General features: G+C 41.9%; 3 protein-coding genes across 7 annotated transcripts; 1 reads left to right on the top strand and 2 right to left on the bottom strand.

The window, feature by feature from the left end:
• The first annotated feature begins 39,991 nt into the window (after positions 1–39,991).
• LOC126253701 (zinc finger Y-chromosomal protein 2-like) lies at positions 39,992–57,052 on the top strand. Of its 2 annotated transcripts, XM_049955228.1 has the most exons (4): positions 39,992–40,561; positions 46,845–48,089; positions 49,135–49,252; positions 56,471–57,050. In XM_049955228.1, the coding sequence occupies exons 2-4, from the start codon at positions 47,976–47,978 to the stop codon at positions 56,716–56,718; spliced, it is 480 nt and encodes a 159-aa protein (XP_049811185.1). In that variant the 5' UTR covers positions 39,992–40,561; positions 46,845–47,975; the 3' UTR covers positions 56,719–57,050. The 2 variants fall into 2 exon arrangements, 1 of the variants encoding a protein (XP_049811185.1); XR_007546016.1 differs by having other exon boundaries at positions 46,845–49,252; positions 55,855–57,052.
• A 91,205-nt stretch (positions 57,053–148,257) lies between these two features.
• Positions 148,258–263,480, bottom strand: LOC126253704 (CD151 antigen-like). Of its 3 annotated transcripts, XM_049955230.1 has the most exons (8): positions 250,861–251,414; positions 191,807–192,100; positions 191,617–191,706; positions 183,962–184,153; positions 183,671–183,841; positions 172,263–172,340; positions 154,912–155,019; positions 148,258–149,700 (listed from the first exon to the last, which is right to left on the bottom strand). In XM_049955230.1, the coding sequence occupies exons 3-8, from the start codon at positions 191,692–191,694 to the stop codon at positions 149,653–149,655; spliced, it is 675 nt and encodes a 224-aa protein (XP_049811187.1). In that variant the 5' UTR covers positions 191,695–191,706; positions 191,807–192,100; positions 250,861–251,414; the 3' UTR covers positions 148,258–149,652. The 3 variants fall into 3 exon arrangements, with proteins under 3 accessions (XP_049811187.1, XP_049811189.1, XP_049811188.1); XM_049955232.1 differs by lacking the exons at positions 191,807–192,100; positions 250,861–251,414 and adding an exon at positions 263,338–263,480; XM_049955231.1 differs by lacking the exons at positions 191,807–192,100; positions 250,861–251,414 and adding an exon at positions 203,975–204,119.
• LOC126253702 (CD151 antigen-like) lies at positions 148,258–395,403 on the bottom strand. Of its 2 annotated transcripts, XR_007546017.1 has the most exons (9): positions 395,333–395,403; positions 353,358–353,395; positions 250,377–250,466; positions 243,859–244,050; positions 243,568–243,738; positions 238,852–238,929; positions 221,661–221,768; positions 215,022–216,213; positions 148,258–148,429 (listed from the first exon to the last, which is right to left on the bottom strand). XR_007546017.1 is itself a non-coding variant. In XM_049955229.1 (8 exons), the coding sequence occupies exons 3-8, from the start codon at positions 250,452–250,454 to the stop codon at positions 216,166–216,168; spliced, it is 675 nt and encodes a 224-aa protein (XP_049811186.1). In that variant the 5' UTR covers positions 250,455–250,466; positions 353,358–353,395; positions 395,333–395,403; the 3' UTR covers positions 214,851–216,165. The 2 variants fall into 2 exon arrangements, 1 of the variants encoding a protein (XP_049811186.1); XM_049955229.1 differs by lacking the exon at positions 148,258–148,429 and having other exon boundaries at positions 214,851–216,213.
• Positions 395,404–576,716: the final 181,313 nt, after the last annotated feature.

The raw sequence follows: 576,716 nt of genomic DNA on the forward strand, positions 1-576,716 counted from the left end.
AAGCTGCCACTCGAATTCAAAAATCTTAGCAGTAATCCACGCGATTTCAAATCGAAACTGAAGAGTTTCCTCAAGGGTCACTCCTTCTATTCTGTCGAGGAGTTCCTTGAAAAAAATAAGATGATTCTCACTGTATTGCTGATAGCGTTTTCTTAAAATTATGGACTGATTTTCTATAAGGTTCATGAACGTTTATTTTTATCTGTTATTACTTTTATGTTGTAAGTTCATGTACTGACACGTTCCATGACCTTGGAGATTTGCTCCTCAATTTGGTTCTATGGAACTTGAGTTGTAAATAAATAAATAAATAAAAAGGAAGAAGTAACTCAAGAGGATGCATGCTTTTAGGGAAAGATGGAATAACTAAATGGAGGAAAAATAAATATCATAACAAAGTTACAAGCAGATGTTGTATTATTAGTACCCTTTTGCCTTGACCAAAAAATCAAGATCTCTTAAAAAAGACAGAAATAGAAATTCTGAATTTTTTCTTGGATGAAAACATAATAAGCATTATCGCAACCTGCACTAATATATACACCAATGAAGTACGTGATAACTTCTCTATCGAAAGGATGCTAAAAAAACAGATGTGATAGAGTTCAAAGCTTTCATTGGTTTGTTACATCTGTGTGAACCTTTGAGATGTTCTAGGAAGAGTATATCGAAATTGTGGGGTAACTCAAAGGGAAACAGACTTGAATCATGTTATTTATGCGTAAGTGAAAACTGATTCTGGTTTCTGTTAAGATGTCTGAGGTTTGATAATATCTGTGACGTGTTCGCAGAGCGATTAACAAGTTGGCTGCTATCAGAGAGGTACCTGAACTATTCACGAACAATTGCCAAAAATATTTTTCACCTAGTGAATATCTTAACTGTTGACGAACAGCTTTTAGAATTTAGAGGAAACTGTCAATTCAGGCAATATCGTCCTAGCAAACCTGCCAAGTATGGGTTAAAAGTGTTTGCTTTGGTTGATGTAAAAACCGCTTACACTTTGAATTTAGAATCGCACGACAGTAAACAACCAGAGGGACCATATAATACCAGTAATTCAGTTGAAGATATTGTTCTTCGAATGGTCGAACCAGTAAAAGGTACAAGCATTAATATTACTGATGACAACTGGTTTACCAGTTTGTCTTTAGCCAAGAACCTTCAGGCGAAGAAACTGACATACGTCAGAACGGTACGAAAAAACAAGAGAAAAGTACCAAAAGAATTTCTACCAAAAAGAGAAAGGGAGCCAGAATCATCTGTCTTTGGATTTCATTAGGATTGTACATTGGTCTCATACTGTCCAGTGAAGAATATAACAGTGCTGGTGCTGTCAAGCATGCATTTCGATGACGCTATTGGTCGTTCAACAGGGGAACAAAATAAACCAAATGATTACTTTCTATAACATGTCAAAATGGGGGTAGATCTTTTAGATCAGCTTTGTCAGAAGATCAATGTGTCACATAATGCAAGAAGGTGGCCTATAGTACTGTTTTACAATATTTTGAGCATTGAAGCCATAAATGCTTTATGCATGGCTTGAAATCAGGTTGTAAAAAGGGTTGATTTTATAGAAAAAAAATCAGCTGGCAACTAATTAACCCTCAAAGAGAGCGACATTTCCTTACTGAAAGCCTTCCATGTGAAATTCGGAGGAGGGCTCAATTACTGTCAGGCGTTCAAGAAATTGTGGAACAGCCAGAAAAATCAACTGGATCACATGGAAGGTGTTATATACGTGGAAGAGCGCGAAATAAAACAACTCGTAGATGGTGCACTACAAGCAACAACTGGACATATGTAGATCATTTGAAAGTCATGTGTAAATTGTATTGTCAAATAATGTGTTCTCTAATCCAATTTTGTTTGCGCTTTTTCACTAAATTACTGTATGTATATCCTTGTTATTTAGGTCATTGTTTTGAAATAAGCGTTTTCATGTTCTTTTGATAACTAGTTGCATTGTTACACACACCTCAATGCCTACATTGAAAACAGATGTAAAATTGTTATTTTGAAATTAACTTTATTAAATTATTGCTCAAACTGTTTCAGATGTTAGAATATATTATACTGTGTTATATGGTATTATATTTCGATTTAATAAAAAATCATAAAATGAGTGATAAAGACCATTCAAAATATACAATTAGACCGCTTGCTTTGTAAATGACACTTGTCATCCGTGCGAGTGACCATGTGACGAATTTTCAGCGAACAGCGGAGGGTTATTAAGGCTATCCATGTGTTGAAATTTTCCATGTCGTATCTATACCTCCCTTGCGTTCAGACAATTCCATTTTATTTGCACATCTTTATTGCATCAAAATATTCGAGGACTGAGAAATAAAATTAATGAATTAATTATCTGCTTAGATGAATTAGATTCTTCAAACCCAGCTGACATAATCTGCCTCTCTGAACATCATGTGAACACTGGTATAGAACTTTTAAGTGTTACAGGGTTTAGGTTAGCATCTCACTTTTGTAGATCAGAAATGGAGACAGGAGGAGTTGCCACATTCATCAGGAACTGTCATAAATTTAAGAACATAGACGTTCATAAATTTTGCCTAGAACAGCATATGGAAGCATGTGCAACAGCAGTAGAATTTTACAAAAAAATCCTTCATAATAGTAAGTGTATATCGAGCACCTGCAGGTAACTTTAATCTGGGAATCCAGCCGGATGTTCGCGTCGTTCTCGCACGATATTTCAACAGCGTGCCTCGCTGTCTTCTTCAGGTGCTACCTGAGACTCAGGTAGCACCTGAAGAAGACAGCGAGGCACGCTGTTGAAATATCGTGCGAGAACGACGCGAACATCCGGCTGGATTCCCGAATATCCAAGATGACAACAGATCGCCGGGAAAGCATGAAGAATTACAACTTTAATCTGTTTGTAAACCACCTGGAAGCTGTACTGGCCCATTTAACAACCAAAAACAAAGAAATAGTGGTTGCTGGTGATTTCAATGTAGATTTCCTTAAAGACTCTCCTAATAAGAACTTATTTGAGTTAGTAACACTATCATTCAACTTAATTCCCACTGTAAAGTTCCCCACTAGGGTAGCCAATTGCTCACAAACAGCCATTGATAATATCTTTATTGGTGTATTATAATCAACACCACAGTCGATAGTGCAACAAAGAGAAAGAGAATCTGCTAAGGGGAGCCAATGAGGGGACGTTCAGTGTATCCATTTTGTTATAGCCATATTCCCCATCCTCTTTGTGCACTATAGCAGATCCAGTTGAACCCTCCCCATTGTTTATTGTGCAGCCCTTTACAAAATGAATCTATCACTCCTTACATTCAGATACACACCTCAATGAGTCGAACTCACAATTCACCACGTCAAATCTATCCTCCCCTTACGGCTACACAGACGTAATTTTTTACATTAATATTGTCTGATTACTTCCCATGAACGTCTGGTGATAGGACAAAACATACGCCATAGTACCTTCACGTTCAAGCAGCATAACTGACTCTCATTTATAGGTGTATAAAAGAAATGATACATCCACATTGCACAAGCTGAGTGTCGGCTTAGCACTGCCCAGCAGCAAAAAAGCCTCCCGCCATCACACATTTCTCAATGGTTAAAGGATGAAATTACTATTAAAACATTCCCTAGAATCTCTTTTTATTTTGCCAATTCACGAAACATTTTCGTATTTTTCACACTTGTGAATCCAGCCAACACACGGTGGCATCTCGTATATATATTCAGACCTCCAAGTCGTGGTTTGTGTAGTAGTAGTAGTAGTGGTGGTGGTGGTGGTTAGTGTTTAACGTCCCGTCGACAACGAGGTCATTAGAGACGGAGCGCAAGCTCGGGTTGGGGAAGGATTGGGAAGGAAATCGGCCGTGCCCTTTCAAAGGAACCATCTCGGCATTCGCCTGAAACGATTTAGGGAAATCACGGAAAACCTAAATCAGGATGGCCGGAGACGGGATTGAACCGTCGTCCTCCCGAATGCGAGTCCAGTGTGCTAACCACTGCGCCACCTCGCTCGGTGTAGTAGTAGTAGTTTTATTCATCTGTAGATATGTTTTTGCAAGGATATGTAGATTAGATTAGGTCTAATCTAATCTAGGTCATTTTCTGCGCCACAACTTCCCATTTTCTATCCTGAAAAACTGAGTCAGCATCCCTCCATAATGAGTGAGATGTTAAGCTCAGAAAGAGGAAGAGGTGTTAATATTGTGTTATGCACAGCTTGGGGGTAAGTATTTCTAGAAAGGAAAAAAAAATTATAAAGTGAAGGTTTTATGTAGAATGTTGGAATTTTATAATCATTATTATTATTTATTTGTATAGCATTTTTTATCAAACCCCTACTCTGTTTTATCTAAGTAATCCTTCAATGTATAAAATGTATTGCATAACAGGTATTTTTCAGCTGCCTTTTTAAATAAGTGTATTTTTGCAATTTCTTTAATCTCTTTTGGTAATTTATTGTACAGTTTTATTCCTTAGTAGCAAATGCTGTTTTGAGTTTTATGTTTATTTGTTCTTGGTAAATGTAAGTTGAGTCTATCTCTTGTTGCATGGCCATGGACAGAGCTGTTTGAGCAGTAATTACCAATGTTGTTTTTTACATGTACAACTGACTGGTCAATATATTCACATGGAGTAGTTAAAATCCCAAATGTTTTGACCAGATCCTTACAATGAGCTCGACTAGTTTTTTTGGTTATTATTCTTATGGCTCTTTTCTGGAGTTTGAAAATTGTGTTCATATTTTGTGTATTTGTTCCCCAAAAAAGAATTCCATAGCTAAGAATTGAGAGTACATATGAATAATATGTAACTAAAAGACACTGCATGTTACACACTGATGATAGGATTCTAAGAGCATAACATGCTGATGACATTCTGTTTGCAAGTACCTTTGTGTGTTCACACCACTTTAAATGGGAATCAATATTCATTCCTAGAAATTTTGCATTTGTTACACAGTCTATAGAGGTGTCATCTACATTTAATTTAACATTGTCGTTTTTCCTCTTCAAACTGAAATTCATGGCATTAGTTTTCTTTATGTTCAATGTCACTTTATTGATTATTGACCAATCATTAACTTCCTTGAGAGTTTCATTTGCTTTCTCGGTATGGAGTTCTCATGTTTTCTCAATGACTATAACATTGCTGTCATCACCGAAGAGGAGTTTTTCACCATGAGTAACACTACAGGGAAAGTCATTGATGTATATCAGGAACAGTATTGGTCCTAATATTCCAGCTTGTGGAACCCCTAAATTAATGTATTTTGATTTTGATAAGTGTTTTACTAAATGTTTACATCTATTTGAAGTATATGTTATCTCTACTCTTTGTACCCTGTCTGTTTGGTATGATCGAAACCAGTCATTGGCTACCCCTCTTATTCCTAATGCTTCTAATTTGTTTATAGAATCTTGTGGTCGACTGTATCAAACGCCTTAGAAAGATCCAAAAATATGCCTGTGACACACTCATCTTTATTAAGAGCATCAAGTACAACTTTTTTTAATTTTACTACAGCTGACTCCGTATTTTTGCCACTTTGGAAACCAAACTGTGATTCTTTTAAAAGCTTGTATTTATTCAGGTAATTCATTAATCTGTCTTTCATAATTGCTTCTATTATTTTTGAGAATACTGACAGCAGGGAAATGGGCCGGTAATTTTCTATGTCTTCTGCATTACCTTTCTTAAGCAAAGATACAACTCTTGCCTGTTTTAACTGCTCTGAAAATGTCCCTGATGTGAAGGATTCATTTATTATATTTGTTAAGGGACCTTGTAAAATCGCTATGCATTGTTTTGGTACACACATTGGTACTTCATCTAAGCCTACTGACTTTTTATTTATAATTTTTGAACAGTTTTATTGACTTCATTCTCTGTGGTTGGAAGTAAAATCATTGTATTTAGTACAACATTATTTACAGGTGTTATATTAGTTTTCTGCTTGTGTGCCTCAGCGATACAGATAGCTGTACCATAGGTGCAGCCACAACAGAGGGGAATCTGTTGAGAGGCCAGACAAACGTGTGGTTCCTGAAGAGGGGCAGCAGCCTTTTCAGTAGTTGCAGGAGCAACAGTCTGGATGATTGACTGATCTGACCTTGTAACACAAACCAAAACGACCTTGCTGTGCTGGTACTGCAAACGGCTGAAAGCAAGTGGAAACTACAGCCGTAATTTTTCCCGAGGGCATGCAGCCTTACTGATGGCGTCCTCTTGGGTAAAATATTCCGGAGGTAAAATAGTCCCCCATTGGGATCTCTGGGTGGGGACTACTAGGGAAGACGTCGTTATCAGGAGAAAGGAAACTGGCGTTTTACAGATTGGAGCATGGAATGTCAGATCCCTTAATCGGGCAGGTAGGTTAGAAAATTTGAAAAGGGAAATGGGTAGGTTAATGTTGGATGTAGTGGGAATTAGTGAAGTTCGGTGGCAGGAGGAACTAGACTTCTGGTCAGGTGAATAAAGGGTTATAAATACAAAATCACTTAGGGATAATGCAGGAGTAGGCTTAATAATGAATAAAAAAATAGGAGTGCAGGTAAGCTACTACAAACAGCGTAGTGAACGCATTATTGTAGCCAAGATAGATACGAAGCCCACGCCTACCACAGAAGTACAAGTTTATATGCCAACTAGCTCTGCAGATGACGAAGAGATTGATGAAATGTATGATGAGATAAAAGAAATTATTCAGATAGTGAAGGGAGACGAAAATTTGATAGTCATCGGTGACTGGAATTCGGTAGTAGGAAAAGGAAGACAAGGAAACGTAGGAGGGGAATATGAAATGGGTTAAGGAATGAAAGAGGAAGCTGCCTGGTAGAATTTTGCACAGAGCATAACTTAATCATAGCTAATACTTGGTTCAAGAATCATAAAAGAAGGTTGTATACAAGGAAGAATCCTGGAGATACTAAAAGGTATCAGATAGATTATATAACGGTAAGACAGAGATTTAGGAACCAGGTTTTAAATTGTAAGATGCTTCCAGGGGTAGATGTGCACTCTGACCACAATCTATTGGTTATGAACTGTAGATTAAAACTGAAGAAATTGCAAAAAGGTGGGAATTTAAGGAGATGGGACAGTCACAGAGGGCGGGCCTATTAGTTATAGGGAGCTCCAACGTTAGGCGGGTTATGGAGCCCCTCAGGAAAATAGCGGGTAGGTCGGGGAAGAATGCCAGTGTGCACTCGGTGTGCTTGCCGGGGGGTCTCGTCCGTAATGTGGAGGAGGCCCTTCCGGCAGCTATTGAACGCACTGGGTGTGACCGGCTGCAGATAGTAGCACATGTCGGAACGAATGACGCCTGCCGCTTGGGTTCTGAGGCCATCCTTGGTTCCTTCCGGCGGCTGGCTGATTTGGTGAAGACAACCAGCATCGCACGCGGAGTGCAAGTTGAGCTTAATATCTGCAGCATAGTGCCCAGAGTCGATCGCGGTCCTCTGGTTTGGAGCCGTGTGGAGGGTCTAAACCAGAGGCTCAGACGACTCTGCGACCATAATGGTTGCAAATTCATCGACCTCCGTTATTGGGTGGAGAACTGTAGGGCCCCCCTAGACAGGTCAGGCGTGCACTACACACCGGAAGCAGCTACTAGGGTAGCAGAGTACGTGTGGCGTGCACACGGGGGTTTTTTAGGTTAGAGGGACCCCCCCTTGGGCGAAACGATAAAATACCTGACGGCTTACCAGAGAGAACATCAGCATCGTTGATAAAGAACGTCCGTCCTCAGAGACCAAAAACAGGAAAAGTTAACGTAATATTGGTAAACTGCAGGAGTATCCAGGGCAAGGTTCCTGAATTAGTATCGCTTATTGAAGGAAATAGTGCGCATATAGTATTAGGAACGGAAAGTTGGTTAAAACCGGAAGTGAACAGTAACGAAATCCTAGACACAGAATGGAATATATACCGCAAGGATAGGATAAACGCCAATGGTGGAGGAGTATTTATAGCAGTAAAGAATTCAATAATATCCAGTGAAGTTATTAGCGAATGCGAATGTGAAATAATCTGGGTTAAGTTAAGCATCAAAGGTGGGTCAGATATGATAGTTGGATGCTTCTATAGACCACCTGCATCAGCAACCGTAGTAGTTGAGCGCCTCAGAGAGAACCTGCAGAACGTCGTGAAGAAGTTTCGTGATCATAGTATTGTAATAGGGGGAGACTTCAATCTACCAGGTATAGAATGGGATAGTCACACAATCAGAACTGGAGCCAGGGACAGAGACTCTTGTGACATTATCCTGACTGCCTTGTCCGAGAATTACTTCGAGCAGATAGTTAGAGAACCAACTCGTGAAGCTAACGTTTTAGACCTCATAGCAACAAATAGACCGGAACTTTTCGACTCCGTGAATGTAGAAGAGGGTATCAGTGATCATAAGTCAGTGGTTGCATCAATGACTACAAGTGTAATAAGAAATGCCAAGAAAGGAAGGAAAATATATTTGCTTAACAAGAGTGATAGGGCACAAATCGCAGAATATCTGAGTGACCACCATCAAACGTTCATTTCTGAGGAAGAGGATGTGGAACAAAAATGGAAAAAATTCAGAAACATCGTCCAGTACGCCTTAGATAAGTTCGTACCGACTAAGGTCCAAAGCGAGGGGAAAGATCCACCGTGGTATAACAATCATGTACGAAAGGTACTACGGAAACAAAGAAAGCTTCATCATAGGTTTAAGAGTAGTCGAATCATAGCTGATAAGGAAAAGCTGAACGAAGCGAAAAAGAGCGTAAAGAGAGCAATGAGAGAAGCATTCAACGAATTCGAACATAAAACATTGGCAAACAATCTAAACAAGAACCCTAAAAAGTTTTGGTCATATGTAAAATCGGTAAGCGGATCTAAATCCCCTATTCAGTCACTCGTTGACCACGATGGCACCGAAACAGAGGACGACCGAAGGAAGGCAGAAATACTGAATTCAGTGTTCCGAAACTGTTTCACTGCGGAAAATCGTAACACGGTCCCTGACTTCAGCCGTCGCACGGACGCCAAAATGGAAAATATTGAAATAAACGATATCGGAATTGAAAAACAACTGCTATCACTTAGTAGCGGAAAAGCATCCGGACCAGACGAGATACCCGTAAGATTCTACAGTGATTATGCTAAAGAACTTGCCCCCTTTCTATCAGCAATTTATCGTAGATCTCTGGAAGAACGTAAAGTACCTAGCGACTGGAAGAAAGCGCAGGTCGTTCCCATTTTCAAGAAGGGTCATAAATCAGATGCGAATAATTATAGGCCTATTTCGCTTACGTCAATCTGTTGTAGAATAATGGAACATGTTTTATGTTCTCGTATTATGACGTTCTTAGATAATACAAATCTCCTTCATCATAACCAACATGGATTCCGCAAACAGAGATCATGTGAAACTCAGCTCGCCCTATTTGTCCAAGAAATTCACAGTGCCGTAGACACTGGCGAGCAGATTGATGCCGTATTCCTGGACTTCAGGAAGGCATTTGATACGGTTCCGCACTTACGTTTAGTGAAAAAAATACGAGTTTACGGAATATCGGACCAGGTTTGTGATTGGATTCAGGATTTCCTAGAAGAAAGAACACAACATGTCATTCTTAACGGTTCAAAATCTGCAGATGTAGAGGTAATTTCGGGAGTACCGCAAGGAAGCGTGATAGGACCTTTATTGTTTACAATATACATAAATGACTTAGTTGACAACATCGGTAGCTCCGTGAGGCTATTTGCAGATGACACGGTTGTCTACAAGAAAGTAGCAACATCAGAAGACTCGTACGTACTCCAGGAAGACCTGCAGAGGATTAATGAATGGTGCGACAGCTGGCAGCTTTCCCTAAACGTAGATAAATGTAATATAATGCGCATACATAGGGGCAGAAATCCATTCCAGTACGATTATGCCATAGGTGGTAAATCATTGGAAGCGGTAACGACCGTAAAATACTTAGGAGTTACTATCCGGAGCGATCTGAAGTGGAATGATCACATAAAACAAATAGTGGGAAAAGCAGGCGCCAGGTTGAGATTCATAGGAAGAATTCTAAGAAAATGTGACTCATCGACGAAAGAAGTAGCTTACAAAACGCTTGTTCGTCCGATTCTTGAGTATTGCTCATCAGTATGGGACCCTTACCAGGTTGGATTAATAGAAGAGATAGACATGATCCAGCGAAAAGCAGCGCGATTCGTCATGGGGACATTTAGTCAGCGCGAGAGCGTTACGGAGATGCTGAACAAGCTCCAGTGGCGGACACTTCAAGAAAGGCGTTACGCAATACGGAGAGGTTTATTATCGAAATTACGAGAGAGCACATTCCGGGAAGAGATGGGCAACATATTACTACCGCCCACATATATCTCGCGTAATGATCACAACGAAAAGATCCGAGAAATTAGAGCAAATACAGAGACTTACAAGCAGTCGTTCTTCCCACGCACAATTCGTGAATGGAACAGGGAAGGGGGGATCAGATAGTGGTACAATAAGTACCCTCCGCCACACACCGTAAGGTGGCTCGCGGAGTATAGATGTAGATGTAGATGTAGATAAACTGAAAGAACCAGAGGTTGTAGAGAGTTTCAGGGAGAGCATAAGGGAACGATTGACAGGAATGGGGGAAAGAAATACAGTAGAAGACGAATGGGTAGCTTTGAGAGATGAAGTAGTGAAGGCAGCAGAGGACCTAGTAGGTAAAAAGATGAGGGCTAGTAGAAATCCTTGGGTAACAGAAGAAATACTGAATTTAATTGATGAAAGGAGAAAATATAAAAATGCAGTAAATGGAGTAGGCAAAAAGGAATAGAAACGTCTCAAAAACGAGATCGACAGGAAGTGCAAAATGGCTAAGCAGGGACGGCTAGAGGACAAATGTAAGGTTGTAGAGGCTTATGTCACTAGGGATAAGATAGATACTGCCTACAGGAAAATTAAAGAGACCATTGGAGAAAAGAGAACCAATTGTATGAATATCAAGAGCTCAGATGGAAACCCAGTTCTAAGCAAAGAAGAGAAAGCAGAAAGGTGGAAGGAGTATATAGAGGATCTATACAAGGGCAATGTTTTTGAGGACAATATTATGGAAATGGAAGAGGGTGTAGATGAAGATGAAATGGGAGATACGATACTGCGTGAAGAGTTTGACATAGCACTGAAAGATCTTAGTCGAAACAAGGCCCTGGGAGTAGACAACATTCCATTAGAACTACTGATAGCCTTGGGAGAGCCAGCCCTGACAAAAGTCTACCATCTGGTGAGCAAGACGTATGAGACAGATGAAGTACCGACAGACTTCAAGAAGAATATAATAATCCCAATCCCAAAGAAAACAGGTGTTGACAGATGTGAAAATTGCCAAACTATCAGTTTAATAAGCCACGGCTGCAAAATACTAACGCGAATTCTTTACAGACGAATGGAAAAACTGGTAGAAGCTGACCTCAGGGCAGATCAGTGTGGATTCCGTAGAAATGTTGGAACACGTGAGTCAATACTGACCCTACGACTTACCTTAGAAGAAAGATTAAGAAAAGGCAAACCTACGTTTCTAGCATTTGTAGACTTAGAGAAAGCTTTTGACAATGTTAACTGGAATACTCTCTTTGAAAATCTGAAGTTGGCAGGTGTAAATACAGGGAGTGAAAGGCTATTTACAATATGTACAGAAACCAGATGGCAGATATAAGATCGAGGGGCATGAAAGGGATGCAGTGGTTGGGAAGGGAGTGAGACAGGGTTGTAGCCTCTCCCCAATGTTATTCAATCTGTATATTGAGCAAGCAGTAAAGCAAGCAAAAGAAAAATTCGGAGTACCAATTAAAATCCATGGAGAAGAAATAAAAATTTTTGGTTCGCCGATGACATTGTAACACTGTCAGAGACAGCAAACAACCTGGAAGAGCAGCTGAACGGAATGGACATTGTCTTGAAAGGAGGATATAAGATGAACATCAACAAAAGCAAAACGAGGATAGTGGAATTAAATCGGGTGATGCTGCGGGAATTAGATTAGGAAGTGAGACGCTTGAAGTAGTAATGGACTTTTGCTATTTGGGGAGCAAAATAACTGATGATGGTCGAAGTAGAGAGGATATAAAATGTAGACTGGCAGTGGCAAGGAAAGCTTTTCTGAAGAAGAGAAATTTGTTAACATCGAGTATTGATTTGAATGTCAGGAAGTCGTTTCTGAAAGTATTTGTATGGAGTGTAGCCATGTATGGAAGTGAAACGTGGACGATAAATAGTTTAGACAAGAAGAGAATAGAAGCTTACGAAATGTGGTGCTAGAGAAAAATGTTGAAGATTAGATGGGTAGATCACATAACTAATGAGGAGGTATTGAATATAATTGGGAAGAAGAGAAATTTGTCTCACAACTTGACTAGAAGAAGGAATCTGTTGGTAGGACATATTCTGAGGCATCAAGGGATCATCAATTTAGTGTTTGAGGGCAGCGTGGAGGGAAAAAATCGTAGATGGAGATCAAGATTCAGAAGAATGTAGGTTGCGGTAGGTACTGGGAGATGAAGAAGCTTGCACAGGATAGAGTAGCATAGAGAACTGCATCAAACTAGTCTCTGGACTGAAGACCACAACAACAACAACATATTAGTTTTGGGAAATTTTGCCGTAACTTCTCTGCAGTACTTAAAAAATGCTCGTTCACATAGTTTGCTAACTGTTGTGGATCATTTATTACCTTATGCCCCTCCTTTAGCTGTATGTTATTCTGCACTTGTTTGCCTCTTCCCGTTTCCTTTTTTATAACATCCCAGACTGCTTTGCTTTTATCCTGTGCATTATATATTTTTTGTCATTAAATGACTTTTTTGCAGCAATCAGTACCTTCCTATAGACCTTTTTGTATCTATGATGGAAATTTAAGAATTCTGGATCATTGCGAATCTTTTTCATGTAACTGAGGTGTTTAAGTGTTTGGGAGGACTTCTTAATACCTGCTGTTATCCATCTGTTTTTGTGATATGTTGATACAGACATGCATACTTTTGGAAATGCGTTTTCGAAGTCAGTGCATTCCATGCAAAGCTACTGTAGATCCACCTACCATGCAGATGATACAAATTCTCCCTGACTAAGAAATCATTGAGGGTGCAATATAATATACAAGAGAACGTCTGTCGGAGTTAATTTTCGGGGGCCAAGTAGATGGGTGGAGAAACCGCAAACCTGATCTGTATCGAGTCTAAGCACATTTTAAGTTCCTGTTGCTAAGCGTCATACCTGTTTAACACTTTGGAGCAGGAGGAGGATAACGGCGAGATGGGTCTGTTGTTGCAGCTGGCACATTGAGTTTGTTACGAAAATACAAAAAAGCTGGTTAGAGCGTCATTCAAAGATTTTGTTTGTTACGTGTGCGAGAAACGGCGACTCAGTGATACACACCTGTTTAGATCCTACAACATGTATATGCGGGCGCTTAGTTTTTCAAAAAGGAATTCCATGTTATGTAGATATCTGCTATACGCTTGAATGCAAAGAATGCTTTATTCCAAGGGTGCAATAGATTTCTGCTTCTCCCTCTCAGCGCAGCTGCTGTATGTAAGTGAATAATCACTAAGAATCCATTGTCATTCAGTTATTCAGCTTCAAGTGAGTGCAGGATGTCTATGAATAAGTTAATGCCGTAAGTCTAATAGTGAACCTGAGGAGTGGTAGTGAGTGTACTGTACGAAGTACGGTCATGCTTGGTCGTCGCTATTAAAGGGGGATAGTGACTGCACAACTCTGCTTATTCAAGAACAGAGCTGTCCCCTCACATTCGAAAAAATGTTCTAGAGCTCTTACTTCCTCAAAATGTTACGACAATGAGCCTTGAGTACCACGGATTCGCTGGGAAAAGAGAATATTACTGCTTACAACGAGTTTCGGCGGATGAAATCAAGGAACGTGAGTAATGCACTCTCGGATGTATATATGACACTGATTAAGAGTCGTCGCCACGTGAACACATTTGATGACTACATATTCCCCACACAACTTGTGCCATTACTATGTGATATATATCACACAGATTTTATTTGCCACCTGACGTGTTTAAAAGGATTGAACTCATTTCAAAGTATGAACCCAGCTTTAAGCAATATTACTCGAATGTGCGATGTCAGACTGATGCACCACCATCAATGTCCCCTACCTCACTTTAGTTTAAGCTTTGCAGCAACGTTGTTCTCTGTTTCTCTGAGTCGTATCGCGGTTAATTTGTTATTAAGGTGTTTGGTTGTTTCAAGTGAACTCAAAATGTCGAAGAGAATATGTTCATTCCAAGAAAAATATTGAGATTAATGGTTCTTAATAAAATGAGGGAGGTATGACAATGAATCAGGACGCATAATTTTAAAAGTTATGATATTATTATTGCAGATGGGGGAGAAGCAGACATTAAGGATCGCTTAGCAAATTTAAATCACAAATGAGACGTGCTCTCTGGAAGCACTTTAGAAAATGGGCAATTACTTTGTTTCAAATTCATTCAAACAGGGTCAATTAGTAACAGCAGCGAAATTAGCAGTGCTGTCATACTGTTAAACATCATCAGGTTTTTGAAATCAGAGAACTATACTTTCACATCAACTTTTTAATGTTTCTGAAGCCGCAAAAAAATTGTGGCTTTGGGCTAACAAAACCAACATCAACTGTAAAACAATTGTTAGCGCCCGACACTGTCAAACAAATACACATTGATATTTCAAAGTTCCGTTATTTTTGGTATAGCTGCAACTGTCCGCAACCAAAAGCGGCATTTGTCCAATGTTTCACCTTTTTAAGCTTAAGAGAAATAGCCCACTTTGTCCCAATTCGTCCTTCCCAAATTCTGTCCATTTTTAGTCAGTTTGAGAGGGATGTCCCAGTCTGTCAGATAGAAAATGATGGCAACCCTAGATACATGGAAAGCTGATCGTATAGTTATCTCGAAACGGCGAGAGAATTACCTACATTTAATCTCAGGGTCGGTTTTGTTGTATGGCAAAAACCCACAACCAGCAGGACGCAGGCAGTGCTTGCAGACCAGCACCGGCTTGTCCAGCGTACTCGTACCGGCACTGACCTGTCCAGTACGTTCAGACCAGTGTTCATCTGCTGGTAGGGTGATACTGCGTTCCTATTGGTCCTCTGTGGAAAGTGGATGGGTGTAGAGGGCAGAGGATATATAAAGTCGCCGCACCCCCAGTCGCCCTCATTCTGTCGTCAGCCACCATAGTGTGAGGTCGATTGCCTTGTTCTCGCACGTGTGTGTTAATCTTTAGTTTGGTTCGTCAAACGTGAAGCGTTCAGTGGCATCAAGCATCATTGGTAGTGCCAGTGGCGGCAAACGGCAGGATGGAGAATAACGTGGTAAGTACAGACTCAGACCGGTGACTGTAACTTTTCTCTTCCACTAAGAATTTCGTAGTATTGAATACATTTCTTCATATTGTTTCAGTGCATACCCACCACCACCAAATCGTGGATGAAATGAATGCTGTGGTGCAACAGCATCAGCAGCATTCTTAGTATATATTCCATCTTTGTGCTACTGATGTGACAAGCGAGTCTGTTGATGATTTCGAGGGGATTACAATCGATAACTGTACCTCTCTTTCGCTAAGAAATTCGTACTGAATACATGTATTATTGTTTCAGCATATATACAGCGAGTAATAGAGGAGTCGTAGAGACAACAGCTGCAGCAACAGCAACAACAGCAGCAGCAACAGCAGTGGTAGAAGCTGCACCTGCAGCAGCAGTAGCAGGAACGGAAGGAGCTGCAGTATCATCGTAAACAGGATACATATTGTGACTACGAAGGCTTTCCCGGCGTAATAATTGATAAAATTCTTCTCGGGTATGCAGCCGGATCATGACGTCTTCAAGACACAATATTTCTGCGGTCCAACTGGCCGCCATCATCAGGTGAGAGCGCTGGTGCACAATCTCGCCGGAACTGACTTCCCAGCGCAAGCGGCAGCCCATATATAGGCCGCAGAAGACCCACAACGCGTGCGCGAGAAGGTGCCGTAGCTGCCCTCTAGTGCAGTAAACATGCCGCGCCGCCGATGGTGGAAAGAGGCGAAATCGAGATATCGCTGTCAAAAATAAAAGAAATTTAAAAAAAAATTCTATTCCGACGATTGAGACGCAGACCGTTGTTGTTTAATGTCAGATAACACCGGGTCCCAAGTCTTACTTAAAAGATAACCCTTGTCTCTATTAATAAGATTGTCAGATAAACGAATCTCTATTGATTCTTTTAAAACACAGTCCCAATAGCGAGATGCAGGGGCAACCATTTGTGTGGCATCATATTGCATTCTGTGTCCCTGGGTGAGACAGTGCTCCGCCACTGCGGATTTCTCGGGTTGAAGCAGCCGTGTGTGCCGCTGATGCTCAACACATCGGTCCTGAATGGTCCGGATCGTCTGACCAATGTAAGCCTTCCCACAGTGGCAAGGGATCTTGTACACACCGGGCTTCCTCAAACCCAAGTCATCCTTAACAGAGCAGAGAAACGCTCTAAGCTTGGCCGGGGGACGAAAAATACTTTTGATGTGATATCTTTATAGAATTCTTCCTATCTTCGAGGAAATGCTCCCAGCAAAAAGCAGAAAAGCCACCGATTTGCAGGTATCTTCTGGTGGTTCAGGCGATGGTCCAAACTGGAAAGCACGACGGATCTGTTTATCTGAAAAGCCATTCTGCTTGAACACAACCTTAAGGTGGTCCAATTCTTGTGTCAAGCTTTCTCCATCTGAAATGGCATAAGCTCTTCTCGCCAACGTTCGCAGGACCCCCGTACGCTGGAACGATGGATGACAGCTAGAAGCATGTAGGTAACGGTCCGTGTGCGTAGGCTTTCGATAAACACTGTGTCCCATCATCCTTTCTGTACACCAGAACATCCAGAAACGGAAGCTTTCCATCACTTTCCACCTCCATGGTAAACTTGATGCTAGGATGCAGGGAATTAAAATGATCTAGGAGGCGGTCAAGAGCCTCTCTCCCATGAGGCCACACCATAAACGTGTCGTCAACGTACCTCCAAAAACAGGTTGGTTTTAAGGACGCCGTCTTCAGCGCCATGTCCTCCAAATCTTCCATAAAAAGGTTGGCGACTATTGGGGACAGTGGGCTCCCCATAGCCACTCCGTCAGTCTGTTCAAAATATTTGTCATTGAATAAAAAGTACGTCGACGTCAGCACGTGGCGACAAAGCCTGGTTGTGTCCTCATCCAGTTTCTCACCAATTAATTGCAAGGATTCTTCCAGAGGAACCCGGGTAAAAAGCGACACGACATCAAAGCTCACAAGCAAATCGCAGGGACTAAGAGACAAGGACTTCAATCTCTGAATAAACACCATAGAATTGGGAATGTGATGTTCGCATTTACCGACGTGATGGCCAAGAACAGATGCTAAATACTTGGCTAGATTGTAGGTAGGAGCACCCAAGTTACTCACGATCGGACGATGCGGGACCCCTTTCTTATGAATCTTGGGTAGACCGTATAGTCTCGGTGGCACGGCAGCACCAGGACGAAGTTTTTTGAGAACGTCGTCAGGTAAAGAACTCTTCTTCAACAGTGAAAGCGTCTTCCGTTTTATCCGTTCAGTTGGGTCGTCCTGCAATGTTCTGTATGCTGAGTGCTCAAGTAAGAGATCCATCTTTCCCAGATAGTCATCACGTGACAGAAGAACCGTTGCGTTGCCTTTGTCGGCTGGTAGAACTATCAGATCCTCGTCTTCTCTAATGGATCGGACGGCTGCCCTTTCGAGAGAGGAGATGTTACTCCGTGGAGGCGGCGCCCGCCGCAATGTATGTGAGACCTCTTGCCTAATCTCTTCAGCTTGGCCCTCCGAAAGGTTGGACACTGCCTGTTCGACTGCACAGATGAATTCGGTGATAGGCACATTCCTCGGTGTAGGGGCAAAATTCAGGCCTTTCTCCAACACTGACAGCGTAGCGTCGTCCAGTTCTTTACTCGTGAGGTTAATCACTGTCCGTCGACGGGTGTCGTCATCAGATATCATAGGTTGAGAACAAAGCCGTTGAAACTTAGAAGACTGTTTCCTGACGGAGCTCCTATGCGTCCAATCTGATAGTGCCCAAGAAGAACTATCCACCCATTACCAGGATGCATCCGACAGCAGCGACGATAACTCCAAGTGCACGAAAAGTAAATCCTTGGATATGAGATCCAGTGGTCTTCGAGTGAAGCGAATACACTCCTTGACTAAGGCGAAACTGGCACGCTTCTTGATGTTGTTGGCCGTTTTCGTATCAATAAAATGCACAAATCTAGCAAACTTAGGTATCACTCTTCCATCGCGGCATCTCAGCAAAAAGGCGAGGGCACTCAGCAACTTGCCCTTCTTCTTACGAAGTTTATCAAACTTCTTCACGAGTTCCACCATCTCCTACCCGTAGAGGATTCTGATGTGACTACGAAGGCTTTCCCGGCGTAATAATTGATAAAATTCTTCTCGGGTATGCAGCCGGATCATGACGTCTTCAAGACACAATATTTCTGCGGTCCAACTGGCCGCCATCATCAGGTGAGAGCGCTGGTGCACAATCTCGCCGGAACTGACTTCCCAGCGCAAGCGGCAGCCCATATATAGGCCGCAGAAGACCCACAACGCGTGCGCGAGAAGGTGCCGTAGCTGCCCTCTAGTGCAGTAAACATGCCACGCCGCCAGTGGTGGAAAGAGGCGAAATCGAGATATCGCTGTCAAAAATAAAAGAAATTAAAAAAAAATTCTATTCCGACGATTGAGACGCAGACCGTTGTTTTTTAACGTCAGATAACACCGGGTCCCAAGTCTTACTTAAAAGATAACCCTTGTCTCTATTAATAAGATTGTCAGATAAACGAATCTCTATTGATTCTTTTAAAACACAGTCCCAATAGCGAGATGCATGGGCAACCATTTGTGTCGCATCATATCGCATTCTGTGTCCCTGGGTGAGACAGTGCTCCGCCACTGCGGATTTCTCGGGTTGAAGCAGCCGTGTGTGCCGCTGATGCTCAACACATCGGTCCTGAATGGTCCGGATCGTCTGACCAATGTAAGCCTTCCCACAGTGGCAAGGGATCTTGTACACACCGGGCTTCCTCAAACCCAAGTCATCCTTAACAGAGCAGAGAAACGCTCTAAGCTTGGCCGGCGGACGAAAAATACTTTTGATGTGATATCTTTATAGAATTCTTCCTATCTTCGAGGAAATGCTCCCAGCAAAAGGCAGAAAAGCCACCGATTTGCAGGTATCTTCTGGTGGTTCAGGCGATGGTCCAAACTCGAAAGCACGACGGATCTGTTTATCTGTATAGCCATTCTGCTTGAACATCTGTATTTAGCATCTGTTCTTGGCCCTCACGTCGGTAAATGCGAACATCACATTCCCAATTCTATGGTGTTTATTCAGAGTTTGAAGTCCTTGTCTCTTAGTCCCTGCGATTTGCTTGTGAGCTTTGATGTCGTGTCGCTTTTTACCCGGGTTCCTCTGGAAGAATCCTTGCAATTAATTGGTGAGAAACTGGATGAGGACACAACCAGGCTTTGTCGCCACGTGCTGACGTCGACATACTTTTTATTCAATGACAAATATTTTGAACAGACTGACGGAGTGGCTATGGGGAGCCCACTGTCCCCAATAGTCGCCAACCTTTTTATGGAAGATTTGGAGGACATGGCGCTGAAGACGGCGTCCTTAAAACCAACCTGTTTTTGGAGGTACGTTGACGACACGTTTATGGTGTGGCCTCATGGGAGAGAGGCTCTTGACCGCCTCCTAGATCATTTTAATTCCCTGCATCCTAGCATCAAGTTTACCATGGAGGTGGAAAGTGATGGAAAGCTTCCGTTTCTGGATGTTCTGGTGTACAGAAAGGATGATGGGACACTGGGACACAGTATTTATCGAAAGCCTACGCACACGGACCATTACCTGCATGCTTCTAGCTGTCATCCATCGTTCCAGCGTACGGGGGTCCTGCGAACGTTGGCGAGAAGAGCTTATGCCATTTCAGATGGAGAAAGCTTGACACAAGAATTGGACCACCTTAAGGTTGTGTTCAAGCAGAATGGCTAAACAGATAAACAGATCCGTCGTGCTTTCCAGTTTGGACCATCGCCTGAACCACCAGAAGATACCTGCAAATCGGTGGCTTTTCTGCCTTTTGCTGGGAGCATTTCCTCGAAGATAGGAAGAATTCTATAAAGATATCACATCAAAAGTATTTTTCGTCCCCCGTCCAAGCTTAGAGCGTTTCTCTGCTCTGTTAAGGATGACTTGGGTTTAAGGAAGCCCGGTGTGTACAAGATCCCTTGCCACTGTGGGAAGGCTTACATTGGTCAGACGATCCGGACCATTCAGGACTGATGTGTTGAGCATCAGCGGCACACACGGCTGCTTCAACCCGAGAAATCCGCAGTGGCGGAGCACTGTCTCACCCAGGGACACAGAATGCAATATGATGCCACACAAATGGTTGCCCCTGCATCTCGCTATTGGGACTGTGTTTTAAAAGAATCAATAGAGATTCGTTTATCTGACAATCTTATTAATAGAGACAAGGGTTATCTTTTAAGTAAGACTTGGGACCCGGTGTTATCTGACATTAAAAAACAACGGTCTGCGTCTCAATTGTCGGAATAGAATTTTTTTTTAAATTTCTTTTATTTTTGACAGCGATATCTCGATTTCGCCTCTTTCCACCATCGGCGGCGCGGCATGTTTACTGCACTAGAGGGCAGCTACGGCACCTTCTCGCGCACGCGTTGTGGGTCTTCTGCGGCCTATATATGGGCTGCCGCTTGCGCTGGGAAGTCAGTTCCGGCGAGATTGTGCACCAGCGCTCTCACCTGATGATGGCGGCCAGTTGGACCGCAGAAATATTGTGTCCTGAAGACGTCATGATCCGGCTGCATACCCGAGAAGAATTTTATCAGGATACTTTTTTTTCATCGAATACATAATATGTTGTGACAAAACGAGTCTCAGGTTATTATAGGTGATTTCGAGGGCTCAAATCAATAAATATTACTTTTTCACTAAGAATTTCGTATTGTTGCAATATATGTCGCATACACATAGTTTCTTCATAAATATTTCATCGTTTAGGTATTATGTTGTTGTTGTTGAAGATAATTTAGAGGATCAAAATCGATAAAACGTTACTTCTTTTTTTTTCACTAGGAATTTCGTATTTTTTCAGTGTATGTATCCATTAATTCTTTTCATCTTCATAGTACTGTGTATACGTAATTAAATTTCATCATATGCATAGTCTGGTCCATATTCTTTGTTCTAGATGATTTCCTGACAGACGATGAAGGGGAACAGGAAGGGGTATGTGCCACTTCAGATCTCATGTAAGTGGATATTCTAAAAAAATATTTTTATTTTCCGAAGTTTTTGTGTGTGCATGTTTTTATTATTAGATCACTATGTTATAGGAAATATAGGGGAAGCTGGATCGAAGAATCCACAGTGGTTCAGGTGAGGATGAAATGCTCTAGTGGGTGGAGGAGATTGAGAGAGAGGTTTGTTGTCATGAGCAGATGCCAAGGAGCTAGAGCAAAATACGAGGTGTGACAATAAAGTAATGAGACTGATGTGAAAAAAATGTCGCTTACCGTTTTAGTCAAGTTTAGTGTTGTCTCCTTCAAATTAGTTCCCTTCTCATTGCACATACTTTTTCCAGCGCTTCTGCCATTGATGGTAATGTTTCTGGACTAATCTTATGTAATATCGTCCAAGACCCTCGTCACAGCTTTCTGGACATCTTCTGTTGTTTGAAAATGGTGTCCCTTGACCGCCGTTTTGACTCTTGCAAACAGAAAAAAGTCACACGGAGCGATATCTGGTGAATAAGGTTGCTGTGGTAGTACTGAAATTTGTTTTGAGGTTAAAAATTGGTGTACTGACAGAGCAGTATGGCATGGCGCATTATCGTGATGCAGAATCCAATTATCAGCTATGTTGACACGGACACGAAGAACTCTTTTACGAAGTCTTTCTAAAATTTCTTTGTAGTAATATTGGTTAACTGTTTGTCTAAGAGGAAACCACTCTTTATGAACAATTCCCTTGGAATCATAGACGCACACAAGCATGCATTTCACTTTTGACTTTGACATGTGAGCTTTTTTTTGGTCTGGGTGATCCCTTTGAGCACCATTGCGAACTTTGGCGTTTTGTCTCTGGATCGTACTGAAGAAACCAACTTTCATCACCAGTGATAGCATGGGTCTACAATTCTGGATTGATTTCCGATTGCTCTAACAGATTGACTGCCACATTTTTCCGAGTTTCTAGCTGTTGTAGTGTGAGATTTTTGAGGACCATTTCTGCACAAATCTTTCTCATACCAAATTCATCAGTTATTATTAGACGAACCGTTTCTCGTTTGATGTTCAATTCCTCTGCAATCATTTTCACGGATAATCTTTGCTGAGATTGTACGAATTCACACACCCTGGCCAAGTTGAAATCTGTCCGTGAGATTGATGGTCGTCCACTGCGGTCTTCATCTTCAACATTCGTTCTGCCTTCACTAAACATTTTATCCCAACGAAAAACTTGAGCTCTTGACATAACCTACTCCCCAAAAGCCATCTGAAGCCTACCGTCAGTTGTCGTGGCGTTTTCATCCAATTAACGCAAAAAGAAGTGACATACCGTTCCACTTCCATGATGAAAGTTGTTTTTTTCAGTACGATCCACAAACAAAACGCCAAAGTTCGCAATGGTGCTCAAAGGGATCACCCAGACCAAAAAAAGCTCACATGTCAAAGTCAAAAGTGAAATGCATGCTTGTGTGCGTCTATGATTCCAAGGGAATTGTTCATAAAGAGTGGGTTCCTCTTGGACAAACAGTTAACCAATATTACTACAAAGAAATTTTAGAAAGACTTCGTAAAAGCACAACTCACGACTGAGCTCTTGCATCGAGGTGCCGTGTGGACTAGAAGCAGCTTATAGACCAAGGTCAAAGGTATTGTGCCTACGCAAGCCTGCAGTGTTGCCACATCTTGCAAAGAAAATCAGTCTCATTACTTTACTGTCGCACCTCTTATGTTTAGAAATAATCAGTGACCTTTCTTGCCTTGCACCAGCAGCAGCAGGCGATGCCTAGAAGGTAGCATTTAATTGTGTTCGTTATTCTTTCTCTCTTCTACAGCGACTGCCTCAAGGGAACAATTTCCGCAAACGGCGTGGCTTGGATACCTGAGTGGAGAAGCCTATAACATCTTGGTGGGGTCCAGTGCAGCATACTTCGCCAGCAAGGGCGCCGCTAGTTCGCCGCATCAGAAGTCACCACCACTGCCAGCACACCAGCCCAGCACTGGCATCCACCAGCGACACTCCCTCTGGCAAGCGGGTCAGAGCTGCAGCAGCAGGACTGCTCGCACTGGCCCGATTACAGAGTGTCTCCTCCACCCTCTCCACCATCTCAGCACACACAGCCCCAACACATCACCGCAAGCAGCTTCACAGTTATAGTATCTGTCTAACCATTATATAATAAGTCTGAAACCATCCATTGTCTGCAGGTCTCTTTCACATATACTGCCTTTTCTAATGATTCTTAAACCAAGTGTTAAGGATGATTAAATTATGCTCTCCTCAAAATTCCTCCAGGCTACTTCCTCCTTCATTTCTTTCCCCCAGTCCACATTTACATACTATTTTTCCTTCTCTTCATTCTCCTACTACCGAATTCCAGTCCCCCATCACAATTAAATCTTCTTCTCTGTTAACTATCTGAATAATTTCTTTTATCTCGTCATACATTTCTTCAATCTCTTCATCCTCTGCAGAGCTAGTGGCAAATAAACTTATATTACTGTTGTAGGTATGAGCTTCGTGTCTTTCTTGGATATGATAATGTGTTCACAATGCTGTTCGTAGTAGCTTAACTATATTCCTTTATCCTTCTACATTATTAAACCAACTCCTGCATTATCCATATTTGCCTGGTATTCACCTGGCCCATTCCTTTCGCCACTGAAATTCACTAATTCCCATTATATCTAACTTCAGCCTATCCATCTCCCTTTCTAATTTTTCTAACCCACTTGCCTGATTACGGATCTAATGTTCGACACTCTGGTTTGTAGAATGCCAGTTCTGTTTCTCTTACTGACAGTAGCCTCCTAAGTAGTCTCCTGCCGTAGATCCGAATGGGGGACATTTTTACCTACAGAATATTTTACCCAGGATGATGCAATCATCATTTAGCCATATAGTAGAGCTGCTTGTCCTCTGAAAGAATTATGGCTGTACATTCCCCCACTTTTCAGCCATTCGCAGTACCTGTACAGCTAGGTTTGATGTTATAAGGCCAGACTAGCCAATTGTACACTGAAAAGGCTGCTGCTGCTCTTCAGGAATCACATGTTTTTCTCGCCTTTCAACAGATACCCCTGCATTGTGGATGTACCTACGATTCGGCTACCCGTATCGTTGTGGCAAGTAAGGCACCCCACCAACGCCAAGATGCATGGCTCATTGGGGGAACAATGGGCTTACACTTACGATTTTTTTATGTGAAGCCTCAAATGGAACTTGCGTACACAGTGCCACAGAAAAAATGTTCCTGTTGAAAACAGGTTTCATGTAATATTTTGCAATATGTTTCTGACTTTGTTTCGTGTCTCTGTTTCTGTCCAAAATGGTAAAAAAACATTGTTGTAGTGTGTTCACATTGTCTGCAAAGTTGTTTGTCATATTGTTTTCGCTTCGTCTACTATGTTATGTCTAGAGATGAGGAAATTGTAACGGTATGTGGTGGGTACTGCTTTATTATATATATATATATATATATATATATATATATGTGTGTGTGTGTGTGTGTGTGTGTGTGTGTGTGTGTGTGTGTGTGTGTGTGTGTGTGTGTTCACATGAACAAAATGATAGCAGTCACCATCGTTGGCGGACGAAAACAATCTATAGCAGAACTGGAGAGAATAACTTACCACAGGAGATCAATATTGAAGACGGCTCAGTTTCTATAATTTCACTCTGTTTTCCTCTATCGACTTTGAATTTCTGGCAAATATGGTAACTCTTTGTTTAAAAAAAAGAACAAACATCAGGAAAGCAATTACAGCCAACCAACCATGCTGTTACTCTTCGTTTTGGCAGCAGGAGATTCATTCCAGAGCCTTACGTAGTTATTTCTCAATTCTTTTACTATTAATACACATATCAAAAAAGTTTTGCATCACCCCAATTCCCAGAACTCCTGAAAATAGACGTTGATTGTGGATGTTGTATCACTGGCACAGTCCGTCTGACTGTTCAGAGATGTTACTAAGCCTGCCCAAAGATCTAAGCAACCGTGCATGGGCAGCACCTATTACACAGAGGGGGTCCGACAACCGATCAGTTCCAGTCATTCCACCAGGAAGGAGGTAGACAGCTCGTGTTGTCTGTGGTTTAACCATGCCTAGACGGTCAATATCGCTGTACGATCGCGTCCGCATTATTATTTTGCGCCAGGAAGGGCTCTCAACAAGGAAAGTGTCCAGGTGTCTCAGAGTGAACCAAAGCGATGCTGTTCGGACGTGGAGAAGATACAGAGAGACAGGAACTGTCGATGACATACCTCGCCCAGGCCGCCCAAGGGCTACTACCGCTGTGGATGACCGCTGCCTACGGATTATGACTCGGAGGAGCCATGTCGAATAATACTTTCCGTGCAGCCACAGGACGTCGTGTTACGACGCAAACTGTGCGCAATGTGCTGCATAATGCGCAACTTCGCTCGCGACGTCAATGGCGAGGTCCATCTTTGAAACCCCGACACCATGCTGCACGGTACAGATGGAACCAACAACATGTCGAATGGACCGCTCAGGATTGGCATCATGTTCTCTTCACTGATGAGTGTCACGTATGCCTTCAACCAGACAATCGTCGGAGACGTGTTTGGAGGCAACCCGGTTATCTTAACGCCTTACACACACTGTCCAGCGAATGCAGCAAGGTGGAGGTTCCCTGCTGTTTTGGGGTGGCATTATGTTGGGCCGACGTACGCCGCTGGTGGTCATGGAAGGCGCCGTAATGGCTGTACGATACGTGAATGCCACCCTCCGACCGATACTGCAACCATATCTGTCGCATATTGGCGCGGCACTCGTCTTCATGGACGACAATTCGCGCCCACATCGTGGACATCTTGTGAATGACTTCCTTCAGGATAACGACATCGCTCGACTAGAGTGGCCAGCGTGTTCTCCAGACATGAACCCTATCGAATATGCCTGGGATAGATTGAAAAGGGCTGTTTATGGACAACGCGACGCATCAACCACTGTGAGGGATCTATGCCGAAACTCCGTTGACTGGGACAATCTGGACCAACAGTGCCTTGAGAAACTTGTGGGTAGTATATCACGACGAATGCAGGCATGCATCAATGCAAGAGGATGTGCTACTGGGTATTAGAGTTACTGGTGTGTACAGCAATCTGGAGCACCACCTCTGAAGGTCTCGCTGTATGGTGGTACAACATGCAATGTGTGGTTTTCATGAGCAATAAAACGGACGGAAATGATGTTTATATCGATCTATATTCCAATTTTCTGTACAGGTGGAACTCTCGGAACTGTGGTGATGCAAAACTTTTTTTATGTGTGTAGTTGGTTCATGGTTATCCACATACTACAATCCATAGCTGCTCTTCAAGTACTCGAATGTTTTCTCGTTAGTGCTGCCTTCTCCGAAATGGATGTTAAAGTCATCATAGAACATAATTTTTGAATTCAAACGCATTAGGTAGCACAAACAGCTGTCTATTCAGGCGAGAACATGGTCAAAGTCGCCACTAGGCGCGTGGCACATGGACAAGACAGCAATATTTACGAGTACATCACACAGTTTTAATGCAACTTGCCAGACACAAAGACTTTTGTCAGCATAGACAGATATCACACCAGAAGTAGCTGTTTTGCCGTACCATGCACTTATTATTTCAAGCTACTCCACTTGTCTATAATAATCCTCTTCCTGCTCAGCTAGCCAGTGTTCAGCGATGCACAAAATATCTTGATCCACATACAAGGTTGGAATGTTTAGTTTTGTTCTGGATGTTTGCATTTTCTTCTGGAATAATTATTTAATTCGAAGGCTGTGCTTCCCCTAGAATAAAAACCACCTTATTACTACGTTTTTAGGCCACGCAGAAGGATTCATTAATTTATCCTTTAGTTCATAGTCAACACCTCGTGCTTACTTTCTCAACTACAAAGTTCTTGTGGTCTGGGAAACGCTTTTCCAAGAAAGTAGTTACATTTTCGGCTGTTTTGTGCGAGTTTTTACTCTGCTCAAATGGATCCAGGCCTTCTTCTCTCCACAAAACATATCGTTCTTTACCAGTGCCTATAACACTCGTGGGGACTCTGAACAATAATATCGCTGATGGACGATGTATATGCTTTCTTCTGGAGTCACAAAGGTTGCTAGTTCGAGTCTCGGTCCGGCCAGGAAGTTTCATAGTTAGTATGCTCTGTGCTTTCGTACGAAACGGATGCTACGTATTGTACTAAGAGATTGGTAATAATTCACTATCGTATCGTAGGAAATGTGATAACTTATCACATTGGTGACCTTGAATTGTGAAACGCATCTGTGATCATAAGCATCCACGTCCGCTCCGAATATTCGACATACACCTTTGCGATCTCCATGGATGTGAGAAGCTACAGTGACTACTGACAAAATGAAAAGAGTGAAAATTTTGATTAACTTCAAATTACGAGTGTATACTGTATTTCGATACTGACGACTTGCAACAATAGTTACTCTATAGGTCCGACAATACGAACACTACATCAGTGCTACATGTATGCCCCAACGCAGTTCCCTCACTGTATTGAAAATTTCACGTGAGAAACCGCACCTCGACCGAACACCATGTCGCCAATGCGGACCACACAACAACAGCAATGGTCTTCTACCCCCACATAGTCAACTGGCCTCCTTCCGACGGATACTACCACTAGTGCCGACTTCAACGGCATAATTTCACCAGTCAACCGTGCAGATTGTCCTGCATCCCAAGTGTTCCACCGTATCTACAAGTGCCAGCACGAAGACGATGAGAGCAAGAGCAGAGAAGGTGGTTAGGTGACATCAGCCAATAGCCCACTCACAAGGACTGCGCCACGACAGGAGCGTCCTCTGCAAGAAGAGAATATAAGCACCACCCCTGCCAGCCTCAACTGGACAGTATTAGCCCAGCACGTGACCTGGCGTAGCAGAGAGTGCTACGATTGCAGTTACTAGTAGTCCATGTCAATTGTTTAGATGGACACTGTCTCTGGCAAAGAACATTACTTGTTTGCATTTTGCCCATCACTTGCGACACCATTGTAAATTCAAAGTTAAGTATTATCTATCTTCTTTATTGCAATAAAAACTATTAATGTTATTTGCTTGAATTGTAGTATAGCATTCCAAGAACGCAGCATCTTTTAGACACCCTATAAGCGACAACTGGGCAGGACCCAACACCAAGCTTCCATGGACTCGCCTCAGAGGCATTCGGTATCGAGACAGACCAACAGCAACAGGCAAACAATCACAGTGCCGTGTTGTCATTACCACCACAGTCGCCATTCGGCAGAAAGCATAGCAACTGCACACCACAACATGCAATGTGCACACAAGCTGTCAGCATGCCATGCCCATCACCAGGTTGATCATTAAGCTCCCGCTGTTCCACATGGATGACACGATGTTATGGTTTACTTCAGCTGAATGTTTTTTCCCACATCGAGACATTACAGACGATTCAGAAAAATTCATTGCTATGCTATGTCACTTAGACGAGCATGCCAAACTAGCTAGTGATGTCATCCTGTGACCACCACCCTCCAACAAATGTGAGATGGAGAAACGAGCGATTCTGAAAAGATTTTCACGCACACTGGAACAACAACTACATCTAAAGCTATAGGAGTGCCTTGATGACGGCATTCCGTCACAGCTGTGGCGACACATCCGGCACTTGACAGACATAGTGGTCATCAACGATCGCATGTTGTGGACTATCTGGCATGCAAAGATGTTGACTGCAATCCAGACAACACTGACAGTCCATGAGCAGGAACTGATGGAAGACAGTCTGCCACTGGCTGGCAGAATATATGCCCTCATGTGTCAGGTCAACCGCCACGACGATGGACCACCCCACAACAACACGCCACACTGCAACATTGGTGCACCACATCTCACTACAACATGACGTCTGAACCACCACAGCACTATCGACATTCAGCCGTCACAATCATGGCCAAATCGGACAACGCCAACGCTGCTTGCTGGTATCACCATACATTTGGTGATAAGGCACAAAAATACTGATCTCTGCACCAGCAGCGAAACGCTGCTGGCCGGCAGGACTAAGTGCACCAGCTCGCCACGCTACAATGAATCGCCTTCTGGCCACTATCACCCTGACGGGAAGTGGACATAGTTTCGTCACAGACATCATAGACAACTCTGCTTCCTGGATCCGATGTCAGTTTACTCCTCCAGCACCTTTATTTATTTATTTATTTATTCATCCGTGGAACAATAAATATTGTATGGATGTCGTCAGATTACAACACATGAGCACACATTTACATTTACAATTAAACAGGTTTCTCATATTTTGTGTAGTTTTTATAACTAGTCATACACATACATAATATTTTGTTGATAATGTCATATGTTGCTAATAATCTACATTTATGTTAAATATTCTTTTACAATATAACAACTTTTACTTACTAAAAAGGTTTTAAGCTTTTGTCTGAAAGTGAGTGGCTCATTTATTTCTTTAATTTCTTGTGGTAATTTGTTGTACAGTTTTATCCCATTGTAAAATATACTTTTTTGCGTCTTTGCCTTCTTCTTTCTATCTAGATGGAGGTGGTGACAAGCTCTTGTTTCATGGTCATGTATTAGGCTGTTTGTATTGTACTTGTTGAGATTTTTCTTAATGAACATTATGTTCTGAAAGATATACTCACAAGAAACAGTTAGAATTCCTAGCTTTCTAAATAATTCTAGACAGTGGGCCCTGTTGTTACTATTTGGTATTATCCTTATGGCTCTTTTTTGTACTTTGAACACAGTTTGTATGTTACTGGCACTTGTTCCCCAAAACATGATCCCTTAGCTGAGGACTGAGTGTAGATATTGCCTCAGTGTGATCCACCTCGTAACTTCTGCACTGCCTGGACACCAGTGACGCTACTATATGGCTATGTGGCAATGCAACCGGAACAGCGACTTTCGCTGATGGAGTACAACGTGCGTGAACTTTCTACATAGCTGATGTCATGCAATCAGTTCTCAGGGAGGACTTCTTGCAACACTTCAGACTTTCCCCTGACTTGCAAAGATCTGCATTATATCACAACAACACATACACCATCTTCAGGACCTCAGATACTGATACTACAACTTCAGAATGTACCACTGATGCTAGCTGACTACAAACAATTTACAGCTCCTGTATTCACATGAAGAAAACCGCTCATTGCGCCAACAATTTCAGTCACTTACACAGGAGCTCTACATGACCTGTACCACAATCGAGGCATTAAAACAGTAACGCACACGTCAATCTATGGGATCCACAGTTTCCTCGTCGGCCACACCAGAACCACTCCCATAGCCAAACTGGGCAGACAAGTCGACACAGGTACGTACTTTGCACTATGCCCCGCATGCAACCACAGCCTGCACAGGTGTCCCTCAGCAGAGTATTCGTGTGCTATATGGAAAGGAATGGAGTGGTCCATAGGGTTGTCATTACACTGGGACCTGTGGTATGACACAAGGCACATAGAACCTCAAAAACTCAACTCTTCAATAGAAGCAGTTGATCAAATGATTTCATGTGGTGTACTTTGACAATCTGACAGCCTATGGGCCTCGCAAATAAAAGTGGTTCCAGAGAAAGACGGATCGGTCCACGCATGCAGTGATTATCATACACTGAATGCACGAACTGTGCACGATTTCTACCCAGTGCCGACGATTCAAGACCTTACCCACAAACTAGCAGGGGCTACTGTGTTTTCCATCACTGTGTGCAAGAAAGCATACTACCAGATTCCCATGCACCTGGACAATATTAAAAAATTGCTATCATCACGGCTTTCAGTTTGTTCGAGTTCTTGGTAGCGCCATATGGACTCAAAAACGCTGCACAAACCTGTAAGCATTTTATCAACAGTGTGCTTCTTAAAGTCCCCGATTTCTATGCTTACATAGGCGATATATTAGTGTTCTCCAAAGACAATGAAGCGCATGGTAGACACCTCAAACAAGTTCTCGGTTCCCTACATCAAGCAGGGATCAAAATCACCAAGAACAAACTACAGCTTCGACAGAAACAAGTCACATTTCTAGGATACACCATCTCCACTTCAGGAATATGTCCAGCGGTCATCTGGTTGGCCATTCTATAAAATCTTTCCGGACCACAAACATTTGACAACCTTTGACAATACCTTGGCTTCTTAAACCTTTATTGAAGAAGCATCCCACATGCAGTTGACATAGAGGCTCCCCTCACTGATGCATTAAAAGGACTAAATAGACATGGACATCGCCGGATGACATGGACTGAAGACAAGCAAGTGGCTTTTACATTTTCAGTTTTTAGCGGTGGCTTTAGTCAATCCAGAGTCATGCACTCTTCTTACAGTCACTACCGATGCCAGCAAGGTAACAACAGGGGCAGTACTCCAAATGGTTCAAATGGCTCTGAGCATTATGGGACTTAAAATCTGAGGTAATCAGTCCCCTAGAACATAGAACTACTTAAACCTAACTAACTTAAGGACATCACACACATCCATGCCCAAGGCAGGGTTCTGAGCTGAAGCTCCTAGAACTGCTCGGCCATTGCAGCTGGCAGCAGTACTCCAACAAACCATGAACGAGCAAGTGCAACTGCTCTTGTTGTTTTCCCAAAATCTCTCAAAAGCGCAAATTTAGTATTCCACATTTGACTGAGAACTTTTAGCGCTCTACAAAGCCATCCACAATTTCAATGAAGATATTGACAGGCGAGCAATTGTGATTAGCGCAGACCAGAAACCAGTCATGGATGCGATTCGACATCCATCAATATGAGCTACTAAAGGCAGTTTAGATACTTGGACTATATATGTCTCAATTTACTATGGACATCTGCTACTTATGGGGAACGGATAACATTGTGGCAGACTACCTTTCATGGGTCAGTACCATATCACTTCAACCTGACTGTCTCCAAATAGCACAGGAACAGACATTGAATCCGTCGACTACCGTGCTCGCTTCTGATGTGTCGACAAGTTTGAATACTGAACAATGTCAGGTACCAGAGGTGGATGCAGCTCTGCTCTGTGATACTTCACTTGGAAAACTACAGCCACTGGTTCCAGCATCCTTCTATGAAGCCACTTTTCAGTCATTGCACAATCTCTCCCATCCAGGGATTCAGCCCACAACGAACCATGTCACTGACTGCTTCATACAGCCAAACGTCAAAAGCAACTACAAAGTATGAACATGCACATGCAATGCCTGTCAACAGACCGCTACTAGGACTCTTCGCAGTTCTGTGGGGGAGATTCTGTCACATTCATTTGGACCTTGTTGGCCTTTCACTGGAATCGCCAGGAGCAAACTACATCCTCTCCATAACTGATTGGGTGAAACAATGAGTTGAGGCGACACCAGTGACTGGTATGATGGCGGAAGCCACAGCTACAGTGATTGTGCATACACACATCACCTGGTTCGGCTACCAACTCACGATAACGACGGACCAAGGACTACAGTTTGAGGCCTTTCTGTCTGAAGCACTCTGCAACACGTGGAGCATCGACCGCTGGCATATGGCAGCGTGCTACCTGCGGTCTGATCGAGAGGTGGCACAGAAAAATGAAAGCAGCACTCATGTGACATGGCGGTGAATGAGCAGATGTGCTCCCTTGGGTCTTGCTAGGGTTGCACACCACTGAAAAAGACAATTTACAGGCGTTACTTGCCGCGTTGCTATGTGGAGAGACACTGCAACTACCAGCTGACGTTTCAAGCCACCCACGGACGACGACCAGCAACTATTACCGGAACTACTAAGAGCGAGAAGACAGGGTACATCGCCATTCCATCACCACGGCCCCACAAAGCACCGCCTACCTTCATGCACAACGTGCCTGCCACGACGTCAAGCTGTGTGACGATACGGTCTGACCTGCACTCACACACCCCTACAAAAGCCCATATCGAGTCATCAGCTGCAACGACAACACCTTCCGAATCGAGGTCAACAGCAAAGTGACAACAGCGGCCATAAACCCTTTGAGGTCGGTGTGGACCGTGGGAGATTTCTCCACCGACTCCACACCAGTTATGTCATCGCCGCCTATGTTTTCTGAAAGACTGGCGTCACCCACACAATGGCCGACGACAGTGGATGATGAGGCGCCAGCTCCCACCTCGGTGTTTGGTTGATCACGACACCTCCCACGACCCTCAGTGATTACGAACCCACATAACTGTCAGCAGTCATTCATTACAGTGATAGCGGTGACTTCACACTTGCTTCGCACATCAAGTGGGGGGGGGGGGGTCTCTGTGGGGACTCTGAACAATAATATTGCTGGCGTACGATGTATATGCCGTCTTCTGGAGCCATAGTTAGTACGCTTTCTGCTGTTGTATCAAACGGACGCAATTTACTGTACTAAGTGGAAACAAAATGATGTGTAACGCGGTTGGTAATAATTCACTATCGTATCGCCTTGACTGTGAAAACTTACCAGACACTTACTGTCATTTTGGTATTATGTTCGTTTGAGACGTTCTGGTAGGCTAAGTCTTCACTTTTTCTTGTTGCCAATTTTCTTTCGAGGGGTAAGCACATTTATAAGGATTATCAATAACATTTGGATTCTCGTATACATCAGCCTTAGTGGTATATGTACTTACAACAGTCCACTTAGTGGAGCTTTCTATAGCTTCTCCAATACGTTTGCCCAAGCGATTCGGCGAGAATGATGCATTGTACTGGTGACTGTTTACTTCACACTATTAGTTTCTGTTTTAACACTTGGATTAAAATGCTTTCTATTTGTCGCTGTTTTTATGTTTGAATCACAATATTCACTTGTTTGTTGTCTGAATACACTTGCAACAGATTGCATTGTTCTAATTTACTTTGTTTTCCTGGTTGTTTAGTCGGTTAGGTTAGATTAATACTTGGCCCACAAATCATGAGTACGATATTTCGTAATAATTTGGTACGTGTCAGTTTAACAAAAGGTTTCGCTATGTGCCATAATTAATGTGTTTTTATTTTATTTGGTCACTTTGTCGGCACTTGACTGTTCCAAGTCGTCTAGTCTGATCTGTAGATCACTTAGGCCTTCTTCTCTCTTGAGACATTCATTTTCACTGATTCAATATTGAGCTAAAGAAGGTGGTTTAATTTACATTCACAAGTTTTAGTGTTCACATTTTTCGCTATTGTTGCGAAGTAATACTTTTTACATTTCCAGTTACTCGTTACGAAGCAGTTATCTTTCACGGAAAGGTCAAAACCGCCACAACTAAAGTGATATGTTCTGTTACATATTACGCACAATACGCCATTCTTCACTGTTTTCTTGCGCTTTTTCCATTTTTTACTGTTTAACAGCGTTGTTTCGCTGGAAGAGGTGTTGGCCAACTTTTACAGGATGAACTAGGATCAGAATACCAGGTCACCAATTTTTTTTAAACCTACTGCTGGTCTGGAGCAGGTGACAGAGGATTTAGGATCACTTTGCAAAGATTTCACTAAGGAAGACGCCGTGGTTACAGTGGGTGGGGCAGGTAACAGTATTGACAGAGATCCTGGGTACAGTATAGAGTGTGATCTGGCGAAGATTGCATCAGCATCGAAGCATACTAGTGTTGAGTTTGTATCTGTTCTTGGGCGCCATGACCGACCTCATTTGAACTCTTCTGTCAAGAGAGTTAATTTGGAGCTGGAATGGCTGCTTATGTTGGGTGCAGGGTCACACATTGGTGTGGTTCCTGTTGTTTCTCTCAGTAGGTGGGATTATACTAGGCATGGCCTTCACCTCAACAGGAATGGGAAGGGTAAATTGGCTGGGGAAATAGCAGGAAAGTTAAAGGGGGGAGGCACTGTCATGAGTGGTAAAATACCAGTGGTTATAGGGTTCAGAAAAGACCCTTTTTTTAGGATAGGGAGGACAGAAAGAAAGCAAATTTTAAGAGAGGTTAGAACTGAGACAAACCTTCAGTTTGAGAAAGAAATCAAGAAACGTAATTGCAGCTTATTACATCAGCATAAACAGCTATTGGTTAAGAATTTTAAACAGTCAGCAGATATTATAACTCTAGCAAATTTTAACTCAGTCAATGTGAAATGTCAGCTACCTTTATTGCATCAAAATGTTCGAGGACTGAGCAATAAAATTAATGAATTAATTATCTGCATAGATGAATTAGAGTCTTCAAACCCAGCTGACATAATCTGCCTCTCTGAACATCATGTGACCACTGGTATAGAACTTTTAAGTATTACAGGGTTTAGGTTAGCATCTCACTTTTGTAGATCAGAAATGGGGAAAGGAGGAGTTGCCACATTCATTAGGAACTGTCATAAATTTAAGAACATAGACATTCATAAATTTTGCCTAGAACAGCATATGGAAGCATGTGCAACAGAATTAGAATTTCACAAAAAATCCTTCATAATATTAAGTGTATATCGAGCACCTGCAGGTAACTTTAATCTGTTTGTAAACCACCTTGAAGCTGTACTGGCCCATTTAACAACCAAAAACAAAGAAATAGTGGTTGCTGGTGATTTCTATGTAGATTTCCTTAAAGACTCTCCCAATAAGACCTTATTTGAGTTAGTAACACTATCATTCAACTTAATTCCCACTGTAAAGTTCCCCACTAGGGTAGCCACTTGCTCACAAACAGTCATTGATAATATCTTTATAGAAAAGTCCAATGAACGAAATTATATTACAAAACCAATAGTCAATGACCTCTCAGACCATGACATTCAGTTGCTTGTGTTAAATTTTAATACTGAACAGGATATAAAATCTGTTAAATCTGAGCTCAAGAGGGTAATCAATAAACCAAAAATTGATTATTTTAGGATACTCCTCAGAGACATTCACTGGACTGATGTTCACAGTGCTCATTGCTTGAATGAAAAATATAACACATTTGCTAATAAATTGCTTACCTTATTCGAACACTGTTTTCCCCCTAAACTTACCAAGGTTAGAGCAAAGTCTACAAAGAAGCCGTGGATTACTCTAGGAATAGGGGTATCTTGTAAAACAAAAAGAAAACTGTATCTGTCAATCCGAAACAGTTCCAATGTTGTTGCTATAGCACATTACAAGAAATACTGCAAAATATTAAAGACTGTAATATGGATGTCAAAGCAAATATATTATAAGGAAAAGATAGTCATATCGGATAACAAAATAAAGACAATAGGGGATATAGTGAAGGAGGAGACCGGTAGAATCAGACATGAAGAGGAACAAATAGCATTAAGAGTAAATGATACATTGGTGACAGATGTGTATAGTGTTGCAGAACTTTTTAATAAACATTTTATAACTGTTACTGAATAGATTGGGTTGTCAGGTTCGGTAGATGCTGCTATGGAATACCTCAGACCAGAAATTTCAAGCAACTTCCATAATATGAATTTGACCCTCACTACCCCAACAGAAATAATGTCCATCATAAAATCTTTAAAATCAAAATCATCTAGTGGGTATGATGAAATATCAACAAAGTTAATTAAAGAATGTGATTCTGAGCTAAGTAACATATTAAGCTATCTGTGTAACCAGTCGTTTATTAGTGGAATATTTCCTGAATGGCTGAAATATGCTGAAGTTAAGCCACTGTTTAAGAAGGGAGATAAAGAAATAGCATCAAATTTCCGACCAATTTCACTGTTGCCAGCATTCTCAAAAATTTTCGAAAAATTAATGTACAGTTGGCTTTATAACCATCTTATCTCAAATAACATACTGTCAAAGTCACAGTTCGGATTTCTAAAAGGCTCTGATATTGAGAAGGCTATCTACACTTACAGTGAAAATGTGCTTAATTAGCTGACTGGAGTGACCGAGCGGTTCTAGGCGCTACAGTCTGGAACTTGCGACCGCTACGGTCGCAGGTTAGAATCCTGCCTCGGGAATGGATGTGTGTGGTGTCCTTAGGTTGGTTAGTTTTCAGTAATTCTAAGTTCTAGAGGACTAATGACCTCAGAAGTTAAGTCCCATAGTGCTCAGAGCCATTTGAACCATTTTTTTGTGCTTAATTCATTAGACAAAAAATTGCAGGCAACTGGTATATTTTGTGATCTGTCAAAGGCATTTGACAGTGTAAATCGCAATACCCTTTTAAGTAAATTAGAGTATTATAGTGTAACAGGAAATGCTGCAAAATGGTTCAAATCTTATATCTCTGGCAGGAAACAAAGGGTGTTATTAGGAAAGAGACATGTATCAAGCTATCAGGCATCATCCAACTGGGAACTAATTACATGTGGGGTCCCACAAGGTTCCATTTTGGGACCCTTACTTTTTTTGTGTATATCAATGACCTTTCATCAGTAACATTACCAGATGCAAAGTTCGTTTTGTTTGCCGATGATACAAAAATTGCAATAAATAGCAAATCAAGTGTAGTCTTAGAGAGATCAGCTAATAAAATATTTGTGGACATTAATCACTGGTTCCTAGCCAATTCTTTGTCACTAAACTTTGAAAAAACACACAACATGCAGTTCAAAACTTGTAAGGGGTGTCCCACGAGTATATGTCTAACATACGATGACAAGAAGATAGAATAAGTGGACATTGTTAAATTCTTGGGATTACAGCTTGATAATAAATTCAACTGGGAGGAGCACACCACAGAACTGCTGAAGCGTCTTAACAAATCTCTGTTTGCAATGCGAATTTCGTCAGACATAAGGGATATAAAAATGAAAAAGCTGGCATACTATGCTTACTTTCATTCCATAATGTCATATGGGATTATTTTTTGGGGTAATTCATCAAGCGAAGCTAAAGTTTTCTGGGCACAAAAACGTGCATTAAGAGTTATATGTGGTGTGAACTCAAGAACATCCTGCAGAAGCCTGTTTAGGGAACTAGGGATACTAACTACTGCTTCCCAATATATTTATTCCTTAATGAAATTCGTCATTAAAAATATATCACTTTTTCAAACCAACAGCTCAATTCATGGAATCAATACTAGAAATAAGAATAATCTTCACAAGGATTTAAAGTCAGTTAGTCTTGTACAAAAAGGTGTGCTTTATTCAGGAACACACATTTTCCATAACTTGCCAGCAGCCATAAAAAGCTTAACAACCAATGAAATTCAGTTTAAGAGAACCCTAAAGGATTTATTGGTGGCCAACTCCTCCTACTCCATTGATGAATTTCTCAGTAAAACCAACTGAATATAACTTCTGCGCAATTTCAGTGCAGTAATGTGTTCATTGTATATAAGTATTATAGTAGTTGCATTACATGTTTATTACCTTATAAATAAATAAAAATCTTTTTTATTTTAAATTCAGTGCATTAGTATTTGTAAAATGACTTTCATATAGTGTTCATTAAAAAATGAGGATCATTCCACTTGGTACCTCTGGAATGGTACATTAGCTTATTTGTTTTAGTTGTAAATATTTGTCATGTATTGTTGTTTTTCTGACATGTTCCACATCCTGGACGACCTCCTCACTACGGATCAATTGGAATGAAAGTAAATCTAATCTAATCTAATCGCTAGCCTCACTGAAATTATCACTAGCTGCCGCCATGTTAAAAGGATGCTCATAATTAAGAAGCAAGCTAAGACCACCAACCTTTTCTCCTTTCTATGCATCTTTGTCAGTACTCTACCAAACTTAGCATCAACTCTCTGCATAGCTTCTGGTTTTCTTTTTTTTGTGTGTGCGTTCCGATTGCTTCGTACATTCCGCAAGCAGTCCTCAGCTTGGTACACCGATAACAACTCGACAGTTCGCTGCCACTATCACCTGTTTTTCCGGGAACAAGTGGGTAGGGGTGAACTTCGTGAGTGAGTCTGTATGATTGTAGCCTAATTTAAATTTATAAAAGTTAAATATGGATTAGTAACTGTTAATGTTCTCTTCAGAGATACTTAATACAGCAAGCAAACACACCACACCTAACAACCCTATACAATAGACGACACAACGCAACATGCAGGGTGAGGGTGGGCAGAAACAGTCTGAAAAGCTTGTAAGCGTGTTGCATGGGAAGTTGTGCTGTCCAGTAATTGTTAAGAAAAATGCGATACGTACCGCCGTTTCATAGTCCTTTAGCATTGACGTTAGCCAATCAGGTCGCCGCGACCGCAAATTCAAGCAGTTTGCCAGAGACATTGTCGCCAAACTTGTTCTTCGTTTAGTCTCATCAGTCTGGAGAAACGTGGCTTTTGCTCACGTAGCTTAAATTTGTCACTTCCCAAGGAGGCACTTCTCAGCTGGTAATGAGCATTTAAACAAGTGGTAACTCACGGACTGTGTGTTATCACATTTTAGAGCGTGCAAGTGCTTGAATTTGTCGGGGCGCAGCGATCCGATTGGCTAACTTCAATCTTAAATAACTCAGAAACGGAGCAACATAGCCAATTTTTTTCTTGACACTTATTGTTTATCAGCACAATGTCCCCTCTAATATAGTAACTACCTATATGTCATGTTGTGCCGTCTGTTATACAGAGTTGTTAGGTGTGTTTTCGTTTGCTGTATCAAGGAGGTAGATTCGTACTACTCGTGAGCTGCGTATTTTTGTATTGATAGGTTGGCAGCGTGTATACTGTCAGATGTTTCTTAACTTTGTTTGTTTGTAGCCGTTTGTTTATACTGCTATGTAGTTTTGAATCAAGGAGTTTTGTTTGTGTTTGAATGAGTAGAATATATAGAACTCCAAAGCTGCCCATGTTTATCTTTGAAGGACCAACCGGCGAAACATACATAAATTTTATTTGCTGTAGTTTTACACAAAATTATTTATAGTGTTGTTGATGCATTATATTAAGAATAGTCATTGTAATTTGTTACAACGTCTTTGTAGTGAACCCATATTACTAATGTGTCCAGTCTCTTTTCGAAATTTTCGTCAGAGTACTTAGGCCGTCTCAATTAAATGATTTTTTTATTATTGCGTGATGAAGGTAAAGACTTGATGAGACCATTTTCTTTCAGGAACGAAGTGTTGGTTGTTTCATCTTGTATAGTAATGTGTATTTGAATTTGCTTACACTTGTGTGACATCTGAATAAAGCGATGGACAAGAGTGAGTCTTTTAGTGTCATAGTGAGTAGCCGATAAATAAAATGAAAACTCTTTTTTCTAAGTTTTGATGCACCATTCGATATCCATTGTCTACAATCTGACATGTACTGTGAGAACCTAACATAACATGGTAAGTGGTATTTGTTGTTGATGTTTTTATGATTGTTTAGAGTGAATTGTTTGAAACAATTGTGTAGTTTGGAAGCATGATGAAAGAAAAAAATCCCGGTGTAATAGTGTTCAGTAGGGATGCTAGCAGTTATAGAATAATACTAGGAAATATGAGTGTTTTGATGGTAAATGCCAATAAAAATGTGTGATGTAAACAGAAATTTAATAGAAGCAGCTACAGTTGTACACACAACTGCACAATTTTTTTTGGAACATGTGAGTATCGTATCGAAATTTTAAGTTGTAACAAGCACAATGTTTTTGGAACATGTGATTATCGTATCGAAATTTTAACGGGGAAAATGAATGAAACTTGCTGCATTTATTCCAAATGATGACCACCGATAGTGGGCGGCGATAATTACATTGAATGAAACATTTACTCAAGAACACGTCCTTAAAATTACTCCAAATCTAAATGAGTTCATGCGAAGCTTACATCAGCTTGTGATTGTTGAAACTTTTCATTGTACAATTGTTATCCAGTTTTCTGAGTTTGTTGCTTAAAGGATGGTACGCCTTTAGCAAGGATATAAAACTGTGCTCTCTAGCTTGTTTCAGTAGATGTGTTGTACAAACATTTTCATTGCTTAACGTTATGGCACCAGCCAAATTGTGAACCCATTTATGCGGGAAAGCTGTCATGATTCCGAGTTGATTGGGTCTATTGAAAAAACAGCCATTGGTTTATTGTTTGAAGTGTGATTACATATATTATGTAGATTGCATCTGGAATATTTTTGTTTGTATGTTTCAGTTGTAGATATTGGTCATGGGGATACTGGTCAGTAGTACAGCTCTAGGTCTTGGTTTTATTCAAAGGTGATGGTTTGACTGTTAGTTGATGAAACTAGCAAATGTTTATGTAAGATAATTGATCTTAAGGATAGCCTGAAATCTACATTTGATCCATATGTAATGCACTTTGAATAATCTTTTATTTTTTTGTGGACAAAATAGTAAGTATTTTATTGCATATTATGTACACATATCGTACATAAACTATAGATGTGAGGAGGGCCACTACATATCTCTTACCTGTGAATGCAATTGGAATAGACTGTCAGTTTATTGTTTGGTTAAATTAATGAATTTCTGCAGTTCTTTGAATTTTGTTGTGTAGCATCACTAATGGTCATTAATTTGTAGGTCTCATGTTTGCAAAAATACCCCTTCAGTTACAGAATGAATCTTTGTTATGGCAGTGGCATATGCATTGTTTTGGCTCTTCCCAGGATATTAAAACTGTGTGACAGGCAATGACTTGAAACTGAGAACTTTCTTTTTGTGGTTTCTGGGCATACCAATGGAATTCTGAAGCGAGCCACTAGAATTGTTACCAGTAGATTTGATCAGCACACAAGTAGTATGTAGATACTTTGTGAACTCAAAGGGAATTCCTGGGGGGAAGACGAAGATCTTTTCATGAAACATTATTGAGAAAATTTAGAGAACCAGAATGTGAAGCTCACTGCAGAAGAATTGTACTGCCACCTACATACATTTCATGTAAGGGCCACAAATATAAGATAAGAGAAATTAAGGCTGTTACAGAGACATATAGACATTCGGTTTTTCCTGTGCTCTGTATGCGAGTGGAACAGGTAAGGAAATGACTATTAGTGGTACAAGGTACCCTCCGCCAATCACCATATGGTGGCTTGCAGAGTATATAAGCAGATGTAGATCTGAGCATAACTATCCAGGTATCACTCAGAACCCATCCTTCAACTTTGCCAGGACTTCTCTCCAGCATTCTGAACTTCGCAGGTCTCCTGCATGCCTTTCAAGATTATTACTCCTGGTAAAAGAGGTGTCCTTCCTTCCAGAAGTGAATGTCCTGCAAAGTGTTAGAGCTTGTTAGAAACATGAAGAGTAAGAGAGAGGTAATGGAAGAACTGAAGCTGTGAGCGTGGGTCATGATTCGTACCTTCATAGCTCAGTTAGTAAGAGCATTCTAATTTCTTAGACTTTCCAGTGATTCAGTGTCATCTCATGGAATCAGGTGTAGTGCTGGTGATCTGCCTCTTCCCAACACAATATTCCGACGTCGTAACTTGGCTTCTTTGCATTCGTTTACAGCTGCTGGAAATACCTGATTTGAGAAGATGCAGACCACCGGCAATACACACAGTTCCATGAAATGACTCAGTAAGGGCATGCCAATAAAAAGCAAGATTCTGACTTCGTCTGATCTGGTACAGTGTGTTAATCTCTTAGGAAATACTGCATAAGCCATTCTCCTTGTTGTGTACTGGTATATATCATCAGTTGTCTTAAGCAGTTGAACTACTGTAGAACATTTTGAATAAAATCATTTTGGGAATTATGCTACATTATTCTATATAACTAAATGAAAACTTTTGACAAAAAGCAAACTGTTTGATTGTATGGCACAGATATCTAGCTGCTGGAAGCAAGTTGTTGATTTGTTGCTGCCTGCCAATTACCCTCTAGAGTAGCACAAGCTATGACTGACAGTGTGTTCACAGAACCCACTTGTCTCAGGCAACTGGACAATCATTCTGAAAATGCTTGCTTTTTGTTCGTAACTCATATTTAGTTTAAAAAAAAGTTTGGTCTGATGCCCCAGTTATTCAAATTTGGAACCATCATAATGCCTGCATATTTATACTAAAAACATTTTTATACATATATATTAGTTTTGATATTCTTAATATCTTAGTTGGTGAAACGAACTGTTCAGTTCTGTTTTACAGTAGCTCAACTACTTAAAAGAAACTAGTTGTATATACCCATTATGCAGTTCGCTTAAAACTAATGTGGTACTTCCTGCAGATTAACACTGTGTACCAGATTAGTTATGTTCATGTTTAACTGGGTAGTGTCATACACTAGAGAATGGTACTCCAGTTTATGGTGCTTCTAGTGTTGCATGTGTGTTTTAAGTTTTTGTACATTTTAGATAAATACTTGTATTGTATTTTATTTATTCCCTCTTTCCTGATGAGGCAACAGTTTGTTGCGAAAGCTTGAATTTTGTGTGTGTGTTTGTGTTTGTTTCTGTGTCTATAGACCTGCCAGCGCTTTGTTCGGTAAGTCACATCATCTTTGTTTTTAGATATATTTTTGTAATTTAGTCATATATCACACTTGTTTCATGGTATTTGTGTACTGATGCTAAATGCATACATCTCACACACCCAAGCAGTCCTGTTATCGTCAGCGAACTTCCTTAAGTTTTTTGTTTGCTTGTTTTGAGTCTTATTTAACAAGAGTAAAACAGTGAAAACTGTTAAGATATGAAAAACACTAATGTGGTAAATATGTCATACACATCATAGACGAGTTCATGTATATGTTGTGTAGCGATTATTTTTTAATGTGGTTTGACTACTCAGATCTGTTGTTTTATTGTTGAAGTTTTCGTTTTCAAGAATTGTTGTCCTGTTCTTGGTTCTGTGGGCTGTAAATAGAATTAAATATCATCATCATCATCTCTTTTATACTGGTCAGTTATTGAAAATATGTTACAAAATGTTGATCTATATTAAAAAGGGGTGCTGTAATTATGTGGTAGCCTGTTAGCACAGACGCACTTTCACTAATGCAATTGTTTAAAACAAGTTACTCCACTTTGTGGGCAGCATCTGTTCTCTATTCATGGAATCTGTGGTTCATCAGGTCTGTTTCACCTGTAATTTATTGCTCTCCATGAAGCATCATCAGTGAAGCAGGTACAGAGATAAAGCAGTAGCGTCACTTCCAGTGCTGCTGGACGTGTGTGGAAATATCCCCTACTGGTCCCCTGATATAAAGGACCTAACATTGGTATGAATTAAGTAATAAAGTGGATATTCCACATATTAAGTATTTTCTAATACCTGGCTTCAAATTATGTTCAGGTCAAACACGGAAAAAATATTTTATTTGTGGTTCTGACATCTGTAAGTAGGAAAATCTTGCTAAAATGTATTAGGACTGTTTATTTTCTGAAGGGTCTTATTTAGTAAAGAATGCCATAATTGTTAATATAATTAAGCTACACTGATATTTAGTATTGCAGGTTTAATGAGGTAAATGTTTTGTATGTGGACAGTCTCCTGTAAGGGCGTAAAGACAGCACTTGGATTTTTAACAGTTAAATTAGTAAGAAGTTAATCATGAAATTTAACAATGTTTTTGCTGTGAATGTTATCAGTAAATAATAAAAAGATCAACTAATTGGTTTATACATTCAGTAAGCATTATGTGGAAAACATCTTCCTTTGTTAGGTGAAAAGGTGATTACTTAATGTATGAGCTGAAAATCTGCATATGCTTCCAGAAGAGTACGTAAATTTGTCTCTCTCTCACACTGTCGTCAGAAAATGTAACTTTTGGTTGTAAACTCTGTGTAGATAACTTAAGATATGCTCATATAACATTGGTGGATATGTGAGTACTGATTTTTTGTAATTTATTATCTCTGTGTTTTTTTTTTTTTTTTCATTAAGCATTATCAAAACTGTGTGTTTCAATTTCTATCTCTACTGTATCTAAGACTAACAAGTAATTATCATTTTATTCAGCATAGGAGAATCTCATTATTGTTTTCATTATTACACGTTACTATTTTTTTCTTAAATTGATACATTTCATTTACAGTTTTCATTGTTTAAAATTTTTGTTGTGTTGAATGTACAGGGTTTCATAGGTTGCTTAATACATTTTAAATTCATTTGTTGATGGTTATGTTGGACTTAGTAACCATTTTCAGGTGCTATGCATGAAATGGAAAAACTAAATACTTCATTTACCATTAGGTTGAAATCTTTTGTTTGTGAGAGAGGCGACATTTTTGGAGGTTAGTGTTTACTGCATTTCGTACTTTTTCCAGTCATCCGACAAGTGGGCGATCAACATTTATCACAAGTTAATAACTTGAATGCAGCATATTGATGTTCCACAATAATATTTACTAGTTCATTATGAACTGGCTTTCGGCTTCTTTTTCCATCATCAGGTAACTTAGTATTGCACAGACAGTCTACACAGCTTCAGTGAGAACTCATAGCTGTACAAAGAATGCTGTACAATCTACTTGTTCGTTGTTATTAAAATATTGTGAACAGAAGATTAAATAATGGCTTGGAGACAGACAATTATTCGCATCACAAAGGAAGTCCAGGCAAGTAGGTAAATATATAAAAAAGCAGTGATGAATCTTGACCCATCTTGAAATTTCTGGTCCTAAACAGAAAAAAAATACATGCACACATTCTCCCAATCCTGTGACTGCCGAAGAGTAAAAGCTTGAAACCTGAACCATAATTTTCAAATCTTGTGTATGTACATATAGGCTAATTGATGCACTTTCTACAAGGTGAGTGATTGCTTCTCGTCATTTCATTATAAATTCTAATTGATTGTTATAGAGAATGTTTCATAGTTAACTACTTGTATATGAGGAATTTAGGTGATTAATGTTTTTTATATCTCATGTTGCATATTTAATAAATAATATGTGAGAAAAAGTCTTCAAATTTTTGGTGAAAATTTAACAACTGCCATTATTTGTTGATAACAGTTACCAGTCACTAGAGCTGTTTAGTATTACTATCATTGTTGTGTTGCTAACATTTATAATAAATATGTGTTTTTGATGTGTCTTATGTACAGTAATTTTTCATGCTAATTTACAGCACGCAAATTTTGTTCTGTTCGCCCTACCACTACCCAAGAAACATTTAGAATTCACCCTACATTTATCGTCCCTGTGAACATGTTTGTGTCCTCACTTGTGAATATCATGTGTAAAAACAAATTTAAAAAAAATACATCTTGAAATTCTTCGACGAGAGAGAATGAAGTAAAAGACAGATTGGCTTAAATATTCATTATTTTTCAAACAGATCACAATTTTGTAAGATCTTTTTATTACATCTATGACAGTAAAGACATGCTAAATTTCTCAGGGTGTAGTAATGTGATGATAAAAATGGTTTATTGTACAAATGACAGAAAAGTATTTAGCAGTATGTATTGATGTTTGTTATAATTTTGTTTACATTTAGTGTGACAAAAGTTAAATGTATAGTTCTTTTGAATGTGTAAATTACACTCCATTGTGGTCCTGAATATATGTTACTTCAAGCATAGCTGTCCAACTGAAAAGTTTCGGCATTCAATTATAAGGCTATTATAGATTATGTATTCAGAAGATGGACCAAATTAAATAAATAAAAGTGTATTAACTGTGTTTTCAGTTAAAACAAATATTTGGTTTTTATTCTTTCCAGATACCATACATCATTTGGAACAACTACCATTCCGTTCTACAGAATTAAACATTTTGAAGCCTCGTCAAGATTTTCTCCATTTCCAGTGTTGTCAGTGTGGAAATTGGTATCAGCATAAAGGTTCTCTCAGTCGACATCTTAGATTAGAATGTGGAAAAGAACCACTATTCAGTTGTTCGTTATGTTCGTACAAATCAAAACAGAAACATGATGTAAAGAGACATTTTCTTAAAAAACATATGAAACATTAAAATTGTGCTATCCTCTGCCATTTCTTGTATTGCTGCAATATTTTGATACAGGTGTTCTGGAAAAGTGATTGTAATTGGAAAGAATATGTAAGATCTTTTTGCTTATGCAGTTGTATCTTAAAAAACGACGACTTCTTAAGAAATTATGGTTATGATGTGCACTTTCATAACTTGTAACATAATCATTAAATGAAGTCGGCATAATTTTTTCACATACACAGTTGAACAATTTGGTGGCAGAGGGGATTCATAATGGAGGATGAACTACCAGATGTCAGATAAATTTTGTGTCCTCCTTTCACTCTTGTGCTTTTCAGAATCTGATTTTTTGTTATTTTTTGCTTCACCAAATAAAAATAGAGTTACTGTACATTAACTGTATACCCTTGCATACAGGACCTCTTTGAAAATGTTTTTCCACACAAGAAACTTATCATTTGCCCCCCCCCCCCCCCTACTTGTTTCTGCCTCATACACTTTCAGCTAAGCCAGTTTTCACTACTAATTGTGATTCAAGCTGTACACAAATCTTGCTCTTGGTCGATGCCCCAAACGGCCACTAATAATTGTAATACAAACTGTATAGAAATCTTTCAGTTGCAATTCCTCTAGCACCCATCTCCGCTTGGCGCCCCCAAGCATCCCAAACAACGGTTGGTGTCAATTGGGTCTTAAACCGGCTGTGCCTCCATAGATTGATTATTTTAAAAAATTAGTACTTTATTTTCCTGAATGAGGTCACTTAATTCTACCTTGTGATCATAATTCTGACATTGTTGAAGTGACAAACAGTTCACAGCAGATTTTATATTCGCAAGAAATGGTATTCTGTAGTCATGAAATCATCTAAGTTTTTTACAGTTGTTCTAGTGATGTGAACATGTTCAAGAACTATAAAGACTATTTCACACCTATGAAGACTAATCTAAATGCTATTAAAATTTCTCGGTATAAAGTTGAGCAGTGCACTTGTGATGGGAAATACATTTTTAAGGTAAGAAATGATCAACAAACAACTGTTTTATCTGTGCTTGTACCCTTGAAAGAAATATATACTGCAAGAGCAAGAAAAATAGTGCATCTCGGATTTCGGGAGGAATTACTGTATACTGTACTATGCTTTTACTTGTCAAGGAAGCTAAATACGAAGATATGATGAAGTATATTGCGATAGGAGACACAGATTTCTATGAAAAACAACATCTCAAAAAATGAAGTTAGTTCAGGAAAATCAGAGTAAAACAGTAAGTTAAAGCAATGAGATGAAACCACTTATAACTTTAATTTATGGTAATTTGTATCTTTATAACATTTGACTGTTATATATCTTACAGAGTATTTGATTAAAATATATTTTGAAATGATTGACTATTTATTTAATAAAATGAGAGCTATGTGGCAACATGAGTTTGTATTTGTTCATGCTATACAAAGGGCTACTATTAACATCATGTGGCTTTAATACAAAAAATAATGGACATTTTATATGGTCTTTGTTAGTATGACATTCAAGACATGTCAACTACTCCCTACTCTACAGTCTAGTCATCTGTGGTAAACCTATTCACTCCAGCACCAAAATTGTGAACGTCTATATCTCTCACCTTCCTTCTTGCGCAAATACCATACAGATCTTAACCACAAATAAATCTCCTGGGCAGTCTCTTCCTTCGACCCTCTAACCCTTGTAGGGCCTACCATGTCACCCAGCACAACCCAGGCCTTGAATACCTCATATACTGCACACGGGATATAACTTTTTTCAAGTTAAACTCTCAGATGTGATCTTCTCTCCTTAGTATCCTTTCCACATCCCCCACTATCCTCTTTCTTCATTTTCCGATCCTTCACAATAAACTTTGTTTATCTCATTCCCACACCATTATCCCTACTCCACAGTTCCTATCCCAGAATCATTACAACTGGGAAAACTGCCTCTTACTCCAACCCCAAAGCTGATAAATACTGGAATATTTACACATGTGAAACCATCCATGTTGTTCACCAGTTGAATGTGTTCACTGCATGGTTATTTACAGAGCAACAAACTGTGTTCACTGCATGGCTATTTACAGAGCAACAACTTCACTGAATTGGACCAATGCATCAATGAATGCAGAAGAAGGGTTTATCTTGGGACCACCAAGAATCAGTTTGGTGAGCATACTCTTCAGTATGATTCAAAATACCTGTGAGACTTTATTATACAATGAGAACCATTTGTATCTTCTTTCCCAGTACTAATTAGTGAACCATGGAAATGGGAACTTACTTTCTCATCTATTGTCTTACCTCTCCTTTTTCCTGGTCCGTAGGCATAGCATTCAGACTTTTCAAGTGTCCTCCCACCATTCTCTGTCTATTTCTGTTTCTTAATTTCATTATTTTTTTCAGTTGCAGACCTGCATTTAATCACTCTGTACCTTCCGTCATCTCTAAACTGAAACTGACACAATATATATCAGTGGACTAACTATAAACCCCAACTTCTGACAACTTATAGTGTTTTGCTATCCAGCCTCGGTGACCAGAGACGGTGGACATATGTGTGTGAGTTGTGGTTTGATGAGTGTATGTGTGTTTTCTACATTAGTAGGTGGTCTTTTGGCCAAAAGCTCATATTTATACCAGTCTTTTTGTTGTGTCTGTGTGCAATTCAACATCTCCTCTGCTTTCTATTCTAAATGTGCTATTGGCAGAAATGGGAATTGCAACTTCTGATGGCAGACTGACCAGCCATTCCATCCCTTTGTGATTTTGATCCGAAATTAATCAGTGCAATATGTCCTTTTCTAACAAGTCAGTCAAAACATGCCATATTAATGAACACAATTTGTTTTAAAGATTTCAAACAAGTGATCCCTGTAACTAGAATCCAAGTTTGTTTTTGCATTTTTGCTGTGGACTTGTGTAGTTCTTGCAACAGGGCTTTCAGTTGTTGATCACCTGCTGGAAGCTATCATTGTCCTAAACATTGTGAATGTAGCAGCATATTACGTTCTCCAGAACATCCCATTCCTTTCGTAGAATGTCCTCCTGACACAAAGAGGCATGATGCTCCGCTGCACTTTTACCAATATACCTGAATCAGAATAACAAAGAGATTGGCAGTTGAGCAAGGAAGGGGGAGATGTTGATTTGCCGTTACACACAGTTGCAGTATGGTTTTGGTAGCAGCGGCTGTGTGGATATGCATTGAATAGGTTCATACATTCCCTCTAAATGTCCACTATTGAGTTCACTTTGCAGGATCACAGCAGTCTTATCACTTTCCTAAGCCATTTCACAGCTTGCGTACTGCATTCTGGAAAAGAAACATACTGCACGAGACACAAATGTTGTGAGAATAAATCACAGCAATTATGTACCGTGATCATTGTCTGCGACTTACTGCTAGGTGGCAGTTAGCAGAACAATATGACAACTGTGCACAGAACAGATGCTGCAACCAAACTTGTGCTCCGATTTGTTGTTGCTGTGGTAGCTGACAGTAAACAACTAACTGTCAATTACTTTGTTATTCTGGTATAGCAGAGGCAGCAACAGAAGATCCCTGACAGCTAATGGAGCTCTTGGTGGTTGTCAGTTGTTAAGCTCTGATGGTTGCAGGAAAAAACACGGTACCGCAGCGCAGTGTCTGAGACACTGTGTTGCTGATCGACAGTTGGATTTGATAAGATTGAACTTGCAAATTGTAGTTATATTTCCAAATAAGCTGTAGAATATTTAAGAACAGATGAATGTGCCAGGTCTGTTGTTGGCTGCACTGCAGTATTTTGCAATAGCAAGACAATGACGAGAGAAAACAGTGTCTCACCCTGAGCGGGAATCGTGGTAACGTAGTGTGAGCACAAGGGAGAGTAGACCCGAGACAAATGGAGATTTGGGCTGTTCCTGAAAATGTGCTTGGATAGCCGAAATGGTTAAGGGGACTGCTCTTGACATGTGGGAAATAACAGTTTTTAGTCCCAGTCTGGCACAAATTTTCATTTGTTTTGATGAAATATTCTATAGTGGATGCTATCAGATCTGTGGAACATAAACACTCACGAGCAATTAAATTAGAAATAGCTGTTAACTACCCCTCCCTTTTGTCTTAATGGATCCATGACATATTATGTTGTGGACTCTGTGAAGGACTGACAGCCATGGGTAGCCATCTTGATTCCAAAACCATTCAACTGCCGTCTACAAGTCACAGACATATCACATGATGGCATCCTAGAATATTCTCAACAGAAGTAAGGTCTGTTAAAGTGAGGGGACACACAAGCACCCTCATATCCATGGAGGATTTCTAAAACTAATCTCTCACAATCGTGGAGTGTTAGAATGGAGCACTCGCTTGCTGAAAGTGTAAGTCACCAAAATGATTCTGTAAGTAGACAAATGTTTTAGCGGATCAGATAGCAAAGTGCTGTGTCATTTGTCAGTGAAATACATTAGCAGATGTATCAAGCCCACTTTTACTCCTGTGTAATCACTACTCTCACAAAAATACCCCCGTCATCTGCCTGAAAGGTGAACCTGCCTGGCAGTCAAGGTGCATCAGCTCGTGTAGTTTCTAAGCACTTTGTACTTGACATTTATGAACCTGTACCACAATTCCACTGTCTACATGGTCTTTTCTATGCTTCATGCCTCCAGTGGCTGTTTTCCTTTGCCCATTCCAATCTATGTGCCCTGTAGAATTTCTAGAACTTACTTAGTTGTTGTGCCAAGGTTTGTAAATGTTAAGCATCTGTTGGAACACCCACAGCTATGTGGTTCTGGATGGTACAGTTTCTCACCAATTACTGTTGTCTGGTATTGAATTGCTGAGCGAATAACTGCACTGTGGCCCATGTTACCGGCTATGACAATCTATAGTATTCAGTGGCAACCCCTGTCAACAACACATTGTTGTCCCTTGTATTTGACTTGAGCCATTACATTTTTCTGTGTGTTGAGATATTTGTGGTACGTCCTTGACATTGTGTAGTGTAAAAACACAGTGCTTCCTCAACCCGATAGTGGTGCAATAAAATATGATATCATGCATCATGTCCGTCCTGTCTTCACATGTCATGCGGATTACCAATAGCAGGTCTGACAGTGCGCCAGTCATATAATGTGCCAAGCTATTCCATTGACTGTGGCAACAGGCTTGCTCTCTCCAACCCATCTGAAATCTCTAAATCAATTGAGTACATGGGAATCAGTTGCTAGAGAGAGTGAGCGAAACCCTGTTCCAAGGTCCATGTCATAACCAGCTTTCTGCCTGAAGATTTGTTTGCAAGCACATGAATATTTAGTGCATCTCAAATTTCACATGAGAGGAATTAAAAGTATCAAGTAATCAATATTTAAGTTTTGTATGATATGTTTTTTTCCCTCCACATTTGATTTCTTTCCCAAGCCACCTCTCGCTATGTTCAGGCTCAAGTAATCCAGTTGACCAGTGATCATGTTGACAAAACTGTAAACTCCAACATTACTTTCCATCTAAGTAAACTGGTATAGCAATGCGCAACAGTCACATATTTCAGTTACGCTTGATTGAGGTACAATTAAGCCCTGTTAATATAAACAGGTTATACTTCTAATGTCACATGTAACGTAATACCCTTTCATGATAATTGGGGGAAAAAAACAAGTGTTTACGTGCCATATATTGTCAAACTGTGGAATCATTTGAAATAAAAAGTCAGTTATATGTATATGTGGCAGTGGTGAAACTGTTTAAATGGCCTGTAACTCATTTCAGAATAATATTTGGAATAAGTTGCTGTATCCGTCTTTATTTTCAAGAGATATAAAAGATGTAGTTTCAAAAGTAAAGTGGCTATAATGTGGTCACGGAAAGCATTAGTATGTGAGGGCAGTACTGTGCTGTATTATGGTGCTGTTTAAGGGAAATGGGACTTGCTTGGCCAAGCTATGTGTGGGTTCTCTCTCTCTCTCTGTCTCTCTCTCTCTCTCTCTCTCTCTCCCTATTTATCTTTTAATACAAATGTTATCAACACCTTAAATTTTTCACATTGAGAGTCATCACTGAATACTTAGCAAACAAAAGTCACTCATAGTCCCTCCCCCCAATACATTTTCATTTATACAACTTATACATCATTTGTGAAGTTAGAGGGCTGATTTTGGCAGTGTTTCTTAATTTGGAGTTTAGGTGTCCCGAGTGACATTTGACACTTTTATTCTATACTCAGATTGTAATGTCATCCATCATGATGTGGCAGTTAAGCTCATAAGTTTCTCATCATGATAGTACTGAGTTAGTTGATAAGATGTGTCTTATATATAATACACTTTCAAGGTAATTTGCAAAATGCTGGTGAACTGAATGGGTGAGTAAACAAGTAGAATTTCAAAGCTTCCCAACAGATTGAAACTAGGTGCTGGTCTGAGACCGGACCTGGACACTTGTCTTTCACAGGGTCTACACAGTATAATAATATCCAGAGATGTGTCTTGCAGTGCCTCACGTCTTCTGTTCTTCAGTGCTTCTTTCCTAACGAACTGAATCTGTGTGCTGTGCCTCCTGAACTTGGTGCTTATTTTTATTTTTGTGTGTAATGATGACTTTTGCAAATATCATGTTGTTTACAAAGAAATAGTATGTATCACATTTGTGTACAAATGTTAATACACAACATAACTAGTTATGAATGTTAATACACACTGCAGCTTAGAGTTCTGTCAGTGACTACAGACATTTATATGCAAGAAAAGATTTTAATTTTGTTTTAAATGGATCCTCAGTATGTGCTCTTATGGATTCTGGCAGTTTGTTGTACCACATTGAAACCACAGATATTTACACTGTGTTCTGTTGCTTTAAACTTTATTCCTTGTCTGTATTAACTATGCTCATTTCTTGTGTTGTGATTATGTACATCATAACATTTAGATCTATCACCTTGTCAAAACACACAGACACACCCACACACTTGAGTATACGGTGAGATATTTATTTTTGATAAGAACATTGCAACAGGTGTCCCTGTATCCCATACCATGTATCAGCCTAACCCCACATCTCTATTCTGTAACTAGATTAGTGAACTTAACAAATCAGAAAATTGTCCTATAGTACACCGTTTTCAGGATTTTATTACTTACAATGTCAGACTTTTGGCTAAGCAGTTACAGTACACTTATTTTTCTGCATACAAAGATAATATGGTTTTTCTATCAAAGATTGCCATCCGAGTGCAGACCAAGAAATTTACAGTCTTGATTGTCAGTACATGAAATTCCACAAATATTTCGTACATATCTACCTGCTCTCCAGGAACTGTGATGTTGTGGTACTCACTTTTAGGCCTAGGTCACTAAAATATTTAGTCACTCATGATCATTGTCACCATAAAACAACAGAGAGCTGTCATCAGTGTTAAGTAATTATATGGGAATAGAAAACTTGTACAAAAATCATTTACATATACAAGAAAAAGAAATAGTCCCAATATCGACCTCTGTGGCATGCCTTACGTTGCCGTTTGTTGTCACTGAATGTTAATTTTTGGTTTGCCACCTTGGTAATTTATATTTGTGTTTATGGCATTCTGAGTATGTAGACAGAAGTTCAAGAGATATTTATGTGATATTGCATGCCTTCAGTTTCTGCAGGAGAAGTGCTTGCTTGTCCAGACCAAAAGCCTTTGAGAGGTCTATAAATATGCCCACAATATTCTTTTCTTCATATGCATAGCTATAGACTTTGTGCAGAAATTCTGTGACAGCTGTTGTGGTATTGTGATCTTTTTTGAAATCTATTTTTTTTTTATTTAAGAAAAAAAAAAGGCACTAAGCAGTGTCAGCATGTAGGACTCAGTGGTATTGGTCTGTAATTTGATATTTCCTCCTTTGACCTTTTTTTATGAATTTGTCTGACTGTTCCTTTTCAGTGCATTTGCTGCATTTTTGATGCTACAGTTGATTGCTATATCCAATTAGTTTAGCCACAACATTAATGCATTTTTTAACTGCTGAGATGGAAAGGCCATTCCAACCATTTGAGTGTTTAATTTTTTGAGGAAATAGAGCTATCTTGCTTATCTCATTCTTTTACTTCCTCAAATTCAGATCAGTTACCTGTTGTATTGCAGTGTATTGTGTTGGATCTGTGTCTGTAATTATGGTGCCACTCGGGAAAACAAAATGCTTATTAAGAATGTTACAGTTTTTGATCTTGTGTCAGTTGACCTTCATGTCTGTATTTATTTCTTCCCCTTCTGTGTTCATACATGATTTATGCTATATGTTAATGAGATTCCAGGAGGCGCAGCCCACATTTGCTGACTATCCTAGTGAATCAATCTTTGTTTTGTACTGGTATAATTTTCTCTGAAAATGTGACGCCTAGATGATTTGTACAGTGTACAGAGGTCATGCATTATCTGTCTGTATGAACATTCTGGGAGAACGTGGCTCACAAAAGGCAAGGATACACATTTCAGTCAAGATCTGGTACATAAGTTTAATTGTTAAGAATCTTTCATAGAGAGTATTTACCTTTTCATAAACTGCTGAGTCCTATTAGGAAATATTTTTGTGGACATTTTACTCTTAGAATGTGTATGAAATCTTTTGTGATGCTTTCACCACTCCCCATGCCTGTTAAGATTGTCATAAAGTATGTGAGTGATGATTCTGTAAGTTTATGGTGAAATAATGGCGTGCAGTCATCTAATTAGAAAATCTAATTTAAAAATGTTATATGCATTTTTGTAGCTTATTGAAAAGATTTGTCCACTTTGTTACAGACATGTCAGAGTTAATGTTCACTTGATTGTTGAAGATAAAGCATTTCATACCCAGAGCAAAATTTGTTTGTTGAGGAAGATTAAGCAATCTTTAATATGTGCTTTTCCATTAAAAATGCATTTCGTACGATGTTGAGTGTGATAATTGTGACAGAATATCATATTATCAGAAGATGATAACAGTATGAGGATAGGTGAGAAGTGGTTACAGTAAGCTCTAGATTGTACAGTAATTGTGTGTGTCAGCAAGGTTAGGAAACATATTGCAACTAAAAATTATATAGTATAAAAAGCCAGCTTTTGAGTACATATCTGTAGTAACTCTTTAAAAGAGAACTGGATGGAGAAGATGCTGTTATAATTTAGTCATGTAACGAACATGCCCCTTTACACAATGTATCTCCTGTTCCAGAGAGAATTTTACAGAACAGATTTGTTTGTCACACTTATTTGAGGTAATTGAGATAGCTAATTTTCAATGTTGATGCTTAAAAGGTGACAAGCTGTGAAGTATAAAAATTTTCATGACTGCTGGCAAAATATTTATAGCATAGAGAACTGAATTATTTCTTAATTGTGCCAGAAAATCTACTTACTTTGTATATGTATATTTCAGACCTCCTGCTGTCTCAAATGTGTTTTCGTGATCCATGGACACAAACTGCAGGATCTAAGTCTCCATATACTCGCAGATTTGAATGCACAAAGTGTGGAAAATCTTACATGCAGAAGAAAACTCTCAATAGACATGTGAAATTAGAGTGTGATAAAAAGCCGCAGTTTAGCTGTCCGTATTGCCCACATCGGTCTAAACAAAAAAGTAATCTCCAGCAGCACATAATTGCTAAGCATACTGGCCTTTGACTGTAGGCCAATGTTCAAAACAGCTTATACACAAAATTAGCCTTAGAACACTCACTAAATTGTAAGTTGTGATGTGACATCATTTTCAAATTTTATTGCGTACTGTTTCTAGTTTTGTTTACGACATTCAGTTTCTTTTTTCTGTCACAGTTACAAAAATACTGTTAATATCAAGCTCCTGTGAAAGGCAGATCTGATTTTATTTGTATGTTATTTAGTGTGATTCATGATAAGGATAAACCTTAAGTGTTCATCAGAAATAGACTCTAAAATAATGTTTGATTATGTTAACTGATATTCCATTACTTCTTGGTAGAACGACTTCATAATTAGAAATGAAAAGCACAGAATTGTGTATGTTCTATGGTACTAAATAAAAATTAAAATAATTGAAATCTTGTATGCTTGAACTATCTTTTGTTGTTGGAGTCTTAAAAGTAAATGTGCCTGATGTTCTGTTTTGGATGGTTATTAAAGTGAAGTACATTATGTACATTTATTCAGTTTTTTTCATCATAATTTATGCACTTAATTTCATCTTTTTAGAGCAAGAAGTTAAACAGCATTCCTGTTTGGTTTGATTTCTTTTCTTCTTTCCATGGCATGAAGTTAAAAATTAAAATCTTGGAAGTAATGACTCATTCATTTTGCATGTGGTTGAGTTGGTGGATAGAAAATGCCAGACGGACTGGACTGGTTTATTTAGCAAACATACATTGCATAATTTTTTAAGTGGTGCGTATACGATAGCAACGAAATACGCTTATAACTGGTGTTAAGTATGTTATTTTATTTGTGTAACATGTGTTTGTTGATAAATTGATTCAAATAATACTTGATGCTACATAAACATTGATCACATTAACTTATGGTCTAAATTATTTTCAGTGTAACTTGTTCACTCTGAGAAGGATTTACATAAAATGAACTGTGAATTAGTATGTTCAGCACTTTCATAATCCAGTTTGAGGGTGGGATTGGGACTACATTTTTCTTCTCTCAGCTAGTTGAATCAGGTTGACATTTTGTTTGTTTTTAATGAGGAAACAAAAGATTTTAGACTTAATGGCCTGAAGTAAGAAAATGTTTCACTTAGAATTGCGAGGATCTAGACTCAAATAAAAGTTTTGCCATGCTATTTGACACTATCCCTCTACACTCCTAGATTCTGATATGATCTTTCGTGAGAGCCAAGGCTCAATGTGTTGTTAAGGAGAGCAAGAAAAGTTCATGGCAAAGGTGCCTGGTCTCTATCAATTGACCTACTTGTTCTACAAAAGTATTTGAAGTCATCCAGAGGATTTCCGGTGAACACAGTTGTTAACCAATAGCAGCAGTGCTGAAATAGGGGTGTCTCCAAACAGTGCTCAGAGACGTTGCTCAGATGATGGCAGAGCATTTTGCAACAACTAAAGCCAATGTCAACAAGGATCTGGTGTTCCGCTGCTGCCGTGCAACTGCAGAGAGGGGCAAGTTGGACTTCAGATCCCACGTTCTGTGTCTTGCAACCACTCTTTCTCCATGTAGGAGCTTGAATTGGCACTGTCTGAGACTCTTGATGCTGCACCTGGTCACAACCAGTAGCGGTACTGCAAGCTTAGACATTTCCCGGCAGCATCAAAGGGAATCCTCCTCAAATGTTTTAATCTTATTTGGCAGACGGACAACTTCCCCGTGGAGAGAGGCAATTCTGATATCTCTTCTCAAGCAAGGGAAGGACTGCACATGTCCCAGTAGTTACTGGAGTGTCACCTTGACAAACTGTGTAGGAAAGTCTTTGGAGCAAGTGGTTAATTGTTGTTTGGTCTGGTTGATAGAGACCAGGCAACTCCTTAGCTGCTCTCAGTGTGGATTCCGGCGACTTCGGTCATTGTTGACAAACTGATCCTACTAGAGGCCTTTCGTGTGTAAACATCACTGTCTCAGTATATTCTTTTTATCATTAAGGTTTATGACACTACTTGGAGACACAGTATTCTCATGCAACTCAGTCAATGGGGCTTTGGAGGCTTCCTCCCCATCTTCATACGGTCCTTTCTGTCTAAGTCCTTTTTTTATGTCCCGAATTAGAGACTTGCTGTTGGATTGTTTTGAGTAAGACAGTGATATTCCTCAAGGCAGTGTTTTACCTCCTTGCCATGGCCATACATCAGGTCTACAGTAAGGAATCCTGTACAGTTCTCTTTATTTGTGGGCGATTTTGCTTTTTTCTGTTCCTCGTCCAGAATTGCAACGGTGACTCATCAGTTGCAACTTACAGCGCGGAGGTTAGAGGAGTGGGTTGCAAAGACGTATTCTCAGTTTTCTGCAGATAAGTTCCTTTCATACTTTTAATTTACCTGACTTGCGTATGAAGGACATCATTCTACATTTGGAAAACTCAGTGAAGTTTCTAGACATCATTTTTTACTTCAAACTGTCATTGTTCCCAAACCTGAGAGACCTGAAAGCCAGAACTCAGAAGGCACGAAATATCATAAAGTGCCTTTGCCACGTGTCTCGGGGAGCAGATGCTTACATGACCAGCCCCGTACACAGTCTGTGTGCCGAGGTCGGAGAGCTGCCACTCACCATCTGGCGGCAGCTCTTCGTGGTGCGCTAGGCGTGTAAGTTTCTTGCAGCTCTGACTTCACTTGCGTACCATACTGTCTGTAAAAAAGGTTACTGATTTTCAAAGATAGTGTACATGATGCCCTGTTAATGTTTTCCTCGTTTTTCAGATGCTGGAAAGTTATGCAACTCTGCCACGCTGCAGACTTCCCACGGACAGCCTGCTGAAATGCCTAGTGACTCTTCTTTGACACAACCTTTGTACACAAAGTCCACTGCATTGTAGGCAGCCACAGCCTGCTTGTATAGAGACTGCTGGAGACTGTAAGCAATCTCCTGCATTTCAAGTATCATAGGTTCAGTCGACAGAATCGTATACACTCAGTCCAAAGTCACAATGCCTTGTGCTCTTTCCACAAAGCTGCCACGGTTATCCCAGTGTTCATTGTTCAGAACATACAAACAGTCTGGAACTTGGGGAAGAGAAATTAGAATGCAATGTAACAAAGAGACCAGATACTCTTGTCCTGAGTGTACACATGCTACAAAATTAAAAGAGATATTTTAGCTGGCATGTGTATGTGCCATAGGAAGTTAAAATGAGTAAACTGTCACATATGCGTGCGGCACTCTTCATATTGTTTTGAAAGAAAGAAAAAAAAAAGAAAGTCACAAATGTGATAAAATTTACGTACTGCTAAGTTTGCATAAATCATGCAAAGAAATTACATTAAAATTTCTGAAGTTTATGTAATGAAGGGTTGATCGAATTATTACTGTGGTACTATTTGGTTTGTTTCCCATCTTCAGATTAGTACCTGAGAGGGCTGATTAATATTGTATTATCATTACCGAGCGAGGTGGTGCAGTGATTAGCACACTGGACTCGCATTCGGGAGGACGACGGTTCAATCCCGTCTCCGGCCATCCTGATTTAGGTTTTCCGTGATTTCCCTAAATCGTTTCAGGCAAATGCCGGGATGGTTCCTTTGAAAGGGCACGGCCGATTTCCCTTCCAATCCTTCCCTAACCCGAGCTTGCGCTCCGTCTCTAATGACCTCGTTGTCGACGGGACATTAAACACTAACCACCGCCACCACCACCACTGTATTATCATTGCAAAAGCTTATACTTTTTGGCCACACCTTTCTCTGGTAACTGGGCGATTTTGGTCTTGCACTTATGAAGTGTATTGCTTTTCGTGACTGGCATCACTATTAAATACGCTTGCGGTTTGATATGTCACAAATTACAAACTTGATTTTACTATAAAGAGATCCATGATTGCATTTCTTATATTTTTGGATAACTTATACTATGTCAGTATATTTGAAGCACTTAAGATATAGATTCTTGTTGATGAGCCTTAAAATTTTGATTTTTACAGTAGGAAAGGAGACTATATATACATACTTTACGGGACTGCAGCCAGGAAACATCTCTGACAACCACCAGTATTCCAACAGGTGAACAACCCTTCATTTTCAAAGCAGGAGAACATACTGCAGGGATATTTAAACCCGTGATAGGTGGGGCTTTACTGACCAACAATGATAATACAGCATATGCAGAAATACAAAACACTCTCTCTCTCTCTCTCTCTCTCTCTCTCTCTCTCTCTCTCTCTCTCTCTCACACACACACACACACACACACACACACTAAACAACTAGTGACACTACGCAACCACAGATGACAAACATCAGAATTTATCAATATGAGTGTTAGTCTCCAATGGGTGAGCAAATAGCATTAACAATGTCATTTTGTTGTTTGGTTAGGGGGAGAGAACAGAATTCCAAGCATAAAAAAAGCAAAAGCCACCACCTCTTTTTATAGGGTTACTTGCTAATTTAATTCCCCAGTAACACTATCTAATTCCCCAATAACACTATCTCATTAGCTGGAAGTGGCACCAAAATCTGTGTGTTGTTACATCCTATAGAATTTCTGGTACAAAGGCAATGTTGTGCAATAGCTTTCTATAACATTTGAATTTAATCCATTTGAATGTTTGCGTCACTATAGAGGTAGGAAAAGATGATCTCCATCCTTTCCTTGATGTTTTGTTCAGGAGGAAGTTTAATGTTGGGACATGCCATTTATAGGAAGACAGCTCGTGCTGATTTGTATCTTCAGGCTGGTACTTGTCACCATCTGGCTCAATATGATGGGGTGATTTGACTTTGGTTCATAGGGCTGACATAATCACAGGGCCCTGGAAGTGTGTCATCTGATCTAGTCCTCCTCAAAGTAACTTTTTGCCAGAATGGCTATAATGAAATGTATCAGGTGCATGTTCAGTTGTCAACCAACTGTAAATCAGGTGAGTGATGAACATAATGAGGTAGCACCTAAATCTATACCATCTTTGTCTTACACAGGCAGCATTTCCAGCAGGATCTGCTGCATTCTGCAAAAAGACAGTGTGAAGTGTGCTTTTTGACTATTATATAAGATCAGGGCTTATAAAGCATGATTTTGAATTGTGTAATGTGAGTTTCTATGTATGATTAATATATAATTATATGTAAAACATGTTTATAATTTGGATTTCCTGACACAATTCGTGTATTGCTTTTATAGAATAATATTGTACTAGTTGTTATATTATCACCAAACTCTTGCATTGTTAGGGACATGTTCTCGGTCCATGAGGCAGTAATTTGCTTCAAAGTAATTATAAAAAGGTTACTGATTTTGAAAGACAGTATACGTGATGCTCTGTTAATCTTTTCTGTGTTTTTCAGGTGCTGGAAAGCTGTGGTACTTTACTGTGCTACAGCCTCCACTTGGACAGTCTGCTGACTTGCCAAGCAACTCCTCTTTGCCACAACCTTTGTATACTACATCCACTGGATTAAGTAACCAGCCACAACCTGTTTGTACAGAGACTACTGGTATTTCTAGCCAACCTCATATGTCTCACATACCATATGTACGCTCGACTGAATCACACACACTCATTCCAGTGTCACAGGTGCCTTGTGTTCTTCCCACAAATTTGCCAAGTTTATCACAGGGCTCAGTGTCTAGAACAACCAAAGATTCTCAAACTCCCAGAGACAGTAAAGTGGAATGTCGCGTGGAGACAGCATACTATTGCCCTGAGTGCCCATATGCTGCAAAACGAGAATGCAATCTTTTGCGACATATGTGTATGTGCCATAGGAAGTTCAAATGAATAAATTGTAACACACACACACACACACACACACATTGATTTGAAAGAGCAGAAAGGCCACAAATGTGGGAAAATTGATGTATTGTTCAATACACACAACTTGTGCAAAGAAATCACATTAAAGTATTGAAGTTTTTACAGTGAAATGTTGACTGTGTATGACTCATTTATTTCCATTCCTCAAATTAGTACCTTAGAGTGCTAAACAACTATTTTCAACGATGTGATAGCATTGGCATGACCATATCAGTTGCAGTACAAAGATATCGTATGTTGTGCTATTGAGTAGGTGTTCCCCAGTCATTTTTGAACTCCCATCACCCATTTTGTAATGATGCAGAACAATAGAGCTGTGACATCACAAGCCTCCTGCAATTTCTTGAAAATTTAACTTGCGTATTTTCTAAGTAGAAATTATTATGTATATTCTCTTTTTCTGATGTAACAATTTTTGAGACTGACATCAACATAAACCTCATTCTAAATGTTTCAGTTACAGTGGAGTAATATAGTTAGATGCTATCATGGAAGTCTTTATAACAAACCCAGTTCATAGATTGTGGCATATCAAACAAACAGTCATTTTCTACCAGTGTCACAAATAGTGACACTGTATGTAGCTGAAAATCTAAAGCTTCCAAAAAAAATAATTTCATTCATCATAATCAATGTTTTCTTAAGCCTGCAACTGTGTCATTACTGGTGTACATAACACTACACCAGTTAGCTTTTTCATGCATAGCACGCACATTTTAGGAATTTGTTCCCATTTTGAAGTGCAACTCGTTACATTGTTGTTGTATGAGGTGTCTGCCATCATGAATAGTTGCATTTGAAAATGGAAATACATTGTGATTGACAAAACTCGTAGAAAATGTTCATCTCATCGATGCATCACAAATTACGAACTTAGTTTGTTATAAAGAGTTCTGTGATTGCATTTATGTTACAATTTATGGTTAGTTATACTATTTCAGCGTATAAGAAGCACATAGAATGAGGTTAATGAGGTTTGTGTTGATGATAGGCACAAACTTGTAAATCAGAAAAAGAGAATACGCACAGTGTTGTAAGTCCAACGTGGAAAATATGCAAGTTAAATTTTCTAGGGATTCAGCAGGCGTTTGCACATCTACGTCTGTTACATACTCCACGAGCCACCGTACAGTGTGTTGCAGAGTGCACCTTGCATCACTGCTAGTCATTTCTTTTCCTGTTCCACTCACAAATGGAGCAAGGGAAAAATGACCGTCTGCATCCCTGTGTATGAGCCCTAATTTCTCTGACCTTGTTTTCATGGTTGTTACATGAAATGCACAACAGCTGTACTATTATGAATCATTGCAAAATGGGCAAAGGAGTTTGAAAGAAGCTGTGAAACACTGCTCAACAACATAACAGAAGACGTCTTTGTACTGCAACAGATAGCCATAAAAAAATGGTTGAATATTTTCTTGGATTTAGGGTGGCTGATACCTACTTATCTGACAGCTGTGTGTCCCATATTAACATAAAGACCTGGCCACATAAATGTGAGAAGTGGAAATGTTCAACATTTATCAACTAATAAATAATCCAAATAAGTTAGAACTTTATTTGTAAGCTCAAATTAAATAGCAATCACATGAATGTCATCATTCATCTTCATCTCAAAGCATGATGAGATGGTGATACTGACATATTACAAATACATTATCTTTGCAGATACTGAGAGACATAGGATAGCAGTTTTATTTACCGTGGATGGATTTGAGGTGGTGTCTTCCACAGATAATGAGACAGTGAGTGGACCTGACTTCCCAGCTCTAATAGTAGTCTCTCCTCTGTCAAGGTTCAATCCACCACAGAGGAGAAGAGGGAGGGGGGGCTGTAATCAGTTTATGCAACAGGATCATGATGGCATCATAAGAGGGGAACAAGTGAAATGGGCATTTGGTGTGTACCCTGGGAGAAATAGTCCACCACATGGAGGAGGCCATCCTGAGATTTGGTTAGAGTACATTTGCAGTAGGCTGCAGGTTATCACTCGTGATGGCACAGTCGATGTCAGTTGATGAGATGGTGATACTGACATATTACAAATGGATTATCTTTGCAGATACTGGGAGACATTAGGAATCTGAGACTATTTTCTGCAGGCTAGTGGAAGCAATAAGATAGGTCTCAGCTCAGCTGTCAGTTTTCAGCAGGATTGTTCATGTTCTAGAGTCGAGTGGAGTGTATAAACCAGAGACTTGCTTCTGTGATGAGCTCAGCAGAAGACTCCTCAACTTGAATTACTCTGTGGAGAATTGTAAAGTCACCTTGGATAGGTCAAGTGTGCAATAGGCACTGGAAATTGCCAGTCAGCCGGCAGAGCACATGTGGACTGTAGACGTATTTTTTAAAAGTTAGGCGAAAGGAGCTAAGATCTCCAGTGGAAAAAGTAACTTCAGGTAAACCAGGTACTTCAACAAACTAAGTGGCTAATTTGAAGAGTAAAAATCTTATAATATTTGTTGTTAACTGCCAGAGGATTCATGGCATAGTCTCAGAACTCATTTTTCTCCTAGGAAGCAGTCATGATAGGAACTGGGAGTTGGTTAGAGCTCGGAAATCATAAATCAGTCTTACATTATTGCATACCAAGTAAAGTAATAAAAGATGATGAAGATCCACATTGGTTTAATGGTACCATTCAGAAAATGTGAGAACAGACAACTACACTCTTGCACAAACAGAGAAACTGATAGAGAGAACTAACAGTAGATACCATCTTTTACCAAGATTGTTATGTGACGTACATCTGTAATTGTCTGTTTGCATGTATAGTTTACGGTTGTCAAGGGTCATCTGTTTTATCTTCTTGCACTTGAAAACCATTTGCAGAAGTAATCGTTGTCCAGGTATCTTGGTTTCAGAAACCTTTCCCTCTATTGTGATGCCTTTGTCAGCCTTAAAGATTACTACGAGGTGTACAACTTTGGTTCCACCATTTTTTCTCCAACATTTGAGGCTTTAATGAAACAAATTGGTTACACATGTATCATTCAAAATATTTTTCATTGCTGGCCATATTTCCTCCCATCTTTCGGGCAGTGTACGAATCCCGCGTCGAAAAAATTGTTCATCTTTTGAAGCGATCCACGAATTGATCCAATTTGTGACTTCTTCATGAGATCGGAACTGTTGGTCAGCCGGGCCGTGCGCCATTAATCTTAACAGGTAATAGTCAGAGGGAGCAATGTCTGGAGAATATAGCGGGTGGTGCAGGACTTCCAATTTTAACGTTTCCAAGTACGTTTTGACCTCTTTTGCAACGTGGGGTTGAGCATTGTCGTGCTGCAAAATCACTTTATCATGCCTCTCCCTGTATTGCGGCCATTCGTATTTTAATTTTCTGCTCAGATGCATTAATTGCGTTCGATAACGAGCACCTGTGATTGTTTCACTTGGTTTTAACACCTCATAGTACATGTCGTCGAGATGGTCCCACCAAATGCAGAGTATGATCTTGGAGCCGTGAATATTTGGTTTGGCCGTTGACATGGAAGCAAGACCGGGATATCCTCATGATTTTTTGCATTTAGGATTATCTTAATGAACCCATTTTTCGTCCCCAGTCACAATGTGATGCAGAAATCCCTTCTGTTTTTGCCTCTGAAGCAACTATTCACAAACACACAAACGCCGTTCAACGTCTCTCGGTTTCAGCTCACACAGGACCCAAGTTCCTTCTTTCTGAATCATGCTCATAGCCTCGAGACGTTTTGAAATGGCTTGCTGTGTCACTCCCATTAATCGTGCCAATTCTTCTTGAGTTTGACACGAGTCTTCACTCCACAATGTCTCTTATTCTGCATCTTCAAAAACATTCTCTCTTCCTCCCCTATGCTGTCTACGACGTTCAAATCACTGTTCTTGAAGTGTTGAAACCACTTACGACACATTCTTTCATTAATAGCATCCCTACCATACATACTAGAGAGCATTCAATGAGACTCAGCTGCTGTTTTCTTCATATTAAAACAAAACAGTAACCCCCCCCCCCCTTCCCCCCACAAATGACGAGAATTAGGCTCGTAAACTGACATTTTCAATCGAGGACAACTTTATGATGCAGACACAAATCGGCTAATGTTTGAATGAGGTTATGTTGACCGAGGTCCAAGCTAACTGCCTGACGTCTGCGATCTGTATGCTTCGACCGCTACTTACCGTTGTCGCCACCTATCGGCAAACAGCGGAAGCAAAGTTGTACACTTTTTATAAAACCAGCTACTACTCAGTGATCTTGAAATCTTCTTCTTTACAGTACATATCTTAAACTCCTGTTACAACGTGTTCATTGTTTTCAAAAATTTCAGGCTAGATGCAGTAACATCTCTTGTACACCAAAGCTGTCAAGCCATGACTGATTTCACTTCACGGAGATGTCAACTGCCCTGTCTCCAACTCCTGGGGATTCTATAGACCAGTGTGTATCCCCTCAATGGGACGTCAGTGGATGGAGAAATCGCCTGCTGCAACAAGTTCCTCAATTCACCGCAATATCCATGTTCACCACCGTGTGTCACAGATATACTGTGACCACCCCAGCTCACAGTATATGTACAAAGAATAGCAGAAATTTGGCACACAGATGGCGGGTCGCAAACATCTTCTAAGTTAACTGGAAAATTCCTTTTAAAAACCTCAGACATCATTCGTTGGCTTGAAAGACCAAGGTTTAACAAATCAGTTTAAGCCAAATTGATCTGTTACAGCTCAATATACCATAATACAGGTTATCTTTACCGAGCAAGGTGGTGCAGTGGTAAACACACTGGACTTACATTCGGGAGGACCGTGCTGATTTAGGTTTCCCGTGATTGCCCTAAATTGCTTCTGACAAATAACATATTATATAGCATCAGTAGCACTATAATGTTCTTTGATGATGCTGTTGCCTACTGAAAAATATTGAGGTTGGATGATAGGAAGCAAATGCAAAAAGATTATGACAAAAATGTTCACTTGTTGTAATGAACACCAACTTGTTTTAAATGTGGATAATTATATGATAATGCCCAGAACAAAGAGAAAGATTCCAATAATATCCAGTTACAAAATTAGTGGTGAGCACCTGGAGCACACTGTGTTGTTCAGATATTTAGGGATAACATTAAGAAGTTGGATGAGATGCTTAGAACATGGAAATCTGTAGTTTGGATGGCAAAAGAAAGAGTTAGGTTAGTGGGAAGGGTTTTGGTGAAGTGTAAAGCTTTTGTAAATTAAATCAAATATCAGATGCTAGGAAAACAATTCTTGAGTACTACTCCAACATTTAGAGCTGTGCTGTGAGGATCTTGTAACAGGTCAAGCAGTCTGTTTGAAACTATAAGAGAGATGCGAGGGGACCTTAAATAGGAATTTTTTTTGGGTGAATTTAGAAAACTTGTTTTCGAGGAGTACCGTATAACTTTTCTGGTGCCATCATTGTATATTTTGTTTTGGGTTAATGAGAATAAGATATTAGATGTGGGTATGTACAGAGCCATATAGCTAATCATTTTTCTGTCACTCAGTATGTTAATGTAATATGAAAGTTTTCATTATTGGTGTGAAGAATAGTCTGCAGTCTGCAACACATTGCACAGTAGTTTGCAGTGTATGTAGATGTAACTACACTGTGTAGCTTTACTCATCTAATATTGCCTTTATGTGATAATGGAAAATCCTTGGTGGAATATAAATAACTGGAACAAATGTAACTCGCCCTATAGTTGAGGGACTGAGTGATCAATAGACACGTAAACAAGACTGAAAATACTTCTGAGCTTTCGGACAGTGTCCCCCTTCAGAGCTAACTCGTAAAGAATAATGGTCACCTGTACAGCTACAGCGTTGCGGCCAGTCGAGCTGTAGTGCCGGCACAGTGAGTTGGCGAGAAAAGTGTTGGGGGGGGGGGGGGGTGTATGCACACATTCTGTACTCTGTAACTTGATGAAGGTCATGTTTGAAGGCTAAGCAATGTTTTCAGCCTTGTTTATGTGCCTACTGACCACTCGGCGCCTCTATGTGATAGCTATTACTGTTACTCCTTCCATTATTTATTAATAATACTTTAAGAATATGGTTGTTTTCTTTAATTGTTTGTGTGTCTGATTAATGTCTTAGGCTGTAAAAATACTTAGTCAAATCCTAAAATACTTGTACATGTTTAGTCATGATGTGATCTGACTTCTTAACTGTTGAAATGTGAAGTCTACTCAACACAAGCGTCTGTTTTGTTTTCTTCTTATTCTTATGATCTTCATTTGTTTTTCATATCAGACTTCCTCCCTACATCCTCGCATTCTCTCTCTGACATTTCTGAATAGTTTTGCTTAGTTCAGAATATTCTATCATTTACTGGGTTATTACTTACCTGAAACTCTGGCGTTCTCAAAATGTTGCTGATCTCTGTTTTACATTCCCCCCCCCCCCTTCTACATATTTGCGACATGTTTTGCTTTTTGCTTAAGTACCTTTTTTAAAAAAAGAAAATAGTTGCTATTTTCTCTATTTCTGTATAGTCTTTATTTTCAAGATGCTAGGTTGAGGCTCAATTCTTAGAGAAATTCTCAAAAGCTACAGTTTTGGCTTCCAGCCTGATCAGTATTTACTGCTTGTCCATTTTCAGCCTAGATATTATTGGAAAGTGGAAAACAATTCAAGACTGTCACATCCTGTATAATTAGCATAATAGACTGGTATGTAAAGACCAACAGCATCCTGTAATTGTAGAACAAAATAGTTGGCCGACTTACCCAAAATGCTTGTGGAATTTGCTTTGGCAAATATAACACTACCACAATCTTTTGCAGAAATCCAAGAATACATTCAGGAATTTTGTGCAGAAAAATTTGACATATCAGTAGCATGGAAATCTTTAAGTAAGTGTGTTTTATTGTATTAAGATTTTTAAATTCATGGTGTGCAAAGTCTTTCAGGTATGTTGAAAAGAAGAAAAAATGTTGCAGACCAACAGACCTGATTATCTTTGTTGTATAATGTAAAAATGATCCTACACTGTGTCCTTTTTTGTTTTCTGTTTTCATATTAAAAAGCTTTTAATACTGTATTGAAATGCCTCTGTAAGAATTAATTGTAAGTGGCACATAGTCTTTTGCAAGAAACCAAGATAATACTGTATTTTCAGATTCTGCATTAATAAAGTGCCATTGAGAAAAGTATGTGTGCTAGGGTGCTATACCTGTAGTGCTTGCAGTAAATCTTATTTCTGTTGCAGCAACCTTTATCAACATGTGAATTTCAGAAGGAAAGAATCAGAATTTACATCTTCCACTGTCCACACTGAGTTAAATACAAAGACTGCTTACCACGTATATTTTTATGGGCATTCTGGCAGACAGAATATATGTAAATTATGACGTAGATTACATTGATAAGTGTGTTCCAGGACACAGCAGAAAGAATTCATTGAATGTTATATGACTTGAAACTTAGATTTACATGGAGCTGATGCTCTTATGTATGCATCATTACAAGACTGACTAGTTCATAGTAAGTATAGTGTAGACAGAGCTGTGATAGATGTTGTGTCGTGTAAGCACATGTGTCACGTCTTCTCCAGGTGCGAACACACTATTTTGACTTGTTCACAAAGGCACTTCACATGCTAAGACAGTAAATGCTATATAAAATTGTTTTTGTGTTCTTTACATAATAAGCTACAAGTTGATGTCAGTTGATTTCATATTCGGCATCAAACATGACAAGAATACCAATGCAATGATAGTTTCTGTGAAAAGGACACTAATTTTCTTCCTAATGCTTCCCCAACCTGAGCTTGTTCTCCAGCTAATCATCAACAAGGTGTGAAATTCAAATCTTCCTCCCTTTAGGAAAGCCAGACTTACTGCATTGAAGGAGCTGCATCTTTGAAATTAAAGGTAATGGGAAGCTATGAGTATGGAGTCAAAGGAGTTAGCTTACAGGTTTTGAAAGGCATCTAGAGATGCCACTTTGTTTGTACCTTGAGTGTTTTGGATACATAGTGAGAGTGAACAAGTGCACTAGTCTGGTCTAGGTCACAGTAATTTGGACCAATGAAAAATGATTTAAGATTGTAGAAGATTTCCACTCTCAAGTGTTTATGAGAGATACCTTTTAGGGCCCTTATCAAATCAACCATATGTATTCCCTAGAGTTTTGTTTCCTGCATTATTCAACTCTTAATGCAGGACAAAGCACTTGACATCAACCAGGCGTCTTCCATTCTGCCTCAAGAGGTACCAGATATGTGGGGCAAATGAATTTATTAAATTTTTAACAGCATTAAACAAGGAAATATTCCTTGCAAAGTTCTGTTCGTTTATGACATAATAACTTTTCGTAACACAGTCATAACGGCTTTTTGCTCACAGTCGCCATCTTTAGAGGCTACAATAGGATAAAATAAACAAAAGCTTGTATTAAGACCTCAAGGCAAGTAAATATATTTTTACTATATTTCTTGTGGGTTAAGTAATATGCAATTGATGTAAACGTGGGTCATATCAGTGGGTGGGATTGATCCTCATGCTATTTGATTGCAGTTTGCTAGAATCAAGGTTGAACTAATAAAAGTATTTTTACTTGGTTGAAAGTCTTAATATAAGCTTTTTTTATTTTTGGAGTTCCAACATTGCATTGTCAATATTGTATCCTACTTATTCTGGTGTACAGTTTTGTGTGTCCCTTACACGTGCAAGTCTTTGGGCACAATTTTTTTTTTATCATTGTCGCAACACAATTATAATTGTGTCATAAAAAAAGAGATTGTTAAAAAATATAGAACTTTATAATGAGTCAGTCACTGATCTCCTTAAGTGGAATGCCATTTCTTTTTCCAAAGATATTCTGAGTACCACTTGTAGTGCATCCCCTGTTGTAGGCCTGGAAACCCCTGAAAGATGTAATAGGGCGCCCCCTCTGTCCCCTTCTAACAGTTGTGGTGCTGGTCAATAGGCGAAGACAGCATTCCCTATTACTGGCTGCACACAGTAATACATTAGTGTTTGTAACGGCAGTTGGTATTCGTCAGTGCTAATACATGGTATTAATACTAGGAATAAGAACAATCTTCATAAAGACCCAAAATCACTTACCTTGGTCAAAAAGGGGTCCAATATTCAGAAACACACATTTTCAATAAATTGCCAGCAACCATTAAAAACTTGGTTTCAGATAAAGCATAGTTTAAACAGAGTTAGAAAGACTTTTTTTTGATTGGCAACTCCTCCTACTCTATAGATGAATATCTTAACAGAGACTGTTAAGCCAGCTTAAGTAAAAATGCCTGTTAGTTTTCAGTTTTGACACCATGTGGTCACAACAGTCAGGATTAGGTATTTTGTGTACGATAAATTTATTAATAGTGCATAACCATGTTTCATTCTGACAGCGTGTTAATTCTGTACGTATTAGCTGCATTGTATTCACCTGTTTCGACAATCTTGTGACAGATGATCAGGGTAGTAAGTATTATATTCAAATGTTTTATGCTATACTTTCTGACATGTTCCACACCCACGAGAATCACCTCATTTTTTGGGTCGATGGAACGAAAACTGAATCTAATCTAAGCTAATGTAATCTAATTCTGACTATTTTGTGAAACAGTTTTCTTGCTTTTCCTGTCATCTCTCCAATACATTCATTAAATGATAATTTCTGGCCAATATATACTCCAATATAACTAGTTATTTGCTTTCTAGATATATCAGCATCATTTATAGCCTATTACAGAAGACGCTCACAATGTTGATCATTATAGCAATTGCATATTTTCAGTTAAGAGTTTCGAATAATTCATTGGAGCTGATTTATCATGTCCTCTATCAATTTGTTTTTCCTAAAGTTGGACTGATTTGGATTAAGGTGTAGGAATTCCCATGTGAGCCTGTAGGATGCACAGGAGCTGTTCCTGAGCCTTAACTAAGATATTTAAAAGGCATATTGACATTTGGGTCTGAGTTAGTATTATCTACAGATTTCTTAAGTATAACTGTGCTCTCAGTTTTCCAAGCTGCATGCACCTGTCCCAGTTGTAAGGCTCCATTTATTACTTCATTAAGTATGGGGTTGTCTTTGGTGATATCTTTATTGGGTTTCAGTATAGATACCATCAGGTCTGTATGATTTTTTTATGTTTTAGTGTAGCAATTGCCAGTGTAACCTCTTCATTTGCAAAGGAGCAGGTCACAATCCCTCTTGTGTGTTCCCTGATCAGCTCTAAGCACAGACACTTGTGTTCTTGAGAGTCAGTTTGTTGGTCATCATCAGGCAGGAGTTTAAAGTACATATATTCTTATGTTCACCATCGCTGCATCGTCATACTGTCATGCTGGCACTGTGTGTGTGTGTGTGTGTGTGTGTGTGTGTGTGTGTGTGTGTGTAGTTCTTATCCAATTGCTCAGGAGTTCGTAGGAAACCCCTGGATATTGTGTCGCTATATCATCAGACTAATATTGTTTTTCTCCTGGTCAGTGAAGGTATCTGGTCTCTTGCCTTACTGTTCCTATATTGTTCTAGTCTGATTTCTCTGTCTCTTGCAGTTAATTCTTTTCAGTGCAGTTAATATTTGTCTCACATCTTTTAAGTCTCTGCCCCCTGGGATTTTTTGTTTACATGTGGCATTGGTCCATGGCATTACACCTTGGGCTTTTTGTATAGCATCAGTAAGTACTTGAATTTTGAAGTCTACACTTCCATGTACGTTGCCGTGCTGGAACTGCTCAATTCTGTCTCTAAATTTGGGCAAGTTTGCTCTAGGTAGCAGGAGGCATCAATCTGTCTTTTGTTATGTGTCCATCTGTGTCTACTGATTATGTGCATTGCATTGTGGTCACTTAGTGTCGTATTTGATAGTATTTCTCACATTTTTCTTTGGTCGAGCAAGCAATAAAGGAAACAAAAGAAACATTCGGAGTAGGTATTAAAATCCATGGAGAAGAAATAAAAACTTTGAGGTTCGCCGATGACATTGTAATTCTGTCAGAGACAGCAAAGGACATGGAAGAGCAGTTGAACGGAATGGACAGTGTCTTGAAAGGAGGATATAAGATGAACATCAACAAAAGCAAAACGAGGATAATGGAATGTAGTCGAATTAAGTCGGGTGATGCTGAGGGAATTAGGTTAGGAAATGAGACACTTAAAGTAATAGAGGAGTTTTGCTATTTGTGGAGCAAAATAACTGATGATATAAAATGTAGACTGGCAATGGCAAGGAAAACGTTTCTGAAGAAGAGAAATTTGTTAACATCGAGTGTAGATTTAAGTGTCAGGAAGTCGTTTCTGAAAGTACTTGTATGGAGTCTAGCCATGTATGGAAGTGAAACATGGGCGATAAATAGTTTGGACAAGAAGAGAATAGAAGCTTTCGAAATGTGGTGCTACAGAAGAATGCTGAAGATTAGATTAGATGGGTAGATCACATAACTAATGAGGAGGTATTGAATAGAATTGGGGAGAAGAGGAGTTTGTGGCACAACTTGACAAGAAGAAGGGACCGGTTGGTAGGACATGTTCTGAGGCATCAAGGGATCACAAATTTAGCATTGGAGGGCAGTGTGGAGGGTAAAAATCTTAGAGGGAGACCAAGAGATGAATACACTAAGCAGATTCAGAAGGATGTATGTTGCAGTAGGTACTGGGAGATGAAGAATCTTGCACAGGATAGAGTAGCATGGAGAGCTGCATCAAACCAATCTCAGGACTCTACAATTATATTGTTAGCAGTAGCCCCTCTTTGTTCACAGTGAATAAGTATAATTCATCAAGTAGCATGTTTATCTTGTGGCTTCTGCTGTCAGTTAGAGTGCCAGAGCCTGAAGTAGGCATTAATATTAGCCATTATGGCTTTTTTTTCACCCTAATTGCCATTTGGTCTGTTTTTCCAGTCAGAGGGAAGTGATTCATTCTTTGAATGACTGTTTCTTATGATATGCCTCTGTGCTATTTGTTACATGCCTGTAGGCTCTAATTTGCCGAGTCATTGATGTGTGGCTATTTCAATGCAATGTCTGGATTTAGAGTCTCCATGTTCAGTGTTGGAATATGTTTTGTATTAGAAATTAGTGTTTTTGTGTTGTGCGTGAGAGTGTTCTGCGTGAACTTTGTGTCAGCATGTGAGGGATCAAAACAAGGGCTTCTTCATTGAGAGCTGTATCTCTTTGTTTGTGCCTGTCATATTGGTCTGAGTGTTAGCACTGGTAGGCTGTGGTCCAGGTGCAGGGGCTGTCTCACTGGAGATTTGCATTTGACGTATCTCGCAGGATAGTGTCACCTTGCAGGTGAAATATACCACCCGAGGTGAAGGGCACTGATAAAGCATATAACTTGCTTTTACTTCTGTATCTGCTCGGCCGATGTATGAAATGTCGGTACTCCTAAAGCCTCTTTCAGTAATTTATATTTCTTATTTTGTTTTTTGGCATATTTTGTTTCTTATTTTGCTTTTCACGTTTCTGAATATACTACTCATATAGTGCAAGTTTCAAAGTTTTTGTAAAAGAGTGCAAGTTATCTCAGACAGAATGATCTTCTCCATGCCAAACAGCATTGAGTCTGAAAACAGTGGTCATACTAAACCCAACTTGCACTTTCCTCACATGAGATCGAGAAAACTATGATCGAGGTAGTCAGATGGATGCGGTATTACTTGACTTTCAAAAAGCATTTGAGTCGGTTTATTAACAAGAGTACGACTGTATGGGACGTCAAACAAAATTTGTGGGTGCACCGATTTCCTGGTTTGAAGAATCCAGAATATTGTCTTGCGTGGAGTTGTCAACAGAAGTAGAAGTAGCATCAAGTGTGGTCCAGAGAGGTGAACTGAGATCTTTGCTGTTTGTGTTCTATATCAATGACCTGGTGGACAATGTTATTGGTAAACTCACTCTTTTGCAAAAGGTGCAGTTGTTTGTAAGGGCGTACTGTCTGAAGAAAGGTGCACAAGTATCCAATATTTGTAAGATTTGAAAGTGGTGCAAAGATAGTCACAAAATGCAAAAAGGTGACTACTCTGTCAGTGAGTCATAGTTGGAATCAGTCAACTCTTACAAATATCTGAGTGTAATACTTGGTGAGCGTATTAAATGGAATGATCACATAAGCGTAGTCATAGCAAAAACGGGGTGCAGACTTTGGTTCGTTGGGAGAATACGGAGAAAATGTTGTCAGTCTGTAGTGGAGATTGCTTATAAAACACTTGTGCATCCCAGTTTAGAATATTGCTCAAGTATGTGAGACATATACCATATAGGAATAACTGGGGATATTAAATGTTTACAAACATGAGCAGCATGCATGTTCACAGGTTTGTTTGCCTCTCTGGAGACTGTCACAGAAATCGAATGTTCACAGGTTTGTTTGCCTCTGTGGAGACGGTCACAGAAGTCCTGAGTGACTTACATTGGTAGATGCTTGAAGGTAGATGCCAATTACCCTATGATAATGTATTTAAAAAAATTTCAAGAATGGATATCAACCCGATGGTATCAGACGACGAGTTGTAGTTGCGTGCAATTGCTGTAAGTTTATGCGACAAGCTCAGCTCAAAAATGCACCCTTTGCTATACGAATGCAAGGATATCAATTTCTGACAAAAAAATTGCTCTTAAATGCACTGTAAAAAGAAGCACAGACTCTGTGTGTCACATGGAAAGAAAAAACCTCTTACCTCTTCAGGGCCAATGTTATACAGCACATATTAAAGAGTTCACAGCTAACTGAGAACTCTGTTCATTTTGTAATGCCCCAACTGAGAAGAAAAAATATTTCACAAAAATGTGCGTTGCATGCTTCTCAAAAGGTGAAAGCATATGACACTAAAAAACGTTGTGTTGCTCTACATTCAGATAACTGTTTTGAGATCTACCATACCCAACAATCATACTGTCTGATACGTATAACAAACATACTAGCTGATATGTGCTAAATCTAATTTTGCGGCAACAGGGTGACAAACTGCCTGTTGGCTTGTCTTGTTTTCTTCAACCGACATTGTTTGATTAATTTTTCTGACGCTTCACCAGCACAAGTGGCTCGCATTGTCAAAGCTTCACCTTCCACTGCTCTCGGTGGACTGGAGTCGAACTTGTGGCCGCAGATAATATGTACCTGGCACGCCAATGTCCGAGGGCTTTTCTGTGGTTATTTCCATTGTGGTTCTCCCATTGCTGCCTGCAACAGCCATTCACTGCAGCATGGGAACCCTGGATTTGTTCACCTAGAGGTTTTCTTTTTTCTTGCTGAAGCTATGCTGTATTTCTACAGCTGCTATGAACAAGTGGATGTGATAGCTCTTCTCTACAGCAAGAACTTCTGTGTCAGCAAATTTTTCTACTTACTGGGTCTCACACGGTGCACGCTCCACCGTGACTGATTACTCCACCTCGCCCAGCCTGCAATGCTGCTTATGTTCGGTGATCCTGGCATGGACTGATCATCCAGTCATTCCGACATAGACTTTTCTGCATGTACACGGTATTCATCTTATTCCTGACACTGCAGGTGGATCCCTTTTCTCCCTTGCCTGTCTGAGACATTCTTTTATCTTCTTTGTTGGTTTTAAATAGTCTTATTTTGTTGTTCACCAAATTGCTTTGTTTGGCTCTCATGGGGACTTTGCTGTTTTGAGCTCTACCATACCCAACAATCGTGCTAGCTGATGTGAAATGTAATTGGATAGATTAAAAAAAAAAAATCTACTCACCAAGTGGCAGCAGGAGAACACACACATAAAAACGATTTTGTGTGTGCAAGATTTTGGAGTCAGTGGTCCCCTCTTCTGGCAGAAGGATTGAAGGGGGCATAAGATGTGTGAAGGGAAAAGACTAGAGAGGTTTGGGAAAAGGGATAGAATGTGTAGAAGTCATCCAGGACCCCGGGTCAGGGGAGACTTACTGGACGGGTGAGAAGGAAACACTGATTGTTGAACAACCAATGTTTCCTTCTCATTCTGTTTGGTGAATCTCCCCTGACCCAAAGCTGACTCTTCCAAACTCTATCCCTTTTCCTAAACCTCTCCAGTATGTTTCCTTCACCACTCTTCCTTCACCTTCAGCCCTTCTGCTGGAAGGAGGAGTCACTGGCTCTGTGAGCTTGCGTAAGTAAATCCTTTTGTGTGTGTGTGTGTGTGTGTGTGTGTGTTTTCTCCTGCTGCTGCCCGGGGAGCAGATTTTTTTACACTGTCCGGGTTATCTGGATACTTCCCACTAACACCAACCTATCAGAACTCTGGAGATGGGAACTTGCCCTTCAGTATATCCTCTCTTCCCGTTACCCACCAGGCCTCAACCTCCGCTAATTTCAAGTTGCCGCCACTCATACCTCACCTGTCATTCGACAACATCTTTGCCTCTGTACTTCCGCTTCAACTGATATCTCTGCCCAAACTCTTTGCCTTTACAAATGTCTGCTTGTGTCTGTATATGTGCGGATGGATATGTGTGTGTGTGTGTGTGTGCGAGTGTATACCTGTCCTTTTTTCCCCCTAAGGTAAGTCTTTCCGCTCCTGGGATGGGAATGACTCCTTACCCTCTCCCTGAAAACCCGCATCCTTTCATCTTTCCCTCTCCTTCCCTCTTTCCTGATGAAGCAACCGTGGGTCGCGAAAGCTTAAATTTTGTGTGTGTGTGTTTATTTGTGTGTCTATCAACCTGCCAGCGCTCTAGTTTGGTAAGTTTGTTTTTAGATATATTTTTCCCACGCCCTCTATTATATTCATATCATCAATTATATTTCAGATTTATTAAATCTGATTTCACAGCAACCATTAGGGTATTTAGATATGAACTTATTGGGTTAAGTGAAGAATCTAGAGATACACCTCAGCCCCAAGGTCCTATTCCTGAAGGGTCTGCGAAGACAAGATTGGTCTAATTACAGTGCACAGAGAGGTAATTAAGCAGCCATTCCTCTCATACTCCATGTGTAATTGGAACAGGAGGAAACCCTTGTATGTGGTGCAATACTTAGGATCCACTTCACAGTGGCTTGCAGAATATGTAGATGTAGTAATGGGCTCATCCATTTCGGTTTGTACTTCACATAAGCTGTGTTAGTCTGATTTGAGGTGCCTGTGCTTGTCGATGAACATTAAAGTCACACAGAAAATTCACATTTACTTCAGTAGTTTCATTATTGCCAATGTCAGGTGAGTTGTGTTATTGAAAGATGTATGTAGCAATAAAAAATACAGGAGTTGTAAAATACGGATAGTGTGAGGTGACATCTTCGTTCTGGCAACATTATGTTCCTGAGCTACCCAGATCAGTTTAATTGAAATGTGTGTTCTATGTCCATCATAAATTAATAATGCTGGCCTCTATGAGCCAATATTTTTTAAAAAGCCATCTGTGCATCGGTTGAAAAATAGCATTGTCTCCTTCCAGCCATATTCAGTTACTAGCATTGAGTCTGTGTAAGCACCTTTCTGGCAATCCAGTTACGCATTGTGTACTTTCCTCTAAATATTCTAAGCATTCGGTGTAATTTCATCATCAGCTTGACACAGTGAGACCATAGTATTTTCTTGCTCAGAATAACTAGCCCTACAGTTGCTCAGTTTCATCTGTTTGTGACTTGGAAATAATTAAAGCAGTGTCTTGAAAGGAGGATATAAGATGAACATCAACAAAAGCAAAACGAGGTTAATAGAATGTAGTCGAATTAAATCGGGTGATGCTGAGGGTATTAGATTAGGAAATGAGATACTTAAACTATTAAATGAGTTTTGCTATTTGGGGAGCAAAATAACTGATGATGGTCGAAGTAGAGAGGATACAAAATACAGACTGTCAATGGCAAGGAAAACGTTTCTGAAGAAGAGAAATTTGTTAACATCGAGTATAGGTTTAAGTGTCAGGAAGTCGTTTCTGAAAGTATTTGTATGGAGTGTAGGCATGTATGGAAGTGAAACATGGACAATAAATAGTTTGGACAAGAAGAGAATAGAAGCTTTCGAAATGTGGTGCTACAGAAGAATGCTGAAGATTAGATGGGTAGATCACATAACTAATGAGGAGGTGTTGAATAGAATTGGGGAGAAGAGAAATTTGTGGCACAACTTGACTAGAAGAGGGGATCGGTTGGTAGGACATATTCTCAGGCATCAAGGGATCGCCAATTTAGTATTGGAGGGCAGCGCGAAGGGTAAAAATCATAGAGGGAGACCAAGAGATGAATACACTAAGCAGATTCAGAAGGATGTAGGTTGCAGTAGGTACGGGGAGATGAAGCAGCTTGCACAGGATAGAGTAGCATGGAAAGCTGCATCAAACCATTCTCTGGACTGAATACCACAACAACAACAACCTAGGATACTTCCATTCACTTAGGACATATGGCATCATATTTTGGGGTAACCAGTCACAAGCAAACAAAGTCTTTATTGCACAGAAAACAGTCATCAGAATTATGGCTAGAGTGCACCCGAGATGCTTTTGCAGAAACTTGTTCAAACAGCTCGATATCCTCACCATGGTACATTTTTTCACTAATGTGCTTTGTGAACAATAATCATACAATTTACAAAACAAATGGTCAATACCATGATAATGATACAAGAAGTAAACATGATCGTCACAAAAATATAAAAAAATCTAAGCTTGGTACAGAAAGGAGTGCATTATTCAAGCATAAAAGTATACAATAAACTTCAATTCGTGTTAATCAGTCATTGGGGATATAACTAGATTCAAAAAACAGTTGAAACTTTATCTCTTGATTAGTTCTTTCTATTCTTCACAGGAATTTTATGACAGTGTTTAAAAATTAATACAATGTGTTTAATTTTAAGCATTCCCATAAGAACTCAGAATGTATAAATTGATGACAGAGTGCTTTTTATATGTATTAGAATGTAAGACTTATAATTTGTTTATGTAATGATTATTACTACTATTATCTGTGTCATTGTTTAAACACTTGTACCTTATGTATCTGTTTATATATGATTTAGTTTGTAAGCCTCTTGACCATTTAAATATGGTTGTTATTGTAATAATCTGATACGTTCTACACCGTAACGATACACTTGCATCAAGGATCTATAGAACACGAAAATAAATAAACAATCAATAATAAATGGAGAATACTGAGCTATGTGGAATCAATTTTATCTCCCACTGCACCACATTATTATGGAGGAAATCAGTTGAAAACTTAACACCCTAGCTGTGTTTGACAAATGCTTGTGAATAAGATTCAGTGTATTGTTTCACAAAAATAAAATACTTAATTCATTCTAGAAACATAGCAGGAATTAAATACCCACCCATGCCACCATCTTTTCCTGTTCTCACTTTTTACTGCCAAACTCCAGATCATCATCAATTTCAGGCCACTCATTTCTCTATCCTGCATCACACATACCCTCCTGCAAGTATCATCTTATTGAACCCATCATGTTCTCATCTCAGCCAAAAATTCATCCATAACTTGTAACAATAATGATATTTTGCCATATGTTATCCATTGCAGACAAGATTACACATTGACAGAGTCATTGCAATGCAGAACAAGCCCTCGCTACCAACTAAGTGTATTGAATTTATCAATATCATGTGCAGGTGGTACTAAACCAACTGCTGAAAAGTTATTACTACTGTTGCATTGAATATATTGTCATTTCAGTTTTATCTTTTTGATGCTGTTTTAATGGCAACAGCTCCATAGAAATTTGCCTGTTGTTACTTATAACGTGTCAACACAACCCCACAATTCATCTACATTTTGATTCCGTAAAATGCTAAACATGTTTAATATATAAAACTTTTTAACATTAACTGAATTTTCTGTCAGTGCTTGGCAGACTGTTATCATCTTTAATTTTGTAAAACCTTTGTTACTCCAAAGATAATTGTGTATTAAATATGTCTCTGAAGTGAAGGAGGCTTACATGTCATTATCTTGAGAAAGAATGTTTTCTTAGATTGACATGACATTATTCACTCCAGAATGGTTCAAGTTGTATAACAAGAGAAATTAATGAGATTCATATGATGCAGTTCTTGTAAAGCCCTCACTACCATGTCCAAAATGAGAGTTTTGATGCCAAAGGATGCTAAGTGATTCATACCCTTTAATTAATAAATTTATTTGGCTGGTGAGAAACTTCACCAAGAAAGGGGTAGGGGAATCTTTAGTATTGTCTTTCAGTCAGTTGTGAATGGTGTTAATTTTCTCATGAAATGGTTAATAATTAGTACAAGTTGAGTGCTGTAGGCTTTGCTAACATGAACAAATTTGAGTGGTATAAATTTATCAATTGTGTTGTCAGTGATCAACATGAGTGTTTACTTTTAAGATCTGCATCAGCTGTAAAACTTGTAGCTTTCTGATAAAAAAATTGTCATAGATTGGAATGTGATGTCAGTCACTCGGAGGACAGTTAAGATGGATGTGAATTTTGTTTGAACAGTTAAGATGGATAGTTATAATCAAATCCTCATTTGAATTCATCCCCCCCCCCCCCCCGCCATCTCCCCCCATCCCATTGAGACGATGATACCAACAAAGGTAGCAATGCACTCAAAAGAAGATATGTCTTCAGTCAGACCATTGATACACAGTTTGCAAATAATCATTGGCTCTATATAGAGGATTATGTTTCAAGATATCTTGATACAGGGTGACAATTATTGAACTATACAAAACAAAATCATCATAACTTGTGTACGGTTTTCATTAAGATGTTCAAACTGCATGGTTGGCTGTGAGGCAGGGGAAGTAGTACGTTGGTTTAGTGACAAAGCCCACTTTCCTGTGGATGGGTTCATCAATAAGCAAAATTGGCACATTGGGGGGGGGGGGGGGGGGGGGGGAGGGGGACTGCGTGATGCGCAATGTCCAGTCAGAGAATAATTGGTACAATATTCCTTGGTGGCACGGTTGCTGCTCAAAAGTACCTGAACATTTTGGAAGATGATTATATCCCCATTATCCAAAAGTGGCCCTGATTTCAACAAGATGTGGTTCATGCAAGACGGTCCTCAACCCCATCGAAGCAGGAGAGTGTTTGATGTGCTGGAGGAACACGTTGGGGACTGCATTCTGGCTCGGGGGTAGCAAGAGCATACTGGCATGGGCATCGATTGGCTGCCATATTTTCTGGATCTGAACTCATGTGACTCCTTTTTGTGAGGCTATGTTAAAGACACAGTGTACAGCAATAACCCCAAAACCATTGCTGAGCTGAAAACAGCCGTTCAGGAGGTCATCGACAGCATCGATGTCCCAGCACTTCAGCGGGTCATGCAAAATTTTGGTATTCATCTGCGCTACATCATCGCCAATGATGGCAGGCATGTCAAACATGTCATAACCTAAATCTGAATATCTGTAGTTATGTTTACATGTTGAATGAAGTGTGTGCATGCTGTAGTTTGCAACTAGTTTACATTTTTTAAATTTTTCATTTCAATTATATTCACTCTGTATCTTCTCAATAAAATGTGTTACTGTTACTACTGTTAGTAATATACTTTTTGTAAAAAATAATTGCTTTATTCTCAGTATATAAATAATAAAGCTGTCATATGACACTTACTTAATGTGCAACACTCTTATCTGGCAGGCACTATCTTTATAAGCAGCTTATATTTTTGGTGAATGTTTTTGTACCTGGTTTCATGTACAAATTTAGCTGGCTCTCACAGTGTTGAAGTTATGTAATTTTATTCAGTAAATGCTTCGTAATACTTGATTATCATAGTTACTAGATGTTAATTTCATTTTTCTCGTGAGTCCCAAATTCATAGTCATGTCTTCTTCACTTTATGATTCTAATAATTCAGCAAGAAACAGTAATCCATACCATATTGTTTGTCGTTAATAGCTGATCTGCCCTTTTTTTCCAGGCACTGCATATGCAAGAAACCACTGGATACAACCAGGTCACTATCCATGCAATGTCTGTGGTAAATCATATCGTTACTACAGCAGTCTTTATCGGCACACTGCATTTGAATGTGGCAAAGAGCCACAGTTTGCTTGTCCTAAATGTCCATACAGAGCAAAGCAAAGGGGTACACTTCGGAATCACATTTTAATGCGACATCAGCGTAAAGTTCACCTTTCATCCACACAGCTGGATAACAGTTAAATAGTGTAAATGATTTTAGGAGCATTAATGTAGTGAGTTTGTGCAATTTTTTTAATACATGTAACAGAAAGCTGTGAAAAATGTATCGTTCTGTGTGTCAGTGTATTTCTTGTAATGTCAAGCTGTGTTAGTTCCTTCTTTATAAATTCAAGGAAAAATATTTTCGAGAAGAAATGGCTGGCATAATAACCTGCTCGAGATTGAATTAGTTGTCTGCTTTGCACATCTGGACAAAATTAATTGTTAAAGATAACATCATGTGCTGGACATGATTCCGTGTAACTCAAACTGACCAGAGAAGAGTGTGTGTGTCTTCATTTCAATTATATTATTAATAAATTGGCATCTGTGCATCTAATGCCACTCAGATTGAAGAAATGTTGTTGCACATATCTTCATTGTTCATATATGCACATTCTGTGTTGCTGAGAAATCAGACAACACCCCCCCCCCCCCCTCCCCTCCTTCTTAGTTTAAAAACATTGCTACTCATCACGTAGAAGATGTGTTGAGTGTCAGACAGGCATAACAAAGAACAGTACTAGAAGTACAAAGTCGTTTCCCCTCTAAAGTTGAATTCTCACACATACACACTACGACATGAACCATTGTGTCTGCAATGGAAGACACGAGGCCATGAACTGAGGAAAGAACTGCTTTTGCAGCATGTGGAAATAGCATTCACCGGTTGCTGTAGCATCGAAGAAGAATGAACTGCTGATTTCGTGGATTGACATCGCGACCCACATGCACACTTTCTCCCCGTCGGTGTCTTTCATATGGATTATTCTCGGAGGTTCACGTGCCCCAAATCGAACCTCCTGTTTGTTCACAGCACCGTTCACGTAAAAATAAGCTTCGTCAGGAAACCGTGGGTTGTGTAGCACTGCCTCTCGTTCTCGCTAGATTGCCCACCTCGAAGACAGCAGTATCCGCTCATTATCTCTCGCAGTAATCTTATGCGCCACAGTCATCTTTTACGGACAGAAATGAAGGTCGGATAGAATAATTCTGTGTACAGATTGGCGTAAAATTCCCACCTCGGCACTGGCCCTTCTTGTTGATTTACTCGGACTACGAGTCAGATCCACTCAGACTGCTTCAGTGTTTTGCGGCGAACATACATTACGTGCATGTGGCTGCTGACACTCCAAAACAGATCCAGTACCTTCAAATTTTTGATGTAATCTGCGTATTGTGTGTGGACTGCGAGCCCACTGTGTGCTGAAATGAGCGTGCAACGCTGTTTGTCGCTGTGAACAGTAACACCATCTTCGTCATTTGTGCGAAGGTCAACCATCCTTCGTCCGCCATTGCGGCAAACTTAAATGGCAGACTCACGACAGAACTAATGAACGCGCTATGACATCTGGTGTAATTTCAATGAATTGTATGGAGTTGAGTGCACAATATGAAAGCTGTTACCCTGATAGTATATTTGTAGTATCAAAATTCAGTAGGATGACTTATCGTGCACCACCCTGTATTTGAATTTGCCATAGAATACAGATATCTGGCAAACATTATCAACTACATTATTTTCAGATTCACAAAAAAGATTTTTTGCAGCACCCTTAGGAAACTGCCGAGAGGTAACAATGAATCAGTACATTTGTCAAATTGCTGTGGAGAAAAAAAAAAAAACAATACAGGAAACTGATAAGTACACCTGTTTTATAAAAAAGACTTCTTGCAGTACATCGTGACCTGAATGTGAAAATATGTCATTGCCAGACAAGTGTTTGGGCATATAGCACATCACCAGTGACATATACTGTAAGTGTTGGATACCAAATGATGTGTGTAAGTGTGAAATCTTTGTGATGTTAAAATTGATATGGATCTTTGTGGTACACAGGTTGTTGTGTGTACATTTTATAGCCACCAAATACTAAACAACCGTAATACTTGCTCATGTTGGACACTACTCTCACAGGATGAAAACAGCTATAACACGTGCACACAACTGTGTGTACTAAGAGATCCACATCTATTTTGACATCAGAAAGATTACATACTTGACACACGTTATTTGATACAGACGTACAAAATGTACACTCCTGATGATAGTCTATATGTTAGTGGTGGAAAAACTGACTGGTTAAAACTGATACCGTAGTTCTGAATAATCAGTATTTTTCAGTATTTGTTCGATCATGGTTATAACAGTTCTTTTCTTTCATTTTTGCTAATAACTGTGGCAAAAACTGGCTCATCAATTTGCCATATCAGCAGTGCTAAAATTTTTGGTTTTTAAATAAAACATTTTTTAAATGAGCGAGTAATGTTTATTTGTAAAATTCCCATTGCCTTAAGAAACTAGCAGCAAACACATGACATGAGAATCAGTACAGCATTGCAGAGACAGTAATGCACCAGCTGCCATGTGGCATGGCCCAAGACGGTGCAAGACTACATGTAGTGTGCAAGACTGCCTCCCACCTGCTCCATAAAGTATTTTCTCAGTGCCGTCCTTGCACGTCAGTTGTATTGCGGAAGGTTCTATTCCAAACTTGGGAACTACTCTACAAAGTGCGGTAGCACTGAAGTACAGTGCTCCATTTGCTTTAAAAGATTATAAACAGGATGACCCAACAAACTTGCAACAGCAGGAAAGGTGAAAACATCCACAAGGAACCTCTGAAGAGAAGTTAATTTTGATTGATGTACCTACAATTTCATTGATGTGCTAAAAACTCGGGACAATAACTGAACCCTTCATTTTATGGTTGTTTCAGGGTGACAAATTGACACCATCCAAAAGTGACAATGCAGGGAAATCATCAGCTTGTGACTTCCGACTTACGCTGTTGTCGTGCCCATCTCCTTCACCTTTGCCATCTTTGCAGGAGTCGTGAGACCAATTTCTGCTGCAGTCTGAATTCTAAATCAGTTGTGATTCCTACTCCTTCACCTTCATTAGAATTTTGCTCAAGGTCCTAGTTTATTAGTTGAAGTAATAGAAATAATTTTTTTTTTCCTCTCTCTCTCCCAAGAGCCATTTATTATGAGCGGTTTTGACACTGGAGTTAAACTGGAGATTAAAAGAACCAGTGTAACCATAGACTGGTAATTTCATCGATAACCAGCTTCCCTACTATATACCCGCATCCCAGTCTGGCCATGAGATATTTGTACATTCAGCTCATGGTAAACAGTGATATATCTTTTAACAAATACTTACAAGCTGCAGAGCACCAAACATACAAGATCATCACACTATTAGTAGTATTTTGAATAATGCTCATTTTAAACAGCTTAAATTTGTAATTTTACCCACTTAACTAAGCTTTAAACAGTACAAGTTTCATCATAACCCCACTAAATAATACATTAACTGTATAAGAAGTGACTCTTCCAGCTATAATGAATCTCTGACAACATACCTTCTATTTAATAAGGTTAATATGGTTCATTCGTTCAACAATTTTCCATTTAATGATGTTTCTGTAGAATGTCATGTACTCATCGTGGACATACTGCAGGAGCTTTAATGGTGTATCTACTTTGTAGTCATATCACTGAGGTTTCATCGCCGTAGCATTTCTATCTTGCCAGGGATGTTACTCTTCCTGCTAAGGAGGTGAGTCTGAAGTCTTCTAGCTTGTTGCTGAAGTCTCAAGTTTTTACAATACCTGGAATCAAGCTGTCATGTTCAAACATATAATAATTATAAATTTGAAATGGCATCCACATTTCTTTTGGAACTCCATTGCCATACAGTGCTATAGAATGGGTATTTCTTTTTATAAATCAGACTTACACAACCACTTTTCAACTTCTTGCATTTAGTGCAAACATGAACCAATCAAATCTCAAGAAACAGTGTTCATAAAATAGTTATAATAAGCCTGATGTGACAGGTTTGATTCTGAATGTACTTGTTTGGAATGTGTGTGAATGATTCTCATGTTTGTGTTCTTGAATGGCCCATTTGAATAATGTGCTGTCATAACTTCAGATGATTATAAATGCTGAGCTACTTGTTCACATACTTCTGCAGGTGTAGCTGTAGTTATACAATTTACATTGTTCCGCTCATCTGTTGTTAGGTACATCTACAACTTTCAATACTGATGTTAGTCTTTGCATTTCTTTTGATACTGCAAGGTGAATGCAAAACTTTATTACACCTTTGAACTTTTGTAACATCTTTCTTGGTACAGTAAATTACTGAAAATGTTCTGGGTATTGACTCTTCTTCTTAGTTTGGCTTTTGTCTTTTAAATGATACTCATTGAACCAAAGCATGAAGATAGGCATTGCTAGTTTTTACTTCCAAATTTGACAGTATTATGAAAAGGATAGATAGCTACTCATCATATAGTGAAGGTGCTAAGTTGCAGATAGGCACAACAGAAAGACTGCTAAATAAGTAAGCTTTCAGCCAAAAGGCTTCCTTCTGAATTAGGTTACGTAGACACACACACACAAATTCAGGCAAACACAACTCCCACACAAATGAGCTGCGTTTGCTGGTTGTGTGTGGGTTGCAATTGTGTGTGTGTGTGTGTGTGTGTGTGTTGGTGCGCGTGCGCACACTTGTGGTCTAATTCAGAAGAAGGCCTTTTGACCAAAAGCTTATTACTTATTTAACAGTCTTTTTGTTGTACCTGTCTCCAGCTCAACATTTCCACTATGTGGTAAGTTGAGTAGCCATCTATACGACGTGCTATCCAAAATTTTCGGGACTGGTGCTGCCATCTGTTGAAAACCTTACCTTTGGACTAATGGTCACCATCACCCTCGAAGTAGTTCCCATCCGCACGTACACACCAGTCCCAGCGCTTCTGCCACTGGTCAGACGTTTTCTGGAAGTCCTGTTCTTTGAGGGTGTTTATCACCGCCATCAATGCTTCTCGAATCCTCCCTAGAGTGTCGAACTGACGGCCTTTCAACTTCAGTTTCAGTTATGGGCATAGTGCGAAGTTGCAAGGTCCCAAATCTGGTGAGTGCGATGAGTGGGATACAACCGCCATGTTGTTTTTTGCCAAAAAGGTCATGGTGAGTAAGGACATGTGACAGGGCATGTTGTCGTAATGCAGCAGCCAGTTCCCTTGACGCCAAAGTTCGGGCTGTCATCGCCGCACGTTTTCACGGAACCGTCGCAAAATGTCACAGTAGTGCGCAGAATTCACTGTTTGTTTGGGTGGGACAAATTCTTTGTGCACAATTTCCTCGGTATCAAAGAAAACGATGATCGTGCTCTTCACTTTACTCTTCACCTGTCTCACTTTTTTGGATCTTGGAGAGCCCGGGCTCTTCCACTGGGACGACTGTTGCTTTGTCTCTGGGTCATAACCGTAAATCCGGCTCTCATCGCTGGTGGTAACCCGTGACAGGAAGGTCGGATCATCAAATGCGGTCTGACAAAGGTCCGTGTACACTTCAACACGCTGTGCCTTCTGATCGGCAGTCAGGATCCCTGGCACAAATTTTGTGGCGACACGGTGCATGCTCAATTCATCAGTCAACATTAATTGACATGTCCCATAAACAATACTAACTTCATCCACAAGGTCTCAAATGGTTCGACGTCGAACCGTACGAACCAATTGTCGAAGTTTGGCAACAATGTCCGGCGTTGTGCGGCTAACGGGCCTTCCAGTGTTAGCATCATCTTCGACTTCTGTATGGCCGGCTCTGAACTGAGCATGCCACTCAAACACACTCGTATGGCTCGTGCTCTGTCCCCTAAACACTTGTAGAATCATTGCAAGGGTCTCCGTAGCACTTTTCCTGAGATTCGTGCAGAAATTGATACATGTGCGCTGTTCTGTTCGCGGATTCATCTTAAAATCACCACACACCCAACATGGAGTATTGCAGAAATCACTGTGGACACACAACACGTCCTCTCAGCTGAATGCCACTCCACACACTGACTCCTCAGATATTCAGCTCTCGCCACTTAGCAGTGCAAAGATGTACTACTCCTACTTTCCAGATGGCAGCACCAGTCCCGAAAATTTTGGATCCCACCTCGTACTTTTCACAGTATTGTCATTATTCCATCCTGGATTTTCCATTGTTTGGTTTTACTTCTGAATTTGTTGATTTTAATGAGGATTGCTGTACAAGCATCCTCATTATATATTTTGAAGGTATTCCAGGGGTATGTTTGTTGAAAAGTTTGAGCTTCAGTCACAAACTGTTGTACCTGAATAGGTTAACCTTGAAGCTTAGCCCTGTTAATAATAGGGTATTTATATAATATATGTCTTCAAATCACTCTTTCTTTCCTTCGACAAATCGTTAAGACACTATTGAAGAGACAGTTTCAGTAACACTATTTGAAAACATTATTTTAATACAATGTTAATATCTGACAATACTGTAAGCATCCATATAGAAATGAGTACTACAAACAGTACCCTAATAAACAATGAACCTTCAGTTTAATGGTAATCAAGTCATTAGTAGTTGTGTATTTCCAACCAGAGGGACAATGTTTACCTTTGTTTGACACATGTCAGTGGCTTGCCTTTATTTCAGAATAATTATAGCATTTGCTCAGTGATAAATTTCATAGAGATTCCATGGACTTCTGTTCTTATATATGAAAATGTGTATTTGAATATGTATATCATATTAAGTGACATAACCCAGTTTTGCTCATTTAGTGACTAAAAGCCATTCAGAATCATTGATTCAATTGTATTAGATATTTATTGAGAGGTTTGGCAAGTGACAAAGTGTAATATTGGAAAATCAGGTCATTTGTACACAAAAAAAGATGTCAGTTAACATTGCCAAATTAAAAATACATACATTAACATACTAGAGCTTGTACATTAGTAGGAAAATTATGTATTGCATAATCAGTTATCACTTTTAATCTATTGCTTAATTATTATAGTGTAAATTGCTTGGTGCATTGTGTCTACTTTCATAGCAGTAAATCTTGTAAACCATTTCATGTTTTATTGGTTATGGACAGCAACATAATGAGAGGTCATAAAATATAATTAAATATTATAGTGTAAATTGCTAGGTGCATTGTGTCTACTTTCATAGCAATAAATCTTGTAAACCATTTCATGTTTTTATTGGTTGTGGACAGCAACATAATGAGAGGTCATAAAACATAATTCCTGAATATTTGTCAATACCTTTCATTTTCATGACACTATTACATAACTTGAAAATCATAATGTATATGATCTTCAGTAAAATTGAAAACATTATTTTTCTAAAATATATGTATTACTAGCAAAATATATGCATCCTTACAGAAAAAAGAAGGAATTAACTTTTGTATTTGCAGTTTTTGAAATTGAGACATATTTAATTTTGTCACAGTATTGAATAAGTCAGACTCAATATATGACGTTAGACCATGGAGAGATACCTCCTGTACAGTACCCATTCTGCAAAACACATGAAAAAATATAGTTGTTGTATGTTGGGAGATGTTCATATCGGACACCTGTCATGTTAAGATAGAAGCTGACCTCGGGGACGATCAGTTTGGATTCTGGAGAAATATAAGAACACATCAGGCAATACTGGCTCTGTGACTTTTCTTAGAAGATAGTTTAAGGAAAGGCAAACCTATGTTTATAGCATTTGTAGACTTAGAGAAAGCTTTTTATAATGTTGACTAGAATACTCTCTTTGAAATTCCGGAAGGTAGCAGGTGTAAAATATAGGCAGTGAAAGGCTATTTGTAACTTGTACAGAAATAGATGGCAGCCATAAGATTTGAGGAACGTGAAAGTGAAGCAGTAGTTGAGAAGGGAGCGAGAGAGGGTTGTAGCTTATCACTGATGTTATTCAATCTGTACATCGAGCAAACAATAAAGGAAGGGAGAAATGACAATTGCAATAAAATAATGGAAATCAGAGCTCGCACACAAAGATATAGGTGTTCGTTTTTTCCGCGCTCTGGTCGTGGTTGGAATAATAGAGAAATATTGTGAAGGTGGTTTGATGAACCCTCTGCCAGGCACTTAAGTGTGATTTGAAGGATATCCATGTAGATGCAGATGTAGTAGATATAGATATAGAAGCCAAAGAAAAATTTGGAGCCAGAATTAAATTTCAGGGAGGAGAAATATACACTTTCAGGTTTGCTGATGGCTTTGTAATTCTGTCAGAGACAGCAAAGGACTGAGGAGCTGAACATAATGGACAGTGGTTTGAAAGGAGGTTATAAGATGAACATCAACAAAAGCAAAGCAACAATAATGGAATGTAGTTGAATTAAATTATGTAATGCTTGAGGGTATTAGATTAGTAAATGAGACACTTAAAGTAGTAGATGAGTTTTGTTATTTGGGCAGCAAAATAACTGATGATGGCCAGAGTAGAGAGAATATAAAATGTAGAGTGGCAATGATAAAAAAAACATTTCTGAAGAAGAGAAATTTGTTAACAGTCTTTTCTGAATGTATTTGTGTGGAGTGTAGCAACGTATGGAAGTCAAACGTGGACAATAAACAGTTTAGACAAGAAGAGAATGGAGGCTTTTGAAATGTGGCACTACAGAAGAATGCTGAAGACTGTGTGTGTATATCATATAACTAATGAGGGAATATTGAATAGAATTGGGGAGAGAAGAAATTTATGGCATGTCCTGACTAGAAGATGGAATTGGTTGATAGGACACATTCTGAGACATTGAGAGATGACCACTTTATTATTGGAAGGGGAGGGGGGAGAGTGTAGTGGATAAAATGGTAGAGGGAGAGCAAGAGTAGCAGTAAGCGGAATCAGAAGAATGGAACTTGCAGCAGTTATTGGAGATGATGAGGCTCACACAGGGTAGAGTAGCATGGAGAGCTGCATGAAACTAGTCTTCAGAATGAAGACCATCATCTCTACAACAGCAGCAACAACAACAAAAAACACACACACATTCCAGTCCGAACTGCCAGAAATGGTGGTCGTGTGCGTGAGGTGAGTGTGCTTGTTTGTGTTAATGAGTGTGTGTGCGTGTGTTCCCTTTTCTGGCGAAAGCTTTGGCTGAAAGCTAACGTGTAAACGTCATTTTGTTGTGCCTGTCCTGCAACTTAACGTGTCACCTTTATGGTAAGTGGCAATCTATCTTTTCCTTATATGTTGATATTCCAACTTGGAGTTTCTGTTGTTAGGTGTGATACTATGTTAATCTTAGCTGAAATTATTATTTCATGCTCCATGGATTCTCCTACAGTATGTGAAATTTTGTAATCTGTGGCTTCATATTAAGAATTTTTTTGCCCATTAATTTATTATACAGGAAGATTCAAAATTTGTATTACAGAGTTCTAGGGGTTGCAATGGGGACTTAGACGAAGTTTTGGTTTGCACCCACCTGGGGAAATGTACTGTTTCCATTTAAAATCAGTTTGAGGATTGGATCACTTTCAAATCCCCCCCTCCCCCCCCCCCCTTTATGGAATCCACACAGTGGAGATAATGTGCTCTGACTTGTGTGCTGCAGGAGCACATGACAAGGGCAGTGTTTCAAATACTTGTCCTCATTTTCTCTTCCATGTAATGAAGGCTATTATCTTCAAAGTCAAGAGTGATGTTTGTTCGTGGAGCACCACAGCCGATCCTCCTAGTTTCAAACATTCAGATTTCTCACCAATTGTTGTAGTCAGACAAAGGTCTTGTGTCATGTCATAATTACAACAGGGACTGACAATGACACATCCGTCTCAGCTTGTGTGCATTCTGTAAGGTGGGGGATTTGAAAGTGATCCAATATTCAAACTTATTTTGTATACAAATGGCATTTCTGGACATGTGTTCTTCATCAGAACTTCATCTACTAAGTCTCCTCGACAGCCCCTAGAAGCCTGTAATAGGAATTTTGAATCACCCTGTATGTTTTTCATCTATACTCAGAAAACCTCTGTAAAGTACATGGGAGCGAGTACATTTCATTGTACCAGTTGTTAGGGCTTTCTCCCATTCCATTCATGTATGGTTTGCAGGAAGAATTATTACTTGAATGCTCTTGTGTATGCTGTAATTAGTCTAATGTTGCCCTTGCAATCCCAGTGGAATCCCCATGATCTGTGGAGTCTTCATCTGTAATTTCAATTGCTATGTTTGCAGCATAAAATTCTCTTTTGTGTGTCATGTTGTGTGTGTGTGTGATTGTCATCAAATAATTATTGTCTGCTGTGTACAAAGATTATAATTTTGGTAATGTACACAGAACATTTAGCATTTTTAGTTTTTGAAATAATGGCTGAATGACATTCTTTTTCTTCTGTGGTACACTTGTATCTGACTATTTTCTTCTGCAGTTTAGTATTTGAGATATACTATTTGAACTTCCCCAGAAAACTGTACTGTCTACCGTACCTATTATCAGATTCAAAATGCAATTTTTGTGTATCCATGTCAGTACAATTTACATTGCAAACAAAAAATGCACAATTTATTCGATAGGAAGTCGGTGTGTGTATTCTAGTTTAACTTGTCCACATTTAGTCCAAGGAATTTGATGATGTCAATTTCTTCTGTAAGTTGATTGTTACTTTGTATTCTAAGTTCCACTCATTCTGAATATTTAGTTTTGAAATGTGTCATATGGATTTTGTAGTGTTCAGTTTCAGCTGTTGATTTAATTCAAATCAGTTTGCTAGGGTATGTTTATAATAGAGCTTGGATTTTTTCCTAAATCAACAGCTTCAATTAAAAGAGATAATTGTCTGCAAACATAACTGATAGGGAATTTATGGATTTTTTGTTTGCATTTTGCATTGGGCTTTTTGTATAGCTTCAGTTAGTACATGGATTTTAATGTCTACACTCAGTGTATGTTGTCTTGATGAAACTACTCAATTATGTCTCTAGATTTGTGCAGGTTTGCTTTAGATAGCAAGAGGCATCTATCTGAAAAACAAAGATGATGTGACTTACCAAACGAAAGCGCTGGCACGTAGATAGACACACAAACAAACACAAACATACACACAAAATTCAAGCTTTCGCAACAAACTGTTGCCTCTCAGGAAAGAGGGAAGGAGAGGGAAAGACGAAAGGATGTGGGTTTTAAGAGAGAGGGTAAGGAGTCATTCCAATCCCGGGAGCAGAAAGACTTACCTTAGGGGGAAAAAAGGACGGGTATACACTTGCGCGCACACACACACATATCCATCCACACATATACAGACACAAGCAGACATGCGAAAGCTTGAATTTTGTGTGTATGTTTGTGTTTGTTTGTGTGTCTATCGATGTGCCAGCGCTTTCGTTTGGTAAGTCACATCATCTTTGTTTTTAGATATATTTTTCCCATATATATATATATATATATATATATATATATATATATATATATATATATATATAACAGAGGGAAACATTCCACGTGGAAAAAATATATCTAAAAAGAAAGATGATGAGACTTACCAAACAAAAGCGCTGGCAGGTCGATAGACACACAAACAAACACAAATATACACACAAAATTCAAGCTTTCGCAACAAACTGTTGCCTCATCAGGAAAGAGGGAAGGAGAGGGAAAGACGAAAGGATGTGGGTTTTAAGGGAGAGGGTAAGGAGTCATTCCAATCCCGGGAGCGGAAAGACTTACCTTAGGGGGAAAAAGGACAGGTATACACTCGCACACACACACATATCCATCCACACATACAGACACAAGCAGACATATTTAAATATGTCTGCTTGTGTCTGTATGTGTGGATGGATATGTGTGTGTGTGCGAGTGTATACCTGTCCTTTTTTCCCCCTAAGGTAAGTCTTTCCGCTCCCGGGATTGGAATGACTCCTTACCCTCTCCCTTAAAACCCACATCCTTTCGTCTTTCCCTCTCCTTCCCTCTTTCCTGATGAGGCAACAGTTTGTTGCGAAAGCTTGAATTTTGTGTGTATATTTGTGTTTGTATATATATATATATATATATATATATATATATATATATATATAACAGAGGGAAACATTCCACGTGGAAAAAATATATCTAAAAAGAAAGAAAGTGATGAGACTTACCAAACAAAAGCGCTGGCAGGTTGATAGACACACAAACAAACACAAACATACACACAAAATTCTAGCTTTCGCAACAAACGGTTGCTTCGTCAGGAAAGAGGGAAGGAGAGGGAAAGATGAAAGGAAGTGGGTTTTAAGGGAGAGGGTAAGGAGTCATTCCAATCCCGGGAGCGGAAAGACTTACCTTAGGGGGAAAAAAGGACGGGTATACACTCGCGCACACACACACACATATCCATCCGCATATACACAGACACAAGCAGATATTTGCCACTTCCTTTCGTCTTTCTCTCTCCTTCCCTCTTTCCTGATGAGGCAACAGTTTGTTGCGAAAGCTTGAATTTTGTGTGTATATTTGTGTTTGTTTGTATATATATATATATATATATATATAACAGAGGGAAACATTCCACGTGGAAAAAATATATCTAAAAAGAAAGAAAGTGATGAGACTTACCAAACAAAAGCGCTGGCAGGTTGATAGACACACAAACAAACACAAACATACACACAAAATTCTAGCTTTCGCAACAAACGGTTGCTTCGTCAGGAAAGAGGGAAGGAGAGGGAAAGATGAAAGGAAGTGGGTTTTAAGGGAGAGGGTAAGGAGTCATTCCAATCCCGGGAGCGGAAAGACTTACCTTAGGGGGAAAAAAGGACGGGTATACACTCGCGCACACACACACACATATCCATCCGCATATACACAGACACAAGCAGATATTTGCCACTTCCTTTCATCTTTCCCTCTCCTTCCCTCTTTCCTGACGAAGCAACCATTTGTTGCGAAAGCTAGAATTTTGTGTGTATGTTTGTGTTTGTTTGTGTGTCTATCGACCTGCCAGCGCTTTTGTTTGGTAAGTCTCATCACTTTCTTTCTTTTTATATATATATATATATATATATATATATATATATATATATATATATATATATATATTTGCCTGTTTGTGTCTGTGTATGTGCGGATGGATATGTGTGTGTGTGCGAGTGTATACTTGTCCTTTTTTCCCCTAAGGTAAGTCTTTCCGCTCCCGGGATTGGAATGACTCCTTACCCTCTGTCTTAAAACCCACATCCTTTCGTCTTTCCCTCTCCTTCCCTCTTTCCTGATGAAGCAACTGTTTGTTGTGAAAGCTTGAATTTTGTGTGTATGTTTGTGTTTCTATCGACCTGCCAGCTCTTTCGTTTGGTAAGTCACATCATCTTTGTTTTTAGATATATCCTGCTGTCTGTGTGAATTACACTGTGGCCACTGAGTGTTGTATTTGATAGTACTTTGCTCAACACAGTTGTTGTTGTTGTTGTTGTGGTCGTCAGTCCTGAGACTGGTTTGATGCAGCTCTCCATGCTACTCTATCCTGTGCAAGCTTCTTCATCTCCCAGTACCTACTGCAACCTACATCCTTCTGAATCTGCTTAGTGTATTCATCTCTTGGTCTCCCTCTACGATTTTTACCCTCCACGCTGCCCTCCAATGCTAAATTTGTGATCCCTTGATGCCTCAAAACATGTCCTACCAACCGATCCCTTCTTCTAGTCAAGTTGTGCCACAAACTCCTCTTCTCCCCAATCCTATTCAGTACTTCCTCATTAGTTATGTGATCTACCAACCTTATCTTCAGCATTCTTCTGTAGCACCACATTTCGAAAGCTTCTATTCTCTTCTTGTCCAAACTGGTTATCGTCCATGTTTCACTTCCATACATGGCTACACTCCATACAAATACTTTCAGAGACGACTTCCTGACACTTAAATCTATACTCGATGTTAACAAATTTCTCTTCTTCAGAAACGATTTCCTTGCCATTGCCAGTCTACATTTTATATCCTCTCTACTTTGACCATCATCAGTTATTTTACTTCCTAAATAGCAAAACTCCTTTACTGCTTTAAGTGTCTCATTTCCTAATCTAATTCCCTCAGCATCACCTGATTTAAATGGACTATATTCCATTATCCTCATTTTGCTTTTGTTGATGTTCATCTTATATCCTCCTTTCAAGACACTGTCCACTCCGTTCAACTGCTCTTCCAAGTCCTTTGCTGTCTCTGACAGGATTACAATGTCATTGGCGAACCTCAAAGTTTTTATTTCTTCTCCATGAATTTTAATACCTACTCCGAATTTTTCTTTTGTTTCCTTTACTGCTTGCTCAATATACAGATTGAATAACATCGGGGAGAGGCTACAACCCTGTCTCACTCCCTTCCCAACCACTGCTTCCCTTTCATGCCCATCGAGACTCTTATAACTGCCATCTGGTTTCTGTACAAATTGTAAATAGCCTTTCGCTCCCCGTATTTTACCCCTGCCACCTTTAGAATGTGAAAGAGAGTATTCCAGTCAACATTGTCAAAAGCTTTCTCTAAGTCTACAAATGCTAGAAACGTAGGGTTGCCTTTTCTTAATCTTTCTTCTAAGATAAGTCGTAAGGTTAGTATTGCCTCACGTGTTCCAACATTTCTACGGAATCCAAACTGATCTTCCCCAAGGTCGGCTTCTACCAGTTTTTCCATTCGTCTGTAAAGAATTCGCGTTAGTATTTTGCAGCTGTGACTTATTAAACTGATAGTTCGGTAATTTTCACATCTGTCAACACCTGCTTTCTTTGGGATTGGAATTATTATATTCTTCTTGAAGTCTGTGGGTATTTCGCCTGTCTCATACATCTTGCTCACCAGATGGTAGAGTTTTGTCAGGACTGGCTCTCCCAAGGCCGTCAGTAGTTCTAATGGAATGTTGTCTACTCCCGGGGCCTTGTTTCGACTCAGGTCTTTCAGTGCTCTGTCAAACTCTTCACGCAGTATCGTATCTCCCATTTCATCTTCATCTACATGCTCTTCCATTTCCATAATATTGTCCTCAAGTACATCGCCCTTGTATAGACCCTCTATATACTCCATCCACCTTTCTGCCTTCCCTTCTTTGCTTAGAACTGGGTTGCCATCTGAGCTCTTGATATTCATACAAGTGGTTCTCTTCTCTCTAAAGGTCTCTTTAATTTTCCTGTAGGCAGTATCTATCTTACCCCTAGTGAGACAAGCCTCTACATCCTTACATTTGTCCTCTAGCCATCCCTAGCAATTTTGCACTTCCTGTCGATCTCATTTTTGAGACGTTTGCATTCCTTTTTGCCTGCTTCATTTACTGCATTTTTATATTTTGTCCTTTCATCAATTAAATTCAGTATTTCTTCTGTTACCCAAGGATTTCTATTAGCCCTCGTCTTTTTACCTACTTGATCGTCTGCTGCTTTCACTACTTCATCCCTCAGGGCTACCCATTCTTCTTCTACTGTATTTCTTTCCCCTATTCCTGTCAATTGTTCCCTTATGCTCTCCCTGAAACTCTACAACCTCTCGTTCTTTCAGTTTATCCGTGTCCCATCTCCTTAAATTCCCACCTTTTTGCAGTTTCTTCAGTTTCAATCTGCAGTTCATAACCAAGAGATTGTGGTCAGAATCCATATCTGCCCCTGGAAATGTCTTACAATTTAAAACCTGGTTCCTAAATCTCTGTCTTACCATTATATAATCTATCTGATATCTTTTAGTATCTCCAGGATTCTTCCAGGTATACAACCTTCTTTTATGATTCTTGAACCAAGTGTTAGCTATGATTAAGTTATGCTCTGTGCAAAATTCTACAAGGCGGCTTCCTCTTTCATTTCTTCCCCCCAATCCATATTCACCTACTATGTTTCCTCCTCTCCCTTTTCCTACTGACGAATTCCAGTCACCCATGACTATTAAATTTTCGTCTCCGTTCACTACCTGAATAAGTTCTTTTATCTCGTCATACATTTCATCAATTTCTTCATCATCTGCAGAGCTAGTTGGCATATAAACTTGTACTACTGTAGTAGGCATGGGCTTTGTGTCTATCTTGGCCACAATAATGCGTTCACTATGCTGTTTGTAGTAGCTAACCCGCACTCCTTTTTTTTTTATTAATTATTAAACCTACTCCTGCATTACCTCTATTTGATTTTGTATTTATAACCCTGTAATCACCTGACCAAAAGTCTTGTTCCTCCTGCCACCGAACTTCACTAATTCCCACTATATCTAACTTTAACCTATCCATTTCCCTTTTTAAATTTTCTAACCTACCTGCCCGATTAAGGGATCTGACATTCCACGCTACGATCCGTAGAACGCCAGTTTTCTTTCTCCTGATAACGACGTCCTATTGAATAGTCCCCGCCCGGAGATCCGAATGGGGGACTATTTTACCTCTGGAATATTTTACCCAAGAGGACGCCATCATCATTTAATCATACAGTAAAGCTGCATGTCCTCGGGAAAAATTACGGCTGTAGTTTCCCCTTGCTTTCAGCCGTTCGCAGTACCAGCACAGCAAGGCCGTTTTGGTTAATGTTACAAGGCCAGATCAGTCAATCATCCAGACTGTTGCCCCTGCAACTACTGAAAAGGCTGCTGCCCCTCTTCAGGAACCACACGTTTGTCTGGCCTCTCAACAGATACCCCTCCGTTGTGGTTGCACCTACGGTACGGCCATCTGTATCGCTGAGGCATGCAAGCCTCCCCACCAACGGCAAGGTCCATGGTTCATGGGGGGGTCAACACAGTTATACACTCATTTTGTCAAAATCCTGTAATTGTCTCCCATTCCAAAATGGAAGTTAGAAAGTTGGCTCAAAATGCAACATTAGTGCACGGAATGTCATGTGAGGTGTAAAGTGGGTTAATGATGTCACATCAGTATCAGATTTCACCACAATTCTGCTCAGTGCAATCCTGGACATGTTGCATGATGGAATGGTCTTCACACCCCTTCTTACCCACATTTCACCCCTTATTTCGACGCCTTTGCGATGGAGGTCAGAACCGTGACACCCAGCATTGAAACCATATGGTTTTCTTATGGGTGGCTGAGGAAAGCATTTCAGGCACACCACTTCTCAGTACTGATACAAAAAAGATCTTGGGATAGCCAAAAATGTGTCAATGATACCACACGTTCCATTGGAGCATTGATTCCAAGACATTTTGTGCTCAGAAACAACAGTTCATCATTTTATGAGCAACCCTTCTCTAAGGATTTTGTGGGCCTGGAAACTCATTGAATGTGATCACACCGCTTTGGAGTGTATTGTAACTGCCGATTTTGCTCCGGTGTACAGACTGGAACCACTATAATTGCTCAAAACCATTTGATGACGTCCAAAGCAGAAAAGGGTGTCGTGCTTTTTCACCCCTCCTGTTTCATGCCCTACTGTGGAATGGTCAAACGTGGGTGTGACACTGACACATATGTGAAGAAAATGGCAGAGTGTCTCTCTAAGATCCCCCAGTTCGGCAACATCCTCGGTGCCAACCCCACACATTTGTTGAACACCTAAAAAATGTACCTATACAGAGACAGCCAGTCATTGATTCCTAGGTGCCAGTGTGACTGGCAATCATTTAGACATGTCGCTGAACTAGCACCTACTGGCCACATGTGAAATCTTTGGGGTGTTGAAAGGGATGCCTGTCATGTCAGCACATGGGAGTCAGTGACTAGCTCTCTCTATACAGTACATTTTCAAGTGTGCGGGTGGCACCAAGGGTGTTGCCAGATGAGGGTGGTCCCTTAGAAGGACTCCTTGCCATTTTATTCATGTGTGTGTCAAATGTTGCCTCCCCCACCATCCCCCCACCCCTGTCCACTCGTCATCATTCCACAGGAGGGCTGAAACTTCAACACCCTTTCTTCCTTTAGATCATGTTGAAATTTCAGTACCTCCTACCCATCTAATCTTCAGCATTCTTTTGTAGCACTACATTTCAAAAGCTTCTGTTCTCTTCTTGAGTGAATGTGTTATTGTCTACATTTAAATTTGTATTCAATGTTAACACATTTCTCTGCTTCAGAAATGGTTCTTCTGCTATTGTCAGTCTATCCTCTCTGCTTTGGCCAACATCAGTTAGTTTGGTGTCCAAATAACATAACTCTTCTATTACTTTAAGTGTCTCATTTCCTGATCTAATTCCCTCAGCATCACATGACTTAATTCAACTACACCCCATTAGCTTTGTTTGGCTTATGATGATGTTCATCTTAAATCCTCGTTTAGAGGCTGTGTCCATTTCATTCAGCTGCTCTTCCAAGTCTTTTGCTGTCTCTGACAGAATTACTATGTCATTGGCAAACCTCAAAGTGTTTATTTCTTTGCTCTAAACCTTGTGACTGAATATTTTTTTATTTCCTTTACGGCTTCCTCAGTGTACAGATTGAATAACATTGGCGACAGGCTACAACCATCTCTCACTCCCTTCTCAACCACTGCTTCTCAACTCTTATGAGGGCTGTCTAGTTTCTGTACAGGTTGTAAATACACTTCCACTCCTTGTATTTTACCCTTGCTACCTTCAGAATTTCAAAGAGTGTACTCCAGACAACATTTTCAAAAGCTTTCTCTACATCTGCAAATACTGTAAACATATCTCTATCTTTCCTTAACCTGTCTTCTAAGAAAAGTTGTCAGTATTGCCTTGCGTGTTCCTACATTTCTCTAGAATCGAAAATTATCTTCCCTGAGGTCGTGTTCTACCAGCTTTTCAGGTCTTCTATAAAGACTTCTCATTAGCATTTTGCAACCATGATTTATTAAACTGATAGTTCGGTAATATTCACAGCTATCAGCCCTGCTTTCTTTGGAATTGAAATTATTAAGTTATTTTCTTGAAGTGTGTGTGTATTTCGCCTGTCTCGCACACCTTACGCACCAGATGAAACAGTTTTGTCATGGCTGGCTCTCCTAAGGCTATCAGTAGTTCTTATGGAATGTTGTCCATTCCTGGGGCCTTGTTTTGGCTTAGGTCTTTCAGAGCTCTGTCAAACTCTGCTTGCAGTATTATATCTCCCATCTCATCTTCATCTATGTTCTCTCCCATTTCTATAGTATTGCCCTCATCTCCCTAATATAGCTCCTCTACTACACACTTGTACCATCTTTCACCTTTCCCCTCTTCGCTCAGTGCTAGTATTCCATCTGAACTCTTGATATCCATATAGCTGCTTCTCCTTTCTCCAAAGACCTCTTTAAATTTCCCGTAGGTGATATCTATCTTTCCCCTAATGAAATATGCTTCTAAATCCCTACATTTGTCTCTAGCCATTTCTGCTTAGCCATTTTGTGCTTCCTATCTCATTTTTTAGACGTTTATATTCCCATCTTCAACTTTTGTAGTCCTGTCTTCATCAGTTGCGTGTAATATTACGGTATATTGATAATTTTTACTTATGGACCATCTGACAGCAACTGAATAAAACACAGTTTTAGTGCCATACCCGTTTCACCTTTATTTTCTGCAAGGCATCATCAGTGGCAGGTTGCGTGGACAATTTCTTACATATTACGCTCCTGTTGCATTTTTGGCGTTGTTCTTCTTCTTAGGAATGCCAATTTGTGGTTTTTTTTACCACATTCCACAGCACTATGAACTGAATGCTTGTTTCAACAGAAACCAAAACATTGCATTAAAACAAGCGTTCAGTTCATAGTGCTGTGGAATGTGGGAAAAAAACCTCAAATTGCCATTCCTAAGAAGAAGAACAACAACACCAAAAATGCAACAGGAGCGTAATATGTAAGAAGTTGTCCACGCAACCTGTCACTGATGATGCCTTGAAAATAAAGGTGAAACACGTATGGCACTAAAATTGTGTTGTATTCAGTTGCTGTCAGATGGTCCATAAGTAAAAATTATCAGTATACCGTAATAAGTTTATATTCCCTTTTGTCTGCTTCATTTGCTGCTTTTTTTTCTCATTTCATCAGTTAAATCCAGTATATCTTGTGCTACCCAAGGATTTCTATGTGGCCTTTCGTTTGTATGTATTTCATCCTCTGTTGCCTTCACTGTTTCATCTCTCAAAGTTACCCATCTGTCCGCTATTGTATTTCTTCCCAGTCAAACTTTCCCTAATGCTCCCCCTGAAACTCCCAACCACCTCTGGTTCGTTCGACTTATTCAATTTTAACCTCCTTAATTTTCTATGTTTTTGCAGTTCTTCACTTTTAATCTGCAGTTCATAATTAATAAATTGTGATCGGGATCCATATCTGCCCCTGGAAATGTCTTACACTTTAAAATCTGGTTGCAAAATCACTATCTTACCATTACTTAATCAGTCTGAAACCTTCTTGTATCTACAGGTCTCTCCCTTGTATACAATTGTATTTCATGATTACCAAACAAAATTTGTGGGTGAATTAAGGATTTTGTGGCAGGGGGAATGCAGCATGTTATCCTGTACGGAGTGATCGACAGAAGTAGGAGTAATATAAAAAATGCTCCAGAGAAGTATGTTGAGATCTTTACTGTACGTGTTCCAGATTAGTGACCTGGTGGACAATATTAATGGTAAAATCAAACTTTTTGTCAAAGATGAAGTTATATATATGAAGTCTTCACGGGATGTCAGCCGAGTACCATCATCGTCTCGTAGCAACGTTGCAATGGAATGCGTCTCCATCATCTTCAGGCGGAGTGTCGGGATATCGTCAGTCGTGGGCTTATATCTGCTGGACCGCTTCCCGCGGCCGGCTATACACGCGCCCGTGGAATCGCCCGATGCGCCTGGATCGGCCGGTGGTATGGGGGGACGCGTGCACGGGGTTCGAGTCCCGGCATCCATCTCTGTCTGCTCCATCCGCGGCCCTTGGTGGAATGGAACATTCTTCTCTGATTTTGATATTTCCATGTATGCTGTTGAGGTGTTGATGGAACTCTAGCAGTTTGTCCCTGTATGTGGCCAAACTACAAAGGTATTGTCAACATACCTGTAGAAGGCTTTTGGCTTGTGTTTAGCAGTGTCCAGTGCTAGCTTTTCAAAGTGCTCCATGTATAGGTCGGCTATGCCTGGTACTGGGGGGAGCCCATAGCTACACCATCTATCTGTTTGTAGAACTTCCCACCACACTTGAAACAGGTGGTGGTTAGAACATGACGAAAGAGCTTGATGATATCCTCCTCAAAGTGTTCTTCGAGTAAAGCTAGGGAGTCTTCTATTGGTACTCGTGTGAATAAGGATGTCACATCGAAGCTGAATAGTAGGTCTTCATTTTCCAACCTTCCCTGTAGTACTTTCACAAACTGAGTCCAGTTTTTCACATTGTGTGGACCGTAACCCACCAAGGGTTTTAACATCTGTGATAAACACTTAGCAATACCATATATCGGTGAGTTAATAGTGTTTAAAATAGGTCGTAATGGGACACCTTCTTTGTGGACCTTTGGGAGGCCATAGAGACGTGGTGGTGCCGGTGCCCTCGGGTACAGCTTCCTGATGATATCCTTCTCTAGTCCAGAGTTGTTGAGCATCTCAACAGTCTTGCAGGTCACTGTTGGCCCCACCACAACATGTGGGTCCTCCAATGACCAAGATTGCCAGAATTCTCAAGAAACATAAAGTGAAGACCATTTTCCGCGCAGTAGGAAAAATCAAAGACGTTCTCGGTTCAAGCAAGGATCCACTAGGTCTGACGGCACCAGGTGTGTACAAGATCGGATGCGAATGTGGGATGTAATATATAGGACAGACGCAGTGTTGCATCTCACAGCGCTGCAGTGAACACATTAGGCATTTACGCTTGGGTCAGACCAACAAATCTGCTGTGGCGGAATATAGTATTGACAAGAAGCACACCTTTGATTTCGAGGACACAAAGAAAATATGCAGTACAAATGGATTTTGGGACTCAGTGTCCATAGAAATACAGTTACATGACAACCTAATCAACAGCGACAGTGGCTACCATCTCAGCTCAGTCTGGGAGCCTGCAATCAGGAAAATAAGAACGTTCCGTTCCACCAAGGGCCGCGGACGGAGCAGAGACGGACGCCAGGACTCAAATGCCGTGCACGTGTGCCCCCCACCACCGGCCGATCCAGGCACATCGGGCGGTTCTGCAGGTGCGTGAAGGCCGGCCGCTCGAAGCGGGGAGTGGTCCAGCCCACGACCAACGATATCCCGACACTTCGCCTGAAGATGATTGAGATGCATTCCACCGAAACGTTGCTACGAGACGACGATGCTAGTCGGCTAACAACCCGTGAAGACTTCAGTTATGAAATTCGCCGAGAAAGCCTGCACTCGCATAAAAGATGAAGTTATTTGTAATGAACTACTACCTGATAAAAGCTGCACAAATATCCAAAATATCTCATTAATATTTGAAAGTGGAGCGAAGTTTGACATCTTGATTTAAATTTAAAATAATATAGAGTTGTGCCCTTCATAAAATGCAGAAAAATGTGTCACCAAAGTCAGTCAGTCATAGTTGGGATCAGTCAACTCATTTAAATCCCAGGCTGTAACAATTTGTGAGGGTTGAAGTGGAATGATTGCATAAGTTCAGTGATAGGTAAAGCTGATGGCAGACTTTGGTTCATTGGTAGAATACTTAGAAAATGTTGAGACTGCTTATAAAACTCCTGGGAATCCCATTTTAGTATATTGATCAAGTTTTTTGGACCCGTACCAGATAGGAATAACTGGGAACGTCTAATATATACAAAGAAGTGCAGGATGAATATTCACAGATTTATTTGACTCTCAGGAGAACATCACTGTTCCGAGGTCTACCATACCCAACAATCGTACTAGCTGTTATGTATTAGATCTGGTTTGACAGCAATCGTTAGGGTATTTAAACATGAGCTCATTGGGTTAAGCGAAGAATGTAAAGATACACTTCAGCCCCAAGGTGCTGTTCCTGAAGGATCTGCAAAGAGAAGATTACCGGTAGACTAATTACAGTGCATAGAGAGTTATTAAGCAGCCATTCTTCTCATACTCCACGTACAACTGGAACAGGAAGAAACCCTTGTATGTGGTACAATACTTAGTACCCTATACCAACAATACTTAGTACTCTATATCACACACATCACAGTAGATTGCAAAGTATGTAAATGTGGTGACTGGCTCATTTATTTCAGTCTGTACTCAATATAAGCTGTGTTAGTCTGATCCGAGGTATCTCTTCCTGTTGATGAACATTAAAAGTGACACAGAAAAATCACATTTAGTTCAATAGTTCATTACTGCCAAAGTCAGGTGAGTTGTGTTACAGGCAGGCGCTTGTAGCAGTGAAAATTCAAAGTGTTGTAAAAAAGGGGTTATGTCTTCATTGTGGTAACATCTCGTTCGTAAACTACCGAGATAAGTTTACTTGAAATATGTATATGTGCCCATCATAAAGCAATAATGCTGGCCTGTATGAGTTGTATTCTTTAAAAAGCTGTTGCTGCATCAGCTGAAAAGTAGTGTGCTATCCATCCAACTGTGTTCACTTGCTGGCATTGCAGTCTGTGTAGGCTGCTTTCTGTAAATCCAGTTTCACATTATGTACTTTCTTTTAAATATGCAAAGCATTTGACATCAGTTTATCATCAGGTGAAGGACACAATAATTCTGTAGTATTTACATTTGCTTTTGATGCCAACTGCTCCAAAAACTCTAGCTGCAGAAGGGCCAAGAGAAAAAAAATGTTTCATCACAGTTATATGTTTCCTTGCTTTCCCCATACATTTAGATTTAGTTTCGCCACAGTGGCTGTGAGCTTTAATACAACACTTTGAATTTTCACTGCTACAAGCACCTGCCTGTAACACAACTCACCTGACTTTGGCAGTAATGAACTATTGAACTAAATGTGATTTTTCTTTGTCACTGTAATGTTCATAGCTTGGATCAGAGGGCACGGCCGACTTCCTACCCTAATCCAATGAGGCTTAGGACCTCACTGTTTGGCCTCTTCCCCCAAACAACCCAATCCCCTTGCATCAGACTAAAACAACTTATATTAAGTATAGACTTACATAGATGAGTCAGTCACTAAATCTACATATATAGTTTTTCCAACCACCGCAATGTATTATTTAATTTCGAAATGAAAACTTCTTCAGTGGCCTATTGTTATGCAGTTGTAAATCTTTTTATTGTGTGTGTGATCATTTCTATGTTTCTGTATAGATCTTCATTTCTCCTCTCCATCCAGTTGTTGTCATTATTCTTTTGTGGTCCTAAAATTTTTATGAGTACTTTCCTTTCTTTTTTTCCATTTCTTCTTCTTCTTCTTCACATCATTCAATATCCACATCATAAGATCAAAGTTACTATCTAGGCAGGCAAAAATAAGAACATATCAGACCATCATCAAGCCAGTACTGTGCTATGCAGGTGAGACATGGACCCTGACAAAGAAAACAGAGAAAAAACACATCACTTTTGAAAATAAAGTACTGAGAAAAATATATGGACCAGTGAAAGAAAATGAACAGTGGTGAATAAGGAAAAACAGAGAACTCAGATAATTATACACAATGCCTGACGGGGTCATCCCAATCTTTAAGATAGGTGAAAAACTCAACGCAGAAAATTACAGACCCATATCACTATTACCTGTGTTTGGTAAACTTTTGGAGAGATTAGTTCACCAAAGACTAATAAATTTTCTTGATATGAACCAAATACTATCTGATGCCCAGCACGGTTTCAGAAAAAAACAAATCCACCACAACTGCCATATATGAGTATTTAAACACTCTACCCTTGATGCTCTAGACAAAAAACAAAAAGCAGTTGGGGTCTTCCTAGATTTGTCCAAGGCATTTGATGTCATAGAGCACAAAATTCTTCTCAACAAACTGCAGTCATATGGCATCAGAGGCACCCCACTAAACTGGTTCAGCTCATACCTGACAAATAGGAAACAAAAAGTGTCAATAAAACATAAAAACCAAGGACATATCGAAACATACTGCTCTGACTATTGCAATATTACACAAGGTGTGCCCCAAGGCTCAGTACTTGGACCAGTGCTCTTCCTTGTGTATGTAAACGACCTACCGTCAAACATCAATGCCAGCACCAGTACACTCTTCGCAGATGATACCAGTATCCTCATAACAAGCAAAAATGAACATGAACTCCAAGAGGCCCTAAATGGAAATACAGATGAACTTGGTGATTGGTTTGAGAAAAACAAGCATATAGTTAACACAAAGAAAACCACTTACCTAAACTTCCACCTAAGATCAAATAAAATTATGCCTGATATGAAATTACACCGTTCCCAAATATCCCCAAATACAGAAACAAGATTTCTAGGCCTATGGATTCAGGATAATCTAAAATGGCAAACACACATTAATAAAACTAATGGTAAGCTAAACCAAGTGTGCTATGCTCTACGAATCCTCGCATAGTGCACAAGCCCAGAAACTGTTCACACAGACTACTACACACAATGTAATGCAGTATGGTATTATATTCTGGGGAGACTACACATAGCCCAAACATTCTCCTCACCCAAAAAAGAACTATAAGAATAATGAACAAGGCAAAGCCGATTGATAGCTGCAGACCTCTCTTCCAAAAGTTGCTCATCCTACCCCTTGGCAACCTGTATGTACTAGAACTATGCAAATTTGTAAAAAGTAATATTACAAAATTTAATAAAAATGTAAATGTCCATGACTATGGTACTAGACACAAAATGAAGCTCCATGTTAAAGAAATGCACACCTCTGCCTTTAAAAACTCTCCCTTCAACAAAGGCATTGAAATATACAATAGCCTGCCATCAGAAATAAAAAACAGCAATCCCTGACTGTATTTAATAAAACATTAAAATCATTCCTACTTGATCATTGCTTCTACAGCGCAAGCAAATATCTGGTCCACATGGGTAGAAAGAAACATGAAACAAATTGCAGCAAAGAATTTTGTAAAGAGTAAAACATTAATGCAAGTATGAGCAAAAATCTTGCATCTATATCATCTGCTACTAAGCAAATTAAGTGCAGACAGAATATCCAACCAGGTACTGTTGTGTATATGTGTTAGAGGAATACAGCGCTAAAATACAAATGTGTAACTGAGTATGTAATTTGTGTGTTCATAACTTCTCAGAAAATATGTATGTAAGCTCATGTTTGTGCAAACTTTTGGCATATTACTTCATGCCAGCAACTTGTCATATGTCCAACATCAAATGTTTGTTTGTGCATCACTGTGTGCATATCATGTACAGTATTGATTCAGAGGACAATAAATAAACATAGAGTGTGTGAAAATTAAGAGACTAAGATGGTATGGACATGTGAGGAGGAGAGGGGAGAACACGGTAATAAAGGCTGTAATGGATGGAACAGCTGAAGGAAAGAGACCACTGGGACGGCCGAGAATGAGATGCAAGGATAATACCATGGGAGAAATGCGGATACTGTGTGTGTGTGTGTGTGTGTGTGTGTGTGTGTGTGTGTGTGTGTGTGTAATTTGGTCAATTATAGACCAGTTAGAACCTAACTCTATGGTAAAATCTTCTCTTAGTATCTTCCTGGCATTTCTTCATGTGTTGGCTGATAGCGTGCCACTGTTCATTTGATATCAGACTTCTAGGCTGTGATTTTTGTTGTTGGATTGGAAATTTTGCATGTTCGGTCAATAGCCAGAAATTTTCCCGTCCTGTATTGTGTCTTCTGTAAGGTTAAATTTTCTCAAATCCCTTCTTGTCTTTAATCTGGAAATGCAGATTAAAAACTACTTCAGTGGATTATTGTTATTCATTTGTAATTCTTTTTATTATTTTTGTGATCGTTTCTGTATAGATCATCATTTCTCCTCTCCATCCAGTTGCCTTTGTTCTTTTGTGGTCCTAAAATTTTTATGAGTATTTTCCTTTCTTTTTTTCCAGTTCTTGTTGTTCACCTCATTCAATCACTGTTAGACATTCAGATACGTTATTGCTGTCGTTGTATTTATTTATTTATTCGTGTACCGTAGGTCCGGTATACAAGAGAATTGCTTGGATATGGAATGAGTCACAGTCGCCTACTTGTATTTACTGTTGTTTTTGTTGTGGTCTTCAGTCCTGAGACTGGTTTGATGCAGCTCTCCATGCTACTCTATCCTATGCAAGCTTCTTAATCTCCCAGTATCTACTGCAATCTACATCCTTCTGAATCTGCTCAGGGTATTCATCTCTTGGTCTCCCTCTATCATTTTTACCCTCCACACTGCCCTCCAATACTAAATTGGTGATCCCTTGATGCCTCAGAACATGTCCTACCAACCGATTCCTTCTTCTTGTCAAGTTGTGCCACAAACTCCTCTCCTCCCCAATTCTATTCAGTACCTCCTCATTAGTTATGTGATCTGCCCATCTAATCTTTAGCATTCTTCTGTAGCACCACATTTCGAAAGCCTCTATTCTCTTCTTGTCCAAACTATTTATCGTCCATGTTTCACTTCCATACATGGCTATACTCCATACAAATACTTTCAGAAACGACTTCCTTATACTTAAATCTATACTCAATGTTAACAAATTTCTCTTCTTCAGAAACGCTTTCCTTGCCATTGCCAGTCTACATTTTATACCCTCTCTACTTCGACCATCATCAGTTATTTTGCTCCCCAAATAGAAAAACTCCTTTACTACTTTAAGTGTCTCATTTCCTAACCTAATTCCCTCAGTATCACCTGACTTAATTAGACTACATTCCATTATCCTCTTTTTGCTTTTGTTGATGTTCATCTTATATCCTCTTTTCAAGACACTGTCCATTCCGTTCAGCTGCTCTTCCAAATCCTTTGCCTGTCTCTGACAGAATTACAATGTCTTCGGTGAACCTCAAAGTTTTAATTTCTTCTCAATGTATTTTAATACCTACTCCGAATTTTTCTTTTGTTTCCTTTACTGCTTGCTCAGTATACAGATAGAATAACATTGGGGAGAGGCTACAACCCTGTCTCACTCCCTTCACTATCACTGATTCCCTTTCATGCCCCTCGACTCTTATAACTGCCATCTAGTTACTGTACAAATTGTAAATAGCCTTTGGCTCCCTGTGTTTTACGTCTGCCACGTATAGAATTTGAACGAGAGTGTTCCAGTCAACATTGTCAAAAGCTTTATCTAAGTCTACAAATGCTAGGAACATAGGTTTGCCTTTCCTTAATCTTTCTTCTAACATAAGTCGTAAGGTCAGTATTGGCTCACGTGTTCCAATATTTCTACGGAACCCAAACTGATCTTCCCTGAGGTCAGCTTCTACCAGTTTTTCCATTCGTCTGTAAAGAATTCGCGTTAGTATTTTGCAGCTGTGACTTATTAAACTGATATTTCAGTAATTTTCACATCTGTCAACACCTGCTTTCTTTGGGATTGGAATTATTATATTCTTCTTGAAGTCTGAGGGTATTACACCTGTCTCATACATCTTGCTCACCAGATGGTAGAGTTTTGTCAGGACTGGCTCTCCCAAGGCTGTCAGTAGTTCTAATGTAATGTTGTCTACTCCCGGGGCCTTGTTTCGACTCAGGTCTTTCAGTGCTCTGTCAAACTCTTCACGCAGTATCGTATCTCCCATTTCATCATCATCTACATCCTCTTCCATTTCTATAATATTGTCCTCAAGTACATCGCCCTTGTATAGACCCTCTATATACTCCTTTCATCTTTCTGCTTTCCCTTCTTTTCTTAGAACTGGGTTTCCATCTGAGCTCTTGATATTCATACAAGTGGTTCTCTTTTCTCCAAAGGTCTCTTTAATTTTCCTGTAGGCAGTATCTATCTTACCTCTAGTGAGATAAGCCTCTACATCCTTACATTTGTCCTCTACCCATCCCTGCTTAGCCATTTTGCACTTCCTGTCGATCTCATTTTTGAGACGTTTGTATCCCTTTTTGCCTGCTTCATTACTGCATTTTTATATTTTCTCCTTTCATCAATTATATTCAATATTTCTTCTGTTACCCAAGGATTTCTACTAGCTCTCATCTGTTTACCTACTTGATCCTCTGCTGCCTTCACTACTTCATCCCTCAAAGCTACCCATTCTTCTTGTACTGTATTTCTTTCCCCCATTCCTGCCAATTGTTCCCTTATGCTCTCTCTGAAACTCTCTACAATCTCTGGTTTAGTCAGTTTATCCAGGTCCCATCTCCTTAAATTCCCACCTTTTTGCAGTTTCTTCAGTTTGTATCTACAGTTCATAACCAATAGATTTTGGTCAGAGTCCACATCTGCCCCTGGAAATGTCTTACAATTGGTTCCTAAATCTCTGTCTTACCATTATATAATCTATCTGATACCTTCTAGTATCTCCAGGCTGCTTCCATGTATACAACCTTCTTTTATGATTCTTGAACCAAGTGTTAGCTATGGTTAAGTTATGCTCTGTGCAGAATTCTTATCCCCAATCCATATTCACCTACTATGTTTCCTTCTCTCCCTATTCCTACTATCAAATTCCAGTCACCCATGACTATTAAATTTTCGTCTCCCTTCACTACCTGAATAATTTCTTTTATCTCGTCATACATTTCATCAATTTCTTCATCATCTGCATGGCATGGGCTTCGTGTCTATCTTGACCACAATAATGCGTTCACTATGCTGTTTGTAATAGCTTACCACCACTCATATTTTTTTATTCATTATTAAATCTACTCCTGCATTACCCCTATTTGATTTTGTATTTATAACCCTGTATTCACCTGACCAAAAGTCTTGTTCCTCCTGCCACCGAACTTCACTAATTCCCACTATATCTAACTTTAACCTAACCATTTCCCTTTTTTAAATTTTCTAACCTACCTGCCCGATTAAGGGATCTGACATTCCACGCTCCGATCCGTAGAATGCCAGTTTTCTTTCTCCTGATAATGATGTCATCTTGAGTAGTCCCCACCCGGAGGTCCGAATGGGGGACTATTTTACCCAAGAGGACGCCATCATCATTTAATCATACAGTAAAGCTGCATGCCCTTGGGAAAAATTACGGCTGTAGTTTCCCCTTGCTTTCAGCCGTTTGCAGTACCAGCACAGCAAGGCTGTTTTGGTTAGTGTTACAAGGCCAGATTAGTCAATCATCCAGACTGTTGCCCCTGCAACTACTGAAAAGGCTGCTGCCCATCTTCAGGAACCACACATTTCTCTGGCCTCTCAGTAGATACCCCCTCCGTTGTGGTTGCACCTGCAGTACGGTCATATGTATCGCTGAGGCACGCAAGCATCCACACCAACGGCTAGGTCCATGGTTCATGGGGTTGGGGGGGATATATGCTTACAAATGTAAATTGCAATTGGTGTATAAGAAACTAAGTATGTTAATAGTTACAGTCTTAAGCATTTTCTATGGTAAAACAGAGGTATAAAATGATAAAATAATAAATTACAATTTTCCATATTACAAACTATACAATAGCAGGAATTTGATAGTGCCAATTGCCTGAACACGAATTCCCATACTGGTGTAAGATGTATTAAGTTACAAAGTGGCAATAGCAAATATTACAAGTAAAGTATTACATCTGAGTTACAATATTACATTAAATAATTGATTAAGAGATTAAAACGCTTTTTCCAGAAGATATTCCTTCAATTTACTCTTAAATTTTGGCATTTAACTGGTAAGATTTTTTATGTCAGACGGGCGTGCATTAAACACCTTTATGCTTGAGTAGTATACTCCCTTTTGTATCAGACTCAAGTTTTTTCTGTCAACATGAAAGTCATGTTTTGTTCTTGTGTCATAGTCATGATAAGAAGTATTGCTTTTGTACATGTGTAGGTTCTTAGCTGAAAAGCACATAAGGGATAGAATGTATTGTGAGGTCATTGTTAATATTTTGTGTCTTTTAAAAAGATTTCTGCATGAATGATTCCTGTTAACTCCACTTATAATTCGAATTGGTCTTTTCTGAGTTACAAATACTGTATTTGCCATTGGTTGGTTACCCCAGAACATCAAGCCATAGGGTAACAATGAATGGAAATAGCAGCCCTAACAGCATCACTGTCAGCAGTTGTTGCTATAATATGTAGAGCATAAGTTGCTGAACTAAGTCTTTTTCTCAAGTCCAAAAATGGCAAGACCAATTTAATTTATTGTCAATGTGGAGGCCTAAAACTTTTGTTGAATAACCTTCATGTCTATGTTGATCATTACAGCCTAGACTTATGTCATCCTGAACTTTGTGAGACCCATGGAAATGTGTGAAATGTTTTTTTATATTTTACATTTAGGCCATTGCATCTGAACCACTTATGGAGATCATGGAACACCAAGTTGGCAGATGATGCAATATCATTTTCAGGTGTTTTTTCAATTACAAGGGATCTATCATCTGCGAAAAGAGTAAATTTGATGGTAGCCTTAGAACAGTGAGGAAGGTCATTAATAAAAATAAGAAAGAGCAAAGAGCCAAGCACCGAACCTTGTGGCACACCTACACTAACTGTTCCCCAGCCAGTGGAAGCTATTGAGCCATATTCATGATTCAGCAATACCCTCTGCTTTCTGTCAGTCAGGTATGATCTGAGCCACATTCCCACTGTGTCAGTTAAACCATAATAGGCTGCTTTTGAAAGGGGGATTTCATGGCTCACACAGTCAAAGGCTTTGGTTAAGTTGCAAAAAATACCAACTGAAGCCAATTTATTGTTCAGTGCTTCTAGAACATTATTAGTAAAGGAGAATATAGCATCATCAGTTGACAGGCCTGATTGGAAACCAAATTGGCATTGACTAAGAGCCTTGTGGAAATTCAGGTGTTCTACAATTCTCCCGTGCACCTGTTTCTTGAGAACTTTGGAGAAGCATGTTAAAAGGGATATAGGGCGGTAGTTAGAAGCATCAGTTTTTCCCCCTTCTTGAACAGTGGTTTCACATCGGCATACTTCATTCTATCAGGGACAATATCTTGTCGAAGGGATGCATTAAATATATGGCAAATTATTACACAAATTTGATTAATTTTGCACAGACCAGATCCTTTCAGAAGGTCCGTAGCCTCGTTGAATGAACCCCTACAGCCAGTTTTCTCAGAAGCCATTAGAAAGTGCTCATTTAAGACTGTTGCAATTGCATTTGTTTCTTTAATTAAATTACCACACTGTCTCATTTCTATGCTAGATACACTCTCCTCTTTTTTCCCAGCTCCCTTTTGATGACATTCCAGATGGTTTTTATTTTGTTGTTAGAGTTGTCTATTTCACTTTTAATATGTAAGGTTTTGGAGCACATTATAATTCTTTTTAGGATTTTACAGTGTAATCTGTAGTGTTCTTTTTTATTGCAGGATCTTCAGAACATCTTTGTGACATATATAACCATTTTTTTGTATTACATGAAATTTTAATCCCTTTTGTAATCCAGGGTTTGATGTTGCAATTCTGGGGGTTAATTTTAATAGTTTTCTTGTGAAATACTGCTTCAGAGAGGAACATGAATTCATCTGTGAATTGGTTGAATTTAATATTAACTATTCTTTCTTTGTATATTGGGCTCCAGTCAGTCTGCTGCAAGAGCTGATTGAAATTTTCTAAAGTGTCCACATTGATTGTTCTGAAGGACCTAAAAACCGGTTTATATTTTTTAATGCCAGAACATAAGTCATTAAGAGTTAGCAACTGCCCGTCATGGTCTGAAAGACCATTAAGAATTTGACATACAGTACTAAGGCTACTACTAAATTTATCAATAAAGATGTTGTCAATAAGGTGTACACTGGTGTCTATCACTCGGGTAGGAAATTGAACTATTGGAGTTAAATTAAAGGTTTCCAATAAATATTCCAATTCGCTTCTACTGGTGTTGCCTGTAAGGAAGCTTACATTAAAGTCACCCTAACTGCTTAGCCTTTGAATATATTTTTACCAAAACTGATTCAAGCTGTTTTAAGAAAATACAGATTTTCCCTGCAGGAGCCCTGTAAACTGTTACCACTATAATAGGCTTATTATCAGCAAAAATTTCAGATCCACATGCTTCAAAATTAAAATCTTCACAATACATACTTAAGTCAAGTGATTTATGAGGTATACACTTCTTGACATAAATTACAGGTCCACCTTTCTCTCTGTTTGATCTACAGTAACTATCAGCTAAAACATAACCTTCCAGATGGGGCATCAGCATTGCAGACCTTACATGGTTTTCTGTAAAGCACAATATATGAGGTTGGTTTTCATTTAACATGAGACCCAAAAGCTCCAATTTTCCTCTAAGGCTCATGATATTTTGGTGGAATATACAGAATTTATCTTTCAATACAGATTTAAAGTTGCAGTTTATGGGTGTTAAATTAGAATCTCTCAATACATCAGGATTGATACTTGATTTACTGACCTGTTCCCTGTTAAGGGGCCTGCTTGTGCACACATTACTTACAATTTGTCAGTTTAAGTACTGTTGCATAGTAAATAATTTTTATTTGGAATAATACTGATGTTTGATTTTTTTTAGCATTCCTTACTTGTGTTGTTATCTAATCCATTTAATTGTGTCCATTCTCCCAAATACTTAAATTTGTCAAATGTTTTCATGTTTCTGTGTGGTGCTCATATATCTTATCAGTAGTGCTTTGGATATAATTCTTGTGAGTGACTGTATGTACAGAATTGTGTTGGTAATTGTTGGTGTCTGTCCTGTCTTCCTTCTTAATGTGGTGTACGGATTGTGGCTTGTCGCCAGTCATCCGGTATTCTTCCTTTCACCCTGCAATCTTTAATAACCTCATAAATGATTTTGGCTGCCCACTTCCCTCCTGGTTTCCACATCTCAGTTAATACCCTATTTTCACCAAGTGCTCTGTTGTTTTTCAGCTGGCCAATGTATCATTCAATTTGATGCAATGATACTGGTTCTTGAGGTGGTTTTCCTTTTGAGGCTGTCTGAAAATTAGTCAATGTGTTAGTTTCTACCAGTGTAGAAGATTTTTGAAGTATTTTACTAATGACTACCAATGTTCTTTGTTGTTGGTTTCTACCAGTTTACAAGATCTTTGAAGTATTTTACCAGTGACTAACAATGTCCTTTGTTGTTGGTAATCATTTTCCCTGTTGAATCTCTGAAGTGAAGGCTTGCTGACTTGTACCCTATTATTTCTTCTTTGAAAACTTAGTAGAAGTGCCTAGTGTTACTCTGTCTGAAATTTGTATCTGAGGGAGAAGTTCGGGTCGATTACACCAAACAACCCTCCCACTTTGCAGTAGTTCGTTTATTCACCTAAACACATCAAAGGCTTACAAAGAACTAACATGGCAGTTTTGCTCAAAGATAATCTTAATTTAGTTCAAAGACGATACTCAGATCGATCCTGGTGTCGACCTCATTGGCGCCGCAACATACCCCCCCCCCCCCCCCCCCCTCAGTACGGAGTACTCTTCATAGGCCGGGGGGTGACTATGACGTCGGCAGGGGCGGTCCACAGGAGCCGGACCACGGTCAGCTCGACAGCGTCGTCGGGGAGCTGTGTCGGTAGATGTCGTGAAGGAAGATTCGGCCACCGAAGCTGGAAGTCGTGGTCGTGCAGCGACAGGGAGGCCGGCAGTTTGCGAGTGGAACAGAGCGACGACGAGAGCGGAACACATTTCACCAGGTGGCGCGGAATGGCGGAGGTTGTGTCATGAGCACCGGACGAAGGGAAACACACGACAAACAGTGTGTCATAGCATATTATTATAGAGATGTCGTGGATTATGTCTAGGGTGTGATTGTAGGTAAGATCGACGTGGGGAGCATGTGGTCACTCAACGGAGTTTGTGAAACCGGAAAACAGGGTGAGGTCGGAGAAGAGTTCGACGATTGGAGGAGCTGGAAGTCACTCGATCGAGTGTGCAAGTCCGACATGGAGGGAGTGGTCGGAGTGTCGTGAGCCATGACAGTGAGTGGCGTGGTCGTGGCCTGAAGGGGGGTAGAAGAAGGCTCGACATGAGCAGGCTTAAGTCTGTTGAGAGAGAGTGTAACAGCTGAATCGTTCATCTGGATGTCATAGGTGTTGGCTGAGCGCCGGAGAACTTGGTACAGGCCGGTATATGGAGGTTGGAGGGGAGCATGGACATTGTCATCTCGGAGCACGACGTATTCGCAATTGTCCAGAGATTTTGGGACGTGAACCTTAGGGCGGGAGTGGCTGGCAGGCAGAGGCATATGGAGGTTGGTGAAGTGGCGTCAGACGCGGTCCACGAAGGAAGGTAAGTCAGAATGAGGGAGAGAAGCGGAAGGGCGGAAGGGCTCACAAGTTCGCCAGGGAGAACAATGTTCTGCCCGTATACAAACTTCGCTATTGCGCCTTTGAGGTCTTCCTTATAGATCGCACGAATGCTGAGTAGCACAAGGGGAAGGACCTCCGTCCATAGAGAGTCGTGGCATCGAAGAGCCGCCTTGAAAGTGCGGTGCCAGCGCTCGACTAGCCCGTTACTTTGCGGGTGATATGCTGTGGTATGGATGCGCCGGGTGCCGCAAATGTTACAAATCTCGCTGAACAGGGCCAACTCAAATTGTCTGCCCTGGTCAGTCATGATAATAGCTGGACATCCCATTACTCGACGAAAGCTCGAGCAATAGTTTCTGCCGTAATATTAGGGAGCGGGACAGCCTCGACCCAGCGAGTTGTTCGGTCAATAGACGAGAGAACATAACGAAAGCCGTTAGAGGGGGAGAGAGGGCCGACAATGTCAATGTGAATATGCTGGAAACGCCCAGGAGGGATCGAAAAGGCGCCGAGGGGGGGTGAAGTGTGCTTGTGTACTTTGCAGCATTGGCACGCGACTCAGGAGCGTGCCCATTGCTGGCAGCCCTTGTTGACATTTCTCCACACAAAGTGCTCCGCTACGAGGCAGGCGGACGCACGAACACCGGGGTGGGCCAAATTATGCAATGCATTGAAGACAGCTCGACGGAGCATGGTTGGGAAGAGGGGGTGTAACGTGCCCGTGCTGTCTTTGCACCAGATATCACCAGAAATGCCAGGGAAGGTGGTGCGGACAAAGTGTAGTGAAGAGGTAGAGTCTGAAATCAGGTTTTGTTGGAGGTTAGGCAGTTCAGAGAGGTCTAACAGCGAATGAACGGCGTCGACTCGTGAAAGGAAATCAGCAACTATATTGTCAGCACCCTTTATGTGTCTGACATTGGTGGTGAACTGAGATATGAAGTCCATGTATCTGAAGCGGCGAGGAGGCGGGTCAGCTGGCGGGTTTATAATGGCCGCAGCCAGGGGTTTGTGGTCCGTTAGAAGATAGAAAGCATGACCCTCAACGTCAGTCTTAAAATGTTTGATCGCTTCGTAGACGGTGAGCAACTCCCTGTCAAACGCGGAATATTCCCATTGTGCATTGGTGAGCTTGCACGAGAAGAACTCAAGAGGCGAAGAATGGCCGTCGATTGTCTGGCTAAGGACCGCGCCAATGGCAATATTGCTCGTGTCTGTGGTGATGAAAAACTGCGCATTGGTATGAGGATGCGCGATGGTGCAGGCCTCGGCAAGAAGATTTTTGAGGGCAATGAAAGAGGCAGTCATAGCAGGGGTCCATGGAACGGGCCGAGATCCAGAAGTGTTGGTGCCTTCCAAGGCATCCGTCAGTGGAGCCTGAATCTCCGCAGCCTGAGGTAGATGTCAGAGATAATAATTAACCGTCCCCAGAAAGCGCCGGAGCTCTTTGAATGACAAAGGTCTGGGTAGGTTTAGTATTGTTTGTACTTTCTCAGGGGGTGGTGAAATGCCATCGGCAGAGACCCGAAAACCAAGAAAAGTGACAGCGGGTTGATGTTTGTCCTGGTTGGTCTCGATGCCTGCTGCCGCGAGTGTGTTCATAACAGTTTGCACATGTCGAATGTTGTTCTCAACGGAGGAGCTGAACACAAGAATGTCATCAAGATATGCAAAGCAGAATTTTAGCTCGAACAGCACTTCGTTGATGAAGCGTTGCCAGGTCTGGGTTGCGTTTTTCAGACCGAAGGGCATGAATCGAAACTGAAATAACCCGATTGGGGTGGTGACTGCTGTCTTCTCGATGTCTTCAGGAGCCATGGGGATCTGGTGGTAGGCCCGTTTGCAATCAATGACAGAGAACGTGGGCGCACATGCGAGGGAACTGGTAAAGTCGGCAATGTTGGCTATGGGTTGGTTGGTTGGTTGGTTTGGGGAAGGAGACCAGACAGCGTGGTCATCGGTCTCATCGGATTAGGGAAGGATGGGGAAGGAAGTCGGCCGTGCCCTTTCAGAGGAACCATCCCGGCATTTGCCTGGAGTGAGTTGGCTATGGGGTAGATGGCCATAATTGTTCGTGTGTTTAGTCGACGGTAGTCTCCGCACGTGCGCCAGGACCCGTCTTTCTTGGGTGTAATGTGTATGGGTGTAGACCAGCTACTGGCAGAGGGTTCAATGATGCCGGAGCTTAGTAGTTCAGAAATCTTAGAAGCTTTTGTATGGAGTAGTAGGCTCTATTAGCATTTGCAGTTTCATTTTCACTTCTGATTGTCTGATTTTGTTTGTCTGCCATTGCACCCAGAAATTTGGACTATTTGACACATTTGAATTAATGTTTGCCAATTACTAGATGTGATCAATTGTCTTGTTCATCTCTACTTCTTTGAACTATCATGTATTTTCTTTTCTGATTGTTTACTTTTAAGCCAAGCTTGAGTCTGCTTCTACAAGCTCCAAAAATAACTCTCTAATCTCTATTTCACTTTTCCAGTGAATAAAATATTATCTGCGTACACTAAAACCTTAACTGTATTCCTTTGGGGGATCTGAGAAAGTAGTAGTTTGAGTTTCCTGACAATTCTCTCCGAGGCTGCATTAAAGAGAAGAGAGAAGCGTGTTAATAACAGCATCCTAAATGTAATACAATTTTTGTATGTGGTAAAAAGAGATCTAATACTAAATTACTTCTTGCTCAAATTGTCATTTCAACCTCCATGAATTCTTCTGCTGAACGGCAGTATTTACCTCAAAGGATCTGCTGTAGTCTCATTATTAGAATTTCTGGCTTTATATTAAGTATGTTTCACATTAATTTATTATATATTTTGATTTGCATCTACATCTATACTCTACAAACCACTTTGAATTACATGGCAGAGTGCACATTTCATTGAACTAATTATTAGGGTGTTCTCCAGTTCCATCATGCATGGGTCACAGGAAGAATGCTTGCCCTAAGCCCCTGTGTGTTCTGTAAGTAGTCTAATCTTGTCTCTGTGACCCCTTTCAGATCACCATCTACTGTGGAGTACGTGTGTATAATTTTAACTGGTGTTTGGGTAGTACAAAATTCTCTTTGTGTTTCATCTTGTATGTGCGGCTAAAAGATTGTCCTCAAATAATTTTTACCTGCTGTGTTGAAAGATTATAATTTTATAAATTTATGCAGAACAGTTAGGATTTGTAGTTTTTGAAATAATGAGTGTCAAGACCTTTTTTGCTGTGCAGTATACATGCGCCTGTCCATTTTTCTTCCGCAGTTTTAGTATTCAAGATACACTATTTGAACTCCTCCTGAAAATTATACCATAATTAATGACAAATTCAAAATAGCTGTACTATTTTTCTGCACTCACTTGAGTAGAATTCACTATTATTTGCATTGAAAACAAAAAAACTGCATAATTTTTTTGATAGCAAGTCAGTATGTGTATTTCAGCTTAACTTTTTGTCCACATTTAGTTCAAGGAATCTGATCATCTCAACTTATTCCATAAGTTAAACAGTGGAAAATCCAAGTGGAATATGACAATATTATGAAAAGGATAGTTGCTGACACCATATAGAGGAGGTGCTGAGCTGCAGATAGGAACAACAAAAAGCCCATCAGAACGTGAGCTTTCAGCCAACTAGGCCCTCGACGGAAATAGGCAACATACATACACACACTCACACAGATGCAACTCATAGACACATGCTGCTCACAGTCTGACCCCTGCAGCCAGAGACTGTGGTCATGTGAGTATGAGTTGTATTTGTGTGTGTGTGTGTGTGTGTGTGTGTGTGTGTGTGTGTGTGTGTGTGTGTGCTGTCTATTTCTGACAAAGACCTAGTTGGCTGAAAGCTTACTTTCTGACAGTCTTCTTGTTGTGCCTATCTGTGGCTCACCATCTCTGCTATATGGAGAGTAGCAACTATCCTTTTCATAATATTCTTACTCTACAAGTTGATTGATATGACATATTGTAAGTCCCACACATTATGAATGTTTCATTTTGAAGTGTATCATGTGGCTTTTTGCACTGTTTAGTTTCAACCCAGTTAACGGGAGCCAGTTTCCTAGGGTATCAACTATTTTCACAATAGACCTTGGAATGTTTTCTAAATTATCAGCTTCAGTTAAGGTGAAAGTATTGTCTTTGAACATGAGTGACAGGGAATTTATACTTACAGGTAAGGTATCTATGTAGAATAGGAACAGGATTAACTCTGAAATGGAGCCTTGAGCCACACCTTGTGATACTGGGCGCCATTTAGAAGAATAATTCACTTTTCTGTTCTGCAGGTATGATGTAAGCCATTTCAGAGTGTTGTCCTCAGTCCCATATTTATCTAAATTGTAGATAAGCACGGCGCAGTTTGCTGAGTCGAAGGAATTTGTAAGGTCACTGAAGATAACTGCAACTTTGCTCCTTTGATATAATGCTTTGCTTATATTTTCAATAAATGTATTCACTACATCTAGAGAGCTTCTTTCCTTGTTGAAATCCAATTTTGTTACGTATAATAATATTTTTTACAGTAAAATTATGAATCTGGATTGCAGATATTTTCTCCAACACTTTCATCAAGGTTGTATGAATAGAAATAGGGTAATCTACACCTACATGACTACTCTACAATTTCATCAAATCATATTCAAGCTATTTCTCTACTGTTCCACTCTCAAATAGTACGTGGGAAAAATGAACGCTCCAGTCTTTGTGTGTAAGCTTCGATTTCTCTCTCTCTCTCTCTCTCTCTCTCTCTCTCTCTTTTTTTCTTTTTTTTTTTTTAAAAAAAAAGACCTGTGTAGGTGGGCACTTTCACATTTGGAGAATAAAGTGAAGTGGTGATGGAAATTCTGTAAAGTGATTCTTCTGTAGTGGACTGACAAGGCAGCCAGTCCACAGAGACGGGTAGCCGAAAGGGCACACGTACACACACGTCGACTGGCGCGAAGTCTGGAACAGGATACATGATGAATGTGATAAAGAAAAGAACGTAGCTACTAGAACACTTAACTTTTATATCGTCCTTTGGTATACAGCATTCTTGATGATACAGGTGAGACTATCTTGAGATACATGCAATGGTACAAATGGCGCCTTGCTAGGTCGTAGCCATTAACTTAGCTGAAGGCTATTCTAACTGGCTCTCGGCAAATGAGAGAAAGGCTTCGTCAGTGTAGTCGCTAGCAACGTCGTCGTACAACTGTGGTGAGTGCTAGTCAGTCTCTCGAGACCTGCCTTGTGGTGGCGCTCGGTCTGCGATCCTGACAGTGGCGACACGCGGGTCCGACATGTACTAATGGACCGTGGCCGATTTAAGCTACCACCTAGCGAGTGTGGTGTCTGGCGGTGACACCACATCTTCGACCACAAAAATACCTTTGTTTTAAAGATTGCCATCCCAACTCATATCATATCAGTGACACTATGCCCCTACTTTACAATAGTACAATATGTGCTGCACTTCTTTGAACTTTTTTGATGTCCTCCATCAATCCTATCCGATGTGATCCCACATTGTGCAGCAATACTCCATAAGAGGACAGGTGGTCGTAAAGAAGTCTTTTTAGTAGACTTGTTGTATCTTCTGAGTGTTCTGCCAATAAAACCGAGTTTTGGATCACCATCCCCACAACATTATCTATGTGATTGTTCCAATTTAAGTAGTTAATAATTGTAATTCCTAGTCATTTAGCTGAATCCACTGCTTTTAGATTTGTATGATTTATTGTGTAACTGAAATTTAACAGATTCCTTTTAGTGCTCATTTGGATAACTTCATACTTTTCGCGTCCCACAGTAGTAAACTAGAGATTTGATACAAGAGCACTTGCAAGGTGGACATTTAAAGCCAATCTTGAAGGGCAAACTTGACAATAAGTCAACAATACAGTCAACTTGAATGACAAATACAATACATTTCTTCGAACCTTTATCACATTCATTGATAGGTCTTCCCATTAAAATACTGAGGAAGATATGCAGTACTAATAATCAGCCAATTTGGATAACTAATGGCATTAGAATATCATGTAGGAACAAATGTGAGTCGTATCATAATATGAAGAACATACAGACTGGCTACAGAATTTCACTACAGAGAATACTGTAAAGTGTTGAAGAATGTCATCAAACAGAGTAAAACAGTGCATAACACTAGAGAATGAAAAGCTCTCAGGACAAAATTAAAACTATGTGATCAGTTGTGAAAAAGATATGAGGGCAGAATGTGGTTACTCAACACATTAAACCTCTCTTGTGTCAGAATGAAAGTGTTAGTGATCCATCAGAGTTGAACAAAATATTTGATAATCACTTCCTGTCAGTAGTCATGAGTTTGAATCAAAAGTTTTTTTTTTTTTTTTGGTACAGATAAATGTGCAGTGCTCTTGCAAGTTGATGCTACAACACAACTATATCACATACTGTTGCAGGAAATAGGCAAAAATGAAACTGAATCAGTTATTAAATCACTAAAGAGTAAAGACTCCCATTGGTGTGACATAAGTTCAAGTAGGATTATGAAGATCAGTGCCCTTATACTACTTCTGTACTTAGTCACCTGTGCAGTGAGTCTTTCAGGTACACTCTGTTTTTCCCAGACAGACTGAAATACTCAGTAAGCCACTTTTGATGTTTTTGCTACCAGATTCTTTTTGTAAAGGTTTTGAGAAGCAATGTGTAGGAAGGCAGCAACATGTCTCGGTACACACAATTTGCTGTCAAACTCACAGTTTGGCTTCAGGAAATGAGTAGGCACAGAAAAGACAACTTATTCTTTTGTATGTTATACACTAGCGGGACTAAATGATAGGTTGAGGACAAAATGTCTTGATTCTGTGGACAATCATGGAATTAAGCAAAAAGCTCAAAAATGGTTCACACCATATCTGGAAAGTATGGGGCAGAAGGTTGTACTCCAGTTTTTAATCTCACTGAGATAATATTAAGTGGATGATGTCATAGGGTTATATTCTGAATCCTTTGCTTTTCTTGATAGTGTATATCAGTTATTTTCCATCAAAATGACAGATGACTCAAAACTTTTTCTCCTTACAGACGACACAAGTGTTATTGTGAAAGACATGAAATGTAATATAAACGATGTAGCTAATAGTGTAGTTGGTATCATCAGGATATGGTTTTCAGAAACAGATTAACACACATCTGTAACAAAATGCAGTACATACAGTTTCTTAAACGGAACTCCTATGAAAATGAATAATAATAATATATGGCGGAATAGGCTGGTGCAATTTCTCAATTGGCTGCCGCTTCGATGTTGTAAAAGTGAAATTATACTGCCCCAAAGGTGATCAGTCAATAAAGTTGGCCTTTTTAAATTCTTAGGACTAATGGTAGATGGAAAGCTTTCTTGGAAGTATGATGTTCAAAACCTTGTGCAGAAACTGAATGCAGCTTTCATCACTACAAGAATAATCTCCACAACTTCTGATGCTGAGACATGAAGGCATGTTTTATTTGATTACTTTCAGTCTATTATCTTGCAAGATGTATTTTTTGAGGACATTTTTTGTGCATCACCAACTTAGCCTAGAATATGCTGGTCAGATTAATCTGCGGTGCCAGTTCTCAAAATTTTTGTAGGCTGTTGTTCAGATGTCTCAAAATTCTAACACTGTCAGCCGTGTACATATGTTTATGGAATTTGTTATTGACAATACTGATACATTCAGAAGAAACTGCAAAATTCATTCAATGAACACCAAATGGAAAAATGAAAAGCACTTGGGTAACCCGAACTTAAGCATTATATGGAAATTTTTCAATAAGCTTCCAGCAGAACTGAACCAATTGAATGATAAACTCCAGACGCTCAAAGCAGAGTTGATATCCAGAATGAGATTTTCACTCTGCAGCGGAGTGTGCGCTGATATGAAACTTCCTGGCAGATTAAAACTGTGTGCCCGACCGAGACTCGAACTCGGGACCTTTGCCTTTCGCGGGCAAGTGCTCTACCAACTGAGCTACCGAAGCACGACTCACGCCCGGTACTCACAGCTTCACTTCTGCCAGTACCTCGTCTCCTACCTTCCAAACTTTACAGAAGCTCTCCTGCGAACCTTGCAGAACTAGCACTCCTGAAAGAAAGCCATGTCTCCGCAATATCCTTTCTTTCAGGAGTGCTAGTTCTGCAAGGTTCGCAGGAGAGCTTCTGTAAAGTTTGGAAGGTAGGAGACAAGGTACTGGCAGAAGTGAAGCTGTGAGTACCGGGCGTGAGTCGTGCTTCGGTAGCTCAGTTGGTAGAGCACTTGCCCGCGAAAGGCAAAGGTCCCGAGTTCGAGTCTCGGTCGGGCACACAGTTTTAATCTGCCAGGAAGTTTCAGAGTTGATATGTTTCCACGAGGTACACTCATATACTGTACAGGAGTTCCTTGCAGCATTTAATGTGTTATCCACTTGTAAACTCACACAATTTTTTCATGCTTTATTGATTCTCTTGTTCACATGTTTTCTCATCAGCATTCTGTAACTATGTACTGACTTGTTCCTTGACCAAGTAGGTTTGGATTGCATGGTCCCACAGAACCTTATAAATTGCATCAGGTTGTTTCCCAGATAGTCTAAAGACAGCACAAGTAACCCCGATTCACAAGAAAGGTGGTAAATCTAAAATTGAAAACTACCGCCCCATCTCAATCTTACCTGCATTTTCTAAGGTAGTTGAGAAAGTTATTTATACTAGACTAATGACATTCCTGAGTCAACACAATTTAATATTTGAAAATCAGAATGGCTTTATGAAAAACAAGTCAACATCAGTAGCAGCAGCACAATTAATAGACAAAATAATAACGGCCATAGAGAACAAGGAGTATGTAACTGGTGTGTTCCTTGATCTAGAAAAAGCTTTTGATTGTGTCAACATCACCATATTACTTGACAAGCTGTGGAACCTGGGTATCAGAGGAACTGGCTATGAGCTAATAAAATCGTATATGAGCAATAGAAAACAATTTGTCTTGTTTAAAATAAACAGTGGGTCTTACAAATCTAAAATTACAGACATCAAATATGGAGTGCCTCAAGGTTCTGTCTTGGGACCCCTTCTTTTCTTGATTTATGTTAATGATATACAGTATTGTTCTAACTGTACAAAAATATTGTATGCAGATGACACATCAATAGTGTGTAAACACAAAGACTATGAGAGTCTGGAGGTACTGTGCAACAGTGTAACTAATGAAATAGTCAAGTATTTTAATGAAAGCCATCTAAATGTAAGTGCTTTAAAGACTGCAATGATGGAATTTAACGCAAGGAAACAAATAGAATCTGACATGAAATTATTCATAGGAAATGACATTGTAAAAAAGGAAAAATGGACAAAGTTCTTGGGAATTACAATCCAGGACAGCCTCAAATGGGACATGCATATTGACACCTTAGCATGTAAGCTGTCGAAGAATGTGTTTGCTATAAATATGATTAGCAAATATTGTAAGGACATGTGTGTACTAAAAACTGCGTATCGTGCCCTATTCTCATCAAACTTAAACTATGCTGTAGAAATATGGGGTGCAACAACTCAAGTCAACCTAACTACATTATTAATACTACAGAAAAAAGTTATTAGAATTATTTGTGGTGCCAAACCTCGAGAATCGTGTCGGAATCTTGTTCCCAAAATTAGGTGTGCTTACCATTATAGGTGTATACATATTGAAAGTTATATTGCTTGTGAAAACAATAAATCCAAATTTCAGCTGTGACCTGCACCAGTATGATACAAGGCAAAAGTTCAGATACCATGTAAATAGCCACAGAACAGCTTTATATGAAAAAATGCACTTCATGCTGGGCTGAAGCTAGCCAATGCCCTACCAAAAAGTCTCACAACCCTTCCTACTAACAATTAAAAGATCAGCTAAAAAGAATTCTAATTGAAAACCCTTTTTATTCCCTAGACGAGTATTATATCTGCATGAAAAGTGCTTCATAAGTATGTCAAGCTCGTAGTTTTAAGTAACCTAAAACTACATAATGTTGATAAAAACAATATTTGTAATATCGTGATTGTATACTACCAAATGTAAAATCCATCAAAATGTAAAATTTATTAATACAAACAAATCTTTAGTTTGTAATTTATAAACTGACGTATTCAGAAGAATAATCTGTATGATGTCCTGAAACTATATTATTTCTAGGGATTGTATTTGATTATTCGATGTTGAATAAATATTATTATTATTATTATTATTATTATTATTATTATTAAATGTTGTTGTTGTTGTTGTTGTTGTGGTGATGGTGGTGGTGTTGGTGGTGGTATTATGTCTCAAGGCTGGTTTGATATAAGTCTGCATAATACTGTATCCTGTGCAAGCCTCTTCATCTCTGAATAACTACTGCAACCTCCATCTATTTGAAGCTGCTTACTTTTTTTATCTCTTTGTCTCCTTCCACAATTTTAACCCCCCACACTTCCCTCCAGTAGTAAACTGGTGATCAATTAATGTCTCAGAATGTGTCCTGTCAATAAATCCCTTCTCTTAGTTAAGTTGCCTTCCAGTTCTATTCAGTACCTCCTCATTAGTTACATGATCTATCCATAAAATCTTCGGCATTCTTCTATAGCACCCTGTTTCAAAAGCTTCTATTCTCTCTTTGTCTAAACTGTTTATCACCCATATATCACATCAATACATGGCTACATTCCATACAAGTACTTGTCAGAAAGGGCTTCCTGACACTTAACCCTATACTTGATGTTAACAACTTTCTTTTCTTCAGAAATGCTTTTCTTGTCATTGTCAGTCTATATTTTATACCCTCCCAACTTTGACCATCCTCAGTTATTTTACTGCCCAAATAGCAAAATTCATCAACTGTGTTTAGTCTCTTGTACCCTAATCCCTCAGCCTCACCTGATTTAACTTGACTGCATTCTGTTATCCTTGTTTTTCTTTTGTTGATGCTCATCTTTTACCCCCCTTTCAAGACACTGTCCATTTCATTCAATTGTCCACTGCTCTTCCAAGTCCCTTGCTGTCTTTGACAGAATTACAAATTGTCATCAGCAAACCCCATTTTTCTCTTTTTTTAACCTTCCCTGAACTTTAACTACACATCAAAAAAAGTTCTGCATCACTCCGGTTCCCAGAACTCCTGAAAATAGAGGTTGATTGTGGATATTGTATCACAGACACAGTCCCTTTGACTGTCCAGAGATGTCACAGAACCCGCCAAAAGAAGTAAACAAACATGCATTAGCAGTGCCTATTAGACAGAGGGGGTCTGACAGCCGATCATTTCCAGTCATTCCACCAGTAAGGAGGTACACGGCTCATGTTGTCTGTAGTTCTAGGCGATCTATACTGCAGTTCAATCACGTCCAACATGGAGGCGATACAGAGAGACAGGAACTGTCGATGACGTGTGTGAAGTACCATGTCTTTGAACCAATGTTCTTTGACTTTAGTTCACTTTTTCTATGTCTTGCTGCATGTCATGTTCAACGACTTCTCTTGTATTCGCTTTTTTCAGTGGTAAAATAAATGTTGATTCAACTGCAAAAGTGTGTCATTACGGTTCCATACCACGTAATACCCACAGAGAAGTAGGTAGTGGGGGCACATACACATGGTCCTTTTACAAAACCCTGAAGATAAAAACCACTTTGCATCAGATTGTGTGTGAATGTGGAGGTCATGCAAAACAAGCTTCATCATTTGGCCTCTTGCAGCCAATCCAGCAATCAGTTACAGTATCGTTTAACAAATTGTGTACTGAGTTATGCCAGTGAGACAGTGCACCATCTTGCTGCTGTGGCTCGGCTTCTTCCAGTTGAGCAAAGAGTCACAGGTCTAGTAGATCAAGATAAGAAACACCAGTTACAATTGCTTCACAAAAAAAGAAAAGCCAATAAACTTTCTGCCAGGATACAGGCTAAAAAAATTCAATTTAAGGGAGTCTCGTCGCTACTGTACCATCTCTTGGGGATTTGCTGACCCCTAGAAGCAGACATTTTGTTTGTGTGTGTGTGTGTGTGTGTGTGTGTGTGTGTGTGTGTGTGTGTGTGTTTTTCACATTTACACTCAGATCAAATGTTGATTCATCACAGAAGATGACATGATTCCGAAAAATTTTCATCGACATGGGCAACACTTCATTTGTAAGGTTGGCATGTAAACCTTAGTCTGTAGGCTTTAGAGCTTGTAACAACTGCAAACAATAAGGATGTAGTTGTAAGCATTTCTTTAAAAGTCTGCACACATACATCACTGGAACTGCTAATTGACGACTAGCCTTCCAAACTGATTTCTCGCAGCTGCCCATGAAATACTCTCACTTGTTCAACACATCCTTCAGTCACTCTTGCTCACTTTGTAGTCTTCCTTTTGCATGCAGTTATACAAACAAAACCATTTGAGTGCTCTTTCAATAGATGTATTATTTATAACTGTAAGTCGAATGTCATAAATGCAACAAAGGCTTAAAACCCTTATATTCATTATGAAACAACCTGTATATTGGTACAGTGCACTGTTGCGCACAGACCGATAACATTCTCTTGAAATTTCTGTGATTTGTGCAGACATTTGACCTGTGATCTATGTAATTACTAGGTGTCTTAAAATATCTCCTTTGTAAGAGATTTCAGGGATCTGAAGAGAGCATTGGCTTTGAGAGATAACATACTTTTTACTCATTTTTTATTAATGTGTTGTTAATTATAAAAATATATGAGTAGTGTTGCATTTATGTAAGTGCTTATGTGTGAGTCATGTAATGCATTGTGAAACACTGAAAATTATTCTGTGATTTCAGGTGATGCATTAGTGGGAGATCATCACTACGTGTGCACTGCATGTGGTAAAACATATCTTCACTACAGAAGCCTTTACCGGCATACTGTTTTTGAATGTGGTAAAGAACGACAATTTTCTTGCCCTGTTTGTCCTTACAAAGCTAGACACAAAGATCATCTTAGGAGACATTTTGTAGTACGACATTTGGATAAATAATCATGAATCTGAATCCATAGACACAGATTGCAATTAAGCTGTGGAAAAGTACAACAGATGGATCCATGTGTAATTTCATTCACCTGACTGTCTTTATAAATTTCATTTGTAGCTATAAAAAGTTGAAGTATAAGCTCTTAATATTCTCTTTAGTTTCTTTTACTTAGTTTGCAGTAGGTTTTGTTCCCATTTATTGTCGGGAAACAATGTGTGATAAAGTTTGAGATTTCTGGTTGAAGTGACAGATTTTCTGATATGAATACTAAACTGACATTAAACTCATGCAAAACCCAGCAAAGGAACTACTGTTTCCTAAATAATGAATATTATTTCATTAATAGTTGAACTATTCATATTTTTTGTAAGAAATAAGTGGTGGATTGAAACATGCTCAGTCTCATGTCTACACGAAGGATCTAGATTCTCACTACCATTTGATTCAGTCTTCACTCTGCTACTAATTGAAACAATGTGATCTCTTTCATAATGTACTATACCATTTCGTGATTTGTTTTTGTACTGTGAATTTCAATAAACATTGCTCTGGCTGCCCGTGAAACACGAATGATGCCCTTCACTTTCCACTTTCATTTCCCCTTCCCCTTTTCCCTCGCTCCAATCCCACCCATTTGACCTGCAAAACATAAACACATTGGAAAGCCTAATTTAGCTTTATCAAGATGTTAGTGAAGGTCACATAAGGACAATCATACACAATAACAGGTGCACATCTCCAAGAAAATATGACCCAGAAGGATCAACATCAGAACACGATAGGCAAGCAAACACTGTCATAGCCTAAATGTATGTGTTTCCAGAGAGCTTAGAACACCGTTGCAGCAATAGAGAAGTGCAGTGGTGATTGCTGTGAATAGCCGGAAGTCAGTCCCATGGGTAGTTCACTTAGTCTACTGGTTGCCAGTTAATTCGTGGAGGATTTTGAAAGACAGGCGCTTGATTTGGTATCTTGTAAACATAAGGTGTGGTACAGGTATCAGTATTACCTTCATCATGTGAAGGCATGCTGAGGAATAGCTCAGTGATTTCCTAAGACATCTGAACAGACCCCATGCCAACATTAAATTCACTGTGGAGATGTGTTGGTTACGAGGAATAGTGAGAATCTGGGCCACAGTGTGTACCAGAAACTGACACACGTGGACTGATACTTGCAGGGGCTTCCAAATCATCATCCAAGGCAGAAACGAGGTGTGATTAATATGCTCATAATTTACTGTGTGATGTTCCCTGTGTATATCTGTATGTGTATATTCTCAGACTTGCGTTTCTTGACTTCTGGTGGTTTTAACTTTCTGTAGCTGAAATAACACTATTTTCTGCATGATGGTGCAGATTATCAGATGCTGTTACTGTTGTAGTCTTCAGTATGCTGGAATTGAAATGCTTCATGATATATGGAATTTTTATTAATAAATAGAGATTCTTCTGTAACAGTCTCCACATATCATTGTTCTATAAAATATAACAACTTCTTCTATTCAAAACTTTACAACATAGGGAGCATCACACAAGCTGACTTCTCATGCTCTGACATAAAACTGTAAAATCAATGAATATCATGTTTACTATTACTGTTTTTGCATACATTTCTCTCAGTATTGTTATTCTGCAAGGATTTATCCTGGGCATGTCACACTATTCCAACCTGGGACAGAGATGTATGGAATGTGCATAAGCACCCACATAGGTACTTCATCTCGTGGAGCTACCTCGATCACCACCCCACTTTGGAGACACAGCAGCTCTCCGCCCACTTATTACGTGCAAAAATATGCTAAGAAACCTCTGAACACTTTCATTCTCATAACTATGAAACTTCTATATAGCTTGAAGATTGCAATATCATTCACTGGCTAGGTAGATGTAGGTTTACACATCACTCTACGACAGCTTCAGATGAATGTATGAGCTGCAGCACCACAGGTGTGAGACACAACAGCTGGACTGTCTCATGGGATACAATGGGTACTCCACCAACTGTATGCACATCAAAAAAAGTTTTGCATCACCCCGGTTCCCAGAACTCCTGAAGAAATACGTTGACTGTAGATATTGTATCACAGACACAGTCCCTTTGACTGTTCAGAGATGTCACTAAACCTGCCCAAAGATGTAAACAACCATGCACAAGCAGTGCCTATTAGACGGAGGTGGTCCAACAGTTGATCACTTCCGGTCATTCCACCAGGACAGAGGTACACAACTCGTGTTGTCTGTGCCTAGAAGGTCAATATCGCAGTTTGATTGTGTCAGCATTGTTGCTTTGTGCCAGGAAGGTCTCTCGATAGAGGAAGTGTCCAGGTATCTCAGAGTGAACCAAAGCAATGTTTTTCGGACATGGAGGAGATACAGAGAGAAAGGAACTGTCAATGACACGCCTCGCTCAGGCTGCCCGTGGGCTGCTACTGCAGTGGATGACCGCTACCTACGTATTATGGCCCGGAGGAACCCTGACAGCAATGCCACCATGTCGAATAATGCTTTTCGTGCAGCCACAGAACGTCATGTTACGACTCAAACCGTGTGCAACAGGCTGCATGATGCGCAACCTTCACTCCAGACGTCCACGGTGAGGTTCATCTTTGCAACAACACCATGAAGAGTGGTACAGATGGGCCCAGCAACATGCCGAATGGACCGCTCAGGATTGGCATCACGTTCTCTTCACTGATGAGTGTCGCATATACCTTCAACCAGACAATTGTCAGAGATGTGTTTGGAGACTACCCGGTCAGGCTGAATGCCTTAGACACACTGTCCAGCGTGTGCAGCAAGGTGGAGGTACCCTGCTGTTTTGGGGTGGCATTATGAGGGGGCAATGTACACAGCTGGTGGTCGCGGAAGGCGCCGTAATAGCCGTACGATATGTGAATGCCATCCTCCGACCGGTAGTGCAACCGTATCAGTAGCATATTGGTGAGGCGATGGTGTTCATGGATGACAATTCGCGCCCCCATCGTGCACATCTTGTGAACGGCTTCCTTCAGGATAACGACACTGCTCGAGTAGAGTGGTCAGTACGTTCTCCAGACATGAACCCTATCAAACTTGCCTGGGATAGATTGAAAAGGACTATTTATGGATGAAGTGAAACCACTCTGAGGGATCATCACCATTGAGGAGTGGGACAATCTGGACCAACAGTGCCTTGATGAACTTGTGGATAGTATGTTATGACGAATACAGGCATGCATCAATGGAAGAGGACGTGCTACTGGGTACTAGAGGTATCGGTGTGTACCCGTCACCCCTACCCCTCCCCCATCCCCACCCCCTCCCCAAACCAGCACACCTGCATGGTCCACTTCTGACAAAACTATTTCCAATAAATAACCTCTGGATATCTGAAATCGCTTTATGGCCAAACAAAACTTCTCTGGTATCCCAAACTGCAAGCTACTTCAAAGATAGCAAAATGGTAACCACCACTGAATGTCTTGTTGTATGGTGGTACAACATACAAAGTGTGTTTTTCATGAGCAATAAAAAGGGCGGAAATGATTATGTTGATCTCTATTCCAATTTTCTGTATAAGTTCCGAAACTCTCGGAACTGACGTGATGCAAAACTTGTTTTGATGTGTGTATAAGAAGTGTGCTGAAACCTAACAAATGGCAAAGAAACAAGTCAGAAGAATAAAAGTCAGTTACGATTTTTTTGTCGTACATCCGCAGAGTGACAGCTGACAAAAGATCCCGATACCAAAGTGAAGAGGCAATACATCAACAAATGGCTATGAAAGCCTCAACAATTTTGTAATAGGGAAGTGCTTGGTCACATTGAAAAATTGTGACTGCCTGTAATTTCTCTATCAGGGAAATCACACAGGATCATAGTACAATAGAAGTGGGATCTCATTAAAAATAATTATCATTTTGCTATCTTTGAAGTAGCTTGCAGTTTGGGATACCACAGAAGTTTTGTTTGGCCATAAAGCGATGTCAGATATCCAGAGCTTATTTATTGGAAACAGTTTTGTCAGAAGTGGACCATTCAGGTGTGCTGGTTTGGGGATGGGGGAGGGGTAGGGGTTATGGGGAGACAATAGGTGTCTGTGATGTAGTAGTGGCAGCAGGGACGGAGATAGAGGCAAGGGGGGGGGGGGGGCAGAGACTAGCAGATGTTGAGACCGGGGGGTTAAGGCATCGAAAGGTATGTTGCAGGGAAGAGTCCAGATAGCATAGGTTGTGAAGCTGTCATTGGATGCTACGCTGAGTGATTGTGCAGTCCAGCAATGTCTGTGCCACAATCAGCAGTGGCCATTCATGTGGCCTCTCAGAAATGTCTTCCTCAAATTGAGGCCTATGTCTGATACTACTTGACTTCTTTTGGTGAAATGCCAACTTTACTTGTACTAGCCTGGTCCAAGGGCACCCATACCAGGTTTCAAGGAGGGCATAGTCTCTCTCCCTCCCCCACCTCTCCTCTCCTCTCCTCTCCTCTCAACTCAGTGAAAGGATAAAGATTAGTGTAGTATGATGTTTTTCTTTCAAGAAAATGTTTTAAAAGTCACTATTATGCAGGTTTTTAACTGGGTTGTAACAAAAATTTTTTTATGGCTATTTAAAAGGCATCATTCATCTTCCAATATATTGGAAATATTCCACCTCACCACCCGTTGTCGTCGTCTTCAGTCCAGAGACTGGTTTGATGCAGCTCTCCATGCTACTCTATCCTGTGCAAGCTTCTTCATCTCCCAGTACCTACTGCATCCTACATCCTTTTGAATCTGCAAAGTGTATTCATCTCTTGGTCTCCCTCTACGATTTTTACCCTCCACACTGCGCTCCAATACTAAGTTGGCGATCCCTTGAAGCCTCAGAACATGTCCTACCAACTGGTCCCTTCTTCTAGTCAAGTTGTGCCCCCAGGTACAAATTATCATTTGGGCACCTTTGTCTGCTCCTTATGTCCTCCTTTCACTATCCATCATGTGTTATTCTGCTTCAAAGGTAGCAGAATTCCTTCACTTTGTCTACTTTATGGACCACAGTTTTCATGCTAAGTTTATTGCTAATCTAATTTCTGGTATGCGTTACTTTCATCTTTCTTCAATTTACTCCATAGTGTGTGTTCATTAGATTGTTCTTTCCATTTAACAGGTCCTGCAATTCATCCTCACTTTCACAGAAAATAGCTCTGTCACCAGCAAATCTTATCATTGATATCCATTCACCCAGAATGTTAATTGCGATACTGAACTTTTATTTTATTTCTGTCATTGCTTCTTTGATATAAAGCTGGAACAACAGGGACAAAAGAATACATCCCTGTCTTACACCCTAGCTAACCTGAGCACTTTTGTTTTTTTTGTCTTCCAATCTTTTCCCCTTTGGTTTTTGTACATATTGTATTTCACCTATATCTCCTTATAGCTTACATCTATTTTGTGATATTTTCAAACATCCTCCCCATTTTACACTATCAAATGCTTTAAGTTGAGAAATTCTAAGAACATGTCTTTATTATTTTTTTAAAAAAAAAGTTTTGCATCCTTTATCAAGTGTTATGACAGAACTGTCTCCCTGATGCCTATCTTTCATAAAGCCAAACTGCTTGTCATTTAACAGATCATTTTTTCATTTGTCTGTATAGTATTCATGTTTGTATCTTTGATGCACAAGTTGTTAGTTGATTGTGCATTGATTCTCCCACTCATCTGCTTTTGCTATTTTGGGGTTGTGCGGATGATATTTTCCTAAAAGTCTCATGGTATATATCCATGCAACTAGTTTCCGACCTTATGTCCATTTTCAAACCACAGTCTTAAATGTAAGTCTAATGAGACAGTCCACCAATTTTATTCATCATTAGAAACCATTACATGAATATAAAATGTTAGACTTCATACAGTTATATAATACAGTTTCCTCCAAAACAAATGAAGGTCGTGTTCAATTGGAAAGAAACCACTTTAAGTATTCATATGGAGTCTAACATTTTGTATTCACGTAATGATTTTTAACGATGAACGTGAACTTTTGTTACTCACATGTACATTGGTGGACTGTACAATTACACTTACATTTAAGGCTATTATTTGAAAATGGGCGTGATGGTTGGAACTATTCTCCACAAAAAGATGACTTATCGCAACTGTGACGGGTATTGGAGAAAATAAACATATCTCATACCAAAGTTGCTGGTCCTACCCTCCAATATGTTGGAACTTTGTAAATCATTTGACTGCTACTTCCCAACATTTTAGAAATTTTGAAGGAATGTTATCTATGCTTTATGCCTTACTTGATTGTGAGTCTTCCAGTTCTCTGTTAAACTATGACTATTACTGGATCTGAATTTACGAATGAAATGACTCTTGCACTATTAATGTTGATGCTTTTAATTCCACTGACCTTTTTTTTTTTTTTTTTTTGCTGAATTAGTCCTTTGTGTGACTATTTCTTTTTCAATTTCTTTTCATTTTGGCTGTAGCCATTTCACCTTGGCTTCTCTGCACTTCCTATTTGTTCCTTTGTGTATTCCTTTCTTTTCCTGAACATTTTTGCACTTCCTTCTTACATCAGTCAAATTAAGTATTTCTTCTTTTACTTTCATTGTACTTAAACTCTGGCTTTGAGTTGAAACAGCATGGAATGACAGTCTTATTTGTCATCCAGTCTCAGTTCAATTCCCCTCAACTGAATTGCCCATTGTGGTATTCATTATCACATTACCTACCTACAGCCTAAGAGAACTGCAGATGCACCTCACCATTCCTCTGTTCTTTTATTTATTTATTTATTCATCCGTGGAACAATAAATATTGTATGGATGTCGTCAGTTTATAATACATGAGCACACATTTACATTTACAATGAAACAGATTTCTCATATTTTGTGTAGTTTTTATAACTAGTCATACACACATTTATAATTACATCATATTTTGGTGATAATGTCATATGTTGCTAATAATCTATATCTATGTTAAATATTCTTTTACAGTATGACAACTTTTACTTACTAAGAAGGTTTTAAGCTTTTGTCTGAAAGTGAGGGGCTCATTTATTTCTTTAATTTCCTGTGGTAATTTGTTATACAGTTTTATCTCATTATAAAATATACTTTTTTGTGTCTTTGCCTTGTTCTTTCTATCTAGATGGAGGTGGTGACAAGATCTTGTTTCATGGTCATGTATTAGGCTGTTTGTGTTACACATGTTGAGATTTTTCTTAATGAACATTATGATCTTAAAGATATACTCACAAGAAACAGTTAGAATGCCTAGTTTTCTAAATAATTCTAGACAGTGGGCCCTGTTGTTGCTGTTTGTTATTATCCTTATGGCTCTTTTTTGTACTTTGAACACAGTTTGTATGTTACTGGCAGTTGCTCCCCAAAACATGATCCCACAGCTGAGGACTGAGTGTAGATATCCGTAATATGTTATTTTAAGACAGGCATTATTGCATACCGGTGCAAGGATTCTAAGAGCATAGCATGCTGTGGATAATTTCTTTGCCAAAATGTTGACATGGTTTGTCCATTTCAATTGGCTGTCTACATTCATCCCTAAGAATTTGGTACTTGTTACACATTCTAATTCATTATTATTAACTTTTATTCTAGTGGCATTGTGTTTCGTTCAATTGGAAGTTAATATAGTTAGTTTTCTTTACATTTAGGGTTACTTTATTTTTTAATGACCAGTTGTGGACATCATTGAGAGCCTCGTTTGCTCTTTCTGACAGTTGCGTTGGATTTTCACCTGTTATTACTATGTTGCTGTCATCAGCAAAAAGTATTTTTTCTCCATGTCTGATACTTTGTTGGAAGTCGTTAATGTATAGAGGGTGTTACAAAAAGGTACGGCCAAACTTTCAGGAAACATTCCTCACACACAAAGAAAGAAAATATGTTATGTGGACATGTGTCCGGAAACGCTTACTTTCCATGTTAGAGCTCATTTTATTACTTCTCTTCAAATCACATTAATCGTGGAATGGAAACACACAGCAACAGAATGTACCAGCGTGACTTCAAACACTTTGTTACAGGAAATGTTCAAAATGTCCTCCGTTAGCGAGGATACATGCATCCACCCTCCGTCGCATGGAATCCCTGTTGCGCTGATGCAGCCCTGGAGAATGGCGTATTGTATCACAGCCATCCACAATACGAGCCGAAAGAGGTGCGGATTCTCGTCAGCCCACACGTGTTGATTGCGAAAATTTACAATTTGATGATGTTGGAATGAAGCCTCATCCGTAAAGAGAACATTTGCACTGAAATGAGGATTGACACATTGTTGGATGAACCATTCGCAGAAGTGTAACCGTGGAGGCCAATCAGCTGCTGATAGTGCCTGTACATGCTGTACATGGTACGGAAACAACTGGTTCTCCCGTAGCACTCTCCATACAGTGACGTGGTCAATGTCACCTTGTACAGCAGCAACTTCTCTGACGCTGACATTCGGGTTATCGTCAACTGTGCGAAGAATTGCCTCGTCCATTGCAGGTGTCCTCGTCATTCTAGGTCTTCCCCAGTCACGAGTCATAGGCTGGAATGTTCCGTGCTCCATAAGACGCCGATCAATTGCTTCGAACGTCTACCTGTCGGGACACCTTCGTTCTGGAAATCTGTCTCGATACAAGCGTACCGTGCCACAGCTATTGCCCCATGCTAATCCATACATCAAATGGGAATCTGCCAACTCCGCATTTGTAAACATTGCACTGACTGCAAAACCACGCTCTTGATGAACACTAACCTGTTTGCTACGTACTGATGTGCTTGATGCTAGTACTGTAGAGCAATGAGTCGCATGTCAACACAAGCACGGAAGTCAACATTACCTTCCTTCAATTGGGCCAACTGGCGGTGAATCGAGGAAGTACAGTACATACTGACAAAACTAAAATGAGCTGTAACATGGAAATTAAGCGTTTCCGGACACATGTCCACATAACATCTTTTCTTTATTTGTGTGTGAGGAATGTTTCCTGAAAGTTTGGCCGTACGTTTTTTGTAACACCCTGTATAAGAAACAATATTGGGCCTAATACACTTCCCTGTGGGACGCCTATATTCACATCTTCTGGGTCAGACAGGTGTTTTACAAGGGAATTGTTTGAAACTTGTGATATCTCAACTCGTTGAACTCTGTTTTCCAAGTATGATTTGAACCACTTCTTTGTCACACCCCTTATTCCTATTTGCCCTAATTTATGAAGTAAGATTTTGTGGTCAACTGTATCAAAGGCCTTTGACAAGTCTAAAAAGATACCACTTACATTTCCACCTTTGTCCAGTGCTTCTAAAATTACTTTAGTGAACTGTGCTATAGCAGATTGTGTGCCTTTTCTGGGCCTAAAACCAAATTAGTCATTGGAAAGGTTATATTTATTCAGGTAATTTAGCAGTCTCTTTTTGACTAGTATTTCTATTATTTTAGAAATGATAGACAGTATAGAAATCGGCCTGTAGTTCTCTACATTTTCCACATCTCCGTTTTTAAGGATAGGTATAACTTCTGCTTGTTTTAGGTACTCCGGAAAGTATCCAGATTCAAAAAGATTCATTTATTATGTCTGTTAATGGGCCCTTTATGGAGTCTATACATTCTTTAATTATGCAGACTGCGATTTCAAGTCCTACTGAAGTTTTAGTTTTTAGTTGGTGTACTACTAGTGCCACTTCCCTTTCTGTAGTTGGCAAGAGCACCATTGAGTTTGTTGGCTGGTTCTGAGTCAGTAAATCATACGTATCTGGAAATTTCTGCTGTAATTTTTTTGCAATACTACTGAAATATGAGTTTACAAAATCAGCTAATTTTTTAGGGTTACCTACTGGTACATCTTTGTTTTTAGTATGTGAATTGAGGTCCTTTTTAGCAGCGTTAGATGTTCCCTGTTTGACAATGTTCTAGGCTGCTTTGCTCCTGTTTTCAGCTTGAAGTAATATTTTGTTGTTTGAAAGTTTTTTTGCGGCTAGCAGCACCTTTCTGTATATTTTCCTGTACTTTTTGTAGAATTGCAGAACTTCTGGGTTAGATTGATTATTTTTTATGGAGCTGAGATATCTAAGAGTTTCTGAGGATTTTTTGATACCTGTAGTCACCCATTGATTTCTCTTTATAGTTTTAATTTGATAAAGAGTTTTGGGAAACATCTCTTCAAATCTGATTTTAAAAATTGACATGAACTTGATAAATTTCCGATTTGCATTAGTTTCTGCATAGATTTCCCCCCAATCTTCATATTGTAGCTGGGATTTAAACTCATACAGGGCTGATTTGGAAAACATTCTTTTGTATGTACACAGTTTAGGAGTTTCTACATGAATGTTAGTTTTTAAGATCTGGCAGAGGTGGTCTGATAGGCCCAGGTTGTGGACAACAATATGGCATTTTTTACTATCAATATCTGTAGCTACATGATCTATAGATGAGGAAGATTCTTTCATTATTCTAGTTGGACAATGAACAGCTTATAATATTCACATATATGTGACTAGCCTTATCAGGCTTTATGATATTAATGTTTAAGTCACCACAGATAATTACATTTGCTTTTGGTCCAGAAACCTTGTCTAAGCTTTGATTCAGTTTTGAGAAGAATATATCAATGTCTCCACTGGGAGAGTGGGACACACAAAATATGACTAATTTTTTTGTTATGCCAGGTCCTATTATTTCAACAGCGGAAAGTTCAAAATGTTTGTCCTCACCCAGATCTAAAAGATCATATCTAACTTTGAATGACATCTTTTTTTACATAGATACATGAACCTCCACCATTCATTGAGATTCTGCTATAGTAACATGCAAGGTCATATGAGGCTAATGCAATGTGTTCCATTTCCTTTCCTTTGCACCAGTGTTCAGTGATACACAAAATTTGGCTATCAAAAGTTTCCAATTCTACTTCTAGCTGTTGTGATTTGTTCTTTATGGCTTGAATGTTTTGGTGAAACACTGTTAGGCATTTGTTTTTACTTATCTTGGTGGCGTCCTTCCCTTTAGACCTGCTGCTAAAAAATCCTTTAGATGAGCTGGTGGCACGGTTATTCTTCTGTTGATGACAGTGGAGGTGAGTCTGTTGCCAGTTAGACTTGAAAGTTGGCATATCTGAAGTTATCTGCCTTATGTTAGTCTTGTAACTGAGGTCTGGTACCAAAAATCCTGCAGAGTTGTAAGTTTCCTGGTTCTTGTGCTTCTTCTGTTTGCTTCTGTTACTGCTGATGATGGTGAAGCTGGTGAAAAGTCTTTCACTGTTGAAGACTGAGGAGGGGCCAATACTGATGAAAGGTCGTTGGCTTCTGGCACATCAGGCCTTTTTTTTTTTTTTTTTTCTCATTAATGATGCAGTTGCGTAGTATGTAGCTGCTTCTGCTGAAGCTGCTTTGGAAACTTCTATTCTTCAGTAGCACACTCGTTTACACACTAATTCCTCCATCCGATTTTCTAAATCTTCAGTTTCATTACTAATTTGAGATCTGCATATACATCTGTTCCTGGATATGACTTCCAATTCAATACCTAATCTCCGAGTATACATTTGGAATGAGGTCTATTGTAGGGATATGAGCCAAGGAATGTAGGGGGTTGGGAGCATTGATGGAATAGGGACAGACAAGGATATTTCTAGATTGGGCGAGGACCATAGTGGGAAATATAATTTTCATTTTGGGGGACGAGCAGCAGTCAAAACCCCTCTGCATCCCCCCCCCCCTCCCTCTTTCCCCTGCCGTGTGCGTGCTGCTCGTGGAATTAAGGTGGTCCTTCTCTGGTGGATTATATTATAGTTGATAATATTTAAGACTCTTCTTTCAATGTGCCTGTCCGTCACTTAACATGTGCTCTTTGTGACAACAATCTATCCTATTTCATATTATTAATATCTTTGTAATTCCCATAATAAACAATATGAGAGCATGAGCACTATTTATAACTACTAATGCCCACAGCAATTGCTTCTGCCTTTTTTAATGTATAACATGACTGTTCTATACCTCAGAGTGTATGTGATGGTATTTGTGAAACTGTGGTAACGAATAGAAAACAATATGTCTCTTTGCAGTGGCATTAGTGGACTAATAGAGAACAATATGCCATGTGCCCCTAACATTCATCTATGAAGACTCATTTATTCTGCTAAATAAATGTACTGTGCACTGTTCTAGTGCATGTATTGTATGCTGTGTCCAGCAAGTAAATACCTCAAGCCAGCTGTGGTAGCTGAGCGGTTCTTGGCACTTCAGTCCGGAACCGCGCGACTGCTACGGTCGCAGGTTCGAATCCTGCCTCGGGCATGGATGTGTGTGATGTCCTTAGGTTAGTTAGGTTTAAGTAGTTCTAGGGGACTGATGACCTCCGATGTTAAGTCCCACAGTGCTGAGAGCCATTTGAAGCATTTTAAATACCTCAAACTCTGGTGGTTGCCTTTATCTCCTTTTTTTAACAATGATAACTTGTCCCCTAACATTCTCCAATTACAATAATTGTGTTGAGTAGGGTTTTTTATCCATCCAATTAAATTAATAAATAACAGTTAACTTGTCACCCAAGTCTGACAATACTACTAGATTTATTCATTTACTGTTGCATATTGTCACACTTAGGTGACAAAGTAAATAACAAGCAGGCTTAAAAATTTGCTTGCTTTCATTCTGTAAGGCGATGCAATGTCAAATTTTAATGCAGCTTCTGTAGTTGAGCTATAGTTTTTGTCATCCACAAGCACATAGCAAATTATTTACTATGAGAGTTCAGATAGTCCTGCAGTCTTTCAGTGATTTTAGTATACTGATTAATACCTCATTTTTTCTTAATGAGATTTCCCATAAATCACACCAGCAGATCACTTCATAGATTCATTACTGAGGGTAAGGTGGTCTGCATAAAGATGTGAAAGTAATTACTTTTTTCAGGGGTTTTTCTAATAATTGCCAATGTTTATTTTCAGTAACTTGACAGCACCCATAAAAATTTGGACAATAATCTAAGGATTATTTTGTATGTTCTAATTATTTTCTTTATTAGAACATGCTTGTGACAATTAACATACTAGTTTATAAGCAAAGTTGTTCCCTTGTGTTTTACCAGGGCATTTTCATGCCACTATTGTTTACACCATGAAAATATGAAGTTTCCACTGCTTTAATTGGAATCCCTTCGATGTTCATCATCTGGATGGCCTGTCAGTGAGCACGTCATGTAGTATATCATTTTGCTTCTATTACATTTTTTCATGTAGCACAAACGTTTATGTTTAATCAAGTAAGTGATTTATATGGCTCGAAGACTCATTACGACTTCGAGTGACAGATTATCGGTGGCTCATGACATAAAAACTCTGTGAATAGAATGTGAAACATTACGTGTACAATGGACTAACTTCTGATTGTTTCAGGAGTAGGATCACAGTGGAATTTTAATTAGCGGCATTGTTGTAATCCTCCATTTTGAACACCGAATGTAATTTGATGAATTATGATAACATTTCATCTCGTACAAGAGGAAGATGTGTACTGAAATGTAGCAAGGAAAATCGTGTATGTAAAATTATAATTTCGTGAATGGAAAAGATATGTTCAATTCTTTGGTTGTTTTAACCTCTCCCTTGTTTGTGCCTCAGAACATTGTTTGGTGTGTTGTAATTGTAGGGAACTTCGTATCCTGGGAAATCAGTAGACCCTGCACCATGGTCATTTATGTTCAATTTTATATATTAAATTCTGGACTTTATTGAAATTGATGTGCAACTTGGACACTGATCCTCATGCTGCAGAGTGAGTATGTCATAGCACCAAGACAGCTTCCCCATGGTGTACGATTCTGCCTCTGATTATTTTAAGAATTTTCAGAGTCTATGATCGCCAGAATTCTGCAGAGCCACAGATATTTTATTCCATTTGGAATAATTAGTTTTATACCTGGGAGAGTGGAAGATAATTTAAAAATTTTGGAGAAGGGACTTCTCTTGCCCCAAAGTTTCCATTCAAGTTACTAGATATTATTCAGTCATAGTAATCTAACTTCAGTTTCACAGGGGGAGGGAAGTTAAAATTATATCTATGAGCTGACCTGAAACATCTTTAGTTGAGGGTCACAATCTGGAGACGACAATTTACTGACATGGAAGACTATGAAAATAGCATTTTCTTTATTGAGTTTTCAAATTATAACTTCATTTTCTTTATACTCACTTTCATATGATTTTGTTACCATGTAGAATAGACTTAAGACCAAACCAATATGTTTACAATGGAGTCAAGCTATATAATGTACTGCCACAAGATGTCAAAGACAGGAGTAGTATGTAATTTGAAACAAGTCTAAGTATATTTACTAAATTGTTTTTACTCTACTAAAGAATTCATCCAGTAAAAATTGTTATTACCAATAAATAATCAGGTTGACCAATAATGCAGCTAATGAGGATGGAGTATATTTGTAAACAACATAATGCATTTCTAGTTTGTGAATTCAACAACATAATTCGAAAGTTGTACCATCAGAGACTGTAGTGATTCAAGAATTTCTGTGTAAAATCTAGAACCACTCAGCCTTCTACTGTCTCAAACACATGAGTGTGTGTGTGTGTGTGTGTGTGTGTGTGTGTGTGTGTGTGCAATCAGTCGCAGGAAGAAAGTAGACATGGCGGACAAACGGCACTGACGAGTACTTGTCGGGCAATCCATAGAGGTTTTAGTGAGTGTGTAAGGAAGAACCATGGAGTTTATATGCAGCTCTATGCTTATTGTGTCACTGACTATTGTTATTAAAACAAGAACAGTTGAAAAAGAACTCTTGACATAAACTTGCTATAGACAAGACTTATTTTCTGATTCATGTTAAAAGTTATGGTATCCAAGTGAACTTTCTTTCAACTGTAACTCAATTTCTTTCTGATGTTCGGCTGTACAAGAGACTTACAGGAAGTTAAATATTTATGTGGAAAGTGAGAGTTTTATTGTGTATTGAGGTCAAATACATCGTTAATTGACGAAAAGTAAAATTTGTATGTCTACTTATTTCATAAGTAGTAAGAATCTAAAAATCACTGTACCTAGCATTATTTGATGGAGAAGTAGTCAAGAGGGTTTCTGGCAGCCGGCTAGCCAGTAAAGAAGAGTGGCTGCAAGTTCCAAGTAAGTCACGTCATAAAGAAGTGGAAGGTGGTTTGAGGGAATAAACTGATGTAACCCAGATCCACACTCACACTTTAAGTTGTTAGAACACCCCTCTTTCATTTCTGTTGTGAGCGATAAGTTCCTTCCATTCCTTTTATCATACATAATTCATTTATTTGAAAGAAATTTCTCTAGAAATGAATGAATAAATAAAAACTAATGTTTATTTTAGCTGTTATATAATGTATTATTATTAACCGTACTCCATTTCTGATGCTACTTGCTTCTTGTACTGCAGTCATTGTGACAAAGTTATTTAATAACTCTACGGGATGCCACCCCATAAAAAAGCTTCCAATGTTAACTTATTACTTCCATCAATGTGCTGTTCTCACAAACAAGATTAGTTTATTTTGGTATCTCACTAAGAATGGAGAAAAACTTTATAGCCCATGTTCAGTGTTCTGTTATCATATTGACTTTGATTCCTTCACAAACACTTTGAACTCTCACTAATTGAATCATATCTCAGCAATAGAAAATAAATTGTAAAGCATAATAGCCAAAAGTCACAGACTAAGTATAAAACGAGGTGTTCCTCATGGGTCAGTGCTTGGCCCACTACTATTTATATTAGTTGTAAATGACTTTCCGAGTAACTTACCCTGTAAATCTATCCTCTATGCTGATGACACAACATAAGCTAATTCCAGAAAGGATATAAACAAATTTAAGGAGGAAAGTGAAGAATGTCTCAAAATATCTAACATCTGGTTTAAAGCTAATGAGTTAACTATGAACCATGAAAAGCCTGTCAAGATAATCTTCAGTCTATCAAACAGCAACATTGAGTTATCATCTGTTAAACTACAAGGAATACACAATGACTTGGAATTAACATGGAACACACATACAGATTATGTGTTACACAAGATTTATTACATCATTCATACTTCGCCTTCTTTCACTCCCATCTTCAATATGGCATTCTTTTATGCGGTAACTGGATTCACTGACAAGACCTCATGTAGACCTTATTTTAAGGACTTCAAAATTCTCACAGTCCCATCTCTTTGCATATATTGTTGCCTATTAAACATAAAAGAAAACTTAAACTGCTACACTGTAAGGAAATCTGTTCATCAACACAATACTCAACAAACAAATAAGATTGATATACCCACAACTAGGCTTAAGAAAACCCAATCTAGCTATGAATACATAGGCATAAAATTATTCAACACTTTACCCATACAGGCTCAATTGGTTTCACTGGATATTTTCAAAACTAAAACCAAAGTGTGGATGAAGGAAAATACTTTCTATAGTATAGAGGAATTTCAGAATAGTTGTAAAGATGACAATTTATCGATAAATTAAGGCATACTGCAGAGCACTTAAATGTGAATTGCAGAGTAAACGTGTAGATGTATGTATAGATAGATATGGGTGTAGAGGCAGCTATAAGCTAACAGGGTACAGCACTGCTATATTTTTACCATGTAATATTTTGTTACGTAAAACATAATGTACAAATAGCTGTAATTCTTCTGACTACATCAATTGCATGTCAATGCTGAAAGATGGCTAAAATAAATAAATGAATATTAATAGGAATAAGGAATTTTTTAAATATTAATTTCTTTATTTGTATATTACATATTTTCACACATTCTCCTTTATTTAAAATGCACTCTCTTCAACTGTTACATCAGTACAAAAATTTAACACAGGTGTCTAGTTAATGGGTGTTCTTCATATGATACAGTGGTCAGTACTCAATAAAATAAAAAACTCTTCATTGTTATGTTGAATTTGCAGCACATTTCATTTTAACATTTTATCAACTACAGAAAGTTCACTTTAAGCATGTTCTTCACTACTACTATGTAAGAAAGAAAAACTTAACATACCTGAACAAAAACTTTCACTTACATTTTACTGACAAGAGCATCAGGTACAAAGAACATTTTTTAAGGAAATGGGTTGACACCATAACATTTTGTTTACACACACACACACACACACACACACACACACAGAGTTATTGAGAAATCAAATGTGACATTGCATTGTGCTTTACTATCCGTGCTATCACCCATGCTTCCTATTTTTGCAGTAGTGAAGCACTATCAAAATAATCCACTTCACAAACAGAATGTTCACTTTCTAAAGTGAAAATTCAACTTTAACATGAAAGAGGTAATAGCTCCTTATAGACAATGTGCCAATAACTAAATATGTTTTGCCACTGACATAAAATGAAGAGTAAGTAAGGTTGGTGCTTTCCTATACCCACATAATGAATGTGGGTAATAGTTACCTTCTTGCAAAATGAAATAATAGTGATTTTACACAAGAATTATTCTAAATATCTAGAAAGTGAATCTAAAAAGAAAGATGATGAGACTTACCAAACAAAAGCGCTGGCAGGTCGATAGACACACACTTCCCTCTGTTATATTCATATCTAGAAAATGAGTGTGATGATGTGCAGACAATAGAGTTAAAGAGAATTAAAGTAACTGCAAACTGGCAAGAGCATACTGCCAGTATAATTAACATTTTTAATAATAAATTAAATTCTTGTAGAATATTTCTAAACACAGATTCATAAAGGAATGTTGGTGTAAAGTAGTATGAAAAGCCATATTTTGTATACAGAGATTAATACTGACACACTACAGCAGTCCACAATTCATATATATGAATATGTACAAAGCAATATTTAAATTTGTGCGTGTTGTTTATATTAAGATGAAAATCACTGGTCTTAAGCTTACAGGACACTTCATTGTCTTGTAAAACCATCACTTTTTCTTAACAGATGACAATTCCACTATAAATTTCATGTCTGGCATGAAGTTAAACATCCTTTACATTTTCTTTTCTGTAGCATTCGTAGCTACAGATATTTACAGGAACACACTATCTGGTTAAGTTCTCCGATTTAATTAAACTCCCTTTACACAACACACATTGTGTTCCGATCATGAACACTGATTTAGAAGTGGGGGTTTTATTCAATCATCTTAAACAGTGCACATGAGAAAATCATCCCCAGCAACTGAAAAAGAAGTTTTCATTAGGCAGCTACAGAACAAATTTATCCTATTGTTTACATTTATAGAATGTGTGCAGTAACTACAACACTAGAGATACTCTTAATTATATAGCATGTGCTAATACTATATTCTTGAAGCTAATATGATAAGCTGCTGTTTATGTCAGAATATTATTTCAGATTATGTACAATCTGATCCTCAAATTCTGGCAACACAGCCAGTTAATTGCAATCTCCATCAAATAATTGTTATAACTACAGTTTATTTTTATTACATTTGATGTTAGTATTTACAGTTCAGAAACTTTTCTCAGCTGCAGAGATTCAGTAAAATTGTTGTAACTTTTCCACAGTTAATACCAAATTCAGTTGTCTTGTAATGTACTTTAAACATGATGCTCAATTCTTTCCTTAATAGGTTTGAACAACTTATTTAGAAACATCCACAATAGATTTAATTAGTCATATTTGAATCCATCTGATAATATTTTAGAAAGACATGAAACATGGCTTTTTAAAGCTCATGAGGAAAAAAAGGTCGCACGCATCTTTCTTATTGGCACAACTTCCTTTATCTGTTCATTCAGGCTGGTTCAAGGCCTAAGTGGCAAGCAGCTGCTTGGAGCACCAGGATGGGAGGTGCAAGGCACTGTACAGTGCATGGCAGATGGTGCTATTTACTATTACTAGTCATTTCCTTTCCTGTTCCATTCACAGACAGAGTGAGGGAGAAGTGCGAACTCAATTTTTCCATCTTATTTTCATGGTTCTTACACAAAATATACTTTGGCAGCAGTAGACTCCTATTTCAGTAGGCCTCAAATGTTGATTCTCTAAATTTCTGCACTAGTGCCTCACTAGGAGAGAATTGTCTTCCTTACAGGGTTTTCTATTAGAGTTCACGAAACATCTCTGTAATACTTGCAAGCTGATCAAACCTACTGATAACAAATCTAGCAGCATACCTCCAAACTGCTTTGATGTCTTCCTTTAATCTGACTGGTGGGGATGCCAAACACTAACTACTAAAGAATAGGTCACACCAGCATCATATACACTGTCTCCTTTATGAGTGAGGAACACTTCCCCAAAATTCTCCTAATAAAACAAAGTTGAGCATTTACCTTCCCTACTACCAACTCAATATGCTTGTTCCATTTCATATTTTATTGCTACATCATACCTAGACATTTATCCACTTTGGCTGTCAAGCAGCACCTTACTAATGCTGTATTCTAACATTACAGGAGTGCTTTTGCTACTCGTCTGCATTAAATTATACTTTTCTACATTTAGAGTGAGCTCCCATTCATAACCACTACAAATTTTGTCCAGGTCATCACTTGTCATCCAACAGTCACTTAATGACACCATCTCAAACACCACAGCACCATCAGCAAACACAGTAAATTGCTGTTCACCCTGGTCATCAGATCATTGATGCAGATAGATGACAACTAGTCCTATAGCACTTACCCGGGGCACTCCTGACGATACCTTTGTCTCTGATTAACACTCACCATCGAGCACAATGTATTGGGTTCTTTTACTTCAAAAGTCTTCAAGCCACTCAAATATCTAGAAACCTAAACTGTATGCTCAGACTTTGATCAACAGCCTGCTGCGGGCCCCTTGTCAAACACTTTCCCAAAATATGGGCATATGGAATCAGCCTACTGCTGTCTATCCATGGTTTGCAGGATATCCTGAGGAAATGGCAAGATGAGCTTCACAAAATGTTGCTTTCTAAATTTGAGCAGAAGCTTTTCCGTCTGAACCAACTGTATTACCTTCAGACTCTGAATGTTGTCAAGAATTCTGCAGCACACCAATATCCAGGATATTGGTCTGTAATCATGCAGGTCTGTTCTTTTACCTTTCTTATATACAGAAGTCATATGCACTTTTTTCCCACTTACTGGAGACTTTCTGCACTGGGCAAAAGAATTTCAAAGGATAAATGCAGGTTAAGTAAGGGGCAATGCCACTGAGTACTCTCTGAAAACTGAATTGGGATTCCATCTGGACTTTGTGACTTATTTGTTTTGAACTCTTTCATCTACTTCTCTGTGCCACAGATGCTTATTTCTATGTTGTCCTTGTGGGAGTCTGTACAACTGTCCAATGACAATTTGTACAATTCTCCTTTGTGAATGATTTGTTAAATCTGAACTCTAAAACTTCAGTTTTATTTTTGCTGTTTTCTATTTGCACCTCAGACTGGTCAACAACTGAGTGGATAGAAGCCTTCAATCTGATTAGTGATTTTATGTATCATCAGAATTTTCTCAGGTTCTCGGCAGGATCTTTCCCTAAGGTATGATTGAAGTAGATGTGTGCTTCGCATATTTTCATTTCATTCTCTTCCTGTACATCATTTCCATGATGTAGGAATTGTCACAACAAAGTTATCATACAAGTACTACACACATAATAATGGAATATCACTTTCAAGGCATTTTTAAAAGTATAATTTAGACATATAAATTAAAATTTTTGGCAATAAATTTACACACAATCAAAGCATTCATCTGTGTCACAGAAAGTTTTGCTTAGAAGGTAATTTTTAAGCTCAGTCATAAGTTTTACTTCATCTACTATTTCCTTTATGTACACTGGCAGAGCATTGTAAAGTTTTATTCCAAAATAACTTACATGCTTTTGGGTTTGTGTTGTCCTTACCATTTCTACATACAAATTCTTATGACTTCTAGTATTATAATTGTGGCAGACCTCATTTGTACGTAGATTTTTCATATGTGCTATTGTACATAGAATGCTTTTAAATATATACAGTGATGGTATTGTGAGTATTTGTAGTTGTTTGAAAAGGGGCCTACAATGAGTTCTTGGAGGATTGTGGGATAAATACTTGAGATGGTCTTCCCAGCTGAAGTTTTGATCAATGTGAATGCCCAAAAAGTTTGTGGATTGCACACTATCTCATATCAATTAGTTTTAACTGGAGGTCCATATCTTGGGTTGCTTTGCCACACTGTATATAATTTGTTTTACTTAGATTAAGCATTAACTCGTTGGCCATTGTTGTATATATTTCAGGACTATGTCACTTGTGGTGGTTAATGATTTTTTACCACCACTTATAGTTATGCTCGTGTCATCTGCAAACATTATTTTGGTAGAAATATTTGGATTTTTATGCCACTTATATAAAGCAAGAATAATAAGGGATCAAGAACACTGCCTTGTGGGACACCTATTTCCAATTTCTTTGCATCTGAAATCCACTTGGTTTTCTGTTCTACTTCTACCACCTGAATTCTATCTTTAAGGTAAGATAGAAACCATTGCCTCACAACTCCCCTTACACCTGTTGCCTCCATCTTGTTTAACAGAATTAGGTGATTTACTGTATCGAAAGCTTTAGATAGATCTAAGTTAATTCCCACTACACATTTTTTAGTGTCAAGATTCCCGACAATCTCTTCAGTATAGGCACCGATAGCTGTTACGTGGTGTGGCCCGAGCAAAAGCCATGTTGATTACTGTTCAGAAGTTTGTAAGCATCTAAGTATTGATATATTGATCATCTTACTGTCACATGAATTTCTTTTAACTTTTGGCTGTCTACTTTTGCGCATTATTTTTTTTTTAACCGAAGGTTCATCCTTAATCAACTTACTTGGCACAAACATCTCTAGGGTGCGAATTACAATCAGTTTAAATTTTGCCCATAATTCCTTTATGTCCACCATATTGAAGCTAAATGATGTCCATTTTTTGTCCAAGTGGGATGCTAACAACTGTGTACCTGCTTTTTTCCTAGTATAAATACTCTCCTTGCCCTCGGGATGGTTTTATTAACTACAGTAACTACTGTCACTATGATGACATGATCACTAATCCCAGTTTCTGTACCAACTGTTGATAAAGTCAGGCCTGTTTCTAGCTACAAGGTCTAGAATATTTTCATTGTGCATGGGTTGTCTAATTGTTCAAGGATGTTTTCTGAAAATGTGTAAAAACTTACTTCACAAGGCTGTCTGCCCATACCACCTGCAGTGAATCCATAGACACCCCAGTCTATACTCTATAAATTAAAGTCACCTCCAACTAATGATAGATGATCTGGGTATTTCAGCACTACTGTTTGTAAAATTTCCTTAAATGATTCCAAAACTATTATGACAGAATCTGATAATTAGCTTAAGTTCACCTAGGTCTGCTACTGGTGTCTACTGTCACACTGAAAATCAATCTCATTGGAGACAATATTTTTGTCAACAACAATGAACACCCACCCCTCCCCTCCTCCTCTGGGTTTCGGCCAGCTCTCAGTTCTGAGAATAATTTGAGTGCTACAAATACTTTGACAAATTACAGTTAAAATTTTGAAAGTCTAAGTACCTGCGCTCCATACACAACCTGATTTTGCTTTCTGCATATCTAATGGTGAGTGTTCGGAGGACCTTAAACAACCGCTTAGCCAAAAAGACTCGTATGCCCTCTGCAAGTACCCTACTACCTGAGCAACTGTTTCTCCACCCATAATGCAGATCCAGAAATCTCCCACCGTGACCCTCCACTTGACTCCAAACCAAAGGACCCCAATTGGCTCTGGGTACAATGCTGCAAACTGTGAGCTCAACTTGCATCTTGCAACCAAGACCAGCAGTCTCCTTCATCTCCACAAGCCACCTGTAGGAAATGAAGGAAAACACAAGCGACTGGTGTCACTGTTGCTAACATGACTACTATTCCCTGCACCCTCAATAGCCACAGGCAGGGCTGCCTTCACATCTCAGATGAGGTCCTACGGGAGACACACTGAATGCACATTAGAATTCTTTCTGGCCCTGGGCACTGTTTCCCTCAGGGTTTACACGAGGCACCTAGCATTGGAGCTTCCATTAAGTAGTGACCCCCTCCAACTGAACTCCAACACCTCAGACCAAACTGCCCAAGATGGCAGTCGTGCATATGTGCATGTGTTTCCATTTCTTCTTCTGATGAAGCCTGTGGCTGAAAGCTTTTGTACAAGTGTCTAATTGTGCCCATCTGCAACTTAACATGTCATATTTACAGTAAGTAGCACTATCTCTTCCTACAGTGTTCATGTTCCAACCTGGAATTTCCATTGTTTGATTTAACCATAATACTTTGTTTTGTTACCCAAAACACTTCAATTTCATTTTGTTTAGAAAATGTTATAATGTTGCTCCACTACTGGCAAACAAATTTATCACTACTCACCATGATGCATGCTACAACTATACCAGCACCACCAATCACAGTTGCATGATCTTGCACAAATTTTTCAGCTTTTTCAAGGCAGCCAGATTCCCATGGGTCGCAGAAAGTCTAAAAGTAAACACAGACGTAATTACATTACTTTTGGATACTGTTTAGGCCACATAGCATATGGTACTTTAAATACAAAGGTAAGACTCATCCACACACAATTTTACTGGATACTTAAGAGATGTGCAATGTTGATTATACTCTTCCCTCCTCAAGGATTCATTAGTGATTTAGGAAGAGTTGTTGAAGAAAGCACTATTAACGTTTTTCAGTACAATACTATTGTTGTTTTCTCTATAATAGGACAAATAATTTCTGAAGTTGCTTTATTCCTGTGAGCAAAATATCCACAAGGAAATTATGTTCCTGATTTATTCATTCTTGAGTTTCTAAATGTCATCATTAGTACTAAACTGAGGGTCAAGTTTGTGTCACAAGACATTAATGACTAAAAATATACAAAAATGTTGACTTTTGAAACACGAACTTTGGGGGCAGAAATCAAAAGTAGTTAAAAAAAAAATTAACATATGCTGGAAATCTTTTTTTGATGCACGTTATCTTGAAGTAGTAGAAGTAGAAATAGTGAGCATGTGTCTTAAAAATATAGAATGTCTCGTCTTGTTTTCCTGTACTAAAACTGCTAACACTTGTCTCTTAAATATAGTGTTACAATAAAAATGCTCAAATGAGTCTAAAACACTAACTTAGGAGATGACGACTGGAATATCACCCAGAATGCTTCACACACAACTGAAATTTAATGCAAGTCAGCAGGTAAACCTGTTGCTACACACGTTTTCTGATACACTTTCAGTTAAAATTTACTGTTCAAATATTTGTATACCACAGGTACCCACACAATGGTGGACCCTCTGCTAGAGAAGAAACCTATGTATCTTAAGATGGCAACCTATCCCGAGGTGCTGTTTCCTCAGTGGCCAGGAGGTGGTGTGCCACAGTGCGGGGGAGGGGGTTGATTTTATGGCTTGACTTACTACAACCACTTACTTGCAGCCAATTTCACTCCCACTGACATGATGTGCCTCAGCAGCAAGATAATATGTAGGTGAATGGCACATTGGGCCACTATGTGTCATATGCAGGCACCCTCAGCTGCACATTTGCAGTCAGGTATTGTCTTCAGAATGAGATTTTCACTCTGCAGCGGAGTGTGCGCTGATATGAAACTTCCTGGCAGATTAAAACTGTGTGCCCGACCGAGACTCGAACTCTGGACCTTTGCCTTTCGCGGGCAAGTGCTCTAGGAGGAGGTAGGAGACGAGGTACTGGCAGAAGTAAAGCTGTGAGTACCGGCCGTGAGTCGTGCTTCAGTAGCTCAGTTGGTAGAGCTCTTGCCCGCGAAAGGCAAAGGTCCCGGGTTCGAGTCTCGGTTGGACACACAGTTTTAATCTGCCAGGAAGTTTCAGGTATTGTCTTATCCCCAACTTCACAATGCGTACAAGGGTTTTCTTCCTTCAAGAATGTGAAGACTGTCCTGTCTCTTAAAATGGCTATTACAGTGTCTTGCACTGTACTGAATATCATCACAGTACTAGTATCAACTGCTGCTGACAGTGCGTCAACTAACTTTAAGAAATTGGTGGGACATGTCGGAAATGAAATTTCACTTACTCTTGCCCGAGGGCACTGGGGTAGCAGAAAGCTGACTCCACAGCAGTTGCAACAGTCACATATGTGTAATGTTCTGCCATTGCCGAAACAAGGTCTACAGTGCTTGTGTGTAGGCTCCCTTGTGCTAGCATGACTTAACACTGGAAACCTGGAGCGTGCGTTTGAAATTTCCCTGATAGCTCTCGGTGCTTTAGTGGAACTCTCAGTTAATCAAGTTCGGGAACTTTCACTGACTTTTTTATTACTTTCTTAATTAACTGGTCTTGCTTTCACCATAAAAAGCCAGAAGTCAGGTCGTTCATTGTTGGTCTGCACTTTATCTTTCATTGTTTCTGTTTGTGACCACAAAGCAGCACTCATTCAACCAAGGGAAAAGCTGCTGTCTGAGATTGCCCAAAGACTGATGTGTCAACAGCCATGTGGGTCACATCTGTTACTCACTGACAAATGGAAACTGTTACGCAAGAAGCTTCTGTTCAATATTTTATCAAACTTTGTGGGGACTGGAAGGATTACTATTCTCATTGGTGTTATGATATAGTAAATAATATAATACAAAATTGTTAAGGCTTTCGTGGCCACTTGTTGACAAACTGCCGATTGGCTTCTGTCTCGGGTTCTTCGGCCGACATTCATCTAATGATTTTTCTGATGTTTCGCCAGCACGAGTGGCTGGCATTGTCAAAGCTTCACCCTCCATTGCCGGTGGTGAACTGGAGCCGAGCTCGCGGCCGCAGACTATATTTACCTGGCGCACCAACGTCCGAGGGCTTCTCCGCGGTCATTTCCGGTGCGGTTCTCCTCTTGCTACCTGCGATGGTCATTCGCTGCAGTACGGGAAGCCAGGATCCATTTACCTTAAGGCTTTCCTCTTTCTTGTTCAAACTGTTCACGTGTTTTTGTATTTCTACAGCTTCTCTGAACAAGCGCGTGTGATAGTGGTTCTCTACAGCCAGAACTTCCGTGTCGGCGAATTTTATTACGTGGTCGGTCTCATTCAGTGCGTGCTCTGCCACGGCCGATTTCTCCACCTGCCCCAACCTGCAATGTCGCTTATACTCCTTGATCCTGGTGTTGATAGATCGTCCAGTCATTCCGACATAAACTTTTCCGCATGTGCATGGTATACGGTATATTCCCGACGTTGCAAGTGGGTCTCTTTTCTCCTTAGCCGATCTAAGACACTCTTTGATCTTCTTTGTCGGTTTGAAAATCATCTTTACGCCATGTTTGCGCAATATGCGGCCGATTCTGTCCGTCACTCTGGGGATGTATGGCAGAAAGGCCGTACCCGACATTTCTTTTTCTGGTTCCTTACTTCGCCGAGTGTTTGGCTCTGTTACTCTACTTATATAATTTGTGGAGTACCCATTGCTCCTCAGTACAGTTTCCAGGTGTTGCATTTCTCGTTTGAGGTGTTGCGGCTCACATATTCGTCCTGCTCTCGTTACGAGCATACTAATCATGCCTCTTTTCTGGCTCGGGTGGTGGTTTGACAGTTTGTGCAGGTATCGGTCCGTGTGTGTCGGTTTTCGATACACGCTGTGTCCCAGGTTTTCGCCGTCCCTTGTGAGCAGCACATCTAGAAATGGCAGTTTCTTGTCTTTTTCTACTTCCATGGTAAATGTTATGTTGGCATGGAGGCTGTTCAAGTGCCTTAGGAAGTCACCGAGCTGTTCTTCACCATGGCTCCACACCACGAAAGTATCATCGACGTACCTGTACCACACCTTAGGTTTGCAAGTCGCCGAGTCCAGTGCGTGTGCTTCGAATTGTTCCATGAAGAAGTTGGCCACCACTGGACTGAGAGGACTACCCATGGCAACGCCTTCCAACTGTTCATAGAAATCGCCATTCCACGTGAAATAGCTCGTGGTGAGACATGCATGGAAGAGCTTTCTGATGTCCTGCGGGAAAATGGAACTGATGTGCTCCAGAGCGTCACTGAGTGGCACTTTCGCAAATAACGAAACAACATCAAAGCTGACCAAGATGTCGTTTGGTGCAAGTTTCAGTTTCTTCAGCTTCTCAATGAAATGTCCTGAGTCCTTAATGTATGTGTTGGTCTTCCCCACATGTGGCTGGAGCAGAGAGGCCAAGTGTTTTGCCAGTTTATATGTCGGTGATCCAGGAACGCTAACGATCGGTCTCAGTGGAACGTTGTTCTTACGGATCTTGGGTAATCCATACAGCCGAGGTGGTAGGGCTTCTGTGTTGCGCAGGTTTCTCTGTATGTCCGCCGGCAGAGAAGACGCCTTGACTAATCGATTCGTATTCTGCGTGATACACGACACACACGGACCGATACCTGCACAAACTGTCAAACCACCACCCGAGCCAGAAAAGAGGCATGATTAGTACGCTCGTAACGAGAGCAGGACGAATATGTGAGCCGCAACACCTCAAACGAGAAATACAACACCTGGAAACTGTCCTGAGGAGCAATGGGTACTCCACAAATTATATTAGAAGTGTAACTGAGCCAAACACTCGGCGAAGTAAGGAACCAGAAAAAGATATGTCGGGTACGGCCTTTCTGCCATACATTCCCAGAGTGACGGACAGAATCAGCCGCATATTGCGCAAACATGGCGTAAAGACGATTTTCAAACCGACAAGGAAGATCAAAGAGTGTCTTAGATCGGCGAAGGAGAAGAGAGACCCACTTGCAATGTCGGGAATATACCGCATACCATGCACATGCGGAAAAGTTTATGTCGGAATGACTGGACGATCTATCAACACCAGGATCAAGGAGTATAAGCGACATTGCAGGTTGGGGCAGGTGGAGAAATCGGCCGTGGCAGAGCACGCACTGAATGAGACCGACCACGTAATAAAATTCACCGACACGGAAGTTCTGGCTGTAGAGAACCACTATCACACGCGCTTGTTCAGAGAAGCTGTAGAAATACAAAAACACGCGAACAGTTTGAACAAGAAAGAGGAAAGCCTTAAGGTAAACGGATCCTGGCTTCCCGTACTGCAGCGAACGACCATCGCAGGTAGCAAGAGGAGAACCGCACCGGAAATGACCGCGGAGAAGCCCTCGGACGTTGGCGCGCAAGGTAAATATAGTCTGCGGCCGCGAGCTCGGCTCCAGTTCACCACCGGCAATGGAGGGTGAAGCTTTGACAATGCCAGCCACTCGTGCTGGCGAAACGTCAGAAAAATCATTAGATGAACGTCGGCCGAAGAACCCGAGACAGAAGCCAATCGGCAGTTTGTCAAATGATATAATATTACTCCTTACATATTGTTGGTTTCAGGAACTTTTGAAGCTGAGTGCACCTTTTCCTGGTGGAGGCATTGTCTTTATTTTAATGTCAGCAATGACCAAGTCTAGTGCTGGTAATGTTGTGCGCACACATGCACATGTGTTTTTTGTGTGTTTTCTGAAGGTTTTTATCTACAGTTAAATGTGTAACAGTCTTCTCTTTGTGCTCATCTGCAGCAACTTACCACGTTATCTGTACCGTGATTAGTCATCTATCCTTTTCCAGTTATCGTTGTTGCTAGTTGCATCACAGTTTAACTCCCTTCTTGTTCTAAATCTTTCACAGCATATATGCTGCTGGAGGGAACTAAATATCAACTGTACATCATGGTCAAATGTAACAACTGTTTCGATCTAATGACATGATGGATGCATATTCTTACTTGTGTGCCTTAGTATAATTTGCAATGGATTTGTATATTTAATTTATTGAATGACAATCTGGTGAGGTTTGTAAGAATTGCTACTGAACAGTAGTGACTTCCTTTGTTAACAAGGGATTTTGTTTTCCTTGGAATACACTACAATTCATGTCAAATTTTATAAAAAGATTCTTAGGGGAAATTGGCTTAATATAATTGGTCAAGCTAATGGCTTACCCTGACTTACTTAAAAGGATTTATGACTAAGTATAACATGTAGCAACAGTTAAGTAATTCCCCGTCAATGTAATCTCGCACTGATGTAATAAAGGGAATAGGTGCTTTGTTTCTTTGATTATTCCAATTTGGAAAGAAATAATACCATAATATAGCTGTAAATCGCAAAGGGAATTTGATAACCAAACAGCTTAAGATTTATTTACTTACATTCCTGTCTGCAGCTCTATGGTGAGAAGAAATCTATCCTTTTCATAAAAATAATATTCTCTGGTATTTTAATATGTGAACTTGACATTTACATTTAGACTGAGGGTCAAGGAATAATGTTCATCACGAATTGTATAATATCGCTAGAATATGCAACACATTGATTTGAGAAGTGTCTCGTTTATTTATGCAGTCTGGTCTCGGCAGCTAGAGCTGCATTTGTGTGAATGGGTGTGTACGTTGTCTCATTCAGAATTATGACCTTTTGGCTGAAAGCTTACTTGTTTGATAGTCGTCTTCTTGTGCCTATCTGCAACTTAGCATCTCCGCCATATGGTGATTAGCAATCCCTCCTTTTCATAATATTGTCATTTACACAGTTGTACATTTGCTGAATCTGAAGAAGGCTGAGCTTTTTAGAAACCAGGGTCACAAAGCAATAAAAAGGTGAATTAAATAATATCAAATAATTACAGGCGACGGAAAAATTTGTCGCCAACACCGGGGAATACCACAGTATCCATATAAGGTGACCCCATTAGTATGAATACACTCTTGTATTCACGGTTGCTTGACAGCAAATAGCCTCCAGATATCTTTAGGACTTTCTTGCTATCCCTGAATGGCATGCTGTGTCATTTCATGAACACTGCTGTGTGCAAGCTTGTATGAAAGTATATATTTTCCCCATCACATCCCACACATCTTATATGGGTGACAAAAGCAGGGGACTTACCAGGTCAGTCAAGCATTTTCATATTTTAGAAGGCATGTATGATGTGAACTGCAATATTGGATCTTGCATTAATCTGCTGAAATATGACATCTGGTACACTGATCAGTAAGAGTATAACAACAAGCTTACCATTCTTTCCATATAGTGATGAACATTCAGCCTACTTTTGACAATTACCAAATCAGTTCTGTCACCATATCAAACAACTTAGCACAACACAATTCCACAAGTTGGAGAAGTAAGGGTGTTGAGAACAGCTGCTTCATGTGACTATTCACCAGGTCATCTGCAGATACTTCAGAATTATTGTGTCCACCACAAACAAAAGTGAAACTCATTGCCAGATCCCACAGAATGCCACTAAAAGTGCTAGGCAACTTTGGTTCTACACCATGCGAGACCCTTTCGTCTACGGTAAGCAGTCATCAGTAAACGAAACATGACAACTTGAGATTTACACTAGCTTTCAGTAATCAGTTACCAACAGTTTGTGCTGGCACTGCCTGTAACATCTGCCCAGACTTCAACTGTTGCCTTTTGTCTCCATGTTAGCTCCAGTTTAAGAACCCACGGTCATCTCGTGGTACAGCCCTTCTGGAAGGCCTGTGCCTACCCTTTTCGCCACAATGTTGTCCTGAGACCATTGATTCTACAGTCAACACACACACACACACACACACACACACACACACACACACACACACACACACACACACACAGTGTGTGTGTGTGAGAGAGAGAGAGAGAGAGAGAGAGAGAGAGAGAAAACCACAAAAATGACAGGAGGGCAACAAACACTAAAATTGACAAAATTTGACAAGAAAACCACAGAGAGACCCAAGAAACATGTAGAAGAGATCAAAATAAGAGAGCAGATTATCATGGCTGGCTCACCACTAGAATAAAAAGGAGAAGCCAGCCACTCTGCAATGCATTAAAACGTCCACCCTAAAAGCATTAGGGTGGAGGACACAGAGGGACAAAGGACAAGTGCTAAAATTTAGATCAAATATAAAACACACTCTCACGAATAAAACTCAAAACTAAAACCGCTGTTGAGGCACCGAAGGTGATAGGAAAGTTGCAACCATGCGTTAGCCACATATGGCCAATGTGGACCTGCCCGAGGACAATTAATTCCCTGTGAGAGGACCGCATAGAAGACTTCCACACATTCGTAGTCTCCTTGTAACAACGACGACGCTGTACTATTGTACATATAAGTAATTTTTTTTTTCTTCTGATTTTTCGATAAACTTGTATAATTGATGTTCTGATTTCATTTCTTTTTTTCTGTTTCATGTTATGTTAAGAAAACTGTAAATAAGTCTCAATGGGAATATTAATGTTTATGTCAAATATCAAGCAATACTGTAATAGAATTGAACTGTAGCAAATGTTCAAACTGTTGTAAGATGTTTAAAAATTGTAACTGTGCATCTGGTCCATACGTAGGCAATGTGTTAGGATATGTAGAATGCAAAACCTCGTGTGAATACCCGGTCTGTAAGGGAGCGGTAAAAGGTGGATGGCAGGCGAGTGCGGGAAAATTCGCACGGGCACATTTGGTTTGAGCAACACCTTCTGGTGCGAGGAGGCTCTCCTGGAAGACATAGCTTCACTGAGCCTCGGGTATGCCGTTCCAATGCCCACACAGCATGGCAAAATTCCATAGGTGCTAAATGGAAAGGTGTTGCTACATTAAGAAGAATTGAAGTGTCGATACGTCAAGAGCCGTAGCTGTGGTTGTATGTGTGCTCTGTGCCTCATCATCTCGCCACCCGCCGCATTGATACAAGCAGGTTGAAACTTTTAGTACTGTATTCATATGGATCAGAGAGTGAACTCTGCAATAATAACCTAAATTTTACCAGAACTTTCCCATCATTTAATTATCCTCACAACTAACCTAGACAGGGTCCTTTCCAAATATTGTGCAATCCGAGTGTCCCGAAAGAAAATTTAAAATTTGTATTCATACTAATTACTTGCAGACCTAGCTATGTTACAATGGTGTTTAAAGAAATGTTTTGTTAATGAACCAGTAAATGAATAACGTTGAAAGGTAACTTTAATATTGATATAGTAATGAAGTTTAATTATTTCGAGACAGATATAAAGGTATTTAAATGAGCAGTAAATAAGATGAAAAGAGTAGTAACTTATATACTGGAAATCTTGAATGCATAATAAATTCATTTGAATTTTGAAGTGTTCTAAATTGGTTTGAACAGCAAAAGTTAAAGTCAATGTAAAAGACAAAATTTATCAGTTTTTATCTTTATCAAAATTGACATTTTGTGTGTGGCTCGAAAGTGCTATTTCTAGGGTAACCTATGCCCGATTTTAATCAGATTAATAGACATTATAAAGTTTTGTAGTATACATTATAGTGTAGTGTTACGTATTCATGGTTTTTCCATATCAGTACAGAACGTAAAACTATCAGTTCAATAGATTTTCTGGTTCTAAAATTCTACTATATTATGCAGTGTTACTACTTCTTGTTTTGCACGAATATATACCATCTTGTACAGGGAAGAAACTCAGTTAATGCCTAATTAGGCTGGCGACCGTATTATTAACAAATTGGTAGCATTTTCAGGGTTGCTTTTGGTCCATCTTGACGTGTAATTGCATTTCGAACTTACTTGACGGATCATTATTATTACAGAGTGGGTGTAAGTCTGATTTGCCACCATTCAGGTACACGCGGTCGATATCTATACGAAAATCCTTTCTCATAAGGTGAACCCCGCTCACTTACCATAGTACAGGCTTTAACGAGTACTGTGTCACGCGGAGGTTACATCCTTAATGACACAAAGTTTGTTGTGTGTACTGTTATGCCATTCCGTAACCCACAGCTGAAAAATCCTGCAGCATAAGACAGAATGCAGGTCAGTTTCAGAGATGCCCATCTCCAGAAGAGGTTTCTGCATAGCCTGTCGGCATTTTCATTGCCTGGGCTTCTGATGTGTCCTGGGGTCCACATAAACACCACTGAAGACAGGACCATTCCAGGACTCCTGACTGGACACTACCAAAGGAGGGTGAGGGTAGCACTGGTCAATAGCTCGTATGCTGCTCAAGAAGACAGTACACAGGAGAAATGACTCACCAGGAGATGAGCGGATGTACTCAAAAGCACGAGATATGGCCGCCAGCTCTGCAGTGAAAACACTGCAGCCATCTGGCAACGAGTGCCGTTCAAAATGTCCTCCACGAACACACGCAAAGCCTACGTGATTGTCAGCCATCGAGCCATCAGTATAAACCACTTCGTGGCCCCGGTACGTGTCCAGAATCGAGACGAAGTGACAGTGGAGAGCCGCAGGGTTAAAGGAGTCCTTAGGGCTGTGCGAAAGATCCAGAAGAATCTGCGGCCTAGGTGTACACCGTGGAGGTGTACGTCAATGTACCCAGAGGAGAGGTGGTATTGGGAAGGACTCCAGTTCAGACAGAAGGGACCGCACGTCAACTGCAATCTGAAGCCCTGACCTGTGCCGCCAATGCGGGAGATGAACTGTTGTGGTTGGGGAAAGGAGACGGTAATTCGGATGCTCGGGAGAACTACAAATGTGCACAACATAACTGGCGAGCAGTTGTATACGTCGGTTCTGCAGTGGATGGACTCTGGCGTCCACAAGGACACTGGTCACTGGACTCGCTCTAAAAGTTCCCGTCACTAGACAAACTCCACAGTAGAGCACTGGGTCAAGTACAGGCAACACTGAGGGCGCCACCAAACCATAGTCAGACTCCCACAGTCAAGGCAAGATTCAGAGCAGCAGCAGAGTAAAGCTATCTGCACCCCAGATGGTGTTGCTCAGGCAGTGGAGGGCATTGAGGTGCTGCCAGCACTTCCGCTTCAGCTGACGAAGATGAGGAAGCCATTTTGATCAAGTGTCGAAGACCGATCCTAAGAATCGATATTTCTCCACTACAGTGAGTGATTATCATGAAGGTAAAGTTCTGGTTCTGGATGATCGGTGCAACGCTGACAGAAATGCAGCACATACGACTCGGCAGTTGAAAACTGGAAGCCGTGGGCTAGATCGCACGACTGTGCCTTGTGGATAGCTCCCTATAGGCGCCACTCAGAAACACTAGTCCTGGTGGAGCAGTACGAAATGCAGAGTCATTCGCATACAGAGGAAACCGATGGCCCTACAGCTGCTGCTAGACCGTTAATAGCCACTAAAAATAGGGAGACACTCAATATGGAGCCCTGCGGAATGCGATTCTCCTGAATACAGGAGGAGGGGGAGGGGGGGGGGGTTGTACTATGGGAAGTCCGACTTGGACATTGAAAGTATGGATAAAAATCGAGAGCGGGACCCGGAGACCCCACTCGTACAATGTGGCAACCATATGATGTTGCCAGGTCGTGGCATATGCTTTACTTAAGTCAAAAAGATGGCAACCAGATGTCGGTGTCTGGACAAGCCTGTTCAGATGGCAGACTCGAGGGACATAAGATTACGAGTGGTAGAGCGACCCTGACAGAAGCTGCCCTGACATGGAGCCAATAGGCCACGTGACTCCAGTACTGGAGGAGCAGTACGAAATGCAGAGTCATCTGCATACAGAGAAGGTGAGATTGATGGCCCTAACAAAGAATGTTGGTGAGGCTGATGGACCGATAGCTATCCACATCAAGCGGGTTTTTATTGGGTCTGAGCACCGGAATGATGGTGCTCTCCCGCCATTGCGATGGAAAGATCCGGCTGAATATGACGAAAAGATGTCGCATGTAGTCAGATGAGATACGTTTAATCATCTGGCTGTGGATGAGATCAGGCCCAGGAAGTGTGTCCGGGCAATGTGCAAGGGTACTGAGGAGCTCCCACTCTGTAAATGGGGCGTTACAGGATTCACTGCAGTGTGTAGTGAATGAGAGGACGTTCCCTTCCAGCCGCCGTTTGTATGTGCGAAAGGCTGGGAGGCTAATTCTCTGACGCAGAGGCTCGAGCAAAGTGCTCAGCATTTGTGTTTGCGTCGGTACATAACTCGTCATTTATGGTAACACTGGGAGACAGCTGTTGGGGCCTGGTACCCGAAAAGACGTTTGATCTTTGCCCAGACTTGGGAAGGTGGTGTGTGGCACCCAATGGTAAAGATGCATCTCTCCCAACAATCCTCCTCCCGTTGTTTGATAAGGTAGCGAACACAGGCACGGAGTCGTTTAAAGGCTACGAGGTGCTCCAGGGCAGGGTGCTGCTTATGCCGCTTTTTCACCCAGAAAGCCTTTTGAATCAGACAACATACTCATGTTCGTGCAAATTCAACTTATGCACAGATGACCACTGTCTCTGGCTGCCAAGGCCATACATTACTGGATGCGGCCATGACTGAGTGCAGTATCACGAGTCTCAGACAGTGCCGATTTAACTCCTGCGTGGAGAAAGGATAATTGTAAGACTCAAACTGGGCTCTGAAGTCCAACTAGCCCCTCGCTGCAGTCACCCAGTAGCAGCAAACTGCCGTATCTTGGCTGGCAACCTGGCAGTAGTTGCTGCAAAATGCTCTGCCATTGTCTGAACAATGTCTCTGGGTGTTGTTTGGTGACATCCCTTTTTCAGCCAACCTCTGGATGGCTTCCCAAACTTTTTACAAAAGTGGAATGGTTGAGAGGGTCAACAAATTCTTGCCATGACCTCTCCTCGCTCTCATTCATTACACATCGTGCCTCGGCTCTCGCAGCCCGAAAGGCTGTGAGGCTCTCTGCTGTTGGGAGGTGTTTATACCACTTAAGAGCCACATGCCTGCCCTGGCTTGCTGAATGGCACTCATCAGCCCACCATGGTACAGGTCTCCTCCTAAGATGAAGACTTAGGGATGGATATGTCAGTGGCATGATGAATTACTCGTATAGTGTGGTCCATTCATTCCTGGATGCTGCCACGGTGTTGAACACAGCCAGCTGGCTTAACAGAATCCATTTTGGTGGATTCTGTTACAGCAATCCTTCATCCAGTAGGTGGATTCACTGTGGAAAGTGGTCAGTGGAATGAAGATCATCAGTTGCTTCTCATTGTGCTGAATTGGCAAGGGCTGGAGAGCAGAGAGAGATATCAGTAGCCAAGGACAAGCCAGCAGCAGTCAAAAAATGAGTGGGGCTGCCCGTATTGAGGATGCACAGCTCGAAAGACATGAGTTTCTTAAAGACTTTGACCCATGGGGCAATTTTAGTTCAAGCTCCATAATACATTATGGGCATTGAAATCGTGCAGTAGGAGAAACAGGCGGGGAATTTTTGCAATAAGGCCTGCAACAGCATCAGAGTCTATCATGTTCTGTGGAGGTAACAACAGGAAACAGATAGTCATCTTCTGAACCACATGAACAGCAACAGCTACTGCTTGTAGGTAAATAAGCAAGGAAGGAGAGAGGGAAGTGGTGTGCATGACTGACAAACACAACAACCCCTCCCTTGGCAGTTTCTCCAGTCAGGTAATTCTTTTGGTGGAGGGTATAGCCCCATAGGTCAGGTGGCTTTGAAATGTGTTTCCTGTAAACTCAAGGACAGGGAGCATGCTTGTGTCAGGAGTTTCAGTTCCTCCAAATGAGTCCTGAACCCATTTATGTTCCACTTTAGTACGGGAGCCATTTATCACAGAGTTCCAGTTTCACCCTCTATTTTTTTCTATCCAGGTACTTATATTTTCAAAAATTGATTATTTCGTTAAAACATAACTATAGTTGCACTGGTGGTGATAACATGTTAGTGAATACACAAGAATCACTAAAATCATTTTGTTTTACTGTGCTGATTTAAATAGGTTTTTTTTTTTAAATTGAAAACTCCTCAATGAACAATACCAGTAAGGAATATCGCATGTGGTAGTGAAAATGCCACCTTTCTGGTAAAAAAGTAAATATGTGGTTTTTGCAAGTGGTGTCCCCATTCATTACCACAAATATTACCAATGAGATGACAAAATATTGTTACATTTTGGGATCGCTTGATAATGAAATTGCTGATCTGATTTTCACATTTTGCATCCAAATCATCAACTGCTTCCCCATATGCAGACTTTAAAGTATGTCTTACAGTAGAATTTGAAGACTTAAGAGTCATGCAAAGCTAAAATATTGCTAACTAAAGTAGAACTAGTAAACAAAACAACCATTTTTTATCCAAGAGAAGTGTGAAGGCAGGTTGTGGGGCAATGCACAGTGGCAAGGAGCAGGGTACCACATGACATTCCAACCGAGAGCATCGTGCTACGTGGGCAAGATAAATTCTCGAGAGAACAGTGACAAAGAGGCTGTCAGTCAGTTACAGATACAAAAGAACAAGGAGGGAAAGGCAGGACCCAGGCCAGACTACTGTGCTAAATAGTGCTCGGTTAGCCGTGGGTCCTTGGGTTGCAGCAGGCAATGGGACTTCCATCCAGTCCCTAAAGCAGCTAACAATGCTAATGTGTTCCATGTAACACTGAGTAAAAACCACCATCACAGCGAAAACTTAGACCAAATAAGCCACTTTAGCACTGTCCACTAACACCACAGGGCAGTCCAGTAGGATGCGTGCCATTGTGAAACGAGCATCACACCAACGGCGGGGTGGATCCTCGCAGAGGATGTGGGCATGGATCAGCCAAATCTGGCCAATGTGAAGGCCAGTGGAGTGTTAATGTATGGTGTGGTTGTATGTCAACGCATCGTGGCCCATATTTCATTGATGGCACTCCTAAAGGGGTATAGTTTACCCCTTCTTGAGCTGTACCTTACTTGAACTGGTCCACTTCTTATAATGTGTCAAATAATCCAATATCAGAATGTGGATATCCTACGCACAATGTTTATTGTTGCGAAATGACAACTAGAGGTACAGTTAGTGGTAACACAATGGGTTTCACGTTTCTAAACCTCATAAGTTCTGAAGTATGTAGCTTGTAAAGGATAGCAATGGCATCACCGCATGTAGTACTGTGCTCAGAGCAAGGGTTGCCTGCACTGGCACCTGCATACTGCCGTAAACATACCAGAATCACCACGGCACGCTCTACCTTCAGTGAAGAAGTGTCTCCTAATCTGGTCTGCTGAACTGCTCTCATACTGTAACGTAATTCACATACGCTGCCACATTAAAACCTGTTTTTTAGTGGCTTGTTACATTTGCAATCATCTAGTCGACATGTTGGTCTTCAGCAATGAAGAAAAACTAGACATTATTTTAATTTATGGCGAATGTCACAGAAATGCCACTGCAGCTGTGACACTGTACGCCGAACGCTACCCAGATCGGCGGCGTCCGTCACGTCGAGCCATTGGCAACATCTGCGAGACACCGAGACACTCGTGGAAATAGGAAGCTGGGCTCCAACAAAATGTCTATGTACAATGCCAGCGACTGGCAATGGAAACGAAATTGCTATTCTGGCTGCTGTAGTGCACAATCCACAGGTGGGCGTACAAGAAATTGCACGAGGTGTAGGAATAAGCCACAGTAGTGTGTGCAGAATCTTGCATCGGCATCTGTTTTATCCGTTCCATATCTCACTACACCGAGAACTGTACAGGAATGACTTCGAATCCCGCATTGCGTTCTGTCGTTTTGCACTTCCGCAGCTGCAAGGTAATCCAGTATCCCTAAGCAATACGCTGTTTACAGATGAGGCTTCATTTACAAATCATGGTAATACGAATCTGCAGAACATGCACTACTGGTCCTTGCAAAATCCCCACTGGGTTCGCCAAGTCGCTCATCAATGACAGTGGAGTGTTAATGTTTGGTGCGGTATCATTGCTAACTATATTGCAGGTCCCTATTTTTACCGTGGAACATCGAATGGACAGTGATATGCATCATTTCTTCAACACACACTAACACTCCTCATCGAGGATCTAGGATTGGAAACTCATCTATCAATGTGGTTCCAACATGATGGATGTCCCGCACACAGTGCAAAAGTTGCCAGAGACATTCTATATGCGACGTTTCCAAATAGGTGGATGGGGCGGGGAGGTACTGTGCAATGGCCAGCACGGTCCCAACAATACAGTTTCTGTGGATGACAGGTCACTAGTAAATGTGTTTAGCTAAGTGAATTCAAGTGTGTATCTCTAATTGTAGCTCTAGTTCTCATTTAGTTAGAACATATATACATTTACAATTCGAAAAAAGTAACTTTGCGTTGGACGTGTTACTTGTTTATTTTTGTGGAGTGTGCATACCTTCCCATTGTGTGAGCCCCTGACACAGGCAGTGTGAGGTGCATGCTCGAGTCTCAGGACTTGCACTAGCTGTGCGCTTCATTTATTTCAAGTGTCAACTTTGCTTCACAATTATTTAATTGATGTATTGCGATGCAACCAACGCCATTATTTTTGTGATTTTTCATGCTATTGATTGCATACAAAATAGTGGGTGCCCATTTAAAAATACACAAGTTCCTGTTGAAAATAGTATTTGTTTACATTTTAAAATTTTGCACAGTATTTGGTTTCCTAAGCCACTGCCGTACGTTCGTGCTGGTGAAAACCATTTTTGAATATCTATTTATTGTTCCAGGATATTTGAGGCGGCCAGAGTTAGGTAAATGAGTAATGGTACTCATTTGCTAAATCTAATTTCCTGTCCATTTTTGTTCTCAATATAGAATAGTTTCTACTTAGCATAGAACAGTTTCTACTCACTGTCAGAAGATTATTTGAACAGGAATCAACAAGTCTAAGAGCTACATTCCATTTGAGCTTTTTGCACAAGGTTATCATGTTTTCATGTAAGTAGCTTGCCCATGACAAGCCACGATAATTTGGCCTAAATGTAGTCACTCATAGCAGCATTTGGGTTAAAATATGAACATACTTTAAATTAAAGAAAACTTAAATTTATTTTTTCTGGCAATAATGGAGAACTTAAATTCCATGTAATCACTGTTTTGCTTTAATTATGTTGGATACTCTCAGATGATATTTGCTACTGTGTAGTCTTACCTTATTTTTTCATTTTACTAAGGGAAGTATAATTGCAAAGGCATCCACCAACTGCTTTAAAGGAACCCACAATACTCTTCAGTGTTTCTTTGGACATAAAATTCTAAGTTACGTTCCACTTGCTGGAGAAATTCATGAGAGAAAATGGGATATGCCATTGTAACTTTATCCATATATGGCTTGCTATCAAACATATGGTTGATAGGGAGGGGAGGGGGGGGGTGAGGGGTTGAGACACCATAAGCTTCGTAATGCTTTCAACGGTAACAACGATTCATTCCAACTACTGTCTTTACACATACTTTTTCAGGACACTATCTTAATACCTAAATAATTAATTGGTTTGTCAAACAACAAGTTGGTAGGTATATTGAGGACAGAAACCTAATAATTATTTTACACATTATCTTTACTTACAATTTTTGTGTTTCCATAACTCACAGCATTACTTTTTAATGCTTATTTAGAATGATAATATGCCAGTTTGCATTTCAATGAAACAAACATTGAAATTTAACTGCAAGAACTTTGGAACAATGTTTTTGACTTCCTGCAGAACATTTACGATTCCTCCTTAACAGGCCATAATACATTGCCTCCTAATGAACTGACCAACAGATTAATACAGAACACTGACAACTTTTTCGCCAGCACACTGATTTACTGAGTTATTCTTGCAAACTCAACAGATGATTATAAACTACATGCAGTACAAAGCTTATGTTTAATGCAGTATATCTTTGCAGAATACATTCTTTCACACCCTTCCACATCTCTGCTTTCACAGATGTGGCAATTGTAATGACTAAAGTATCTCCCTATAAATTTCTTATTTAACTTTATTCCTTATTTCAGACTACTGCAATAGGGAGATTTTTGCTGAAATACTGATACTTACACTTGTCTTTACTTTGCAGCAACTGTTTGGCAGTTCATCTCCCCAGCTGCTGTGGTCTTTGACTCCGCAACATTTCAGCTGCAAAAGAGATTGTGTGTGTTAATATATCTTATGCTCAGAAGTTTGATTCTGTCACTTGACTGCACTGCATTGCATTACACTGTTTCAACTCAGTTGCAAAAATACTATAATCATTTGTAACCAGTGAAATAATACATGCCTGTATTTATGGGATTTAAAGATCTGCCATATCTCACTCTGATTAGATTAAAATGTTGCTATATGAAGGATTTGTCGATTAAGGGTCTCTCGGTCAAGACAGTCACCTGGTGTTAGTGATGTCTGCCAGAAATTTAATCAGATTGTAGTAGTATGTAGAGGTGGCAAAATTGAGGCTCTAGCAGCAATATTTATGTCAAAGCTGAGAAGTAATTTAAACAGAACTAGAAGTAAGTGAGGTTGAGCCAGCACATAGGTCATAGCAGATTAGGGGTCTCCCAGGGCTCAAATGTGGCAAGAGAGATCAGATCCACATCCGACACACCTCGCCTGGCCCCCGGCCCCCACCCCCACCACCTTTGTTAAGGGCTAAGACAGTTACATAGCAAAGAACAGCTTCTAGCCAGGAGATTCGTAATAATTAAAGTGAGAAGGCTAAAAACACAGTGGACAGCAGTTGGACTGACATCAGCAAAACCAGGAAAGATAAATAATAATGTCAGCACATTAGTGGCGATGGACAAGTGCTGTCATAAATGTGATAAATGCTAAAAAGATTTTCATCCCCAATATTCAGTTTGAAAAACCTCAAAATTCACTCTGAAACACCTGGTACTAGGTATTCTGAGCAACCAGTATTGTTCCTGACTGGTTTTAGAGCTGTCAGTGTAAATGACAGTAGCACCCTGATACACCTTAAGAACTGAATGGAACAAATGCTGATATGTCACGGATGTAACAAAGTTTTGGACCTGAAATAGATCTGTCCTACTTTATGGTCTGGGTGCTAAAAAAGTGGAAGGAGGGTATGAAGGTGTGGGTGCAAGAAAACACCAAGCACACTCTAAGCAGGTTAGGTGGAGGTCCCAGCAGAGTGCCTAAATGTGCATCACAACACGTAATCCCACCCAAAGGCCAGTTTTGTTTTGTTGTTGCTTTATAATGCAAAACTGAGGTCATAAGCACCAATGTCATAACTAAAAATGGTCAATTACCAAATTAATTTGAAATCTACAATACTCAATGCTTAATCAATTGGAGTAGAAGGATAGCAAAAAACGAGCACTTCCACTCTGAGGGGGAGTGTGGTGGTGGTGGTGGTGGGGGTAGTGGGTGTGGTGGGGGAGAGGGGGGGGGGGGCGGGAGGGTGGAAGAGGGGGTTTGCTTATATGGTTAAAAATGAAAATTCCTACGCCATATTACTATAATGAATAAAAAGTAAAACACTAACTATAGCTGATGCTGGATCTACTAAAATATCTGGTAATTTGGATGGCAAACTTACATTAAAATATAAACAGTTATAAAATTGGCACTGGGCCAGAAAATGGTACACTGTCAAGGGTTGGTTGCAGTAAGCACAGAGTGGTGCGGAGTCTCCACTTAAATGACTGCCACTGAAACAATAGTGCCCAGTACAGTGCCTAGCTAAAATTACCTCATGACGAGGGGTGAGAGGAAGTTGGCCAAGCTGTTGGACAGTTTAATTTCCCAGAGTTTGTTCTCATATAGAAAATACCAGTGTTCGTGCCAAAGGGACACAAATGTTCTTACGTGCAGCAACACACAGGTCATCTGAAGGGACAGAATAGCTAAAAGACCTGGGTAATCAGCCGCAGCATTGGCGGCAGCATTCCCCAACACTCCAACATGATCAGAGAGCCATATGAACATCATGTTGGCGCCATCATCAGTGAGTGAGTGAGTGAGTGAGTGGAGGCATTCTTAGGTTTGTTGCACTAATGGGTGGTATGTGTACAGCACATAGAGGCACTGGAGGGCACTAAGTGAATCTGAACGTTATACACAATTGAGAAGCATGTCAGCAGATGTGATGGGTGGCCTAACAGAGGGCAGAAAGCTCTACAGTAAAAACTGAACACTGTTCTAGGAGCCGGTACTGAAAATTTTTATTGTCAATGACAAAAGTACATCCCGCACCACGGATGGTTTGGTTGGTTTAAAAGAGAGCGAAAGGGACCGAACTACAAGCTACGAGGACATCAGTCCCTTGTTCTGAATAAAACAATGCCACAAGTGAGATAATAAAACAAAAGAGACTGACAATTCAAAACAGATTAAAAGGGAAAAATCACAAGAACAATGAAGAGCAACAAACATGTAAATGGACAAAAGGGGACAAGAAAACCACAGAAACACAAGAAACGGGATGAAGAGATTAAAACAACAGAGCAGATTACCATGGCTGGCTGACCATGAGAATAAAAAAGAAGAAGCCAGCCACTCTACAACACATTAAAACATCCATCCTAGAAGCACTAGGGTTGAGGACATAGAGGGACAAAGGACATTCGTGAAAACTTAAATGATAAAACCCACCCTCACGAATAAAGCATAAAACTAAATCAGTCGATGAGGCGTTGTCAGATAAAATTAGCAACAACGACTCTGGTAATCCAAGATTTCATCGCTGGGCAGTCAATGCGGGACAGTGCACCAGAGTATGGGCCACTGGGCACCGCACCGACACTCAGGCGGGTCTTCACGGCGCAGGAGGTAACCGTGGGTCACTCGAGTATGGCCAGTGCGGAGCTGGCAGATGACAACTGATTCCCTGTGAGAGGCCCGCATGGAAGTCTTCCAGACATTCGTAGTCTCTTTCATGACACACAGTTTGTTGTGTGTACTGTTATGCCATTCCATCTCCCAAAGCCGAAAAACCCTACGGTTTAAGTCAGAACGCAGGTCAGACTCAGAGATGCCCATCTCCAGAAGCAGTTTCCGCATAGCCCGTTTGTTCAGCCTGTCGGCAAGTTCGTTGCCTGTGATGCCGACGTGTCCTGGGGTCCACACAAACGCCACTGAACGACAGAACTGGTTGAGGGCATAGATGGACTACTGGATGGACGCTACCAAAGGATGGCGAGGGTAGCACTGGTCGACAGCTTGTAGGCTGCTCAAGGAGTCAGTACACAGAAGAAATGATTCCCCGAGGGCACGAACGGATATACTGAAGTGCACGAGAGATGGCCACCAGCTCTGCAGTGAATATAATGCAGCCATTGGGCAAGGAAAGCTGTTCAAACTGGCCTCTATGGACAAAGCCAAAGCCAACATGACCACCAGCCATCGAGCCGTCACTGTAAACCCCTTCAGAGCTCCAGAACATGTCAAGAATCGAGAGGAAGCGACAGTGGATAGTGGCAGGAGTAACTGAGTCCTTAGTGTCGTGCAAAAGGTCCAGACGAATCTGCGCCTTAGGTGTACACCACGGAGGTGTATGCAGATGGAGCTGGATGGGAGGTGGTAAAGGGAAGGACTCCAGTTCAGACAGAAGGGGTCCCACGTGAACCGCAATCGTTACCCCTGACCTGGGGCACCGATGCGGGAGATGAACAGCAGCGGATGGAAAAATGAGATGGTAATTAGGACGCTCAGGAGGACTACGAATGTGTGCAATGTAACTGGTGGGCAGTTGTGCATGTTGGATCTGCAATGGAGGACTCCGGCCTCCACCAGGACACTGCTCACCGGACCCGTTCTAAAAGCTCCCGTCGCTAGGCGAATGCCACAGTGGTGCACTGGGTCGAGTACACGCAATGCTGAGGTCTGTTGCCAGCACTTCCTCTTCAGCTGAAGAAGATGAGGCAGCCACATCAATCAGGCATCAAAAACCAGTCCTAATGATCAATATGTCTCCACTACAGTAAGTGGCTCACCATTAAGGTAAAGTTCAGGTTTCGGATGAACGGTATGACGCCATCAGACGTGCATGACACACGACTTCACAGATGAAAATGAAGCCGTGGGCAAGAGCCCATGGCTGGGCCTTGGGGATGGCTGCCTGCAGGTGCCACTCAACAACACCAGTTCTGGAGGAGCAGTACAAAATGTAGGAGTTGTCTGCATACAGAGAAGGTGAGATAGACAGCTCAACAGCTGCTGCTAAACCGTTAAAGACCACTGAAATTCTCCTGTATATGGGGGGGGGGGGGGGGGGGACTATGGGAGGCACCAACTTTGACACAGAAAGTATGGAGCAGTAGGAAATTTTGGATAAAAATCTGGAATGGGCCCCAGAGACCCCACTCATACAATGTGGCAAGGATATGACGTCGCCAGATCGTGTCTTAAGATTTTTGTAAATAAAAAAAGACAGCAACCAGGTGTTGGCATCTGGAAAAGGCTGTTAAGATGGCACACTCAAGGGAAACTAGATTATCAATGGTAGAGCAGTCCTGGCGGAAACTGCCCTGGCATGGAGCCAATAGCCACCAACTTACCATACATTCTAACACCTTACAAAGAACGTTGGTGAGGCTGATGGGCCAATAGCTATCCATATCAACTGGGTTTTAACCAGGTTTGAGAACTGGAATGATGGTGCTCTCCCACCATTGCGATTGAAAGATGCCATCACACCAGATTCAGTTGAAGACGATGAGGAGATGTCGCTTGTAGTCGGACAAGATGTGTTTTATCATCTGACTGTGGATCTGATCTGGCCCAGTAGCTGTGTCGGGGCAATGTGCAAGGACATTGAGGAGCTCCCACTCTGTAAATGGAGCATTATAGGGTTCACTGTGACATTCAGTGAACGAGAGGCCTTTCCTTTCCATCAGTCATTTGAGGGTGCGAAATGCTGGGGGATAATTCTCTGACGCAGATGCTCGAGCAAAGTGCTCAGCACTTGGGTTTGCATTGGTAGATAACACGCCATTTATGTTTGTGCCAGTAACACCTGTCGGGGTTTGGTACTCACAAACACAGCTGATCTTCTGCCAGGCTTGGGAAGGTGACGTGCGGCACCCAACGGTTGTGACGTACCTCTCCCAACACGTCTGTTTCCGTCTTTGTATAAGCTGACGAAGGTCCTCACTTTTGCCGGGGGGCGCCCTAGAGAACAAGGGATCGTGTTTTCTGCCGCAGAAACGATCGTTCTAGTGACCTGCTCAACCACCACATCGATGGTACCATGTGGCGACAGCAGCGGTGAAAGCTTCCCAGTCTGCCTTGTTTAAAGACCATCTTGGTAGACGTATGGGGGAACGGCGCTGTGGTAGCGTCAGGAAGATGGGAAAGTGGTTACTACCACACAAGTCATTGTGGGCTCTCCAGTGGACAGATGGGAGAAGTCCTGGGCTGCAGAGGGATAAATCATTAGCCGAGTAAGTGCCATGAGCCACATTGAAATGTGTGGGGGACCCAGCATTTAAGAGGCAGGGGTCAAGTTGAGACAGGAAAGTTCCAACATCTCTACCTTTGCTAGTAAGCACAGTGCCACCCACAAGGGGTTATGGGCATTAAAATCTCGCAAAAGGAGGAAAGGTTTAGGGAGCTGATGAATCAGTTCAGCCAATGTGCTCAGGGGTACTGCACCATCTGGAGGAAGATATACATTGCAGACAGTTATTTCCTGCATTGTCCTAATCCTGACAGCCACAGCTTCAAGAGGGGTTCGAAGGGACACAGGTTCACTGCATACCGAGTTCGGGACAGACACTAACTCAACATGACACACTATTATAGTCGCTATGGTTCTTGTAATATCCCGTATAGCTGTGAAGGGCAGGGGTCCGCATTGCTGGGAAACAGGTTGCCTGAAGGGCAATGCAGAAAGCAAGTGTGAAGCTGAACGAACTGTTCGTAGTGCACTAAGGGAGTCAGAACAGACAAGAAACCTTGTACCATGATGTCTGCAACTCCTCTCCAGTGCCATCATAAGGCCATACAACTCCACATCATAATTCGTAAATTGTTCCAGAAGACATATGCTGTCAAGGAAATCAGCAGTACAACAGAGAACAGTCTCTTCCTGGGATCAAACCATATAAACAATGATAAAACTGTGAAACATACTTAAAATGGAAGAAAAAGTTATGAAAATGTGATCTGGAGTACAAGTTTTCTTGTATAATGTCAAGCTTAAAACCACTTTGGACCTCTGAAGACACCAAGGCAGCAACATGTTCTGTCCCTGGCTGTGTATTCGGAGGTCTGACAGATCTAGATCCTGAAGACAGACAGCAGCACATATCCCAAATGGCTTGGTTGCATGGGGCTTATTCCTGAACAGCCATTCAAAGTTTGGTTGTAAAACTGCATTAAACGCTAATGATTGAGGTGACAGATTTTCAGTGCCTGACGAGCCAAAAGGGTAAGTCGCTGAATTTACCTTGAAGTAGTATCAAACTTTTCCAGGGTCAGAAAATGCACAAACCAAATGGTTCTACTATAAGAAAGACTGCTCTATTGCCATCTCCAGCAGTATTAAGTTTTCAAGAGTGGAACAGTAGCACCTGAAACCACACTGGGAGCATCTCAGGTGGCCATGGGATTTGAGCAACCAGACAAGGTGGTGGTTGACCATGCTTTCAAGAGTCTTACACATACAACCAGTAAGGGTTACACTCTGGTAACTGTTGGGGGCACTACAGTCCTTGCTTGGTTTCCATAATGGAATTAATACTGCCTCCTTCCAAGTCATGGGACACTGTCCATCAAACCAGATCTGACTGAAACAAGAGAGAAGCTGTTGTTTCGTTTTAGAGCACAGATGACTGAGCATGGCATAATGAATCATCAGGTCCAGCAGCAGCGTGTCTGGCTGCAGGCAGAACTGATTCCACTTCCCACATGGAGAATGGAAGTTGTAAACTTCCTCATTATATGAGCAGGGAAGGAGCTTCCTCATCTCTGCAGTCCTATGGAACACCTGAAAGGCAGGAGCTTGTCTGGATGATGCACTAATTGTAAGAAAGTGTTCAGCTAAAACCTGATACCTATCTTCAGGTGCTCCCACTATGATCCCATTATTCGACAAGACTGTAACAGAACATGTACTGGCCTTGCCTTGCTTATTGATATCCAAATTTGCACAGTGGAAGTGGACTGGTTAACTGAAGTCATGAATTCTCTCCAGAAATCTCTCTTCTGTTCTTTTATCACTTGCCTTGCACGTGCTCTCTCAGATCTGAAGGCATGAAGGCTTTCTGTAATTGGATAGTATTTGAAGTTCTCCAGAGCTGTTTGTCTGGCTCTGATGGCCATGTGACAGCTGTCGTTCCACCGAGGTACGGGCCATCTTCTGAGGTGGTTGCTAGACCAGGGGATGGGCTGTGACCGCCTGTTGGATCTCACAAGTGATGTGGGCCACTGTCTCCTTTTTTTTTAAAAATAGCCTGTCAATTGCAGTGCAGCCAATTTGGCCTTTGAATTGTTCATCTTCGTGGTCTCCTGTTTTCCACCATCCGAGTCAGTAGACGTCCTATTGGAAAGTGGTCACTAGAATGTAGATCTGTAGCCACTTCCCACTGAACCAAGCCTGCAGTAAATAGGGAGCAAAAAAAAAGGTCACTGGGTGAAAAAGACCCTATAGCTGTGGAAAAGTGTGTCATCTGACGCAAGTTCAAAAGGCAGATATTCTCATAATATATGACTCACTCAACGTGACCCCTGAAACAAGTGTTAGCCATGTCCCACAGCAAATTGTGTGTGTTGAAGTCCTCCCCACAAGGAGGAATGTGTGTGGGAGTGCCTGGAAGCATTGTGTCAATGCGTCTGCATCCAAAGGAGCACGAGTTGGAAGATACAAAGAATACACTGTGATTTTAAATGGCACTAGAACAGTCATAGCAACTGCCTGTGTGGCCATTTGTTTGTTTTGTTTTGTTTTAGGGCACAAATACAACTAAGGTCATACACACCCATGTTATAACCGTAGAACACAAACACAAAAAAGGAGGTAAAAGGAGTTAAAAAGCAACTACACATTAAGCCCAGTTGACAGAAGGAAATACAGCTAAAACCAGGGACTTCCTCTTGGAGAAAGATCCATAAAATACACTCCAGAGACAAGGGAGTTTCTGAACTGAGGGGAATATCCATCATATTGCTGTGACAAGTAAAAAGTAAAACACAGTCAACAGCCTGTGCGTTGTTCACTAAAACGGCCAATAACTCAAACGCCAAATGTAAATTAAAATGTAAATGGTTAAAAAAAATGGCATTTCATCAGGAAATGGTGAACTGTCAAAGTCTGATGACAATGAACACAAAGTGATGGGGGATCACCACTTATCAAATGGCGATAGCTAAAAAGATGACGCCCAATATACAGCCTAGCTAAAATGATGTGGTGATGTCAAACTGACAGTCTGCTGTCAGGTGGCAACACAGATCATTGAAAGGAGTGGAAGAAGTAGCGAGCCAAGATATGAGGACTGCAGTCTCGGCAGCAGTGTCAGCGGCCTCGTTTCCCCTTTTACACCAACGTGACCAGGAACCCACGAACATCACAGTGGTTCCATAAAGAGTGAGCAAGTGAAAGCTTTCCTGGATCTGTTGCTCTAAGGGAGGGGCAGTGTACAGCACACAGAGGCTCTGAAGGGCACAGAGCCAGAGCAAATGACAATTGAAAAGCCTGCGTCACTAGACGTACTGCGAGGCCTGATACGGGGCAAAGAGCTCCACCGTAAATACTTAGCAGTGTTCCAGAAGCCGACACCAAAAATCGTGAGTGTCAGTGACAAAGGCGCACTCGACACCACAGTCAGTCCGAGAGCCATCAGTGTACAGAAAGGTACTATTGTGAATTTCTGGGCTAAGTTCGAGAAACTTATGGCGATAGTGCAAGTTTGGAGTAGTGTCCTTAGGAAGCGAATGAAGTCCGAGATGAACGTGGGCCACAGCATAAAGCCAAAGTGGTGAAAGGTTTGCACCCACTGGGAAAGTGGCAGGGAGTGTGAAGTTAAGCTGCCAGAGCAATAGCCGAAAGCCAACTCCAGGAGGTAACATAGAAGAACGGTACGCCCCATACTGGCAGTCGAAGGAGTCATTGAAGAAAGACACACAGGAGGGTGACCAGACATAGCAGACAAACGTGTATCTGCTGAGGAGAACACCGTGTTGGTATTGCAGCAGTAGTTCAGCAGTTTCTACATACAGACTCTCAAATGGGCTAGTGTAGAAGGCGCTAGTGGCCAAACGGATGCCACGATGGTGGATTGTATTTAGATGGCATCTGTTATCGAGCCACTCCACCTTAACCCTGTCTCTAGTAATACTGTTCTTCCCTGTGGGGGGTGCTAACCCCTTAATGCAGGTGTGTCTGTGACTTTAAAATAAGTTTCTTGTAAGCAGATGCAGTATGGTTTCTCCTGGACCAGGAGCTGTAATTCTTCCAAATGTAATCAGAATCCATTCAAAGTCCACTGCAACACAGACATCCCGGTGGGAGCCATTGATTATCAATGGTCGGTCTCGTCTTTCTCCCTCAAAGGAAGTGATTTATGCTGGAGGTCGGGGGAATGTTAGCTAATGCCTGGCTCTTGTTCCTCCAAGTGGGAAACCAAATCCTCAGAAGTAAAGTCTCCATCTGACAGGGACAGCACTCACTGATCCGAAAGTTTAGATGCCACTCTGACTTTTTGAGGGACTTTTTCCTTATTTATGGGAGGAGTTGATTGCTTGGGTTGAGGGGATGGCTTAGAAGGCTTCTGATGGTGGGCAGCAGTATGTGGCTTAGGTTGTAAGGCTATCACCAGCAGCTTCTGAATAATTTCTGGTTCGAATTTATCACGAGATGCTAGGGAAACAAACGTCAACCCGTGCAGAGTCCTGCATGCCTGAGCAAGTCTTATACAACCGGGGAGGGGGGCAACAGGTGCCACAGAGGTTGCCCACTAGAGACTTACTTCAACAGCCATTCACCTTATCAGCACATAGTACACTGAGGTCAAGGGGCTTCTTATAGAGGTGTGTACCTTCCTCACGGCCCAAGCAGTGAAGCCGAGGCCCCGACACACAACATTCCACCACCGCACCACACGGTGGTCACTGAAGCACGCCTGAAGCTTATGGTACCAGTTGGCTGGCAGTGCATAGCAGTCCCTAGCCCCCAGTTCAGGAACCTGGGGTTAGCAAGCCTGTATTCAGCAAATGAATGTTGAGCCCCAGGGAGGGAGGAGGGTGGAAGGATACTGAAGCTCTTGTAAACAGTTCAGCATGAACCAACGCACGAGTACAAACACTACCATGAAAGAAGAGAGACCAAACAGTTTTTCATCTTTGGCAGTTCAGTGGACTCCAGAGCTTGACCCACACCTGGATGAAGGGAGGTGGTGTTCCCAATGAGAAGATTTAGCATTCCTGACATTCCTTCTTACTGTGTTTAATTAGGTAGTGAGCCAGAGAATGAAGCCGCTTAAAAATTAGGAGGGTGGACTGTGATGGATGTCACTTGAGACATGCCTGTTGACTGACCTCAAATAGCTGTTGCTAATTCTTTGGTCCACTATGGTACCAGTCAGTGGCAGAAAGGGCCTGTAGGAACGGGAATAGCAGTACCAGCTGCATTTGTGACCACATCATGTGTGTCACCCACAACCTAGTTAATGCAATCTGACTGGGGGGCAAGGTGAGCTGACCATTGGAAGAGCCCAGCATTGTAACTGGTCTCTGCTTGGGACCCTGTCAGATTTTTGCAGACTACAGTAAGTATTCCTTTGACTTGAACGTAATTGTCTTAGATGATTATTCTAGAAGATGGCAGAAAGTGACATACAAATAAGGTGGAATTGGTGCCTACATGTGCAAAAAATTATGTTTGGTGATCTTAAGGATTAATCTGTCCCTGTGTAGTGACTGCATATTGTTTAACTACTGTTCTAGACAAACAAAAGGAAATATTACAACTCCCGGAAGGATTCCATGTGGTCTGCAATTATTTCATGTTGAATACTTGAAAATGGCACACTGACAGTAACAACAACAATAATTTTACTGTCACTATGCCAAGTTTTGGGCAGTGTGAGTCATTCAAAAATTCATAGCAACTGTTGATCCAAGATCAAAGGAAATTAAATTTTTGGAGCAACCGTCAGAATTAAAGTTTTTAAACTTCACACATGCTACTACAGATAACTGAGTAAACGTCATCAATATCAAAATACAAGAAAAAGAGTGTGTGTGTGTGGGGGGGGGGGGGGGGGGGGAGAATCCTTTAAATTCTTGATTGAGTGCACCAGTGGCATGCAAAATACTTGACATTCTTTTGTTATTAAGAGGGCAGTTCTGTCATTGCATTAATGGAAACCACACCGTGTATCAGTGATTTCTCCCCTGCTACAAATTGCTACTACTGTTTTACAGTAAAGTGAACAAATTAAGAACCACATAGATACATACTAAAGAAACCAACAGACATCTACAAATGTTACAATACTTACATTAATTTGAGTGTTGTCCCATGCCCTTTGCACTTCTGGATTCTCATGGTACCTCCTAATTGAACTTTCCATTTCTTTGTACATTGTAGTTTTAACTTTTTCATGGAAAACAAATGCTAGAATTCCTCCAATAAGCATTGTAATGAATATCAGGGACACTATAATGAAGTACTGAAAAGATTAACAGAATTAGCTAAAAATGATAGCCTTTAGTTCCCAGTCATAGAAAGAAAAATAAATTGGTAACACACGAATTTATGCAAAAATAATAATTTTAATAAAATGACATACCACGAGCAACATGCAACGGACTTCCTTTACCGCTCCGAGACAGCCAAGAAATGCTATTAAGGACACAATAGCACCAGTTACTATTAGTATATAGACAGCTCCCATGTACAAATCAGTTCCAAGAAGCTCATTAACATAGGATTTGTCAACTAGTGTCCATATTCCAATTCCCAAAACAACCAGACCACCAATCTGGGAAGAGACAAGAATAAAACATATAAACTGGCCAAATAAACCCTGCAATTTTCTCAAATATTTTCATTATGCTAACTTTTGCAATTAACCTGTTACACTTTAGCAAGGAATGTAACTTTCTTCCATTGCATTTTAAGAGCTAGTATACTACATGTTGCAATTAGGCCTAATACAATTCAGTATTTCACTGCCTGTTTACTGTCTCATTTAGCAGCAGAATATGAAACTAAGCAGAATTTATTTTCAAAATGAATCTTTGGAAGACAATGGACATTCTCATGAAACTGTTGTGCAAATGGAGAGAAACTGTGTTTGAGGAAAATTTCTCAAGTTTGTTGGCACCACAGTACCTTTGTGTCAGAACCTAGAGAGTGTGTGAAACTGGAGAAACACTGTGTCCATGTCTCTAAGCACTGTTAGATAGGTGCCTGTTGTAAGTAACTCCTTAAACTACTAATGTTATCTGCAAGTTAAAGTTAGAATATTAAATCTGCTGCTGTTTTACTTTTCCCATGTTGGAGCTCCTGTTGTTTGCTACACATTTTTTTAAAAATAAGTGTCAAATGTTTAAATCTAGGTATCAACCAAAAATGTTACCGGTTGTGTAAGAATTCTATTGAGGAAAGGCCTGTTACTGGCATGTTTAGCATCTCCAGTGATCAGAATATTTTCAGCTTTAAGTACTAGAGCCAATAAAGTAGCCTTGAAATTTATCACTTTCACATATTTCATTATTAACATATGGGCAGTAAATGTAAAATCTGTAATTTCCATTGATCAGAAAAAATTGCAACCTGTTGTATTTTGTAGTTATATATATATAATTTTTCACTGTGCAGTTTAACTGCCTTCCACAGAAAACTATGTAGTTAGCAACTGTGGCCAGTCACCAACATTTAAAAATTTAAGGACTGATTCACAGGTGACTTAATTCTGTCATATTCACACAATTCAAAAGGAGGTTCCAGTTAACCATTTCCAGGCCAATAATGCAAACAAAGATATTGAGCCTCAAAATATGTTAGTGATCACCTCATTTTCATTATCACTGCACCATTTCAGTCATCATCACAGTTTAAAATGTTGGATAATTGACAGCTGGCATGACAAATTTAACAGCCATGATAGTATAGTTTCATTTTGTTAGACTGCATTTTTATTTCATCTGTTATTCACTCTTATCTACTGATAAAGTCTTCACAGTGTGTGAAGGGTTCCAGACACCGGACTGGTCTGTTCAACGTGACAGTGACTGACTTCATACACACACTGCAATGAGTATATCGTAACTAATGAAAATTTGCGTGAAACTGACTCAGTCCCAAATTTCCAATTTTTTTGCAAACAATAAACTTCTACCATTAGGCTCCTTCCAGGTACTCTAGAATCACCTTGTCACTGTTTCATCCCATTACTTCTGAATGAACACAGCTGAATAGGACTAGCACGAAAACACACGATAGGCAATCACTGCATATTCTGCCTCAAGGGACATACCTCAGTCAAACTGAATTTACTAACAAAATTGATGAAAAGTAGTGGGGATGAAATTAATGACAAGAAATGAGACCAGTGAAGTAATGCTGGCAAGTCCCAGCCAGGCACAAATTTTCATTAATCATGACATATTGATTATTACAGAGTTCAGCACTTTGAAGTATTACTTCAGTATTATGTCATTGCAGCTTTGAGTGATATTCCCATTACCTCCATCCATTTTTGTAAGTGAATTAAGTTTCCACGATAGACCATTAGTATTACGATTTCAAGCCATTTGTTTCATATATAATTTGTACAATCTCTCCTGGCATTGGTAACTGGCATGAGCACACACCCACACCCTGAATGAGAGAATTTTTAGTGGGCAAACATTAAATAAGGTGTCCCATAAGGTTTGGTCCTTTGTCCATTTCTGATCCTAGCTAACAAATGGTTTTACCTGTGAAACTAGAAAACTATTCAAAAACTCATGTTTCCCTCAGAGAATAGTGGATACGTCTCCTGTCATGTAATTCTAAAGGAATCAAAATGCCTTAATGGTACCAGAAAGAGAGACCAGTGGTTAGACAATGAATGCGAAGTTCCTAAATATTCAGATAGATACTAAAATGAGGAACCACCAAGCATGTGGATAAATTAAGCAAAACACTCAGCTCTGTCCAATGTGTGAACCAGTAGATGGTATTTCTAATCGTTATATTCTGTTTTGCTGGCATAATCTTCTGAGTCAGTGCAGCTAAGGTCAAGAAAGTATTAAATTTACTGAAGCATCAATAAGAATATTGTGCAAGTTTGACAACCAAATATTTTGTGAAAGCCTTTTCAGGGCCCACGGATTCTTACACTTACACATGACTATGTATTCCCTGATATTTATGATTAACAATAGGAGCATATTTGGGGTTTAGTTTGTAACAACTAGAATTCTAAAAATAACAATTTCCATATATAATACGCATCCCTTTCTAGAGTTCTGGGGTATAAAATAATACTAGCAAATGTTAGGAACAAAATTTAAAATATCCACATATCAAAAATAACATACCAATCCAGTTAGATGAAAAGTGTAATATTACTGGGATGGTTTGGAAGAATTTTTGTCAAAATATTCCTCGTTCCAGTGCATGATGAACCTCTGCCATAGAATGTGGTGAGCTATTCCACTATGGAGTTGTACTATTTAATATCATGTACCAGGCCACCTGACAGTGTACGGTGGAGGGTGTATCTGGTATCACTAACTGATCCCCCTCGCTTATTCCATTCGCAAATGGCTTGAGGGAAGAATTATTGCCAGCAAGCCTCCGTATTAGCCTCCATCTCTCAAATTCTCTCATCTTAGTCATTTTGTGAAATATGTGGGAGGAAGCAATATGTTGTCCGACTCTTCCCGGTTATACTTTCTTGAAATTTCAATAGTAAACCTCTCAGTTATGCACATGCCTCTTTTGTAGCCTCTGCCACTGGATTCTATTGAGCCCATCTGTAACACACTTGTGCCAACCCAACAACCATATGATGGAGTCTGCCCCTCCCTGTTTGATGATCTCTACCTCTTGTCAGTCCTACCTGGTAAGAGTCCCAACATGATAAACAGTAATCAAAAACTGGTTGAACAAGTGCCTTGTAAGCCACTTCTTTCATGAATGAGTTACATTACCTTAAGATTCTGCCTATGAATCTCAGTCTGGCATCTGCTTTTCCTACTGTATGTTTCCTCTTGGGTCACTCTGCATAGTTACTCACAGATATTTTATGATTGATAGTGTTTCCAGCACTATCATCAATAATGTAGTTGTACAGTTGTGGATTTCTTTTCCTATGTACGCACAATATGTTACATTTATTTACGTCCAGGGTCAACTGCCGGAGCCTGCACCATTCATCAATTCTCTGGAGAGCACTCTGCAAATTGTTACTATTTTCTGGCATTGCTGCTTTCTTATAGACAACCAAATCATCTGCAAACACTCAAAGAGGTTCCAACAGTTTCTACTAGATCATTTACATACATTGTAAACAGTAAAGGTCCAATCATACTTTCTTTGGGTATTCTGAAATTACATCAGTTGATTTTGTTCCATTAACAGCAATGTGTTGAGTTCCATTTGCAAGGAAGTTTTGAAACCACTTGCAAATCTGGTTTAATACTTGAAGATCTTTACACTAAATGGCAGTGTGGGACCTTGTCAAAGGCCTTCCTGAAGTTGAGGAACACGGCACCAAATGGAGCATCATTGTCTCCATCACAATGAATCTCGTGGGTGAGCAGAGCAAGCTGAGTTTCGCAAATTTTCATTTGGCAGAATCCATGTTTATTTTTATACAGGAGATTTTTGTTCTCTAAAAGCTTAATACTAGAGCATAAAACAGGTTCCATAACTTCTACAACAGTTTTATGTCAATGATATAGGCCTATAATCACATGCATCTGTCCTGAGACTTCATGAAAACTAGAATGACCTGGAGTTTTTTTGAGTCACTAGCTATCCTTTGTTGCTGCAGTGTTCTACGATGAACTGCTGTTAGAAGGGGAACAAGTTCTTTCACGTAATCTTTGAAGACTCTTACAGGTATCTCATCTGGGCCTCATGTCTTTCCACTACTAGGCAGTTTTCGTTGCTTTTCTATTCTGTGTTAAGTTCTCAATATTTGTCATTTCAACATTTGTACAACTACTGAAACGCAGGACGGACCATATTAGCATCTTCCATACTGAAACAATTTTGAAAGCCCAAATTCAGTATTTTGGCCCTCTTTTATCTTCCAGTTTGGTGCCATTATGGTCACTGAGTGACTGAACACGATTTCTAATCACTTACCAGTACTTATGTTATTTAACATCAAAACCTTTTAAGGATTTTAGTCAGATCAGTTTACAGTATTTTACTTCACCGGATCCTGCTCTCTTTGCAGTCCTTCCACTCAAAGGGAACATTTCATTGCAACTGGTTGGTGAAAGTTACTATTAGTAGCATAGGAGCACATGGCAAGGGATATCTCCCAACCTATACAATATCTTTGTTAACCTTTGTGTCATTGCTACCTCCAGGTCTTTGTCACACGATTCATCGATTTACATTCTACTTTGAGACAGAGCCAATTGCGAAAGCTGCCATGTTGTATGTCAATTTACTGCAGTTCTACAGAATCTTAAGTGGCTATGAACAAGTTTTTCACTACTTCTATTACTACGAACCAAAAGTTGCCAAGAACATGACATCACTGGCAGAGATTGCTTCTTTCCGTTCCAACTCTGCCTATGCAAGCACACATCCTCTGAAAAATAGAAGGTCACAGTTGGTCTGTCGTGTGTGTGTGTGTGTGTGTGTGTGTGTGTGTGTGTGTGTGTGTGTGTGTGTGTGTGTGTTTGACAAAGGCCTTGTTGGCCGAAAGCAGTTTTTTTGTTGTCCTATCTGCAACTCAGCATCTCCACTATATGGTGATTGGCAACTTTTCTTTTCATAATATTTTTACATTCCATCCTGGATTTTCCAGTGTTTGATATTGAGGGATTAAATTGTTCCCACTCCTCCCAAGGCTTTCCAGTGGTGTAAAAATGCCCTGAATTTTTAGTACTTACTTTCATTCATTTCTTGAAAAATTGAACTTCAAATAATCAATGTGTTATGTATTACCTAATGAAATTAGAAAATGATAAAGTTTTTGAAAGTTTAGATATCCGTCATGCAACCTCCTTCCAAAGCTCTAGAGAATATTTCATTGGTGGGAAAATAATTCAAATAAATTCATCTGGTAGTCTAACTAGTTTATTTATATACCAGTAGATGATGTACCAACTACACTCCTGGAAATGGAAAAAAGAACACATTGACACCGGTGTGTCAGACCCACCATACTTGCTCCGGACACTGCGAGAGGGCTGTACAAGCAATGATCACACGCACGGCACAGCGGACACACCAGGAACCGTGGTGTTGGCCGTCGAATGGCGCTAGCTGCGCAGCATTTGTGCACCGCCGCCGTCAGTGTCAGCCAGTTTGCCGTGGCATACGGAGCTCCATCGCAGTCTTTAACACTGGTAGCATGCCGCGACAGCGTGGACGTGAACCGTATGTGCAGTTGACGGACTTTGAGCGAGGGCGTATAGTGGGCATGCGGGAGGCCGGGTGGACGTACCGCCGAATTGCTCAACACGTGGGGCGTGAGGTCTCCACAGTACATCGATGTTGTCGCCAGTGGTCGGCGGAAGGTGCACGTGCCCGTCGACCTGGGACCGGACCGCAGCGACGCACGGATGCACGCCAAGACCGTAGGATCCTACGCAGTGCCGTAGGGGACCGCACCGCCACTTCCCAGCAAATTAGGGACACTGTTGCTCCTGGGGTATCGGCGAGGACCATTCGCAACCGTCTCCATGAAGCTGGGCTACGGTCCCGCACACCGTTAGGCCGTCTTCCGCTCACGCCCCAACATCGCGCAGCCCGCCTCCAGTGGTGTCGCGACAGGCGTGAATAGAGGGACGAATGGAGACGTGTCGTCTTCAGCGATGAGAGTCGCTTCTGCCTTGGTGCCAATGATGGTCGTATGCGTGTTTGGCGCCGTGCAGGTGAGCGCCACAATCAGGACTGCATACGACCGAGGCACACAGGGCCAACACCCGCCAACAGGACAATGCACGTCCGCATGTATCCCGTGCCACCCAACGTGCTCTAGAAGGTGTAAGTCAACTACCCTGGCCAGCAAGATCTCCGGATCTGTCCCCCATTGAGCATGTTTGGGACTGGATGAAGCGTCGTCTCACGCGGTCTGCACGTCCAGCACGAACGCTGGTCCAACTGAGGCGCCAGGTGGAAATGGCATGGCAAGCCGTTCCATGGGACTACATCCAGCATCTCTACGATCGTCTCCATGGGAGAATAGCAGCCTGCATTGCTGCGAAAGGTGGATATACACTGTACTAGTGCCGACATTGTGCATGCTCTGTTGCCTGTGTCTATGTGCCTGTGGTTCTGTCAGTGTGATCATGTGATGTATCTGACCCCAGGAATGTGTCAATAAAGTTTCCCCTTCCTGGGACAATGAATTCACGGTGTTCTTATTTCAATTTCCGGGAGTGTATCTTATAGATTTCCAACAACTGCACTCTATTTTATTTATTATTTACTTATAGAATTCGTGCTACTACTTTTTTACCCATTACGTTTGCTGCAGGTATTCTATATTCATTTAATTACAATACTAATAGCTTCTAATGCAATACAAAAATTTTTCAGATTTCAGTCAAAAGGAGGTTGGCATCTAATAATAATGTTGCATGCAACTGAAACATCCATCTGCCACTATGTTTTAAAATGTTTGCCAGCTTTGAAATGTAATCTAGTGATTATTTTTATCAGCTCTGCGATGTATAACTGACTTAGTTCTCCCACAACTGAACCTTAAAATACTATATGAGTAAGCAGTTTCACCTACATAAACTTCTCATTAAAATACAAGAATATTTCACACCAATGAAAAATTGTCAGTACAGACATTGGTATATTTCTCTGGGCTATAAAACATAGTTACAAATCTTAGTTTATTACTTATCTGAGTGGACACACTTTGGGAACATAATTGAACTACAGGTAAATTTAAGCCTCGAGTCAACTTTCAAGTCATGCCAGTATAGCTTGGTTGGTAGGAGTTGGCTGCAAAATGAGTAACACTTAGGATCTAAACTTAACTGTTTTGTAGTTACTGTACTTTAACTAAAAGATAGTCCAAAGAGATAATCATCCAATCTGTCATTGGGCAGATGCTTATCACTTTTTCCTTTTGCTTCTGTAACTTCCACATCCAGCACGAAGCTAAAGCAAATATTTCCAAAGTTCAACATGCTTGAATGTTCTCAAATTTTATCAGCTGTTCCTGAGAACTACTAAACATTTTGGGAACATCAAATTATGCCATCAAATCAGAATTGAAATCAAGAATGAAACTTCACATTTACTTACAAATATTATGAAGTTAGCCACAAACATGCTGTACTTCATACATTGGCCACAGCCATCCATCTCCCTGCCGAAGCCCATTGTTCTTTAGATCTGCGAAGGAAAAAACATAAATTAGTTGCAACTACTCTAAGTACTTTATATGGTAGGAAATGTCTTACTGTAATGCATTAACTTTTGTTTATTTGTTTACCTTGGGGCTTCTCTCAGATCAGATATGTCATTTTATAAACAGATGCAGCATGTAATCACACCAAATTTGTTATACATGTGACAGCAAAATTGTTTCCAATCTAGGACTCCAAACTGAGTCCTACTTATTTGCAGTCTATACCCCGACAGCCTTTCAATCACCACTAACTTGTCTTGCAGCTTCTATCCATCACTGTGCCATCCTACCTTTTAATAGCATACCAGTAAACTTTGCTGCAATGCGCAAGGTTCAATCTGAAAATATTCTGGAAGTTTAGAACTATTTCTACACTACCTCTCCTACAGGAGTTCTGGTCCGACAAGGTATGCAGGAGAGCTTCTGAGACAGACACAAGGAAGTGCTAGCAGAGATAAGTTAGGCAACGTGTGAATACATGCTTTAAGAATAACACAAAGAAGAGCATTGACCACAGAAACCAGTAGGCCTGACTAGTTCATTTCAGTTTTCATCTGTAATGGGATTTCAAAATGGTGTGACTTACACTGAGATCTTTAGGGATTTTGATATCTGGTGAGAAGCAATCAGTAGTTTATTCTGAATCAGTTAGAACAGTTTATTCCATATTTACATGCTTGCTACATAGGCGTGACAAAAGTAATTTATAGTGTAAGGATTCAGTGTGTGTTGAATAGTACTGGTGTAGAAATGCTTTGAGAAGAGATGTGAGGAAAGGGGAGGGGTACATTTATTTAGGAGCCAATGGAGCAAACAAACATGGAGAAATTACATAATGATCTGATGATGCATGCCATGTTTAGACTTCTAGTTGCAGGATGGTTCATACACTGGTTATTGTTCAATTCATATTGTACCCATGAAGATAGGGTAATCAATCCCACAGAAGAAATTGTCACAACTATTGCAGCATGAATATGATTGTTGGTTTGAACTACTATAGAGCATCACTGAAATGCTGAAAAACAAAATAGTAGATGACGATACAGTATCTCAAGAAAGCCTTCTGAAGTAGTTTCAAGAACTAGTATCAAATGATTAATCTAGGAATCAACTATGGTCTAGTACATATTATATTAGTTTAATTTTAGTATGCACCAACGCATTCAAGCTGTCTTTTTTCTCACACTCCATATGCAAAAGGAATGGAAAGAACCCTTAATAAGTAGCACAATGGAAAATTCATATGCCATGCGCTTGACACTGTTTTGCGGAGTACAGATGTAGGTGTCCACCAAAGCACCTATGCGTTTCCAAATTTTGTCCCAAATACAAACAAATCAACAATGTACTAGAGGGAATACAAAAATGTGGCATCATCAACTGCAGCTTCCTACTGGTGGCCAAAGTCGCAGTCTAGAATGTAGTACAAGACAAATAGCTACTTACTGTGAAGAAGACACATTAAGTTGCAGACACACAATTAAAACATACTTACATAACGCTTTCAGCCACGGCCTTCATTAGTAAAGAGAGACACACACACCATCCACACACACAATTGCTTCCAAAATCAATATATGCGAAAAAAAGGAAAGGTTTGCAGGCCCGGATCGGGCGTGGGGGCAAACTGGGGCATCTGCCCAAATTCATATTCTCTAAGAAAAAGAATCTCGTTTCGCAAAGGGCCTAGCATCCAGCGCACGTCGGTCTATCGATTGTTCATATGATTTTGAAACGCATCCCTGTTGGTTTTTGAATATTTTTGAACACATTCGAAGTTGATTTCTGAACGAATCATAAGTTCATTTTTGAATGCGTACATAGTATACGGCTATGTGATGTGTCTGCCAGGCTAATCCCCGTCGCATCTAGAAATAAAAAAACTTTCCCGCAGACAAACGGGGACGGGGCTATACGAGACAAGCTGAATAAACCTTAACGAATGAATGAATGCCAATCGCTTTTTCCTGGGTGTGCCAATGATAAGCGTTGTTATAATTACGAGCGAAATCCATAGATTCAGATTACCACAGTGGAAATAACTAACAGGTAAGAAAGACTACGTATTAGCTTCTCTGTGTATCCACGAAAATGAAATTTTGGCAAAATTTTTGCCCGATAGTTACCCGGTTAGCAGCTGCTTAAGTTCTATTCTCGGAATAGCGCGGGAAACGCGTTGTATGAACACACAGTAACGCCTAACTGGAGTATAAACTTGGGATTACTAAAATGGTGATTCTGGCAGGGTTAATTAAGTTAACCGGAGAATGTTTTGACACGACTTCGTGACGACAAGGTTGATTGTTAGAACATGGAAGGAGAGGAAACGGAGTCATCAAACAAGTTATATAGAAGAATATGACTTCTAATTTATATAAAAATACCATACTATTTATCCATTTCATGCTTGAGAAACTGGAGCGTAAGAATGAAATGTGAAACTATTTCCTAACAAGAAAACTTTTTGCTTTTAGTAGGCCTATAGGCATCTGATATTATTATTTCGTGCACTATATTGTATCGGTTTTCTATGTAAATGAGGTAGATGAAAACGACCATTTTCTACCAGAACAGTTTCGCTTATTTGGCGTGTTAGAACTGGTGCAATTATTGAAATGCATATTTCGTGAACAGTGACAAAATTGACATAATCAAATCCAGAAACCTCACCAGTCTTGGGTACAATTAGTCTTAACAGCTTTTTCAGTATTAGACGACGACATTTTTCATGTAGCAAAACGTTTGACGAACTTTGATGACATAATAGATTCTTTCACAGAAAGGAAAGCAAGCCGTGTAAAAACTGTAGCAAGAGAGAGGGGTGAAAAAAGGAAAAACCACTGTTACCTAAGGACAGAGAATGTGTACTGTCTTGCTTGTCTCTACTGGTTTTGTGTTTCCTCTATTTAATTTGATGTCACGCAGAAGAGAAAGTTATTAGCTAATAGGCAATAAAGAGTGCAAATTTTCTGAAGATTTATTATTCTCCTGGTCGCAAATAATCCCACCCATTGAGAGTTTTTTAAGGGGGTTAGGATGTCAAACCGGCAGACTGGAAGCAGGAGAGGCATCACAGAATTTTAATTTCCAGTGTCTTGAATATACGTTTGATGGTTTCCGTTACAAAATATACACGTTCGAATTCCACAGTGGGAAATACGGCGACATGCGATAGAACAATGCTGTGTGAAGAAGTGTGGAACTGCACTTCAGCTCACGTAAGACCAGACCACGTATCTTCCATTTACTCAACATGTTCGTTTTATATGTATGTTTTTTCAAAAAGATGTGCGCTACATAATGAACACTTTTTCAAAAAAAAATTTTAATTTTTGACGTTCTATCTCAAATGCTTGAGGGATGGGGAGGTATCACTATCAAGTTTTTTCCCCGGTTCAGAAATATCGTAGATCCGGGGCTGAAGGTTTGATGTAGGTACTAATTGAAAGGTTCAATATGGGCCAAACTTAAAATGTTTGCTTTGTGGAGTATTTCTCTGCTACAATAAAAATATTTTTGCTGCTCTTCAGTTAACAACTGTAACTGCCTTCCTATGCCCAATGATTTGTAATCTTAGTGCGTTCGAACACCTTTGGATTTCTTATGTAGGAAAAGTGCTGTACTGATAACTGTTGGTCGGCAAAACACTGGAGGGCCAATAGCTTCATGAAGTAGCACCTTCACCTTCGTAAAATGTTACAAAAATAAAATTCCTAGAAAAAAATCACTTTTGTTATTTACTGCTTATCCATGAAAAATTGAAATTTGTGTGGTTTTCATAGTGCTTGCAACAAAGGGTGAAGCTAATTACTGTTAAGACTGACCAGATAAGTTAATAACTCCCCTCTGGCGGAAGCGCTATGAGAATAACTTCTAAGCGAATCGAGTATGTTCCAAGCAGCCTGCTGGAGGATCGAATTTTAACGACCGATGAAAGTGAGAGCCACGCAGCTAAGCACATTCTTGCAGAGAAAGCGAAGCCGCCTCTGGCGCTCTCCGAGATTATTGTTCTTAGTCGTCTGCGCATGCGCAATACCCGCTCAACCACTTCGGCAGCGGCGCAAGCTGAGAAGCTATAGATAGCACCGAGATCACTAGAAAAAGAGAGGGTATAGCTGTTTACGATGCAGTCATTACGTTAACATGGGGCTTCCCAATGCAGTTTTTGTGAACAGATTTCCCAATAACGTACCGCTTCTCAAAAGTCATGAAAACACTCCAATATCCGATCCGGACGGGTTTCATCTTCCACTATCTACATCCATACTCCGAAAGCCACCTGACGGTGTGTGGCGGAGGGTACCTTGAGTGCCTCTATCGGTTCTCCCTTCTATCCCAGTCTGGTATTGTTCGTGGAAAGAAGGATTTCGGTATGCTTCTGTGTGGGCTCTAATCTCTCTGATTTTATCCTCGTGGTCTCTTCGCAAGATATACGTAGGAGGTAGCAACATACTGCTTGACTCCTCGGTGAAGATATGTTCTCGAAACTTCAAGAAAATCCCGTACCGAGCAACTGAGCGTCTCTCCTGCAGAGTCTTCCACTGGAGCTGATCTATCACCTCCGTAACGCTTTCGCGATTACTAAATGATCCTGTAACGAAGCGCGCTGCTCTCCATTGGATCTTCTCTATCTCTACTATCAACCCTATCTGGTACGGACCCCACACTGCTGAGCAGTATTTAAGCAGTGGGCGAACAAGCGTACTGTAATCTACTTCCATTGTTTTCGGATTGCATTTCCTTAGGATTCTTCCAATGAATCTCAGTCTGGCATCTGCTTTACCAACGATCAACTTTATATGATCATTCGATTTTGAATCACTCCTAATGCGTACCCCCAGATAATTTATGGAATTAACTGCTTCTAGTTGCTGACCTATTTTGTAGCTAAATGATAAGGGATCTATCTTTCTATGTATTCGCAGCACATTACACTTGTCTACATTGAGATTCAATTGCCATTCCCTGCACCATGCGTCAATTCGTTGCAGATCCTCCTGCATTTCAGTACAATTTTCCATTGTTACAACCTCTCAATATACCACAGCATCATCCGCAAAAAGCCTCAGTGAACTTCCAATGTCATCCACAAGGTCATTTATGTATATTGTGATAGCAACGGTCCTACGACGCTCCCCTGCGGCACATCTGAAATCACTCTTACTTCGGAAGACTTCTGTCCATTGAGAATGACATGCTGTGTTCTGTTATCTAGGAACTCTTCAATCCAATCACACAACTGGTCTGATAGTCCATATGATCTTACTTTGTTCATTAAACGACTGTGGGGAACTGTACCGAACGCCTTACGGAATTCAAGAAACACGGCATCTACCTGGCAAGCCGTGTCTATGGCCCTCTGAGTCTCGTGGGCGAATAGCGCGAGCTGGGTTTCACACGACCGTCTTTTTCGAAACCCATGCTGATTCCTACAGAGTAGATTTATAGTCTCCAGAAAAGTCATTATACTCGAACATAATACGTGTTCCAAAATTCTACAACTGATCGACGTTAGAGATATGGGTCTATAGTTCTGCACATCTGTTCGACGTCCCTTCTTGAAAACGGGGATGACCTGTGCCCTTTTCCAATCCTTTGGAACGCTACGCTCTTCTAGGGACCTACGGTATCTCCTATGAATACGCTGACACATTCTTGGCCGGCCGCTGTGGCCGAGCGGCTCTAGGCGCTTCAGTGCGAAACCGCGCTGCTGCTACGGTCGTAGGTTCGAATCCTGCCTCGGGCATCGATGTGTGTGATGCCCTTAGGTTGGTTAGGTTTAAGTAGTTCTAAGTCTAGGGGACTGATGACGTCAGATGTTGAGTCCCATAGTGCTTAGAGCCATTTGAAACATTTGAACACATTCTGGAGACTTGCTTGGGTTGTCGGGTTTCTACTTGCTTTTTAAAACGTCCGCTAATATGAACGAAGTAATTTTTTGCTGTGAAGGAGGAGAAATACTGGGCTGCTAAGACCTTAGCCATTTTGTAGTGTGAAGGGAACAGCCAAAATGCCAGCTAAATTGAATACTGAAGTAGTTTATTTCCAGAAGCCGTTTATGCGAAACAAAGATTGCAAAGCAAACCGAAAATCTGTTGGCAAAACAGATTCAGGCCTTAACATGTAGATGCACCAGCAAAAATTGTTTCCGACATTCTTTTTTTTGTTCGGAAATCCGATTACGTAGAAAGTGATACACGGGACTTTATCTCAAGAGGAGTCAAGCGGATATCCTCTGGTATTTCAGTAGATACTTTAAATTTCTGTTCCGCATTATGTAGATCGTGGGTAAAAACAAATACAGCTCATGTGATGACAACAAAAATGTTTCCCATTATGAACAGCTTTTTCAAATGGAATTTACTTTCTTTTTTCGGTGGAGCTGTCCCAAATTCGTCTTTTAGGGTATTTTGTTTAACAACGTTTACGTTGCTGCAGGGTTGCTGAGGGTCTTCACACAAGAAGAATTAAGTCGAGCAAGGGAAACATGGTCAACAAATGCTTCCAGAAAATCACTTAAAGGGAATTTTTTTTTTACAGAGAGGCCAAGGAAGCCAAGTTTCTCAGAAATGGGAGACGTTTGGATTTCACCTGATAACATGAAACGTGGTGTGTAAAGCGAAGACTTTATGGGCAACAACCAAAATCATAGAACATACGCATCATTTGGATTGAGGAAAGAAAGAAAGCTCGTGGAAAAAGCTCTAGGTCAGTGACAAGCCTCAATGGCATATAAGGTTGAAATGACCAGCACAGCATTAGTGATCGTGAAATTTTTGTTACAGTAAATTATTACAATGACAGTCTTATTTACGTCTGCGTTTGTGATCTGTCGTAAATATAACAATTCTGTCACCAGTGTGCAGCGATTTACCAACATGAGCATTGATACAGTACGAAAGACCCTAGATCAAGAATCAAGTGGAATGAGAAATGGTGATTAATAGGGGAATTTCAGCAGAAGGAGTAAGAAAATAATGAAAACAGAAGAGAAGAATAAAAAGGACGCGACAGCAATCAGAAAAGCTGAGAAAGATGATAGGACTGGAACATATTGTCGCTCGTTTGTCACGTAGTATTCTGCAGGAATATACTAAAATAGAATCTACGCCAATAAAGGGAAAGATGCAACCACCTCTTGAACTCCACTTGGTTTTGGATCTCTCAGCTTTGTTTTAGACACGTGACAAAAACGGCAATAGAAACAAGAATAATTTAATTACGCTAAAGTACAGTCAAGACGTTGACGCTTGAGCTGTTTTATTATTTACGGAATCACGATCAATACTTGAAGTTTGAAGAGAGGTCTTGAGCACTACGAAACCACCGAAGAGTAAACATGTTGAAATGTTTTCTGGTCTCATGTAAGCTGTCTGAGGATAACAAATACTAATGTTGTCAGGTAACCTCTACAGTGGCTAAATCTGCATTTATAGACAGGCATTTATGTATAGCTGTAATATTATGGGTGTGTTCACTATTCGTACCCTGTCTTACAACATCGCAATAGTCTGAACTGGGACTCTACCAACTCCTGTTTGGTATGTGAAGAAATTTCTCTCTCAAATTTAGATCTACATTTAGCAAGAGCTTTCCTGCACATTGTTACAGTTGTCTGCCCAATTTAGATTTTCATTTAGCATTATGAAGAGATCTATTACATTTTTAAAAAAAATTATTTGGGTAGGTCTACCTTTAAGCGTGATAAATTATTCATAATGTATTTATTTATCAAGTTAGGTTCAGTTTAAGACAATTTTCCACTCATTCCTTGACAATGAAGGAAGGTTAGTAGAAATTCTATTCTTAGGACTAGTACTTTTTAAGATATAGATAGAATTCATCGACGTATCATTGGTACAGAAGTTTGACATTAATGCAAAGTCCGCTCCTTTTCTCACTGTCTATCAATGCTGTCAACACAATTTCTCGTTCAATTTTTGTTTATGACCTCTATTCCGCAGTCGGCTCATTTGTGTGTGTTCCTCAAGCAACTGAATAACCACATCAGCACATTAAGTAAGCAATTTCATTCTGAAAATGAGCTGAACAATTACAAACGTCGTCTCGAAATCAGTACCGAGGGAAAGAGTCATTTCATACCTGTTCATGACACTTTGAAACCGGCACTGCAATGCCACAGTTGAGCGAAGACTGAACGTGAAAAGTTTATTTGCTTTGAAAACTGCAGGAACAATGCGCGAGGATGCAATTTGGAATAATCTCATCGGCTCAGTTTTAACTAAATCAAACAGGTAATTTCTTCGATAGGAAACTGGAAAAGGTCCGTCAGTCTACGAAAGTCATATACAGTCGCTACAGCATGTATTTAAATACTGCTAAAATATGATATCCATAACAAGTTAGATAAGTGACAATCTTCGTAATTAAAGAAAGGCAGCAGGAATAATTTGTTTTATGCCTCCTAGAAGAACAATTTGACAACATCTAAATTGAAAGACAGCAAGAACTGATCTCTCGAAAACCAAGTTAGAAAAGACGAAGCATGGGTCTTCAAAGCGGAATTTATCAATATTCTTACGCTCCCTCTGTTCAAACGCACGCTAGCAACGGATAGCAAAGGTACAAAGAGAGCGACCGATACTGTAGCTAAGTAATGAATATACACGTTAGTCAGAAACAGACTGAAAAGCTTGTAAGGGTGTTGTAGCGTAGGTTGTGCTCCCAACTGATGATAAAATTCGATACGTTGTGCTGTTTCCGAGTTAATTAGCTAATACTGAAGTTAGCTCATCAGACCGTTACTTACGCAAGTTCAAGTGCCTTGTCAGATGCATTTAGAGCCATTTCTCATAGCGCACGAGACTGTTCAGCCCTTAGGTCGGGTTCGATCCTTATTTTGTATCGCTCAAGTGCGGTTTTAGGAAACCGAAGCAAGAAGCACGTTTGGCGTCACCGCGTCTTACGGGCCGCTTGAATGTGCGCGCGAACACCTGATCGGTCAACTTGAATGCTGATTAACTCTGGAACAGGGCAACGCTCGAATGTTTTTCTTAACAGTTATTTCTCAGCACAACCAACCTTGCAATACCCTTACAAACTTTTCAGACAATTTTTGACAAGCCTGTATAACAGAAGCACAGTACAAGAAACCTTCGCTATAGTCGCAAAACAATCTCGACGGCTCCTTTGGCATATATCGTTGGGAAAAGACTAGGAAAATCTTCCTCTGTTCGTTTGTCCATGGTTCATTATACCAAGAGGAGAACACGATTTTGATCTCAGTACGATAATCATGCATAGGAAGTGGCAAAGAGGTTTCTCGGCATATAGCGATCATTCGACGACATTCCTGTTCCAGTGACCAATTACTTTTTCGCAAAAGGAAGTGATTTTGGGAGAATAATATTTGAGGTATTACCAAAGCTTTTCGCAAATTTAGAAATGTGAAAAACATTGCATGTCTTACAATGTTTGTTACAGAGCTTAAACTGAACTGTATTTTTTAAGTGGAAGTTTCTAGAAAAGCCATTTCGATAACTGTTGTTACGTTCATAGCCGCGATTTTACGCAAGGTCCGCATTCGTTTGCATTGAATGTCTCTCTGCAATGGCTGGCGGTTCGTTCCAGTTGTGGAATGCGGTTTACAGGTAGCTCCCAATACAGTTATCACATACTCACCGGTTCTTGTAGTTCAATGTTTTTCTCAGACGCATGTTGCCCTATTCTTTCACCTCCCGTTTGGCTCACGAGGACAATACGGCAAGTGCCATAACGTGATTTCTCAGTAACTCTCTCAGTGGGTCAAAGTATGTGAACCCGTATTTCGGCTTATCCGTAGATACTCTACCGTTTCTGGGAAAACGACGGTCAAAGTTTTCGTGGTACTTAACGAGGGGTACTCAAAAAAGCGGATTTTTTAAAAGCTACATATTTTTAAATTTTTTACAAAACCTTATCCCCTTCAAAATACTCTCCATTCCAACTAATACATTTGTCCCACTGGAGCTTCCTGTGTTAGAAACATTTTTTGTAGTCATCTTTAGAAATGGCTGACAGCTCTTACCTCCTTTTTTCTCGACTTCTTCAATGTTGCAAAATAGCGGGTCTAGTGAAGCAGGGGATACAACCCGTCGGCTTTGAACAATGACGTCATTCCTTAGTCATAGATAGTAATGTCTTCACTTCGAGGCATAGAGAATAAAGCAGTTGTGTGTTCTAATAAGTGCTATCATTAAAATAATTGAATGTGAATCTAAAAGCGATAATTTATCTATATTTCACTATTTTGCCATATTTCACTTTCTTATTCCACCAATATGCTTCAGTAGCTGATACGTGTTTTTTGGCTTTTTTAAAAAAATCTCACGAGATAGAATAAACTGATCCTAAGATACAGATGCTTCAGTAGCTGATAAGGGTTTTTTGGCTTTAAAAAAAATCTCACGAGATAGAATAAACTAATCTTGAATCTTGATCCTACTTCATTAAGCAATCAATAAAAAACTAAACTAAAACATAACAGCAAAAGACTTCGTAATCTATTCTATTTTCAGTTTACCATTTTCGCTTTTGCTGTTATGTTTTAGTTTAGTTCTTTTATCGATTGCTTAATGAAGTAGGATCAGTTTATTCTATCTCGTGAGATTTTTTTTTAAAGCCAAAAAACACTTATCAGCTACTGAAGGGAGCTACAACACTAAGAAGAATCGCTTCTCGGCTTTTGACAAGATCAATGTGTAGTTCCCTTTCAACAAGTGAAACGCAAAGATTAAATAAACAATCAAAACATATAAAATGAAACAGGTTGCAAATGTAACGTACGTGTATTTCCACCTATTCGTTACCAGTGTACATATATCGAGGTCAATGGAAGTCTGGTATACATATATTACATACGTAGGTCCTTCTGTCATCAGTAATACTGATATGTACGTAAGAAAGGACTGTTAGTAATAGCGGAGACGAAATAAACAGCACATCTACAATTTGTATCCCGTGTTCCACTTAGGGTTTACTGAAGCGGAGGATACATCGTTCAGGTGAAGAACAGGACAGTAATGCTAGTGAAAACGAAGAAATCGCCTTACGACAAACTCGTATTCCGGACTGTACTTAAGCAACACACTTCGAATGAGCTTTTAATTTGTATCGGGTGTTTCATTTGCGGTTTAGTGAAGCAGGGGATACATAGTTCACGTGAACAACAGGACAGCAATGCTAGTTGAAACTAAGAAATCGACTACGCTGAACTTGTATCCCGTACTGCACTTAAGCAATACGGTTCGAAAGACTTTCGAGATACAACTGACATACATGTAACGTGATGTATTCTTTGCTAGTAATTTCATTCATTTCTTTCCATTGTATTTTGCGGAGAAATACTAAGATACAAACACGCGATATCGTTAACGTGAAAATACTACTGGCCCTTACATATGTGAAATAAAGTTTATCTCTCTCGCATTCCTTTGTTTCTCAACATTCTCGTCAGCTCTTTCATCTTTGTAATACATGCTCTCTGGCGACTTGTGACATTGTTCAAAGCCGACGGGTTGTGTCCCCTGCTACACTAGACCCCAAATAGCTGTCCTTTCACGCCCCTTTTCATGCGCCGAAATAAAAAGTAGCACGGAGCCAGAGGTGCGTGGGGCAGCTGAACCATGCCATTTTGAGCCAAAAATGGTCTAACAGAGATGACTGTGTGCAGGTGCGTTGTCGTGGTGGAAGACCCAGTCTCCTGTCTGCCACAAATCGGGTCTTTGACTAACACTGTTGTACAATCTTCTTAAAATTCCAAATAAAAGATCTGATTGACAGTCTGACCTAGGGGGAACAAACTCTGAATGAAGAATACCTTTAGCATGAAAACAGCAAATCAGCATTGTTTTGATGTTTGATTTGACCTTTTTTTAGATGGGGTGACGATGACGTCTTCCATTGGCATGATTGTTGCTATGGTTACAAAGCATTATGACTAGAAAAATTCGGCAGCAACCGTTTTCATTCCGAGATCTTCCGTTAAAATTCGCTGAACCGAGCTGCGAAATAAGCAATTAATCTCACAGTTCATCAATTGTCTGTTGGTGGTCTGTAAGCACAAGCGCTCTAACTTTTTCAATATTTTCGTCCATTCGGGCACTTCATGGACGTGCAGAACAAGGTTTGTCATAAACCGAAATGTCGCAATTTTTTAAATCTAGCAAACCACTCCTACACGGGTTTTTTACCACTGCGCCATCTTGGTAAGCTGTTTTTAACATTAAACAGATTCAGCAGCGTTTTTACCTAGTGGAAAGCAAAATTTCACAGCTTCACGTTGTTCACTTAAACTTGCCATCATTAAAAACTGAACGAGAACAAAACGGCGCTAGCAAAAACAATCACTGCAGAGGAACAGAGCAAACCAGAGAGACAACACAGGCGGCACTGAACTGGCTATGAGTTGCGCTACACACGCCTAGTGGCAGAAATGCGTACTACACAAGCTCCGCCCACGGGAATGTTTTTCCGGTTCTTTTTTGGGCACCCCTCGTATGCGCCATTTAGCGAGTAAATAGTTCAACCGAAGTGGTGGTACAGTGGATATCGTCGCGGCTTCACGCTTTTGCGTTCCGTGTTCGAAACCTCAATAATACTTTTATTTTTTTGTTTTTCATTTATGCACCCATGTCTGTGAGAAGATTACTACACTAATGTTTTTCAGAGTATATTTACATAATGTTGTTCTGATTTGTCTACGAGTTGTATGTCAGGTGACTGAATTAAAGAATTAGAAAATTTGGAATTGTTTTTGGTGAAATTCCTGTAGCGTATTTTGGTTCATGATCAACTGCAAGCGCCAGTTTTCGGAAAAGTAATCCGTTCTGCATAGTTTGCGCCGAAATTATTGCCACTGTACGAATTATTGTCACTGTGTCAAGCCCACCTTTCGTGTGATGATAGGCACCTCAACTGAGCGAGTGCATAATATCCTCCACGGAGAATTGGCTATGAAAAAGCTACATGCGAGTTGGGTGCCGCAGCTGCTCAGTTCTCCAAAAGCGCGTCCTGCACAATATTTCAACGCAGTGTCTGGCTATGTTTAATCTCAAGACGTTTTGCGCCGATTTGTGATTGCTGATGAAACCTGGATCCATCATTACACACCAGAGTCAGAACACGGACAAAGGCTGAGGGAAGACAAAGGCAATTTTGTCAGCTGGTAAGATGGTGGCGACTGTCTCTTTTGGATTATCAAGGAATATCCCCACAGATTGCCCAGAAAAAGGCAGAATCATAACTAGGCCCTATTATGCTTCATTGTTGGACCATTTAGAACTTGAATTGGCTGATAGACCACAGTTGGCAGTAAAACAAATGCTCTTTCTCCAGGATAATGCGCTATCCCACACATTAGCTATAGCAACGATGAAATTGCATGAACCGGGCTTTGAATTGGTTCCTCATCCGCACTTTTCTACTAGTCTTAGCCCCAAGTGACTTATTCCTGTTCCATAACTTACGTGGGTTGCTGGGAAGATATTCTCATCAAATGTGGAAGTGGTAGTTGCCAACGAGTATTTTGCAGAGTCTGACAGAACCTATTTTTCCAATGGAGAAGCTAGAAGACCACTGGGTCTGATCTCTTAAAGGAGACTATGTCGAGAAGTAAGATGAGTTGTTTACGATTTTTCTTGATTGTTTTTTACCAGATTTATCAGACCACCAGTGTACTTCCCTGCATTGTACTCAGCGGGATTATGGGCCGCTTCTGGTCCAAGTGTGAAGTGAAAGACCAGAAGCGATTTAGCACAGGCAGTGTAGTAGCTAGTCACCCCGTGGCGGACCACTCAGGTTAACTGACCTGATTCACGCCCACCGCGTGACAGAGGCTTCTGTCTGTTTGCGGCGCCTGAGTCACGAGGCCTGGTGGGCTTGCAACGTGACTCCCTATCCTTGATCTCGACCCACGATGGGGGAAAGCAGGCGTTACGGCGGCCAGGAGGTCGACCGCTCTACCGTAGAAACAGGACGGGCTGACGAGCTGGGCACACCGTCTCTGGAGAACGTATACTCTGCGTACTGTGTGTACAACTGAGGCGTAGCGCCGTGTACCGTTCCTGCCTTGGAGGCGGTTAAGTGGGAGGTGTGTCTCAGAGCTGGGTAGTGACAGATGGTGACGCGAGACTGGACGCGCACGTAGTTATGTATCAGCCGATAGAGGACAGTATTGGATAGGGGGACTGATTTTAGTTTCGATTGTGCCCACTAGAGTGCACTGAAGTAATAGAATGTTTTTCATAAACTGTTCTAGTATTTTCATAAAGTGTTGTATCTTTTTGTGTACGTAAAATGTTATAAATGTGTTTTAGCAGTATGAATGATGCGCGAGTGTGGTTTAAGGTTAATATGAAGATAACTGTTTAACGAGTTACGTAGTGGGATTTAGCGTGGGAACATTTCGTAGTAGTATGGATATGGACAATGGGGATTTTTGTAGAATAGATTTGTAAAATAAGGTATAAATAACAATAGTAAATAACTTTATGAATAAGCAAAACTTCAGCATATTAGATAATTACGTCGGAAAAACGTGCAGTCGTTAGGTTTACTATTTTGCGATTGGTTATTGGTGAAAAGCGCGGACTGAAGCGGCAGAATGTTGTTTTGCTATTGGCTGTAGAGTAAACTGACCAATGGTAAAGCAGTATTCTTCGGGCGGCTTTCTATGCTGGTCGAGAAGACAGAGTATTCTACAGCAGGAGTCGGAGCCTACCCATGAAACAATTCGGACGTGTGTAGCAGTAGTTCCAATGGAAACGATAAGTTGCCGGATCTAGCAGTGTTTCATACATCAAAAGTGCGGTAAAGTGGGCGTGTAGAAATTTCGGAATTTTTAAGTGAATTTTGTGACGAGAAAAGACATATTCCGTGTGGCATATTGAGCAGGTCGGTGGCTAAAAACTATGACTGCATTTGGTACCGACAGACTTAATATTTGGCGAGCATTCTCAATCAAAAAAACAAACAGTATTTTTGTAGCTATTGCGCTTTCGGGAAATGCAACACCATAAACTTGCTAACGTGAGTGAAAGGGATTGTGAGTGACTGTGTTAAGACTAGCACGGGCTTGGCAGTGATACTTGTTCAGAATATATTAATTGAGGACAGAATTTCCAACCTTTCAATTCGCGTGAAAACTTTCTCCCGAAACGTAGATTAGTGACTTTAATTGCAGCCTGGTTCACGTCGAAGTACAGTAGGTTTCACTCGGCTTCCCTACTGATATGCTGAGACTATGTTCACAGGTAGGTGCAGGTACGTCGTAAAGGGGCGGAAAGAACCGAGCCGCCGCACGAGACGTATCTGTCTTACACGTTTTACTTGTGCTGGTGCGTGCAATCTGCACAGATAAAAACGGTGAGACTCATTTGTTCATTAAATTTCTCCACGACACCTTTGTTGCAACCAACTAAGCCAATGTGATCTTTATGTTTTACAGGGTTGTCGAGTTGATGTAACTTGCTTTGATGTATAATGAGGTCATGACCTAAACTTGGGAAAGCTGAAGATATGAGCACGAGGAAGCATTCTGTTCAGTTACTATTGATTTTTTCCTTCTTGGGCTTACTGTAAGTAAAAAATAGTAATTGATGACAGCTGCTGCATAAGATGGCCACGCAAACTAACATTGTATGCTCAGTTTTATGATGTATTGCTCGATCAGTCAACACGGAAGAAGCATTTTGCTGTGTGCGGTAACTAGTCACTAGTGCAGATGGCGGATACCAGCGTTCGCCGTATGCTGAACAAAGGTCTTCACTCCCCATGCACACAAGATGCAAGTTGTCCACTGGAAGGAATATGATGAACAGGCTACCAATGCCAGATAAGGCCCATTTCCAATTGGCTGTGTACGTAAACAGAACTGATGGTTCTGGGCCGCGCACAACCAGTGTGAATCGGTGCAGCGTCCTATGCTTAGTGCGAAAGTGGCAGCATTATGTGACATTCCTTCCGAGCGCATTGTCGGTTCGTATTCTTTTGGAAACGAAGGTATTACTGTAACAAGTTCTGAACGCTTCACAGCCAAGTTGCAAACATTTCTGCGTATGATGTCAATCTCCACCGTCACCTATGCTTCCGGCAAGATGGAGCGACATCCCATACTTCAGGTCTTTCCATGGAAGTCCTGAATGAAATGTTACCACGCCGAGTCATTTATCGCTTTGGGGACAACTGGTCTGCTCGTTCGTCCGACCCAATAGTGACCAAAACATGAAGTTTACAAGTAATGCCCAGCCAGTATCGCCGAGCCAGAAGATCAAATTCGTCGTGGATTCCGGAGATTCGGAATGGCATGTTGCGGCTATACTATTCTGTTTTTACACATGGTGGGCACTGCTAAAAAAGAGCAATCATGCTACAAGACTTCGCACAATGCGAAACCATTGTCATACATACAGTAGGAAAGGAAGTTGAACGCATAAATTACGGAACACTAGCAATGGTATGACACGCCTCCAAAATACTGACTGACAGTCAAAATCAGGGTGAAAGGAAAATTAGATAAGCTGATTGATTGACTGAATTGAGGTGGAGGTAAGAAACCTAACAGTGAGGTCATTAGTTCCTCGATCCAAGAATGGCGCATCCGGAAGTGGGGACATCCACTGCCAACGATTTCTGTTTTAGTCAGTAACAGTAAAAGCGAGAAGGCTAAAAATTTAATGGACGTATTTTGTAGCATCAATAAAAACAGCAAAATGAAAGAAATAGGGAAGCCAGCAGGTGGGTGTTGCTGACAGGAAACGTCGACCACAGTTGTCCTATCCCTGATCCATTACAATCGAGAGACCCTGCTATTCATAGTTGGACACCCAGAACAGAAAATTGAGTGCTGCAGAAACAAGGGAAGCAACCGATCAAAACAGAGCAAAAGAGGGATGAAAGTTTCCTGGTCGGGGAGTCCCCAGATCTAGTGTATAGCGGTGGACACCCCACCCCCAACCAACCCACACCTGCTCTGGGGGTAGATTAAAACCTTTTAACTGAGAATGAAAACCACTTTCAGAGAGAAAGCTGAGGACCAGTTCAACCATACGTTAAATGTCCGCCAATTAGAAAACTATGAGTTAACGTGGTGTGGCAGATGTTGTCCACGTGAAAATTAGGTAAATATATTGGGGAAGACCAATTTAGATCTAGAGAAAGCAGAGCAACAATAGAAACAATTTTGGCCTTGCACGTGTTATTGGAGAGAAGGGAGGATGTGAATAGAAGAACTTAAGCTTATCTTTATTGACTTAGACAAAGCTTTTAACAATGTGAACGGAATGCTTCTCTTTAGAACTATGAAAGAATACGGCTAAACTGGGAGCACAGAAGAATAATTACTCAACTGTATCATAATCAAAGCACAAAAATAAACCCGTAACATAGAGGAAGAGGCCAAGATTAGAAAAGGAGCTAATGATATCGTGATAGTTGCACACTCCGAAACAGAACTATGTTGCGAGTCCTATCAGAAACGAACTATGGAAATTACAAGTGAACAAACGGGGAAAAAAACAAAGGTAATGGTAGCACGGAGTAGTATGGGGGGAATTAAAATTATCGTCAGAACTGAGCAGGTGAAACAATTTTGTTAGCTCGCTAATCACAGAGGACAGTAGACGCTTAACGGTTCTGAACGGCAGCACTGGCAAAGCAGGCATTCATGACTAAGAAAAAGATATGAACACAGACCTCTGCAAACCTTTTGCGTGAAGGGCAAGTTGGACTGTGGGTAGGTTGGAAAGGAATAGACTTAAAGCTCCTGAAAAGTGAATAAGGTGGAAAATGACAAGGAGGACTTGGACGGAAAGAAAAACTTTTAGAGCTCAAGGGAAGCCAACGAAGAGAGAAAATTGTTGAAGGAAATCGGAAAAAGAGAAACTTTATCGTGTCAGACAACAGCGTCATTAATATTCTAGAAGGGAAAGTTCTGGGAAAGAAAGTAAGAGGAAGGCATAGGATGAAGTATTTGGAAGACATCGAGAAGAGGATAGGATGCCACTATGTGGAACTAAAATGACAAGACAATGACGAGTGATTGCGTCAAGTAGGCGTTAGCCTTCAGAATGTGTGTACGGACACATTACCCAATGTTATTTTCATTAAATACCGATACACACTAATCCTCCATAAAAGAGAGAATGTATCTTTAGCAAAAAATAAGTATTTACACTTTCCTCTGCATTATTGTTTTATTTTCAAAACCGTCAAGCACTTCTGGCACACACTGTGTAAGCTGCTCGTGGAATTAAGGTGGTCCTTCTCTGGTGGATTATATTATAGTTGATAATATTTAAGACTCTTCTTTCAATGTGCCTGTCCGTCACTTAACATGTGCTCTTTGTGACAACAATCTATCCTATTTCATATTATTAATATCTTTGTAATTCCCATAATAAACAATATGAGAGCATGAGCACTATTTATAACTACTAATTAGTGGACTGATAGAGAACAATATGCCATGTGCCCCTAACATTCATCTATGAAGACTCATTTATTCTGCTAAATAAATGTACTGTGCACTGTTCTAGTGCATGTATTGTATGCTGTGTCCAGCAAGTAAATACCTCAAGCCAGCTGTGGTAGCTGAGCGGTTCTTGGCACTTCAGTCCGGAACCGCGCGACTGCTACGGTCGCAGGTTCGAATCCTACCTCGGGCATGGATGTGTGTGATGTCCTTAGGTTAGTTAGGTTTAAGTAGTTCTAGGGGACTGATGACCTCCGATGTTAAGTCCCACAGTGCTGAGAGCCATTTGAAGCATTTTAAATACCTCAAACTCTGGTGGTTGCCTTTATCTCCTTTTTTTAACAATGATAACTTGTCCCCTAACATTCTCCAATTACAATAATTGTGTTGAGTAGGGTTTTTTATCCATCCAATTAAATTAATAAATAACAGTTAACTTGTCACCCAAGTCTGACAATACTACTAGATTTATTCATTTACTGTTGCATATTGTCACACATAGGTGACAAAGTAAATAACAAGCAGGCTTAAAAATTTGCTTGCTTTCATTCTGTAAGGCGATGCAATGTCAAATTTTAATGCAGCTTCTGTAGTTGAGCTATAGTTTTTGTCATCCACAAGCACATAGCAAATTATTTACTATGAGAGTTCAGATAGTCCTGCAGTCTTTCAGTGATTTTAGTATACTGATTAATACCTCATTTTTTCTTAATGAGATTTCCCATAAATCACACCAGCAGATCACTTCATAGATTCATTACTGAGGGTAAGGTGGTCTGCATAAAGATGTGAAAGTAATTACTTTTTTCAGGGGTTTTTCTAATAATTGCCAATGTTTATTTTCAGTAACTTGACAGCACCCATAAAAATTTGGACAATAATCTAAGGATTATTTTGTATGTTCTAATTATTTTCTTTATTAGAACATGCTTGTGACAATTAACATACTAGTTTATAAGCAAAGTTGTTCCCTTGTGTTTTACCAGGGCATTTTCATGCCACTATTGTTTATACCATGAAAATATGAAGTTTCCACTGCTTTAATTGGAATCCCTTCGATGTTCATCATCTGGATGGCCTGTCAGTGAGCACGTCATGTAGTATATCATTTTGCTTCTATTACATTTTTTCATGTAGCACAAACGTTTATGTTTAATCAAGTAAGTGATTTATATGGCTCGAAGACTCATTACGACTTCGAGTGACAGATTATCGGTGGCTCATGACATAAAAACTCTGTGAATAGAATGTGAAACATTACGTGTACAATGGACTAACTTCTGATTGTTTCAGGAGTAGGATCACAGTGGAATTTTAATTAGTGGCATTGTTGTAATCCTCCATTTTGAACACCGAATGTAATTTGATGAATTATGATAACATTTCATCTCGTACAAGAGGAAGATGTGTACTGAAATGTAGCAAGGAAAATCGTGTATGTAAAATTATAATTTCGTGAATGGAAAAGGTATGTTCAATTCTTTGGTTGTTTTAACCTCTCCCTTGTTTGTGCCTCAGAACATTGTTTGGTGTGTTGTAATTGTAGGGAACTTCGTATCCTGGGAAATCAGTAGACCCTGCACCATGGTCATTTATGTTCAATTTTATATATTAAATTCTGGACTTTATTGAAATTGATGTGCAACTTGGACACTGATCCTCATGCTGCAGAGTGAGTATGTCATAGCACCAAGACAGCTTCCCCATGGTGTACGATTCTGCCTCTGATTATTTTAAGAATTTTCAGAGTCTATGATCGCCAGAATTCTGCAGAGCCACAGATATTTTATTCCATTTGGAATAATTAGTTTTATACCTGGGAGAGCGGAAGATAATTTAAAAATTTTGGAGAAGGGACTTCTCTTGCCCCAAAGTTTCCATTCAAGTTACTAGATATTATTCAGTCATAGTAATCTAACTTCAGTTTCACAGGGGGAGGGAAGTTAAAATTATATCTATGAGCTGACCTGAAACATCTTTAGTTGAGGGTCACAATCTGGAGACGACAATTTACTGACATGGAAGACTATGAAAATAGCATTTTCTTTATTGAGTTTTCAAATTATAACTTCATTTTCTTTATACTCACTTTCATATGATTTTGTTACCATGTAGAATAGACTTAAGACCAAACCAATTTGTTTACAATGGAGTCAAGCTATATAATGTACTGCCACAAGATGTCAAAGACAGGAGTAGTATGTAATTTGAAACAAGTCTAAGTATATTTACTAAATTGTTTTTACTCTACTAAAGAATTCATCCAGTAAAAATTGTTATTACCAATAAATAATCAGGTTGACCAATAATGCAGCTAATGAGGATGGAGTATATTTGTAAACAACATAATGCATTTCTAGTTTGTGAATTCAACAACATAATCCGAAAGTTGTACCATCAGAGACTGTAGTGATTCAAGAATTTCTGTGTAAATTCTAGAACCACTCAGCCTTCTACTGTCTCAAACACATGAGTGTGTGTGTGTGTGTGTGTGTGTGTGTGTGTGTGTGTGTGTGTGTGTGTGTGCGCGCGCAATCAGTCGCAGGAAGAAAGTAGACATGGCGGACAAACGGCACTGACGAGTACTTGTCGGGCAATCCATAGAGGTTTTAGTGAGTGTGTAAGGAAGAACCATGGAGTTTATATGCAGCTCTATGCTTATTGTGTCACTGACTATTGTTATTAAAACAAGGACAGTTGAAAAAGAACTCGACATAAACTTGCTATAGACAAGACTTATTTTCTGATTCATGTTAAAAGTTATGGTATCCAAGTGAACTTTCTTTCAACTGTAACTCAATTTCTTTCTGATGTTCGGCTGTACAAGAGACTTATGGGAAGTTACATATTTATGTGGAAAGTGAGAGTTTTATTGTGTATTGAGGTCAAATACATCCTTAATTGACGAAAAGTAAAATTTGTATGTCTACTTATTTCATAAGTAGTAAGAATCTAAAAATCATTGTACCTAGCATTATTTGATGGAGAAGTAGTCAAGAGGGTTTTTGGCAGCCGGCTAGCCAGTAAAGAAGAGTGGCTGCAAGTTCCAAGTAAGTCACGTCATAAAGAAGTGGAAGGTGGTTTGAGGGAATAAACTGATGTAACCCAGATCCACACTCACACTTTAAGTTGTTAGAACACCCCTCTTTCATTTCTGTTGTGAGCGATAAGTTCCTTCCATTCCTTTTATCATACATAATTCATTTATTTGAAAGAAATTTCTCTAGAAATGAATGAATAAATAAAAACTAATTTTTATTTTAGCTGTTATATAATGTATTATTATTAACCGTACTCCATTTCTGATGCTACTTGCTTCTTGTACTGCAGTCATTGTGACAAAGTTATTTAATAACTCTACGGGATGCCACCCCATAAAAAATCTTCCAATGTTAACTTATTACTTCCATCAATGTGCTGTTCTCACAAACAAGATTAGTTTATTTTGGTATCTCACTAAGAATGGAGAAAAACTTTATAGCCCATGTTCAGTGTTCTGTTATCATATTGACTTTGATTCCTTCACAAACACTTTGAACTCTCACTAATTGAATCATATCTCAGCAATAGAAAATAAATTGTAAAGCATAATAGCCAAAAGTCACAGACTAAGTATAAAACGAGGTGTTCCTCATGGGTCAGTGCTTGGCCCACTACTATTTATATTAGTTGTAAATGACTTTCCGAGTAACTTACCCTGTAAATCTATCCTCTATGCTGATGACACAACATAAGCTAATTCCAGAAAGGATATAAACAAATTTAAGGAGGAAAGTGAAGAATGTCTCAAAATATCTAACATCTGGTTTAAAGCTAATGAGTTAACTATGAACCATGAAAAGCCTGTCAAGATAATCTTCAGTCTATCAAACAGCAACATTGAGTTATCATCTGTTAAACTACAAGGAATACACAATGACTTGGAATTAACATGGAACACACATACAGATTATGTGTTACACAAGATTTATTACTTCATTCATACTTCGCCTTCTTTCACTGCCATCTTCAATATGGCATTCTTTTATGCGGTAACTGGATTCACTGACAAGACCTCATGTAGACCTTATTTTAAGGACTTCAAAATTCTCACAGTCCCATCTCTTTGCATATATTGTTGCCTATTAAACATAAAAGAAAACTTAAACTGCTACACTGTAAGGAAATCTGTTCATCAACACAATACTCAACAAACAAATAAGATTGATATACCCACAACTAGGCTTAAGAAAACCCAATCTAGCTATGAATACATAGGCATAAAATTATTCAACACTTTACCCATACAGGCTCAATTGGTTTCACTGGATATTTTCAAAACTAAAACCAAAGTGTGGATGAAGGAAAATACTTTCTATAGTATAGAGGAATTTCAGAATAGTTGTAAAGATGACAATTTATCGATAAATTAAGGCATACTGCAGAGCACTTAAATGTGAATTGCAGAGTAAACGTGTAGATGTATGTATAGATAGATATGGGTGTAGAGGCAGCTATAAGCTAACAGGGTACAGCACTGCTATATTTTTACCATGTAATATTTTGTTACGTAAAACATAATGTACAAATAGCTGTAATTCTTCCGACTACATCAATTGCATGTCAATGCTGAAAGATGGCTAAAATAAATAAATGAATATTAATAGGAATAAGGAATTTTTTAAATATTAATTTCTTTATTTGTATATTACATATTTTCACACATTCTCCTTTATTTAAAATGCACTCTCTTCAACTGTTACATCAGTACAAAAATTTAACACAGGTGTCTAGTTAATGGGTGTTCTTCATATGATACAGTGGTCAGTACTCAATAAAATAAAAAACTCTTCATTGTTATGTTGAATTTGCAGCACATTTCATTTTAACATTTTATCAACTACAGAAAGTTCACTTTAAGCATGTTCTTCACTACTACTATGTAAGAAAGAAAAACTTAACATGCCTGAACAAAAACTTTCACTTACCTTTTACTGACAAGAGCATCAGGTACAAAGAACATTTTTTAAGGAAATGGGTTGACACCATAACATTTTGTTTACACACACACACACACACACACACACACACACACACACACACACACACAGAGTTATTGAGAAATCAAATGTGACATTGCATTGTGCTTTACTATCCATGCTATCACCCATGCTTCCTATTTTTGCAGTAGTGAAGCACTATCAAAATAATCCACTTCACAAACAGAATGTTCACTTTCTAAAGTGAAAATTCAACTTTAACATGAAAGAGGTAATAGCTCCTTATAGACAATGTGCCAATAACTAAATATGTTTTGCCACTGACATAAAATGAAGAGTAAGTAAGGTTGGTGCTTTCCTATACCCACATAATGAATGTGGGTAATAGTTACCTTCTTGCAAAATGAAATAATAGTGATTTTACACAAGAATTATTTTAAATATCTAGAAAATGAGTGTGATGATGTGCAGACAATAGAGTTAAAGAGAATTAAAGTAACTGCAAACTGGCAAGAGCATACTGCCAGTATAATTAACATTTTTAATAATAAATTAAATTCTTGTAGAATATTTCTAAACACAGATTCATAAAGGAATGTTGGTGTAAAGTAGTATGAAAAGCCATATTTTGTATACAGAGATTAATACTGACACACTACAGCAGTCCACAATTCATATATATGAATATGTACAAAGCAATATTTAAATTTGTGCGTGTTGTTTATATTAAGATGAAAATCACTGGTCTTAAGCTTACAGGACACTTCACTGTCTTGTAAAACCATCACTTTTTCTTAACAGATGACAATTCCACTATAAATTTCATGTCTGGCATGAAGTTAAACATCCTTTACATTTTCTTTTCTGTAGCATTCGTAGCTACAGATATTTACAGGAACACACTATCTGGTTAAGTTCTCCGATTTAATTAAACTCCCTTTACACAACACACATTGTGTTCCAATCATGAACACTGATTTAGAAGTGGGGTTTTATTCAATCATCATAAACAGTGCACATGAGAAAATCATCCCCAGCAACTGAAAAAGAAGTTTTCATTAGGCAGCTACAGAACAAATTTATCCTATTGTTTACATTTATAGAATGTGTGCAGTAACTACAACACTAGAGATACTCTTTAATTATATAGCATGTGCTAATAGTACATTCTTGAAGCTAATATGATAAGCTGCTGTTTATGTCAGAATATTATTTCAGATTATGTACAATCTGATCCTCAAATTCTGGCAACACAGCCAGTTAATTGCAATCTCCATCAAATAATTGTTATAACTACAGTTTATTTTTATTACATTTGATGTTAGTATTTACAGTTCAGAAACTTTTCTCAGCTGCAGAGATTCAGTAAAATTGTTGTAACTTTTCCACAGTTAATACCAAATTCAGTTGTCTTGTAATGTACTTTAAACATGATGCTCAATTCTTTCCTTAATAGGTTTGAACAACTTATTTAGAAACATCCACAATAGATTTAATTAGTCATATTTGAATCCATCTGATAATATTTTAGAAAGACATGAAACATGGCTTTTTAAAGCTCATGAGGAAAAAAAGGTCGCACGCATCTTTCTTATTGGCACAACTTCCTTTATCTGTTCATTCAGGCTGGTTCAAGGCCTAAGTGGCAAGCAGCTGCTTGGAGCACCAGGATGGGAGGTGCAAGGCACTGTACAGTGCATGGCAGATGGTGCTATTTACTATTACCAGTCATTTCCTTTCCTGTTCCATTCACAGACAGAGTGAGGGAGAAGTGCGAACTCAATTTTTCCATCTTATTTTCATGGTTCTTACACAAAATATACTTTGGCAGCAGTAGACTCCTATTTCAGTAGGCCTCAAATGTTGATTCTCTAAATTTCTGAACTAGTGCCTCACTAGGAGAGAATTGTCTTCCTTACAGGGTTTTCTATTAGAGTTCACAAAACATCTCTGTAATACTTGCAAGCTGATCAAACCTACTGATAACAAATCTAGCAGCATACCTCCAAACTGCTTTGATGTCTTCCTTTAATCTGACTGGTGGGGATGCCAAACACTAACTACTAAAGAATAGGTCACACCAGCATCATATACACTGTCTCCTTTGTGAGTGAGGAACACTTCCCCAAAATTCTCCTAATAAAACAAAGTTGAGCATTTACCTTCCCTACTACCAACTCAATATGCTTGTTCCATTTCATATTTTATTGCTACATCATACCTAGACATTTATCCACTTTGGCTGTCAAGCAGCACCTTACTAATGCTGTATTCTAACATTACAGGAGTGCTTTTGCTACTCGTCTGCATTAAATTATACTTTTCTACATTTAGAGTGAGCTCCCATTCATAACCACTACAAATTTTGTCCAGGTCATCACTTGTCATCCAACAGTCACTTAATGACACCATCTCAAACACCACAGCACCATTAGCAAACACATTAAATTGCTGTTCACCCTGGTCATCAGATCATTGATGTAGATAGATGACAACTAGTCCTATAGCACTTCCCTGGGACACTCCTGACGATACCTTTGTCTCTGATTAACAGTCACCATCGAGCACAATGTATTGGGTTCTTTTACTTCAAAAGTCTTCAAGCCAGTCAAATATCTAGAAACCTAAACTGTATGCTCAGACTTTGATCAACAGCCTGCTGCGGGCCCCTTGTCAAACACTTTTCCAAAATATGGGCATATGGAATCAGCCTACTGCTGTCCATCCATGGTTTGCAGGATATCCTGAGGAAATGGCAAGATGAGCTTCACAAAGTGATGCTTTCTAAATTTGAGCAGAAGCTTTTCCGTCTGAGCCAACTGTATTACCTTCAGACTCTGAATGTTGTCAAGAATTCTGCAGCACACCAATATCCAGGATATTGGTCTGTAATCATGCAGGTCTGTTCTTTTACCTTTCTTATATACATAAGTCATATGCACTTTTTTCCCACTTACTGGAGACTTTCTGCACTGGGCAAAAGAATTTCAAAGGATAAATGCAGGCTAAGTAAGGGGCAATGCCACTGAGTACTCTCTGAAAACTGAATTGGGATTCCATCTGGACTTTGTGACTTATTTGTTTTGAACTCTTTCATCTACTTCTCTGTGCCACAGATGCTTATTTCTATGTTGTCCTTGTGGGAGTCTGTACAACTGTCCAATGACAATTTGTACAATTCTCCTTTGTGAATGATTTGTTAAATCTGAACTCTAAAACTTCAGTTTTATTTTTGCTGTTTTCTGTTTGCACCTCAGACTGGTCAACAACTGAGTGGATAGAAGCCTTCAATCTGATTAGTGATTTTATGTATCATCAGAATTTTCTCAGGTTCTCGGCAGGATCTTTCCCTAAGGTATGATTGAAGTAGATGTGTGCTTCGCATATTTTCATTTCATTCTATTCCTGTACATCATTTCCATGATGTAGGAATTGTCACAACAAAGTCATCATACAAGTACTACAAACATAATAATGGAATATCACTTTCAAGGCATTTTTAAAAGTATAATTTAGACATATAAATTAAAATTTTTGGCAATAAATTTACACACAATCAAAGCATTCATCTGTGTCATAGAAAGTTTTGCTTAGAAGGTAATTTTTAAGCTCAGTCATAAGTTTTACTTCATCTACTATTTCCTTTATGTACACTGGCAGAGCATTGTAAAGTTTTATTCCAAAATAACTTACATGCTTTTGGGTTTGTGTTGTCCTTACCATTTCTACATACAAATTCTTATGACTTCTAGTATTATAATTGTGGCAGACCTCATTTGTACGTAGATTTTTCATATGTGCTCTTGTACATAGAATGCTTTTAAATATATACAGTGATGGTATTGTGAGTATTTGTAGTTGTTTGAAAAGGGGCCTACAATGAGTTCTTGGAGGATTGTGTGTTATGATTCGTATAGCTCTTTTCTGAAATTTGAAGATATCTATTAAGATTTATTTAGTTTTACCCCAGAACACTATGCCATAAAACACTATGGACTGAAAGCAAGCAAAATACACTAGTCTAGTACAGTCTGTGCTGCATACTCTAGATAATATCCTCAATGCAAAACATGCCGAATTGAGCCTGTGGGATAAATACTTGAGATGGTCTTCCCAGCTGAAGTTTTGATCAATGTGAATGCCCAAAAAGTTTGTGGATTGCACACTATCTCATATCAATTAGTTTTAACTGGAGGTCCATATCTTGGGTTGCTTTGCCATACTGTATATAATTTGTTTTACTTAGATTAAGCATTAACTCGTTGGCCATTGTTGTATATATTTCAGGACTATGTCACTTGTGGTGGTTAATGATTTTTTACCACCACTTATAGTTATGCTCGTGTCATCTGCAAACATTATTTTGGTAGAAATATTTGGATTTTTATGCCACTTATATAAAGCAAGAATAATAAGGGATCAAGAACACTGCCTTGTGGGACACCTATTTCCAATTTCTTTGCATCTGAAATCCACTTGGTTTTCTGTTCTACTTCTACCACCTGAATTCTATCTTTAAGGTAAGATAGAAACCATTGCCTCACAACTCCCCTTACACCTGTTGCCTCCATCTTGTTTAACAGAATTAGGTGATTTACTGTATCGAAAGCTTTAGATAGATCTAAGTTAATTCCCACTACACGTTTTTTAGTGTCAAGATTCCCGACAATCTCTTCAGTATAGGCACCGATAGCTGTTACGTGGTGTGGCCCGAGTGAAAGCCATGTTGATTACTGTTCAGAAGTTTGTAAGCATCTAAGTATTGATATATTGATCATCTTACTGTCACATGAATTTCTTTTAACTTTTGGCTGTCAACTTTTGCGCATTATTTTTTTTTTTAACCGAAGGTTCATCCTTAATCAACTTACTTGGCACAAACATCTCTAGGGTGCGAATTACAATCAGTTTAAATTTTGCCCATAATTCCTTTATGTCCACCATATTTAAGCTAAATGAAGTCCATTTTTTGTCCAAGTGGGATGCTAACAACTGTGTACCTGCTTTTTTCCTAGTATAAATACTCTCCTTGCCCTCGCAATGGTTTTATTAACTATAGTAACTACTGTCACTATGATGACATGATCACTAATCCCAGTTTCTGTACCAACTGTTGATAAAGTCAGGCCTGTTTCTAGCTACAAGGTCTAGAATATTTTCATTGTGCATGGGTTGTCTAATTGTTCAAGGATGTTTTCAGAAAATGTGTAAAAACTTACTTCACAAGGCTGTCTGCCCATACCACCTGCAGTGAATCCATAGACACCCCAGTCTATACTCTATAAATTAAAGTCACCTCCAACTAATGATAGATGATCTGGGTATTTCAGCACTACTGTTTGTAAAATTTCCTTAAATGATTCCAAAACTATTATGGCAGAATCTGATAATTAGCTTAAGTTCACCTAGGTCTGCTACTGGTGTCCACTGTCACACTGAAAATCAATCTCATTGGAGACAATATTTTTGTCAACAACAATGAACACCCACCCCTCCCCTCCTCCTCTGGGTTTCGGCCAGCTCTCAGTTCTGAGAATAATTTGAGTGCTACAAATACTTTGACAAATTACAGTTAAAATTTTGAGAGTCTAAGTACCTGCACTCCATACACAACCTGATTTTGCTTTCTGCATATCTAATGGTGAGTGTTCGGAGGACCTTAAACAACCGCTTAGCCAAAAAGACTTGTATGCCCTCTGCAAGTACCCTACTACCTGAGCAACTGTTTCTTTGTTTAGTGCACCCCTAATCTATGAAAGGAAGTCTTAAAACTCTCCACCCATAATGCAGATCCAGAAATCTCCCACCGTGACCCTCCACTTGACTCCAAACCAAAGGACCCCAATTGGCTCTGGGTACAATGCTGCAAACTGTGAGCTCAACTTGCATCTTGCAACCAAGACCAGCAGTCTCCTTCATCTCCACAAGCCACCTGTAGGAAATGAAGGAAAACACAAGCGACTGGTGTCACTGTTGCTAACATGACTACTATTCCCTGCACCCTCAATAGCCACAGGCAGGGCTGCCTTCACATCTCAGATGAGGTCCTACAAGAGACACACTGAATGCACATTAGAATTCTTTCTGGCCCTGGGCACTGTTTCCCTCAGGGTTTACACGAGGCACCTAGCATTGGAGCTTCCATTAAGTAGTGACCCCCTCCAACTGAACTCCAACACCTCAGAACAAACTGCCCAAGATGGCAGTCGTGCATATGTGCATGTGTTTCCATTTCTTCTTCTGATGAAGGCTGTGGCTGAAAGCTTTTGTACAAGTGTCTAATTGTGCCCATCTGCAACTTAACATGTCATATTTACAGTAAGTAGCACTATCTCTTCCTACAGTGTTCATGTTCCAACCTGGAATTTCCATTGTTTGATTTAACCATAATACTTTGTTTTGTTACCCAAAACACTTCAATTTCATTTTGTTTAGAAAATGTTATAATGTTGCTCCACTACTGGCAAACAAATTTATCACTACTCACCATGATACATGCTACACCTATACCAGCACCACCAATCACAGTTGCATGATCTTGCACAAATTTTTCAGCTTTTTCAAGGCAGCCAGATTCCCATGGGTTGCAGAAAGTCTAAAAGTAAACACAGACATAATTACATTACTTTTGTATACTGTTTAGGCCACATAGCATATGGTACTTTAAATACAAAGGTAAGACTCATCCACACACAATTTTACTGGATACTTAAGAGATGTGTAATGTTGATTATACTCTTCCCTCCTCAAGGATTCACTAGTGATTTAGGAAGAGTTGTTGAAGAAAGCACTATTAACGTTTTTCAGTACAATACTATTGTTGTTTTCTCTATAATAGGACAAATAATTTCTGAAGTTGCTTTATTCCTGAGAGCAAAATATTCACAAGGAAATTATGTTCCTGATTTATTCATTCTTGAGTTTCTAAATGTCATCATTAGTACTAAACTGAGGGTCAAGTTTGTGTCACAAGACATTAATGACTAAAAATATACAAAAATGTTGACTTTTGAAACAAGAACTTTGGGGGCAGAAATCAAAAGTAGTTGACAAAAAAATTAACATATGCTGGAAATCTTTTTTTGATGCACGTTATCTTTAAGTAGTAGAAGTAGAAATAGTGAGCATGTGTCTTAAAAATATAGAATGTCTCGTCTTGTTTTCCTGTACTAAAACTGCTAACACTTGTCTCTTAAATATAGTGTTACAATAAAAATGCTCAAATGAGTCTAAAACACTAACTTAGGAGATGACTGGAATATCACCCAGAATGCTTCACACACAACTGAAATTTAATGCAAGTCAGCAGGTAAACCTGTTGCTACACACGTTTCCTGATACACTTTCAGTTAAAATTTACTGTTCAAATATTTGTATACCACAGGTACCCACACAATGGTGGACCCTCTGCTAGAGAAGAAACCTATGTATCTTAAGATGGCAACCTATCCCGAGGTGCTGTTTCCTCAGTGGCCAGGAGGTGGTGTGCCACAGTGCGGGGGAGGGGGTTGATTTTATGGCTTGACTTACTACAACCACTTACTTGAGCCAATTTCACTCCCACTGACATGACGTGCCTCAGCAGCAAGATAATATGTAGGTGAATGGCACATTGGGCCACTATGTGTCATATGCAGGCACCCTCAGCTGCACATTTGCAGTCAGGTATTGTCTTCAGAATGAGATTTTCACTCTGCAGCGGAGTGTGCGCTGATATGAAACTTCCTGGCAGATTAAAACTGTGTGCCCGACCGAGACTCGAACTCTGGACCTTTGCCTTTCGCAGGCAAGTGCTCTAGGAGGAGGTAGGAGACGAGGTACTGGCAGAAGTAAAGCTGTGAGTACCGGCCGTGAGTCGTGCTTCAGTAGCTCAGTTGGTAGAGCTCTTGCCCGGGAAAGGCAAAGGTCCCGGGTTCGAGTCTCGGTTGGGCACACAGTTTTAATCTGCCAGGAAGTTTCAGGTATTGTCTTATCCCCAACTTCACAATGCGTACAAGGGTTTTCTTCCTTCAAGAATGTGAAGACTGTCCTGTCTCTTAAAATGGCTATTACAGTGTCTTGCACTGTACTGAATATCATCACAGTACTAGTATCAACTGCTGCTGACAGTGTGTCAACTAACTTTAAGAAATTGGTGGGACATGTCGGAAATGAAATTTCACTTACTCTTGCCCGAGGGCACTGGGGTAGCAGAAAGCTGACTCCACAGCAGTTGCAACAGTCACATATGTGTAATGTTCTGCCATTGCCGAAACAAGGTCTACAGTGCTTGTGTGTAGGCTCCCTTGTGCTAGCATGACTTAACACTGGAAACCTGGAGCGTGCGTTTGAAATTTCCCTGATAGCTCTCCGTGCTTTAGTGGAACTCTCAGTTAATCAAGTTCGGGAACTTTCACTGACTTTTTTATTACTTTCCTAATTAACTGGTCTTGCTTTCACCATAAAAAGCCAGAAGTCAGGTCGTTCATTGTTGGTCTGCACTTTATCTTTCATTGTTTCTGTTTGTGACCACAAAGCAGCACTCATTCAACCAAGGGAAAAGCTGCTGTCTGAGATTGCCCAAAGACTGATGTGTCAACAGCCATGTGGGTCACATCTGTTACTCACTGTCAAATGGAAACTGTTACGCAAGAAGCTTCTGTTCAATATTTTATCAAACTTTGTGGGGACTGGAAGGATTACTATTCTCATTGGTGTTATGATATAGTAAATAATATAATACAAAATTGTTAAGGCTTTCGTGGCCACTTGTTGACAAACTGCCGATTGGCTTCTGTCTCGGGTTCTTTGGCCGACGTTCATCTAGTGATTTTTCTGACGTTTCGCCAGCACGAGTGGCTGGCATTGTCAAAGCTTCACCCTCCATTGCCGGTGGTGAACTGGAGCCGAGCTTGCGGCCGCAGACTATATTTACCTGGCGCGCCAACGTCCGAGGGCTTCTCCGCGGTCATTTCCGGTGCGGTTCTCCTCTTGCTACCTGCGACGGTCGTTCGCTGCAGTACGGGAAGCCAGGATCCATTTACCTTAAGGCTTTCCTCTTTCTTGTTCAAACTGTTCACATGTTTTTGTATTTCTACAGCTTCTCTGAACAAGCGCGTGTGATAGTGGTTCTCTACAGCCAGAACTTCCGTGTCGGCGAATTTTATTACGTGGTCGGTCTCATTCAGTGCGTGCTCTGCCACGGCCGATTTCTCCACCTGCCCCAACCTGCAATGTCGCTTATACTCCTTGATCCTGGTGTTGATAGATCATCCAGTCATTCCGACATAAACTTTTCCGCATATGCATGGTATACGGTATATTCCCGACGTTGCAAGTGGGTCTCTTTTCTCCTTCGCCGATCTAAGACACTCTTTGATCTTCTTTGTCGGTTTGAAAATCATCTTTACGCCATGTTTGCGCAATATGCGGCCGAGTCTGTCCGTCACTCTGGGAATGTATGGTAGAAAGGCCGTACCCGACATATCTTTTTCTGGTTCCTTACTTCGCAGAGTGTTTGGCTCTGTTACTCTACTTATATAATTTGTGGAGTACCCATTGCTCCTCAGTACAGTTTCCAGGTGTTGCATTTCTCGTTTGAGGTGTTGCGGCTCACATATTCGTCCTGCTCTAGTTACGAGCGTACTAATCCTGCCTCTTTTCTGGCTCGGGTGTTGGTTTGACAGTTTGTGCAGGTATCGGTCCGTGTGTGTCGTGTATCACACAGAATATGAATCTATTAGTCAAGGCGTCTTCTCTGCCGGCGGACATACAGAGAAACCTGCGCAACACAGAAGCCCTACCACCTCGGCTGTATGGATTACCCAAGATCCGTAAGAACAACGTTCCACTGAGACCGATCGTTAGCGTTCCTGGATCACCGACATATAAACTGGCAAAACACTTGGCCTCTCTGCTCCAGCCACATGTGGGGAAGACCAACACATACATTAAGGACTCAGGACATTTCATTGAGAAGCTGAAGAAACTGAAACTTGCACCAAACGACATCTTGGTCAGCTTTGATGTTGTTTCGTTATTTGCGAAAGTGCCACTCCGTGACGCTCTGGAGCACATCGGTTCCATTTTCCCGCAGGACATCAGAATGCTCTTCCATGCATGTCTCACCACGAGCTATTTCACGTGGAATGGCGATTTCTACGAACAGTTGGAAGGCGTTGCCATGGGTAGTCCTCTCAGTCCAGTGGTGGCCAACTTCTTCATGGAACAATTCGAAGCACACGCACTGGACTCAGCGACTTGCAAACCTAAGGTGTGGTACAGGTATGTCGATGATACTTTCGTGGTGTGGAGCCATGGTGAAGAACAGCTCAGTGACTTCCTAAGGCACTTGAACAGCCTCCATGCCAACATAACATTTACCATGGAAGTAGAAAAAGACAAGAAACTGCCATTTCTAGATGTGCTGCTCCAAGGGACGGCGAAAACCTGGGACACAGCGTGTATCGAAAACCGACACACACGGACCGATACCTGCACAAACTGTCAAACCACCACCCGAGCCAGAAAAGAGGCATGATTAGTATGCTCGTAACGAGAGCAGGACGAATATGTGAGCCGCAACACCTCAAACGAGAAATGCAACACCTGGAAACTGTACTGAGGAGCAATGGGTACTCCACAAATTATATAAGTAGAGTAACAGAGCCAAACACTCTGCGAAGTAAGGAACCAGAAAAAGAAATGTCGGGTATGGCCTTTCTGCCATACATTCCCAGAGTGACGGACAGAATCGGCCGCATATTGCGCAAACATGGCGTAAAGATGATTTTCAAACCGACAAAGAAGATCAAAGAGTGTCTTAGATCGGCGAAGGAGAAGAGAGACCCACTTGCAATGTCGAGAATATACCGCATACCATGCACATGCGGAAAAGTTCATGTCGGAATGACTGGACGATCTATCAACACCAGGGTCAAGGAGTATAAGCGACATTGCAGGTTGGGGCAGGTGGAGAAATCGGCCGTGGCAGAGCACGCACTGAATGAGACCGACCACGTAATAAAATTCACCGACACGGAAGTTCTGGCTGTAGAGAACCACTATCACACGCGCTTGTTCAGAGAAGCTGTAGAAATACAAAAACACGCGAACAGTTTGAACAAGAAAGAGGAAAGCCTTAAGGTAAACGGATCCTGGCTTCCCGTACTGCAGCGAACGACCATCGCAGGTAGCAAGAGGAGAACCGCACCGGAAATGACCGTGGAGAAGCCCTCGGACGTTGGCGCGCCAGGTAAATATAGTCTGCAGCCGCGAGCTCGGCTCCAGTTCACCACCGGCAATGGAGGGTGAAGCTTTGACAATGCCAGCCACTCGTGCTGGCGAAACGTCATAAAAATCATTAGATGAACGTCGGCCGAAGAACCCGAGACAGAAGCCAATCGGCAGTTTGTCAAATGATATAATATTACTCCTTACATATTGTTGGTTTCAGGAACTTTTGAAGCTGAGTGCACCTTTTCCTGGTGGAGGCATTGTCTTTATTTTAATGTCAGCAATGACCAAGTCTAGTGCTGGTAATGTTGTGCGCACACATGCACATGTGTTTTTTGTGTGTTTTCTGAAGGTTTTTATCTACAGTTAAATGTGAAACAGTCTTCTCTTTGTGCTCATCTGCAGCAACTTACCACGTTATCTGTACCGTGATTAGTCATCTATCCTTTTCCAGTTATCGTTGTTGCTAGTTGCATCACAGTTTAACTCCCTTCTTGTTCTAAATCTTTCACAGCATATATGCTGCTGGTGGGAACTAAATATCAACTGTACATCATGGTCAAATGTAACAACTGTTTCGATCTAATGACATGATGGATGCATATTCTTACTTGTGTGCCTTAGTATAATTTGCAATGGATTTATATATTTAATTTATTGAATGACAATCTGGTGAGGTTTGTATGAATTGCTACTGAACAGTAGTGACAATTATTGCTACTTCCTTTGGTAACAAGGGATTTTGTTTTCCTTGGAATACACTACAATTCATGTCAAATTTTATAAAAAGATTCTTAGGGGAAATTGGCTTAATATAATTGGTCAAGCTAATTGCTTACCCTGACTTACTTAAAAGGATTTATGACTAAGTATAACATGTAGCAACAGTTAAGTAATTCCCCGTCAATGTAATCTCACACTGATGTAATAAAGGGAATAGGTGCTTTTTTTCTTTGATTATTCCAATTTGGAAAGAAATAATACCATAATATAGGTGTAAATCGCAAAGGGAATTTGATAACCAAACAGCTTAAGATTTATTTACTTACATTCCTGTCTGCAGCTCTATGGTGAGAAGAAATCTATCCTTTTCATAAAAATAATATTCTCTGGTATTTTGATATGTGAACTTGACATTTACATTGAGACTGAGGGTCAAGGAATAATGTTCATCACAAATTGTATAATATCGCTAGAATATGCAACACATTGATTTGAGAAGTGTCTTGTTTATTTATGCAGTCTGGTCTCGGTAGCTAGAGCTGCATTTGTGTGAATGCGTGTGTACGTTGTCTCATTCAGAATTATGACCTTTTGGCTGAAAGCTTACTTGTTTGATAGTCGTCTTCTTGTGCCTATCTGCAACTTAGCATCTCCGCCATATGGTGATTAGCAATCCCTCCTTTTCATAATATTGTCATTTACACAGTTGTACATTTGCTGAATCTGAAGAAGGCTGAGCTTTTTAGAATCCAGGGTCACAAAGCAATAAAAAGGTGAATTAAATAATATCAAATAATTACAGGCGACGGAAAAATTAGTCGCCAACACCGGGGAATACCACAGTATCCATATAAGGTGACCCCATTAGTATGAATACATTCTTGTATTCACTGTTGCTTGACAGCAAATAGCCTCCAGATATCTTGAGGACTTTCTTGCTATCCCTGAATGGCATGCTGTGTCATTTCATGAACACTGCTGTGTGCAAGCTTGTATGAAAGTATATATTTTCCCCATCACATCCCACACATCTTATATGGGTGACAAAAGCAGGGGACTTACCAGGTCAGTCAAGCATTTTCATATTTTAGAAGGCATGTATGATGTGAACTGCAATATTGGATCTTGCATTAATCTGCTGAAATATGACATCTGGTACACTGATCAGTAAGAGTATAACAACAAGCTTACCATTCTTTCCATATAGTGATGAACATTCAGCCTACTTTTGACAATTACCAAATCAGTTCTGTCACCATATCAAACAACTTAGCACAACACAATTCCACAAGTTGGAGAAGTAAGGGTGTTGAGAACAGCTGCTTCATGTGACTATTCACCAGGTCATCTGCAGATACTTCAGAATTATTGTGTCCACCACAAACAAAAGTGAAACTCATTGCCAGATCCCACAGAATGTGACTAAAAGTGGCAGGCGACTTTGGTTCTACACCATGCGAGACCCTTTCGTCTACGGTAAGCAGTCATCAGTAAACGAAACATGACAACTTGAGATTTCCACTAGCTTTCAGTAATCAGTTACCAACAGTTCGTGCTGGCACTGCCTGTAACACCTGCCCAGACTTCAACTGTTGCCTTTTGTCTCCATGTTAGCTCCAGTTTAAGAACCCACGGTCATCTCGTGGTACGGCCCTTCTGGAAGGCCTGTGCCTACCCTTTTCGCCACAATGTTGTCCTGAGACCATTTCATTGTCAATGATTCTACAGTCAATGCACAGCAGCGAACACACACACACACACACACACACACACACACACTCACTCTCACTCACTGTGTGTGTGTGTGTGTGTGTGTGTGTGTGTGTGTGAGAGAGAGAGAGAGAGAGAGAGAGAGAGAGAGAGAGAGAGAGAGAGAGAGAGAGGAGAAAACCACAAAAATGACAGGAGGGCAACAAACACTAAAATTTGACAAGAAAACCAGAGAGAGACCCAAGAAACATGAAGAGATCAAAATAAGAGAGCAGATTATCATGGCTGGCTCACCACTAGAATAAAAAGGAGAAGCCAGCCACTCTGCAACGCATTAAAACCTCCACCCCAAAAGCACTAGGGTGGAGGAAACGGAGGGACAAAGGACAAGTGCTAAAATTTAGATCAAATATAAAACCCACTCTCACGAATAAAACTCAAAACTAAAACTGCTGTTGAGGCACCAGAGGTGATAGGAAAGTTGTAACCATGCGTTAGCCACGTATGGCCAATGTGGACTTACCAGAGGACAATTGATTTCCTGTGAGAGGACCGCATGGAAGACTTCCACACATTCGTAGTGTCCTTGTAACAACAAGGACACTGTACTATTGTACATATAAGTAATTTTTTTTTCTTCTGATTTTTCGATAAACTTGTGTAATTGATGTTCTGATTTCATTTCTTTTTTTTTTTCATGTTGTTATGTTAAGAAAACTGTAAATAAGTCTCAATGGGAATATTAATGTTTATGTCAAATATCTAGCAATATTGTAATAGAATTGAACTGTAGCAAATGTTCAAACTGTTGTAAGATGTTTAAAAATTGTAACTGTGCATCTGGTCCATACGTAGGTAATGTGTTAGGATATGTAGAATGCAAAACCTCGGGTGAATACCCAGTCTGTAAGGGAGCGGTAAAAGGTGGATGGCAGGCGAGTGCGGGAAAATGCGCACGGGCACCGCATGGCACAACGGGCTTCAGTAGTAGTTCAAGTTTGGCATTGGTTTGAGCAACACCTTCTGGTGCGATGAGGCTCTCCTGGAAGACATAGCTTCACTGAACCTCGGGTATGCCGTTCCAACGCCCACACAGCATGGCAAAATTCCATAGGCGCTAAATGGAAAGGTGTTGCTACACTAAGAAGAATTAAAGTGTCGATACGTCAAGAGCCATAGCTGCTGTTGTATGTGTGCTCTGTGCCTCGTCATCTCGCCGCCCGCCAACCGCCGCATCGATACTAGCAGGTTGAAACTTTTAGTACTGTATTCGTATGGATCAGAGAGTGAACTCTGCAATAATAACCTAAATTTTACCAGAACATTCCCATCATTTAATTATCCTCACATCTAACCTAGACAGGGTCCTTTCCAAATATTGTGCAATCCGAGTGTCCCGAAAGAAAATTTAAAATTTGTGTTCATAATAATTATTTGCAGACCTAGCTATGTTACAATGGTGTTTAAAGAAACGTTTCGTAAATGAACCAGTAAATGAATAACGAAAGCCTAACGAAGTTGAAAGATAACTTTAATATTGATATAGTAATGAAGTTTAATTGTTTCGAGACAGATATAAAGGTATTTAAATGAGCAGTAAATAAGATGAAAAGAGTAGTAACTTATATACTGGAAATCTTGAACACACAATAAATTCAGTAACCATAACAGTTTCAGGGTGGTAATGGGCGGAGCTTGAAACCTCCGCAAAAAGACGGCCGAAGGCGTTGGAGACAGCCACAGGATCAACGAGGACCTCATTACCTGAGGTCAGGTCAGGTACCGAGGAGTGGGCCTTAATGCCCGGCAGCCGGCGCAGGCCACCCCATACGACAGAAGAGGGAGTAAAACTGTTAAAGGAGCTGGTGAAAGAGGCCCAACAAGCTTTTTTGCTGTCTTTGATGACTCTACGGCATTGCACTCGGAACCGTTTGTATCCAATACAATTCGCCAACGTAGGATGGCGGCGAAAGGTGCGTAAAGCACGTCGTCGAGCACGGATAGCGTCTCTACAAGCCTCGTTCCACCAGGGGACAGAAACGCGATGTGAAGAAGAGGTAGTACAAGGAATGGAACGTTCGGCAGCATTGATGATAACAGCCGTGAGGTATTCGACCTGACTGTCACAACTGAGAAAATCGTGGTCCGGAAAGGTCGCCAGGGAGGAGTAAAGTCCCCAGTCAGTTTTCGGTATGTTCCAGCTCGAAGGACGTGGGGATGGGGTGTGGTGCAGGAGACGAACGACACAGGGGAAGTGGTCGCTCGAATAGGTGTCAGAAAGGACATACCACTCGAACCGACGGGCAAGAGTGGTAGAACAGAGCGAGAGGTCCAAGTGGGAGTAGGTATGAGTAGAGTCTGAGAGGAAAGTCAGGGCGCCAGTATTGAGGCAGACAAGATTGAGATGGTTGAAGACATCCGCCAAGAGTGAGCCTCTTTGACAGGATGCAGGAGAGCCCCAAACGGGATGATGGGCATTGAAGTCGCCAAACAATAAAAACGGCGGGGGAAGCTGAACAATCAGGTGCATCATGTCAGCCCGACTAACAGCGGATGACGATGGGGTGTAGATGGTACAAACTGAAAAAGTAAAAGCAGAAAGAGTAATACGGACAGCTATTGCTTGGAGTGGGGTGGTCAATGGGATGGGATGGTAATAGACATCGTCCCGAATGAGCAACATGACCCCACCATGCGCTGGGATACCGTCCACAGGGGTGAGGTCATACCGCTCCGAGGTATAGTGGGTAAAGGCAATACGGTCAGTCGGGCGCAACTTGGTTTCCTGGAGACCAAGGACGAGCGGACAGTGCAGGCGGAGGAGCAGTTGTAATTCCTCCCGATTAGATCGAATACCTCTTATGTTCCAATGTAACAAGGCCATCGCTAGTCAAAAAAGAGAGGGAACGAGACGGGGGAAGAGCTGGTCACCTCGACGGCTGCGGAGGGCCAGGTTTCGAGGGAACAATGCTACAACCGGCGGGAGACGGATCCTGTTCCATCGAGTCGTCGCCAGCTGCAGCCGCTGTCCCGGGTTGCGTAGGAGGGGCATCATTTGCCGACGAGAGGCCAGTTGAGCGCCTGGCAGCAGAGCGTCCCGGCGAAACTGAGGACGGCCGGGAGCAGCGACTCACGGATGGAGCGTCAGACGAAACGCGCCGGGGTGGAGAGGGGGATAGAGACTTCTTCTTGGGGGCCTTCTTGGAAGTCCGAGGAGGCACAGGGGTGGTGGGCTGGACCTGAAGAAGGTCCTCACGCGCGGGGTCCGTTTTGGAACGCCGGACCTCTGAAGCTGGGGTCCGGAACGTTGCCCCGATGGACGCCTGAGAAGAGGATCGCTTCTCAGGGCAGCGGGGGGGGGGGAGGGGGGGGGGAGGAAGGGTGGCCCCTGGGGCAGAGGGGGGTGGGGGCCACGGGGGAGGAGGATTTGGAAGGGAGGGATTTGGGAGGCGGAGGCAGAGACCCCGGATGGGGGGAGGAGGTGGAGGGGGAACAGGATAGGGGTGAGGATACCGCAGAAGGAGGGGACACAACTGAGGCAAACGAAGTGGTCAACGGCACGGGATGGAGGCGGTCATACTTCTTCCTGGCCTCAGAATAAGAGAGACGATCCAAAGTTTTGAGTTCTTGTATCTTCTTCTCCTCCTGATATGCGGGGCAGTCTGAGGATCTAGGTGAGTGGATGCCAGGACAATTAACGCACCGAGGTGATGGGGTGCATATATGTTCCTCACAAAGAGGACGTCCACAATCGCCACAAAGGGGCTCAGCCTCACACCGTGACGACATGTGCCCAAAGCGCAAACACCGAAAACAGCGCATAGGAGGCGGGACGTAAGGTCGCACGTCGCACCTGTAGCACATCACCTTTACCTTCTCCAGGAGAACGTCCCCCTCGAAGGCGAGGATAAAGGCCCCGGTGTCGATGCAACAGTCTTTGGGACCGCGCTGGACTCGCCGGACGAAATGCACGCCTCGGCACTCCAAGTTGGCCCTGAGCTCCTCGTCAGATTGCAGCAGGAGGTCCCGATGAAAAATAACCCCCTGCGTCCTATTTAGTGCCAGATATGGGACAATGGATACTGGGATGTCCCCTAGGCGGTCACACGCCTGGAGCGCCGCCGACTGTGTGGCGGAGGTGGTCTTCATAAGAACGGACCCCGAACGCATCTTACTGAGAGCCTCGATTTCCCCGAAGATGTCCTCAATGTGCTGAACAAAGAACATGGGCTTGGAGGTGGCGAACGTCCCCCCATCGGTTCGATAACAGACCAAATAGCGGGGGAAGTACTTCGCCCCAAGCCGGCGGGCCTGTCCCTCCTCCCAGGGAGTGGCCAAGGGGGAAAGGGCAGGAGAACCAGAACTACAGACAGTACCTGTCCGTTTGAAAGACTCGGCCGCAGAGCGACCTGATACGTGTTGACGTTTCATCTGCGAAACGTCCGCCCTGATACCACCCACTCCGACCAGGGGCTCTCCCCACGGGCGCTACCCAGCCTCAGCAAGGGCCACCTGGCAGGATGGCCGTTGCCGGGAGTCCTGATGCCCCAAGGAGATGGGCATCTACTCCTTGGCCGACGTGGGAAGGGTGCAGCTCAGGTATCAGCAGTACGATCCCTGTGTTGTCAGGGGGCTACAACCTAGAGGGTACATGACGACCCCACCACAACGGGCTGGCTACCGTGCTGGATTTCTGGTGCCATGGAAAGTCCATCATGATCGTAGGTGCAGATGGGGACGCACTATGGGCGTAACTTGTACAACCCATCAGGTGTTGAGGCCCAATTTGAGGAATAGTGAGTATGGTTACAACGCCGGTACAATGCTGAGTGCCAAGGTCTTAGTGCACTGAGGACCAGTGGTACACCACATAAGGCGTCCTTCCCCAAAAGGCTCGTACTTCTGTAGAATTTTGAAAAATGGAGGTCAAACCCCAAGGGGGACCATCACATGAAAGGCCGAAACGGTTGAAACTCCTTTTAGTCGCCTCTTACGACAGGCAGGAATACCTCGGGCCTATTCTTACCCTGGACCCGCAGGGGGATTCAACACAGCCAGCTTGCTTAACAGAATCCATTTTGGTAGCTTCTGTTACAGCAATCCTTCATCCAGTAGATGGATCCACTGTGGGAAGTGGTCACTGGAATGAAGATCATCAGTTGCTTCTCATTGTGCTGAGTTGGCAAGGGCTGGAGAGCAGAGAGAGAGAGATGTCAGTAGCCGAGGACAAAGCAGCAGCAGTCGAAAAATGGGTGGGGCTGCCATATTGAGGATGCACAGCTTCCAAGACGTCACGAGTTTCTCGAGGACTTGACCCATGGGGCAATTTTAGTTCAAGCTCCATAATACATTATGGGCATTGAAATCGTGCAGTAGGAGGAACAGGCGGGGAATTTTTGCAATAAGGCCTGCAACAGCATCAGAGTCTATCATGTTCTGTGGAGGTAACTACAGGAAACAGATAGTTATCTTCTGACCCACATGAACAGCAACAGCTACTGCTTGTAGGTAAGTAAGCAAGGAAGGAGAGGGGGAAGTGGTGTGCATGACTGACAAACACAAGAACCCTTCCCTTGGCAGTTTCTCCAGTCAGGTAATTCTTTTGGCGGAGGGTATAGCCCCATAGGTCAGGTGGCCTGGAAATGTGTTTCCTGTAAACTCAAGGACAGGGAGCATGCTTGTGTCAGGAGTTTCAGTTCCTCCAAATGAGTCCTGAACCAATTTATGTTCCACTTTAGTACAGGAGCCATTTATCACAGAGTTCCAGTTTCACCCTCTATTTTTTTCTATCCAGGTACTTATATTTTCAAAAATTGATTATTTCGTTAAAACATAATTATAGCCACACTGGTGGTGATAACATGTTAGTGAATACACAAGAATCACTAAAATCATTTTGGTTTTACTGTACTGATTTAAATAGGTTTTTTTTTAAATTGAAAACTCCTCAATGATTAATACCAGTAAGGAATATCGCATGTGGTAGTGAAAATCCCACCTTTCTGGTAAAAAAGTAAATATGTGGTTTTTGCAAGTGGTGTCCCCATTCATTACCACAAATATTACCAATGAGATGACAAAACATTGTTACATTTTGGGATCGCTTGATAATGGAATTGCTGATCTGATTTTCACATTTTGTGTCCAAATCATCAACCGCTTCCCCATATGCAGACTTTAAAGTATGTCTTACAGTAGAATTTGAAGACTTAAGAGTCATGCAAAGCTAAAATATTGCTAACTAAAGTAGAACTAGTAAACAAAACAACCATTTTTTATCCAAGAGAAGTGTGAAGGCAGGTTGTGGGGCAATGCACAGTGGCAAGGAGCAGGGTACCACATGACATTCCAACCGAGAGCATCGTGCTACGTGGGCAAGATAAATTCTCGAGAGAACAGTGACAAAGAGGCTGTCGGTCAGTTACAGATACAAAAGAACAAGGAGGGAAAGGCAGGACCCAGGCCAGACTACTGTGCTAAATAGTGCTCGGTTAGCCGTGGGTCCTCGGGTTGCAGCAGGCAATGGGACTTCCATCCAGTCCCTAAAGCAGCTAACAATGCTAATGTGTTCCATGTAACACTGAGTAAAAACCACCATCACAGCGAAAACTTAGACCAAATAAGCCACTTTAGCACTGTCCACTAACACCACAGGTAGCATATCAGCAACCTAAAGGATTTGCTGTATGGTGGCCACATTAGGGCAGTCCAGTAGGATGCGTGCCATTGTGAAACGGGCATCACAGCAACGGCGGGGTGGATCCTCGCAGAGGATGTGGGTGTGGATCAGCCAAATCTGGCCAATGTGAAGGCCAGTGGAGTGTTAATGTACGGTGTGGTATTGTATGTCAACGCATCGTGGCCCATATTTCATTGATGGCACTCCTAAAGGGGTATAGTTTACCCCTTCTTGAGCTGTACCTTACTTGAACTGGTCCACTTCTTATAATGTGTCAAATAATCCAATGTCAGAATGTGGATGCCCTACGCACAATGTTTATTGTTGCGAAATGACAACTAGAGGTACAGTTAGTGGTAACACAATGGGTTTCACGTTTCTAAACCTCATAAGTTCTGAAGTTTGTAGCTTGTAAAGGATAGCAATGGCATCACCGCATGTAGTACTGTGCTCAGAGCAAGGGTTGCCTGCACTGGCACCTGCATACTGCCGTAAACATACCAGAATCACCACGGCACGCTCTACCTTCAGTGAAGAAGTGTCTCCTAATCTGGTCTGCTGAACTGCTCTCATACTGTAACGTAATTCACATACGCTGCCACATTAAAACCTGTTTTCTAGTGGCTTGTTACATTTGCAATCATCTAGTCGACATGTTGGTCTTCAGTAATGAAGAAAAACTAGACATTATTTTAATTTATGGCGAATGTCACAGAAATGCCACTGCAGCTGTGACACTGTATGCCGAACGCTACCCAGATCGGCGGCGTCCGTCACGTCGAGCCGTTGGCAACATCTGCGAGACACCGAGACACTCGTGGAAATAGGAAGCTGGGGTCCGACAAAATGTCTATGTACAATGCCAGCGACTGGCAATGGAAACGAAATTACTATTCTGGCTGCTGTAGTGCACAATCCACAGGTGGGCGTACAAGGAATTGCACGAGGTGTAGGAATAAGCCACAGTAGTGTGTGCAGAATCTTGCATCGGCATCTGTTTCATCCGTTCCATATCTCACTACACCGAGAACTGTACAGGAATCACTTCGAATCCCGCATTGCGTTCTGTCGTTTTGCACTTCCACAGCTGCAAGGTAATCCAGTATCCCTAAGCAATACGCTGTTTACAGATGAGGCTTCATTTACAAATCATGGTAATACGAATCTGCAGAACATGCACTACTGGTCCTTGCAAAATCCCCACTGGGTTCGCCAAGTCGCTCATCAATGACAGTGGAGTGTTAATGTTTGGTGCGGTATCATTGCTAACTATATTGCAGGTCCCTATTTTTACCGTGGAACATCGAATGGACAGTGATATGCATCATTTCTTCAACACACACTAACACTCCTCATCAAGGATCTAGGATTGGAAACTCATCTATCAATGTGGTTCCAACATGATGGATGTCCTGCACACAGTGCAAAAGTTGCCAAAGACGTTCTATATGCAACGTTTCCAAATAGGTGGATGGGGCGGGGAGGTACTGTGCGATGGCCAGCACGGTCCCAACAATACAGTTTCTGTGGATGACAGGTCACTAGTAAATGTGTTTAGCTAAGTGAATTCAAGTGTGTATCTCTAATTGTAGCTCTAGTTCTCATTTAGTTAGAACATATATACATTTACAATTCGAAAAAAGTAACTTTGCGTTGGACGTGTTACTTGTTTATTTTTGTGGATTGTGCATACCTTCCCACTGTGTGAGCCCCTGACACAGGCAGTGAGAGGTGCCATGCTCGAGTCTCAGGACTTGCACTAGCTGTGCGCTTCATTTATTTCAAGTGTCAACTTTGCTTCACAATTATTTAATTGATGTATTGCGATGCAACCAACACCATTATTTTTGTGATTTTTCATGCTATTGATTGCATACGAAATAGTGGGTGCCCATTTAAAAATACACAAGTTTGTGTTGAAAATAGTATTTGTTTACATTTTAAAATTTTGCACAGTATTTGGTTTCCTAAGCCACTGCCGTACGTTCGTGCTGGTGAAAACCATTTTTGAATATCTATTTATTGTTCCAGGATATTTGAGGCGGCCAGAGTTAGGTAAATGAGTAATGGTACTCATTTGCTAAATCTAATTTCCTGTCCATTTTTGTTCTCAATATAGAATAGTTTCTACTTAGCATAGAACAGTTTCTACTCACTGTCAGAAGATTATTTGAACAGGAATCAACAAGTCTAAGAGCTACATTCCATTTGAGCTTTTTGCACAAGGTTATCATGTTTTCATGTAAGTAGCTTGCCCATGACATGCCACGATAATTTGGCCTAAATGTAGTCACTCATAGCAGCATTTGGGTTAAAATATGAACATACTTTAAATTAAAGAAATCTTAAATTTATTTTTTCTGGCAATAATGGAGAACTGAAATTCCATGTAATCACTGTTTTGCTTTAATTATGTTGGATACTCTCAGATGATATTTGCTACTGTGTAGTCTTACCTTATTGTTTTCATTTTACTAAGGGAAGTATAACTGCAAAGGCATCCACCAACTGCTTTAAAGGAACCCACAATACTCTTCAGTGTTTCTTTGGACATAAAATTCTAAGTTACGTTCCACTTGCTGGAGAAATTCATGAGAGAAAATGGGATATGCCATTGTAACTTTATCCATATATGGCTTGCTATCAAACATATGGTTGATGGGGGGAGGGGGGGGAGGAGGGGTTGAGACACCATAAGCTTCGTAATGCTTTTAGCAGTAACAGTGATTCATTCCAACTACTGTCTTTACACATACTTTTTCAGGACACTATCTTAATACTTAAATAATTAATTGGTTTGCCAAACAATACGTTGGTAGGTTTATTGTGGACAGAAACCTAACAATTATTTTACACATTATCTTTACTTACAATTTTTGTGTTTCCATAACTCACAGCATTACTTTTTAATGCCTGTTTAGAATGATAATATGCCAGTTTGCATTTCAATGAAACAAACATTGGAATTTAACTGCAAGAACTTTGGAACAATGTTTTTGACTTCCTGCAGAACATTTACGATTCCTCCTTAACAGGCCATAATACACTCCCTCCTAATGAACTGACCAACAGATTAATACAGAACACTGACAACTTTTTCGCCAGCACATTGATTTACTGGGTTATTCTTGCAAACTCAACAGATGATTATAAACTACATGCAGTACAAAGCTTATGTTTAATGCAGTATATCTTTGCAGAATACATTCTTTCACACCCTCTTACATCTCTGCTTTCACAGTTGTGGCAATTGTAATGACTAAAGTATCTCCCTATAAATTTCTTATGTAACTTTATTCCTTATTTCAGACTACTGCAATAGGGAGATTTTTGCTGAAATACTGATACTTACACTTGTCTTTACTTTGCAGCAACTGTTTGGCAGTTCATCTCCCCAGCTGCTGTGGTCTTGGATTCCGCAACATTTCAGCTGCAAAAGAGATTGTGTGTGTTAATATATTTTATGCTCAGAAGTTTGATTCTGTCACTTGACTGCACTGCATTGCATTACACTGTTTCAACTCAGTTGCAAAAATACTATAATCATTTGTAACCAGTGAAATAATACATGCCTGTATTTATGGGATTTAAAGATCTGCCATATCTCACTCTGAGTAGATTAAAATGTTGTTGCTATATGAAGGATTTGTCGATTAAGGGTCTCTCGGTCAATACAGTCACCTGGTGTTAGTGATGTCTGCCAGAAATTTAATCAGATTGTAGTAGTATGTACAGGTGGCAAAATTGAGGCTCTAGCAGCAATATTTTTGTCCAAGCTGAGAAGTAATTTAAACAGAACTAGAAGTATGTGAGGTTGAGCCAGCACATAGGTCATAGCAGATTAGGGGTCTCCCAGGGCTCAAATGTGGCAAGAGAGACCAGATCCTCATCCGACACACCTCGCCTGGCCCCCGGGCCCCACCCCCACCACCTTTGTTAAGGGCTAAGACAGTTACATAGCAAAGAACAGCTTCTAGCCAGGAGATTCGTAATAATTAAAGCGAGAAGGCTAAAAACACAGTGGACAGCAGTTGGACTGACAGATAAATAATAATGTCAGTACATTAGTGGCGATGGACAAGTGCTGTCATAAATGTGATAAATGCTAAAAAGATTTTCATCCCCAATATTCAGTTTGAAAAACCTCAAAATTCACTCTGAAACACCTGGTACTAGGTATTCCGAGCAACCGGTATTGTTCCTGACTAGTTTTAGAGCTGTCAGTGTAAATGACAGTAGCACCCTGATACACCTTAAGAACTGAATGGAACAAATGCTGATATGTCACGGATGTAACAAAGTTCTGGAACTGAAATAGATCTGTCCTACTTTATGGTCTGGGTGCTAAAAAAGTGGAAGGAGGGTATGAAGGTGTGGGTGCAAGAAAACACCAAGCACACTCTAAGCAGGTTAGGTGGAGGTCCCAGCAGGGTGCCTCAATGTGCATCACAACACGTAATCCCACCCAAAGGCCAGTTTTGTTTTGTTGTTGCTTTATGATGCAAAACTGGGGTCATAAGCACCAATTTCATAACTAAAAATGGTCAATTACCAAATTAATTTGAAATCTACAATACTCAATGCTTAATCACTTGGAGTAGAAGGATAGCAAAAAACGAGCACTTCCACTCTGAGGGGGGGAGTGGCGGGGGGGGGGGGGGTAGCGGGTGTGGTGTGGTGGTGGTGGTGGGGGGGGGGGGGTAGTGGGTGTGGTGGGGGAAGGTGGAAGGAGGGGGTTTGCTTATATGGTTAAAAATGAAATTTCCTTCACCATATTACTATAATGAATAAAAAGTAAAACACTAACTATAGCTGATGCTGAATCTACTAAAATATCTGGTAATTTGGATGGCAAACATACATTAAAATATAAACAGTTATAAAATTGGCACTGGGTCAGAAAATGGTACACTGTCAAGGGTTGGTTGCAGTAAGCACAGAGTGGTGCGGAGTCTCCACTTAAACGACTGCCACAGAAACAATAGTGCCCAGTACAGTGCCTAGCTAAAATTACCTCATGACGAGGGGTGAGAGGAAGTTGGCCAAGCTGTTGGACAGTTTAATTTCCCAGAGTTTGTTCTCATATAGAAAATACCAGTGTTCGTGCCAAAGGGACACAAATGTTCTTACGTGCAGCAACACACAGGTCATCTGAAGGGACAGAATAGCTAAAAGACCTGGGTAATCAGCCGCAGCATTGGCGGCAGCATTCCCCAACACTCCAACATGATCAGAGAGCCACATGAACATCATGTTGGCTTCATCATCAGTGAGTGAGTGAGTGAGTGAGTGAGTGAGTGAAATACTTAGCAGTGTTCCAGAAGCCTACACCAAAAATCGTGAGTGTCAATGACAAAGGCGCTCTCCACACCACAGTCAGTCCGAGAGCCATCAGTGTACAGAAAGGTACTATTGTGAATTTCTGGGTGAAGTTCGAGAAACTTATGGTGATAGTGCAAGTATTGAGTAGTGTCCTTAGGAAGCGAATGAAGTCCGAGATGAACATGGGTCACAGCATAAAGCCAAAGTGGTGAAAGGTTTGCACCCACTGGGAAAGTGGCAGGGAGTGTGAAGTTAAGCTACCAGAGCAATAGCCGAAAGCCAACTCCAGGAGGTAACATAGAAGAACGGTACGCCCCATACTGGCAGTCGAAGGAGTCACTGAAGAAAGACACACATGAGGGTGACCAGACATAGCAGACAAACGTGTATCTGCTGAGGAGTACACCGTGTTGGTATTGCAGCAATAGTTCAGCAGTTTCTACATACAGACTCTCAAATGGGCTAGTGTAGAAGGCACTAGTGGCCAAACGGATGCCACGATGGTGGATTGTATTTAGTTGGCATCTGTTATCAAGCCACTCCACCTTAAGCCTGTCTCTAGTAATATTGTTCTTCCCTGTGGGGGGTGCTAACCCCTTTATGCAGGTGTGTCTGTGACTTCAAAATAAGTTTCTTGTAAGCAGATGCAGCATGGTTTCTCCTGGACCAGGAGCTGTAATTCTTCCAAATGTTATCAGCATCCATTCAAAGTCCTCTGCAACACAGACATCCCTGTGGGACCCATCGATTAGCAATGGTCGGTCTCGTCTTTCTCCCTCAAAGGAAGTGATTTATCCTGGAGGTCGGGGGAATGTTGGCTAATGCCTGGTTCTCGTTCCTCCAAGTGGGAAACTAAATCCTCAGAAGTAAAGTCTCCATCTGACAGGGACAGCACTCACTGATCCGAAAGTTTAGATGCCACTCTGACTTTTTGAGGGACTTTTTCCTTATTTATGGGAGGAGTTTATTGCTTGGGTTGAGGGGACGGCTTAGAAGGCTTCTGATGGTGGGCAGCAGTATGTGGCTTAGGTTGTAAGCCTATCACCAGCAGCTTCTGAATAATTTCTGGTTCGAATTTATCACGAGATGCTAGGGAAACAAACGTCAACCCGTGCAGAGTCCTGCATGCCTGAGCAAGTCTTATACAACCGGGGGAGGGGGGCAACAGGTGCCACAGAGGTTGCCCACTAGAGACTTACTTCAACAGCCATTCACCTTATCAGCACATAGTACACTGAGGTCAAGGGGCTTCTTATAGAGGTGTGTACCTTCCTCACGGCCCAAGCAGTGAAGCCGAGGCCCCGACACACAACATTCCACCACCGCACCACACGGTGGTCACTGAAGCATGCCTGAAGCTTATGGTACCAGTTGGCTGGCAGTGCATAGCAGTCCCTAGCCCCCAGTTCAGGAACCTGGGGTTAGCAAGCCTGTGTTCAGCAAATGAATGTTGAGCACCAGGGAGGGAGGAGGGTGGCAGGATACTGAAGCTCTTGCAAACAGTTCAGCATGAACCAATGCACGAGTACAAACACTACCACGAAAGAAGAGAGACCAAACAGTTTTTCCATATTTGGCAGTTCAGTGGACTCCAGAGCTTGACCCACACCTGGATGAAGGGAGGTGGTGTTCCCAACGAGAAGATTTAGCATTCCTGACATTCCTTCTTACTGTGTTTAATTAGGTAGTGAGCCAGAGCATGAAGCCGCTTAAAAATTAGGAGGGTGGACTGTGATGGATGTCATTTGAGACATGCCTGTTGACTGACCTCAAATAGCTGTTGCTAATTCTTTGGTCCACTATGGTACCAGTCAGTGGCAGAAAGGGCCTGTAGGAACGGGAATAGCAGTACCAGCTGCATTTGTGACCACATCGTGTGTGTCACCCACAACCTAGTTAATGCAATCTGACTGGGGGGGGGGGGGGGGGGGGCAAGGTGAGCTGACCATTGGAAGAGACCAACATTGTAACTGGTCTCTGCTTGGGACCCTGTCAGATTTTTGCAGACTACAGTAAGTATTCCTTTGACTTGAACGTAATTGTCTTAGATGATTATTCTAGAAGATGGCAGAAAGTGACATACAAATAAGGTGGAATTGGTGCCTACATGTGCAAAAAATTATGTTTGGTGATCTTAAGGATTAATCTGTCCCTGTGTAGTGACTGCATATTGTTTAACTACTGTTCTAGACAAACAAAAGGAAATATTACAACTCCCGGAAGGATTCCATGTGGTCTGCAATTATTTCATGTTGAATACTTGAAAATGGCACACTGACAGTAACAACAACAATAATTTTACTGTCACTATGCCAAGTTTTGGGCAGTGTGAGTCATTCAAAAATTCATAGCAACTGTTGATCCAAGATCAAAGGAAATTCAATTTTTAGGAGCAACCGTCAGAATTAAAGTTTTTAAACTTCACACATGCTACTACAGATAACTGAGTAAACGTCATCAATATCAAAATACAAGAAAAAGAGTGTGTGTGTGTGTGGGGGGGGGGGGGGGGAGAATCCTTTAAATTCTTGATTGAATGCACCAGTGGCATGCAAAATACTTGACATTCTTTTGTTATTAAGAGGGCAGTTCTGTCATTGCATTAATGGAAACCACACCGTGTATCAGTGATTTCTCCCCTGCTACAAATTGCTACTACTGTTTTACAGTAAAGTGAACAAATTAAGAACCACATAGATACATACTAAAGAAACCAACAGACATCTACAAATGTTACAATACTTACATTAATTTGAGTGTTGTCCCATGCCCTTTGCACTTCTGGATTCTCATGGTACCTCCTAATTGAACTTTCCATTTCTTTGTACATTGTAGTTTTAACTTTTTCACGGAAAACATATCCTAGAATTCCTCCAATAAGCATTGTAATGAATATCAGGAACACTATAATGAAGTACTGAAAAGATTAACAGAATTAGCTAAAAATGATAGCCTTTAGTTCCCAGTCATAGAAAGAAAAATAAATTGGTAACACACAAATTTATGCAAAAATAATAATTTTAATAAAATGACATACCATGAGCAACATGCAACGGACTTCCTTTACTGCTCCAAGACAGCCAAGAAATGCTATTAAGGACACAATAGCACCAGTTACTATTAGTATATAGACAGCTCCCATGAACAAATCAGTTCCAAGAAGCTCATTAACATAGGATTTGTCAACTAGTGTCCATATTCCAATTCCCAAAACAACCAGACCACCAATCTGGGAAGAGACAAGAATAAAACATATAAACTGGCCAAATAAACCCTACAATTTTCTCAAATATTTTCATTATGCTAACTTTTGCAATTAACCTGTTACACTTTAGCAAGGAATGTAACTTTCTTCCATTGCATTTTAAGAGCTAGTATACTACATGTTGCAATTAGGCCTAATACAATTCAGTATTTCACTGCCTGTTTACTGTCTCATTTAGCAGCAGAATATGAAACTAAGCAGAATTTATTTTCAAAATGAATCTTTGGAAGACAATGGACATTCTCATGAAACTGTTGTGTAAATGGAGAGAAACCGTGTTTGAGGAAAATTTCTCAAGTTTGTTGGCACCACAGTACCTTTGTGTCAGAACCTAGAGAGTGTGTGAAACTGGAGAAACACTGTGTCCATGTCTCTAAGCACTGTTAGATAGGTGCCTGTTGTAAGTAACTCCTTAAACTACTAATGTTATCTGCAAGTTAAAGTTAGAATATTAAATCTGCTGCTGTTTTACTTTTCCCATGTTGGAGCTCCTGTTGTTTGCTACACATTTTTTTAAAAATAAGTGTCAAATGTTTAAATCTAGGTATCAACCAAAAATGTTACCGATTGTGTAAGAATTCTATTGAGGAAAGGCCTGTTACTGGCATGTTTAGCATCTCCAGTGATCAGAATATTTTCAGCTTTAAGTACTAGAGACAATAAAGTAGCCTTGAAATTTATCACTTTCACATATTTCATTATTAACATATGGGCAGTAAATGTAAAATCTGTAATTTCTACTGATCAGAAAAAATTGCAACCTGTTGTATTTTGTAGTTATATATATATATATATATATATATAATTTTTCACTGTGCAGTTTAACTGCCTTCCACAGAAAACTTTGTAGTTAGCAACTGTGGCCAGTCACCAACATTTAAAAGTTTAAGGACTGATTCACAGGTGACTTCATTCTGTCACATTCACACAATTCAAAAGGAGGTTCCAGTTAACCATTTCCAGGCCAATAATGCAAATAAAGATATTGAGCCTCCAAATATGTTAGTGATCACCTCATTTTCATTATCACTGCACCATTTCAGTCATCATCACAGTTTAAAATGTTGGATAATTGACAGCTGGCATGACAAATTTAACCGCCATGATAGTATAGTTTCATTTTGTTAGACTGCATTTTTATTTCATCTGTTATTCACTCTTATCTACTGATAAAGTCTTCACAGTGTGTGAAGGGTTCCAGACACCGGACTGGTCTGTTCAATGTGACAGTGACTAACTTCATACACACTCTGCAATGAGTATATCATAACTAATGAAAATTTGCGTGAAACTGACTCAGTCCCAAATTTCCAATTTTTTTGCAAGCAATAAACTTCTACCATTAGGCTCCTTCCAGGTACTCTAGAATCACCTTGTCACTGTTTCATCCCATTACTTCTGAATGAACACAGCTGAATAGGAGTAGCATGAAAACACACGATAGGCAATCACTGCATATTCTGCCTCAAGGGACATACCTCAGTCAAACTGAATTTACTAACAAAATTGATGAAAAGTAGTGGGGATGAAATTAATGACAAGAAATGAGACCAGTGAAGTAATGCTGGTAAGTCCCAGCCAGGCACAAATTTTCATTAATCATGACATATTGATTATTACAGAGTTCAGCACTTTGAAGTATTACTTCAGTATTATGTCATTGCAGCTTTGAGTGATATTCCCATTACCTCCATCCATTTTTGTAAGTGAATTAAGTTTCCACGATAGACCATTAGTATTACAATTTCAAGCCATTTGTTTCATATATAATTTGTACAATCTCTCCTGGCATTGGTAACTGGCATGAGCACACACCCACACCCTGAATGAGAGAATTTTTAGTGGGCAAACATTAAATAAGGTGTCCCATAAGGTTTGGTCCTTTGTCCATTTCTGATCCTAGCCAACAAATGTTTTTACCTGTGAAACTAGAAAACTACTCAAAAACTCCTGTTTCCATCAGAGAATAGTGGATACGTCTCCTGTCATGTAATTCTAAAGGAATCAAAATGCCTTAATGGTACCAGAGAGAGAGACCAGTGGTTAGACAATGAATGCGAAGTTCCTAAATATTCAGATAGATACTAAAATGAGGAACCACCAAGCATGTGGATAAATTAAGCAAAACACTCAGCTCTGTCCAATGTGTGAACCAGTAGATGGTATTTCTAATCGTTATATTCTGTTCTGCCCTATGGCATAATCTTCTGAGTCAGTGCAGCTAAGGTCAAGAAAGTGTTAAATTTACTGAAGCATCAATAAGAATATTGTGCAAGTTTGACAACCAAATATTTTGTGAAAGCCTTTTCAGGGCCCACAGATTCTTACACTTACACATGACTATGTATTCCCTGATATTTACGATTAACAATAGGAGCATATTTGGGGTTTAGTTCGTAACAACTAGAATTCTAAAAATAACAATTTCTATATATAATACGCATCCCTTTCTAGAGTTCTGGGGTATAAAATAATACTAGCAAATGTTAGGAACAAAATTTAAAATATCCACATATCAAAAATAACATACCAATCCAGTTAGATGAAAAGTGTAATATTACTGGGATAGTTTGGAAAAATTTTTGTCAAAATATTCCTCGTTCCAGTGCATGATGAACCTCTGCCAGAGAATGTGGTGAGCTGTTCCACTATGGAGTTGTACTATTTAACATCATGTACCAGGCCACCTGACAGTGTATGGTGGAGGGTGTATCTGGTATCACTAACTGATCCCCCTTGCTTATTCCATTCGCAAATGGCTTGAGGGAAGAATTATTGTCAGCAAGCCTCCGTAGTAGCCTCCATCTCTCAAATTCTCTCATCTTAGTCATTTTGTGAAATATGTGGGAGGAAGCAATATGTTATCCGACTCTTCCCGGTTATACTTTCTTGAAATTTCAATAGTAAACCTCTCAGTTATGCACATGCCTCTTTTGTAGCCTCTGCCACTGGATTCTATTGAGCCCATCTGTAACACACTTGTGCCAACCCAACAACCATATGATGGAGTCTGCCCCTCCCTGTTTGATGATCTGTACCTCTTGTCAGTCCTACCTGGTAAGAGTCCCAGCATGATAAACAGTAATCAAAAACTGGTTGAACAAGTGCCTTGTAAGCCACTTCTTTCATGAATGAGTTACATTACCTTAAGATTCTGCCTATGAATCTCAGTCTGGCATATGCTTTTCCCTACTGTAAGTTTCCTCTTAGGTCACACTGCATAGTTACTCACAGATATTTTATGACTGATAGTGTTTCCAGCACTATCATCAATAGTGTAGTTGTACAGTTGTGGATTTCTTTTCCTATGTATGCACGATATGTTACATTTATTTACGTCCAGGGTCAACTGCCGGAGCCTGCACCATTCATCAATTCTCTGGAGAGCACTCTACAAATTGTTACTATTTTCTGGCATTGCTGCTTTCTTATAGACAACCAAATCATCTGCAAACAGTCAAAGAGGTTCCAACACTTTCTACTAGATCATTTACATACATTGTAAACACTAAAGGTCCTATCACACTTTCTTTGGGTATTCTGAAATTACATCAGTTGATTTTGTTCCATTAACAGCAATGTGTTGAGTTCTATTTGCAAGGAAGTTTTGAAACCACTTGCAAATCTGGTCCAATACTTGAAGCTCTTTATGCTAAATGGCAGTGCAGGACCATCTCAAAGGCCTTCCTGAAGTCAAGGAACACGGCACCAAACGGAGCATCATTGTCTCCATCACAATGAATCTCGTGGATGAGCAGAGCAAGCTGAGTTTCGCAAATTTTCACTTGGCAGAATCCATGTTTATTTTTATAGAGGAGATTTTTGTTCTCTAAAAGCTTAATACTAGAGCATAAAACAGGTTCCATAACTTCTACAACAGTTTTATGTCAATGATACAGGCCTATAATCACATGCATTTGTCCTAAGACTTCATGAAAACTGGAATGACCTGGAGTTTTTTTGAGTCACTAGCTATCCTTTGTTGCTGCAGTTCATCATGCACTACTAGGCAGTTTTTGTTGCTTTTCTATTCTGTGTTAAGTTCTCAATATTTGTCATTTCAACATTTGTACAACTACTGAAACGCAGGACGGACCGTATTAGCATCTTCCATACTGAAAATTTTGAAAGCCCAAATTCAGTATTTTGGCCTTCTCTTATCTTTCAGTTTGGTGCCATTATGGTCACTGAGTGACTGAACACGATTTCTTATGTTATTTAACATCAAAACCTTTTAAGGATTTTAGTCAGATCAGTTTACAGTATTTTACTTCACCGGATCCTGCTCTCTTTGCAGTCCTTCCACTCAAAGGGAACATTTCACTGCAACTGGTTGGTGAAAGTTACTATTAGTAGCATAGGAGCACATGGCAAGGGATATCTCCCAACCTATACAATATCTTTGTTAACCTTTGTGTCATTGCTACCTCCAGGTCTTTGTCACACGATTCATCGATTTACATTCTACTTTGAGACAGAGCCAATTGCAAAAGCTGCCATGTTGTATGTCAATTTACTGCAGTTCTACACAATCTTAAGTGGCTATGAACAAGTTTTTCACTACTTCTATTACTAAGAACCAAAAGTTGCCAAGAACTTAAATGGCTGTTTCAAAATTTATTTTATTTAGTTCTCTTATGACCCATCACCCTTCTTTCCACTAAAAGAAGGAAAGTTTCCGAATTGTCCTGGTAATAACTATCTACATATTTATTGTCTGCCCTATTTCCCTGGTCTAAATATTTCCTGCACTTCACTTACTCCTTTCCATCGCAACTCCCTAATCATCCCCCCCTCTAAATCAGCTTCTTACTTTTCACCCCTCCAGATAACAATGGTTTGTTTCAGAAGTATATGAATGATCATACTTTCCGTTCCAACTCTGCCTATGCAAGCACACATCCTCTGAAAAATAGAAGGTCACAGTTGGTCTGTCGTGTGTGTGTGTGTGTGTGTGTGTGTGTGTGTGTGTGTGTGTGTTCGACAAAGGCCTTGTTGGCCGAAAGCAGTGTTTTTGTTGTCCTATCTGCAACTCAGCATCTCCACTATATGGTGATTGGCAACTTTTCTTTTCATAATATTTTTACATTCCATCCTGGATTTTCTAGTGTTTGATATTGAGGGATTAAATTGTTCCCACTCCTCCCAAGGCTTTCCAGTGGTGTAAAAATGCCCTGAATTTTTAGTACTTACTTTCATTCATTTCTTGAAAATTGAACTTCAAATAATCAATGTGTTATGTATTACCTAATGAAATTAGAAAATGATAAAGTTTTTGAAAGTTTAGATATCCGTCATGCAACCTCCTTCCAAAGCTCTAGAGAATATTTCATTGGTGGGAAAATAATTCAAATAAATTCATCTGGTAGTCTAACTAGTTTATTTACATACCAGTAGATGATGTACCAACTATCTTATAGATTTCCAACAACTGCACTCTATTTTATTTATTATTTACTTATAGAATTCGTGCTACTACTTTTTTACCCATTACGTTTGCTGCAGGTATTCTATATTCATTTAATTACAATACTAATAGCTTCTAATGCAATACAAAAATTTTTCAGATTTCAGTCAAAAGGAGGTTGGCATCTAATAATAATGTTGCATGCAACTGAAACATCCATCTGCCACTGTTTTAAAATGTTTGCCAGCTTTGAAATGTAATCTAGTGATTATTTTTATCAGCTCTGCGATGTATAACTGACTTAGTTCTCCCACAACTGAACCTTAAAATACTATATGAGTAAGCAGTTTCACCTACATAAACTTCTCATTAAAATACAAGAATATTTCGCACCAATGAAAAATTGTCAGTACAGACATTGGTATATTTCTCTGGGCTATAAAACATAGTTACAAATCTTAGTTTATTACTAATCTGGGTGGACACACTTTGGGAACATAATTGAACTACAGGTAAATTTAAGCCTAGAGTCAACTTTCAAGTCATGCCACTATAGCTTGGTTGGTAGGAGTTGGCTGCAAAATGAGGAACACTTAGGGTCTACACTTAACTGTTTTGTAGTTACTGTACTTTAACTAAAAGATAGTCCAAAGAGATAATCATCCAATCTGTCATTGGGTAGATGCTTATCACTTTTTCCTTTTGCTTCTGTAACTTCCACATCTAGCACGAAGCTTTTAAGCAAATATTTCCAGAGTTCAACATGCTTGAATGTTCTCAAATTTTATCAGCTGTTCCTGAGAACTACTAAACATTTTGGGAACATCAAATTATGCCATCAAATCAGAATTGAAATTAAGAATGAAACTTCACATTTACTTACAAATATTATGAAGTTAGCCACAAACATGCTGTACTTCATACATTGGCCACAGCCATCCATCTCCCTGCCGAAGCCCATCGTAATTTAGATCTGCGAAGGAAAAAACAAACATTAGTTGCAACTACTCTGAGTACATTATATGGTAGGAAATGTCTTACTGTAGTGCATTAACTTTTCTGTATTTGTTTAAGTTGGGGCTTCTCTCAGATCAGATATGTCATTTTATAAACACATGCAGCATGTAATCACACCAAATTTGTTATACATGTGACAGCAAAACTGTTTCCAATCTAGGACTCCAAACTGAGTCCTACTTATTTGCAGTCTATACCCCGACAGCCTTTCAATCACCACTAACTTGTCTTGCAGCTTCTATCCATCACTGTGCCATCCTACCTTTTAATAGCATACCAGTAAACTTTGCTGCAATGCGCAAGATTCAATCTGAAAATATTCTGGAAGTTTAGAACTATTTCTACACTACACTCTCCTACAGGAGTTCTGGTCCAACAAGGTATGCAGGAGAGCTTCTGAGACAGACACAAGGAAGTGCTAGCAGAGATAAGTTAGGCAACGTGTGAATACGTGCTTTAAGAATAACACAAAGAAGAGCATTGCCCACAGAAACCAGTAGGCCTGACTAGTTCATTTCAGTTTTCATCTGTAATGGGATTTCAAAATGGTGTGACTTACACTGAGATCTTTAGGGATTTTGATATCTGGTGAGAAGCAATCAGTAGTTTATTCTGAATCAGTTACAACAGTTTATTCCATATTTACATGCTTGCTACATAGGCGTGACAAAAGTAATTTATAGTGTAAGGATTCAGTGTGTGTTGAATAGTACTGGTGTAGAAATGCTTTGAGAAGAGATGTGAGGAAAGGGGAGGGGTACATTTATTTAGGAGCCAATGGAGCAAACAAACGTGGAGAAATTACATAATGATCTGATGATGCATGTCATGTTTAGACTTCTAGTTGCAGGATGGTTCATACACTGGTTATTGTTCAATTCATATTGTACCCATGAAGATAGGGTAATCAATCCCACAGAAGAAATTGTCACAACTATTGCAGCATGAATATGATTGTTGGTTTGAACTACTATAGAGCATCACTGAAATGCTGAAAAACAAAATAGTAGATGACGATACAGTATCTCAAGAAAGCCTTCTGAAGAAGTTTCAAGAACTAGTATCAAATGATTAATCTAGGAATCAACTATGGTCTAGTACATATTATATTAGTTTAATTTTAGTATGCACCAACGCATTCAAGCTGTCTTTTTTCTCACACTCCATATACAAAAGGAATGGAAAGAACCCCTAATAAGTAGCACAATGGAAAATTCATATGCCATGCGCTTGACACTGTTTTACAGAGTACAGATGTAGATGTCCACCAAAGCACCTATGCGTTTCCAAATTTTGTCCCAAATACAAACAAATCAACAATGTACTAGAGGGAATACAAAAATGTGGCATCATCAACTGCAGCTTCCTACTGGTGGCCAAAGTAGCAGTCTAGAATGTAGTACAAGACAGATAGCTACTTACTGTGAAGAAGACACATTAAGTTGCAGACACACAATTAAAACATACTTACATAACGCTTTCAGCCACGGCCTTCATTAGTAAAAAGAGACACACACACCATCCCACACACACAATTGCTTCCAAAATCAATATATGCGAAAAAAAGGAAGGCTTGCAGGCCCGGATCGGGCGTGGGGGCAAACTGGGGAATCTGCCCAAATTCGTATTCTCTAAGAAAAAGAATCTCGTTTCGCAAAGGGCCTAGCATCCAGCGCACGTCGGTCTATCGATTGTTCATATGAATTTGAAACGCATCCCTGTTGGTTTTTGAATATTTTTGAACACATTCGAAGTTGATTTCTGAACGAATCATAAGTTCATTTTTGAATGCGTACATAGTGTACGGCTATGTGATGTGTCTGCCAGGCTAATCCCCGTCGCATCTAGAAATAAAAAAACTTTCCCGCAGACAAACGGGGATGGGGCTATACGAGACAAGCTGAATAAACCTTAACGAATGAATTAATGCCAATCGCTTTTTCCTGGGTGTGCCAATGATAAGCGTTGTTATAATTACGAGCGAAATCCATAGATTCAGATTACCACAGTGGAAATAACTAACAGGTAAGAAAGACTACGTATTAGCTTCTCTGTGTATCGACGAAAATGAAATTTTGGCAAAATTTTTTCCCGATAGTTACCTGGTTAGCAGCTGCTTAAGTTCTATTTTCGGAATAGCGCGGGAAACGCGTTGTATGAACACACAGTAACGCCACACTAGAGTATAAACTTGGGATTACTAAAATGGTGATTCTGGCAGGGTTAATTAAGTTAACCGGAGAATGTTTTGACAAGACTTCGTGACAAGGTTGATTGTTAGAACATGGAAGGAGAGGAAACGGAGAGGAGACGGAGTTATATAGAAGAATATGACTTCTAATTTATATAAAAATACCGTACTATTTATCCATTTCATGCTTGAGAAACTGGAGCGTAAGAATGAAATGTGAAACTATTTCCTAACAAGAAACTTTTTGCTTTTAGTAGGCCTATAGGCATCTGATATTGTTATTTCGTGCACTATATTGTACCGGTTTTCTATGTAAATGAAGTAGATAAAAACGACCATTTTCTACCAGACCAGTTTCGCTTATTTGGCGTGTTAGAACTGGTGCAATTGTAGAAATGCATATTTCGTGAACAGTGACAAAATTGACATAATCAAATCCAGAAACCTCACCAGTCTTGGGTACAATTAGTCTTAACAGCTTTTTCAGTATTAGACGATGACATTTTTCATGTAGCAAAACGTTTGACGAACTTTGATGAGGTAATAGATTCTTTCACAGAAAGGAAAGCAAGCCGTGTAAAAACTGCAGCAAGAGAGAGGGGTGAAAAAAGGAAAAACCACTGTTTCCTAAGGACAGAGAATGTGTACTGTCTTGCTTGTCTCTACTGGTTTTGTGTTTCCTCTGTTTAATTTGATGTCACGCAAAAGAGAAAGTTATTAGCTAATAGGCAATAAAGAGTGCAAATTTTCTGAAGATTTATTATTCTCCTGGTCGCAAATAATCCCACCCATTAATTGAGAGTTTTTTAAGGGGGTTAGGATGTCAAACCGGCACACTGGAAGCAGGAGAGGCATCACAGAATTTTAATTTCCAGTGTCTTGAATATACGTTTGATGGTTTCCGTTACAAAATATACACGATCGAATTCCACAGAGCGAAATACGGCGACATGCGATAGAACAATGCTGTGTGAAGAGGCGTGGGACTGCACTTCGGCTCACGCAAGACCAGACCACGTATCTTCCATTTACTCAACATGTTCGTTTTATAGGTATGTTTTTTCAAAAAGATTGTCGCTACATAATGAACACTTTTTCAAACAAAAAAATAATTTTAATTTTAGACGTTCTATCTCAAATGCTTGAGGGGTGGGGAGGTGCCACTATCAAGTTTTTGCCCCGGTTTAGGAATATCGTAGATCCGGGGCTGAAGGTTTGATGTAGGTAGTAATTGAAAGGTTCAATATGGGCCAAACTTAAAATGTTTGCTTTGTGGAGTATTTCTCTGCTGCAATAAAAATATTTTTGCTGCTCTTCAGTTAATAACTGTAACTGCCTTCCTATGCCCAATGATTTGTAATCTTAGTGCGTTCGAACACCTTTGGATTTCTTATGTAGGAAAAGTGCTGTACTGATAACTGTTGGTCGGGAAACACTGGAGGGCCAGTAGCTTCATGAAGTAGCACCTTCACCTTCGTAAAATGTTACAAAAATAAAATTCCTAGAAAAAATCACTTTTGTTATTTACTGCTTGTCAATGAAAAATTGAAATTTGTGTGGTTTTCATAGTTCTTGCAGCAAAGGGTGAAGCTAATTACGATTAAGACTGACCAGATAAGTTAATAACTCCCCTCTGGCGGATGCGCTATGAGAATAACTTCTAACCAAGAAAATCCCAAGTCACTGGAAAACTGCCCTAATTCACCCTTTGTTTAAAAAAGGTGACATAAGGGATGTTAACAAATATCGTGGAATATCGCTTCTCCCAGTCCCATACAAAATTCTATCAAATGCCCTGCTCAATCGAGTATCACCAATTATAGAGGGAAAACTTGGAGAAAATCAAGCTGGCTTCAGACCAGGAAGATTCTGCGCCGAACAAATTTTTAACCTCAAAACAACAATGAACTATTTATCTACAAGGAGCAAGAAATATTTCATAACATTCATTGATTTCAAAAAAGCTTATGACTCAATCGATAGGGACACACTCATCAAAACACTTCGAGAATATGAAATAGATGAAACAACAATCACCATAATCAAAGAAACATTAACAAATACAACATCAAAAGTAAAATTCCAAGGAGAAATTTCACGGCATTTCGAGGTCAAAACCGGCGTCAGACAAGGAGATGCGCTGTCCCCGGTACTCTTCAACTGTGTTCTGGATAAAGTCATAGCAGAATGGAGAAAACTAACGCAAAAACATGGAGTTGAGGAAGTCCAAATTGGAGGGAAGTGCTACAAAGCCATTGAAACCAACAGTTTTGCCTTCGCTGACGATCTCGCCTGTTTAGTTTACACACAAAAAGACACAATAAAACAAATAGAATTACTTAAAGAAACTCCTGAAAAAGCAGGCTTGCAAATTTCATTTGAAAAGACAGAAATCATTACAAATATCAAAAATCCACCAAGGAAAATAACTACGAAATACGGGAAAATACAGGTATCTAAACATTTTAAATATCTTGGTGAACTAATTCAGCCTGTGGCAAAAGGTCATCCAGCCTGCAGGGCTAGAATACAAAAACTAGAGACAGCAACCCACTACTGCAGACAAATGTATTCAAAAAAATGTATATCCAAAAACATTAAACTCAGACACTACCAGACTGTCATTAGACCGCAGATACTATATGCATCAGAAACACTGGCAAATTTTACATACGCAGAACAGATAGAAAATCGTGAAAGAAGAATTGAGGACAATTCTTGGACACAGGAAAATAACAGATGATCAAGGCAAGCCTGTATATAGACTAAAAAGCAACAAAGAAGTGTATACGAAGTACAGCAAAATTACAGACGAAATTAGAAAAAAGAAGATGCTCCTTTTATGCTCACATCATGAGGATGAACCCGAATAGGCTTACAAAACAAATATTTTCGTACATCGCAAATCTAAAAAATAAAAATTTATGGTTTATCAACACAGAAAGAGATCTAAAAGAAATGGACATAGATCAGGAAACAATATTTAACAGAAACCTTTTCAGAAAAAAACTGAATTCATTCACGGGTTTCGGTGTGAAAATTAAGAAGACTTGTGGAACTAAATGGTCTGAAGAGAGAAAAGCCGCCTTCAGCGCAAGAATGAAAGAAGTGTGGACTGAGAGAAAGAAGACTTCCCAGAAGCGCAAGAAATAACTGTTTTCACGGTCTTTTAATGGCCAAATTTGTATAGTAATAATAACTTCTAAGCGAATCGAGTATGTTCCAAGCAGCCTGCTGGAGGATCGAATTTTAACGACCGATGAAAGTGAGAGCCACGCAGCAAAGCACATTCTTGCAGAGAAAGCGAAGCCGCCTCTGGCGCTCTCAGAGATTATTGTTCTTAGTCGTCTGCGCATGCGCAATACCCGCTCAACCACTTCGGCAGCGGCGCAAGCTGAGAAGCTAGAGCACCGAGATCACTAGAAAAAGAGAGGGTAAAGCGGTTTACGATGCAGTCATTACGTTAACATGGGGCTTCCCAATGCAGTTTTTGTGAACATATTTCCCAATAACGTACCGCTTCTCAAAAGTCATGAAAACACTCCAATATCCGATCCGGACGGGTTTCATCTTCCACTATCTACATCTACATCTACATCCATACTCCGCAAGCCACCTGACGGTGTGTGGCGGAGGGTACCTTGAGTACCTCTATCGGTTCTCCCTTCTATTCCAGTCTCGTATTGTTCGTGGAAAGAAGGATTGTCGGTATGCTTCTGTGTGGGCTCTAATCTCTCTGATTTTATCCTCATGGTCTCTTCGCAAGATATACCTAGGAGGGAGCAACATACTGCTTGACTCCTCGGTGAAGATATGTTCTCGAAACTTCAAGAAAAGCCCGTACCGAGCTACTGAGCGTCTCTCCTGCAGAGTCTTCCACTGGAGTTGATCTATCATCTCCGTAACGCTTTCGCGATTACTAAATGATCCTGTAACGAAGCGCGCTGCTCTCCGTTGGATCTTCTCTATGTCTTCTATCAACCCTATCTGGTACGCTTCCCACACTGCTGAGCAGTATTCCAGCAGTGGGCGAACAAGTGTACTGTAACCTACTTCCTTTGTTTTCGGATTGCATTTCCTTAGGATTCTTCCAATGAATATCAGTCTGGCATCTGCTTTACCAATGATCAACTTTATATGATCATTCCATTTTGAATCACTCCTAATGCGTACTCCCAGATAATTTATGGAATCAACTGCTTCCAGTTGCTGACCTGCTATATTGTAGCTAAATGATAAGGTATCTTTGTATTCGCAGCACATTACACTTGTCTACATTGAGATTCAATTGCCATTCCCTGCACCATGCGTCAATTCGCTGCAGATCCTCCTGCATTAGAGTACAATTTTCCATTGTTACAACCTTTCGATACACCACAGCATCATCCGCAAAAAGCCTCAGTGAACTTCCAATGTGATCCACAAGGTCATTTATAATATATATTGTGAATAGCAACGGTCCTACGATACTTCCCTGCGGCACACCTGCTTCGGAAGACTTCTCTCCATTGAGAATGACATGCTGTGTTCTGTTATCTAGGAACTCTTCAATCCAATCACACAACTGGTCTGATAGTCCATATGCTCTTACTGTTTTCATTAAACGACTGTGGGGAACTGTACCGAACGCCTTGCGGAATTCAAGAAACCCGGCATCTATCTGGCAACCCGTGTCTATGGTCCTCTGAGTCTCGTGGACGAATAGCGCGAGCTGGGTTTCACACGACCGTCTTTTTCGAAACCCATGCTGATTCCTACAGAGTAGATTTCTAGTCTCCAGAAAAGTCATTATACTCGAACATAATACGTGTTCCAAAATTCTACAACTGATCGATGTTAGAGATATAGGTCTATAGTTCTGCACATCTGTTCGACGTCCCTTCTTGAAAACGGGGATGACCTGTGCCCTTTTCCAATCCTTTGGAACGCTACGCTCTTCTAGAGACCTACGGTATCTCCTATGAATACGCCGACACATTCTTGGCCGGCCGCTGTGGCCGAGCGGCTCTAGGCGCTTCAGTGCGAAACCGCGCTGCTGCTACGGTCGTAGGTTCGAATCCTGCCTCGGGCATCGATGTGTGTGATGTCCTTAGGTTGGTTAAGTTTAAGTAGTTCTAAGTCTAGGGGACTGATGACGTCAGATGTTGAGTCCCATAGTGCTTAGAGCCATTTGAATCATTTGAACACATTCTGGAGACTTGCTTGGGTTGTCGGGTTTCTACTTGCTTTTTAAAATGTCCGCTAATATGAACGAAGTAATTTTTTGCTGTGAAGGAGGAGAAATACTGGGCTGCTAAGACCTTAGCCATTTTGTAGTGTGAAGGGAACAGCCAAAATGCTAGCTAAATCGAATACTGCAGTAGTTTATTTCCAGAAGCCGTTTACGCGAAACAAAGATTGCAAAGCAAACCGAAAATCATGTTGGCAAAACAGATTCAGGCCTTAACATGTAGATGCACCAGCAAAAATTGTTTCCGACATTCTTTTTTTTTGTTCGGAAATCCGATTACGTAGAAAGTGATACACGGGACTTTATCTCAAGAGGAGTCAAGCGGATATCCTCTGGTATTTCAGTAGATACTTTAAATTTCTGTTCCGCATTATGTAGATCGTGGGTAAAAACAAATACAGCTCATGTGTTTCTTTCGACGCCTGTGATGCCAACAAAAATGTTTCCCATTATAAACAGCTTTTTAAAGTGGAATTTACTTTCTTTGTTCGGTGGAGCTGTCCCAAATTCGTCTTTTAGGGTATTTTGTTTAACAACGTTTACGTTGCTGCAGGGTTGCTGAAGGTCTTCACACAAGAAGAATCAAGTCGAGCAAGGGAAACATGGTCAACAAATGCTTCCAGAAAATCACTTAAAGGGAATATAGGTAAAAAAAAACGCATGACTGAGCTCTTAATCAAACAGACTCGTCGCATCAATCATTTGAATAAACACTCCTTTTTTGTGAAAGAAAGATTTCTTACATAGGACACAACAATGAAATCAGACGTTTATCCGGATCTGTCTTTTTTTTACCGAGAGGCCAAGGAAGCCAAGTTTCTCAGAAATGGGAGACGTTTGGATTTCACCTGATAACATGAAACGTGGTGTGTAAAGCGAAGACTTTATGGGCGACAACCAAAATCATAGAAAATACGCAGCATTTGGATTGAGGAAAGAAAGCAAGCTCGTGGAAAAAGCTCTAGGTCAGTGACAAGCCTCAATGGCATATAAGGTTGAAATGACCCTTAGCTGGCACCAGCACAGCATTAGAGATCGTGAAATTTTTGTTACAGTAAACTATTACAATGACAGTCTTATTTACGTTTGCGTTTGTGATCTGTCGTAAATATAACAATTCTGTCACCAGTGTGCAGTGATTTACCAACATGAGCATTGATACAGTACAAAAGAACCTAGATCAAGAATCAAGTGGAATGAGAAAATGGTGATTAATAGGGGAATTTCAGCAGAAGGAGTAAGAAAATAATGAAAACAGAAGAGAAGAATAAAAAGGACGCGACAGCAATCAGAAAAGCTGAGAATGATGATAGGACTGGAACATATTGTCGCTCGTTTGTCACGTAGTAAACTGCAGGAATATACTAAAATATAATCTACGCCAATAAAGGGAAAGATGCAACCACCTCTTGAACTCCACTTGGTTTTGGATCTCTCAGCTTTGTTTTAGACACGTGACAAAAACGGCAATAGAAACAAGAATAATTTAATTACGCTAAAGTACAGCCAAGACGTTGACGCTTGAGCTGTTTTATTATTTACGGGATCACGATCAATACTTGAAGTTTGAAGAGAGGTCTTGAGCACTACGAAACCACCGAAGAGTAAACATGTTGAAATGTTTTCTGGTCTCGTGTAAGCTGTCTGAGGATAACAAATGCTAATGTTGTCAGGTAACCTCTACAGTCTCTCATATCTGCATTTATAGACAGGCATTTATGTATAGCTGTAATATTATGGGTGTGTTCACTATTCGTACACTGTCTTACAACATCGCAATAGTCTGAATTGGGGCTCTACCAACTCCTGTTTGGTATGTGAAGAAATTTCTCTCTCAAATTTAGATCTACATTTAGCCAGAGCTTTCCTGCACTTTGTTACAGTTGTCTGCCCAATTTAGATTTTCATTTAGCATTATGAAGAGATCTATTACATTTTTAAAAAAATTATTTGGGTAGGTCTACCTTTAAGCGTGATAAATTATTCATAATGTATTTATTTATCAAGTTAGGTTCAGTTTAAGACAATTTTCCACTCATTCCTTGACAATGAAGGACGGTTAGTAGAAATTCTATTCTTAGGACTAGTACTTTTTAAGATATAGATAGAATTCATCGACGTATCATTGGTACAAAAGTTTGACATTAATGCAAAGTCCGCTCCTTTTCTCACTGTCTATCAATGCAGCAACACAATCTCTCGTTCAATTTTTGTTTATGACCTCGATTCCGCAGTTGGCTCATTTGTGTGTGTTCCTCAAGCAACTGAATAACCACATCAGCACATTAAGTAAGTAATTTCATTCTGAAAATGAGCTGAACAATTACAAACGTCGTCTCGAAATCAGTACCGAGGGAAAAAGAGTCATTTCATACCTGTTCGTGACATTTTGAAACCGGCACTGTAATGCCACAGTTGAGCGAAGACTGAACGTGAAAAGTTTATTTGCTTTGAAAACTGCAGGAACAATGCGCGAGGATGCAATTTGGAATAATCTCATCGGCTCAGTTTTAACTAAATCAAACAGGTAATTTCTTCGATAGGAAACTGGAAAAGGTCCGTCAGTCTACGAAAGTCATATACAGTCGCTACAGCATGTATTTAAATACTGCTAAAATATGATATCCATAACAAGTTAGATAAGTGACAATCATCGTGTTTAAAGAAAGGCAGCAGAAATTTGTTTTATGCCTCCTAGAAGAACAATTTGACAACATCTAAATTGAAAGACAGCAAGAACTGATCTCTCGAAAACCAAGTTAGAAAAGACGAAGCGTGGGTCTTCAAAGCGGAATTTACCAATATTCTTACGCTCCCTCTAGTCAAACGCACGCTAGCAACGGATAGCAAAGCTGACACACTTCAATTTTTCCACCCATGAACGGAACGGGTAGAAATACGTAGCACAATGAAACATATCCTCCGCCGTTCATTTCTTGATTTCACTAACGCGCAGGATTTCGCAGACACACGTCGTGCTTGCCTTGGGGCACCTTTCACTGCTCCCTGGCCTTGCAGAAGTGACGCGTCTTTTACACCGCGCGCTGTTAAAGGCGAATGGCCACCAATGCCTTCTCCCTCGTACCTATGGCGGGCGGGAGACGTGAGGTGGTACAGCTGCCATTACAACGAATTTATCACCGCAGTAAGTAGCGGTAGGAATAGATTGTACATAACTGTGCAATGCCTGCACCTTGTTGCCAGCTAACTGAATGCATTCCATCATTTTGTCTTGTCCGTATCCTAGAAATATATCCCTTGCGTTTATTACAGATATTTGTAAACACTTTGTATAACGCGTCATACAAAGAGAGCGACCGATACTGTAGCTAAGTAATGAATATACACGTTAGTCAGAAACAGACTGAAAAGCTTGTAAGGGTGTTGTAGCGTAGGTTGTGCTCCCAACTGATGATAAAATTCGATACGTTGCGCTGTTTCCGAGTTAATTAGCTAATACTGAAGTTAGCTAATCAGACCGTTGCTCACGCAAGTTCAAGTGCCTTGTCAGATGCATTTAGTGCCATTTCTCATAGAGCACGAGACTGTTCAGCCCTTAGGTCGGGTTCGATCCTTACTACCATCCCATGCCCATATTTTGTATCGGTCAAGTGCGGTTTTAGGAAACCGAAGCAAGAAGCACGTTTGGCGCCTGCGCGTCTTGCTGGCCGCTTGATTCTGCGCGCGACCACCTGATCGGTCCACTTGAATGCTGATTAACTCTGGAACAGGGCAACGCTCGAATGTTTTTCTTAGCAGTTATTTCTCAGCACAACCAACCTTGCAATACCCTTACAAGCTTTTCAGACAGTTCCTGACAACCCTGTATAACAGAAGCACAGTACAAGAAACCTTCGCTATAGTCGCAAAACAATCTCGACGGATCCTTTGGCATATATCGATCGGAAAAGTCTAGGAAAATCTTCCTCTGTTCGTTTGTCCACGGTTCATTATACCAAGAGGAGAACACGATTTTGATCTCAGTATGCTAATCATGCGTAGGAAGTGGCAAAGAGGTTTCTCGGCAGATAGCGATCATTCGAAGACATTCCTGTTCCAGTGACCAATTACTTTTTCGCAAAAGGAAGTAATTGTGGGAGAATAATATTTGAGGTATTACCAAAGCTTTTCGCAAATTTAGAAATGTGAAAAACATTGCTTGCCTTACAATGTTTGTTACAGAGCTTAAACTGAACTGTATTTTCTAAGTGGAAATTACTAGAAAAGCCGTCTTGATAACTACTGTTACATTCATAGCCGCGATTTTACGCAAGGTCCACATTCGTTTGCTTTTAATGTGTCTCTGGAATGGCTGGTTCGTTCCAGTAGTGGAATTTGGTTTACAGGTAGCTCCCAATACAGTTATCACATACTCACCGGTTCTTGCAGTTCAATGTTTTCCTCAGACGCATGTTGCCCTGTTCTTCACCTCCAGTTTGGCTCACGAGGACAATACGGCAAGTGCCATAACGTGATTTCTCAGTAACTTCTCTCAGTGGGTCAAAGTATGTGAACCCGTATTTCGGCTTATCTGTAGATACTCGACCGTTTCTGGGAAAACGACGGTCAAAGTTTTCGCGGCACTTAACGAGGGGTACTCAAAAAAGCGGATTTTTTAAAAGCTATATATTTTTAAATTTTTTACAAAACCTTATCCCCTTCAAAATACTCTCCATTACAACTAATACATTTGTCTCACCGGAGCTTCCTGTGTTAGAAACATTTTTTGCAGTCATCTTTAGAAATGGCTGACAGCTCTTCCCACCTTTTTTTCTCGACTTCTTCAATGTTGCCAAATAGTTGTCCTTTCACGCCCCCTTTCCATGCGCCGAAATTATCACGGAGCCAGGTCAGGTGCGTGGGGCAGCTGAACCATGCCATTTTGAGCCAAAAATGGTCTAACAGAGATGTGTGTGTGCAGGTGCGTTGTCGTGGTGGAAGAACCAGTCTCCTGTCTGCCACAAATCGGGTCTTTTTGACGAACAGCATTGTTTTAATGTTTGCTTTGACCTTTTTTGGATGGGGTGGCGATGACGTCTTCCATTGGCATGATAGTTGCTAGGGTTACGACTCAGAAACAAAGCATTGACTAGAAACAAATTCGGCAGCAACCGTTTTCATTCCCAGGATATTCCGTTAAAATTCGCTGAACCGAGCTGCAAAATAAGCAATTAATGTCACAGTTCATCAATTGTCTGTTGGCGGTCTGTAAGCGCAAGCGCTCTAACTTTTTCAATATTTTCGTCGATTCGGGCACTTTATGGACGTGCAGAACAAGGTTTGTCATAAACCGAAATGTCGCAATTTTTTAAATCTAGCAAACCACTCCTACACGGTTTTTTTTTTACCACTGCACCATCTTGGTAAGCTGTTTTTAACATTAAACACATTCAGCAGCGTTTTTACCTAGTAGAAAGCAAAACTTCACAGCTTCACGTTGTTCACTTAAACTTGCCATCATTAAAAACTGAACAAGAACAAAACGGCGCTAGCAAAATCAATCACTGCAGAGGAACAGAGCAAACCAGAGAGACAACACAGGCGGCACTGAACTGGCTATGAGTTGCGCTACACACGCCTAGTGGCAGAAATGCGTACTACACAAGCTCCGCCAACGGCAATGTTTTACCGGTTCTTTCTTGGGCACCCCTCATATGTGCCATTTAGCGAGTAAATAGTTCAACCGAAGTGGTGGTACAGTGGATATCGTCGCGGCTTCACGCTTTTGCGTTCCGTGTTCGAAACCTCAATATTACTTTTATTTTTTTGTTTTTCATTTATGCACCCATGTCTGTGAGAAGATTACTACAATAATGTTTTTCAGAGTATATTTATATAATGTTGTTCTGATTTGTCTACGAGTTGTATGTCATGTGACTGAATTAAAGAATTAGAAAATTTGGAATTGTTTTTGGTGAAATTCCTGTAGCGTATTTTGGTTCATGATCAACTGCAAGCGCCAGTTTTCGGAAAAGTAATCCGTTATGCATAGTTTGCGCCGAAATTATTGCCACCACACGTCACTGTGTCAAACCCACCTTCGTGTGACGGTAGGCACCTCAACTGAGCCAGTGCGTAATATGCTACACCGAGAATTGGCTATGTAAAAGCTACATGCGAATTGGGTGCCGCAGCTGCTCAGTCCTCCAAAAGCGCGTCCTGCACAATATTTCAACGCAGTGTCTGGCTATGTTTGATCTCAAGACGTTTTGCGCCGATTTGTGACAGCTGATGAAACCTGGATCCATCATTACATACCAGTCGGAACACGGACAAAGGCTGAGGGAAGTGCACCAAAGAAGACAAAGGCAATTTTGTCAGCTGGTAAGATGGTGGCGACTGTCTCTTTTTGGATTATCAAGGAATAATCCCCAAAGATTGCCTAGGAAAAGGCAGAATCATAACTAGGCCCTATTATGCTTCATTGTTGGACCGTTTAGAACTTACATTGGCTGATAACAGACCACAGTTGGCAGTAAAACAAATGCTGTCTCTCCAGGATAATGCGCTATCCCACACATTAGCTATAGCAACGATGAAAGTGCATGAACCGGGCTTTGAATTGGTTCCTCATCCGCACTTTTCTACTAGTCTTAGCCCCAAGTGACTTCTTCCTGTTTCATAACTTACAACGTGGGTTGCTGGGAAGATATTCTCATCAAATGTGGAAGTGGTAGTTGCCAACGAGTATTTTGCAGAGTCTGACAGAACCTATTTTTCCAATGGAGAAGCTAGAAGACCACTGGGTCTGATCTCTCAAAGCAGACTACGTCTAGAAGTAAGATGAATTGTTTACTATTGTTCTATATTGTTTTTTACCAGATTTATCAGACCACCAGTGTACTTCCCTGCATTGTACTCAGCGGGATTATGGGCCGCTTCTGGTCCAAGTGTGAAGTGAAAGACCAGAAGCGATTTAGTACAGGCAGTGTAGTAGCTAGGCACCCCATGGGCTTGCAACGTGACTCCCTATCCTTGATCTCGACCCACGATGGGGGGAAGCAGGCGTTACGGCGGGCAGGAGGTCGACCGCTCTACCGTAGAAACAGGACGGGCTGACGAGCTGGGCACACCGTCTCTGGAGAACGTATACTCTGCGTACTGTGTGTACAACTGAGGCGTAGCGCCGTATACCGATCCTGCCTTGGAGGCGGTTAAGTGGGAGGTGTGTCTCAGAGCTGGGTAGTGACAGATGGTGACGCGAGACTGGACGCGCACGTAGTTTATGTATCAGCCGATAGAGGACAGTATTGGATAGGGGGACTGATTTTAGTTTCGATTGTGCCCACTAGGGTGCACTGAAGTAATAGAATGTTTTTCATAAACTGTTCTAGTATTTTCATAAAGTGTTGTATCTTTTTGTGTATGTAAAATGTTATAAATGTGTTTTAGCAGCATGAATGATGCGTGAGTGTGGTTTAAGGTTAATATGAAGATAACTGTTTAACGAGCTATGTAGTGGGATTTAGCGTGGGAACATTTCGTAGTAGTATGGATATGGACATAGGGGATTTTTGTAGAATAGATTTGTAAAATAAGGTATAAATAACAATAGCAAATAACTTTATGAATAAGCAAAACTTCAGCATATTAGATAATTACGTCGGAAAAAAGTGCAGTCGTTAGGTTTACTATTTTGCGATTGGTTATTGGTGAAAAGCGCGGACTGACGCGGGAGAATGTTGTTTTGCTAATTGGCTGTTGAGTAAACTGACCAATGGTAAAGCAGTATTTTTCGCGCGGCTTTCTCTGCTGGTCGAGAAGACAGAGTATTCTACAGCAGGAGTCGGAGCCTACCCATGAAACAATTCGGACGTGTGTAGCAGTAGTTCCAATGGAAACGGTAAGTTGCCGGATCTAGCAGTGTTTCATACATCAAAAGTGTGGTAAAGTGGGCGTGTAGAAATTTCGGAATTTTTAAGTGAATTTTGTGACGAGAAAAGACATATTCCGCGTGGCGTATTGAGCAGGTCGGTGGCTAAAAACTATCACTGCATTTGGTACCGACAGACTTAATATTTGGCGAGCATTCTCAATCAAAAAAACAAACAGTATTTTTGTAGCTATTGCGCTTTCGGGAAATGCAACACCATAAACTTGCTAACGTGAGTGAAAGGGATTGTGAGTGACTGTGTTAAGACTAGCACGGGCTTGGCAGTGATACTTGTTCAGAATATATTAATTGAGGACAGAATTTCCAACCTTTCATTTCGCGTGAAAACTTTCTCCCGAAACGTAGATTAGTGACTTTAATTGCAGCCTGGTTCACGTCGAAGTACAGTAGGTTTCACTCGGCTTCCCTACTGATGATCTGCTGAGACTATGTTCACAGGTAGGTGCAGGTACATCGTAAAGGGACGGAAAGAACCGAGCCGCCGCACGAGAAGTATCTGTGTTACACGTTTTACTTGTGCTGGTGCGTGCAATCTGCACAGATAAAAACGATGAGACTCATCTGTTCATTAAACTTCCACATGATACCTTTGTTGCAACCATTAAGCCGATGTGATCTTTGTGTTTTGCAGCTTTATCGAATTGATGTAACTTGCTTTGATGTATAAGGAGGTCATGACCTAAACTTGGCAAAGCTGAAGATATGATCACGAGGAAGCATTCTGTTCAGTTACTATTGATTTTTTCCTTCTTGGGCTTACTGTAAGTAAAAAATAGTAATTGATGACAGCTGCTGCATAAGATGGCCATGCAAACAAACATTGTATGCTCAGTTTTATGATGTATTGCTCGATCAGTCAACACGGAAGAAGCATTTTGCTGTGTGCGGTAACTAGTCACCAGTGCACTATTTTATTGCAAGATGCAAGTTGTCCACTGGAAGGAATAAAATGAACAGGCTACTAATGCCAGGTAAGGTCCATTTCCAATTGTCTGTGTAAACAGAACTGATGGTTCTGGGCTGCGCACATCCAGTGTGAATCGGTGCAGCGTCCTATGCTTAGTGCGAAAGTGGCAGCATTATGTGGCATTCCTTCCGAGCGCATTGTCGGTTCGTATTCTTTTGGAAACGAAGGTATTACTGTAACAAGTTCTGAACGCTTCACAGCCAAGTTGCAAACATTTCTGCGTATGATGTCAGTCTCCACCGTCACCTATGCTTCCGGCAAGATGGAGCGACATCCCATACTTCAGGTCTTTCCATGGAAGTCCTGAATGAAATGTTACCACGCCGAGTCATTTATCGCTTTGGGGACAACTGGTCTGCTCGTTCGTCCGACCCAATAGTGACCAAAACATGAAGTTTACAAGTAATGCCCAGCCAGTATCGCCGAGCCAGAAGATCGAATTCGTCGTGGATTCCGGAGCTTCGGAATGGCATGTTGCGGCTACATTATTCTGTTTTTCCACATGGTGGGCACCGCTACAAAAGAGCAATCATGCTACAAGACTTCACACAATGCGAAACCCTTGCCATACATACAGTAGGAAAGGAAGTTGAACGCATCAATTACGGAACACTAGCAATGGTATCAAACACCTCCAAAATACTGACTGACAGTCAGAATCAGGGTGAAAGGAAAATTAGATAAGCTGATTGATTGACTGAATTGAGGTGGAGGTAAGAAACCTAACAATGAGGTCATTAGTTCCTCGATCCAAGAATGGCGCATCCGGAAGTGGGGACTTCCACCGCCAACGATTTCTGTTCTAGTCAGTAACAGTAAAAGCGAGAAGGCTAAAAATTTAATGGACGTATATTGTAGCATCAATAAAAACAGCAAGATGAAAGAAATAGGGAAGCCAGCAGGTGGGTGTTGCTGACAGGGAACGTCGACCACAGTTGTCCTATCCCTGATCCATTACAATCGAGAGACCCTGCTATTCAAAGTTGGACACCCAGAACAGAAAATTGAGTGCTGCAGAAACGAGGGAAGCAACCGATCAAAACAGAGCAAAAGAGGGATGAAAGTTTCCTGGTCGGGGAGTCCCCAGATCTAGTGTATAGCGGTGGACACCCCACCCCCAACCAACCCACACCTGCTCTGTGGGTAGATTAAAACCTTTTAACTGAGAATGAAAACTACTTTCAGAGAGAAAGCTGAGGACCAGTTCAACCATACGTTAAATGTCCGCCAATTAGAAAACTATGAGTTAACGTGGTGTGGCAGATGTTGTCCACGTGAAAATTAGGTAAATATATTGGGGAAGACCAATTTAGATCTAGAGAAAGCAGAGCAACAAGAGAAACAATTTTGGCCTTGCTCGTGTTATTGGAGAGAAGGGAGGATGTGAATAGAAGAACTTAAGCTTATCTTTATTGACTTAGACAAAGCTTTTAACAATGTGAACGGAATGCTTCTCTTTAGAACTATGAAAGAATACGGCTAAATTGGGAGCACAGAAGAATAATTACTCAACTGTATCATAATCAAAGCACAAAAATAAACCCGTAACATAGAGGAAGAGGCCAAGATTAGAAAAGGAGCTAATGATATCGTGATAGTTGCACACTCCGAAACAGAACTATGTTGCGAGTCCTATCAGAAACGAACTATGGAAATTACAAGTGAACAAACGGGGAAAAAAACAAAGATAATGGTAGCACGGAGTAGTATGGGGGGAATTAAAACCAATATTAAAATTATCGTCAGAACTTACCAGGTGAAACAATTTTGTTAGCTCGCTAATCACAGAGGACAGTAGACGCTTAACGGGAGCGAACGGCAACATTGGCAAAGCAGGCATTTATGACTAAGAAAAACATATGAACACAGACCTCTGTGAACCTTTTGCGTGAAGGGCAAGTTGGACTGTGGGTAGGTTGGAAAGGAATAGACTTAAAGCTCCTGAAAAGTGAATAAGGTGGAAAATGACAAGAAGGAGTTGGACGGAAAGAAAAACTTTTAGAGCTCAAGGGAAGCCAACGAAGAGAGAAAATTGTTGAAGGAAATCGGAAAAAGAGAAACTTTCATCGTGTCAGACAACAGCGTCATTAATATTCTGGAAGGGAAAGCTCTGGGAAAGAAAGTAAGAGGAAGGCATAGGATGAAGTATTTGGAAGACATCGAGAAGAGGATAGGATGCCGCTATGTGGAACTAAAACGACAAGACAATGACGAGTGATTGCGTCAAGTAGGCGTTAGCCTTCAGAATGTGTGTACGGACACATTACCCAATGTTATTTTCATTAAATACCGATACACACTAATCCTCCATAAAAGAGGGAATGTATCTTTAGCAAAAAATAAGTATTTACACTTTCCTCTGCATTATTGTTTTATTTTCAAAACCGTCAAGCACTTCTGGCACACACTGTGTAAGCCGCGTTTCATGATAAAGAGTAGCATATGAAAGAAGGGCTCTTCCGCCTTACATAGTAATCAGGTAAGATTACTAGAAATGTCGGAAAAGTGCAATGCCTTTTTCCATTCGATTTAGATGTAGTAGGGCTTTTCAGCGAACTTTTCGCCAGAAGTATGTCTCGTACAGGTGTCACATGTATGTGGGAGGAAACAGCACACCCGCAGTGCTCCGTTTCTTATCTACAGCTTGCAGTGACCCAGATGCCGCCGCTGTAAACCTGATGGTACTTACTGTACACCTGCACCACTGACTCACTTCTACTGGTACTCAAGTGTTAGTACAATATCTCGCCAGTTTTAAACTGAACGGTGGTAAAAAGGATCTCGTACACTGCTTGTAGTATGACGTTCTTTGGGCATGGATATTGTATTATGATATTTATTTAATGGGACAAAACTACTGGCTCATCAGTCCCTCCATTTCATGAAACACGCAAAAAGTTAAAAGTGAAACGTGGGGACTTGGCCGTTCCAACAATATAATCAAGTCAATGAGTTTGAAAGTGGCGTGAGAGCAGTCGTAACACGATAGGTGAAAGATAACCGAGACAGCGTCGTGCACAAGAGGGTCTAAAGGCACAATAAGGTGAGGGGCGGAGAAAGTAACCTGCGGTGATTTTGGGGGGGGGGGTTTACCCATTGCAGGGGGAGTCTCTCCCCCCCCCCTCCCACAACCACCCCTAAACACTGAAAGTGGAAGAGTATTATAGTTTATTGTAAATCGGGTTTCCACAGGAAATTCAACACTTTGGCAGTAGCTGTCCCTTCATCCAGAAGCACCTGAGGCAGTGAGACAGGCAAGCTGAGGGCGTGGCGCAGCTTGACCAGCATGGCGCACACGAGAACGTGATCTGTCGTCAGTGGACTGACGCAGTCGCAGTGACGACGACGCTCAAGGAACTGGTTGGTGAGTCGTGTGGCCAATGCGCACCTTAGGTGTGGTAGTTCGGAGCGCCAATGTTAGGCGCGTAAAGGGGCCCCTTAGGGATATGGCGGCTAAGGAGGGGAAGAAATCCAGTGTGCTCTCCGTGTGCATTCCGGGCGGAGTCATTCCTGATGTGGAAAGGGTCCTTCCGGATGCGACGAAGAGCACAGGGTACAGCCAGCTGCAGGTGGTGTCACATGTCGGCACTAATGACGTGTGTCGCTTTGGATCTGAGGAAATTCTCTCTGGATTCCAGCGGCTATCTGATTTGGTGAAGGCTGCCGGTCTTGCTTACGAGATGAAGGCAGAGCGCACCATCTGCAGCATCGTTGACAGAACCGACTGCGGACCTTTGGTGCAGAGCCGGGTGGAGGGTCTGAATCAGAGGCTCAGACGGTTTTGCGACCGTGTTGGCTGCAGATCCCTTGACTTGCGCCTTAGGGTGGTGGGGTTTCGGGTTCCGCTGAATAGGTCAGGAGTTCACTACACTCAGCTGGCGGCTACACGGGGAGCAGAGGCTGTGTGGCGTGGACTGGGCGGTTTTTTAGGTTAGGAGGCCTCGGGAAAGTACGGGGTGGGCTGCAATCTCAAAGGGTGCATGGCAAATACAAGACGTGCTTGGATCAAGGAACAGTCGGAATTGTAGTTGTAAATTGTTGTAGTTGTGCTGGGAAAGTCCCTGAGCTTCAAGCGCTAATAGAAACCACAGAAGCTGAAAACATAGGTACAGAAAGCTGGCTAAAGCGTGAGATAAGTTCTGCAGAAATTTTTACGAAGTCTCAGTCGGTGTTCAGGAAAGATAGATTAGGCAGAATTGGTAGTGGAGTGTTTGTGTCTGTCAGTAGTGGTTTATCTTGTAGTGAAGTCGAAGTAGAAACTCCGTGCGAATTGGTATGGGTGGAGGTTTTACTTACAGCCGAACTAAGTTAATAATTGGCTCCTTCTACCGACCCCCGGGCTCCGATGATATAGTTGCTGAACAGTTCAGAGAAAATTTGAGTCTCGTAACAAATAAATACCCCACTCATACGGTTATAGTTGGTGGGGACTTCAACCTTCCCTCGACATGTTGGCAAAAACACTTGTTCAAAACCGGTGGTAGGCAGAAAACGTCTTCCGAGATTGTCCTAAATGCTTTCTCCGAAAATTATTTCGAGTAGTTAGTCCACGAACCCACGCGAATTGTAAATGGTTGCGAAAACACACTTGACCTCTTAGCCACAAACAATCCAGAGCTGATAGAGAGCATCATGAACGATACAGGGATTAGTGATCACAAGTTCGTTGTAGCTAGGCTCAACACCGTTTCTTCCAAATCCAACAGAAACAAACGCAAAATAATTTTATTTAAAAAAGCGGATAAAGTGTCACTAGAAGCCTTCCTAAGAGACAATCTCCATTCCTTCAGAACTGACTACGCAAATGTAGACAAGATGTGGCTCAAATTCAAAGATATAGTAGCAACAGCAATTGATTCATACCTCATAAATTGGTAAGAGATGGAACTGATCCCCCGTGGTACACAAAACAGGCCCGAAGGCTGTTGCAGAGGCAACGGAAAAAGTATGCGAAGTTCAGAAGAACGCGAAATCCCGAAGATTGGCTAAAATTTACAGACGCGCGAAATATGGCACGGACTTCAATGCGAGATGCCTTTAATAGGTTCCACAACGAAACATTGTCTCGAAATTTGGTAGAAAATCCGAAGAAATTCTGGTCGTATGTAAAGGACACAAGCGGCAAGACGCAGTCAATACCTTCGCTGCGCAGTGCCGATGGTACTGTTACCGACGACTGTGCCGCTAAAACGGAGTTATTGAACGCAGTTTTCCGAAATTCCTCCACCAGGGAAGATGAATGGAATATTCCAGAATTTGAAACACGAACAGCTGCTAGCATGAGTTTCTTAGAAGTAGATACCTTAGGGGTTGCGAAGCAACTCAAATCGCTTGATACGGGCAAGTCTTCAGGTCCAGATTGTATACCGATTAGGTTCCTTTCAGATTACGCTGATACAATAGCTCCATACTTAGCACTCATATACAACCGCTCGCTCACCGATAGATCTGTACCTACAGACTGGAAAATTGCGCAGGTCGCACCAGTGTTTAAGAAGGGTAGTAGCAGTAATCCATCGAACTACAGACCTATATCATTGACATCGGTTTGCAGTAGGGTTTTGGAGCATATACTGTATTGAAACATTATGAATCACCTCGAAGGGAACGATCTATTGATACGTAATCAGCATGGTTTCAGAAAACATCGTTCTTGTGCAACACAGCTAGCTCTTTATTCGCACGAAGTAATGGCCGCTATCGACAGGGGATCTCAAGCTGATTCCGTATTTCTAGATTTCCGGAAAGCTTTTGACACCGTTCTAATCAAGCTGCGGGCCTATGGGGTATCGTCTCACTTGTGCGACTGGATTCGTGATTTCCTGTCAGGAAGGTCGCAGTTCGTAGTAATAGACGGCAAATCATCGAGTAAAACTGAAGTGATATCAGCTGTTCCCCAGGGAAGCGTCCTGGGACCTCTGCTGTTCCTGATCTATATAAATGACCTGGGTGACAATCTGAGCAGTTCTCTTAGGTTGTTCGCAGATGATGCTGTAATTTTCCGTCTAGTAAGGTCATCCGAAGACCAGTATCAGTTGCAAAGCGATTTAGAAAAGATTGCTGTATGGTGTGGCAGGTGGCAGTTGACGCTAAATAACGAAAAGTGTGAGGTGATCCATATGAGTTCCAAGAGAAATGCGTTGGAATTCGATTACTCGATACATAGTACATTTCTCAAGGCTGTCAATTCAACTAAGTACCTGGGTGTTAAAATTACAATCAACTTCAGTTGGAAAGACCACATAGATAATATTGTGGGGAAGGCGAGCCAAAGGTTGCGTTTCATTGGCAGGACACTTAGAAGATGCAACAAGTCCACTAAAGAGAGAGCTTACACTACACTCGTTCGTCCTCTGTTAGAATATTGCTGCGCGGTGTGGGATCCTTACCAGGTGGGATTGACGGAGGACATCGAAAGGGTGCAAAAAAAGGGTAGCTCGTTTTGTATTATCACGTAATAGGGGAGAGAGTGTGGCAGATATGATACGCGAGTTGGGATGGAAGTCATTAAAGCAAAGACGTTTTTCGTCGCGGCGAGATCTATTTACGAAATTTCAGTCACCAACTTTCTCTTCCGAATGCGAAAATATTTTGTTGAGCCCAACCTACATAGGTAGGAATGATCATCAAAATAAAATAGGAGAAATCAGAGCTCGAACAGAAAGGTTTAGGTGTTCGTTTTTCCCGCGCGCTGTTCGGAAGTGGAATGGTAGAGAGATAGTATGATTGTGGTTCGATGAACCCTCTGCCAAGCACTTAATTGTGAATTGCAGAGTAGTCATGTAGATGTAGGACTTCTTACCTGCTCTTAACTTGTTTTGGGTCGTAGTAGCCCGCCATTCGTATTCCCAGAATCTCAAAACATTGCGTCGAAGTTGTGAAAGGAAGTCTGGGCCAGGTATAGTCTGTCGGTAAACTGAAGAGCGAGCGCGCGAGTCCCCACTCTGCCTACCCTGCTACGTCGGAGGACGCTTCTACAGGCTGTTTCACAACGTAGTGCCGGCCCTGCCACGGCGCGCGCTTTAAATCTGTGGCGACGCCGTGGACAGCTACGTCCCGGCTGCGTTTATTTCTAGACAAATGCGTTAAGAGTATAAGGAAAACAAAAGACGATAGCTTCTTCGAAACAAAACTTTTTAGAGTAAATAATATTAACATAAGAACGGAAGTCAGGATTCTACTACAAATATAGAACCAAATGCCTATTCATATGAATGTATGTTCCACTATTCGTAAGACGAACCAGATATAGTGCAATCAGTCTGTAGAATTTAAGGTTTGTTCTTACTTTGTGTTTCTACTAAAAGGTAGAAGTTTTCTTTGAAGGGCTGCATTAAAACTTAACAATTCCTGCAACACGAAGAGTGTTTAAAAAGTAACCAGAAATTTATAATTTCGTGTGTTGTGTTAGTTCGATTAGCACCGCTTTTTTGTCACTGTCTTCGTAACAATGTCTGAAAAGTATTTCCAGGTAAATCCCATTTCACGCAATGTCTTGTGTAAAACATCTTTCTGCAAGGAAAATGTATTTTTTGTTTCAAGCCAGTAAGTAATTACCGCATTGTGTGCACAATTTTTTGGTTTATGTAAAAGTCCTCCATCGTCTGTCGAATGACCGATTTTGTGAAACTGTCTATAACGATGGGTTTCCTCCCTAAATTATTAGTTTTCCTTCACGACGATTCCAGTAAACCATGAGCCTTGTTTTCGCATTCCTTCGTTATGCGTCCTATTGTGGCGAGGCTGACGTTTGCGTAAACGACTGGGACTGGTAATGTTAGCCAACAGTTCTTTTTGTGTAGCCTCCTTAACACACGCTGTAAGATAACGTTAGAGGCGATCGAACGCTCGTTCTCCGCAAATATCTCCTCTTCTTCGTATTCTGCACATTTTCTTGCAATTCAGGGCGATTGTCCATCACTTCCGGATACTGAAGTATATCAGTGAGTACACAAAGTTAACTGACTGGGATTGGGAACTAGGATCCCACGAACAAAAACGACGTGTATCACTGCACGCCCAACTACACCGTTGGACAGGTATCGGGCAACTGATTTTGGGTTGCCCTGTAGGCCAGTGGCAGGGTTCTTCCGGGAAAGGCCACTTCCCCCTCCAAAAGCGCTGCTCGCTCTTGAGTTTACAGACAGACTATATTCCGACGTCAAGCCCTGTTCGGCGACTTCAGCTAGACAGCTGACAAGTTCATTTCCTGGACTGCCTATGCGGCTTTGTGTCCAGATGAAGGTCGCTGCCTTTCCCGAGCTGTAGAGGTCAACCATTGTGTCTTGGGTGTTGGCGACAAAGATTTTTGGGTCAGAAAGATTTTTGGGTCAGAAAGATTTTTGGGTCAGAAAGATTTTTGGGTCAGAAAGATTTTTGGGTCAGAAAGATTTTTGGGTCAGAAAGATTTTTGGGTCAGAAAGATTTTTGGGTCAGAAAGATTTTTGGGTCAGAAAGATTTTTGGGTCAGAAAGATTTTTGGGTCAGAAAGATTTTTGGGACAGCAGAGGGATTTGCCTTTTCAGCAACTCGTGCAGTCACTACAAATCAGGCAAGGAATCTGACGTACTGCCAAGCCTGAGATATGGCAACCAACTCTGCAGTGTATCCACTGGAGGCGCTCGGCAGTGAGTGCTTTGCATGTGCAAAAGTGTAACCGATCCTGTCCTTGACTTTTGATCCGTGTAGATGCATACTGAATTAAAATAATCGTGGAGGATGGAACGAAACAGGTGTCTGAGAAGGGTAGGATCAGCGACATTTTTGGGGCCACAAAAGAGGTCCATATGTATCACAGGACAGGGTACAGACCAGGGTGGGTGTCGAGAGGGAGTCCTAGGAACAAGGACTGCTGGAGGCTGTTGGAGGTCCTTCAGTAGAGTATCGAGTCGAACCCCAGCGGGTCTACCCAGTTTCTGGTGTTGCGCGAAACTTTTGGTTGTGGAACGGAGTTGGGTGAAACGATACAGTAGTCATCCGACAGATTCTGACTGCACGATTAGCCAGAAACCGCTCTCATCTAATCCGCAGTGATGGGACAGTGGCTTCTGACAGGGGGCTCTTAACGGGGCTCGCACGGAAGACTCCCCATTGCCAACTGTACGCCATTATGGTGAACAGGCTCCAGGAAGCTCAGTACGGACGGTGCTACCGACCCATAGGCAACATCCACAGTTCCAGCGAGATAAAGTCAGCACTTTGTAAAGTCTCAGAAGAACTATGCGGCCCGCGTCCCACGAGATGTTACTAAAAAACGGAAAGAATTCAGCTTCTTCGTGCAAGTTGCGAGCTGGCGGACATGTGGCAGCCAAGTTAGCTTGTTGGCAAATAAAATACCGAAGAATTGAAAAGTTTCAACGACTTCAAGTAACTGGCCACCAAGATAAATTTCTGGATGCAAGTACACCGCAAAAATGCACAACTTGTGATTTTGCAAGAGACAATTTATAGTCGTGACTCAAAGCTCACTCACGTACTCTCCAGACAGCCCCCTGAAGTTGGCGCCGAGTGATGTTCCTGTTTGCTTGTTTGAACGGCGTAGCGGTGCAAACAACAAGCAAGCTAGGTGGAGTCGTAAATACGCAACGATTCACATCAATCTTCCGGCCACCCGTGGAAGTTACATGTTGCGGCCCGTTAAAGGGCCTGAGACTGCCGGCAGTTTGTAACATTGCTTGTGGGTGTGACACAAATTATTTGGGCCAGTCTAAACGGACGGTTGTCGGTCGCAGTGCTGAGCGTCAGAGTCACCTTAAATGTAGGCATTTGGATAAATCAGCGGTGGCAGACAACCTGTTAAGTGGTATAATTGCTTACGCTTCGAAATGCCGGCATTCTGGTAAAAGAACCTGTTGAAATTAAGACTTCGCGAAAAGAACTTCAATAGCGACATCGACTACGCACTTCGCAATGCATGGAAGCGTGCACCTGACGAGGGAAAGACAGAGGAGTAACACCGTCTCGAGACGTAAGGCAGGCAAACGGATGCCGTTCGGTGGGTATAAGAGAGGGAACCTTGCCCGTTCACAACAATCAACCAAAAGCCACATCTGACAAAATGGCAATGTCTCTCCCGATGTCCAAAACTAGCGGCAGTCCTAGTGTTCCCATTTTTACGTTACAATTAGCCCTGTTTGGTTTGCTGCACACTTTGTTCTTTCTCCCCCCTAAAGACTGGATTTTTTTCAGGGTGATGCAACCCCAATCTTGCAACTAAGATGACTACCATCAGCAAGCGGCAGAGTTTTGACGCGCGTTCCCGAGCACAACGGCACCCCATCCTGTTATGCACACGGTAATACCGTGTAACGGGTCTATTTTGGCGATCATAATTTGACGTCACAGCTGTCTGCCATTGCTCAATAACATCGTTGCGAAGTCGAGTTGGGAAAATGGCGTAGGACATGTGATACACTGCGTCTTGGGCTAAATTGCACATGCGGAGCACAGCATGGGCGATCTAGACTTGATTTCTCGTTTGTCATTACGTGTTAACAACGTGACAACTTCTGGCAATCGATCATTTGAGAGCACGTTGCCGTATGGTGCAACAGAGTGTAAATAGATCCACGCCCTTACGGAGCTGTATAGTCTCATGCGTACACCCCAAACGTACGTTACGTCGGAACTGATGGTTGTGATTGGCGTGTGGAACAGAAGTGACAAGTTACAAAAAACCAAACTGATCGCGCATACTGGGGAGAGAATCCCGTGGTCCTCACGCCACATGAAGAGGTAGCGGATGATTTGGCACATTAGAGAAACATTTCCCACATATTCACGCACGCGAGTATGCGTGACCCCACTGACACGACAACCGCTCTCTATACAACTTTCCGACGGACTACATTCGTAACCTGGACAAATTTCACCGTGTGGCTACTAAGTTATTCGCGAAGGAGTCCTTGCATAAAAATTTCTCGGTTCGCTTTCCGCGTCAAATTCGGATAAAATTCTAAGCTTTCGACGCTAGAAAAATACAAGGTTGTATATAGGGAGGCGTGTTACGTCATCGCTTCGTACCTTTGTACGTTCCCTTTGAACGTTTGTTGTTTCGTATAAAAAATGTTAACATTTCCAGTAATATAAAACAGATTTTCATGTGGATGCTACTTTATTTTGTGAAACAAAATTCTCAACATTTTCCATAATGTAGATTTGATATTTCATTACTTTTAGATATCTTAATAATAAAAACGGTTGTGCCAGCGCCATAGAAAACTAATAGGCAGCCATATGCGCATGCGGGTACGTACTGTATGAGGGTCACACCTACAAAGGTGCCCTGTTTAGTACTGTAGGTACTATTTGACAGTCTGGTTGAATCTGTCCGCAACGTAAACATAGGCTAAGATAAATTTCAAATGTGCGTGAGTTCTTAAGGGAGCAAACTGCCTACTTTAATTTATACTAAGAACAACACACACCCATGCCCGAGGGAGGACTCTAACCTCCGGCGGGAGGGGCCGCGGAATCCATGACATGGCGCCTCAAACCATGCGGCCACTCCGCGCGGCTAAGCTAAGATTAATGAGGGTGTTGTTGCACACTGTACATTTGGCTGTACAGAAGTTGTTCATGCCATTGGCACCATATTGTATGAATAATTGTTATTAATAGCAAGGTATGTCTATGAGAATATAACTACCTCTAATATGGACATACTGTTTCTACACTTTAATGCAAGACATGCACTTTGCAATTTTTGGTGTGTGGTTTGAGAATGGGCGTGTCAACCCAGCACAGGTAACCACTACAGCAGAATTTATCAATGCACCCGAGACGAACGAAATAAAGAATCTAATCTCCTCGGTACGTTTTCCTGCATTTAGAGCAACCTGCCATTCACCACACCGACTAGAAATTTTGCCTAAGTCATCTTGTATCCTCCTACAGTCAATCAACGACGAACCTTCCTTTACGTCACAGTGTCATCAGCAAACAGACGTAAATGACTTCTTACTCTGCCCGTCAGGTCATTTGTGTATACAGAGTGAAAGTTGTCCTTTCACGTCTTCCTGGGACACTGCTGACGATACCCTTGTCTCTGATGAACATTCGCCGTCGAGGACAACAAACTGGGTTCTATTAGTAAAAAAAAAAAAAATTGAATCACTCGTGTTTGTGAACGTAAACTGTATGCTAGGACCTTGGACAATCGCTGGTGGGCACAGTGTCAATTTCTAGGAACATGGAACCTGCCTGTTGCCCTCCATCTGGTAGGGACGCAAACTTAGACTGATGGCCAAATTCCACATTTTGTGCACTGGATGCGCGAACATAAGAAGGGTCTTTAAAAAGTAAGTTACACATTATTGCAGGATAACTTATTGATTCTGCACTACTCTTGATAGTGCCGCCGCCGTCGACGTTGGTCGGAACGTTGTGTCACTCTTAATTCCTCGCAGAAATCCAGTGCTTAGTGATGCTGAAATGCTGAAGTTCAAGAGTCGCTGCGTGATGGTCCTCACGGTTGGGAAGTGGCTCGATTGCGTGGATATTGTTGTGTCTAGTAGATGTCGATGGCCTTCCTTCCTGATCAGCATCGCCCACATGTGTGCAGCGTGTGTCAAACTGTTGGCCCCTTTTCACTACAGCTAGAAAACATTGCATTATGTCCAATATAGCGTCAGAATTTCACGATGAGTATGTGCGCTTTGTATGTTTCGCCTATAAGAATCCTACTGTCCTGCGTACTTTAACTTTGGTGAACAATTGCTTGGAACTGTGTCTGCAGGAAATCTGGGGCTTATTCACTCTTCTGCTAATATGCCACTTGTTGCGCACGGTCTTAGAGTGGAGCGAAATGTGTAACTGTCTGAAGCGTCCCCCCCCCCCTCCCCCCTTCGTAATAGCTGCTAAGAGTCCCTCTTCAATGGATTGGGCCATGAGAATCTGAAAGGCTAATGCCTGCAGACAGCACACGCTTTGCGCAAGGATATCAAGAGTTGCAGCGGCATAAAGATTTGTCAGTACCAATCATAGGCGAAACAGTGATCGAAGAGACATCTGTCGCAGATTATAGTGAATTCTGAAATGTAAAGCAGATCTAAATAAGCGATTATCACAGATGAAAAATGTGGAGAATGGAATGCAGCATTAGCAGTCAAATACGTCAGCATGCCGTAATATTTTGCGTCTAGTGTGTGAGGCAAGCCTTTGTAAATTGAAACTTCCTGGCAGATTAAAACTGTGTGCCCGACCGAGACTCGAACTCGGGACCTTTGCCTTTCGCGGGCAAGTGCTCTACCATCTGAGCTACCGAAGCTACCAGGCTGTGGCTAAGCCATGTCTCCGCAGTATCCTTTCTTTCAGAAGTGTTAGTTCTGCAAGGTTCGCAGGAGAGCTTTTGTAAAGTTTGGAAGGTAGGAGACGAGGTACTGGCAAAAGTAAAGCTGTGAGGGCCGGGCGTGAGTCGTGCTTCGGTAGCTCAGATGGTAGAGCACTTGCCCGCGAAAGGCAAAGGCCCCGAGTTCGAGTCTCGGTCCAACACACAGTTTTTATCTGCCAGGAAGTTTCATATCAGCGCACACTCCGCTGCAGACTGAAAACCTCATCCTTTGTAAACTGTTCAGACGAAAGATTGGTACAGTGGCACACGTACAGAACACGGCCTGACTGCAGAGACTGCACGCTTATCCGCAGCGACCGGGGTGTCCGAACACAACAGACGGCGGCGAACAGGTGTCGCCAAGGAAACGGCGAAGTGGCCCCGCCGGGTAAACACGGCGGCAGCGGCGCCAAAACGTGTTTTGGCGGGGGTCACCGACCCCTGCGCGGTCGATAGGACTGCACTGCCCACGGTTGCTGACCCATCCACACTCCGAGGTTCCGACGAGGCACTTTAACAACACTGCGGTGTCGCCTGTTTGAATCTGTACCACACCAGCTGTTTTCAACGAATGTACGATCATGCAGGGTATCAAACCAGTTACGTGATAAAATTGATTTCTTATTAACGGACCTTGCCGTTGGTGGGGAGGCTTGCTTGCCTCAGCGATACAGATAGCCGTACCGTAGGTGCAACCACAACGGAGGGGTATCTGTTGAGAGGCCAGACAAACGTGTGGTTCCTGAAGAGGGGCAGCAGCCTTTTCAATAGTTGCAAGGGCAACATTCTGGATGATTGACTGATCTGGCCTTGTAACAATAACCAAAACGGCCTTGCTGTGCTGGTACTGCGAACGGCTGAAAGCAAGGGGAAACTACGGCCGTAATTTTTCCCGAGGGCATGCAGCTTTACTGTATGATTAAATGACTGGAAAACTCTCTTTCAAATTCTAAAGGTGGCAGGGGTAAAATACAGGGAGCGAAAGGCTATTTACAATTTGTACAGAAACCAGATGGCAGTTACAAGAGTCGAGGGAAATGAAAGGGAAGCAGTTGTTGGGAAGGGAGTAAGACAGGGTTGTAGCCTCTCCCCGATGTTATTCAATCTGTATATTGAGCAAGCAGTAAAGGAAACAAAAGAAAAATTCGGAGTGGGTATTAAAATCCATGGAGAAGAAATAAAAACTTTGACGTTCGCCGATGACATTGTAATTCTGTCGGAGACAGCAAAGGACTTGGAAGAGCAGTTGAATGAAATGGATAGCGTCTTGAAAGAAGGATATAAGATGAACATCAACAAAAGCAAAACGAGGATAATGGAATGTAGTCAAATTAAATCGGGAGATGCTGAGGGTATTAGATTAGAAAATGAGACACTTAAAATAGTAAAGGAGTTTTGCTATTTGGGGAGCAAAATAACTGATGATGGTCGAGGTAGAGAGCATATAAAATGTAGACTGGCAATGGCAAGGAAAGCGTTTCTGAATAAGAAAAATTTGTTAACATCGAGTATAGATTTGTCAGGAAGTCATTTCTGAAAGTATTTGTATGGAGTCTAGCCATGTATGGAAGTGAAACATGGACGATAAATAGTTTGGACAAGAAGAGAATAGAAGCTTTCGAAATGCGGTGCTACAGAAGAATGCTGAAGATTAGGTGGGTAGATCACATAACTAATGAGGAAGTACTGAATAGGATTGGGGAGAAGTTTGTGGCACAACTTGACTAGAAGAAGGGATCGGTTGGTAGGACATGTTCTGAGGCATCAAGGGATCACAAATTTAGCATTGGAGGGCAGCGTGGAGGGTAAAAATCGTAGGGGGAGACCAAGAGATGAATACACTAAGCAGATTCAGAAGGATGTAGGTTGCAGTAGGTACTGGGAGATGAAGAAGCTGGCACAGGAGAGAGTAGCATGGAGAGCTGCATCAAACCAGTCTCAGGACTGAAGACGACGACAACGACAACAACAACAACAACAACAACAACAACATTACGGAGAACGTAGTATGTTACCTCTGAGACTCCGACAGATGAGGCAACTTCAGCGGTATCACAAACATATGCAACCGCTAGCTAGACGAAAGATCCGTACCAAAATACTGGGAAGTTGTACAGATCACACCAATATTCAAGTAAGGTAGCAGGAATAATGCACTAAAGTAGAGGTCCAAATCATTAAGGTCGATACGCAGTAGGATCTTAGAAAATATATTATGTTCGAACACTATGAATTACCTGTAAGAGAATGGCCTACTGGCACACAGCCAATACGACGGCCCGGACGTCGTTCGCTAGAACGGCCGATAACTCAGACGGCAAACATACGTTAGAACGTAAGTGGTTAAAAAAAGGGCATTCGGTTAGGAAATGAACTGTGAAAGGTTGACGACAATGAGCACAAACTGGTGGAGGATCAGTACTTAAACGGCGATGGCTACAACGACAGTGCCCAATGCGCAACCTAGCTAAAATGATCCCGCGACTTGAGGGCGAGAGGAGGTCGGCCAAGCCGCTGCCAGAAGTTGAATTCCCCGGACGTTGTTCCAATGAAGAGCAGTGGTGATGCCAAAGTGAGAACACCTGCCGACAGACGCCAACAGTGAGATCACCGGAAGGAATGCAAGAACTAGCGGGCCGAGGCAGGAGGGCTGCGGCCTCGGCAGCAGTGTCCGCGGCTGCGGTTTCCGTCACACCGACGTGACCTGGAGCCTGTGTTAGCACAGTGGTTCCATCAGGCGCGAGCAAGTGGAAGCTCTGTTGGACCCGTTGCACTACGGGATAGACTGTGTACAGTACACGGGCTCTCAACGAAGGCACATTTCAAAAGCCTGTGTCGCCGGATGTATTGCGTGTCCCGATACAGGGCGAAGAGTTCTGCCGTAAATACTGAACAGTGTTCCGGAAGCCGATACCGAAAATCGTCGGTGTTATTGGCGATGGCCCACCCGACTACGGTCAGTTTGATAGCCACGAGTGTACATAAAGGTACTGTCGCTAAGTTCTGTACGAAGGTCGAGAAACGTAAAGCGGTAGATCGAATCTGGAGTAGTTTCCTTAGGAAGCGAAATAAGTCCAAGGTGAACACGGGCCAGTGCACGAAGCCAAGGGGCTGAAGGGTTCACGCTCATCAGTAAAGTGGCAGGTAGCTCGAAGTTAAGCTGCCGGAGCAGTAGCTGAAAGTTAACTCCAGGTGGTAAGAGATAAGAGGGACGCGCTCCATGCTGCTGGTCAAAGGAATCGTCGAAGCTTTCGTCAAATTGGCACCATTTCACTACGGTTGGAGGCGGCTTTGCGTTTGATCCAAATATCCCAGAATTTGACGGTTTATCTGCGTGAAATTTAGATGTTAAGTCCACAAAAGTCTCACGGTCTCGCGTATTTCAGCTTTCGAGTGCTTGTCAAGTTGCCACCCCACTCCACTCGCACACTGTGCTACACCTGTTAACCGTACACTGCAGAATTGTCTGCAGGAAACCTGGAACATGTAATCCCTATTTGCACTGTGGTACTTTTTGTGTGCAGTCGTCTTAGCATGGGACGACATGGTCTAAGGTCCGTAAGTACTGAAAATGGAATGGGCGGGCCACGTAGTCAGGTGAATAGGCACTGGAACGACCAAGGAAGTTGTTTGCAGGATTCCAATACGTAAGGCACCATCGACACGACGACCTGATGGAAGCCGGGTAGAGGAAGGAAAACATAGAAGCGTATTGTTTGAAAACGTGATGCATCAGAATAAGGCTCGAGGCTGTGGCTGTCTAATGACCACCAATGCTCTTGATCCCTTTATAACCAAATCAGGTACCGCGTAGTTAATCTTCGGCACTGTTTACGGAACTTGCGTCCAATTGTAACACATCAAACACTTCGATAGTGTGTCTGTAGAGGCTCTCGTTCAGGCCAATGTAGAGACAAATATATTTTACATCCTGTTGGTTCTTTTTTCGTCAAGAAACAATCTGTGAACCTCGAATGTAAACATCAGTCTTTTGGATAGTTGGTCATTGAATCACAGGTACGTCCAGCTGTTCAAACAAAGAATTAATCAGCAGAGTGTTTCCGTTAAGCGTGTCACGTGCAGCGCCTGTCATAAATGATTATCAGGCGGGCGACGCCCATTCGTGACAGAAGCCAAGTTCAGCTGGCAAGGTCACAGGGACAGGCACGCATTTGTTTACGACCTTTAACACGTGTGGTTCTCGTAAAAGGCCGTTGTGCCCCAGTAACAAAACACACGGACAGTATAAACACTCCCTACGTCCGTCATTAGGGATGAACGTTGGACAAAACGTCTCATCAGTGCCCCCCCCCCCCCCCCAACTTCCCCACCAACGTAATCTATACCGTATTCGTTATTTTAGGTTCATCTATTAAATCACAACCGGTTTCGCTCTATATGACCATCAAATGGCAGATTTACAGGGATGTCCCGGCGACATGATTTGAAGTGCTTGATACACTAATAAATCGATGAGAGCCAGACACGGTGTCCATCAAGTGAATCGTCAGCTTGGAAACTATTAAATAATCGTCGTTTACTGTAAAACTTTTAGGAGCTCTCAATTTTTGTTTTCCTTTGTCTTTTATTGGAGGTTTGGATGAATTTAACTGGCGACGTACCAAGAGAAGGTGCAACGCGTCTTGTGTGTATAATCCAAATCTAGGAAAACGGTATTGTGGAAATTTAGCGCCAGTATGGGAAGGCACCACCGGCACGAACAAGCATAAAGATGCGGTTCAAAAACTGTACACGGGCATAGCCAAAGAACTTCCTCAAGGTGGACCTCCCTCTGTGTCTCGAGCACGTGTTAGAGTGTAAGCTGCATTCCAACGCAGCCACCAGACGTCAGCACACTGTGCATAACCCAATTGCAGAAACGAGAAAAACTGCCCTTAAATTGTTATGTATGTAGTTACGTCTTTTTCCTTACGGAATACAAATCGCAAAAGCTTTGCAGCGAAACAATCGTCTTCTGCAGTAAGTAATCGCGTGTTCCGTGCCGGGCTCCAGAGATACCGACAACTTCCACCTGAAAAAGTGCGTGTTCACATGAAGCAACGTTACAAGTTTCTGCAAATGATATTTGCCACAACATTAGGATTTAGGACTCCTAAAATCCACAACACACTTTAACGCATTCGTGATGGCCCGACGCTGTGTGTGTGATGTGGCCTAATTGACGATAGGATGATGGGGGGCCCATTTTTCTTCGCAGAAAAAAAAACAATTTTTTTCACGGAAATGCCCGAACAGTTTCTGCTACTACAAGTCGAAGAGCTACAGCGGTCCATTACCTTCCAGCTTGATGGTGCACCGCCATATTGGAATGTAAATGTGCGGTATGTGCAGAGTGACATTTCCTGAGAGGTGGAGGGGTCGTGATGGTTCCATCGTATGGCCGCCGCGCTCTTTCCCTGTCACGCCATTTTAATTCTTTATGTGGATTTACGTTAAGGATCGCGTTGACACAAAATCAGAACATCGCTACCCTTCCTGCAAGAGTCAGTGAAGCACCGAGAACAGTTGCTGCAGTGCTTACTCGTACATGGGCAGAACTCTAATATCGATTTGGTGTTCTAAAAGCGACGAGAGGGGCAAGCGTTTAAATTCTGCCACGATAGGGGCAAAAAAGAGATGCTACACGTTCTGCAAACAAACCACGATGCTATCTCTCTTAACTTAGAAGTTATGACCTTTTGAAATGATAGCGGGGCTGTGTGTACACCCTGAATTTTGGAATGCAAGTACAATGTTTCAGTTCGTTGACTGTGTTTGGTGTAAGCACAGCCGGCAGTACGTGCTGGGCACAAAAACCAACATGCAGCGCTTACTAACCATATTCCCTCGCAGTATCTGACACACAAATTGTGACCAAACGGAATTCAGCAAAATAATATGCCGCAAACGTTATGCATGAAATATGTACAACATTCTCAGTTTTCTTGTTGCGTCAGTTCGGGATAAAATCTTCAGCTTTCGACGATAGCCTCCATTGTCACCGTCGGGAGCAACTGTTTTCACTGCTGCTGTTGTGGCCTTATATAGCCCGTGGAAGGCTTCTGCTCGGTCGGCTTCTGATTCGTCTGCTGTCGCAATACTGTAAGAGTGACAAGTGTGTGCTGTCGGCAGGCACGCGGGACATCTGGCAGGTGGTTGCGATGACAGGCGCCTCGTTCAACGACTCGCCGTGCTTTTTCTTACTGCCAGGCCTCCGCAGACATTCTGCAAGCCACTACTAACTAATTCCTGCGATGCTCTGGTTTTCCGCCAAAAATACTCAGTCATAGCTAGGGTGACCAGACGTCCGGATTAATCCGGACACGACCTTTTTAGCTCTTTGTCCGGGGTCCGGGCGGATTTTTACAGTGTCCGGCTTTTTCGCAAAGTTGCGCGTAATACAAATTCACAGTTCGTCCCGTTCTATTGCTCTTTTCTTAAATACTTCAACTATTGGCACAGCCTTAGTGATAAACACGCACGAAGGCGGTGTCGGTAGGTGGCACAAGGATCGCCGATGTTATCGTTGATCGACCTATAAGCGAATGCAAATATAGATTTAAAATTTTCGTCTCGTATCTTCGCTTTGTATTGGCTTGGGTTCCTGTAGTGCACGTTGGATTTGCGAGTGTAATTTTTAACCGAGTGAGTTACATAAAATATTTGGCTATGCCTAAACGAAAGTGTACATTTTCTGATGTTCTTTTCTGCAAATATCCGGCTTTCAAGAAAGGGAGAAATGAATTTGAAGCGGAATGTAAGATACGTGGAGCTGGAACGTACGTCTCAGTGGCCAATAAAGGCAAGAAAGAACTCGACAAATTAACTGTCACGGTTTTATTTTATTGTTTCATAGTCATTCAATTTATTTGTATTCGGAAGGTTAAAGTGCAGTTTACATGTCGTCAGCTGCTCTTTGAATTGTAGATGTTGGTAGCGGTGCGTCGAATGAAGGGAGGTGAATGGTCCTACGTTTTTCACTTTGTAAACAATTCCGTGTTGTTGACATAACAAAACAATTGACGCCACAGTCACCACAATCAATGTTTTTAACTTTTTATATTGCTCAGTTAACTACCACCGGACCATCAGTAACAACTGACAACTAGGTTTAATTCCCGGCAGGAACACGCAATCTTATTGGCTGCCTGAACGCTGTAAAACGAAATGCAAGTTGCTTTGTCACTGAAATGTTAATTTCTTGCACAGGTGGCCAAGATCTTTAACATCACATTGCCACTCAGAAGCATAAAAGAAAACCTTCACGCTTCCAGTTCAATGTCTAGGATAGAGACATTATTTAAGCAACAACAATCTACTTCTGCTATAAGCCACAGAGTTCTTGCTGGAGAAGGAGCATTAGCATTCCATAATGTTAGACATCATTTTAGCTACAGATCAATGGATTGTACGCGAAAGAATGTATGTATGTTATGTCTATAAATAATAAACTCATTTATTAAAACTGAACGTATGTTTGATGGGGAATACTGCAGGTGAGGAAACCACCCATCAGCTTTGGACAAGTCACATCAAAGTAGCCAATCAGGAGTGGCGTTTAGGCAGCCGTCTTCGTTAAATCTTAAAACTAAACTAAATATAAAAACAATTCATGCCACACTGTCACCAAAATTTTTTTTAAGTTTAAAATAAAAATATATTGTTCTGGGAATCACCACCTGACCACCACTAACAATTAACTACTAGTTTTACCGGTAATTCGCGGCAGTCACGTGACTTGTCCAAAGCTGACGGGTGGTATCGTCATCTGCAGTTGACCCGTTTGATGTGTCCCCTTTTTTCTTCCTTTGTCCTCCTTTTCGAAGCTGTTTTTCCTTTTTAAACAACTGCATCTGGTCACCCTAGTCATAGCTCTCTGTTCGGGACGCATTTCCTTTACAGACACCATGTTGAATGTTACGCATAGCGCCGCCACCTGTCAGTACTTCATGGGCTGGAGCGGAACTGTTCCACGATGTCGCATTTTTTCAAGCAAAATTAGCCGAGAAAAAAAGTAACATTACTTTCTGAACGCCCCCATCTAATTTAAGAATACAAAAATCCTCGTAAAACTGCTTATGTTCATAATGGCTTCGAGTGCATGTGATAGATGAGAAATGTACAGTATTCGATCGAGTGTGGAAGAAATAAGAGGAACAATTGCGCCAGAGCTTTGCTAAGCACGCAGAGATTACCTCCATACTGGAGCGTAGACAGTCATCTCGGTAATGCAAGACACGTCTCTTAACACCACTTTCCATCTACAAATGGTATCTCGCTCTATGAAAACCACTGGCCATTCTTTGGTGAATCTCCTGCACTGGCTCATTCCGTGTTACCAGCCCAGCTGATCTTGTATACAGGCACCTACTCCTACAGGATCAACAATTTTTTTTCTGTTAAGTTTTCTGGTAAGGTCGATATTGCTCGAGGCCCGTGACTGTCTCCTCAACCGAGTTTGAACTTAATGCTCTCGCTCTCACTTCCTGTCCCGAAACACGGCCATAATACAAAATGCTCTGCAAAACGCGACCAAGAGCCTTGCATAACCAAATGTGTGCGATGCTGTCTGTTATCTCCCTCTCACGCACAGTTTTAAAATTAACTATGTAAACTTGATACCGCGTCATTGGCACACTCCCTGTTATGTAGCAAGGAATCAAAATATTGTGATCACTACAGTTCCTTTAACAGAGCAGTCCAACTAAGTCCATGTACCATTTATTAAGAACTCGCCGTGGACGCAACTACACGCGTCCTCTCGGCTATATTGACCATGCTTATTTCAGCATGTACGGGAAGCACCCAAAAAGTAATGCACCACATTTTTTCACAACATTTATTTATTTGGAAACGAAAGAACACAAGTTATCAAAAGAGAAGCGACATTGGCATTGTAAATGTTCTAATGAATTTTGTTTGCATTTGAGGTGGTTATTATTACCACGCTTGTATTATTTGTTGGACGTTTCAGAATGGCGTACAACCTTCGTTCCTCTCTGGGATTCAGAAGAGCAGCATGTGAAAGATAAGTATTTAGATGAATTACGTACAGGTTTGGAATTTATGTTTGGTAGTATAACCGGCGTATTTGATGTTCAAAGTTATTAGAGTAGGAAATCTGCTTGAATTTATACAACCAAATATGACTCGGAGCCTTTGTCTAACTGTAATGATTCCGCTTTGTCATTTAATGTCAGGTTACGCAGATGCGCCGAACGAACTACTATGATTCGCCTTTTTTTCATGTAATCTCCTCCCCATTCTATTGCCTCCCACCAGCGAGCCAAGGCCTGTATGCCCTACTACTGTATTTCCAAACATAAAAACGGGGGATATTTCAATCTTCAGGTGAACCACAATAGCTTACGTTTTCACAAAAGCATTTTTCTCGCTTCCAATAACCTTTTTTAAGTAACTCTTTCTTGGATTTTATGTTCAGTATTGAGAACGAGCGAGATCTTTATATTTGTTATTGACGATCAACACGTTCTTTACACATTGTGCAGGAAGGCTTCCTTTCATCAATGCACTGTATATAGATAAGGAAACTTACTTTCCCGCAGCTACATTGTGGGCAGAGATCGATAAAAGAAAGCATATCCAAAGATACTGATTATTCGTCTCCGAAACGATTGTTCATTACAAATCACGTCATCTATCAAATACAGCTTTCTCTAAAAATGTTGATCCGTTTTCCGATTTGACCTGTTCTGTTACAAACGTTTTTTGGTGATTTTCTTCAAACAGTTCAGTGTCCTCATCAAGAACACTTCCATTTCTCAAACAGGCTACAGCATCTCCCACTCCCTCCCGAGCAAGTTCTTTGCTAATAGTTAGCCTGTGTAATATATTCATCGTACTGCCTCATGCATTTGCTAATCTAGTCTAATTTGCTAATGTAATCACTTGCCAGCCATTCTGGAACCATCGAAGGCCTTTACAACCACTTTGTTAGTACAGTTCGTGGAGCTAAAACTGATGGTGCTTTACTGTACGAAATTCATATGCTGCCTCAGCTGCTGCTATCTTCATATCACTTTTACTGTAGGTTTGCTGGAAGAACTCACCAGTTCTTTCCAATTGCTTCCTGCTGCTTTACTTTGTGCTTTTTTGTATTAACATGATCCATGCTACCTGGTGTCCCACCATGTAATCTAGATGAGAAAAACATGAAAGTAAATAATCTTAAGATGAGACTAGTAATAAGCTGCGTGTAACGCATGGACGCAAAGCTGCAAGCTCTGCATTCATTTTTCTTGCACGTAATGTACTTATATGAGACTTAACTGCACAGCACGCATTCTGTCATACACTTCTTCCTTCTCAAAGAAATTCATTCAGGTGATTTCCCTAAATTTGCATTTACAGTTACCTTTAGGCATATTCTTAACATTCTCTACCATCACAACTGCTAATATTAATGACGTAGCGAAGACCACGGCCAACTCTATACGCACTGTACGCCACTCTGGAGGCGTGGAGCTGAAAATGAAGTCGCCGTGCCACGACAGTCAACGATCGCCTGAAGTGTTGCCAACCTGCTTTCATCTTTCCCAATTTACACCCACTTCCACTATCAGTCCGCCAGTTAATTTGACATTGAAGTCCAAGAATTGGAAGTCTTTTTACAGTTTTATAAATTTCCAACCGGGGGTTGAAACTGTTAATATACGGGATGAATCTGGACAAACCCGGACATTTGGTAACCCTAATCGGTACCACATTGTTCTGGTCACGAAACCATTTGGTCACTGTGCTCTCACCTCTTCGTAATACTCGAAACATCTCCCACGAATGGCGTTCTTGAATAGGCCAAACAAATTCCAATCTGGAGGTGGGTCACGAGTGTAGGGTGGGTGGTGTAACACTGTCCAACCCTGTTTAGTGATGCGTTCCGAAGTCCTCAAACTTGGGAGGCCAAGTTTGTCATGTTGAACCAATCACCTGGGTTATTGACTGCACACACACTTCTTTTGCAGATTGACAGCTTCAGCGCTGACTGCCGAGTCGCCGTGAGTCGGTCCTCGTGAATGAGAAATCAGCAAGCTGTATCTGGTCAGATGACAGCCGCGAGTGGTCTCCGCGAACGCTTCAAATCTGGAAGCTCTTCCGAACCGCCGTCTCAGAATGGCCTCACCCTTTGTTTCACATCTTGAGCGCAATGATTTTAATTTAGCGTTCATATCAGTCAGCCTTTGAGCTACAAAACTATGTCTTCTGAGAAATCCAAATCTTCCAGACGTTCAATGAATTGCCCACAGTACTCGTCTCCTGCCCGCTGTGACTTAACTGAGACAAGGAGAAGTAGGAAGGGAGTTGGCTACAAAATAGAACCCTGCTGGACTGTTATTACCTCTATGTTGGGTCTGTGAGATTTCCCTTGTGGAACACACAACATTTGTAGCCATGATGATGATGATATAATCATGTTTACACAACACCTACCACAGCACTGTTTCGCAGAATCGAGGGCCTTTCCAGAATAAATGAACGCCAGTTACATGGTTGCCTGGAATTCTTTGCTTTGCTCTAATATGGCCTTAAGAGTATTACAAACAATCCTGTCTGAGGAACATCATCAACTGAGCATTATAGCAGACGTTGCAAATACCGCTTCAGTTTTAAGGTCCTTTTTATTTAGAACACGACCGGTTTCATGCTCATATGCACATCATCAGGTCTTATACTGAAAATAAACAAGAGACAGGAGCTAATAATAGTTTTTACACGCAGCAGCACACACAAAAATCAAAAGAAATCCCATACAGCGTTTTAGAAACCAGCTGTCGGGCTAGATGCGGTGTAATCTAAGTCAATGGCAAAGTGACACCAGACAGTACTACGGACGACTTCGTGGGTAAATAAATATTCAACGAACAACACTTCCTGCTGTGACCACGAGAGCCGAGCACAGAGTAACGTACGCTAAGAGGAGAAGCAAACTGCTAAACCCAAGTCGCGAAAGTACTGCCATCTGTTGATGGGAAGGAGAACGCGGGTCCAACCAGCCCGGTCTTTCACAATTTGCATTAGTGATTTACTTTAGAAATGAAAATAAAAACCATTACATAGAAAATTACATGCAAAGCGTTAAAAGTACATTATGAGTGAGTGGTAAAGGTACATACTGAACAGGGGAGCACAGAACTGTAGTGAAACTAACAAAATCGGCGACATAAAATTTATGTATAAACCGTAAGAAACAATGAAAATTTTTCCCTTTCCACGAGTGGCGCGCAAGTTTTTAACTTCGTGGGGATACGTTGGCGACATGGAAAAACACATGACTCATGAGCTAAAAGAATATACACATGTGCCACTCCTATTAAAAAGCATCTCGCTAGTGAACAAAGTGGAAGGTAGCAACACCTTACAGCTCACACTGTCGAGATCTACTATGCCAATTAACAGCTGGACTTGCACGCCACTCGTGGAAAAGGAGAATTTTCATTTTTTACGGTTTATACGCGAATTCTATGTCGCCGTCTTCTAGTTAGTTTTATTGCAATTCTGTACTGTCCCTAATCAATAAATTCCTTTATCACTCATAATGTACTTTAACCCTTCTCATTTAACTTTCTATGTAATGGTTTTAGTTTTCATTTTGAATGTAAATCATTAATTCAAATTGTGAACGGCTGGGATAGTTGGCGTCGTGTTCTCCTTCCTATCAACAGATGGCAGTAGTTTTGCCACTCTGGTTTGTCAGTTTTCTTCCCCTTCTTGCACGCCACTCAGCACTCTGTGCTCGCCGGTGATACACCCCGACCTGTACTGTTCCACCGCGGCGCTCCGGGCCACAGCTCGAAGTGTTAAGTTTCCCGGTGTTCGTTGTATATTTTGTACCCAGGCAGTCGTGCGTGGTATTGTCTGGTGTCACTCTGCCACTGACTTCGGTTTTACCGCACATACCCCGACCGCTGTTTTCTAAAATGTTATATGGAACTTTTTTGCTTTTTTATGAGTACTGCTGCGTGTAAAAACTTATTAGCTCCGGTCTCTTGTTAATTTTCAGAACACCACTTGATATTGGGCATATACGAGCCCGAAACCGGTCGTGTTCAAACTAAGAAGACCCTTAAAACTGAAGCGGTATTTTCAACCCCTGTTCTAAGAGATTAATAAGATCAACAACTGCTGTGACCGAATACCGGTCTCTTCTTTTCAACTGAATTTTTAATCTAGTTTTAAATAACTCTGGTGAGGACCTTACTGTGCACTCACTGACAGCTATGCAATACCACGCCAGTAGTTATAGTGGACAAAAATTTCCTGTTCTGGGGTCCTTACCAACAATCTAATTTTCCATTCCTTTGGGGATTTGTCTCCGAGCCAAATATGCTTCAGGAAGGGATGGAGCATTTTAAAGATACTTTCGAAATTGGTTTTGAAAAGCTCCGGTGCTATGTTGTCTAGACCTGGAGACTTTGCATTTTTTAGGCTTCTCAAAGCACTCCTAATTTCGCCCTTTCTAGGACACTGCAGATTTACATCTTGATCTGCTCCGAATTCCTCTGGAACATTCATCACCCGTTCCTCTTGGTTGTCTTTACGATTTAACAACTCCTCGAAATGCTCCTCCCATCTCTTAACTGTGCATTTTGGTTTGTAACCACCACCCCAAATTACTCGGGGATTTATGGCATGTAAGATAATTGTGCGGCACTCATGGTGTACAAAAAGGCAGTGGATTTCAGAGAACGTTTATAAATTTATATAAAGGGCATTTTCCAGTCTTCCGACAGCAGCAAGGCTACGTCAGGGGCTTTGGAGATGTACAGATGTAACAAAGGTCTACATGTCGCGCGCGTGCGTGTGTGTGTGTGTGTGTGTGTGTGTGTGTGTGTGTGTGTGTGAGTGAGTGAGTGAGTGAGAGAGAGAGAGAGAGAGAGAGAGAATCACGAATAATCCAGTACGGGCAAGTGGCCAGAATCTTGGTAGTGGTGTGGGAAGATTGTCCACTGCGAGGGCGGGACGATGGCAAGTCAACAACAGTTGTGGCGGGTGCTAAGCGCAATTGTGGGAGTGAGGTCATGGCGGCTAATTGTGTCTGCTCCCACGGGCCAGCTCAGGAAGTCTCACAGCATATTGAGGCTGCTGCCTCAGTTTAGTGGGTCCACGCAGGCGCGAAGAGAGCTCCAATACGAGGCCCTCCAACGTTCATGGGGAGAAACATTACATGAATTTTTACTAACAGCCACTTTTTATGTTATTTACATTTTTACCATTTGTGATCACTGTGCAAGGAGTGCTCGAAGTTTATCACATCGAAAAAATAAATTTACGCAATTTTGTTTTGTTTGTAGGTGCATGTCTACAGTCTTGGTATGCATCGAATTACCATTCCCCACTACCTTAAAGCACGGCTACAGGAGTCTCACCATGTCGCACAGCCGTTTGGAAAGTGGAGCATTGTGAAGTAATTCGTTTTCTGCACTTTGAGCAGAACGCTGCAATAATCCGCACTAACTTGCGAAAGTGTGCGGCGAGAACGCACCATTATTAAGACACAGCGGTTATGTGTACCGCACCGGCCCTCTGCGGATAAACATGTTTGAATGACCGACAGAGAAGTTGCAGACCATTCCTTTGTGAAGAATCGTGGATCTCAACACAAGTGGAAGACCCTTCGCATTCGAATACGGTTGAGACTATGGTGAGGAAAGCCGACCAGCCAGGGCAGTTCTGAACATGTTGCACCACACTGCGAACATGTCGAAGGGCATCACCAGCTGGGAGCGGCGAGCACTCACCATCGTATGGGGGAAAAAAAATGGAAATGATCGTATGCCATTGTTGGCCGGGAGGCCCTATTTGGTGGAATTCGGCCGCCGTATTGCAAGTCCTTTTTAGTTGACACCACTTCGGCGACCTGCGAGTCAATGATGGAATACACACAACACCCAGTCCTTTATCGGGAATCGAAACCGGGCACCCTGCGTGGTAGGCGGAAACGCTTCAACAACGCTTCGGAGGCGGAATCGTTGCAACTGTAAGGTCCATCCTGGTTACTTCCTTACCTGCCCAACCATCACGGTCGAGTGCTGCTTGTCTGAGTACGACCCTCAGACAAAGTAAGCAAAGCGAGCCGGTATGTGGATTCACAACCGCCGAAAGGGCTGAACGCTTCACCACCGAAGGAAGGTAGTGGTGAGTATCTTTTGAGATTGTTGTGTCCTGCTAACAAGCTCATACGGGAGCTAACCGTGACAGGAGAGTACCACGTAAATCTCCGGACGAGGTAACGGACACAGTCATGCACGTGCTGCCCTGGCCAATCAAATTTTGTCTTTCCCACTATTCTACTGACATGGCAGTCAGCTGCTTCTTCCTCTGCCCTCGGATGAAAAACCATTTCATGGCAGGCATTTTCAGAATGGCGAGGCGCTTTTAGAGGGGAACGATCCATTGACAACCACAACGCGGACTTTTACACCCATGGTCTTTGCCAAATCACACACAATTGGACGAATGTCTCATTCGAGGATGAAGACTTGGACTAACACGAAGTTCAATGGTGACAGACTTTTCCCATGCTCTTCGTGTAAGGACGAGGGTCATTCGATAAATTAAAAAGCTACAAAGTTTTCGTCGTCCACTAAGCTATCTCCCAGTGTATCACGCTGAACTCAATGGTTCAACAATCTTCGTTGCGACAGAGTCTACAGCTGCTATGAATTTTTTGAAAGATTTCGTGTTGCCTTCAGCTGCCATTCTCTCTCTGTACGATTGTACAGTTTCGACCTTAGGCCATTTTGAAGTATTTTATGGACTTCTGTTTAGTTGTGTATTATGTTATGTACTTCCTTGTTCTTATGACTGCATGTAATTTTCACAATACATATTAGAAATAACTTTTCGCTATTTTAGGGGCACATTACTTGCGAGTAGTAGTTAGCATCGAGGAGTTAAAGAAACTTTTTCTTTAAAGTCAGTACCGCCATTAGATTTATTTACAGTGTTTCACTTACACAATCATGATTTCGGCTTCAAAGTGCCATTATCAAGCCATTTTAAGTGTTATAAATTACCTAAGATGGCATAGTGTCTTATTAAAATACACTATTAGACACATTGTCAGAGTCGATATTACTGGCAGAGCCTACTGCTTTGTTTCATTACTGAGTACACCATCTTGACTCAAATTTATAACACTTAAAACACTTGATAATGGCACTTTGAAGCCGAAATCATGGTAGTGTACATGTAACACTGTAAATAAACAACAGTCTAATGGCGGTACTGACTTTAAAGAAATGACTGTGGCCCCGCTTTATGAACAAATTATTAAAGGAACGTCCATAAAATACTTCAAGATGGCTTAAGGTCAAAATTGTACAATTGTATATCAAATACAGATAATGGCAGCTGAAGGCACCATGAAATCTTTCAAAAAAAATCATTGGTTCCGTTATGCAGTTCCCGCCGCGTCTTGTAGCATTGTTATACCTTACCTCTGATAAAGATCTCTCTCGGGATGTGAGGCAGTTTTGGCACAAAGGTGCCATCTCCGTTTCTATGGAGAAAATGCACTTACTTTCTATACCTGTTGTTCTGTACAGAAGGTCAATATACAAGCTATATTTGAATCAGAGGGTTGGTGGTTTTATAAATTCATTAGAGAGAAAGGTACAGATGTGATTGTTAATGTTGTTTTTCAAATAATTATCAAGCGCTTATCTGAAAAAGGACTCTCTCTAAATTTTGAAGAAAACACTACAGTCAGTTCTGTACAAGTAGAATCATACTAACAAAAGAGGACATGCGCGGAAAAACAGACTAACCGTCAAATGTAAAAGCTTACAGAAGTTCTGCCATCTGTTGCTCGCCACGGGAACTATCAGAACTGACCTTGGTCTCACCAATTTTGGTAAGTCCCGTACACAGTAACAAACCGATGGCAACCCTTATCTCGAATCTTCTACTTTTGGGGGTTAGCCCGTTATTTCGCTAATTTCTTCAGTCGATCCAGCACATGAGGAGTCAGTAAACAGTAGAATGCAACAATTTGTGTATGCACATATTGACGAAAACTTAATGGAAGAAGCACATTACTAAACATCTCAAATAATTAAGGTCGGCTACTTTTTGCTCTTCGTGTAATTGCTAGTCTTGGAAACAAACGAATCAGCCAACTGACATTTTCTTATATCCACGCAGTGTCTTGTGGAATAATTTTCTGGGGTAACTCACCATTGACTGCACAAATGTGAGAGGTATGAAATGTGTTCACTCACAGTTGTCGTGTAGGTACCTTTTCGAAGAGTTGGACATTTTCACTGCGTTGTCACTACACATACATCCACTAACGAAATTCGTCATAAATAATCCAACATAGTTTGAGAGGAATAGTGATGTGTATAGCTACAAGACTAGAGGAAAAATGGCCATTACACATTACTGAAACCGTCAATGGCTTAAAGGAGTTCAATATGCACCAACAAAAATTTCTGATCGTTTACCCAATAATATAGCATGTCTGACAGGAGGCAAAGCAAGTGTTGCATCTAACCCAAAATAATTTATCTTAGTGAACTCTTATTCTATTAACCAATTTCAACCCGGAAAGGAAAAATTTCATGATTATGGAAGTAACCAGAACAGTGAGCATACGTACCTTGTCCAGAATTCTAAACTTTTAAATAGATTAAAAGATGACACGAATGTTTCTGGAGAATCTCTCCATGCATTTTGTGTACGAGACCACAAAGCATCAACATGATTGGAGAAACTTTAACAAAGTTACCAATATGACAAGCGACCGTCAACCCATTAGCGCCCACAGTTCTTCGAAGAAGTCTTGCTCATTAGTCGTTATACGTAGCTGGACAGTCTACTGAAATACAAAACGAGTTCCCAATAACGGAGAACAGTGGCTGGTGCTCTAAAACCAGCCTGTTGTAGCGATGTGTGTCCAGACTGCGTCAGTACGACTTAGACGAGATCGCGATAGTATCAATGGTGCCCACAGAGTATCACACGCTGCTCAGCATCAACTTACTTGCTTCGGGACATTTTCCAATATTGTATACAGTGACAGAACTGTGCGCCTCGATTCGAACGTAAGAAATGCTCCCATCACACGGCTTCGAATCATCTACGCAACAGGTCCACATCCATTGAAATGCTTCAGTGTCGGGCCAATACTGTTTTAAGTTGAACGGACCGCCATGACCATGAATACAGCTGCCTGTGATTGCTGAGTTCCACTGTCATTTTGCCTGATCCTATAATAGTTCGTCTAGCCCGGCCAGCCGGCGCCTCCCCCACCCCTGTCCACCCTCGTTCCTACATTTGCAGTACTATCGTGTCCCCATTCGATGCCGTCATGTTACGGAGAATCAAACCTGTTTCCCGAAGACCGATCATTCTGCAGCGTCCGAACTCACTAATACTGCAACACTTAATCTGGACGAGGAATGATGGCATTTGCTTTCATTTCATTTGACGGCTCTTCACCAGTTGAACTTTATAGAAACTTTTTATGCGAAAAAGACCGGTAAACTGCTGGATCAGTTTTTGCCCTACCATGCCTTTCTGCGTCACAAATAGCACTTTTTCAACATATGCTTGTTTCAGTTGTACAAGAGAACCTAGAAGCGGTTGCGGAATACCCTATTTCCTACTCTAAAGGAAAGACATTACGAAATGTGCCGTACATTCGTTAAAAAATGAAGTTCCGTCTCTAGGAACGCACACGCCGTAATGAGGCCGCTGGACAGATGTATTTGTGTCAAGAACGGAGAGCGTAACAGTGGTGGGAGGGGCCTCTTCTCTGGGTGACAGCTCACGGCCACATGGCTGCGCCCGGACAATCTCTTCAGAGACAATCTGTTCTGTCTGCCTGTTGTCGGAACATCTGGTTGTCTGTCAATCGTGCACTTTGCAGGATTTAATATTTAGCTGGTAGTTGCTTTGGTTTATTTCCACGTACGTGTCTTAAGGCTGTACTTTACAATGTTTGTCCTTCTTACAAAGACGTAGCCAGGATTTTGTTTAGTCCTTTCTGTCAAGAAGGACGTTAAAAAGTTCACATGTTTTCATTATTATGAAAATTTATACAAAGAACGATAACCCGTTTCATTCGACAATGATTTCTTAGTTTTGACCTAGCAGAAATATAGCCTAATCTCGTTATTCGGGAGTGCTGTATTTTGGCAAACCACTAAAAAAGTCATGCCCTTATCTTCCTTCACCTTCCAAGGTCATTTTACATTATTATTCTTCTTTCAATCTGGATTTGAGGTATAGGAGTCATCAGGAATGGACGAGTGCGAATTTTTGAGATGTACAGGGCTACTGGAAAAGAGATCTCTGTTAATGAGAGAAGCTAGGACAATATTTGATGCCGATAATGCAGAGAATCAGATTATTCAACTTTGCACTTTTCCTAATTTCCTCATCCAAGGATGCATCTGTCACTTCTTGCAATGTAGAAAGATCATTTACTGCATTAAAGAATGTTACTGCAGATAAACGCATGAGCTTAAATGGAAATAATTTGGGTTATTATCTATCACATACGTTTTAGTGCCAGGAGAGTCAACAGAGACATTCACGGTTCGACTTCGATGCAGCTCTTTTCATTTAAGCAGAGAGGTCGCATTTTTAAGGGAATTTGAACATGTCTGGAAAGAAAGGATAGTGGAAGGAACTGGTTGTAGTTTATAGTAGAGACCAACCCCATAATTTGTCTAAATAAGAAGCGGGAAACCAAAGAAAATTAATTTCGAAGTTGTCGACGGATAGTTTAGAACCACCTCAGCTCTTTACTTCAGGGGTTGCTTGCTCAGCGCCTCAAGGCGCAGAGCTATTCCAGTCTGTAAACTGAGAACTAGTAGTTGTACATTGTTTTAAAATAAAATGCATCACAACAATGGATGGAATTCTGACTCTGCATGTTTTTTCTTTAACTGTGCATGTTTGGCCATTTGATAGTGCACGAATGTATGCATATTTTCAGATTTAATTGTGCATGGAATTCCTGGCTTTAATTATTAAGCCTTAGAAGGACGTAAGCAGTTCTTGGATGAAAGGGTGGAGGTGGGTGGAATACAGGGTGAAGTTTTCTCCGACGAATTCAAGCAGCCCACTGAAATAAATCTTTTATAGACGAACGATAAAACGTGCTTTCGTCACAAATCTCTTTCGCTCTCCACAAACCCCTCCCCATTGTTCCGCAACGGAACTGGTTTTCATAACCACGTATCGGCTAAGTGACTAGGTTAGGCGATATTTCTGCCATTTGGGCTACTAATGATAGAAGTCTGTATTTCTTTTTTTTTTTTTTTTAAAGGAAATGCAACCACCATCGCTTGGGCGATATAGGCAAACTCATGTTTGTCTTTATGCACTGATATCAATTTAATGTTATTTGTAATAATTATGTTTACCGTTCCTCTGCCTTGTGGAGTTTGAAAATCGATTTTCCTCTTCCTTCTTGTTACAAAGTTATCCATAATTGGAAACTACACACCAGTAAACGACACAATAAAAGTGAACTGCAGCATATACATTAAATTCAACTACAAGTTGGGACTGAACTGATTAATAAAAACAATAACTGAGCTAAAGCAAGGCCAACAATGTAGGGCAGTTTGTCTCGGCTAAAATAGTAATGGGGATGTAGCCTGTTGTGCTCTCGATGTCTAGATAAATACGTTAAATATATTGATGGCCTTGTTGACTATCGGTAATGTGCATCCCTTCTTCATCGTATGACTGAATATCAACATATCTTTTAATTTCACTACGCAGCACCTGACTTGTGTGTGAGTTTTAGATGACAGGAGTGTACAGACCCCGGACCCCCTCCCCCTTTTGGTTAGGTCCTATCTTATTTTTTGGTTTCTGATATCGAATACCTATACTTTAGAGGAATGGAAGATGACCTTCGCAACAGCAGACATTTCTTTGATTCTCGATTAACTATGTGATTTCCTCATGTAGTACTAATCGCTTATTTTTTCGTCATTGTGGCCGTGTTTATCACTGCCATCTTTCGCTACCCATTTAGTAGTCGCTGTGAGAGTACTCTGAGCAGTGCTGTTAGGCAGTTTCCAAAGCAAAAAACAGAAATCTCTCAAAATCGTAACTCACAGCACTGATGGAGCTGGTGGTGGTGGTGGTTGTTAGTGTTTAACGTCCCGTCGACAACGAGGTCATTAGAGACGGAGCGCAAGCTCGGGTTAGGGAAGGATTAAGAAGGAAATCGGCCGTGCCCTTTCAGAGGAACCATCCCGGCATTTGCCTGAAACGATTTAGGGAAATCACGGAAAACCTAAATCAGGATGGCTGGAGACGGGATTGAACCGTCGTCCTCCCGAATGCGAGTCCAGTGTGCTAACCACTGCGCCACCTCGCTCGGTGATGGAGCTGAATCGGTCTTCGTGTCGAGCAGGAAGTGGAGCCGCCCAATGAGTAACACACTTGGGAAAATTTCCAGTGCCGCAGTGATTGTCAGAAATCGTGTGATAATTTTCCTACAAAAATATACTCAGATGAAGTGTCGGTTGGGCCCACACTCTTCGAGCAATGACATCAAATGATGTCATATGCCATAAGTAGACATCTTTCTCAGTGGAAGAATTAGTTCGATTATGTCACAGTGCTTTTAGTCCTCTTTCTCTAACGAATGTAGTCCCCTTCCTGTTGTTGCATATAGTAACGTACAGGGTGACCGAAGAGTCCGGAATAATGTAGGTAGCAGATTAAAACTGTCGCGCATGCTTGAAAGGGCATGAGGCTTATTGAAACTGAAAAATGCGCAAAATAAACAAAAGATGGCGGTTCACGTGATACAACAGAAATAACTGGCATAACAGTTAACTTTTAGCAAAGACTATGTTCTGTGTAAGAAATGCTCAACACGTCTGCCGTCGTTCATCAACAATATCTTTATTCCAGGGACAATGTTGGTGTAGGATATTGTCTTTCGATTTCGGATAACCCCACAACCAATAACCACACGGGGACCTGGGGGACCACACATGGCAGCTCTGCACGCAATCCTCACCAAATGATGTGCGCCAGAGATCTTTCACACGCGTAACAACATGGGGCGGAGCGCCATCCTGCATCAAAGTCGTAGCTTCCAGCAGGTGTTTATGAGCTAGGCTGGGAATGATCTGACTCCCTCTCCCACTAAATATAATTCCATGCAAGATCAACATGCGTCGTCGCTGACGTGTTGCTGCCCAGTGCGATCTGTTTGCCAGTTTTTGCACTCTTTTGCTTTCAATAAAATCCCATGTCTTTTACGTATGTGTGTGAATTTTTACCCCTCTACCCACGTTATTCCGTGAATTAGTACATTTTCAAAAGTTAACGAACTTTTGGGTCACCCTGTATACAGTGTTTCCAAGTGTCGGCATCGCCTGCCACCTAGCCACTTTGTTACACTGCACCCCGTGCTGTGTGTATTTTGCAATAAGAGCAATTTCAGGTGTGCTGCTCCAGTGTGTACGACACTAGGAGTGACAACTTCATTGGATCACACTTGGTCTTCCCAAAAAAAAAAAAAACAGTTTGTCAAAAGCTAGTTGCTACCAACAGATCTAGGGATATAACAAAATGGTAGTTGGACTGCGAGTGGATAGGCTAGTAGTGGTTTGAAGTGTGCCAGCAGAATCTGGTAAAGCCACTCGCAGGCGAGTATAAATAGCCGGGGACTGCCGCGACGTGTGCCCGCCGCCCGGCTGACTCTGCCAGTTACTCAGCAGCTGTGAGAACACCAGCTGGGTGCAAAAACTGCTGCCGGCGCCATTACAGAGATCTGCTGGCTCATCAAGGTCTCTATCCAGGTCGACGACGTCTCTGCAGGGTACGTGACTGACTCATCTGTCGACGGGGACACGTCTAGAGGGCTTCTACGCGGTCGAAGCAAAATGTTTGACACTGCCTGGCGAGAAGCTTTTGCTTCTACAAATATATTTAGCTTTTCCGTGCATTAACGAAACATATTTACAACACATATTTTCCTGGCCTTCACACGTGCCTCGATACAAAAAATGCATTCGATAATACACGCTAACGCGCAATAAGTAGCAACAATGGCAATTACAAACCCGGCTATTGTACCTTAATTCGAGTTCTTCCCGCTCACCCAAATGATGCGTAACTTTAAAAGTATTTCAAGAGCGAGAATTATGGGTCTGAATGTTTAATCAGTCTTGTGTGCTTTATTCCTAACTATATACTACTAAGCAGCTATAATTTAACAGAAAACGGCCTTTCAAAGTCAGAAGGTTTTAGAATGTGCTTGATACAGTAGAACAACTGAACAGTTCGAATTATAAAAGCTAAAGAGTAAGACTATGAAAACTAATAAAATTAATAATAATATTCAGAAAAGCGAACTGCCAGTAAAGGAGGTGGGTAGTACTTCAGGAATGTAAAAGAAGATACATTAAAAACTGAAACAGGTAGCTAATTTAACCTGTATTGGTATAGTGAATATATACGGCAATGCTACCGTTTTCATTTCAGCTTATGAAGTGGACACGGCGAACCGACGTACACTGGTTACACGTATGTGCAACGGGACCACTGTTTTCTTAAACAATTCCAGCGACTTCGCTATACGACATTAAAAAAAAGAAAAAAAATTGGCACTAGAAGCTGATACCGCCGTTCCCTACCGACCGAATTTCGAACGTTGTACAGAGATATACACTCCTGGAAATTGAAATAAGAACACCGTGAATTCATTGTCCCAGGAAGGGGAAACTTTATTGACACATTCCTGGGGTCAGATACATCAAATGATCACACTGACAGAACCACAGGCACATTGACACAGGCAACAGAGCATGCACAATGCCGGCACTAGTACAGTGTATATCCACCTTTCGCAGCAATGCAGGCTGCTATTCTCCCATGGAGACGATCGTAGAGATGCTGGATGTAGTCCTGTGGAACGGCTTCCCATGCCATTTCCACCTGGCGCCTCAGTTGGACCAGCGTTCGTGCTGGACGTGCAGACCGCGTGAGACGACGCTTCATCCAGTCCCAAACATGCTCAATGGGGGACAGATCCGGAGATCTTGCTGGCCAGAGTAGTTGACTTACACCTTCTAGAGCACGTTGGGTGGCACGGGATACATGCGGACGTGCATTGTCCTGTTGGAACAGCAAGTTCCCTTGCCGGTCTAGGAATGGTAGAACGATGGGTTCGATGACGGTTTGGATGTACCGTGCACTATTCAGTGTCCCCTCGACGATCACCAGTGGTGTACGGCCAGTGTAGGAGATCGCTCCCCACACCATGATGCCGGGTGTTGGCCCTGTGTGCCTCGGTCGTATGCAGTCCTGATTGTGGCGCTCACCTGCACGGCGCCAAACACGCATACGACCATCATTGGCACCAAGGCAGAAGCGACTCTCGTCGCTGAAGACGACACGTCTCCATTCGTCCCTCCATTCACGCCTGTCGCGACACCACTGGAGGCGGGCTGCACGATGTTGGGGCGTGAGCGGAAGACGGCCTAACGGTGTGCGGGACCGTAGCCCAGCTTCATGGAGACGGTTGCGAATGGTCCTCGCCGATACCCCAGGAGCAACAGTGTCCCTAATTTGCTGGGAAGTGGCGGTGCGGTCCCCTACGGCACTGCGTAGGATCCTACGGTCTTGGCGTGCATCCGTGCGTCGCTGCGGTCCGGTCCCAGGTCGACGGGCACGTGCACCTTCCGCCGACCACTGGCGACAACATCGATGTACTGTGGAGACCTCACGCCCCACGTGTTGAGCAATTCGGCGGTACGTCCACCCGGCCTCCCGCATGCCCACTATACGCCCTCGCTCAAAGTCCGTCAACTGCACATACGGTTCACGTCCACGCTGTCGCGGCATGCTACCAGTGTTAAAGACTGCGATGGAGCTCCGTATGCCACGGCAAACTGGCTGACACTGACGGCGGCGGTGCACAAATGCTGCGCAGCTAGCGCCATTCGACGGCCAACACCGCGGTTCCTGGTGTGTCCGCTGTGCCGTGCGTGTGATCATTGCTTATACAGCCCTCTGGCAGTGTCTGGAGCAAGTATGGTGGGTCTGACACACCGGTGTCAATGTGTTCTTTTTTCCATTTCCAGGAGTGTATTTGGAGTGTGTTGGTTTGAAGTATTCGTGGACTCCAGTGATCCGTTACCGAATAACAGTGTAGTTATGTGCGCCCCGTTATCCCCGAACAGTATTAAATGAGAGCTAAGAGTGAAGTGGCCTTCACTGTCAACGGTTAAGTGCTGCGGGTCAGTGCAGCGAGTTTATTTCCATAGAAGACGCCCAGCGCATGCTGTCGACATTTGCACTGTTGTGCGCATATTTTCAGCGCAATACAGATATAAAGGTAAATGTAGGGGCAATAAGTAAAAAAATGCTGTTACTTGGTAACGTGGCACAGGAGACCGCAGTTCCCTTGTACCGAGTACTCAAAATATCCTGGAAGAACCAAAATTTTGTTTTCGTGTTCGGATTCACGCTGTAAATATCGTATCAGGCAACATGGGAACCACTAGTAATAACCGCTCCGAATACACCTCATAGTCTCCTCTCTTAAGGAGGAAAAGACGGCTGGTTCTGTTGCGCAACATACAAACAACTGAGACATTCCAAAGACTAAACCAACTCTATATATAACGTGTATGTGCGTGTTTTCCGTCAGAGTTATCGCTTCGCTCTGTTTTGTTGTATGTTTTGGTGTGATTGCTTCTTCAACCTTGTCAACTTATTTTTTACACACCAAACACACACACAATAATGGGTTAGCAACAGGATATGGGGAGATGATGTCAAACAAGTGAGAAAAGCATAATGCTGGTATTATTAACAGTTGCACACACAATTTGTTCAGTATGAGCACCAGAGATGTCAACGAGTAGATGTACAGCTCCAGATTTGCACCTGGTGGCAAAAAATTTGAATTAATGTTTCCCAGTGCATTAGAATATCTACCAAGTTTCGCTGTCATGCTATAATTACAGGCCACAATGGACTCCAGGTAGATGCACTTTAATTACATGTCGGACCTCCTTTTAACTGGCGTGGTGGAGCAACTGGACGCGGCATGGACTCAGGTCTTTGGAAGACCCCTGCAGAAATATTGAGCCTTGCTCCCTCTAGCCGTTCACAATTGCTAAAGTGTCGTCAGCGCAGGATTTTATGCACGAACTGACCTCTCCATTAATGTTTGATGGAATCCATAAAAATTCCGTCTTTGTTTGGGAACATAAAGTCCACTAATGGTTGCAAGTAGCCGAACATACCATTTCCAGTCAACGATCGGTTCAGTTGGAGCAGAGGACCCAGTCCACGTAAAAACAGCCCACACCAGTATGGTGTGCCTGGCTGACAACTTGCTTCGTGGCGGCTGCGCACACCAGCTCTAACCAACTAAAATGGAGAGTCACGTGACCGGGTCACGGTTTTCCGTTTGTCTTGGGTCCAACCTAAGCACTTTCCAAACTAAGCACCAATTCATTCTCGAACTAATTTCACGTTTTATGTACGGATCGTCGTGTGCTCTACACTTTGGATACGTTATCACGTTCTTAGCACAGGTTTTCGAGCTGTAGTTCATTCTGTTTACGCAAACACGTAGAAATTTTTTGATCACCGTGCCACACTGTGCGCCGTTTAAGCCTTGTCAATAACTGGCAAGAGGACTGGCCTTGTACGGAAGATGTATGACGATTTGTCGTACAGCGACGATCGCTCTGCCGCTGTTTAAGTCTAGGAAAAACAAGTAAGCGGGCGAAGTGACACCTACGGCCAAGGTGATTCCGAGAAAGTACTCGATGCGACGGCTGAGGCGGTTGCGCCACATCATTCCACTGCACGCTGAGGGCGTTCTGTTTATTCTTGCACCGACGCACAACTGCCTGCCAGTTCTTGGATAGGCGCCAATTCCTTGTAGTCATTAGGAACGGGGAAGTCAAACAGCCACGTGTTCCTCAATATACTACCGCCGTTTTCTTTTCAGGCATAATTTTATGTTCGGTGAACTGTACTTTTGAGTGCGACAAAAATTTATTGGCGACACTTCCTTCGCAGGGTACTTAGGAGATTACGTGCAACCGTTCCCGGTGAGGACAACTTCGGTCTTGTCTGGAGAAGTTGAAAAACTGCAGTTTATGCGTAAAAACGAGCTTACATAGAGTTACTTATACCACAGAAACACCGAATCTAACAATTTAATTACAGCTCGCCTACTGCTGTTAAATGAATTTACTAACCGCTGTGTTGTTTGGCAGACAGCAGCAGATACGTCCTGGAGAATACTGTTCGCGTCCACAGCAAAGCAATTTTACTGCATAGCACAACAGCAAAACCTAAAATGCTTCTGAGCATATCATCTCCCTCCCCCCCGCCCTCTGTGCATCATCGCTTCTCCGATCTATTCATCTCCTCCTCCTCATGTCCATTTCAACCCCCCCCCCCTCTCTCTCTCTCTCTCTCTCTCTCTCTCTCTCTGCCCCCCCCCCCCTTCTTCGCTCCCCCCTCTGACTTTGAACCTTGTTTACTCGCAAGGCAAACGAAACCTTGATTGAGAGTTGAAGTTGCTTAAAATGAGTGGGTAGGTCCTTTGGGATCACCAGTATACGGAGTATGAAAGAGACCTGTCCAGCTGTTGGATCTGGATCTTTGAATATAGTAGCTTTAATGACAGTATCTCCGGTTTAATCTGCGAGTGGATAGCATTTCAAAGTTCGGACATTGAGATACCGTAGCAATATTCTAATTACAAACCGATAAGCCATAAATAGAACTTGAGACGAAGCAGCCCTGCAGTCAAGCGACTAGCGCCAGTTTTGGTGTTCTCATAAAGATAAGTCATTTTAGATTATAACATTCAATTTAGTACTGATTACGTGGTAAATAGGTGTATTAGTGTGTTCTTTAAGCGTACCATTAAAGGTTTCATTTTTCCTTACGCAATATAGCAGAAAACGCTTTAAGATCGCACAGTCGAGTTATACTCGTATTTTCTGTTTACATTTTGCCGCAGCAAATCTATAGAATTTCGTTTAACTGTACTTTGCACTCTCCAGCAATTTAACTGTAGCGTACCTCTTCACTATTTAACTCACATTTCCTGAAAGTAGCGTAAAGTTAAAGTTGTTGGTTCAGAAATTTTGCACTGTTTTTGTTTAGACACAGTTGCGTAAAGGCCAAATTTGTGGAGTCGTATTTTCGTGTTTATCTGTAATTTCACTGGCTTATTCTTAATAAACTATTCCTTTTATCATGAGTGAAAAGTGCTTGACTTGCTGTAGAACTGTCAGGTCGGGGCTTTGGTGTGACGGGTGCTGCACTTCTTTCGATGTGGGTGAGTGCAGTAGCGTGGGAGTAGGGGAAGTAAATGAGACTCATCAGTGGTTTTGTAGGCTATGTAGTCGAGATAGGAAGATACTAGAACAGGAGGGGCAAATTGCCGCCATTCAGGCTGAGTTAGACAAGGCCAGGGGAGATCTTGACAGGTTAAGGAGGGAGAAGGGTAAAGAGAGGTGGGAAGTGGCAACAGGCAACAGGAGGAACAGGCCCAGAACTTTGTCTGGCAGCTTCGTGGTGAATGTGGAAAATAGATTTCACCTGTAGCTTCAGTTAGAAGCTGGTGAGCCTCAAGCAATTGCAGGTGTAGACAGGCCACAACAAACTTTCAGCAGCAAATTGAGAAGTAAGAATGTAGGGAAATCAGTAAAGAGAAAGAAAGTGTTGTTGTTAGGTAGTTCCCACGGAAGAGGTGTTGGCCAACTTTTGTATGTTGAATTAGGATCAGAACACCAGGTCATCAATTTTTTTAAACCTAGTGCTGGTCTGAAGCAGGTGACAGAGGATTTAGGATCACTTTGCAAAGATTTCACTAAGGAAGACTCCGTGGTTATAGTGGGTGGGGCAGGTAACAGTATTGACAGAGATCCTGGGTACAGTATAGAGTGTGACCTGGCGAAGATTGCATCAGCATCGAAGCGTACTAGTGTTGAGTTTGTATCTGTTCTTGGGCGCCATGACCGACCTGATTTGAACTCTTTTGTCAAGAGAGTTAATTTGGAGCTGGAACGGCTGCTTATTTCGGGTGCAGGGTCACATATTCGTGTGGTTCCTGTTGATTCTTTCAATAGGTGGGATTATACTAGGCATGGCCTTCACCTCAACAGCAAAGGGAAGGGTAAACTGGCTAGGGAAATAGCAGGAAAGTTAAAGTGGGAAGGCACTGTCACGAGTGATAATATACCAGTGGTTATAGGGTTCAGAAAAGCCTTATTTTTAGGGTCAGGAGGGTAGAAAGAAACCATGTTTTAAGAGAGGTTAGGATTGAGACAAACCTTCAGTTTGAGAAAGAAACAAAAAACATAATTCTAGCATAAACAGCTGCTGGTTAAGAAGTTTCAAAAATCAGCAGAAATTTCAACTCTGCTCAATTTTAGCTCAGTCAATGTGAAATGTTAGCTATCTTTATTGCATCAAAATATTCAGGGAGTGAGAAATAAAATTAATGAATCAGTTATCTGCATAGAGTCCTTAAACCCACCTGACAATCTGCCTCTCTGAACGCCATGTGACCACTGGCATAGAACTTTTAAGTGTTACAGAATTTAGGTTAGCATCTAACTTTTGTAGAGCAGAAATGGAGAAAGGAGGAATTTTCACACTCGTCAGGAACAGTCAAATATAAGAACACAGACATTAATAATTTTTTTCCCTAGAAGAGCATATGGAAGCATGTGCAACAGAACAAGTATTTCACAAAAAAATCTTTCACACTATCAAGTGTATATCGAGCACCTGCATGTAACTTTAGTCTGTTCATAAACCACCATGAAGCTGTACTGGTCCAATTAAGAACCAAAAAACAAAGAAATAATGGTTGCAGGTGATTTCAACGTAGATCTCCTTAAAAACTCTCTCAATAAGGACTTATTTGAGTTAGTAACACTATCATTCAACTTAATTCCCACTGTAAAGTTCCCAGTTAGGGTAGCCAATTGCTCACAAACAGCCATTGATAATATCTTTATGGATAAGTACACTGAACAAAATTATATTACAAAACCGATAGTCAATGGCGTCTCAGATCATAACATACAGTTCCTTCTGTTAAATGTTAATTCTGAACAGGATATAAAATCTGTTAAATCCATGCCTAAGAGGGTAATCAATAAGCCAGAAATTGATTATTTTAGGACACTACTCAGACCTTCACTGGAGTGATGTTTACAGTGCTCATGGTATGAATGAAAATGGCAACACTTTTGCTAACAAAGTGCTTATCTTATTTGAACACTATTTTCCCCAAAACTAACCAAGGTTAGAGCAAATTCTACAAAGAAGCCATGGATTACTCAAGGAATAGGGTATCTTGTAAAACTAAAAGAAGATTGTATCTGTCAATCTGAAACAGTTCTGATGCTGATGCTACAGCACATTACAAGAAGTACTGCAAAATATTAAAGACTGTAATACGGACATCAAAGCAAATATATTACAAGGAAAAGATAGTCATATCAGATGACAAAAGAGAGACAACATTGGATATAGCAGAATCAGACATGAAGAGGAGCAAATAGCATTAAGAGTAAATGCTACATGGTGACAGATGTGTAGTGTGTTGCAGAACTTTTTAACAAACATTTTATAACTGTTGCTGAAAAGCTGCTATGGGATATCTCAGACCAGACATTTCAAGTAAGTTCCATAATATGAATTTGACCCTGACTACCACAGTCGAAGTAATGTCCATCATAAAATCTTTAAAACCAAAAACATCTAGTGGGTATCATGAAATATTAACAAATTTAATTTAAGAACGTGATTCTGAGTTCAGTAACATATTAAGCTATCCGTGTAACCAGTCATTTATCAGTGGAATATTTCCTGAATGGTTGAAATATGCTGAAGTTAAGCCACTCTTTAAGAAGGGAGATAAGGAAATAGCGTCGAATTTCCATCCAGTTTCACTTTTGTCAGCATTCTCAAAAATTTTACAAAAGCTAATGTACAACTCTGGCTTTACATCATCTTACTTCAAACAACATACTGTCAGTCACAGTTCGGATTTACACTTCCAGTTAAAATGTGCTTAATTCATTAGACAAAAAATTGCAGGCAACTGGTATATTTTCTGATCTGTCAAGGGCATTTGACTGTGTAAATCACAATATCCTGTTGAGTAAATTAGAATATTATGGTGTAACAGGAAGTGCTACAAAATGGCTCATCTTATCTCACGCCGGCGCTGATAAACTTCTTTCTCATTTTGGGACGGCGCGTATTTACACTTCATCTGGTGACACTGCTTTCCGTGTTCCTCCTCATGTGGCGGCAGTCGCATTCAAACGCCCCAGGCTGCTACCTTAATGCACAGACCTTTACTAAAATAACCACAAATTTTGCGATCTCATTTTGTCAGAAATCTCTGTCTATGAAGGGTGACAGAAAATACGTAGTTTTCACAGCTGTTCGTTGCGCCTGGCTGATAGGTGAATCCATTATACGTTATTGTTTAGCTGAGAGCATAATTGGAGGCAATTAAGGCTGAGCGACCTGCCGCTCAATCTCGGAGAATCACGTTATCAGCGGCACAATTACACACCACAAATGGACTTTCGTACTATTTTCGAAGTAAAGACCTTTAAAAACTTTTGCAAGCAATTAAAGGTCTTTACATGGATAGTCAGGCAGCAGTTAGAGTTGGTAAATTGAGTTCATGGTTCAGAGTAGTTTCAAGGGTAAGACAAGGCTACAACCTGTCTCCACTGTTGTTCATATTATTTATGGATCATATGTTGAAAACAAACTGGCTGGGTGAGATTAAGATACGTGAACACAAAATAAGCAGTCTCGCATATGCGGATGACTTAGTTGTGATGGCATATTCGATTGAAAGTTTGCAAAGTAATATTTCAGAGCTAGATCAGAAATGTAAGGACTATGGTATGAAGATTAACATCTCCAAAACGAAAGTAATGTCAGTGGGAAAGAGAGATAAACGGATTGAGTGCCAAATAGGAGGAACAAAGTTAGAACAGGTGAACGGTTTCAAGTACTTAGGATGCATATTCTCACAGGATGGCAACATAGTGAAAGAACTGGAAGCGAGGTGTAGCAAAGCTAATGCAGTGAGCGCTCAGCTACGATCTACTCTCTTCTGCAAGAAGGAAGTCAGTACCAAGACTAAGTTATCTGTGCACCGTTCAATCTTTCGACCAACTCTGTTGTATGGGAGCGAAAGCTGGTTGGATTCAGGTTACCTTATCAACAAGGTTGAGGTTACGGATATGAAAGTAGCTAGGATGATTGCAGGTACTAGTAGATGGGAACAATGGCAGGAGGGTGTCCACAATGAGGAAATCAAAGAAAAACTGGGAATGAACTCTATAGATGTAGCAGTCAAGGCGAACGGGTTTAGATGGTGGGGGCATGTTACACGCATGGGAGAAGCAAGGTTACCCAAGAGACTCATGGGTTCAGCAGTAGAGGGTAGGAGGAGTCGGGGTAGACCAAGGAGAAGGTACCTGGATTCGGTTCAGAATGATTTTGAAGTAATAGGTTTAACATCAGAAGAGGCACCAATGTTAGCACTGAATAGAAGATCATGGAGGAATTTTATAAGGGGGACTATGCTCCAGACTGAACGCTGAAAGGCATAATCAGTCTTAAATGATTATGATGAAGGGCCCGATATGAGTATACTCCACTACGTGTGTTACTGTACAAAACCATTAACACGAGTTGCCAGAGACATTAAATGGACATACTGACAGAACGTCAAAACCAAGTTTGTTTATTTCGTTTGCAGTTATTGTTGAATTATATTCATACCGATTCATACTGAATCATGAAGTTACTTTCTTTTTACCTTCACCAGGCTCCTCTTCAATAATCTATTCGCCGTTACAACGTTGTGTTGGAAGCCATACACGAGTCGTGACGTTTATTCATCCTGACGATCAGCTGCGTTAAATAATAAAACCACGAATTCGTGAATCTTGTAATGTATACGATGCCTACGTAACGTTAATGCCGACTGTTTAATATGAATCAGTGCACTGTGTGGCACATTTTTGTAACTGAGGATGTAATGTATTATATATATGACAACAGTGACGAATTCATGGCTTTTATTATTTGACGCCGTTCATTTAATACCGCCTAGCACGATGTAAATGCCTGATGAACACGATGATGGACCTAGGACAAACTGGCTACTGAAGAAAGAATATTTATCAGCGGCTCTTGACGGTATCACGTTTTTCAAGCGGCGAGTGTTGGACTCGTGTATATTTTGGCTATGATCATACGTCCACTATACTGTTCATAGTAACCTAATCGCAATCCTATTTCCTCATTAGTAGTTAGACCTATTGCCGCTCAAATTACTCCTGTTGCTAGCAGACCTGAGGTGCTTGCAAAGATTACCGATTTGTTTCTCCCCAAGGGATACAATCTTTCCTTGCTAGACTCCGTTAAACAGACAGTGTCGAATAGTTCAGTCTTAAGATGTCTTGGCGATTCACAGGCGAAAGACACCAAGAGAAATGGTTTGGTTGCATTCGCAGTACCTCATAGATCAATAAGTAATTATATGCAAATTACATTTTAAGAAAAACTTATTCGAATAAGCTCAAAACAGGTGTACCACCTTGCCTATCAGTACATGCTCAGATAGTTACCAGAATGAATTTTCATTCTGCTATGGAATGTGCGCTGATTTAAGCTTCTTGGCATATTAAGACCGTCTACCGGGGCTGCACAGAGGTGAGGATTGATCGGGTAAGTCTTGCGGTGGAAGATCCTTCGACGGCATAATTCCCATGTAAGGTCTGTCAGCAGGTTGGTTTATTTTTGTCTGTTGAGGTCAGGGGATGTTTGAAGCCGAAGTACAGGCTCTGCTTGACCTATGCATCTTGGACCGTATTGACGCGTTTGATGTCTCGTCAACAGCACATGCGCCTGTTCTCCATTACACATGGAACAGTGATTGTCAAACTTTTTTGCTTAAGATCCAATACCGACATTGTCGAGAGTTCGAGTTGTGATAGTAAATTTGCCATCTCCCTATCTCGGCCAGTAAGCATGGCGCCACCCCACATGGGGGTTATGCGCGTTAAAATCTCCCAAAAGTAGGAAAGGTTTAGGGAGTTGATCAATCAGTGCAGCCGATACGTTCAGGGGTACTGCACCATCTGGAGGGAGATATACATAGCAGACAGTTATTTCCTCTGTCGTCCTTATCCTGACAACCACAGCTTCAAGAGGGGTTTGAAGGGGCACAGGTTCACTGCATACCGAGTTCAGGACAGACGCAAACTCCACCTGTCACACTATTATAATCGTTACGCTCCCTGTAAATCTCTTATTGCTGTGGAGGGCAGGTGTGCACATTGCCGGGAACCAGGTTTCCTGGAGGGCAATACGCGAGATGTATGTGGGGTGAAGTAATATGTTTTCTGACTCCTCCTGGAAAGGGCTGTCCCGAAATTTGAGTAGTAAGTCTCTCCGTGATACACAACGTCTGCCGGTGGAGTTTGCTTAGCATCTCCGTAACGCTCTCTCGCCAGCTAAACGATCCCGTGACGAAACGCGCCGCTCTTCATTGGATCCTCTCTATCAGTCCTACCTGATAGGGATCCCAGATACATGAACAATACTCAAGAATCGGGCGAACAAGCGCCTTATAAGTCACTTCTTTCGTGGATGAGTTACATTTCCTTAACATTCTTTCGGTGAATCTGAGTCTTGTCTGCTTTTCCCACTATCTGTTTTATATGGTCACTCCGCTTAAGGTCGCTCTGGATAGTTACGCCTAGGTATTTCACGGCACACGCTGCCTCCAGCTGTTTGTGAGCAATAGTGTAGCTGTACAGTAGTGGGTTTCCTTTCCTATGCATGTGCAATATGTTACATTTATTTTCCCCTGCTCTAGTCTGGTCTCATATCCTTCATTTCCTACCTTTTTGCGATTTCTTCTGTTTTAATCTACAGTCCATAACACGATGATGTGTTCAGAGTCCACAGCTGTCCCCGGAAATATCTTACAATTTAAAATATGGTTCCGAAATCTGTCTCACCATTATATAATCAATCAGAAACCTTCCGATGTCTCCCGGTCTTTTCCACGTATACAGCCTTCTTTCATGATTCTTACCACGGGTCAGCGATACTTAAAACTGTGCTCTGTGCAAAATTCTACCAGATGGCTTCCACTTTCTATCCCTTTCCTCCAGTCCAGATTCACCTACCATTTTTCGTTCTCTTCTTTTTCCTACTATCGAATTCCAATCCATCACAAATTTTTGTCTTGCCTAACTACCTGATTTTTTTTTTCATCCCATCATATATTTCTTCAATGTCTTCATCTGCGGAGCTAGTTGGCATAAACTTTTATTGCTGTCGTGGGCGTGGGCTTCGTGTCCATCTTGGCTACGATAGTCTGTTCATGGTAGCTTACCCGCATTCCTATTTTATTATTCGTTATTAAACCTGCTCCTGCATTACCCCTATATAATTCTATATTTATAACCCCAAATTCACCTGACCAGAAGTCCCATTCCTGGTGCCACCGAACTGCGCTAATTCCCACTATAACTTTAAACTATCCATTTCCATTTACCTAGACAAATGTATTTCCTAAATTTAATTACTTTGCATTAATTATTTTTAGGCGCCGAGATTTTTTTTGTCAGTGTACTTCCGCAAGAAATCGGCAGCATACCGGAGAGAACGTCATGCTTCGGGAGCCAGAAGCGAAACAAAAGATCTTACGTTAGAGGACGTGCATACGTAACAGCTGTGCAAAGATGGCAGTTAGGTATTACACTGCCGCCAAGTCAGACGTTTCTATTAATAGGTGAGTATTCTACAGGAATTCGCAATAGACGTGTGCTGAAAGATGTGTCCACTTCTCACAATTTCAGTAATTTAACGCTTGTAGATTGGAGCAGTGTCAGGGGCTGCTTAACACATATCGACAGTCTCCCTCCACCCCCCCCCCCACCTCCACCTCCACTCTCACTCCAATTCAGACAGATCGCAAGGGTCAGCGATTAAAAAGAATGGCTTCTAAGTGCTCGCCAATAATACGCGCGGTGGTAAGAACCTGGACTAATAGTTACTTTACCTACTCTTTATGCAACAAGAATATAAACAGCGACTTGGTTGCATTATATACACGGTCTAATTCACTCGTTCCGACCTGGGGGGTAACAACCCCTGTGCGGTAAAAACAGAAGGTTTCAATTATGTTTCAGTCACAGTAGCATTAAATTTATGAAAGATTGTTATCACTATTTCGTAAGAATGATACTGATTACGTAAGTTACCATTAATTAAATATTTTATCTGAAATTCTAGCAATAACGCTTGACATTGCCTTGGGGGGTTACAGCTTGTGAAACTACAGCATGGACATCTTATAAACATAGTTGACCCACCACACATACCGTATAGTTTGTACCACGCATTTATGACAAAATTGAGACATATGCTTAAATATCTCGTGAAAATACGTTCCGAGTTGCAGGTAGTTCCCGCAATAGACCAGAAACTGCTTCATTACTCATTTCACAATGATAAATGCAGTAATTGACACCGTGTTAGCAACTATGTAACGCTACTACACTGCTGTAGGCGCTTTACAGCATTATTATGATTGGTATTGGTGGGAGTGCCAAGAGAGACAGCAATGGCAGCCTGAAGTCTTCCAAATTCTACTAATTTGGAAGGAAGTGATTTACGAACTAAGTACAGTGCACACCGTTTGACTTGGTTGATTTTAAATGGGATCGTCGCTAGGTCTGAGTGGTACAGACGAAGTCTACACTCAGCATGGGTCAGTGGCGGATACATAAACGGGGGGGGGGGGGGGGTTGCGCCCCCCCCTCCCCCTCCAGTCAGCCCCCACGTCGACTAGACTGGACCGAGTTGTCGAGTAGTTGTACTTTCCTATGTAGCACGCGCGACCGCGTCATCGTATTTTATACGTATCTGTCTCGCACAGACTGCTAACACATACCTACGAGAAAAGTCACGGCGTTTCTAGTGACCTCGATACGTTATTCTTATAAACTAGACTAATGGCAGAGATTCTTCAATACAAGCAAATGGGCATAAACGCCCTTAATGATAGTGATTCGGTTATGCAAGCGTTGTCTGTCTGTCCTAGATCTGACTATACTACTTTGCACAAAATGTTTGCTTGTCTACCTGCATCTATTGCTACAGAAGAAAGACGTTTTTCAACACTGCAGCATACAAAGACATGGCTGAGGTCGACAATGCAGGAAGATGGACTTAATGGCTTAGCTCTGTTGAACACTCACCCTGACACTGATTGTCCTATTGACGATGTAATTAACCGATCTGCCAGGAAAAATAGGCGCATAGAAGTCGCCATTTAAGGAAGAGAATCAATTTTAACTTTTTTATATCACAATGTGGCATTTTTGTATGTGTGTATGATCATTTTAAATAAAACTTTCTTAAACTTTGCATGTGACATTTTTTATTACAGTGAAAGTAAAGGTAGCTCAAGGTATCTTTAACGTCCTCTCCTTGAGGTTATTCTGTATCCGCCACTCACTCATAGGGATACTTAGCTTTCCTTTTCTGAGGAGGAATTGGGGGTAACACTCGCAATTCACTGAGAACTGCTTCAACAGTGTGTAGAAGTGGTTGTCAGAAACAGCAGTACTATTTGTCTCAATGGCTTTAGTTGGCTTACTAAAAACACCTACAAAATTAGTAATAATGATTCAGAATCTTAAAAATAGAAGTGTTCAAAGACAATGCTATTTTATTCTAAAGTTTAGTTGAACGCTAATGTTGATAGTGCGGGGAGGGGGGGAGGGGGGAGGGGGGGAGTAGCTAACGTCTCATTGCACTCAGGGGTAAGGGTCTCAGCAAGCGGGCCAGAAATATTTTCAATTTATGATAAAGGGGCTTCTTATTCGTATAAGGTAAGCTGAATGAATGTTTCTACTGTGTTAGTCCAACTACAAGTAAATGACCGGAAACTGTACGTCCCTACAGCATTTGCGAGAGTATGCTGTTCGTTCTGAATACTCGATACGGATGTGTCCCTTTTTTTAGTATGAATTGCGTTCTGTGCGTGTTTTGTTTTTAACAATATGATTAAATCTTTAGGTGAATGTGTGACAGTTGAACTCGATCTACGTATAATTGTCTTATTGTAGACGTCTTTTCTCATATTATTCTTATTTGTGTGAGGCGTAATTGAGGCGGAAACGCTTATTCAGGCCATCAGTGGCCAGACGAGTGCAGGTAGCCACCTGGAAACCCATACAGGCCGTCAAAATAGAACCCGAGGTCGAATCGACACAGCAGTCACTTCCACGATCTGAGATTCTAGACGATACTGAGAGTAGCGCCTTCAGCGGGTAAACAATTTTCTAATTACGATAATGATAGACCAGTTACACTGCTGCTTATACACCACAATGAGCTCATTTCGCAATATTCCCATCGTCGGGTGTCCTGTAAATACATTACTATAGTTAGTCTATTTTAAGCTGTAATGAGTTGTAAAGGTATTAAACATTAGATTGGTGTTTTTAGCGTACGTGTAATATCGATGTTGTCATGTTCTGTCTTTATTGGAATTTGAATTTAGACATTACTTCGACGTCCGTTGTAGACGTGCTGTTGTAGCTGATTTTTAGATGTAGATTAGTCAGTTTTTTGCGTTGTTTTTCCTCTTGGCGGCTTGACTGACATTGGATCAGTGATATTACATGTTTACAAAGTTACCACTAGAAGCAGGTGATATCTGGAAAATCTGTTATATTGAGTATCTTCTTAGGTTCACCTGAAAGCACCTCAGGTTAGTGTTGAGCCTTATTTGTATTTTTATTTTTACGTAATAATTTTGTTATGGTAGGCCACGAAAACTGACAACGGTCGGGAGAGCGGTGTGCTGACCACATGCTCCTCCGTATCATAAAGTGACTGCTGAGGATGACATCGCGGACGCTGTAGGTACAGTTGGGCCTTCAAACCTGTTCTGACGGTGTTTTTCGTTTTATGGTCTGATGTTTACTTGGTGTGTATCTTTGTTGTTCTGTGTTTATGTTATAACTATGAAAATGTGTTAGTATCTCTGGTTTGTTTGTTTGTTTCACTCATTTTCCTGCTTTATAATATCAAAGTTTTCAATATATCGGTAGTTGTGTATGAGGTCGGTTTGTTCGTTCAGTAAATTAGAACATTATTGTGTGCATGTCAGTATACTGTATCTGTTCCTTCAAGGATTGCTCCCTTTTGCACTGGAAATCCTCCATATTACGCAAAAGGGGGCAATCATGAACACCTTAGGGGAATAAAGATACATGCTCAAAATAACTCCTTATAAAACACGAAAACGGGCAAAATGAAGATATTCTTAGTGGTAACTATGTGAACATGTGATGGCGCTGATCCACTGTTATCCAAGAGGTCAAGACTTAAAACAACACACAAACACTTACTAGTGTATATCTAAAAATCAGATAACAGCATATCTACAACGAAAGTACAAATAAAGTGTAAATACAAGTTACAACAACGACAGCATATGCCAGCATCAATATTACACGTAAGGTGAAATGAAACGATCGTATCGCATTTATTGGCTGGGATATCCCCTTCGGGGTTTGGTCGCCGTATTGCGAGTCCTTTTAGTTGACGTCACATCGGCGACTGCGTGTCAGTGATGATGAAAATGATGGACACACAGCACCCAGTCCCCTGCCAGAAATCGAACCCGGGTCCCCTTGGGTAGTAAGCGGTAACGCTACCGCTGCGCTGTGGAGATGGACTAGACGTGACGTAAAAACACCAGTTCAGTGTACAACACCTTGGCGATCATAGCTACAGTTCAAAATAGACCATCGCCTATTAACGTATTTTATTTACAGAACATCTAACAATGGCTGTTGTTGTTGTTGCCTTCAGTCCTGAGACTGGTTTGATGCAGCTCTCCATGCTACTCTATCCTGTGCAAGCTTCTTCATCTCCCAGTACCTACTGCAACCTACATCCTTCTGAATCTGCTTAGTGTATTCATCTCTTGGTCTCCCTCTACGATTTTTACCCTCCACGCTGCCCTCCAATGCTACATTTGTGATCCCTTGATGCCTCAAAACATGTCCTACCAACCGATCCCTTCTTCTAGTCAAGTTGTGCCACAAACTTCTCTTCTCCCCAATCCTATTCAATACCTCATTAGTTACGTGATCTACCCACCTTATCTTCAGCATACTTCTGTAGCACCACATTTCGAAAGCTTCTATTCTCTTCTTGTCCAAACTAGTTATCGTCCATGTTTCACTTCCATACATCGCTACACTCCATATAAATACTTTCAGAAATGACTTCGTGACACTTAAATCTATACTCGACGTTAACAAATTTCTCTTCTTCAGAAACGATTTCCTCTAACAATGGCGTTAAACCGAAATTCCCTCATTGTCGTTTGCGCAAAAAACTCAAAAAGAGCAGTGTAACTGGGTATCATCGTCATTTTTCGCACTGTAGGGCCCCAAAGAACAAAAATTTACTTATTGTGAAGGGACACAAAACACAGGGCAAGCTTGTATAAACCGAATTTTTTCCGTTGCTCGTATTAATTCAGCAGGGTGTTAATGTTTCTCTTTGTTGTTGCCATGTAAACTTGACCGCATGCGCAAGGGATTTTATATACTCTTGGAAACGCTGGGACACGTTAACAGTTCGGATTGCCGAGATTGTTTAAGTTCGAAACTCCTATCTGAGTCTCCACCATTAGATGGCGAAATGTTAGGCACAGAAATATGTCTTTGACTGCAGCCTAACGCTCACAAAACAAAATTCACAATGGACGCAAGTACCGGCCGTGAAAACTTGCACTGTATGGTCTTCCATTAACACATTATACGTAGACAAACTAAATTTAAAAAATATCTGAGTGCATTTCACTGAATATGTATCAGGCAGTTCATCGATGATGCGGGTCCCACGCAATCGTTAAACCGGTTGTGCAACCTGTAATCCACTCGGGCGAAGATCGCAAGCAACAGCAATTTCAAGAACAGACTTTGAATACAATGCGGCGCGCCCTAGTCAGGTACTCGTATGACAGAGCTACAGAAAGCTGGCTAATCTGCTTTGTCGTTCCACTGACCAGCCTCAATACGTGTGGGAGAAAGGAGAAACCTTATGCCGACTCCTGTTTGCCTCGAAGCATGACCTCGACCCCAAACGCGAGTAACGCAGCCGGCTATCTGGGATGTGACGGCAACGAGGCCTTGATCTCGTCACAGAGTCCCCCGGCGTACATCTAGGCTTTCCGTACACCATTAGGACGGCTTTACAATCACATCGCACTGAACATTGCTTTCATACTGAAAGGGTACCACTAAAGATTCTTTTCAAGTTCTACGCATCTTGAGAAATGTGCTCCCATTTTAAGATGTCTCCTCCACCCCCTCCATCCGTTGTGAATCTTCGTCCCCTCAACGATTTTCCGCCAGATGTCCTAATTTTTAACACGTTTTTATTAGGTCACTGTTCAGTAAAAATACTGCAATTGATTTGTAACTAAGTTCCCAGTGAGCTAGATACTTGAAATTTTGAACATAGCTCTCAGAACTGGATGGAAATGCAATATTAACTCGCTTTCTTGTCGGTTTGCTCGGTAGGGGTTGAGGGGGGTAAAAGAAAGGTTGGTACACAAACATCTGGGCTGCCCTGCAGGATGGGTGTGTTGCGTAGGTGGTATCTCTGAGTGCATTCCAGGCAGTATGCAAGCAGATGGGCACAGATGAGGAGGAGGAGGAGGAGGAGGAGGAGGAGGAGGTGAGAGAGAGAGAGAGAGAGAGAGAGAGAGAGAGAGAGAGAGAGAGAGAGAGAGAGAGAGCGCGCAATGTATGTGAAATGCATATGCGGGCATACTGCAGGTGAACAGCTAGTATTTATATGAATAACTAGATTAACGCCAGCTGTTTCACTCTTGTTGACTTTATGGTCTGTACCCATTTTTTTATTTTCCCTTAATCGAATTTTTACGTTTTTCATGAACTGCAACGTTATCTAAACTTTGCACGCTAATTGGGGCCATAGAACCATGGTCTTTTCCGAATTTACTTTTAACCAAAGAGCGAATCTGGCAGCTAGAGTCTAAACTCTGTTAATCCTGCCATTTCAGTTTTTGGGGTGATATTTACATAGAAACTTTCATCCCCTAACACATCTATCTAGAACTCTAATACTACTTTTCACAGCTCTAGCTGTAAAATGTTTTAATATAAAAATTGCATTTATAGTGACATTTTCAAAAAGCCTTTCAGCTTCTATTTCACCCCCTTAGTGGTGGAATATCGAAAAAATCCCTTCTTAAGTGACCTATACTGTAAGAAACAGCCGCTGCAAATTTCAGGTTTCTATACTGAGTGGCTTGGCTGCAAATTTCACAACACTAAAATACAGAAAATATTTAAATAAAAATAATTTAATATAACGCGTTTTTAAATCTGTCTAGAAAGATAAAATAATCTCTCCTACCTCCAAACAGATTCCTAACACCATACAACAGTTCTGAGAATCTGTGCTTCTGAATTTTTAATAGCCATGACAAAGCTTTTGAGATTTATAACGAAAAAACCTGGGGTGTATTCAATAAACAACAGTTAGGAACTTAACTATTCATGCATCAATTATGTACTGCATGCCTCCCATGTTGTCAGTTATAAAACAAATATTGCTGTAGCTATTAAAAATATACAAGCGTAAATTTTCAGGACTACCCGAATGGAGGCAGGAATCAGTAAGGGGCTAGAAGAAATATTTTTTTAGTCCGAGTTAATTACGTTATATTGACATTTTTTATTAAAGCTGCTGTATTTACAAATTCCTGTATCCGATAGTGAGTTTTCAAGGCCATCTAGGCAGCTGGTTTTCTGTCAGCTGCATCATCATTCTTTGTAATTTGCAGCTAATATCCCCCGCACTCCCTCTGTACCAGCCATCCTTCCTGGATGCCCGGTTGATATTAGTCTTTCTGACTTTACTGTTCTGATAGGTGGATCTTTACAGAGGTTACGTAGTCATTGGTACACGTTTTCTCCAACTTCCTACTTGAATTCAGGCAACTAATACTCTGTGTATTAGCTTTCTCTGAAGGACGGCCAACATCATGGTATCACTAACTGTTAATGGCCAAAATTCCGATGCGTCCGTGTGCACTGTCTTATCTTTTAGATGTGATTAGTTTAGTGAAACAAGACCAGTGCCGAAAAGAAAGTAAACTATTAGATGCTTCAGTCGTTTAATTTTATACGAGGTTTTTCCGTTGTGGGTGACGTTCTATTCCAAGTATTTAAGCTGTTCCACTTAAAAAATCGGATAATGTTTCCTTGTTTGAATGTAATAAACGCCCCTCCTACTGCCCTCTGACCTCCTGCGACGCTGTACATCAATGTAGGCGAATACGTTGCACTATTTTGTGGAAGATTATCCCGTACACAGCACACGGGCTTCCAACACAATGTTGTAACGGCGAATAGATTATTGAAGAGAAGCCTGGTGAAGGTAAAAAGCAAGTAACTTCGTGATTCAGTATGAATCGGTATGAACAATTGAACAATAACTGCAAACGAAGTAAATAAACTTTATTGTGACGTTCTGTCAGTATGTCCGTTTAAGCTCTCTGGCAACTCGTGTGCAGTCTTCCCTTGGCGTACACCAACATGAATATTCAGCTACTCATAGTATTCCTCGATCCCCTACTCTGTATCTCACTTTTTGTTATCGTCAACAGTCCGAATAGTTGGTCAGAAATTCCCGTTTCTCTCAGGGTACTACGTAATCTCCCCCTGTTCGCACTGTCATATGCAGCTTCAAAATCAATGAGTAGGTGTGTGTCAATACCAGATCCATTGCTTGTTCGTTATGTAAATGAGTAGCCAGTTGCTATAATGACTGTGTGGACGATGTGGCCTATTCTACACCTTATTTTAGATCTATGTTACGATACTGTGCTGATTGTATGCTTTTACGATGTCATTATGGCCGTATCACTTTAGGACATGGTGTAGAAAAGATCTGAGGATGGTCATTACGGACTGGAACCGGTCACCGTCAAAACAACTGATAGTGTGATCAAAGACTGGGATAAAAAACATTTTAACTGCAATGAAACTTGCTAGCTGGACGAATTTGAGTATTAGCATTAATAAGATACTATGGAGTTACGTGACGTTACTTAACCTTGGTTAGGCTGCTTACCTCTTAACTGACAGACCGAAAACAGCTGACTGTAGGAAACTAATAAATCCAGCGTAATTAAGGGAAAGTTGGACAGTGAAAGCTAGTTCAAAGAAATAATTAGGGACCATCAAATCGTTAACGTAAGTCTTTTGCAATATCTGTTACGCTGTAACGGACGAGTTACATTAGTATCGGAAGGACGGTATCGTTCAGCATGTGTCTGCAAATGGTACACGTTTTATTTTGTGGTGTTTTTGAGCGACATAAGGACCCGAACGGGTATTTTCCTGTAAGTTCTCAGGCCCGGCTGACTTGCGTACCGCAACAACGGTAGCGGGTTTCATGCGGGCCCGACTGACTCGCACCGCTGTCTCAACGACGAAGTCCTGCCTGCCAAGGACGATAACAAAACTGGTAACCTAGAATAAAACTGCCATTTTGATATACACGAGTTAATCATATTGCTGAGGTTGGCAGCCCCTCTTAAAGTTTTTCCGTGTTTTTGCGACTTAAATTTTTTTTTTTTTAAATCCATTCCAGGCAAAACTTTTTAATTCACCCGGACATGTTTCGAAACCTATGATTCCTCTTCTGCGGATTCAATTTATTTCTGTAAAGTATAATAAAACGTTTATTAAAGTTTGTATTATACTTTGCAGAAATAAACTGAACCCACACAAGGTAAGATGTTTGGAAACATGCTTGGGTGAATGAAAAGAAATGGTGTTTTACATAATTCAGATTTAAGAAAAACCCAGAAGCTTTGAGCGATACAGTTTCGAGAGACCGTGGGTTTATTTCTGTAAAGTATAATATAACGTTTATTAAAGTTTGTACTTTGCACAAATAAACTGAACCCACACAAGGTAACAGGTTTGGAAACATGCTTGGGTGAATAAAAAGAAATGGTGTTTTACATAATGCAGATTTAAGAGTGTGTATCCACTGAATATATGAATAAAATCTCTGTACTCCAGATTCGACGGGCGGGGGAGGGGGAGGGGGGCGTGAGGGGTGCCCCTCTGCACCCACCCCTTACCCCCCTTACCACTCCCCTTGCGGACACCTATGGTAATATTTGAAGCCTGATGCAGCATAGCATGGATTACGGTACACCAGGGGAAACTTAGGTACGGGTTTTTACCAATTACCACAACCAGTCGCCTTTTTAAATAGATGTATTTCAGTAAACCATGAACTGTTTCGAGCTGCCTAGCAGCTCATCTGATGAAACTAGGTGTAAATAAAGACATTGTTAACGTAAGGTCATTCAGTTGTGCAAAGATCGTCTCCGTTCCGTCAGTACATCTGAGAATGTCTGAAGTGCATGGCAGAGGGCACGTCCCACTGTACAAGTTAATAGTGCTTTTTTCCGTTCCATTCATGTATGGAGCACGGGAAGAATGGTTGTTTAAATGCCTCGGTGCGTGCTTTAATTAATGTAACCTAATCTTCACGATTTCTATGGGAGCAATATGTAGGGGATTGGGGAATATTCCTACGAGTCAGTTAAAGCTGATTCTAGAAACAGTATTTCTCGGGACTGTTGCCGCCTCTTTTTAAGAGTCCGCCAGTTCAGTTTCGACGCCTCGGGGACACTCTCGCGCTGATCAAACCTGCAACTATTTGTGCTGCTCTTTTGTGTATGCGTCCAATATATCCTGCTGGTCCTATTTGGTACGGGTCCCGCACACCTTCGAAATATTCTAGGATGGGCCGTTCGATGATTTGTAAGCGGTCTTTTTAGACGGATTTGCACTTTCGTAGTATTCTGCCAGTAAACAGAAGTCTGCCAACATCCTTACCCGTGACTGAACCGATGTGATCGTTCCACTTCACGTCCCGACTAAGCCTTACACCCAAGTGTTGGTATGAATTTACAGTTTCCAGCTGTGACTCACTAATATATTCATAGGACACTTTTTCGTTTTTTGAACTGCACAATTTTATAGTTTTCAACATTTAAAGCAAGATGCCAATCATTGGACCACTAAATACTAACGAGGTCTGACGATATTTGTACAGATATGCCCAGACTGTACTTCGTTGTACATAACTGGATCATCTGCGGGAAGGCTGACGTTACCTGTAGTATTGTGGACAGTATCATTAACCCAGAAGCTGCAGAGATTCAACAACAGACGCCTGAGGGACATCCTGGGGATACGGTGGCCAAATGTCATCCCTAACGAAACTCTCTGGGAAAGAAAACTGAAGCAAATTCAGCTGCAAATCAGAAGCAAGAAATGCAGATGGTTAGGACATACTCTTAGAAGCCCAAATGAACATATTGCGAGAGAAGCACGTGACTGGATCCCGCAAGGACGACGGAGACGAGGCAGGCCCAAAATGACATGGAGGCGGTCAGTTGGAGCAGAAGGCCATCTGCGAGGAGTAGGATGGGAAGAAATGAAGATACTAGCAGAAGACAGAACAATATGGCGATCCTTTGTTGCAGATCTATGCTCCACATAAGGACTTAAAGGAATTAATAATAATAATAAATCATTAATATACAGCAAGAGATCCAAGACACTTCCCTGGGGTACACCCGAAGTCATTTCTAGATCTGTGGATGACATCCAAGATAAGATGCTACGTTCTCCCCACCAAGAAAAGTCAGTGGAGTCATGTTTCGTCTGATACCCCATATGATCGAACTTTTGACAATAAGCGGAGTAGTTGTACTGACAAGGGCAACTCAGATTTAGTGGTAAAATGGCCCGTCAAAAAGTAAACAAAGATCAAGCATGAAAACAGGATGATATACAGAACTGTGGGGGGAAAAAAAGCAGAATGAAAGCAGTGAAAGATCCAAGCTTATTAAGTGCAATACGTAGAGAAACTGAGCAGTCGGGGAATCGCAGTCAATTGGCCACGCTGTTTTTCTGTAAACGAGACGAGCTGTGGTCAAAACTTTTTTTCGCAACGTTATGAACTGTCCAGTCGCTGAAACGTTGGTTCTCTAGTCTTGGCAGTTGTCACACTATGCATTGGTTAAAGAATATGAATCATGCAAGAATACGTTACCGTCGCAAGTAATGTGTTGAATAGTGAAAGCAAGCGAGATACATGTCTCTCAGAAATGAAAACAAACAAGTGTGAACTATGTCACAACAAAGGAATCCAGGAGTGAACTTCCGAAACGGAATGCAACTTCAAAAACGTTAAAAACATAAGTTTTGACATAGCACAGAGAAACCGTGTTTTTGTAAAGCTTGTGTTCATTTGTTGCAGCTTAGGTGGCAAACTACTATGTTTTCATCATTTCCTTGGGAGTCATCACATTCATGCACACCCAAGTCGGTCAAGCAGGCGTACAAATTAGGTGCATCGATAAGAGATTGCTATCTTATGACACACGTACTGTCACCAATGCCGTGTATGACACACAAGACGTTTTGTGTCTGAGGATTCGGTTAGCCTTGTCAACAAACGTTTGAGGTTCCCATTCGAAGGGCACTTCCTTTTGGCTGCTACTGATAGAGCAATTGTGCGGAATCAACTGTCGGTATAGACCCCTACCGTAAAGCTCGCTGTTGCAAACGGACGTTACACCACGGCACAGACACTAATCCTAATACAGCGAACAGCGGAAAAAAAAGAAAAAAAAATTGGCACGAGAGAGGTTTGGATAGGGCTCGCTAGGTTGGCAGTCCAACACCATGACGTCGCTGCTCTACATTGCGCTTCTTGCCCTTGGACCGTCCCGTTCACCGTTTCTATTTTGCTACTGTTACCACAGTTCAGTACACCACCTCCCTGTTTTCACGCTTCATCTGTGTTCCGTTTTTGACGGGCTGTACACTGGGCCCTCTTACTGCTAAATCTGAGAGGGACGGGGGGGGGGGGGGGGAGTTTGCCCTGTGAGTCGAATGTTTTTCGGAAAACGAGAAATACTGCATCAGCCTGACTGCCTTGACCCCGGCTTTCAGGAGATCGTGTGAGAAAAGTGCGAACTGAGTTTCACACGATGTGTATTTTCGAAATCCACGCTGGTTGGCTCGGGGAGGCTGTCCTCTCCGAGAGACCTGACTATAGGCGAGTGTCGCTGGGAGAGGTGAGCGGCGGGGCAGTGTCAGGTTGTGGGAAGGCGTGGCCGCCCTTCCCATGCCGGCCGGGCCCTTCACGGGCCGCCGCCCACGCCACAGCAGGGCAGAGCAAGCCACAACACGGCACGCCGGGCTCTGAGCTTCGCCTCGCAGCTGCGGCCCCGCCTGCGCCAGGGACGGCAACACCGCCGGCGCCGCAGCCACGGCGAGCCTGCTGCCTTCTGCCGCGCCGGTTGGCGGAATGCGCGCGTTGCCAGGGCGCGGGACGCGGTGAAAGTTTGCCTCGTCTGCCACGCCGTACTGTACACGGGAACACACCTACCTGCTGCTAGCGTCCCACTTACTCCGAGCATTGCAGTTCACGTGATGCAGCCTACACAGACTTGTGTCCTGAAAGCCACGGATCAAGGGCAACTGGACAGTCACTAGGGTTGCCAGCTTTTTACAGACAAAATAAGGGATCGAGGAGGAAGCCTACAGAATATACAATTCAAATATTTTCTACAAAAAAAAATATACAGGGGGGAGATGGTTCATTGATCGTGACAGGGCCAAATCTCTAACGAACTAAGCGTCAAACGAAAAAACTAAAAGAACGAAACTTGTCTACCTTGAAGGGGGAACCAGATGGCGCTATGGTTGGCCCGCTAGATGCCGCTGCCATAGGTCAAACGGATATCAACTGCGTTTTTTAAATAGGAACCCCCATTTCTTTACTGCATATTTGTGTAGTACGTTGCATGGGGGCTTAATTATAAAATGAATGCAATAATTTTAATGCCGGCCGAAGTGGCCGTGCGGTTCTAGGCGCTGCAGTCTGGAACCGCGAGACCGCTGCGGTCGCAGGTTCGAATCCTGCCTCGGGCATGGATGTGTGTGATGTCCTTAGGTTAGTTAGGTTTAATTAGTTCTAAGTTCTAGGGGACTAATGACCTCAGAAGTTGAGTCCCATAGTGCTCAGAGCCATTTGAACCATTTTTGAATAATTTTAATTTTAGTAGCTGTGTGTCCGGTTACGAAGTCTCGTAACCGGTTGGCCCTGAGTAGTACTAGTACGCAATCTGACTGCATAAAATAACAATAAAGAATGAAAGGAAATTTCCGTTAACACAATTGATTAATTAAGTCCCCTGCAACTATAAAAGCTACCAAACAACAAAGCACAAGTGTAACTGTTCTGTGTGTGGAAGTGTGATTCAACGTACATGTATCTGGCACGGTTCTTCCTCTATACGACGAGATATTTTAAACACCATTTACAATGAACTAATTGAAAAACCAGAAATACTATAATTGCACGTAGAAACCAGAATTACAAGTCTAATACATTAACACGAGCGAGATGCTTTGTTGACTGAACCTGTGACCTAGAGGCATTGTTATTTAGGAAATTTGAAATAAAAAAATTTTTTTGTTACCTCCATATATATTGACGAAAAATACACTGTGATCATTACATCATCTTCCATCTATACATTACACCAACCGAACAGTATCAACTCTCTCGGCCAACAGAACAATAACTGCACACGACATGCTCTCAACTAGTAGTGCTCTCTACATCCTCTCAACGAGCACTTCCCACAGCAACCTCTGAACTACAACTGCCCACGACAACAACTGAACTACAACTGCCAGTGGATGCGGCGGAATAATACTCTTTGGCGCAATCTCTGGCGCTGTGACTCTGTGTAGCCACCTTTCAACGTAAAGAAATATGAATCTTTTAGTTAGACCGCTCTTTTCGCTTTGTGATAGATGGCGCTGTAATAGTCACAAACACATGGCTCACAATTTTCGACTCACAGTTAGTAACAGGTAAGTTTCCTAAATTAAAATACAGAACGTAGGTACGTTCGAACATTTTATTCCAGTTGTTCCAATGTGGTACATGTACCTTTGTGAACTTATTTCTGAGAACGCATGCTCTTACAGAGTGATTACCTGTGAATACCACATTAATGCAATAAATGCACAAAATGATGTCCGTCAACCTCGATGCATTTGGCAATACGTGTAACGACATTCCTCTCAACAGCGAGTAGTTCCCCTTCCGTAATGTTCGCACATGCATTGACAATGCGCTGACGCATGTTGTCAGGCGTTGTCGGTGGATCACGATAGCCAATATCCGTCAACTTTCCCCACAGAAAGCAATTCCGGGGACGTCAGATCCGGTGAACGTGCGTCCCAAGGTATGGTGCTTCGACGACCAATCCACCTGTCATGAAATATGACATTCAATACCGCTTCAACTGCACGCGAGCTATGTGCCGGACGTCCATCATGTTGGAAGTACATCGCCATTCTGTCATGCAGTGAAACATCTTGTAGTAACTTCGGTAGAACATTACGTAGGAAATCAGCATACATTGCACCATTTAGATTGCCATCGATAAAATGGGGGCCAATTATCCTTCCTCCCATAATGACGTACCATACATTAATCCGCCAAGGTCGCTGATGTTCCACTTGTCGCAGCCATCGTGGATTTTCCGTTGCCCAATAGTGCATATTATGCCGGTTTACGTTACCGCTGTTGGTGAATGACGCTTCGTCGCTAAATAGGACGCGTGCAAAAAATCTGTCATCGTCCCGTAATTTCTCTTGTACCCGTGGCAGAACTGCAGAATTGCCATGCAATTCCTGGTGCATAGAAATATGGTACGGGTGCAATCGATGTTGATGTAGCATTCTCAACACCGCCATTTTTGAGATTCCTGATTCTCGCGCAATTTGTCTGCTACTGATGTGCGGATTAGCCGCAACAGCAGCTAAAACACCTACTTGGGCATCATCATTTGTTGCAGGTCGTGGTTGACGTTTCACATATTGCTCAACACTTCCTGTTTCCTTAAATAACGTAACTATCCGGCGAACGGTCCGACACTTTGATGATGTCGTCCAGGACACCGAGCAGCATACATTAGCACATGCCCGTTGGGCATTTTGATCACAATAGCCATACATCAACGCGATATCGACCTTTTCCGCAATTGGTAAACGGTCCATTTTAACACGGGTAATGTAGTACGAAGCAAATACCGTCCGTACTGGCGGAATGTTACGTGATACCACGTAGTTATTTGTGATTATTACAGCGGCATCTATCACAAAGCGACAAAAGTGGTCCAAATAAAACATTCATATTTCTTTACGTACTACACGAATATGTAATAAAAATGGGGATTCCTATTTAAAAAAACGCAGTTCATATCCGTTTGACCTATGGCAGCGCCACCTAGCGGGCCAACCATAGCGCCATCTGGTTTCCCCCTTCAAGCTCGACAAGTTTCGTTCTTTGTAGTTTTTTCGTTTGACGCTTATTTCGTCAGGTATTTGGCCCGGTCACTATCAATGGACCACCCTGTATTTAAAATGTCCATACCTGTCTCATCTTACATTACTGATTGTGTCTATTTACAGACATTGCTTCTTTTTCCAAAGAGTCATTAGATTTCACATTCGTAAAGAATTCTCCACAGTTAAAATTCACTGCTACTCGCAGCTCTGCTTTTATAAGCTCGGTGGTACATTTCTTGCACACCTCTGTCTATTTATGGTTCATTAGGGAAAAAAATTCTTTCTGCCTCAGCATTTGAACCAAGAATGCTTAATACAAACGCAACTACTTTTAGCAAGTTGGGAACCTGAAAATTTTTGGCTCTCAAGGTACAGAAAACACTAACCCACCTTCTGTTTGCATTGCCTTCCATAGATATGCTTTCCTTCAAAATATTCCTTACATAACAAAGTTCCTCGTGCAAACAATCTTCATCTACATCATCTATCTGCACTGCCTCCATTATTACTTGAAGATGCTTAAATTTTAGCTCAGAACCTAGACAAAGAGATACCCAAGACTCAATTGACATTGGCAGTTGACCTTCAAATTTGAAATTCTTGAGCAGGTAGGTTTACAATGACGCACAAAATTCCACAAGATTATCTAACGAACCCACCGCTTGGCCCAGGGTGCCCACACTGTCACTATCCGTGTGCTTGCCGCTACTGGCGCTGTGAGTCTATATCCACTGCCACGAATGAAGGCAGCCTGGGCGATGCAGGATTTCTCGACACGAAAACATTTCACCCGTGACTGCACCTACGCTTATTAAGCAAGGATCGTCAAGGGCTTGATCCGTTTCGGGTGTGCAGCCGCATAAACTGATATTTTGGCAGTAACCTTAGCCGATTTCAGGGCGAGCAAAGAAACTATAGTACTTGTTCCGCTGCTTTTTCTGGTCTATACGCCCCGAAATTTTTATAAATTTCGCTGCTCATTATTTAAAAATCAAGGTAACTTTATGAAATTGGTGATTCCGAAAATGCATAAGCAACACGCGTAAAAAGATTTAAAAAGTTTTTTAGTTTGGCCATTAGGGTCGTGATCACCTCAGACATATACTGGCGAGTCAAATACTTTCTAGTTTTCTCTTCTACCTTATAGTAATAAATATTTTTATCGTTCCAACTTAATCTGAAAGAACAAGACCTCCGGAATTACAACAACGTGCTTGTTTTTTGCTTTTTCCGAAACATGGTTTACCACTTCTCAATTACGAATATTTATTGTATCTGGTCTGTTCGAACTGTGACGCCATGCCAATTAGATCATTAACTACCGTTGGGCTGGAAGAATCAGTAAATCCAACAGATGAAGGAAAACTTTCCAAGTTTGAAAATTATGGAAGTAATGCATCCGAAGGCAAGTGCTCTGACGGTGGCGACGACAATACACAGCCTGTACTAAATAGTTTGATGGTCTTTCTGCCTAAAAACGGGAATGTAGAAAGGCCGGCTATAAGCTTCCAATACCGCCGAGAGTACTCCAAGAGTTACCAGTTAACAATCAGCAGAATAAGCGACGTAAAATGTTCTTTTTAAGTAGTATTTGTAGAGTGCTTCAAAATTAAATAACTGAGGTAAATACTGAGGGCACAACATTGTTGGAGAAACTTTGAAAGTCTGCTCGCAGAACAATGCATCAAGCAAGCGTTTAAGAGCAGTAGTTTCTCTGATAATCATCTGACGCATTCAAAATCCAGAAAATGTGGCAAATTTGTCAATAAGCGGCAACAAGAAAATCTACTAAAAGTGCACGCTTTAATCCGTGTGCAGAAAGCAATGACAAGAAAACATACATTGTCTGGAAAATGTAATAAACATATTTCCGAAATGTCACCTACTTACATGAGAATGCACGCTTCCCAGGCAAATCTCGATGATAAAATCTTCTCGGGTTAACAGCAGAGTCAATGTGTTGTTTTCTGGCAACGTTTCAGCAAGTTTCTTACTTGCCATCTTTAGGCGAAGTGGCAAGTAAGAAACTTGCTGAAAACAACACATTGACTTGGCTGTCAACCCGAGAAGATTTTATCATGTCACCTATTTGTGTCCTTACTACAATCAGCCGAATAAAATAGTATGAAAAATTTAATACGGATCTCCAACATTTTGGTACGTAACAATGTCAAGAATTGTATGTAAACGTATTGGAAGTTTTTCTGTAGTTTTTTAATGTCGGGTCATATTGACAAACAGTACATTTGAATAAAACGTTCTGTCTTCAAGCCGCGTCAGTTTGAATGAAATCCTCGAGCTTTCGATGACCAGCTCCGCCATCATCGTCAGTAGTTCAGTGGCTGCCGGCGCTGCAACGGTTTCCCGCTTATGTAGGCATGACATCAGCAGCCAATCAGATAGACCCACTGTGGGGCGCGCGTGTCAGTCGACCCGGGCAGCTGGCGCAGCTATTGCCCGTGGCAGCAGCGGTGACGTCACGTGGCGCCAGGGGCAGGCGCCACGTTTCAAACTGCCGCTCCCGCGTCGCGCATCTGTCTCTGCTTTCTTTCGACGTCCAAGCCCGCCTCCATGCCCTGATGAAGCGGCCAAGATTCGTTAAACAACAACAATTTCAACAGAGACCAGGGTTACATACTCAGCAGGGCATGGGGGCGGGCGTTGGACGTCGAAAGAAAGCAGAGGCAGATGCGCGATGCGGGAGCGGCAGTTTCAAACGTGGCGCCTGCCCCTGGCGCCACGTGACGTCACCGGTGCTGCCACGGGCAACAGCTCCGCTAGCTGCCCGGGTCTATCTGATTGGCTGCTGAGAGATATCATGCACACATAAGCGAGCCCCGGTAGTTGCACCGGAGAACTCCACAGAATAGCGGGAGTCCCCGCTGCTCACACACCGATTCCGGCAAGCGGCACATCGTTTTTATGCGGCCGCGCGGATGTCTGAGAACGAACTCGTCCGCAACCTGGGCAGCCAGGTGCACTGCCGCCCGACCACAAGGTGGCCAGACCTGTTGCTGGTGTAAAGGCACGCCGCAACATTAGCAAGACGACCCAGCAGCAGCAACGCAACCGCGACGACGATTCTAACGAGAAGACGACACTCAACACCCCAAGGAAGAAGTAGGAAAGGCGTCATCCGCTCACCCTGCAACTCATCGGAGCATGGAGGTCCGTGAATTAGCGTAGCGTAGCTCTGGCAGACAGTGAACTCCTGACGACGATGGCGGAGATGGTCATCGAAAGCTCGACGATTTTATTCCAACTGACGCGGCTTGAAAATCGAGAACGTTTCATTCATGTTTGCCGTCGCGGAAGACTCCGAGGGCAAACAGTACATTTGTATGGCAAAAGTGAACAGAACAGCAGACTTAAACCACAAGCGCCGGAGATGGTTGGTTGCTTCATTTGGAGAAGCGGACCAAAGGGCGAGGTCATCGGTCCCATAGAATTAGGGTGGGATGGGGAACGAAGTCGGCTGTGCCCTTTGAAAGGAACCATCCTGGCATTTGCCTGGAGCGATTTAGGGAAATTTCGCAAAACGTGAATCTGGATGGCTGGACGCCGGTTTGAACCGTCGTCCTCCCGAATGCGAGTCCAGTGTGATAACCACTGCGCCACCTCGCTCGTCGCCAGAGATGCAGGTCGGCCACGAAGTGTGTGCATATTTTTAATCTGAACTGAATAGAACAGGATGTTCAAAATGTTAAACTTTTCGTTTTGGCCTAGTGAAAATTGCAATGCCCTCATGTATTCTCTTTTCCTCCAATATTTTTCAACTTTTCACCACGTCTTTTCATTCATTCAGTTCCATATTTTTTCCTTACTGCTTCCTCCTCGCAATCGAGAATTTAACACTTTTCTGCGAATTCTTTTTCAGCTGCTTTTTCTGCTTTTATATTTTTTTTAATTAATCTTTGAATCCAGTTTGTTCATTTCCTTCACCAGACGTATTTGGTATCTGTGATGTCAACCACGTCATTCATCATATATAAATGTACGAAGTTCCCTCGTCTTGATTTTTTTTTGTATTTCATGTTTTCCGGGATACTCTATCAACACAATTTAACACAATGTTTTGGCAAATTTCTGCACTAAAGGCAAAGTTTTGACGTCGAGTACACGTAGTTACGACAGTAAGAACAACATCCATCTCGAGGTCAAAGTCCACTCTCGTGTCCGTGTTTGTTTAGAAATTGGTTTTTGAATAGGTTATCCCTTGAGCAAATTTCTTCTTCTTTTCTATCTAGTAAGAAGTCCACTGATGTTGCTATAACTTCAGCGAAGCATGTAGAAAAGTTCTTCTACACTATATTCTCTACAGTTGCAGATGAGAAACTGTGAAATGAAGACAGTTATAAGGCAAAATACAGAAAGCAACTAAAACAACACCATGTGCTACAAGGTTTTCAAGTATGTAAATAATACCTCAAAAACTGAAATTGTTCTATTATGTGCCGTAAGTTTAATAGAGAGAAAGTAGAATGCCTACTTATGCTTTAAATTCAGCAAAACATCTAAAAATTGGTAGAGAAGAAAAAATTGCTCAAGTTCGAACCTATCCAAAACAAATAGAACAGCTTTTATATGCACAACAGGCTTGTAAGGTAAAATTCATTTAAAACTTAAGTTTTACAACACAGGTACAAGACTGAAGCAGACAATGTATATTTGATATATTTATTTAAACTTAGCTTTTATATGGTTCCGCCTTCTCTGATTTGTCAGAGTAATATCGTGTCCATTTACGCTGTGTTTTATAATTATCTCGTTGTTTGTAGCTCTACATGCTCTGTCATTTATTTGATCTCAAAAGCGAAAAGAGCGTATTCCTCACTAATGTCACCTCTCAGCTGAAGCTCTCAAAAATGCTAGCAGAGTTGGCAGTTGACTTCACATAGCCACTGACAATCGTTATGTGACGAGTTCTAAGCTTTGGTTGGTAAATTTTTACTTGTTTTGACTAGTAATGTATGTACAACATTTTTCCCTCTTATATAACTATTGTTACAGATCGGAATAGCCGAAAAAATAAATGAAAGGCTTCTTTAAAAATTCGTAATGACAGTGGACTCATTCAAGAAGTTTATTGTATTCATTAGTAACGGTACACTTTGTAGTATTCTTTTCCAAACAACGATCGCTACTTTAGGAAAAACTACACACTCGTCTACACCTAACTGTAACAACTAAAACGGCTTCTGACATCAAATGTATCAGTTGTGTTACTAAATGTGACACTTCTGTCACTAAATGTAACTGGGTTTTCTCTTTTGATGCAAGTCAATTGTCAGGATGAGCATTCTAAAGCATTCTGTCAGGGTGAAAATATTAAATAATTTAACTTTTCTCTCTTAACAACATGTGGGCAGGGTGGGTTCTTCCTTGGCTCGGGTATGAGGTCGAATGAAACATCATTTTTACATAAGATAACTTTTATTGAAGATTTGTACAACTGTATCTTACGGGATGTTCTGATTCGGAGAGCGGCAGCTGTGTCGTTTGTGAAGTCTTCTGCTGCGGCAGCGGCGGCGGCGGCGGCGGCGTCTGATTACGCGTAGCGGTGTGTATCTCGTGTCGCTGTCTCGCCCAGCTGACTGCAGACGCGCAGCGCGAGGTGGCCCGTTTAATTATTGCGAGCGAAATCGTGCATCGGATGATACCTTGGGTGTGGCGTCCCAGTGTTTCTCTTCTCTAAGCGGCCGCGTGTGTGTTGTGCGTCGACCAGCGGAGCGGCGCGACGGGGGAAGGCCAGTGTGCCGGACTCGAACCACGGACTCCCGCTTGCCAGTCTTCGGCTGTCAGGTCTTCATCCCAGCTCACAGGTGACTGCTGATGTGAGGCCGTCTCCTTCCCGTCCTCACGAGTCACCCGGGTATGTAAAAACCAGACTTCAAATACCTTTTAACTTCTGTCTTCTGGCGCAGCGGCTGCTGCTTGCTATCCCATTACAGCGGCGGACTTGGTGCGTCTGTGCATGATGCAGTCTCTTCTTGCATGACGGTCTTCAGCACCGAAACTGACTGAAAACTTCTTCGTCTTCTTCGTCTCTTCTCTCCGTCTCCGTCTTCGTCTCCGTCTCCGTCTCCGTCTTCATCTGACTTCATCTCATCTGTCTGGCCCACTGCGTCTCGCGTATTTATTCACTTCAGTTTACTGGAGGTGAACGACTTCACGGTCATTGCCTCGTCTGTCACGTTGAAAAGCTTCTCGAAGAATCTTCTTAACGTCGGTCGTTGGCTCTTGGAATGTAGGTGAGGGCCTTTGATCACATGTGACGACTGAGAAACACGTGAGCCGGTCATTGCCTCTTCTGTCACGTTGAATAGCTTCTCGAAGAATCTTCTTTACGTCGGTCATTGGCTCTTGGGATGTAGGCGAGGGCCTTTGCTCACATACGACAACTGAGAAACACGTGAGCCGGTCGGGCGATGCCCTGACGGCTGTATCGACAGCGCCCGCTTATGTGGAACTCGCTGACTTCATGGTCATTGTCTCTTCTGTTCTGCTGCTCGGCCCGCTGTTTGCGAGTATGTAACTCTCTAAACTAAACCAAGTTTTTCATCTATATTCTAATTTCTAGTTCACTTTGATTTCACTAATTTATTTACTTAAGTACCACTCAACATTCCTCCACCCTTCGGAGAAATTCGCCCTCGAATTTACCACTCAACATTCCTCCACTCTTCACACGGCAAAAGCACTAACATAAGCAATGAAAACTCTCGACTTAGAAGATTACTCACGCTTCACATTAAGTATGTTGAAAATACTTTAGCACTTTACTAAAGCACTGTACGCTCATGAATCACATAGTTCACACATAAATGGTTATAACAAGTGTAACAAATCTTGATGACAATGAATGAACAAAAATAGATTATTCACTTAGAAAGTAACATAGCAACACCTGTTTAATGTATCCTATACTAATGCAAGAATATCTATTCTACAGTATTGTTTATTTTAACATGAGACTGTTTAATAAAGAATGAAGTACAATAAACAAAATTAATACACTAGTGCTGAAAAGTAACTACTGAAGTACACCAGTTAAGAGTGTGGTATCCAGGTAACAGGGATTTGATGAAGTGGTATATTATTATTTGGCTTCTTTTTTTCGTCTTAAATAAAAGAAAACTGTACAAAGCAGAAACATCAACACAAAGGTTCCAGATATACCCGTTCCTAGCATTATAATTTTAGTTTTGCGTTCACCTTTTAATTTTAAGACATGTTTCATCATAACATTGGCATCAATTTTGCCTTGCTGTGAGTTTATGAACATATCTAATGACTTCAGAAGGAAACTGTCAAGGGAGTCATTGAGGTAGGATAGGTTTTGTGTAGGAAATGCTTGCATGGCGTTTTCTGAAAAAGCAAACAACGTGGTAATGGACCTACCAACCTAGTGAAAACAAAAACAAAGAAAAGAAGGAAAACATTGTTAACTACAAGATCTACATGTTTCTACGTTCAACTTTTCTTTCTTAAAAAATAAACCATTATCATGTATTAATTATTTACATTTGTATATTATCCACAGTCTACTAAGATTCAACTAGGACATTCGTACTCTTGGTCGAAGATTGTATGGTGCCATGTCTGTATGTTGTGCTGGCGTGGCCACTCTTTTTTCTTTACGGGAACTTCCTCCACCCTTCGGAAAAGCAGACACTATTGTTGAAGGAATTACATCTGGAGCGCCCTTAAAAGGTTTTAAACGACTTGCATGGACAATGGTAGTTCGGGTGGGCAGTTGCAATTTAACGTTGACTGGTGACGTGATCTCAATAATTTGATAAGGACCTCTGTAGTTTGTTACAAATTTCTTCGTTTTTCCTTTAGCAACGTAAGGAGTTGAAAGCATAACCCACTGACCGATTTTGTAATTTGGATATTTAGCGTGGGTATTACCTAATCTTTCCTGTCGTTCCAAAGCCTTTGTATTAGATTTTTGAACCTTTTTCCATACATCCTTCATCATTCGGCTGAAATCTCTTACTGTTTCTCCGACTTTTCCGTTTTTCTGCCTGATTACATCAAAAGGGGACGGCATTTTTCTCCCATAGACCACTTCATAAGGTGACATGCCAGTTGCTTCATGCGTTTTGGCGTTGTATACCGACACGATTATTGGTAAATACGTATCCCAATTGGAATGTTGTTCGTTAATATAATAACTAAGCATCTTGCCAATTGTCCGATGAACTCTTTCTGTGCGCCCGTTGCACTGAGGGTGTAACGGAGTTGTGCGTAATTTACGTATTTTTAGTAAGTGGCATAGCTGTTTCATTAGTTCAGACATAAAATTAGATCCCTGATCTGTGATAATAACTTCAGGTACGCCAAATTTAAGTATCCAGTTGTTAACTAAAGCTTGGGCAACTGTATTTGCTTGCTGATCTGGGAGACTCACCATAGCTAGATAGCGTGAAAAATGATCTATAATTGTAAGGACATACTTATTACCAGCAGGTGTTTTATGAAATGGCCCGTAGAGATCGATTCCACAGATTTGATATGGACATGAAGCCTCAGGGAGCCTCTGTAAGGGCATTTTTGAACGAGAAAGTTCAGCTCGTTGTGCGCACGCAATGCAATTACGAACGTACTGCGCAACATCCTGCTTTCTGGTTTGCCACCAAAATCGCTCTGCTACACGTCTTTCGGTTGTCCGCTGTCCACCGTGTCCTGCAAGGATATGATCGTGGGCCTCTGCCATTATTTCTTGTCTAAGGTGTTGGGGAACAACAATTCGCGGTCCAAGTTTTGTTTTACGGCATAACACACCATCTTCAAAGCAAAATTGTTTTTGAGTTGCGAATTTTTTGCATTCTGTATCCTCATCTTGTGCCTTTCTCCAGTCCTCAGTATCTCGGCCTGTTGCTTCCAAAAGTGCTATTTTCCGACTTAGGCAATCTGCATTCGTGTGTTTTTTGCCTGGTTTATGAATAACTTCGAAATCCATTTCGGAAAGACATAGGGCCCAACGGGTGAGACGACTAGATGGATCCTTTAATCCAAGCAACCATTTTAAAGCTGCGTGGTCTGTAATGACCTTGAATTTCCTACCGTACAAGTAGCATTTAAAGTATTTGATACCATAAATAACACTTAACAATTCTTTCTCCAATACATTCATTACTTACTATTGATACATTTGCACCTGTATCCACTAGTATCCTTGCCTCCTTATCCTGTATGGTAGCAGATAACCAGCATTCCGCCTTCACATTCGCCTTAATGGCATGAAATTTTATTGGGAACGCCTGGCGGCGGCTCCGACATTCCCGTTTGAGTTTAACTGATTTCTATTTCCAAAAACTTTCTTAGACCTGCATTCCTTGAATGTGTGACCAATTCTTTGACAATTAGTGCATTGAGGTTGTCTGCAGTTTTTTGCTATATGGCCCTGTCGATCGCACCTAAAACATCGTACTCCTGCTGAAAATACATTTCGCTTCTCCTTGTATCTGGTGGCACTGTCAATTTCTTCAAAAGCTGTCGCCACAGATACAGCTTCTGCTAAATTTTTAGGAAACTCTGCCCTGACACGACGGGACGTTTCAGGAGGTAACCCACGTAAAAATGTATCCAGAGCTCTATTTTCTGCCTCTTGTAAAATAACTTTATTTGCTTCATCACTAGTTGTCAACTGATAGGTGTTAATATTAACTTTTCTAATCCTATCTACAAAACTTTCTAACGACTCGTTTTGCCTCTGAGTGATAATGTTTAACTGTTCCCTATAAAATCTACAGCTGTTCTGTTTTTGAAAACGTTTAAGCAATCCTTTCTTCAATTCCTCAAATGTTGGAGCATTCCGTAATTCTTCATGGTATAAGACGTGTGCTTTAGCCTCTCCTGTCAATCTTAACTTTGTCATTTGTAAGAGCTGTTCATCTGACCATGATCCTAATTTTGCAGCTGCTACTAAATCATCAAAAAAGGCTGTTATGTCTTCGCCAGGTTTACCTGAAAAAGGAGTTACTAAGGCTGCTGCTGAGGAATCTAGGGTGGGAGGGATTGAACTGGTTTGCCTAACCTCACTCAACTGTTTAAATAAAGCATTATTATCACTTTTAAGCTGTTCTATCTGATTAACTAAGCTCTGAATAGCTTCCTCAGTAGAAACCGCTTGTGGTGCTGACTCTGACTTTGTACGATTTCGTGTCATCATTTTACAAACTGTTAGTTACACAATATTACCACACTGAATTCAAAAGATGTTTAAATATTTTCGACAAACTCATAAAATCATGAGAGAAAATACACTTCTAAATAAAGAAAATATTACGACTGCTATGCAAACCTCTATCCTTTCACACATTAAACAATACTAACTGTGGACCTTTAGTGACTGTCATTCACACCTCATATTGAGCCAAGGGTTTTTTCTCTGACACCAATTGTAACAACTGTAACGGCTTCTGACATCAAATGTATCAGTTGTGTTACTAAATGTGACACTTCTGTCACTAAATGTAACTGGGTTTTCTCTTTTGATGCAAGTCAATTGTCAGGATGAGCATTCTAAAGCATTCTGTCAGGGTGAAAATATTAAATAATTTAACTTTTCTCTCTTAACAACATGTGGGCAGGGTGGGTTCTTCCTTGGCTCGGGTATGAGGTCGAATGAAACATCATTTTTACATAAGATAACTTTTATTGAAGATTTGTACAACTGTATCTTACGGGATGTTCTGATTCGGAGAGCGGCAGCTGTGTCGTTTGTGAAGTCTTCTGCTGCGGCAGCGGCGGCGGCGGCGGCGGCGTCTGATTACGCGTAGCGGTGTGTATCTCGTGTCGCTGTCTCGCCCAGCTGACTGCAGACGCGCAGCGCGAGGTGGCCCGTTTAATTATTGCGAGCGAAATCGTGCATCGGATGATACCTTGGGTGTGGCGTCCCAGTGTTTCTCTTCTCTAAGCGGCCGCGTGTGTGTTGTGCGTCGACCAGCGGAGCGGCGCGACGGGGGAAGGCCAGTGTGCCGGACTCGAACCACGGACTCCCGCTTGCCAGTCTTCGGCTGTCAGGTCTTCATCCCAGCTCACAGGTGACTGCTGATGTGAGGCCGTCTCCTTCCCGTCCTCACGAGTCACCCGGGTATGTAAAAACCAGACTTCAAATACCTTTTAACTTCTGTCTTCTGGCGCAGCGGCTGCTGCTTGCTATCCCATTACAGCGGCGGACTTGGTGCGTCTGTGCATGATGCAGTCTCTTCTTGCATGACGGTCTTCAGCACCGAAACTGACTGAAAACTTCTTCGTCTTCTTCGTCTCTTCTCTCCGTCTCCGTCTTCGTCTCCGTCTCCGTCTCCGTCTTCATCTGACTTCATCTCATCTGTCTGGCCCACTGCGTCTCGCGTATTTATTCACTTCAGTTTACTGGAGGTGAACGACTTCACGGTCATTGCCTCGTCTGTCACGTTGAAAAGCTTCTCGAAGAATCTTCTTAACGTCGGTCGTTGGCTCTTGGAATGTAGGTGAGGGCCTTTGATCACATGTGACGACTGAGAAACACGTGAGCCGGTCATTGCCTCTTCTGTCACGTTGAATAGCTTCTCGAAGAATCTTCTTTACGTCGGTCATTGGCTCTTGGGATGTAGGCGAGGGCCTTTGCTCACATACGACAACTGAGAAACACGTGAGCCGGTCGGGCGATGCCCTGACGGCTGTATCGACAGCGCCCGCTTATGTGGAACTCGCTGACTTCATGGTCATTGTCTCTTCTGTTCTGCTGCTCGGCCCGCTGTTTGCGAGTATGTAACTCTCTAAACTAAACCAAGTTTTTCATCTATATTCTAATTTCTAGTTCACTTTGATTTCACTAATTTATTTACTTAAGTACCACTCAACATAACAAAGATAATGGCGTGAAGTTGGTTAATGTGCTCTAACCAGAAACTATCATTTCGTACTGATATTAGCGCAAATTATCAAATTAGAACTAAACAGCCAACACGTTTCCTCTTGGGAAACTTTTTCTTACACTGCACTAGTGGAAAACAGCACGGTGTTGAGGGTTCAGAAAACTTTTCATATCGCCTCGTCAGTTCGTTGGCAGGTTTTCTACTGGGATTAGTTCGTAACAACTAGCTTTTTCGTACAAGTGGTGCTCTGTCGAAGCGATATCTTTTCCTCGAAAATAATTATTTCCTGTGCTGAAGCGCAGGGGAATTTATGGGACTCATTGAATGACCAACAATGTTGTTAGAAGCTTCGCAGCAACGACAGCTGACGTCGGTAGACTTGTCTCGTTTCGAAACTTCAAGCTCTGCGACCGTTCTGTGCCACTGTTGTTGGTGGTGGGACAACATTACATCACCACCATCGTACATTCAACGGAATTCGTTGAAATATCCATTAATGTGGTCGCGCTTACACCAAGCGTCTCTAATTTGGCAGTTGCCCCTTTGGAGCAAACCAGAAGCAAGTTTTCATCGTAACTCTTATTTTTCACTGGATACGAGTTTCAGTAATCGTCTTCACATTCTGTGGAATAAGCGAAGGACAGAAATCAACTGCGTAACGTGAAAGCAAGCGGATACATTTAACAACAAAGTACTTACAATATAAATACAACAATTGCCGTAAAACGGCACAGTATTACGATGATTTCAGAACACGAAGGCTGGGTGCAGACTGGATGCAAAGTAGATTGTAATACCATGGCAAGTGTAAGGAAACCATAACCGTCGCTAGATGAAAGCGTAATGCCCAGAGATATTGTCATGATGGCTTATACGTAAGAAATAAAGCCAAATTTACGAATTATATACTCGAATAGCCAAATAATTTTATGCTTTCGAAAGCAGACTTTTGAAACGGACACGGTAAAGACGGTGCCCAACAGAAAGAAAAAGTAATCTTCTTGGATAGTAATATTGTGACAGTATACAACAGGTATTTTTCAGTTTCAACATTTTGCTGATAGAGGACCAACAACCTTTAGTATTTCATGAAGCGTTTATTATCAAATCCATCATGAAATGAAATGTGTGGCTAGGACGTCCCGTCGAGTAGACCGGTGCAAGTCTTTTTAGCCACAGTTTAGCTACACACGTTTGACGACTGGTTTCGGACCAACTGCTTTATTCTCAAGCATGACCTGAGGCTGCACTGTCAGTGCCTGGTCTTATAACATGATTTACACAGTAATCATAGATGAGTGTCGCAATCGACGTGTGCCTACTTAGCAAGTCAAAATTTCTAACTTGCTAAGTAGGCACCTGTTGATTGTGACACTCGCCTACAATTACATTGTTAAGTATGTATTACCATTGTAACGTTCGTTATTAACATCGAGCAATGTCAGTGCAGCCTTAGTAGGTCAAACCTGAGTATGAACCAGTTTGTTTGAAACTCGTCGCCAAATATATGTAGTGCAGCAGTGGCATCTGTTAGTAAAAGTTTCGTGAAAAATTGGTATGCCGTATGCTACAGAAGAATGCTGAAGATTAGATGGGTAGATCACATAACTAATGAGGAGGTATTGAATAGAATTGAATAGAATTGGAGAGAAGAGGAGCTTGTGGCACAACTTGACTAGAAGAAGGGATCGGTTCGTAGGACATGTTCTGAGACATCGAGGGTTCACCAATTTAGTATTGGGGAGCAGCGTGGAGGGTAAAAATCGTATAGGGAGACCAAGAGATCAATACACTAAGCAGATTCAGAAGGATGTAGGTTGCAGTAGGTACTGGGAGATGAAGAAGCTTGCACAGGATAGAGTAGCATGGAGAGCTGCATCAAACCAGTCTCAGGACTGAAGAGCACAACAACAACAACATACAAGAACTTAATTAAACACATGATATGGCAGTCTGAATAACATTACAGATACAGTAGGGGATTGAGCTCACAATCTGTAAACATTAACAACAATGCAGAAACAAAACAGTAACAAAGATATAGTCCCAAGTAAAAATGTAAGTAAGTAGTATCTGACGTCTGCGTGGCTGAACAGAATCTGTGTATGTCCGTTAATTTATTTATTAAATCTGATCTTATTAGGGCCGTCAGTCACTCTTAGCGTTCATCCTGATGTTAACTTAATTAGCTATGTAATTATTTCAGGCAGAGTTTACCTCATTACATAGGTTGGGGGGGGGGCAAAAAAAACGGTTCCAGAAAAAAAAAAATTATCCATCCGATATTCCGTATCGATTTGAAGTTCGTTGGGATCGTCGAAACCAATCTAAGATTGTGGAACGAACTAACTTTTTTTTAACTGACGCATTTCATTACCAAAATGTGTACGTGAATTTCACAAAGCGTTCTTGGCAGTTTGGTTAGACCTTTTTTATTTATTTTTCACTTTTAGATTATTAGGTAAAAGAAACGTTCTTCTCAGACAATGGATGTTTGTAAAAGACGCGACTGCAGTCCGGATCGACATGTAGCTTACATAGGTAAAGCAAATTCGACAGTACTGTCTTTACTCTTCGCAACAGAAAGATAGAGCGTGTCCGAGATCACTTTACGAAAACAGTCCAAACTCCGCTGGCAACAGACCCAGGGGCTGACGCAACGGTATTTCTGAAGTGGCGGAAACCTCCAGTGCTGCTAACTTGGGCAGCATTCGTCCATCACTGGCCTACTTTATCGCACGTCTGCCTAGCGTTGCCTCTCGGACTTGCGAAAGTCCTGTGGGGAAAGCAATACTGTCTACAGTTTCTTCATTTTACCGTGGAAGTGCCCTGAGCTTCTTACGCTAGCCGTCTAAGATCTCCAACTTACAATTTTGTGTCGGGTCTGCTTGTCTGACAGCGAGAGCAATTCTTTTCCAGTGTCGAAGCAATAGTCACCTGAAAGCAACGTGATAAGATAAACTGCAGCTGTGGTGCATTTTTTTTTTTTACAAGGAAACTTCTATAACTGCTAACCTTTAAACCATGTGGGTTCATTCAGAAGTGACAAGCTTTTTTAAAAATTTTTAGGTCTTTCCGGAACAGAACTGAAAAATTCCTACCATCTCCATGTCGCACGGTTTGTAGTTATAAATGTCATTTGTGTCCCCTAAGGACATGCGAAGTCTCCCATCTTGAAAAATCGATACCAGACAACAGTGATCGCTAGAGATGTGCGCTAATTTCAGACGCTTCTGGGAAACTGCTATCTTATAATTTCGTACGCTTTACATCTCCGAGACTTCACGGACAGTATTAGAGCTATTTCTTCACACAACTGCCCTTGCGTAATCCAAGTTCCCAGGAGTTTTCCTAAACCGCAGACCACCGGTTTCATTTCCTCCGACTCTGCACTTCCGCTGTGCGCAACTTAGCAATGCGAACTCACGAGTCACATTCGTCATCGTCGTATTTCGCCGAAAAGTTGCCATAAAGTACTCTGTTGGCGTCATCTTCCGCGTTTCGTCGTCTCGGTATTTCAGTACGTGAGTCCTCTTTCAGCGGCAATGTTTGGGACGCTGTAATCGCACGAATGCCTCTACACAGAGGCTAAAATGTTGCAGTAGATTCTTTCCTGAGAAGAACTGCGCTTTGCTATTATCGGCAACTTGTTTCATGCAGATTCTAGCGGCAGTTGCTTACCTTAAGAATATTACAATACATGTTCAAGTGTCGCCTACAAATTCATTTCTATAGTGCAATCACCGGTAGTAGCTAGTTGCTTCTGATGTAGACGATCGAGAAAAACCAAATCTAATAACTACATGTACTAAAACGACGGAGAAAAGAATGTTTGCCCGTACTAAAACGTTAAAAATGCTTTCCTTGGATGATGTAAGTTTATATTGTTCATTTTCCACTATTTTGCACATATTTTCCGCTTACGAAATTCATAACCTAACATTAAACAATTTCGTAACAGGAATATGCATTTCACCTCATTCAGGAGAAGAAATAAAACATCTATTAAGACAAATTACACCTGACGACGGACCCACAGGACCCAAAATGCATCGTGTAGTTAATAAAACACGAAAAAGTTCATACTTCCAATGTTTTGAATACAGTCACGTTTTAAGCTGCAAAATATGGATACAATTACATCGAATAATGTTTGGTAACTATCTTTCGTGATTAACTTGTTGTTGTTGTTGTTGTTGTTGTTGTCTTCAGTCCTGAGACTGGTTTGATGCAGCTCTCCATGCTACTCTATCCTGTGCAAGCTGCTTCATCTCCCAGTACCTACTGCAACTTACATCCTTCTGAATCTGCTTAGTGTATTCATCTCTTGGTCTCCCCCTACGATTTTTACCCTCCACGCTGCCCTCCAATACTAAATTGGTGATCCCTTGATGCCTCAGAACATGTCCTACCAACCGATCCCTTCTTCTAGTCAAGTTGTGCCACAAACTCCTCTTCTCCCCAATCCTATTCAGTACCTCCTCATTAGTTATGTGATCTACCCATCTAATCTTCAGCATTCTTCTGTAGCACCACATTTCGTAAGCTTCTATTCTCTTCTTGTCCAAACTATTTACCGTCCATGTTTCACTTCCATACATGGCTACACTCCATACAAATACTTTCAGAAATGACTTCCTAACACTTAAATCTATACTCGATGTTAACAAATTTCTCTTCTTCAGAAACGCTTTCCTTGCCATTGCCAGTCTACATTTTATATCCTCTCTACTTCGACCATCATCAGTTATTTTGCTCCCCAAATAGCAAAACTCCTTTACTACTTTAAGTGTCTCATTTCCTAATCTAATACCCTCAACATCACCCGACTTAATTCGACTACATTCCATTATCCTCGTTTTGCTTTTGTTGATGTTCATCTTATATCCTCCCTTCAAGACACCATCCATTCCGTTCAACTGCTCTTCCAAGTCCTTTGTTGTCTCTGACAGAATTACAATGTCATCGGCAAACCTCAAAGTTTTTTTTCTTCTCCATGGATTTTAATACCTACTCCGAATTTTTCTTTTGTTTCCTTTACTGCTTGCTCAATATACAGATTGAATAACATCGGGGAGAATATACAACCCTGTCTTACTCCCTTCCCAACCACTGCTTCCCTTTCATGTCCCTCGACTCTTATAACTGCCATCTGGTTTCTGTACAAGTTGTAAATAGCCTTTCGCTCCCTGTGTTTTACCCCTGCCACCTTTAGAATTTGAAAGAGAGTATTCCAGTTAACATTGTCAAAAGCTTTCTCTAAGTCTATAAATGCTAGAAACGTAGGTTTGCCTTTCCTTAATCTTTCTTCTAACATAAGTCGTAAGGTCAGTATTGCCTCACGTGTTCCAGTATTTCTACGGAATCCAAACTGATCTTCCCCGAGGTCGGCTTCTACTAGTTTTTCCATTCGTCTGTAAAGAATTCGCGTTAGTATTTTGCAGCCGTGGCTTATTAAACTGATAGTTCGGTAATTTTCACATCTGTCAACACCTGCTTTCTTTGGGATTGGAATTATTATATTCTTCTTGAAGTCTGAGGGTATTTCGCCTGTCTCATACATCTTGCTCACCAGATGGTAGAGTTTTGTCAGGACTGGCTCTCCCAAGGCCGCCAGTAGTTCTGATGGAATGTTGTCTACTCCGGGGGCCTTGTTTCGACTCAGGTCTTTCAGTGCTCTGTCAAACTCTTCACGCAGTATCTTATCTCCCATTTCATCTTCATCTACATCCTCTTCCATTTCCATAATATTGTCCTCAAGTACATCGCCCTTGTATAGACCCTCTATATACTCCTTCCACCTTTCTGCCTTCCCTTCTTTGCTTAGAACTGGGTTGCCATCTGAGCTCTTGATATTCATACAAGTGGTTCTCTTATCTCCAAAGGTCTCTTTAATTTTCCTGTAGGCAGTATCTATCTTACCCCTAGTAAGATAAGCCTCTACATCCTTACATTTGTCCTCTAGCCATCCCTGCTTAGCCATTTTGCACTTCCTGCCGATCTCATTTTTGAGACGTTTGTATTCCTTTTTGCCTGCTTCATTTACTGAATTTTTATATTTTCTCCTTTCATCAATTAAATGCAATATTTCTTCTGTTACCCAAGGATTTCTACTAGCCCTCGTCTTTTTACCTACTTGATCCTCTGCTGCCTTCACTACTTCATCCCTCAAAGCTACCCATTCTTCTTCTACTGTATTTCTTTCCCCCATTCCTGTCAATTGTTCCCTTATGCTCTCCCTGAAACTCTGTACAACCTCTGGTTCTTTCAGTTTATCCATTATTATTCACCAAATCAAGTTCTGTTGGGTCTTCATCGTTAGACGATGTATGCGCTTGTTTTGCCGTAGATCATTCTGGCTAGATAAACTTAGAAGTTCAAAAGCCTTTGCTCTAACCAAAAAACACTGATCAGTGACTTAAGCACGCGGTGACGGTAACGCCAACCATCAGTTTTACACGGGCAGTGGAGGGTAGCGATGCCATTGCAGACAGATAGGTGACGCGTGGGATGCCAATGTATATGAATAGAGCAGTAACGGACTGTTCCATATACGTAGATGACTGTGTCCTAGAGCAGTAACGGACTGTTCCATATAGATGGCTGGCTGTGTCCGTTTCTCGTTGCCTGAATTTCGAGTCACAGCTCTGCGTAGCGACTGCTCAGTATTGTCTACTGGACCTCAGAATTTTCATTCCGTTGATAGTGGAAACTTCCGCCGCAACTGTAATGCGTAAATTACGTTTTCTACCCAACGTATTTGTACCTCCATGACTTTTGTAATGCATACCAGAATATATTTAATCGTAAAATTTATTTTCGGTATTACCCATTACACAAAACGGTCATTTCGACGATGGAGGAACTTACCCAAATAAAATATTTTAACAAGCAGTAAGTGGGCTAGTGTAGTCCAGAGATTAATCTGGGGAATATTCCGAACTATGCGCTTCCAGTCAGGTAAGACAAATGTAGCTATTTAAAATGTCGCATCTGTCAAAGTTTCAACGAATGAACATTAAGTCCATACAAGATGAAGCAGGGCATAGTCTTTGTTGGCATAATGATACCTCACACGAGTGCCAGAGTGCGTACTGGAAGGTACTAGAATGGTTCGTAATGGCCAAAAGTCTTACAAAATGTGCCGTAAAACAACCAGTTCACTAATCTGTATCATGATAACCATCATTACTGTGGTGGTCCGGAATTCTAAGTTTCATTGAAACGCCTTGCAAAAAGTGAATTGTACTCTTTGCATAGGGCACCAGAGAACTCCAGTATTATGCAAACAATACCAAGATCCAATTTATATCTGTGTCCCGTAATGCAGTTTTCTTTCATGAGGAACCTGCTCATATTGAAAGTATTGGTATCTGGAGCACAGTATCCCAATAGCACATTTTTGGTCTAGTGTTCAACAGAACAGCAAGTGGACGAGGACCTGCAAATTTTCCTTTCAGCCCAGTCGTCAACCAACAGAACATTACTTTGCAGCAAGGTTGAGCAGTTTGCAGTAGACATTCAAGTTGTATGGCTGCATATCGAAGGTAGGACGCTTTTCCCGTGACGTTAATGGTGTGTCATATTGGAAATTTGACTACCCCAATGCTCCTTAGTGGGTTGGATGAACCGCTGTATACTAAGTGAGCCGCACCTCTTCTAACAGCTGATGCTTTATCATGAGGGAAATCGCTGTGCTACGTCTACGAATGAAGGCTGTGCAATAAAACAGCAAGTTTTCCGCAATCGGGTGGCCACCGCAGGGCCTCAGTTTATTATTGTTGGACAGACATTGCTGCACAATGTCTTCGTGAGAGTTATTTTCGATTCATTATTTCCTCACCAGAAAAAACGCCCATTTTTCGTAGTGTTAGTAGTAAAAATCGCCAGAATTTATGTCTAGCGAGTCCAGTGGCATTCTGACACGCTCATACACAATTTATAGCTTTCCCTGCATCTTTCATTAGCTACGCTCGAGGGCAGGGCACATTGTTGAATTTAGTTCTTTGTACAAAATCCCAGCATTTTTCAGATTTCTCGTCCCCTATCCTAAGACAGTGATGTGTGCACATCGACCTAGCGGTTATCGATCGCGTCTGGCGTAAAGTTTGCTTATATAGCGCGCGCCTGAGGCGAGGCACAGAAAGAGAAGAGTGAACACGGAGCCTCTAGGAGGCGTGAGTCGTGCATGCACTGTGTTTTGAAGCACGCTGGGCGACACTAAAAGCCGTACAACTGAGGCTGTTGCTACTGGCGGTAGCGATTCTGACGTTCATTGGTTGTTGGGACTCTGAGTAGACAGCCTTGTTTCTGCTCACGACGGTATTGGAAGCAAGGGTTTTTTTTTTTTTTTTGTGAGCAAAATTTCAGCCTACGAACTGTGCTAACAACGTGATTTAATGTATTGCTGCCTCTCGCTGCCTCATTCGAAATTCTCGTCAGCTGCTTCAATCTATGCTATGGCTATTGCCAACCGCCAGTCCTGAACGATTTCCTTAGGAGTGAAATCCCCGTATTTTGATGATTTATCAAGTGTGGTAAAATTTACTTTATTTACTGGACCAATTGGTTGCTTGACGTTTTCCAGGCCACAGTTTAAATTGTCATTATTGTCTGGCCTGTATTCCTGAAGCACGTATGAAGGTGTGTTTGAGGCTTGTTGACTTAACACCATCTGTCTGTGTTTTTCAGACGCTCGTCTTGTTACTTTGTGTTCCCTCCCGTGTGTACAACGACCTCCCTGAGGAGGCGTGTTGATTGTTGGAGAGTAAAAGGGCTCGTACCAAGGGCGGCAGTTGACGTGTAATGAAAGGTAAGCTGTGTAATCCTGCTTTGAGTATACGCCTGCAATTATAACCATTATGTCTTGGTGCATTTGCAGTTGCGTGAGTGGTGGCTTAATTTTAAAACCACGAGTTTGTTTAATGATCCTGTGTTGAACTATTGTAGAAAACTCTAAAGTCGTTCACTTGTCAACTTTAATTTTAGAGGTTTCTATATTTAATTAGAGTAATGTTCTTATGAGAAACTTTGTCTTAAAATTTTATACTGTTTTTTTTTTTTAAAAAAAAATCGTGAGCTTATTGGTAGATGCCAGCTTAGAATAAGGTCTAAGGTTATATTCTGGCCTAGTTATTTAGTTACTTTTCTAGTTGAAGTACCAGGCTTATTGGATTATGATTGCTTTGATAGTGCTTGTTTAAATATTACCATTTGGTAAAATATATTTTAGTCTTATTATTTTAACAGCTTGCCTAAAAGTTTAATGCTAAATGAGCTGATGTTTGTCTACACTGGCTTAAGATCAAGTCTGGTAGCGCAATGATTCTGTATGTATATTTCGCACATTTTTTTAAAAGAAGTACCAAGGAATGAAACTTGCTCAGAGTTATATTGTAATAAAGTCAATCATGTTTGAGAATTGTGGCCTAGTCCTTTCATTAACTGAACCTTTCCTGTGCTAGCGTAAAGTTGTGCTACAGATCGTATGAGGAGTCTTAGATATTGGCCCTTTGTAGAGCTCAAGTCTTTTCGTCCAGTTCTAAGTTAACGAATTGGGACAGGGTGTCAAGTCCCTACTAACCACATCAACATCTTCATTCAGAAATACTTCTCTGGTCATGTAACAGCGGCACACACACATTTTCGGAATGTAGAGTCGGTCATATAGCGATCCAAACCCAGTGGAGTTTACCAGACGGCTATTTTTTTTAATATGCCGAGAAGAATTATCTTAGAAATTTAACAGTGTGAAATATGAGTAAAAGATACTTACGTGCAGCGGTTTCAGTTCGAGCGGGATCTCTCTAAAATCTGTAAAGAGAGAAAATTTAATAAGTGATCAATTTCTCAGTTCATGCTAAAACATATGTAGCATGGAGAATTCAATGGCGTAGGTTAAAGTAATTCACGTAACTTACATGTTTACACTACAAATAGTAAAATCGTGGCAGAAATTTCGTTCAGGCTACCAAGGAGTTTTAACCCAAATGTTCAGTAATAACACCCCATTTCGTAACAAATCATTTCGCACATACTACCTGCAGTTTAGACATGCTGCTCAACAATTCTGTTTACCCTCTCCGGTAATACCAGTCTCTTCTAGCGGGGATTGTCGACCTGTGTCTTTCGCCGTGTCTGTATTACGCTTGTCCTCATTTTTATTATATTTCTGTGGCACCTTTCTCTTTCTCAAAGTTCACATTTAACTTTGATACAACAGTATGTTCCGATTCTTCGCTAGACAGGTCAAACTGAGGTGATAACCACTGTATGTTTCACAATTTTATCTATTCTTAGACGCACATACTCATTTTATCATACGAAAACTGTATCACGTACCAAACGCGTGATAAGAGGCAACAGGAACCACTTATTTCAAGGACAGTACCAACGGCACCTTTATGCAGTGAACAACAAATACAGGACGAAGTCTAGTCTTAAATCGCAGTCGGAAGGTATGCTGTAATAAGTTCTATTCACCCTGAACGTCATTACATCATAAAAATCAACTTCAATAGGGCTGACTTTACTGATTAAGCAGTTTCCACAATGAAAGGTTTTCATTAGCTCCTCTTATTTATGCACAACGTAGGCTATTCCTTTGTTCACCTATCGTAAAACGTAAATATTTCCCCTGTTGGTTATGGACACCCTCACGAGATAACACTCACAGGAAACCAAAGCACTCTTGCAGCCTACACAGCGCGTCACGAAAACAAAACGCAAGCAGTGTAAGATTAGGAAGCCGTAAAGGCACGAAGTCCGCTACAACACGAGTAATCGCAGTGAGAACAGGTCAACATCAGATGACAGGCGACTTGGCTGCGCTAGGTGAGTCACGTAACGCAACCCTCCCGTCAGCGTCCTGACATTCTCCAGAATCTCAACACCACCTACACGAGTATACCTACCTAAAGCACTTTGGAGTTCAGACCAACCTTCGGGGTGGGGACAATTTTACTTCTGATTAGGGGAAACCCGAAATGTCTCAGTACCAATTCTCAGTGTCTTGAGGTACGAGTGTACTCAGTTGCCAAATGTTACACAGGCTTAATTTCATTTGCTTCCTCAGCAGTTCCTTTATTTGGCCCGGCCGTCATACACAACGCTCTCTGTAGTACATTTCCAGTTTCAGTTGTTGCCGCTAACGCCCATCGCAGCACAAAATCCGAAACTGGCGAGTAACAGGAAGTTATGGATAAACTAGTTTGGAGTCCTGTTATCTATTTCCAGGAAATTTTACAGAGTCTCTACACCGAAATGTCATTTTTTGAAGCGGTTTAAAAATAGTAACTGTTTCAGATCTGACGTCTGTTGTGTGCAGAAGGACCTAAAGTTGCAGCTTAAGTTGTCAACGTTTGGGGCGTATTCATTGTTGTCCGTCCAAGCGAAAATGGCGTCATTTCAGAAGGCACAAACCCGCGCTTTGGTGCGCAGTGTTTAAATCCATTGTTATGGTGCAAAGACAGTTTCGTTGTGTTTACATGAACGTAGCACCAGACGCCATGAGGATAAAAGCACGGCATAGGCAGTTCCTGGACACTTGGCAGCATTCTGAAGAGTCACGCAGGAGTCAGCGTGTGCCTTAAGATTAGCCCCAGGACGCCTAAGGAAGGGGGGGGGGGGTGTGGTTCGTTGCACCCACAATTTTATTATGTCCCCTGCTTTTACTCAAGCAACTTTCATACTACATATTCCATTTGAGTTATTGTTTGTTGGCTATTTTATGAAACGTTAGTGTCAATATATTTTATAGAAAATTCCTGCTTTGAAAGAAAAATAAACTTATTATGGGTCCAACAACCCCCCCCCCCCTCCCTTAAGCTTCCATGCTATAGAAAATGTCCTTTAGTAGGATTTCGTATTTCTCATCTCTGCAACAATGCAAGTTAGTTGCTTGTTGGTTGGTATTCTTGATATTCACAACAATCGGTTTACTTTCACAGGAAGTGATTGTTGATGTCAGTCAGCTGTTATTTATCTTGTAAACTTGCAGTGAGTTAGTGCAGTTCCCTACTGTTCACACCCAGACTTAAAAATGACTAAAAGAATACGTGACTCGTCTTTAGAAAGAGGTCCGAATGAAATTTTAGATGAAGATTCTGACTTGGGGAGTGAAAGTGAGTATGAGGATGGTGTTGTGGAGTATGATTCAGATCGGGAAAGAGATGTGGATGATGGAGAAGACGAAGACAGCGCAGCTTCAGGCAGTGACCATCAGGATGTCATTGTGGCCAAGTCTGGAAGAATTCCTCGGAGGTGTGTTGCTAATATAGTAATAGGGCAGGCAGGAGTAACTCCAGCTGCTGTTTGCCATTCACCTGGAAAGCTTTGAAGTTACTTCTTACGCGTGACTCGTGGATTTTATAGTAACACATTCAGATGAAAAGGCAGTTAGGCGAAATGTTACTTTGAGTAATGAGAAAGAATTATATGCCTTTATAGGAATCCTGATATTTATGGGGGCAAATAAGGACAATTCTGTCAGTGTACACGATCTTTGGTCAGACCTAATGGGTCGGCCAGTTTACAAGGTTATTATGGCAAGGAAAGGTCGGTGCCATACTTGTGTAAGAAAAGCTAAAACAAAAAAGCAGAAGTACAACAATCTGAGTAAACCAAAACAGTATTGTGGAAAATGTCATAAACGTGTGTAACACACATCCAGAAAAAATTGTGAAGTGTGTCTCTTTCCTTGAAGTTGAGGACTCAGAGTAGTCTATTGTATATGAACACATCTGTATTTTGTATTGTAATATGTCAATTTTTTATTCACTCAATCCAATATTTATAACAATTAACATTTATAAACCGATGCCTTAGTTAAAATACTTAAACCATTTTGAAAGTTGTGATTTTTCGTCAGTAAACTTATTTAATACCTGTGGGCTCGCCGAACCCTCCCCTTACGCATCCAAGTTAGAAAAAAAGGCTTGGGCGTCCTAGGGTTAAGTGAGAATGTCTGCCTAGCATGGCAACCAAGTCCTGGCAAACCAATTCGTCAGGATTCACGGAACTTCAGATGTCAGTGAAACTATTCACATGATCCTTAAAAATGCGTTGCGTATTCATAAAAGGTGCAGATCCACAGGCCGCAAAGCCCGATGACAAGGACGGCGGCCCTACGCAGTAACAGCAAGACCGGTTCGAGAGCATTTTTCCATACAAACGACATATTTGACGCAACACCTCCCCTCCTCCCTCCTCAACGTTTTCCTTCCCTTGTACATTACTTGCCGTTACTTCGGCTCTTGATAAGCCCTTGAAAATGCATCTAAATCCATTGAGCGTGGAAATGGATTGTTTTCGCTACTAATTACGATACACTTGGCTTAAAAATTTTGCACTAAGGGCGCCTCCATCGGGGTTTCAGCTTGGTGCCCCTAAGCGACCGCTTAAACCCAGCCCTTAGTATCACGAAAAGGTGCGTGATAGTCCGAAAGTGAATTTGTGGTGTGGCCTCACATGCAAGAAAACTGCGTCACCCTTTGCTGAGGAGACAGTCACAGGAATGACGTAGCTAGAGATGATGTACTTTGTTTTCCACCTCACAGACCGTTGGATGCTCTGACAATTCTGAATTTAACATTTCCAGGAGACTGGATTGGACGTGATAGACCCACGAACTGGCTTTCTCCTGACATCACACCAGTGGATTTACACGATGGTCAGGGTCTTCGCCACGGCAGTGCGGGAACTAGGATGGTGGCAGTCATCAGCACCATCCCTCCCAGACACGTTCCATACGACCCGGATGGATACTGAACGCAGACATTCGTGTCACCATAGCGGCTCTCGCGAAACAGCTTTTTGGTACATAATCTTTTTTTTTCAAAACTTGACATAAAACATTTTTAAGAAGGAAATAAAATTTAATTATGCGTCGGGAGCAAACTGAAAATAAGGGCATTTCGATGTAATTGCCATGTATATTGTAGTCTAAAAAATTTAGCGTGTACAGCGACGGAACGTATTCATTCTCGCAAAACAGTATATTTGCGTTGTTAAGGCCTAACGCTCAGAGCTTCCAAAACCGGCGCACCACCTACAGCTTTGTACAGATACGGATGTGGCGGAATAATACAATGGGGCGACAAAAGTCATGCGATAGCGATATGTACAAGTATGCCGAACACAAAGCATAAACAGGCAGTGCATTGTTATAGCTGTCATTTGTTCTCAGAGGATTCATGTGAAAAGCTTTCCAATGTGATGATGGCCGCACGATGACAATTAACAGACTTTGCGGAATCGTAGAAACAGTGGGTAACAGAAGACACACTTCAGTTGATCGATGAGAGGAGGAAGAACAAATGTTCTGGGAAACTCAGGAATACAGAAATACAAGTCGCTGAGGAATAAAATAAATAGGAAGTACAGGGAAGCTAAGACTAAATGGCTGCATGAAAATTGTGAAGAAATCGAAAAAGAAATTATAGTCGGGAGGACTGACTCGGCATATAGGAAAGTCAAAACAACGTTCCGTGTAATTAAAAGCAGATATGATAACATTAACAGTGCAACGGGAATTCCATTGATAAATGCAGAGGAGAGAGAGCGAATAGGTGGAAAGACTACATTGAAGGTCTCTGAGGGGGAAGATTTGAGAGATATGATAGAGAAGAGATAGGGGATCCAATATTGGAATCAGAATTTAAGAGAGCTTTGGAGAACTTGAGATCAAATCAGGCAGAAGGAATAGATAACATTCCATCAGAATTTCTAAAACCATAGGGGGGAAGTGGCAACAAAACGACTATTCACGTTGGTCTGTAGAATCTGAGTCTGGTGACGTAACATCTGACTTTCGGAAAAATATCATCCACGCAATTATGAAAGCTGACAAGTGCAATGGTTATTGCACAGTGAGCGTAACAGCTCATGCATCCAAGTCGCTGACAAGAATAATACACAGAAGAATGGAAAAGAAAACTGAGGATGTGCTAGACGACGATCAATTTGGCTTTAGAAAACGTAAAGGCACCAGAGATACAATTCTGACGTTGCGGTTGATAATGGAAGAGACTGAAGAAAAATCGAGACAGTGTTAGGATTTGTCGACCTGGAAAAAAGGTTTCTACGATTTAAAATGGTGCAGTATGTTCCAAATTCTGAGAAAAATAGTGGTAAGCTACAGGAAGAGACGGGTAATATGCAATATTTACAAGACCCTAGAGGATCTAAGTGTGGAGGACCTAGAACGAAGCGCTCGGATTCAAAACGGTGTAACACAGGGATGTAGCCTTGGCCGGCCGTAGTAGCCGAGCGGTTCTGGGCGCTACAGCCTGGAACCGCGCGACCGCTACGGTCGCAGGTTCGAATCCTGCTTCGGGCATGGATGTGTGTGATGTCCTTAGGTTAGTTAGGTTTAAGTAGTTCTAAGTTCTAGGGGACTGATGACCTCAGAAGTTAAGTCCCATAGTGCTCAGAGCAATTTGAACCATTTGATATAGCCTTTCGACCCTACTGTTCAATCGGTAATTCGGTAAGAGCACTGCTGTAAATAAAAGAAAGGTTTAGGAGTAGAATTCGAGGTGAAAGGATATCAATGATACGATTCGCTGATGACATTGCTATCCTGAACGAAAGTGAAGAAGAGTTACATGATCTGCTGAATGGAATGAAGTCTAATGAGTACAGAGTGTAGACGGAGTAAATCGAAGAAAGACGCAGGTAATGAGAAGTAGTAGAAATGAGAACAGCGAGAAACTTAACATCAGGACTGATGGGCACGAAGTAGATTAACGAATTCTGCTACCTAGGCAGAAAAATAAGCAGTGACTGACGGAGCAGGGAGGACATCAAAAGGAGACTAGCACCGGCAAAAAGGGCTTTCCTGGCCAAGAGAAATCCACGAGCATGAAACATAGGCCTTAATTTGAGGAACAAATTTTGAAAATGTACGTCTGGAGTACAGTATTGTATAGTAGTGAAACATGGACTCTGGGAACATCAGAACAGAAGAGAATCGAAGCATTTGAGATTAGTGCTACAAACGAATGTAGAAAATTAGGTTGACTGATAAGGTAAGGAATGAGGTGGTTTTGCCTAGGATCTACTAGAGATGGGCAAACTGAAACACGTAACTGTTTCGAAACTAATGAAACAGTACGATGTAATGTTTCGATACACTGTTTCGAAACAGTGAAACAGTTTGTGTTTTGTAATCTAATAAATCTACACATTTTATCATCTTGAATGTCTACTGTATAAGTATGTCCACATAAACATAAATGAGGTGCGAGAGCGCTAATCATATCGCAGAAAGTATGAAACTATCACTTAGGAGTCTTGGCAGTTTCGTATTTCCTTCAGCAAGTGCGCTGCTTTCGTGTCGTGTGACTTTCATACTTTTCAATTGGCTGAGGACAGCCATACCTGAAGACAGAGAACCACCACGAACGGAACTGGGGGTGGGAGCAAACTGCAGAAACAACGGATATGCTACTGGGATTCCCACATTCCGTTAGTATGGCTAATATACCCATCCTACTAATTTCCATGCACACAAAGTGAATCACTGTGGATAATAGACACAGTGACTATAGACTCACAAATAACACCAAATAATTCGAATAAATAACAAAATATAACAGAAAATTTTTTTTGTGTTTCAAGGTGTTTCGAACCGTTACTATAAATTTACGATGCTTTCCGTTCACCATTACACTATCAGTGATATGTCAAACAGTTTGCTTGCAATTATACCTACATCAAATTTATGTGACTAATAACTGTCACTCTACGCCTTTTTTTATTTAAAATGTTGTAGTCTTACTTGCGTTTCTTAATAGGATTTCTGTACATGAACAGAGAAGCGTATGTTATAAAAAAAGTGTAATGTAACTGAATGATTTTCACATATTTATTATTTTGAATGTGAATAGTATGCGTTGTTTTATTGTTTGGTTAGTGTTTATAAAGCAGATGTTACGCCATTTCGGAATAGGACAGTCAGCTAGAAACGAAGCTTTATTTTCGGATATCTTAAGCTTCATGCTATTGCTTGTGAAAAGATTTCGACACTCTTGGAAGTGTTTCATGAAGTGGCATGTTGTGTTTCAGTACCTGTGCCGAGCCCGAATCTCGTCCGACACAGAGCGGAATGAAGCATCACTGTTTCGATACAATTAGTCCGTTCCAGGCACAGGTGGACTGAAACAGTCTTATTTTGAAACAACGATACAGTTTCTGTGTCTGGCTCGAGATCCGAGACAGGGGCGGAATGAAACACCACTGTTCCGAAACAGTGAACCATAGCCGTTCCGAAACACTGAAACAGTTCCAGGTATCGATACACTGTATCGAAACATAGAAACAGTGGCCAAGTCTAGGATCTACATTTATACTCCGCAAGCCACCCAGCGGTGTGTGGCGGAGGGCACTTTACGTGCCACTGTCATTACCTCCCTTTCCTGTTCCAGTCGCGTATGGTTCGCGGGAAGAACGACTGCCGGAAAGCTTCCGTGCGCGCTCGAATCTCTCTAATTTTACATTCGCGATCTCCTCGGGAGGTATAAGTAGGGGGAAGCAATATATTCGATACCTCATCCAGAAACGCACCCTCTCGAAACGTGGACAGGAGCGGAGAGGAATATGTGGGAAACACTGATAAGGAGGAAGGCCAGAATGAGAGAACATCTGTTAAGACACGAGGGAATGACTTCCATGGTACTAGAGGAAGCTGTAGAGGGCAAAAACTGTAGAGGAAGAGAGAGATTGGAATACACCCTGCAAGTAATTGAGAACGTAGGTTGCAAGTGCTACGCTGAGATGACGAGGCTGCCACAAGAGAGAAATTCGTGGCGGTCAGTCAGAAGACTGATGAGAAAAAAATCAGTTGTTAGACTGATAGGAGATGCCATTTCGGAAATTGTTAGGGGATCAGTATTGAGAAGTCAACAGTGTTAAGAGTGTGCCGAGAGTACCAAATTACAGGCATTACATTCCGCCACGGATAACGTAGTGGCAGACGGCCTTCACTTAAAAACAGAGAGCAGCGGCGTTTGCGTGTCATTGCCAAGAGGCAAGTGCAACAGCGTGAAATAACCGCGGAAACGAATGCGGGACGTATCACGAACGCATCCGCTAGCGCAGTGCGGCGAAATTTGGCGTCGGCGGGCTACGTGCAGCAGACGGCCGACGTCAATGCTTTAGCTAACAGAGTGACACCGCCTACTGCACACCTCATGTGCTCGTGACCGTACAGGCTGGACCCTGGACGACTGGAAACTGTGGCCTGGTCATACGAGTTGATAAGAGCTGGTGGTAGGGTTAGAGTACGGCGCAGAACTCACGAAGCCATAGACCCACGTTGTCCACAAGGCACTGTGCAAGCTCAGTAATGGCGTGGGCTCTCTTTTCATGGAATGGACCGTGTCATCTGGTCCAAGTGAACCCATCATTTACTTCAAATGGTTACGGTTGGCTGCTTGGGATGATTCGCAGCCTTTCGTGTACTTCATGTTGCCAAACAATGATGGATTTTTTATAGACAGCAATGCGCCATGTCATCGGGTCAATTGTTCGCGATTGGTTTGGAGAACATTCTAGAGAGTTCGAACTAATAATTTGCACACCCAGATCGCCCGATTTGGGGCATATTCGAGAGATCAGCGTGTGCGCGAAATCCTGCACCGGCAACGCTTTCGCGAGTATGAACGGCTCAATATTTCTGCAGGCGACTACCAGCGACTTGTGGAGTCCATGCCATATAGAGTTCGCTGCAGTACGCCGGGCAAAAAGGGTCCGACACGACATTGGGAGGTATCCAATGACTCGTCACCTCAGTGTATCCACTTTTTCGTTTAAAGTCGGACAGTGTCGTCTCAAATGATATGCATCAAAATGTGTTACTAGCACTCGGTGAACGAAATTGCGCGAATCACCGACACATGAATATATTGAGTGCGGGCATGCTGAGAATGTTTGCGAGGCCCAGGTTGAGCGGCAGCCTGTTGCCGCCCTTAATGTACTGCCTACGAGCGCTTCACGCGCACCTATCGATTTGCATTACGGCAACCTGATATTACTTGCAATCTGTGGAGCGTGCTCTAGCCGTCGTTCGCTACAAAACCGGTGGTTTTATCAACATTTCTGATAGGTATACTTAGAAGTACACAACGCAGTCGTCACAGTAAGACTTGTGCCACATTGACATGATTTAACATTATGGTGAATGAACACGTATTTGGTAAATGAACCATGTGACTAACATTTAACGATGTGCAACATGTGACAACTTATGATTTCATTTGACTTCCAACTACCAAATGTTCTGAGACTTTCACGAAATTCAATTCAGTAATTACGACACAATGTTGCAATCTGTGGAGAGTGTGAGGAACATGGCAGATTATATGGTTTTTAAAATGTTACTGTGATCTATGTCCAAGATCTTATTCTATGAAATGTAAATTACGAAGTTGGTTCGTTCAATACTGGGTGGAAATAAACAGAGCGTTCCGAGTGATTCAGTGTGGGCCACATACATCGCAGGGTGCTGAAACAACATAGGTACCACAATAGACGACATAATCGGCCTGAGAGATTCAGCAACTGTTTACATAATTAAGATAACTCTTTTACGAGGGTATTTTTTATAAGTACATAGACCTGTTTATTTCAAAATGGTTTCCATCAGTTTACAGCTTGAACATTTAGCTATTTTTCGGACATAATCATTTCTGTCGATGCATTTTTGTAGCCGCTGTGGCAGTTTTTGTATGCCCATGTCATATCAATTCGACGCCATGCTGTTCACAAAGTTATGAACCTCTTCTTCCACCTCGTCGTCGGAGCTGAATCGCTTCCCGGCCAAATGTTCTTTTAACTTAGGGAACAGGTGATAGTCACTGGGCGCCAAGTCAGGACTACAGGGTGGGTGGGTGATTATGTTCCACTGAAACTGTTACAGGAGAGCAACGGTTTGCCGAGCGATGTGTGGGCGAGCGTTGTCATGGAGAATGTCTACGCCTTTGGTCAACATTCCTCTTCTCCGGTTCTGAATTGCCCGTTTGAGTTTTTTCAGAGTCTCACAGTACCTGTTCGGGTTAATTGTGTTCCCAATGAGCATAAAGTCGACCAACAATACTCCTTTCTGATCCCAAAAAAACGGCTGTCATGACTTTACAGGCAGACAGTGTGAATTGCCGCGACTTTGGCGAAGAAGGATGCGTGATTGTTGCTTGTTTCAGGTGTAAAGTGGTATGCCAGGTTTCATCATCCGTGACATTTGAGTCCAGAAAGTTGTCCTGTTCGGTTGCAAGGCAGTGAAGAAATGCGCGGGAAGCATCAACTCGTTGCCGCATGCGGTCCTCAGTCAGAATGCGCGGCACCCACCTTGCGCACACCTTCCGGTAGTTCAGTGCTTCCGTTACAATTCTGTGAGCGGTGCTTCGGGAAACCTCACGAACCAACGTGTAGAGACCATCCAGGGTGATCCGACGACCTTCACACATGCTTTGCGCAACCTTCAACACTGTCCCCTCAGAAATTGACGGTCTACCGCTCCTTTGTTCGTCGTGAATTTCGGTCCGATCAGTTGCAAACACTCTACACCACTTACGAACATTCTTGACATCCATGCACGACTCACCATACTCTTTCAATTGGCGATGGATTTCAACCGGCGCAGTGCCCTTTGCGTTCAAAAAACGAGTAACTGCGCGAACTCGCACTTGGCGGTAACATCCGACGGGAGCTCCATTCTCAACGGCTGCCAAGCCAAGACTGGGCGCCTCAGCGCGGCGTGCGCATGTTTACACAGAACGCGTGAAGCACTCTTCATAACAGTGTGACCAACTGCCACACAAACAGAGTTCTGTACTTATAAAAAAATAGGAGACCTTACTTTTGGGATTACGCTCGTATTGTTCCGTTTCATTTACACGATTTTAATTAGATTACATGTTTCAATCAGTTTTTTTTGTCATCAGTCTGATGACCCTTACTTTTGGGATTACGCTCGTATTGTTCCGTTTCATTTACACGATTTTAATTAGATTACATGTTTCAATCACTTTTTTTTTTTTGGTCATCAGTCTGACTGGTTTGATGCGGCCCGCCACGAATTCCTTTCCTGTGCTAACCTCTTCATCTCAGAGTAGCACCTGCAACCTACGTCCTCAATTATTTGCTTCACGTATTCCAATCTCTGTCTTCCTCTACAGTTTTTGCCCTCTACAGCTCCCTCTAGTACCATGCAAGTCATTCCCTCATGTCTTAGCAGATGTCCTATCATCCTGTCCCTTCTCCTCATCAGTGTTTTCCACATATTCCTTTCCTCTCCGATTCTGCGTGGATCCTCCTCATTCCTTACCTTATCAGTCCACCTAACTTTCAACATTCGTCTATAGCACCACATCTCAAATGCGTCGATTCTCTTCTGTTCCGGTTTTCCCACAGTCCATGTTTCACTACCATACAATGCTGTACTCCAGACGTACGTCCTCAGAAATTTCTTCCTCAGATTAAGGCCGGTATTAGATATTAGCAGACTTCTCTTGGCCAGAAATGTCTTTTTTGCCATAGCGAGTCTGCTTTTGATGTCCTCCTTGCTCCGTCCGTCATTGGTTATTTTACTGCCTAGGTAGCAGAATTCCTTCTTTGTACCTATGTTTTCCTTCCCAACTTCTGTGATGGCTTTCAATCAGTACAAGTCATCATCGAGTCTACGTAGTTGAGTCAGCAACCAGTCTTGCGTACTCAGAACGCCATAGCAGATTTCTCTGATACGTGGTTCTCTATAGACAAGATCGGTTGCTGACGCTACTTGGATCTGAAGATCTGATGATCATCCAAACATGTAATCTACAGTAATTAAAAACGTACAACTGTGACCGAACAATAAATGAGATCAATCTTAATGATAGCAATGTACAATAATCGGCGCGTTGGCGGAGAATGCTCAACAAAAATATTTCCGCTTTCTGCAGCTAGGTGAAAATATTGCCCTGTAAGCAGTCGTAATGTGGTGTGAGAGCAGGGAAAGGTAAGGAACGATCAGACACACAATGGTGGTTCTGACACGTTTATAAGGATGTGGTCAAGTTACAAGTCTCCCGACTCAGCAACGTGCTACAACCTTAACGAGGCGAGAGCTGCTCGCAGCATATCCAGTGTAATCAGAGCCATACGTCGTCGTAAGCTATCGTTCAGATCAGTAAGAGTCTGGATACACGACTGATAGACACCATCTTTCGGATAGTCTCACAACCGGAAGTAAGTTGGTTGCTTCGTTGATTTGGGGGAGGGGACGAAACAGCGACGTCATCGGTCACATCGGATTAGGGAAGAAGGGGGAAGGAAGTAATCCGTGCCCTTTCAAAGGAACCATCCCGGCATTTGCCTGGAGCGATTTAGTGAAATCGCGGAAAACTTAAACCACGATGGTCGGACGCGGGTTTGAATCGTCGTCCTCACGAATGTGAGTCCAGTGGGCGCTGACCTTTGCGTCACCTCGCTCGGTACAACCGGAACTCTCTCGTGGATTTAAGTGAGGGGATCTGCAGCGGCACACATCTTGAAACTGCTTAGAGATGATGCAAGCGACATGAGGTGGTGTCCCATGTTGCACGAAACTAGTGGTGTGAATACAGTAGCATTCTTACGAAGCTCGAATCACCTGCTGCACAAGGAGGTCCTTATAACTTGCAGGTGTCACTGTACACCTATCACAGTAAATTCGGCCTCGCCCGTCCAAAGAATGTTCCCCAGGCTTACGTCATTTCCATGCGTGCCGAAAAACGAAGGGCAAAGTCACGGCATTGTACGCTATCTTGGGCCTTCATTTGGTGCACATTCTGAATCTTGTAGGGATACCAGAGTAAAGTGAACCCAAAATCTGTTGAACCGTTGAGCAGGGAAGAGACTTCCCGTGACAGCTCGAGTTCTGGCTGCAGAATCTGAGGCCCGGTCAGGTAAAGCTACAGCAACTCCGTGCACAACCGCCATGGGAATGGGCCGCTTCCCCCTCCCTGGTGCACCAACCGACTCGTCTGTTTCTTAAAATTTCTCTATCAGATTCTTTAGCCATTTATTGAAATGGGGCCTCTTCGCAGCCGTTTTTGTCGGCGATATTCTCGCAATGCTGCGCTACTATTACAGCCCGTTCTCATGAAACAGCATTACCAGCAGGGCACGGTCTTTCTTTTCCGGTAACCCTTTACACTAACGGCCACTTCACGAAAGAAGTCGACACGCGTCACCAAGTGAAACAGAGATACTGATATTAAAAAAGGAAACATTTCACATTCTGACTGCTTACAGCGCCGTATTTTCACCTGGTGACTGCAAGGTGGAACTACATACCAATGAACATAAGTGCGACTTTTCAGCGTACTCCACCAATCGATGAACATACCTGAGAGATTTCAGCGTCCTGTGATGGATACAGGTGGCACAGCAGTAGTGTCAACACATTCAGTTTAACTATACCACTCGGTATTGAAAAACAAGAATTTTCTAGCAAGATGCCTTGAATGTACGTGAGGTACAAAAATGTTATGACACTTAAATGCAAAGACAAATGAGTTTAAATTTGGTATGACTCACATTGAAATACGTCCGGTTCTTAACTCACAACAAAGCTTCAGTCAAGTGCGGACTTGAGCAGACAAAAATTCATGCTAGAGCACTATCATAGTAGTGGTGTTTTACAAAACACCTAATGCGGATAAGGGACTTGCGGATGTTGATAGCATCTCTTATCCGCACAGAATTCTACATATGACATTTTGTATATTGAAAACACGGACAGCTTTTACGAAGTCTCGTTAACATCTCTAAAATTCAAGAATGAAATCTTCACTCTGTAGCGGAGTCTGCGTTGATACGAAGCTTCCGCGAAAGCCAAAGGTCTCGAGTTCGATCCTCGGTCCGGTATACAGTTTCAATCTGCCAGGAAGTTTCATATCACCGCACACTACGCTGCAGAGTGAAAATTTCATTCTGGAGGCATCCCCCAGGCTGTTGCAAAGCCATGTCTCTGCAATATGCTTTCTTCCAGGAGCGCTAGTTCTGCAAGTTTCACAGGAGAGCTTCTGTGAAGTTTGGAAGATAGGAGACGAGGTACATAGCTCAGATGGTAGAGCACTTGCCCGCGAAAGGCAAAGTTCCCGAGTTCGAGTCTCGGTCCAGCACACAGTTTTGATCTGCCAGGAATTTCAGTCTCTAAAACTGATAGTTCGAGAGGATCACTGCTTTACTGAAGATATTACTCTGGGAAGACTGTGCATGACGCGTTTCCCCATTGCAACTCATACGTATAGAAGAAGACAGGCAGTTTCGGCCTGACACGCCATTCTTTAACGCAGCTAGCCCAAGACCGCAAGACGACGCCGTGACAACAGAAGGTACACACGATGCTTCCGTGTGTTGCACAACGTCTCCAAAAGCAGGAGACGGGCGTGCATGCAGCAATGGCAGCTTCTGAGTAGCTGGTTGCGTGCTGCACTGCTGTGGGTGATTCCCCTCCTCTTCTTGGAACGCCGTAGTCTCTACAGTCGATAAACTGAAGCGGCCACGCTCAGTGTTTACTACATCTCAGCACGTTGACAGAGCACGCCTGTAGTAAGTAACACTAGCAGAGTCGGCAAGCATAGAGGTCCGCATCTAAAGCCATTCACCGGGAAATGATGAATTAGAAGTGAACCTATCTACATCATATTTAGATGTGGTATCTCTGTCCGTATTCTAACTAGCTCAAGACCCTAATTGCCAAGTGAAATATTGCATATGTAAGCTAATATTTCACTGGCTATCATTTAGCGTTTGGAAAATACATAATAGTTAACAGATAATGATTGATTGAGCCGTTGTGGGGCTAAGCCGGTGAGGTCATCAGTCCCACAATTCAAAAGTTCCATATGTAAGGTAGAAGTGTCCGCAGAAAGCTGGTGGATGCAGTCAGAGGGGTCAAAGTATAAAACGAGGAGATTATAACGCACACAGTAGAAGGCATAAAATAAAAGAGCGTTCTTTGCAAGGGGGCGTGGTCATTGCACCCAGACTTAGAAAGAGGTCCCAACCACAACCACCTTTCTCCCGCTTCGGGAGTAAAGCAAACATAAAAAACCACGTTCACGTAGAAAACTGAGAAACAGTTCAATCATCCGTGAATCGTCTGCTAATATTAAAGACAAAGAACCTAAAAGGCTATACTTAGCAAGAAAGCCCAAAAGAAGGGGGACATTCCAACACTATGTGATCCCACGAGTCTGGCTTCACAGCCACATCATGGGGGTGGCTGGTTACACAAGAGGAAACAATGGGTGAGCCTAGAATGATGGATGCACAGAAAGCATAAGACAGTGGACTCTTTCTGAGAGGAGCGGAAGGAAGAGCGTCAAACTGCAATAGACTCCTTGATTGTGGGGAGTTTATTATTGGACACAGTAGCGCACCAGATTTCATTAAACTTTTGCGTAATGGGAGATTTGATGTGAACCCACATATCTGCGCCCTTAATCATGAAAGGGAATGGTGGCAAATATCTGCCTCTAGTCGGTCAGCCTGTTCATTACATGGGATGCCCACATTACTTGGGACCCAGAGAAAGACAACTGAGCAGGTGGCATGGCCAAGGGCAGAGGGGTCATGGATAGCAAAGATCAAAAAGACAATCCCACTCAAGAGCGGGTATCAGCAGCGAGACCTCCCTTGTTTGCAAAGAGGACACAGGACAAAGGATGGTCAGGGAATCGTCGAATGGCAATTGCATAAGAAACCAAGAGTTGGCTCCGTCGTATTTGTAGAGAGCGAATCCCCACTTCTGCGAGGAGACTCGACAGGACTGATGCAACAGGCACCCCATAATGATGAACAGGATAAAGTAGTTTCAAAGCGGAAGGAGCCGCAGAGTCAAACCAGAAAACCATAATCTACTCTGGACAAAACCAGAGTGCTATAAATGTGGAGAAGAGTAGCAGTGTCTGCGCCCCAAGATATGCCGGAGGTGCAGAGCATTTAGCTTCTGTATGCAATGTAATCTTTGCGTGGTGAAAATGGGGCAGCCACATCAGCTTTTTTATCACAAAGAAGGCCCAAGAAATGGGGCTTTGCTACAGCATCTAGGCGCTGGTTGCCTAGGTGAAGTTCTGGATTGGGGTGTTCTGTGGGTCAATGGCAAAAATGCATAACCAGCATTTCGGAGGGAGAAAACTGGAAGCCACGGGAAAGGGCCCATCAGATGGCACCTAGGAACTGGCCTTCAGCAGATGCTATCGAGTCAGAGCTGCACCAGGTGCAGCAATCGCCGACATACAATGCCCGGGGTAAGCAGAGGCCCAACAGAGCTTAGAAGCCCATTGTGGTGATGAGTGACAATACAGAACCCTGCGGGGTACCATTCTCCTAGGTATGATGGGTGCCAAGGGAGACGCCACCTCAAACCCAGAAGAGCCAGTGGGATAAATACTCACGGATAAAGATCAGAAGGGGGCCATGAAAGTCCCATTCATGGAGGGTAACTGTGACAGCACCAAGCTATGTCATATGCTTTATGTAGGTCAAAGAAGACTGCAACAAGGTGTCATCGTTTAGAATAAGCCTGTTTGCTATTTCAAATCTGAGTAAATGGTCTTGCTGTAGATCGTCCTTCCCAGACGCCATTCTGAAATGGCGATAAAAGGCCCAGAGATTCGAGTACCCAATATCGTCTCGAGCTATTTTCAAAGTACGTACCTGATTCTATAATATGTCAACGAGGTCATGGTCTAGAAATAAAACAGCCTGAATAGGCCGCTAATTGGGTGGCAGCTGTCAAGAGACGTTGGGTCCTTCCCAGGCTAAAGGACAGGCATAACTGTGCTATCTCACCATTGCGAGGAGGACACACCCGTGAACCAAATGTAGTTGACAACCCTTAGTAGATGTGTCCAGGTAATGTCCAAGTTTTGGATCATCTGATTATGGATGGGCCATGGGTTGTGTCATGTGAAGAGGTAACAGCCTGCATGAATTCTCACGCAGTGAAGGGCTCATTATAGGCTTCCGCTTGATGGGGGTTTAAACAGACAGTGGATTTCTTCAGCTCGTTTCTGTCAGAGAAAGGCAGCAGGATAGGATGAGGACGCCAATGGTGTTCTGCAAGGACCGATGGATCAGTACACAGAACAGCCAGTAAATTGTCGCTGGCAGCCTAGATGGCTATGGAGCTTGGACCAAACCTGAGATGAGGCATACATCCCCAGGGAGGAAACAGCACACTCAGCATTCCTTTTTATTGTACTTAATAAGGTAGCGAGCCTCAACATGGAGACACCTAAAAGCGATAAGGTTGATCTCCAAAGAGCGGTCTAAATTTTAGTACTTTCAACATTGCAGCCCAGTCAGCAATCGTGATAATCTAATATAAGAAACTATCAGCCTCGATTGCGGTAATGAAACCAACTTTTACATAGGTTTCAGCCCAAGTAATTGATCCTTCTTCAGAAGATAAACCTGATTCGATAATATGTCTACGAGGGCATGGTCTAGAAATGAAACTAAAACAGCCTCAATATGTGTAGTCACATTTTAAAAATGCCGTACATATGTACTAAGTCACCACCAAGACGTAAGGTCCGGCGAACGCCTCGTCTCCATGGACGCCGTGCGGTGGGCCTCGGGAACTCACGTGAAACTTAGTTTGAAGATGTTTAACTGGTTCTTAAAAGATTGCTATTCAGGCTTTCAGACCCTGAAACAGTTTTTAAATTATTACTACTGGGGCCTTCAGCCGAGAAATAAGTTGAATTTGTTGTCATTAAGGCCTTCAGCCGTGGGTGTTACTTGTCTTAAAATTTTTGTTAGACAATTGTATTCTAGCAGTGAGATTTTGATGATTGTTCTTTCAAAAACATTTTAATAACTGTAATTGCAGGTTGAAGTAGTGTAACTGGTTCTTAAGGTTGCTATTTAGGCCTTCAGCAGTGAAACAGTTTTTAAATTATCACTATTGGCGCCCTCAGCCGAGAAATGGTTTTGAATTTGTTGTCATTAAGGCCTTCAGCCGTGGAACACTTCTTAATTTAGTGTCACCTTTTATTTGTTGTTGTTTCGAAGTAAAGTATGCATGATTGAAAAATAAATTAACCAACAGTAATTGATTACTGCCCCGTCCACATCTTAACCCAATCCTGCCTTCCTTGGTACCAGGTCTCATGGTCACTGCCACAAAGATCATGTTTGCGACGAGAGCAGGGAGATCCATAGGAGAAGAAGAGCCACGAGCAGCACTCAAGTGGGTAGGAGAACTGCCATTGAGGAGACAAATCAGTGTGTAATAAGTTTGTCAGAGGATTCCTACCCATCGAAGTAGCACTCCCGCACAGAGCATGGTGTGCACTGAAGTCTCCAAGGAGGAGACACAGCGACAGGAGTTGCTGTATTACGGAAGACAGATCAACATAAGGAACTGGCCTACCTGAGGGAGATTGACATTGCAAATGGTGATTGCTAGTGTCGTTCACAGTTTTAGCACTACTGCTTCCAGGTTGGTATGAATGGGGATCTAGTCACTACTGGCATCAGTCCAAACCAAAGTGCAGACCCCTCCAGAGATCAGTCCAAACCAAAGTGCAGACGCCTCCAGATGCTATCTCAAGGACGGCACAGTTCCGACAGAACGCGCAATAACCATGAAACGCTGGACAGTGGTCATACCGGAAGTGAATTTTTTGAGGTGCAAGACAAAATGCAGAATACGAGAAAACAAAATGTATTTCCAGTAGGTGACAGTAATGTCTGTTGCAATTTCACTGGCTTATCATCAGAGGAGTGTTCACGTTGGACATAAAGAAGCGGAGGGGGGTCATGTCACCGTGCCAGTGGTTGTCACTGATGATGATAGGGTGACATCCATAAAAACTAAGTCTGGTTTGGAGAGAGAAGGCGAAGCACCCCAGGGCGCCTGGGAAGAATCGTCCTTTGACTTGCACTGTTGCTGTTTCTCTCTCAATGGGAAGGAGGAGGGAGGTGGTTATCAGTAAGGGAATGTCTGGGTTGGACAGAGTGAGCAGGTTTGGGGCCCTCTGCCCAACCCGAGGTTGCAGGCTTCCTATCTTGAGAACGCTAGGGAGGAATGTTTCAAGAGGGAGCCCCATTCCTAGCAAGAGCCAGAGAAGAGTATTTCTTCTCTGGGTGAGGAGGGGGAGCGGTTCCTGGAGGGGAAGAGATGGGAGCTAAGGGGAGGAGGAAAGGGAAGGGGGGAGGATGGGAGTAAGGAGGAGAGGGAGGGGGGAAAGATATAACAGACAGATGTAGGTGAGAGATTCACACGGTTACACCTGTCAGACTTCTTCCTGGCCTCAAAGTAGCCGAGATGGTCAAAGATCTTTATGTCCTTGATTCTTTTTTCCATTGTATACACTGGACACTGGTGAGCAGAGAGAATGTAGACCAGAGCAGTTTACACACTTAGGTGGTGGGGCGCAAGGGCGCTCTGCATGAAGAGGGCGGCCAGTCAGCACAGACAGGAGTGGCACCTTATCGCAAGGAAATGTGGCTGAACTTGAGGCAACACAAGCAGTGCATGATAGGTGGAATGAATGTTTTGATGTCGCATCTGTATACCATCACCTTTACCTCGGGCTGGGTATCCCCTACAGAGGTCAGGATGAAATGAACGCCACTTTGTTGCAGATTAGTCCTAACTACATCATCAGACTGGAGGAGGTCGCTGTGGAAAATTACAACCTATACCATATTGAGAGACTTGTGCGGAGTCATATTCACTGGGATGTCTCCTAAGTGGTCGTAGGTGTGGAGGGAAGTTGTCTTTATAAGGAGGGAGGCAGATTTCCTCTCGCTCAACATGTTAAACATGTATGGTGGCGGCAAAGGTCTACCCGTCAGTCTTGGTACAGAGCAGGAGCCGCGGAAAGGGTTTTGCCCCAAGCCAGCTGGCCTGGCCCTCCTCCCAGGGTGGAAAGGCAGAAAAAGGAACCAAGACAAATATTTCTACAAGAGACAGTCTCTTCGAAGTATTTGTTGTAAGTGTAGCCTTGTGCGGAAGTGACTGCAGAAGAATGTTAAAGATCACGTGGGGTAGATCTGATAACTAACGAGGTACTGAATCGATTTGGGAAGAGAAATTTTTGGGACAATTTCATTGCGAAAAGAGATCGGTTGATAGGACAAATACTCAGGCATCAAGGAGTTGGAGTGTGGAGAGGGGGGGGGGGTAAAGTTGTAGCGAAAGGTGAGGCTTGAAACCGTTTCGAAGCGATGTAGGTTGGTAGAGCTATCGAGAGGTGAAGCTTGTAGAGGCGTACTAGTGCAGAGTGTTGCATCAGACCAGTTTTTAGACTGAATAAGGCAACAGCACATTATAGTCTGTTGATGACACCATATTCTAACTATAAAATTTACTAAATCAAAACTTCCAGATAACAACGAAGTGTTCACGTAAACAGATTGGGGGGGCGGGGGGTTTCAATGTCCCCTTTGACGCCTAACGAGGAGTGATGTTCAGCAAAGGAGCAGCACTTCGCCCCACGGAACCAATTTTCCGAGTTATTGATCATGAAAATTTGGAGATGGTCCCAGATACTAGTATTAACTTACAATAGCATTTTCGTCAAATAAAGACGATGCCAATTTTATGTAACGTAAGAGGCAGCCATGGCCTTTTACTCTTTCGTAAGTTTGGATTTACTCAGCGTTAGTTCGAAAAACATGCCGCAATGTATTTGTGGATGCTGTGGAACGAGATATAAATTATGAGTGGGGACGGGAGTGTCATCCATGTCCTTTTAAAGTTATAATCTGACTATTTTTTCTTCCAGCTTTTTAAGAGGGATGAGAGACTAATATAACACCATGATGTTGCCTAAGGATTTCAACTGGCTGTGAGTGCTGGGAATCTGCGGGCTACATTAGTTAGTCTGCTGGATATTTGGCTCCGATGCCCTACGTGGAACTACGCTACACTGAAGCCACGAATCTCCAAACTACTACACTTCCAAGGTAAGTGCAACGATTAGGTTATGTCCTCTGTAGATGAACAGCGTTTGAGAGAGTCGGGCGTGAACCGTAAGGAAGGTGATAATCATAAAAGTTAATTCAAACAAGCATGCTAGCCGATTACGAAGACGCCTGAGCTGAGCGAGGTCTTCGCTGATAATAAGTCTTATTAACTGTCAACCGTTGCTTTAACTGACATTTTGGAACTCAACTACACCTCATTTCTGCTGTTTTCCATTGTGTACGCTACGATACCTCTTGGCGGTACTAAATTCATTCGATTATGGAAACGCTTGCCGTAGGAGTTAGTGTGTGTGACGTAACACTTTTTGCTGGGAAAAGGCATATTTTCGAGTTCCTTCTACTGGTGAAAGTACTGTTTCAAGAACCAATTGTGAAGCTTTAGGTTTTTCATGTCTTCATTATTTAAGTCACCAAAAAATTTAAAAAAATCCATGTTTGATTAAACCTTTTATTTGGTGAACTAAAAATAAATTTCAAACAAAAAGCATGTTTAGCCGCTGACATTATTGCACAGAAACAATGATAATGCAAAGAAGTCTCACGAGCGTTGTCCTCATGCTGACCAAACAAAAGCCACGTAATAACGTTTAACTGTATTCTCGCCGATAAGATCCATATACAAACGACACGCATTCGCTTTTCAGAGATTCTTCTCAAGTTGAAGACACAAAAACTTACCTCTGGGGACACAAATGTTCCAAATGATTCTCTTTAAAATATTCAGAAGTGCGAATGAGTGAAGATATAAGTCAACGAGTAATTTACAGTAAGGAAGCCTCGTGTGCGTGATTTCTGTTCATTCAGGGACGAATTCGACGAAATTTGACCATTTATGTATCACTTTCAATCAGAGTGAATCACACGAGGAAGAAAAGCTTTCCATCAATTGTAGTAAAGACCCACTAGGAATGACGAAGTTGAAACCCATCGATATTTTTCATCGAACTGCCTGCGAGTTCAGGCATATTCTCATGAGCTTTAGCGTAAGACTGATTCACACCAGAAAAACCTAACGAGTTACTAACGACCTTCCATTAAAAATCTCTCAGCAGCCGAATAATGAGAGAGAACCCCGAAGATAACAGGTCAGCAGTGTGGTTGCATCACTTGTTTGGGAACGGTGCCGAAGGCTTGCCGCCTGGATTACCCGCATAGTGGGGAAGTTTAGCTGTAGCTAGGAAAGGAAATCAAACAGTTCACAGAGCTCTGCACAATCTCCTGCTCCTTCCTGATCGAAGCTCCCCTGGGCACAATTTTACATTTTCGTTATTGTGTGAACATAAACTCAGTAGTGCCAAATGTTCTGATATCTGAAGGAAGATCCGTATACCTGCAACAAGGGATGAGTCATTCAACAGCGACCGTAAATGGAGAGAGTTGACGTTATTCAAGGTACTCCCTTGTCTCAGACTGCATTGCTGGGACAAAAGCGGACCTCTGGACCTGATCAGTGCCGAAAAACATGCCTTGTCATTACTTTTTGGATATATTAGTTTGTGCCACGCAGACATATCTCTATTTTGTATGTATTCAATCACTATCTGGTGGTGAAGATTAAGTGGAATCTTGCCAATTTTTTGTAGAGTGAGTGTCGGCCATTTTCCAAAGACACAAAAATTTGGCCAATGTTCCGTCATACCGTATTAGCATTAGTGTCTGGAAGATATTTCTGTATTCAGAAATAGCTGCGTAACAGCATGTACTGCAAATGACTACCAGCTACATTAACATTTAAATAGTGAAGCAGTTTCTACATTTAACGGAAGACTACCAGCTGAGACCTTTAAAACCAATGACTGGTAAATTTTGCAACAGGAGCTACGCTCCTGCCATTATGTTATGCTTTCCGCAGGGAACTGAAGTAGGAGTATAGATCGCGTGTGCCTAACAAATAGTAGCAAGGGCTTGTCTGAGATTGAGACATTGCAGTTAGAGAATTTTAACACAGAACATTTTCTTTTGAAACTATGGAAAATCCAATTTCATACCCTCAACTTAGCTGTCAAGTCTACTTACTTTCTTGCTTACTATCAGCCCCAGTAAGTGATCAATACCGCACGAAGAATTGCTGTCCATCGGATAGAAAGTGAAACAACGCCAAAATCTCATAGTAACGTAGATGTGGTGGGAAAATTCTGAAAAATACAGGAAGTTAGTAGTACATCCTAATGTATTATTCATCTGGTCTCCAACCTAAACCACTTAGCTCTCTGTAGTCTTAAAATACTCATGTTCCACGAAGGGGGTGCACTATCAGTAAGAAAGCGTGAACTGATAGTATTCACAGTATTCTCATACAGTTTCGTGAATATTCTTCTGCCGTGTTTCATCAATTTCTTAACACCTGAGACTGCTTTACCTTGATTTTCCAATAAAAAAGAATGAATAATATGAAGAAATCGTTCTGGTACTAGAAAATTTGCCTTGGTATCTAGTAAAAGTCCAAATAATCATTTTATATCTAAATTTCATTGGACCTTAAATTATTTCAGGCAGATGCCTTATTCAGCTGGTCACTGACATTCTCTTATATTAATAATTAATACAAAAGCCGAAGGTGAAGCTAAGATTGAGTAGTAGCTTTGATTTTCACAGGAATGGGGCAGTAAACAATGTTATCCCCGCGCTGAAGAAATTATTCCAAAGAGACCTCGAGTGCAATGGGAGTCACTCCCCCCCCCCCTCTCTTCTCCCTCACACACACACACACACACACACACACACACACACACACACACACACACACACACACACACACACACACGAGTAATTCACTGATTGCTTCTACAGATAGTCTCGAATTTACTGCAAACGGTTAGGATTAAACATCCCACGACGTTGATGTCGGCAGAGAGGGAAGTGTCATTCAGTCAGTAAACGTCACTTAACATGGAAATAGGGAATATTATCCGCAAAACGAGTACGCCATTTGTGAACCTACCCTCGTCCCTGAATAATTCAGATAATACTAAGAACAGAAAGTTATTATTGATGACCCAGCGAAGAGATGTACGGTTTCTTTGTTTCTTGTCTGCAATTCTAATGAAGGCATTAAGGGGGTACTTTAGCTTCAGAAATAAAAAAAACAGGTGCTGATTGTGCAGAGAGAACTACTGACAGACGGTTATCGAATACCTCAGTCATAAAGATATGACGATCCATGCGCCTTTTGGTTGTAATACAACCTATCTCAATGTGCCGTTCAAGGTTAAGCAGCGGGGAAATAATACTATACAGAGTTTAGTGGATGTGCTGTGTTGTGTTTCAGAGAAGCAGATGCAACTATTCGAGTGCTCGAGACGTGTGAACAGCGGATAGAGACAGGAGTTGGGCTATTAGTGTGTTCACCAAGACGCTATTGGTGATCAGGTTTATGCCAGCTACTTTGTTGGCACCAGTACTTCATTTCTCTCTTAAGTCTTCATTCCTTCCACTGGATTAATTCTGCCCGCCCATCGATCCTGTGTACTCGTCATATTCAAAGGTCAGCTACGAGAAATTTCTTTGATACGTTCTGTCACGTCTTGTCACTGGCGATCTCTTTCTAACCCGAAAGGAATTTCTGCTGTCACTGAAAGCGAGTCATTCTTAACCAGTTTCTAAGTGAACAGTGCAAAAGGAACTGCACGCAATGGACCTTTGAAATCTGGTACATCACAAACGGCCGTTGTTTACAGCGTGCATTAAACTGTGTGCCTTTAATGGCCTAAAAAACACGAATTAGACACCATCTGTGTGGAGGCGTGTAGTGTGCTCCGATGAATCGCGATTCAGCCTCCTGTTCCAGTAGTTAAAGGCCCAGAGAGGTGTTTAACCCACAGTGTGTGCAGGGCTTAGTTCAGACTGAAGGCAGTTCCGCGAATCATGGGCCCTTTCATATGAGCTGTCACGAACATAAACCAAAATGCCTGCATCAACGTTCTCAGTGTCAAGGTGTACTTTCCTATGGATAGTCACGATAATACTGTGGACATTGCTTTCTTCGAAAACAAAGATAGCCGTGCACAGAGGGCTGGACGCGTATGTTTCTGGGCTTGAACCGCCAAGCACCCTATAGCACCAAGATTGGTCTACTGAATCATCCGATTACAAGCCCACGGAAAATGTCTGGGACCATTTAGAACAGCGAGTGGTACGTAGCAGTCAACGTCCCCACAGTGGTAACTCTACAGGATATAATCAAATGGATGTGACAATGTAAAGTTGTAGACTATCTTCCTCTCCTGTTTGAGCCAGTTACCAAGGCTAGAGGCCATGTTACACGATATAGTGTGATTCCCCTGTTAGTGCCAAACTTTTTGTCCGCAATGAATTTATCATTCGCTCAACGCTGAACAAAATTGTGCTGGTCGTCATTTCCAAGATTACCACAAAGCGACTACGCAGAGATCTTTGCTAGTGTATTAAGAACGAATCAACATTGGCGAGACCTAGCCAGGTGACGCAGTGGTTACCACACTGGATTCTCATTCGGGAGGACGACGGTTCAAACCCGCGTCTGGGCCCCCCTGATTTAGGTTTTCTGTTATTTCCTTAAATAGCTTCAGGCAAATGCGGGGATGGTTCGTTTGAAAGGGCACGGCCGACTTTCTTCCTCATCCTTCCCTAATCCGATGGGACCGATGAACTCACTGTTTTGTCCCCTCCCCCAAAACCAACCAAGGCGCGTTTTTGGGACCTCTAACACTTTAGCTTCCCCTTTACTGCGGTGTAACATCTGGTGCCAGAATGTGTCAGGCAACGGTCGAGTTTCTCGGCGAAGACTCACTGCAGCTCCGAAGACGGCATCGGCCGCCGCCTTTAAGTGGCTTAAACGCTCGGCGCCGGGCCACCACCTCAGCGGGCGTGGGCACCTCCAGTCCAGACACTGTGCGTGCGTGCAGCGTCAGCTGCAGGGCAGCTGCGTCTCAACTCTGAGGCGGTGACCACAGACCGGAGCGAACTGGTCACCAGCAGGTCTGCACTATCTCATCATCTACATATCATGTATGGCTGAGCCCGAATTCATTACGAAACTGAAGTCTGGAGTCCTATTAGCTGCTACCGTGTTTATTCGACAGCAAATATCTTCATCCCCATTAGTTGCCATCTTATTTTTCCGTAGCGTACGGTGTTGCACTTACGATGATGTGCTACAGACGAACGTCGAAAATTAGTTGACTGATAAGGAATGAGGAGGTTCTGCGCAGAATCTGGGAGGAAAGTAATATGTGGAAAACAGTGACAAGGAGACGAGACAGGATGACAGGGCATCTGCTAAGACATGAGGGAATGACTTCCGTGGTACTAGAGGGAGCTGTACAGGACAAAAACTGCAGAGGAAGACAGGGATTGGAATATATCCAGTAAATAATTGAGGGCGTAGGCTGCAAGTGCTACTCTGAGATGAAGAGGTTGGAACAGGAGATGAATTCGTGGTGGGCAGCATCAAACCACTCAGGAGAAAAAATGGAGTGTCGGGTTGAGAAGAGCAAATTCGAGCATTCAGTTTAGAATGGAATGCCTCACAGCAGTTAATAGTCCGTTCGGAACGTGTACTAAGTTCGGCCCACATAATGGGCGGAAGTCGCTATCGGCGACAGTGTAGGCATGAAGTAAATAAAAATTGTGAGGTTTGCGGGACATTGGGTCTTCGACGAAACCGTCGACAATTTGGTCAGGGGGCAGGAGAGGCAGTCCAAACAAAGCTTCAGAAGTCTTTCGATTTCAGATTCCTGTGATTTAAAATCATTTGATAACCCCAATGATTTAATCTTTCTTCACTATGTCTGTCTGAGAAACTCTGAAACCTTTTGTATTTGTTTGGGGCCAAACAAGCAATAGCCTGGCGAACTGCGATCGCCGAGTCCACGTATATAATGTCCACATTGGTGTTCTATGCGATTGCAGTCTTTCTTGGCGTAGTCCGCTGATGAATTCTCCTCGGGTTATCAGTCGAGTGGTGGCGTCGTCTTGTCGCAACGTTTCAATGAGTTTCGGACCCATCATCTTCTGGCTGATAGCCCGAGAAGGATTCATCAGCAGATTGGTGTTATTTGCAATTCGGGACAACGCATCATTATTTATGTGTTTTAGTTTGCGGGCAAAAACAATACCAATGGGAAATAGTTGTGTTAATTTACCCCATTAATTACAAATATTTGATGGAACAGGTTAGGACAACCCTTAATGGTCCTACATATAAAGTTCTCGACCTGTTTCAGAAAATTCAAATTGCTTCGGCATGAAAACTCACAATATTCATATCAGACGCACACAAGAAATTTGTTCCTCCTCTGTGTGGTAGACATTTCTCGTCAGTGCTTCATGTAATTCTGGTTTAGTTACTGGGCAACGTTGGAAGCTTGCTTATTGGAGCGCAATTAATACTTTTCCTTATTCGATCCAAATCTTCAGGGAGTGTGTCAGTATCACCATTAGCTAACTCAAGGGATTTAGGTTCGGAACGGCGGTCTTCGCGACATTACTGATCTCGGCCGGTTTAATATACTAGAGTCATCCTTTTCATGCTTATGGTGTAGCTGCGAACCGACAGAACAATTTAAAGAAATTAATTTCACAAAACATGTTCCTCTCGTACATTTTAATCTATCGACCCCATAGACGAGAGACTTACAGAAACAGAATTTATATGCCGTTTTCACTTATATGAAGCTCCGTCGCTCACACAAAGTGCACTTACTACTTAAAAGCCTCGCTGACCTGAATCTGCTGCGATGGATTGGAGTAGCGGAGTCCCGCCAGCTGTAAAGTCCAGCGGAATCAACGGTAGTTTTTATTGTTCGGCGGACGTATTCGACCGCAGGGGGACGCAAAACGGGATCAACGTACTGGACGAACGATTTACTACTGCAGTTATTTTGCACTGTGCTCTGGTACATCTAAATATCGGATTCTTTTAACATGCCCTTGTTTCAAACAACCGCAGAGATTCAACGAACACATTGCAAAAGACACATGAAGGTACGTTCAGGTTAGTGTGCGTCACTACATTTTCGACAGACTTCCGCAACGGATGAACAGGGTCAATAACAAGCTTCATATTTTCATTCCGAAGGAAAGGCCTTTTTCCCGTAATCTACTGCTATGCGCGAACACCTAAGCTCCATTTAACTGGTTCGTTCGTTGGTCTGTGGGGGTTGAAGGGACCACACTAGGCCGTCGGTCCCTCCAACTATTGTCGCTGTTGACACTTGGGTCTTATTTTGAGCAGCCTGCCTGGTTAGTTTTCAATGATTTCCCTTCATCATTCCAGGCTGATAACAGAATAATCCCGGATCGCATGCAAAGACAATTATGATTCCTAGCTTATCGGCAACGTTAAGAATTTAATAATATGGATATAGTGATTAACATTTAATGTATTCGTTATCCTCTTCACGTAAGAAGTTCATTGTGTTTGCCGAATGTTAATGAACTGTAAGGAAAGAAAACAGTACAATCCTAGACGAGGAAAGCACTCCTGCTACATGTTTAACTAGAAACTAAAGCTATCAACGTAGGCCATCATGTCGGTTGGTTGATTTGGAGAAGGGGACCAAACAGAAAGCTCATCGGTTCCATCGAAACTGGGAAGGGATGGGAGGTCGGCTGTGGTCTTTCAAAGGAACCATCCCGGCATTTGCCTGAAGCGATTTAGGGAAATCACGGAAAACCTAAATCAGGACGGTTGAACGCGTGTTTGTACCGTCGTCCTCCAGAATGCGAGTCCAGTGTGCTGACCACTGCGCCACCTCGGTCGGTCATCGCGGTGGTATTACGAATACTGCGCACCCCTGAAAGTTCTACAGTCAGTGACATTTTAATCAATTCTGACACCTAGGAAACAGGGTTCCCAATTTCCGCGTAATGCAAATTGGTGCTGAGAACATTTTTGGCCACTACATAAGAAGCTAGAAATTATCGATCTCTTCCCACATCTATCTTTTTACTTTTATTTACTCCGTCAGCTTTCTCCGAGTGATTGAAATTTTCCTGTTGCCGTCAGTTGACTCAGACATGTAACCTGAGGTAGTACGCGACGGTTGTCTACACCACGACCACAGGGGTAACACCGCTGTGCCGCTCCGAAACGTTTGAAGATCGTTCTCATATTTGCCAACGTTGGTCATCCGAGGTAGTGCAGAACCAGGACTCATCGCTGAAGACAGTGCAGCGCTGTTCACCAGCAGCCCACACCTGACGGTCACGGCGCCACTGCAAACAGCCGTTTTTGTCGTGTTAACGGCGGCCTTCGCGCGCGACGGTGAATCCACAGTACGGCCGCCGCTAGCCTGCGACCAATGGTGCAGGGAGTGTCTCACTTGTCGGATGGCAGACGTGGGCGTGAAGCGGTACAAATGGCTTGGTGCACGGTTCGGCGACCCTCCCTCCTGGTCGACCGCAACCTCGAGGAGCATGACTGCCCTTGCGTTCTCACACAGTCTAACATCGGGCCAATCAGTCAAACATTTATGTACGAGGTGTCTCCAAAAAATTCCCGAACATTCGTGATTTCGCGCCAATGGTGTGTCGGAGCAAAATGCGGTTGGCATCCCTGCACACGCCTGTGTTTAATGTGTAACTGCCGGAAGTTTCATAGATTTATGTCTGTTGGTTACTGTTCAGTTACTGTTTTGAGTAGCACATTGTGTCACACAGTTTGCCAATTTCGAGATAGAGTTAGGGGAGGAACGCATCCGCATTAAATTTTGCGTGAAAATCAAGAAAACCTGGCGTGGCTGCAACAGATTATGCATATCCACTATGGATATTTTAGAACCGTGACTATACTGAATGGAAATGAGTTACACAAAACTGCAACCGGTCACTTTTTTGAATTATGTTTTATTGCATGAACCGGTTTTCGAACCTTTTCAGGTTCATCTTGAGATTGTTTCAGTTAGTTACATCACTATTGCTAGCATAATTCTGGGTGCTGGCTCTATGGCAAAAAGATGGAACACACTTTATAGTTTACTTACTGCGACACTATGGGCAGCTTTTTTTCGGTTAGTGTCCATCCGTCTGCCTGCATTTTGTTTTCAGTTTGTTATATCACTACACACACTTCCACACAAACTATATTAATTTACTTCCATATCGACAGATAAGCTATAGTCGTGGCGATACATTTTAGTGTGTTCCATCTTTTTGTCATTGAGCCAGCACCCAGCATTATGCTAGAAATAATGATGTAACTTCCTGAAACCATCTGAAGATGAACCTGAAAAGTGACTGGTTGCAGTTTTGTATAACTTATTTACATCAAGAAAACGTTTACGGAGACACACCAAATGATGCAGGAAGCCTATGGTGATGGCTGCTTAATCCGTACTCGGTGTTACAAATGGTTTACAGTTCAGAAATCGCCGGATGGAAGTTAAAGATGACCCCCTTTCAGGAAGCCCTTCGGCGTCTACCGACGACGCTCGTCTCAGGAACATCAACGAAACCGTGTGGGCTAATCTAAGACAGACTGTCCGGGAGACTGCAGAAGAATGTAACACTTCAGTTGGATTATTTCATGAAATACTGACACCATATTGGGATGCATCATGTTGCCGCCAATTTCGTCCCATGGCTGGTAATCTGTGAAGAACTTTTTGATCGGGTTAATGAGAACGAGATGTTTCTTAGGTAATCATAACTGATGGTGAGACGTGGGTCTACGGTTATGATGAGATCCAGTTTGAATCTTCATAGTGGGTTAGGGAAGGTTCTTAAAGACCAACAAAAGCTCGTCTGATCATGTCAAATGTCAAAGCTGACCTCATAGTTTTCTTTGACTTTGAAGAATTAGTTCGTCATGAATTCGTGCCCATCCTCTGCACTCTTCAGACCTGGCCCCTGCGGACTTCATTTTCACAGTTGAAAACCCCGTCGAAACGAAGATTTGTAACGATAGACGAGATTCAAGAAATTCGCAGACGGCGCTTTTTGCGATCCAACAACAGACGTACCAAGACTGGTTACGGAAGCGGAAACTGCTGTGGTGACTGTTTATCAATTGTGGAGGAGAGTATTTCGAAGGAGGCAATTCACAGTAAATAAAAGCGTAGAAAAAATTTTACGGACTAACTTCCGGAATTTTTGGGACAGGCCTCGTATTGCACGATTGGACCAGTTGGCCAAACGGAGACCCAGAATGATGCTCCTGTAAACCTCCCAGATGTTAACAACGCTGTGATATGAGGAAGAGCCATTTTGTATTTCACTGTTATCATTCACCATCTGACGCTATCCCCGCCTCACGTACCCTACCATGACTGGTACCAATAACAGCACTAATTCACCTCGGTGGTCGTATCTGACAGAACTGCAACTAATCATTCACCCACCCGCCGATGGTGTGTGTACGAAGTTACATTGGCATCCGACTGTTATGTAAGTCCTTGGTTTCTTTGTCGGACGGTGTAATATGCGGGCCGTTGCCGTATGCAGCCCGTAACCAACTGGTTCTGGCTAGTATGGCAGGTCGCCACTTGCTGTCCACTACAGAATTTAGTTCACTGCAGACAACACCCACTGATCTGTCAATATCTTGTCCATAACACCAGACGGGAAAGGGGGGTAGTTTTACCCGAATCTAAGCACACTACTTACGGCACAGCCTTGACACCGTGGACTAGTGTTACGACCTGACAGCGATCATAAGCGCCTACTTCGTGGGTCTTTCCCACCCTGCTGCCCCGACTGCCACTCCAAAAGGACGTACGAGGTCTGGCGCACACAGGTCACGTGCCGTATCTAGGTACTCCATTTTCAGAGACTGCAGCGGGACTATCTTTGTCAACATAGTACGTTCAGGTGCTCGCAAGAATACGATAAACTGTCACCGAGGTTATTCGCCATATTATGTGGAAATTAATTCTACCTCTACGTAACTGCTCAGCGTGGTTGACAGAGGATCCATCTGACCACGACTATTTCTCTAGCGTTCCAGTCCCGAATACCATGTGGCGGGAAAACGCACACTAATCTTTCCGTGCGAGCTGCGACTTGCCAGTTTACGACTGTATATGACTTGTCAGCGGGCCACTGTTGGAATCCGCCATCTCACACAAATACCTGGGTAATACTTTGTAGGCGTATGAAATGGAATGATAAAGGTTCGGTCGTTGGTATAGCAGGTGGTAAGACGTCGGTTTATTGGTAGAATACGAGGGCAGTGCAACCAGTCTACAAAGGAGATAGATTACAAATCACTCGTGCGACCCATCCTAGAGTATTGCTCAAGTGTGTGGGACCGATACCAGAGACGACTGACGGGGGGATATTGAACATATACACATAGAGAAGGGCAGCACCAATGGCCACAGGTTTGTATAATTCGTGGTAGTCTGTTAGAGAGATGCTGGAGGAACTGAAGTGGAAGACTCGAAATAGACGTAAATTATCTTGAGAAAGCCTGTTAGTAAAGTTTCAAGAACTAGCTTTAAATGTACTCTAGGAATGTACGACGGCGGTTCAGAAAGTAACCTCCGATTGGTCACAGTGCGGATTGTGGGGGGAGTAGCGACGCCATCTGTGCGTTCACGCACTCAACAGGTCAGTCGGCATCAAGCCGTGGTCGAGTGAACGTCGTACCTGCGCTAGTTTAGTTTTTGTGGCAGTTTGAAATGTGTGCTGCAATAGAAAACCCCGCCAAATGTGAAGTGCGTGCTGTCATAAGGTTTTTTACAGCCAAAGGATATTCTGCAGCAGCTATTCATCGTGAGCTTTGTGCCGTGTACAGACCAAGAGTTATGAGTGAAGGAGTTGTCCGTGAATGGGTACGTTTATTTAAAAGTGGACGAGAAAACGTTCGTGATGAAGAGAGGAGTGGTAGACCATCATTGGTGACTGACGAACTCGTTCAGACAGTTGATGCAAAAGTTCGTGAAAATCGACGTTTCTCAATGTCGGAGTTGTCTACTGGTTTTCCACAGATTTCTAAGACTCTTGTACGAGATAGTGACAGCAAGATTGGGTTACCGTAAGTTCTGTGCACGATGGGTGCCCAAAATTCTTACCGACCACCACAAAACTCAAAGAATGGCCTCTGCATTAGACTTTCTGTCACGTTATGAGGACGAAGGAGAACCATTGTTAAACAGAATCGTGACCGGTGACGAAACCTGGATTAAGTACGTGAACCCTGAGACAAAAGAACAATCAAAGATGTGGGCACATTCAAATTCGCCTACCAAACCGAGAAAAGCCTCGCAAGATTTTTCTGCCAGAAAACTGATGGCAACGGTGTTTTGGGATGCCAAAGGGGTGTTGTTCGTTGAATTCATGGAACGTGGTACGACCATTAATCAAGACGTGTACTGTGAAACAATAAAAAAGTTACGACGGGCTATACAGAACAAACGCCGTGGTATGCTGACTTCCGGTATCGTTTTTTTGCACGATAACGCCCGTCCTCACTCTGCTCGCAGAACAACGGCCCTTCTCGAGTCCTTCAAGTGGGACGTTATCAACCATCCACCTTACAGCCCAGACCTGGCGCCAAGTGATTATCACCTCTTCATGCATTTGAAGAAATGGCTCGGGTCACAGCGGTTTGATGACGACGAAGAGCTCAAAGATGCGGTCACAGGCTGGCTCCAGGCACAAGCGGGTGATTTTTATGCAGAAGGAATTTCAAAGCTTGTGAAGAGATACGATAAGTGCCTCAATCGCTATGGAGACTATGTAGAAAAATAGTGCAAAGATGTAGTTGTAAGATGTATATATTAAAATATTTTTATTTAACTTGGTGTATTTTTTTAAATCAACCGGAGGTTACTTTCTGAACGGCCCTCGTACTACATCCTCCTAACGTATCGCTCACACAGAATTACTGCACGCACAGAGGCTTTCAACCAATCATTCTTCCCGCGCTCCATACGCGAATGGAACAGAAAGAATCCCTAATAACTGCCAATGGGATTTACCGTCTGTAGGGACCTCACTGTGGTTTGCAAAGTATGTATGTAGATGTATTGCAGTGCCTGTGTTAAGAAGAACAACGCAAGAACAGGCACTGCAGTGACCACAGCCGACATATGGAAATTTGGGGTATGGCCGGGCGTCGTGCACGGATAACCCAAGTGGTTAAGGCGGCCGCTCACGAAAAACGCGGGAAATACGGGTCCATGTCCCGTTCCGGCACAAATTTTCATTGTATTCACAGCTTTAATACATTTCATTTATTGTATTGCTACGATGGTCATATTTCCCTATGTAGGTGTAGGCCAAAATATTCCCACATTCGTAGGACAAAGTTAACAAATTTCGTGAAAAAACTAGGAACAACGGAACACGCCTTCGTTTTAACGATTGCCACCCCAACTTACGTATCCTCCCGTGACACTCCCCTACTTCGCCATAACGCAAGACGATCTGCCCTCCTCTGAACGTTTTCGATGTCCTTCAATCCTATCCGGTAAGGATTCCTTACCGCACAGCAATAGTCTAGCAGAGGACGGACAAGCGTAACGTAGGCAGTCCCTGTATTGGAGCTGTTGCATTATCTCGGTGATCTGCCAATAAAACGCAATATTTGGTTCATCTTTCCCACAACATTAAGTGATCGTTCCAATTTCGGTTGTTACCAATTGCAGTCTAGGTTTTTCGTTTGAACTGACAATCTTTAGATTCGTGCGGTTTATCATCTAACCGAAATTAATGGACTCCTTTTGGTACTCATCTGGATCATCTCATTATTATTTAGAGCCAGTTGGTTGGATTAAAAGAGGGGGGAGGGGACCAAACTACGATAGAGGCAGTTGCTACTTGTCTAAATTACTTTGAAATTGGTTTTATCATCTCATGACTACTGCAAGAAAGAAAGCATCACCTGCAAACACACAATCATTTATACAGATTAGAAACTGAACAGAACCTGTAACACTTCCTTCGGGGACGCCAGGTATCAATTTCTGCTCGTTTCCTTTAGGGTTGGTAATTACTTTGTTGTCGGGAGTAGGACTGCTCATATTTTTAAAAATATCACGAATGTGATATATCGACATTTAACGAAATATCAGAATCCGCTCTCGATATCGAAAATATTATCAATATATCGACGTACGTGCCTATAAAAATATCGGCCGCGCATTGTAAATATACTGCTGGTTTTAGAGCTGTATATTTAAGCACCGATTTACTATTAATTATTCTGTAAATCAACAAGCTATCCCTGTTACAGCAAGAATTGATAACTTTGCACGTTCGCGCTTTGCAATAATCACTTTGCTAACAATGGTAATTGCATGCAGCTGGCACAATAAAAGTGTGTGATGGGTCCATCGTTCGGTTTCGTCACGTATCAGATTTGGCCGGAACACTATGTCGACTGCCTTTTTCTTCTTCTTCTTCATTTCTGCAAACGCCAGAGACAGATTAGTTGTCGACATTGATTGGTGAAGCTGAACGTTGCAGTTTGTTAGTAGCTCCGATTACGTCAGCATTTCCCCTCTCACTTCTCCGACCACCGCAACGACCAATCTTGTCAGTCAGATTATTGTTCATTTTCAGCTAGTGTTCTTGAAGACTGTCTATGTGAAATTTTTTTTAACGCAACTGGTGTATCTTCACATCAGAAATCTTATTCCATTCAAACTGCCACACCTCTCCCCTCCACAGCGCAATCGGAGTCTTCTTTTGTACCACACACACTTTCTTCACACAGTCACAGAGAAAGACCGGACGTGATAAAAGCTCGAAGTAGTGAGACAGCTTTACACAGTTAAAGCAAACCTATGCCCTGCCACAATTTTAAAAGAAGTTCAAATATTTTCCGAAAATTGTGGAGAAATGTAAAATAAAAATATCGGCACCCGATATTGCTGTTTGATAGCGATATATTGGGGAAAAATATCGCCGATATACATATAGATACTTTTGGAAGATGTATCGATATTTTACAGCAGCCCTTGTCACGTTACAAACGGCAGATTTAGCCTCGTGTGCTTCAGTCCTACTGTGGCAGGTGTGAATCAACAGGACGCTTTTGCTACCAGAGCTGTGTAGAGGCGTCACACACTCTACTTACGGTGCTTACCTCTGTTGGATATTGCACAACCCGTAAGGAGCTTTACGACTTTGCATAAGGACGAAATAACGGATGCGGCGGTTCGTGATGAGTCAGGAATTATTTTTCCCACGCTCAGTTTGCGACTGGCTGCTGACAAACTGCATGAGCTACGAAGAGCAATATGGCCGGATACTGATCAAGGAACAGCCTGTTTGTTTTAGATGATCCAGGGAGTGCAATCTACTGCATTACCACAACTTTTTAGTTACACAATATTCCCGTGAAAACCAAAACATTTACTAGTCAAAATATTTCACTAGACTACTTCCGAATGGAGCTGTTTTAGTGGGTCAGACGAGTGGCACATTAAAGATGAACCAGTCCGTCAGGCCAGATATTAACACTGCGAAAGGCAAATGTGTGTCTCGGAAGTTCAGCTCTTATCAAGCTGCTGATGAAGCGGCCAACCGATTCAGATAATCCTTCAGGGCCACATCAGTGCATACTGCTAAATGCATTCACGAATAAACACCCTACCACAGCTTGACCTCCGCACAAATCCACAAGCGGGCGACTTTAAAACTAACAACCTCGTCGTCGCGAAACAAAACTAGTTTAACATGAATACTGTAAAATTGACACATTGCCTTTCCCAGTTATCGATAATCTTTCACGCCAGATAACGACCGACGACTAGAGGGAGATCAAGATTATGCATATTTATAAGAGTAACATGGCTGTACTAAATTATACATGTAGTGCACGTCTGTTGTGGGATACTGAACTGAACACGCCTTCCACCAGAAGAAACATCGGACCACCTGTGACGAGTGTTGTGGTGCCCGCTTTTTTCGCACAAGTTTTTGCAATTAGCAGCACACTATAATACAGAATATGTAGCGGTCTAAGACTAATAGAATAGCAGTTATACTGGACATTGCAAATTAAGGTCTTCAGATATTCATCACTTGATGACTCGTCAAAAATTCAGAGCTACGCTCCCAACTGTGACAATGGAGCTGAATGCAGAGCTCTAAACTTTCGACGTGTGGCTATCAGGGTGATGAAAATCTGAAGATGCTCTAGATAGCTGAGGGGAAACCAGTAACAAACGGCAAGTAATACTCCATCTGTAACGGTTTGTTTTACGTTAATTTTTTAACGGTCGCATGATCGCTTGCAAGGAATGCTTGCAAGGAATGCTTGCAACCCTACAGCAAAACAATAGGACCACAAATGTCGTCAGTAAAGTGCTCTCGATATCTACAGGAGACAATCATCGGTGGAGGAGTGTTGTGGAGTTGCCTGGGGAGTTAAGAACATTGTTTTCATGAAGCGCGCGCCAGATGGCAGCTCACTTTAAATAAGGGATTAATACTTCGTGGTTAATAACTACGAGGCAATAACCGGTGAGGGGCGGGGTAGAGGGTTCCAGGAGTGCTGCAGTGGTCTTAGAAGTGTGACGTAGCCCATAGGGAGGTGTAGCAAATGCATGGGGATCAGTCAGTCTGCGTTTTCACATTAAAATCTCTTGGTTGAGGCAAATTCAGTCCTCCCTTCACCTCTCCAAACGCGGGTGGAAGAGGAATATCGGGTTATTCATGTACCGTTCGTTGCACTTTTGCGGCGGTTCGCATGTGGCTAGCAGATCAATGGCTAGAGTGTGGTACGTCATCCCTCGGATTACGTTCCGAAACGGATATGCAGCATACCCACGGCTCAAAGCTAGTAACTCCGCACTTAGCGCAGAAACTGCGCGTCAAATTTTAAAAATGTGTTACACAATAGATCTCCGAAGATGATATTGCTGTATATTAACTATGCAAGGGTGGAAGGAGGGAGCGCTATATACCTTTTTTACTCTTTACTATATCCATACAAAACAGGTATTTACTAGGAAACTGCAGAATAATTTCCTGTAATCTGTGGCAAGCTTTTGACAAGTGGAGGACAAATGCACTGGCTCGTGACCGCCGGAAATTCTATTGTTAGCAGTACAATTACATTTTTTGAATTTGATCATTTGTTTACATTCTGAAGCATCTGTATCCCGTCACATCTCCGAACATGGTCATAAATCTGTACCGATCGCCGTTGTTACAATCAAATTTTGGAATGCTGATTGCTTTCATCTGAAAGGTCAAGCACCCTCTTAATGTTCATTTCCCTCTTACATGTGACACTGTGGAAGATCGAAATCTGTAGATCCGATGTCGATACGGGCTAATTTCGAAAGAGAGAATATGCTTAAAAGTAACTGCTGATCTGCAACAAAATTAGTTTTTCGATCAATACAAAGCGAGGTTCAGAATCTTGGAATAATGCCTGTTTAGCCATGACTTCATAAATCTGCTTTTTTTACGCACCAAATGTTTATGAGTTTATATGTGACAGACGGGATTAGTCAACGTGGGCCGCGCTGAAGGAAATATGGAAATACGAGTCTCAGGCTCGCATTACACTAAAACATTGTCAAATAAAATATCCTTTTATAAAAGAAGTTTTATAAATCTGACTGTACTGGAATGCAAATTTTTAATAAGAACATGGTCCCAGCTGTCAAACACTAATTTCTACGACTATCAGATAAACATACGCGCGACAGTAAATTATCGAACAACTTTAGAACGTTGCTGATAAACTACTGCATCCAAGAACGACAGCAATAATGGTCTACTCAAAGTTCACGTGTGCATTACGCCAGGACATGTACTGACCAAGGCAATAAAGTCGAAACAAGCTTATATACTAAAGTATCAAGCAGCACACCGTCTTGCAATTCTCTGCATAATTGTAGAAGAGATTTGTCGAAGGACTTAGTTTCTGAAGGCCTGTATTACACTAACAGTGGGTGACGTCACTAAAATGAGAATATTAGCAAAATAAAATCCGACAAACTAACGGAACGTCCACAAGTATAAGGGACTTTTAGCTGGAAATGATATCTTCAAACATTCAAAATTTGAAAATATCAGACCACAACGGAAAAGTATGGATGGACCAGAAATAAAAAGTGATAACGTGCAAGTTACAGTATATGAGAAAGATGGTCATAATTCGTTGGCTCCAACTCTCAACCAATCCGTCACCTTCAAAAATAACAAGATTTTGGGCTACACTACAGTTCAATATGCCACCCTCATACCATGAAAACGCATTGGTGTAGTATACAAAACAATCCGAAACATCACTCCTCTAAATTCTTCGCCACCTCCATTAGACCCATATAGGTTTACACACTAATCACTATCTATGCCACTAGCCGGAACAATTAAATGTTACACACAAAACCTACGATCGACAACAGAAAAATGAAACTGTCAGACGCGATCTATGTAACATACGGCCTCATTTGAGAAGTACAATGTTTCGCACCCACTAGACCCTTTTACTGCAACTTTAATGTGTCTTACGTATAGTAAATTATTCGATGATTAGTCTTCGCAGGGACTAATCATATGTTGCCAATATTGCTTGTATGGGATTTACTTTACAACCTTTCAGTTGCATTTTTTAATTTTTGAATGGAACTCATTCCCTGAACGTTGGTCAGTGGGGAAAGAGACATTTGCTCTCGGTAAACTTAAATCGAAAGTTGAAGTCAAAGTTGGTCCAACACGTAAGTTTAGTTTTATCTGAATAAACTGCGTAACTGACTTACTTTCCACTGAATTCCAGCACTCTTGCTCTATATTCTACGGAGACCCCCCCCCCCCCAACTTTTCCAGTACAAATTCAATCGTCACTTGCTAAAACCTAAAATTTTCTCCGTATTCATCGTGTGAACTATAAATTTGCCTTTCTTAGCACAGTTCAATGCTTGCCCGCTAAATAACCGCTTCTCCAGAAGAGGGCTTTCAGAAATGAATGTAAATATTGTTGGCTGCCTGTGTCAACAGCAGAAGGAGACATTAGCTCAGTTAACTGCAGCCACACTTAGAGAACTACTAAACACGAAAAAGCCGTCATGCGTGCACTATTACGGTAGCATGAAATAGATGTATACAGCAATTTAACTGACACTTAATACTAGCACTTTCAATAATCGTTACGTATGTGCCGCCATCTGAACAACATTCACTATCTTGCAAAACTATCTGTTCCTTGTAAGATCCTCTACAAGAGTCAGTTTACACCTGTGGGCATTTCAGTAAGGAGCAGTCATGAAATTAGCCGCCGTACTGAAGTACTACGGACCTGAAGTGAGAACGAACTCCAACCGCGAATAAGAAAGCCAGAAACACGGACAGCGGCTGGTTTGCAGCCCGCTGGGAAACGGCGGCATAAGTCACTGCGTCGCGTTCCGTTCCGCTCAGCATGCATGCACTCTCTCTTCCCTTTCTCCGCTGGGCGCACACGTGCGAGCGCTATAGAGTTCCGCTAAAATACCAGGCCGCGGCACTTATAGGGCCGCACCAACGACTTTTTCCCGCCGAGTCTGTGGCAATACACCGCCCACTGTTGCTGCCTGCAGTCAGCAAGAAGTACCAGGAGAATTTTCTGGAGAAAGTAGGCGAACAGCGCACACTATAGGCTACATACGGCTGTTACCAGATCCGGTGAGTTGCAAGCGAGCGGTCTAACAGTACAGCCAACCCCCACCCCTCCCCCCGAGATTCCACTTTCGATGGATAATGCTGGTCATTTTTAATATTTCCAAGCAAACTTACATGAAACCGCAATTTCTGACGTACTTTGCACATAAAATACGAAAGCTCTGTCTTTACTCTTGCGAAGCGCAATGGAGCGCACAGAAAACTCGTGGTCGTAACAAGAACTGTAGCGTGGGCTACAACCCAAGTCGACAATCGTTAAAAGCCACCATACATATAATTGTTTACCAGTTGTCTAAACATCACACACACACACACACACACACACACACACACACACACACACACACACACACACACACACGAAAACTTGCCCGTTTTTATAGTCCCATCCAGTCTTGACGGTGAATAACGCTTTCAGACTCCGGCGTTGAACGAAGGTAACTCAAGTTTTATTCTAGAATGAAATTTTCACTCTAGAGCGGAGTGTGCGCCGATATGAAACTTTCTGGCAGATTAAAACTGTGTGCCGGACCGAGACTCGAACTCGGGACCTTTCCCTTTCGCGGGCAAGCCAAGCTTGGGTAGCTCAGTTGGTAGAGCACTTGCCCGCGAAAGGCAAAGGTCCCGAGTTCGAGTCTCGGTCCGGCAGACAGTTTTAATCTGTCAGAAAGTTTCAAGTTTTATTTATTGTCCAGTTTAGTAAGAGAAGCCGGTGACTTTTTGAATCCATGGTTATGACGTAAGACGCAAGTGCTCAACCGCTCCGACACGAAAACACTGCTACACGTCCATAACGGCAAGAAGTAATTATTACCACCACAAATGTCTGCCAAGAAATACGCAGACTTCAATAAAAAGGTGAAAGCACGAGAAACTACTCTCATTGGTGGTAAATATCTAAAAGGCAACCATTCACCCCCCTCCAAACAATGCAAATACACACCTTAATACCAGAACGTAGAGAACAACCCACTCTGGGAATTCCAACGTTTGATTTTTGGAGGGACTGACGGAATCTGTGCTTCCTTTGCTCGGCGTAAACAGAATGCGCAGACGTCGCGTGTACGATTAAGACAAGACATTAACCGTGCCATGCTGTTGCCGCTAGTTGCACAATAGGGATTCCTTATACGAAGGGTTCCCCCCGCAGACGAGTAAAGCAAGCGAGAGTACACTGTTTAGGCTAGAGGCTTCACTAGGCGGCGTCCAGAAGTGACACACAGTAAACGTGCCTACCTTTGTCGGCGTGACGGCGCGCTCGGGGCACCACTGACTTGCCTACGACGCTGTCGAACGAACACTGAGCCCTAGCGGCGGCCGCAGAGCCGCTCGCGGGCCACCCGTGACGTCACGGCTGCCGCGCGTCGTTGCGTCACACACCTGTTGCCAGCGCGAAGCCCCCACCCCCAGAGCACGCAAGCAACGGCGTGCAACAGTCCTATACATATCCTCACAGATGACGGCAGTTACAGCTATTCTCAGCAGATTTCTTTTTTTCGTAGCTCTGTCGAAGATTTGTTTATTTTTTCGTCCTCCTCTGTCACGTTCAGTGGCAGATTGCAGGTTTCCATGCTTCTTTCAGTTCCGTCTGTTCCTTTGTTTTCCGTTACTCTGCCGCAGAACTGGTTGGCACAAACGAGACTACCTGAATGTGATGCAATTCAGTATCTGAAGGTGTTCGCTTGGGAGAAAAAAGAAAAGAAAAATCGAACCTAATATCAAGGGGCTCCGGAAAGGCTCAAAATCATGAAAAATTCAATTTTTACTTTTTTGCGTTTTCTGAATCTGCAGACTATTACCTTTTAATAGATATATAATTTATTCAATTCCGAAGACTACAACTATTTTTAATTTTTTTTTGAAATGTGTTCTACATGGGCGTGACCCACTGTGGCGCTGTTAAACTGATCTCAAATGGTGTTATTACTAACGTCTGTGTTCATCAGGTACATTTTAGTGATGTGAGATAAAGTATGTGCTGTGGCTAACCTGTGATGGTTCAATATATATCGCTGGTGTGATTGTCGATTGTTTCATGTTTATTTACTCTGTCGTTATCTCGAAAATATTCGTAATTAATTCTGTTTCTTGAGTCTCTGTTTTGTTGAAGTATAATAATGAGTAAAAGTAAAGTTATTAGAAATCCTCTGAAGGCTTTTAAGAAAAGGAGAAATGTTGGAAAGCCAAAGGTATTTAGAAATATGGGAATGAAGATAGGTTCTAACATGGTACGAGCGATGCTTGCTTTAGACAAGGAACGCCTTCGGGCTGCAGACAGGGCTGTAAACAGTCTAGAAATACAAGCAAGAGTAAACAGGAGGAGGAACAAGAGGAAGCTGGAGGAGGAGTTTGCAGAGGATGAAGATAATCCATCCTATGGACCTGGAATGCACTAAAAAGTTAATCCAATCTTTGTCGCTCGATTTCCAAAACTTTTATTTTCTCATACTAATTACATGTTTTCTAAGGATCTTCCAAACATATTTGTTTCAAACTTTCAGTAAATGTTACACAGTACCTTCTGCATAATTTAACACAGCCTTTTTCCAAAAAACTGTATATTTTTGGATATATAAATAAAAAATTGCAAAAAAATGTTGTGAATTTTCATTACAATTGAAAAAAAATCATCTTTAATAACTCAACTAAAATTTTGTAAAATCCCTGTGTTAAGTTGTAGCCCATATTCCAATAAATAATCTGTAAAAAGTTCAACTTCCTACCTCAAATACTTTGTGAGGAAAGATGTAATTTATAAGCGTTATTTTAACATTGCAAGTATAGGGCGTTCCGGAGCCCCTTAAGTATTTACTAAGATGGTATCTGTTGTTTCGGACATGTCCGAAAGAACAGATACCATCGGTGACCAAGAAGCTCGTTAGAATGAAATTACAACGAAATGAACACCCTTAGCTGCTTACAGGCGTTGACACACGTGTTATTTATTTTTTTTTTTTAATCTCATTTTGTTCGTTTTCGTTCGTTGTATCTGCTCTGGGCGGACGTCGAAAGACACCCGTTTCAGTTCGTGGTAGATCCATTAACTCAGTTTTTTTTTTTTTATTACAGAGGGCAGCGAGCCCTCTGACCGAACACGCTGAGCTACCGTGCCGGCAACATAAATCAACAGGGACAGATGAAAATGTGTGCCTCGACCGGGACTCGAACCCGGGATCTCCTGCTTACATGGCAGACGCTCTATCCATCTGAGCGACCGAGGACACAGAGGATAGCGCGCCTGCAGGGATTTATCTCTGGCACGCCTCCTGCGAAACCCACATTCTCAACGTAACATTAAGTGGTATGCAGACATTCGTACCAGACGGTACGGACGCTCTTAAGGTTTCCTATATAGCGCTACACACGCTCCAACCCACCGACGGACAAGTTGGACGTGTGTAGGTATTTTTACCGACCGACCGACGAATTATTTCTTCTCGGACGGTGGCACTGAAACATTTGCAAAGGGGTCTTGCCTGTGCCAAGAATGTTTGGTCACACTGGTTCTGAATTTGTTCGAGTTTCACTGTAAAATTGGGAGACACCTCGTTGGTGAAGTTTATTTTGGATTTCTTCTTCCCGTTCCACACATTTATAGGGTTTCCATCTTTTCCAGTTCTTCTAGGACTGTTTCTATTTTACAAGTTGTCACGGCTCCGAAACAGAATTTAGGGGCTGGAGTGTTCTGAATTCCCATCTCTTGTAGTACGCCATTTGTATTCCACCTTTAAACTAATCACACCACTTGACAAACTGATTATTTCAGAAAAAAATTACAGTTTTCTCTTGTCCTACTTCAGTTATTTGAATTTAAGTAATGCTCACATTACTCATTCTCTCAAAAGACGAACTCATGTCAAGCCTTGAAGCTTTTTTTAAACACTCCTCAAAACAACGTGGCAATATTATGCCATGCGGCTTTTCGCGGATGATGCTGTAGTATACAGAGAAGTTGCAGCATTAGAAAATTGCAGCGAAATGCAGGAAGATCTGCAGTGGATAGGCACTTGGTGCAGGGAGTGGCAAGTGACCCTTAACATAGACAAATGTAATGTATTGCGAATACATAGAAAGAAGGATCCTTTATTGTATGATTATATGACAGCGGAACAAACACTGGTAGCAGTTACTTCTGTAAAATATCTGGGAGTATGCGAAGTGGAATGATCATATACAATTAATTGTTGGTAAGGCGGGTGCTAGGTTGAGATTCATTGGGAGAGTCCTTAGAAAATGTAGTCCATCAACAAAGGAGGTGGCTTAAAAAACACTCGTTCGACCTATGCTTGAGTATTGCTCATCAGTGTGGGATCCGTACCAGGTCGGGTTGACAGAGGAGATAGAGAAGATCCAAAGAAGAGCGGCGCGTTTCGTCACAGGGTTATTTGGTAAGCGTGATAGCGTTACGGAGATGTTTAGCAAACTCAAGTGGCAGACTCTGCAAGAGAGGCGCTCTGCATCGCGGTGTAGCTTGCTCGCCAGGTTTCGAGAGGGTGCGTTTCTGGATGAGGTATCGAATATATTGCTTCCCCCTACTTATACCTCCCAAGGAGATCACGAATGTAAAATTAGAGAGATTCGAGCGCGCACGGAGGCTTTCAGACAGTCGTTCTTCCTACGAACCATACACGACTGGAACAGGAAAGGGAGGCAATGACAGTGGCACGTAAAGTGCCCTCCGCCACACACCATTGGGTGGCTTGCGGAGTATAAATGTAGATGTAGATGTAGAAGGATACATTGCTAGTCATCACACAGTGGAGATGCGAGTCACAGGCAGGTAGAACAAAAAAATTGTTAAACAAGTGAGGTTTCGGCCAGAAGGTCTTCTTCTGAACTAGACAGCATACGCTCGTTCGACTCGTACACACATGACCACTGTCTTTGGCTGCCAAGGCCGTACTGGGTGCAGTCGTGATCGGGTGCAGTATCACCAACCTCAGACAGCGCCGATTCCAGCTCCTGCATGGAGAAAGGGTAGTTGTAAGACTCAGAACAGTGGGATCTGAAGTCCAGCTTGCCCCTCTCCGCAGTCGCACGGTAGCAGTGAAATGCCAGACCTCGGGTGTCACTGGCTGTGGTTGCCCCACAATGCTCTGCCATCCTGTGAACGGTGTTCTGGTCGTTGTTTGGGGACACCCATGTTTCAGAAGCGTTGCTGCAGGTAAAGTCTGTTTACCAGGAATCTTCCGGATGGCTTCCCACACTATTGTAAAACAAGTGGAACGGATGAGTGTGTCCGCGAAAGCTTGCCACGACCTTTCCTTCCTCGCCTTAATTACGCATCGAGCCATGGCTCTCGCAACCTGGAAGGCTTTGAGGTTGTCTGCTGTCGGGCGGTATTTAAACTGATGAAGAGCCACACAACTCTCCCAGGTTTTTGAACCGCACTCATCAGTCCACCATGGTACAGGTTGCCCCCTAAGATGACCTGAAGACACAGGGGTGGATAAGTCAGTGGCGTGATGCGTCACTCGTGTACTGTGGTCCACTCATTCCCGGACGCTGCTGCAGTGTTCAGAAACAGTCAGCTGGGTCAACAGCGTCCAGTTAGCCCTGCTGACCATCCATTTCGGTAGCTTCTGTTACACTAATCCTCAATCCTTTAGGTGGATCCACTGTGGGAAGTGGTCACTGGAATGAAGGTCATCAGTTTCTTCCCACTGTGCTGAATCTGTAAGGGCAGAAGAGCAGAAAGAGAGGTTTACGGCTGAGAACAACCCAGTAGCAGCTGAGAAATGGCTGGGTCTGCCCTTGGTTGAGGATGGACAGCTGAGACATCATGAGGTTCCCCAAGACTCGAACTCTGGGGTAAGTACAGTTCCAGCCACATAGTACATTATGGGCACTGAAATCACCCAATAGAAGAAACAGGTGGAGGAGTTGTTCAGTGAGAACTACAAGTCTCAAAGTCTATCGCTTCCTGCAGAGGTAAGTGCAGGGAGCGGATAGTGATCATCTGACACACATAAGCTACAATGGCTGCTGCTTGTAGGTCAGTGACCAAGCAGAGAGCAGAGGAGTGGTGTGTGTTATTGACAAACACAGCAATACCTCCCTTGGCTCTTTCCCCAGTCAGGTCATGTTTTGAATGGAGGGTACAGCAGAGGCTCATCAATGTATTTACAATGTGTTCCCTGTAAACAGGAGCACACAGGTTGTGCCTGTGCGAGGAGTTTCAGTTGCTCCACATGTGGCCTGAACCCGTTAATGTTCCACTGTAACATGGGTACCATATATCAAGGAGGTTGCACTCTCACCCTGTCTTTCCACCAGGCAATCGAGCCTGTAAAGGGTGTAGGCTCAGTCTTGGAGCGAGCTGACTGCCCCAGTCTAACATCGATGTCCATTAGCTCTACAGAAGAAACAAGAGAGATGTCAGATGGGGCGACATCAACATCATCGGACTGTTTACTTTCTGACTCTGTTGGTGGTGGACAATTGGCCTTTTATTTTGCCCTGGGTGAACTTCGGGCCTCAACTGTGGCAGTTGTAGTGGCAAGGCTGGAGAGTTGACCAAATTGAACTTCTGGAGGAGCAGGGAGCACCGCAGTGACAGCTACCACGGCCTTGTCTGATGTTCTGGGAGAAAGTGTATTCTGAGTAACTGTTGCAGCACAAGTGCACTGAAAAACGCAGGTATTAGTGCCAAGACTTAAATCCTTCTTTTGTGTAGCATTGGTTTTCTGAACTGACTGTTTAACAACCGAAGCAAAGTAAGTAGCGAACGTGGCGGCTGCTGCATGGCCCTATAAAGGTTTTTGGCCTCGTCATAGCGATCCATTCTGTAATTTTAATTTGCTGCATCTTCCGTTCTTCAGCAAAGACACAGCAGGGTGAGTTCCAGAGCGACTGACACACTTTGGAGGAGATGAACATCCGACTCCTGTGTGGGCAGCCTCACCAAATTTGCCACAAGTAGCTTCTCCCTTACATCCAAGCACTGGAATTTGAAACAGCGCACTGGGTTGTGGACATAGTGTAACGCCGGAAATGCATATCTGTCTATTTCCATGTATTGTACTATAGATTTTTCCTTATTTTGTCACCTGAAGATATGACATTTGTCTCTTTATATATTGTAATTGTTTTACTGTTTGTATATATATTTATGCATTTATGTTGGTTTGTTTTGTGAATATTATTTGTACGAGGTGCGGCTAGGAAAAAACCGGACTGATGCTGGAAAAAACATTTATTTACAATTATTTACAATTTCATGTTATCTCCTTCAATGTACTCTCCTCCTCGGTCTCCACACCGCTCCATACGAATTTTACACTGTTCATAGCAATGCTGCAGATCATTTTCGGTAAGTCCATACATTACTTCCGTCGCTTTTTCTTTTACTGCTTCAACAGTCTCAAATCTAGTTCCTTTCAAAGCTGACTTGACTTTAGAGAAAAGAAAAAAGTCACAGGGGGCCAAATCAGGTGAATAGGGTGGATGATCTAAGATGGGAATGTTGTGTTTTGCCCAAAACGTCTTCACTGACAACGCACTGTGAGCTGGGGCATTGTCTTGGTGAAGGATCCATGACTTTTTTCTCCTCAAATCGTTCCGTTTTCTCCGTACTCGCTCACGTAGGGTAGCCAGGACGCTAATGTAGTAATGCTGATTCACTGTTTGTCCCTCTGGTACTCAATCAATGTGCACAATCCCTTTGATGTCAAAAAAAAAAACAATCATCATTGCCTTGAATTTCGATTTTGACATTCGTGCTTTTTTTTGTCGTGGAGAACCAGGAGTTTTCCAATGCATCGATTGGCGTTCAGTTTCGGAATCGTAAGTAAAAAACCACGATTCATCGCAAGTAATAACATTTTGTAAGAAGGTGGGATCACTTTCAATGTTTTCCAGGATGTCAGAACAAATCATTCTTCGGCGTTCCTTCTGTTCAATTGTGAGACACTTTGGAACCATTTTTGAACACACTTTGTTCATGTTGAAACTTTCATGAAGAATCTGCCTAACACTTTCCTTGTCAACTCCTGTTAACTCAGACACTGCTCTGATTGTTAAACGGCGATCTTGTCGAACAAGTTTACCGATTTTTTCAATGTTTGCATCAGTTTTTGCTGACAATGGTCTGCCAGTGCGACTGTCATCACTGGTGTCTTCGCGGCCATCTTTAAATCGTTTAAACCACTCAAACACTTGTGTTCGCGATAAACAATCATCGCCGTACACTTGTTGTAACATTACAAACGTTTCACTTGCAGATTTTCCTAGTTTGAAACAAAATTTGATGTTAACACGCTGTTCTTTCTGTACACTCAACATTTTCCGACGCACAGACAAAACGTCAACTACTTAAAACAGACGCCACGGGCAGACTGAGTGCAGGAGGCAGATGAAACTCGAGCAGTAGGCGGAGCGAGAGTCACGTGACAGGCCACGCGACTTTCAGCCTTATTGCATTCGTTTTATTGTTTCACCAGTACTAGTCCGGTTTTTTTCTAGCCACACCTCGTATTTATACGCTGGGTCTGGCCTAGGGAAAACTATGCTATCGAACGAATACATCGATAGGTCGTGTGGAGAACCAAAGTGTTGAGGATCTTTGGTAGTGTTAACTCTGCCGCGTGGAGCGCGGGCTGAGCAGAAAGAGTCTGGCTGGGGTAGTGCAGTGGAGCAGGTGTGTTGTGTGACGCTCCCGCGAGCTGCCGCGCTTTCGGGGTTTGGCAGCATGTAATTGCGCTCGACTTGCGATGATAGTTTCTGACACGGTGTCGCGGACGGGAAGCATTAGCTGCGCACATCAAGAGCCCGTTTCGCCTGGTGACCGAGTCGAGAAGAAGGCGCGCCAACATCCAGCTTCTGCAACAGCGACGGCCTACAATGAGTGACTGTCGCCACCTCCTCGACCGACGACTTCAAACCTTCAATCAACCAACAAGGAAGACAAGAAGCACGTAAAGTTTTAGAACTGTATGGCAGACCTCAGCTTTTCGAACTGTTCCATTTGCCTCGCAAAATTACAGCAACTTAGCATGAACCTTTGTTGCTCATTGTCCCAATTGCATTACCAAGCAGGGTCCCTTCCTTTTCCGAAATGAACCCGAGTGTCGTTGAAATTCAGACGCCAGCATTAAAGTACAATCATTCCATTTCACTACTTTAATTTCAAAGTTCAGTTAAGGTATTCATAGCTGGCTACAATATTTAGATTACACAAGCACAAAATAAGAGTGCGAGTTTTGTTACCGTATTTTAGCTTACCTGTGACTGCAGCTCAGCTTGGTACGTACTTAATTTTACTATTGTTAATTGTTCAGAATCACTTAATTCAAATTCAGAGTTAAATCTCTTATTTCTAAATTGCCTAGATTCAAATAGCTTTTCAAATGATTGTTGAGGTAGTCCAAGACTAACCGTATTTTACTGAATTTCGATGTGCTTCAGAAAGAAAGCTCACTATTAATTTCAGTCACTAAATTAACTTTCAATTTTCCGGTTTTATTAATTCTTTTGCTAAATTAAGTCAGAGTGCAGCGAAATTTATTACTTCTGACAAACTTTCAGTTTTCACACTGCACGTGTCAACCTTCAGTTGCCACGCTTCTAGTGCTAATTATATGTGTAATTACCTTTCTTTTTCAGTTACTATAGTAATTGTCCTTAGGACTGGCGACCGTAATTTTCCCCAAATCTCAAATATCTAATTATCGCTAGTTAATTGTTAACGTAACGGCCACACATTTACATTCTTTATTAACTTTACCCCTTTTCAAAATTAATTTCCACCAGTTTCATTTGCATTTTTCCTTTCATTTGGATGTAACCCTTTCCTCCCTCTTTACCGACAGATTAACTTCGGTGACGATTGCTTTTCCCAAATTTACAGTAGGTACACGCGGTTTAATTTTTCACTGTCATTAAGGTCGATAAGTGAGGGGGAGGTTACAATAGGGCTGCACAATTAATTGAAGAAAACCTTCTTAAATATGCCCTGTGGGTTTCATGCCATTGAAAGTAACGATGAACGAGTCCGACTTGATCTGATCACCTCCCACCCTGTTCATGATATTATACATGCTAAAATGCCTTGTGAGACTGACTCAACATTCAGATTTTCTTTGGGAATGTCCACAAGGCCCATGCATGTCACGATATCTTTGCTGTAGTTTAAGGTTGTATTTCCCCAAGGCTTTTAGCCTTCTGCAAGTTTGTTCCTCATCGAGAACTCGAGGTTTCCACGAACATGAGGTTTCGACCAACAACACAGCATCCTGCAAGCACTTAACAGATTTTAATGTACCTACATTGTGCTGGCGTAAGTTTTCACCAGCACACCGGTCGGCAAAGATGTAACACGAGGTTTGATTGTAGGTGTTGGAACACGAGAGTGGCCAGAGACAGACTCGCAAGCAACACGCCGGCAACATCCTCTCGGCCACAAATATTTAGCGCCGCCACTGACCGGAGGGCTTCAGTCGCTCAGTCACTGGCTTCACTGTCTCACACTTCCAGTTTAGAATCTGTCACTCCATCCACAGAGCGGGCTTATGCTACGACAGTACATAGCGGCTAGGGTAGTGTTTATAGCCGGACTTACACTTCACCTGCAGCTTCTACCACAACACAAGGATTCTGTTAAAGTTAAGTAGCAGCTATCTGTTCATGTAAATAAAGAACTGTGTTATCCACATGTGCGTTTGTGTTGTAGAAAGAGGATACCTGCTGCCCATAACAGCATCCTCTCCTTTGCTTCCAATTGTACAAGACTCTACATAAATACCCACTAAACCCTTTTGAATGTAAAAAGGTGACACTTTTTCAAAACTTCCCTCTTTCCTTTTAACCGATAAAAACACACTGTGACCAGCAGTATGCATTCTGTTTCTAAAAGCACTAGAATTATTAAATTTCCCTGAGTCTGGAGGTGTACCTACACAACCGTTCTTATTTGATAGGGTATTAGTACCTACCAGCGGCCACTCATTCTGCTGGGAGGTGGAAGAGAAAATTTCGAAGGATCCATCTTGTTCCCACGGGTAGCTAGGGAATAAAAGTCAACCTAGACATAGCCCCACGTGCTTAGCCAAACCTTATACAATGAGGAACGGCAGGTTCCCCAGAGGTTGCCTGCTAATGACTGTTCCACTTCAACAGCTATGAATATCATCAGTGCGCAAGATGGCTTGAGACTGGGGGTTCTTTTTATAGAGGTTTTCACCAATCTTTCGACCTGGGCGGTCAAGTCAAGATCCCCATTCCTTGTGAGACACAACGCTCCACCGCCGCGCCGCAGAGTGGTCGCTGAAGCTTGCCCAGAGTTTGCAGTGACAGTGGAATGGCGGTGCTAGCCAGTCCCCAGCTCAGGAGCCCAGGGGTCTTCAAGCCAGTGCTCAGCGAACGAATGCTGAGCTCCTCAGGACTTACCTTCAACTGAGTATTACGTGCTGCGAAGAGTTTGCGAACAAGAAAAGAAATCATTTACAATGAGTCATTCTTGTCTGTATCGAACTTGCGCAATGTAGCTTTGAGTGTAATAGGATTCATGACAGTAAGAGAAACTCAAGAATAAAATTTATTTTTTTCCTTTCTTGCTATGAAACGAAAATGTATGGGACCTACAGATATATATAATAGTTCTAAAATAGTATTAAAATAGTGTAGATTAAAACTGAAGAAACTGCAAAAAGGTGGGAATTTAAAGAGATGGGACCTGGATAAACCTACTAAACCAGAGGTTGTACAGAGTGTCAGGGAGAGCATAAGGGAACAACTGACAAGAAAGGGGGAAAAAATACAGTAGAAGAAGAATGGGTAGCTTTGAGGGATGAAGTAGTGAAGGCAGCAGTGGATCAAGTAGGTAAAAAGACGAGGGCTAGTAGAAATCCTTGGGTGTCAGAAGAAATATTGAATTTAATTGAGAAAAGGAGAAAATATAAAAATGCAGTAAATGAAGCAGGCAAAAAGGAATACAAGCGTCTCAAAAATGAGATCGATAGGAAGTGCAAAATGGCTAAGCAGGCATGGCTAGAGGACAAATGTAAGGATGTAGAGGCTTATCTCACTAGGGGTAAGATAGATACTGCCTACAGGAAAATTAAAGAGACCTTTGGAGAGAAGAGAACCACTTGTATGAATATCAAGAGCTCAGATGGCAACCCAGTTCTAAGCAAAGAAGGGAAGGCAGAAAGGTGGAAGGAGTATATAGAGCGTCTATACAAGGGCAATGTATTTGAGGGCAATGTTATAGAAATGGAAAAGAATGTAGATGAAGATGAAATGGGAGATATGATACTGCGTGAAGAGTTCGATAGAGCAGCCCTATTGTAACCTCCCTCTCACTTATCGACCTTAATGACAGTGAAAAATTAAACCGCGTGTACCTAATGGAAATTTGGGAAAAGCAATCGTCACCGAAGTTAATCTGTCGGTAAAGAGGGAGGAAAGGGTTACATCTAAATGAAAGGAAAAATGCAAATGAAACTGGTGGAAATTAATTTTGAAAAGGGGTAAAGTTAATAAAGAAAGTAAATGTGTGGCCGTTACGTTAACAATTAACTAGCGATAATTAGATATTTGAGATTTGGGGGAAATTACGGTCGCCAGTCCTAAGGACAATTACTATAGTAACTGAAAAAGAAAGGTAATTACACATATAATTAGCACTAGAAGCGTGGCAACTGAAGGTTGACGCGTGCAGTGTGAAAACAAAGTTTGTCAGAAGTAATAAATTTCGCTGCACTCTGACTTAATTTAGCAAAAGAATTAATAAAACCGGAAAATCGAAAGTTAATTTAGTGACTGAAATTAATAGTGAGCTTTCTTTCTGAAGCACATCGAAATTCAGTAAAATACGGTTAGTCTTGGACTACCTCAACAATCATTTGAAAAGCTACTTGAATCTACGCAATTTAGAAATAAGAGATTTAACTCTGAATTTGAATTAAATGATTCTGAACAATTAACAATAGTAAAATTTAGTACGTACCAAGCTGAGCTGCAGTCACAGGTAAGCTAAAATACGGTAACAAAACTCGCACTCTTAATTTATGCTTGTGTAATCTAAATATTGTAGCCAGCTATGAATACTTAAACTGAACTTTGAAATTAAAGTAGTGAAATGGAATGATTGTACTTTAATGCTGGCGTCTGAATTTCAACGACACTCGGGTTCATTTCGGAAAAGGAAGGGACCCTGCTTGGTATTGCAATTGGGACAATGAGCAACAAAGGTTCATGCTAAGTTGCTGTAATTTTGCGAGGCAAATGGAACAGTTTGAAAAGCTGAGGTCTGCCATACAGTTCTGAAACTTTACGTGCTTCTAGTCTTCCTTGTTGGTTGATTGAAGGTTTGAAGTCGTCGGTCGAGGAGGTGGCGACAGTCACTCATTGTCGGCCGTCGCTGTTGCAGAAGCTGGATGTTGGCGCGCCTTCTTCTCGACTCGGTCACCAGGCGAAACGGGCTCTTGATGTGCGCAGCTAATGCTTCCCGTCCGCGACACCGTGTCAGAAACTATCATCGCAAGTCGAGCGCAATTACATGCTGCCAAACCCCGAAAGCGCGGCAGCTCGCGGGAGCGTCACACAACACACCTGCTCCACTGCACTACCCCAGCCAGACTCTTTCTGCTCAGCCCGCGCTCCACGCGGCAGAGTTAACACTACCAAAGATCTTCAACACTTTGGTTCTCCACACGACCTATCGATGTATTCGTTCGATAGCATAGTTTTCCCTAGGCCAGACCCAGCGTATAAATACAAATAATATTCGCAAAACAAACCAACATAAATGCATAAATACATATACAAACAGTAAAACAATTACAATATATAAAGAGACAGAAATGTCATATCTTCAGGTGCCAAAATAAGGAAAAATCGATAGTACAATACATGGAAATAGACGGATGTGCATTTCCGGCGTTACACGTGCCCCACATTGTCTGAGGATGTTCGTGTAACGTAAAGAGACTCAGAAAATGTCCCAAAAAGGAAAAAAAAGGGGAAATGCATATGCTCAAAATATCAAGAAAATTTAGCATTAGGCTAATTAACCATAAACCAATTTTTTGACCATAATAATTGAGTGGAGACTCCTAACCTTATTCCACTCTGTCATCTTGCACAAAATAAAACAGGTTGACAACATATTAAAATTCATACAAAACATAGAAAATGGTTTAGCTATTCCAAAATCGTCAAAATTCGTAACACTATCAAGAAATGGAATACTATTTACAAAATTAATCAGAGTACATGGTCATCAAAACAGGTACATCAAAATACGCAAATAATTATTAATTACATATTACACACATTTTTATGTAACCTTTTCATAATTAATATTCTCGTCATGAGAGTCCAACTAACGCTAAACAAGAAAATAATATTCAGTAGATCGAAAAAACGGTGAGTATTGACAACAGAATTCTTTCACATCAGCTGTCCGGGAAGAAAAACAACTCCGCCTTCCGTACCAGCAAGTACAAAGAATGCCGACAGCGGCACAAGAGCCGACAGCGGCTCCGCCTCGCCAGTATTGTTGCGCCCGCCTGTGCGGCACGCTTGATCTCACTCGCCTATGTAACGGCGTTTCCAGAACGTCCGTTTCACTGAATTCTTTCGGAAAAACTCACTCCCGAGTAATCTCAAGGAGTCCATAAACACTATCACAGTGGATAACTCGACACTGTCCATCATCATACGCATGTACTAGCCTGAAACTTAAAACAGCGTTTAAGTACATCGGCAATGACTAGTAAAACACACATCCATGAAATCTTACACCTAGTTACAAAATCATATTTACATTCCTTAATCTACAGTGACTCAGCTGAAAACTTAAACTAGCAGCTTGGCTTTTTCAAATGATTATTAATCAATTCCTCTTAAATCATTCAGTCAAAATTAATTACTTATTAATTACAACTTCTTTAATGTCCTCTTGGTCAGGCAAAAGCATGGCAATCTAGCAAACCTTAAATCTTACACTCTATATTTACATACTGTACAAATTACCCATTGTGTGGTATTAATCGACCCTAGGTTGGTACAATTTCAAGTCTACAATGTTCCGTATACCTAATAGTTTTCCAGAGCTTGGATACTCTAAGCAATAAGCACTCGTGTGAGGTATACCAATGACTTTATATGGTCCATTATAAACAAACATAAATTTAGAGATTTCATTGTCTATCTCGCTCGATTTCTCATGAGTTTTTATAAGTACTAAGTCTCCGATTGCAAACTTAGCAAAACGCGCTTTAGCGTCATGACGACGTATGCGAGCATCGGCTTTTAGCTTCATTACTTCTCGCAAACGATCTTTTTTCACACCAATACTAATGTCAATCCGTGGAGGGAATTTGATTCTCTCTTCCACTAAACTTTTACTTCTGTCATCCAACAGGATTTCCTCTGGAGAAAATCCCGTCGATTCATATCTCAAGGTGTTCATAATTCTCTCAAATACTGCTACATATTTGCCCCATGCCCTATGGTTGTGATGGCAATAGGTACGGCACAGTCGGCCTATCTCGCGCATATACCTCGCAGCGGAATTCCCAGCCGGACAATAAGCTGAAATATGGATCACCTCGACCCCATTACTTTCCATGCCTTCATTCCACAACTTAGAAGTAAATTGTGCCCCATTGTCTGATAGAATCGCCTTGGGCTTACCAATATGAACAAAATAATCGTTCACAAGCTTGCTATAGACCGCTTTGGCTGTAGCTTTCCTAATCGGGTATAGTTTGATGAACCTGGAAAAAGCTTCTAGCACTACTGAAATGTAGGCAAAGTTTCCTGATGACTTGGGCAAAGGTCCGTCCAAGTCCACGCACAGTAATTCAAAGGTGTCGTTAGGCCTTATACTTTGCATAGGACCACGACTCGTACAGTTGGTAACCTTCACCTTCTGACATAAATCGCAAGTTTTCACTCTGTCAGTAACGCGTTTTAACATGTTGCTAAAATGCACTACTTCACTCAGCTTTTCCGTACATTTCTTTGGTCCACAGTGACCATACGCCAAATGGTAGTAGTCTATTATTTCCGTGACGTATTTGGTGGGCCAGCATACCCGCCAAATATTACTATCTTCATCCTTACGTATGTACAAGATATGATCGTATACCTTGTAATACTTCCTTAATTTCTCTCCTTCTGGACTCCTTTCGTCATATCGGGTTTTCACCATATTTAAACAACCGTCCTCGTTCTGATGACTACGTAGATTCTTACAGATGTTCATTATTAATTTACATCCCTCAACTTCTTTAAAATAGTATAATTTGACCGCTCCATCTGCCTCATCTTTCAACAGATCTTGATTAGACTCGGGCAACCGCCGCGACAGCGCATCCGCTACGCAATTGTCGGTCCCTTTTACGTAACAGATGTCATAGTTAAATTGCTGTAAATACAGCGACCACCTAGTCAGTCTTTCGTGAAGTAGTTTACAATCCTTCAGATAAGTGAGCGCCTTATGGGCCGCTGGCGGCGTCCACGCGCGGTCGGAGTGTGTGGTGCTGTTCCCGTTGCTACGAGGTCTGTGGCTCACCGATCCTGGACAAGAAAGTTGAGTTTTGACTTAATCCACCAGCAAGTCACGACTGTTCACATTGTGTCGCTTGGATTTCCTTGTCGGCTGTTGGGACATTCCCGATAGCAACAACGTGTGTTTTCAAGTTGGCAAATTTTAGCCACCGTCTGGTGGAGGTTAACTGTACTTGGTTATTTTGAATTGAAGTGCACCAGCGGAATCTTCTGCCTTGTGGCCGTTAACGTTCCGGTTACCTGCCCTGGCCGTTGACGTAAATTCAGGCAGTGTATTTTCCTCTTTGTGTTGTCACTGTCCAGCACGGTGTCCAGTTTGGCAACTCAATGTGTAATCGGTTATGGGCGCCAATACTTTCTACGCCGATATCTTCTAAGTTGTTCCATTGAACTCCCTGTTTTGTGCTGGCCGGGTGGAGCGGAAGTTATCTTGTCGGTGGGTCCGTTGACCGTCTGTCGGTTGGGTCGTCGTCGGATCGAGAAAGGTTGGGCCGGCTGGCTGTCTCACCTAAGCGAGCGTTAGTGTTTGAATTCCAGGCCGCCCTCGTGAACTTCTGAGCGCCGTTGGGTGTACTGCATTTTCTTATTTGTTCTTGTTGTTTGTATTTGTATGGCTTCTAGCCGATTGTTAAATTAAGGTTGTTTTGCCCTTAAGGCGTAAGGTTGTTTGGGCCTTCAGCCTAAGTTGAACTCTTTTAAGTAAGGCCTTTGACCTTTTTAAAAATTTGGTTTTGTTGAGTCTTAAGTGATGGGCCTTCAGCCGATTTTGAAATAAAGTTGTTTTGCTCTTAAGGTGTCAGATTGTTTGGGCCTTCAGCCTAATTGAAAGAACTGATTTGAGATAAGGCCTTCTGCCTTTTAAATTTCTGATTTTGGTTTGAGTGTTAAGTTATTGGCTTTCAGCCGATTTTAAATTAAAGTGGTCTTGCCATTAACGCATGAGACTGTATGGCGTATTCAGCCAGTTATTAACTTCCAAAAATTAATGCTGTGTTTTTCTTAATTTTCTTGGCTGTTGTAATGTTTGGTCAAATAAATAAAGTTGTATGTTCGAGTGTAACTGACAGTCACTTATTTTGGCCCCTTTCCACAATTTTAACTACCTGTCCTCTCCTGCAGGTTTATCAGGGCGCTTCAACTTGAATATTGTTGCTCAGTCTGGGATCCATATCAGACAGGAATAACACAGAAACATAGTAAAGACGAGCAGTGCGTTTCGTTACAGGTTTATTCAGGAAGGGCGAGACGTTTAGCAAACTAAAAAAAAAAAAAAAAAAAAAAAAAAAAAAAAAAAAAAAAAGGTTCAAATGGCTCTGAGCACTATCGGACTTAACTTCTGAGATCATCAGTCCCCTAGAACTTAGAACTACTTAAACCTAACTAACCTAAGGACATCACACACATCCATGCCCGAGGCAGGATTCGAACCTGCAACCGTAGCATTCGCGCGGTTCCAGACTGAAGCGGCCACACCGGCCGGCCAGCCAACCACAGTTGCAGATGCTGCAAGAGAGGCGTTCGTCTTAATGGGGTGGTTTACTGTTAAACCCCCGAGAACGTACCTTCCTACAGGAGTCAATCACTATGCTGTGTCTTGCTATGTATACCTCATGAAAAGATTATGAAGGCAACAATAGAGAGATTTGAGCCCACACAGAGGCTTACCAACAATCGTTCTTCCCACGAACGTTTGGTGGATGGAACGGGAAAAGGGGGAAGTGACACTTACAAAGAACCCCGTGAGTGCGAGGTCGCAAGTTCAATTTTTAGTAAGGCTCATTTGAAGGTAGTGTGTTAGCAATTATGACAGGAGAAATATGAGCTGCTAATTACTCACCATATGTATCAGGAGAGCGACAGAAAATGAGTGCCCAGGATGTGCAGAGATGAACCCTCTCTGGGATGTTCCCTATGTGTATTACAGTTCACAAAATGGACATCGTTGACATTCAAGAAATGTTCAGAACCAACAATTAGCTGACAACATGAACACCGAATGAAAAATGGCGCTCCACAGTGATCACAAAGGTTCGCACCATCGAGATCCTTGGGTGTTACAAAACACACAGGGCGTTCAGCTAGGCATCCACTCTTAAAGAATGCATGTAGCATCATATTGGTGTAACTGGGTGAGAGCTGACGGAATGTGATGGCATGCAACCGAATGCGGAACTATGTCGTGGAGCTTATCGTGAAACTGGCTATTCCCTAAGGCGTAGCGATCATGTTTTATAGGTAGGGAAAAAACATCCAGAGGCTGAATTTGTACAGTGGTTCCAGTGAGATGGGATAGTTTACCTAAAGGAGTATGGTTTTATATATAGACCAGGAATCAAGCGATACCAAGTTATTTCGACCAGCTATTGACCAAAAGCAGTGCTCATAACATACATAGTTCTCTCACGCCCGTTCTCCCACCCTTGCTTGCTGTGACGTAAGTATTGAGAGGGAACAGCTTCTTACATCTCATTATAATTAGCTTGTTCCGTCGCATTATATTGAATACTACAGATGTTTCAGATACTTTCATCATTTTTTTCCAAATTTAAGAAATGTTATAACTCGAGTGAAGAAATGGACAACCTGTTTATTTAATCCTTAATTACATGAATGCACTTCCTTTCCTTGATCCCTCTACGTTGCCTTGGGTTAATTAATTTTGGTTTGTATTAAGAGTTTGCCAGTAGTGGCAAGGCCGAGATGTGGTCACTGTAGGTTGGTTAGTGCCAACATACACTCCTGGAAATTGAAATAAGAACACCGTGAATTCGTTGTCCCAGGAAGGGAAACTTTATTGACACATTCCTGGGGTCAGATACATCACATGATCACACTGACAGAACCACAGGCACATAGACACAGGCAACAGAGCATGCACAATGTCGGCACTAGTACAGTGTATATCCACCTTTCGCAGCAATGCAGGCTGCTATTCTCCCATGGAGACGATCGTAGAGATGCTGGATGTAGTCCTGTGGAACGGCTTGCCATGCCATTTCCACCTGGCGCCTCAGTTGGACCAGCGTTCGTGCTGGACGTGCAGACCGCGTGAGACGACGCTTCATCCAGTCCCAAACATGCTCAATGGGGGACAGATCCGGAGATCTTGCTGGCCAGGGTAGTTGACTTACACCTTCTAGAGCACGTTGGGTGGCACGGGATACATGCGGACGTGCATTGTCCTGTTGGAACAGCAAGTTCCCTTGCCGGTCTAGGAATGGTAGAACGATGGGTTCGATGACGGTTTGGATACCGTGCACTATTCAGTGTCCCCTCGACGATCACCAGTGGTGTACGGCCGGTGTAGGAGATCGCTCCCCACACCATGATGCCGGGTGTTGGCCCTGTGTACCTCGGTCGTATGGAGTCCTGATTGTGGCGCTCACCTGCACGGCGCCAAACACGCATACGACCATCATTGGCACCAAGACAGAAGCGACTCTCATCGCTGAAGACGACACGTCTCCATTCGTCCCTCCATTCACGCCTGTCGCGACACCACTGGAGGCGGGCTGCACGATGTTGGGGCGTGAGCGGAAGACGGCCTAACGGTGTGCGGGACCGTAGCCCAGCTTCACGGAGACGGTTGCGAATGGTCCTCGCCGATACCCCAGGAGCAACAGTGTCCCTAATTTGCTGGGAAGTGGCGGTGCGGTCCCCTACGGCACTGCGTAGGATCCTACGGTCTTGGCGTGCATCCGTGCGTCGCTGCGGTCCGGTCCCAGGTCGACGGGCACGTGCACCTTCCGCCGACCACTGGCGACAACATCGATGTACTGTGGAGACCTCACGCCCCACGTGTTGAGCAATTCGGCGGTACGTCCACCCGGCCTCCCGCATGCCCACTATACGCCCTCGCTCAAAGTCCGTCAACTGCACATACGGTTCACGTCCACGCTGTCGCGGCATGCTACCAGTGTTAAAGACTGCGATGGAGCTCCGTATGCCACGGCAAACTGGCTGACACTGACGGCGGCGGTGCACAAGTGCTGCGCAGCTAGCGCCATTCGACGGCCAACACCGCGGGTCCTGGTGTGTCCGCTGTGCCGTGCGTGTGATCATTGCTTGTACAGCCCTCTCGCAGTGTCCGGAGCAAGTATGGTGGGTCTGACACACCGGTGTCAATGTGTTCTTTTTTCCATTTCCAGGAGTGTAAATTTGGGGTAAAGGCAGCGGTGGTGCTCCTGTTTGCCAGGGGTAGTTCGGGGTTGGTAACAGGTTCCCCTCCCCTTCTGGGCGGAGGAGAACGGCAGCAGAGGGCCGCCATCACAGGCTCACTCTGGGGGAAGCTGTTGAACTGAACGGACGGAATCGAGGGCGATCTCCATCTTTGGCGCCAAATTCTTTCTGGGATGAGGTATAATTTATTATATTGTTATTAATCATCTCTTTTTCAGGATGGAAGTTACGACCATACACTTTTTTTGAGAAATTTTGCCTGTAAAAGTTAGAATTTTCAGTTACGATTTTTTTTCCTGGGTTGAGCATGGGGGCTCACATAACCCATAGCTCACATAACCCATATATAGTAATGCAATGTCAGTGCTTTCAGCACACGAGAGCAGCAATAGTAACGAAAATCATATAGTTCCACTTTTAGCAGTAGCGTTTTGTGCTTTTAAAATTTCTAACTGGTCTTGCTAACGTAACATGGGACCTCACCCCGCCAAGTTAGCTTAACCCGTGGTCGTAACTCGTGATGAGAAATTTAGACGATGATTCCGTGTGAAACCTGCTAGAACATGCGTGTGTTTCGTGTGAGTTACTTAACGCTCTAAGTGTGTGACGTAATTTTTTTTAGCAAATTCATAAATTTTGTGCACGGATCTCTTGATTCATGACTAAAGCCCATTTGCAAGCAGCAACCTAGACGATGCTCCACGTGCTAAGTAATTGGTAAATAATAGGATGTGGGTGTTGTAAGTAAGCTGTTTAGGTTTTTATGCTGGTGACGCCACGTAGCGCTCTGTGTGAAAGTCGCTGACTGCGCTGTGTGCAGTCTGTGGCTGGTTGGACTCATTGTTGGAATGAATATTCACTAGTGTAGTGTTGGGCAGTTGGATGTGAACAGCGCATAGCGTCGTGTAGTTGGAGGTGAGCCGCCAGCAGTGGTGGATGTGGGGATATATATATATATATATATATATATATATATATATATATATCTTATCCGCATGGCTGTAACGGATCATGCTTCTCGATCCCTGAGTCAATGGATGGGGACGTTTGCAAGACAACAACCATCTGCACGAACAGTTCGACGACGTTTGCAGCAGCTCGGAGACCATGGCTACGGTTACCCTTGACGCTGCATCACAGACAGGAGCGCCTACGATGGTGAACTGAACGACGAAACTGGGTGCACGAATGGCAAAACGTCATTTTTTCGGATGAATCCACGTTATGTTTACAACATCATGATCGTCGCATCCGTGTTTGGCGACATCGCGGTGAACGCAAATTGGAAGCGTGTATTCGTCATCGCCATACTGGCGTATCACCCGGCGTGATGGTATGGGGTGTCATTGGTTACACGTCCCGGTCACCTCTTGTTCGCAGTGACGGGACTTTGAACAGTAGACGTTACATTTCAGATGTGTTACGACCTGTGCCTCTACCCTTCATTTGATCCCTGCGAAACCCTACATTTCAGCAGGATAATGCACGATCGCATGTTGCACGTCCTGTACAGGCCTTTCTGGATGCAGAAAATGTTCGACTGCTGTCCTGGCCAGCACGTTCTCCAGATCTCTCACCAATTGAAAACGTCTGGTCAATGGTGGCCGAGCTACTGGTTCGTCACAATACGCCAGTCACTACTCTTGATGAACTTTGGTATCGTGTTGAAGCTGCATGGGCAGCTGTACCTGTACACGCCATCGAAGCTCTGTTTGACTCAATGCCCAGGCGTATCAAGGCCGTTATTACGGCCAGAGGTGGTTGTTCTGGGTACTGATTTCTCAAGATCTATGCACCCAAACTGTAATCACATGTCAGTTCTAGTATAATATATTTGTCCAATTAATACCCGTTTATCATCTGTATTTCTTCTTGGTGTAGCAATTTTAATGGCCAGTAATGTATTACAAACAAGAGAACCCTAAAAGAAACTTTTGTTTTGAACCCTAACAAACTTTGCATGTAGCCACGTAGGGCGTGGAAACCAGAATCGACGCTAAGTCAACGGCCGAGAACACAGTTAAGAGCGAATGTTGTGATTGCAAGAAGAACGAGCTCAAATCAATATCGTCGAACAAAGCCGGAATCGTCATCCATGACAACACACAGTCAACAAATAGGGCACTAAATCCAAGGCCAAGGCCAGATAATCGAGGCAACCGTTGTATTTCATGTCGGTGTAACGAAGGTTTTAAAATCCAAACACGTATAAGCCGCTACTGCCCCAGCGTTTGCCGCGGGTAGCATTCATCTCACGCTAGGTGAGGAGAACCCTACGTCATAGTGGCGTAACACTACGTCATCGTGACGTAAATAACCTAAATCAACTACATGAGTGCGTATATGGATCTTTGCGGTTGTACCGATAACGTCAAAGCTAAATTTAAATACACTCCTGGAAATGGAAAAAAGAACACATTGACACCGGTCTGTCAGACCCACCATACTTGCTCCGGACACTGCGAGAGGGCTGTACAAGCAATGATCACACGCACGGCACAGCGGACACACCAGGAACCGCGGTGTTGGCCGTCGAATGGCGCTAGCTGCGCAGCATTTGTGCACCGCCGCCGTCAGTGTCAGCCAGTTTGCCGTGGCATACGGAGCTCCATCGCAGTCTTTAACACTGGTAGCATGCCGCGACAGCGTGGACGTGAACCGTATGTGCAGTTGACGGACTTTGAGCGAGGGCGTATAGTGGGCATGCGGGAGGCCGGGTGGACGTACCGCCGAATTGCTCAACACGTGGGGCGTGAGGTCTCCACAGTACATCGATGTTGTCGCCAGTGGTCGGCGGAAGGTGCACGTGCCCGTCGACCTGGGACGGGACCGCAGCGACGCACGGATGCACGCCAAGACCGTAGGATCCTACGCAGTGCCGTAGGGGACCGCACCGCCACTTCCCAGCAAATTAGGGACACTGTTGCTCCTGGGGTATCGGCGAGGACCATTCGCAACCGTCTCCATGAAGCTGGGCTACGGTCCCGCACACCGTTAGGCCGTCTTCCGCTCACGCCCCAACATCGTGCAGCCCGCCTCCAGTGGTGTCGCGACAGGCGTGAATGGAGGGACGAATGGAGACGTGTCGTCTTCAGCGATGAGAGTCGCTTCTGCCTTGGTGCCAATGATGGTCGTATGCGTGTTTGGCGCCGTGCAGGTGAGCGCCACAATCAGGACTGCATACGACCGAGGCACACAGGGCCAACACCCGGCATCATGGTGTGGGGAGCGATCTCCTACACTGGCCGTACACTACTGGTGATCGTCGAGGGGACACTGAATAGTGCACGGTACATCCAAACCGTCATCGAACCCATCGTTCTACCATTCCTAGACCGGCAAGGGAACTTGCTGTTCCAACAGGACAATGCACGTCCGCATGTATCCCGTGCCACCCAACGTGCTCTAGAAGGTGTAAGTCAACTACCCTGGCCAGCAAGATCTCCGGATCTGTCCCCCATTGAGCATGTTTGGGACTGGATGAAGCGTCGTCTCACGCGGTCTGCACGTCCAGCACGAACGCTGGTCCAACTGAGGCGCCAGGTGGAAATGGCATGGCAAGCCGTTCCACAGGACTACATCCAGCATCTCTACGATAGTCTCCATGGGAGAATAGCAGCCTGCATTGCTGCGAAAGGTGGATATACACTGTACTAGTGCCGACATTGTGCATGCTCTGTTGCCTGTGTCTATGTGCCTGTGGTTCTGTCAGTGTGATCATGTGATGTATCTGACCCCAGGAATGTGTCAATAAAGTTTCCCCTTCCTGGGACAATGAATTCACGGTGTTCTTATTTCAATTTCCAGGAGTTTACATGTGTACAAACGAAGTGATAGGAGTTATCTGTTACGCTCATCCCAGTTGAATTAATTATTAAGCAATAATGCCAACAATTTGGGATGGTATTATGTGTTTCAGGAACATAATGAATGTCTGAACGAAAGAACCACAACGAAAGAAAAAAAAAACTTTGTCATTTAAAAAAAAATCCGATGAATCGTGCATAAAACGTATGGATAGAAACGTCAAATAATTAATTATTAAGCTGCAATCCAAAGAATGTGGGATATTATTGTGTGTTTCATGTACATAACGAATACCTGAATAATGGAATCATAACCATAACGAAAGTGCGTTGTTATTTTTCTAGCCTGAAATGAATGCTACCCAACTTTTTTTTTAAATATCCGATGAATCGTGTCTAAATCCTGTGGAGAGAAACACGAAATAATTAATTATTAAGCTGCAATCCAAAGAATGTGGGATGTTATTGTGTGTTTCATGAACATAACGAATATCTGAATGAAGGAATCATAACCATAACGAAAGTGTCTAGGCATTTTTTAGTCCGATTAATCGTGCATAAATCCTGTGGATAAAAACGTGAAATGTGGGCAGAAACGTTAAAGTGAGAAACTGAAGTTCGAAGTAATTCCGAATGTTGCTGGAAATATTAAACCATCTAGTTCCATTTCATTTTTCCTTCATGTTGTAAATCACCTAAGAACAATGAAAAGTGCAGGATCAAAGACGCAAACAACAGTCGATGTATACAGAACGCGCACAACAATCGATAGGACAAGTCGTGAAACTCATGATGACGCGTGCCTACGTCACGTTGACGTAGTGCTCTCCTCACCTGGCGTGAAATGAATGCTACCCGTTTGCCGCGACCCCTGGTGCCGGTGTCACAGCAGCGCCGAAAGCGGAACTTTCTGCCACACAGATAATACAGGCGCCACTCTTTGGGTCTGCTTCCTTAGCGATGGAGAGGCGGGATGTTAGAGAAACTCTTTCAAATAAGGAGAAACATAACACTTACCTGAATATTCTCAGGACTGGCTAATTTTTTGATAGAGGGCAAATCACAGTCAAAAATACAGGGTGTACATAAAGTCCTGGAACACTTTCAGTTATTTATTGCACAGGAACTAACCATTGTACAGATGTCATACATATTGCATTTTGAAGAGAAAGTCTGAAAGTTTTTCTTACAAACATTCGATGTGCGATCCATGAGTGACACGGCAGACGTGAATACCGTAATCGAATTCTTGCCATACCCGTCCCAGCATGGCATCGTCGACTGTGGCAGTCGCTTCCCGTATTCTCTCCCGGAGCTCTGCTACATCACGTGGTAGAGGCGGTACATACACCAGGTCTTTAATGTGTCTTCTTTGTTGGTGGCTTCTTGCCGTACTTGGTTCTAAACATTCGTTGGACAGCTCTAGCACACTTGTTTTTGCCGAACTATAACACACAGAAAGCTCGTTCCCCACTTGAAATCGCCATTTTTGCGACTAGCGCTGACTATCGGCAAATTACCAGATTATGCTATGGCGGTATACATGAAAAAAAAAACTTTCAGGTTTTTTCTTCGAAATGACGTATGTATGATATCTGTACAATGTTCGGTTCTTGTGCAATAACTAACTAATTGAAAGTGTTCCCGGACTTTATGTACACCCTGTATTGTAGTGAATAATGTTAGTATTAATATTTAGCTTGTAGTAATCGAAGTTCTGTACTGATCTGAGAGTACCCTGCGTTGCACAGGTGTGTACTTAATCCAATCTTTCATTACTCCATATCTTTCTTTCCTATCTCCTCCTTCACCCCCTCTCTTTCCATCTACTCCACTCACCCTCTCTGTCCACCCTCTCCAACCCCACTCTCTCTCTCTCTCTCCTCCTGCTCGTCTCTGGGTCCATCTCCTCCTCCAGTTTCTGTTCCATTTCCTCCTTCCACCCCTCTCTTTTGATTCCACATACACTATGTGGACACCCCCACCAACATACGTTTTTCACATTAGGTGAATTGTGCTGCCACCTACTACCAGGTACTCCGTATCAGCGACCCCAGTACTCATTAGACATCGTGAGAGAGCCGAACTCACAGACTTCGAATGTGGTCAGGTGATTGGGTGTCACTTGTGTCATACGTCTGTACGCGAGATTTCCACACTCCTAAACATCCCTAGGTCCACTGTTTCCGATGTGATAGTGAAGTGGAAACGTGAAGGGACACGTACAGCACAAAAGCGTACACGCCGATCTCGTTTGTTTACTGACAGAGACCGCCGATATTTGAAGACGGACGTAATGTGTAATAGGCGGACATCCATCCCGACCATCACACAGCAATTCATCACGATCCACTGCAGGTACTATGACAGTTAGGCGGGAGGTGAGAAAACTTCGATTTTATGGTCGAGCGGCTGCTCATAAGCCACACATCACGCCGGTAAATGCCAAACGACGCCTCGCTTGGTGTAAGGAGCGTAAACATTGGACGATTGAACAGTGGAAAAGTTGTGTGGAGTAACGAGTAGCGATACACAATATGATGATCCGATGGCAGGGTGTGGGTACGGCGAATGCCCGGTGAACCTCATCTGTCAGCGTGTGTAGTGCCAACAGTAAAATTCGGTGGCGTTGGTGGTGTTATGGTGTGATCGTAGTTTTCATGGAGGTGGTTGCACCCCTTGTTGTTTTGCGTGGCACTATAACGGCACAGGTCTACATTGATGTTTTAAGCACCTTCTTGCGTCCCAGTGTTGAAGACCAATTTGAGGATGGCTATTTCATCTTTCAACACGATCGAGCACCTGTTTATAATGCACGGTCTGTGGCGGAGTGGTTACGTGACAATAACATCCCGCCGCGCGGGGTAGCACTCCTGAAGACCGGTAGCAGCCTTTTCAGTAGCTGCAGAGGTAATAATAGTCTGGATGATTAACTGATCTGGCCTTGTAACACTAACCGAAACGGCCTTGCTGTGCTGGTACCGCGAACGGCTGAAAGCAAGGGAAACTACAGCCATAAATTTTCACGAGGACATGCTACTTTACTGTATAGTTAAATGATAATGGCATCCTCTTGGGTAAAATATTACGGAGGTAAAATAGTCCCCCATTCGAATCCCCGGGCGGGGATTGCTCGGGAGGACGTCGTTATCAGGAGAAACAAAACTGGCGTCCTAAACATTGGAGCGTGAAGTGTCAGATCCCTTAATCGGGAAGGTAGGTTAGAAAATTTACAAAGAGAAATGGATAGGTTAAAGTTAGATATAGTAGGAATTAGTGAAGTTCGGTGGCAGGAGGAACAAGACTTCTGCTCAGGTGGATACAGAGTTATAAATACAAAATCAAATAGGGGTACTGCAGGAGTATGTTTAATAACGAATAAAAAATTGGAGCGCGGTTAGGTTACTACAAACAGCATAGTGAACGCATTATCGTAGCCAAGATAGACACGAAGCCCATGCGTACCACAGCAGTAAAAGTTTATATGTCAAATAGCTCCGCAGATGACGAAGAGATTGAAGGAATGTATGATGAGATAAAAGAAATTAAACACTTGATTTAAGAACCATGAAATGAGGTTGTATACGTGGAAGAGGCGTGGAGACACTGGTAAGACAGAGATTTAGGAACCAGGTTTTAAATTGTAGGACATTTCCAGGGGCCGATGTCGACTCTGACCACAATCTATGGGTTATGAACTGCAGATTAAAACTGAAGAAACTGCAAAGAGGTGGGAATTTAAGATAATCTGATAGATCCCGAGGTTGTAGAGAGTTTCAGAGAGAGCCATAGGAACGATTGACAAGAACGGGGGAAAGAAATACAGTAAAATAAGAATGGGTAGCTTTGAGAGATGAAGTAGAGAAGGCAGCGGAGGATCAGGTACGTAAAAAGACAAGAGCTAGTAGAAATCCTTGGGTAACAGGAGAGGTATTGAATTTAATTGATGAAAGGAGAAAATATAAAAATGCAGTAAATGGAGCAGTCAAAAAGGAATACAAATGTCTCAAATATGAGTTCGACAGGAAGTGCAAAATGGCTAATCAGGGATGGCTAGAGGACGAATGTAAGGATGCAGAGGCATATATCACTAGGGGTAAGATAGATATTGCCCACAGGAAATGTAAGGGACCTTTGGAGAAAAGAGAATCATTTGTATGAATATCAAGAGCTCAGATGGAAAACCAGTCCTAAGCAAAGAAGGGAAAGCTGAATGGTGGAAGGAGTATATAGAGGGTCTATACAAGGACGATGTACATGTTGGCAATATTATGGAAATGGAAGAGGACGAAGATGAAGATGCAATGGGAGATACGATACTGCACGAAGAATTTGACAGAGCACTGAAAGACCCGAGTCGAAACAAGGCCCCGGGAGTAGATAATATTCCATTAGAACTACTGATAGCCTTGGGTGAGCCAGCGCTGACAAAACTCTACCATCTGGTGAGCAAGATGTATGAGACAGGTGAAATACCCTCAGACTTCAGGAAGAATATGATAATTCCAATCCTAAAGAAAGCAGATGTTGACAGATGTGAAAATTCTCGAACTACCAGTTTTATAAGTCACGGCTGCAAAATATTAACACGAATTCTTTACAGACGAATGGAAAAACTGGTAGAAGCTGATATCGGGGGAGGTGAGTTTTGATTCCGCAACACGCGAAGCGATACTGCCCTACGAATTATTTTAGAAGGTAGGAAAGGCAAACCTAAATTTCTAGCATTTGTAGACTTAGAGAAAGCTTTTGACAATGCTTTTGAGAATGTTGACTGGAATGCTCTCTTCCAAATTCTGAAGGTGGCGAGGGTTAAATACAGGGAGCGAAAAGCTATTTACAATTTGTACAGAAACCAGATGGCAGTTAAAAGAGTCGAGGGACATGAAAGGGAAGCAGTGGTTGGGAAGTGAGTGAGACAGGGTTGTAGCCTATACTCGATGTTATTCAATCTGTATACTGAGCAGGCAGTAAAGGAAACGAAGGAAAAGTTTGGAGTAGGAATTAAAAATCCATGGAGATGAAATAGAAACTCTGAGGTTTGCCGATGACATTGTAATTCTGTCAGAGACAGTAAAATACCTAGAAGAGCAGCTGAACGGAATGGACAGTTTCTTGAAAGGAGGATGTGAACATCAACAAAAGCAAAACGAGGATAACGGAATGTAGTCGAATTAAGTCGGGTGATGCTGAGGGAATTAGATTAGGAAATGAGACACTTAAAGTAGTAAAGGAGTTTTGCTATTTGTGAAGCAAAATAACTGATGATGGTCGAAGTAGAGAGGACATAAAATGTAAACTGGCAATGGTAAGGAAGGCGTTCCTGAAGAAGAGAAATTTGTTAGCATCGAGTATAGATTTAAGTGTCAGGAAGTCTTTTCTGAACGTGTTTGTATGGAGTATAGCCATGTATGCAAGTGAGACATGGGCGATAAACAGTTCTAGAATGGAAAGCTTTAGAAATGTTGTGTTACAGAAGAATTCTGGTAATTAGATGGATAGATCACGTAACTAATGAGAAGGTACTGAAGAGAATTGGGGAGAAGGGGAATTTGTGGCGCAACTTGACAAGAAGGAGGGATCGGAGGGTAGGACATATTCTGAGGCACCAAGGGATCACCAATTTAGTATTGGAGGGCAGCGTGGAGGGTCAAAATCGTAGAGGGAGTTCAAGAGATAAATACACTAAGCAGATTCAGAAGGATGTAGGAGATGAAGAAGCTTGCACAGGAAGAGTAGCATGGAGAACTGTATCAAACCAGTCTCTGGACTGAAGACCACAACAACAACAAAAAGATCTCAGGGTTTATGATGTCATGTTTCCTGAATATGCGTCGTACACTGGTTTAATTTTGCTGGTCCATTCAATGTTGCATGTGAATGCTGTCTGTAAAATGTATCACGAATGCAATTAATAGTAAAGAAGTAACAAATTAAAACGTCATGCTTCGTGTGGCAGTTTCACTGGATGAAGAGCGAAAATGTGGTAAGCGGAAAAAACTTTTTCCTTTCATCATTTTGAGGAGGACACACACACACACACACACACACACACACACACACACACACACACACACACACAGAAGAACAAGTTTTGTAAAGGTTTGAAATCATGTATAAAGTTTGTTGCAAGTCACTAAACGCTGTCAGTCTCAAATACTGGGTGTCTGAACTACTGAAATTTGCATGTAGAGGGCAACTTTTCCTTTTTACCCACACTCCACCCTTTTGATAAGTAGGTGGTTATTACCCCCACAGCGATTCTTTCCAGACAGTATATCAATTGTGATTGAAATCTGTCTTGTGGTGTAGGAGGAGATGTGGATCATCCATAGTCATCAGTCTTCTGACTGGTTTGATGCGGCCCGCCACGAATTCCTGTGCTGTGCCAACCTCTTCACCTCAGAGTAGCCCTCGCAACCTACGTCCTCAATTATTTGCTGGACAAATTCCAATCTCTGTTTTCCTCTACAGTGTTTGCCCTCTACTGCTCTATCTAGTATCATGGAAGTCATTCCCTGATGTGGTGGTGGTGGTTGTGGTAAGCTCCTATGGGACCAAACTGCTGAGGTCATCGGTCCCTAGGCGTACACACCACTCAATCTAACTTTAACTTACGCTAAGAACAACACACACATCCATGCCCGAGGGAGGACGCGAACCTCGGACGGGGGGAGCCGCGCGAACCCTGCCGAGGCGCCCCAGACCATGGGGCTACTCCGCGCAGCATTCCCTGATGTCTTACAGGTGTGCTATTATCCTGTCCCTTCTCCTTGTCCGTGTTTTCCACATATTCCTTTCCTCTCCGATTGTGCGCAGAATGTCCTCATTCCTTACCTTATCAGTCCACCAAATTTTCAACATTCGTCTGTAGCTCCACATCTCAAACGCTTCAGTTCTCTTCTGTTCCGGTGTTCCCACTGTTGTGACTTGGCAAGACAGCCAAGTCACTGTGAGAGCAAGCCGAAAGGCACGCGTCTAAGCTCACGCAGGCTGGCGTGAGGTCTGGAACAGTTAAGGGAATTTATAGTAACAAAGAACGTAAGTAACTACTGGAATACTTAACTTTAATTCATAATTGGTGAACATCGGTCTGACGGTACATGCATCACAAGATAAATAGCAAATGATAATGGCGCATTGCTAGGTCGTAGCAAATGACGTAGCTGAAGGCTATGCTAACTGTCGTCTCTGCAAATGAGAGCGTATTTTGTCAGTGAACCATCGCTAGCAAAAGTCGGCTGTACAACTGGGGCGAGTGCTAGGGAGTCTCTCTAGACAAGACCTGCCGTGTGGCGGCGCTCGGTCTGCAATCACTGATAGTGGCGACACGCGGGTCCGACGTATACTAACGGACCGCGGCCGATTTAAAGGCTACCACCTAGCAAGTGTGGTGTCTGGCGGTGACACCACACCCACAGTCCGTGCTGTGCTCCAAATGTACATTCTCAGAAATTTCTTCCTAAAATTAAGGCCTATGCTTGATACTGGCAGACTTCTCTTGGCCAGGAATGTCCCTTTCGCCAGTGGTAGTCTGCTTTCTGATGTCTTCCTTCCGCCATCCGGCATTGGTTATTTTGCTCACTAGGTAGCAGAGTTGCTTAACTTCTTCTACTTCGTGACTATCAATCCTGATGTTAAGTTTCTCGCTGTTCTCATTTCTACTATTCCTCTTTACTTTCGCCTTTCTTCGATTTACTCTCAATCCATATTTTTTTATTCATTGGACTGTCCATTCCATTCAGCAGATCATGTAATTATTCTTCACTTTCTTTCAGGATACCGATGTCATCAGCGAATCGTATCATTAATACACTACTGGCCGTTAAAATTGCTACACCACGAAGATGACGTGCTACAGACGAGAAATATAACCGACAGGAACAAGATGCGGTGATTTGCAAATGACTAGCTTTTCAGGACATTCACAAAAGGTTGGCGCCGGTGGCGACACCTACAACGTGCTGACATGAGGAAAGTTTCCAACCGATTTCTCATACACAAATAGCAGTTGACAAGCGTTGCCTGGTGAAACGTTGTTGTGATATCTCGTGTAAGGAGGAGAAATGCGTACCATCACGTTTCCGACTTTGATAAACGTCGGATTGTAGCCTATCGCGATTGCGGTTTATCGTATCGCGACATTGCTGCTCGCGTTGGTCGAGATCCAATGACTGTTAGCAGAATATGGAATCGGTGGGTTCAGGAGGGTAATACGGAACGCCGTGCTGGATCCCAACGGCCTCGTATCACTAGCAGTCGAGATGACAGGCATCTTATCCGCATGGCTGTGACGGATCGTGCAGCCACGTCTCGATCCCTGAGTCAACAGATGGGGACGTTTGCAAGACAACAGCCATCTGCACGAACAGTTCGACAACGTTGCAGCAGCATGGACTATTAGCTCGGAGACCATGACTGTGGTTACCCGTGACGCTGCATCACAGACAGGAGCGCCTGCGATGGTGTACTCAACGACGAACCTGGGTTCACGTATGGCAAAACGTCATTTTTTCGGATGAATCCAGGTTCTGTTTACAGCATCATGATGGTCGCGTCCGTGTTTGGCGACATAGCGGTGAACGGACATTGGAAGCGTGTATTCGTCATCGCCATACTGGCGTATCACCCGGCGTGATGGTATGGGGTGCCATTGGTTACACGTCTCGGTCACCTGTTGTTCGCATTGACGGCACTTTGAACAGTGGACGTTACATTTCAGGCGTGTTACGACCCGTGGGTCTACCCTTCATTCGATCCCTGCGAAACTCTACATTTCAGCAGGATAATGCACGGCAGCATGATGCAGGTCCTGTACGGGCGTTTCTGGTTACAGAAAATGTTCGACTGCTGCCCTGGCCAGCACATTCTCCAGATCTCTCAGCAATTGAAAATGTCTGGTCTATGGTGGCCGAGCAACTGGCTCGTCACAATACGCCAGTCACTACTCTTGATGAACTGTGGTATCGTGTTGAAGTTGCATGGGCAGCTGTACCTGTACACGCCATCAAAGCTCTATTTGACTGAATGCCCGCGCGTATCAAGGCCGTTATTACAGCCAGAAGTGGTTGTTCTGGGTACTGATTTCTCAGGATCTATGCACCGAAATTGCGTGAAAATGTAATCACATGTTAGTTCTAGTATAATTTATTTTTCCAATGAATACCCGTTTATCATCTGCATTTCTTCTTGGTGTAGCAGTTTTAATGGCCAATAGTGTATCTTTTCACTCGAATTTTAATTCCACTCGTGAGTCTTTCTTTTAGATCCATCATTGGTTCTTCAGTGTACATATTGAACACTAGGGGCTATAGACTGCACCCCTGTCTTACATCCTTTTTAATCGGACCACTTCATCCTTCGCCGTCCACTCTTATTATTTTCCCTCTTGGCTCTTGTACATATTTGTGTATTATCGTCTCTCCCTAAAGCTTACCCCTATTTTTCTCGCCGGCCGCGGTGGTCTCGCGGTTCTAGGCGCGCAGTCCGGAACCGTGCGACTGCTACGGTCGCAGATTCGAATCCTGCCTCGGGCATGGATGTGTGTGATGTCCTTAGGTTAGTTAGGTTTAAGTAGTTCTAAGTTCTAGGGGACTGATAACCACAGCAGTTGAGTCCCATAGTGCTCAGAGCCATTTGAACCTATTTTTCTCTGAATTTCGAACAACTTGCACCATTTTACATTGTCGAAAGCTTTTTCTAGGTCGCCAAATCCTATGAACGTGCCTTGATTTTTTTCTTTAGTTTACTTCCGTTATCAACAGCAACGTCAGAATTGCCTCTCTGTTGCCTTTACTTTTCCTAAAACCAAACTGATCGTCACCTCTCTCTCTCTCTAATATATATGGATAACAGCGACAATAACAAATTTTATCGCTTACAACGCACATACGACTATTTTACGCACGTCTCACGCAGTTTCCGACCATGAAGACAGGCCGCTCGCATGTGGCTTTCCTAGTTGTGCAGTGGCAGTGCGTCAGCCGGTGCTTACACGGATGGCCCGGGTGACTCACGCGTCTCCTGGTAAAGTCCCCGGCAACGTGCCTCTGAGGTGTCGCTAGTCGAATTCCATAACGCAACCGACACACACACACACACACACACACACACACACACGAGCGCGCGCGAAGCACTCATTCCCCGACAGGAAACGAGGTCTTATGAGTGAAGGTATTGACGTGCCGCGGCTGCGTAGCCGACTAAAGTCTCAACTCGAGCGACGATTGCGGTGCGTCAGACACGACCTTGGATTTTCTGCGTTCCTTTCACTTACGAAGTATCTACGAAGGCCTGAGTGTGCAGAACGACGCGTGTGAACCAGGATGGTGCAACTATACGGTTACGGCGCGCTTCAGCGACTAACTGGCGTTGAAAATAAAACGGTTGGCCACGTCACTGAAATTTAGGTGGCGCTATTCTCTCGTATGTTAGGCTCGATTAAGGGCGAATGGGAGTGAAAGGACCCATATTTAAATTTTCCGTGATTTCCCCAGAAATACGTCGTATAAATTTCTTCGCATTTTCTTATCCGTAGTGGGACACTGCTTTTGTTGTTAACGCACCCGACTGCGATCATTATACCTGTAGTAGTCTATCCAATTTACTCTCTCTCTCTCTTCCCTTTATAACCGGATTAAATAATCGTCGATGCCTCAGGATGTGTTCAAACAACTTATCCCTTGTTTTATTTACGTTGTACATTAGAGCTCTTTTCTCCCCAATAAATTCACTATTCTTAGTTATCAGATACTTCTATATAACCTTCAGCATTCTTATGTAACACAGCTTTTCAGTAGCTGTTATTCTACCCTTATTTCTGGTGTTTACCATCCACAGTTCACATCCATTTGAGGCAACACTCCATAAAAATACTTCTTGGAAGCACCTCATAACATTTAAATTAATTTCAGATGTTAATGTATTTATCCCCCCATGAACCATGGACCTTGCCGTTGGTGGGGAGGCTTGCGTGCCTCAGTGATACAGATGGCCGTACCGTAGGTGCAACCACAACGGAGGGGTATCTGTTGAGAGGCCAGACAAACATGTGGTTCCTGAAGAGGGGCAGCAGCCTTTTCAGTAGTTGCAGGGGCAACAGTCTGGATGATTGACTGATCTGGCCTTGTAACATTAACCAAAACGGCCTTGCTGTGCTGGTACTGCGAACGGCTGAAAGCAAGGGGAAACTACAGCCGTAATTTTTCCCGAGGACATGCAGCTCTACTGTATGATTAAATGATGATGGCGTCCTCTTGGGTAAAATATTCCGGAGGTGAAATAGTCCCCCATTCGGATCTCCGGGCGGGGACTACTCAAGAGGACGTCGTTATCAGGAGAAAGAAAACTGGCGTTCTACGGATCGGAGCGTGGAATGTCAGATCACTTAATCGGGCAGGTAGGTTAGAAAATTTGAAAAGGGAAATGGATAGGTTAAAGTTAGATATAGTGGGAATTAGTGAAGTTTGGTGGCAGGAGGAACAAGACTTTTGGTCAGGTGATTACAGGCTTATAAATACAAAATCAAATAGGGGTAATGCAGGAGTAGGTTTAATAATGAATAAAAAAATAGGAGTGCGGGTTAGCTACTACAAACAGCATAGTGAACGCATTATTGTGGCCAAGATAGACACAAAGCCCATGCCTACTACAGTAGTACAAGTTTATATGCCAACTAGCTCTGCAGATGATGAAGAAATAGATGAAATGTATGACGAGATAAAAGAAATTATTCAGGTAGTGAAGGGAGACGAAAATTTAATAGTCATGGGTGACTGGAATTCGTCAGTAGGAAAAGGGAGAGAAGGAAACATAGTAGGTGAATATGGATTGGGGGGAAGAAATGAAAGAGGAAGCCGCCTTGTAGAATTTTGCACAGAGCATAACTTAATCATAGCTAACACTTGGTTCAAGAATCATGAAAGGAGGCTGTATACATGGAAGAAGCCAGGAGATACTGACAGGTTTCAGATAGATTATATAATGGTAAGACAGAGATTTAGGAACCAGGTTTTAAATTGTAAGACATTTCCTGGGGCAGATGTGGATTCTGACCACAATCTATTGGTTATGAACTGCAGATTGAAACTGAAGAAACTGCAAAAAGGTGGGAATTTAAGGAGATGGGACCTGGATAAACTGAAAGAACCAGAGGTTGTAGAGAGTTTCAGGGAGAGCATAAGGGGACAATTGACAGGAATGGGGGAAAGAAATACAGTAGAAGAAGAATGGGTAGCTCTGAGGGATGAAGTGGTGAAGGCAGCAGACGATCAAGTAGGTAAAAAGACGAGGGCTAATAGAAATCCTTGGGTAACAGAAGAAATATTGAATTTAATTGATGAAAGGAGAAAATATAAAAATGCAGTAAATGAAGCAGGCAAAAAGGAATACAAACGTCTCAAAAATGAAATCGACAGGAAGTGCAAAATGGCTAAGCAGGGATGGCTAGAGGACAAATGTAAGGATGTAGAGGCTTGTCTCACTAGGGGTAAGATAGATACTGCCTACAGGAAAATTAAAGAGACCTTTGGAGAGAAGAGAACCACTTGTATGAATATCAAGAGCTCAGATGGAAACCCAGTTCTAAGCAAAGAAGGGAAGGCAGAAAGGTGGAAGGAGTATATAGAGGGTTTATACAAGGGAGATGTACTCGAGGACAATATTATGGAAATGGAAGAGGATGTAGATGAAGACGAAATGGGAGATAAGATACTGCGTGAAGAGTTTGACAGAGCACTGAAAGACCTGAGTCGAAACAAGGCCCCGGGAGTAGACAACATTCCACTAGAACTACTGATGGCCTCGGGAGAGCCAGTCATGACAAAACTCTACCATCTAGTGAGCACGATGTATGAGACAGGTGAAATACCCTCAGACTTCAAGAAGAATATAATAATTCCAATCCCAAAGAAAGCAGGTGTTGACAGATGTGAAAATTACCGAACTATCAGTTTAATAAGTCACAGCTGCAAAATACTAACGCGAATTCTTTACAGACGAATGGAAAAACTGGTAGAAGCCGACCTCGGGGAAGATCAGTTTGGATTCCGTAGAAATGTTGGAACACGTGAGGCAATACTGACCTTACGACTTATCTTGGAAGAAAGATTAAGAAAAGGCAAACCTACGTTTCTAGCATTTGTAGACTTAGAGAAAGCTTTTGACAATGTTGAATGGAATACTCTCTTTCAAATTCTGAAGGTGGCAGGGGTAAAATACAGGGAGCGAAAGGCTATTTACAATTTGTACAGAAACCAGATGGCAGTTATAAGAGTCGAGGGGCATGAAAGGGAAGCGGTGGTTGGGAAAGGAGTGAGACAGGGTTGTAGCCTCTCCCCGATGTTATTCAATCTGTATATTGAGCAAGCAGTAAAGGAAACAAAAGAAAAGTTCGGAGTAGGTATTAAAATTCATGGAGAAGAAGTAAAAACTTTGAGGTTCGCCGATGACATTGTAATTCTGTCAGAGACAGCAAAGGACTTGGAAGAGCAGTTGAACGGAATGGACAGTGTCTTGAAAGGAGGATATAAGATGAACATCAACAAAAGCAAAACGAGGATAATGGAATGTAGTCAAATTAAGTCGGGTGATGCTGAGGGAATTAGATTAGGAAATGAGACACTTAAAGTAGTAAAGGAGTTTTGCTATTTAGGGAGTAAAATAACCGATGATGGTCGAAGTAGAGAGGATATAAAATGTAGACTGGCAATGGCAAGGAAAGCGTTTCTCAAGAAGAGAAATTTGTTAACATCGAGTATAGATTTAGGTGTCAGGAAGTCGTTTCTGAAAGTATTTGTATGGAGTGTAGCCATGTATGGAAGTGAGACATGGACGATAACTAGTTTGGACAAGAAGAGAATAGAAGCTTTCGAAATGTGGTGCTACAGAAGAATGCTGAAGATAAGGTGGGTAGATCACGTAACTAATGAGGTATTGAATAGGATTGGGGAGAAGAGAAGTTTGTGGCACAACTTGACTAAAAGAAGGGATCGGTTGGTAGGACATGTTTTGAGGCATCAAGGGATCACAACTTTAGCATTGGAGGGCAGCGTGGAGGGCAAAAATCGTAGAGGGAGACCAAGAGATCAATACACTAAGCAGATTCAGAAGGATGTAGGTTGCAGTAGGTACTGGGAGATGAAGAAGCTTGCACAGGATAGAGTAGCATGGAGAGCTGCATCAAACCAGTCTCAGGACTGAAGACCACAACAACAACAATGTATTTATCTTTTTCAGAAGATCTTTTTCTTGCTGATGGGAATCTACATGCTTTCACGCGTCAGGTTGTAGTCTGACAAAAGCATAGACTTATGGGTATTTCATTCTCAAACGCTGTAAGTCAAAAGTATTTCATAGCTGGAAACGCTATCGTTTTTTGATGATTTTTCGTAGAGATTGTTGGTTCCTTTCGCTTATTCACTCCACTTACTGCACCTAACAATGGCCTAACAAATTACCTATGACCAGGAGCGCGATTCCGGACTGAAGCGCCTAGAACCGCTCGGCCACAGAGACCAGCAATGTCTTATCAAATGAACTTTTCTAAAAGAGTAAAACTAAAAGTTCTCCAGAGTCCCAAGTTAGGTCTTTTGTTTATCAAAGGGTCCAAGTGGGCCTAATGAGCACGCTTTATGGCATGGCATGATTCGAAGATTAACTGTTCTGGTATCTATCTTCTATATTTTTGAACTACAGTGAAATATTCCTACGAACGTGGTCAGGTGATTGGGTGTCACTTGTGTCTGTACGTGAGATTTCCACACTCCTAAACATCTCTAGGTCCACTGTTTCCGATGTGATAGTGAAGTGGAAACGTGAAGGGACACGTACAGCACAAAAGCGTACAGGCTGACCTCGTCTGTTGACTGACGGAGACCGCCGACAGTTGAAGAGGTTCGTAATGTGTAACAGGCAGACATCTACACAGACCAACACACAGGAATTCCAAATTGCATCAGGATCCACTGCAAGTACTATGACAGTTAGGCGGCAGGCTATAAAATTTGGATTTCATGGTCGAGGGGCTGCTCATAAGCCAAATATCTCGCCAGTAAACGCCAAACGACGCCTCGATTGGTGTAAGGAGCGTAAATATTGGACGATTGAACAGTGGAAAAACGTTGTGTGGAGTGACGAATCTCGGTACACAATGTGGCGATACGATGGCAAGGTGTGGGTATGGCTAATGCCTGGTGAACGTCATCTGCCAGCGCGTGTAGTGTCAACAGTAAAATTCGGAGGCATTGGTGTTACGGTGTGGTCGTGTTTTTTATGGAGGGCGTTGCACCCCTTGTTACTTTACGTGGCACTATCACAGCACAGGCCTACATTGATGTTTTGAGCAACTTCTTGCTTCCAAGAGTTGAAAAGCAATTCCGGGATGGCGATTGCATCTTTCAACACGATCGAGCATCTGTTCATAAGGCTCGGCCTGTGACGGAGTGGTTACACGACAATAACATCCCTGTAATGGACTGGCGTGCACAGAGCCCTGACCGGAATCCTACAGGTCACCTTTTGGATGTTTTTGAACGCCGACTTTGTGCCAGGCCTCACCGACCGACATCGATACCTCTCCTCAGTGCAGCACTCCGTGAAGAATTCCCCAAGACACCTTCCAGCACCTGATTGAACGTATGCCCGCGAGAGTGTAAGCTGTCATCAAGGCCTTAGGGTGGGCCAACACCATACTGAATTCCAGCAGTACAGATGGAGGGCGCCACGAACTTGTAAGTCATTTTCAGCCAGGTGTCCGGGTACTTTTGGTCACATAGTGCACATGTTTGCGTACCACACATCTAAAACAAAACAAAAATCTAATTATGTAATTATGTAAATTGATGGTGGAGGAGGGGAGGGGGGTGGGGGGACAACGCAAAGGGAAGGAAAGGAACTAATGATATAAGCTGTGTACGCGGAATCAGCGGCGCCGAATGAAAATGTGTGCCCGACCGGGACTCGAAGCCGGGATCTCCTGCTTACTGCGTTAAGCACTGCGCCACACGGAAGCACTGTTTATCGTTCATGCGCGGATTATCTCTGGTACGCTCCCAGGCGACTCACTTTCCCATGTAGCGCTACCTATCTGCAGTCCACGTCCATGATCTGTATGTTCACTAATTTTAGATCCTCGCTGGAGGTCGACGTAAATGTGCACCCGCACTGAGAGTAGTGGATTCATTGCACATAGAGGCGAGTCGAGTATATGAATGAGTGGTGTCTGTTCTTTTGACATGTCTGAAAGAGCAGACACCACGCAATCGTATAAAAACCTAGTTCCTCAGTTTTCGTGTATCGAATTAAATCAAAGCACGTTGAAACTGCGGAAAACTGCTTCAACTTCGAACATTCATAAAATAACTGATAAATCATTCTGTAAAATACGATTAAGGAATTCGGTCAACCAGCTCTAGCAAAACATACTAACATGATGATCAATATATAAATCTGAACTTTTAAGACATTTATATCTATTTGTTTATATTTGCGTTGATCTTCTCGCCATAGAAAATAACAATGACAAAGCATAAAACATATATTTTTTATTTTATTTTATTAATTTGAAATATTATTGAACGAGAGATATAATTGATTGCTCGTTTTCATGACACTTATACTGGTGCCGTTTGCTTATATTACGACACTTATAAGCGTCACTCGACTGACCCTTGTGTTGCTAGAAATTTCAGTTACTCATAGCCTTTTTTGAACAGCAATTTCCTCTCTGAAGTTTTCGTTCTTTATTCTGTCCAGTGACATCAATAATAATTTTCCATAAGCGGCCAGAAACACTGGATTTCACTGAACATATTAACATCAAGAGTGTCTTTTTTTCTCGTCCGTTCGCTTTGAGATATTACTGACGTCCTGTCACACTGAACGCCACTGAGATATTTTCTCAGACGTAGCCACATCGCAATCTCTTTACACAGACGCTACAGAACAGTAGCTTGTGTCATTCTTCTGGCCGAGCATATCTTCGTAGCTCTGTTGCGAAACTAAAGTTCGCTACCTTCTTTTCAGAAATCGCACCTACTCATATATATTCGAAGATTGATAACATTATTATTTAAACATGTTCTTTTCTGCTCCAGCAGTTGAATTGTGAGCACTGAATAGTACTTGTATTTCAAGAAACTTATCTTCCAAATGTAATTACGTGAGCTGAATCAAAGATTCTTTTTATCAGTCTATTTCGGCTACAATGCTGACCAAGGATTATTGTTAACACCAAGATCAGCGAGTGGAATTATCTCTGGCTCGCGTTTCAGATTCTCAAGTATATGAAATTATTATTTGCCTAATCCGTAATCGCTCCACTAAATCTGATTACTTCTCATTGATATACCTTATGAAGTTCCGATTTTTTCCAAATATTTCAGCATTTACAGTTTATAATTAGTTTTCGTGAGATTGCTAAATCAGAGATGAAATAGCACTTCCCATTCATAACAGATTTTAAATTTCTATTCAGAACAAAATCACTCGCTGCGCGGGATTAGCCGAGCGGTCTAGGGCGCTGCTGTCATGGACTGTGCGGCTGGTCCCGGCGGAGGTTCGAGTCCTTCCTCGGACATGGGTGTGTGTATTTGTCCTTAGGATAATTTAGGTTAAGTAGTGTGTAAGCTTAGGGACTGATGACCTTAGCATGGTTCAAATGGATCTGAGCACTATGGGACTTAACATCTATGGTCATCAGTCCCCTAGGACTTAGAACTACTTAAACCTAACTAACCTAAGGACATCACACAACACCCAGTCATCACGAGGCAGAGAAAATCCCTGACCCCGCCTGGAATCGAAACCGGGAACCCGGGTGCGGGAAGCGAGAACGCTACCGCACGACCACGAGCTGCGGACGATGACCTTAGCAGTGAATTACTATAAGATAAAAAAAAAAATACAAAAAGATCACTCTTTTTCATGAACTTCTCAGCGCAAATAAATTGGATTCCATATCTTCTCCAATAACTTTTATCTTCTTTCCCGAAGACCCAATCCGCATTATCTCGGAACACTATATACAGACCACTGCCACTTAACTAATTTAACATACATGTGTTAGCAAGTGTGGCTGTCATAAAACTGAACTGAAACAGGTCTCAGTAAGAACTGAACAATATTTCAGTTTTAGTTTTCGAACTGTTTTAGAGTGTTTAATTAACATACGCTATAGCACCTAAGGGAAGCTTGCTGCATCTTGTTGAACGCGGCCGTCGGCTCTTTGAACGTGACGTCCTGCGACATTAACGTGTAGTACAACGTTGATGATTCCTTCAGCTACCACTTATCATCTGTGCCCCTCATGAAAACGGAAATAAACAAATACATGCTTTTGTAGTTCTCGAAAAAGATAAGCATCATACGTATGAACATTGCTTTCTTTACGTAATACCTACAATCAATAAACTAGGGTGGACGTTTATCACACGCCGTTGCTGTGAAACTTATATAGGTTGAAGCCCTGTATCATCGCAACATACCTAGTTTTTCATTTGTTGTTCTTTTTTTTTGACAGAATTAGTTAATAAAATATCAAAAAACGCTTAGTCGTTCTTAGACATCGTAGCTTCTTCAAACCGCGTTTCCAAATGAAAATACTGACATAAGTACCGACGGCGGGATGGTGGCTTCAGTATATCGAAGGGCTAATATACAGGGTGTCCGAAAAGTCTTTCCCTGATTACATAAATTGATAACTCAGGCTACAAGTAAGATACAAATATGAAACTGGTGTTTAAATGTTTACAAACCATCAAGGTTTTTTTCACACATCAGCAAACTTCCAAATGAGCACCCTTGGTAGCACGTAGCACACCTAGGCGATATTCAATTACCGTCCACACATTAGCCAACATCACTGGAGGGATCGATTCAACGACTGTGGTTATCCGTTGCCGCAGGGTTTCAAGATCTGGTACACGTGTTCGGTAGACCTCGTCCTTGACATAACCCCATAAAAAGAAGTCTAATGGGGTTATGTCAGGAGAGCGTGGAGGCCAAACCGTTGGCCGATCACGACCAATCCATCGCCCAGGAAAGGTCATATCGAGATAGCCACGGACGTCCAAAACCCAATGAGGCGGTTCACCGTCTTGCTGAAACGAGACATCGGGATGATACTGAAGCAGCTGAGGAACGGCATACAGTTGGAACATGTCCAGAAACACTGCAGATGTGATGGTAGCCTCAGCGAAGAAGAATGGCCCGATAATTCGATCGTGCAATAGCGCGCACCAAACATTCACCTTTGGACTGCCTCTGGTGCACTCCATGACCTCGCCAGGGGGTTGTGAACCCCAAATGCGCACATTATGGCGATTCACTACTCCACTGACAAAAAAGGTCGCTCCGTAGGACAAGGCATTTCGTCTGAGATAACCATCACCGTCAGTCATATCGACGTGTACTGTCATTGGGCAACAAGGCCCGAACGATTTGCACTTTGTGTGCACGAAACAATAAACGTTTGTGTAAAATGTCGGGGAGAGAGCTTTTTGGCATCTGTAATTCACGTGAGGCCCTGCGCACCGATTTCTGCGGACTTGGCAGGAAAGACCGCCTTACAGCTTCCACCCTGTCTGCTGAGGTTCTTGGTCAGCCAGACCTCGGAAGGTCAGCAACCGATCCTGTGTTCTTGAACTTCTCATACCAGGCTTTAATGCTCTTGACATCAGGTGGATTCCTTCCAAATGTTGTCTGGAAGTGTCTCTGCACTGTGGTTGGTGATCGTGTTTCGTGGTACCACAGGACACACTGTGCCTTCTGATTGGTTAACATGGCTTCTTGGGCACTGCACCTCATCCACTACTTACGTTCTGCGAACCTAAAACAGAAAAAAAACTTTGATAGTTGTAAACAATTCGACACATGTTTCATATTTGTATCTTACTTCTAGCCTGAGTTATCAATCTATGTAATCAGGGAAATTCTTTTCAGACACCCTGTATAACTGTTAATAAATACCGAACGTGTGGAGGCCCGCTGTGTAATGCCGGTGTCGTGAAAGACACGACGCCTTGAAAGTGCAGATTTGCTGAAGAAACACGGAAATTGTACCTTTTGCTGTTACAATATTCATCATATTTCTTTGCAATGCAAGCTGGGACTAAATGTTTTGATTTACTCGAAGATATTAGCAAGAAAAGCCAGTTTTTAAATAAACAGACATTTTGTTATTTTGGTTTGTAAATCCTCTTTCGTCTTCGTGCTTTTCAGAATCTGACTAATTTCCCGCCGAAGCTTGAGTACTCAATGCAACACCTTTCCCCATGACAGCCAATATGTTTCTGTGCAGAACAAGAGCACATCGAATCTGACTCGAACATATTTGCACAATTATTTCTGTCTCTTTCACTACCTCGGACATAGTTTACAATCTTGTCTACCTATGTGAATCAACCAAAAAATTACGTGGTAGTCGTTTCATTGTGAAAGCATGAGTGACAATCAAAACAAAACATGGTGCTCTGTCTGCACATACGTCCGTCATATATGCCAACTGTAGCTTCTTTACCTCAACAAGTTATTTTACATATCGGAAAAAGTCTTCTCCGTGTACAAATAGTGCTTTAATAATTTTGCGAACAACAGCATTATATGAGGTTTCTTGCTATCAGTAATTCGAGAAGCTGTTGATATGACACTTCGACCACTGCTTCTGTTGACTGTGACACTAATGTAACGATCCCCTCGTAAATTTTTGAAGCAAGTTTCTTTACGTTACAGGAATTAAAGTCTTTCCCAAATAACTTCCCGACTTCCAGACTGAAATTTTCATTCTGCAGTGGAGTGCGCGTTAATATGAAACTTCCTGGCAGATCAAACCTATCTGTCGGACCGAGACTCGAACTCGGGACCTTTCCATTTCGCGGACAAGTGCTCTACCAGTTGAGCTACTCATCCAAACATGATTAAAAACCAGTCCTCACACAGGGTGTATACGACCCGGGACAACCGGGAGATCCGGGAATTTTTTCATCCGGGAGAAAACGGGATTCTTTCGTTGTTTTAGTTTTCAGTTAAATTTTTGTAATTTTTGCTGGTAAGAACCGTTACTGCAGAATAATACTGCAGCATTAAAACATTAACGAGAGAAAAAAAAACGAAAATAAAACTTAAATTTCAAAGGAAATGCGCCACATAAAATGACTCAGTGCTCGTACAAGCGTCTGCCAACAGCAAAATGTGTCAAAGGCAATGCTTCATAATAAGACTATGCAATGCTTCATAATAACAAATTGCCTTCGATGAGCATGACGTCACAGCTGTTTACACTAGACTTATTTAATCAGTTACGAGCGGGCTCATGTACACGCGCAGTTTCGAGTCGCGTGTGAGTAGAGGCCTACCTTCTCCCGCTTCTGGCTACAGAGATGTGGCTGTTGGCTGTGTAAGCAGCAACAGTGGCAACCAGCCACAAGGTACCCGGAAAAATTTAAAAAAAATGGTTCAAATGGCTCTGAGCACTATGGGACTCAACTGCTGTGGTCATAAGTCCCCTAGAACTTACAACTACTTAAACCTAACTAACCTAAGGACAGCACACAACACCCAGCCATCACGAGGCAGAGAAAATCCCTGACCCCGCCGGGAATCGAACCCGGGAACCCGGGCGTGAGAAGCGAGAACGCTACCGCACGACCACGAGATGCGGGCGAAAAATTTTACTGGCGCGCCCAAGCTTCCAGATACACGCGTGTGCAGCAGGCCCGTATCTAGTGGGGAGTGAGGGCAAACCGGGGTATCTGAAAAGGGTGGCAATTTCGGGGGGAGGGGGCGAAAGCACACTCTTGAGAAAAAAACAAGAACCACTTATTTCACAAAGCAGCTAGCATCCAGCGCACGTCGGTCTATCGATTATTCATGTGATTTCGAAACACCCCTGCTGGTTTTTGAACACATTCTAAGTTGATTTATGAATGTATTATAAGTTGATTTTTGAATGCGTGCATAGTGTACGTGATGTCTCTACCAGGGGAATCCTCTTCACATCTAGAAATAAAATTTCCTGCTGACAAAACGGGAAGGGGGTATACGAGCTGAGCGGAATAAAGCCGAACCGGTGAATGCCAAGTGCTGCTTGTTTATGTGGTTGATTTGGTTTGCGAATGTCCAGCGTTGTTATAATTACTAGCGAAATCCATAGATTCAGACTACCAGAGTGGAAATAAACGACTAACAGGTAAGAATGATTACATATTATCTACTCGGTGTATCCAAGAAAGTGAAATTTTGACAGAAATTTTTTGGCCAGATCGCTACACGAGACAGGGCCAGTTTGTAGTCCCCGGCTAGCAGCCATTTTCGGAGCAGCGCGGAAAACGCACTGTACGAACACGTAATAACGCCTAACCGGAAAATAATCGCTGGATAACTAAACCGGTGATTGTGGCAGGGTTAGTGAAGTTAACCGGAGAATGACAGTGGTAGGAATAGTTAAAGAATTAGTGATGATAAGACTGTTTGTTAGCACGAGGAAGGAGAAGAAACGGGGACATCACACAAATTATGGAAGAATATGACGATACCAAATTTATACAAAAATTTCGTTCTACTACTTTTCGGTCTCGTGCATGAGAAACTGGAGCGTATGAATGAAATGTGAAACTATTTCCTAACGTAAAGCTTTTTGCTTGTAGTAGGCCAAATACGTATTTTGTATTGGTACTTCGTGAATTATATTCTGACATATTATAAAAATGATCATTGTTGCCAAAAAAGTTTCGTTTATTTGGTGTGTGTTACAATTGCTGAAATATTAGAAAGGCCTATTATGTTTTCTCCAGCATACACTGACAAAATAGACGTAATCAGATCGAGAAACCACACCAGTCTTGGGTACTATTTGTATTAACAGCTTTTTCAGTATTAGACGATAAGGTAATCGTCCTTTCGCAGAAAGGAAAGCACGCCATGTAAAGCTGTAGCAAGATTAGAGAGAAAAATCGCTAGGACCTAAGGATAGAAGAAATGTGTACTCTCTTGCCTGTCTCTTGTCTTTACTGGTTTTAGGTGTCCTATATTTAATTTTATGTCAGCAGAAGAGGCGCTACAGGACATTTTAATTTCCACTATCCTGAAATAGTTTGATGGCATACATTACAAAATATACACGTTTGGGTTCCACAGAGCGAAATACAGTGACGTGCGGCATAACAATGTCGTTTCAAGATGCGTGGCACCTCACTGCACACTTAAGACCAAATATTGTGTCTTACATTTCCTCGAAGATATATCTTTAATGTATCAGACTCTTCAGAAAGACGTGCGAAAGATGTATTTTTTTTTTTTTTAATTTCTGACGTTCTGATGCGCAGAGCAGTCTGAGTTATAGTGGGGGGGGGGGGGGGGATGTCTGCACATGACCCGTTTTTACATTTAGTGATTTTTCTGTTTCCTCTTCGTTTACTGCTCTCACGTCAAATGATAACAAGACGGATTTCTGTGGCTGGGAGCTATCAAGTGAATTAACATACGTTCACATAATTACGGAAGGGTAAACTATGTTACTAGTTTCAGATTTTATTTTATTTCCACCTTTCTGAGAGTCAAGCATTAATCGCCTTGAAGAACAATGAAGCTATTTTTGTCAGTTGGATAAATAAATTTGGCTTTTAGTAAGCTTTGCTGCTTAGGCTGTCAATTTATTCCATACTATTGGCTAGTTTCAACTGATCGCTGCGTTTCAGGTGCACGTTTTCATCTTCTAGCACGTATGGCATTATTCCATAATAAAGAACCAAACATGAGATAATACAGTACTGGTACTCCAAGAAAATTTACGTGCCGAAAAGCACACTGCAAGCTTCATATCTGGTCGAGGCCTACGTCATTGAGAATCTGGACATACGAATGTGCACTGTAAGGCGAACTATGCATTTTAGTATGGTTCAAGAAATTCTGACGCTCTTGGAGTATCCTCTGATGTCTTTATGACATAATGTAAGATCTTTTAATGGTTTACACGTACGAACATACGGGCTTCCTACATCACCGTAGCTGCGCATGCGCGGTTAACGCCTCTTATCTGGTGCTCTCTAACTGCTGAAATAAATCTATTTCTAATAGCTCACGGGAAAATATTGCGAATTGTTGTTCGGAAGCGTTATTTTCAAAGTAAATTTCCTTTTACGTAAGATGAACTATGTGCGAGAATGTACGATGGATTTCTTAAATCAGAGTGTTTGGTCTCTTTTAAAAATCAATTATTTGATGACGAGCCATTTAGAAGAATTTCGAGCCCAGAAGATTAGAGATTCATGTCGATATTAAAAATTTTGCTAGCGTATTTGTGTGATGTATCTTAAAGTGTAACGTGCGCTAAACTGATCAACATTAGAAGTGAAAGCTTAGCTTCTCTTGTAGCTTATTAATCTTCGAGACAAATATTATATGCGAAACGTTTGCTTTTCTTGTAGCAACACTATGTATATTAATTTAAACCATTAACTTTTCCTGTTGGTGGAATTCGAATTTAAACTTTCGTAATACGAGAATATGCAGCGTACATGCTCTGCGCATCAAAGTTCTTTCCAAAACGTGTTTTTTCCCCCTGAGTATCGTTTTCTAAAGCTCCGGGAAATTCTACGCTGCTGTATAAAGCAATATCCTATAAAAGGATAAGTTTTACAGTTACGAGGGAAAGTATACTGTCACATAACATGGCAAAAGCGTTTTTTCACCCGGGAGAAAATGTATTTTTAACCGGGATACCTGGGAAAAATCCGGGATTTTTTTTTCTCCTTGTCCCCGTATACACCCTGTCACAGCTCTATGTTATCGAAAATTGTAATTTAATTTGCTGGATTTCATACTCCTTGCAGTGAGCACTTTATTGCACTGAAAACGTCACTGAATTTCAATATTTATGTGAATAATAGCAGAAAAGCTTACATGACTGTTTTTCAAAAAAAAAAAAAAAAAAGAATAAATAAAGCCTCAATGGGATGACAAGGGATGGAACCCGGCGTCTTAGATTAATAGTGATAGGTTGGCACATGTTCACTGTGACGGCAGTGCCCGTTGGGAACATATCGGTTTCGAAATATGGAGGACACACGAATGAGTGCTCACTACAGAGACAAACGGAGCGCCCAGTCACTGCTGCTCTTCCGTTGTCAACAGAGACGGCGCGCGCCCGCTCTCTTTTAGTGAGACACCAGTTCAAAAAAAAAAAAAATGGCTCTGAGCACTATGGGACTTAACATCTGTGGTCATCAGTCCCTTAGAACTTAGAACTACTTAAGCCTAACTAACCTAAGGATATCACACACATCCATGCCCGAGGCAGGATCCGAACCTCCGACCGTAGCGGTCACGCGGTTCCAGACTGAAGCGCCTAGAACCGCACGGCCACACCGGCCGGCTGAGACACCAGTGAACCTGCAGAAAGACTACCAACATCTGGTATCGCTTACAGGCCACAACATCCTGTTTACCCGTACACACGCTGCTAGCAAGTGCTGCGTTGTAGGTGGCCATTCATAACTGCAGTTGAGGAACAATGAAGGAGAGACAAACCTACCACTGACTAAAATACGAGGGTTGGAACTTAAATAGTGGCAACTATTTATTCACAACCGATACCAAGGAGTTACTGTCCTTCAAAGTAGTCACCAGCGTTATGTATAACCCGTTGCTAGCGATGTGGAAAGTGTAGTATACCGTTAGCAGAGCCTGTTCTGTCGATGGTGCGATTGGAGCGGTCTACTGCCTGTCGAATCTCTGGAACAGTTCTGAAGCGAATGCCACGAAGTGGTTCCTTCATCTTCGGAATCAAATCAAAGTCACAAGGACGTAAGTCCGGGGAGTATGGTGGATGGTACAGTACTTCCCAGTCCCATCGACCGAACAGAGCAGCCACGGCTTGCGCTGTATGCGCCCGCGCATTGTCGCGCAAAATGATGGGTGGGTTGCGCAGAAAGTGTCGCCGCTTCTTTCGCAAAGCTGGTCGCAGGTGATGCTCCAAAAACGAACAGTAATGCAGTGCATTGACGGTCTGCCGTGGAGGAACGTAATGCGTTAGGATAACACCATCACAGTCGTACACGGGAATCACCGTAACTTTCACCATACTGGGGCTCTGACGCACTTTCGACTTTCGCAGCGACCGATAATGACGTCATTCGTTGGAATGTTCGTTGGATTGGCGTTTCATTTTTGGCTTCGTGGCATTCGCTTCAGAACTGTTCGAGAGATTCGACAGGCAATAGACAGCTCCATTCGCCCCATCAACAGAACAGGCTCTGCTAACGGTATACTACGCCTTCCACATCGCTGGCAATGGGTTCTACACAACGCTGGTGACTACTTTGAAGGACAGTAAAAGGTGCAAACATGTAACTCTTTTGTATCGGTTCTGAATAAATAGTCGCTACTATTTAAGTTCGAACCCTCGTATGTAACTGCTCTGCGGCACTTTTACTTACTCCTTTCGTCTAAGACTGCATTCTCCACAATTACGAAAATGTGTACAATGCTTCTCAGATGACGATTTGTTGAAACATTCAGTCAGCCGTAATATACGGTAATACGCAAGCTGCAACAGTGATTCTTCATCGAAAACTGATATACTTAAACTTGTTCAAATTCAAGAAGTACATACACTCCGAGACAGAAAAAGGCGTTCCACGAAGGAATTATCTGAGTGGGACGGAAATCGGTACGTGTGAGGCACATATACAGACATACAAATGATTACAATTTCAGAAAAACTGAATGTTCTAGTCAAGAGAAAGAGCTACGCAAATTGAGCAAGTCGATAACGCGTTGGTTGACCTCTGGCTCTTATGCAAGCAGTCATTCGGCTTGGCATTGATTGATAGGGTTGTCGGATGACAACCCGAGAGACGTCCTGCCAAATTCTGTCCGGCTGGCGCCTTAGGTCGTCAAAACCCAGGACTGGTTGGAGGGACGTGGCCATGCTGCTCCAATCGTTCTCAACTGGGGAGATAACCGGCGACTTTTTTGCTGGCCAAGGTAAGGTTTCGTATGCACGAAGACAGGCAGTAGAGACTCTCGCCGTGTGCGGGCGGGCATTATCTTGCTGAAATGTAAGTCGAGGATGGCTTGCCACGAAGGACAACGAAACAGGGCGTAGAATGTCGTCGACGTACTGCTGTGCTGTGAGCGCGCCGAGGATGGTAAACAAGGGGGACCTGCTATGAAATGAGATGCCGCCCCAGAGCACCACCTCTGGTTATCAGGCCGTGTAGCAGGTGACAGTCAGGCTGTTATCCCACCACTGTCTGGGAAGTCTCCACACACGACTTTGTTGGTCACTGGGGCCAGGAATCTCTTTGACATAAGTAAGATTGTCTTCGGCGGTGAGTCTCCTTCGAACTGAGCGCCGATAACCAGCGAATGCGTGTCTGGAGAAGCCCCGAAGAGTGACTGTCTGGGGTGTCATTTCCTTTCATTGCAGGACCCCATTGTTGTCATCCGCGGCGCTCTTACAGCCCAATTTTGTTGTCCTTGACGGCAAGCCATTCTGGGCTTACGTTTTAGCGAGATAACGGCAAGAGTTCCTACTGCTTGCCTTGGTGTTTGTCAAATCATACTATGGTCGGCAAGGTCGCCAGATCTCTCCCCATTTGAGAATGTTTGGAGCATTACGGGCAGGGCGCCTCGACGTGTTCGTGATTTTGTCGGTCTAATGCGCCAGTTGGACAGAATTTGGCACGGTATCCTTCAGGAGAACATCCAACAATTCTGTGAATCAGTGCCAAGCAGAATAACTGCTTGCATAAGAACCAGACGCGGACGAACGCGTTGCTGACTTGCTAATTCGTGAAGCTTTGAACAAATCATCCAATTTTTCTGAAACTGTAATCATTTGTTTGCCTGTACATGTACGTCACATCTGCTGATTTCCGTCCCATTCGGCTGATTTGTATTTTTCTGATGACATCATCCTCCTGACTAGTCCCGCCCGGAGATCCAGTGGGGCACTGTCTTATCCTCAGAATATTTTATCGAGGAAGATGCCATCACACGAAAGCATGAAGCAGAATCGCGTGTCTTCCAGGAAAAGAAAACGGCTGTAGTTTCCTTCTTGCTTTGACCTGTCTGCAGTACCAACATTGCAAGACTTTACTGGGTAACATTAGAAGCCCAAATCAGTCAGTAATCGAGACTATAGACCCTACAACTACTGAAAAGTAGTTGCTCTTCAGTAACAGTACACTATCTGACCAAAAGTATCTGCCAGCTATTAGTAGATGTTAATATCGGGTGTGTCCACACCTCTACTTTATGAAGAGCAAAACAATGATGGTATCTGAATTTCAGTGGAGGAATGGCAGCCCATTCTTCCTCAAGAGCCGAAACCACAGAAGGTAGTGATGTCGGACGCTAGGGTCCGTCGCGAAGTGTACATGCTGACTCATCCTAAAAGTGTTACATTGGAATAAGGTCAGGACTCTGGACAATCCAATCCATTTCAAGGTTGCTGATGTCCAAAACCCGTTGCCTCAGAGATGCTCCTGTATGAGAGGCTCCATTGTCATACTTCACTGCTGACACTACACATGATGACTGGTATTATTCGCCAGGCAATCGCCAAGCCTAAACCCTTCGTCGGATTACTAGAGGGTATAGCGTGATTCATGATTCATGACTCCATATCACTCGTTCCCACTCATCCACTTTTCAGCAGCGTCGCCGTTTACACCACCTCAAGCGTCGCTTAGCATTGACTGGAGAAATGTGTGGCTTAAGAGGAGCTGCGAAAACAGTTGTATAACTCCCTAGGCACACACACTGTTCCACTTGGAGTGCAGGTAGCACTATGAAACTCACGTGCGATTCCTTCCGCCGATTTCATGCGATTTTCTACAACCACCCTCCGCAATGCTTGACGGCGATCGTCCGTCACTGCATGAAGTCTACCTGATCTTGATTTAGTTGTGGCTGTCGCTTCGCGTTTCCACTTGACAGACACATCACCAGCAGTCGACTTGGGCAGCTTTAGAAGGCGTGTAATGGCTTCGTTAATGACATGACATCCAGTGACTGGTCCGTGTTCTGGTCTCTTAACCAACGCATTCTGCTGTTACTGCATCTCTACTGACGACACGATACTCCCTGCCTCCTTTTGTTCGGCCGAATGCGCCTCTCGTGTCATCTAGGGTCAGTTCCGCATTGAATACGGGTGTCAGGATACTTTCGATCAAATATTGTATGATGGTGTGGCCTTTCCAGAGACATAAGTCGATGTGATTGTACCTATTGCACAGCTACCTGCAACGTTAAGGCAGATATGGCACCACATTGCAGTGCGGTTCATGGATCACTGGTCGATACTAGGTTACAATGTTTTTAATATATGGGGTGTTTGGGGAGGAAAGGTCAATATTTTACACAGTGATAGTATAAGTAATGATGAACAAAATATGTTATATGAACGTAGGTCCGCAAATGCTTCGTTAGGGAGGTATGGGTTTTGAAAAGAAACATTAATTCTGCAAAACTGATGTGCACAACGTGAACGTATCCGCAGTACAGCTGGACCGCAACGTGATTTTCTTGAAAACAATGTTACAGAGAAGTACTGTTATGTTACACATGTTTACATAACGTTTATTTACTATGCATTTAGTACATAACGGATTACAACATGCATGTTACATGTATTCAGTTGAAAAAGACGTACCACGTCTTTGACAAATGCCTTTAACACTTACCGTACAGACGATGTAAAAATCACAGAAGAGGTTCGAATATTCTACCATGAACGTCAATGCACTTTTGCGCTTCAGCGAGAACATGTTGTGCTGCTTGTTCAGTTGCCTATGGTTGGTTCCTAATCAACTCAGCAGCTTCCACGATGCGACGAAGCAGTTCATCTCGTGTATTTACCTTCACTTTGTGCACCTCTGATTTCATCCAATCCCATAAACAGAAATCTAAAGGTGTAAGGTCAGGTGATGTTGGAGTCCAGGTTATTATCGCTACGGCCAATCCAGCGATTAGGGTAGGTGCGGTTGAGATGGAGGGGCACCGTCATGTTGAAAGTACATTCCAGTTCGCTTGGCTAAACGAACGTCTTCCAATAGTTCCACAAATGAATTTTCCAAAAAATGCAGGCACCTCTCTCCCGTCAATCGCTGATTGGTAATAAATGGACCTATCAAAAGGTTACCGATCATGCCGCGCCAAACATTTATGGCAAAACGAACTTGGAAATTGGTATTCATTGAAGCGTGTGAATTCTCCTGTGACCACCGATGATTATTGCGTGTGTTGTGTATTCCATCTCGTGAAAACTGGGCTTCGTCAGTGAATAGTATGTATGGAAGCGAACGAGTATTATCCAGTGACAGAATTGAAGTCGCTGGGCATTGTCGCCAACGTGGAGATTTTAGAATCGCTGTATGTGAAATGGGTACAGGTTTTCCGCATGAAATGTTTACTATACACCTGTCTGTGGGACATTCATACACAAGGACATTCTTCGTATGCTCGTACTCCGACTTCGCTCAACACTTGATAATTTCTTCCTGTTCTTGCAAAGTTTGTTGACGTGCACGCTCGGACAAAAAATGTCTACTTGGAAGAGAGCCTGTTGCACATAAAGTGATAAACACTTGGATGAACACCCTGCTATCAGGTAATCGTAAAGTCGGAAAGCGCCTGTGGCACAACTGCGCAAACAACGGGTGATTGTACTACGTACGTCACATGACCATAATACGTGGTAGGTTGCATAGCGTAAACATGGCATGTACCCGTGCACTGTTTGCAAGGAAATCACGTTACAGTGTAGTTGTGTTGCGTATTCGTTCACGTTGTGCACAGCAATTTTGCAGAATTAATGTTTCTTTTCAAGACCCATACCTCCCTAACGAAGCATTTGCGGATCTATGCTCGTATAACAATTCTTGTTCAGAATTACTTATACTATAAAATATTGATCTTTCCTCCCCAAACACCCTGTATGCTCCGTAAAACCTTAAAATTTGTGAAGTCAGAACAGTTCATTATGTGGCGTTCAAGTAAAATGAACGTCCTTAATTTATTTCCAAACTTCAGAAATCATTCTTACTCAGATTCAAGGAATACGACTCATGTAATGTTACACAGTGTAACGGACTTCCGAACCCACCTGACACATACACTGCACATGTCGCGCAAAGTCATCGACTTTAAAATGAAATACCTTATGTATACTATTCTTTCATATTTTTTTGTGTGGGACATACGTCCCTGAATTAAATTAAAAATAGTTTTCATAGCCCGGACCTGGTCAATATTTACGCACTGAAGGAAGGGAGGCGAGGATTTAACGTTTCCCCTTTACAGACGGAGGACAAGATCGGAATGTTCCCGAGATGGAGAAGGAATTCGCCCTTATTCTTTCATAGGAACCGATCCGGAATTTGCCCTGAACGATTTGGGGAAACCGCGAAAAGCCTAATCAGGATAGTTGGACGCGAATTTGAACCATCTTACTCCTGAATGCGAGGTCAGTGTGCACTGCACCACCTCGCTCGGCCAATGCTGTCGGGATGATTACCTTTGTTGTAAGGCGAATGCTGGACCTGACAATCCCCCCCTGAATGTTTCCAATTGCGACCCTCTTGACCCAACGTCCAGCCCGCTTGGTACACATCCTGTCTCAATAATGGACCATTACACGAACAGTCACATCAATCTTTAGGGGTACAGAATGAGAGGTATTAAAACAAAGGTACTTCCAGGTCCAAGGGCCTTTATATCTGGCAATGCACCCTGGTTGGCGGCAAAGTAATAATTAGGATTCACAGAGTTGTCCCTCCAACATTGCTCAGGGGCCGACAACAATGCATGGTGAAGACACATTGTAGCAAATCTTTCTTTCTTAAAGTATTTGTTAAGCTGCTTAATTGAAATTGTATTGGTATATACTGTTAAATATGTTTCTAGTAGCGTCCCGGACAATGTGGTGAGCCGTCAACTGTATTGCGACGTGTTGGTGAAATTTTAATGAAGTAAAGAAAGAATGGTTCGTGCATATGTGCCGCCACTTGGAACGGAAATGCGACTCCGGCTATTGTTTTTACACTACTGGCCATTAAAATTGCTACACCACGAAGATGTGCTACAGACGCGAAATTTAACCGACAGGAAGAAGATGCTGTGATATGCAAATAAATGATTAGCTTTTCAGAGCATTCGCACAAGGTTGGCGCCGGTGGCGACACCTAGAACGTGTCGACATGAGGAAAGTTTCCAGCCGATTTCCCATACACAAACAGCAGTTGACCGGCGTTGCCTGGTGAAACGTTGTTGTGATGCCTCGTGTAAGGAGGAGAAACGCGTACCACCACGTTTCCGACTGTGATAAAGGTCGGATTGTAGTGTATCGCGATTGCGGTTTATCGTATCGTGACACTGCTGCTCGCGTTGGTCGAGATGCAATGACTGTTAGCAGAATATGGAATCGGTGGGTTCAGGAGGGTAATACGGAACGCCGTGCTGGATCCCAACGACCTCGTTTCACTAGCAGTCGAGATGACAGGCATCTTATCCGCATGGCTTTAACGGATCGTGTAGCCACATCTCGATCCCTGAGTCAACACATGGGGACGTTTGGAAGACAACAACCATCTGCAGGAACAGTTCGACGACGTTTGCAGCAACACGGACTATCAGCTGGGAGACCGTGGCTGCGGTTACCCTTGACGCTGCATCACAGACAGGAGCGCCTGCGATGGTGTACTCAACGACGAACCTGAGTACACGAATGGCAAAACGTCATTTTTTTCGAATGAATCCAGGTTCTGTTTACAGCATCATGATGGTCGTATCCGTGTTTGGCGACATCGCGGTGAACGCACATTGGAAGCGTGTATTCGTCATCGCCATTCTGGCGTATCACCCGGCGTGATGCTATAGGGTGCCATTGGTTACACGTCTCGGTCCCCTCTTGTTCGCATTGATGGCACTTTGAACAGTGGACGTTACATTTCAGATGTGTTACGACCCGTGGCTCTACCCTTCATTCGATCCCTGTCAAACCCTACATTTCAGGAGGATAACGCACGACCGCATGTTGCAGGTCCTGTACGGTCCTTTCTGGATACAGAAAATGTTCGACTGCTGCCCTGGCTAGCACATTGTCCTGATCTCTCACCAATTGTAAACGTCTGGTCTATGGTGGCCGAGGAACTGGCTCGTCACAATACGGCAGTCACTACTCTTGATGAACTGTGGTATCGTGTTGAAGCTGCATGGCCAGCTGTACCTGTACACGCCATCCAAGCTCTGTTTGACTCAATGCCCAGGCGTATCAAGGCCGTTATTGCGGCCAGAGGTGGTTGTTCTGGGTACTGATTTCTCATGATCTATGCATCCAAATTGCGTGAAAATGTTATCACATGTCAGTTCTAGTATAATATATTTGTCCAATAAATACCCGTTTATCATTTGCATTTCTTCTCGGTGTAGCAATTTTAATGGCCAGTAGTGTAGCTATTTGTTGTCGTCGGCGTTGGTCACATCCGACTGCACAGCTGCTGGTATGGGATGATCATGTTGTTAAATGTTATCTCCTCCAGAAATTTGTCTCTGGTATCCACATCAACAATCTAAAAGCTTTTAGAAATAATGCAAGTAGTGGCTTCTCCTCTGTAGAAAACTTACGGAATAACTCCAGTATTACGTGTTATAGCCATGTCTGAAGTCTGTCTACACTGAGGTACCATGCGTTACTAGGAGCCACGGCAGAGCAGTAGGCACCTATACAGATGGCTGTAGTATCGCGTACACAAGGTATAAAAGCACAGTGCATAGGCGGAGCTGTCATCTGCACTCAGGCGATTCACTTGAAAAGGCTATACAACGCAAATTAACAGACTCTGAACATCGAATGGTAGCATAAGCTATACGCGTGCAATATGCAATTCCGTAAATCGTTGGTTAATTCAGTATTCCGAGGTCCACAGTGTCGACAGTGCGCCGAGAAAACCATTACCTGCCACCAGGGACGACAGTGTGGCCGACGGCCTTCACTTAACGACCGAGATCATCGGCGTTTGCGTGCGGTTGTAAGTGCTAACAGACAAGCAGCGCTGCATGAAATAACCCCAGAAATCAACGAGGTACGTACGACAAACATACCTATTGCAGGGTGTATACGACCTGGGACAACGGGGAGATGCGGGAAAAACCCGGGAATTTTTTCATCCGGGAGGAAGCCGGGAAAAACCCGGGAATTGTTTAGAATTCCGGGATTTTTTCATTGTTTTAGTTTTCATTTAAATATTTGTGATTTTGACTGGTATGAACCAATACATGAACAAAACATGAACGGGAGGAAAAAAAAAAGAAAATAAATTAAGTTACAAAGGAAATGCGCCGTATACGAGGTGTATTCAAGTTCTAAGGCCTCCGATTTTTTTTCTCTGGACTGGAAAGAGATAGAAAGATGTGCATTGTTTTAAAATGAGGCCGCGTTCATTGTCAATACGTCCCAGAGATGGCAGCACCGTACGGCAGATGGAATTTTACCGCCAGAACTGTTTTAAATACTTAAAATGGCGACGTTTTCCTAACTTGAACAGCGTGCAATCATTCGTTTTCTGAATTTGCGTGGTGTGAAACCAATTGAAATTCATCGACAGTTGAAGAAGACATATGGTGATGGAGTTATGGATGTGTCAAAAGTGCGTTCATGGGTGCGACAGTTTAATGAAGGCAGAACATCGTGTGACAACAAACCGAAACAACCTCAGGCTCGCACAAGCCGGTCTGACGTCATGATCGAGAAAGTGGAGAGAATTGTTTTGGGGGATCGCCGAATGACTGTTGAACAGATCGCCTCCAGAGTTGGCATTTCTGTGGGTTCTGTGCACACAATCCTGCATGACGACCTGAAAATGTGAAAAGTGTCAGCCAGGTGGGTGCCACGAATGCTGATGGACGACCACATGGCTGCCCGTGCGGCATGTTGCCCAGCAATGTTGACACGCAACGACAGCACGAATGGGACCACCTTTTCGTCGGTTGTGACAATGGATAAGATGTGGATGCCATTTTTCAATCCAGAAACAAAGCGCCAGTCAGCTCAATGGAAGCACACAGATTCACCGCCTCCAAAAAAATTTCGGGTAACCGCCAGTGCTGAAAAAATGATGGTGTCCATGTTCTGGGACAGCGAGGGCGTAATCCTTACCCATTGCGTTCCAAAGGGCACTACAGTAACAGGTGCATCCTACGAAAATGTTTTGAAGAACAAATTCCTTCCTGCACTGCAACAAAAACGTCCGGGAAGGGCTGCGCGTGTGCTGTTTCACCAAGACAACGCACCCGCACATCGAGCTAACGTTACGCAACAGTTTCTTCGTGATAACAACTTTGAAGTGATTCCTCATGCTCCCTACTCACCTGACCGGGCTCCTAGTGACTTTTGGCTTTTTCCAACAATGAAAGACACTCTCCGTGGCCGCACATTCACCAGCCGTGATGCTATTGCATCAGCGATTTTCCAGTGGTCAAAACAGTCTCCTAAAAGAAGCCTTCGCCGCTGTCATGGAATCATGGCGTCAGCATTGTCAAAAATGTGTACGTCTGCAGGGGCTTACGTCGAGAAGTAACGCCAGTTTCATCGATTTCGGGTGAGTAGTTAATTAGAAAAAAAATCGGCGGCCTTAGAGCTTGAATGCACCTCGTACTACAACAAAACAGTGCTCATACAAGCGTCTGCCAACAGTAAAGTGTGTCAAAGGCTTTAGGAACACTACCCAATGCTTTATAACAACAAATTGCTTCCGATGAGCGTGACGTGAGAACTGTTTCAATTAGATTCGTTTGAGCAGTTGAGGGCGGGCTCTTGCGCATGCGCAGTTGAGTCGCGTATGAGTAGTACCTTCTCCCGCTTCTGGTTACGGAAGTGTGGCTGGGCGCCACTACTTAATATTGTCCCGGTTCGGAAATATCGTAGATCTGGGGCTGATGCACAGAGCAGTCTGAGTTGTGGTGGGGAGGTGGGTCGTTTCCACGTGACCTGTGTTTACGTTCAGTGATTTTGTTGTTTCCTCTTCGTTTATTGCTCTCACGTTAAACGATAACAAAACAGATGTTTGTGGCCGGGAGCTATCAAATGAATTAAAATACGTTCGCATAACTGCGGCAGGCTAAAATATGTTAATAGTTTCAGATATTATTTCCACCTTTGACAGTCAAGCATTAATCGCCTTACAGAACAATGAAGTTATTTTTGCCGGTTTCCTAAAGAGATTTGGCTTTTATTAATCCTTTCTACTGAGGCAGTCAATTTATTTGAAACGAAGTGTTTAATTTCACACTATAGGCTACTTTCAACTGTTCACTGCATTTCAAGTGCACGTATGGCATTATCCTATAATAAAGAACCAAACATGAGTATTGGTATTCCAAGAAAATTTACATACGGATGTGCATTTTAAGCCGAATTATGCATTTTAGCATGGTTCGCGAAATCCCGACACTCTTGAAGTATCCTTTGATGTCTTGTTTCTTTTGTGACATAATGTAAGATCTTTGAATGTTTTACACGTACGAACATACGGGCTTCCTGCGTCATCGTAGCTGCGCAAGCTCGGTGACGCCTGTTACCTGGCGCTCTCTTGCAACGGCTGAAACGAACCTATTTCTTACAGATTGCGGGAAAACATTGCGAATGGTGTTTTGAAAAGCATTACATTCAAAGCAGATTTCCTTTTACGCAAGATGAACTATGTGCGAGAATGTACGATGAATTTCTTAAATCAGAAAGAGTTTGACTCTCATTTAAAAATCAACTCTTTTAGGATGACCATTTGGAAGAATTTCGAGCCGAGAGGATGAGACATTTGCGTCCTTATTAAAAATTTTACTGGCACATTTGTGTGATGTATCTCAACATTATATGTGGAAACTTAGCTTCTCTTCCAACTTATTAATCTTCGAGACCAATGTTATATGTGAATGCTATGTATATTAATTTAAGCCATTAACTTTTCTTATTTGTGTATTCGCGCTACTTAAGAGTGATCTTGCTATTGACTGACTACATCACGTGTCCTATTGCTGTCTTCAGTTGACGAGATCACGTGAATGAGCTATGACGCTTACGAAAGCGCATCACAATCTCGATTTCAATGCTTCGGAAAGTGACATGTGTTGTTTGGTGGAATTCAAATTTATACCTTCGTAATACAAAAATATGCAGCGTACATGTTGCTGCACATCACAGGTCTTTCAAAACGTGTTTTTCCCCCTGTGTTTCGTTCTGTTAAGTGCCGCGAAATTCTACGTCGGCATGTAAAACCATAAACATTCGAAGGATTGACGAGTTTTACAGTGCCGAGGAAGAGTATACCGTCCCTTAACACGGAAAAAGTGTATTTTCACCCAGGAGGAGTCGTATTTTTAACCGCGAAATCAAGGGAAAAATCCGGGAATTTTTTTTCCTTGTCCACGTATACACCCTGTATTGGGACAGTGCGGCGAATACTTGGCTTTAACGGGCTACGGCAGGAGACGACCGATGCGAGTACCTTTGATAACAGCATGACATGTCTTGTGGCACCTCTCCAGGACTCTTAGGATTCGAGGGTGGTGCTGACCTCACGAAGCCCTGGACCTAACTTGTAAACGGGCACTGTACCAGATGGTTTGGGCTCCATAATGATGTAGGCTACGTTTACATGGAACAGACTGAGTAATCTGGTCCAACTGAACCGATCATTCATTGGAAATGGTTATGTTCGACTCCTTGTAGACCATTTGCAGCCATTCATGACTTCATGTACCTAAACAACAAAGGAATTCTTGAAGTTTTCCCGGCGGACATAATGTTCCATCATCTTTCGGGCGTGCACTCGGGACAGCGACGATTCTTCTTGCGATGTTTCGGCTGGAAACCTCCCAGCCATCTTCAAGGCGAGTCGGAGACTGAGTTCATAGCGTTTGCACGTGCCTATTTATACGGAGAGTCACGTGATACAAAGCTTTCAATCCTCAGCAGCTTTGTATCACGTGACTCTCCGTATAAATAGGCACGCGCAAACGCTATGAACTCAGTCTCCGACTCGCCTTGAAGATGGCTGGGAGGTTTCTAGCCGAAATATCGCAAGAAGAATCGTCGCTGTCCCGAGTGCACGCCCGAAAGATGATGGAACAAAGGAATTATTTTATAGATGACAATGAGCCATGTCACCGGTCCACAACTGTCAGCGACTGGTTTCAAGAACATTCTGGACCACTCGAGCAAATGATTTGGCAATCCACATCGCCCAACATGAATCCTATTGCACATTTATAAGACACAATCAAGAGATCAGTTCGTGCACAAAGTCACGCATCGACACCATTTTCGCACATATGGGCGGACATAGAGACAGTATGGCTCAATATTTCTGCAGGGGACTTTCAGTGACTCGTTAAGTCGATGGCACGTGTGGTTGTTGCATTACGCCGGGTAAAAAGAGAACCGACCAGCCGTTAGCCTTCGCTTTCCTTTGATGGTTATTCCATCTGGTAGTTTCTTCTCTGATAGCCTTTGTCGCAGTTTTCGCAGTCTAGTTTCCAGCCTCTTTTGCGCATGACCTACACATCCAAGTTTTTCAATATTTACACTGTCTCTTGCTTTCAGGAAACATATTTTGTATACTTAGATATTTTGTATACTGAGGCTCACGTGACTCTTCTGACCGCAAGAATATGTTCTCTAATCCACTCACTTTCATGCCTCCACTAGATCCTTCACAGTTTTAAGTACACTTATCAGATGGGCTTCACTTTACAAAATATCTTTTCACCTATCAATTAGCAGAAATGCACTTCTCTGCTGCTATTTCATAACATCTTTCTGATCAGGTAGGGCAACACCGTTTTCTGCATCTGTATCTACGTCATTACTCTGCTATTTACAATAAAGTACCTGGCAGAGGGTTCAATGAACCACCTTCAAGCTGTCTCTCTACCGTTCCACTCTCGAACGGCGCGCGTGAGAAACGAGCACTTAAATTTTTCTGAGCGAGCCCTGATTTCTCTTATTTTATCGTGCTAATCATTTCTCCCTATGTAGGTGGGTGCCAACAGAATGTTTTCGCAATCGGAGGAGAAAACTGGTGATCGAAATTTCATGAGAAGATCCCGTCGCAAATAAAAACGCCTTTGTTTTAATGATTGCCACTCCAATTCACGTATCATGTGTGTGACACTATCTCCCCTATTTCGCGATAATACAAAACGAGCCGCGCTTCTTTGAACTTTTTCGATGTCATCCGTCAGTTCCACCTGATGCAGATCCCACACTGCACAGCAATACTCCAGAATAGGGCGGACAAACGCGGTGTAAGCAGTCTCCTTAGTAGATCTGCTGCACCTTCTAAGTGTTCTGCCAGTGAATCGCAGTCTTTGGTCTGTTCTACCCACAATATTATTTGTGTGATCGTTCCAATTTAGGGTATTTGTAATTCTAATCCCTAAGTATTTGGTTGAATTTACAGCCTTCAGAATTGCCTTTACTTATCGCGTAATCGAAATTTAGCGTATTTCTTTTAGTATTCATGTGAATAACTTCACACTTTTCTTTATTCAGGGTCAATTCCCACTTTTCGCACCATACAGATATCTTATCTAAATCATTTTGCAAGTCGTTTTGGTCATTTGATGACTTAACAAGACGCTAAATGGCAGCATCATCTGCAAACAGTCTAATAGGGCTGCTCAGATTGTCTCCTATATCATTAATGTAGAGCAGGAACAATAGAGAGAGAGCCTATAACACTTCCTTGGGGAACGCCGGATATTACTTTTGTTTTAATCGATGACTTTCCGTCTATTACTACGAACTGTGACCTTTCTGACAGGAAATCACGAATCCAGTCGCACAACTGAGGCGATACTCCGTAGGCACGCAGTTTGGTTAGAAGACGCTTGTGAGGAACGGCGTCGAAAGTCTTCTGGAAATCTAAAAATATGGAATCAATTTGACATCCCCTGTCGATAGTACTCAGTACTTCATGACTATAAAGAGCTAGTTGTGTTTCGCAAGAACGATATTTTCTGAATCCGTGCTGACTATGTGTCAAAAAATCGTTTTCTTCGAGATACTTCATAATGTTCGAATACAGTATATGTTCCAAGACCCTACTGCAAATCGAAGTTAGTGATGTGGGCCTGTAATTCACCGAATTAATCCTATTTCTCTTCTTGGGTATTGGTGTGACTTGAAAATTTTTCCAGTCTTTAGGTGCGGATCTTTCTCTGAGCGAGCGGCTGTATACACGGTGTTACAAAAAGGTACGGCCAAACTTTCAGGAAACATTCCTCACACACAAAGAAAGAAAATATGTTATGTGGGCATGTGTCCGGAAACGCTTACTTTCCATGTTACAGCTCATTTTATTACTTCTCTTCAAACCACATTAATCATGGAATGGAAACACACAGCAACAGAACGTAGCACCGTGACTTCAAACACTTTGTTACAGGAAATTTTCATAATGTCCTCCGTTAGCGAGGATACATGCATCCACCCTCCGTCGCATGGAATCTCTGATGCGCTGATGCAGCCCTGGAGAATGGCATATTGTATCACAGCCGTCCACAATACGAGCACGAAGAGTCTCTGCATTTGGTACCGGCGTTGCGTAAACAAGAGCTTTCAAATGACCCCATAAATGAAAGTCAAGAGGGTTGAGGTTAGGAGAGCGTGGAGGCCATGGAATTGGTCCGCCTCTACCAATCCATCGGCCACCGAATCTGTTGTTGAGAAGCGTACGAACACTTCGACTGAAATGTGCAGGAGCTCCATCGTGCATGAACCACATGTTGTGGCGTACTTGTAAAGGCACATGTTCTAGCAGCACAGGTAGAGTATCCCGTATGAAATCATGATAACGTGCTCCATTGAGCGTAGGAGGAAGAACATGGGGCCCAGTCAAGACATCACCAAACGTTCACAGAAAATCTGTGTTGATGACGTGATTGCACAATTGCGTGCGGATTCTCGTCAGCAAACACATGTTGATTGTGAAAATTTACAATTTGATCACGTTGGAATGAAGCCTCATCCGTAAAGAGAACATTTGCACTGGAATGAGGATTGACACATTGTTGGATGAACCATTCGCAGAAGTGTACCCGTGGAGGCCAATCAGCTGCTGATAGTGCCTGCACACGTTGTACATGGTACGGAAACAACTGGTTCTCCCGTAGCACTCTCCATACAGTGACGTGGTCAACGTTACCTTGTACAGCAGCAACTTCTCTGACGCTGACATCAGGGTTACCGTCAACTGTACGAAGAATTGCCTCGTCCATTGCAGGTGTCCTCGTCGTTCTAGGTCTTCCCCCAGTCGCGAGTCATAGGCTGGAATGTTCCGTGCTCCCTAAGACGCCGATCAATTGCTTCGAACGTCTTCCTGTCGGGACACCTTCGTTCTGGAAATCTGTCTCGATACAAACGTAGCGCGCCACGGCTATTCCCCCGTGCTAATCCATACATCAAATGGGAATCTGCCATCTCCGCATTTGTAAACATTGCACTGACTGCAAATCCACGTTCGTGATGAACACTATAACCTGTTGATGCTACGTACTGATGTGCTTGATGCTAGTGCTGTAGAGCAATGAGTCGCATGTCAACACAAGCACCGAAGTCAACATTACCTTCCTTCAATTGGGCCAACTGGCGGCGAATCGAGGAAGTACATTACATACTGACGATACTAAAATGAGCTCTAACATGGAAATTAAGCGTTTCCGGACACATGTCCACATAACATTTTTTCTTTATTTGTGTGTGAGGAATGTTTCCTGAAAGTTTTGCCATACCTTTTTGTAACACCCTGTATAATTGCTTAATATCGAGCTATTTATCAATAAAACTTGGGAGGAGGCGCTGGCATATTGATCAAAGCAGCAAATGTTCTAGCTCCTCTATGACCCTTTCCTATGCACTATATATCATGTGCTAACCTGAGATTTAATTCAAAAACCTTCTTCCCCTGAATGAATTTTGAAATCATACAAGATTTATTCTCTTGTCAGAGTCTACCTATTCAAACTCAGCTTAGCTGCAAAACTCCTTATTGCATTTGCATCCTCACTAATTTCCTCACGGTTTGTCATGTCACAGTATTTTCACTGAACACTACTCGTGATAAGATTACTCAGTATGTTTCAATCCACCAAAACACACACATTATCACTGTCACAATTACTGATGTCATGTAACTCAATTTTTTCTATTTGATGCACTCAGGGTGATATTTGTGAGATGTTGGCGCACTCAGATTGATTAGGCTGCTGTTCTGGTGACACTGTTGAACATTGTGCGCTGTGTCTGATGCCAGAATGGCGTTGGTTGCTATTAAGTAAGCGTATCCTAGGCGTACTGTGTAATAAACACAAGAAGACACATCCGAACTACAGCTATACTGCAACTGTACAGTAGTATTCGTGTAAGTACAACAGAACAAAGATAATGACTTAATAGACTACTGAAGGCTCTCTCCGTGGTACCAACACTATGCAATGCACTGCTGCCAACGTGGAAATTTGGACAAATTCAGTCCTCCACATAGTTTGACGATATCTGAAGGGAGCGTGGTTACAGTGCATGGTCTTCTTTCAATCAACTTTACAGGCGGAAAAATAATCAAATATATATGTATAACCCGCCATTCGATTCAGAAAATATTACTCTATAGGACATATTCAAAACTGAAAATTTGTATTTTTGACCCATTTTCATATCCTTACGCGCTTAAACTTGTTTTAGATTAGAGCATGAGTGGCTTAAATAGCCGCTACATATGATGTCAACAAAAATAGGTAGGGTACCTCAGGGCAGAACGGGATAGCGGGCACAATGGGAAATTGCTCTTTTCTACACTGGACAGTGCTGCAACCTGTTGTGTGAGCATGTAACTATTTCTCCGAATGGAAGGAAAGTGAGGGCAGCCATTCTGATTTAGTTTCCGGTGCGAGATCTAAGTGAATTGTTGTCCGTCACGTTACCACTTGCGTTGTTCTAACGTTTGGTGAATTTCAACGCCAGGTAAACTGTTAATGTTAACTGTATACCCAAAAATGACACATTCCCTTAAAGTGCGTGGCATTTGTTATACTTTAGTTATTTAATGCGTTTAAATAGGTCAGTCATTACACCCCATAAAAGTTGTTAACCTCAAAAGTGCTCTTGGGGCGGAACGGGACAGGGCAGAATGGGATAGTGTCCCGTTCTGCCCCGTCATATTTTGATGCAAGTAGAAAGCAAACCCAGCCTGGATGTTCATGGATGCCAGACTCTCCCAACCAGCTATGTTCGCCGAACAACTCAGCTTTCCAGACATTGCCCGAGGCTGTCATTCCAATCCCACTAATCTGTCATAATACTTGGCGGACTACAAGACCACAAGGAAAAACCGTCGTATTAACAGATTCTCTCTATAAGAAGGAACTGCAGAATACTGTCGCACGTAAAGTAGGCCTACAGAAAGGAGGAGGGTGCACAAATATAAACAATGTCAGGACAGAGACGTCAGGTGCAATGCAACTTAAGGCAAAAATATCAAACTGTACACCCGAAAAAACCAAAACAGAGGACATCAAAGACCTTAAGAAAAATGAAAGGAAGAAGATGATGGACAAGAGAGAATCAGAGAGAGAGGATGCTGAGTGTCTCTACTGTGGGGACTTGTACGCCGTTTCTAACGAGGGCTGGCTCGCATGCCAGAGTGGGCACACAATTCATGTGCTGGCACAGACAGTGAACATGAAGAGGAAATACTGATTTGTGAATATTGTCGAAAGGGCTGGTAGTTAGTGGTTTGGTGGCTACTAAGTAAGCATTGTACATTTTTCAGAATGACATTAAAATATTTTCTTATTTTGAAGAATGACTTTTTAATTGTTTAAATTACACATTCCTTAGTCTGAATTGCCTGTTATACAACATTTTGTCATAGTTTAATACGATATTCGTAATTCAAATTCAACGTTTATGCAATAATTTAACAAAAAATACCCTTATCCCATTCTGCCCCGTGGGTGAGGCGGAACGGGAAATATGCAAGACTTTCTTTGAAAAATTGTAAAAAATGCAAAATGTATTGTTTTAAGTGATTTTAAAATAACGTACGTTAGGTTACACAACAAGGTGTTTTTTTATCACTTTAAGAAGTGTTTCCTTGTACTCCCTTATTTTATAGAAATTCTTAAACATTGGGTATCCCGTTCCGCCCCGAGCTGCCCTACCTCTGTAGATGAGCTCTTCGATCTGTTTGTCACCTTGACAGGTCGTTTAGTTAAACAGTTACTTTTAATATTAAATACTCTTTACATTCTTTCCACAAACGTGGTACCAAATTCTTCAGTACGTTACGCTCTTTAACTTAGTATTTTACTTTTATGTAACTCGTGTGGTTGCTGTGGTGTGTATAATACTGTAAGTTGTTTAACATTGTTACGAAAAAATTCGAAAAGTTTTTGACCAGTTTACTTCAAATTTTTACATCATACTCTAATAAGCATTCGGACGGACGTAGACTTTATTTATACAATACATTACTATACAGAGTCAAGCAAAAGATGTTAACGTTAAATGGGTGTTCCTTTTTTTGTTTTTCTTTTCACAGATTAAATCATTGCGTCCCATTATTCCATTGAAGAACGAAAGAAGATAGCTGCTCGGATGTTCTTTCAGTCCACAAGCATCGTGGGACGAAAATTCAAGACCTGGATCGGACGGGAGGCACTATTTCGAGTGACAGTTGGTAGGATCTACGAAAAGTTTGTATGGATGGGGTCCGTTAAGACGACTGCAAAGGAAACAGCGGTGGAAAGAGACCTGCCGGAACTGAAGAGGATGTCATCCTCGTCCAGGGAGCGACGGTAGCCAGCCCAACCACGTCCTCTCGCAGCTTTCTCTAGAGACTAACATTTCTGAAAGGGCAGAGGTTAGAATTTTGCCCCGCGGTTTAGGAATGAAGCCCTACCATTTGTGCAGCAGCACACAAACGCAGACGAGCAAGCACGTCTGAGTGCTGCACAAATTATCTTTGAAATAGTGCACATGGAGCCTGACATTCTGTTCATGTTTTGTGACGGAGCAACATTCCACATCAGCCATCGTGTTAACAGGCATAACTGTGTCATCTGGGCGTCAGAGCACTACCTGAAACTTCGACAGAATTCCTCTAAGGTGGACGTTTGGTGCGCAGTGAGCAAATTAGGAGTGTTTGGACGCTTATTTTTTGAAGAACATGCCGTCATGGGAGAGAATTACCTTGCCATGCTCAGCGCGTTCATGGAGGAGTACGCACCGCATGCCATTCACCAGCGAGGGCACTTTCCGCAAGAAGGCGTCCCCTCACATTACAGTCAGGTGGTTCGGTATTACCTGAACGACGTGTTCGGTAAACATTGGATTGGTAGGCGTGGTTCTCTCCCATTTCACCCGACCTGACGCCATGCGTTTGTTTGGCTGTGGGGCATGGTCAAGGATCTTGTCTATACCGGCAAACGTGGCAACTTGGACGACCTGAACCTAGGCATCACTGAGATCATCGCTTCTGTCCCTGCCCAAACGATTCAGTGAGCCTTACAATCAGCAGTGGATAGACTCTACAAGGGGACTGAGAGGGATGCGTGCCAAATTGAAAACCTGTAACGAAATCCCTGCCTTGTAATTTCACGTGATTAAACACTCATTTCGCAGTCGCACCTAAGCAAGTTCCAAAAGAAGATATCATAGAATCCGTAGAGGCTACGGTACGTCATCTGCCACAGGCCGAGGCGGAGAAGATCCGGCAGGAAACGGTCAGAGTTCTGAATAAAGCAAAGCCACCGAAGCAAAACATCAACGCTGAGGAATACCACGCCATCAAGGAACTCAGGGACAACCCCCACTTAGTAGTGGTACAGGCAGATAAGGGCAACGCCACTGTAGTCTTGGACACAACTGATTACAACAAACGAATGGAAGATCTTCTCGCAGAACCTATCTACAAGAAACTTCAGGGAGATCCGACGGCCAAGGTAATCAAAACGACGCAGGCATTGCTCAAGCACTCTAGAATCAACTTCGACAAGGCCAGAAGATTCATCCCGCAAGTGACACAGGCACCAAGGATATATGGTGTACCGAAGGTACACAAAACCGACTTCCCCTTAAGGCCCATAGTAAACGGTATAAATTCGCCGACCTACTACCTAGCGAAAGAACTGGCACCTAGGCTCCGACACCTAGTGCATCAAACCGAGTCCTACGTTAAGGATTCCACTCACTTCGTGTCTCTCCTAAAGGAAATGCGTGTTACGGACCAAGATCTGATGGTTAGTTTCGACGTCAAATCCCTATTCACGAATGTCCCAGTGTCAGATACTGTGAACATCCTAGAAGAACGCGTGGCACCTGATATATGTGAGCTTGTGCGCCACTGTCTGACGACCACCTATTTCAAGTGGAGAGGTCAATTTTATGAACAAACTGACGGTGTAGCTATAGGCTCACCCCTATCGCCTATCGCAGCAGAAATTTTCATGGAGGCATTTGAGGAAACAGCCCTCCAGTCCGCACCATTACGTCCAAATTGTTGGCTTCGCTATGTCGATGATACTTTCGTCATCTGGCCCCACGGAGAAGAGGAGTTACAGAACTTCCACAAGCACCTTAACCAACAGCATAGGAAAATTCAGTTTACAATGGAAACAGAGAAGAATGGGGTGCTGCCTTTTCTCGACGTGGAAGTTTATCGAAAACCTGATGGTAAACTTGGCCACAAAGTGTACAGGAAACCAACCAATACGGACAGGTACCTTCACGCCTCCTCCCACCATCACCCCACGCAGAAGAAGTCCGCCCTGCACACGCTAACGAAGAGAGCGTACAGGATAAGCGACGAAGAACATCTGAAGACAGAACTTGAACGCCTCAGGTCCATCTTCGGAACTAATGGCTATGGGAAGCAGATGATAGACAGCACCATGTCGACAAGGGAGAAGACTAATAGGGAAGAGGAGAAGGAGGCACAAAGCATTGCTGTGTTACCGTATGTACAAGGGGTCACCGAACGTATTGGCAAAATTCTACGAAAAGCCGACATCAAACCAATTTTCCGAAGCAGAAACAAAATATCAGACATGCTCGGTTCTACCAAGGATGCAGTTGACAAACTACACACAGCTGGCGTGTATGAAATTGGTTGTGCGTGTGGATTAGTCTACATAGGTGAGACGGGACGTCCGATTAGCACAAGGCTCACGGAACATGAAAGATATATCCGCCTGAAACAACACACTAAGTCAGCAGTGGCGGAACACCGAGACGAGTGCGGGAAACCAATATTTTTTCAAGAAGCCCGAGTCCTGGCGAAACAGCCTCTCACTTTGAAAAGAAAGATTAGAGAGGCGATAGAAATAGCCAAAAGACCCGCCAACATGAATAGAGAGGACGGGTACAAGCTTCCGAGGTCTTGGCTGCCTGCAATAGCAGGGCTACGGAGCGGCGGCAGAGCCGTGGCGGCCCATGCAGACACGCGAAGAGCCGCAGTAGTGGTCGCGGGCACACAAAGCAATGGCACGCCGCAGCCGGCTTCTGGACAGCATGGAAACAGTGTGACGTCACAGCCATCACCTGTTCGCTATTCGTCCGTCTCCTCCAATGGGGTGGATTAATATAAAGACCAATAGAAAACAGCTATTTCAGCCAATGACAGATAATAAAGGAAACACCAATAAAGCATACCTTTCACCCCTCCTCCTCCTCCTTTTACAGCCAATCAAGTAACGACACGGTTTTCTCGTGCAGCTATTTAAGGAACCAAGTGTGTTCATTTAGCAGTTTCTGTAGACTGAAGAGCGGCGTAGTAAGCTGCTGCCAGCCCGCCCCCTTCGGGGGGAATTGAAATTCAATAAAGAAAAAAAAAAAAAAAAAAAAAAATCATTTAGCAGTTAACGTAAGGCCCTGATGAAGGCTAGCTGCAACGCTGGCCGAAACGTTGGCGCATTTTAAATTATGACGATGCGGTCTGATACCCTGAAGAATTTTATTGAAGAAGACATCGGCCGCGGAAGCCTACGCTTACACTCATTTAATGTTCACATCTTGTTACCTCGCCTAGTACATTGTTAGTGCGCAGAAGCGCTGTAACAAATATGTTCGAAAAGGCCGCATTCATAATTGCGGTTTGGGGGGGGGGGGGGAGGGTTTGGTGCTCGGTTCATATTTGAGCTAGGAACATGGAGTAAAAGTTGGGTTTAGTCAGGACCAGCGGCCATTTGTGTAGCAATTCTAACACCTCTTTTACTGCAGCTACATGTACGTTACATGCATGTAACAGCACATTAAGCAAGGTTTGAACGACGAACAGCAGCTGGTGCCCAGGTAAATTGTGCGTATCAAATAACTCCTTTTCCAAAAGATTTTAATTGGACTGAAATTAATGCTCAGCTGATGGCACACTTTTGTACGTGCGCAGTTCGAATTTTATGAGCAAAAACACGCAAAAAAATACCCTAGTGTGACAGTATAGTGAAGCGCGCCAGTTCTGTACATTAAAATTGTCAGATTCGGTTCAAACTTTGCACGGAGGTAGATAAATGCATAAAGTCAAAAGGAAAATATTTTATCCAATAATCTTTATCGGTTGTGGAGATACGATGGTTTACAGTCGAGACAAACGTAGCACACGTTTTTTGGGAGGTTTTTGAAGCGTGCCACTTTCAACTTGTACGAATCGAGAATGAAATTTATTTTCTGTCTGCAGCGGAGTGTGCGGTCATATGTAATTTAACTTCCTGGCAAATTAAAACCCTGTGACGGGCCTGACGTGAACCCGGGACCCGTCCCTCCCGTGGTTCTCTAGCCACAGCCTGGGGGATTTTTCTAGAGTGAGACTTTCACTCTTTAGAGGAGTGTACGCCCATATGAAACTTCCTGGCCAATTAAACCTGTGAGCCGGACCGAGACTCGAACCCGGGCCCTTTGCCTTTCGCGGGCAAGTGCTAGAAGCCACGTCTCCGCAATATCCTTCCTTACAGGAGCGCTGGTCCTGCAAGTTTCGCAGGAGAACTTTTGGGAAGTTTGGGAGGTAGGAGACAAGGTACTGACGGAAGTAAAACTTTGATGTGTTCTCCTGAGTCGTGCTTCGGTACCTCAGATGGTAAAGCACTGTTTCGCGATAGGCAAAGGTACCGACTTCGAGTCTCCGTCTGGGACACAGTTTTTCATGCGAAGCGGTTCAAATTTTCGCCATTTCTATACTTTAAACTTGTGCGAATCGGTTCAAACTTTGCACGATCGTAGATAAACGGATAAAGTCTAAGTACATTTTTTAATCCAGTAATCTTTATCCGTTGTTGAGGTACGATGGTTTAAAGTTCAGCTAAATGTAGCACGTAAAATTAGTTCTTACCTGAATTACTGTTTAAGTGAATCATATAAATAAAAAAAAATTGGTTCTTACGATAAAACTGAAAACTTGCTTTCAAAAAAATCTAGCTTCATTCGAATTATAAGTGCAAAAAACACACTTTCTGTAATTTTTCTGACCTGTGTCAATCGGTTCAAATTTTGTAAGAAGGTATAAAAAAGCATGTAATTAATGGTCGTCCTGCTGTCTTGTGGAAGCTTTATCCGTTGCCACGATGTAAGCAACATAGTTCGAAAGACAATAAAAGGCCTACACCAAATTAGCCGTCGTCTGAGTTAAAGAAAATCTACATCTGTTGCAAAGCGATGGCGGTCTAATGTCAAAATTACCGCAGAGTAAACGTTCTCCAATCGTAGGACAAAAAAAAAAAAAAAAAAAAAAAAAAAAAGTCCTGGGCGGAGTGAAGGATGTAAAAGAAACTGGCTTTTTGACTGACCTAGCAGCTTCAAAGACACTTCAATCAAAACATGTTGTGTAGGCGCTCAGTCCGGAACTGCGCGACTGCTACGGTCGCAGGTTCGAATCCTGCCTCGGGCATGGATGTGTGTGATGTCCTTAGGTTTAAGTAGTTCTAAGTCTAGGGGACTGATGACCACAGATGTTAAGTCCCATAGTGCTCAGAGCCATTTGAACCAAAACATGTTGAAATATTCGCCCTTTTTCACGAGGTAGCGTTACTTCCGCAGCGGAGTGAGCTCTCTTAGCTGCAAGCTGTTGGCATACTTGCATCTTGCAATTTATAGGCTTAAGTCCCTGATGCTGTGCCAAAAATCCAGGAGATTCGCAGACATACTAAACAATATATGATATCATTTGGCTGAAGAACATATATGTAATAAATTATAATGAAATGAATACCCTTAGCTGCATACAGGCGTTGATATAAGTCAACGGGGACAGTTGAAAATGTGTACCCCGACCGGGACTCGAACCTGGGATCTCCTGCTTACGTGGCAGGCGCTCTATCCATTTTTCTTTAAATCTCGTGTTGTTCTATGTTGTTCGTTGACTATGTTCGTGGCGGACGTCCGATGACACTCGTGCAGGTTGTTCGTTGATCCGTCCACTCAGTTTTTTTATTACAGAGGGCTGCTAAACCATCTGACCGAACACGCTGAGCCACCGTGCCGGCGTCCATCTAAGCCACCGAGGACACAGAGCATAGTGCGACTGCAGGGACTTATCTCTGGCAAGCCTCCCGTGAGACCCACATTCACAACTTGTGGTCCCGCACTATATTCATGGTGCCCCTGCTCATTATACTCATTACTCGCAGCTTTTTGCCGATTGCCGTAAGAGTTCGGGCACTGTTTGTGCATCTGCACAGAAGAAGATGGTGAAATGGCCGGTGAGCCTTAACTGTGTATATATGAAGATCGTATCTCTTGTTTCGGACATGTCCGAAAAAACAGATACCATCTTCATATATATATAAAATAGCTTAAAATGTTTTTGTCGGGGGATAAAATTTCTGAGACTGGCTTTGTTCCCGTGAGACGCTAAAACGATTTTTCGATTTCTGGGTGGGGAGTGGGAGAAGGGGGTTGTATTTTTCTCCAAGGAGACCATTTCGGACAGTGGCGGTCAATCTGCAGTAGGTAGTATCCCTGAGTGGGGATGTATGCATCCTAAACTTTAACGACAGGTTGTGTCATTTTGCATGACATGACAAATGCCATGCTGGATGTCGTGATGGCCCGTGTCTTGTTACACGACATGTTACCTTACTTGACACGATGTATCGTATTACATTTTATGAATACTAACAAGTAAAAAAGCACGATTATGTGAAAATGTTTTGATTTAAAGCTGTCAGGTAAGTCTAAACGCTAGTTCCCTTATTTTACATCTTTAACTTTTCACAGGACACAAGTATTAGCCTTTTTGTGTGCTATGATAGGAGCATTTTCCATTCTGGTATAATACGTGAAGGAAAACGTTGTTAGCAAACGTCTCATAAAGTTATTGACCAACTTACTTCAGACTTTTACGCGATATACTAGTAGACTTTCGGATGGACACAGGTTATATATTTTTAAATATATATGGCATATGAAGAGAAGTCATCATTTAGTTTTCTTACCAAAAATCTCGAAAAGTTGTAGACCAATTTACTTCAAATTTTTATGCAGTGCTCCAATAAACATTTGGACCGATATGGGATATTTTTGTTTATTTTGGTAGTACTGTCGTTTTACGTTTATGACGAATGCTTTGTTTATTTGTTGTATGCGGTATGTCTAATGGTTTAAATGCTATCGTAGTTAAAAGTGTCTGTGAGAAGGTAAACAAAGCCAAACATTTTCGCTGCACGATATAACATTTTCTTCCTCGCAATCAGTTTTGACGGAAAATCTGTAGATTGTTGTTTTAAAATATTTTGCCTATAACCAAAACAATGTTTCCCTGTTATATATTTATACTCCACATATATTTAAAATATGTAGCCTTTTTTTTTTTTTTTTTGGTCATCAGTCTACTGACTGGTTTGATGCGGCCCGCCACGAATTCCTTTCCTGTGCTAACCTCTTCATCTCCGAGTAGCACTTGCAACCTACGTCCTCAATTATTTGCTTGACGTATTCCAATCTCTGTCTTCCTCTACAGTTTTTGCCCTCTACAGCTCCCTCTAGTACCATGGAAGTCATTCCCTCATCTCTTGGCAGATGACCTATCATCCTGTCCCTTCTCCTTATCTGTGTTTTCCACACATTCCTTTCCTCTCCGATTCTGCGTAGAACCTCCTCATTCCTGACGTTATCAGTCCACCTAATTTTCAACATTCGTCTATAGCACCACATCTCAAATGCTTCGACTCTCTTCTGTTCCGGATTTCCCACAGTCCATGTTTCACTACCATACAATGCTGTACTCCAGACGTACATCCGCAGAAATTTCTTCCTCAAATTAAGGGCGGTATTTGATATTGGTAGACTTCTCTTGGCCAGAAATGCCTTTTTTGCCATAGCGAGTCTGCTTTTGATGTCCTCCTTGCTCCGTCCGTCATTGGTTATTTTACTGCCTAGGTAGCGGAATTCCTTAACTTCATTGACTTCATGACCATCAATCCTGATGTTAAGTTTCTCGCTGTTCTCATTTCTACTACTTCTCATTACCTTCGTCTTTCTCCGATTTACTCTCAAACCATACTGTGTACTCATTAGACTGTTCATTCCGTAGAGCAGATCATTTAATTCTTCTTCACTTTCACTCAGGATAGCAATGTCATCAGCGAATCGTATCATTGATATCCTTTCACCTTGTATTTTAATTCCACTCCTGAACCTTTCTTTTATTTCCATCATTGCTTCCTCGATGTACAGATTGAAGAGTAGGGGCGAAAGGCTACAGCCTTGTCTTACACCCTTCTTAATACGAGCACTTCGTTCTTGATCGTCCACTCTTATTATTCCCTCTTGGTTGTTGTACATATTGTACACTCCTGGAAATGGAAAAAAGAACACATTGACACCGGTGTGTCAGACCCACCATACTTGCTCCGGACACTGCGAGAGGGCTGTACAAGCAATGATCACACGCACGGCACAGCGGACACACCAGGAACCGCGGTGTTGGCCGTCGAACGGCGCTAGCTGCGCAGCATTTGTGCACCGCCGCCGTCAGTGTCAGCCAGTTTGCCGTGGCATACGGAGCTCCATCGCAGTCTTTAACACTGGTAGCATGCCGCGACAGCGTGGACGTGAATCGTATGTGCAGTTGACGGACTTTGAGCGAGGGCGTATAGTGGGCATGCGGGAGGCCGGGTGGACGTACCGCCGAATTGCTCAACACGTGGGGCGTGAGGTCTCCACAGTACATCGATGTTGTCGCCAGTGGTCGGCGGAAGGTGCACGTGCCCGTCGACCTGGGACCGGACCGCAGCGACGCACGGATGCACGCCAAGACCGTAGGATCCTACGCAGTGCCGTAGGGGACCGCACCGCCACTTCCCAGCAAATTAGGGACACTGTTGCTCCTGGGGTATCGGCGAGGACCATTCGCAACCGTCTCCATGAAGCTGGGCTACGGTCCGGCACACCGTTAGGCCGTCTTCCGCTCACGCCCCAACATCGTGCAGCCCGCCTCCAGTGGTGTCGCGACAGGCGTGAATGGAGGGACGAATGGAGACGTGTCGTCTTCAGCGATGGGAGTCGCTTCTGCCTTGGTACCAATGATGGTCGTATGCGTGTTTGGCGCCGTGCAGGTGAGCGCCACAATCAGGACTCCATACGACCGAGGCACACAGGGCCAACACCCGGCATCATGGTGTGGGGAGCGATCTCCTACACTGGCCGTACACCACTGGTGATCGTCGAGGGGACACTGAATAGTGCACGGTACATCCAAACCGTCATCGAACCCATCGTTCTACCATTCCTAGACCGGCAAGGGAACTTGCTGTTCCAACAGGACAATGCACGTCCGCATGTATCCCGTGCCACCCAACGTGCTCTAGAAGGTGTAAGTCAACTACCCTGGCCAGCAAGATCTCCGGATCTGTCCCCCATTGAGCATGTTTGGTACTGGATGAAGCGTCGTCTCACGCGGTCTGCACGTCCGGCACGAACGCTGGTCCAACTGAGGCGCCAGGTGGAAATGGCATGGCAAGCAGTTCCACAGGACTACATCCAGCATCTCTACGATCGTCTCCATGGGAGAATAGCAGCCTGCATTGCTGCGAAAGGTGGATATACACTGTACTAGTGCCGACATTGTGCATGCTCTGTTGCCTGTGTCTATGTGCCTGTGGTTCTGTCAGTGTGATCATGTGATGTATCTGACCCCAGGAATGTGTCAATAAAGTTTCCCCTTCCTGGGACAATGAATTCACGGTGTTCTTATTTCAATTTCCAGGAGTGTATATGACTCGTCTCTCCCTATAGCTTACCCCTACTTTTTTCAGAATCTCGAACAGCTTGCACTATTTAATATTGTCGAACGCTTTTTCCAGGTCGACAAATCCTATGAAAGTGTCTTCATTTTTCTTTAGCCTTGCTTCCATTATTAGCCTAACGTCAGAATTGCCTCTCTCGTCCCTTTACTTTTCCTAAAGCCAAACTGATCGTCACCTAGCGCATTCTCAATTTTCTTTTCCATTCTTCTGTATATTATTCTTGTAAGCAGCTTCGATGCATGAGCTGTTAAGCTGATTGTGCGATAATTCTCGCACTTGTCAACTCTTGCCGTCTTCGGAATTGTGTGGATGATGCTTTTCCGAAAGTCAGATGGTATATCGCCAGACTCATATATTCTACACACCAACGTGAATAGTCGTTTTGTTGCCACTTCCCCCAATGATTTTAGGAATTCTGATGGAATGTTATCTATCCCTTCTGCCTTATTTGACCGTAAGTCCTCCAAAGCTCTTTTAAATTCCGATTCTAATACTGGATCCCCTATCTCTTCTAAATCGACTCCTGTTTGTTCTTCTATCACATCAGACAAATCTTCACCCTCATAGAGGCTTTCAATGTATTCTTTCCACCTATCTGCTCTCTCCTCTGCATTTAACAGTGGAATTCCCGTTGCACTCTTAATGTTACCACCGTTGCTTTTAATGTCACCAAAGGTTGTTTTGACTGTCCTGTATGCTGAGTCTGTCCTTCCGACAATCATATCTTTTTGGATGACTTCACATTTTTCCTTTAGCCATTTCGTCTTAGCTTCCCTGCACTTCCTATTTATTTCATTCCTCAGCGACTTGTATTTCTGTATTCCTGATTTTCCCGGAACATGTTTGTACTTCCTCCTTTCATCAATCAACTGAAGTATTTCTTCTGTTACGCATGGTTTCTTCGCAGCTACCTTCTTTGTACCTATGTTTTCCTTCCCAACTTCTGTGATGGCCCTTTTTAGAGATGTCCATTCCTCTTCAACTGTACTGCCTACTGCGCTATTCCTTATTGCTGTATCTATAGCGTTAGAGAACTTCAAACGTATCTCGTCATTCCTTAGTACTTCCGTATCCCACTTCTTTGCGTATTGATTCTTCATGACTAATGTCTTGAACTTCAGCCTACTCTTCATCACTACTATATTGTGATCTGAGTCTATATCTGCTCCTGGTTACGCCTTACAATCCAGTATCTGATTTCGGAATCTCTGTCTGACCATGATGTAATCTAATTGAAATCTTCCCGTATCTACCGGCCTTTTCCAAGTATATCTCCTCCTCTTGTGATTCTTGAACAGGGTATTCGCTATTACTAGCTGAAACTTGTTACAGAACTCAATTAGTCTTTCTCCTCTTTCATTCCTTGCCCCAAGCCCATATTCTCCTGTAACCTTTTCTTCTACTCCTTCCCCTACAACTGCATTCCAGTCGCCCATGACTATTAGATTTTCGTCCCCCTTTACATAGTGCGTTACCCTTTCAATATCCTCATACACTTTCTCTATCTGTTCATCTTCAGCCTGCGACGTCGGCGTGTATACCTGAACTATCGTTGTTGGTGTTGGTCTGCTGTCGATTCTGATTAGAACAACCCGGTCACTGAACTGTTCACAGTAACACACCCTCTGCCCTACCTTCCTATTCATAACGAATCGCCGCGCGGGATTAGCCGAGCGGTCTACGACGCTGCAGTCATGGACTGCGCAGCTGGTCGCGGCGGAGGTTCGAGTCCTTCCTCGGGCATGGGTGTGTGTGTGTTTCTCCTTAGGATAATTTAGGTTAAGTAGTGTGTAAGCTTAGGGACTGATAACCTTAGTAGTTAAGTCCCATAAGATTTCACAGACATTTGATTTGAACATAACGAATCCAACTGTTATACCATTCTCTGCTGCTGTTGATATTGCCCAATACTCATCTGACCAGAAATCCTTGTCTTCCTTCCACTTCACTTCACTGACCCCTACTATATCTAGATTGAGCCTTTGCATTTCCCTTTTCAGATTTTCTAGTTCCCTACCACGTTCAAGCTTCTGACATTCCACGCCCCGACTCGTAGAACGTTATCCTTTCGTTGATTATTCAATCTTTTTCTCATGGTAACCTCCCCCTTGGCAGTCCCCTCCCAGAGATCCGAATGGGGGACTATTCCGGAATCTTTTGCCAATGGAGAGATATATGTAGCCTATGCCCATCGAAATGTTATTAGAGTCTCATGTAAAATTTTGAAGTAAATGCGTGAAGAAGTACAGAGATTTTTGCTAATAGTGCTTCCCCTTTATATGCTATACAAATAATTTTGTGTATATGCAGTATTTATTTAAAATATGATACCCTTTGTCCGTCTGAATGATTATAAGAGCATCGTGTAAAAATCGGAAGTGAATCAGTCACGAACTTTTCGATGTTTCTGCCAACAACGTTTCCCTTTTTTATATCATATTTGAATACGATATATATTAAAAATATATAGCCCATATCAGTCCAGACTTTAATTAGGGTATCAAGTAAAAATTCGAAGTAATCTGGTTAAGTACTTTTGAAGATTTTTCTTAAGAACTTTTCAGCCGTTCGCAGTACCACAACAGCAAGTCAATTATTATCCGTAAACTAGTTATAAAATGTTATTGTAATCAAATAGAAAACTTAATAAACATCATACGCGCCATTACAAAAGTTATCTCTTGGAGGTATTGAGGTACGAGCCACTTGCGGCCCACCAAACGGCACAACATCGAGCCAGACACCTACCGTAACCTACTGTATACGCCACTGTAAAACAACGTTGCGAGACTTCTTGTTTTCTGCGTATATGTAGAGAATTATGTCTCTCGATACTCACGAGTTGCCAACGTAGGGCTTCCCGTGTGTAAAACGTGATGTGCCCATATGAATACCTACCACTTTCAACGTTTGTCTTTAAATAAGAGTCAAAGTGATCGAGAAGGCCACTTTAGAAGGGAACTGCAAGCGTTTGAATGGAAAGGCAAGTTTGTTGGGACGGCAGTAGTTCGTGATCTCAGTACCGTCTCTGCTTTGGCTCCACGGGTGATGGTGGCGGCCCGCACAATACGCCTTCTCGGCTCCGCGATGCGCAACCCGGTACCACTGGTGCATCCAGGTCACGCATCAGCATGACAGGCACATCCAACTTCAGCGCCAACTTGTGGGACGGCTGTGATGAGTTTAGAAACTCCTAGAGGGTGTGCAGTAGCGTCGTGTCTTGTCATCACTGTATCGATTGACGTTTCAGCGTGAAGGAGTAACAAGCACAGTAATTCGACGAAGAAAGAAAATAGGCAATGTCTAGGTCCGTGCAACGCAAGTTTTAAATATTCGTACGTGCAACAACGTCATCTGCCCACACCTGTATGCCTGTTTCCACTGGATACGCTCGCACATCGTAATGAAATAAAGCCTCGCTGAAAGCTTACTACGTTCTACATTTAAGGCACTACGTCGCTTTTGTCGTACAACATTTAAATGGCACCGCCGTTGTGAGTCATCAAACGTTTAGTAACCTATAACATGCGCCTGAGCTCAGCAGCTGAACTGCAACGGGCTTATATGAAGTATGGGTTAGACTTCTCTGAGGATTGTTTAAGCATAGTATTCATTGCGTCGAATCGTATTAAGCAGGTAATGTTAAACAATAAGACCAATTTCATACATATGATCCAGTTCAAAAGTCAAACAGTAAATAGCATTTTCTAAGAGTAATTACGGATGCGAATTTCGCGCTATATTCTTCCAGTAGATAAATATCTTGTACTACACACTTTTGAATGTAGCCTGTGTGTTAATTCAGGGTGTAAGCTCATTCCATTCCAAATTTATTCCAAATACGTACAGCGGTAACAGCGTGAAGGAGTAACAAACATACAACCAAACCTTTGCATTTATAACTTACGTGGGATAAAAAGAGGCAGACTTTTACGTATGAGACTTCTTGGCGAAGTTAAAACTGCGATCCGGGCAGGGACTCGAACCTGAGACTTGTGGACTTTTTGAAATGTTTACTCTAAATGTGTGAGTAATCATTCCGAAAACTGAAACTGCTGTATGTTCAGTGCCCGCCATTAAAGTTGCAACATCGTTAACGCGTCATTTAACAAACCTCACGAATTGTACTGCGTGCTCTGATATGCAAATGACTAGTATATCAACAGAGCCGCACAGCTTAGGTAGGAGAAACACCATTTAGATTCTGTACGCAGGGAAAGGTTACGCAGCGGGTCTGTCGTTTAGAAATGCCGTTTCAGTGTTGTCTGTGAGAAGGTCGTGTTAGATACCGTTCAAGAAGGCGGAAGGCCTACCGACACGTAACGGAATTCAAAGGCGGCAGGATCATGGCCTTTCGAGACGTCGCGTCGGTTTGTCGTTCCACGATGTTAGATATTACTTGTGGCGTTGGTTGGAGTCCTACAACTCTCGTACAAAAATCTAATCGTTTGATACAGCAGCAGGCACACTCGACACCATGCAAGAACTCAACACAACCGAACTAGCGCCCGATAGGAAAGTCATCTACATCTGCATCCGCATCTACATCTACATACATACTCTGCAATCCACCATACGGTGCGTGGCGGAGGGTACCTCGTACCACAACTAGCATCTTCTCTCCCTGTTCCACTCCCAAACAGAACGAGGGGAAATTGACTGCCTATATGTCTCTGTACGAGCCCTAATCTCTCTTATCTTATCTTTGTGGTCTTTCCACGAAATGTAAGTTGGCGGCAGTAAAATTGTACTACAGTTAGCCTCAAATGCTCGTTCTCTAAATTTCCTCAGTAGCGATTCACGAAAAGAACGCCTCCTTTCCTCTAGAGACTCCCACCCGAGTTCCTGAAGCATTTCCGTAACACTCTCTTGATGATGAAACCTACCAGTAACAAATCTAGCAGCCCGCCACTGAATTGCTTCTATGTCCTCCCTCAATCCGACCTCATAGGGATCCCAAACCCTCGAGCAGTCCTCGAGAATAGGTCGTATTAGTGTTTTATAAGCGGTCTCCTTTACAGATGAACCACATCATCCCAAAATTCTACCAACGAACCGAAGACGACTATCTGCCTTCCCCACAACTGCCATTACATGCTTGTCCCACTTCATATCGCTCTGCAATGTTACGCCCAGATGTTTAATCGACGTGACTGTGTCAAGCGCTACACTACTAATGGAGTATTCAAACATTACGGGATTCTTTTTGCTATTCATCTGCATTAATTTACATTTATCTATATTTAGAGTTAGCTGCCATTCTTTACACCAATCACAAATCCTGTCCAAGTCATCTTGTATCCTGCTACAGTCACTCAACAACGACACCTTCCCGTACACCACAGTATCATCAGCAAACAGCCGCACGTTGCTATCCACCCTATCCAAAAGATCATTTATGTAGATAGAAAACAACAGCGGACCTACCACACTTCCCTTAGGCACTCCAGATGATGCCCTCACCTCCGATGAACACTCACCATCGAGGACAACCTACTGGGTTCTATTACTTAAGAAGTCTTCGAGCCACTCACATATTTGGGAACCAATCCCATATGCTCGTACCTTAGTTAGGAGTCTGCAGTGGGGCACCGAGTCAAACGCTTTCCGGAAGTCAAGGAATATGGCATCCGTCTGATACCCTTCATCCATGGTTCGCAAGATATCATGTGAAAAAAGGGCGAGTTGCGTTCGCAGGAGCGATGCTTTCTAAAGCCGTGCTGATACATGGACAGCAACTTCTCTGTCTCAAGGAAATTCATTATATTCGAACTGAGAATATGTTCGAGAATCCTGCAACATGAAGATGAAATGGGAGATACGATACTGCGTGAAGAGTTTGACAGAGCACTGAAAGACCTGAGTCGAAACAAGGCCCCCGGAGTAGACAACATTCCATTGGAACTACTGACGGCCTTGGTAGAGCCAGTCCTGACAAAACTCTACCATCTGGTGAGCAAGATGTATGAAACAGGTGAAATACCCTCAGACTTCAAGAAGAATATAATAATTCCAATCCCAAAGAAAGCAGGTGTTGATAGATGTGAAAATTACCGGACAATCAGTTTAATAAGCCACAGCTGCAAAATACTAACACGAACTCTTTACAGACGAATGGAAAAACTAGTGGAAGCCGGCCTCGGGGAAGATCAGTTTGGATTCCGTAGAAATACTGGAACACGTGAGGCATACTGACCTTAGGACTTACCTTAGAAGAAAGATTAAGGAAAGGCAAACCTTCGTTTCTAGCATTTGTAGACTTAGAGAAAGCTTTTGACAATGTTGACTGGAATACTCTCTTTCAAATTCTAAAGGTGGCAGGGGTAAAATACAGGGAGCGAAAGGCTATTTACAATTTGTAGAGAAACCAGATGGCAGTTATAAGAGTCGAGGGACATGAAAGGGAAGCAGCGGTTGGGAAGGGAGGAAGACAGGGTTGTAGCCTCTCCCCGATGTTATTCAATCTGTATATTGAGCAAGCAGTAAAGGAAACAAAAGAAAAATTCGGAGTAGGTATTAAAATCCATGGAGAAGAAATAAAAACTTTGAGGTTCGCCGATGACATTGTAATTCTGTCAGAGACAGCAAAGGACTTGGAAGAGCAGTTGAACGGAATGGATGGTGTCTTGAAGGGAGGATATAAGATGAACATCAACAAAAGCAAAACGAGGATAATGGAATGTAGTCAAATTAAATCGGGTGATGCTGAGGGAATTAGATTAGGAAATGAGACACTTAAAGTAGTAAAGGAGTTTTGCTATTTAGGGAGTAAAATAACTGATGATGGTCGAAGTAGAGAGGATATAAAATGTAGACTGGCAATGGCAAGGAAAGCGTTTCTGAAGAAGTGAAATTTGTTAACATCGAGTATAGATTTAAGTGTCAGGAAGTCATTTCTGAAAGTATTTGTATGGAGTGTAGCCATGTATGGAAGTGAAACATGGACGGTAAATAGTTTGGACAAGAAGAAAATAGAAGCTTTCGAAATGTGGTGCTACAGAAGAATGCTGAAGATTAGATGGGTAGATCACATAACTAATGAGGAGGTATTGAATAGGATTGGGGAGAAGAGGAGTTTGTGGCACAACTTGACCAGAAGAAGGGATCGGTTGGAAGGACATGTTCTGAGGCATCAAGGGATCACCAATTTAGTATTGGAGGGCATCGTAGGGGGAGACCAAGAGATGAATACACTAAGCAGATTCAGAAGGATGTAGGTTGCAGTAGGTACTGGGAGATGAAGAAGCTTGCACAGGGTAGAGTAGCATGGAGAGCTGCATCAAACGAGTCTCAGGACTGAAGACCACAACAACAACAACAACAACATCCTGCAACAAAGCGATGTTAAGGATATTGGTCTGTAATTTTGAGGATCCGTCCTTCTACCCTTCTTATATGTAAGTCGTGTGGTTCGATCGGCCGTGCAGGACCGTACACCCCCGCTGCGTACCTTGAGTGAAGCCGTCGTCGCACGCGACGAGTTAGCTGACTCACTCCTGCAACCTGAGCTCAACTGTCCGCCATGTTTTCCCCAAAGTAATTTTTGTGTTAAGTTCCTGTGGGAGCAAACTACTGAGGTCACCGGTCCCTAGGCTTACATACTACTTAACCTAGCTTAAACTAACTTGCGCTGAGGACACCCATGCCCGAGGAATCGAACCTCCGACGGGGGAAGCCGCGCGAACTGTGGCAAGGCGCGATGGACCACGCGGCTACCCAAAGTAGATGACATTCACCCTCGTTTACATACGAGTCACGATGCGAGTACAGATATTTTAATTAAGTGTATGGAACAATTCGTCATAAATTGGGTGGCTGCTAAGCTGTCAACTGCACTAACTACTGTAAAAATGGTTTTCGCATGTTTAGATTCCCTACTGACCTGAATGAAGAAAAAGATGAGCTATTGACTGCCGGAGAGACAACTGGGAACCACATGGCACTCAGTGCCATATTGTAAATATACGTTAATAAAAGCAGTAATAAACATGGAACCAGTTGCATGCATTTCTTCCCAGTCAAAAACTGTACTTAAGCAGTTCGTCTCAAAATTTTTCGATTCCTGAGATATTTTTGCAATTGGAAAAATGGAGAGGAATATTTGTGATGTATTTATGTGCCTTATCATAAACGCACATACACGAACTGTATAATACTTAACCCCATTTTTATATAGGCATGGTAGAACTAGTAAAAATTCAGATGGTTTTTATAGCGGACTGTTCATTGTGAACGAACCTGCGCAAGTAACATAACCTTCAGAGAATAAAATTTTTACCACAACTCAGCAAGCAACAAACCTATCATGAAGTACATAAAATGGATACTGGTTAAATTATTAAAAATGCGTTTCACTGTAAGATGAAACTATACTTTCCCCCACCTCTGTAAAATAAAAATGTGGCGTTCCTTAAAGTACGTCCTTTCGAATAAAAAAGAAAACACCTCTTTTACAAGTGGCTGTACACAGTCAAAACTAATGGACAGCCACCACGGGATGTTACTGCATAACACCCATAATGGAAGACATTGGCACCAAGTTCTTAACTCATTGTCGATCTGAATTATTATATTTGGGCCTCTAGCCGAGAAGATATTTTAATTTTATTTAAGTAAGGCCTTCAGCCATTCCTCTAAATCCTTGTGTTTTAAAAGGAATTATTCAAACTTTATTATTGAGAAGTTACTTGCCCCCTCAGTCGTGAATTGATTCTTGTTGTTTTAAAGAGAAAACTGTGCATTGGTTTTCGAGGAATAAACTTGTGTGTTCTTGTGTAACTAACAGTAACTGATCTTATCCCCTTTCCACAAACTGATTCGCTCTGTCCTGCGAAACCATATTTCAACTGGTATCAAGTTCCGAGCCTACGTTTCTATAGCTGTGTGATATTACATTTCAATTTTTCAGTTTTATAGATATCTCTATAAATATTAATTACTATTTGGTTCACTTCATCATGCAATATCAAATATTTTATAAGAAATGCTGTAAAAAGTTGCATGAATATGATAACTACAGAAAAGGTAAATACTGCTGAATCCTCAGAGATGGGAAAAACATGGCGGACTATTCAGCCTGTTGTATAGGAGCACTATAGCTGACGATGATCTCACTCAGTGCTATTGCACGCTGAGAAGCCATTTCGTCAGGTGAAACACAAAATAAGTTCTGCGATATTTTGACGACGTGCAGCATAAAGCAGAACCCGTGGGAAACAATAACGCTCCCTACTTCACAAGCAGAAAGCAAGACGTCATATTGTTCAAAATGGTTCAAATGGCTCTGAGCACTATGGGACTTAACATCTGAGGTCATCAGCCCCCTACACTTACAACTACTCAAACCTAAATAACCAAAGGACATCACACACATCCATGCCCGAGGCAGGATTCGAACCTGCGACCGTAGCAGCAGCGCGGTTATGGCCTGAAGCGCCTAGAACCGCTCGGCCACAACGGCCGGTCCACCTCATATTGTACTTGTGTTCAGCACAAGCCCATATTCGGTGGGTTTTATGTTATACCTTACACCCTATGAATATATGTTGTTTCTAAGTACCAGTACACTGAATGCCTCGACAACGAATCGTTAATTAGTGCTGTTTGTTGTATCAAAATGACGGGAAACATCATATTGATGGTTAAAGAATTTCCGTATTACAAATGGTGCATAATGAAAGTACGCTGTTTTAAAACGACACATTGAAGGCTTATGAAAAACATGATGTTCTTGATAGGATTTGTTACATTTGTCGGTTAATAGCATATCAGAGATGAAAGCCTTTAGGAACCCATTACATAAAATACATGCTCGCTCATTGCTGAATTTCAGCACAACGTTGTTGGTAGATGCGCCACGATATGACACGTTGGATGGGAGGTTCGCGTCCCCCAATATTCACATTTTTGTTTCTGTCATCTTCGCATTGTACGGCTTTCTTATGAAATTAATAGCAATAATTTCTGTAATATTTGGTTCTGTGTAAGTATAATTGCGCCCTCTGTCAGGAGTGGGATCATTCAATTTAGTGTTTATAAGCCCATCTAACTTACTGACTAGACATGTATCTTTCCTTTTTGTATTATTACATGTTCACGAATCTTGAAGATTTTACTTATGGATACCACAGTCAGAACTACATGACAGTCATGTGTAAAAGAGAGAAAACGTGGTTTTTGTCACCGCTCCTGCCGGCCGGGGTGGCCGAGCAGTTCTAGGCGCTACAGTCTGGAACCGCGATACCCCCTCGGTCGCAGGTTCGAATCCTGCCTCGGGAATGGATGTGTGTGATGTCCTTAGGTTAGTTAGGTTTATGTAGTTCTACGTTCTAGGGGACTGATGACCTCAGCAGTTAAGTCCCATAGTGCTTAGAGCCATTTGAACCATTTTTATCACCGCTCCTGGTTGATTCCTGTTTTCTTATCGTACACGGCCTTGGACCTTCCTAAAGACACCTAACATAGGAATTTTACGCGTTTCCATACTCGTGAACGAACTGTATGGCTTGCCAGCCATATAAAGCCGATAACTGCTGCCAGAGAGCGCTGAAATGCAAAATCACGTTAACCAGCTCGTCCTGTGTGCCAATGGCGCTGTCTCTTGACGTGGGACACAGTCAGCTGACTCGTCCCCTGTCTACATCTACATCAACATGGATACTCTGCAAATGACATTCAAGTGCCCGGCAGAGGGTTCATCGAACCACCTTCACAATTCTCTATTATTCCAATCTCGTATAGCGCTCGGAAAGAATGAACACCTATGTCTTTCCGTACGGGCTCTGATTTCCCTTATTTTATCGTGGTGATCGTTCCTCCCTAGGTAGGTCGGAGTCAAAAAAATATTTTCGCATTCGGAGGAGAAAGTTGGTGATTGGAATTTCGTGAGAAGATTCCGTCGCAACGAAAAACGCCTTTCTTTTAATGATGTCCATCCCAAATCCCGTATAATGTCTGTGACACAACTCCCATACTTCGCGATAATACAAAACGTGCTGCCTTTCTTTGAACTTTTTCGATGTACTCCGTCAGTCCTATCTGGTAAGGATCCCACACCGCGCAGCAGTATTCTAAAAGTGGACGGACAAGCGTAGTGTAGGCAGTCTCCTTACAAGGGAACCTCCCCATCGCACCCACCTCAGATTTAGCTATAAGTTGGCACAGTGGATAGGCCTTGAAAAAGTGAACACAGATCAATCGAGAAAACAGGAAGAAGTTGTGTGGAACTATGAAAAAAGTAAGCAAAATATACAAACTGAGTAGTCCATGCGCAAGATAGGCAACATTACGGATAATGTGAGCTGAGGAGCGCCGTGGTCCCGTGTTTAGCGAGAGCAGCTGCGGAACGAGAGGTCCTTGGTTCAAGTCTTCCCTCGAGTGAAAAGTATACTTTCTTTATTTTCGCAAAGTTATGATCTGTCCATTTCGGTCATTGACGTCTCTGTTCACTGTAATAAGTTTAGTGCCTGTATTTTGCGATCGTACCGCAAAACCGTGCGATTAGTAGACGAAAGGACGTGCCTCTCCAATGAGAACCGAAAATATTTGATCGTAACGTCATAGGTCAACCGATTCCTCCACAGGAAAACACATCTGATATATTCTATACGACACTGGTGACGGCATGTGCGTCACATGACAAGAATATGTTGTCGACCTACCTAACTTGTACACTTGGCGAATGGGTAAAAAGATTCTTCTACCTTGCCCGATTTAGGTTTTCTTGTGGATGTGATAATCACTCCCAAAAAAGTGATCGCATCGAACGGACGGACGGACATATAATAACTGTCTGAAAATAAAAAAAATAATCTTTTAGGTCTAGTGAAGACTTGAACCAAGGACCTCTCGATCCGCAGCTGCTCACGCTAACCACGGAACCACGGCGCTCCTGAGCTTACATTCTCCTCATGTAGCACATGGACTACTCAGTTTGTATATTTTGCTTATTTTTTTCATAGTTGCACACAACGTCTTCCTGTTTTCTCGGTTGATCTGTGTTCAGTTTTTCAAGGCCTATCCACTGTGCCAACTTGTAACTAAATCTGAGGGGAGTGCGATGGTGAGGTTCCCTTGTTAGTAGGTCTGTTACATTTTCTAAGTGTTCCTTCCAATTTAAGTTGTTCGTTATTGTAATGCCTAGGTATTTAGTTGAATTTACGGCATTTATATTTGACTGATTTATCGTGTAACCGAAGTTCCTTTTAGCACTCATGTGGATGACCTCACACTTTTCGTTATTTAGGGTCAACTGCCACTTTTCGCACCATTCAGATATATTTTCTACATCGTTGTTGCAGTTTGTTTTGATCTTCTGATGACTTTATTAGTCGATAAACGACAGCGTCATCTGCAAACAACCGAAGACGGCTGCTCAGATTGTCTCCCAAATCGTTTATATAGATAAGGAAGAGCAAAGGGCCTATAACACTACCTTGGGGAACGCCAGAAATCACTTCTGTTGTACTCGATGACTTTCCGTCAATTACTACGAGCGTCAGTTACGGCGGCTTAAGGGAATGGACTTTTTGGCAGCAGAACGAATCGTATCCGGACAGTGGTACTACATAGGGAGTGACTACTGTTACGGCCTCCTTTTGCAGCAACAGAGAGGGATGCAGTGACAATGGGGCGGCCAACGACAACGCTGGAGTCAGGGGTGGCAGCACCTCGTCTTTTTAAACGAGTCCTCGTTTTGCACACAGCATAAGAATGGAGGTATCCGTGTGTGGAGCCTCCGCAGAGAACGAGCGTTGCCAGACTGCATTCATTATCGCTATAAGGGCCTAGGACCATCTTGGCTGATGGTATGGGTTACCAATGGGTACAAAAAACGATAAACTCTGGTTATGGTAGCCTGTAAATTGAACTGCGGTTGTTTCATTTATGATGTGTGAAGCTGGTACCTGCGGCCTACCAAGATAACCGAAGGTCACATGTAGGCCGTGCTGATCTGACCACCTCGATGCAGAGGATGTTCGATTGTTGTCTTGGGATGCACCTTTTCCAGATCTCTCATCCACTGGAAATATCTGGTCATGGGTTGCAAAGAGACTAGAGTTGAAGCAGCATAGAATAATATACTCCTATGTACAGTCCAAGCACCATTCCTCTACATGGCCATTCTGGTTACAGGCACTGTTGCTGACAGAGGTGGCACTTATGTCTACTAAATTTATCGTATTGTGTACCCCAAACGCATACAGCTTTAGTTATACTGTACTGTAAATTCACAACCAATAAAATTTCGATCTTTTCTGTGTAGTTCCTGGTATTGCAATTTTAGTGGCCAGAAGTGTACTTACGTAAGGAAACCAATCGCTTCTTTGGGTTTAAACCTAGCGAGTTTTCTATTCGTTGTTTCCACATTACTCGGTGGAGGAAGCTGCCACAGTTGTTTCTAATGTGGGTTGATAATTCAGTCTGTGGACTCTATCAGGTGCCATTGAGAAAAACATGTTTGTGACGCAGTTTCAGTGGGCAGCAAGTTAGGTTTACGTTTGTGTTGCGTTATATCAGTTACATATGTCAGGGCAACTGGGGGACTGAGTCTATGTGGGATGTAGGTTGTAGTGACGCCAGGCACCCGAGGATGCGTACACAATGTGTCTATCAACAAACGAGTCAGGACAAATATATCGTCTTTCAATGCTTAATTCGCTGAATTCTGATCCCATTTCACTTGTTAGTGTGTAATTTGCTGGCTAGAGGTTTTGTGCAATGATCTCTATTGCGTTAGTGATATGACGATGACGCCATCACAGGAACGGGTTAACCCACGCGAACCACCGTTTGGCGTTTCGTCTGTGGAGCGCCGGCAACAGTTTCTGCAGTTACATCAGAAACGTTGCTATTTATTAATTACCAGAAATCTTATGGAAAGAAGAATGCGTTTTAATACTACAATAATCTTCATGTTGTGTGCCACGTGTTGATTGCATTTGCTTGTCTGCAGGGTGCGGGCCCCAAATTTCGTCCCCCTTAGTAGGTTAGGACCTGTATAAGCTCTGAAAGGTTATGGAAAAGGCTACAAATTCGTGTATATTTTCCTGAATTTGCTTTCACTTCTTGGAAAGTTACGATGAAATTGTTAAAATATACTACAGTAAACCAAAGTGAACACTGCAAAAACAGAAATACAAAAAAAGTGTTCATAATTTAGTCCTCCATAAAAATCTCAAAAGTACAGTTAATTAAAATGTATTTTTCCGTTCTAACATTGCCAAACACTTTCAGCATTAAACATCAATTGAAGGGTGACAAAATTACGAACACCTCCACATTTATTATAATGGCTGCTACAGAAGTATAGCTCAAACTCTCGACTATTGAGGTTACACGCCAGAGACTAGAGCACTCAACTGAAATACAGCCCAGTATTTGTATTTGAACACAAATCAGTGCTCGCACGCTCGCACTAGGAATAGCTGCTAATTTGACTGCTGCGCCAGCTCACCTCAACGTAAAAACACGAATCCCTTCGTAAACGGAAGCTCAGTGTTCTGCACACAACAGACTCTCTCAACAAAACAATGGAATCAGGTCATGCAAGCACGTCAGCTAAACATTTGTTACCAACTGTGGAAACCGGAAATTCCTAGCGCAGGGACAATACTAGGGCGCTTTACCTTACGGCATCCAATTTGATATTTTACATTATGTCGGACTCATGTTTTAGAGGCCACCTCAAGACACCATTGAGATAACAAATAAAGATGATATCAGAAGTTTTCACGCTCATCTCCTGATGGTTCACATTTAGCTTAACACTATGAGATACACTCCTGGAAATGGAAAAAAGAACACATTGACACCGGTGTGTCAGACCCACCATACTTGCTCCGGACACTGCGAGAGGGCTGTACAAGCAATGATCACACGCACGGCACAGCGGACACACCAGGAACCGCGGTGTTGGCCGTCGAATGGCGCTAGCTGCGCAGCATTTGTGCACCGCCGCCGTCAGTGTCAGCCAGTTTGCCGTGGCATACGGAGCTCCATCGCAGTCTTTAACACTGGTAGCATGCCGCGACAGCGTGGACGTTAACCGTATGTGCAGTTGACGGACTTTGAGCGAGGGCGTATAGTGGGCATGCGGGAGGCCGGGTGGACGTACCGCCGAATTGCTCAACACGTGGGGCGTGAGGTCTCCACAGTACATCGATGTTGTCGCCAGTGGTCGGCGGAAGGTGCACGTGCCCGTCGACCTGGGACCGGACCGCAGCGACGCACGGATGCACGCCAAGACCGTAGGATCCTACGCAGTGCCGTAGGGGACCGCACCGCCACTTCCCAGCAAATTAGGGACACTGTTGCTCCTGGGGTATCGGCGAGGACCATTCGCAACCGTTTCCATGAAGCTGGGCTACGGTCCCGCACACCGTTAGGCCGTCTTCCGCTCACGCCCCGACATCGTGCAGCCCGCCTCCAGTGGTGTCGCGACAGGCGTGAATGGAGGGACGAATGGAGACGTGTCGTCTTCAGCGATGAGAGTCGCTTCTGCCTTGGTGCCAATGATGGTCGTATGCGTGTTTGGCGCCGTGCAGGTGAGCGCCACAATCAGGACTGCATACGACCGAGGCACACAGGGCCAACACCCGGCATCATGGTGTGGGGACCGATCTCCTACACTGGCCGTACACCACTGGTGATCGTCGAGGGGACACTGAATAGTGCACGGTACATCCAAACCGTCATCGAACCCATCGTTCTACCATTCCTGGACCGGCAAGGGAACTTGCTGTTCCAACAGGACAATGCACGTCCGCATGTATCCCGTGCCACCCAACGTGCTCTAGAAGGTGTAAGTCAACTACCCTGGCCAGCAAGATCTCCGGATCTGTCCCCCATTGAGCATGTTTGGGACTGGATGAAGCGTCGTCTCACGCGGTCTGCACGTCCAGCACGAACGCTGGTCCAACTGAGGCGCCAGGTGGAAATGGCATGGCAAGCCGTTCCACAGGACTACATCCAGCATCTCTACGATCGTCTCCATGGGAGAATAGCAGCCTGCATTGCTGCGAAAGGTGGATATACACTGTACTAGTGCCGACATTGTGCATGCTCTGTTGCCTGTGTCTATGTGCCTGTGGTTCTGTCAGTGTGATCATGTGATGTATCTGACCCCAGGAATGTGCCAATAAAGTTTCCCCTTCCTGGGACAATGAATTCACGGTGTTCTTATTTCAATTTCCAGGAGTGTACATTCTTGTAGTTCCACTGCTGTCTTTACCTCAGTGTCACTACGAGATTTGCATCGAAAAGCACAGTTTAATGAGTCTGTGTATTTGAGGTACAACTCAGCATTCACATGCCTAGGCGGATTGGCATCGGAAGAATGAATTGATGGAGTATGAAATCTAGTTCTGGTTACTGTTTACTACTGAATGTTGTTTGTAATATCACACCGTACAGTTTGTGTGTAGTGCGCATTCCTATACGTAGCCACGTTGACAAGAGCAAAGAAGAATTTGCCAGTAACGCGAACAAATAGCATAGTTTTCATTCGCTTTGTACTGTTTCAAACTGAAACTCCATCCTTGTGAACTGAGCCTGGAAGCAGCGGAAACTGGTTTAGTGTAATAAAATAAATCAGTTCACTTAAATAGTGACCGACTGCTGAATATCATTCTGTAGTAATAAAAGTTCAGTTACGATGCACTACAATCCATTATCGAGAGAACAATGACATAAAATGGTTTTTTTTTCAGGTGGGATTGAATATATTCTATGCGTATACGAAAGAATTAAGTTTTCAAAAGAAATATGGATAAAAAGCTAACTACACACAATGAAGATGGTAGAAATTTGGGGTGAATTTAAATTTAGGCACAGGATAAAGCACTTATTTTATTTCAAGGGAAACTTCCGCTTTTACAGGTACCTGTCTTCCGTAAGATCGCACGTCAACGACCGAATATTACGGAGATGCGACTTGAACTCAAGTGGGAATGCTTGGAGGGAAGACGACAATCCTTTTGCGGAACGTTATTGAGAAACGTAAGAGAACTGGCATCTGAAGTTGGACGATTCTGCTACCACCAACGTACATTTCGCGTTAAAAACCGCGAAGATACGAGAAATTAGGGCTCGTCCGAAGGCCAATAGGTGGTCGTTTCTCCCTCGGTCTATTTGCGTGTGGAACAGGACAGGAAGTGACTGGCAGTTGTACAAAGAAACCCTCCGCTAGCCAGCATGTCTTGCTGAGTATGTATATAATTGTAGACAGAACCTTGCTCCTCTTTTTTGAATTGCGTTTTGGTTCGAAGTTATCATTTACCTTTCACGAATGTTCATTGTGCGCTCCACCGGCTCCCCGACAATTATCCAGACGATGGTCAAAGACGTCTCATACTTTTGGGACCATGTCCGGAGCTGCTGCATTCACTGCTGTAGCGATTCACTCAAAGTCGTTCAAACAGTTGGCGCGTATCCCCTCAACAATAACTGGCAACTGACCCCTAACATAGACAAATGTAATGTATTGCGAATACATAGAAAGAAGGATCCTTTACTGTATGATTACATGATAGCGGAACAAACACTGGTAGCAGTTACTTCTGTAAAATATCTGGGAGTATGCGTGCGGAACGATTTGAAGTGGAATGATCATATAACATTAATTGTTGGTAAGGGGGGTGCCAGGTTGAGATTCATTGGGAGAGTCCTTAGAAAATGTAGTCCATCAACAAAGGAGGTGGCTTACAAAACACTCGTTCGGCCTATACTTGAGTATTGCTCATCAGTGTGGGATCCGTACCAGATCGGGCTGACAGAGGAGATAGAGAAGATCCAAAGAAGAGCGGTGCGTTTCGTCACAGGGTTATTTGGTAGCCGTGATAGCGTTACGGAGATGTTTAGCAAACTCAAGTGGCAGACTGCAAGAGAGGCGCTCTGCATCGCGGTGTAGCTTGCTCGCCAAGTTTCGAGAGGGTGCGTTTCTGGATGAGGTATCGAATATATTGCTTCCCCCTAGTTATACCTCCAGAGGAGGTCACGAATGTAGAATTAGAGAGATTCGAGCGCGCACGGAGGCTTTCCGGCAGTCGTTCTTCCCGCGAAGCATACGCGACTGGAACAGGAAAGGGAGGTAATGACAGTGGCACGTCAAGTGCCCTCCGTCACACACCGGTGGGTGGCTTGCGGAGTATAAATGTAGATGTAGATGTAGAATAATAGTAACAATGTCGTATGCAGTAAAATCAGGTGACCTCGGAGGCCAATTGTGCAAGGAGAGATACGTACGCCCTTTACGACCGATGCATCATTGACGCAGCTCTTGTTAAGAAATGCTCTCACTTCAAGCTGCATGTTGCACCGGAGATTGCGAAATGTCTTTAGTTGCTGTGATATCCCGACACACGTTGTGTAATGAACGAGAGGGAAACGTAGTTGCACCAGGGCAGTTCCTACGTCCAACCACAAGAACTGCTAACTTACAACAGACGCCAAGGAAAATGTACTCGAAGTTTCTATCTTCAATCATGTATATACAGTCTTAGGTCGAATAAATACTTTTGAAACATTCTGTAATATAATGCTACAAGTTTTGCGTTTACGTGGTACGTCCAGCTTCTCTCGCAGTGCTGCAAGTCTCTATGTACCCAGTGGTTTGCACCAATATTCTGCAGTTTAATTTTGGATGTTGTAAAGTGCCAAACGTTTACGAGCTAAATCCAGATATTTATCTCAGGAGCTGTGTTACGGATTTACTGTCACACTGTGCAAACCGCACATCATATTCAATGTTTATCAGAAAGTAGCATAATTTGTTTCATGTGGATGATCATATGAAGCCATAGTTATTGACGCATTTGTATTAATATATGCTTGACGCGTCTCTCGTATGCATGCAGGCAAACTCTTCTTAATACATCTACGTCTAAAGAATTCGCGTCGAACTAACACAGATCTACCAGGAAGTGCCTTGATAATAAAATTCCCGTAGACGCATGACCTCGCTGTTTAGTCCTTTAACCTTCAACCAGCCCATTATCACTGTGGTTAAGGAAGTTTTCTCTTTGACCTCTCGATTCAGGAACTGTCGTTTCGGTCTGTGAGAAAGCAGGCAGATCGTAAACGGCGAGAAACACGCTGTTTTCCTTGTATATTTTCCCGTCAGCCACAGAGTACATCACGCTGCGAAAGTATTTCGAGAAGCATCTTCCCCACAAAGTCCTGTTAAACGTTGTGCTTGATTTCGTCAATGACTGCATCATGGCCACCGAAAAGCACTAAACATGCGAAAGAGTTCTGGAAAGAGATGCCTCCGAATTTTTTATGTGAAAGCTCTTAAAGCTTTCTAAATATACCAGACTTTATTAACATTCTACATCTTTATTTTTCACGTCTACGTATATATTTTGTCAATATACACAGTCACTCTGGCGACGAATACATTTCTCCCGATGAGAGGCCAGTTTGTTGATGCCGCCACTGTAGAATGTTCGGCCAGTGTGGCCGAGCGGTTCTAGGCGCGTCAGTCTGGAATCGCGCGATCGCTACGGTCGCAGGTTTGAATCCTGCCTCGGGCATAGATGTGTGTGGTGTCCTTAGGTGAGTTAGGTTTAAGTAGTTCTAAGTTCTAGGCGACTGATGACCAGAGAAGTTAAGTCCAAAAATGGTTCAAATGGCTCTGAGCACTATGGGACTTAACATCTACGGTCATCAGTCCCCTAGAACTTAGAACTACTTAAACCTAACTAACCTAAGGACATGACACAACACCCAGTCATCACGAGGCAGAGAAAATCCCTGACCCCGCAAGTTAAGTCTCATAGTGCTCAGAGCCATTTGATCATTAGACTATCCGAGCACGCCTACAAACCTGACTCAACTTTTCAGCGTGACCGAGGTTTCTACCTCTGGTTTCAGAGCACTACTACCAGAGTTTCTCCCACGGGTATGCGAGAATAGCACACCCGGGGTATGCCACAAGGTGTATATATAAAATGAATTAAATCCGTGAGAACGTCTTCCATGTAACAGGAGACAAGACTTTGTGAGTGGCTTAAATGATATCTGTGACATGTTTTCAACAATATTTCTAAACTGATCATAACACACTACTCCCTCTTAGTATCCTGCACCGGGAACACTGGCTCATGCACACAGGAAGCTTCGAAGTACAAAGAGTACCGAGCAAATGGATCACACAAGCTATGCTCTACGCTGATGTTTTACTGGCTGCTGGAAACAAGAACAACCTTCAGCAATAAGTCCATGCAACCTGAAACAGTCCGTACTATACCTTAACGTAAAGATGACGGAATACCCGTCAACACTGCAAATAATACGAACACCATCAAGATCGGGAGCATAGGTTACAAAAGACAGTTATCTTTAAGCACATGTCGAAATAATCAGCAACCAGTTGCATAAAAGATATTTAATTTCTTAACCGGTTTCGTGCACTTATTGTCCTTCTTCAGAAGGCTGTCGCACTATTTGCGAGTGCCAACAATAAGCTACATACAGCAAAATGCCGTGCTCCTGTGGTGTATAGCGCCTGTACAAAAATGGTATAAGAGCGGAACAACAAGTGCAGAAATCATGCCAGAACTGCAGATAATCAGCTGATTAACTCCAGGTCTGGCATGATTTCTTTACACCACTTTTATACAGGCACTATGAAATACATGAGCACGGCGTTTTGCTGTATGCAGCCTATTGTTGAGACTCGCAAATAGTGCGAGAGCCTTCTGAAGAAGGGCCGGCCGGAGTGGCCGAGCGGTTCTAGGCGCTACAGTCTGGAACCGCGCTGCTGCTACGGTCGCAGGTTCGAATCCTGCCTCGGGCATGGATGTGTGTGATGTCCTTAGGTTAGTTAGGTTTAAGTAGTTCTAAGTTGTAGGGGACTGATGACCACAGAAGATAAGTCCCATAGTGCTCAGAGCCATTTGAACCAACCATTTTTCTGAAGAAGGACAATAAGTGCACGAAACCGGGTAAGAAATTAAATTTCCTTTATGCACATGGTTGCTGATTATTTCGATGCATACGGCTACAGTTGATGAGGGTGGATAAAGTACTATCTTTAAGTACCTTCGCTCAAAAACAGCTGCCGACTTCTTACATGATTCTAAAATCTTAAACCGTTACGCGATGCATGGCATATATGGCGAACAGCGACTGGTGTTCTTTGCAATAAGAAGGTCCTGGACAGATTCAAGTCGAAACACGGAGTCCGCTCAGTTGCCTTGTAGAATGTTGGCATACAAGAAAAGAAGCAGAGCAATGACCTGCTATAATAGAAAGCAGAAGGCTCCGATGGACATCTTGCCTGAAACTTTATGATCATGTCACCCATGACAATTTTCGCCGGCGATATGGAATTTTATTTATCGTTGAGAAAATGGTGGAAAGCGTCTATGGTGCTACTGAGACTTACAGCGAGCAGACTATGAAACAATAGGCATCTGAAAGATGCAGGGGTAAAGGAAGGACCCCAAAGTTACAGGCCACTATCGATAACTTCTTTTGCTGCAGAATCCTTGAACATATTCTCATTTCGAATATAATAAACTTTCGTGATACTAACAAGCTTATGTCCACGTATCAGCACGGCTTAAGAAAGCATCGCTCGTGCGAGATTCAGCTTGCCCTTTTCTCACATGATATACTGAGAACCATGGATGAAGGGCAACAGGCAGGTTCCATGTTTCTATATTTCCGGAAAGCATTTGACACGGTGCCCCATTGCAGGCTGTTAACCAGGGTACGAGCATATGGAATAAGTCCACAGATATGTGAGTGGCTCGAAGACTTCTTAAATAACAGAACCCAGTATGTTGTCCTGTGATGAATGGCAGCTAGCTCTAAATCTGGAAAAATGTAAGTTAACGCGGATGAGTAGGAAGAACAAACCTGTAATGTTCCGATACAGCATTGGTAGTGTCATGCTTGACACAGTCACATCGTTTAAATATGTGGGAGCAACTTGCGAAGCGATATGAAATGGAACACGCATGTGAGGATTGTGGTAGGAAAGGCGAATGGTCGACTTCGGTTTATTGGGAGAATATTATGAAAGAGTCAGCTATAAAGGAGACCGCATATAGGACGCTGGTGCGACCTGTTCTTCAGTACTACCCGAGTGTTTGGGATCCGTACCAGCTCGGGTTGAAGCATGACATAGAGGCAAATCAAAGGCGGGCTACTAGATCTGTTACAGGTAGGTTCGAACAACATGAGAATCCATGGTGCGAAGGCGACGTTCTTTTCGAGAAACGCTATTGAGAAAATTTAGAGAGCCGGCATTTGAAGCTGAAACGTAACAACCCAGTTAGAATCACTTAAAACATGCATTCTCCAGATGAATTCGGAATTACTCATGCATACAAAAATATATAACACGTCTAGAAAAAATTATAACTGCAAAAATAACTGTTTGATTTCATTTTCATCAAAGTGTAGAAGCTCTGTAAATGAAGGGAACAATTTCCATGAAGGGAGCCTCAAGTAAGTAACAAGATATGTAAATGCATTATTGTAGTTATGTATTCGAGAAATTATACTCAAATAGTATCACAAATACGACCCAACACAGAATTGTACTTGCTGTTCTGGAGTAGCCTAAACATACGTTTATATATGTATTTTCAGTTTATACATGTTAATTTTAATTGTTAGTTAATCAAAAAATGATTCTAAACAATGCCGAGGATTATTCGGGATTGTTAGGGGTAGCCATATCGGCATAGAGAGTCAGTGCTTTGTATTTGGAGAGAAAGCATGTAGCTTGTTGAGCAACATTCATTTCATTATTGTAAGTATTTTACTACTTATTTCAGGTTTGTCAAGATGCTTTTATTTACTTTGCGATCGTAATAAATATTCAGCTGAAACATTATACTGGATGAAATATTCATTTAACTTTATAGTTAAATCTTACAGTCGCTGTTATCCAGGACTTGCGTTGCGACAGATCGTCTACAAACCCCAATATAAAAATCAAACTTATTCATAGTAACGTTTTAAAGACGACTGCCGAATGATTCTACTGCCGCCAACATACATTACGCGTAAGGACAACGAAGATAAGATACGAGAAATTAGGGCTCACATGGAGGCGTACAGACAGTCTTTTTCCCTCGCTCTTTTGCGAGAGGAACGGGAGGGGAAATGACAGGTAGAGAGGCTCAGGGTGCCCTCCTCCACGCATCGTCCGGTGGCTTGCGGAGTATCAACGTAAATGTATATGGAGGCATGGATAGATACCATGGGACAAAAGGCATTTGAAAGATACGTATTTTAGATACGGGAGTGAAGGTGTATGTAGGATGTATTCAGCAAGCTGTACAACGGTTACTAATTAGAAGAGAGATTTAGAGTGTAACTTTCTTTGCACCTCATCACCTGTGATGTAGTCACAGTATTAGACACTGATGATTCTCGTAAGGCAAAGACGGGATTACATGGGCTGTGAATGTCACACACACGTAGTGCCGTTGGAATGGCGACGTAATTGAAGAGTTCACTTTCGGTAAAGAAAATAAGGATATGAAGCTTCCTCGCAGATTAAACCTGTGTGTCTGATCGAGAAACGAAACCGGAATCTTGCGTTTCAGGGGCCATACGCTTACCGACTGAGCTAGTCAGGCAACACACATGAGCCATTTTATTCTACTATTGATTGTTGTTGACCTGAAGTTGACCCTGTCCTGCAACACCGATCGCTTTCTGTAGATGGCGTACTTCTTGAGGCCTCCATTACTCAACGTGATCTGACCTCGGTGAACGAACTGCGATAGAGTTTTTCTACAATATGAAATCGAACGTTACAGATGCCTCCCCACGGACATGGTCTTTTCTGTTCCAAAACACAAGTCAGCAGTTAAGATCGGCTGGCATATTAAACTGTAAGATTAGCGAGGAAAGACACATAATCTACGATGGACGGATGTTCTCAGGACATTATAATTAGCGTTGTAATCCGTGGTTAGCCTATGACAAACTACAAGGACGTCGCACCAGATGACGCTGGGAAGTGGAATCTTCAGCAACGCTCTAAATACTGCAGAAAATGAACAACTTTCCATAAGGTGCTTCTCCTAGGACGTCTACACACTCTGGCATGAACCTGCTGGACTTGAAGAAACTCTTATTTGACGGACAGAAGCGAAAAACACTTGAATGGCATCTCCGGAAACGTTCGTCTCAATCTCAGCTAATAAAGAAAGATGTGTTTCCAATAAACTTGATGCTTAAAAAGGAAAAAAAACAAAGGAATGCAAAGTTCTTAAAGTTGGTAGGCAATCTCAGCTATTAAAAACCCCTTAACCGCATGGGTATGACTATCGTCGTTTGATGCTACTATGCCTCCGGACAGTGGAGGTATGCAGGTATGAGCCGTTTCTCTGAGTGCCTGATCATGAGGTCCATTCTTCTCCGGCCGGTGTGGCCGAGCGTTTCTAGGCGCTTCAGTCCGGAACCGCGCGCCTGCTACGGCCGGAGGTTCGACTCCTGCCTCAGGCATGGATGTGTGTGCTGTCCTTAGGTTAGTTAGGTTTAAGTAGTTCTAAGTCTAGGGGACTGATGACCTCAGATGTTAAGTCCCATAGTGCTTAGAGCCATTTGAACCAGTCTTGGGTCACTCTAACTTTTTCTGCTACAGTCATCGTTCAAAAATATAAAAGGTGTTTCAAAAATGATTCATCTGACTTCCCGTGACTGCATCTTCAACATGAATGAAGATAGAAAATTTGGGTACACTTCAGCTTACACATACATTTGTGACAAAAGGGAAGGTGGAAACAAAATGGAACTTCACGGGTTGAGAGGGTATGTGATGTTATTTGAGTGATTGCAACAGCGAGTCATATTTACAAATAACTTCGCAGTATGAGCCTATTTGTCAAGATGGCGTTGCATCCTCTGTGGCCTGGATGCATGCTCTGATTCAGTTGGGAAGGCTGTCATTAAGTAGTTGTTTCTTCTCCTTAGGCGAGCTGGGCCACAACTGTTGTAACAGATCCTTCACATCCTACCTCCTGGCACTGGGGCAGAGTTGACGTCCGAGCTAATCCCACAATGGTTACAGATCTGGGGACATTTCTGGCCACGGGAGAACCTCAGCATCACGCATACATATCAGTGCGACAAGCGCCATGTGTGGACGAGCAAGTCCTGGTGAAAAATGGCACCACCATACTGTGGCTTGCGAGGCAACACATGAGGACCCAGGGTGTCCGTGACGTACCGTTGTGCCGTCAGTGTTTCAACAGTCACTACCATCCTCGACCTGAAATCCTGCCCGAAGGTTTCCCACACCTTGAGCCCTGGAGTAGCTCCGCTGTGTAGCCATCATATCCACCGACGATGGTCATCCTAGATAGTGCAGAACCGCGATTCATCACTGAACCAGATGTGGAGCGGATCATCACTACTCCATACTTGCCAGTCACGGTACAAACCCAGACGTAGCAGGTTGTGTCGAGGTGTAACCGGCAGCAGACGCATGGGGCCGTAGTTTCCTAGCCCGGTCGCTGGTAGTCTCTGACTAATGGCACCAGACGACATAGAATGCTGCGGGGAGTGCATCATAATTTGTTCCCGGCTGGCAGGTGCTGATGTCAACGGACTACAAAGTTGTTGCTGCACGATACGGCGATCGTCCCTTGTGGTGGCCAGACTTGTTGGATTGGAACCTAGACGGCGATGAGTTTGACTGCTCTCATGTTCCCATGCAGTCCAACATCGGGCCACTGTCACATATGAATCACCCACACATCCAGCTACTGCACGATTCGACCAGTCCGGTAAATGGAGTCCCATAATGAGGCCCCTTTCAAACTGTGTCTGGTGCTGATAAGGCTATCTCATATGCATACGCGGCACCCTCGTGTTCTTAACAGTGATCGCTCAACATCTGGCGCTGTTCACGTGTCTTACATACTCTAACAGCGCTGGTAACAATACTTAACACGAGCAACACTAATGCACTCTGGCGGCCGTTGTAGCTGTCACTTTGAACTGGAACTCCGACCATCTACATACGCGGCGATGATGTGTACGTGTACGAAGCTACATTGACATCCGACCATCTCTGCTGGATGATTAATATTGCTCTGTTAGGCAGTGTAGAAGTAAAAAGTTTTTATTTTCGAAAGATCCTTTCGATTTTACGAGGCAACATATTTTACATGCATGCATATACACTATATGATCAAAAGTATCCGGACACCTGGTTCAAAATAACTTACAAGTTCGATGCGCCCTCCACCGGTAATGCTGGCATTCAATATGGTGTTGGTCTACCCTTAGCCTTGAAACGGCTTCCACTGTCGCAGGCATACGTTCAATCAGGTGCTGGAAGGTTTCTTGGGGAATGGCAGCCCATTCTTCATTGAGTGCTGCACTGAGGAGAGGTATCGATGTCAGTCAGTGAGACCTGGAACGAAGTCGGCGTTGCAAAACATCCCAGAGGTGTTCTATAGGATTCAGGTCAGAATTCTGTGCAGGCCAATCCATTACAGGGATGTTATTGTCGTGTAACCACTCCCCCACAGGCCGTGCATTATGAACACGTGCTCGATCGCGTTGAAAAATGCAATTACCATCCCCGAATTGCTCTTCAACAGTGGAAAGAAAGAAGGTGTTTAAAATAGCATTGTAGGCCTGTGCTGCGATAGTGCCACGCTAAAGAACAAGGGGTGCAAGCCGCCTCCATGAAAAACGCGACCACACCATACCACCACCGCCTGCGAATTTTACTGTTGACACTACACACGCTGGCAGATGACGTTCACCGGGCATTCGCCATACCCACACCGTGCCATCGGATCGCCACATTGTGTGCCGTGATTCGTCAGTCCACACAACGTTTTTCCACTGTTCAGTTCTCCAGTGTTTACGCTTCTCACACCAAGCGAGGCGTCGTTTGGCATTTACCGGCGTGATGCGTGGCTTATGAGCAGCCGCTCGACCACGAAATCCAAGTTTTCTCACCTCCCGCCTAACTGTCATGGTACTTGCAGTGGATCCTAATGCAGTTAGGAATTCCTGTGTGATGGTCTGGATAGATGTCCGCCTATTACACATTACGACCCTCTTCAACTGTCGGCGCTCTCTGTCAGTCAACAGACGAGGTCGGCCTGTACGCTTTTGTGCTGTACGTGTTCCTTCACGTATCCACTTCACTATCACATCGGAATCAGTGGACCTAGGGATCTTTAGAAGTGTGGAAATCTTGCCTATAGATATATGACACAAGTGACACCCAATTACCTGAGCACGTCCGAAGTCCGTGCGTTCCGCTCAGCGCCCCATTCTGCTCTCTCACGATGTCTAATGACTACTGAGTCACTGATTTGGAGTACCTGACAGTAGGTGTCAGCACAGTGCACGTAATATGATAAACCTGTTTTTTGGGGGTCTCTAGAGACTTTTGATCACATAGTGTACAACCATGGGGTGCTTGTAACAAACACATTTAGGATCTAAGTTTTCAGTCACCTGTTACAAATATTCAGTGTCCTCTCCACTAGACGCACAACAACATCCAGTTGATAGTCAAACTCCTCTTATCTTTTGCACAGCTGTCTTGTAATTCTACGTTGACTGCTGTTGCTATGCAGCACTGCAGTTCGCCCAAATTTGTTCGAAAGGGAGACGTATACGCAGGCGTTCACAAATTCTCACAGAGAAAATAACACAACGTGAGGTCAGGTGACCTTGGAGGCCGCTTAACACAGGTCCAACGCGCGTCATCTAATAGTTACGAAATGCGCTTTCACGCAGGTCGCCAGTTCAGCCGTGCTCCGTCCTGTTGAAAAATTAACTTGTAGGTCATGTTCTCGTATTTGCGGCAAACGTCAGATCACCAGCATAGCCAAGTGCGTGATTCATGCAACGGTCTTTTTCGAAAATTTATGCCACCTACAGAGAAAGCGGAAAATCATCATACGCTAAGTCACAACTCGAACGAAAGTGTGTATCGAGTGACCGTGACAGAGCCTCATTAAAGAGGATTGTGGTGGAAAATAAGAACACGAATGATTCGAAACTGTATGTCGCAGTCGCGAAACCTGTCAGCATCAAAACGACACGAAGAGAGCCGAACTAGAATTCCAAAGCCACTCATCAGCGAAGGAAATGCCTGAAACGGATTAGGAGCGGTAATGTGTGGCGTTTTCGGTGATTTCATATTTTTGTCCACCCGGAGTTATGCTGCATTAAGCTGACATCAGATGCCGAAGCATTTGGTTATATCAGTGTTACTTTCCAATCATCTTCCAAGTAAGCTGTTGTATAATACTGTGCGTAGTGAATTAATTTCTTGTTCATTTCCTCCTGATGTTACTATGCCTGAGTATACCACTAAGTTAAAGATGTGTTCCACTTTTGTTCCAGGAGGTGATGGATTTATTTGCTCTGTAAGAAGGTTCAAAGGAAGATGGCGTAGCATCTCATTGTTTCACTCCAAAAGTCGGAAAGAATATTTTTGAAAGACAACTCTGATTCATAATTCTAAAATTGTATACGTTCAACTGTAGTTTTTAGTAAACATTTTTTAGATTTTGTACCGATTTTTAGGGAATCCAAAATTTTTCGTTGTTATTCATACACACTTGCTGTTACTGCAATGAAATCGTTTCTTAATGTCTATGAAAGCACGTGGGAATATTGAAATTTCTTTTCAAACAGGATCTGTAAACTGAAAATGTTAGGTACTATGCATTTATTTCTTCTAAAATCAGTTTGTGCGTCATCGAGAACTTTCTCCAGAAATACTTGTAGTCCTGTAGAGTTTTATTGTAAATATCTTTAATGTAGATTTGAGTAATGATATTTCTCTACAGTCGGTGCAGAAAGATGAAACTCCTTTTTATGTAATGAATGAACTGAAACATCTTTCCAGTCTTCTGGGATTTGCTTTTGTTTCCAACTCTGGACAGATAATGAACTTTACAAAGTAGTTTCCTTCCTTTCAAAACATCAGTCACTGCCTACTGTTCCATACTTTTTTCCCTGAAGTACATTTTCTTTCACTACTTGCAGAAAGGAATTCTCAGTATTTTTCACCAGTTTAGAAATCTGTATTCCGGTCTTTGTGTTTTAATATTTCCTCCAAACATGAACATATTTTAGTTCTTTTATTAGATTCCTATTTACATTGTTTGTGTAACTACAGTAATTATTATTATTTTCTTCTATTCAATTTGTACATTGTTTGTAGTATCCAATGACGGTGGAGACTGAATTCCCATCTGTCGGGCACCATTATAAGGCTCGAATGCCGCGCCATGGCCGGAAAAACGTGTGACGACAAAGATGAAACCGTACCCATAAAAATCTAGGTATCATCCTAATATTATGATTTTACGTGATACTAAAATTCAATGTGTGAGTAAGTCTTTTTCTTCTTAGTCAATGATGTGGTTATAAGACCGCCTTAACGATGTGCACTAACGAATTTTCTTGTTGTTATCCTGAAGGACTTGACCAACTGCCGAAGATAGTTCGTTCAATAAGTTCATGGCTATTTTTTCTCCGGAGCTCATCCAACTAAGGTATTCTAACTCACTCTTGACCTAGAGTTGATGTGTGTGAACAACAAAGAAACGATGAAATGTAGAAAAATTAAGTCTAAACCTGCCCCACGTAAGAGGGCACAAATCCGCTCTAGCGCCGGTGACAGTAGAAGAATTGGTGACTGTCAGTTCACCATAAAAAGACGCGCGAAACTCATGGGCTGAATAGCAGTCTTCTTTGTAGTGTGTGCGCGTCGTGGTCTGTTACTCAGATGAGGACGTTAACCTTTGCAGCTTTACTATTCCAGAGGAATACGGTGTGAGTTCTTAAGGCATTTCACCCTGCCCTTAATTTTCATTTCGTGCTCTCCTATAAAAGCATAAACTCAGCACAACAATAGGGGACTGGCGCATTGTTCACGATGCTCATTTCTTGAATGTCTGATTAATTTTGGTTTGGACCATTGACATAAGATTTTCGTGGAATGCATGTTACTTGGGAGTGAATACGACTGAATCACAGCCGCAACCCAGAGTGATCTCGTCTGTGAAGGCAGAAGGTATGCACCAGGTACATCAAAAATATTCGTAGCTTAAAGAGAATTTAGAACGGCTAGCAACAAGTGTTTCGTAGCCTATTTGTCGGCCATTGCCACGGTATAACTTCACAATGCAGGGTATCCTATCATACAATCGAGATTGTCACTTGTTGCTCTTGGTAGGCCAAGGGCAGCGGACGTCAATAAGATGTTGCGACAGTCGAGTCACGTCAACAGTCACACTTATGCACTCGCTTGAAGGGCGGGGCAAAGTACAGCCTGCCTTACATGCTGATGACGTGTCTGGCAGCCTAATAAACCTACGAAGCTATAAACTGATCATACTATATGCAGGCCAAGACAAGAGAGTCGTTTCATTCCTCCTACTGATAGTTTAATTATCAGAATAGATTGTCGCAGGGACTTAATCTGTTTAGTAGTTTTACAAAGGCAAGAAAATGGCTCTGAGCACTATGGGACTTAACATCTGAGGTCATCAGTCCCCTAGAACTTAGAACTACTTAAACCTAACTAACCTAAGGACATCACACACATCCATGCCCGACGCAGGATTCGAACCTGCGACCGTAGCGGTCTCGCGGTTCCAGACTGAAGCGCCTACAACCGCACGGCCACCGTGGCCGGCTACAACAGGCAAGAAATGAACTTTATCTGTATACAAGATGTAAGGGGTATAGCTGCAGTTATGACTGAGGGCAGTGTACTCAACAACACTGCATCAGCATTTACTTTATTTTCACACTAACAATTGTAGTTTTTAGGAGCAGTACGTTTTTAGGTTGGGTAGTACCTCTACATCTACATCTACATCTACATGACTACTCTGCAATTCACATTTAAGTGCTTGGCAGAGGGTTCGTCGAACCACAATCATACTATCTCTCTACCATTCCACTCCCGAACAGCGCGCGGGAAAAACGAACACCTAAACCTTTCTGTTCGAGCTACGATTTCTCTTATTTCATTTTGATGGTCATTCCTACCTATGTAGGTTGGGCTCAACAAAATATTTTCGCATTCGGAAGAGAAAGTTGGTGACTGAAATTTCGTAAATAGATCTCTCCGCGACGAAAAACGTCTTTGCTTTAATGACTTCCATCTCAACTCGCGTATCATATCTGCCACACTCTCTCCCCTATTACGTGATAATACAAAACGAGCTGCCCTTTTTTGCACCCTTTCGATGTCCTCCGTCAATCCCACCTGGTAAGGATCCCACACCGCTCAGCAATATGCTAACAGAGGACGAACGAGTGTAGTGTAAGCTGTCTCTTTAGCGGACTTGTTGCATCTTCTAAGTGTCCTGCCAATGAAACGCAGCCTTTGGCTCGCCTTCCCCACAATATTATCTATGTGGTCTTTTCAACTGAAGTTGTTCGTAATTTTTACACCCAGGTACTTAGTTGAATTGACAGCCTTGAGAATTGTACTATTTATCGAGTAATCGAATTCCAACGGATTTCTTTTGGAACTCATGTGGATCACCTCACAGTTTTCGTTATTTAGCGTCAACTGCCACCTGCCACACCATACACCAATCTTTTCTAAATCGGTTTGCAACTGGTACTGGTCTTCGGATGACCTTACTAGACGGTAAATTACAGGATCATCTGCGAACAACCTAAGAGAACTGCTCAGATTGTCACCCAGGTCATTTATATAGATCAGGAACAGCAGAGGTCCCAGGACGCTTCCCTGGGGAACACCTGATATCACTTCAGTTTTACTCGATGATTTGCCGTCTATTACTACGAACTGCGACCTTCCTGACAGGAAATCACGAATCCAGTCGCACAACTGAGACGATACCCCGTAGGCCCGCAGCTTGACTAGAAGTCGCTTGTGAGGAACGGTGTCAAAAGCTTTCCGGAAATCTAGAAATACGGAATCAACTAGAGATCCCCTGTCGATAGCGGCCATTACTTCGTGCGAATAAAGAGCTAGCTGCGTTGCACAAGAACGATGTTTTCTGAAACCACCTCCAAGTACGTTTGACAAGAGCAAGCTATTAACGGTCATTTTCCCCTGGGCAGCAGGCCAGATGTTGAAGTGTGGACACGAAACATTTAGTCTATACTGACAAGTGTAGTCCACTTAGTGGTGCGGTACAACTCTACAGTTGTACAGAAAACATCAGGTGCAAAGGGCCTTCAAAAGGTTTTGCACAGTCGTCTCTAATTCATTTATTTTTTGCGGGAGGAGAATGAAATTTTTTGTGAACATACGTGGAACATTCAGCTATACATTGAGCCTACTCAGTGTAGCCTCCATCAGCTGTGACACATCTGGCCCAACGTTCTTTCCATGATGTAAACGCACTTTGGTAAAATTCTGGGGATTGACTTTTACACCATCGCTTGACACAGGTGGGCCTTCAGACGACCAAAGAGGTAAAAATCACACAGAGCCGACCGGCCGCGGTGGCCGAGCGGTTCTAGTCGCTTCAGTCCGGAACCGCGCGACTGCTACAGTCGCAGGTTCGAATCCTGCCTCGGGCATGGATGTGTGTGATGTCCTTAGGTTAGTCAGGTTTAAGTAGTTCTAAATTCTAGGGGACTGATGGCCTCAGATGTTAAGTCCCATAGTATTCAGAGCCACTTGGACCATTTTTTTCAGACGGAGCCAAGTCCCGACTGTAGGGAGGGTGAGGAACAATTTTCCAATCCATTTTCCTGATTTTCTCCTGCGTCATAAGGGCTGTATGGAGTTTGGCGTTGTCATGGTGTAGTCTGATGAGCTGACCCTGAAGCTGTGGTCTGTGGGTCTCGATGGCACTTCGCTGCTTGTCCAATGACAAACAGTAACGGTCCAGGTTAACTGAGGGGCCAGGTTCCACAAAGTCAATGAAAATGACACCACACTGATGGAGGCCATCACCTACCAGCCAGCTGTTCATGAAAGTCTCGGCTTCTTCTTGCGAGGGGAACCCGGATGACGCCACTCCATGGATTGGGTTTTGCTCTCATGTTCGGACAAAAACAACCATGTTTCATCCTGGGTAAAGACGCCGTCAAAACACTGTTTCCACTCTTCAGTAAAAGTGTTCATGAGACCCTCACACACATTCTTCCTCACCGTTTTCATTTCTCTTGTCATGATCTAGGCACCCAACGTGCACAGATTTTTCTGTACCCTAGTTTTTGTGCCAGTGATACCACACTACCCAATGACAAACGAGTCATTTCAGCAAGCTGTCGTGTCGTCACAGATCTGTCATTTTGGATGATTTGATCAATGGTCTCCTTATTCACATCACTCACTGCCGTCGATGGTCTACCGCATCGTGGATTGTCAGAGAAAAATCACCTTCTTTAAACATCTGCAACCACCGCTGGATACTGCTGCGTTCCACTGTGTCCTCCCCATAAACAGGGAGCAACTTCCTGTAAAATCTAGTCATCGCCGGCCTTGGAGAGCAACTCCATCACCGACCGTTGTCGCAACCTGACATCTACTTCATGGACCCTTATCGCTCACCTGTTAATGAAAGAAAATACTTTCATACACCAACTGATAGCTAAATGTTCCAAGTATGTTGACAAAAAATTTCCTTCTCCTCCTGCAAAAAATAAATGAATTAGAGACGACTGTGCAAAACTTTTTGAACGCCCTTTGTAGTAAATTATGTGGCGTGTTTGTGGGAGGACTGTTACGTGCACAGGAACATCAACTAATACACTGAAGTGAGTAGATACACTACTGGCCATTAAAATTGCTACACCAAGAAGAAATACAGATGATAAACGGGTATTCATTGGACAAATATATTATACTAGAACTGACATGTGGTGATTACATTGTCACGCAATTTGGGTGCATAGATCCTGAGAAATCAGTACCCAGAACAACCACCTCTGGCCATAATAACGGCCTTGATACGCCTGGACATTGAGTCAAACAGAACTTGGATGGCGTGTACAGGTACATCTACCCATGCAGCTTCAACACGATACCACAGTTCATCAAGAGTAGTGACTGCCGTATTGTGACGAGCCAGTTTCTCGGCCACCGTTGAAGAGACGTTTTCAATTGGTGAGAGATCTGGAGAATGTGCTGGCCAGTGCAGCAGTCGAACATTTTCTGTATCCAGAAAGGCCCATACAGGAACTGCAACATGCGGTCGTGCATTATCCTGCTGAAATGTAGGGTTTCGCAGGGATGGAATGCAGGGTAGAGCCACGGGTCGTAACACATCTGAAATGTAACGTCCACTGTTCAAAGTGCCGTCAATGCGAACAAGAGGTAACCAATGGCACCCCATACCATCACGCCGAGTGATACGCCAGTATGGCGATGACGAATACACACTTCCAACGTGCGTTCACCGCGATGTCGCCAAACACGGATGCGACCATCATGATGCTGTAAACAGAACCTGGATTCATCCGAAAAAATGACGTTTTGCCTTTCGTGCACCCAGGTTCGTCGTTGAGTACACCATCGCAGGCGCTCCTGTCTGTGATGCAGCGCAAGGGTAACCGCAACCGTGGTCTCTGAGCTGACAGTCCATGCTGCTGCAAACGTCGAACTGTTCGTGCAGATGGTTGTTGTCTTGCAAACGTCCCCATCTGTTGACTCAGGGATCGAGACGTGGCTGCACGATCCGTTGCAGCCATGCGGATAAGATGCCTGTCACCTCGACTGCTAGTGATACGAGGCCGTTTGGATCCACCACGGCGTTCCGTACTACCCTCCTGAACCCACCGATTCCATATTCTGCTAACAGTCATTGGATCTCGACCAACGCGAGCAGCAATGTCGCGATACGATAAACCGCAATCGCGATAGGCTACAATCCGACGTTTATCAAAGTCGGAAACGTGATGGTACGCATTTCTCCTCCTTACACGAGATATCACAACAACGGCTCACCAGGCAACGCTTGTCAACTGCTATTTGTGTATGAGAAATCGGTTGGAAACTTTCCTCATGTCAGCACGTTGTAGGTGTCACTACCGGCGCCAACCTTGTGTGAATGCTCTGAAAAGCTAATAATTTGCATATGACACCATCCTCTTCCTGTCGGTTAAATTTCGCGTCTGTAGCACGTCATCTTCGTGGTGTAGCAATTTTAATGGCCAGTAGTGTATTAAGGTAACAATGATGGTAATGTATACTGTTATATTCATAACATAGTGTAGCACTAGCTGTGGAGGGGACACAAGAACTGTTAGGACTGATGTGAAGAACAGTGCAGTCGTCGTGGTAATGTGGAAACTGAGCGATTTATGTGACGTCCAAAAGGGTATGATCATTGGCTTTTGGGCCAAGGGTGGATTCCGAAATGGCTAAGTTTTTAAACTGTTCCTCGTACTGCCGTGGTTAAAGCATACTGTGTGTACCAAAAAGGCGCTATCCAAAACCAGCGCCGAGGCAGTAGTGGTTCAAAATGGCTCTGAGCACTATGGAACTTAACATCTGAGGTCATCAGTCCCCGAGAACTTAGAACTACTTAAACCTAACTAACCTAAGGACATCACACACATCCATGCCCGAGACAGGATTCCAACCAGCGACCGCAGCGGTCTCGCGGTTCCAGACTGTAGTGCCTAGAACCGCTCGGCCACCCCGGCCGGCGCAGCTGTGGTTCATCTCGGGTCATATATGACAGGCATGAACGACGGCTGTGGGGGCGTGTACGGGCGAATAGATGCGCAACTGTTGAGCAACTGACCGGCCAAATGAACCAAGGGGCTACGAAAAGTGTGTCGCCAACGACCGTTCAGCGAACGTTGCTGTGGACGGGACACCGCACCCATGCCGATTGCTGTCCATCGGTGGCGAAGGCTGGAATTTGCACGTCGTTATCACAACTCGACGTCCACTGAGGGGCGACGGGCGGCCTTTTCAGACGAATCACATTTTATACTCCATCGGACAGACGGCCGTTGTCGTGTACGGCGTGAAACGTCTGAAAGCAAACATCCTACGACCCGGATGGAGCGCTATGGTCTGGGGAATGTTTTCGTGGCATTCCCTGGGCGATCTAGTCATTCTGCAAGGCACAACGCATCAACACAAGCCATACTTCATCGGTAGGCACACTATCTTGTAGATTACCAACTGCATGAGACCATCAACTAGACATGCAAGAGTATCAATAGATTGGAAATAACAGCCAATCAGTTGCAAAATAAAAGTTTATTAAACCTTGACCATGGTTTCGACAGTTTTAAAACTGTCGTCTTCAGAAGGTGTTGTATGTAGAATCACACATTATCTACAGGGTGTTACAAAAAGGTACGGCCAAACTTTCAGGAAACATTCCTCACACACAAAGAAAGAAAATATGTTATGTGGACATGTGTCCGGAAACGCTTACTTTCCATGTTAGAGCTCATTTTATTACTTCTCTTCAAATCACATTAATCATGGAATGGAAACACACAGCAACAGAACGTACCAGCGTGACTTCAAATACTTTGTTACAGGAAATTTTCAAAATGTCCTCCGTTAGCGAGGATACATGCATCCACCCTTCGTCGCACGGAATCCCTGATGCGCTGATGCAGCCCTGGAGAATGGCGTATTGTGTCACAACCGTCCACAATACGAGCACGAAGAGTCTCTACATTTGGTACCGGGGTTGCGTAGACAAGAGCTTTCAAATGCCCCCATAAATGAAAGTCGAGAGGGTTGAGGTCAGGAGAGCGTGGAGGCCGTGGAATTGGTCCGCCTCTACCAATCCGTCGGTCACCGAATCTGTTGTTGAGAAGCGTACGAACACTTCGACTGAAATGTGCAGGAGCTCCATCCTGCATGAACCACTTGTTGTGTCGTTCTTGTAAAGGCACATGTTGTAGCAGGACAGGTAGAGTATCCCGTATGAAATCATGGCGGCGAATCGAGGAAGTACAGTACATACTGACGAAACTAAAATGAGCTCTAACATGGAAATTAAGCGTTTCCGGACACATGTCCACATAACATCCTTTCTTTATTTGTGTGTGAGGAAAGTTTCCTGAAAGTTTGGCCGTGCCTTTTTGGAACACCCTGTATATCCGATATGGGAGTTGTCATCTGTCTACTACATGTTCGTGTCATCCACTTCATCACCATTTAAAATACACGGGAGATTTGCAAAATAACTGAGTTTCGTTAATACTTTGACAGTTTTACCTGGCTTGAAAATGGGTTTTAGTTTTAGTTTACAGTAGCTTCAATTTCGAAATGAATTTAACTTTCAACTGGTTTTTGATAATACTTCAGCTTAATTTGATTTCACTTAGCCTACCGATTATTGGTGCGTAGCAGAGCAATAATGTAACAGATAGAGGACTAAATGCAGTAACGACAAGATTTTGTAGACTGCAATACTTTTAAATTTGGATAGCACATTTGTTCCTAGGTACAGGACATTGCGACATGTTTTTACATTTGGAAAAATCTTAATTTATGGGTGAATTTTTTGCAATTTCAGAAAAAGACTGTCGCACATAAGAAATTAATGCCTTAATTTAAAAATGGAATACGAGAATACATTGCACTTCTATTACAGAGCTGCCCAGAGGCGATAATCTGAAATGTGTCAAGGTACAACACTCTCTCCTATTGCTCGTAATTTTAACTAACGTACTAGTTTTGCTAAATGGTGTTTTGACATACCTTTGACGTTGGTGACTCTATACCCCACGGTACTATACTTAAAACTATTTCCACTCTCTTCCATTATTATTACTTTACTACTGTTACCGTTAATAGGGAACATTCGAATAATAGTTTCAATATGATACATGGTATCGATAACAATACCAAAAATTATATCTCGATAATACCTGAACAAAGGAATCGATATTGACAGTATCTCAAGGTATTCATTATTTCAAGTAATGTTTTTAAGCTTTTAATCTTTTCTGCCTTTAATTTGGCGTTCAAGGGATCTTAGCGTGGGATTCCATAATCGAGTTGGCGGTTTAGATAGTTTAAAAAAGGAAATGAATGTTTTGAAGTTACATATTGTGGAAACTAGTGAAGTATGTTGGTAGGAAGTACAGTATTTCTGGTCAGATGAGAATAGATTTGTAAATGTAAAGTCAATAAAAGAATAATGTAAGAGTAGGTCTAATAAACAATAAGAAAACAGGAATGCGAGTAAGTTAATAAGAACAACGTAGTGAACGGATTATCTTAAGAAAGACAGACACGAAGCCAACATAAAGTACAATGGTAGCAATATACATGGCTGTTAACTCCGCAGATGATGAAGCGGTTGAAACAATGTGTGGAAGGGATTATATATATAGTTAAGGGAGGAGAATATTTAATTTTGGTAATAGACTGGAATTACATAATAGGAAGAGAAAGAGAAGCAAAAAAGGTCGGAGAAAATGTATGAAAGAACAAGCCACCTGGTAGAATTATGCACAGGCGATAATTAGCAGAAATTCTTAGATAAGACACAAGTTATTCAATTTCAGTGACGAAAGGAGAAAATGTATAAACATCACAAATGAAGTAGCAAAAGGGAATACAGATGTCTAAGAACTGAGACCGACAGAGAGTGAAAGATGACTAAGCACTTGTGCCTTAGAACAAATGCAAGGCTATAGAAGCATTTATATCTATGCGAAAGGTAGATGCCATCTATAAAAAGTTTAAAAAGACATTTGGAGAAAAGACAAGCACATCCACGAATATGAAGAGCCAAGATGGCAAGCCATTACAAAACAAAGAAAAGAAAGCAGAAAGATAAAAGGAATATATATGAACCATAGACCTTGCCGTTGGTGGGGAGGCTTGCGTGCCTCAGCGATACAGATAGCCGTACCGTAGGTGCAACCACAACGGAGGGGCATCTGTTGAGAGGCCAGACAAACGTGTGGTTCCTGAAGAGGGGCAGCAGCCGTTTCAGTAGTTGCAGGGGCAACAGTCTGGATTATTGACTGATCTGGCCTTGTAACAATAACCAAAACGGCCTTGCTGTTCTGGTACTGCGAACGGCTGAAAGCAAGGGGAAACTACGGCCGTAATTTTTCCCGAGGGCATGCAGCTTTACTGTATGGTTAAATGATGATGGCGTCCTCTTGGGTAAAATATTCCGGAGATAAAATAGTCCCCCATTCGGATCTCCGGGCGGGGACTACTCAAGAGGACGTTGTTATCAGGAGAAAGAAAACTGGCGTTCTACGGATCGGAGCGTGGAATGTCAGATCCCTTAATCGGGCAGGTAGATTAGAAAATTTAAAAAGGGAAATGGATAGGTTAAAGTGAGATATAGTGGGGATTAGTGAAGTTCGGTGGCAGGAGGAACAAGACTTTTGGTCAGGTGAATACAGGGTTATAAATACAAAATCAAATAGGGGTAATGCAGGAGTAGGTTTAATAATGAATAAAAAAATAGGAGGGCGGATAAGCTACTACAAACAGCATAGTGAACGCATTATTGTGGCCAAGATAGACACAAAGCCCACACCTACTACAGTAGTACAAGTTTATATGCCAACTAGCTCTGCAGATGACAAAGAAATTGAAGAAATGTACGATGAGGTAAAAGAAGTTATTCAGATAGTGAAGGGAGACGAAAATTTAATAGTCATGGGTGACTGGAATTCGATAGTAGGAAAAGGAAGAGAAGCAAACGTAGCAGGTGAATATGGACTGGGGGTAAGAAATGAAAGAGGAAGCTGCCTGGTAGAATTTTGCACAGAGCATAACTTAATCATAGTAAACACTTGGTTCAAGAATCATGAAAGAAGGTTGTATACATGGAAGAACCCTGGAGATACTGACAGATTTCAGATATATTATATAATGGTAAGACAGAGATTTAGGAACCAGGTTTTAAATTGTAAGACATTTCCAGGGGCAGATGTGGACTCTGACCACAATCTATTGGTTATGAACTGTAGATTAAAACTGAAGAAACTCCAAAAAGGTGAGAATTTAAGGAAATGGGACCTGCATAAACTGACTAAACCAAAGGTTGTACAGAGTTTCAGGGAGAGCATAAGGGAACAATTGACAGGAATCGGGGAAAGAAATACAGTAGAAGAAGAATGGGTAGCTTTGAGAGAAGAAGTAGTGAAGGCAGCAGAGGATCAAGTAGGTAAAAAGACGAGGGCTAGTAGAAATCATTGGGTAACAGAAGAAATATTGAATTTAATTGATGAAAGGAGAAAATATAAAAATGCAGTAAATGAAGCAGGCAAAAAGGAATACAAAGTCTCAGAAATGAGATCGACAGGAATTGCAAAATGGCTAAGCAGGGATGGCTAGAGGACAAATGTAAAGATGTAGAGGCTTATCTCACTAGGGGTAAGATAGATACTGCGTACAGGAAAATTTAAGAGACCGTTGGAGAAAAGAGAACCACTTGTATGAATATCAAGAGCTCAGATGGAAACCCAGTTCTAAGCAAAGAAGGGAAAGCAGAAAGGTGGAAGGAGTATATAGAGGATCTATACAAGGGCGATGTATTTAGGACAATATTATGGAAACGGAAGAGGATGTAGATGAAGATGAAATGGGAGATACGATACTGCGTGATGAGTTTGACAGAGCACTGAAAGACCTGAGTCGAAACAAGGCCCCCGGGAGTAGACAACATTCCATTAGAACTACTGATAGTCTTGAGAGAGCCAGTCCTGACAAAACTATACCATCTGGTGAGCAAGATGTATGAGACAGTTGAAATACCCTCAGACTTCAAGAAGAATATAATAATTCCAATCCCAAAGAAAGCAGGTGTTGACAGATGTGAAAATTACCGAACTATCAGTTTAATAAGTCACAGTTGCAAAATACTAACGCGAATTCTTTACAGACGAATGGAAAAACTGGTAGAAGCCGACCTCGGCGAGGATCAGTTTGGATTCCGCAGAAATGTTGGAACACGTGAGGCAATACTGACCCTACGACTTATCTTAGAAAATAGATTAAGGAAAGGCAAATCTACATTTCTAGCATTTGTAGAGTTAGAGGAAGCTTTTGACAATGTTGACTGGAATACTCTCTTTCAAATTCTAGAGGTATCAGGGGTAAAATACAGGGAGCGAAAGGCTATTTACAACCTGTAGAGAAACCAGATGGCAGTTATATGAGTCGAGGGGCATGAAAGGGAAGCAGTGGTTGGGAAAGGAGTGAGACAGGGTTGTAGCCTCTCCCCGATGTTATTCAATCTGTGTATTGAGCAAGCAGTAAAGGAAACAAAAGGAAAATCTTGAGTGGGAATCAAAATCCATGGAGAAGAAATAAAATCTTTGAAGTTCGCTGATGACGTTGTAATTCTGTCAGAGACAGCAAAGGACTTGGAAGAGCAGTTGAATGGCATGGACAGTGTCTTGAAAGGAGGATATAAGATGAACAACAACAAAAGCAAAACGAGGATAATGGAATGTACTCGAATTAAGTCGGGTGATGCTGAGGGAATTAGGAAATGAGACACTTAAAGTAGTAAAGGAGTTTTGTTATTTGGGGAGCAAAATAGCTGATAATGGTCGAAGGAGATAGAATATAAAATGTAGATTGGCAATGGCAAGGAAAGCGTTTCTGAAGAAGAGAAACTTGATAACATCGAGTACATATTTAAGTGTCAGGAAGTCGTTTCTGAAAGTATTTGTATGGAGTGTAGCTATGTATGGAAGTGAAACATGGACAATAAATAGTTTTGACAAGAATAGAATGGAAGCTTTCGAAATGTGGTGTTACAGAAGAATGCTGAAGATTAGATGGATAGATCATATGACTAATGAGGAGCTATTGAATAGAATTGGGGAGAAGAGGAGTTTGTGGCAGAACTTGACTAGAAGAAGGGATTGGTTGGTAGGACATGTTTTGAGGCATCAAGGGATCACAAATTTAACATTGGAGGGGAGCGTGGAGGGTAAAAATCGTAGAGGGAGACCAAGAGATGAATACACTAAGCAGATTCAGAAGGATGTAGGCTGCAGTAGGTACTGGGAGATGAAGAAGCTTGCAGAGGATAGAGTAGCATGGAGAGCTGCATCAGACCAGTCTCAGGACTGAAGACCAGAACAACAACATACAGAATGACTGTACAAGGGAAACAAATCTGAGTGCAATGTTATACGCTGAGAAGAGGAGTAGGTGAAGGTGAGATCGGACATATGACACTGATACGAATTATTTGCAGAAGTAATTAATTTAAAGAGAGTACAACTGAAGCGGACCTCTCGAAATTAATTATCACGCCCTTCAGTTGCGAATGTCCCAAATACCATATGTTGTGTTATTTACAGAAGAACAAGAAGACTGGTGTAGATCGAGCTCAGGGAAGATGAGTCTGAGTTCTGGAGAAATGTAGGGACATGTGCTGCATTACTGACCCTACGACTTGGCTTGAAAACTACGTTGAAGAAAACAAACCTACGTTTATAACATTTGTAGAATTATAGCTTTTGACAATGTTGACAGGAATACACTCTTTGAAATCTGAAGAGAGCAGAGATAAAAAAAAAAACAGGGAATAAAGGGATGTCTACAACTTGTATGGATTTCAGACTGCAGTTACGGGGGTCATCGGATATTAAAGGAAAAAATCAGTTGAGAAGGAAGTGAGACTGCGTCGTGACCTGTAATCAATGTTACTCAATCTATACATTGAGAAAGTTGTGAAAGGAGCGAAGGAGAAATTTAGAAAGGGAATTAAAGTTTGGGGAGGAGAAACAAAAACTGTGAGTTATGTTAATAACATTATGATTCTGCAAGGAAGGGCAAAAGATTTGTAAAAGCTGAATGGACAGTGTCTCAAAAAGAGGCTATAAGATCAAGAACAGTAAAACAAGGGTAATGGAACGTAGTCCAATAACATCAGGTGAGGCTGAGAGAATTAGATTAGGAAATGAGACACTACAAGGAGTAGTTGAGATTATAGTCGAAGAGGAGAGGATAAGAGGATATAAAATGCAGACTGGCTTTAGCAAGGAAAGAATTTCTGAAAAAGGACGTTTTATCATGTTGTTGTTGTTGTGGTCTTCAGTCCTGAGACTGGTTTGATGCAGCTCTCCATGCTACTCTATCCTGTGCAAGCTTCTTCATCTCCCAGTACCTACTGCAACCTACATCCTTTTATCATACAATATTATTTTCATGAATGAAAGATAGATCTACTTTTTGAAAGTATTCAGTTAATGTTTTCTTTAATAAACAAACCTGTCTCAACACATTTATATTTATTTTGTAAATAAAAACCGCCTTTTCTTGCCATAATGCAGCAAAAAAGGCGGTAGAATTGGAAGGAAAATCAGCATTGGCCGCATTACAAAATACGGTCAATGCTGATTTTCCTTCCAATTCTATCCACTATTCGGTCGTGGTGCACACAACACGCCATGGAGTCGCCAATCAAAAAAATAAAAAGCGGTTTTTATTTACAAAACGAATATTTCTGGTCCTGCTGTGGATGATGACTACACAAACAAACCTGGTTCACCACAGTTGTGGCATCCTATTTTCTGAAATAAATACGTGCAGATTTTATTTAGGGTAAAAAAGGTTACATAGCATTTTGATGTTATTTAAATAACTTGCGCACTTTACATTTTACTTACACTGTGTGTGTCCTGTGGCCGCAGTCCGAAAACAGTCACAGGTCTAAATTAATACGCCATATCATCTATAAATATAGGCGATGTTAAGGTATCGATTGTACTGAATTTTTGTTTAGAGACACATCCTTTAAAAAAAATATTCCGGTAAATCGTGGCATATGTCCCTGTAGCCTTACCATTACTGTTGCTGTATTTGGCCCTCCTGAGCTGTGGCTCGTTTTTATTTTCGTGGCAAATGTCTTATTGCTGTTCTTTGTGTGTTTAAAGTGCTATATGGACATCGGTCAAAAAATTGTGAGCCTTTGATACGAAGAATTACACACATGAAAAAAAGTGTTGCATCACCTCGGTTCCGATGGTTCCGAAACCTGTACAGAAAATTGGACTAGAGATCAATATAAACATCATTTCCGCTCTTTTTATTGCCCATGAAAACCACACATTGCATGTTGTACCACCATACAGCGAGACCTTCAGAGGTGGTGGTCCAGATTGCTGTACACACCTGTTCCTCTAATACCAGCACCACGTCCTGTTGCAATGATGCATGCCTGCATTCGTCGTGCCATACTATCCACAAGTTCATCAAGGCACTGTTGGTCCAGATTGTCCCACACCTCAACGGCGATTCGGCGTAGATCCCTCAGAGTGGTTGGTGGGTCACGTCGTCCATAAACAGCCCTTTTCAATCTGTCACAGGCATGTTCCATAGGGTTCGTGTCTGGAGAACATGCTAGCCACTCTATTCGAGCGATGTCGTTATCTTGAAGGAAGCCATTCACAAGAAGTGCACGATGGGGGCGCGAATTGTCGTCCACGAATACGAATGCCTCGCCAATATGCTGCCGATATGGCTGCACTGTCGATCGGAGGACGGCATTCACGTATCGTACAGCCGTTACGGCGCCTTCCATGACCACCAGCGGCGTACGTCGGCCCCACATAATGCCACCCCAAAACAGCAGGGAACCTCCACCTTGCTGCACTCGCTGGACAGTGTGTCTAAGGCGTTCAGCCTGTCCGGGTTGCCCTCAAACACGTCTCCGACGATTGTCTGGTTGAAGGCAAATGCGACACTCATCGGTGGAGATAACGTGATGCCAATACTGAGCGGCCCATTCGGCATGTTGTTGGGCCCATCTGTACGGCGCTGCATGGTGTCGTTGCAAAGATGAACCTCGTCATGGACGTCGGGAGTGAAGTTGCGAATCATGCAGCCTATTGCGCACAGTTTTGAGTCGTAACACGACGTCCTGTGGCTGCACGAAAAGCATTATTCAACATGGTGCCGTTGCTGTCGGGGTTCCTGCGAGCCATAATACGTAGTTAGCGGTCATCCACTGCAGTAGTAGCCCTTGGGCGGCCTGAGTGAGACATGTCATCGGCAGTTCCAGTCTCTGTGTATCTCCTCCATGTCCGAACAATATTACTTTGGTTCACTCCGAGATGCCTGGACACTTCCCTTGTTGAGAAGCCTTCCTAGCACAAAGTAACAATGTGGACGCGATCAAATCGCGTTATTGACCTTCTGCCGGCCGCGGTGGCCGTGCGGTTCTAGGCGCTGCAGTCCGCGGGACTGCTACGGTCGCAGGTTCGAATCCTGCCTCGGGCATCGATGTGTGTGATGGCCTTAGGCTAGTTAGGCTTAAGTAGTTCTAAGTTCTAGGGGACTGACGACCTAAGATGTTAAGTCGCATAGTGCTCAGAGCCATTTGAACCATTTATTGACCGTCTAGGCATGTTGAACTACAGACAACACGAGCCATGTACGTCCGTCCTGGTGGAATGACTGGAAATGATTGGCTGTCGGACCCCCTGCGTCTAATAGGAACAGCTCATGTATGGTTGTTTACATATTTGGGCTGGTTTAGTGACATCTTTGAACAGTCAAAGGGCCTGTGTCTGTGATACAATATCCACAGTCAACGTCTATCCGCAGGAGTTCTGGGAACCAGTGTAATGCAAAACTGTTTTTGATGTGTGTATGCAAACAGACAAATGGTTCAAATGGCTCTGAGCACTATGGGACTTAACTGCTGTGGTCATCAGTCCCCTAGAACTTAGAACTACTTAAACCTAACCAACCTAAGGACATCACACACATCCATGCCCGAGGCAGGATTCGAACCTGCGATCGTAGCAGTCGCGCGGTTCCAGACTGTAGCGCCTAGAACCGCTCGGCCACTCCGGCCGGCGCAAACAGACAGAATACGGCGCTGCGGTCGGCAATTCCTATATAAGACAAGTGTCTGGTGCAGCTGTTAGATCGGTTACTGCTGCTGCAACGGCACATTATCAAGATTTAAGTGAGTTTAACCACGATCTTATAGTCGGCGCACGAGCGATGGGACACAGCATCACGAGGTAGCGATGATATGGGAATTTTCCCGTATCACCATTTCACGAGTCTAACGTGAATATCAGGAATCCGGTAAAACATCAGATCTACGGCTTCGCTGCGGATGGAAAAAGATCCTGCAAGAACGGGACCAACGACGACTGAAGAGAATCGTTCAGCGTGACAGAAATGTAACCCTTCCCCACATTGCTGCAGATTTCAACGCTGGTCCATCAACAAGTGTCAGCATGCGAATCATTCAACGAAACATCGTCGATATGGGCTTTCGGAACCATAGGCTTACTCGTGTACCCCTAATTAAAGCACGACAAAAAACTTTAGACCTCGCCTGGGGCCGTCAACACCGACATTGGAGTGTTGGTGACTGGAAGCATGTTGCCTGATCGGACAAGTCTCGTTTCAAATTGTATCGAGCGAATGGACGTGTACGGCTGTGGAGACAAACTAATGAATCCATTGACCCTGCATGTCAGCAGGGGACTGTTCAAGCTGGTAGAGGCTCTTTAATGGTGTGGGGTGTGTGGAGTTGGAGTGATACGGGACCCCCGATAGATCTATATTTGGCTCTGACAGGTGACACGTACGTAAGCATCCTGTCGGATCACCTTCATCCATTCATTGCATTGTGCATTCCGACGGACTTTGGCAATTCCAGCAATATAATGCAACACCCCACAAGTCCAGAACTGCTGCAGAGTGGCTCCAGGAATACTCTTCTGAGTTCAGTCTCCTCCGCTGGCCACCAAAATCCCTACACATGAACATTACTGATCCTGTCTGGCATGCCTTGCAACGTGCTGTTCAGAAGTGATCTCCAGCCCCTCGTACTCTTACGGATTTATGGAGAGTCCTGTAGAATCCATGGTGTCCTTTCCCTCCAGTACTACTTCAGACAGTCGAGTCCGTGCCACGTCGTGTTGTGGGGATCCCACACGATGTTAGGCAGGTGTATCACTTTCTTTGGCTCTTCAGTGTAGCTTTTTCTAAGAGAACTAAGTGTTCCACGTCACGCATTCTGTCGAGATGTCCGCCAAGCACAGTCACCCACTTTCACCTACCACACGTTAAGGCTTCTATCACCGTTATACTGCATCGTGAATCGAACGATAAAACATTTTCACATATACGGTTAAGTTCGTAAGTCATATATTATTTAGCTTTACTGAAGAGTATTTATTGCTCCACATTTCGCCGATTTTTGCCCACGACTCTCACCCACTGCCGCGCACCGCGACCAAACTACCTTTCTAACAGGATAATAGCATTCATAATATCCCTTATGAGGTATACGTCTGTATGCATCTCATATCTAGAATGGTACTGATACGTTCTCCCATGGACTCGCATTCGGGAGGACGACGGTTCAATCCCGCGTCCGGCCATCCTGATTTAGGTTTTCCGTCCTTTCCCTAGATCGCTCCAGGCAAATGCCGGGATGGTTCCTCTCAAAGGGCACGGCCGACTTCCTTCCCCATCCTTCCCTAATCCGATGAGACCGATGACCTCGCTGTTTGGTCTCTTTCTCCCAAACAACCCAACCCAACCCTTCTCCCATGTCATATATTCTAACCCAGGCAAAGCTGGATTTCTCAGCTAGTAAAAATTAAATAAGTAAGCAGAAAAGAAAAATATTCCAAAAAGAAATACACGTGTATTCGAAATATTCTTTTGTGATACGCTTCTCAATAACATAAACTGTTTTATATGTCTGCTAGGAAGTCGATCCTGCTGCCGGTTGTTTTCTCTGCCTCGTGATGGCTGGGTGTTGTGTGCTGTCCTTAGGTTAGTTAGGTTTAAGTAGTTCTAAGTTTTAGGGGACTGATGACCATAGATGTTAAGTCCCATAGTGGTCAGAGCCATTTGAACCATTTTTTGCTGCCGGTTGCGTATGGCTCCAGTAAATTAGGTTATTATTTTTCCCCAAACTACTTGACACAGTGCATGGGGGCTTAATTAAAATAGAATGCAAATAATTTTAATTTTTTGTTTCAGTAGCTGACTGTTCGATTACGAAGTCTCGTAACGGTTGGCCCTGACTAGTATTATTACGCTATCTGACTGCATAGAACAATAACAAAGAATGAAATGGAAATTTTCATTAACACAATTAATTAATTAAGTCCCCAGCAACTATAAAACCTACGAAACCAAAGCACAAGTGTAACTGTTCTGTGTGTGGAAGTATGACTCAACGTACGCATCTGGCACGGTTCTTCTTCAACAACACAAGAAATTTTAAATATCATTTATACTGAATTAATTAAAGAAAATAGAAATACCATAATTACTCAAGAAAACCAGAATTACACTCTAATACAAGAACACAAGCCAGATGCTTTGTTGACTGAACCTGTAATGACGCATTATTCAGGACATTGAAATAATGAGAAAGAAAAGAAAAGTAGTTTGTTACCTTAATTTATATTGATGAAAAGCACTCTAGACATTACAATCTCTCCACACCGACTCGCTATTACCACATCTCAACAAGAACTTTTCAGTATCACATCTCAGCAAGCACTCCCTACTAGCACATCTGAACACGAACTGACTACTACGAGTCCTGGACAAGCACTGACTACTACGACATCTCAATAATCACTGGAGGCGGCGGAACAATGCTCTCTAGCGATCTCTGGCGCTGTGGCTCAGTGTAGCCACCTTTCATATGCCCTTCCTCCACGGCTAGAATTTGATGGTATTTTTGCCAGCATTGGTGGTGAAAATACCACCAAATTCGTCAAAAAAATACAGACAAAAATAAAAGATAATATTAATACGTAAATATCATATAACTAGATAAAATTTTGGCTTTGCACTGACCTTTCAATAACCTATTATATAGAATACAGTAAGCAATACAAATTCTTTCATACATGTGACTTTACATAATAGTTTACACAAGTATTATGTGGTTAAACAATTCAATCAATAGCGTCAGCAATGACGAATATGTGCAGGTAAGAGTCTCATAACTTTTCACAACCAGTAATACACAAAAAATCAGTTTATACAAATATTCACATAAACGCTTTCCATAGCTCAAGAATAAGCAGTTGACAGTTCCAGCAGTAGCACCCAGCAATGGTCAACAGGTGCAAAACCAACAAATGACATTTTTTTTAGTAGAAACAGTCCATCAGTGGCACCCAGTAATGTTGAATAGGTGCAGACACCAACAAGTAACACCATTTCAGTATAAGCAGTTCCATTAGTGGCACCAGCAATGTTGAGCAGGTGCACACAGCAACAGGTGACATCTTTTCAGTAGAAGCAGTCCATCAGTGGCACCCAGCAATGTTGAGCAGGTGCAGACATCAACAAGTAACACCATTTCAGTATAAGCAGTTCCATTAGTGGCACCACCAATGTTGAGCGGATGCACACAGCAACAGGTGACATCTTTTCAGTAGAAGCAATCCATCAGTGGCACCCAGCAATGTTGAGCAGGTACACACATCAACAAGTCACATTTCTCAGCAGAAGCAGTTCCATAAAATTCACTATCACTGATCACACTGTTCATCAGAGTTTATAAGCAGAAATTAAACATGTCCTAGTGGCACCAATCATGTAGAAAAGGTACAAGTAACAGTCCATAATTTTTACAATCACTGATCACACAGTTCATCAGCAGAAATTAAACATGACTAAATGTCACACATCATGTTGAAAAGTGCAGCACCATCACTAATCAGACAGTTCAGGCATGAACAATAGTTTGAATACACATACAATGCTTTTACACTAAACATACAAATCATAACAAACACACAAAGGATATCAGATAATTGTCCTATTAACTATTACAATACACAAATACCAGTAAACCTATAACATTTATGGGTGTCAGTGCAAGCCACTACCAACAAATAAAATAATATTTAGGAGATAGGTGGGTAGGATTAGGAAAGGAAAACACACAAAACACACTCACTCATCTTTCATCCACATTAAGTACTACTGTGTAATTGAATAGTGTTAACTGTGTAAATGTAACTCTGTCCAAGATTTGATGTTCATCATGTGTACCAAGTAGTAGTGGCAGCAATGTATAACAGTCAATAATAGTTAAGTCAACGTCATAGTCATCATGTCTAGACCAATGTTTGCCAAGCCAGATCAAAATGTACGGTTGCAACTGTCAGTGAGCCAAGATATGCACATGCTTCCTCTCTCAATAAAAAGTATATACTGCTTAGTGATTTGACAAAGTGTGTGTGTAGACAATCTTCCTTCTACTTGAGTGTTCTAGTCTGCCATCTTCATCCTCCTTGTTCCATATGGACCAACAAAAAAAAATATGCTCCTCACTTACTTTACCTCTTATCCACCAAAACTCCAATAATCATCAGCATAATCTCAATACTTCACTAATACCTCTTCAATACGTCGATACATATAAACCTTATCATCAATATCATTTACCTTACCTCTTGTCCACGAAAACTCCAATAATCATCACTTAATCTTAATACTTCAATAATACCTCTTCACTACGTCGATATATATAAACCTCAGCACCAATATCATTTCACTTCCATAACAACTCTTTCCTCTAGTCAGTCTCCTCGAACAAGTACAGACAAAATCCTAGTGCAACTTCAATTCATCATCCCATACAATCCGAAGACACAGTGTCTACACACAACCTCTGTGTAATCCATCTGACCCAAATTTTCTACTCATTATAAATTATAAGATAAATTTTGGTTCCTTGTCCATCATTAAATAAAAGAAATGCATACATGACCTCTAACAGACTTAGTTCGAATAACTCTCAGTAATTAAGTACGATTACGGAGTGTGAATGATCATAATATTTCACAGTGTGTACACCACTTCAAGAATCATAGCAGAAGCAAACATGTGGAGTATTTTTTGTGTCAAGTGTCACTTCCTATTTCAATTGCTCACGAAAAATGCAGTGTAATAACTGTCAATGGTCTAAACCTAGTTTTGGTATGTCATGTCGTTAGCTTCCTTCCTATTAGCATAAATTTATACAGCTTCCATAAAACCTCAGCTCATGTGACTTCTATGAAGTTTCTTGTACTCATGTCGTTCGTCGAATTATAGCAGTTCATTTTCTTATCTTAAAAATATAAGGCACTGAGCATAAGCAAAACATGCAATAGCGAGTAAATATACCAGTAGAGAACTGAATGTCAACAAGTGGATGCAGCACAATTCCTACAACGAGGCTCTGCCAAGCGAACAATCTATAATTAATACCACAGTGTAACCTAAACTCTATATTTGTACACAGTATATCAGCATTTCTATATACTAAATTGAAGAGTAGTTATGACAACAAAACAGAAATGTGTAAATATGCAATCCATACAAAAAGCAGCAAACATATATCTTACGTAATAAACAAGTCATTAGCATCATATCAGCATAAGCAAATAAATGTTCGTATGTAATCTTAATAAGTAAACATGAAGGCGCAAGCAGATAAATCACAAAGTGTAACCTACATATATAACAGCACAACTAATAGGGTGACAATTATAATTTAAATAAATAAGCACAGCAGGCACATAATAAAAAAATATGACATCAGTGAAAAAGCAGTGCAGCCAAGCAATGCATAATATATACAAATAACAACCCTGTTCATTAGTCAATCATTGTCAAAATCAGTTAATGTGCGCAAGCACGTCGCTTCACTAGTAAATTCATAGAACATGAAATTTAGCACGAAGTATGAATCACGTAATCGCGAGCAGCAAATTACGTCTAAAGTACGTACCTAAGTGGAAATATGTTACATGAAAAATAAACTCAATTAATCGTTACCTTTTTTTTTTGAAATTACATTCTTCCTGAAATTTTCTCCATAGCAAGTCCTCTTAACGTCGGACACACATAGAATTTACCTGAAGGTCTTAAATATTTTATACAACCGTATCCTGAAAAATACTGAATGTTAATAACATAATTTATCAAGTCACTATAGCTTTATACTGAATTTAGTCGGAGAAATTAAACTGTGTATTTGTTTACGTCTGTCAGTGCATTCGCACTGAGCGCTCGATCAGCTGTAGGCGCGTGACGTAGGAAGCGATTGTTTGCGGTCAACGACTGCCTTGTGCGGCGCGCCGACTTGACTGTTGCTTTGAGTATGTGCCGCCGCCGGAACACGGCGCGGTATCCTTGTATTCTCTGCATGTTTACATGTAGCTGTTAGTTTCTCTAAAGTATGTCATTCCACAAAAATTTTAACGTTAGATATGTGATGTATTCCCTTAGAGCGTCGAGATTTAAGAGTTTCTACTTCAACAGTGTTATCATGTATAATTTTGCGAATTCTATATGGACCGTTATAAAGCAGAAAAAATTTGCGACAAAAGCCTTTTCCTTTGTGAGACAAACGATGAGACTTAATTAACACCTTTTGGCCAACTGACAAGATTTTTAAACGACCAGGATGTTTAGCTGATTTCTCTCTTCTAGCAGCGGCAGATGCAATATTTTGTAGAGCCAGGTTGACAACTTCAGAATGCCGCAGTTTCCGGGAAGGCGGAAAAGGAACGATTTCAGAAATGCGATTTGTTGGTACTTTATTTTTTAATATCAATAGAGGCGGTAAAGAAGTTGAGTCATTAGGAAGTTCATTCAGAATGTTTTGAAAAATATGAAGATACTGATCCCAAGTTCTGTGATTCTGATGACAATAAAGACGGCACAATTTATTGATTTCGTTCATCCATCTTTCTGAAGCGTTAGATTGAGGGTGAAAAAGTGAAATGAAGATTGGTTTAATTTTACTACGCCGTAGAGTACGAAGCCAAATTTTAGAGCGAAACTGTGATCCATTATCTGATATAACCTTATCAACATGACCCACTTCTTTAAGAAAATGTTTGATGAAAGCATTATATACTGAACGAGCTGTTGCTTTGCGTAACGGTGTAAAACACACATATTTTGATGTCAATTCCACTGCTACAAAAATGTACGCAAAACCATTAGTAGATCGAACCACTGGACCGAACAAATCAACTGCAGCCATCTCCTTTAATTTCGCTGGAATGATAGGAAACAACGGTGCTCTGTGAGAAATTGTTGGCGGCTTAGCCTTTTGACATAATTTGCATTTGGCAAGAACAGATCGAATACGTTTTTCCATATTACTGAAGTAGCAATTTTCTCGTAATTTATGAAAGCATTTTCTGGGACCAAAGTGCGCATAACTAAAATGTTTGTACCAAATCAATTTATTGACCCACTCATCAGGAATACAAACTAACCAAACAGAGTTGTCGACCGATTTTCGTTTGAAAAGAATATCATTGTGAACTAAATAATACTGTCTGATCGCTACGCTTTCCTTTCTCCTCCACTTCTCCTTAATGTCCTTCCAGATTGGATCCTTATTTTGCTCCTTAGCGATGTCCTGGAGCGAAGATGAAATAAAGTTCTCAAACGCAACACCTTGAATGTACATCAAACAATAGTGGTTTTCTTTGCAGTCCTCTTCAGCACTTTGTTTCAAACCCATAGGTGCACGTGATAAAGCATCAGCAACAATATTTGAAGATCCCTGTATGTAAACAATACTAAAATCAAATTCCTGTAGATACAGCGCCCATCGTGACAATCTGCCATGAGTTAATTTTGTCGACATAAGAAATTCCAAAGCTCGATGATCAGTGTAAACCTTAGTATGTCTACCAAACAAAAATGTGCGAAATTTTGTGAAAGCCCAAACAACAGCCAAAGCTTCAAGTTCCGTAATCGAATAATTCTTTTCGGATTTAGAGAGAACACGACTTCCAAATGCAATAGTCTTCTGTACTACAACGCCGTTTTCTTCTATCTCTTGAAATAAATGTGCACCTAGGCCTTTGTATGATGAGTCCGTCGCCAAACAAAAATCTTTAGATAAATCCGGATGTGAAAGAAGTGGAGCAGCAACTAAAGCGTCACGAAGTTGTTCAAATTCTGATTGAGCTTCCTCATCCCAACACCAATTAGAATTCTTTCCAGATAGTTCACATAAACGAGGTGTGGCCAAATTGTCCAATCTAACAAAGCGTCTAAGAAAATTACAGACACCAAGGAAACTACGAACATCACGTTTTGTGGTAGGAACAGCATAATTACGAATAGCGTCTAGTTTTTCTGGATCAGGAAGAATACCTTCTGTAGAAATAATGTGACCGAGAAATTTCACCTGAGAACGACCAAATTCAGATTTTTCCAAGTTCACTGTCATGCCAACTCGTGCAAAAATACGTAATAATGAATCCAAAATTTTGTTATGCTCACTCCAAGAACGTTTAGCAATAAGAATATCGTCAACATATGAAGTAATATTGTCACGAAGATAAACAGGTAAAATTTCATTTAAGCTACGAATGAATGCTGCTGAAGATACAGTAAGTCCAAACGGTAATTTCCGAAACTGGTAACAGTTACCAAAGGCTAAAAAGGCAGTATATTTTCTACAATCAGGGTGGAGTTCTATTTGCCAAAAACTTGCGCGCATATCAATCGTGGATAAAACTTTAATTCCATGGAAATGTTGAAGAAGTTCATCTAAATTTTGTGGACGGTCAGTTTCAGGAATAATAATATTATTTATCTGTCTGGAATCCAGAACCAAACGAATTGACCCATCCTTTTTAAGAACAACGTGTAATGGGCTGGTATAAGGGCTGACTGCTGGCTCAATAATGCCCTGATCTAACATGTATTGAAGTTCATTCTTAACCTTGTCTCTGTAAGCCAAAGGAATAGCGTACGTTTTCCCGCGAAATGGTGTGTGTTCTTTTACTTTAAATAAATATTGTAAGCCTTGTATAGTTCCTGTGTGATGACTAAACACTGTAGCATGTGAAGTCAAAATATGGTGCAGCTCTTCTCTTGCAACGTCATCTGGCACTTCAGCTTTTTTAACCTTTTCATTAATTAATTCTTCGCTACTAATTATATCCTCCATCGCGTCTCTGTATCTATTGTCATTGTCATGAATAAACACACTGTCGTCATAATGCTCAACGAAAACATCAGAAGTAAGAAACCTTAAACATTTTGTATCTGATTCAGATCTTGCTAAACACTCGAAAAATTTCAAACATTTCGGCATTCCGGCAACAGTCAAATTCACACTTCCTTCTTTAAAGTTCAAAATTGCCTTATGTGTGTTAAGGGGATACGGAATCGGATTTTGGGTTAAAAAATCGAATTTTTTTTATTGGTGTATTATATTCTGCCATGTTTCCTCTTTAAAATGACGTATCATACATAGCTCTACTACAATTATAACTATTTTATTTTTATATATTTGTGAGATCGGGTATTGCGCTTTAGTTATACACGTCTCTCGTGGCTGACCATGAACTTTTTGGCAGTACCTTTAAAGTGACATGAATTCAAATATCCCGGTTTCCAGCGACTATTTATACACTAGTTGCCCGAAAATGTTTCTCTCTGGTTTCCTCAAGTTACTCTTTGACTTTGTGGCGGGACTGTTTTGTAAACAGTGTGATATAAGAAAGTAGTTGTTGTTGAGTTATTTCGTATTTAGTGCTTCATTTTTCGCAGTGAAAATGCCTAGAGCTAAAGCAAAAGTATTTAAAAAGCGTGTGAACTGGCAAAAGAAAAGAAATAATGATTCATTAGCAAAGCAAAGCAGTTCATCATCATCACTGTTGGAAAATGTGAATCCACTTATTACTGATTTGCCGAACGAACTTACACCAAATGAAAACAGTGCTTCTCATAAAAAACTAAGAGATTTGGAAGAGAAATATAATTTACTTGATAGAGGGAATGAAGTTTTTGAACTCATTGATACGAATATATTGTGTGAAGCTCTTGAAAACAGTTTGTGCTGCAAAAAATGTCATGGAAACGTTTCTCTGAAAGTAGAATCCCATGTTGGCCTGGCTGCCCAGTTTAATTTAATATGCAGTGTTTGTAAATACAGCTGTAAGTTTCCAAGTTCGGTTTCAGTAACTGTAAATAATGGATACAAGAAAACTGAACTTTATAGTGTAAATATTAGGTTAGTTTATGGATTGCGAGCAATTGGTAAGGGCAAAGCAGCTGGTGATATGCTATGTGGTGTTCTAAATCTTCCAAGTGCACCTTCAAAGTTTGAAGCTTACAATTATGTACTAGGATCTGCAGTTGAAGATGTAGCACAGAAGTCAATGCAGGTTGCTGTGGAAGAAGCAGTGGAAGAAAATGACGGCAGTCGTGACCTCACAGTGGCGTTTGATGGCACGTGGCAGAAAAGGGGCCACACCTCCAACAATGGTGTTGTAACAGCAACTAGTGTTGATACTGGCAAGGTTATTGATGTTGCAATAATGTCTAAATACTGTAGGTGCACAGGCAGGCTGAAAAATGAACACAGTGATGACTGTATTGCTAATTATTATGGTAGTAGTGGTGGCATGGAGGTTGCTGGGGTGAAGAAAATTTTTCATCGCTCTTCACAGTGGTATAATGTTCTCTATGTCAAATATCTGGGAGATGGTGACTCTAAAGCATTCAAAGAAGTTTTGGAAAGCAAACCATATGGGAACAGTGTAAATATAAGCAAACTTGAATGTATAGGACATGTGCAGAAGAGAATGGGTGCCAGGCTGAGAAGGTTAAAATCAGTTATGAAAGGGAAAAAACTAGATGATGGGAAAACCTTGGATGGCAGAGGAAGATTGACTGATTCCATAATAGACCACATTCAGAACTGCTATGGCCTTGCAATCAGGCAAAATACAGGCAATCTTGAAGAAATGAGGAGAGCTATATGGGCTTTATATTTCCACACCGCATCCACGGATGAGCATCCACAACATGGTTTGTGCCCCAAAGGTGAAAACAGCTGGTGTAAATACAATAGGGGACTAACAACAGGAGAGAAATACATTCACCACCACAGTCTACCATCAGCCATCATGGCAGAAATAAAGCCCATTTTCAGAGATCTGGCTGACAGAAGTCTTCTGATGAAATGTCTTCACGGAAAAACGCAGAACCCCAACGAGTGCTTGAATAGTGTGATATGGCATCGTCTCCCAAAAACAGTGTTTGTCGGAATTAATACACTACATTTTGGTGTGTATGATGCTGTGGCAACCTTCAATCTTGGAAATATAACTAAATGCCATGTCCTTCAAAAGTTGGGTATGTGTGTTGGTTCCCGTACGGTACGTGCTATGTTCTTTTTAGATCAGCACAGACTAAGGCATGCTGATAATATAATCAAGACATTAGTGAAAAAAGCAAGACAGGTGCAGAGGGGTGCCAAAAGAAGACTTGAAGATGATTATGAAGACTGTGAAGGGGGTATTAGCTACGGATCAGGAATGTTTTAATCTTCTTTCTCCGTTTCCCGTAAGTTTACTTTTTACTTCATCTAGGAACATTATCTCAGGTACTGGTCAACCTAGAAGTCTGAAATTTTTATGACGTAGTGACATAGGTCCCTATTACATACTGAAACAACGATTTTTTAATTACTTGATTTACAAAAGACTTAGGGGTGATAGTCTAGTAAAAAGCGATGGAAAAAATTTACTTAAAAATAAATGTACAATATCTCTGTAAGAAAATACTTTGACAATAAACTGTTGTTTCAGTATTGTTGTAACATATGAATGCACATACAGTAAAATTTTTACCTCTCTGTCTCCAGTAGTTTGTGAGAAAATGTTCCCTATAGTAGGCATATATTAACATTGCGGGGATAGGTGATTCCGTATCCCCTTAAGAAACTCCATACCTAATATAATCTGTGTACTGAGTAATGGAACAATAATAAAATTAGCAGACAATTCGTATCCTTGACAAATGAAATTTAGGTTGGTCTGTTGTTTAACTTCCACACCTTTTCCAGAAATCGCTCCTCGAATTGTAGTTTTAGAAATAGGTAACACAGGACAGGCAATAGTTCTTTCACATATACGAAAAACTGATTCACTAATGGCGTTCAATGGGCTCCCAGAATCTAAAACTGCAGTGAACTTATTCTTACCCACACATACTTCAATAACAGGATGTAAAAATGCGTCTACATTATTTTCCTTTTCGCCTAGCAAAATGTCTCTCATATCTTCCAGGCGTACGTAGTGTAAAGTTGTAGTGTCATTACTTTCTGAACCGTCTATATTGCTGCCAGAAGCCGAAGCTGCTAGTCATTGTCGATTGTTTGCGTCACGTCTTTGATTATTCCCGACATTTCGCGGATCAATTTCTACTATTTCCACTTGTCTCTCTGAATTTCTGTCACGCGGAGGATGCCAATTAGGTCCTTCCTGTCTGTTAGATGCAAATTCTTGGTTGTGTCTGTTATTAAAATTTCTGTTTTCCTCTCTGTCTGCATAACTACTTCTTGTATAATTTCGACTGTCACTTCTGAAATTATTGTTAGACCTACTACCCTGGTTATTTCTGTAGTAAGAGTTTCTATTATTGTATGAATAATTTCTGTCTTGATGATACCGATTACTGTTTCCGTATGATTGATCATTCCGGTAAGAATTACCGTTATTATAATTGTCTGTGTAATTTCTGTTAGAACGTCTGTTATTGTCATAGGGCTGGTATCTATTGTCCTGTCTGTTACGTCTGTCATTCTCAAAATGACCCATATAACGCCCGTTCCGATCACTATCCCTTTTCTCTGAAAATCTATCGTAATTACTGTTACTGAAAAAGTTACAAGAAGTCCCGTCGTCGTTGTCATACTCAAGTTCTTGTAACAAAGTCTTAAAAGTCTCAATGTCGTCTTTACATCTTCCAGCTAAAGCAATTTGTCTTATGGATTGTGGCAGCTTAGTTAAACAAATGCGAATTAATTCAGTCGGGCTATAAGGGTTGGACAGGAACTGATTCTTTCGAATCATGTCTTCAAAGTATTCTGCCGGCGTGCGGAACTCAGACTGTTTAAAATTACGCTGCATAATCAGACTATGTTTGACTCTGTCTTGTGTGTTTTCGGACCAATATGCCGATAGAAATGCATGATAAAAATCATTTAGATTATTACAATCTCTAATGAGTGCGTGCACCCGCGTCGCCGGTTCGTTTTCTAAATATCCACACATAAATTCCAGTTTGTGATTTAGTGGCCAATTTGGTGGGAGTGCGTACATAAATTGATCTAACCATGCACATGGATGTATGTCATTCTTAGAATTGCGGAAGATTTTAAATTTCCGAACAGTCAAAAAGTGTTTATAGTCAAAGTTTTCGCCTCGTGGCGACAAAGACCTACCGCGTCTGTCCCAGTTTGAATGTCGATTATTGTCAAGTTCGCGCGCCTGGCGCTCTCTTGTTGCGTCCCGTAAATGAAACAAATTATCTTCTTCAAACCCCTCTGGTATCTGTGATTCTAAATTTCTTTTGCCGTCTTTTCCTACGATTTCGCCTTCAATTTGTTTGACTTGCTTTTTTAATGCCTCAAATTCCCTTTTAACGCGTTCATTAAATTTTCCCTGATTGTCAACATGTTTATTTATGTTCTGGTACTCTTCGGTTTCTGCAAATGGTAATGGAGCTGTATCATCCGAATCTCTGTCCCCATGTAAACTTAGATTTGTCAATTTATCTGAAATCTCCTCAACTCTTTCCGATAAGTCACCTATTTTTTCTTTCTGTTTACTTACGTCTTCCGTAAGTGTCGCGACTCGGGTTTCAGTATTGACACATTTGGTAGTTAACTGTCCATATTGTTGTGTTAGGTTATTTAATCTGTCATTTGGTACGGATTCCTCGATTCTCTCAAATATTTCTTCCTTATCGTGTGCACGTTGTAAATTTAACTCTGAAAATTTTTGTACTATCACGCGATCTCTTTCCTCCTGTTCTCTATCCTGTTCCCTTTGTCTAATCTGTACTGCAATTAATCTATTATTGTGAGCATTCAAAATCGGTTGTACTTCTTCTCTGATTTCTTTCTTTAATTCATCTTTCATATTTTTGAAACATGTCCCTATTCGTGAATCTAACCGTGTTTCCATTGTTCCCATCTCAGTTTTAATTGTTCCTATTTCTGTTTTAAATTCAGATCGAAACTGCTCCATAGTTCCCATACCAGTTGTAATTATTCCTATTTGTGATCCCTGTGAGTCTAACCGTGTTGCTAAAGTTCCTATCTCTGTTTTAATTGTTTCCATTCGTGCTCCCAAATTTAATATAGCACTCATCAACTGCTCCGTAATAGCCGGTTCGAAATTCTTTTCGCCCCCAACATTTCCCGCGAAACCAACTTCTTTCGTCATGGCTGTAAAGCTATCTGTGTTCGATACTATTTCAGAATCTTCTGTCGTTAATCTCGGATTCTGTGAATTTTCTGATTGAGAAAAATTTTGAAATGGTTCCGGACTATTTTCCCGACTTATTACATTGTTTTCCACTTCATTATCCATCATATTGTTTTCCTCTGTTGGCGAGTTCGCCATGTCAACAATTTCGTCATTCTCACTATCCATCATTTTCGCCTTTTTCATTGATCGCACAATCATTTACAAAACATACAAAACTCGTCACTGTACGGAAATTATACACAATGACTCTTTATCTCCAACAATACCATTCACTCGAAATGTTGCCCTCAAACACGATTAACGAACAATTGAAATAATTGCACTAAATCGTCAAACGCGTATACAAGACAACAAATCAAATTCAGAGAAAAAAAATACCATTAGAAGAATGACAATTACCAAATCTACACATGCAAAATAGACTACAATTACTAAACTACAAATTACTACAACAATACTACTGTCTACTATTTTTACAATCAGAAGAATTCCAAGGGACGATCCTGGCAGGGTCGCCACGTGCATGGGGGCTTAATTAAAATAGAATGCAAATAATTTTAATTTTTTGTTTCAGTAGCTGACTGTTCGATTACGAAGTCTCGTAACGGTTGGCCCTGACTAGTATTATTACGCTATCTGACTGCATAGAACAATAACAAAGAATGAAATGGAAATTTTCATTAACACAATTAATTAATTAAGTCCCCAGCAACTATAAAACCTACGAAACCAAAGCACAAGTGTAACTGTTCTGTGTGTGGAAGTATGACTCAACGTACGCATCTGGCACGGTTCTTCTTCAACAACACAAGAAATTTTAAATATCATTTATACTGAATTAATTAAAGAAAATAGAAATACCATAATTACTCAAGAAAACCAGAATTACACTCTAATACAAGAACACAAGCCAGATGCTTTGTTGACTGAACCTGTAATGACGCATTATTCAGGACATTGAAATAATGAGAAAGAAAAGAAAAGTAGTTTGTTACCTTAATTTATATTGATGAAAAGCACTCTAGACATTACAATCTCTCCACACCGACTCGCTACTATCACATCTCAACAAGAACTTTTCAGTATCACATCTCAGCAAGCACTGCCTACTAGCTCATCTCAACAAACACTCCTCACTACGACATCTCAGCACTGACTACCACGAGTTCTCCCAAAGCACTGCCCACTACGAGTTCTCAATAATCACTGCCAGTGGAGGCGGCGGAACAATGCTCTCTAGCGATCTCTGGCGCTGTGGCTCAGTGTAGCCACCTTTCAACAGAACTTCGATATTTCTTCAATACTATGAAATTAACAAATTTTTTGTTTCGATACTGGCACCATGAGTGTCGATACGTACTAGTGTTAGTTCTACAACCTTGCTTCCAACGTTTTTCTCGAAGTCTGAGGCCTTATTGTGAAAAACCTACAAAAAGTACTGGCTGCCGCTGACCCTACTTTCTCCCATACTTCGAGGAGCATACGAATCCGGCGTCGGAAGAACTGGGCATCTTTTTTGATGACATCCTGGAACCGATACAGTTTTGTACTTGTCCACATGACTGGAGGTGCTGGTCAGACAGGCCGTGTGCCACTGATCGGAAAAGGTGCTAGTCATAGGGAGCAATGTCAGGAGAATACGGCGGGTGGGGTAGGACTTCCCATTTCAATGTTTCACATATGTTTTCATTGGTTTTGCGACATGGCGTCGAGCACAATCATGGTGCAAAATCACTTTTTTATGTCTACCACTGCATTGTGGCTCTTTATCCTTCAGTAATCGGCTCAAACGCATCAGCTGTTTTCGATAACGATCTCCTGTGATTGTTTCCGTCGGTTTCAGTAGCTTCGATGCCCTTCACTCTCTTCTACAGCCGTGCCGGTCTTCGACGACAAGATCACCGTTCTTGAAGCGTTGAAACCATTCTCTGCACGTTCTATCACTAACAGTGCCTCACCATAGGTCCTACCCAGCATTTAACGAGCCTCGACCGCAGATTTCTTCATGCTAAAGGAGAAAATTAAAACTTCCCGCAAGTGACGAGAACGAGTTCGTAAGTTGACACATTCAATTGAGCATAACTTTATGATGCAATCACAAACCGACTAATATCTTGATAGCATTATGTTTACAAATACCTAAACTTACTGTATGACACTTACGGCCTACCAACTGCATCAAGGCTTGTCGCTACTGTCATCTATCGGAAAACGGAGGAAGCAAAGTTGTAGACATAATATGGGAACGACCCTAACTGTGATAGCGAAAAAGGCAGTGGCAGTGTCTCCCATGAGCCGTTTGGGCCTTAGAAAAGAATGATGCCAGTATGCGATGTTATGTCCAGAATTTCTGCAGGCAGCATGTTCAGTAGTAGAACAAATGAATGTTTTAAACATTCATTCAAGGAGGTGTATTCATTCTACGCAACTAAATGAAAGGTTGTTTGCTTATTGCCATACGCGTTTCGTTTCTTTTGTCTGAGAACATCTTCAGTGTGTCGTGATACATGTTTCTTTTTATACATTTGATAAATGTGTTATGTTGTTGTTACAATATGTTACTGTGTTACATTTTGTCATGTTTTTCTCTTGGTTTTCAGATTGGAAACAACTTTTGTAGCACAAATATCGAGAGGTTAAATTACCGTTTGGTTTTACTTACGTTTACCAGTGTTGTTAGTACATGTTAGTCCATATTTGTGGTCCTGTATGTGTGTTCATTCGGTCTTCATGCTCCAGCTGGCCGTTTTACAGCGTTTTTCACCTAGATTTCTTATAACACATTAGTTGCACTTTTCATTTTGTGATCTATATGTGTGTGTTTAGAGTATGTCGTGTTGCCAGCTGTCGCTTTGTGTTCATCTTCCGTCTTTTGTTTGTGTTGTGTGTGTGGATTGATATTTTTCATTTGTTTTGTGTGTTTGTGTATTTTGATATGAGTTCCAGAATGAGATTTTCACTCTGCAGCGGAGTGTGCGCTGATATGAAACTTCCTGGCAGATTAAAACTGTGTGCCCGACCGAGACTCGAACTCGGGACCTTCATCTCATTCTGGAAACATCCCCCAGGCTGTGGCTAAGCCATGTCTCCGCAATATCCTTTCTTTCAGGAGTGCTAGTTCTGCAAGGTTCGCAGGAGAGCTACTGTAAAGTTTGGAAGGTAGGAGACGAGGTAGTGGCAGAAGTAAAGCTGTGAGTACCGGGCGTGAGTCGTGCTTCGGTAGCTCAGTTGGTAGAGCAGTAGCGCTGTGGTCTCGCGGTAACGTGAGCAGCTGCGGAACGAAAGGTCCTTAGTTCAAATCTTCCATCGAATGAAAAATTTAATTTCGCCGGCACGGTAACTCAGCGTGTTCGGTCAGAGGGTTAGCTGCCCTCTGAAATAAAAAAAACTGAGTTAATAGATCAACAACGAACTGAAACGGGTGTCTTGCGACGTCCGCACCGAGCAGATGAAACGAACAAAAAAAAAAAAAAAAAAAAAAAAAAAAAGTTGGTAGAGCACTTGCCCGCGAAAGGCAAAGGTCCCGAGTTCGAGTCTCGGTCGGGCACACAGTTTTAATCTGCCAGGAAGTTTTCTTGATATGAGTTGTTTCTTGTGAGAGCGGTTTTCTTTTCTTTCTCTTTTTATGTGCATGTGTATCTGTGTGTGTGTGTGTGTGTGTGTGAGAGAGAGAGAGAGAGAGAGAGTAGGGGAGGAACATTCATTAATCATGTACTCTGGTTACGTTTCAGATTTCCGTCTGTTATTTGCGTTCAAATCGCTCTGAGCACTATGAGACTTAACTTCTAAGGTCATCAGTCCCCTAGAACTTAGAACTACTTAAACCTAACTAACCTAAGGTCATCACACACATCCATGCCTGAGGCAGGATTCGAACCTGCGACCGTAGCGGTCGCGCGGTTCTAGACTGACGCGTCTAGAACCGCTCGGCCCCACCGGCCGGCCCGTTTGTTATTGTTTTTATGGCTAACGTGATCAGGCAGTTATAGCTTATATTGATTTGGTCATTAATTTCCTTATTTTGCATTGCAAGGAGTTTTTATACGTAAAAGTTTTCTTGTAACGGCAAGTGTTTTTTGTTGTGATTGTACAGTCTAATAGTCTTCATGTCTTGTTCTATGTCGGATGGTTCATGCCAATGTTTTATTAGGTGTTCGGGAAAGGTAGAATGGCTGTTTTCATACTTCCAGCTTCTTATATTTTCTCTATACCTAGTTTTGAAATTCCTGCCTGTCACACTAAGATATACTGATTAACATTCTTGGCATTCTAACTGGTATACACCTGCTACTTGGCATTTAACATCGTTTATCTGTAGTTTATTGCGCCCCTCCTAGGTGTGTGCGTGGGATGACATTTCATAACGAATATTGACTGTGCGCTTACATGACTGAAGATAGAAATAGACTCTTGAACACCGACAAATAAATGTTCGTTCATGTCAAGGATGTTTACGTTTTTTTCTGATAATTATGCTTACGAAATATGACTGATGTAATGCGGAAAAATAGCCAATTAGTTATTTAAACGGACGAGGGAAATGGTCTACGAAGCCGCAGAGTGAGATCAACAATTTACCATACGAAGTTGTTTAGTCCAGAAGACCTTGGACTTAATCAGACAGGGATTATTACGTGTTTACCACGCAGATGTGTGTGTGTGATGGAGGTATGAGTTTTCTTGTTGTGGAGATCTCGTCGTATCATTACAGTGAGCAATTTTCTCCTGTGTTCTTCCGCTCGTGAAGAGATCGTTGCAGATCTGCTTTTAGATATCTCGTAGTAAATGGACTTGCTTCGCAGTTTCTATATTTTATTACATATTATATTTTATCTTATTATGACCGCTGTTTGCCTCTTCATTTTTATCATCGCTAAGATTTTTCACATCAATATTTAGAACTACGTTGTCTCTCACCTCAGATACTGTTTTACTAGTTTCCTCTTCGACTGGAAGATGCGCTGCGGCTGTGTGCCTTTGAGACCACAAAAAGAAACGTGCTTCCGAACAGAAGAAAGTAACACTGTCGCATTTGATCTCTGCATAAAGAAAAATTAATAAGCATAACGGCGAGGAGAGCTGTTATAGAACGAAATGAAAGTGGTGTAATATTACGGTTGCGGGAAAGCCATTTGGCAACAATGGACCAACGGCCAAAAGTCTGTAAACAGGTCAATGGCAACAAATTGATTCATCTCAGTGTCTATTTAATTAAGCTACCCACTTGCATTGTACTAAGAGTTCGTAATGTCCACAACATTGGAGTACAGGAAAGTAGAAATTTGGGATTAACATATCTATTTCTTCACAAAATCTCAGATATTTTGCAGGTGGTGATCGTATAACAAGACTGCAAATTTTTTAAACCATTTATTACCTGAGCGAATTCGTCATTCAGGTAACCATGGATGACATACATCATAGGCATGATACAATTAATATTGGCAGTGTGCGTTTTGAGGGAACACTGAAAATATATTTCACTGTGCATCATCAGTAATTTATTTGCGCTACCAGCCTCTTATCTCTGGAGCATTTCGTGATTGTCCAAAATATGCTGATAAACCTCTGTTCAAGAACGGGAATAAAGAAAATGCCATCAAAATACGGATCAGTTTCATTTTGGCGAGCATTCTTAAAAATTTGAGAAAATGTAATTGTCTGGGGAATTCTTAATCATCTGACCATGAATAAAATACTCTTCAGGAGACTGTTTGGATTTCTGAAGGGTTCCGGCACTGAGAAGGTTATATACACATATACTGAAGATGTACTTAATTCACTAGATAATAAATGTTATTTTCTGTGATTTGTCGAAGGCTGCATGAACCACAACACCCTTTTAAGTAAATTACACTGGAGCGCCAAAGAACCTGGTATAGGCGTGCGTATTCAAACACAGAGATATGTAAACAGGCAGAAGACGCAACAAGTGTCTGGCGCAGTTGTTAGATCGGTTACTGCAGCTACAATGGCAGGTTACCAAGATTTAAGTCAGTTTGAACGTCTGGCAATAGTCGGCGCACGAGCGACAGAACAAAGCTAGTTAGTTAATTAGTTAGTTAGTTTCATGTTCCATGGATCATTTTGCACGATAAATCGTCGTGATGTGGAACGAGTCATTTTACATCAACATTGCAAATTAATTTGTACATCTATTTGTTCCCTAAACATCACCATATAATTATCTCCGAGGTAACTATGAAGTGGGGATTTTCCCGTGCGACCATTTCACGAGTGTACCGTGAATATCAGGAGTCCGATAAAACGTGAAACCTCATCGCTGCTGCCGGAAAAAGATCCCGCGAGAACGGGACCAACGACGATTGAAGAGAATCGTTCAACGTGCAGATTGCCGCATATTTCAATGCTGGGCCATCAACAAGTTTCAGCGTGCGAACCATTCAACGAAACATCATCGATATGGGCTTTCGGAGCCCCAGTCCCACTCGTGTACACTTGATGACTGCATGACACAATGCTTTGCACCTCGCCTCGCCAGTACTGACATTGGACTTTTGATGACTGGAAACATGTTGCCTGGTCGCACGAATCTCGTTTGAAACTGTGTTGAGCAAATTAATTAAGTACATCCTCACTATATGTGTATATAGTCTTCTCAGTGCCGGGACCCTTTAGAAATCCAAACAGCCTCCTGAAGAGTATTTTATTCGTGGTCAGATGATTAAGAAGCAACCTCATGCCGCTACTAGTGGCATATTAATGGGCTATAAATAACAATAGTTCATGACCAACTCACTGTCATTAAACTTTGAAAAGACTCACAACATGCAGTTCACAACATATAAAATGTTTCTTCCCAGCATATATATAAAGTATTATAGCCACGGATAGAATAGGTTGACAGTGTCAAAATCGTTACCTGCGATGACAATTTGATAATAAAATCGATTGGGAGGAGCATACCACAGAAGTGCTACACCGCCTGAAGAAATCCTTATTAGCATAGCGAGTGTTTCCAGGTATAGGAGACATGAAAATAAAAAGGCTGACGTACTTTGCTTAGTTTCACTCCAAAATGTCGTGTGGATCATATTTTGGGGTACCTTTTCATAGGAAGCAGAAGTTTACAATCGCCAAAAGCGGCGTAATACACATTATGAATTCACGAACATCCCGTCGAAGCCTGTTCAAGAAACTGGGTGTACTAACTATTGCTTCTCAAAATATTTATTCGTTAGTGAAATTTGTTTTCCGAACCATGGACCCTGCCGTTGGTGGGGAGGCTTGCGTGCCTCAGCGATACAGATAGCCGTACCGTAGGTACAACCACAACGGAGGGGTATCTGTTGAGAAGCCAGACAAACGTGTGGTTCCTGAAGAGGGGCAGCAGCCTTTTCAGTAGTTGCAGGGGCAACAGTCTGGATGATTGACTGATCTGGCCTTTTAACAATAACCAAAACGGCCTTGCTGTGCTGGTACTGCGAACGGCTGAAAGCAAGGGGAAACTACAGCCGTAATTTTTCCCGAGGACATGCAGCTTTACTGTATGATTAAATGATGATGGCGTCCTCTTGGGTAAAATATTCCGGAGGTAAAATAGTCCCCCATTCGGATCTCCGGGCGGGGACTACTCAGGAGGACGTCGTTATCAGGAGAAAGAAAACTGGCATTCTACGGACTGGAGCGTGGAATGTCAGATCCCTTAATCGGGCAGGTAGGTTAGAAAATTTGAAAAGGGAAATGGATAGGTTAAAGTTAGATATAGTGGGAATTAGTGAAGTTCGGTGGCAGGAGGAACAAGACTTCTGGTCAGGTGACTACAGGGTTATAAACACAAAGTCAAATAGGGGTAATGCAGGAGTAGGTTTAATAATAAATAGAAAAATAGGAACGCGGGTAAGCTACTACAAACAGCATAGTGAACGCATTATTGTGGCCAAGATAGACACAAAGCCCACACCTACTACAGTAGTACAAGTTTATATGCCAACTAGCTCTGCAGATGACAAAGAAATTGAAGAAATGTATGATGAAATAAAAGAAATTATTCAGATAGTGAAGGGAGACGAAAATTTAATAGTCATGGGTGACTGGAATTCGAGTGTAGGAAAAGGGAGAGAAGGAAACGTAGTAGGTGAATATGGATTGGGGCTAAGAAATGAAAGAGGAAGCCGCCTGGTAGAATTTTGCACAGAGCACAACTTAATCATAGCTAACACTTTGTTTGAGAATCATGATAGAAGGTTGTATACATGGAAGAACCCTGGAGATACTAAAAGGTATCAGATAGATTATATAATGGTAAGACAGAGATTTAGGAACCAGGTTTTAAATTGTAAGACATTTCCAGGGGCAGATGTGGACTCTGACCACAATCTATTGGTTATGACCTGTAGATTAAAACTGAAGAAACTGCAAAAATGTGGGAATTTAAGGAGATGGGACCTAGATAAACTGAAAGAACCAGAGGCTGTACAGAGTTTCAGGGAGAGCATAAGGGAACAATTGACAGGAATGGGGGAAAGAAATACAGTAGAAGAAGAATGGGTAGCTTTGAGGGATGAAGTAGTGAAGGCAGCAGAGGATCAAGTAGGTAAAAAGACGAGGGCTAGTAGAAATCCTTGGGTAACAGAAGAAATATTGAATTTAATCGATGAAAGGAGAAAATATAAAAATGCAGTAAATGAAGCTGGCAAAAGGGAATACAAACGTCTCAAAAATGAGATCGACAGGAAGTGCAAAATGGCTAAGCAGGGATGGCTAGACGACAAATGTAAAGAAGTAGAGGCTTATCTCACTAGGGGTAAGATAGATACTGCGTACAGGAAAATTAAAGAGACCTTTCGAGATAAGAGAACCACTTGTATGAACATCAAGAGCTCAGATGGAATCCCAGTTCTAAGCAAAGAAGGGAAAGCAGAAAGGTGGAAGGAGTATATAGAGGGTCTATACAAGGGCGATGTACTTGAGGACAATATTATGGAAACGGAAGAGGATGTAGATGAAGATGAAATGGGAGATACGATACTGCGTGAAGAGTTTGACAGAGCACTGAAAAACCTGAGTCGAAACAAGGCCCCCGGAGTAGACAACATTCCATTGGAACTACTGACGGCCTTGGGAGAGCCAGTCATGACAAAACTCTACCATCTGGTGAGCAAGATGTATGAAACAGGCGAAATAGCCTCAGACGTCAAGAAGAATATAATGATTCCAATCCCAAAGAAGGCAGGTGTTGACAGATGTGAGAATTACCGAACAATCAGTTTAATGAGCCACAGCTGCAAAATACTAACACGAATTCTTTACAGACGAATGGAAAAACTAGTAGAAGCCGACCTCGGGGAAGATCAGTTTGGATTCCGTAGAAATACTGGAACACGTGAGGCAATACTGACCTTACGATTTATCTTAGAAGAAAGATTAAGGAAAGGCAAACCTACGTTTCTAGCATTTGTAGACTTAGAGAAAGCTTTTGAGAATGTTGGCTGGAATACTCTCTTTCAAATTCTAAAGGTGGTAGGGGTAAAATACAGGGAGCGAAAAGCTATTTACAATTTGTACAGAAACCAGATGGCAGTTATAAGAGTCGAAGGATATGAAAGGGAAGCAGTGGTTGGGAAGGGGGTAAGACAGGGTTGTAGCCTCTGCCCGATGTTATTCAATCTGTATATTGAGCAAGCAGTAAAGGAAGCAAAAGAAAAATTCGGAGTAGGTATTAAAATCCATGGAGAAGAAATAAAAACTTTGAGGTTCGCCGATGACATTGTAATTCTGTCAGAGACAGCAAAGGACTTGGAAGAGCAGTTGAACGGAATGGATGGTGTCTTGAAGGGAGGGTATAAGATGAATATCAACAAAAGCAAAACGAGGATAATGGAACGTAGTCGAATTAAGTTGGGTGATGTTGAGGTTATTACATTAGGAAATGAGACACTTAAAGTAGTAAGGGAGTTTTGCTATTTGGGGAGCAAAATAACTGATGATGGTCGAAGTAGAGAGGATATAAAATGTAGACTGGCAATGGCAAGGAAAGCGTTTCTGAAGAAGAGAAATTTGTTAACATCGAGTATAGATTTAAGTGTCAGGAAGTCATTTCTGAAAGTATTTGTATGGAGTGTAGCCATGTATGGAAGTGAAATATGGACGGTAAATAGTTTGGACAAGAAGAGAATAGAAGCTTTCGAAATGTGGTGCTACACAAGAATGCTGAAGATTAGATGGGTAGATCACATAACTAATGAGGAGGTACTGAATAGGATTGGGGAGAAGAGGAGTTTGTGGCACAACTTGACCAGAAGAAGGGATCGGTTGGTAGGGCATGTTCTGAGGCATCAAGGGATCACCAATTTAGTATTGGAGGGCAGCGTGGAGGGTAAAAATCGTAGGGGGAGACCAAGAGATGAATACACTAAGCAGATTCAGATGGATGTAGGCTGCAGTAGGTACTGGGAGATGAAGAAGCTTGCACAGGATAGAGTAGCATGGAGAGCTGCATCAAACCAGTCTTAGGACTGAAGACCACAACAACAACAAGAGCATATTGTTCATTAATGGCACTTTCTCATTGTTTCTCAACATTGAGAGCAGGTTGTAGTGTCCCCTTCTTCTTGTACATGTAGGTGAACATGAGTTTAAGCCTTCACACAATGAGGAAGTGGTCTGACGCACAGTCGGCTCCTCTATACGACCTGACGTCCATGACTCTATGGCTATAGCGCTGGTCTACCATGATGTGATCTATCTGGCTGGTGGTTGTTCCATCCGGTGAACACCATATTCCCTTATGTATTCTCTTGTGTTCGAAGTAAGTCGAACTTACTCTCAGATTCTTTGAGATAGCTAAGTTGATCGTCCTCTGACCATTCTCATTGGTCTCATCATGCAAACTGTTATTATTATTGAATTTTTTTATTATTAGCTTGATGCACAAGTTCGTGGCGTTTTTGTTTTGCAGGTTGGTATCCCAGTTGCTACGGATTTATTTATCGATTATAATTTTTTATTTGTAGTTCACTGTATCATTTTGTCATTGGGAGATAGTGAGTGGAGCTGTGGACGCTGTGGAATGCCAAGTGGAGAATATTCTTCTGTTTTGAGCTAAATATAGGAGTGAGGGTGACGGGACCGGATGCAGCCAGTAACATCTGCACACTGTAAAGGGACAATGCCATTGGACAGAGAACAGCAAGAAAATGGTTTTCTCGTTTTCAGGAGAATTGTTTTGACATTAGTGAGTCTACACGTTCAGGAAGACCGTCGGGGTTAGATGAAGTCCACGTCAGTGTGCTCCTGAACTGGCAGATGTGATGACATTTTCAACCAAAGGGAAGGTTAAAAAAATCGGGTGTGTTGGTACGACATGCTCTAAACCAAAATCACAAAAATCAATGGACGCATCTCTGCTTGTTCATCATTAATTGACTGGTGATCAACACCGACCACTCCTGTCCTGTATCTTTACTGGTGACGAGAAATGGTGTCTTTATGCTACCGTAAAGAAAAGAAAGGAATTGGCGAGCCCAAACAAGGCAGTAGCTGCCCGTGCATGGAAGGGCACTGGCGCCAGTAGTGTCTCTGACATGAGTAGCGGAGGACAGGTACGTTGCCCATATATATATATATATATATATATATATATATATATATATATATAAATTTCACATATCTAAATTTATGAAATTATTGCTAAATGTTTAGAGCAGTGTTACTGAATCTGGATCACAATTATTAACCCAGAAAATATGTGTTAAAAAGTTTTAAAAAAATTAATTACTGGACATATGTCAAGTGGGCCAATCTTCTCCTACCTAGGGGTAAGTTGGCCCAGAGGCTGGGGCACGTTGACCCATGTAATATGTTGATAAGTTAAACTATTATAACTTTAGGATATCAAAATAAAAAGAATAGTTATCAAGAAACATACTTTAATGTACATCAAATCAAGTTGAATATTCAGTTAAATGCTTAACATTTTATTATGACAACGGGAAAGCTTAAAATTATTAGGAATTACAGTGTCTTAATACAAACCTATCAACTTTAATCACTGTCCACATCCAAAGGATCAGCACAGTTATAACACTCATGAAATAGTCCACGGATTTCATTTTTCACGCACGTCCGATGAGTCCAACGCTTGCAGTTTGTGCACTGAATCCATTGTGCTCCAGGTTGACTGTTTGAAAAAGGCTTGAGACACCTTAGGCACAGTGAATCTTTATCTTCCTCATCGTCATCATCATCTTCATCATCATCATCTTCCATTGGCTCCTTCTTGCGTTTTAGGCTTACTGCAGTTAATTTAGTTAATTTCATTCTACCATTGCTCCTACATTCTTTTTGACAAAGTGCTTTTTTAACCTGTGATTTAAGTTATCTTTTCAATGCTTTCGCCTTCTTTTCTTTTGCACCTTTTTATTCTTCCCCGAGGCCTTTTTTTTACTCGAGTGTCTGTCACTATGGCAGAAACTCTTTTCCTTTTCCCTGCTCCCATACTTTTTCTGGGTCTGTTTTTTCAAAAGGTCTGACCTCCTCTGGAGTTGGAAACGGTCTTAAGTTTATCTCAGCTCTAGTTGATGGGCTGTTTTCAGTGTTTGGGTCTGGCCTATCCGAAGTGTAGGAAGGCATAGAATCACTGTCAGTAAAAATATTTTTGTTAATGGGATTGATCCCAGTTGCCTTGAATCCACTGGTTATGTTATTGGGAGTTGCAGCATTTGGAAGTGCTATTTGCACTATAGACAGGATGTCGCAAATAGTCATAGGCCGTTTATTATTTGTAACCCATGCATCACATGCTGAGTTCACGAACTTTTTAAAAGGCCCATAAACACTTCTGTCTAAAGGCTGCAGCTTGTGGCTACAATGCGCCGTAAAAGATAGAAAGGTGATTCCATTGTCTTTACAATAATCAGAAATTCAGAGTCGAGGTGTGAACTGTGGTTATCAATCAAAACCAAGCAAGGGCGTTCTTTTGAGCAGCGAGCGTGTAGAACAAAATGTTTCATATATTTTGAAAAGTTTGTCTCCTTCATCCATCCCGAAGGATGAGCTGCTCCATCACACCCATCGGGCCGTCAAGGATAAAATGAGGCTTGAAGTTGACCCTCAGGAAGATGAAGAATGGAGGCACGCTATTACCCAACACACTAACTGCAAAAGCGATCGTAACAAGTGACCCTCTCTCAGCCGATGTCATTCGCCCTATTTGGCGAAAACCTCTTCGAGCGACTACATGATCAGGACGCTGGACGGTAGCTACTTCAGTTTCGTCAATGTTCCAGATCTCTGCAGGGGTCACTTTTAATCTTTTTAAAACTATGTCGATATTATTAAAAAACAATTCTACATTATGCTTGTTGAAACTGGTGCACTGGGCTAAACTAGTTGCTTGAGGACGCCAAATGGAGAGTTGAGGGTGCCTCTTCAAGAATCCTATGAACCAATCACTTTCCGCCATTTCGATTTCGGTCCATGTTTGGGGTATTTTATTGTTGCATGCAATAGCATATCTACACACAAACCGGCTGACTTCTTTCGGGGAAAGACCATAATATATGTCACTTGCCTTCATGAGGTATTGTTCAAACATATCTTCTTGTTCGGAATTAAATATCTGAAAATAAACAACTCTAGTTAAGTTACCCACAGAGGCACTGTTTTTCTTTTCATGGTTGTGTGTATGTGTGAGTATGTGAGTGTTTGTATGTGTATGTGTGTGTGTGTGTGTGTGTGTGTGTGTGTGTGTGTGTGTGTGTGTGTGAGAGAGAGAGAGAGAGAGAGAGAGAAATCAGTAGGCCTAGAGTGGACAAGACGACGTAGAGAGAGACACAATAACAATGGCAGAGATAGAGAAAAAACATAAGAAATTGAAAAATAGCTTTGCAAATAAAAATAATTTTAGTTAACAACATTTCATACCTGAAATGTTTTATCATAGCCAAATTTATCCCAAGGCTTCTTTTTGTCATTAAGTATTTGTAGGACTCCTCCAGGCTGAGGGTTTTGGTCCATTGGCTTGGGTTGAGGTTCAGTTTCAGTTTCCTGAAGTTCAAATGACTGTGTAGGCGGACATGAGATCTGTTTGTACTTAGCACAGTACCTCCCCAAAGTTTTTCTTGGAATCCCAAATACCTCGCTAGTAGCCCTCACAGATCTTCCCTTTTCTTTCACTTCTAAAACTGCTTTTAGCATTGTATCTTCAGAAATCATTCCTCTTTCACTTTTTCTTTTATAATTTCGCACCATTTTTATGTTCCTATGGATAAAACAAATGGTTTAAACTAAGGCCGTAACTCTGATGTTCTAAAAACAAAGAAATGAACCAGATACTGACTACTCAGATCGCTATTTAAGATTATAACAAAATTTACAGGTTGGTGTTTTCTTTTTAAAACGCTTTTTATCTCGTGAATATGACGATCTTTTGACTACTGAAACGTATTATAATATGTTTAACTTCAAAATTATGTTAATAATTTCATAAACTCCACGAATTACTAATATTATTATCATTAAAACTAACAAATCTTTCATCGAGTTTAAAAAAATGTATATGACGGGGGGCTGGTTGGCCCGGGTGGCCATCGTGCCCCTTCGCCCCATCGCCATGTTTATAATTAATTCTATTCTTCAAAAAACCTACTGAAGCAATTTAGATTGTATGCCATAGAGAAATAATACTTAAACTACGACGTTTAATTATACTACTCACCTCTTGCACCAAAAGTAAGCAAACTTTACATAACACACATTTAACCGACGAGTAGAATTTTCCTCACACACGCACAAAAACAGTTAATCAACACAATTTGTCCAAAACTGCTCCGCCGGCCATATTGCTCCTGTAGAGGGAGCGGGACAGTGCTACCAACCTGCTGATTTATTCCCAGCACGATCTAGCGCCTATTGCATGAACTAACTCGACTGGGCCATCCCGCTCCTATGGCCAACGTGCCCCGGTCTCCCCTACGATTGATTTCCTAGTGCAGGGGTTTATCTTTGGGTTTGGGCCGGCTCGAGATATAAGGGAGTGCCGACCGCAAGTAGGGGAGATCTACCAGCGAACCAGGGAGTCATCAAACCCACTCATACAAGAACTAGGACAAAGAGTCCACCGGCTGGCGACAGCCAGATGGCCAGACCTACTGCGTGAGTGAGAGTGAGTGAATGAGATCAAACACAGATGAATGAATGCGAGACCCCATCACTATAAATACAGCCCCCCCCCCCTTAGCAATAGTGAACAAAAAGTACTCCCCTATAAATGTAAATACAGTCCCCCTCAAGAATAGTGGAAAATACGTCCCGCACGTAAGAGCAACCCCCCCCCCCCCCAAACTTAGTCAACAAACAAACTACCAAACATAGGAAAATTTCAAAACCCAGTCACTCCCTCCCACCCTTAGCATATAAGCCACCCCCTCCAAAATACCTAGCAAAAGGCAACAAAGCCCACCACCAAGAAATAACCATAAGCAATGCTTAAACCATCATATCGGACGCTCGACCGGCCCGCACGTCCCTCATTGTGCAAAATTGCCCAGGGCACAACACTCATAACACCCATATTCAAAACTCACCTCCACACCCCCACATAGCGTATAAAACTATGAAACCAAATCTCATAGTAAGTTCACCCATAACTACTCAACCAGGCTATCAAATGTCCACAAGCCTGTCACAGCAGCAAACTGTCGTATGGACACCCACTTAACATCATCATCCTAGAATGAAGAATCACTATCATTAAATCTCCAAACCACACCCATCATCATCAAAATCTCCGACTATCCGCTCTGTCTGTCTATTCTCTCACTACTCACACTTTTAATTTAAAAAAAAAAAACGACAAAAGTCAATCCTAAGATACTCAATCAACCTTCCAACAGCAACCCTATTCCTCTCACGCAGCAAGAAATCCTGTGCATCCAAAACTCCCTTGAACATATCAATCCACACACAATTCTAGGCAGAAGGCGATGCAGAAATGCAAATACTTCTACACCACCGAGGTAACGAAGATACCTCCTTGAAGAGCTGCAGCGGCGGCAAGTAGGGCAGAGAGGACACAACGCTGTGAGAACGGAACGTGGCGGTGCGCGAGTCGGCGATTAGCGGTGGACAGAAGCGAAGATGGCGTGCCTGACGCCGAGCGGCGGGTGTCACGTGGTTATACTGGAGTCGGCGGGAGTTACTAAGATCGCTTAGTTAATTGTGATTGTGATCGCTTTTGGTACAGTAAGACGTTGCACGACGTGTGATGTCACGTTTGTTCCATTTCATTTGAGGCCTCCTACTACGCATGTGCTCTGCTTCCGCATAGTATTGATGCATTTGCAGATGTGTGTCATTAAGTTCTAGTGAGTGCCGGTTCTCGTGAGCCAGTTCATTTCCCACTCTTAGAGATTGTTTATCAAGTACTGTTTCAGTTAAAGGAAGCACTACCAAGTCAAATTACTTGCTGTTTAGCCTTGATTTTATAGAGTTCATTTACTGGTCAATCTTAAATGTTAAGGTTAAATGGTTCAAATTACTCTGAGCACTATGGGACTTAACTTCTAAGGTCACCAGTGGCCTAGAACTTATAACTACTTAAACCTAACTAACCTAAGGACATCACACACATCCATGCCCGAGGCAGGATTCGAACCTGCGTACGTAGCGGTCGCGCGGTTCCAGACTGTAGCGCCTAGAACTGCTCGGCTACTCCGGCCGGCTGTTAAGGTTAAGAAAGGTTTTTCTGCCTTCTGTTGTCGGGTGTAGTCTGTGTTTCAGTGAGCTGAGGCAGCGGGTAACCGAAGCGCAGGGCCTCCCTTTAGATTACAAGTTTGTCTTACGGGCGGTGGACTTCGCCTGAACTCGTGTGCTCCTCTTTGGTAGCGTTTGCTTGGTTCACATTTTGGTGGTCTACCCGACGTCGGGTTCCAAACGGAGCCACGTCTCGGTTCGAAGTATTACTTCCCTCAGTCGGTTCCACCGTTCGTGCCTAAACTTCGGCCTTACAAGCTTGGACCTCGCTTCTGTTGTTACACATTTATAATTGTACAAAGTTGTAACTTTCTATGCTCTAAAAGTCCATCTTACAAGTCAATGAGCATTTGAATAATTTCGGGGTCGCTCTGTAAAATTGATCAAGTTATAAATATGCTTTAAGTATTCGCGTTAAAGTTGAGGCTGTATGTCAAATGTTATTTTACATGTAATTTAAGGTTTCAATTGAAAGGGTCTTAACTAGAGTTGTTTGTTAGTTATTTATTAGCTTGCTCATGATTTATGTAATGAATATCTCTTAAATAATCTTGCCCGAGTGGTGCTTGTCAAATTTTAAGTTGGATTGTTTTGGTGAATTAATAAACCCACTGGAATTGAAATGTTCACTTTATTGGGTCAGCCCTCCCACCCCCTTTAGATTTAAAGGTTAAACAAAACAGCTGTTAAGTATCCCGTACCAGCAACGGTGTGGTGTACTACAAATTGCTTCACCGAGGTGTAACTATTACTGCTTTCTTTTATTGTCAACAACTGAGACGTCTTCCAGGTGCGGGTCCAAAAACAACGACCAGGAAGACTGCGTGGAGTGATACTTTTCCACGATAACGCCCACCCGCACACTGACAGACTGACAAAAACACTATACAGCATTTGGGTTGGGAAGTCATCCCGCATCCACGTTATTCACCTGATCTAGCTCCCTCAGATTTTGCTCTATCGAACAGCCTTCACGGAACTTTCTTTAACCGAGCGAGGTGACGCAGTGGTTAGCACACTGGACTCGCATTCGGGAGGACACCCTGATTTAGGTTTTCCGTGATTTTCCTAAATCGCTTTATGCAAATGGCGGTATGGTTCTTTTGAAAGGACATGGCCGACATCCTTCCCCATCCTTCCCTAACCCGATGAGACTGATGACCCCCAAATAAACCAACCAAACAACTAACTTCCTGATGGAAATTTGCTCCGGACATGGCTCGACGATTTCTTCTCCTCAAAACCACATGATTTCTGCAGTCGTGGAATCCAAAAGTTACCCCAGCTTTGGCAAGCTGTTGTCAATAGTAAAGGAGAACATATTGCTGATGACTGAAGTCCCTGTTATGCGTACCTGTTGTGTTCATTAAACTTACGGAACACTGCTAGAAACTTATGCACCAACCTTTCTTCCACATGAACTAGAATCATCTCAGTACGGATCCATGGGACGAAAAGTTCATATAATGTAATCACAAAATTGCACTTATAGTTAGCCTAACAGAATCTTATTTCTTTTTCTCGTGCCTTTCTTCCTCATCGGCGCAGGGTCGGCATGGTTATTAACGGTTTTGGCACGGCTATTTTAAGGGGTGGCCAGATGCCCTTCCTGTCGCAACCCCATTACCCCCCGTGACGGGATGTGTGTACCCCAACTGTCTGCGTATAGTATCAATCTACTGAAAGTGAGCGAAAATTTCCTGAATGGATGCAGGTCGTGTAACCAAGCCTGGACTTCGATACCAGCCCGGTATTCATGTAGTGGGATGTGGGAAACCGCCTAAAAATCGCTTCCCGGCTACCTGGGACACCGACCCACGCCCTTAGTCCGCGCAGCTGATTGTATCCAGGGCCAGCGTACCTACCCGTCGCCGCCGCGGCGCTTTACCACGCACGGCTATCTGGGCGGGTTTTGGAGTTAAATGTCCCGACGACAGCGAGGTCAAGTGTTAGCCGACCCCAGAAAAAGAGAACAATTGTGAAACTTCCAGACAAATTAAAACTACGTACCAGATCCTTGTCATCCGCGGGAAATTTTTTATGAGCTCATTCTCTGTAGTACCAAACGAAAGAAATAATTTTTAAAAGGGATCGACAGCTTCGCTTTCGGTCACAAGACAAGGCTAAAATGTCGAAAGACTTATGCAATTGATCAGTGCTTATAGAGACTGGACTTACATAAATGCCAAGGTTCGATCGGCATCACACGCCTAATTTACACTACCCTCGAGTTACAGGAAAGATTCTTGCGTTTTGACGTGTATTTACCATTGATGATAAGAGTTTCTTAGCATTAATAATCAATGAATTACTGCCGTCGCCTGCATAAAAGGTGACGATATGTGAGTAATCCGCCTGACATTTGTGTAATAATTTTGCTCCAGATTTAAAACAGCGTGACAATTATTGAACAATATAAAAAAAAATTAGTTACAGAGTACGGCGTGCTCACACGTTATTCAACATGTCAACATCACTACAGATATTCGGATTTAGGTCAGGCATGTTCGATATCCTGTCCTCCTTGGGAATGATGTGGCGAAGACGAATAGGGAAATTCTGCATGATCCGCCGAAGTGCCCAAACATCGATGCTGTCGATGACCTCATGAATGGCTGTTTTCAGCTCAACAGTGGTTTTGCGATTGTTGCTGTACACCTTGTCTTTAATATAGCCCCCAAAAAAGGAGTCGCGTGTGTTCAGAACCCGACAATATGGCTGCCAGTGGATGTCCATGCCAGTGGCCTCTGGGTACCCAAGAGACAGAATGCGAACCGTCTAGGATATCGAACACTCTCCTGCTTCGATGCGGTCGAGCTCCGTCTTGCATGAACTACATCTTGTCGAAATCAGGGTCTCTGTAGATAATGGGGATGAAATAAACTTCCAAAATCTTCACGTACCATTCGCTAGTCACCGTGCCATCAAGGAATATCCCACCGAATATTCCGTGACTGGACGTTGCACACCACACGATCGCCCTGTGAAGGCGAAGAGACTTCTCGATAGCGAAATGCGGATTCTCAGTCCCCCTAATACGCCAATTTTGCTTGTTGACAAACGCATCCAAATGAAAGTAGGTTTCGTCGCCAAACCAATCCATGCATGCGCATACTAATTCCCATGGCCTGCGGCCAACCGTCCAGTTTGAACGTCCTAACACAAACCGTTCAGAAGATATGACTAATTCATACAGTTCAACAATTGTCTCCCTGTATATCCTAGACGTCAATGTACGAGGGCCGTTCAGAAAGTAACCTCCGGTTGATTTAAAAAAAATACACCAAGTTAAATAAAAATATTTTAATATATACATCTTACAACTACATCTTTGCACTATTTTTCTACATAGTCTCCATAGCGATTGAGGCACTTATCGTATCTCTTCACAAGCTTTGAAATTCCTTCTGCATAAAAATCACCCGCTTGTGCCTGGAGCCAGCCTGTGACCGCATCTTTGAGCTCTTCGTCGTCATCAAACCGCTGTGACCCGAGCCATTTCTTCAAATGCATGAAGAGGTGATAATCACTTGGCGCCAGGTCTGGGCTGTAAGGTGGATGGTTGATAACGTCCCACTTGAAGGACTCAAGAAGGGCCGTTGTTCTGCGAGCAGAGTGAGGACGGGCGTTATCGTGCAAAAAAACGATACCGGAAGTCAGTATACCACGGCGTTTGTTCTGTATAGCCCGTCGTAACTTTTTATTGTTTCACAGTACACGTCTTGATTAATGGTCGTACCACGTTCCATGAATTCAACCAACAACACCCCTTTGGCATCCGAAAACACCGTTGCCATCAGTTTTCTGGCAGAAAAATCTTGCGAGGCTTTTCTTGGTTTGGTAGGCGAATTTGAATGTGCCCACATCTTTGATTGTTCTTTTGTCTCAGGGTTCGCGTACTTAATCCAGGTTTCGTCACCGGTCACAATTCTGTTTAACAATGGTTCTCCTTCGTCCTCATAACGTGACAGAAAGTCTAATGCAGAGGCCATTCTTTGAGTTTTGTGGTGGCCGGTAAGAATTTTGGGCACCCATCGTGCACAGAACTTACGGTAACCCAATATTGCTGTCACTATCTCGTACAAGAGAGTCTTAGAAATCTGTGGAAAACCAGTAGACAACTCCGACATTGAGAAACGTGGATTTTCACGAACTTTTGCATCAACTGTCTGAACGAGTTCGTCAGTCACCAATGATGGTCTACCACTCCTCTCTTCATCATGAACGTTTTCTTGTCCACTTTTAAATAAACGTACCCATTCACGGACAACTCCTTCACTCATAACTCTTGGTCCGTACACGGCACAAAGCTCACGATGAATAGCTGCTGCAGAATATCCTTTGGCTGTAAAAAACCTTATGACAGCACGCACTTCACATTTGGCGGGGTTTTCTATTGCAGCACACATTTCAAACTGCCACAAAAAACTAAACTAGCGCAGGTACGACGTTCACTCGACCACGGCTTGATGCCGACTGACCTGTTGAGTGCGTGAACGCACAGATGGCGTCGCTACTCCCCCCACAACCCGCACTGTGACCAATCGGAGGTTACTTTCTGAACCGCCCTCGTAAATGACCACATTAGTTTTAATAACTGTCGACAGCACTCTGAAGATTGTTTCCACAATGACCAAGACTTCACATTTTTATTCTCAATCTTTGGGAAATGGTGAATCCAACCTTTTTCACTTGAAATGCGTTTTAGGTAAACCGATAAGGTCGAACAGAATGGTGACTCTTACTTTGCCTGGAAGCTGCTGAAAAAGGAAAAAAACGAAATTCAGAATATCAAATGGAACCACATGAATTATCGAACACCACTGAAAAAAGCTCCTGAAACAGAAAATTTTTGAGCAAATAACTTTCTTTTGTATTTTGCTCCGTTTCAGTGACTCAAAAAAAAGTCTACCTGGTACGACCCCACGCTACGCCACGCCACTCAATCGAAGCGAACGGGAGCTGTTGATGCAAGACAGCGTAATCTGCATTTCCTCACTGCAACGGCCACAACTTGCGTCCAACAAGAACCTTTCTGCGGTACCTTTTAAAAGACTGTGGTGCTCTTCACTTTGTAAAGTTATTATAAGTGACGATGGCCGAAGAAGAATTGATATAAAATGCAGACTTGCTACAGCAAGAAAATAATTTACGAAAAAGAGGAATTTGTTAAGATCTAATATTAACTCAGGTGTTAGCAAATCTTTTCTGGAGGCAACTTCTCTGGAGTGTTGCCTTGCATGGAAGTGACATGTGGTCCATAAACACTTCAGACAAGAGCAGAATTGAAAACATGCACGGAGAAACGGGCTAACCCTCAAACGTAAAAGCTTAGAGATAAGTAAAGTTTTGCCATCTGTTGCTGGGAACGGGGACCTATCAAAACTGAGATGGGGCTTACCTCAGTTTCGATATTTCCCACAGCCAGCAACAGATGGCAATAACTCGAAGCTTTTGCATTTGAGGGTTACCCCGTTTTTCCGCACATTTTTCAATTGAATATTTTCAAATGTGGTGCTACAGAAGACTGCTGGAGATTAGATGGATAGACCGGGTAAGAAACGAGGAGGTACTTCGATGGAACTGGGGAAAAACGAAAACGATGGCTAAACTTAATTAAAAGAAGACATCAGTTGATAGGAGGCATCAAGGAATTGTCAATTTTGTTACGGAAGGAAGTGCAGTGGGTAAAAATTGTAGATGGCGACCAAGAGATGAATACAGTAAGTAGTCTCAAATGGGTGTGCGTTGTGGTAGCTGTTCAGAGCTGAAAAGGCTCTCGCAGAGGTTAGATCAGCGTGGAGAGCCGCATCAAGCTAGTCTTCAGACTGAAGACCACAACAACATTGGATTCCCACCGTTTAGAAAATGTCCATTACATGTAAAGAGATGTGCTATTGTTACCGTCTTTGTATGATGTAACGAGCATCTGTGAGCAATATGTATAATGACATGGCATTTTTCACGACGTACTTTATGTTTTTAAATATTTTCCTTATGACAAACCTTTTATAAGTGTTGATTTTTATCCACTTGACACATTGCGCGTGGGGTTAAGCTTAAAATGAACTTGTTTTACTACTAAAGATTCTAAGACCTGAAGATGACAGCATAGTCTGTTGAAACCGGTTGTCTTAAATAAAGGAGGAGGAGATTATTGTTTAACGTCCCATCGACAACGAGGTCATTAGAGACGGAGCACAAGCTCAGGTTAGGGAAGGATGGGGAAGGAAATCGGCCGTGCCCTTTCAAAGGAACCATCCCGGCATTTGCCTGAAGTGATATAGGGAAATCACGGAAAACCTAAATCAGGATGGCCGGACGCGGGATTGAACCGTCGTCCTTCCGAATGCGAGTCTTAAATAAAGAAATATTTTGTGCGATCTTGGTTGTCGAATAGTTTTTTACAATTAAAACAGGTCGCCCTTCAGTATTCCCAAAATGAGGAAATTCAATCAACATTGGCTCTGTAAAGACATTTTCTAACGAAACGTGATCTTTATGGTTATGGTACCCGGAGAACGTTGCCAGAATTATGTACAAACAGAAGGGGTTAATACACACGCGGATCAAGATAGTCCACGCCGATCACGACAGGTTCTTCGGCGAATGGAGACACGGATACGCGATACTGGCCAGCTGCCACAGACGAACAATAGTGACAAACGAGTCAGAAGATTTGTTCAGACACAGAAGTGCAGATATTCTTACTGCAATAAATCCCGACACAGGTCTTTCTATATGAAGAATAGCATGGGATTCTGTGGTGACCATTTGGAGAATTCTTCACGATAGTTGTTTACGTGTTCATAAAGAGGTAAGTGCAGATGATTTTCAGACAAGAATGAGCTTCTGCACCTGATTTAGAACTAAAAGTACTGATTTCACAAGATGATCTGCTGTGAGATGTTCCACCGGCCACACACTGGTTAATGTGGTTGCAGCAGGATGTGCATTCAGCACATTTTTTCCTCGACCCCCCAGAGCTAACTTAAAACAGATCTTTTTTAGTCGATGAACTGGTAGAGGATATCGCCAGATTCAGCTCCCCTTCATTATTTCTGTTGGGGACACACCAGTGACATTATGTTGAAAAGCAGCGAGCCATTTGGCTTGTCTCTTTTCATTCGGTATGATGCAATTAATTTCACTTAGAGGATAATAGGGAGGCAGGATCTAACAATAATAGCTTCAAAGAGCAAATACGAGTGCAGTGGCTGCATGTGCCGACTTGTTGCTAAGTTCCTGTGTTAATTAACTTCTTCCCATTTAACCTGTTGTGGCTCAGTTCTTTGCTTCTCTGAGATTGCTTGGGAATCGTATGCGGAATGGACTTAGGACATGCGACGTAGGGTCCAGCAGAAAAAAGTGGGCCTCCGTGGTGCAATTAGACCCAGGAATTCGCGATAACACAGCCGCGCCATGATGCACGTAGAGGCAGATGTGTTGTCAGGGTAAAAGTTGCACCACTGGGCGGTTTCCTCGTGGACGGCAGTTCTCGTTTGGCTTTACTGCACGTTTACGCTCCGTCCGCGAGAGCAGAGCTATTGGATTGGAGAAAAAATTGGTACCAGGAGGAGGCCGGTGCTCTGCTATGTCCGGAATAGTGCCTTCAGTGAATGATAACCTACAGGTTTCCAAAAAAGATGACGAGGCCTCCTAATTAGTCACTAGCCTGAGGCGCAGTTTTTTAACTTTCGCGGGACCTGGGAAGCGAGGCTAGCTGCTGGAAGTGGAAACGCCGAGTGGTGAAATTCGTGTGATATCATGAGGCTGGAACGCACAGAAGAAAGGTTTTCAGAGCAGAGAAAAGGATGGAGAGGTCATTGAAGTTTTTAGTGTGACATTCTTTCTTAGTGGGAATCTCTCCCCCAGCACAAAGTCCCAAGTGACTGGAAAAAAGCGCAGTTGACTCCAGTATATAAGAAGGGTAACAGAACGGACCCGCAGAATTACAGATCAATATTCCCAAAATTCTGTTTGCTGCGGAATCCTTGAACATATTCTCACTTCAATACGATAAACTTTCTTGAGACTGAGAAGCTTATGTCCACGAATGAGCTTGGTTTTAGAAAGCATCGCTAGTCGAAACTCAGCTTGCCCTTTTCTCACATTATATACTGAGAACTACGGATGCAGGGCAAGATTCAGACTCCATATTTATAGATGTCCGGAAAGCATTTGACACGGTGCTCCACTGCAGGCTCTTAACGATGGTACGAGCATACGGAATAAGTTCACAGATACGTGAGTGGCTCGAAGACTTCTACATCTACATCCATACTCCGCAAGCCACCTGACGGTGTGTGACGGAGGGTACCTTGAGTACCTCTATCGCTTCACCCTTCTATCCCAGTCTCGTATTGTTCGTGGAAAGAAGGACTGTCGGTATGCCTCTGTGTGGCCTCTTTTCTCTCTGATTTTATCCTCATGGTCTCTTCGTGAGATATACGTAGGAGGGAGCAATATACTGCTTGACTCGTCGGTGAAGGTATGTTCTCGAAACTTCAACAAAAGCCCGTACCGAGCTACCGAGCGTCTCTCCTGCAGAGTCTTCCACTGGAGTTTATCTACCATCTCTGTAACGAAGTGCGCTGCTCTCCGTTGGATCTTCTCTATCTCTTCTATCAACCCTATCTGGTACGGATCCCACACCGCTGAGCAGTATTCAAGCAGTGAGCGAACAAGTGTACTGTAACATAATTCCTTTGTTTTTGGACTGCATTTCATTAGGATTCTTCCAGTGAATCTCAGTCTGGCATCTGCTTTACCGACGATCAACTTTATATGATCATTCCATTTTAAATCACTCCTAATGCGTACTCCCAGATAATTTATGGAATTAACTGCTTCCAGTTGCTGACCTGCTATATTGTAGCAAAATGATAAGGGATCTTTCTTCCTATGTATTCGCAGCACATTACACTTGTCTACATGGAGATTCAATTGCCATTCCCTGCACCATGCGTCAATTCGCTGCAGATCCTCCTACATTTCAGTACAATTTTCCATTCTTACAACCTCTCGATATACCACACCATCATCCGCAAAAAGCCTCCGTGAACTTCCGATGTCATCCACAAGGTCATTTATGTATATTGTGAATAGCAACGGTCCTACGACACTCCCCTGCGGCACACCTGAAATCACTCTTACTTCGGAAGACTTCTCTCCATTGAGAATGACATGCTGCGTTCTGTTATCTAGGAACTCTTCAATCCAGTCACACAATTGGTCTGATAGTCCACATGCTCTTACTTTGTCCATTAAACGACTGTGGCGAACTGTATCGAACGCCTTGCCGAAGTCAAGAAACACGGCATCTACGTGGGAACCCGTGTCTATGGCCCTCTGAGTCTCGTGGACGAATAGCACGAGCTGGCTTTCACACGATCGTCTTTTTCGAAACCCATGCTGATTCCTACAGAGTAGATTTCCAGTCTCCAGAAAAGTCATTATACTGGAACATAATACGTGTTCCAAAATTCTACAACTGATAGACGTTAGAGATATAGGTCTATAGTTCTGCACATCTGTTCGACGTCCCTTCTTGAAAACGGGGATGACCTGTGCCCTTTTCCAATCCTTTGGGACGCTACGCTCTTCTAGGGACCTACGGTACACCGCTGCAAGAAGGGGGGCAAGTTCCTTCGCGTACTCTGTGTAAGATCGAACTGGTATCCCATCAGGTCCAGCGGCCTTTCCTCTTTTGAGCGATTTTAATTGTTTCTCTATCCCTCTGTCGTCTATTTCGATATCTACTATTTTGTCATCTGTGCGACAATCTAGAGAAGGAACTACAGTGCAGTCTTCCTCTGTGAAACAGCTTTGGAAAAAGACATTTAGTATTTCGACCTTTGGTCTGTCATCCTCTGTTTCAGTACCATTTTGGTCACAGAGTGTCTGGACATTTTGTTTTGATCCACCTACCGCTTTGACATAAGACCAAAATTTCTTAGGATTTTCTGCCAAGTCAGAACATAGAACTTTACTTTCGAATTCATTGAACGCCTCTCGCATAGCCCTCCTCACACTACATTTCGCTTCGCGTAATTTTTGTTTGTCTGCAAGGCTTTGGCTATGTTTATGTTTGTTGTGGAGTTCCCTTTGCTTCCGCAGCAGTTTTCTAACTCAGTTGTTGTACCACGGTGGCTCTTTTCCATCTCTTACGATCTTGCTTGGCACATACTCATCTAACGCATATTGTACGATGGTTTTGAACTTTGTCGACTGATCCTCAACTCATCTGTACTTGAGACAAAACTTTTGTGCTGAGCCGTCAGGTACTCTGTAATCTGCCTTTTGTCACTTTTGCTAAACAGAAAAATCTTCCTACGTTTTTTAATATTTCGATTTACGGCTGAAATCATCGATGCAGTAACCGCTTTATGATCGCTGATTCCCTGTTCTGCGTTAACTGTTTCAAATAGTTCGGTTCTGTTTGTCACCAGAAGGTCTAATATGTTATCGCCACGAGTCGGTTCTCTGTTTAACTGCTCAAGGTAGTTTTCAGATAAAGCACTTAAAAAAATTTCACTGGGTTCTTTGTCCCTGCCACCCCTTATGAACGTCTGAGTCTCCCAGTTTTCTTAAGCAACAGAACCCAGTACGTTGTCCTCGACGGCGAGTGTTCATCAGAGACGAGGCTATCGTCAGGAGTGCCTCAGGGAAGTGTGATAGGTCCGCTGTTGTTCTCTCTATACATACTCGTAAATGATTTAGCGGACAGTATGGGCAGAAAGCTGTGGTTGTTTGCTGCAGTGTACGGTAAGGTGTCGAAGTTGAGTGACTGCCGGCCAGGGTGGCCGAGCGGTTCTAGGCGCTACAGTCTGGAACCGCGCGACCGCTACGGTCGCAGGTTCGAATCCTGCCTCTGGCATGGATGTGTGTGATGGCCTTAGGTTAGTTAGGTTTAAGTAGTTCTAAGTTCTAGCAGCTAGCCCTAAATGTGGAAAAATGTAACTTAATGAGTAGGAAGATGAAACCTGAAATGTTTGGATACGGTGTTACGGGAGTCCTGCTTGAAACAGCCAAGTCAGTTAAATATCTGGGCCAAATGTTGCAAAGCGATATGAGTGGAACGGGTATGTGATATCTGTGGTAGGGAAGGTGAATGGTGGACTTCGGTTTATTGGGAGAATTTTGGGAAGGAGTGGTTCACCGGTAAAGGAGACCGCATACAGGACACTGGTGCGACCTGTTCTTGAGTACTGCTCGGGTGTTGGGGATCCGTATCGAAGCAGTTCAGAGGCAGGCCGCTAGATTTGTTACCGGGAGGTTCGAACAGTGCTTAAGACTTTCGGAGGTGTTTTGGGAAGTCAAATGAGAATCCCTGAAGGGAAGGCGAAATTCTTTTCAAGAAACACTACTGACAAAATTCGGAGAACCGGCCTCTGAAGCTGAATGCCGAACGACTCTACTGCTGCTAACTAACATTACGCGTAAGGACCACTAAGCTGAGATCCAAGAAATTAGGGCTCATACGGAGGCATACAGAAAGTCGTTTTTCTCTCGCTCTGGTTGCGAGTGGAACAGGAATGGAATAGACAAGTACATCTACATCTACATCTACGGGATTACTCTGCTATTCACAATAAAGTGCCTGGCAGAGGGTTCAATGACCCACCTTCAAGCTGCCTCTCTACCGTTCTACTCTCGAACGGCACGCGGGAAAAACGAGCACTTAAATTTTTCTGTGCGAGCCCTGATTTCTCTTATTTTATCGTGATGATCATTTCTCCCTATGTAGGTGGGTGCCAACAGAATGTTTTCGGAATCGGAGGAGAAAACTAGTGATTGAAATTTCATGAGAAGATCCCATCGCAACGAAAAAAGGCCTTTGTTTTAATGATTGCTACTCCAATTTACGTATCATCTGCCTGGCACTATCTCCCCTATTTCGCGATAATACAAAACCAGCTGCCCTTCTTTGTACTTTTTCAATGTCATCCGTCAGTCCCACCTGATGCGGATCCCACACCGCACAGCAATACTCCAGAATAGGGCGGACAAGCGTAGTGTAAGCAGTCTCTTTAGTAGACCTGTTGCACCTTCTGAGTGTTCTGCCAATGAATCGCAGTCTTTGGTTTGCTCTACCGACAATATTATCTACGTGATCGTTCCAATTTCGGTTGTTTGTAATTGTAATCCCTAAGTATTTAGTGGTACAGGGTACCCTCCGCCGCGCACCTTACGGCGGCTTGCGGAGTATCTATGTAGACGAAGATGTAGATATTTAGCTGAAGAAGCAATTATGGAATTGGCAGACAGAGAGTGCTTGTAAAATGATTGGTTGGCATGTTTTCTTGGTGGGAAGAAAGGAACAGGCTGTTTGATTGTGAAAGGCAAGAGTCGTGGCGCTGAACACATCTCTGCAAGCTGCGCTCTACGCTGGAGGAGCCGACTGTGGTTCCAGTGTTCGACTCTGGAAGACCATAGACTTGTTGATAATTTATAGTGAGCAGTAACACCAGCATAGTTGTGACAGTCACTGACCAAAATTCAGTCTGAACATTGCAATTAAGTGTCCTACATTTAGCAGTGCATTGGTAGAGGCATGCGTCTTTTTCAGTCTGACACTCAGCCAAACAGTCACTGTAATCAATCAGTGGGACAGTCGCGTGTTATTTTGGTACGTCAGTTGCGGTAGAGATGTCCATTTCAAACTTTCGACGTAACTTTGCCAGCAGGAAAATTCACTTTGTCTGAAGCTTATGGGATAATGGGCGAGTTGTGGCGACCTGAAAATATTCTAAGTTTGGAGTTGGTGTGGCTGGTCAGGTCGCTCGGCAGGCCGACCACGTGGTGCCGGACAAGAGGGGCAGCCCCAGCATGTGGTCCAGGGACGCTGTGTCGATGAAGGACACATGCCGGGAGCGCCAAAGATGACTGACTTTGTGAAACCTTAATGGTTCAAATGGCTCTGAGCACTATGGGACTTAGCATCTGAGGTCATCAGTCCCCTAGAACGTAGAACTACTTAAACCTAACTAACCTAAGGACATCACACACATCCATGCCAGAGGCAGGATTCGAACCTGCGACCGTACCGGTCGCGCGGTTCCAGACTGAAGCGCCTAGAACCGCTCGGCGACCGCGTCCAGTTAAACATTAGTGGCAGACATTTCACAGTTCATATAGAAATTAATAGTACCCAGATGAATCATGATACCTCAAAAAGAAACATTTACAGTACCATTATTTGCACTACGATTCTGATGGTGTAATCAGATTTTCAATATCTTCATTAGTTTAATGTTTGTATCTGGCTATAAATTATACACGTAACACCCAGCAACGAAACTTAAACGGCTCATCCGATTTTGTCGATCAACGTATCTTTAGAAAGCTATTAGTGTAAACCTAAATTGGTATAAATTACAGGCACGTAACTTGAATAGTACATGACTTATTGGAGGTCAAACTGGCCGATTACTATCGATCGCGTCAGGCCATAAGTACTCAACAGTTACACGAAAAACGGTAGCAGCATGCTTATAAATCTATTTATTCGCGTATGTCTTTGTTTATATCCGATATATCCTATTCATGAAGAAATTGGTTGAATATTCACTGTGTTTTAGAAAGCACAGAAATATTAGGCTACTCGACTACCTTTTGTTTCTATTCCTTTGATATATGTTTATTTGATTTGTTTATGTATTTAATAATGTGTGTTAGACCGTGTTTAGAGTCCATCCGTAGGAATATTTACTTAATTTCAAGTTATTTAAATGTAAATCCAGCATTTCGTATGTGTTTCCATATGTTCGTGAGTGTGTGTTGGCTTGAGGACATGGCGGGAGCGCTCTAGCCAATCACAGCGCTTGTTACTACAGCAGGCGACTACCGAAGTGGAAGAGGAGCACGGAGTACGGGACAGGACACGGAGAGTTCTGGACAGTACAGCGCGACGGACGCACGGTCGCGTGAAAGACTTGGAGAGCGATAATTAGAGCATTTAGATGCGATTATGTGGAAGTAGCGACGAAGAAGGAGAAGATAGACGATGATGAGGAAAAATTAGAGGATGTTGAAGAAAGCGTAAATGAAGGAAGAAATAGAGAAGAGGAAATAAAAGACAGAGAAGTAGCAGTCGAAGCTTAACCTACAGAAAGTTCGAACTCACAAGGGAAATTCCTAAAAAGACTCATGTATGATTCAGTGGAGGATTCGTTGATGCAAGAAGAAGAAGAACAGAACCAACCCTTTCAAATTCAACCAATTGTGAAGGACATGGTAAAGCATATCCCAGTAAATATTGTAATTGATAGCGGAAGTGAACTGACTGCGATTTCAGAAAATTTATTCGTGCAGTGTAATGCCAATGAGGAATTGCCAGTTCTGAAAACACGTAAGATTAAAGTAAGAGGTCCTATTAGAAACAATGCTGCGGAAGTTACGAGACAAACAAGGTTAACTCTTTCGTGTCAAGGTCAAAAGATCGAAGCCAGCTTAGTGATTATACCTAAACTAACTGTAGATTTGATTATAGGTGCAGATTTTTTAAATGAGAGACGAGCCATAATAGATATGGGGAAAGGTAGCGTAACATTCGGAAATGTCACACTTCTCTTTGAGAAAAAGCTAAAATTGGAAGAAATACCAGTTATAAACAAACAATTAAGAATGACGCGAGATAAAGAGGATGAAGAATTAGAATGGTATGCACAAAAGGGGGAATCGCCTCAACTGATGTTAGAAGTCCGTAAAGAAATCGACGAAAAATTGCAAGAAGTTCAAGGCATTTCGGAACACAGTAAAAGAGAATTAGAGGGTATTTTACGAGATAAGGCAGAGGTATTTTTACCTAAGACTGGCAGTATTAAGCACTTTCAGTACAAGTTTGAAGTAAAACAGCACAAACCATTTAGAGTGCCACCCTATACAATCCCATTAAGCTACAGGAATAAAGTATTCCGTGAGATATCTAAAATGTTAGATGATGATATTATTGAACCAGCTACCTCCACATATAACAGCCCGCTCCATATTGTACAAAAACGAGATGGGAGCATCAGGTTAGTGCTTGATTCCAGACAGATCAACACAATCATAATCACCGAGACAGATCGCCCAGAAAAATTAGAGGAATTGATACAAAACTTCCACGGTGCCAAGATATTTTCATCAATTGATTTACACAGTAGTTTCTGGCAAACAGAATTGGCCCCAGAATGTAGAAAATTTACAGCATTTATCGTATTCGGTAGATGTTACCAGTTTAAACGATTGCCATTTGGTTTAAACATATCATCAGCAGCGTTTGTTAGGGGATTTAATACTATACTCAGTCCTGACATTTTACAAAAAATTACTTGTTATGACGATGATGTGATTATAACAGAATCCTCTTGGGAACATCAGTTTTTACAGATCATGAAAGAGCATGGGGTCACAGTAAATACAACAAAATCCAAATTTGGAAGGCGATAGGTGAAATTTCTAGGACACATAATTTCAGAGAAAGGGGTAATGTCCGACCCAGAAAAACTAACGGCAATCAAAGAATTCTGTACTCCATATAATAAGAAAACTCTCAGAGGATTTCTAGGTCTCACCGGATTCTATACAAAATTTATTTGGATCGACTCTCTCGCAACACCATGCCTATGTGCATTGAGTGGAAAAAACACGCCATGGGTATGGGATCAACAAGCCATTGAAGAATTTTTAAAAGTGAAAAACGCACTAACAACAGCACCGATTTTAGCACATCCTGATCTAACACAAAATTTTTGTATGGCCACTGATAGCGCGAAAACAGGTTTAAGAGTTGTTTTATTCCAAGAATACGAACAGGCAGGGCTAAGATCATATAGAACAATTGCATTTGCCAGTCGGGTACTCACAAAAAGCGAGAAAAACTATTCAGTCACGGAGCTGGAAGCATTGGCCATTGTATGGGGCTTCCAACGTTTTCGATACTTCCTATTCGGAAGAAAAACAAAAGTATACACTGACCACAAAGCATTAGAATTTCTGTTATCCGCCAAACTAACTCATGGGAGGTTAGCCAGATGGATGTTAATACTACAAGAATTTGACTTCACTATTACACACATACCAGGACCAGCCAATGTTTTAGCAGATGCTTTATCACGATGTCCACAGGGTGCATCCAATAACATGGGTTTGGAAGCAGCAGAAGACCAGTTTACAATGTAGTATATGAAACAAGTACCTTTCGAAAACTACATTACGACAGCATTGAAAAACATGGGCAAAGAACAGGACAAGGATCCCGAAATACTAGGAATCAAACACAAGTGGAGAAGTAAGGATTTTCCAGACATTCGACAGCACTATCTCGTAAAAAACAGTGTTTTATTTTTTAGACGAAATGTTGCAATGAATGAATGGTTAATTTATATCCCAGATGAACTAATTAATAAGTACATATGGTATACACATTTAAGTAATGGCCACTTTGGACCAAAGAAATGCTTTTTAAAAATAAAACAAACAAGCCACTTTCCTAATATGGAAAGACGAATTAGAACAGTATTAGTCAAATGCAAAAAATGTATGAGGGCTAAACACGTCACTTTCCAAACCAAACCACCTATGTTTCCAATAACCCCTAAAAGATTAAAACAAATAGCTGCAACAGATTTGATGAGGCCCCTCTCACGCACAAAAAATGGATGTATTTTCATATTTGTCGTTTTGGAACTTACTTCTAAATATGTTACCTTGACACCATTAAAATGGGCAACAGGTCTTTCTATAAGTAAAGCATTTAGACAAGATTTTCTCAGACAAGTAGGTCGAGTGGAACGAATAATTTCGGATAATGGCCCACAATACAAATCAGTGCTATGGCAGAGCATGTTAAAACAACACAAAATAAAACCCATCTACATAGCTAAATACAAACCTAGTGTAAATCCAGCAGAACGATCTATGAAGGACATAGGCACTTTATGCCGATTATATGCAGGCAAAAGACACAACACTTGGGATATATACCTTATAGATTTTCAAGAAGTAATAAATGAAATGCCACATAGCACTACGCTACTACCTCCAGTTACTGTACTTAAAAATATTGAACCCCCAAACATAACCAGAGAAAATGTTAGCTTTCCTATTGTACCATGTAGACAGCACAAACAAGTCATAGCAACAGAACTCTCCAACATCAGAAAGGCAGCCATTAAAAGAAAAGAAAGGGGAGATAGAACAGCAATTAAAAGAACATTCTCAGTAGGCCAGAAAGTATTTGTAAAAACACACCATCTCTCCAGCAAACAGAAACACAAAATACATAAGTTTTACGCTGCATACAAAGGACCTGTCATAATTAGCCGAATTGCTCATGATAATGCTGTGGAACTAATGAACCCAAAAACAGGCAAAACCTCAGGACTTCACCATGTGAGCCATATCAAAAAGTTTGAAGATTAATTTTATTACTGGTAAATAATCAGCACAATATTTCAAGATTATGTTGCAGATAAGATCGTCAGGAGAAAGAAGAATGAAGAGAGAGGAAGGTGGGAAAAAGAAAGTAGTTTCAATAAAAACAAAAACAAAAATAACACCAATAGTAGAATAGATTAAGGTCAAGGGATAAAGCATACATAGTCTAACAGCATGAAATACTAAAATGCTATACACCACGACACTACACAAAAAACAAAACAAAAAAAACGAATTTGAGGTTTCTTGTAGAAGTTAAGACTCAAAATATCTTAGAATTGTAACATGGAAAGGGGGGCCGAAATTTGTAAAGCTTTTTAAGAAGGCATAAAACAATGTAGGTACTAGACATATGTTAAATGATTATAAGTAAAACTTTTTGTAAGAACCATTGTAAAAAAGTCCATCAAGGACGAGATGCAACGACCCACAAGTTGCAACGAGAGAAGTATCAAGAAAGAAAAGGATGTAATTAGCAAGACACGATTCCTACAAGGCAGAAGTGTCGGGAGAAGGGAAAAGACAGTGAGACCAACAAAGGCCACTTGTAAATCTACTGTTGAAGGGACCAGTGCAGGGACTGACAAGCAAACACCCGACTTTCACCGCTCATAAACCCCGGGACGCCCCGACTCAGCGGAGTGAGCAAAAAATGCCCTGACGAGAAGACGGCTTGGGCAAGCCACCACTGGCAAAAAAAAAAAAAAAAAAAATACGTGTAAAAGTCACACTACTGCTATTAAACAGCACACTGATGCACGAAACTGAAGAAAACTTCCACAAAGTAAAAATGACACGCCCAAACAATTTATCAAATTGTTACTAAGAAGAGAACTTCAAAGCGACTAGTTATCAATAAATATTTCCATATCCTGCCCAGAGAAGAACCAAGAATCAAGTAAGAAGCAGAGAAAAAGCAGGAAGAACAGAAGTTTCGCAAGATTGAGGCCAAGAAAGAAGATGGGTGAAGAATAGATGACATACCTTCCCAAATCCCTATCCTACTGTGAACTAGTGGTCTGCGAAGTATTACAACGAAAAACGACCGCTTTCAGCGACACATAACGATGACTTTCACACATACAAAGCCAGTAAACCACGAGATTCTGCACTCACAGCTCCATTCCATTATGGGACCTCCACAACAGCAACAAATACTTGCAAAGCCAACAAGGAGAGACGAACGAAGCTGTACATAAAATACTTGCCCACATCCATCTCGCTCAAGTCCATCACCTTCGTGCAAAAAACATTCGCCAACCTCATGCTTAAACATTCATAGGATTGTGTGAATGTGTGAAATCAAATTATGTGATGTAGGAATTGTGCAAAAGAAACGTGCGAAAAACTAAATAAGTTAAGCACACCAGACAGCTAATAAACTACAAACTAACAGTCATTGACTATGGACTTAAATAAAAAATAGACTATCGATAAAAATAAGTCATTAGTTCTGAAATGGACAGTATATACAGAACAAAAGTAAGGCATAATAAACACTAAAACTATATGCCACTTATTTTCTCCTCATGAAAATAAAAGAATTACTATATTTTACTTATTTTCTCCTTATAAAAACAAAGAATAAAAATTTATCTTGTTGGATGTTTTCCCTCTTTTTTTAACATTTGTACCATTTGTTAGGATAATATCTCAATACTTGTGTATGTATGTTTCTTTGTCAAAGCAATTCTTGGAAATAATTCTTGTTTGTTAGTGTAACAATGTTGAAATGAGTCTCTAGAAACAAAAACTTTTTACTTGTACATGATATTTAGAAAATGTGTTAGGAATAGATTTTACTTAATTACTACATTTATAAAAACAATATTTCTAAGAAAATCGATGTGAAAGACTCCTCATTTTCGAAAACAAACTTCTTAAAAAACAAACTTCACAATTAAGTAAGGAAAGAAAATAATTAAAAAATAATAATTATAATAGAATAAAAATATTCTTCCGTTGTCAATATAAACATATTTTTTGATAATAATGTGGAAGAATATAAAACTATAAATTAGTAATACAAACTAGCATGGAACAGAATAACGTGGCTGAACAGTAGGCAACAAAATTTAGATAACGGAATAATGTTTGAGTGACTTAGACAACGATTCAATCATTGCCTAACTTCAGTGCAAAAATTAAGTTCGAAGGGTGGTGATATGTAAGGTGTCAGGCAAATCCAACACCTTCCATGAAAACCGTGACATGATAAGCATATCCAGTAGTATGTCACATAGCTCCGAATAAATCGTGACATTAAATTAACCAAAGTAATACGAGTAACGAGTGAGCAAATGGAATACCACAGACTAACACAAGAATGCCTAAATGCATGTCATACCTTCCCACCGTGAGACAGACGCAGTTCCGAGGGGAGAAACGAGAACAGAAGCCGAGAGCGCAACCGTGTTAAGCTGGAAGGGACGGACACCCACGTCGCCAGCTAACCGCTAGGACCACCCCCAGCCCATGTTAAAAGCTAGAGCCCTCCAGAAGAACAGTATAGATCTTACGATAACACAAAAAGGGCCACACCCCAGCCGCAAGTTTTAGCGTGAGACTTTTTCGCATCTCTGTTACGTTGCAAACTTTAAAAACATTGCCCCACCACAAAAAGTATAACGTTTCTCATTGGATAGATAGAATTTTTGTAGGAGGAGCTTAAGGTTAACATTGAGACCCTGATTGGTCAGATGAAAACACAGCCAGATAGTTTTTTTTAAACCAACTTCGGTAAATTGTAGTAAGGAGAAGTTAGGGGAGAGTCGCTTCCGAGACAGCGAGGTGAGCGGAGCTGTGCTGCCCGCCGCCCCCTGACGAACACCGACAAGGTAATGAACGCACGCGATGCCGCATAACAGCGCATAAAGCTTCACTCAGAACTGCAGAAGTCTCATCTGTTACACCCCTTTTTTGCGTAATGCTAGTATCGATCGTCAATTAAAGCTCATGGTGTTCACATTTGCCACTTGAAGTAAAAATCTGAAACGCGATGATCTTTCTGTTATATAGTTATTGAGAAGCCACATCAGCCACTGTAATTTACGACAAGTAAGATAAGTAATTAAAGATAATTGAGGGTCACTGTAGACCATTTTGATAGTTTTCTCTTTTGTGAAACTTAATTTAAATCTAGATTATAGATGTGATATGGCATAGGTCATCCTTCGATCCATTGTAGATTTTGGAAACCCATTCAGGGAATATTCGTTCACATTTTTGTTGAACGCAGTTGGTTTTTACCATCCTGTATTAAAACATTTCCTTTTATCAGTAGCGCAATTTATAAACAATGTTTTGTGAGTAGAATAAAATTTCCAATGGTAAACTTAACTGCTTTTTCGACGTTATTTTACCAGCTAACTAAAAATAGGAAAGCCTTGAACCCCTTCCACTAAATTTAGTTAGTATTAAGATTCTTTTACAGGGAGTGCAGTGGTGCTGACGCTGAAATCATTAAGTATTTGGTTATATCATCGCTAGTCTCACTGAACTCTTCTGAACTCTACATGTCATGTGTGGTCTGACGTCTCCTTACCAGCAACAGGTCACAGGTTCAAACTAGTCAATTCCCTAAAAAAACACGCTCAGAGCGTCGTTGCGCAAAAGTGGTAGGGAGATACGATATAGAACAAACAGACACCACGCTGAATGTTAGAAGAGATCTGGAGAATGTGATGGCCAGGGCAGGAGTCGAACACTTTCTGTATCCAGAAAGGTCAGTACAGGACCTACAACATGCGGTCGTACATTGTCCTGCTGAAATGTAGGCTTTCGCAGGGATCGAATGAAGGGTAGAGCCACGGGTCGTAACACATCTGAAATGTAACGTCCACTGTTCAAAGTGCCGTCAATGCGAACAAGAGGTGACCGAGACGTGTAACCGATGGCAACCCATACCATCACGCCCGATGATACGCCTGTATGGCGATGACGAATTCACGCTTCCAATGTGCGTTCACCGCGATGTCGCCAAACACGGAAGCGAGCATCATGATGCTGTAAACAGAACCTGGATTCATCCGAAAAAATGATATTTTGCCATTCGTGCACCCAGGTTCGTCGTCGAGTACACCATCGCAGGCGCTCCTGTCTGTGATGCAGCGTCAAGGGTAACCGCAGCCATGGTCTCCGAGCTGATAGTCCATGCTGCTGCAACGTTGTCGAACTGTTCGTGCAGATGGTAGTTGTCTTGCAAACGCCCCTATCTGTTGGCTCAGGAATCGAGACGTGGCTGCACGATCCGTTACAGCCATGCGGATAAGATGCCTGTCATCTCGACTGCTAGTGATACGAGGCCGTTGGGATCCAGCACGGCGTTCCGTATTACCCTCCTGAAGCCACCGATTCGATATTCTGCTAACAGTCATTGGATCTCGACCAACGCGAGCAGTAATGTCGCGATACGATAAACCGCAATCGCGATAGGCTACAATCCGACCTTTATCAAAGTCGGAAACGTGATGGTACGCATTTCTCCTCCTTACACGAGGCATCACAACAACGGTTCACCAGGCAACGCCGGTCGACTGCTGTTTGTGTATGAGAAATCTGTGTAAATTTTCCTCATGTCAGCACGTTGTAGGTGTCGCCACCGGCACCAACCTTGTGTGAATGCTCTGAAAATCTAGTCATTTGCAAATCACAGCATCTTGTTCCTGTCGGTTAAATTTCTCGTCTGTAGCACGTCATCTTCGTGGTGTAGCAATTTTAATGCCCAGATAAATATTAATTTCTATTTTTTTAGTTACATAAGAGGCAGTGAAATGAAATCGAGACAGACGGAAGAAAGGTAAGTAAACTTCTTATTACTTCAAAAGTAATCGCCATTACTATTGCTACATTTACCTCACTGTGAGACGTGATCGTCAATGACTTCATGGAAAAAAGTTTGCGGTCGCCTACGGAACCATGATTGCTCCCAGGCGTGCATCTCCTCGCCCGGAGGAAGTCGACAGCCACGAATTTTCTGCGGGGCTCCAAAAATGTAACTCGCAAAGGGAGATATCGGGACTGAGTGGAGGTTCTGTAAGGAGTAAACGCTTCCTAGCGAAACTTCTGCACCCTACTCGAAACAACCTCGGCAACCTTGGTTCTGTAGGCAACCACGAACATTCTACCATGAAAGCAATGACCGTCTCATACTATCATAAATGTATTAACAGTTATGACGATTACTACTGAAATAATAAACAGCTGATGTACTTTTCCCCGTCTCCTTTTCATTTGACTGCCACTTACGCCAGGACGTGCTGAAAAGTAATGCCTCAGAATGTTTTATTCTGTTCTGAATATCGTTTGAGGTGCTACATGCCCTCCATATTACCTGATCGACTTTCCCTCTTGGCTGACGCAAGTTGCAGCCGTCTGCCGCCAGAAGGTTCCGATTTGTAGCCTGTAACATGGCAGTGTGTAACGCAATCATGTCGGTGCGTGAGAAACAGTGTGCTTTAATCGAGTTTCTGAAGGCGGAAAACGTGCCTCTAATTAAAATCCATAGAATAATGAAGGCTTTGTAGGGTGATTACAACGTCAGTAATGTCTGGCGTTGGGCTGTTCGTACTCGTAGTGAATAAAACGGTTGTTCTTACCTTTAAGTGTGTGACAGAGCAAGAAGTGGACGATCGCGTACGGCAGCCGACGAGACTCGTCGGAAACGGCTTCATGAACTCGTCAGAGAAAATCGTCGGATAAGACGGACACAGCTCTGAGGGAAGTGTGGCTTATCACGTGAGTGTGTACAGGCCGTTATTGGACAACTGCAGTACAGAAAACCGTGTACGCGGTGGGCGCGTCTAAATCTCACAGCTGATATGACATAGAGGAGATTAAACATCTGCCAACAATTTCTTTTGAAATTTGAGCATTTGAGTGATGGGTTCCTTAAGAACCCTGTCACTGGTGATGAAAACTGAGTTCACCATTGTGACCCCGAAAATAAGACAGTATCATCTGAGTTCCGCCACAAGGAAAGTTCAAGACCATGCCATCAGCATGCAAAGTGATGCTCACAATATTCTGGGATGTTCAAGGTGTGGTGGATTAGGAATTCATGTCTGAAGGCACCACCATACACTTCAAGGTACTGCGAGATCCTCAGAAAACTGACAGCACGAATTCTAGGGTTCGTTCAGACATGGAGCGCCCCCTCCTTCAGAATGATAATGCCAGACTGCATACGACCGCTGCGACATCTGCAACAACTCGACGCCTCGGGTTCGTTCACTGGCATCGATCACACTCCATACAGTTCAGACTTGGCCCCATCCGAGTTCCATCTTTTTAAAATTTAAAGAATGCCTTCGAGGATTTGCCTTTGATGGTGACGCAGCGGTGCAAGCAGAGGTCAAGTTGTGGCTCCGTCAACAAAGTCAGACATTCTACACTAACGGTATCAACAAACTGGTGTCTTGCTAGGAGAAATGTGTTCGTATGAATATGTTGAGAAATAAATATGTAGAAACGAGGAATAAAGGTATAGAATGTTAATAGAGTTTGTATTGTTTAAGAAGCTTAAAGAGCTGTTGTGGCTGACAATTCGCAAGTTTTCACAAGACAACTTTTATTGATGTAAGGTCACAAGATTGATGAGTGAAGATACGAACGAAAGGTAACAACAACGAAAAAACAAAAGTTCACTTCTTATTTTCCACAAAGGTTCGTGGTAACACACTCACACGCTAGTAACAGTCCAATTCCGAGACGCAGACGTAATCTTCGACGGTTGCAGCACACGAGGTCGGCATTGGGCGTGAACTGAACATCGGGCCTGGCTCTAGCCCCTAAATAGCTGTCTCCAGCCAATCAGATTTCGGCGTAGTGATACTTCCTGCAGGCCGTGGCTCGAGCTCCCCCCTGCAGGAAGTAGTGCTCGGAATGTCTGTTTCCATTACCTTGTATGTAAATAGCCGGTGTTTACAGTGGTGCTTTTGTGTACAACTTGGGCGTAGACAACCTCGTCCTCTGTGGTGTTATATGGGTTGCCGGCACTCAGGGGCTACCTTGGCTCCGGTATAACAAGAGGTTTCACATAAATAATTCGGAGGCCTTTGTTCTCAACACGCCCTCGTATATAAGAGTTCTGTGGTTGTTCTGTTGACACGTTTCACACCATAACGGTTTTCGTAAATTAGATCTGTGGAACAAGCAGCCAACTAATAAACTAACAGGTTCCGTCTTAGATATCGATTTCGACACAGGATGCGCTCGCAATACATCAAGTTTACCATCAACTAAGGCACTTCGGTCATATCGGAGCACTTCGTATTCTCAAGCAGCGAGTGACATTGCACGGAATGATCGAGGACGCTTCTCTCGGATACATTCAGGATTATTACAGTGGTGGACTTTATTACTACATACGGCGACTTAGCCGTCCATACCTGAACATTCTCGTTAAACTATCTTGTTCTGCTTTGGGTTCAAGTGAATTTTGACTCGTCGCGAACAGCTTTCGAACTCGTGCGTCAGTAGTAATGTGATTGTTATTTCAGTGTGCGAATGCATTAGAGTATTAGTCAAGGCAGTGTCTTTACGTTAGCCGAGCGGTCTACGGCGCTGCAGTCATGGACTGTTCGGCTGGTCCCGGCGAAGGTTCGAGTCCTCCCTCGGGCATGGGTGTGTGTGTTTGTCCTTAGGATAATTTAGGTTAAGTAGTGTGTAAGCTTAGGGACTGATGACCTTAGCAGTTAAGTCCCATAATATTTCACACACATTTGAACATTTTTTTTCTTTTTTTTTGTCTTTACGTTGGATGCAGTTACCCTAGGGCTGTTCTATCGGAAACTGTTTGAGATGGATCTGCTTTCGCTAACAGCAGCACTTTCCGTCAGATGTTAACCAGACTGTCACTGAGAAGGGGTGGCCATCGTTGCTGCTCCCTGTCGGTTACGATCTTTCTAAGAACACTGTCCTTATGCCGCGATTGTTTCACCATTCCTCGCAGACACGCTGGAACAGTCCGCGTTGATACAGCAGCAGACAGGCCAGCTCGATTCACGGTGTGGTCATGGGCACGTCCCAGCACGATAGTTTCTTTCTCCCGTTTTGTCGCATCTGCACGTCGACCCGTATCACTTCGCTGATCCCATACCACAGACTGTCAGAGAGACAGCACCTCTCTGACATGGTTTACGTCAGCGGTGTAGGGTTACATGACCGCTTGATGCCAGTCCTGCACCAATTACGATGCTACAGATCTGCTATTTTAAGGGCGGGGCTAAATTTTGCTCCGTGTAGCACAGAACACAATAAATGAATGCAAAGAGAAAAATCACTGCATTGTTCTGACTATGTAGACGCTGGATCACGGATTGGAGCACCGGCAGGAGGTAGTCCTGCGGTATCGGACGTACACGTTAAGAGCAAAATGATTCAACGGCAAGACTGCGGACAGTCTGTGGCGAGTCCTACATAGGAAGTAGGTTGGGAGGGGTGTGGCTCTCTTGACACGCAGTGGGCGGCGTCAGAGGCGATGACGTGCGTGTTGTATGTAACGCGTATGTGTAAACAGTGACCGCGTTTCTAATAGCGCTCCTCTTCAAGCAACCATTAGCGTAACTGATAATCTAATTATCTTCCAATTTAGTCTCTAATTCTAACTACTGGTCGGTAAGTCAGGACCTGAAGTTTCTCCTCATAAAATTAATCATTTTTAAATTAAATTATTAGTGCAGTGGAAGGAGTATCATCGTACTGATACTTTATTCATCGTACTGGTTGTTTATATAGCCTGTTTCCTCGTTTTATCTTTATAGGTACCGGAGTTCTTTTCTGAGTCATCAGTCTTCTGACTGAATTCACGCGGCCTACCACGAATGTCTCTCCTGCGCGAATTTCTTCACCTCACAGTGATACTTGCAACCTACGTTCTCAATTATTCGCTGGATGTGTCTCAATCTCTGTCTTGCTCTACAGTTTTTACCCTCTACAGCTCCTTCGAGTATGAAAGTTATTCCGTGATATCATAACAGATGCCTAGCCATCCTGTCCCTTCTTTTTGTCAGTCTTTTCCATATACCGGCTGATCAAAAAGTGAGCATAAATGTGAAAACTTTATAGACCACGTAATAATGTAGATAGAGAGGTAAAAATTGACACACATGGTTGGAATGACGTGGGGTTTTATTAGAACAAAAAAAAAACAAAGTTCACAAAATGTCCGACAGATGGCGCTGGACAGCAAAACGTCAGTGAGTGCGCATGAGAATCGTGTATAAAAGGAGCTGTAATGAGAGAGAGGATCAGATCAAAGGTACGCACGCACGCAGTTAGCGTTGAGATGTCGGAGCGAGAGGTTGTCCGTCCAGCGAAGGGTGTGGCGGATCGCCGTCCGGCAAAGCCCGCTTTGTCGACGGCCCCATCTGGCCCCCCCCACCTACGACGGCCATGGCAATGAATATGGATACGGACATGGATTACGTTTCGGATGCACTGCAAGTTCCGCTGCCCGATTCGGACGACGAGTCGACAGCAAAAACTGACGTTCCCGCCGCCGC

Source organism: Schistocerca nitens, chromosome 4, assembly GCF_023898315.1.
Source record: "Schistocerca nitens isolate TAMUIC-IGC-003100 chromosome 4, iqSchNite1.1, whole genome shotgun sequence".
Classification (NCBI taxonomy): domain Eukaryota; kingdom Metazoa; phylum Arthropoda; class Insecta; order Orthoptera; family Acrididae; genus Schistocerca; species Schistocerca nitens.

Bases quoted from the DNA above. Each gene is read 5' to 3' on its own strand.
- LOC126253701 (XM_049955228.1), top strand. From the start codon at position 47,976: ATGTTCAAGAACTATAAAGACTATTTCACACCTATGAAGACTAATCTA. The intron at 48,090-49,134 runs GTAAGAAATGAT...GGTTATTTACAG, and splicing joins ATGGGAAATACATTTTTAAG to AGCAACAAACTGTGTTCACT. The intron at 49,253-56,470 runs GTGAGCATACTC...TGTATATTTCAG, and splicing joins GACCACCAAGAATCAGTTTG to ACCTCCTGCTGTCTCAAATG.
- LOC126253704 (XM_049955232.1), bottom strand. From the start codon at position 191,694: ATGGGCTTCGGCAGGGAGATGGATGGCTGTGGCCAATGTATGAAGTAC. The intron at 184,154-191,616 runs GTAAGTAAATGT...GTCTCTTCCCAG, and splicing joins TGGCTAACTTCATAATATTT to ATTGGTGGTCTGGTTGTTTT. The intron at 149,701-154,911 runs GTGAGTAGTGAT...CTTCTTTTTCAG, and splicing joins TAGTTGTAGCATGCATCATG to TTGCTGGGGATGATTTTCTC.
- LOC126253702 (XM_049955229.1), bottom strand. From the start codon at position 250,454: ATGGGCTTCGGCAGGGAGATGGATGGCTGTGGCCAATGTATGAAGTAC. The intron at 243,739-243,858 runs GTATGTCATTTT...TAATCTTTTCAG, and splicing joins TCCGTTGCATGTTGCTCATG to TACTTCATTATAGTGTTCCT. The intron at 221,769-238,851 runs GTAAGTATCAGT...GTTTACTTTTAG, and splicing joins GCTGCAAAGTAAAGACAAGT to ACTTTCTGCAACCCATGGGA.